The sequence below is a fragment of the Chroicocephalus ridibundus genome, chromosome 8 (assembly GCF_963924245.1).
Source record: "Chroicocephalus ridibundus chromosome 8, bChrRid1.1, whole genome shotgun sequence".
Lineage (NCBI taxonomy): Eukaryota > Metazoa > Chordata > Aves > Charadriiformes > Laridae > Chroicocephalus > Chroicocephalus ridibundus.
The window spans coordinates 20,579,414-21,156,129 of NC_086291.1; the positions used below are offsets into that span (position 1 = coordinate 20,579,414).

Below are 576,716 nucleotides of genomic sequence, written 5' to 3' on the forward strand. Positions count from 1 at the left end.
AAAAAGATACAAATTGTCTTTCTCTGCAAACAGGTATATAAATCCACTAGCCCATCTCAAGAAATGGGTATCCCTGGTATTAAAATGTTTTACAGTGAGCAAGGCTTCTTAAAAAGATTTGATTGTGTAAGATAGGGATGAGGCGGAACTCCATATCTGTTCGACCTTGTTCTATTCCAAAGACTGAGACAACCTAAAGTTCAGGGTTTTCCTGAGATGAACAAATTTTCTTTTAAATAATTTGGCAAAATGTCCCATTTCCTGCAATCCTGGCCTGTGTAGAAAGGGACGTACGCGTTGTGAATGTGGTCAAGATTGTATTTGAAGGTAGGTTTTCCCATGTCTTGGTCGTGCAACATCTGCAATGTTTCTTACTTTCCTGCTGTCCTGGGGAGCAGCTGCAGCCTGGCGGTGCGGTTCTCATCCACACAGAGGGTAAGGAGAGAGGCTTGATTTTTCTGGAACAGTGGGATTTGGTGTGCTGTTTTCTACGTAATGGGCCTGGGGAAAGTTAATCGATGGACTGCAGTAATCTAACTGTAGAGAATGATAATCTATTATAAATTATTCTGTTAGTCCACAATGAGCTTGCTAGAACCAGTGACAAGGTTCCTGCCTTGCTGAGGAATTATATGCAACGATAATGAAGCTTTGGAGAATTTCTTTAACTTGTTTGTTTGTTTTTTTTTTTTTCTTTTAACGTAAGAATTTATTTAGCATTACTTAATCTGAGTCTCTTGAGTTTTGAAAATCTCTACAGTGCATCTACACACAGGCATGTGTGTTTGGTCTTTTCAGGATGTTAATGAAAGGAGATCGGTGAGTTCCTGCTTCACCTTAAAAAATACAACTTTTACTGCATGGTATAACTTTGTTGTAATATTCTGAGTTTACTGACCTTTCCCCTGAACAACAAACCGAATTTGGAAGAGGATTATGTTGCTTTGGTTCCCCCGTTCAAAGTTTATGGCATGTAATGTTTAAAATATATATTCTTTCTTGATTAGTTCTGCATGCAGGCAGCAAAGGAAAAGCAAAGAACTTTTCCTTCCTCAGGAAAATGTGAATTAAAATGCCGATTGGCTTAAATAGCTAAAAAAAAAAAAAAGCTCAAAATAGCACTCCTATTATTGAACAGTACTGCATGTTTTATGAGTTTTAGCCCAGTTTCATACGGAAATGAGACTTGCGTAATTGCAGTGTCTCCATGTGAATGTCCTGTTCCTGGATAACCCCTGTCTCCTCCCTGTGCCTCCTGCCTCCGCTGCCTGGTTTTCTGGCAGACGGAGGGGGTGGAGGTCTCAGATACTGAGGTGTTTCTGTTTCAGTGCTCATGATCTGTTGGCTTGCTACGTCAAAGTCCTCACTTCCAGTGCTATGGGAAGGGGAAGGAAAAAAAAAAATACCTGCTGCCTTCTCTTTTGTTTTGGCAGGAATTACCAAGTGGGCACACACATCGTTCTCTCTCCAGCAGGCCGCAGCTGGTGAGGTAGCAAAGGTGACAGGGCCTGGGGACACTGCGTGAAGGGCAGGAGAAATTGGAGGGAAGGAGCAGTATTGGACAGAGGAGTGTCAAGGGAGTTTCAATAGGTTTTTTTAAGTTGTTTTCATGCATAAATATCTCTTAAAAAAAGTGTTGTTAAGGGGAGAGTTATCGTTTGAATTATTTTGGGGGGTTGTTTTACAAACAAGCCTGGTCAAAATCAGTACAGCTTGTGAGGTAAACGTGAGATATTTTTGCTTCTGTTCAATGTGTATTGAGGTGTCGGAGCTTAGCAATGGCATGGAGGCTGCTGTGGAAGCCGGTTTTCCCAGGCTGAGTACTGCTGGTCCCTAGAAGCCAGGGAGACTGAGAGCCTGAAGCCTCTAGCCCTGGGACAGGCTACGTGTCAGGGTAGTTTAGGATGATTGACACTGATGGCTTGCCAAAGAGCTAGATAAAACGAGCTAGCAGCATCTAGTAAGAGATTTGTTAGAGGACTCATCAAAAGTGACACATGTTGGGGAACTGGTGTTTTTTGATGGAAAAAAATGTCTACCGTAAAATTTCTGACTATCTGTATTTCATGGAACGGTGCACCGGTATCCTTTGGGCTGACCCTATCCCCTTTAGCTCCTTATGCCCTGGGCTTACCTCTCGCAGCGTCAGCATCCTTTGAAGATTTCAGTTGTGCAGCCAAAATCACGCTGGACTAGTCCGCTCTTGTCTGAAGCGAGAGAGGTTTCTTGGCAGCTGCACCTGACAGGCACCAGTGATTTGCTGCATGTGGTGGGACACCAGCCTTGCTGCTGTGTTAAAGCACTGACAAGCCTCAGCTAGGAAATAGCCACGGTGCTGTGCCAGCAAAACACTCTTCTTCGGCACGCTGGACTTTGTCTGAAAATAAACCTTCAGGTATTGACTTTAAGGGAATTTGCGTACATTTTTTGTGAACAGGGGTTGTGTTTCAAAGTGGGGGGGCTTTTTCTTTCCTTTTCCCTCTCTTTTTAAAGAGAGAGAGAGAGAGAAATATTTTCCTGTTGATGTTTATAGAAAATAGACCAGAGGTCACCTAGATTTCCCAGTTCTCAACCAAATTCTGGTGAACCTTAATGATTTGGGGCAGAGGTTTGTCTAACCTGTTCTTTAAACTGAAGACAGAAGTTACACAACTTCTGATCAGTCTGCATCAGTGCTTTGCTATGCTTACTGTTAGACTGTAGAAAAAAAAAATATTCTTGACCTAAATCTCCTCCTGCAATTTAAGTCCACTTTGTTTTTTAGAAAGTGATTATTTTCAAATTTCTCTGTTACGTGAGGAAGTTTCCTCTGAAACTTTGTCTTCTTTGGAGTGTAGTTACTTCAGAATATATGGTTAATAGTAGATGACCTCTTTCTTAGGTGGCTCTTCACTCATGATAGTTCTTAAAAACGAAGGCGTTTGTGGTGCCATCTTGTTACACAGAGGTGGGTGTACTTTGAGTTAATTGTGCTTTTGATTACAAAAGGAGAATGAGAATGGTGACACCAAGTGCTTCTGCACTGCTGTGGATGAACTCTAAATAGCTTTTTTCCGCCGGGTAGAATACCTTGTTTGAGTAAGTCAGCAGCCCATTTTGGTCCACCAAGGGATGTGTTCTCAGCTGTGGCAATAGGAAAATTACCAAATGACTGCCTATTATCACTAGCAAGTGACTGGAGTTAGTCAGTAAAATTGAACTCTATAGGATATCACTATTTTCACCAACAGGTCGATACTGACGTTTATTTGGAGTTTTCTTATGGATACCTTATGGATGCTCCCTTTTCAAAGCAAACTTGTTGAAGTATTGGCGTTTTTTTCACAGGAATGTAGCCTGTTGGTTTGTGTAGGCCGTGATCTATAAGCTTTACATAGGCCTTCTGAATAGGTTGTCCTAAGGAAAGGGATTCAACGTTTCGTTTCCGATTACAGCTCTTCCAAGTTTTGAGCCAGTTGAAAACTTGTATTTTTGCTGACCTGAAAGAGTACACCTCTTAACACCCTTCCTTTTTAAGTCCACAGTAGCTTTCTCACTTTCAAAAGAAGGGAATTCCATAAAGTTGGTCTTTTTTTCTAAGTGATTTGAAACAACACATACAACATATTACTCCATAGCTAAAGAAAGGTTATAGAGATTTTCTTCCTACCCTTGGGAGTAGCTCTCCAGCTTTTACACGCTTAGAACTGCTTGGCAAGCTTCCAGACGGATATACTGGAAAGTAAATAAATTGTGCTTGGTGTACTTGCACAGTATTATAAAGCCTAAACTTTCCTCAGTGAGACACCACACTTGAAGCAAAACTGGATTATCTAGTGCAGCTACTCGGTTTTTAGGGATCCAGGACTTGCAGATCCAGTGGCTTTTAGGACTCTTCTCCTGTGTTTCTGAGATCCTTTCATGGCCATAGCAAGTTGCATCCATGACTTCAGAACTTTTAATGCATATACTGCAGAGTGAAATCAGGGCTATATGCACCTCAGGCTCTTGGATTAAGATACTGAGTAGCCCTAGAAAAATCTGGGAGCCCTCCAGTCTGGTTTGAGATAGTTCCCTCCTTGGAAATCCTTAGCTCTTGTTAGTGAAATTAATTTCAGCTTCACTTAATATTTAGCACCTGCTAGAATCCTGAGTAACCAACATCCTTGTTATATTAAGACAGAAGCTCTTTAAAAGCGTCACGTTTTTTGCAATGTTTTAGGAACTTAAACAATGTTATGCTCTGAGTCATTCTTTTATAATAAAAAAATACATTATACTTGTCAGTCCCCTACTTTGTAATTTTTTTCGGTACGTCTGTCAGTAAGTGTAACTTACATTTTTGTTAGTAGAATATAGTCAATAGTCAATGTAGAACTCAATGAACTTGCAGTAGGATTAGCGCTTGGAACAACAGGCATTAATTTTCTGTGCTGGAAAATCTGAGTCTAGATTTCTGCCATTTAGGAGGTTGTATCCAGGCAACTGCTACTGAATGCCGAGACTGTCTCTTTCGCAGACATCTGCTCTGCCCTGCCAAAACCATGTTTCCAGGGAGAAGAGGAGGTTCATCCAGATGTAGGGACCGAGTATGCAAGGCAAAGGAAACTGAGAGAAAACGATGTAAATATTGAATTGCTATACAAGAGCTTCAGCCCTCCGGCACGGAGACAGTAGCTGAGAGCTTCCTCCGCAGGTAGCGGGTGAAAGCTGACAACTGTGGGGCCAGTGGTCTTAGAGCCAGCTCCAGCCTATGTCCCTGCACCCCTTCTTACAAGAATTCTTTTTCTTGCTTTTTCAGTATCAAAAATGAATTTGCGTTTCTTTTTTTTTTTTTTTCAAATTGCAATGTTTTAAGTTTTTTTAAATTTGTCAAGCAGCACTCTGGAGGTGAGCTGTGTATCGTTGCCAGGCCAGGTGTGATACACATAAAACCAGAAATAATCTAAGAGGCTGTGAATTTAGCTGAGACTTCGCAGACTGTTGATTTTAATAAAATCTCTTACAGATTAATTATTATCACAAATACAACTGATCTGTGGGCTGCCATGTTTTATACTACAGAATCTCCACATATTTTTGTAAATCTATGGATTTAGTGAGTACACTAAGTACAAGTGAGTACTTGTACCTCAAGTTGCCTTTCTCAGTCAGGCGTGCCTCTCTACCGCTGTTCTGTTGTTCAGAGACACCAACAACTTCCGCTGATAAAGAGCTGATGTTTGAAACTGCCTGATTTATGTGAGTTACCAGGTTTGTTACTGACTTCTTTATTTTTCCCCTGTATTTGACAGTTTTAAAGCATCAAAATGTCTTACAGTTGTTAACATTTAACTTTCTTCTTTTGTGATCATTTCAAGCACTAAGGAAGATGGAACAGTTACAAGATTTAAGTATTTCGGATGTCATCTTTGTTTCAAATTCAGTTTTTGCTGCTTGCACTTAGAATATAATCCCTAGCATTGCCTCACTGCTGCAATGACGTTCTTTGTACTGGACACGTAACAATCAAACTTTATTTTATTATCACTGGAAATGGGTTCTTGCTAAAATCTCCAAGAAATGTGTAACGTTCCTAATAATTCTGATACATAACTAGTTTAACGTTAGTGAGGAAGCCTTACAGTTTTACATACACATTCTGAGTATTTAGAAGCTGGCCTTAGGTTACCAGTAACCTAACCAGGTCCCTAAGCCTAGCCAGGCTCCTCCTGCTTGTGTGCAGTATGGTATGCCACATCTTTAGGGATGCAAATCTGGTGAAGCCGTACTTGTCTTCTCCATTAGTTACCCACATGAAGGTGATGCAGACTGCTATCACCTGAAACTTTTTAGGATGATTTTCATAAATGCTGATTCAGTGATGCTGAAAAATGGCTAGTTTTTGCATCTTGTACTAGTGAAACTGCAGGGGTAATAGGAACTGATAGGTGGAAGGCAGAAGCAATATACTTAGTGCTTTAAAATTGTAACTGGATTTTAAAGTCTAGCCCATACAACTGCTCAATTCTTTGAACAAAATGTGATGATATATGAAAGATTTAGCTACACATATTAGACATATCACTTTAAATATATTGATACTAACAACGTAACCAGTTTCTCTCTCCTATCCCTTCATTAACGTGGCTGTCAAGGACAGGAAGGTGTTCCAAATGCTCCTCTTGCTCTGCAAGCAGGAGCCAGGAATCGCTCAGGAGGTGCCTTCACTTTACGGTTGGGCTGTTCTTACGGCTCGCTGCTGTTGAAGGGATTAGTCCTGCTCCTCCCATTCTTGGCCAGCTCTGATGCCTGCCTTGTGATTGCCCTTCACCTGGATGATTCAACTTGCTAAATTGACAGCCTCCCTACCAAAAAAAAGTCATACTTCTACCCCTCCTCATCTTGGTATTAGTTTTTTCCCTTGAGTGGACTGACCCTGGTGACAGAATGGTTAGAGAAATGCCAAAGTAGATGGAGCATCCTCCTGGGAGGAGGGGGGAGGCAACACTGCCTGCTTCAACAGAAGTCAAATATCAGCTAAAATGTGATGAAATCTCTGCTTCGAAACACTTAATGCTGATATAATTGTTCCAGCCCTAAAGGATCAACTCTGTGGATTTAAAATATAGGTGGAAATACTGAGTAGCTCTGGGACTTAAGCTAACACACACTGTGATGTTCATTGACCTAAGTGCCCATGTGAACCTCTCTAGTTTCTAGACACTAATAATTACTAAAATACTGTATGTTATAGAGAGATAGGACATAAATTAACATAAAAAACACATCACTTTACAACAGCATCTTATGAAATGGTTTGCCACATGCTGCCAAAACAGTGGATTGCATCATCTACACGGGCTATGCTGAATGTTTTGCTGAAGTAAAGTTATTTAAACTCTTAATGTGCTTTTTCTTTAATGAGCCAGGAAAAAATATTTGTGATCATGAATTAATGATGATGGTCTCTGGGATGCTGATTATTCTGCATGGATTTTTTTTTTGGGGGGGGGGAGCAGGATTCTCCAGGCCCAGCTTTTTTCAAGTCTCTGGTTGTCATCTCAGTGGGATTTTCCTGTTCTTCTGTTTCCAGAAATGCTTTTTTGAAACGATGTGTTGGTTCCTTGTTAATCGTGATGACAATGATGTTTGCTTTTACCCGATGGAGTTGGGCTGACATTTATACCTTAAGTTTCTTGAGGCAAAGGCTCTCTTTTACTTTGAGGTGTCAGTCATGTTGTAAAGGCCATAATAATTGTCAAAGAAACACTTCTGATTTTTGCCCCTCACTGTAGTTTAAGAGGAGAAAGGCAAGAAAATGGTGGTTTATGGGCCAGGCTTTTACTGTTTTATGGTGACAGATTATGGTAGTATTTACTACTTATGAGCCATGCACATAAATCTACATATTTATGTAGTAATGAATAAAGTAAAATATTGTGGCATTTCTAGTTAGAACATAATTGCCATGTATATTAACACAGATCTGGGATCTGGATGTCAAAGACAGTGAGCCAAAAATAAAGCTGTTTTACCAAATCCGTTCAGTACTACGAGAGTATTTTAAGAAGCTGTAATAAGGGAGGTTCTCAAGGAATAGGCTAGAATATTTCTGTTTATAGCTAGTGACAAAGTAAAGCAGTGTCATACTTACAGCTGATTACATGCTGCAAAGTTAGTTCCTGTAGTAAATTTCTGAAGTGTATTAATAGCTCCGTTCTTTAGAGTTGAAGCAGACTGAACGTTAAATTAAAAGAATGAAAAAGTTCTGCTAGACTCAGTTTACATCTTGTCTGAAATTCTGCATGTCTTTCCCCCTTACTCTTTCTCGTCTCCTTTCCCATTTTCCCATCTGGCTCAGGCTAGCTACACCAAACCTTAAAGAAAATTAGTATTTTTCTTTTCTCTACTATAAGAATACCTGCCTGTCGGTGCCACCCCCCTGCCCCAGCTTTAGAGCATTTACACTGTTTACACTCTGCTTGTTTTTGAAAGCCGCTCTTCTGTTCTTTTCTCCATCCAGCGCTGCTTCCCTGTGCCTTATTCCCCAGGTTTTACCATCTCCGTGTCCTCTGTGCACCATCTTTTTCCCTGTGAATGATCCCGTGCAGGCTTCCTGTGCTCGTTGGTGAAGGCATAATGGTCCTGTGGCAACCCTGGCTTTCAAATTATGTTGCTGGCCATCTGCAGGTGTAAGTGCACCGGGAGCTGTTGGGTGCAGCTTCAGAAACTGCTTGTCTTCCCCAGCCAGAACTGATCCCAGAATAGAGCTAAAGCTGAAACCAGAGAGCGATGCCTTCTGCTGTGCCGTCTTCATCCTCCACGTCCCGTGTACGGAGTACTGGCCTCGGGAGACCTTGTCTACAAGTACATCAGAAATTGTGCGAAGGGAGACTTGAGCAAGACCCGTTGTGTGTGAGGAACATCACAAGATTTAGTGGCGAGGAGCCCAGGTGATGGGGTAACGGTCGTAATGCTGAAATGGGGGGTGGGAGTGTTTGGGGTTGTGCTTTATATGGACGTATATACAGGGTGAAAAGAGACTTTACATTTTTCTGGATAATGTTACAATGTTGGTAGCAACACTTCAAAAAAAAAAAAACCCACATTCCAAAGCTTTCCATTTTCTTGATATGCAAAGCCAAATGAGTTCTTTTTGCGGGATTCTAACCCCCCACATCCGCCTGGGGCTGTTTCTCAGGCAAGGTACTGATTGGATATGGTAGAATTGCTAGTTAGTTTGGTTTCTTTAGATCACAAAAATATACTGATATACTAAAGGAAGGGCCAGCAGGGAGAGAGGATCAATTGGCAGGAGAGAAGGTGATTGCTAGTGTCAAACAGGGAGGATGTACGTGCTGCTCCCAGGGTTTTCTGAAAGCAGTTTCTTTCAACATGTTCACTTATGACCTTGAAGGTGAGGTTAATTTGATATTGATCAGATTAACAAATGTAAAATCTGTTAATTAAAAATAGAAAGTAGGACAGTAGTTTGTTGAATAAAAGCGAGGAAGAAAGGGAAGTGAGGGAAAGAAGAACAAGATGCTACAGAACTGCTGATGCTCCTGGAGTTACGGACTAAGTTGTGACTCCTTGCTAGAGGAGTTCCTCTTGGAGGGGCTCGTTGTGCATCAGCGTTTGATGCTGTTCACCCTGAACTAACCTCTGGAGCTTAGCAGGAAATAAGGTCTTACTTTCCAGGATTTCTAGTTGGATTGCAGGTACCCAGACTTTCTTTACTCTATTTAACTGTATTACCTTCTGTATTTAACTGGGGGAAGGGAGCTCTGGATCTGTCACGTGCATCCCACTTGCCAGACTTGCTGAGATTCCCCTACCTTCCAGAAAAGGGTAAAAGAGATGGATTGTAGCAAAATGAGGATGACAAAACTGGAAACATGGAACTCCAGAGACCACGCTGACACGTAACTGGCATTCAGGCTTGCCTGTAATGTCTCTGAGAGACCTCTGGGTCCTGGAAACCAAGGACTTGGCTCCAGAGCGGTTCTTCTTGAGAGTCCTGTCTTGAGAGTCTCTTTGAAACTTTGTTTAGTCCTAGAAGCCAAGAGAATACTTTACACCTATGTTTTAGGTGAATACGCAGGTCTTAGTCCTAACATAGCCCAGGAAAGCAGAGGACATTTTGAGTTCACTATATCCATGTTACGTTAAAGCACTGTAGTATTGCGTCATGTTGCACATTGTTGAAAAAGGTAGAAGGGGGTTAGGAATTAATTAATGGGTCTGTTTCTGAGCCTTACCAGCAAACCTGGGAGTCAGATACATGAGTATCCCTGTGTTTATTAGTCTTAGTCCTTCTCTTTTGTCTCTGGCTTTCCCAGCAAAAGTTCTACCTTCTTGCTGAAGATCCTCAGTGTGAGGGCAGGATAGGGGGCACCTACACATTCTCATTTCCTTGACTCATGCGAATCCTGATTCATTCCTAATGAATACATCCCTCCAGAGATGCTGACAGGTCATGAGAGTAAACCTCAGAAGCACACCCAACTCCCAGTGTCCTCCCAGCCCATGATCCTCTGCTCTTCCAAGCCAAACTCTGTAGTCTGTTCTTTAAAGCACGCTCTGTTTATGGGATGTTTCACAATCCTAACAGGAGGAAGCTCCAGTTTGCATTGTGCACTAATGCATTGTGGAGGCTTTAGGTAAATGCTTTCTCCTGCTATTGCTATTTTTTGTGTCCTTTACATTTAAGCAAGAGGACATGAGAAAACCAGCAAGTGAACCCAGACCATTTGATGCATGCAGTGTGCAGAGAGGGAAAATGAAGTACTGCTAACTGCCTGCCTCACTGTCTCCCTCGCAGCCCATCCTCATCCCGTAACTCCACTGAAAGGCCTTTCACATTTCTGTATTAGAAATAACATTAGCAGGGAAAAAAATACCCACGCTCCGCTCCATGCATTGCAGTTGTATCATCCTTTCCCAGGTGCCTGTTTTGTTTTTAAGAAAAATGATAATAGAAACACTAGTGAGGAAGGATGGAGCACAAGCAATTCCCACTCTTCCCTTTGAAGTGAGCAGTTTAAAAATGGGCTTATTTTGTTAGAATTCAGGGTAAGTGCTTTTCAATAGATGAGATATACTTTTGCTCAGTTCCAATGGACTCCACCAAATCAACCTCCCACTCAATTCAATTAATTCCCTCCCCCCTGTGTGTGAGGAGCAAGGTTTGGATATAAAAACACTGAATGTAAGATTAAAATGTCTACAGAGATGATCAGAAGGGAGTCTATTTTAATAACCCTCTCAGATTGCCGTGCATGAGATGGGGAAGTAGGAGGTTTAATCTCAGTGCAGTGCCTTTACAATTATAATCAGAATTGAGCAGAGTATTGGTCAATAGGAAATGTGCTCCTCAGGGTAGGGAGAGTACTGTAACAAGAATTAAGTCTCTGGATGTTAGTGAAGGAAACCAGCTGAAAAGAATAATCAGCGGCAGTGGTATGGATCTCGGGTTCACAGAAAGAATTGTTCAAAACTAAACAAAAACCCCTAGCAAGAAGCAGCAGCAAATTCACAGAGACTCAGATCACCATTGTGTGGGCAGGAAAGAAACACCGGTTCCAAGTGCGTAACGCTGTCCTTTGGTGAATTTTTGCTTTGAGGTATTTACAGCTGGTGTTAAGGGAAAAGGAAGAAGTTATTCGCTCTGTCTTTCTTTATGGATAAGATTGGTTCCTATAAATCAGCGCAGGGTGCGTGAAAGTTGTCGTTAATTTCAGGCAGGTCACGGATTGTGGAAACACATAAGGTGCTAATTGAAAATACCCTTCTGCAGACCTTTTTCCTCCTTAATCTCCCAGGTTAAAAGTTTGTAGAGTTTTTCCTCTTTTGTCACATAATGCGTGTCTAGTGTCTTTTAAATTAACTTTTGCTGCTGGTGGCTGTTATTGCATAGAAGTCAAGCTTAACACCCATTATAAAGTTTTTCATTGTTTGCCCACTTTTTCCTGTTCACATTTATTTATGTGCATTATTTGGAAAAAGAAATTAGATGTGATTAGCATGAGTTCACTACTCCTACTTAATAAAATTGTGCTTTATGATAAGAATCTTATGGTATCTTTTGGAACTCTTGAAGACTGAGGTAAGATATAACTTTATAAGGTGCTGTAACTCTCTGCTTTACAGATGTCACTTGTCACTCTCACAAATTCAAACTGAATTTCTGAAGTCACCAGAGACAACTGGAAAATTCAGCAGTGAAAGAGAAGTATTTGCAGTTTTGTATCTTTTATTTGAATGTGTACGATGAAAACAGAAGACCAAACATTAAGATAAGGAATATAACGTCTATTTACTCGTAAGCTTATAATGAAGGAGTATAGGAAGATTTTGGGTGCCTGTTTCTTTATTTGCAAGCTCCTGCTAAGATGTGAATCTTCTTTTATCTTTTGCTTCCCTCTCAGCAGGGTCTATACTCAAAGGAAAGATGTAAATGATATAGCTATGAGTTTTGATGAAAGGTGCTTAGGTTTATTCTTCATACTCAAAAGAGAGGGAATTATATTAGCAAAAGTCACTTGACAAAATAAAATTTACTTGAATTACAGTGCATATTCATGACAATATGTTCACATTTTTGCAGGTTTTGACCATCTATAGTATTTAGCACTTCAAACTTTCATATCAATGTATAAATATTCACAATTCAGGATGCTCTTCGTGCCAAGGCAATTTCCTGTGGGGGTAAGATATTGTCTTAATGCCTTCCTAAAGCTGAAGGTTTTTTGATATCAGTCATTAATCACAATTGTTAGTCCTTCATGATTTAAATTGCACAGTACAGATGCCCATTTCTTATGCAGAAGCAGCAAATGCAGAGTGTGGAGTTTAGTCAGTGTTTCCTGAACTCAAACCTTTAGTCACACGATAAGATACTTGAAATTATCACTTCAATTAAAAAGAGAATCTTGTTTCAAAGAGCTGACAGTTATGATGTCTCTTTTATTTTTTTTATATATATATATGTCACCACTTCTGAATAAAGAAATCACCCATTGGGCGCAAGGAAGCAGAATCAGGCCTTGTCTTTGAAAGCTGTCTCTGCTGGGGAACAGCCTTGCAAGGCCAAGAGCAACTTAGGTCTTGGGAAATGATGTCAGAAATATCAGATTGGGGCACAGAAACCAGCAAAACTGGCACCAGTGCCGGGGGAAAAGTCATTGGAGGCAAGTTGTTTATTTTGTGGGAGGGTGGGACAGAGAAAACAGTCAAATAACAGGAAGAGGTATGGTAAGGTACGCAAAACTCCTCCATCTTAATGCAGGCTACAGGAATTGCCTCCAAATAGAAGAGCTGCAAGACGTAGCCAAAAACTTGTGAAGCTGAACACCGTGTGAATATTCTGGAGTGAAAGTAATCTAATTATTTGAGAGTGCGGATGTAGATGATACTGGTTTGGATTAAAAATAGCACTGATCCTCTGGAATTCTTGAACAAGCTATTAAGGAGATGCCATATTATAGGGAAATTATTTATTTTTTTTAATTTGCTTTCGGTGCAAAGGCGCATGGCGCCGCTCTGTCTCGTGCAATAAATGAGCAGATGTCAGCAATGTAGCCTGACGGGGTTTGACATTGCTTGAGCTGCCCCTGCTTCCCCGCAGCCTGAGGCGGCAGCAAGTATCACGGCGTCTACCAGAGCCAAAGCACCAGCTTGAGGTACCAGTGAGGGAGAGACTCTGTGGAGCGGCAGGAGGGAGAGGTGCCGTAGGGCTCACCCCCGTGTCCACCAGAGCTAACCTGCCCTCTTGATAAGGAAGAGTTCTCCTCTCCAGACAAGAGACCAGACCTGGCCAGTGCTCCCGAGAGGCAGAAAGGGCCTGAGCTGTACTTGCAGTCACCCTGACTATGCCAGGTGGGGATTATTGGGATGATTGCAGGATCATTTGGTGTCTCTCTCTCATAAGGCACCTTTGAACCCAGACTACCTTAATCTAGTCCTGAATAGAAGTTAATTTAGAGCTATTCAGAAGCTAATTTAGAGATATTTACTGAGCTCTCTTCAAAGGAGCGGTCTTTTAGGATTCCATTTCTAAATCGTGATTTTTCTTTTTACTATCATTTCCAGGCTGTGCTTCAGGGAAAAATGCCTTGGTTACTGTTGTAGCACATCAGATGGTGGTTACTTGGTATCTCTTTAGCAGTTCTTCTGGAAACACCAATGCTGCTTTTTACACAGCACAGGGACAATCCACATGTGGCACATCTGTGTGACTCCTGATCCTGCTAGTCCAGTAGCTACCAACAGTAGCTTCCCACGGGCTTCTAGATTGCAGCAAACACCTCATCTTCTAGATATATGTATTAGGTTTTTTCCCCAGGAATCACAGAGTCTTCGTTCTTGTTACATACATCCTACCTACTGTTTGTCATCTTGCTGCCAAGCAAGCACATGAGGCCCCGCGATGGTGTTTGGATGGAGCCCTGTCTACCTTCCACCTAGGCCTGCAACTTTCTGATGAACACATGGGTTATGAACAGCATCCTTCTCGGAGGATGACAGGAGAGGGCGTACCTAGAGAGCGAACCAGATACTGTTGAAGAAAACCCTATTTCCAATAAAAAGCCTACAGACAATAGGCATTGGGTTTTCTGGACCATTTTTGATGTGACTTAATCATCAGCTGTCTGAGGACTTTGGATGAACCTCATTCAAAACTTCAGGCTTTTGTGTCTTGAGGCTGTCAGATGTACCAGATGCTGAAGAACAAGCAGCAAACACATTTGAGGCCATACAAGCACCACAGGATGGGCGCCTGGTCTCTAAGTTGTCCTCTGGCCTGTGATTTCCTTTGCGAGTGTAGGGCCTTTGTGCAAATTATTGTATCTCTACCAAGTTCAGAATAAGGACTATATTGGATGAATTTTGGGACAGTGGAGAAACTGGGAGAGATGAGTGTCCCCTGTGTTGCTACCTGGCTGCAAGGCAGGAAAGGTTACAAAAACACCCTCTGGGGCATTGAGAGGACTATTGTTCTGGGGAATGAACGTATTTTGTTGCTGGTGCATCAGTGCTTTCTTACTGAAATGACTCTAAAGTAATAATTCTTTGTACTAATGCAGGGTGAGGGCAGAAAGGACGCAGCGCGGAACCCGGAGTGAGCGAGCATCAGGGCTTCCACCCTGCAGTCTGAAGGGCAGCACCAAGATACCCAGGTGAGCACTGGCCAGGCTACCTGGGTTACAAGAGCAACATGCAGCTTAGCCCAGGGCAACTACCTCGCACAGAGCTCTCGTCTGCCGCAACTGAATTGTCTGCCACCTCTTCAAAGGCGGTGTGACCTATCGCTGTTGTTATTTGCACTGAGCTTTAAACTATTGTAATTTGTATTTGGGTTGAGGAAGAAGCAATCCCTTCATTGCTGATATGGCACACCTTGCTACGCGCACGTAACCTAGTCTAAGGGCTGTCCCTAAATCCCAACCGAACGGGACGTGTGCTGCTGAGGCCAGCAGAAGAGGAGCACTTGCAGGCTTGTCTCGGCTCTTGCGGGAGGGGAGGAGGCAGCAAGCCCAGGAGAGCACAGCAATGGCCTACAGATACGCCAGGCTGATGGGTCTCCACTGCAGGGAGCACTGCGAGGGCTGTGGCATGGCACGTGTCTACTGAGTTTGGGTAGAGGCTTGAATGCTGAGTTTCTGACTGTAAAAAGCATTCAGTCACACCTGATAGGGGAGCATGCGGAAATATAAGCTTTAGGCCTAGAAGCTGGTGCAAACCTTTAGTGCAGGCAGGGTTTATGCATTGCTCTGGACTGGGAATTTCATTGGAAGGAAGAAAACTAAATGGCTGGTTCCCCCGTGATATTTTAATTCCTTCCTCGCTTGCAGCAGTGTCCAGTGGGTGTCATATTCTATGGCTGGGTCTGAATTTGGAAGCATATCACAGTGAGTGGTTCAGTTGTAAATACTGTACACAACATGAGGCCGAGGTTATCCTGACCCAAGACACTTGGTCACTCTTTCTTGCTTGAATTCACTATTTTCCTGGGGTGTCAGCTGGGAGTGCGTTATTAGAGAGAACTTTCTAAAAAAGCATGATTGGTTGAGAAGTTAGCTTGGGATGAGATATTTTCTTTCTGTTACCCCTTCCAATCAGATAACGAAATTGATTAAAAGGCTGTTTTTAAAACACAGGATTACTCAGTCTTTTGTAGTTCCTTTTACAAGAAAAACGTGCTAAATAAAAAGGAGCCTGAGGTTTCCAGTAGAGAGATGGGCCTGTAATCTTTGTGTCTGTATGTGGGAAGTACTTGAAAATTGCCTCCTACAGACAGATTAGTGACTTGTTGGTAGAGGGAAGTTTCTTAAAAATTATGCTTTGCATAAACTTTAAATTGCAGAAAACATCTACTTCCCCGTGAGATTCATTATTTAGGTACTATCTGAAACAAATGTCAGGCTGACACCTCACAAATTGTTTGCTACTGATTCTCCTATTACTTTGGAGATGTTCCGAAAGTTTTCACACCAGCTTCTCCAAAAAATATCGAAAGACAAGGGCAGGTTTCATTCTGTACCATCATTGTTTTGGCAGGTACGGGGAAAGTTGAGTGGGCTGATCATGTGCTTCCCATCTACAGCTCATCACTGTTAATAGGTGCTTGAAGGAAAATTGCAGTTATTTCACACAGCACTGGATGCTGAAAGTTCATATGTCAAGAAAAGATGGACATGGAAAGAACAGAAATTGTTTCATAAGAGACTTTTTTTATCTACAGAAGACATCCCTGTGCTGCCCTGTTGGGGGTAGTTATCTTTTTTGCAGATGTCATCTTGGGTTAATTCAGACTTGCTGATGCTCACTGAAAAGGATATTACACTCGGTCTGGGCCTGCCTACCCTGAGACACTCAAAGGCAGAACAGGATTTTTCCCAACAGTGTTGAGGTCCATCTAAAGGCTGAGTACTACAGTGCACCCGTTTTCCTGATTTCCTGCAGCTATAGCTTATTCCCGAGTGCCAGCTATTGACACCCCTCTCTCAAACACTCTGTATATTGCTGTTCCTTATTCACAGAGTAGTGCTGTAAGGTACAGCAGTTCCGTAGGAGCAACTTCGTATATCCAGCATGGATAGAGGTTCTTCCAAATGCAGACTGGACTCTACAGCTCTACTGATTTTAATGACTAAACACAAACTTTACTGGCTTTCCTTGTCTGAAAACCGTTCTAACAACCCAGTTCAATTGCCCACATCAGTGGTTTCCTGGTCTGCAATTTATCCCAGACGATAAAGGCAGAAAGCTGTGCTTAGCCGGGATTAGAGGCATCCTGGAGTGTCTCAAACAGCTCAGTACTTACAGGTTTTGGTACGGCATGTTACAGCATGACAGTAGCATGACTGAGTTGTTAAAATGGCCAGTTCATAGTGCACCACTCAAAACTTGTCTTCCTGTTGATTTTAACAGCAGCTAGTCAGGCTCTTCTGTGTGATTCACCTCCCCTAAATTTAGCTGTCTAAATATTAGACATCTCATCTGAACTAGTCATCTAGCGTAGTCTCAAAATTAGTCATCAGAGATAAGTAGCTCAACAGGACAGTCTGACCTGTGTGAAGATAGGTTTGTAGCAGAGACGGGGGGGGTTAGGTCATCTCTGGAGGTAACTGTTTTTCTCCGCTGATTCTGACTTAATACAGCGGCTCTCGACAGCAAGGTGAGGGGAGCTCTGTCCTTTGCTCTGTTTTCCAAAAGAGTCTTTTCAACTTCAGTTATCACTATCCTTCCTTTTATTCATGAAGAAACGTCTTTGTGCTTGAAGCGACAAACTGGATTTGCTGCCATTATTTTTTGATTACTTCATCTTATTTTCTTACTGTTTCTTCTGATGGTGAATTAAAACAATTTCCAAGGTTGGGTGAAAAAGAGAAGAGAGATGTTCTATATTCTTTATTTAAGCACATTTTTCCAGTAATCAATAGCATAACTAGAGCTATGGGTTTCAATGTTTTCTCCTTAAAGACATAGATCAAACAGTATTGTGAAGCCATACATCTTCCCTGTCAACATTTAATTTATTGTGCTGTTCATTTATAGCTTGAGACTAGAGAACTATTGGTTGACAAAAGAGGATGGATGGCTTTTTTATTGAGTCCTAACGCAGTTGGCAGAAGATAGCAAATGGGGGAAGGAAATGTGCAACACTCCTTTCCAAACTTCTAATAAATTGCAGATGGATCGCAAGGGGTTTATGCTAACTTAAATTATATTGCATTGCATTTCCGAAGGATGGGAAGCTGACGATCATTTGTCTCATTCACTGTGGTTAAACTGAGCATCACAAAGCAGGCTAAGAACAAACTTTTACTGTGGTACACAACAGCTAATGTTATGGATATTCGCAAATAAAGAGCATGATCCATTTCTAACTCAGTTATGACTGTTGCTTCATCCCTCTGAAGTTAAAGCAGTATTAGCCTCGGAACAGTTCTTGTTTGGTATTATTTATTCCATTATACTCAGAGCTCCTTTTCGACTTAGTAGTTTATGGTAGCAGAAAAATGATTTCAGTGGCTTGTTTCTCTGACAACTCTGTTGAGTTTGTGCACAGGGTGGTCTCTCTGTGGTCACTTTGGGCCCCAGGTGCTGCTGCTGCCACCTCAGAAGTTCTTGGTTCTTGGCAGTGGGGCCTCCACTCCTGTAATCTCTCTTCCTCTGATCATTTTGAAGTACATACAAATCTTACAACTGTAGAAAAATACAGATGCTTATTGGTTTGAATTAATAATTTCCTGGTTTCAATATTTGTCTGGGTTTCACAGTATCAAGTTGGAGGCTTCATCTTCAGCTTTGGGGACCTTTGTGACTCTGCTCCTCTGCTTTTGCCTTGCCATGTCCGTCCCCATCTTTCTCTGTATCCATAATGATGTTTCTTCTGTTTGGTAATTTTACCCATCTGAAAACTTCATGTTCCTGCTCAGCATCCCATAAATACGGACACCACCCTTGACTGAATTTGTTTGCAAGATCATTTGCACTATCAGCATTCAATGCACACTCTTACTGTGATTCCTTGGGAAAAAAAATGGACAATTATCACAATTATTACTGGATTAGGAAAGGACCATTCTTAGCTGGAGGGGAAAAAAAATTGTGTATTGTACCCAATTTCTGCTCCTTTTGTTGTTAAGAGATGAAAATGTGATTTAAAAAAGGGAAAAAATCCAAGAGAATTCTTTATTATTTCTCAACTGGGAATTCTTTGTCACTGTGATACTTTCTCCTTAAGGGAATTTTTGCCATAACACTTAAAATATGTAATTTTTAAATTATCATTTGACCACAGGTTATCAGTGGGTGTATAAGCCATGCAATCTGAACTTCAATACGCTGTGTTATCTAGTAGCAGTAGAAGACATGTATCCTCTCTCCCAATCGCTAGAGGGGGATGAATCCTATTTAGCCATAACAATTAAAGAGATTGTGATTGGCTTCTAGTTAGACACCCTGATGGATTGGTTAGAATAAAGATCTGCATTCTACAATTCTCTAACATTCCTGAATTCCTCGTGTTTCACGTTTTCTTCAATTATGCTTTTATTTAGGTGCGTTAAATATTGCAGTTTACACACACATGCAAACAATGCGTAAACAACTGAATAACGATCAGCAAAGAGGGTTGCAGAAGCCATTACACTAATAGAAGCTTTTCTACTAAACAGAAGGTGAATGAATGCATTATATATTAATTCTCTTCAGAATTCTAGACAGTGGATATATGAAGGAAATGCAAGGAAAGTGATATCTGAGACTTTTAAATGAGGTGGAATTTCTGAATGGCCACATCTTAATAAATGGAAAGAGGCTAAGCCACATGTCTTTTATCTGCACAAAATGAATGGCATTGCAATCAATAAACCCAATAGTGACGAGTAAGCGGTTGTAAGTATGTAGCTGCAAATGTCAAATATAGCAAGTGTTTAGAAATACATTGACAAAAGTGGGGTTGGTGCATTTGTTTATTTTTTAGGCAAAATATACTTGCATAATAATTGACACTGACCATGAAAATAACATGCAGAATTAATAATGTGTGATTGATTTTTGAAGTGAAGAATGCTCTTCTATAAACCTCATTGTCCAGCAATCAGCCTAGTAAAATCTTACAAAAGGGCTCATAAACGGGACAGCACAAGTCAAAATAATTACCTTTACTTCTATTATATTCAGAAAAGTTCCTGTGTAGAACGGGTAGAAGAAAGGAAAAGGGATGGGTGGATGGGGTGTGCTGTAAGAGAACTCCCCCCAGGCTTGCCTTCTCCCCCCATATCAGCCTGCCTTGCAGGAAAAGTGCTATTTGAAAGCCTTTAAATATCTTATTTTAAAAGCCTTATTCAAAAAGGGAGAGGGCTGTGCAACTTTTAAGAATTAACACTAAAATATATCTGCCCATGTACATCCCTATGTGGAACACTTGTCATGTTGTCTGAAGAAGTTATTTTATGGAAACTCTGTTAGTGTTTTCCAGTACAGATTTTTGTCTTCCAAGATTCCTGAAACGCCTTATGTATAAATACATTCATAGATACAAATCTCCAGTCTTTCATCCAGAGATAACCTTTGAGTTTGTGGAGACGGTCTCAGAAATATTTTCACTCTCATTCTCCAGAGTCAGAAAAACTTACCCAGCTAGTCCCTTCTGCACAGCTTCCTCAACAAAACAGTTTATGAAGCTCTTCTCACACAATGGTAATTCTGACCCAAACTAGCAGCTTTGCAGTTCCCAGTGCAGCAAAGTTTGAGGTGTGGAGTCAAACTAACCTATTCTGGGACCGCTTTTGTCCACCACACTCACTGCAGCGTTAGCTGAGTTTGTGTACGAGGATGTTGTTAGCGTCGCCTAGGGGGAAGGCGCAGCAGCGTCAGCAGTACTGCGTTCCCGTTCCTTCATGTCAACAGCCCTCGTCATGCTCCCTGATGGGCCAAATAGTTTGACTGTGAAATACGACTTATCTTGAGCAGGTGCAGAAATTAAGTTATACCCTTTAGTCTTCACCAGACCAGGCCTGTTTGGCTCACCTGCAGGGCTGTCGACAGCACTTATCACAGGGTATTCTTGGTAACTAAAACGCTCCTCCAAATTAGTCCTGTAGTTAAGAATTCTCTGAAGGGGCATGATGGTCTGCACTAACTCCTTCTGAGGGCTCTGTTTGTGCACTCCTCATCGATAGGCATCACGCAAGCTTAAGCTTTAAAGGAGTGAGTGATTGCAACGCCTGTAGGTACCCTGGACGTACCATCATGGTCTCAGAGGCTTGTACTATTCTGTGTTTTAAGAGACTTAGTGCATTCAACATCTTCACAAGGAAATTTAAAAAAAAAAAAAAAGCACACCGCAGTTACTTCATACAAGCATGTTTGCAATTCTTTTTCCATTCTTTTCAAAGAACTGGGTTGAGATAAAAGAATATATGGTTGAGAAACGATCCATTAGAATTAAACTGCAATCATTGTAAACTACTGTCAAACTTCAAGTATTTCTACTTTCTCTTTCCTGTTCCTTTTATTTTCTCTGTAGATAATGGACTTATTCAGTAAGTGAAATAGACTGCTTCAGTAGCCCATCACGTATTTTATTTTTGCTAAACTTCTAGTTGTGCTTTTTATATCATGCCACTTACAAAAATCCATTCTGTCAGACTGTTTTTCATTTAAACTTATTGCAAATTATTTAAAAGGTTTTGTTTGTCCCAAGTGCATCTTAGGTTCAGTGCAATAGATACCACTGAGTTCTTCATGGCGTAGGGAGATAAAACATAGGATGTCTGGGTACTCAACACTAGTTTCTGAAATTCCTGGTATAGCCTTCCCCACACTGCTGCCCTGTTCCCCCTATAGCCTTTTGCACAGTTTTACATGCGTTCTCATGTTTTTTTTCACAAGGTAATATAAAACCACTTCCCCACTCTTTTAAATGTCAAAGACGTACACCAAGGAAAATACAGGAAAAGGTTTTATTTAAAATAGCCTCAGCAGCGTTGAGGCAACTGATGTTTTATTATGCTGCCTGGTGAACTCACCCTAGAGCAAATCATGCAGGAAGATGAATATGTTTTGAAGGCCTTTGAGAACGATTATTCTTCAAATGTATCCTAACTGCAGAAACATGCCTAAAAAATAAATGTTTGATGATTTACACAGAGAAAACTTATAAAGCGTTCATTATCTTTTAGCAAAGTTTCATTGCTTGTCTCCGGTGTGAGCCAAAAAACCTGTGTTTGTGTTTCCACCAATCTAAATATTTCAGTCTCTCCTGCTACACCCTCGCTGGTTTGATTTCCAATCTCCACTTGGCAATTAAAGACAGATTTTCATGATGTTCAAGAACATGCATGTTGCTTACATGTCCTAGCCAGCTCCATGTGTCGGTGATGAAGCAAGTCTGTGTCCAGACACCAGATACTGTGCCCACCGCTTAAATTTTAGCACCTCATTGTAATGGAATCTCAAGCACAGCAATCAAAATAACGCCCCTTTGAGGCGTTTTACAGCTGAGCCTTAATCACAAAAGACAATGTTTCTTTTTCATTATTAACATCTTAGCTTTCCTATCAAATATCCACCGTGATCTTCTCCCGTAAGTTAACATATTTCCCTCTCCCCAAGCAATACAAAATAGTAAGAAAATAATAGTTTCTGAAGGTAAAATGAATACTAGAATTTGCTACATGTGTTAAGCTAGATTTAAATTTTAAGGCTTGGTTGAAATATGTGTAGAATAGATGTAGAATATTCAGTTTTGGTTTAAGTGTTCTTAAAGTTTAAAAGGGTGAGATGGGTTGTACTTTTTTCCCATTGCTGTCTTTTTGGTGCATCCTCACATAGGGATGTGTTTGCCTCTTGGGAAGTTGGCAGTGTAAGTGGTTGACAAAGTAGCTAATAAATCTGAGGTTAATAGGGCTGTAGACAGCAAAGTACATAGGCGTAGGAAGGATCACCAGCCACGGAATGCTGCACATCTAGAAGCTGTCAATATAGAGTATGAAAAATGCAAAGGACAAAGCAAAAGCAGGAGAAGTTCCAGCTCATTTTTCTGCTTGCTGAAGCAATCTCTCGCATCAGCATATCCTGGTCCTCTAGGGAAGACACGTATTTAGCGCTTGATCTTGCTTCTACTCATGCTGGAAGAAAGTCTCCTTTTTAACCCAAAGTGGACAGGATTTAGGTCATGAATGACTGCCCCCCCCCCCCCCCCCCCCCCCCCCCCCAAATAAAACCAGAAAAAGTAACAATGCTTCAGGTTATACCAAAATGGCACGTCTGCGTGAGAAGTAGCGTGCTCTACTTCTTGTATAAAAATTAGTTTGAATTCATTTAGAGGTTTTTAGAGATGGGTATTAGAGTTTTAAAGCTGATTATTCTAGTTCTCTTAATTAGTGGACCAAATGTCTGATACAGCTGCTGTGCCCTCATGGTATCGAGGACAATTTCCATCTGGGGAAAAAAAATCTTTTGAAGAAATTTCCTGTGCAGTAAATTAAATCCTTTTAAGTAGCTTGTGGCCAGAAATTTGAGTAAGTCAGCATGGTGCTCTTGAATTCAACAGAGCCACGCTGATGGCTGTCGCCTGCGATTGTCATCGAATAATGCAATGAAATTCTCTTAACGCATGAACACAGGTATGAAATAGAAAAGGGTGAAGAGATGTTTCTGCTCCACCAAAACTGTTCAAAGAAATAGCAATTGCTAAAGAGTTGCATCTTCAATATTCTCTCTCTTTGTCTAAAGCCATCATAAAAATAGCTGACTGGAGACTTGAAGGTGTGCACATCACAGTACTGAAAGGGAAACCCTCCCTGTGCTAGGAAGACTGCCAGGCAGCTCTGCTGGTTACTTTGAAGGCACGATGCCCTGAAGGCTCCATTCTCCCCTCTTCTTTCCCTGTGAGACTTCTCAGATGCTTTTTGATCATGGAAAGACCTTGCCAAGGGGTCATAATTTCAAAGGGAGCCGGGTTGCCCCACACCAGTGGGTTCAGAGTAACCACCTGCCTCTGGGCTCTTCCCAGGTGCTGTGGACACCGTCCTATCTCGTGGCCTCGCACTTGTTGCAGAGCGGCAGCAGTTTCTGCAGGCGGCTGCTTACAGCTGGGGAACGCTTTCCACGTGCCATGGAGAAGCAGACAGCAGGGACCAAGGCTGCCAAAAGGTAAGTCCAGAGAGCAGCCCCTCTTTGAAGGAGGAGTTGATGGGAGCTGCACCCAAGTGATGGACGCAGGGCAGCCATGGCTGTGCCTGCACAAAGCACATCATCTTTTCTTTTTTTTTTTTAATACGTTTGAAGCTAACGGACTGGTTTTGACAGGGATGAGAAGTAGCCTGCTTAAAGGAGGAAGGGAGAAGACAAAGCTATTAACCATATAGGGCCACACATTCGTATACAGAAGTCTTAGTCATTTGGAAGCGTGATCTGAAGGGAGGTGCTCATGGGAAGTGTCATGTAAGCATGTTGTTCAGTATCGCATGAACAACTCCCCTGGCTATAAATTGAATTAAGTGTGGGGTTAAGTGCTAGACTGGGGTCTGACAGCAAATCTTGACTCGTAATGTTACCTGAAACAACACTCTTACCTGAAACTGAGCTTCCCCGGTGGACATTGTGTCACCTTCTAAAACAGGTTTCCACTAGAAATATACACTGCTCAAAACAAGACAGAGCCCGGGTGTTAGTGTATTCCTCGGGCAACTCACGGGCAAAGTGAGATTGCAATAACAAAGGTGATTGTGCTGCTTCATACCCTAAAGATTCAAATTCTGTGACAGGATTAAGATTTGCCCACGTCCCTAATCTGATTTGTACCGGCACCCGAGATTCCCTTTCTCGTACCTTGGGCTCTTCGCTAAGTCTTCACATAACAAGCAACAATTGTGCCCGTCGTTGTTGAATGGGAAGAGCACATAGTCACACTCACACACGCGTGCTGACACAACAAGACCTGCGCTTGATTTAGTGGGATATGAAGCGTAATACTGTGGCCTCATTGGTATTCTGTTGTGCTTTGTTTTGTGTGGTGTTTTTTTTACCTGAATATTAAGTGTTTTGACAACACAGATGTTGGATATGCAAATAATGCAACTTCTGATATTTCTCAGTATTAGTATAAGAAATATAATCTCTAAGGAGAAGGTGCTGATTGCCAGGCCCTGGAGTGTTTAACAGCAAAGAGAAGCTACTATAGTGGTCTTCTTTTTTTTTAATCCTTAAACTCTTTCAGTAAGCACCAAATACGGACCACTGTCAGAGGAGGGATGCTGTATTAATAAACCTTTGGTCTGATACAGCACGCTTTCTTAGGCTTTTGAAAACAAACAAAAAAAATTTACATTTACATTAAACCTTTAAATTTACCAAGACTTTTTATTTTCAGTATTATATTGACAACTGAAATATAATTTTCATTTATTTTAAAATTATGCTCTTTTACTTCATACTCATCTTCTGCAACAAAGTTACAATTCCTGTGCCTGTGACCCCAAAATCATCTGCCGGAGAAATAAACATGATGCCACAGATTCAAGAAACAAAGGAGATAAGTGGCTTTCTAAACCAGAAACATCTATGAGAAAAAACTATTTGGTTTTGTCGGTTCTGAACACACGGTTCCCGTGTCAAAATCTACACTTAATTGGAGATAATATAAATAGCATTTAAGTTTTGCGATGATTTTGTGTTCCTGGTGCCTATCCAGGGTCCACTGAAATCAGCTGAAAGGTTCCTAATAGTTTCAGTGGACTTCATTTCTGGCCTCCTCTAAAAATCTTCACGTCTGGAGATACTTAACTGAAAAGCGGGTATTGAAAGTAGAAGAGTTTGATATGTAACTTACTTTCAAAGGATCCGGATCCAGAGTGTGCCGGATTCTGTGCTTTTGCGTTTCTTCAACCTCCATTAAACAGAAGGTGAGTGGATCTCTTCCTAGAGCATTTAGAGCAAGATTTTAAATCACGGGATGGTTGAATACTGAGGCGTCAAAATTCTTAGTTGCCCTAATATCTGAAAACCTGGCCTTCCTCAGAATTTCCTACGTAAATTTTGCACACGTTTATCCGTTGTACTTGCAAATGGGAAAAATATATTCCGCAATAAGATTTGCCTGGACTGACAATTAAAAACGTTTAAGGAATATCGTTCTCTTAATTTTCACATTTACTTTCAGTGGTCTGTGGTTTCATAAATCAGCTGTTCACCTCTCGCTGAGTCTTTGCTGTGTATATGTTGGATATGTAGTTCAGGGTAGTTGCCTATGGGGAGAAGCGGGACGCTCCAGCCAGGGCAGTGGGGTTAAGTCTGATGATACACCGAATCGTGTGCTTGGAGGCACACGATTGACTATGGCAGGAGTTTTAGAAACCAGCTGAGATCAACTTATAGATGGGTAAAGTCAGGTGAAATGTATACTATCTTTAGCAAACAAGAAACGTGATTGGAAGCCTTTTTCTCTGACCTAGAGGAAACGATGCGCTAATAAGCAGCAGTCAGTCCACCAGCCAGTGAACGGTTGTATTTTCACTGAAAGTGGGTTTGATGCTTAAAGGGGAGATGGATAATTAAGACTTCATCTTCCAAAATATTAAGTATTGATTTGTAGACATTTAGCAGCAGGCATAAAGCTCTCCTGAGAACTGGCAGCAACTGTCTAAAAGACTATAAAAGATTTCACTTCTCCGTGTAGAATTTAGCATTTATTTTTTTATTTAAAATTTATGAAACGAGAGTAAAATAAATCAGGAGGTAACTTCTAGCTCTCTGAGCGTGTCAGTTCTGCTCCATGTGGCCATTCAGAGTCAAAATGGATATATGATTTTTTTTTTTAAGGTTTGTATTGGCTTTTGGTTTATTGAAGTGTCAGGAGGTTTATAAGCTCTTCAACTCCAATTTTGATTGTTTTATCCAACTACTGTCACTTCTTATCAGTATTAAAGGCAGAAATCAAAGCACGGGACCCATGGGAAGTAGCGTTTCAAATGTACACCACCGCTTTTTTTTGTCACAGTCCTGAACTACGGCACCTCTGCTCCTGACAGCAAGCCCACGACGAGATAAGGAGATGAGTTTCATACTTCGTTAATTCATTTGTGATTTAAACAAAGGCGTTTTCAGCTAGAGTGTGTTTCTTTCCACCTGCCTAGTCCTTTCTTTGTGACTTGTGGAAATTGCTGAAGTGCGGCAGACACCACGCAGGGCAGCTTTGCTCTAGGCAGCCCGTTTGTCTCTTCAGCCCGTCGCTAATTATACGTTGGGAATCCAGGCGATTACGTTTGTCCAAATGGGTGAAAAAAGAGTATTCCAGTTTAGCTGCATCTTGCAGATGTTTCTCCCTGAGAGCAGGTAACCCAGATGTACTGCTAACTGGATTTGAAAACTTCATCCCACGTGTGGTACTTGTTGATCTGAGTAAAGTTAACCCGATGTTCAGCCACCTGAACAGGACACTGCTGCCCGACCGGTGTGGAATGGTCTGAAAAACCCTGCCTCTGCGGAAATACCTCAAACTAAAGGCAAAGGAAGAGTTAATTCTCTCAGGGCAGTGTCTGGGTGGGTATTATGAGGTTTTACAGGTGGGATCTTTCCCTATCACAGCTCAGCTACAGAAATGGCAGTATCTTTGCTGAGTAAAATTGCGGTATTTTTAACTATGTGCTCATGGCTCCATGGTCCGGTCTGTGGGAATAATAGTCAGTCTTGTAAATCAAGGGCTTTATTCACGGTAAAGCATCTGCGCAGCAACTTTTCTTTCTTTTTTCTTTTTCTTTTGTTTGTTTGTTTGTTTGTGGGTTTCTTTGTGGTTTTGTTTTGGTTTGGGGTTTTTTTTGAGGTGTCTTATGCATTAGAAACCAACATGAATTTTCAGTCTGTTTTATTTGGGTTAACAGGTGTATTGAATTTAAGAGAGGACATTTTCTGTGCTTTGTTTGCAACACTTTCAAGTTGATCAAATCCATTTCAGAATGTTCCCCAGTTTATGCAGACTCACTTTAAATAAGTGTAAGCAAAATATGTTCATTTTACCACTGGATCGGCTTATTAGGTTTTAAAAGTGCATTTCCACTATACCGACGACAGCAGCAAAGGAAAAAAAGGGAGGAGCAGTGACAGAAAATCTATTTGACAGAGTAAATAGTTCCTTTCCACATGTGTATATATAGGTGTGTGAGTTTATATGGGTAGAGTAATGGTGATGGCACTGATGGAGCAGATGCGTTTTAGCATTATAATGACAAATCATAAAAGATGACACACTTTAAAAAAAGGTGATGTTTATTGGAGACTTGATTATTTCCTACCTTCACCGAATGGAAAATTGACTGAGACAAGAGAATCCAGCAAGTTAGGGTCCAAATTGAAACACTAAGTCATGTCTACACGGTAAGTAAAAAGTAATTCAAAAAAAAGTCACCAATTTTAGAGGGGGGAAAAGAGAGAGGCTATACAATTAGAAGCTAATACTGAAATCTTACTTTAACTGCTGCAATTGCAAAAAGCAGATATTTCATAACAAAGATGTTGCAGTGGCATAAGCAGGGGACAAAGACCCTCGGGTGAAGCAGGCAAATCTGTACATTTGCACATTTCTAAGTAAACATATATACAAGATATTTTTCAGTCCTTGGGGTTTTATTAAATTCTTTACCTTCTTTGACCATTTCAGCTGGGCTATGGACCCAGGAGGGGCATACATTTTATGTTATTTTCGTTTTGACATTTTTATTGTTAAATGTTGTGCACGGACTTAAATTTTTTTGTGCTCAAGTTTATATACTTGAATCCTGAAGTCCTTTTATTCATCCTGTCATCTGTCATTGATGTAACTGACTTCTGTGAGAGTGTTGACAGGATTTATCTAAGAGTTTGCTGGATGGCACGTTTTATAAAATCAAATATAAATAAAAGGGTCCATCATCTGGGGGATATGGGATTGGAAGTCAATGGGTGTTGATGGTGCTTAGTTTCACAAAGAGCTATTCAACAGCTCACACAACCACCTCTTACAGATTTATCTCTTTTTATATATGACCGTGTTCATATTCCCCTCAGGTTGGGGAGCAAAATGTTGTTTTTCCTTTTTTCTTTCCTAAGACCTGCCAGATAATCAAATATGTACCTGCATTTCTTTCTGACATTTCAGAAATACTAAATATTGTATTCTGGTGATAATGCTTTCTGAAGAAGGAAGGAGATGGCCCATTTAATAATGTATACTTCATTTACAGTTTGGAGCGTTAGCCAACTACTTGTGATGATACTTCTTCCAGTCATAATACTGATATATGCAGAGTTCTAACTACATTTTTAAATAGAAAAACAACTGAATGATACATTCAAAATAATTCATGGAGAGGAAATAGATGTATTTCAGCATGGGAGAATATTTATGCATTATTTAACAGCAATAATGTTTGAATTCATACATTATGCAAATGTCGTTATAATCAGGAAAATGAAAGAACTTGGACGGCTGCAACATCTTTAAATCTACCATTAGGTACTTATTTGTGCATATCATTTAATACTGCACAATGTTACAGTATGTCACTTGAAGACAGAAGTTATCAGAGACTAACAGGTTATAAAAAAGTAAAGCTGATGAATCCTGATTGCTACCTTGATGCTAATGTCTATAAATTTATCAGCAAACAAGAGTAAAAGCTTTAATGGTAATTTACATAAACTCCTCTTCCGGATAGAAGTTAGTGAGGTTTTACACACAGTTCACATCTTGGATTGTGATCCTTGTCTCTACCCACCCCCAGATAGCAGACTGGCACACAGCGTGGGCCGACACAGCCAAATTGTATTTTCTTAATGTATCAGCAGCTATGTTCCAAAACTATCAAAACCAGCAAGCCTGACCATATAAAAACAAAGCTGCTTCCATCTCCTCTTATCTTCAAGACAAAAAATATATAAAAAGTCAAAAGCCTGTAATTTGGTGAAGAGCATTAATAGACCTTCCTTTTCCTAGTTAGATCTGTTTATATCTCTACTTAACTAAACGCATAAACCCACAAAGATGAATGCATGTACTTAGTTGCAGTATTTTTGTGGCACATTTCCTTTACAATGTCTGTGTTTTTGCAGCCGGCATGAGTGTGCCAAGATGCATCCTGTGGGAAGAGGAGCAGAAGATGGCCGTGCGCTCGCCCCAGGCAGGTTCTGCGCTGGCCACCCTCAGCCTGGGAGCCAAAAGCCAACGCAGCCATCATCGAAGGCGCTGCTCTGGACCTACTACCTGCAGGGGGTAGGAGCAGGGCTCAGAGCTATGCCGAGGTGGCTTTGGCAGAGGTGGCTCGCAGATGCTGGGCCCATGAGAAGAGCAGGTTTCTGCCCAGCGTTGGGTGCCTCCTGGTCTCTCCCGGACACTGCTGCCTTTTGTCTCCTGAGTCTTTCTGTTTTCATTAATGGTTTCTTTTCCTCCTTATTTTAAATAGCTCCTCCGTTTCTTGCTTTTATTCCATTCAGCCAGGCTTTCTACCAACCGCGTGGTCCTTACAGCATTTCCTCTTCAGTACTTCACGCATTAATGAATTTCTTCTCCAAACGATGTATAGTCATCTGTAGCATGTAGTACTCCCATGTCATGAAACAGAAACAGACCTAGTCAGACCCATGTCCTCAAAAGTGTCTGGGGGAGTCTTACCTCCTGTTTTGAGCCGAAGAAGTTGAGGGTTCAGCTGTGTTCAGGTCACTCTGGAGCAGCAAACTTGTGTTAGACCCACGAGACTGTCCTTTTCCACTGGCGTCAGTCTTCAGTACAGAGGATGCGCCAGCACTCACCCTGACCTTGCCATCCCAGCGGGGAGAGCCAGCAGGAGTGCGAGATGTGAAGCGACCTGTGAAGGCTACGCTTTCAGTTCTGCTGGTTGCCTCTCTCAGGCAGGACCCAAGGAGTTCACTTGCTGCCCACCTGCACAACCGCTCTGGAGCTATGTTTGTTATGGCCTTGCTCTGCCTGGTCTCCAAAGTCTCAGGGTCTCTTACGAAAAGCACATAATGAAAAGTAAAGATGTACAGGGTACAGGAAGAATCATAGAATCATAGAATTGTTAGCGTTGGAAGGGACCTTAAAGATTACCTATTTCCAACCCCCTGCCATGTGCAGGGACATCTCCCGCTAGATCAGGTTGCTCAGAGCCCCATCCAGCCTGGCCTTAAAAACTTCCAGGGATGGGGCTTCCACCACCTCTCTGGGCAACCTGTTCCAGTGTCTCACCACCCTCATGGTGAAGAACTTCTTCCTAACATCCAGTCTGAATTTTCCCATCTCTAGTTTTAATCCATTCCCTCTAGTCCTACCATTACCCGACATCCTAAAAAGTCCCTCACCAGCTTGCTTGTAGGCCCCCTTAAGATACTGGTAGGCCACTATAAGGTCTCCTCAGAGCCTTCTCTTCTCCAGGCTGAACAACCCCAACTCTCTCAGCCTGTCCTCACAGGAGAGATGCTCCAGCCCTCTGATCATTCTCATGGCCCTACTCTGGACACGCTCCAGCACATCCATATCTCTCTTGTAGTAGGGGCTCCAGAATTGGACGCGGTACTCCTGGTGGGGTCTCACGAGAGTGGAGTAGAGGGGGAGAATCACCTCCCTCGACCTGCTGGCCACGCTTCTCCTGATGCAGCCCAGGACACGATGGGCTTTCTGGGCTGCTAGTGCACACTGACGGCTCATGTTGAGCCTCTCATCCACCAGCACCCCCAAGTCCTTTTCTTCAGGGCTGCTCTCAAGCCAGTCGCTGCCCAGCCGATATCGGTGCTTGGGATTGCCCCGACCCAGATGGAGGACCTTGCACTTAAGAACAGAGCGGAGAGGTCCTCCTTATCTCATGGAGAATGCTGGAGCTTTTGGGTCTGGCAATGATGATTAAAAAAAAAAAAAAGAACAAAACAAACAACTGCAATTTTTTCTGGTCTGAACTTCTTTGTCCTTATGGGAATGAGAACTCAAGAAGTAGCAGTGCTGATTATCTTGTGCTTTTCAGTCTCCCACCTTTGACAAATATATCCTGGAGGGAATGGGCTATGGATTTGCCAATTTGGCAGTAAACATTTCATCTGATTTTTTTTCCTACCAAACTTTATGCATACTTAAGGTATAAGCAGGAAAGATGAAAGACAGAAGACCTTCCTAGTCTATGATGGGCTCTGCCAGGTCTGTCCTTGCCTGGCTGATTTTTAGGTCAGCATTTGGGAAAACAAAACCATCAGTATTCACAGGGATGCATAGTGATGAAAGAGGTAGACTTTCCCCTTTTAGTCCGTGAATGAACAAAAGTTCTTCCAAATTATTCATATTGCAAACCCCTTTGTTATTACTAAGTAATATTTCTGTTAATGATAAAAATGAAAGCAAGTACAAATGAAGAACAACTGTAGTGAGAGCAACCCATTTTCTTGACCCATTAAATAAAGTGGACCATTGCTTGTCAAGGAGTGATTTACGGAAAGGGACAGCAGAGGGAAATTTACACTCTGATTTCCATGTGTACTTGTTGTATGGTAAGCAAAAAAGAATTTGCATGCAGATGCCATCAATACGGCATGTCTCATAAACACTGTATTCCCATAATAGCTCAGGAATTCAGAACAGATCTTCTTGCAACTGGGTGGCATTTGGACATGTTTTGGGTGCTCACCAATTTGAATCCAGTCCATAGCCTGGAATTTTTACTGTGTTAGAGTCTTCCAGAAATGATTACTTTTTATGGCAGAGTGGATGCAATACTGTTTGCTCCTCCATCATAAAGATTGTGCCAGGGCTTCTGCTATAAAATCTCTATTGCTAACAAGAAAACAAAATTCAACCAATATATTGTGCTCCTGGCTAAAAACCAGCATGCAAGAATTCATCCTGGAAATTTTTATTTCCAGCGAATGATACTAATTTCTCAGAATGCAAAATAATGCATGAACTCCCTTTTGTTGAATATTAACTAATTTTTATGGCGTTGTCGCAATCGGTTGTTGTAAAGCTGGTTGGGAGAAGAGAGAGGGACAGCAGGATGCAGCAGGCACCAAGGGTGCAATAACAACATGTACCCACTCCGGTGCCAACTGGAGATCACCAGGCGATGATGAAGAGGAGACAGGGCTGTAGAAGCCGGAGTCAATATGTCATGCAATGGTAAATCAATTAATGAGGTATTAACTTTGGAGTGGTTAATTTTTTGCGGATTCTTTAATGCAGACCTCCCTGCTTTATGTAGTTCTGACGGTGACAGCTGAGTGCTGGCTACACAAGAAGAAAGCAGAAGCTGGTTATCACTGCAACCATTCTATGGCACTGTTGGACCGGTTGTTGTGGTGTTTGTGTATAGGTGAACTGAGGTTTTAGTCAGTCTCAGGTGGATTTCTGCGTCAACAGTGCCTGAACACGGTGAGAAAGCCCAGCCTTAGCTAAGACAACATGTTCACATTACTTCAGTGCTTCCTCCCTCTGGCTGGTGTGTTCATTTTGGTCGAGCAGATGGTACAGCATTTTGTAGAAGCTGTCCAGCGTGTCTGTGTTTTCCCTCTGATTACAGCTCCTGAGATGAAATTTCAGAAAGTGCCAAATCCAGCCAGGCCTCCGTATGATTAACAAGGACGCCATCCCCACCACAGAGAAGTGCAAGGACTGCGGCAGTCACTCAGCAGAGGTGCTTGGAGAGACCGAGAGAGTCAATGGTATGGTTAACCCTGATGCTGTCATGCTGTACAAATTATCTTCTGCCGGATGCAACCCTGTTGTTTTGGCAGCATGGGCAAACTCCAGCTGGAGGAAACGCCTGCTTGGCTAAAAGAATACAACCCCCTTCTGCAAAGTTACAAGAAATTCAGATGAGAGCTTTAGATTTCTATGGACTTAGAAGAGGGTCTTCTAAACGATGACCATAAATTCTACACAACCAAAAAATGACAAAGTAACTTCTTCAGGGTTTCATTTACTGGTTCGGTAGAAAGCCTGCATGTGTAAAAGCATCTCTGGGTTATCCCCTTTTCTCAGCTCATCCTTCTTTGGAGAAAGACTATTGCTCTTCTTACTCCTAATAGTTGCCGATGGCACTGAAGTCAACAGAAAAACTCCCTGAGAGCCCAAATCCCCAAATTCAGTGGTTTTCCCCATTCAAGGTCACCCAGTGTCTGTCCCCAGCGTGCCAGAATAGGTCCAGGATACTTGCTTTTCGAAACAGAAAAAATTAACTCCAACATGAGAATTGGCACTGACTTCAAAAGTATTACCCCAGTCAGCTATGTTCTGGCAACCCTTGCTTACAGCACAGTTTTAACATATGTTAAATTTTATGCTGATAGTTTGCATATCTTTATACTAAATAAATATGTACATTTATGTACACTGTGATGTAACAGCAATTTACATCTCATATGACCATCTGACATTGTTTCTCCTAGGAATGTATAATGGATGCATCTCCTCAGCATCATGAGAAAAATGCTATTTCTACCTAACAGAATATTTTAATTTCAGATAGTCAAAATGGTGTATCTTTAACATAAAGTTGTCTGCAGTTTGTGGTATGGCTTTCGTGCGTTTGCCAATTCCTTTGGGTTTTAATTAGAAACACTTCAGCTACATTTCCCTAAAACATGCAAATACCACAAACGGTATTATTAAGATGGCTTCTTAATTGATTTTTCTTTGGGAGCAATTTGTTTCTCTTCCAGTTTATTGTGGCAAACACTGGCATTTGTCACTTCTTCCAGTAGCTGAGGCTTTCTGCTTTAATAAATGCACATATTAGATGCTATTCTCTTTCTCTGCTTGATAGGTATATAGTGTCAGGCAGAAGAAGGTCACAATGATGTTAAATTTGCTGCTAAGCAAAGGATCAGAGTGTAAATGAAATCTTGAAAGCTGGGAAATGAGAATGTGCAAGTGTAAATAATGTATTAATTATTGACAGCTAAGGGACCGAAGAGTCCTATTTAGTAATGACATCTTCATTGTCACACTGCCTGACACTATCTCAGGTATTTTTATTTTAATAACGGGTTTTCCCCTCAAGATAGTAAGTATTTCAATTTACCAGTGTAACTTTATTGATATTTTTCATTTTCTTTGGCTTTTCTTTATCTTACTGCAGTCTAGGTGCTTGGTTCAGGAGGGGACAGGGGAGAAGCCAATCCTCTTATTTTATTGTGGCAAGCGATATTATTACGGTACAAAATAGATTTTTCTTATAATAAAAGAGCACAATACCGAGGTGCAAAAGGAGATTCCACCTCATCGGTTATTTATGGAAGCTGGGATATAGTTTAGGAAAAGACATATGATAGCTAAGGGCTTAGTTTTGCCAACAGGCCTTCCCAGCAATAACTAGTGCTTAATATATGCCAGAAGCAGAATGGGTTTCACCACGGCTTTCCTGCGTGAAACACTAGTTTGGTTAAGGAAAGGTGTTTCTCAGGTAAAAAGCTTTTAATATTCTGTACTTTCCAAGCATTGCACAAAGTCTAGGAGTAGTAGTAAATTCTTTAATATTTAAATGCTTTTTATTACAAATTAGTGCGGAAAAAATTCCCATGATCCAAAAAAGGTCTTGGTATAGTAGCTGTTTGCATAAGGCTGCTAGATGTAAATAGCTAGGAGCTTTCAAATACCAAGATTTAAAAAGAAAAAAAAAGCAAAACCAAAACAAACACCCCCACCCCCCCGCAAGATATACCTTCTGAGCCTTGTTTGCCAAATGAGCTAAAAACTTTTCTCCTCCTGAGATTTTCACCTGTGGAGGAGATCTGGTCCCTTGCTTCCCACAGCGTACTCCTCTCGGAGACATGCGTGACGCCCGGCCCATCGCAAGGGGCTACGCTGCCGTTCTGCAGCCCTGTGCCACCTCCAGTCCCCCCCTGCCCCTGTTGGTCCCCGACTCCTGCTTTAATTCCCCCGTTGGCTTTTCCCATAAATAGTACATATTTTTTTCCCCTTCTGTAGGTGGAACACACAGCAGGTTGGGGAGGCTTGCGAGGATCCAGTGGGCTCTGGGGGAAAGCAGCGGACATTCATTCCCTGGCTGGGAACCCGCCGTGCAATGTCCCTGGAGGGCAGAAGGTGCTACTGGGAGCTGAGGGTGAAAGAAAAAGAAGAGGCAACTACTTCCAATGCTCTCCAGCCCGGTGATAAGTGTCTTGTCTTTGTCCTTACTGAGGAGAGTGGGTGGCATCTTCCAGTCAAATCCTTTTTCCCCTGAAAAATGCCAGGTTCTGGTCTGTGGAATTGCTTAGCAAATTTCTGTCAGCTTTTGCGAATTGATAAGAGTTGGTAAATCCTGGTGTGTGGGGAGCTGGGAAAACCGAAAATATTTCATTTTGCTGTTTTGAAAACATTGTTTTGATGCATTGCATTGGAGAGACCTTCCTTCCATCTGAAGAAGTTTGATTTCTTTGATTAACAAATACTGATGTTTTTACGTAAGCTAAAACTAGTGAAACAATTCACCTGAAATTAATTTTTCTCTTTTCAGCTGAAGAAGGCCTCGCTGTGTTTTGGACCAGCAGCTCCCTAGCAATTCCCTGAAGAGCGAGTGCCCGGCTTGGCCGGTGCGTGCCATGGGGCTGCTGCCCCTCGGGCTGGTGGCTCTGCTGGCGGCTGTGCCTGCCGTGGCCTCGGCGGGGGAAAACAGCAGGTCCGCGTTACGGGGATGTTCCCAACCGCAGCACCCGCTTCCGAGGTGTTATTTACAGGTGTTCATGCCCCGAGGGGGAAATGCCACTCGCTTTTCGAGTCTGTTGGTATTTACAAGAACATGTGTCTTTAACGTTAAAAAATGCCATATGCGATGCTGAATATAGAGCCTTCTTCCTCTGCCCAAGAATATAACTTTATCAAAATGAAATTTCCTGCTCATTTGAGCCAGTCTCCATAGCAACAGTACCGTACACCTGTGATGTACAGGCATAAGCCGTTACAACCTCTGAACTAGGCAGAATGAGCCGTGCCCCATCCCCCTGTCACAGGGACAAGTACGTTTGCGATGTATCCATGGCACGTATTTCTACATGCTACGTATGTGTGGCCTGTGTATACAATCATTTTATTCAGAATTACCCGACTTACATTTGGTAAATAAATACAAATATGCTACTTACATGAAGTTATACACTTGCAGAAATTCAATATGTTCTTATCCTGAGGGAAGGCTTTCTAATGCAAACGTTACACAAAAATAAAAGCTCGTGCTTACATTTGCTTCTGTAAGAATTTCCTAATTCAAAAAATTCATAAAATGCCTCGCTCTTGCAAATCCATCAACCTGTTAATAGTACATCATTAAAAAAAGCAAAAAGCAACTGCATGCTGAATTATTTAAATATTGTTTTAATAGTAAACTGGAAATAATTAGGCACCTTTGGCTATCCGGTATTGCAAATAGGCTATTGCTGTTCACTCCATAACTTTTAGTGAAATTGAACTCACCAATAAGAAACAAATGGTTGCATTTTAAAGAAACCTGAAATTATTTCCCCGGGTCATTCATAAGGTAGATCATTACAGAGAAACATTTTCTCATGCAAAGAAGAAATAGCTTACTAATGCAATGGAAATTATATTTTAAGCTTCCTACATTTATTAGCTTATTTAAGAAGAGGCAAACTTCAAAGAAGGGTTTTATTTGAAATACATGCAGCATAAAAATCTACATAATGATGGGTGTTGCGCTCAGATATACTACATATGACTAAACATATAGATGAACTGTCTGTTTCCGTCTTCTGACATCTGCGCGTTCTTGTCCTTGCTTTCAGATCTGCCCTCCCTTCCCCTCTTACGGCAGGATTTCCCGTTACTGAATGCAGGGCAAGCTACAAGCGAAAGGAGTGAAACGTGAGAGACGATACACGCATCTTTTCAAAGTTGATTGCAGCGGGTTGCCTGAATTCTTAACACTGCTCCTTGATACAGTCGGCTTCACTTGGGGTTTTTTTGTTGTTTTTTCTTTTTTTTTCTGGTTTTATTACAATCCCCATTTCTATGCCAGTGAAAATGGGGCTTCTGCTCTCAGAGCAAAATTTCTCGTCCTTGTTCAGCAAATGGGTGGACAACGTTGTTCTTCTTTTACAGGGGACAGAGAGCCGGGCAGCAGCCAGCATCGCAGTTCGACAGCAGCTGGCAACCGGATGAAAAGGGAAGGGAACTGATCTTTTACCCGCAGTTTAAGGACAGGAGACAACTATTTCTGATTTTGGGGGTTTTCGTAACAACTATTTATTTTAAATTTTTTTTCTCATGTGTGGGGTTTTTTGTCAGATTTTCTACTAGGACATATCTGTCTCATATAAGCTGCTAATACTCTGCTTTAGGCAGAACATGGTGCTTGGAGCTTATGTAGGCTGATTTCAGGGAAACTAGCAGCATTATTGATTTTCATTGGGCTTATTAGGATCAGCGTAACATGCACTTTTGCTATACTAGATTGTATTTGGCTTTCATCATGAAATCTCATTACGCTAAAAAGAAATGGAAGCCAGTTACACAAGTGAAAGATTTTGCAGAGTATTCTAATGAAATTACTCTGCATCTGTGAAAACACACTTTGGATGTAGGTCGTTCAAAGCCTGAATGCTGCTGGTCAGATTCTGTTCTCAGTCGCTTTTGAAAATTAAGAGTAAATTCTCCAATCTTAGTGAAGTTATTTTAGATTTATGCTAACATAACTGAAGGTAGAGCTTGGTCCTTGAAGCAGTCGTGCTGTCTGAATCCTGATGTTGAATCAGTGATTTACTAGGAAAGAGAAGTCCCAGTTGTTTGCCTGCTTGCAGCCGGGATGGAATATATTACAACATGATAAAGGTGTGAAATGCACGTGGCTATGGGTGCAGTCCTTCTAGACCCTCAGCCAGGATGAGGAAGGAACAACAAGCTTGTTTTCACCCGTTCTGCTCTTGTGGGACATCCATCAGCTGGTTGGGATCTGCCTGTTGACAACGGCGGAGGAAGCATGAGCTTGGCAGCACAGCGTATCTCCTCAGCGCAGCAGCACAGGCATAAACGCCTCCCTCCTGAAGCTCAGAGGAGATGCAGTTGCCATCCCAGCTTCCCTCTTTCAAGCCCAATTCACTACCAATGCTCATATGTCCAAACCCCGACTCTTCTCCAGTAGCCCTGCAGACAGTGCCGTGACTTGCTCCTGTTCTGCTGGCAGGGTGGAGGTAAAGTCGTTTATGTGATTGCCAGCCCACGAGTGCCTGGACACTTTGTGGAGAGCAAAACTCTGCGGTGGGGGTCCCGATGCCACTGAAATAATGTGCCTGGGGCTGTGCGGGGATGAGGATGGCAGTGATGCCCACTTGCCCGCAGTGGGGTGGCACCAAGCCTGGGGCATGTCTACGTGGGGCCAGACCTCATCTCGTGGCTTGTCAAGCAAATTCACAGGGTTGAGGACGTTGTTTGGGGTTTTTTTGTTTGTTTATCATCTCATTTTTTTAGCACTTGAAATCGTCGGTAAGGAAAACATGTCCCCAAGGTCTATACTTACTCTGTAAGAATAGATCAAGACTCTTGAGCTGTCAGGGAAAAAATATCCTCCTTTGATATGTTTTGATGGTGCCTCTTGGAATTGCACATATTTCCTAGTGGTCAGGATGCTTTTATTTTCATAGACGTTCTACATTTGGTGAAAGCAACATTCTTTTGAGAAAGAGAAAATTAATTTTGAAGAAATCCTGAGAAGTGACTCTCAGGCTTTCTTTCCTAATACATTAATGTATTTCAGATCACAGAGAATGAGCTATGTAAAGTACCAAAATCAGCAGAAAGCACCCAGTCAAAACCCAACCTACAGAACAGATGCCAAGAAGCACAAATTCAAGATATAAAGCTGTAACTGCACAGTTACTTGGGGAGTGCAAATTTTGCATTATTGAGAGGCTATTATTTAATGGCTTTGCGTAGTCAGCTCTTCGGCAGTCTTGCGTCATTCCCTGTTGATTCAGTGACACTGTGCTCTTCTGCTTGGAATTGCATACCATTTTGGTGTTTTTTATGGAGAAACTTCGGTTATCATAAATGGACTGATCACGTCCTAGACCTGACACATTTTTCCAGAATTTTTCAACCCCAAACAGCAAAATCCGAAAGGGGCAGATCTCCTGAATATACATGTGACTGCCTTATTTATTTGTGAAAAGGGGTCTCAAACTGCTGAACACACAGCTTTATGGAAAAGAGCTCTCCGGTGTTGCTGCAATTAGTACACTTTTCACTTGCGAAATGATGCTTTCTGCTAATGCTACAGTATAGTAATCAAAAGCACCTAATCCAGCTGATTAAAAACTCCCTGTTGGGCTTTGCTGACCAAATGAATACAATTAATAAGATGTTTCAAGTAGAGAATTTCCTGCAAATACTGATATTCGTAGACTTTAAATTAAAATTCTGAGACCTGCACATCAAATGAAGAGACGTCTTGTTCCCTGGTGCATCTCAGTGAGACCCATTGCTGATGTGCAGCAAGAGAGATTTTATTCTAGAAGTGCAGGTAAGCTTTTCACTCAGATCTCGGCTTTAGAATCAAATTAATTGAGTGATAAAAGCATTTATTTTTGACTGCCTACCAAAGAAACCTAGCAGAAAGGCTCCCTTAAATAAGTTAGGCATGTAGGCAATGGTAACAGGTGCTATGGGTGGTTGTTGGGATTTTGTTTGTTTAATATTAATCTGAAATAATTTAAATGGCATCTTAATGGCCTTATTTTATGTCTCTTATTTTGATTTTAAAAATCGGCGCATTCCCCTTAGTGCAGTTAATAGGGTCAGTCTGTGAGCCTGTGCTGGTTACCATGCCTTCAGTCATGTGGAATCCAAACAGCCATTATAATTTGTTTCTAAACAGATCAAGAGCTATTTACCATCTCAATGTTTTGTGCACAGCTGGGTGTCTGGCAAACATCCAATATCCATTAACATTTAAAAATTAGTCCCATAATGCATCTTTTCCGTGGCTTGAGGAGTATACACACTGACACATGTTGGGAACCAATTATATTTGCACCACCATTAGTCTGGCTGCATTCAACTTCCCAGTAAATGAGGGCTAATTTAGTTTCCAGAATGGTGTATCTTAAATTCATGCAATGACCTTAGAGAAAGCAGAGTATCTGAAGATTTAAAGAGGAAGGAAATGTTCAGAAAGAATAATGCTTCCTTTTTTCTGCCTAAAACATAAGAGTACATTATTATATGACTGTTCCCAGTATCCATGCCTGGCCCAGAAAACCAGATTCCTCTAATTCAATACTTCTAAAATTCATGAGCAGAATTTGGTTGGGAAGAAATCAGACTAATACAGTAAACTAGCACACCCTCCTTGCTCAGATCAAACCTGCTAATGGACCTTTTTATAATAGCAATCTAAGACCTGCCTGTAGCAGGTCTAACTCTTTAGGTTCCCAACTGGTTTTAAGTATTCTATTTCCCTACCAGCGGGAAAATAAGAAATACAGATTTCACAGTAAGTGCGGTCTACTCTGCTTGTGAAATATAGTCTAACAATGCCGTGCAAGTGAAACGACCTTCAAAAATGGCACTTTGGCAAAGAGGTTTAAGGAAAACAGAGAAACACAAAAATATTTTCTGAGAAATATAGTTTGCCAAACCTCTGCTGCCACGAGAAATTCCTTCAATAATATCGGAGGTGAAATGGGGTGCCTAGCTTGGCAGATGAGTAAGTGAGAAGAGGGTTTTTTAACACCTTTCCTTGCAGCGTGTCAGTGCGGCTCTCAGTAATCAGGTTCTAGACTGATTGGCTTCTGCTGCTGCTGCTGACTGCTGCAACACACTGTACAAAGCTTAGCTTAGCTCACTTAGTCTGTGCCATGCTGCTTAATGAAGCTAAATTGCTCCTACAAACAGAACGCTATTCTGCAGCCTTTTAGAATTCAGAGACGGTTTAAAAATACCATTTTTCCTTAACATTCATCCGAAGCAGTTAGAAACTCAGGAAGGGAGGAATTTTCTAAACGGGCATAAAGCAATACAGTGGAGCGAGCCTCCAGGTGAAGAGTGTGCTTCCTCCTCCAGCGGTGAACATCTGCGTAACTCTGTCCTCTTGGCAGAGTTGTTCGAGTGGAGAAGCTGTAGGATTCTGTCTGGGGTGAGGCTGCAGGTTTAGCAAGCCTATGTCAGTTTAAGGTATATAAATATTTATTTACATAGGTTTAAAATGCAGTATTTCATATATATAAACATGTTCTCCTGTTACATCCATATAGTTCAGAGTTGGCCTTTGTCACATATTTCTTTATTGCATTGGCACTCTTACTTTTTTGTGCAAGAAAGTAGCTTTTCAGTAAAATGGCTTATTCCTTGAAGATGCTCTTTTGAAAAAGTTCATAGTACAGTCAATATTTACAGATGCTGTTTGTACTGTATTTCTCTCAAAATACATGGCTTTTTATTTTACCGCTTTCAGTGAAACCCATGCTTGTAGTCCCTAACAATAATACATTTTCATGCATCATTGGCAATACAAGGCTTCATTTAGACTATTGATTAACATTCTTATTGTATTAGGACTTGTTAGCGTTTCATACCGTCTTATTGTTTGGTGATTTCAAGAATTGACCTTTGCAGATTTACACTACATAAGCAATTAGCCAGTAATAGATTAAATTAATAAAGAAGATTTCTATCAAATTTCACAGATCTATCATGTTATGGTACTGTCCATTTATTTATATTCCGCAGAGCTGCTGTTATGAGCTGAAGTCCACGTAAGGTAAATCCTGCTGAAGACGCTTGAGTTACATGCAGGAAGAAGATGCTGCACGGCATGTTTACGATTTGCTGGGTAAGTGGGCAGGGATGAGAACTGGCAGGAAGGTTGCAATGTTTTCTTTTTCTGTCTTGACAGTCTCTTTTGTTTTTCAGCTGTGCATTTAACAAAACAAAACTAGAGCTAATTTTAATTTTTAATTAAAGTCAATAGCTTATGTTCATGCTGAACATCTTTGGTACGAGGAAGAATAAAAGAAAATACAGAGAGAAACTTGAAAGAGAAATGCATTTCTTCAGCTTAATTATTTAGTTTCCAACTAAGAAACAGCTCTGCAGAGGTCGATTATCCTTCAGGGATATCTCAGAAGAAGTGAGCAATTAGCTTGATTTTCTGTTGAATATGTAACTTGTGACTCAGTATGTGATCTATTAAAAAGATGATCATTCCTTTTAAACTATGTCCTGATATATATATGAAGCCTGTTGCTGAAGCTAAGTCAGTGGAGTAATCCAGTCCATCACCACGAGACACAGCTTTTCTGTCTTGCTACGCAACAGTCCGTGGTAATTTTAGGTCTTCTGTGGAGTCTAAGAATAAGAGAAGGGTGATGATCTCCTGTTAAAAGGTAACCTGGGGTACTGCTTAACACTCTCCACAGCTTGAAGCATACTTTCCCTTAGAAGCGGAGTCCAAAAGGGGCAAAATTTCTCTGGTGGTAAAAAAATCTCTCCTTGCACTAGCTTCTGTAGAAAAGCAGTGACCGTCCTGCCCCCAACAGCCTGGAGCCACGTACAAGGTTGTTAACGGAGATCAGCAACTTGGAAAATGATTTGGGGAACTCAAGGTGTGAGAGGCTGTGTAGAGAGGCAAGAGAGGGTACGGCTCGCCCTGCAAGCTGTCGGCCTTCCACGCGATGCTCTGGCCCTCGCAGGACCATCGCCGGGCTCACCGCGCCGATGTACAGCACCGCAGTCCTGGCACAGACAGCACCGGGCACCCTGGTAAGAAGCAAAGCAGGAACTGGAAGGGAGGTTCCAAAAAAGAGTTGTCCGATAAGCACATTTTCTGAATACCAGCACTGGTGCAAACTTGTCCCTGAGTGCACGGTCTCCATTGCCACTGCCCCGCTTCCAGATTGCTGCTGCAGGGTTGCAAACACCCGGACCACAGAGCTGGGGTTTTGTATGGGTGCTGGCACTTCTGTTGCACTTCTGCTCTATATTCTGGGTGGAATATATACATTCACAAAATGTCCAAATTTCACATAGGAAAAGCAGAATGCACAGTTTTACAGTTCATGTGTTAGGGTCTTCTTGGTTGTGGGGTTGTTTTTTGTATTGGTTTGGTTTGGTTTGTGGGTTTGGTTTTTTTTACTATTATGACATTCAGATTTTACCACAGGGAGAAACTGGAGTGTTTGAGCTTAAAAACAAGCTTTGAGCAAGTGACTTGCATGGGGATGAAGTTTGCAAAAGTACTGCCAAATTTCCTGCACACCTCAGTCCTGCTTTGAGCACCTCAGTCTGTCAAACCGTGCTCCTCCAAATACACACCGAGCTGATGGTCAGCCCCTGATGGGCCTAAATTAGTAGGCACCTGTATTTCTGACATTGAAGCTCCCATGGTATCTGAAATTTTCCTTCTGGCCATGTTTAGAAGTGCCTCAGTCCTGTCAGGGCTGAGAAATGTGGCGCCTAACTTGTACCTTCATCTGCAGTATGAACCCAATGCTTTAATATTCCATGACAGCAAAACCTGGGTCTCATCCCTTCAAGGCCAGACTGCTCTAAATCCTTTCTGCATCTTCCCAGCATACTAATGTAAGCGAGGAGCAGACCTGAACTGCGCTCTCTTTCCCAGAGTTGTGGCGGGATGTTGAATAATCCCCCTCTTGCCTTTTTGAAACCAATTTCAAGGCCTTCTTAAAGAGATGAGATCTTCCCGAGCCCTGTGTGGCTGTTGCTGGCGTGGGCACAGGTGGGCTCCCAGTGGCACAGCTCCTCTGCTCCTGGCATGGTTTCACAGAATCACAGAATGGCAGGGTTGGAAGAGACCTCTGGAGATCATCTAGTCCAACCCCCCTGCCAGAGCAGGGTCACCTAGAGCAGGTTGCACAGGAACGCGTCCAGGCGGGTTTGGAATGTCTCCAGAGACGGAGACTCCACCACCTCTCTGGGCAGCCTGTTCCAGTGCTCTGCCACCCTCAGAGTAAAGAAGTTCCTCCTCGTGTTGAGATGGAACTTTCTATGCTCAAGTTTGTGCCCATTACCTCTTGTCCTGTCGCTGGGCACCACTGAAAAGAGCGTGGCCCCATCCTCCTGACACCCACCCTTTAAGTATTTATAAGCATTGATAAGATCCCCCCTCAGCCGTCATCTTTCCAGACTGAAGAGACCCAAATCCCTCAGCCTTTCTCCATAAGAGAGGTGTTCCAGTCCCCTCATCATCTTGGTAGCCCTTTGCTGTCCCCTCTCCAGCAGTTCCCTATCCTTCTTGAATCGGGGAGCCCAGAACTGGACACTGCACCAGCCCACACACGTGGTGCACGGCAGCCTGGCTTCCCCTGGTCCCACAGGAATGTCCTCCTTTAACTCCCCTGTTACCTCTGCTTCGACGAAGTCGGCCCTGCTGTGGACTGCCCAGCCGAGGGAGTGGTGGGATCTGTCTGTTTGTCAAACTGGACACAAACAGGTCTTTTTCCATGAGTTAAAGTTACAGCTCATCTATGTAAGAATAAACATAAGAAATGCTTTGCCACCTCTTCCTGTGGTTTTTTTTTTTTGTACTAATTATGCATCATGAGAACTACTGGTGCCAAATAGCCTGTCCGCTTCAAAGATATATATATATAGCACCGGATAATCAAGGTGACACCTACTCACTGCTTACATGCAGCCCGGCAAAAACATCTTGTGTGGTTTCCAGGGCTAGCTGCAGTCCAGAAGCGAATTAGGTATTTTCTGGAGCCCTGGCTCCAGACTGGCTCCAGCCATAGCCCTGGCTAATAAACCCTGCAGACCTATGCTGGATCTGGCATCGCTGGAGCTCTGCCAGGGCTAATAGGCCCATCCAGCCCCACGCTGACACCTGAAGAGCTCCTGAACTCCTTCCTGCGTTGCTGTTCCCATGCCGAGGAGCGCTCGTGACCGGGCTGTGTGCAGGCAGCCCAATCCACGATCCCAAGCTGCTATTATTTATTGGTTTGATTGTATTTATATTTATTTTTGTTATTTTAGACACCTCGTGGGTGTGCTGGCTTCAGGAAGGTGCTGTGCTCCATTTATTCAGTGGGCAAAGGGTAACGCCGGTGTGATGGCCGTGCTGTAGGTTTAATCAGCTCGGCGGGGACTCGGAGAAAGGCCATGCACTGCCCAGAAACTCCTTCCGTCCAGTCATCCCGGCAGTGGACAAAGCTGAAGATATTGCCCATGTCATTGCTTTACTGAGGGGTTCTCTGGTGGACCCAACAGTGGGAATACAAGGCATCAATCGGGCGGTGTCTTAGCTGCCAGAGAAGATGATCCCTGCATAAAGCACAGTGAACCACAGAATCACAGAATGGTAGAAGTTGGAAGGGACCTTCAGGGATCATCTAGTCCTTTTAAAAACTGAATAAGGTGCTCATAAAAGGTGGGGGGCTTTCTGGTTCTCCTCAAATGAACCCTTCTGTTCACTCAGGATGTGTGAGCTGGAAGGCCATGGATGGTGCCATTGTTGATGCAACTTTGGTATTACTTTTTGGCTTTGATTTTTTGAAGGAAGCCAGCAATAAGGGTGGAGGTTGGAGAATTTGAGTGCACTTGCGTGAAGCAAACCTTGCAAATTGATGAGCGCCTCCTGAAAGGGCTGTGCAATTACTGATTGTAACGTGACTTTTATTTTATTTTTTTCCCCAGCAAGGCTACGTCCGCTGTCAGAGAACTGCTTTGGTCCGTCCTCCCCCAGCCGAGATTCAAGAGACACCAGAAAATGGACAAATTTGCCCTGAGCGTGATTTTACTCATTTTGGCTCAGCTCCATTAATGGATTAAACCACGGTCCATTAAGCAGTGTCTACTGTGGAAGTTACGGTAAGGTTTTGAGGGATGCTGCCTCACAGACAGCAGCGCAGCGTGGTGCAGGCAGAGCTGTCGCCCGACTGCGCCCCGGGGTCCCGCGAGAGCTGGCATCCCAAAGCGCCACTGCCGTCAGGTGCTTGTTTGTTCAGCCTCTTGCTTTGAAACTAAAATTAGCAGGTGGGAAAGGCTCGGCCTCTTTTTTAGTATTATTTGTTTCCTGTTGTTGCATTTGTTCTTGAGTAAGCGGTGCCTGTGATCAAGCAGCGCCCAGTTTAGCCTCTGTTCCTCGTCGTGGAGGGAAAGGTTTCCGTAAGCGTAAAGGACAGATCTTCTGAGCCTCCCCGTGGTGAACCACACCTCGCTCGGCCTTCGCAAGCCCCTCACAAGGGTGTGTGGTTAGGTCCTGTCTCCTGTGGTGCTACAAACTGTGCTTTTGCGTTTCACCTTCCTCAAAACGGGAATTTTAAAGAAAGGCTCTTGCAGAGCCGGCAGCCTGTTTGTGTGCGCTCTGCGTGTGTGCACGCGTGTGCCACCTGCCTGTGCCTGGTTAACGGGAGGCAGCTGGAGCTGCGGGACCGAACCAGGAGGGTCTCCTTCAAGCATCGTCTCCAGCACCCAAGAGCAGCGTGGATGCCCAGCCCCTGCCTGGCGGGTCGGGCTCGATGGTGCTGAGACCCTACAGCTCCTTGCTTTTCTCTTAACTTACTCTAAACGAGCTCTAGGCTCAAGAGGAGTTTTAGAAGTGGTCTTCTCAGGATCAGAAAAGTTGTAATTTTTCATATCTTAACCTCAGTTAAAACCAGTTGACAGTTTTTCTAGTGATTCTGAAATCAAGAAAAAGCTGGGAGGCAACTGACCGCACGAGGTGGCTATCAAAGGCAATGATGGTGAAAAACACCCCGCCGAGCAGAGGCGGTGGGGTGCTGTTGGGGCAGGCGTAGGCAGCCCGGGGTGGTGGGCTGGGAGCGGGGCTGGGAGCGGGCTGACCTGCGGACACGCACTCCAAAGTGCCACGGTCGAGGCAGCGGGTGATGGGGCTGCACTGGAGGTTTGAAGCACACAAAGCGCATTGCTCTTGAAAGTCTTGCTTTTACGTCTTAAGGAATTAAATTAGTATGTAAGCCATTTCTCTGTGTTTATGTTGAAATGCTACAGTGGAAGTGTTCTGACCCGGAGAAGCTAAAGTATTCATTTTTCTTAAACGCTTTTGTAGAGAAATAAAACTATAGCTTATTTGCTGTTATACGTCTGAGAGGCTGTACAAGAGAGTTAAAATGGAAGGACAGGAAGAATTTAAAGGAATATGACCTCTGTTCAGAATGATTCAAGCTTAAAGATAGGATACTACTGCATTTTCACTTTAAGCATCACTTCATTGGTATTTCTGACATTTCGGAATAGCAGAGTGAAAAAAAATACAGGGATCTTTTCAATCCATTGACAAATATCTTTCTGGTGTCTTACCAGAGTGCTGAAAGACATTTCAAGGAAATATGTGTATGTATATATGCAAACACATATGTAAATATTAATCTTTATTAGAGACAAAATTTGAGGGGAAGCAATATGCCAAGCACAACAACTGTAAATGGTACCAATCCATTAAAGAGTGCGAGTACCGGGAGTGTAGCAGCGTGTTGAATGAAAGTTCACAAAACCCAAGGTTGCCTCCAAAGACAGAACTAACGCAAGAGTTTGGATTTAACACTGACTGGACCTGTCATATTTCCCCTTAATGAGGCTCAGCTCTGAAGAAAAGGAGAAGAAAATGGTCAGTGTGATAAGCCGTACAATGCAGTAATTGGATCAAGCTGAGACACTGGTGGCCTTTAGGAGCAGCAGAAGAGACTCGTAAGCAGGTTGGCATATGCAAATTGTTTTCTCTATCGAATTTCCTCGATACAATTTTTATCTTTCTTCAAAATAGGACAAGCAGAAAAATCAGTTTGTGGATTCTAGAAGTGTTGTGCGTTTTACTTCTCAACCTGGTAGCACATAGGTGGTTACATCTTTGCCCAGAAGATGACTTTTCCATGCCTAGAAAATTTATCATGAAATCTGGGAGCCAACTTCAGTGTTGCTCAGCGGCTGTAAGGAGGTTTGGAGACTCTGAGTTTCAGAGTGAAATACCTACAGGAGGAGTTAGGTGACAGCCACACAGGTTTAATCCTGGTAAGTCCGGAGCAGTCAGGTGGATCTCGACCTCAGAGCAATATTTGAAGCAGAAATACTCTCTGCGGGCGCTCTCCAATCTTACCAAGAGTTTCTGGAGAGTATCTCCAGGTGTAATAAAAGCCCATATCATTGTGCAAATCCAAATTTAAATGATGCTGATGATTAATTTTTCTAATGTGGCTCAAGACACCATGTTGTCCTTGATTTCAGTTTGACTGGATTTCAGGAATGAACTTCATGTGTGAAAATAGGATAAATTTAGTTTATAAACATAAGCATTTGGGATAGACCGCCCTAATCCAGCCAAGACAGTGCAACTCTTCCCTAGGTAACTGCAGTGCAGACCAGATACAAGCCAGTAAAAGTGTGGAAGATCAGTGTCCTGTCCTGTTCATTTTATCTTGTAGATGAAATAACCTTCCGTAAAGGTTTGAATTTGGCATTCGCTTTTCTACTCGCAACGTACTTCTAAGGCTGTGCCCTGACTCTTGGACCTCCCTTTTACAGCTTAGCATCCAAAAGGCTACAAGTTGGCCAACGCAGGGTAACTTTATTCACACCATTTTGGACTAGCAAAATAGTAGTTTACTAGTCATCTACTAGGAAAGTAGTTTTTAGTAATAGAATTAGTGTTATACCTGTTTTAGTGTGTCTGTGATGTTGTGGAAGGAAATTTGGGATTGGTGGAATTGCACCTATGCAGAGAATAAATCACAAGAAGTTTGCCAGGGACTACAGTACTTGCAGTCCATAGTAAGAAAGACCTCACCAACTTTTGCTCAGCTCTGTGGCAAAACGAATTGTCAGCTCTGTCAGAAGGCCCCCTGAGCTTCTACCGGGACTGGCTGTTACATTTGCTGCTTCTTACCAGTAGTTTTATAGATTGCAGAGGTTGCACCAGGATTTTTTGGCCCTCCATGCACTAAGTGCTTTAAACAAATCACAGAAAAAAGTCTCAAAGCACTGACAGTGTCATTTTTGGTTTGTTTTTTTTTCATTCACAAACTAAATACAGTATTTTCCACTGGATAAAAATGATTGACATTTCTCAAGTTGCCACCAGCAAAATTCTTGAATCCTCAAATACTTTAAAATAATTAAGTTATCCTCATGCAATTTCTTCAGGGATCATACTGGTACTGCTACTGAAGCTCAGTTTCCTAAGGAAACTCAATCTATGCACTCACACTATGGATCTGTTAACTCGCTGCTTTTCCTGTTTTTGAACTTTTCAACTATACCAACCAATTTCAAATAAATATGACAGTATAAATGCCTCAAAGATATCAAATTACTCCAGGCTCTGTGGCAATCTGCAGTGCCATTGCTTAGGGACAGCGGGTTTTTACAGTTACCCCGCGGCAGCAGGGAATGCAGAAGAGGAACAGAGGTTGCAGGTGCTCCGACACCGGGACATGTTCCAACTGGAGCACGAGCTGTGTTGGGCGCCGCAGCACCCTGGGATAAGATGCGAGCTCAATGCACTGCTCCTGCCGCTCCCAGAATGGCTTATTCATGCATGGAAACCTATTTTCCAAGGAGACCTGAGTGACTTCCAGAAGAATAGACCATGTCCCCGTGGCTACCACTTGATGCTGGAGTCCAGCAGGGAGTCCGGGCATGCTTGTTCTTCTGCAATGCCTTCTCAGGTGGCTCATGATGTATTTGTGAAGGCCCATGGTACTGAAGTCATACTCAGTACTTCAACAGGGTTTTCAAATTCTTTTGGGGAAAAAAAAAAAAGCATTATAATAATGTCATCAACTGGAAATGTCCAGAAAGGACAGTTGGTTCAGATTAGGTCTTCTCTAAGCTCCAAATTTTTATAACCATTTTGGTTCAGTTGTGATTTTTTTGATGCAGTGATGCCGTGCCCAATGCATGTAGCTAAGTAAGAAAATACTGCTCTGTTATGGCTTAGTTTATTAGTGAGAAATAGCCACATTGGCCCAACACAAGATAACCCAAGAGAACTGTTGTGACACCAGCTATACTTGTGTGTGTCTGCCTTGCCGAGATGCGGCAAACTCTTCTTGTATATGAAATTTATGTTATACATATACACATAAGTCTGTGTGTGGAAAGCAAATGTGGATGCAAATCTCCACATTATATTACACTACTATAGTATTACTCCTGTACTTAATCAAACATTATTTATAGAAATTTTTTTCCAATTAAAAAATCGCAAGAATCTCTACGTATTTTTTTTTTTTTTTAGGAAAAAAAAAAAAGCCTGTACTTTCTTTGAGAGAACACCTGGGCTAGAGCTCCCTTAGTTCCCACTGGGATCCGCAGCCCTGATACTCAAGGCTGTGAATAGGAGGGATGGCACGCTGCCCCCCTCGTGCGCTTCATGTTGCTCCTGCCTCTCCGCTTTTTCAGAAGCACGACTTTTCTACGTAGGTAGGGATGACGTGCCATCTGTCGGGGAGATTAGCATCCCGGAGCCAGAGCCCTGCAATACTCCTAGACAATATAGGAAATGTATTACCAGAATGTAGCGACTTGTATTTGCATTTCACACATTTAGCTTCGCTTCACACATTCCTCTCTCTCAGACATGATAAAGGGAGGGAACGCTCTATTTCTTGTCAGCGTGGATGGATGGCACCCCTAGAAGAGTATGCATTTGAAGCAATATGTTCTGCATCACTGACGTAAGCTAAGATGCTGTTAAGGCCGGGCACGTTTGTTTTCCTATTCAGTGCTAGCGAGCGGGGCACTCAGGGCCTTGGTGTCCTTGAATTTAAAGAAGATTGAAACGTTGCATTGTTCAGAACGAAGGGAACGAGGATGGGAGCAGAATGATGCGGCAGCAGACAGTAAACACTTGATTGCAAGAGCTGAATGGGCTTGGCCTACGTTTTGAATCTCAGCACGGTCTCTTTTATTTCACCCGTTGCATTCCCTGACTGTGCCGTCAGTTCCAGGTTTGCTCCTGTAGTTTCTCCCACATCTTTCTTCAGGTCTGCAATGCTGATTGCACATCTTGGCAGAAGAACAGTCCATGCCCAAGCATTTACAAACGAGGGATGCCAGGGTAGTGATGGATACAAGATCATTTCTCCCTGTCTGTGTTTTGTCCTTTTAAGATTAAAAATTGTCCCCACAAGATTCACTTGGTAGTCTCTAAACCCATTGTTTCATACCAGGAGGCAGGGCTCTGACGGCCAGGGTGCAGAAATGTTTCTGAATTTCTAAAAGGAAAATTTTATCAGCCGCAAGCCCTGTCCTCTCCCCTGCCCTACCCACCAGGCGTGTCCATCACTCCCTCTTCACCTCCCATTCCACCTGGGGAAGACATCAAGGTGGTGAACGCTAAGCACTGAGCTCATCTGCGTCTTGCCAGGGCCACTTCTTCTCTTGTTGTTTCTTTGCTGCTTTTGTTGGAATAGCTAATAAACAGGGAGTGAATGAGGGGGGGTAACAACTGCAGAGAAAGCCACAGTAGTTCCCAGTGTAATTCCTTTAAACATCCAGACTTTTTCAAACCTGCCAGTGCAAACCAAGACACATACAGAATCATAGTTAAAGCTAAGATGGGAAAAGAAAAATGCTGGTGTTTTCTAACTGATATTTGACAGCAATAACCAATTTTAATTCAATGGAGATCTAAGTTTCTTGCTGGAGCTGAAGCAAAGAAATGGAGACAAATTCAATACAATGGATTTGTACTAGAGAAAATAACTTTTTTGACATATTCACCATGCTTGTTAAATGGTTTGCTTCTGCAAAAAAGTCTCTAAAATTGCAAATTATAGCTGGCTTTACAGATGCTGGAGGGACTTTTGAACCTTGTCTCCTGTATATTGGATGGATGATTAGAACAGCAGCAAACAATCATGACTTGCTCATCCTTTCGTCCTTTATTTACAAACCAAAACATTTTTTTATCATTTTATTCAATACCTTGTAGTTGAACCCCAAGGTATCTGGTAGATACATCCTTGAGTATGATCATCCTTTAGAATAGCATTTTAAAATTATATAAACTAAGATCTGTTACAGTGTGATGCCTACAAATACATGAAACATGGAATATAAAGAATGATGTCTCCACTCTTTGAAAACAGCATTTGCCAGAGCATCTTTAAATTTCAATCAACAAGTTTTGTAGGATGGGTCTACAGCTAAACTTCCATCACTGACTCCTGCATATATTTCACCGGTAATCACTGCCACAATCGCCCTTGCCATTTGGCTGCGTTATATTCAGGATTTTGGAAAAAATTAAAAATAGCTCAATATTGAAAAATAAATCCACTGCGCTCTGATTTTAATTTCATATGTAGTTCAGGGAGTGAAGGCACCATTGCATTTGCCAAAGCTGGAGAAACTTCAAGATCCGGTTATGCCCCTGTTGGTGCATTAAGGAAGGAGCGACTTCAGGCAACGGGTCTGCGGGATTTGGTCTGTGGCTTCAATCCCCGGCCACGCGTGCACTCTGGACAGATCTTACTTACGGCTGTTTGGAGAGGTCTTAAAATCTGCATCAAACAGTATGAGGATGAGCAGGCCTGAGGCATGGACCCGTGTGTGTGAGTACCACCTTCTTCCCTGTAACACGCCCCCCAAAACCAGAAACCACAGCCTAATATGTGATGTTTCCTATTGTGCCCTTTAAAGCTCCCCTGTAACTTTGATCAGGGAGGGGGAAAAGCTTGAGAAAGGCCATTTGAGACCCAGCTAATGCATGTGGAGATGTTGCTCATCAAACAACTAGAGACACAAAGAATGGGTTGTACGTGAAGGAGTGGGGCTGCCACCCTCGGAACTAACCCTGGACAGAACGCTCACCCAAAGGTGGGGAGAGGAGGGCAGGGGGCTGTCCTGAGGAGAGGTGTGCTGAGGTGGCATTGGGTGCTCAGGGACCAGCAGCAGCGCAGACCGGGGTTAGGGAGAGACAGGGTCGAAGCACTTCTTCCACAGGGGATGCTAGAAATACCAGATCTACAGCTTAAGGTCAGACGTTGTCCCAGAGAGACAAGAGCTTTCCCTCCTCCCATTGCTCCGTGAGGCAGACTTTCAAAGGCCTCAGCTTTGTTTCACTCTACACGTTCATTACTACTTTTTAATGACTGAATTCTCACTCAACCATGAAATAATTTAGGGAAAACTGCATTAGTAAGCAGACTTGCTAAATTCATAATTAAGGTATTTTCAAATATTATGGATGGAAATTAACTTACTGTGCTGTCTGTGGAAACACTGCAGAAGACAGCAGGTCGTCTTGCGGAATATTTATGAAACACTTGCTGGTATGGGTGGAATACACAGACAAATCTGCGGGGATGCAGCAGTGAGGGTGTTGGTGTTCGCGTAGCCCGGGAACATTTATTTCCACAGTTCAAAGAGAAACCAGCTGACCATTATTTCCTCTCCCCACCCGCGATAACCAAACAGGGTGCCGTTCCCCACCGAAAGCTGCTGGGGACGGGGGTGAAGCTGTCCCTGCGGTGGGCGCTGCCGCCTGCGGGCTGAGGTCTCGGCGCAGCACCTCCGCAGCAGGGAAGACGGCAAGTGACACGGGGGTTTCACTCTAAAATTCTTGTTATGTGAGGAGACATCTGGAAAGCACAGCTCCCCCGCGGGCCCATCAGGGAGGGATTTTGCAGGCTGGAGCTGAGGTCGGTTACATGGTGCTGGCGATGACATCCCCTGAATGGATGCTTTCTTCTTTTTCCTGTTTGATCGTGTTTCCCCTTAATATTGTCCAGAGGTGTCTTTTTAAGAGGAGACCAGCGGCAAGTGTGTTAGAAGGTCCCTGGAGGATTTTAGTGACAATACCCAATGTCCTCCTCTTCCTCTGCAGCCCAAACGGTGGGGGCAGCTCACCTTTTCTATCACCCCTGCCAGGGAAACAGGGAGCGGGGCTGGGCAAGGAACAGATTTAGGAAAGAAAAGAGTTGTTTTGGTGAAACTAAATTGTTTCACAGAAATGACAAGCTTTTGATACGTTTATGTTGGATAAAGACATGGAAAACTTAATTTAAAATGTTTTGTTTGGGATTTTTTTTTTTTCAGAAAAGCATTTCACTTCTGCATGTTTATTTAAAAATGACTTCTCAATTTAATATTGATTACTGTCATCTTAGGAATGGAAAATAACTTAAACATTCGTTTTCAGCTTTTAATTTAGAAGCAATTATGAGCTCAACCTGTGAAAATAAACGGAGACACTGACCTAGAAAAACAATGATTTTTCAGTAAGTTAGTTCTAAGAGGCAGCCATCCTCCCTGATTTAACAAGTAACATACAAGAATGGGAAAATTTCAGCAATTCCATTACATGATGATTCCAGTAGATGATGCAGTGAACTGAATATCCTACAGCTGACATGGTAGGACAGAATGTAAAACAGTTGAGAAGATAAGATTCAAAATGAAAAATCTGAAATTGTGTTTAAAATAATTTTGGTAATTTTTTTTCCAGTTTTCCTGGATTTTAGGAGAAAAACTTTTTTTTTTTTTTTTTCCAATTGGAACAAACACAAACTTCCACCAGTAAATGTCCTGCAACTCTACATTGCAACAGGCTGGCAGTATGACAGGGTGCTTGAGCTGAGATTAACCCAAAACGAGCACGAGGATTTGAACGCACAGGAGAGAAAAGACAAGGCAGAGCAGCAGTCCTGGTCTGAGGTGGAGGGAAGGATGCAGCTTTCCCTACAGCCTCGGGAGAGGCTGAGCGGTCACAGCACTAATCGCAGCCACATCTACCCCCTTAGAGCTGTATTGGGCATCTGCCTCCAGCAGGACTTGCAGCTCCTACAACTGGAATTCTGTGCACCCTGTGTGTGTGTCCGTGTGGTCCACGGAGACCCCGGTGGGGAGTCAGAAATCTCACTAGAGAGGACAGATGCCAGCAGTGCGAGGTGGTCCCCTCTCATGTCCCCTGCTGCATCAGTCTAGGAGAGCAGAGTGGAGAAGGCAAACAGGAGGTGTGTTTTCGGAGGTGTATTTTTAAGATGTCAGTGAGGAAAAGTCTGGCATCCTTCCTTCACAGGAGGCGACGCTGAACCTAGCAGGGTTAAACCGAGTCACAAAAGGCATCCACACTGGTAGTGAAGATGCTGATGACCTGTTCCTGAGATGTGATGTCAGGATGCGAAAGTCCGGAATGGAGATGATGTGCTGTGTGACTACAGGCACCAGCCTGGTGCTACACCCCCTGCTGCGTTTTCACAGGGAAAGCTGTTGTCAGCCTCGTCCTTGGAGGATGTGATGCCAGTTGTGGGGTTGGGAACAGGGGTTCAGCTACCCCACACGGCCTTTATGGTTGTGTCTCTAATGGGCTGGCGTGTGGGGAGAGCGAGAGTTAACGGCTGACATTGTCTTATGGCCAGTACATGTAGTAAGCAAGATTATCTATAATGAGATTAGCCTAACCCACTGATGAGTTCATCTTGGTCTGAGGCAATCCTGAAGCAATCATAGCACCAGAGAGGGTCTGAAGTGGTGCTGGTTGTTTCGGTGTGCCGCAGCCCTGCCAGGAGGCAGTGGCTTCTCCTTCTGGGATGGACGGACAGCTGCTGCAGGTTACAGGCAGCAGTGAGTGATGCACCTCCTGTAGGCATATGATGCAAATGGATATAATAAGCTTCAAAGAATCATCCTAGGTGAAAACTGAGTACGGTTACAGCTGGAAATATTTGTGAGGTGCCCTGTGACGTGCCTAACAACGGGATGTTTGTCACCAGCCACTCCCAGTGCTGGGCGGTGGTGCCCACGCATGGACAGAGGTGGGAGCTTTGGGTTCTGCCAGTGCTGGCAGCCCGCTGTGAGCAGCAGGAGCTGGGGCAGGGTGTGCGGAGCCCCTCCTGTGACACAAGGTGAGGTCAGGCACTGAGCAGCATCCTCAGACTGGGGACAGCTGCTATGGCCTGCCACCCACCAAGGCAGTAGCGGCTGGAGATACATGAAATATATGTTATCGAGGGCCAGGGGAAGGAATTGATGCACAGAAATCCTGGTGGGGGAGACCTGGGGTGTTCCCACTGGAGGCACCGTACTGCTGGGGAGAGCTGGATGAGACACAGACAATCACTGATTCTGACTTCCCACCATAGACTTAAAGCAGCCGTTAGACCTCTGTGGCCTTATGGTGGTGTAAATTAAATTAAAATCTGTCCATGTAGTGCTGTTGCAATGAAGAACTGATCTGGTGGTGGTTTCATGCCAGCTCAGTGTTATCCACCCAGTCTGTCCCAGTAGTCCCCACTGGGATTATGTCTCCCTTAGCCCTAAGTCTCTGCTACAGTAATGCACAAGGCAAATGGAGAATTACTGAGATTTTAGCAAACATCGTTTATGTTTTGGATCCTTTATTTCTTGGCTAAATCTCACTGTCATCCATCAACTTTTTGATGTTCAAAACATAAATCAAATTGGTAATGTTTTTTTCAATCAAATATTAAATGGTTATTCTTCATTCAGTAATTAGTCTTTTTAACATATTTAAATTCTCTTTTTCACAGAAGAAAATATGACCTAAAAGTCTTTAAAGCCAACCTACTCCTTTCTTTTCCTGTTGCCTTTCACTAAACACTATGCCTGTAGTGCCAGACTAAAATTATGCTGCTTAAACTTGATAAAGAAGTACTGCATCAACAACAAAAAATGAAAATAAGACAGAGAAAAAGAACGAAAAGCAAAAACCTCATAGTATGCCAGAAAGGCTTTTCTTTTCCATCTCACATTATGCAGCGCGTAGAAGTATCCAATTTGAAAAAGTGACTCAGAGCAAACTGCTAGCGAGAGAGCAGGCATAAAAGCAGGCACAAAACGGCTCACAGACTGGGATGAAGCGAGCTTCTCACCCGCCCTTCCCCATCTCCCCAGCACGGTACAGATCGGAGAATTAGGCGAGCTGCATCCCGCAGGGTGCGCGCGTGCGTCAGTCGCATAGTGAGGGACACAAAGTCATCCCGGGGATATTCCAGGGCTGGCAAGGGTCACCCCCTGCCTCCCAGCATCGTCTGGGCTGTGGGGCCCCGCTCAGCTGTACCCACGCTCTGCCCGGGGACGGGTGGGCATCGTCTGCTTGAATGGTGCCAAAAATATAGCCGAACTAGGTATAGAACAGTTCTGCGTATTAAATTGTCTCAGTGCAAATTGAGAGCGAGCGTATGAAGAGGAAGATTGGTATTTGCTATATTTCTCTCTCTCAGAAACCCTATTAGTGATCTCCCACTTCAGCACTTCACTTGTTGGTTAGTCCCCATTCTCCAAATGCCACTGTGTCACAGAGGGAACATCAGCCCAGAAATAATTAGTATGGCAATTTGGCGCTCACTCTGCAAATTACATCTAGCAGTTGCATGCAAAATTGTCTGTAGAAATCATCTGGCTCTTACCAAGAGTTAGTTTAATAATGCAGCTTGTTTTGTTACTGCCGCTATTATGCTGAAGTCTGTGGTTAAGATTTGTTTTCCCCTCTTGCTGATGGAAACATCTTCTAGCAAAAGCAAGAGAAATGAAGCCTTTTCTGATACACTGTGCTTCGTTGGGAGTGAGGAGTCCTGACTTAATGTCGGTTCAAAATATATGTGTTTGCTGACATTAGCACTCTGGGGAGACCCACCCAAATGCTGTATTTAGTGCACATAATAGACTATTGGTGCTCTTCCTCTTACCGCTAATTAATTATTAATTGGTGCAGAGACGCACAACGGTAAGATCTTCCACTTCTTAGGTGACTGCTGAGCCCAAGCTGAACGATGATTCTTTCTGGTACAGAGGTGGAAAGGCAACAGGAAAGACAAAAGACAACACTCCTCCCCCCGAAGAGGAACCAGCTCTCCACTGCAGTGAGATGCATTGCCCTCAACTTGAATTTGACTCATCTCCATCCTTAATGGATGTTCTCAGGACACTTGTGAGAGAAATGCAGACCATATTTTTCTTTCTGCTGACAAACCCCACCTTAGACCTGAGAAACTTCTTCAGCAAACGTGCGTTTTTCCCCAGCAGGTACAGTCCCCCCAGCATGTCAGCATCGGCCCAGCAGCAGTATTTTGCCCAGCTTTCAACCACCCTACTAAGTGCCCTAGCCATCAGCCTTTCCTCTGGCAGCAGGAGGATCTGCAGCACACCTTTCAGGTGGGATTTTAAGAGAGGGAATAATAAGATAATGCCCAGCCTACTCTCAAAGGAAAACACAACTTCCTTATAATATGGACACTACAATATTTCTGAAGCTGCTTTCACAATGGGTCCAAAGAATACACCCAGCTGTACAGGGCCTCTGGAAAAAGAGAACAGGCAGATAGCCTGGAAAACGGTAAACAGCAAGGAATGGGGTTGTCTCTGTGGGTGCACTCATGCTTCTTGTGCTTTACACACACACGGGAGTTACTAGCAGACAGCAGGTACTGCACATCAGCTGGTTCTCCACAATGGTACACATGCACATCATGAGCAAATGCCAGGCAATGCAGGTTAGTTTGGGCGTCTTTCCTTGACTTTTCTTGCAGTTCAGCTGGTGGGAAGTAGGCTTGGTACCGTGGCTATGTGCAGTGTGACACAGATGATACGCTTTTCTGAACATGTGGAAGAATGAAGAGTTTCAAACGCACACTGTGAGTATGTCTTCACATGGCAGGTTCTTCAGCTCAGTGCTGTTTGGCCACTACTCAGATTTCACGCGTTGCTTTCTTCCCATGGATTAAAAGAAATCAAGCCTGCTGTCATGCCAGCCGTGCGGCCCAGGAGCTGGGTGGAGAGGGAGAGAGGAAGGTGTGATTTTCACTGTCCATTTATTCCATGGTGCCAGCGCTCACTTGAACTGCAGTGCAATTAACCAAACACCTGATGCTTATGCATCAAGACACCTTATGGCATCTGTAACGGTACTAAGTTACGAGCACTCATGGAATGGGGTGTTGATCTAATTGTCATACTTTTCTTCTGGCAGCCTTTAACTCCCATTAGATTAGTAGCTTCTATAATGATTATGACTGCCAAATTAAGCCATCTGTAAATACTACAACTTGCAAACTCTTACCAAATTCATAGCAGTCATGTTTGGGAAATAAGTTCTGCATCTTTTCAGCTGGCTGCCAGGAGAAATGCTCCAATGGTTGCTGTGTGCCCTGGTGTCTTCCTCCAGGAGCATCCTCTCCCTGTGCTATTGCAGCCGGCGTCCTCGCCACCCGGCCGCTGCGGTCCTTGGCATTAGCACTCGCAACGGCCTTGGCACGCCACGTTACACTTGTGCCTGAGCCGTTCTGTAAACATGTTTTGGCAAATACTATAAAGAAGTCGTTTGACAACACAGTCATTTCAACCCGAAAGGCTAAAGAGAAGTGAGAGAGCTGCTTCACCACTCTGTTACTGCCGGCTTGGTATGTTTGTTCCACATATGCTGTTACTGCATGGAAGTGATGTTTTTCAATTAACAAGAAATGAAGAAGGAAACCTTCTTTGTTGGTTTCTTCTTCTCTTCTCACATGTGCAGCAAAACTCTGGATTACTACATCCCAGACCAGTAAGCGCTGAGCACAGGAAACACTGAAGGCCTCACCTGAACTACCAAGCAGCCAGGGCAGGCAGAGGTGTCCCCGGGCGGCTGGGACAGAGGAGGTAGCAGACACGGGGCTCTTGCCCTGCCACACACAGCTGCTGTGGGCTCTGACTGCAGAGCGTTAATAAGCTAACTGGAGTGACACTGCAGTATTCATGGCTCTAAAATGAGTCACAAATGAGTAAAAGCCATCCCAGTAGCAAGGCAGTCCCCCTGGCAACACGTGTGTTTAACAATTCAAGCGCAAAGGAGGGAACTTGTGCCTTGAAAGCAGGCTGTATTCTGTGATGGAAACCAAAGGCTGGGCTGCTGGTCATCCTTACTCCTTGCAGCGACCGTGGAAGACGTGACACAGGCTGCTCAGAGCGATGTCACCCTGCAAATCCCCTCTCTGCATCTGCCTGCAAACTTGGGCCGTGTCCTAGGTGCACTGCAGCAATGATCAAGCTCCCCCGCTAATCTCCAGCGTCAGCCAGCCTTGATCTAGACAGAATCCCTGCCACTCAGCCTGGCCTGTTGGTAAGCACCACATACAACTAATTATGCAAACCAAAGGTACAGTGTAATAACCAGCGGGTTGCTCACACCACACCAGCAATGTTAAATGCTTCCAGGCTGCTCTTCGGGAGGGAGGGCGAGGGAGAAAAACAACCTCATGGACAGGCTGTTGGAGTCGTCTCCCCGTTTTCTGTCTTTTTCAAAGGATCAGCTGACTGATGTCATGGGCATCCCTGTGGGAAAGCCAGGTCAGAGGAAGCTGGGATATATGTTAAGGACTTTAAGTGGTGAGACTTTTGCTCGCTGTCGTCACCAGCAGCTCGGCGTGTGCTGTGAGACGGGCTCGGGGGCTTGGCTCCAGAGCAGCAGAGCGTGGGCCAGTGGTGATGGCTGCCTGCCCAGGGTTAGCAGGACGGAGGCAGTCGTCGAGATATCCCGCCCTGAGACAGCTGAGGGCTTTGACAATGCGTGAGGTGACCTTAATTTTGATTTGGAGTGTGCAGTAATGAACAAGTGGTGTGATGAATGCATAAAGTTGACAGAAGGCACTGGCGTCTGTAAAGAAATAGGATGTGCAAGGTCAGGAAAGGTGTGCGGGGTGAAGTGATGTTTCAGAGGCAGCGAGCACGCCAGGCTGACTCATGAGCTGAACTGTGCAATAATCACAGGTAATTATTGCACACCAGCCAGGAGAAGGATTTGCATACACACTACACTGGACCATGGGGCCCGTTTGGGCTCTGGCATGCTCTGCTCAGAGCAGACAGGAAGAGAGATGAGAAGCCATTTCCAAACAGAGCCAATATTCTGGTTGTTTCCCCATCCAGCTTCTAAATGTGACATTAAGCCATGTCCTGCAAAAGTGAGGAGACAGGGAGCTACTGTCTTCAGAGCAATGAAGGGCAGAGAAGTGCCTGTATTCACCCCCTCAAAACACGGCTGTGCTATAGAAATGTGCTTCTGGCTCAATAGTGAGGAATTCACTTATGTGTATTCAGTGTATTTTTGTGTATTTTTCACTGAAATTAAAACAATGGAAAGCCTGAAAAGTAATGAAAACCTGTAGGACAGGAGCTCTCAGGCGATGCAGGCTGAGGGGGAAGGTAACGCACCTGCCTGGGTCTCTTGCGAGGGAGAAATCCCGAGGGACCTCGCCTCTGGTGCAGTTAAGGTCCGTGTGTGATTTGGGTTTAACGTCACCTTACCCTCCCTTGATCTTGTCCAGATATACAGGCGGGCTGGTGCTGATGGCAGTGAGAGTGTGTGTTGGTGCGTAAAGACACGGCACAGATGAATTCTATCCCAAAGTGGCTATCTGAATGCAGAGAAGAGCACAGATTTCCTGTGTGCCTATGAATAGACCAGGCTTTGAAAGAGGATCAGATCTACAAGTCTTGTGGTTGAAGGACAGGTAAATAATCTCATGCACTGGGTAGGGGCTCCTAGACCTCCCAGCCACTGCTCTTTGTACCCCCATAATGCAGCTGCAAAAAACCCAGGAGTACCGATGGCTCTTGCTAGGGATCTTAGGGGTGCATCCATCAGTACCTCTAACACCAGTTCTCTTCCTCAGCTAGGCTTTAAGCTATGTCTGCTGTGAACAAAAGTGCTTGGAGATAGCTTTGGAGACAGACAGCCTTTTATTAGTGTCTCACGCGACTTGCTTAGAAACAGAAACTTAACCATGAGCAATAATTAGCATCTGTCTAGGCTTAAATATGCAATGTGCAATATATAAATTGTGTGTATATATATACACACACACACACAGAGTGTACTGCAGATAAGTACATATAAGGCACTGTTTGTATGCCTAAAATTTCATGCAGCAAAATACCATTTCAGCTTAAGTAATATGAAGTCATACTCTTTCAGATATAATATAGACATTTCCAATCTATTTTTAGCTCCGTGTGGCTAATTCAGCAGCACTTGGGTAACAGTAATACTTTCCCTCCTCGTCTTATGATGCTAATTTTATTCTGGTATCCAGAGTCTCTCTGGCAATAGTTCTACCTCCTGTTTCATCTGTACTGATGGCCGTTGGAAGGTTAAAATACGCTGTGACTAATATCACAGCACCTGAGCGCCTGTGCCGCTGTGGGAGTACTCACAGGTACTGCGGGGAGATAACCCATGCAAAATGATTTACTTTTAAAACCTCAAATCCGTATTACGGGCAAACGGGGATGAAGCCGGGCATCCGAGAAAGAAAAATAATCTCTTCTCGTCTGAATTTAGTGACTCCACAGCAGGTATGGTATCCTAACCCGGAGGTTACACCTTTCCTTCCTTACTGGAGGGCAGCTGCAGACCGGAGTATTCAAACGTTTGTGTTAACACTCGGGATAAGATGTCGGCAGCGATGCAAACACTGGGATTGCCCTGCACCACCACAAATCCTGAGGCTGTCAGGAAAACAGCCACCAGGCTCACGAACTCCCGCCGCGCTGTGCCACCAGGCTTTCCTGCGACACCTACTTAACAGCTGTAAGCCAGGCGACAGTTGACGTCAGGCATTAAATTACTTCTGACTCAAACAATTAGCCCAGTCCAACAATTAGTAAGGCGGCGGGGGCGGGGAGGAGGTAGCCGCCGCCTTGCCGCCGCCGAGGAGGCCCTGCCCGCGGGCCCGCCGCCGCCGAGGAGGGCCCTTCGCGGCTGAGGAGGGCCCACCGCCGCTGAGGAGGCCCCTTCCCGCCGCGGGGCCTGGTGAAACGCTGCCCTCTGCTGCGGGAACGGGGAGCGGCCGCCGGCGCCCGGCCTGCGGGCCCGCTCTGACGGGGGAGGCCCCGCACACCCACAAACCGCCTCCCGCTGCGGCGGCTGTTCCGCTGCCGGCAGCCTCGGGCCTGTTCGCCCGCCCGGCGCCCGCAGTGCCCGGTCTCAAGCCCCGGTCTCCTGCTGGAGCCGTTCCCCGGAGGGTCCCCGAGCCTGGGCCCTGCGGCCCAGCTGCCCAGCAGCTGCAGGTGTGGCTGGAAGCAACAAATCTCTTTTTTTTTTCATGCCTACTGTTCACAGACTGTCTTTAACAGCCCTCACGTACTCATTGGGGAGTTTGGCTGGGGAGTCACCACTGTTACCTGAATTACACAGGCCCTGCACTAGATGGTGAAATAATATCCAGTTTGGTACAGGCACGGCTTACTGTTCAAATGTTAATCAACCTTAGAACAGCCCTCAGGAGAGAGGGAGGCAAGTTTTTAACCTTTATTTTACAGAACGTAAAGGGAGGTTAACAGAGGATAAGGACTGGCTTTCCTGAGGTTCCCAACTGCTGCCGATGCCGATGGCGGATGCAGTTGTGCTGCTGCGATGGCCGACAAGGCTCTGGAATCAAGGCATCTTTCCTCAGCCACAAAGGTACGGACCTACCAGGGGAGCCGGGCCCCAGGTATTCGCTGCACCACGGGAACAGGGAAAGGAAGGCAAGGCCCTGCTTTGTTTGAAACACAGGTGTTATTTTTACCTCACGGTTGGACAAGAGGAGTTCCAGTGAGTTGCAGCTAAGGGTGCCCCCCTGCAAAAATCACTCCGTCATATTTGTTGAATGTCTGAAGCACCCGACTGCCATTTTTTATGGGTGCCAAGTTCTAGTAAAGAATATAAAAGAGTTGCTAAGTTCGGGGAAAAAAAAGTAACGTATATTATCGTACTAGTATTAACCTCTGTGTGGGGGAAGAGGTGTTTAGCTGCAATGCTTTTGGAAGACACAAGCTCTCTGTTAATCATTACAGGCTGTCTTCTTCTGGTGAAACTTACACCGGATGACAAGTTGCTCAAAACTAAACCATTGATTCAAAAGATTAACGTTAATATAACATTTACCAGTCCAGACTCCTCACCTACAACATCATGATCTGCAATGGTAAAATTAACTTAGTCCTGTATTACTAGGCAGCTGGGAGGACGCCTGCCGTATACAGAGAGAAACAAAGGCGGGAGGAGAACATGGCACCAGCACGAGCTGCAATGCGCACAGAGCCTTTGTGCTTCGGCTTTTGTGTCCAGGGCCGGTTGCAGTCTCTCACCTTGCCAGCTACATAACTTTCTCCTTCTGGGTCTTTGGGCGTTTCTTATGCTATGAGTTGCCTAGAAGGAGGCACTTAGAATTTAATTCAGGTAGGGAAGGCAGTACACATGAATGATACAGACTCTGCTAGCCCTTGTAGATTATATGATTTATATATTCACTCAAACAGCAGTGAATGAACAGTCTTATAGCAGGCAATATGCTATTGTGCTGTTACTTCTATGCCTTGTCTTTTTAATGAAAGGGTTTATACCTTCAAAGTTAATTAACTCATTTCTCAAAATCATTTACACATCTGCTCTGTTTCCAGTAAAACTTAAGTTTCACATTACTAACTTCAGAGTTATATTAGAAAAAAAGGAAAAAAAACCAACAAACCCTGCATCAGATACGCTGCTTCATTTATAATGACTTCAGATGTGGAATTATTAATAATGATGAATTTCATGGGCTGAAATTTGGCCTGTGACTTTGCACCGGTAGCGGCATTGGAAGGACAGTCAGGTGAATATTAGCCATGAGCCTGTGTTGTACTGACCGTCACACCCCTGGCGCAAAGCAAGACTAAAACCAGCAGACCCAGTCTTGGGGTATTGCTGGCACCCACCTGGGCCCCGTGGCCCCTGTGTCACTGGCAGGCAGCAAGTTAGAGCTGAGGGGATCTCCAATTCCCGACTGTGCCTTACCTGCCGCCATAGCCGCCGTGGCTGCCTGGCACCAGAATATAGTGAAGAGCTTTTCCAGCTGACCATGGGGCCTGTTTTGGTTACTGCTGGCCAAACCCTGAGACTGCCAAGGGGAGCGCTAGGTGTTGTGCGGGGTCTCCGCCAAGCCCCGCTGCATCCCGGTCCTCCGCAGAACTGGCACTACACTGTCACGGGGAGGGAGCACCAGGAATGGCAGCGCTGGAGAAGAGCAATGCAAACAGGGCTGACACCGCCCCTGCCCATGCCACACACAGGGAGTAGTCCTGCTTCCTTCTGCTGATGGGCGGATGTATTATTTTAATTAAGCTATTATTTCAATAACCATTACGACGTGTGGGCATGGCTTGGGAAACATTAAACCCAAGGTAAACAAAGAGTGTAGCACTCCATCTGCTTTTAACACCACAGTTCAGCAGCACGACTGTTTGGGCAGCACACATAGTGGAGTACTGTTAGTATTTACAGTAGAACACTTCATGCCAAGTTTAGCCTACAAGCTGATCACAGGCACAAGGTTTCATTATTTTAAGTGATTTATTCTTTTCTGATGCGAAGAACAGCACTTCTCTGCACCGAATGCTGCCTGTGAAGTCTGCTTTTCCACTTAAGGGATGCTAAGCAGAAGCTAGCCAATGAAATGAAGGTAAATTTAATTACAAAAAAATATAACGTTCTTCAAAAACAACAGCTCGCTCTCTCTCCAACAAGGAAAAATACAAATAAAACCCCTTTGGCAATGCTGAGGAAATATCTGGGGCTGAGGTGAAAGGGGCACAGCTTGACAAGTACGCTGAAAGCTGAATGTGGATTACCCGTAAATGCAAAAATGAATAAATGTGTTTTATTCCATTATATTAATGAAATGGTTAATTCGGTTGCTATAGCAACAAAGAACAGCCATGCTAAAAAGCTAAAGGGCTATACATAATGCCAGATACAAGGTCTCTCTAATTCTAAAGCTGATTTTCTTAGCTACAATAGAAGTGATGTGTGTTTTCAATATCATCTTAAGCTTTTGCATCAAATCCTCAAGCTAATCCAATAAATAGGCTAGTAGCATAAAATAGCATATATGTTTGCATCTCATAAAACTTATGAAAGGGGTTTACCTATGCACAATCATAAGAAAAGATCCATGGAGTGCAGCGTGGGGCTCTAATTTAAAAAGACTGTTCTGCGTGCGATGGTGAACCGGCAAATGTGTTACAATGGGAAGTTCCTACAGTTACGAAGCAGGTGACTGCATGGGAAATCACTGCAGCACCAGCCCGGACACCAAGACATAACTGTGCTTACCGTCCTGCTAGACGTTTCACTTTATGGAAAATAGACTTTCTGGTCTTTTCACTTGCATTTCACATGCTTTTGTTTAAAAATAATAATTCTTTAAGACTTTAGTCAGGAATCCTGCAGTGCTTGCTTTTGTTTTAATTTTAAAGTGACAGAAAGGGTGGCACATGGTTTTGCCAGCAGCGCAGAGAGACTATTATCCTTGAAGTCTGTGCCAAAGCAGAGGAAAGCGGAGTGTCCCCTCTGCCTCCCAGAGCGGTCGGGGGCAGCCCCTGCACGGCAAGGAGGTGCCAGGGAGGGACAGACACCCGTGCTGCCCAGCCCTGATGCTTTCATCAGGCCGGAGCCCTACGCCACAGTGCAGCATCACTTCCATTCCCACTGGCTCCCCTGTGTTATAGTGAGATTTGCGGAACTCCACGTCACTCACTTTTTGCCTAAAAGAAATAAAAGAGTATAGCCCACCCTTAGGAGAAACAGAAGGCACCGACTTCCCTCACTGAACTCAGACTTACAAAATTCGGTGTCGTACACCTGCACAAAGCGGGTGACTTTTATCTGCAGGCCATCTGATTTGCATGATAATGGGAGTTCAGTTCCCAAGAAACATTATTTCTCAACAATTGAAGATTTCAGTGATGAGGCCTAAACCTGTCCCCAATAAGCAGAAGTAAAATCTGCGACAATGAGTAGTCTCTAGACTAAACAGGTGAGAAAAAAGTCCTTTAGGATGATGATTAGCTCGAGTTGGTGGTGTGTGACTCTCTTTGGCAATTACCGCTGTGAGATGCCCACTGGAGGCGTTTGATACTGACTGCCTCTTTCTTGGCTGAAATGCAGCAAAAGAGCTCTCACCATCGCAGGCAGTAACGCCAAGGAGCAACTGTATCACAATGCTGCAGGAGAAGAAAAATGTTAGGTCTTAAAAAAGACAAGGCAGATCAATGATTGCCACTGCCTTAGTCAACTTGTATGAAAATCATGTAGTGAGATTCTCCTGAACATTACATAGCGCCTCAAAAATGGGTGAGCAACAGCTCGAAACTATTTGCTGCCCTTGTCTTAAGGATCCTGGTTGCCAAATTATGTGGAAAAGCCCATGCGATGCAGGCGAGCGAGTACTGTCTAACCTCCGCATCCAGAGGCTAGAAGGCAATGCTGTAGCTGTCCCTGCAGAAGAAGCCCCCGCCATGTGAGGTGTGTTAGCATTTGGCAAAGCACAGATGAACTGAACAGCTATAGTTTTCAGCTGCTGAGCCGCAGTGGGAAGAACTTTATTCTGTTCCACTGCTCAGTCCAAGTTAATTCACATATATTGCCCAGCCTCAGGTAAAGCTTAGCAACGTGCAGTTCTGTTACAGAAAATGAGCAATAGCATTTCCTTGTGAGAGCTTTAGTTTGCTTAAACTAGAAGAGGGGAGTGTGTGTGTGCATGCATGTGTTTCCTGTTAAGATTTGAGATTGTTTAGGACTTTATTTGTGCAGAGGCAATATGTGTCCACTTGCCCAGCTAACCTCCAGCTTCGCTGCTTGGAAGCAATGAGAAGCTCTGCTCCCACATCACAAAAAGTCACCATGGGCCTCTAAGAAAGAAGGAGGGATAAAAGCGGGCGTCTCTGCTCCTGGACGGACAAGGCTGATGTGAGTGTTTACACAAGACCCAGCAGACCAATCTGAGGAAGAGTTATTAAAACTGATCTCCTGGAGAAATAACCGGAGAGCTTACAGTTCCTCAGAAAAGAAAGGAAATGGCAACAGCAAAGATGAAGCGACCCAGATGGCCCATAAGCAGACTAATTATATGAAAGACCCAGAAGCAACTCTGAAGTTACGAATCCAGCTGCCGAGAGAGTCTGCCAGGTTGCCAGATGTTGCCAATGAAAACCTATCATCTTCCACAGTTCATCAAAGAAGTGGAGCAGCCTGATGAAGTGAAACCTTTGCCAATAAAATAAATATTTTATCTAAAAAAATATTTTCTACTAGGGAGCATGTTGAAAAATATAAAATTTTAACAACATGCTCAACCCCATGTTACAGTAGATAAATAATGAAACATACATACAGAATATGTTGGCAGGATCTTCTTATCGATAGGCAATACCTATGCTTAACATTATATTTCTAAGGCAACAGTCTTGGATTGTGTTAAACAATGGGTTTTATGAGGCATGTGGTTGATGGCACTCAGCTGGGGTTTGGATAGTTTGCCTTGAATCTTGCTATCACTTTTGCCACCTTGAGATAAAAGGCTTTAAGACAACAAAGCTGGAGGAGCCAAAGGTGACAGTGATACGTGCTGGAAGTGGGGGAAACTGCAGGAACGTCGGCGAGCCATTCTGCGTCTGCCAAGTCACCTCTCCCAGAGGCCACCCAGTGGAAAGCCCTCCAAGACACAACAAAGAGGGGCAGCGATTCTAGACAAGGAACGTGCAGTTTGCTCCTGCCAGATTTTATGAACTGAGCAAATGGATGTCTGCACAGGCGGCTTCCTCTAGTGATTGGTAAAGCATCAGAGCAAGGAGCAGTATGTATGTACGTTGGCTTCAACACTGGAGATACAGGCTACCCATCAGATTCATGCACAAAGGCTGGTTTTAATTTTGCTAAGAGATCAAATTAATATTTTATTTCCAATCAGGAAATTATGTATTTTAAAAATCCTGTGTAATTTTTCAAATGTCGCTATTAACGTTGCCAATCCAGTGCCTTGGAAATACTGTGTCTGTTCATCCTAGAGGCCAAAAACCAAACTGCCTGTATAGTCTGTTAGCAAGGCAAAACATCTCTTTTTCCAATGAACGTGTATGGGTGCACTGGGATTCACACAAGCAGATTTGGCAGCTTTTTCAAGTATTTCTTGGACTGCAGAGCATACACTGAACATGGGGAGCTTTTTCTGTTCAGGAATATGATGTGAATAAGAATGTGCTACTGGAGGATGAGCTATGGCATTTCTATCATAATTTAATTTGTCAAATGTAGTTTACAATATTTTATAATAGTAATCAATAGGACAACACGTCTAAAAACCGTGAGGGCTAGGGTTGCAGGATCTCACCTAGCATGTCTTTAATAATATATAATTCCTTAAACGTGCAGCTAAATCACTGAAATATATGAGCTTAATTTGGAACCTTTTACACTTTGAAAATTCATATGCCTTTTTTAATAACTGGCTACAGCGTTTGCAGAATAGACCAGATTTTTCTGATTTGTTTCCTTGGCTCTTGAATGCGCTGAAAGGGATGTATTCCCCAAGATGGATGTGAAAAACCTATAAAACCCAGGAATATGTCCTTTGTGTCTCCCTCCCCTGCCTGTTTACACCTCGCCTTACCCTGATGACCTAGAGACAATCCTGCAGGAGACCTAAATGTGGCCATTTCTCTGCGTTCCTGCAACACACAGATTTATTGCTGACTGTCAGAGTTAGAAAGTATTCACATTCATTTGGGAACGCATTTTCTGAAACTGTTAATGGACTTGGCAGAACAAGAGTGGGGGAGAGGTTGGGTAGTGAGAGAGAGACCTGTATAATATAACCCGTTATTCCTTCTTCAGTAAACAAATTACAGTCTTGATTATAATCTTGATTCACAAAGAATGCCTTTACTCCTCCAAAGATTACTTTATAGCTACTTGGGAATACTGCGACTACTGACTATCTTAGGAAAAGCTCTAATTTTGCTGCTACATTTATGATGTACGTGTGCTTAGCTACTTAAATTAGGTCTCCTGGCATTGTCTTGTATTTAAAAGAAGCCACACTACTGGATGTGGTGCCTTCAGGATAGTGAGGTAATCAGGTCTGACGATGCAGCAACAAAAGACCTGGAGAAGCTGGCCAGTGCAGTCGCGGGTGACACACCAGCTCTCACCCTTGGGGTTCATGGTAAGTAGGACACAAAATAAGAAGTACCTGGTAACAGCCTGGGTTTTAGGCTGTTAGAAGACAGCTACTTTTCCTTGCATCTGCTAACTGAGAACATAAAATGTTACCTGCAGACGATCTGATTTTGATGTTTTTTTCTGCCCCGCTCAAGGGCATGCTGCCTGTCAGCCAGCTCCTCAGAAAAGGTACGAGCGGTACACGCAGAGGCTCTCCAGACTTCGCCCCTAACATTCACAAACCAGCTTGTTCTTCCTGTGAGTCCTCTATACCTCCCATAAGATAAGAAAGTACCAGAAGACCAAAAGCTTTAAAGAAGTTTCAGGCAAATATTTTCTAAGCAGTACGAGTATCTGTTCCTGTTTCCATCTGAATGTGAAAAATCCACAGTGATGAAGAGAAAAATTAAACTATGAAGAGAAAGCTATTAGTGGAGACACTGGGCTTAAGCCTGCCAAGGGATCTCATCAAGCAAGCCCAAAGTGTCAGCAAACAGTGTTGGTGGAGCAAGGATACTAAATGAAATGACACTTCAAAATGTGAAAGTGACACAGAGCGTCCATACGCGTGCACGCAAGTGTGCACGGGTGGGGAAGGGATGCAAAAGGACGACAAGTCGAAGGCAGACAAAGAGGTGCCAGAGAGGGGCAAAGAGCACGGTACCTTCTGCACTGTAGGCAATTAATGGAATAATGTACACATGAATTAACTCATCAGTGGTTCCTGGAGTGAATCTTAGAGATCATGAAGCACCACCTGACAAGCCTCCACAAGAAAAATCTGTTTAATAAATGAAAAAAAAAAAAACCACAAAAAATCCCAGGTTGGTTTCAACATTTATTTATAATTCTGTGCACAATTCATAAATCAAGAAAAAAAAGTCAGGATATATTTTTAATCAAAGCTGCTGATGATCACAATATAGGGTATAAGAAATTGAACTGCTAGATCATTTATTATTATGAAACTAAAGGCTTTATATTCTTAAGAGGAGTAAAGCAGACAGCAATACGTTCATATTAGAAAGTTCCTACTGTGAATGAAAAATTGATTAAAACTGAGATATTGTTTAGCAAGACAGACAAATCTATATTTCTTTTTGGTTGTGAAACTATTATAACCATACATAACCAATAAATATGAAGAATTGGCACTGGGGGAAATCATCTTGCCAGTTTGCCCTGTGTGTCTGTGTTTGGCAAACGCCGTCTGCAGGGTGTGTATTCCATTTGCACCACGTAATCAGATCTCTGACCTGTAACGTGTACATTCTGCAACGTTAATTGGCACAATTAAAAAGTTATTTAGAGGATGAGCTTGGAGCAAAAAAATGTTGTCACATCTCAGAATCCTGAAATGCAACCTGAACTTCATAATAAGTCGGTTTAACCGTTTTTAGAGAGACGTTATGAGTGTTCACTGGGGGGGAAAAAGTAACGATCAAGCTACCCATGCAACACACAAATCTGCGGAGTCCAGCATGTGTCAGTGCACAGCAAATTTATTCTATAAAGTGACTAGTGTGAGAAAGAATTAGAAAGGATTATAAAAATACACCACCATATGCTGTAGTAGTTGAAAGTGATTAATCCAGTTCTTAAATCCTATTTTAAACTCCCTTTCATTTCTTCCCATAGAAAAATAGAAGCCACGTTGCTTTGTTTGAATGCTATGTAGTTAATTACATCTTCTAAGAAACTCTTTTAAAACTAAATGTAATGTTTAATTACAAAATGCCTCCTTGAAAACAGTTAGCTTGTACATTGATTTGTAGTTCATTAAAAATGCTTTCTTAATTATATTTACAGCCAGAAAATACATAGAGATTAAAGAGTCTATAGAGAAATTTTGAAATTACAGCACGAATTGAAAAGAGAAAGTTACACTTCAAATAGTGGACAACTGACAGCCATGACTGACTAATTGCTGCCTTTCTGTAATTTCCAAACTTAATTGTTCTTAAAATAATAATTGGAAAACACAGTGTTCATTGTAACGGCTATCAATATTACATTTTTTTGTAAGAGTAGATTTTCAAGGACTAATTAGAAAGCAAATCAATGGCATCAAACAAGTGTAAAGTTCACGTTAGCTGTCGGACCGATCACCTCAAGACACGGGGTTCACGGCTAAGGGCAGCCCGCGCTTTGGTTGGTAGGGTGTTGTCCTGGAAACCATGCGGATGCAGTCGATAACCGGGCAGACGCTGAGACACAGGGTGCAGCCTGTACAGCTGTCAGTAACCGTGGGCAGGTGGGTTTGGGGATCAAACTGGATAGCCTGCGAACAGCAATAAACATTATTGATGTCACTCACGGAAAAGGTCAAAATTGCTCCCATTTTCGTGTCTGCATTTCCTGCGCTACAGCACTTGGAGACATCTTGGTGCGATTCTGCACTGCAGCTATAGCAACTGTTCAACTGGCAGGGAACAAAACACCACCCACCCCCCCACCCCCCCCGACACTTTAAAATGAGAAATATGGGCCAAATTATAGCTCGGTGAAAGCTCATGGGTCACAAGGGCTGGTTGCAAAAGGAGGAGTTTGGCCCATGCTGTTTAAAGTCCCAGAGGGATATTTCTGCTTCGCGTGAAGGAAATATTTCGTCAGACAGCAATTTGCCAGGGTTATTGGTTCAGAGGCGACATCAGACCGTGCCTGTACGGCTTCCGCACAGCGCTGGCCCCCTCTGCGTTCTTTTGAATTTTATTTTCAGCACAGCATAAACAATCTAATTTAATAAATAGTACAGAAAAACACAGCATGCTCAGCGTGCTGTCCCTCCTATGATTATTTTCCTTTGCAAATCTTCGAAAGGGCTATCTTAGTTTTGGGCAGGCAGAGCTTGCTTTAGTTCTCACGTTTCCATGCAGTGAATCCTCATCACCAATTAGGGTGATAAGTGTATTTGAATGCGAAATAACAATTGCAGTCTCAATGAAATAAGCTCCTCATATAATGGAAATGGCAATTAAAAGCAAAAACAAAAGCATCACACAACTGCAAAAGCTTCAATAGTTAAGAGGCAAGCCTAGAAAAGTAAAAAAATAAAATAATAAAAACACCACTTAATATTTACTTTTAGGAGTTTTAGGAATCAGGCCCGCAAACTGACCACTTGCTTCTCTGCAAACGAGCGATCCCTTAGCAAATCTCCCAAAGCACCATCAGCACGGGGGAGCCAGGGAGGAGACGGGAGGTGTGTGGTGGTGCTGCAGGTTGGCTCCCAAAGGCAGATTTTTGGCATTTGGGGTTTCACTACTGGGAAAGCAGAGAAGTTGCTGTAGCAGCCAGCAAGGGCATGAAGTAGGTACTAACTGCACTGAAACTACAAGTTTTAGCTTCGCTTCAGCACAAAGAGAGCTTTGGTTTGTGCATATTTAAGGAGGACTCCATCCTCTCTCCCTGCCAACAATGAACTCAATTTCAAGATGTGCAAAGAGGGAGAAGTCAGGACTACAGCGCTAACTTTAAATTAAGGAAAGCTTTTCTGTTGGAGTCATACAAGGTGATAGCTCTGTAGAGCAGCATGGATATTTTTGAAACAGAAGCATAAAGCAGATGCTATTTTGAAGCGGGGGGGCTGATTTCTTTGCAGTTAAGAATTTATTTGCAATTCTTTGCAATCAATTTCTTTTCAATTTCCTCAATTAATTAAGGAAAAAACTTTTTTTTGTGCTTAGAAAACCTCCTGGGGTTTTAAACTTTGGTTCTTTTGATGGTGATTTTTTTTCCCAGGTGTAGAAAAGAAAGTTTTACTAAATATAAACAGCCTTTTGCTCTGCACATGCTATATCCTCCCCTGCACTGGGAAATCTGATGGAAGGAGAAGAGGTGAAGACTGGAGTGCAAAAAGAAATTCAGACAGTTAGAACACTACTGTAGTAATCTAATCTGGTATAAATGCAGCATTAATTTTTTCATATCAGTGGAAAAAGCATGTCTCCCTTTGCTCTGACACACTTGTTTTAATTGCAGGAGTTCATTTTAAACGGAAAGACTTATTTCTTTGACTGTATGTAGTTAAATTCATCAGACCTACTATTGATTAGACTGAATTAAGGATAAACAAAAGGTCATGCTGTTCAGAGGAAACTTGGTGCTCAGTTAAAGTATTTTTTTCTGATGAACTATTCTCTGACTGGGATGAATGGAAAAATTAATGTAGAACTTACTGCTTAGTGCATATTGGATTCCATGAAGGTTATGCTAGACCATATTTTTGTTTACTAAAAGAACATGAGTCCTCCTGTGCTGCTCTTTTTATTTCAGGCCAGTCCATCAGCTCCGGTGGACATGGCAAGGAATGGCATGTAGAAATGCTGGTACATTTCATACAACTTGTGTTACCGTACTAAGCAGAAATCAGAGAAATACTCTGCTGCAAACAGGAGCCCCAGCTCAAAATTGTGCTATTTTCTGGTCACCGTGATTTCTGCAAACTTCAACCTGCTGCTCTAAACCCTGGCAGCTATCCTGGAGAAAGGATTTGTACCTCAATCAAGATCAAAACAAAACCCCAACTGCCTGAAACCTGAATTAGTTCAAGTTCAGCTACACCGGTGGAACAAGGGCTAGGTTTCTTAAAGAGCATTTGGCAATAAGAACAGCTCTTATCTCACCACATCCCCTTCGTGAGAAGGGATGCATTCGTCCGCTTCTCCCTCATGTGCTTGTAAACCATCAAAGAACAACATTTACTGCCATCCGACTTGGGTCTCCTTCATTTCCTTCCTCTTAAACAGAATCCCACTTCCCACTTGCAGCTAGGGAGAGTCTGGGAGAGTGACCTGGAGCGCCGGCGAGATGCAGCATGCTCTGCAGAGCCCTCCAGAAGAAGCCATGCTGGGCAGTGTTCTCACCGCCGCGCAAACAGCTCGGGCAGGGCTTGCGCGGCGTAGCCTGGGAGCATGCTGGGGTTCGAATCCAGTATTTTAGACATCTGTTTTTACCACCTGCTCATTAACAGAAGGTGGATTCTTTCTTCCCAGCAGCAGAAAGATAACTCATTGTGCCTTTCTGCTAATTACAGCTGTGCTCTTACCTGGTAGCCAGAATCATTACAGGTCATGTAACATTTGCCACAGTTGATACACATTTCCTCGTCAATCAGAGCCACAACTTGCTCTGTGTTGCAGAGCTCACCATATGTTCCAATATACTGCAGTGCTTTTCCAATTACATCCTAGGGAAAAAAAAAAATTATCGACTCATTTAGAAGATACCTAAGCAGTTTCGATAGCTGCGCAGGAGCAATTTCTACTACTTTAATACAGAAGATTTGGCCATGCATTGTGATGTGGTTTAGGATTTTTCTTAAAAATTTCCAAGTTGCTGACCTTCATACCTTCTGTAAAATAGGAAGAATGCTCCATACAGGCACATTTTGAATGTAGGCAGCACTAGAAATACATATTTGTATACAAACACAGTCTAAAAACAGGTCACACATTTAGTACATGATTTTGAATGTGCTATTGTTTTGCCATTAGTGTGTGAAATTTCAAGGAACAAAATGGAGCACAAAACAGAAGTGATATGCTACAAACAATCCGATTGCCTTGGTCATTTCTCATTCGCACAGATTTAAGAACTCACAGCAAGAAAAGAAAGGGGCGTGATCAAATAAACTGACAGAGAGAACAATTACTGCTTTTTTCTCTTTAGTAAGATGCGCAAATGACACGATCATCAGTTTTTTGCAGATATGGCACAGAAGTAAGGCGGGGGTCTAATCCTGCAAGTCTTGATTCAGTTCTGTTAACTTCACAGGGAGGAATTTGTGGCGTCAACCTCACACATCTGTGCTGCCAAAGTAAAGGTGTATGGGAGGACAGCGTATGGGTACGTACTGCAGGGGGAAGACACGCCCTCTGAAAGAAGTTGTGGGGGACCTACCTGATTGCCACTTTACATCAAGAGAAACTGCAGAGTTCAGTGGCAGTTCAGCTTCACTGAGTCAATGGTAGAGATGGGACAAGTCCCAGGTCCTTTGGGCTACAGCTATCCCTTGGTTAAATTAGTTTAACTTGTGGAAGGATAGCGCAGATGATGAACATGACTGCGTTTTAAAAGATTTGCTCTGTGGCACTGTAGTGGTTGCCTGGATATTTTGTGAGTTTATTAAGCACGCTTCTACAACAGTTCCCATGTTGCAAAACCAGCTCGATTTTATGTGCAAGATTCTACATTTTTAAGATAAAGTTGGGCTCAGTAAATGAAGGTCATGTGATGCAACAACACATTTTACTTTTGCTTTGAAAAGGGGTATAACTGTTAAGTATTAGAAATCTCAGTGAGTAATAGGAGAGCAGAACTGGCTTCAAAGTCATTCGCTGTAATAAACCAAGAAGTCATTATGATTTTGATTATGGAATTTGATCCAAGTCAATTGAAAAATGCTCAAGATCAAGCCAAATATGAGACGCAGACAAGTCTGCCCAGAATTATAAGCTTCAAGGCGTTTGCCTTTGGTCTTGCATCAGCAAGAAACGTGATATCGTTTTGGTTTTGTATTGTTTCTCAATATTTTTTGAAGAAGCAATACTTACCTTATTCCTATCAGTCAAAAAAATAATTCTGAACTGATTACCGAACATTTTAAGTGTGTAGTAGTATGCTATATTTAACCTGTATAATTTATAATTGAATACAATGCTCTCTATATTGTTTTCAGTTCTAGTTGCAGAAGAACTGGATTACAGTACCTTAAGTTTTCATTGCATATCTTATCTTGGGCAGCCTTACTTTCAAACAAACTAAGGCACATCAGAGCAATATGGCAATATAGCATTATTGATGTTAGCTCTAAAGGAAAGCTCTGCTACAAGAATTAAATGCGAAAATGGGTCCATCCTTGTCTTCCTGAGTCTGCTGAGAACTTGCAACAACAGCTCTGCTTCCCGAATGAATGACTCCCGTTCATCTCAGTGAAGTTTTAACTTTGAGGCCTACCTGGCCTTCAGCACTTAAATTACAACAGTGTCTTTATGCAATGAGACAAATTTCTTTGTTTGCTGGACGCAGTGGTAGGATCTATGAAGTCGCTCTTAGTGACTGTTGAAGCAGCAAACTCAACCATATCCTAAGCCCGGGAAGAAGGACAGGGAAATTGTACTGTTTTCTTGTTCCAAAAACATTCAAATATTTTCTCTTTGCCAAACCCCTGAGCTGCCGACATGTGAAATACCTTGGTTGCATTCATTCAATGCTAAAAGCCTTCCAGTTCTTCTCAGCAACATGCAGAGAACATTAATGCTCTTCCAGCATAAAACAGCTGTGGCACATTGCTAGAGGCAGCATGGTGAGTGTGGACAGGTGACTGTAAGTGAGCAAGTTATCGCAGCTTAATGAGTTAGCGCTCATCAATAGAGCTGTGCAAGCTGATTATGTGCATGGTCCAAATTCACTGCAAATTTGAAGTAAAATCTGTTTGCTTAAGCCACTGTAAAAGCTCAATTAACTACTAGGTAAGCGTTACAGCTAATACTTTTTACTTCGGTGTTGCAAAGGTCTAGGCTTGGACACATGGCCCTTTACTGTGCCTCCACTGATGAGCTACTGGGCTGTGTACTGAAGAATTTGAAGAAATGATGTAAAGCTTGTATGACATACAATAAAGTAGCTTTCCATTGCCTGCTCATGTTGTAAAAGCATCAACACGGGGAGGTTCCTGATAGTGAACGGCTTTTTAATCTAACAAAAGCGGGCGTGTAAACAGCATAGGTAATTAACAATTTTCTTGGAGACGTTCTGGATTCACATTTGTATTCTTTAAATATCGTTTGAATGTTAACAAAACCCACGAAGCTCAAGCAGGTTGCAGAGATGAGCCACTCAAATAATCCTGGGATGGAGGGCCTTGCTTATGAGGGAAGACAAAAAGAGCCTAACAAGATGTTTAGCCTAGGAAGATGAAGGCAGAGCAGGAATATGATGTCTCTTTATATATACATCAGGAAAGGAAAAGAGCTATTTAAGTTAAATGACAATGTTGGCACAGGAACACATGATTATAAACCAGCCATGAATAAATTTAAAGCTGGAAATTAGGAAAGGCTTTTTAAATGGCAAAGGAGTGAGGTGGTTAATGGCCTTCCAGAGAGGCAGCTGGGGGCCAGGAGGGAGGCAGTCAAGGTTTAGGACAGCATTAGGTAGCTCAGGAAATGGTTGCTTAGAAGAACATGATCAAAATAGACTTTTCCAGCTACAAACTTACAAAGGGAATAACAATGCATATGGCATGGTGATTTCTGAATTGGTAACCAAGTCTCACTTCTTACAGCTCACAAAATACACTTCTGGGGTCTTAGAATCCCAAACGGGGAGGATCATGGCATTTTAGAGGCCTGAAGGTGATTTCAAAAGACTCTGTCAATGATTTACTGCTTATTTAGACTCCTGAGTGTTGTGTCTTTTAATCACTTCTTTCTCTCAAGCAAAAACTGTATCTTTATTCATTTGCAAAGTTTCAAGGCTTTATTGACTAAAAAAGCAATGGTACTTAAAAGATGTTTTGCAGGTGCACTCTTTTACAGCATCTCAAGCTATCTCAGAGCTTCTTGTTTCCATCAAATCATAACCGTTTGGAACAAAATAAACAGTGCAGCAAGAAATAATCAGCCTTCACTGTTTAAAGCGCAGTTTCACTCCAAAAAGCAACTGTCTAAAATGGCACTGTGGGATTCCACACTTGGTATATCTCGATGGCCTCCGGATCAAATTTGCACTGTTTACAGTATAATGGTTTTTTTGCCAACTGCCAGACCTGCAAACAGAAGCCAGGTTTTGAAAGTCAAGCTGTGTTCTTTCTGGCTTATGCATTACCAGCAGCCATTAAAAAAAAAAAAAAAAAAAAAAAAGAAGAGCTGGAAGTTAAATTTTGTCCTAAGTTACACCTTTGCAATCTCAGGGACCTAGGGTGCTCCTTTTGATTACTGCTGTGCTGCCCCACTCCTCAACAAAACCGTACTGAACGAACTGGGAGAGGAATTTAGTCCTGCAACTGGAACTGGCAGGGAATTCAGTTGCTATGGAGAGAATCAGAGCAGAATCCATTAGTTTTATGTTACTAATGAGTACAGAAAAAAAATTCATTTTGTCACTAAGCTAGGCAGATGTGGGTTTGAGTATACACGAGGAGCAGATCTGTTCAGTACGGTATTATTTTTACAATGCTATTTTTATTACTATAGCTGCATTTTTAACGTTAATATATAAAACATTTTATGGTGATTATCTTTTCACTAGCCATCATATGAGTAAACTTCGATTTGTAAATACATTTCATGGTTCAGGTATGACTCCTGGTAGATCTGCTGTTTCTACCTTCATGCAGACCATACTGTAATAGACCACGCTGTGCTCTAGAGATGATGAACATCACAGGTCCCTCACTGGATCATTAGAAAGCCATACACAGTGCAGGTTCTGCATCTCGTATAGCAAGATCAAAGGGAACACACATGCTTGTCCTCGTATTGCTCTTTTTGAGCCACCATAAAACGCTTTGCACGTCACGCGTGAAGGTTCACTGACCATGACAGCAACAGCAGGTGAGGAAAGCAGGGTAATTTTTACATTACCAGAAGTAGAGGTCTGCCTGTTGTGAACAGCAGTCTGTCCTAAGGACAGGCCTCAACCTCAGGCTTCAGGTCTCCACGGGATCATTGACCATGATACAAATGCTGAAGTTGATTCACCACCAAATAATATAAAAAACTCCTAACTAAGCATCTGACATTTATATAGCAAAGTTGTGCGCTTGATCCCAGGTACTCTGTTCATTATTATTTATGGGGTGTTTGGGCAGTTCTCAGGATTCAACAGGTTGTGAAAGAACAAGGGGCTGTGCAGACGTGCCCTCACTAGGCTACAGAGAGAGCATGGAAAGGGGATGAAACGTTGCAAAGAAAGTAAATGACTCTGTACCAGTGTTTATCTCCATTAGGGAGATACCTGCCTTCCACCCGTTCTTTTTCAGTAACAAAGGTGAGGTACTGTCAGAGAGAGAGTGATACGAAAAGAAGAAATGTTAAAAATATTATGGATTAAAGAAGAAAAAGTCACCAGAATCTGTGGGTACATGACCAAGGTCAGTTTAGAGTAAAGTGGTAACAAAAATATGTAATCTCATTAAAACTAACTTTACATTGAAAGATTACAGATGCCTTGCCGATAGTTAAAAAGGTTATTAAATGTGCTCTGGGATTTAGGGACCTCTAAGCCTTGTTTCAGTAAAGCAAGTTAAACAGTCGCAGTACTAGCTAAAGAAGGATTTACAAAATAACTCAAACGAACCTTTACTATTAATTCAAATGGTTTCTGTAATGAATATTATGCTTCGTGAATCTATTGCAATTCTTTATGAAGACTGTGATGCAATAAATACAAAAAATGACTGGTGCATTTTATGTTTCAATAGGCCTCTGAGACACTCTGAAATTAAGTAGATATGAAGTAGGATTGCAAGTTTGCTAAACAATGAAAAAATAAAGAGCTGGAACACAATGATCAGTGTTCAGAAAAGGCAAAATATTAACAGAGTAAAGTGTCTCAATTATCTGGTTTAGATACGATGCTGCGTAATATGCCTGCGTGTGTTTCAGAAGATTTGAACCAGAAGACTATAGAGTTGACACAGATTTTAGTTTAAACTAAATTAAAGAAAACACAGGAGACTTCACAGGTATTTTATAAAACTAGATGAACAGTGAAAAAATGCAGTTTGACAAATAGCATATCAAAATAAGTAACTTTTGCTATTCTTGTGAACAGGTACATTCTAGATAAAAGACAGCTGCAAGAGAAAACACAGCAGGAGACAGCGTGGACAGCTCATGAAAATTTCTGCTTGATGTGCTGTCCTGACAAGAGACAAGCAGACTAGCAAGACATTAAGAAAGAAAATAGCACCGTAATTACTGTAATGCTGCTGTTGTATTCATCGGCCACAATCTGGAATACACAGTCATTCCAGTTTTACATACAGTAACAGAGTGCCCTTCTTCTGGGCTGCTAGCGCTATGGCAGCCTTGCAGAGGGATCTAGGTAGACTGGAGCACTGGGCAATGATTAATGAGATGAAATTTAACAAGTCCAAATGCCAGATTCTGCACCTAGGATGGAGTAACGCCAGGCACAAGTGTAAATTGGGAGAGGAGTGCCTGGAGAGCAGAAAGGGATCTGGGGGTGCTGGTCGACAGCAGGCTCAACAGGAGTCAGCACTGTGCCCTGGCAGCCAAGAAGGCAAACCGCATCGTGGGGTGCAGCAAACTGCATAGCCAGCTGGTCCATGGAGGAGATTATCCCACTGTATTTAGCATTGGCACAGCCTCACCTTCAGTACTGTGTGCAGTTCGGGGCCCCACAATTTAAGAAGGATGTTAAGGTACTCAAATGCATCCAGAGGAGGGTAACGACGCTGGTGAAAGTGCTGGAAGGAGTGTCCTATGAGGAGCTGCTAATGATGAGTCTTGGTTTGTCTGGCTTGGAGAAAAGGAGGCTGAGGGGCGACCTCATTGCACTCTACAGCTTCCTGAGGAGGCAAAGAGGGGAGGGAGGTGCTGATCTCTTCTCCCTCGTATCCAGGGACAGGACACGTGTGAATGGTTCAAGGCTGTGCCAGGGGAAGTTTAGACTGGACATTATGAAGCATTTCTTTACCAAGAGGGTGGTCAAACACTGGAACAGGCTTCCTGGAGAGGTGGCTGATGCCCCAAGCCTGTCAGTGTTTAAGAGGCATTTGGACAATGCCCTTAATAACAGGCTGTAACTTTTGGTCAGCCCTGAATTGGTCGGGCAGTTGGACTAGATGGTCATTGTAGGTCCTTTCCACCTGAAATCTAATCTAATCTAATCTAATCTAATCTAATCTAATCTAATCTAATCTAATCTAATCTAATCTATTCCATGCCATGCCATTCCATGCCATTCCGGAACCACTGGAAGCAGTCCTTCTACAGTCAGAGTGGGAAGGGAAGGAGGAGGTTTGGACTCTAAGATTTCTCCCCATATCTGAAGACTAACTTAAATTTTCTTAAACTCTCACGTGTAATGAGAATATTCTCTGAGGTACTGTGATAGAGAAGGGATGATTATGGGCTACTGCAGGAGAGACTGTTGCTGTCATTCATGTTGGAGCAAATACTTGGGAGAAGCAGACTTAGAGTCCCATAAATTATGGGAGACGTGCATAGTTCCACCTGAAATATGCAACAGCTCCATGTTTATGATGAAGATTACAATATGGTCTTTTCCAGGCAGGCAAGCACAAGCCAAAACTACTCATGTTGAACATACATGTTCATATATATGTGCATATATATGTGTGTAACATATCTGTACACACAAGGGTGAAAAATAGTTCAAATAAATACAGGGAATTTAAGCTTGAGGATCCCTATGGATATATTTCCAACAGGTGGAACAACACGTCATGCCCTAGCTAAGCTGACAGAGCGATGCCAGCGTGTTTAAACTACCAAAGCGGGCAATCTCTACAGCAAGACTCGGGGAGTAAAAAACAAAGAAATAAAGTAAGCAGATAAACACTGACCGAATATTATGGTATAGGCCCTGAAGGACAAAGAATTAATTATTAGGAAAAAACCACAAGAATGTATAAGGAAAGAAATTAAAGTAATAAGGAGGTAACCTGAGGTAGGCAAATACATGTGTGAGAGCTGTACAAAAATGCAACTGAAAAGAAAAGATCCAGGGCACATATCCACATACGGCAGAAATTTTGATATTACAGACAAGTGAGAAAAGAAGAAACAACTCTGCTGAATATCAAAGTATGCAGTTTCAATTAATATTGAAAAATAGAGAAAATAAAGAGAAAAGCCATGGGGAAAGCCATCCAAAAATTAAATTAGATTTTGGATAATCACAGAGGGTTTTTAAATCTATAAAAAAAGGCATTTTGGCAGCATGTGTAATTTAAACAAATGTTGGAATTTACATATCACCAACCCAACAGCCGATTAGACAGATGAGGGAGTTCTGGGCAGGCATCAGAAAATTTGCAGCAACCCTCCAAAAATACAACCAGCCGAAGCAGGGGTCATATCTCTTTCAAGGACAGCTGTCTCTCAGGTCCGATCAGCTTTCAATCACGCGTCTTCACTGCTCCAGAGAACTAGAGTTCGGCTGGGACTAGCTGTAAGAGCTGACCATTCCCACCCCCCAATATCCTAGTCTGAACTAACAGAACATATTTTCTCCTCTGTCTAGAGGGCCATCCAAGACAGAACTGCTGGGGACGGTCTGGGATTTGTAAGTTTAAATGTGAATACTTCTTGGACAGTTACAAATAAATAGCTCAAGTCCAAGCCCCTCTGCCTCTCTCCATGGAGAATTCCTGATCAGGGAAAGGGTATCAGATAAGTCACCTTTTTTCATTAAGCTTCATTAAGCTTCCTTAATGAATATTCTGAATCTTCCTGGCAGATTCTTCTCCACAATATAATAATAGATGGATCTATTAATAATAAACTTTATTAAAACCCGTCTTTGTAGTGGCAAGTTCCCTACTTCAAGCAAAACCCAGGTATTTTCCTATTTCTTAGTGGGCATCTCTCATTGCTGTTTTTCTCATGGTTAAAACATTCCTTTCTAAAGAGATGGTCAGACTGAAAGACTGTCGAGAATCAGCTTTGAGGGTTCCTAATTTCTTCTAATTGCTTCAGTGTTTTCATTTGTTTAAATCAAGGTGTGAGAAGGACACTAACCTGATTTCTCTGTCTGAGAAGCTCCTCACAGATACCACACAAAAGTATTCAATGTCTTTATAAACAAAAGTTTTGTTCTAGGGAATTCATTTTCCTCTTCCCTGCAGTAGGCCTTCTTTTCTTCTTTTTAATCTGTCTCCTACTACTTCGTTTTTTGCTTTTGTACTTGGAGTTTTGCTTGATAAATTATTGACCTCAACTTTTTATTTATGTTTTTTTCAAGTCTTTATGTCTGTTTTTCCCCTCTTGCTAAACTTTTTCCTTCATTCAGTTTATTTGCTTTTGGATGGTATCAGTTTTTTAGTTTTCTGCTGTTTTCAGAAGCAAGCTATCTCATTGAAAATGCAGTTATTGGCTGTTGCTTCTTCTTTCTCTTTTTCCTACATCAATACTCTCCCTCCAAAGAGAACAGAACCATAAAACCTCTGAGGTCAAGTAGGCTTTGAAAATGCTCATCGTAGTGGGGAAAAAAAAGGATTAGATTGCTGTTCTTTGGAACTTTTTTATACATAAAGAAGGGAACCTCAGCACAAGAGGAGGTGAGCAATTTTCAATAACGTGACATAAACCAAAATAAGCAGTCCAAAAAACTGTGAGAGGGATACAGAAGTAGCAAACTATTTAACTTAAATAGGAAGATGACTCCAAATTTCTTCTTGGCTGGTTCTGCAGTTCTACCAGCTAGCTTGGAATACTGCATGTGTTGGTAAACTGCAATATTCCCTTGGGAATTATGTGTTATTTTGAGCCACTGCTTATATTGTATATAATGTTTGGCCTTATTTTTGCAGGAATTCTCACAGGTCTGATCATATAATGAAAGTTACCTATCTATAGATATCTGATATTCTCACATATATAACAGATATAATTTTCACACTGCTTTATAAAAAGGCCTTCACGAGAACCCTGATTTAAAAAAAAATATTGTTTTTTCCTGCTTCATTTTCCTATTCAGACATGAAGTTTAAGTAAGGTCTAGAGTGAACATCCAGAAAAATTAGCTTCTGACGTTTCTTTTTATTGACATTTATTGGCTACCTAAGGGAAAGGAAAAGCTCCAATGTATGGATTATGCAGTAGATGAGGTCACAGGTTTTATTTTCACCTTGACATTTACTCTTTGTAGACGGTGGATCAGCTACTTAGACAAACATTCTCCACCTTTAAAAGTTCAGTCTGAAAACCTATGACACAGCTTTCATAGGTACCGAACACCAACCTTTTCCATTGATCCCACATGAGAGATGGAGTATTTAGCACATCACAAGTAATCAAAAGGTATCATGCAAAACTGAGCTCGTACTCTAGCATTAAAATGGAAAGAAATTGTTAACAATTCTACTTCATTCTACAAGGCATTACCCATGCCTTGTTCTACAATTACCATTCCTTTGCCTGAAAATCTTCATTCTGAAAAACGACATTAGGGAAATACCTATACATGTACATCACAAATCATTTCCCATCGATTTTTGTTAAAAGCTAGAAAGTCTGCATAAATAGTTGTCTTTGATGCCCTCTAACAAGCTTAAAAGCAGTAATAACCAACTCAAACTGCTAGAAATGACTGTGCATGTCAACTGCCTGATGGCTGATCATTTCTTATGCGTAAGCATGTATTTTTGTTACCTTGATTGCCGGAATAGGCTTCTTCGGAATGAAATGCTTTTTCTCGTGAAGCACAGCAGCCATGCTCTGTTCCTTCAGCTTAATCTTGTTCTCAGCTATTATCTTTTTGCGTTGTTCCAGGTAAGGCCCAAAACTGGGTAGTTTCTGAAACAAAAATCAGGAAACGTCATTATGCTTAATAAGTGGGTGTAGCAAAAGGTGAGTCTGATCCCAAGGGCGAGATCCTAAGTCCTTGCTGAGTGCGACTTGCTTCTTATTAAGAAAGTTGAAATTGAAATCAGTGAGACTGTACCAGAGTGAGAAGTGAATAAAAATCAAATATGAACTTCAGGATCTGACTTGAAAATATATATTGAATATTAAAATATTAATATACCGCAGCAGAAAAATAGCTGAATTGCAGGTCATCATCCAACAGTCTTATATTTCCCCATTGCATACTTGCTTGTGTATAAAAATGTATCGTGTTAAATAATTCAAATGTATAACTTTATTTCTATAGTATGTGAAAAGATATCATAAAACTATCAGTTTAGTTAGAAGGGTTCCGCCAGTGTTTAATATTATTTGCATGGATATCTGAATATTTCAATATATATTTTTAAAGCTTACAAACATGTATTTTGCATTCTGATAACAGAAGCCTGTCTTGACCTGTCAAAGTAAGGCTAACAAACACCAAATGAACTGAAACACATTCTAATCTCCTAATTTACCTCGGTGTCCAATTTGCAGTCTTTTCTGCAACATTTAATCCTTGAACCCAATTAAGCAAACTCTAGAGGAAGATTTCACTGAATTGCAAAACTCACGTCTCACCCAAGAACATGAAAGTGCTGGTTTGGATTTCATAAAACACCCAGCTTCCTGAAAGAAAAACACAGACCCTTCGCTCACCTGGCAGAGATACAGACAACGGTTGTGTGCCACAATCACAGATTTAGGTGAATGAAAAATGGTAGTAAACATGGATTTTTGCTTGATGCAAAAGACCATACCCTTCCTGCCCTGAAACTAGTTCCTATCCTGCAGAAGTATTTTATCCATCTCACTAAACCCTGTTCAGAAGCTCCTGCAGTACTGCAGAAACTAGCAGGTAGTAACAGGGGATCCATAGCCTCAGCAGTTGCTAGCATTAATTCACGCTAATAATACAACCTCAAAGAGCATATAGAACAAGATACAGTACGGCTGTGGTTATCAATTTTTTAAGAGGGAATTTCAATGTGAATTTTAAAAACAGAATTATTTAAAAATTTAGAAATTATTATTTTTTAAAATGAAGTAAATCCAGAAGAGGTTACCCTGCTCTTCTGCAAATCCTTAGGAAAAAAAATCCTCAATGAGCTCTGTCAGTCACGATACCCAACCCTGGGACCTCAGGCTTCTTGTTACGACAAATAAAAGCTTTCTTGGCTGCTAGGTTTTTGGCACTCTGAGCATACAGCCGGGGGTGGGGAAGGTCCTTAAAATGCTTCCCTGCTTCCCAGACTGGGTTTGTGGCCTCAACACGTTTTTAACTTCAAGTCAGAATAAGACTTGCAGTCCCGCGGTGCTCTCCAGAGGTGCTCTCCCTCTCCTGCAGGCTGGGACTGAGCCGTACTCTGGGACAAAGCCTCAGCCTAGGCAAATGCAAGACCAGAACTGTGGAGGATGTTGCAGGCCCCATCTGTCCTGAATCTAGATGTAGCCCGAGTTTGCCCATCAGCAAAGGGCTCTTATTTTGTCTGTTCAATGGGAACTTTGTTCCTGAATGTCACGTTCAAGGGCTTCCTTACAGACATCAAACAAACTCTCCTTTCTGTGCTGTTGCCATACATGATCTCGGAACGGAAACGTTCTAGGGTGTCTTAAAATAAGGCTTTAAATATCAGTGCTAACAGCAGTAAGGTAGTGGCCTTACATACTAAAGTCAAATAAGACAGCAAAACCAGATATATTTTGAACAGGAAAATGAGTAGAAGGAAGAATTTCCATTTAATCAATAGGCTCTAAAGCATACACATAGATACTCATTTCTTTAATGACTTCTGGAAAGCTTAAGACTTCTAGCAAAAAATCTAAAACATTTTGATTAAAAGTGTTCTTGTATGTCTGCTAGGCTGCATCAATTAGAAATACATTTTGGCTATGAATACGTAGTAGCTGTGTCACTGAGAAACTACTTTCTCTCCATAGTTTATGTGCTGATGCCAACAACTTTGGGCTTGAGAGGGCAGGAGACCTGATGACAAAGTGTTTTTGGACGCTTCCCTGTCTGGCCAGGAACTGAATTGCTGACTATGAGAGTAGGTAGCAAAGCTAATTTTGCTGAGGTTTTAACCGAAATAGTAGAGAGAGGAGACAGTTGTTCATGGCTTGACTGACTGAAGATCATCTTTGGGAAGAATAGCCAAATCTTTGCAGAATAAATCCTTTACTTTTCTGTTCTCTTAATGTATGCCCAAGCTCCTAATTTCTACAGAGATACTGAGTATATTGAAATGAAATAGGTAATCTAAGGAAAAGTGTGAAAAAAGAATTCATTTTTGTGTATAGGCGAAGAGCAAATTACACAGGCAAGTAATTAATTTTCTAAGTTGTGAGATGAAAGTATTTAGATTTTTACATCTGACATAGCTGCTAGCTGGAATGTACAGCACACATTTTGAAAAGTGTGCAATGCCATCAGTACCATAATTCAGATGTTTCATAATGACATGCATGCAGTTAAATTAAACTACATAATCTGCATCTTTTAAAAATAAATGAAATTTTGATTAATCTAGAAAACTAACATCCAACATTCGTCTTTGCTGTTCATTGCTGTTTTTCCATCAAGAAATTGATTACATGGAATTTAAAATAATTAAGGAAACACCTAGGTCTTAGTCCAGGTTTGGGCATACACAATGAGCTTCCACTGACTTAACAGAAGGTGACTGTGTGCCCATACAAATGGTCCGGTTATTTTCCATTTGGAGTCTAGTAGTTCACAAGCAGCCAAGCTTTCATCAGACAACACTGAAAACCAGCCATCTTTTCTATAAAAATAAATAATACATGAAGATGTAGCCTCAGGAGCTTAGAAAGGACTTATTGATGGTTCCCCTTATGAGTAATGCATAGATATAGGGAACGTTGATGAGACTGGTTATTGTTCAGAGCTGTGGTTAGAAACCGTTTGCAGTCAAAGGCCATAAGAAACGGCAAACAATATTTTAATGATGTAAGTTACTGGATATAGCAAAAGTGGAACCATGTTGAAATAACTGCTGGAGAGATGGATATTTAAGAGATTTTCAAACTAAATTATCTCTAATCATTGTAGGGGATATCTTCCTAAGCACATGGGGGATTTCACAGAACCATAGAATAGTTTGGGTTGGAAGGGACCTTTAAAGGTCATCTAGTCCAACCCCCCTGCAATAAGCAGTGGCACCTTCAACCAGGTCAGGTTGCTCAGAGCCCCATCCAACCTGACCTTGAATGTCTCCAGGGATGGGTCATCTACCACCTCTCTGGGCAACCTGTTCCAGTTCTTCGCCACACACATTGTAAAAAATTTCTTCCTTATATCTAGTCTAAATCTTCCCTCTTTTAGTTTAAAGCCATTACGCCCTGTCCTATCACAACAGGCCCTGCTAAAAAAATTCATCCCCATGTTTCCTGTACGTTCCCTTCAAGTACTGAAAGGCCAGAATAAGGTGTTCCCTGAGCCTTCTCTTCTCCAGGCCGAGAAACCCCAACTCTCTCAGCCTGTCCTCAAAGGAGAAGTGTTCCATCCTTCTGATCATTTTTGCGGCCCTCTTCTGGACCTGCTCCAACAGGCCCATGTCTTTCCTGTGCTGAAGGCTCCAGAGCTGGATGCAATACTCCAGGTGGTGTCTTCACCAGAAAAGAGTAGAGGAGCAGAATCATCTGACTTGCTGGCCACGCTTCTTTTGATGCACCCCAGGATATGGTTGACTTCCTGGGCTGTGGGTACACATTGTCAGCTTTTCATCCACCAGTACCCCCAAGTCCTTCTTTGCAGGGCTGCTCTCAATCCCATCATCCCCTAGCATGTATTCATATCAGGGGTTGCCTTGGCCTGATGCAGGACCCTACACGTGGCCTTCTTGAACCTCATGAGGTTCACACAGGCTCAATTTTCAAGGCCCCTCCAGGCCTCTCTGGATGTCATGTCATCCCTCGGGAATGTCAACTGCAGCACTTAGCTTGGTGTCATCCACAAACTTGCTGAGGGTGCACTTGATCCCACTGTCTATGTCATTGATGAAGATATGAAAGAGTACTGGTCCCAATACAGACCCCTGAGGAACAGTACTTGGCACTCATCTCCATCTCCATCTGGACATTGAGGTGTTGACCACTACCATCTGGATGCGACCATCCAACCAATTCCTCATCCACAGAACAGTCCACCCATTAAATCCATACCTCTCCAATTTAGAGAGAAGGGTGTTGTGGGAGACCATGTCAAAGGCTTTACAGAAGTCCAGATAGACAACATCCATAGCTCTTCCCTTGTCCACAGATGTAGTCACTCCATCAAAGAAGGCCACTAGGTTGGTCAGGCAAGACTGGCCCTTGGTGAAGCCATGCAGGCTGTCTTGAATCACTTCCCTGCCCTCCATGTGTCTTAGCATAGGTTCTAGGAGGATCTGTTCCATGATCTTCTCAGGCACAGAGGTAAAGCTGACAGGTTGGTAGTTCCAAGGGTCCCCCTTTCTAACCTGTTTAAAAATGTGTGCAATGTTTCCATTTTTCTAGTCACCAGGGACTTCACCTGACTGCCATGACTTTTCAAGTATCATGGAGAGTGGCTTGGCAACTACATCAGCCAGTTCCCTCAGGACTCTGGGATGCACCTTGTCAGGTTCCATAGACTTCTGTATGTTCAGGTTCCTCGGGTGCTCACGAACATGATCTCTTACAATGGGAGGGACCTTTCTCCCCCAGTCCCCATCTTGCGGTCCACCCACTTGAGAAGTGTGGGGAGAGAGGTTGCCAATGAAGACAGAGGCAAAAAAGTTGTTGAGAACCTCAGCCGCCTTCTCATCTGTAGTTACCAGTTTCCGAGTCTTGCTCATCAGGGGCTTGACCTTCCTTTTCTGGCTGACATACCTGTAGAAGCCCTTCTTATTCTTTGCTTCCCTTGCAAAATTCAGCTCCAGCTGTGCCTTGGCCTTCCTGACCTCAACCCTACACAACCAGGCACTGTCCCTATCCTTCCTAGGATACCCGTCCCTGATTCCGCTGCCTGTGCATCTTCTTTCTTGCCCTTTAGTTTGACCAGCAGGTCTCGACTCAGCCATGAAGGTCTCTTGCTCTCCTTTTGTGATTTCTTACACATGAGGATCAAGAGCTCTTGTGCTCTGTGTAAAGCATCCTTAAAAGATCTGCCAGCTCTGTTCTGCTTCTTTGTCCCCAAGGGCAGTTTCCCAGGGGGTCCTATTGACTAACTCCTTGAAGAGACGGAATTTTGCTTTCCTAAAATTCAGGGTCCTGACTTTGCTATTTGCCTGACCCATATCCCACAGGACTGCAAACTCCACCAGTGCATGATCACTGCAGGCAGGCTGCCTCCAATCTTGACGTCACCAATTAGCTCACTTGCAGTGGTGACCATCAGGTCCAGTATTACATCCTCTCTGGTGGGGCTGTCTATTACCTGGCTTAAGAAGTTATCTTCTTTTAATAGCACAATTCCCAATGAAAGCACAAGCACAGATCTTGGTGAGTTTAGCTCCGTTTGCTTTGAAACGTTTTTTGGTTTTGTTTTTTTAAATTTCTAGATATTCCAATATCACTAAAATCTCCATACACTGATATCTTTGTCATAACAACATTTGCCTAGAAACAAAATATTAATATGAATATGTGGATGATAGTAAGTACTTAGAAGATTGCAACAAGCAGAGTAATTAGATAATTCTTATCTACTTATATATCTGTATCAGTGATGTTCTATAGCTGCATTATTTGTATCCGTCTCTATATAGCCATAATTCAATGTGTTTCTATTGGAGGGATAACATCAAGAATGGATCAAAAATAAATATATGAAGTGGTTTCACTTCATTGTTTATAATTGCATTATCACGAAACTGCAAACTTGAAATATTGTGCTGGAGTATTTTACAGAAAGAAAGGAAAAACGCAAATCCTCCCCCGCCCAAGATGTCCAAAAGCTGCCCTTTAACTGATGAACTGTATAAATCTCCAGCAACGTTGTGATTTTTGTTTCAGTAGTTTCTCCAAGGATTCATCATTGATGAATTTGTTCTCACCAGAAAAGCTAAATCCTACTCATTTAAAGATAACAGTATCTTCCACTAAAACTGTCTCTATCCAGATATAAAAAAGCATTACCCTGCCAATAGAGAACTGACAACATAATGAATCAACAATGAAACCTTAAGCCGGGAGAGCTTTAAGGTGAATAAGTCTGTTGTGATTATAATTTATTCATGGATCAATCTAAAGGTAATTGAGCATATTATGAACTAAAAAAGGTGCTTGTTTCCTAATGGCAAAAAGTAGAGAGAATGCTCTCCTTCAGATTCTGCAATTTTTATGGGCACACCAGCAAGTAGCCTAACCGGTGGAAGAGGGTAGTGAACAGGGCAGTGAACAGGGCAGTGCAATATGTGTCAGATGACCCCGACTTTATTTCTAACTTTGAGACTGATCTGCTCCTTATTCTGGGAAAGTCCCTGTATGTCTCCATGATGTAGTCACGGGTTGCTTATTGGGGAGCTGTCTCCTGCTAAGGGGCTGGATGCTATCTACTGTTAGAAGACCCACATTTCAGCTGGCACACCTAGGTATGATTATAAACTAAAAACAAGCAACAGTCTCTTACAGTACTCTAGTGGATCTGAAGTATATCCTGCTGGTATACTAATGAGTTGGGGCATCAGAAAGAACACTGGAAAATAGTAATTTTCATTAAAATGATTTTCAGGGAGCAGTGGTCACAAGGTAAAGGAAAAACTGACATAAGCAATTCTAGCGATCTGTGGCTCATGGAAATTTGGGGCAGCAGTACATTAGCTATGAGGCAACATGTTTCAAAAATAATGTTTCCCTCAAGTGTGAAAAATTTCCCATATTGAATGTAATGTCATTATTCAATTCCTTTTACACCTGAGTGTTGCCTTCTGTCTGAGGTATGAAGATGTGTATGCATTCATTCTCTAAATTCTTCTTGTGCACTTTCAACATGTAAACAATTTTAAGTGACACAGTGATGTCCCTCATGAATCCGGCAGTGGAACTGAAGCCGAATTGTCTTATTTCACATACTTTACATTTTTCAAGTGTAGATGTTTCTGCTTGCACATAGAAAAACTAGATAAGAACAAGAATAAAGACTGAAAAATGTCTGACAAACTGAATTGCTAAAAGAGAGTTCAAATTGCTCGACTGAAATATTCTATACTGATTGCCGTAGAGATGCACCAAACAATATCCCACATACTCTGTAGCTATGCAAATGGATGGATAACTGTGACACAAAAACCTTGCCACGTAGTGACAAACACTAGTGTGTTCCAAAACACTAGTGTGTTTTAGAAATCCAACAAGAGGTGGCTCTTCATCTTCCTTCTCAGTGGCTTGTTTTTCTAAATAGATCTTTCTCTGAAATGACTTAACCAACAGCTTTCCCACAGAGAAGGAGAGCACAAAGGAGGAGAAAACACAATCAATACAAAAAATCAACTATCAATTATCAACTATCAATTGATAGAAAATACAAAATATCAACTGTCTTCACAGAATCACAGAGTGGTTGAGATTGGAAGGGACGTCTTGAGACCATCCAGTTCAACCCCCTCAGAGGAGGGTGAACTACAGCAGGTTTCACTAGTTTGTCTATGAGGATGCTATGGGAGACAGTGTTGAAAGCCTTGCTAAAGGTAACACCTAATGCTCTCCTCTCACCTACCAAACCAATCATCTCATTGTAGTAGGCTATCGAGTTGGTCAAATGTGGTTTACCCTTCATAAATCTATGCTGACTCCTCCCTCCCTATGAAGAGCAGATGATCTGTAGTTGGTTTAGCTATCCTCCCCAAATACCACTCCTGTAAACACGCAGAAAAGCTGGGCTTCATCCCTTTGCTGCCTTGGCACATCTACATGTAGGAAGGTTTCTCGTTGGCTTCAGAGAACTAGGGAGACAAGCAGCTGGGCAGGTAAAAGCTAAGAGTGTAACAGCTTGGGAGGCTACACAGCCAAGTGACTACCTCAGACACAGTTAAAGCTATGAAGCTTGCAGACAAGAATGAATGAATAGCTTTGAAGAGGGTAATAGGTGAAGCAGGACCCCTCAAAGTGGGAGCGTGGTATGGAAAGGCAATCAGATAAGGGAAACATTAACATTTAAGCAAGGTAGACAGCTGCCCTCACCCAGGAACTACAAGAATTTAAATCAGGTTTGTATGGGTCATTTTATATGCCCTCAGCACAAAGGTTTTAGTAATGTTTGACCCCCATTTGTTCATGTGGAAAACTTTCTAAATTTGATGTATAAAGTTTTCCAGAGAAAGCAGTTTTAATTTTAATGGTTTTTCCAGTTGCTTCTGAATTCTTCAAGTTTATTTTTTCTAAAGTTTAATGTACTCAAAATGGCTGCATATATTTAGAATCCTTATTACATGCTGCAGGTACCTGTGGCCTTGACCATACTTTACACTGCGCAAGTTTCCATTCAGTGGCGTGCCTTCACCCTCTTGCAACTTTACAAAAAATAAATAAATAAAAATTACTAAAGTTTTCTGAAGTGGTGTCTCTTTTTTTCCGTGTTCTCAGAGAATACAATGAAACATGACTCCAGCATTTCCAGAGAGGAAGAAAACACAAAGTCCCAGTATTAAAGAACAGCAACAGCAACAACAACAAAATCTTGTCACAATGTCAAGGTACCTTGTTCTCCTTCTGGGAAAAACACCAACAACCTAACCCAACAATAAAGCCAAAAGCTGAATTCTGTTCCTCTGAAGGTAGCAAATAACACACATATTCATATTCATAAGATTATACAGAGAGAACATTTTGCACAAGCTTTCCCCACTAATTGGGTAAACTGCTTAACTAATGAAAACAAAGTATGTATGGCAATGGAGAAAGTGAAGCTGCTAATTCTTATTCTGTTACATGTTCTTACTCTTTCAGACATTCAAAGCTAAATTCTCTTAAATAGCTGCTCTTCTCTGTGCCAGTCTGGCAATGCCCAGCGTATGGGCCCTTCCCATACACTGCACGGTAAGGGCCCACGGCATGAAGGAGTCATCCCGATGTCAGCAGGGTTCATGTCAGGACCTCCAGCAGGGAATCCTGCAAGAGTCCTCCCCATGGCATGCGGGCAGGTGACATGCCATGGAGAGGATGGGATAATTCACTCTATCATTCTCCAGCTGACAGAGAGTTTTTTGGGCCAAGACCAGTTACAGCCCCCAAAGCTGCTGTAGTTATGTTAGCAAGAAGCTGCAGAGAATTTGTCCCTTGTATTAAAGGGTTCACACATTCTCACTGCTTCGTTTCTTACAGCTGAGATATTACTGGCATCACTGCCTTTAATGATGTGGAAATGCCTTCAAAAATAAAGGACTGAACACAACAATTCTTTAGAAAAAAATGAACTCTGCCTTTCAGTTATTTTTATTTTTTTTTTCCTTGGAACTTCTATTTGCTTCATAAACAGTGCTGTCTCAATATTCTGCAATTACTGCACATATACTTGTTCCTGTAACCTCTGCTCCCAACACCGCGTGTGTATATACCATTGCATTTAGTTACTCAACTATTCGGCCCACTCTTTAGACCATGATTATTTAAAGCGGGTGAGCTAACCCCCAGCCGTGCAGTAATTCTGAGGCTAAACCGAACATTAATGTGTGTTCTAGGAAAACATATTGCTGTGACCTCACCATGAGATATACAGTACCATGCTTGAGCGTGCAGATAAAACCATTATTTAAAATAACAATTATTGCTTCTTTCATCATTTTTCTAACACTGCCAAAATTTTCTCTACTAGCTCAAAATCACGAATGAATTATTCTTCATGTTCTACCTCAAATGTTTGGTTTTTAGCAGCTTATATATACCAAGCGAAGGAAAAGATTTTAGGATTATAGGCTTACTGTAGTGCAGCAAAAACTTACATTCTACAAATGTACTGAAGTCATGAAATATTCATCAATAAAACAAAAAGGAGTTAATATTTGAAGCAAGCTTAGACATTTACAATCAAAAGCCAGGATGACATAGATGATAAAGAAAATGTTACCTTCTGGGGTGAAGAAAAGAAGATACTGATACACATTACTGTGCTACTTCATGAACATCTGGCAGTCTGTCACTTAATAGACAACAACATCTTCTCTAAACAGAAGAGACTTGAATTCATCAGGGATTCCTGTAGTACAGTATGTGCTTAACTTAAGTACCTGCTTTCTGTGATTTCCATAGATTACCATATTCATGACACCGTGGAGTGAAAGCATTCTTCTCACTCTCTAACCAGAACATGCACAAGAAATTAAAACATTGGCAGGCACTTTGTCTCCAGTTTGTTGGACATGTGAGGAAAGGACTTTCCACCCATTTATGCAGATGAAATTCTGTCAGCCAAGCAGCAGCGTAACAAAGATGTCAGCAGAATGGCTATTAACAAATATCTGACAGGCAAGCAAATAGAACTGTATTTGAATGCAGTTAGGAAACGTTGATCGCTATCAGTTGAGCCTCAGTACTGGAAAAAAAACTTTGTGCAAACAAGATTTTGTACTTTTACTGGTACAGAAGTGAAAATACATCAGTCCTCTATTCACATTTTCATGTGTATCTATATACCATCATGTATATATATCCATACATTCAGCTTGCACATTTATTGTATCAATGTTGCAAGTTACCTGATCGTATGAAAAAAGACCATTGCTACATACTCTTACCCACCTTCTCCTCCAAGCTGGCTGGTAACTGAGTTACTCAGAACAACCCTAAAATCATCTGTTTCTTTGGATTTAAGCATCCTTTTCTGGGAGTACACGTACTGAGGAGACTGAACTCTAGCAGTACCTAATGACCGTCTCTTTTTTAGGTACTTTCAAAGAAGTTTCAGAGGTACTAGCTAGACAATTGTAAGGGAAAAATTAATCTTTTCTTACAACTATGAGAAAGCATGAGGATCCTTGCTGCTATGGCTACATTAGTGGTTACCAACCAACCTGTCAATCATAGATGCTGCTGACCCAGCAAGGTGAGCAGAGCAGTATTAAGCTGAATTTGCTAATTCCTCTTGTGCTAAATGAGCTGGGTCAGGTACCAGGAGCAGCTTCGCCCTGTTTCTAGAACGGTGAAGCCCCATGAAGCTGCATTTAAACTGCCTACATGACCTATGTGAACCTGTTCAAAAGCTCCTTGAGCAACCTGACGCTACCACGCAGCCCACGTGCAAATACACCTGGTGGGTAGGACGGCAGGATGAGGTGAAATGCACATCATCTACATGCTCCTTAGCTCTCTCACACTCCCTTCCAGCGTCTCCCTGGTGGAAATACAGCTCTAGACACCCTGCAGTACTTAGACATAGAAAGTCTATGTACGCACCATGGCAATGTAAAAAACATACAGTCTAATCAGTCATGCCCATCAAATGCATGCTCTCAGGGGAATGGGAGACTAGGCAGAGAGGGCAGCCAGCAACCACCCCTTCCAGCCTCTGGAAGAAACAAAGATTTTTAAAGCTACTCTATGAGGCTTTGACTACATTCAGTAAAATAACCACTGATGCCACTGCGTGCAAAGAAAAGTGCATTTTCACCATTGCCATATGTGTTTTAGCTGCAAATTTACATATAAAATACTTTTTACTAACAGTTACACCTTGCACAAGTGGTAAGAGCATACACTTTTTCCATCTGCTGGAACCTTTGCAGATTTTTGTTTTGTTTTTATTTTTGTTCATCCGGCCTTTTTGTTTTATGTATTTTTTACATGGAAGCTCCAGATTTATTACCAACTTGCCTATACTGTAAACAGCACACAATTTCAATATATCTAGAAATAAACTCTGCTTTCCCCTGGTAGATTACACACCACATAACTATACATATATTATTGCACTAATAGACGCTAATAGATTACTTAAATGCAAACCATTGCTAATAATTCCTAAGCAAACCTTCTTCCACTTTAGATTCATTGTAATCCATCTCTTATGGCAGATGAACTCCAGCACTTATCCTCCTTCTGCACAGACTACAATGCTTTCCCTCATTCATCTCACACACAGTAATCCTTCCATCTCTACTTCACACAATCCTAATTTAAATGTAAAGTATTCAGTGCAGACAAATGAGCTCTAGTCAACTCTTGCAGTTATGACCAAGAAGCCTACCACTGCCTTTTAGAATCTTCAAACTCAATAAAACAATGATTTTTATCATCACCTCAATAACCTAAACTCACTAAATTTCATGCTAAGTGTCAGAATGAATAGTTCTGGCATTAATAGTAAGTGCTTTTACCCCTAGATAGTCAGAACTCCCAATTCAGTTGGCAAGAGATAGGATGAGAAAATGCTGAATGCTTTCCTATGAAGAGTTTGGGGATTCTGGTTTGATTAAGGCCTTCCAACGGTTTTGAAAATGTGACAAATCAACACATAACATATGACATTTAAAAAATTATGAGAATATAGCCAGATGATAAAATTATAATGGCCCATTGAAAGAAAGTGATGATGAAGAATTTTGATCATTTGAAGTTATTAAAACTTTTAAACAGATCTAAAGAGAAGGAATTGCTAAACTATTCCAAATGAATATCAAACTTATCTTATGAATAAAATATCGATAATGCATTACAAAAGTGATATCTTCACTAAACCGATACAAATGCCTCCTATATCACCATCAAGCAGTGAGGAGATATCAATACGTAGGTTCCAAAGTAACAGACGCTATATAAAAACCTCATGTAGACAAACAGAAAAGTGCTCATTAGAATCAACCTTCCAAGTCCCCCACAGTGCCTCTCTTGCATATTTATCTCTTTGTAACAGCTAAGGTATAATATCTAAAGAATTATTATATTCTGAACTGACATTACAATGGTCATATATTCTAAAATGCTAATTTCATTAGATTTTCACTCAAGTCAATCAGAGAAGAATGTGATTTTTAAAAATCCAACGTGCAAATCATTAGAAATACAGATCACAGGCACACAGCACTGTATTTTTAAAAACTACCTTGTTTTAAATTACTATAATAGCTTTAAAATTGAGTTCTGATCATCTTGTTACTACAAGACTTCACTGATTTCTACACACAGTTAGGTTTGCAAGTATATGCATTCAGCTTGCCCTCTGCTATAAAATACAACCACAATCACACATTGCTTCAACAGGCCATCCACTTTTTCACTGGTTATGTGCTTCTTACAGATAAACAATGGAGATAGGTAAACCTTTCCTTTTCATATCACTTCGCACTGTGTACTCATTGGGCTATTTTGCAGGTCAAAAGGATTGGTGTGGCACAACAAACTATATAATTTATCCTTGCAAAGAAACTCCTGTCCTCATCCTACAAGCTTTTACGTGTGGCTGACCTTTAAACATGCAAGTAGTTACGCTGACCGAAATTAAGCCTATGTGCAGCAACTGGGGAAACCGGGACCATGTCTCACTAGCTGACCACAACCAACCCACTCTTCTTGGACGTGCACGCATGGTTCCACCTCACTTTATCACAAGAGTTACAGGTGCCCAATGAAAGATAAAACAGACCCTACAGTGTTCACCTCTTTTGCATTGTTTGACAAAACTGTCATGTCTTCAGCTCTTCTGCACCCAGATTGTTCCAGATAACACAACTCTTCACAGATGAGTGGTCACACAAGCCCCACAGAGCTTCGCTACTCAAAAACCTGCCATATTTTAAAATCTCGTCCTCATTTAAATCATAAAAATAAATTTTTTTTCTTGACATAATTAATCTTGTTAAAGTTATGCCAGATATTTACAGTGATTCAATCTACAGGTAAAAAAAAAATCATCTAGAGCCACTTCGACCATAAGACGGAAAGGGAAACAAAATTTTTTACTCGGTGCAGCTTCTCCACATTAATGCTGTCTACAACAGCGCTGCTGCTATAAAGGTCACAGATGACATAATTTATATTATTATAGATAATCCATGTGGTCTGTCTGTCTTTTTTTCCTCCATATTTTACAGAGGTGCTGTGTATTTTGATGGATGAAGCTCCTAGGAGAGCTCCAGTCTGAGCGTCTTACAAAGGCAGGAGCAGTCACCACACAGGAGAGATTTGCTGCTTCTCCCCGGGAGGGCTGGGACCAGAGAAGGTACGGTGAGTGGTCCTGCACAAGTAGTAAGTCTGTTCCCAAATACACGCTCTTCCTGTGTGCAGGCCGCTTTGACGAGCCGTGACACCACAGCAGGACAAACTGCTTCCCATCAGGTGCGCACCTGGAACAGGGTGGGCAGGGAGACGAGGCAGGGTAGCAAAATGTAGCTTAGCTACATGGGCTTCACGGATACCTGTGGCACAAAGCCAGCTCACAGCTGTGAAGTATTTAAGAAGCGCTTGATGTTGCTAGAGATAGACCAAGGTTGTCCTCCCGTGCCCCATGGCTGCTGGAAATGCTTGGTGTGGAGCTGGAGCGCTCAATGACAAGGCAGGGAGAAGGAGAAGGGGCGATTCAAATTCCCCACTCCCCCTGTGCCACCCCAGGCTGCTGCCTGCTCTGACAGTAACTTGACTGACGGAGCGGCTCGTGCCCCTCAGCCACTGTTTCAGGCTATCTGCAGGCTTAGAGAAACATTTCTCCGTGCTCAGACCTCAGAAGTCAGGGAGTGCACCTCACACCAGCCTTTAATCCTTCTTCCAGATGGATTATTTTCAATCACCTTTTTGAAACAGAGTTCTCTGAATTTCCTACGCATAAATGTGTTTATGCAGGAATAAGCAAGCTCATTGTGGTGACATCCCTCAGTTATATCTAGCTGAGATGGCATTATTAAACATGAATATAACTGCTCTCCATCCTTAACCTGGGAAACAGCACATACAAAACTTACCAATTATTACAGGGGGAAAAAAAAATCCAACTCAACTTTCTTGCTTCTTGCTTCCTAACTTAGGTTAGGAGGATTACTCTGACCTTCAATACTGCCCAAAATTTTCTGCAAAGACTGCCTATCACACAACTGCTGCAGTGGTGTGGAATTTAACAAGTCAGCTGCAAAGTTTGTCACTGGCTTGTTCATCAGTTTGTGTTCTGTCACACTGACCAAGCCCTGGTGAAAAAAGTCCCTCCTTATCCATATCTTTGTCTCCTGCTCATATGACACAGACATTTGGGGGGAGACTAGAAAATATACTCACTCCTGCTTTAGACAAATTACAGGGTCTCTTCCATGTGGGTGGCTTGCACTCAAGTTCATGATTTATCTTGAGGAAAAGGTTTGATCTTAGCAGAGTCCTGGGTCATATTTCTTGGTGGTTGTTAGCCTGCTGATCATAGTATTGCCCTTTGATTTGTTTTCTTTTTATTATTCCTTTCCCCATTGCCAGCCGTAATGCTTTCTGAGGCAGCAGAGGCGGAGGTACAGACGTGCCCTGACATCAGTATGGCACTGGGCTGCTGTGAGCGCCTTCTGCGAGAGCCATTCTTCCACTAGAGGATGTCATCCTCTTTGTGTTTTAAAAAAAAAATTGCAATTTCAGTTCTTGACTCAGTTTTGCCATTCAATTTGCGATGGTAGTGACAGCAGTGATGAGAAGTGGACTAGATTTTTATTCCCAGGTTATTTGCACGCGAGAACAAGAAATAGCCCTGGCTCCACGGTCTCCAACCGCAGTTTGGTAGTGGGGCTGCCAGAGTGCCCAGTCCGAATCATGCCATCTGCAGTGATTGCTGCAAAATGGATGTTAAGCCACAGAATTCTGACTAATATAGCAAAGGTTAGGTTCTGAGATTTGTTGTTTGAAATCAAGTCCTTTTCCTCAAAGTCTATTAAGAATGAAATGAGTTTTTATGTCTCTCCTTTCTGTTAGGCTTATGTTTCTCCAGGGGAAATGCAACTACCTGCACAGCTCGGTGCTCCCCAGCACACAGTCAGCCTTTTGAATGGAGGATTCTGTCCCTGAATAGCTTCGACAGGCACCCAGTGGCATTCCTGCTCAGTGATCTGGGTGCTGTAACTTGAACGTGTATTGTACAGTTCCACTTACCTGTGGGGTTGCAGTACTCCAGGAGATGATGGGACTTATCCCTGCTTATACAGCCAATGTGAAAGATCAATGGGCATGAGCTGACACTAAATTTTTGCCTTGTTCAAACACTCCTTTGAGGTTCTTTTGTAGACCCTGTTTCAAACTGACAAATGCCCCTTAAATAATACTTATGTCGAATGCCCTCATTTTCTCTATTTCTATTATTTTGAGAATCTGACATTCTTGTTCAGTCGTCCTGGTTTTGTGTACAGCAGCCTGGATAAGAAGTCAGGGATGTACATCTCAATCCCTTTCCAGACGCCGAGCAATGCACATCCCTGCAGGTTTAGCAGCATTCCCTTGTGGTTATTGAGGGCGTGCTAGTTCTGGCTTTATAAAATGCTTTCTAATAATTGATAGTCACTTTCTATTCCTATAGTTTCTTGCCCTTAAAACATAAGGATTGAAGTATTCTCTTGTACACATTACTCCAGAATGTTCCAGCTGGGCTGCTACTACGCTCTGCTGGTGGATGTAGAAGCCTTTTTGCAGGACCTATGTTCTGCGTATCCCTCACACAAACGGTAGTGCCTCCCCTGTCCTGCCTTGGGCGATATAACGGCCTTGGCATTTACGTACTGCAGTGCTGCACCGAGGGGTATTTTGTACAGCTCCTTTTTCATATGAGAAGACTCCAGCGAATTACAGCAGTTGTATTCATAGTGTGGTTTTGTTTAGTAATCACCTCAGGAGACTGTACAGTTCTGAAAAGCATGGAAAAGTATTGTGAGAGGGTTTATGAATTCCACTAATCTTCAAACTGAGTTACCCATTTTCAGGTGTGGGTCTATCCTGCATGGTTTTTACTTTTTAGGAGCTGGGTAATAGCCTTTGGGAGGTCAGCAATTATCCCAGTGCTCCAGGAGTCAAATGCAATTTCATCTCATTTTATTTCATTTTAGATTTATTGCCTTGGTCATTTCAAGCAGATAGATGAGAATGTAATCATCAACAGCTACAGCTTTTGCTGTTCTGTTTCTGCATCTATACAGCTATGGCAGCAATCCCAGGCAGCCCTGTTAGTTCTTCTTGCCGATACTGTTGGCATTCTTCTAACACAGATTTGATCTCAAATTGCATTTTCTTCCACCTGCCTCCACCCTAATGGATGCTCAAAAGGTACTGAGGTAGTTACTTTGTTTAATAATTACATCTAATACATTTGCAAATATATGACTATTGCATCAGAAACTGAAACTACTTTTATTTTTTTAAGATGGGAAGCATATTATCACCTGCAGGTCTGTATAATGCCTTGTTAAATTGCTAAAAGACTATGCCTATGTACAGCTTCCCACCTTCTCTGCAGCTGGCTTGCTGCCCACCTGGCCCGTGGCTCTGGAAAACCTCAGCGATGAGACTTACGCCCTCCTTACTTTCACTTGCCTTATTATTTTTTCTCTGAGTGCAGAGGACATTCTATTAAGCGAGTGCTCTCCTGGCTGCATCGCTGTATCCATTTCCAGCTCTCATCTGCCTAGAAGACATCCCAGACATTTAAACCACCACGTAGATACTTTGCTGCAGGGGTCTTACAGCTTACTACCTATCTGACCTAAGTTTTCTGACTTTTTGTATGTAACTTTTATGAGTTGTTTGCCCCAGTTTAGTCACATGCTTCATTCATTTACTTGATGTAGTTAAAAGCAGAGTATTTGTATGTTATCTGTATTTCCTGGTATTTTAATTTGTTCAATTTTTCTTGGTAATTTACATTATCCTGCTGGTATTTTGATTGTTCTATTGTGTAATATTATGCTGTACATTTTTGTCAGCAGTCTTAGATTCTCACAAAATGCCAACGAAGTCTCTGTTATCTAGCATTTACTGATGTTCAACTATCCAGCTGGCATTCAACCTCATCTCTGCTTTTCCGCTGCTGCTCTTAGTTTAAAGTTCATGCTTGTGCAAATGGCACCAGAAGTTTATTTTCGCTCTTGTGTAGTGCATCAAAGCCAGATATGTGCAAAATTACATTTTCTGAGTCAGTTTGTTTTCCTGATGCGGTGCGTTTTTTCTTTTTGCTATTGTAAGCAAGCTTTGGCAAAACAATTTTCTTGCCAATGCAAAGAATCCCATATGCGAGACAATTACCAGTAGATTTTTGTCCTCTGCTTTGTGCTAATGCATTTATGTTTGCACAAAATTTTTCCTTGTCTATGCAAACATTTTCTTTTCTGAGTGGTTAACGGCTTCTGTGTCTGCCCCACTGACGGCTGGTCTGGGTTTGCTCGCTAATTGTGCACATTAGCTCTGCATTGCTGTAATGCTGCTACATGAGCTCTCCAGGTGCCTCTACATTAGTGTTTTAGTTTAGATCAAGAGTACGCCTTTGAAGCGACTCTGCTGATTATCCCCACATACTGCACTTTGGTTCTCACAGCACAGCAGTCTCCGAGAGCACAAACTGGATTTTATTTCGGGTAAAATGAAACCTGAATGTGTGCTCCAGGAGAGCACCTAAAACGAGCTCCAGCTGCTAATGGGCATTTAGCCCATGAGACCAGACTAGCGCTAGAACACAGTAAAAACCCCTGAAATGCATATTGTGTGGACACCAGTCTGCAGCATCAACCATTTCATTCTGCAGCTCCATACCTATTTGGCCTATTTGTCTGCACGACTATTTAATGTAAACATAGTTTCTGAGGGCAACTTTGTCCCACGTACAAACTGAATTCATCCATTGGGATGCAAAGCACTCACGGGTTAGCTGTTTTGTAACATTCGGAAAGACAGTGAGCTATTATTTTTCTAGACTGTTGATACTTGGATAATACACATATGCACATATGTTAGTCATAGCATACATAAATATGCATATTAGTCATACATTTATATTAAATTACATTACATTCTATTTATTTTAGATAGAAGATATTTCTGGGGTGTTTCTAAAAATTCCCACCAGTTTTCCCGATTTTGGAGCCTCAGGCTATGAGATCTCTTTTTCCAGTGCAATTTTTCGCTAACATCCAATATAGCTCATTTTTATGTCCATCTGTCCATCTTTTATGCCTACTCACATACTACCATAATCATGCTTTCTCTTTTTGTTTCTTTTTCTTTTTTTTTTTTTGAGTCTTTTGCAAGACACTCAGTCTATATCTATCGGAGTAAATCAGTATCTGTGAATGTTCCTGGGCACAAGGATGTTGTCATCTATCCTAACAAAGCGTTACAAGATTTTTTTGCCTACTTTTGGCCTGTGCTGACTATCAGTGTCCCAGGCAATTCCTGGAGAGGCTTTGGAAGTCAGCATGCTCCAGGAGCCGTTCCCAGCAGGCAGCCTGCCTGCAGCCAACCTGCTTTGGAGACTAACAGCTTCTGATCATCAGCACAGGCTGCTCAGTGCCAGCTGGCCTAAGCACCTAGGAATATTCCTGGGCACATTCAATTTGAAAGTACAGACATATCTGTCCTTTCTGAAGTGAGGTGCCTATAGGAATCCAGTTACTTCTGATGTCAACGCCCAGGCAGAATGAGGCAAAACAGTGTAACATCCAACTAGTTTCAGTAAATGCTATTCTCTGTCACCAGTGACTTTCTGGAACTAGAGTTACAAAGCTTAATGCATAACCATAAAAAGTATGTCCTAGTGTGGAGTCATTCATCACAGATATCACTGCATTTTTTAACATTTACGGATATCTCTTGTCTTTTTTGTAAAAATAGGAGAAGTACAAATACAGCTCTAAAAAGCCAAGAAAATAAACAATGTTCCAGCGTTAGCCAAAGTATGAGCTGTATCTTCAACCTAGTCTTAAAGCAAGCTCCTGCACCAGATGTGTCCTTAAAATAAATGATTTCTCCCTTCTACAGCTACTTTATACCACATAGGATTCCTTTCACACTCTGCAAAATGCTGATGTAGTCTTACTTTGGAAGTAAAGCAACCTCAGAATGCTATAAAGTTTTCTTTTTGACACTTTAACAGCTATCAGCGACGCTGATACTGACACTGGTACAGACAGATCGTAAAATCATAATATTTTGATTTAACTCACCTTTCTAAGTGAAAAAACAGCTTTAAAAAGTTAGCGTTGATGATTACTTCCACAGGAACTCAGTTTATTTAATATAATCTGCTATCAATTGTTTTTTCCTCAGGAAAACTTTGCTTCAGAGTCTTTAAACATTTCCCCAACAGAAATGAGTAGACCTGGGGGTCCACTGACTCCTTTTTATTACAATGAAACTGATCCGAGATATGCCAAATATTTGGCAGGTCCTAATGACAACACTGGGAGTACGGATCATATCTGAGGACTAGCCGAGACACCTAGTTCCTCTCTTCAAGAATGAGAAATAACTTGAGAATTCTGGTTACAATGTCTTACTTTTTTCTGAAAATGATACAAATAGAATATGCACAGAATCAGTCTGGGCAACAGAACTGGGAACTAATTTTCATTTCCTTTCACTATTTAATTAGGTTTCTTAAGCATGCCTCTCAGTGTCTCTGTTTCTGTTCCAGAAGACAAAAGAGAAGAGATAAAATGGACACTTGTTTCATATTGTTGTCTTCCCTTGCGAAGGTTTTATGCCACCTTCATCATTAAAATATCCCAGCAGTGTCTGTTAACTAATGAACTGTACCTATCTTGCACGGCTCACCTGCTCTCTTATCCTCATTCTTTGTGTATGGGACAGGCTGCTTTGTGTTGGTAAGATTTTAGCAATTTCCTTCCTGTAAAAACAAAAGCAAGCAACAACATAGATATACACTTCTGCACGGAGAAGGTAAAGTTGGAAAAGTGCCTTTTACTCTCAGGGTGAAAGGCAAAGGCACTACCTGAGTCTTAGGTCCTGTGGGAGCTTGTTCCACAGTTGTGGACATGCCCCGATGCCAACTCAGTCACCTTACACAGCAGTATTATAAAAAGGGCATTGCTGAAAATCCAGCGAGCACAAGCAGTGAATGGAATCATGAAGTATAGTCCTCCCCTGGGGTTTAAGCTAGCACATAAGATACAAAGGATCTTTGGTACTGACGGTGCTATTCTGATGGCCCATCTAGGATTCTATGCCACCAACACTCCTCATTGCCAGCACATGCAAGGAGCCAGAGGAAAAAAAAAAGAAAAATAAAAAGTGGAGGTCATACAGGAGGTCAGTGCTTCATCTGAGATGGAAGATGGATCTTTCCTTCGATGTGTACTGAACGTTACAGCTGAACTGCTGTGTCAGAAAATGCTGGGAATCCAGTCTAGAAAATGGAGGGTGGATGGCCTGGTGTGCTTGCAGCAACTTTGGGTTTTGAGCAGACATGCTGCAGCATTTTCCGCAAGCTGAAGTTTTCCAGAAGATAATTACAACCGCTGCTACTTCACACTTTCCTTTCTTTTACCTCTTAGTAGAAGGTAAATTACAGCAATAATAAATCCTTCTATATAAATGCAAAGCAGAGCTAAAAATGAAATTGATGTTGCAATTTTAATTTACCACTTTCATTGTTAATTTATACGTAAGCAGTGTGCTATGTTTCCCCTGGAAAATAGTCTAATTCCTTTCAAGTATTCCCCATGAAAACCAGATACAGATACTCTGTGTTTCATGCTGTATTCTTTGTATGTCTTAAAAGACTTCTTATTTTTTGTAAGTTGGGAAAAGAACGTATTCCTGTAGTGAGACAAAGCAAAGCAGGTTTCAACCTTTATCTGAAGTTTCTGATTGCTGTGATAAGGGGTGAAGAATAATTTAAGATACCATCAGCTATAATAGATCACAGTAAAATTTACTTTTTTTAAAGTAAAAGCCTTTTTTAAAGTCTTACTGTTCTTATGTATATAAAAGCCATCAGGGGCGCAAACAAAATTGAACTTTTTGGCTGAGCTTACTTCACAACTAGCAGCTTGGTTCCAGCGCAGATCACTAAGCCACACTTTTCAAAAATTCCCCCAGAACTTAAGCCCAGACAAACACCACAACATAAAATTTTCATCGCCAGCCCGCCTCTTTTACAGCACGTTACAGGCAGTGGTCAGGACCAGGCTGTGAGGGTTACCAGGCTTCACCACAGCAGGGGTCATGGTTCGGGCCGGCTCATACAGAGCATCCCCCAGGCCTGGACTCAAAGGGCAAGTTGGGCAGAGGGTGGCCAGAGGGCCACGGAGGGCGAGCCAGGAACAGCCACTGCGGAGCCACTGTAGGAGAGAAAGCCCTGAAATATTTTGAACTTCTTTGCAACTATTTCTGTGAGTCTCTTTCTATGGGAAAAGTTCAAATGTCTAGCACTCCAGCTGATTTTGGAGGGGAACACCCACCCAACCCCCCCAAACTGGAATGAAAACTTTGAGTTGCAAAAACTTTTGTCTGGGAGAGGTTTCTGGGTAAGTTACGCTACTCATGGCTTTCCTACTGACCATCTGCACCTTCGAGATGACCGGTTGGTACATTATTCACTTCTAAACAGGAAAGAGGGCAGCACTATTGTCAACAATCGCGTTGTTTTCTCTGCCAGATTTCCAGAGAAAGGGAACACATTTTGGGTTGAAACTAATTTCAGATTAAACAAAGTATCTGTAATTTGGTCACCACCATTATTGTACTATTACTTTCATTGTAATGCTACTTAATTACTTAACATTTCAATTTGTATGAGCAAAAACTTTCATCTCTGAACTAGAAATATTTCCCTAAAACCAAGTAAAACATTTTCAAAAGATAAACATCAGAAATCAGTTTTGTACTGATTGAGCTAAAACTACGTAGTGTTCAGCAACGTACTGAAATTATTTAAGTGTTTAAGCAATTGTTTATGAGTACTGCTAAAATGAGAATTCTTAATTTTCTTAACTCCAAAAAAGAATTCTATCCCTTCGTGTCTATAAAAGACAACTAGAACTCAAATGCAATAAAACCATCCCAGCCTAATATTTTAATTCAGTTGTTCAATAATTTCTATTTCTTTGCATTATTTTTACTTTATTATACTTTTATAATACCCTCAAATACATCTATAAAACTTTACAGCCCTTTTCCAACAGCATATGGTGTGTGTTGTGAAGAGAAGCATGTTTATGAGCTCCAAGACAGGAAGACAATTAAAGTACCCTTATGGGACTGAGGCGGGGAAAGTTGACTGAGATTTTGATGTATCCACCACTACCTATCTAATTCTTGAGTGTCCAAGTTTTCATTGCAATTGCATTATAGAATTATCTTGTGTTGGGCTGATAACACTGTACAATCTCTCAATGCTTGAAACTGAAAGCCAGTTAAGTTGCGACACAGTCCCTTTCACAGCAGCAAGTATATCCTGGCTAAATGAACAAAGCTAGCCTTGAATGAACTTAAAATGAATTTTAACTCAACTAACATTTATTCCACTAGAGATGTGGATGTAAATACTCAATGTAGCTAGGTACTATTCAAAAACGATTTGTCATATCGTGATCCAATTCCACTCTCTAAAGGCACATCAGTCAGTTGGGATAGGATATAACAGCAGAGGCTCACTTGTCTTTGAGCTAGATGAGCTGAAATGTGGCTGGTCACAGTTCTCAGTTCTGGGTTTTTAAAACGAACTTTCAGGGACAACCTCTGTGGCTGACATTATTTTGGGGGAGAATGACTGCACAAGGTAGTCACATCATCTGTGAGATACAAGCTTTTGGAGTCCTCTCGTCTTTCCTGCAACCCTGACTCCAGCAAGAGGGAACCTTGCTGGAATTTCAGGACATATCTGCAGAACAGCTGAGAAACACAAACATAAAAAACACTTCTTGCACATGCATGCACATACCCATGGCTGCACATACTTTTTTTTCTTTCAAAAAGCTCAAAAGTATCGGATGACATTTTGGATGAATGCCTCAACCTCTTCAGTCTGACCTCCTCACCCCTAGGAGCAGTAAGCCCGCTCAGGATTTCACTTAGACACTTTGCTCCCTCTGGCGAAAGAATGGTCTCCCTGGTTGAGAGAAGGTGTTCTTTTGGAAACAGCTTTCTGCATTCTTTTTTGACTGTGTGTTTCTGCTTGTTAAGCTTTCAGTGTCTGAACCACACTAAGCTTCTGGGCAGGAGGAAAGGGTTCATCCACCCCAACACAGGTCTTTAGTGCCATGCTCCAAGATGCAGACCTGCACAGGTGCCTCAGATACCCGTAAGGTCTTAAACCACATCTGGAGGCAAATAAATCCCACTCTGAGTGAGTAACGTCCTGATATCTGATTTCAGTGCTTACGGTCAGGGACTTTGCTCTTTGTGCTGGTAACCCCTAAGGGTAATTCAGCCAGTCAGATACCATAAATTGAGACCTCTCTCCGTAGATAAGCTGGGGATGGTATTTGGACAGTTAAGTTGTATGCTTGCAGACAAGTGTGTTAAGACTCCACTGCAAAATAAATGCTCGATTCTGCACTAAAATTATATTCCCAATGTGTGATGAATTAAGAACTAGTACTCATACAGTCAAAACAGTGGTCATGACTCCACACAGGCATCCCCTCCCAAACTGCCAGTTAGGAACTAGACAACTAAAGACACAGACCGGATGGGAAGGAAATGCTTTTTTAAAATGGAAGCAGAGAGGGAGACTTTCAAGCTTTTCAGACTGTACGTTCATCACTCAAATGTTGTTATAAATACCTTTGCAAACAACTCACACTCTGTAGACAAAAATACCTCAGTGATAAACAACAGAGAAATAAATTAAGTCCTATGGAAAAATGTAAACACTAAGTTTCCCCTCCATCTGCTTTATCCTGGTAATTAAGTCCAAAATCCAGCAGTAGGCACAGAAGCCCACCCAGAGACCACACAGTGAAAGTCAAAACCCAAACTATGACAAAATCGCTAACAAAATGGCTGCAGTCTATCAAATGAATGATGATGACTTTGTTGTGAAGGGAGAGCGGGGAGCTCTGGAGAGGGAGGCATTTATTAGCCCTGCTCTGTGCGACCCAGAACAGCAGCTCTGAGAGACCATGCTCACTCCTTCTGGGCGCTCTTTTGTATATGTTGATTACGAAAGGCACACTCATGCTGCAGTCACCAAAGGATTTCTTGTTGCTCCCACTTTAATGGGTAAGTTTAGAGGTTTCAGAATATCATTTATGCTAATGTAAATGGCATGTGAGTTGTTTACAGCTTAGTGATACGTTTTTCGTAAAAGAGAAAACATAGATATATTTGTGCTTTTAGAGCTTTGTGGGTTTACAGCGAGCCTTCTGGTTTTCAATTTACAAAGGGAAGTTTTTGAAATGGACATTTCAAAATGTCAGGAGTGCTCAGCATTTGAAAGAAGGCTCAGTAAAGGCAGTGAAAAACTGCTGGAGAGTCTGGATTAGACTTTTGGTCTGGAATTGGGAAAGATGCCTTTTGGCATATATTGAATATTTTAAATGGGAGCACAACTATTCAGCAAATACTAAGTAATGATTAGTGTCTAGGAAATAATGTTCTATCCTGTAATGATGGGTAGTATAAATAAATAAAATTATAGTCGATAGATTCTAGAATTCAACTACCTTAAACTCAACTGCAAGGTCTTGTCTTGAACTACCTAAAAAATATGTACTATTTTAGTGATACGCTTCTGGGTTTCTCATGAATTCAGACATACTGTATAAAACAACAAGGTATTTTATAGCTTTTATGTATAAATAAATCAGCAACTTGGAAGAAATACAACATAGTAATAGAAAAAAATGCATTAATTATTCCAAGCAGTCAAACAGGAAAGAGACAAAATGATTAATGAAAGAACAGATATATGATATGACATATCCTGACCAATATATGAGTTACACAGAGACTTACTTACACTGGATAGCTCCAAATGTGGCAATCAAAAACAGAGCTGTGGCATAAAAAATAAAAGGGAGCTCTTTCATTAAAACTTGCTGCTGAATTGAATGAAGGGCAAACAAGGTCTTACCTATGTGAGAATTAGACCCACCTTCTTAATAACAGCTAGGGTTGGTGTTCTTAAACATCAACCATCAGAGTACCCAAGTGCAATCAGCCTGAATGAGATCCCAAGAAATCAATAAAATTCTTGCCAGGCCCCTTAAAACTATTACAGAGCCCCAATGTGCTGCGGAGCAGCAGATTACAGGCTGGCTGTAATTGTTCCCTGGAACAACCCAAACGCAGTTCCTGGGCCTTAATGAATTCTGTACAGCATGAATAGGTCAGCAAAGAGCAGAAATATCTTTTCTCAACTCCTACATGTAGAAATGGTGTGCCCAACAGCTCTGCTCAGTTATTGGGGGCACTTGCCCTGTGCCAATGTATGACTAATGGGCAATGAAACAGAAATACATTTTTAATCCATTTGTCCATAAAAACTCAGGAAGTACTGCTCTGACTGCTGAGGCATCCACGTGGTTGGATAAAAACCACACAAGATTACAAAAAAAACCTTCTAGGTTTTTTTATAGCAATAAAAATAAAATAGGTGGGAAAGGACATAATCACGTTCCTTAAGTATGATCTTAATCTTTAAGCAAAAAGACATTTCAATTGCATCTTATTAGATACTGTTCGCACCAGTGGCTCATATTGAGTTATTATCTGAACAGTTTGTTAGGGTGCGGTGGCTTCCACAGATACCCGCTAGTGTGCAGCTGAAATGCTGGCAAGGCCCATAGGCTAGCTTGTGCAAATCAGACAGGACAAGTCTACATGTCCAGCACATACTCCTGGCAACTGGAAATTTATCCCACCAGTACTTCTGCTAGATTTCATGCATTCAAGTTTTAAAAGTTCTCCCTAACTTTAATCTCAGCAACCCAGCATGAAACCTCCATAATTTCCACAAAAGCCTTTCCTTCCAATCAGGATAATTTTTCTTCTTCTTTTCCTGAATACTTCCTCTTTTTTTCCAATTAAACTCAGCAGTCTTGGTTGAGTTCTCACTCTACATCATAAAATCCCTCTCTCTCAATTGATTGCAAACTTCAAATATTTGTCGACCACTGAGTTCTCCACCTCTTATGTTTACACGCATTATTTAGGCAGGACATATGGACACTGGAGAGTTACAGCTTCTTGAGCCTCTCCCCATAAATCACTCCTAAATTTCTGGTACATCTGCGCATGTTGCTGCACTTAGGGCTGTGCTTAAGGGCCAAATCTGTTCCTAAGAGAATTAAGAGATGTTGTAGTCAAAATTTCTCTCAAAACTAGCACAAGAGTAACAGAATCCTTGAAAAACAGGCTGGAAATGAATACTTATTCTGCTGTCTATCACAAATATCACTTTGTTTTGCACTTTCCTTGCACGGAGTACTGTGGCCTCCAGAACACCTTGCTATCCAAGTAAACAGCTTCCTTACATAAGAAGTTTAAAGGGACAATGATTCTTTCCGAAGATAGAAGCCCAAGTCTTTACATGTGCATGAGTAAGTACGTCTCTAACTAGTACCATAAACAAAATGGGAGCACATAAGTAAAAGCAGGTTTTCCTAATAATAGCTACCTGCAGATACAGAAGAGACATTTCTGATTGCAGAGGTGTTTCTAAGCCATCTGGATGTCTGTAGGATATAGCCTGCAACTCCATAACACTACATCTTGTATAATATCAAGCATTTTACCAGTGCTTAATGAATAAAAAGATGGTTAGAAGTACTACTTAGAAATACACAATATTGTTAATAAATGACTTCTCTCACTAGGTGTAGATTCTAGAGGAAGAATTTCATATCATCAGGTTCTCAGACTAGTAATTATAGCTTACATTTTGAAAGGCACAACCTTGCTTTCACAGATGCAATTTGCATCAAAATCTGCACTTACAAAATCAGGGACAAGAGTTTTGCACACATAAATTCATTGCTGACACATTTTCTAGAGCTTGAACTGTAGACAATTAGCTATCAATCACTACTGACCACGGCTTTACTCAGTGAGGACACACACAAAGGAGAAGGCTCTGCAACTAATACCAGTCCCACAAATACTACAGTGTCCTAAACATCCCCAAACTCCATGAGTTTCACCTGACAAAGAAAAATCTCTTTGGCAGTAAAAGCTGGTACAGAACTGAAGGTTGGAGGAAGGGGGGGTGGAGAGGGAGAGAGAGACTGATTTGCTCTCAATGAATATGAAAAAGCTGATCTCTGCCATTGAGGAAAATTCTTGCACCAGCAAGTGCTGACTGATTGCGATGAGGAATGCTTTATCACCAAGATCCAGACACCCTTTCATATGGTGATTATTATTCCTGTCATGACCCTCTGGTCATCAAGCCACAGTGTCTTCTGTCAGGAAACAACTATCCAATAAGGAATAATCTAGGAATAAGCCCGTAGCATAATATCTCCTACTTGCTTATACACACAGCGGGAGGAGGAAAATCTTCTTCCTATGAGTTATTACCTGCTCTAATCCACTTGGGAAAATAGCAGTATTTCCTTAATTTTGTGAAGCATGCAAACATATTTTTCACAAACCACAGCTACCTGTATAGCGCAGCCAAGAGCTGAAAGAAAATCTAAAAGCTCTCTTAGGTAGTAACAAATAGTCCAATGTCGCCATCAAATTCATGGCAGCACAGAAATTGTCAAATATTCCCATTAAAGCTTGATAAGGACAAGCAAAAGCTGAATTGCATGCCAGCCTGCCTCTACATTTAATTTCATATTGTCTTCTGTAAGGCTGAAGTCTGGCCTAATTCCTGATGCTATTCTTGGAGCAATGGCTCTGACAAACAGAGGTAACTCATATACAAAGCCCCAACAAACAGCACACACCGCCTAGCAACATTAGCTCTGTTTTAGTTCCCATACAATACAACAGTGCTAAGTTCTTCAGTATAGAGACTTCTTATATTAACACCACCATTGTCCACATTAATATCACCCAACTACAGATTTCTGTGGAACTCATTTAACCTTCCATGCATTATTTCTCTGGCTTTTCTAACTCAGCTGCTTGAGAAAGGAGCTGCCGCTCTGCAGTTGCCGACACGCGCACTGCGCTGAAAGCATCCAGGGGAGAAGGGCTGGGAACCCCTGCTCTGGGAGCAGATGTGAGAAGCCATGTCTGGCCACGCAGGCCAGTTCTTTTTGTGTCTTCTCTGTCCGTATTGCTTATGTAGATCACCTACCAGAAGGGCTGTTTTGAATGGTTTTATCCAACTAGCAAGCTAACCCTAAGTAACAAATACAACAATACATATACAACTGTACAGAATAAAAAATTAATGGTGTTAGAGAAGGATGATGCACAGAGACATTATGTGTGACACTGGGGAGGAAGTGGGGGTAAATGCGCATGGTTAATATGAAAAGATGTCAAAAAAAATGAAGCATAATAATAGTGCAATTTATCCTTGCTAAACGTACTGCGCTGTGCTATAATTAAATATGAAAACCTAAATTTATCTCTATGTTCGGCTGTCATTAACTTAACAGGGAGTGCACATGTTCTAATCTAATGGCTGATTTTTTTCTCCATGTGCAGCATATTAAAATGTATATTAGCCTCAAGGTGCATAAACACAAAATAATAGACCAAAGGTTTTGGCCTGTGGAGAAAAAAAATCCATGCTCAAAGGCCGTCAAGTAGCTGGTGATGCAGGGGAGACACTCACTTAGCCTCATTAAGCCAAAGCTCTCTTTTGCTTGTCTTTTGTTCTGCATGACAGCAGCCTCTTTGTTGTATAATAATTCATTCCAAGTTCGTTCCAAGCTACCGAAACTGGTGAACTGTGGCCATTTTAATGAGCAGTATTGGTGGTATGCATAATCTGCAAGCCACGTGGACCAGGCAATCACAGAGCACTGCAGCCAGCAAAATGAGATACTGTCGAAATCACAAATTTGTCAAGTTGTTTTTGGACAGGGTATTATAATAAGCAGTAAAATATGCATCTTATTACTCTGCATCTGCCAGTCAAAGATCACTGTAATGAATGCATGCTGCAGGGTATGACCAGGCCGTTTCCCTAAGTAAAACAAACTGCAGAGCACAAAAAAAGAATTATGTATTTTTGGCAGTGCCTGGATTTTTTTTTTCAAATCCTTTTGCATCAGGAGTTGGATTTTCCTGGCTTGATGTCTGCTGCCAGCAGTGAATGCACTAAAACCGCCACAGCCAAGGAGTTAACGTGAATACATTGTTTCTTAATAGCCACGTTTACCGGCTGTGAATATGAAACTTTAAACTCAGTGCTCGAAGCAAATTTAGCATACAGTACATATAAAACCCACAAAGATTAAACTACTTTAAATCCACTTTAATAATCCTAGTTCCTTTTGTTTTACCCATTTCTACTGCAAATGGCTTCACTGTTAGGGAAGATACATTTAATGTAACAACCTGCAGACTCCGTGAGAAACTGCACTGTAGATAATCACAACATAAACTTCCATAATAGACCAGTTAGGAAAGAAAAATAAAAGTGTTAGAGAGGTCCTTTTTTCTACAAATTGGTTGGGCCAGGGATTGCTCATAATTGCTTTTGGCTTGCAAACGCTGGGAGGTTCACCCATGGCAACAAACATGGTTATGTGCGATTTGCGCAGAGGGGTGCTCTGCTGGCGCTCCCCAAAACGCTACTGGTGATGCTCCACAGAGGGACCATCAGGGTCCCACCTGAAGCCACACCTGTGGAGACCTTTCATCACATCAGGGGAGAAGATGAAAGACTGAGAGGGGAAGCAGGAGGAAAGGACTTACTTCCGCATCTGCCTACAGATGCTGGTTCAGATGCGTTTTGGCAGAGCCTTATTTTCGGTCAGCCCAACAAGCCTATGTGGCAACAGTCCCTGAGTGTGCTGATGCACAGTTCCCATAATATCCTAAACCGAGAGGTTTCTTGATCAATATTGGCTTACACTTCAGAGGCTTTGCCTGGCTGAGAGCTGTATTTCAGGTGCATACCTCAGCTTATGGGAAAAAGGATCAAACAGCCTAAAATTAATTCCCCTTCCCCCCCCCTCCGACTCTTCTTCAGAACTGGTGATGGCAATATGGGAAAAAGTGTTCTTCGTCTTCCTCTTTATATGAGGAAAAACTTCTTTACGGCGGGGGTGACAGAGCACTGGAACAGGCTGCCCAGGGAGGTTGTGGAGTCCTCTTCCCTGGAGACTTGCAAGACCCGCCTGGATGCAGTCCTGAGTAATGTGCTCTGGGCAGTCCTGCTTTAGCAGGGGAGTTGGACTAGATGATCTCTAGAGGTCCCTTCCAACTCTGAAATTCCGTGATTCCATGATCAATGTTCATTTTTTCTTGCAATCTCTACACTACCATATGATGAGATGGTCCATATTTCTGGATATGGCCAGATATGTGCTGCCTTCTTGTCCTGCTTCTGGCAGGGGTAGGGTTAATTTTCACACGGAGCTGGGAGGGACACAGCCTGGACGATGGCTGACCCAAACTAGCCAAAAGGGTATTCCATACCATGTGGTGTCATGCTCAGTATATAGCAGGGGGAGCTGGCCGGGGGGCAGGAATCGCTGCTTGGGAGCGGGCTGGGCTTCGTGTTCCTGTCAGTGAGCGGCTGTACATGAATCGTGTTTGTATATTCCTTTAGCAGTATTGTTGTTGTTCTTCTTTTTCCTTTGCTGTTCTGTTAAATTGACTTTATCTCAACCCACAAGTTTTGCCTTTTTCTTCCAATTCTCCCCCCACCCTGCTGCTGGGGGTGGGGGGATGAGGGAATGGCTGAGTGGTTCTTGTTGCCCGCTGGGGCTAAACCATGACACTTCTTTATGCAGTGCTGAAAATAAGGGGACAGTTCTTCACCACAGTGGACACATTTGCCTCCCCAAACAAGGAGCACTTCAAAAAATGAAGGGTGAAACCCTCTCCTCAGTGAAGGTAGTCAGAGGTCTTGAAGAATCTGCAGGCAGTCAAGACTTGCTGCATGCATTGCAATAGCATTCTTGGATGGCTGAGAGTTCACATTTTATTTATTTATTTAATAGAAGAGCTAATTTAATAATTTATATGAAATCTTGATGGTATAGCAAGGTTTTTTTCTTTGCCATACAAAAAGCTACTTAGCTTTTACTGCAATCAAGTTAGAATTTAGCAGGTTTAGACTGTTCATAAGACTCGGTTTTTAGTACCCAGAGATACTTGAACGAAGTGTGTATTTTAGTTTAATTTTGAATTCCAGAATTTCAGAGAACAAAATCATCAGCTTGCTAAATTTAAGGTGATGAGAATTTTCACTGAAATTCATACACTGTGTACGTGCAGGATCATTCTCTCCCATCTCTCTGCTGGAAAAAACCCACCTTCCCATAAACGTGTTTTTATCAGATATGTTTTTAAGATTTTCAATACAGCACAACCTTAATAGTTGAGGAGAATCCACTATAAAACCCAGTTTGGTTTGGGTTTTGGATATTTCTGGAATCACGATGCTTAAATTATTACTTTTTCTTCTTTTTAATTTTTTAACCTTTAGACACGATCAAACAAACACAAAACTTCTGGTGCTGAAAGCAAGATATGAAACATTCATATATGTTTACCTCTTCCTATAAGCCCACACCTACCAACTGAATACACCGCCGTATTTTTAATGTTTAGTTACCTGCATGTATAGAGACCACTGTGTTGAGCATGATTTTTATAGCTGTCATTAGGTGGAAGTTTATACAGAAAAATACTATACCACTTCTTTGACCACCAGCTGACACCAGTGCATTTTTGGCACATAATCAGTTCATCTCTCTGGAGTAAGATCAGTGAGCAACTAATAAAAGAGTCCTGTAATAAACAGACAAGGTGAGACACTGACTACACACAGGAGATCAAATTGCACCTCTGGGGAATACTGTACCATACCCAGATACCTAGTGAGAACAGTTATCTTTATTGCTCCTGGTCATGTATCTTCCTGAGAAACTCAGGAACATTATTTTAAAACACAATTCTGTTAATTTTGGATTATAAGGATACCACCTGTGCTCTCCCTCTCTCTTATGCAGCCACCCTAATAACTTTGGGTTGTAAGAGCATGCTCTACATCTTAACTGTCTGCCTGATTGCATCATGCACTTGATCTCAGTCCTAAATTCATGCTGAGGTAAGTGTGCTTTTACAAAAGTTCTTCCTCAAGGGAGTCAGTGAGAAGCAGTGTGGTGTCATCATTACCTTGCCATTCTCTCATCTCAGTGTCGAGATTTGCAAGCTGAGATTATAGCTGAGACAAGCTGACAAGTTTTATTCCATGCATTTAATGGAAAGGTGATTCAGAGGTGATATTAATGACAGTCATCTGTGTCAAGGCTTCAAATGTCAGGTCCTCTCACAGAAAAAAAACACAACTAAATAAGCCATCAGAAAAGCAATGAGGAAGGAAGCCCAGAAGACTGGCTTTGTCCACCTTTCTGAGTCTGATGCAGCATCTATGTTAGGGCTGTCTTTGGAGCGGTTATGGGTAAGGTTACAGCCACAGGAAAGAATGAATAAAATTGGTGGAGCTATGGAAAACAGTATCACCCAGTGACTGGAAGCCACGACTGAGGTTAGCATTTCTAAGCGGGAATCTCATTGCTATTACAGGCAGTGTAGTACCACAGGTCACATCTTGGACAATGGCAAGAATTACTCCAGCAGCAACTGCTGTGTTAGCAAAAGGAAAAAACTAGCACTATTGAAAAAACGATCAGAAAATATCTACTAGCTGGCGCAAAGATGATAAATTTAGGGTCTATATATGAAAAAATACATTCTGCAATGGTGAAAAACATAAAAACAGCACTCAAGTTTCCCAAATATTTTCCAGTGCTATGATGCTTCTCATATGTTAATGGCTATAAATTATCAGATGAAAGTATTGCTTTCATTAATGCAGAAGCATGAACAGGTACTAATCAACATGATTTTCAGCTAAAAGTTGATATGTTTGCTATTATACTGCTTATTATATTACAATATTTAGCACAGTATTTTTAGTATTCTTTCTATTTAGGAAGGAAATTATTGTGATAAATGCAACAACTGACAGTGATAACTGTTCAGTTTGTCATTTATCTGGTGACTGCATGGCAAGGCAGCTTCAGTCTGATGTCAGGTGTACCGTTTAGAAGAAAGTATTTATCTTTTAGTTTACTCTGGTCATCCAATACGACAATATTTCATGACAAAACTCTCCTGTGTCACTCTCCTGTGGCAATACTCTGCACTCAGCATCCGTTTGATGCTGAAACCAGGAAAGAAAATAAATTATCAAAAGAATAGTGCACTCCTATCTAAAAATATGGACATTAACATTCAATATTGCACTGTGAATCACAATAGATACTGTTATGAACATACTTAGCTGGGAACAGGACCAGTCCTAACTCTGTAATATATTAAAAACTGTGAGAGGCTCGATGAACTTGCATACAATCATAAGGCATGTGGTTCTTGATGCTGTCGAAAACAATTCTTGTCCCTCAGTTCCTTCTTGTTAAATTGTCAAATGCCTGAACTTCTTATCCCTGTGATTCTATATGAAAATTAATAGGAATTTTGTAAAAAAGTGGATGATGATTCCTTTATATTTTTACATTTACTGTAACAAAAATACAACATCTCAAAATTATCATCTTCACTTTTTTTTTTTAATGCAGAAGTTCATCAGTATTTGCTGCTTAGTTTCTCATGGGGTCTTACTGAAGAAACTGCATTTCATCTCACAGTAATACCAAGACAAACTTGAACAACTCCTGATAAGTTTTTAAAATCGTAATGCAGGATTTTGGCTTTCAAATTTTGCTCCATGTATAACATCTATATTCCTAAACATTACTTTTCTCGATGAGAACATATACATCACATCAACAGGCTATCTTCTCTTTTCCAAATAGAGAGCAATGGCAAGTTTTTAGTGAATTTATTTTAGAAAGAGAAGCGTATGTTATGACTTGCTGCCAAGCAAGCTAGATATTTGTGTTTGAATCTAGATGAAACTACAGTACTTAACTAAATTTACTAGGCACAAGTACATGAAATCCAATATTGATAATAATTTATGAAGGTAAGAATACTGATTCCTATAATACTGCAAACTTAGTTTATGATAACATAATTAGTTACACTAATAACACTGCTTAGGCACAGTCTTGCTAATTATGATATTATAAATATTAATGATATCAAGCCTTTGTATTTGATTGCCCCTAGTAGGATCATTTATCATGGTATTTCTTTTACCCGTGCTGTATTATTTTTCTTCCTTTTGCCTTGAATGTTCATTCCTGGACTAACAGCCATCCTGAGCTTATGCCTAAAATATATCACTACCTTATCAATGATGCAGCCTGGTTAACTTTATATGTTATTATTTAGTAGCAATGATCCAGTGATATAATTCAGTGCTAAGGGCAATCAAATACACAATCAGTTATATTCTGTGTGCCTTGTTCCTTGTAGATGTCTAACAGAGCCAGCCAGACAAGATTACATAGGGCTTTGTTTTCATTCTTTTTCACGTGACCTGTTTCAAGTTAAGATTCCTTTGAATTATTAAATGCTTCCTTAAAGCATCTTTTCATGCTACCTTTTTAAAGTTAATTATTGATGTAGTGACAAGAGGAAAAGACTAAGAATTATATTTTTTTTTCTCATTCAGAAGGACATGAGAAACATCTTTGACAATGGTTGTCTGTTTAGTAAAATACAAAGGTAATACAAAGATAGAACACTGAATGCAACTTTAAAGAATTACAACAAATCTCTGTCATGTGAGTTGGAAATGCTGTTTATGTTTCTACAGGTGTTAAAGGAAGGAAGTTTAGATATAACCCTTTAAGCCTGGTTTAACTGCTTAACATAAGTAGATGAAAATGAAACTGCTTATATCTTGTTTTATTTTTAAGCAGCGTATTATCCAGAGCTTTAGGAATAGGATTGTCTTTTCTCCTGGAAGGTAATGTTATAATTTTCAGAGCTCCACAGAGAACAACAACAATATAGGAGTCTCTAATCTCCTGCTAAATCCAGCTCCAGTCATCAGCAAAGATAAGCAGAGATTTGGAGGCGTTTGACACTCCAAATCCTATTCTTTTGTAATTCTTTACTTTTTACAACATTTTCAACAGTGTTATATCAGATTTTTGGAAGGATAATCAATAGGCATGATGTATAACTGAAATCAGTCTTCAAAGTGATCCCCTCTAGTAACCAGAAACAAAAGCTCAGCCTCCCTGCTGTGCAGGTATTTTGCTTAGAGCAGTAGGCAGCGGGGCATCAGTAGGAAGCCAGTTACACCTCCCTGCTTCTCAGCATGGATCAGCCGGTGCCCTGGTGGAGGGGTGAGCAGGCGGCTGCGAACCCATTGCATCTGGCAAAAATCTCCAAAGATGCCTTTGTAGCAGGGAACTACTAGAGCAGAGAGGAAAGACACTCCAGAGGTTACGATTTCAGAGAGACCACAGTTTACATTCATATTCCACCACAGACTTTCTAGGTTTAAATGATTTTGCAGAATCTATTAAATTATTCAGCGTCGCTCTTCCTCACCTGGAACCTCCCTGCCTTGCAGAGCTTTTGGGAGTCAGCACACACGAAAGATCATGAGTTGCTCAGGTACGATGATTGAAGGGCCACACCTACCTGATCTAGTGTTCCAACTAAAAGCTGGTTTGTGCAAGTTTTCTCAGCTGGTCATGTCCAGTGCTAAGAGTTTTTCACGTCTCCAGAATGTTGCACCCTGGCTGGAACACTCAGGAACTTCTGGCACAACATTAATATCAATCTGAATCGAGTTGAGTTTCATTAAAACAAGCACTTCCAGAACTTGTTCCAATGTATTTGTTATTTTACATCCAACACTTTTTTTAAAGATGTGATGTTATGAATCAAGTTGAGAGATCATATTTATAGTAAAAATGTTATCCCATATAAAGTCATTTCAACTTTGCCTTCTTAAGCTGCCTTCAGATATTTGTTAATACCCAGAAGGAAAAAGACTTGGTGACTAATTATGACAGCAGCAGTGGTTAACCAAGCAGGTAGCAGAAACCGCGTGCAATGATTATGGAATTGCATTCAAAGCCAAGTTGATATACAGGAACGGCAATGAAACAACATACCTTTCCCATCAGATCAGCAATTCTAGGTACTGGTTTTCCTTTCTGATGGCGCATGGTTGCAGGACTCTGTCCATTCCAGTCTTCAAGTTCCTCAATGCTTTTCAAGTAAAGAAGAGCTCGCAGTCCAGTGCAGTAGTCATCAATAACAGTGAAATCTTGATTCTGGATTGCGCTGCACACCTAAGAAATGTCAGTTATCAGCAACATCCTGGCAGAGGAGCATATGGAATTAACAAGCTCTTCGGACTTACCGATTATCAGACAACCCTTCCTGCAAGTTCACCAGGAAAGAACTACAAGAATTCAGGATATTAATTGGCTGCTTAATCCTATGTCATGACACCACCACTGCAGTTCAGGAAAAAAAAGGACTCAGTAACACTAGTTATGCCTAGGTTTCCTAATGGCAGCTCTTAGACCAGACCTGAAGGCTGTTCAGAAGTAAGCCTGCAAGCCCAGCCCCAAGCGTGCCTTCCGGGGCGCTGATGCTGAGGATGCCAAGCGTACTGGCAAACCACCAGCTATGCTCAGACCTTTGCCTGCTGACAGACAGCGGTATTCCCCAGCTTGCTCTGTTCAGGAAGCACAGACATATTCGGTTAGGTCTCAGTCAAGAAAATCGCAGAACCACAGACTTGCTGAGGTTGCAAGGCATCTCTAGAGATTGTCTTGTCCAACCTCCCAGCTCAGAGAAGGGTCAACTAGAGGAGGCTACCCAAGACCGTATCCAGTCGGGGTTTGAATATCTCCAAAGACAGAGACTACACAAGCTCTCTGGGGAAGCTGGTCCAGTGTTCCATCTCCCTTGCAGCTTTTTCTTATATTTGAATGGAATTTCCTGTGTTCCAGTTTATGTCCATTGCCTCTTGTCCTTTCACTGGCTACCCCTGAGAAGAATCTGGCTCCAATGAAAGTGTCTCGGCGAACAGCCCCCATTAAGCTCACCTGCTAGTATGAGTGAGCATTGCCAGGCACAGAACAGAACGGTCCCCTTCCACTCATCACTATTTGCCATTTAGTGGTACTGGGAGGCCAGGCCACTTTATTTTAAATACTTTACAAACACAGACAGCAACATAGCTTTATAGATATATAAAGCAATGATCCCTAACCTGCAGAGCTTAACATGTAAAAGCAAAAATACTGACAGCAGAGAATAGTCTGACCATCTACACATATTCTTCTGGACCACTTTGTGGATATCAGCTCAGGTTTAAACCCACAGAGATCCCAACCAAACTGACAAGTGAATAAAAAATCCCCAACTCTTCTCTGAACACTTTCTCATTAGCTAAACTCTAATCATCCATCAGTGACGAGGTGCAGGGTTGGTTGAGTACCATTAATTGTCAGTCCCTGGAAATGCTCTGAAATTCCATAAGTGTCAGTCTTTTCAGCCTCTGATTCAGCTTTTACTCTAAAAGCTGAAAGGATTGCTCGTGATAATACCAACACTTACATATACACATAACGAACACAACAAATAGCCACCTATTTTAGAACATGAATGCGTGCACATGCACAAAGACATCCACACTCCTTGGACATGAAAACACACCTTGGATCATAATTGACATTGAAACTTAAAAAATACTGGAAATATATAATTGTTTTTCACATTTCAGAAATGATAATACAACTTACAATTCTGAGGACAGGTACACATCACATTGTAAAATACCATACACTACAGCTGTACAAGGAAAAAATAAGGGCAAACTATAAAATAAGCACAAGAACATTTTCTATGCAGCGCATTTACATTACACAAAATCTGTTTCTCTGGAGAAACAGCGTGGGCATTAATTAGGTCTGTTATGCCTTCCATAGACTTCAAGACCTTTTTTTTCCTCAGCAATTATAGAGAACATCATAATAATTTCCTGTACAGGTTATTTAACTGCAAAACTCAACGGATGCTTATTTAAACCTTTTTGTTCACCAAGGAATTCTCTATTTTTTTAGTGCATGGGTAACACTTTTATTAGCTATTCTTAAAAATACTAAAACTGCAAAAAAATACAGTTAAAAGCCATGTCATGTCACTTGAAACAAATTCAAGCACTGTTGTCAAAATCCTGAAATATTTTGACAGGATGTATACACATGAGATACACTGGAGGATACCTGTAATAACCTTATAAATAAAGAGGCTTTTACTGTTTTCCATTTTGCGGTGCAGTGTTATGAACTGCAATAATATAAAAATGTGCAGAAGATGATATCACACTAAGAGCTAACATTTGACTCCTGTGAGTCTGTGTACAGGGCACTTTTTGCCTTCCCTGGAAAGCCAGGTAGGCTCCAGAACCAAAGGCTTTTTTTGAAGAAAAATGTAAATCTCTGGACTAAAGAAAAATGTTATCCAAAAAGGAGAGACTTAGAAACAGAATTAGCAAGTAGTTTCAGAAGATCCTCTATAGGCTCCTCCTTCTGTAGGAGCCTTACGACCATGGTGGCCAACAGTGCAGATAATTAACCAAAGCCGTGCCTTTCACTGATTTCACTGTGATAAAAGCAAGTGCTTAGGTTATGGGCCTTTCCTAGAACATGAGAGATTCAAACATTAACACATACAAAACCAACAGAAATAGTTTTTTCCATGTTTTTGGCGAACTTGAAAACCTTCTGAGCTTCAAAATTTCTTATGTTGTGCATATTAGATGGTGAGACTTGTGTTTTAGGCTTGCAGTATCTTCCATGAATCAATGTAGAAACCTTTGCTGCATTTTAAAAGGTGGTGAACAAAGTCAAGATAAAAGGTCGCCCTGACCCATCAGCCATGACAATTTCTACACCACAGAGAGAGGTTTTTAGCATCATACCTGGTTGCCTCTGAATAACCAGTTTAAATGACACTGTGCCCTCTTCTCAGCACAAGAGAAGTGTCAGGGCAATAGACCAGGTAAGGCTCAAACTCACACATCCGGAAAAATCGCAGAAGAACTGAACCAACTGAAGAAGAAGAACTGATCTCCACACATCATTAATGTCCCTGCTTCACTCCTGCTGCTTGCACTGGGAATAGGTATGCCTCCCCTCCCTTGCAAAGCTAAATGTTGAGCCCCCTCTTCTGCTGGTATCTTATTTTCTGGGGGTGAAGAGCAGGAAGAGCAGCCCTGTTCCACTTGAAACAGTTAGGCAGAAAGTAGCTTTTTCTTCTTTGGGAGAGACAGGCCCTGTGAGCAACCTATGGGACAGAGTGAGGTCCAGATCACAATGAAGCTGTTAGCTGTCCTGTTGACAACTGCTGTCCTGCTGTCTTGCTTGTGTTTGTCTCTAGCTTTGGACTAGAACTTGGGCTAGAAGAGAAAGGTGCTACATTTTTCCTGCTTAGAAAGGTAACGTGTATTATTCACATTGTGCTAATATAAAGACAGAAAATTTTGCACAAGCTTGGTTTAACTGCATTGCCTGGCTCTGCCTTGGCAGTAAAACTGCTACGATTTCATTTTTAACATCTGACCTCCTCCCCTTTCCCCCAGATCTAGACTCCAATGATTGCCCATTATGTCCCAAAAGAGAAAAGCAGGCCAACATGCTATGCATGATCAATTATACCGTGTGCTCAGTATTCTGAAATCTAAAACTGTTCACAGAATAAGTTGCAACTGTAGGTTACAATTCTAATCTATACAGGCATGCCTGAGATACTAAAAGACACAATGCCTGCTTTGCTGCTGGTAAATCAAACATCCACCAAATGATCTCATTGGGGAATGGGGATGTGAAATGAATCACAGGCTAAGGCTCTAAGTAAAACTGTTCTGCAAAACACAATGATGGGAGAGGCATGCAAAGGTCTCTGCTGATGTCTTGCATAAGAAACGACCTGTCTGCTCTGTTACTAAATAAACATAAATACTGAGCCTAACTTTGTCACAGGATCTAGAGTCATTACAAATCTTAATTGAGGACCTGGAGTCAAATGGCAGGAGATTATTATTGTGTAAAAAGAATTTTACAGGTTATACAATTGCTCTTAATCATTCACATCAATCTGAAACTTTTAATTTACATATTTTGAAGGAAAAGTTCATTATTGGTGACAGGTACTACCACATCAGGTACAAAACATTGTAAATGCCTTTGCTTTTAGCAGAATCATTACACAAAAAAGAGTGGCTGATTTCTGAAGTCTTTACTGAGACAAATCCCCTGTACCATTTACTGAGAGCTCTGTCCGTGTAAGACCTTTTAGGTTTTGTCCATAGTCTATTTTTCTAGGAGCAATGGGAAAAATACCCAGGCATTCCATTTTATTTTTGTTTTGCTCTCTGCACAAATGGACGTGGTTCCTGTCGAAACTTTGGCACATCCTGGGGGACTGTGTAGAAGACCTGTGCCATCCATGCAGAACCTGGACAAAGTGGCTGAGGCCTTTGCAGCCAGATCACGCACTAACGCAGTTCCTATCCAGAGCTGTCCTAGCATTTTCCCATTGGAGGATGCTGCAGAGGACAAAATATTTTCTGTAATGCTAGAAAGAGGAAACAATGCACTCCTCTTCAGGCATTACTCTGCCCACTCTCTCTTACCCCACAACCTTCATTTTATACATAAACTCTTTATCATATGGTGAAATCCCAGCTGAATAGGTGATGGTGGGGAAGATGGTGCCAAAAACAGACCCCAGTCCCCACCTGCATTCTTTCTATTCCATCAGTAGCAGGGATTCCAGCAGAAGTGGTAGAGAAGATGCAGATCTAGACATGTTTGTATCAGTTTTTCCCTACGCCACTTTCAACTAGCAAGAGGTAGTGTGTCTATAATCTCATGTACTGCTAGTTCACTGCAAAAGGCTGGAGCAGGTCAGAGAATCTATCCTATTTAATAATGTGTTGCTTTGCAAGATGTGTAAGTATTCTTGGTGTGACTAGATCTGTGAGAACAAGAATGTTGCAATGTCTGGCAGCGGTCGTGCTTCCTCTTTGAAATTGTCTCAAAGCACTATTAAAACCCTTTGCCAACGATGAATTTGTGGTAGGAGACAATAGCTTAGAGAAAATTTTAATTTTTATAACCCTCCAAAATATATGTTTTTCTCTTCAGAATATGGGTGTAAAATAATTGTCATTTTTATGAAAACAGAAGTAACAGTAAGGAAGCAGATGAGTGGCAGTGATACAGTCTAGAGGGAAGATTGATGGGTATACATTTGTATATACAAACGCAAATCACATCGCTTCACTGTTCTACCATATTAGTTTCCATTTGTTGTAACTGTACAACATCAAAGCAGTGATGTCCCCATATATTGCATTTAGTGGTAATGTAACGGACTACCAAAAAAAAAAAAAAAATCAAAGTGAGAGTTTCTAAGTAGTTTCCTGGCAATTGAGACAGCAGGCTCTTTCATCTGTGCTGTAACTGTGGCAGTGCATTGATTTAAACTCCTTCTGAGATCTCAAATGCTTTTATATTCTTAGGTCTCACTGGCTGCTTTCTTTTTGCTTTTTTTTCCCCCCTTCAAATGATAAAATTCTAGCATTTAGCAGAATGCCATCTTGCTTCCCCAGAAGACAGAGACTTATTTCAGCTTTGGTTCTAAACTGCATAGGATCTCTAAATAAAATAGCTCTCAAAATGCCAACCGATTAGGAAATTGACCTTTGACTTCACAGTTTCTAATATTCTTACCCTAGCAAGGGGATAAACAACTATTATTCCTCTGAGATACCTGTGAGAGGTTTTACAACGGATTAACAATTTTGCTTTTCCATTAATTTGGTTGACTTCCTTTGAAATATTTTTAGTGATATGCCCAAATGGTAAGCAAAAGATTTACTGTTTTGATTTTATATTATAATTTATTTTCAATTTTAGTATTATTTATCATCTTCTTATAGAAGCTTGCTTTTTCTATTAAAAATTCTTCCTGATAAGTATTGAAGACATAAATCCACCTTCCCGTTAGAGAAACATTTATGAATGACTCTAAGCTGTTTTTCAATGTATAGTTGAGGCTACTGCTTTTTTGATTAGTGTCTATTGATTAAGATTCTGGTGGAAAAAGACTGAAATTGTAAATGAATGCAAGGTGCTTCAGGAAGGATTCTATTTGTGCCCATCTGGGTATCCATATGAATCATCAGCCTTACAAAAATTAATTTTATTGTAGTGGGCAAGAGCATGGTTATAATCTGGGTAAGGCATACATATAATTTAACATTTATTCTCAAAAGGCAACTAGCAAAAATTGATTCAACTAAAGGGAGATCTTTCTGGGCCATGCAATCTATATGCTGCATAGCTTTTGCCTATGGAAATGAAAATGTATGTTTTCTAGCCCCTGTACAATGATTTAGATGTGCCCAGATCTACAAAGTAAAAAGCAGCATTGCTTGTCTGACACAGTACTCATAATAATGTAGCAAGAGCCGCAATGTGAAAGTAAGCAGACAAAATCTCTTCTGAGAGGGGCTTCTGTGCTTACAGTCTTCAGGATACCAATGTCTACAGAAAGGCTGCCTGTATAACAACGGTTCCTCCTCCTCACGTCTCGTTCAACACTGACTTACCAGTACATTAAATGCACAGCCTAAATTATCCTTTCTATCAGCAATTATTACTTTTGCTAGAGGGTTGTAGGATTAAGAACATCAGGGGAAGTGGATTATCACACAATGTGGTGCACTCTCTGGAAAAAAAAAAAAAAAGAGATTCTTTGTTTTAAAGAACAAATTTGTAAGTAAGAAAAAGCTTCCCAAATATTGATACAGTGCAGATGGAACGATTTGATTCATTCACATTAGCTACTTAAATGACTCTAGAGATATAGGTTAGCAGATGGGATGTTACTTAACAAGGCTTCAGATACTGGATCAAGATGCAAAACTGATTTGGATGATAGCTGATAGCCTTTTTAAAACATTAGAATTGAGCTAATATACATGAACTAATGAACTACTTTTTGTTCCAAAGTCTAATACAGCTTTCAGAAAGCAGTTTGAAGGACTCAAATATTACATCTATGAATTGTCTGAATTGTGGGAAAAAATCCACATAATCTTATTTTACTGAGTCCTAGACTTGAAGTCCTAATGTGCCAAGGGCTTACTAGTGACACTCGAGGGGCAACACATAGAAGAAAGATTCAAAGATACTAACAACTCCAGGCTTTGCAGAGTAGGCAACCATTCACATAGGGCTTAAGTAATCTACATAAAAAAATGACTAGATGGTTTTATGTCACATGGGTGTCAGTAATGAAGTATTTTAGTAATGTTGTTATACCTCAAGTGAGTTCATCAGAGAAGCCTGAGGTAAAGTATCATTCTAATCAGAAGTATAGGCTAATGTCAGCAAATAACGGAGCTCAACATGAGTTAAAGGGAGAAGGTCTCCAGCCCATACAAGACAAGCTTGCGGGATATGAGCTCTATCTCGTGTACAGCTTGGATCCTTTCTACAACAGGACAACGTTAACGCTGAGGTGGTGAGCAGAGCTGAGCTGACATTTAGGGAGCATTGAGGCAGGGACTACAGGTAAGAAAATAAGGACGCAGTAGTTGGGCAGCAAGAAGAGCCACACGGCTTGTGTTGAAGCCACAACAGCCTCCAGAGACAGGCTGTCATGAAAAGCCTCCGCAGCACCAAGGTGACAGTTACTACCACTGGCACAGAGTCCCCAAAGTACCCATTTTTGGGGGGTGAAAGATAGACCTTTTTTGTGTATTGCACTCCAGCAACCTTGGGCAACTGTGAGTGGCCAACAATAAGGAGGAGAAAAAAGTACAGAATCCATTAGCCTCTTATCAGATAAGGGCACGGCAGGGAATAAGAGCACTGTAAGGGATCCTTTAGGAATGTTATCCGACGCATTAATTCCTAGCCTACTCAAATGTATTTTTCCTCCCCTTAAGTTCTTCTCTGCCAATTAATGTATCTTTGATCTAAATAGCTAAACTGGGTCTTTGGGAGTGGGAAACTGGTACTTATCAAGGGACCCGGAACGATGCAATTTTGTATCCCATGTCTTTGAGAGGGGAAATGCAGAAGAAATCAAGAATTTTCAGAAGGCTCCCTGAGGTAATTGTGGGTTTTTTTTCCTCCCTGTCAACCACCCCTAGAGGAATGGTTATATTTCCTTATCTCACTAAAGCATTCTGTCAGTTCTTGGAACTACAAAGTGGACCTTTATGCAGTAGGTGGGCACACACACTGATAAAAGTGCTGATCGTGATCATCTTTCCTAAGAAAACAAATGCGATTCCACATGCCTTTGGCATTGAGGAGTGTGGGAAACAGCCTCATAATCAGCCATCTATAGCAAATTGTATCATTGTACTGTAGATCTACAAAATGAAAGATATCTTTGAAAGCAGATGAGCTAACTCCCCTGTGTAAACAGTCCAATCACATATAGAGGGTCTACAACTATCTTTAAATATATGTTGACTATCACTTCATATTTCATTTATTAACACCCAAAGGTCTTGCCTCTCTCTTATAAGTACTGTTGTGGAAAATGAAATCCTTCAGTTCTCCCAGCAGTTCTGCAGCTGCTGGTACAGCATCAGCAACTGTGCCAGGCAGATGTAGATTTACTCGACCCATTTCCACGAGCTGTATCCTCCAGCTGCTCCAAAGACATTTCTAAAGCAGGTACCAGTTAAGTCGCTCAGATCTGGTGATTTGATGTTAAAAGTCACCAAGTAACGTAACACATTTAGTCAGAAGTTAGCACTGTTTTTAAGATTTTGTCTTCTGAGAGATAACCAACAGGAACACGATCCTCTCTGCAGTGGAGCTGATCTGTTATTCCATTTTTGGAAAGGCCTATTTGTCAGGAGTGATCGTGGTTCTAGGAAAGCACGCTTTTCAGAAGAGAACTGTGTTCTGCAAAATGTGTGGAAAAGAGTTTCAGAATTACCAATATGTGCTGTTTGACAACATGGAATGCAACGGCTCCATTTAACTTGAAAATGTCTGTTTTGCAATCCAAGTTAATTGGAATGAAAAGGTCAAAACTAAAATATGTTGCAAAACGACTGAAACAACGATTTGATTCACACAAATAAGTTTTTTTCTTTAAATGTGTTAATTCCACACATTTTTAGAATTTTGGTTATCAGTTTAAACCGGGAAACTTTTCTATCCTTAAACTTCCCTATGACAGAATAACTGTTTCCCGATCAGTGGTAATACTCAGGTTCATTAATGCATAACGGACCCAGGGTAAAGCTTCAGCATTCTTCATCCCAGGACACTCTGAACCAGACACAGCAGGGACTTGAACCCAAATCTATTTTGATTAAATGAAATTTGTCAATGAAAAACAGTTTCCTCAAAGAAGTTTTCAACAAACTCTAATGAGAACCATCTACTGAGGGACATCCTCCTGTGACTAGAATTTTGAAAGCTGCAGACCTCTCAAAATCAAACAGAAAAGCAATTTTTCCATTTTGGAACCTCAGTTCAGTCCTGCAATGATTAACCCCTCATCCTTGTGAGTCTTTCCCTCTAGTAGTCTCACATTTTATTTCAGCTGAAATTACTTTCATCCTTTATCAGCTTGCCTGTACGAATTTGTGCAGCAGCTGCTGTGTCCATTGAAGAGTGAGATTCATGTGAACAAAATAGTCCTGACCCTCTGAGTCCTTCGTGTCTGAGATAAAAACCCACTTCCACATTTCCTTAGGGATTGTTTTACCTATCTCTGTCCAAATAATAAATATCAGCAAGAAAAGCGGCGACATAACTCAGATATTGAAGGAAGTTAAACCTTTTCTTAAACATTTTGCCAGCTTCAGAAAAATGGTTTCTGTGTTTTTTTCTTTCATTCAAATTGCATGGATAAAAGGACTTCTCGCCAGCCAGATCAAGCTGTGTCAGGGGGCTTGTGTTGTAGCAGGAAAAAAAAACTTCAAAAAGGCATCAGGGCTCATATTCCCAGATTGCTCCTTCCTTCCTGGGCAGAAAAAAAGGTTTTTCTATCACTGGGAAAACCAGTAGATTGGTCACCGAACTCCAGCTAGCCCTGCACCGCGCCCGAGCCGAGCTGCATAGCAGCGCACGCTTGTGCCAACATGGGCTCCAGGACCATGCTGCCCTGAGCACTGCCTCCTCCACCACTTGCTCTCCCTTTCTTCCTTTCACTGCCAGCCTCTGACGGAAAGATCAACGGAGCCGCTACGATACAAAAAGGAAAATTTCTTACATGCGTATTTCCCTTGTATGACCGATAATGTTTCCGAGAAAAACTTCTCTGACGGCAGAGCTTTGCAGTCCTGAGTGTTTTTACGTTTTCCCTTTTTGGAAAACAAGTCCTCTGCAGATATAATATGTATAATTCATAACAAAATACAGGAAATTCCCTAAGTAATTACTGGAGATGACAGTAATGAAAAAAGAAACTTAGTATTTTCCGCTGTACTTATCTTTCCTTCTATTTACATTTTCAATATCCAACAAGGAGCTGGGTACATTTTCAGATTCCATCTCCAGTCATCTCCACACTGGCACGCAAGAGGAACTCTGTCTACAAAAGAGCTAGCTTCGTGTCTGAAAGCAACCTGAGCTGAGTAAAACAACTTGCCCATAATTTCTTCAACACTTAACTAAGCCTCTTTTGAACAGCCATCTCCACGTTGCTTTTACTTTGTAAACTTTTAAACAACATTCACTTGATGCCAATTCACACCATGTGGTTTTATCTCCAGGGAGGACAGCTCTGCGCTTGTTCACGTAAGATAGTGGCAGTACAAATCCTCATCAGTAGTGTGAATCCACAGTAAAAACAGGTGCAGCAGTACAGGGGTTTGGAAAGAGCAGCAGTATTGTGGATCCTTGGGAGAGATGGAGAAAGCATGTTACCAAGCAATTATTCTTCACATCTCCTCAGCCCTTAAAGTCCAGGCCGGATATGTCACCAGCCCCAGGGAAGCAGGGTAGACACCTGGGCAGAAGAGGAAAGAGAAGCAGGCTGTGTCCCCAGGTATAAGAGCAGAGAACAAATCCTCTGTAGAGGCTGGCAGTGACTTTTATAGGACAGCATTTGAGCTGACGCTCAATTGAGACCTAATTGTTATTAAATAATTATTACCATTCAGTGATAGTTAAACCTACTTTGCATGAGAATCCATTATAAGAATGACAAATAGCAGTTTTTATGGAATGAGCTTGAATTCATTCTTACAAATTTATGAAATAACAATCCTATCTATGCAGACCTCATTTACTAGCTGGTGAAATGAGCAGAAATAAAGGAAAGCTAATAGATAAATCCCCTAAGCAGCTCCAAATAAAATGTAAAACTACTGCAAAACTGCAGAAAATAAAAGGCATTATTAGCTTAGAGTTTATTCCGTAACTTTACAATGTGCTGATTTGAATAGGGCAACTTTTCATTAAAAGTGGCAAGATAATAAAAGTAAAGATCAATAATGAAAACCTATTTTAACTTGGTATTTTTTTCCTATTACAACCAAAAAATGTTCTAGATTGTTTTTGTTTGACAAATTCCAATTTACATTAAAAGGAATTCTCACAGAAAATTCTCACTATCAATTAGCAATTTCCATCCCAAGTATCTGTACTGGGGCAAGTGTGGAAGTCCTCTAATGACCTTTTTTTTTTTTATTAGCAAAGAAAGATAGACAGTTGAGAACAGGCTGAGTTTCTGTAATTAGCACTGAGCTAAGAAAAAAAGCAGAAAATAATGAAATGTTTATCAGAAGTGATTGCTTGAGTATCTCTGTCCCAGCTCTTCTCTCCCTTTCACATTCATTTTTCTTTTGATTTTATGTCGACATGTTCAAACAGCACTTTGTTCCCTCTTTTGTTTCTGCATGTGCTGTAAATTTCAGCTCTGCAGAGAAGGGCCACTCCATTCAGCGCTGCATCCATTGAAGACATTTTTAAGCGCGCTGCTCTGTGAGCAGTGGAGCTAATGATACCTGGCTTCCAGCAGCTCTGTGTCTCCTGGTTGGGTTCTCTGACGTCTAATAAGGTGTGACTGCCAATTAAAGCCTTTCCTGTGGCTGACACAGTCCTAACAGTGCTGTCCCATGTGGATTCTCAGAGGTCTAATAAAGGTGAGCTCATAGCGCGCTTGCACTTACACTGAAGGAATGCAGGTATGCTCTCTCCTCTGCCTGACTTTTTTGTTTTCTCAAAACTTGTTATAGCAAAATACTTTCTATCTTCCAGCAAATTTCAGTGAAAATGGCTACAAAGCTCAAATGTGACTGAGAATACTCAAAAGAGCATACAAACACATACCGAGTTTCTTCGGGAATATGGATAAAACCTGCTATTTCTATATCTCAATGAAAGGACTTAGATCTGAAAAGTAGTTTTGTCTTCAGTGGTTTTTTTTTTCCTTAAAATTGTTGGTGGATGTAAAGAGCCATCCCTTGAATCTCGTCTTTTATCATTTTGGTGGCCTGACGCCGCATCCAGCAATCTATTCTTCACTCATCAATTTAATTGGTGAGAGAAGAATTAGCTCCAACATCTTAACTTCTCTCTATCATAGACAGCTTGGTACAGACAGGTTTGTTCTTCTACCCCGAGCCACAGCCTGTGTCAGAAACTTTACGGTGTCCAGCTGGTACCAAAGTGTGCCTGTTCTTGGGCTTATCGGCCCATGGAGTGCTCTCTGACTGGCACTAAGCAAAGCCTTCAGCCTCTGTTCCCCTCATGCGCTGGTGTAAGGATGGGCTGGGGACAGAAGAAGGGTGGGCTCTTTGCGAGTCCAAGCAGGAGAAGCCCAGCTTTGCTCTGCCACGCCGATGTCACCCTGTCGTTAAGACTTGCAGACACCGACCTGACTTCATTCTCCTCCAACAGAGCTGAGATCAGACACAAGGAAACAGAGACCTTTCTCTGCATTCAAAATCACTGCTATTCATTGCAAGACAAAATATTTTTTTTTCCAAGTGTAATCAGTACAAACTTAACACGGAATTGTAAAACACAGGGCCTGCTCCACCACTGCCCTGCTCTGTCGCTCCCACGATTTCAATCTCTTTTAGTTTTTCACTCTCTGCCACATTAAATGGCATAAACAATCCTTCCTGGATGATAATTTTTTGCCTCATCTAGCCCTCGCTTAACTCAAGTATCAGTGTCTTCACTGACTTGAACAGACACTGAGACAGGCTTAAAAGAACACTAATTCCAGCTCTCTACTTTGCAGTTCCGTACCCATAAAAACCGTAGAGAAATTACATCAGGTACCCTAATGAAAATAAAAAAATATTAAATGGCAAAAAATATGAAAAATCATTACAGCATAGATTTACTTCATGGGTTTTTGGGCTTGTTTTTTGGTATTTTTTGAGATTGGGGTGGAGAAAATGGTAGCATCTAAGCATTAAGATGTGACATAATGTTTATGAAATGGTATTTTTTTCCCCTGTCATTTCAGTGATAATATTTTCAGAGCCTTGCTTTTATTTTCTGATACCCAGGGCATTTTATACCATGTAGAAGGGTTCCTCACAGGGTTTCACATTTGCACAAATACAATAACAATGCTCCCTTATAGTTTGAGTCCCACTATTTTGTGATGGAAAAGCTTGTTTATTCACACACAAAGGGCCATCCTGCTGTTATAAAAATCCCTCAGCTAAATGCTTCCGTAAAAAGCCTGCTGAAGAAAAAATAATAATCAAACTGTCCTGAATCCCTTGAGACTTTGGCTCCAAAGAGGTACCAACAAGAATGCTCCTTGAAAATGTTACAAAAACCACACGTAGTCTCATAAAAACAACCACTTTCTGTGTTGGAGGGAGATCTTATCTTGCAGAGGTCGAAAACATCCCTATTGCTTTCCTAACATGGGCTGTCATACTGCCAGAATGGTTTTGTTCTTCCTCAGATCCCTGAGGTCTCATACACAACCGCTGCAGGGCAGGAGAGAAGGGCACAGGGCAGATCCAGCATCATGGCGGCTCTGCCTGTGAGGTGGGGTATATTCCTACTTTATTCCCTTGCCTGAGATGAGGAGGGTGATGGTGCAAGGTCCGGAGGCAGCAGGTGTGCATGGGCTGAATATGACACAGTGAGGACAAGCAGTGCCTGTAGGAACAGGACTGCAAGGTACTACATCCCAACCAGGGCAAGTGGGAGGCAGAGAGGGGTGAAGGTGGGTCTGAAACAGGGCTCGGGGCAAAGCTACAGGCTGCCCTGCTGGGAAGCAGCATTATATGGGTGGACTTTTTATTGTTGCTATGTAGAGAGCCTTACAGACATCCATGATGGAGCAATGGGGGACACGTGTAACCTCCATACTTTGTAAGAAAAGAAATTTGTTGGAAAAGGAACCCATATTCTTTACACGTTAATGACTAATATTCAAGAATAACAAAAGTATTCCACACCAGAATATAATGTTAAGAGACTCTACCACGAAACAAGTATACTTCAGAAAGTACCCCTTTGTTCTACCTTTTTTTTTTGTTACATCTGCTAGAAATAATGACTACAGAATCTCTTTCAACAAAAGGTCATTTATGTCAATGGACAGAACACAGAGGATCAGATCACCTGCGGTAATTGCAAATTAATGCTCTGCTGCTAATGCATTAACTACACAATATTGATCTACAATTGAATCATACGGGCTACTGTGAAGTGATTTTTACTTTAATATTTTTACGCTTTTATTGCTTTTTCCATAATGCATTTTCTCTTTCCACTGGAATTTTCTATAATTGTCTCCATTTTTAATTTCCTACAGCGAGATGACTTTGAAAAATGTGTGTCTCTTTCAAAGCCTTGCAAAAATCTAACAAACTATCAATGTGACATGGTAAATCACATACATGATGCACAAGATGAAAAAAAATCCGATATACATCTTATTTTGATAAATTGGGGCTTTAAAAAAAGCTTACTTAAATTAAAAAAAAAATACTTCAGCCTCACTAAAACCTGATAGAAATGAACTGCATCTCAGAAAAATGCAGCTAGACATTTATAGAGCTTTTGGTATGCAATGAGTGTGGATTATCTCCATAAATAAAGTTTTTATTTTTTTTAATTTCATGCCTTTACTGAAAAGGGATTGGCGGATTTGGATATGCTACGAAAAAGTACAGTGCTATGGAATCAGCTAAAGAATGACTAAAATGTTTCAGCATTTTTAATGAAAAATCAAAAAACAAGAGAGGTCTTTTTGCAACCATTTCTGAAGTCCATAAAGTGGAAGAATGTTCTGTTAAATTGCTGTATAAAATTTTAATTCCAGCTACTCCTGACCTCAATGATCCACTTTGTTTTCCATACCTACTGCAAAACTTTCTTACACATGAACTTTTTGCCAGTAATGACACTAAGATGTTGCCCTCTATCTTCTAAAGGAGGGGATAGAACACACTTTGAATGCTGAAACTCTCTCCCCAAACCATTCCCTAATATACCTGCTTAATACCACTTGAGGTGGTTATAGCATATATCAAAATATGGCTTATCACCTGACTCCTGACTTGCATTCCTGTGTGTGATGATTTCGTAAATGGAAAATAAATCCCCATGTTTTAAAAATAAAAGCAATTGGAAAAAATAATGGAGAACTGGATTGTAGGTGAAATAGCTGCAGAGGAAAACCTGATCTTGCTTTTAATGGAGTTACATTTATTATTCATAAACCTTTTTTCTAAGAGATATGCCACATGGCAATTAAATCACTCACACAAAGCCTTCGTATTACCTTAGCCCATGAACGTCACCTTCTCATGGCAGAGAAGACACAGGACCAGGACTCTTGTCTAGGCAAACAAAGGGAAGCCCAATGGCCACGAAAATGCTGCTCTCCTAGGTTCTCTAGCTGGGCTTCATGGATGGGTCAAGACAACCTGTGCTGCTTAGTGGTATCAGACCACGTTTAATGCTGGATAAACTGACATTCCCTACCCTTTTGAAATACGGCTAACGAGGAAACATCCATGCGCTATTCTGCGTAACAGGGCAGTGATAGCAGTGGCAGTACCCACTCCCAGGTTTTTAGACCACTTCTTACTTGTCACAGCTGAGCACAGAGCTCACTCCAGCACCACCAAAGCCTGGGCTGCTTGCTTTCTGCCTCTGGATCAGTTCTCATGGAAACATGAAGTACGATCACAAAATGCGCAGTATTGTGTCAGTCCAAGTGTCTACTCAGCTCCATCTCCGACAGCGTCCAAAGCAGACGCTTAAGATAAGGCTATGGGATGCATATACAATTCCCCCAATACAGTCCCAGCTTCTACTTACTTAACTCGAGGACTTGCTATATCGTGAATCTTAATATACTGAATCGTTTAGTAGATCTCTTTATTTGATGTTATCTCCAAATTCTGTACTTGTTCTGTATTTCAGTACTAAGAAAGCAGAAGTGAACTGTCAAAACTGTTACGATAAGCAACAGAGATTTTGACTCTTGAAGAAGGATCAACTTGAGCATTTGGTACCAAGGACATGTGAGAGAGAGACTGGGATTCTGGGAAAAGTGTATTAGCCGGCTATTTGTATAATCTTGTTAAGAAGGAAAACAACGGCAGTGTTTCTCATAATCTTAGTTAGGTTCCAAAGATGACCTATGAAGATGAGGCAGTCTTCTTCTGTCTATCACAACGTGTACTGCCTGAGCAGCAAGTAAGTTTCAGTCCAGTCCCGGTCAGGTGTTATTTCTTGTAAGACTGCCTACAGAGATTACTTGTTTCCCTCACCCTTCCATTTGCCTTTCCCAAGATGAGGGAAAGACTTATGGCCTGTACTTACAATCTTACAGGAAGTTTACTAAAGGCTTATTTTTAAATAAATGTAATTGAACTAGTTCAGATCCTTACCTACACAGCAGCTTTAGAATCCATTTATCTCAGATTAGTTTAAATGACTTCCCTACTTTAGTGAAACAGAAATAAGCCACTCAAACTGAGGATAGGTTTGATCCAGGGGAGTTTAAAATCAGTTCTAAAGATGACGTAAGTTAAAGTGGTGAAGCCTAAGGACAAGAAACGAGTTTTTCACCATCTCCGGTAAAAATGACTTGGAAAGAGAAATTGTTCTGTAAAGGGCGGAAGACCAGTACAGATCCAAGTAATTTCTGGAAGCAGTTGCAGAGAACTTGATTATTACTAAAAAGAAAACAATAATTAATGTTTTGTAAAGTCAATATTCTTTCTCTTGAGCACTGACTGGGATGTCTGCATTAAATTATATTTCAGAATTTCCCATTACCATTGGGGCAAGCCAACACAAAAGAAAAGAAATAATAAAAAATAAGCAGCTACACACTCTATATAAAGGAAAAATGCATAAATGACATTAAAAAACTTCATTTTTAGTCATCCAGAAACAGATACAGCAGATGTAGAACAGAAAATCATTCTACTCTGTGTAGTTCAGATCACGCAACATTGTTACAAAGCCATCAAAACTGCAGCTCTATCAGCAATAACAAATGAAACGCATCTATAGGACTAAAAACATTCCCTTGCCAAGCCTACATTTTTTTAGACAAATGCTGCTCTGTAAATTGTACCTTTACTGAGTATTTAAATGGAAGAAGCTCTCAGACCATTGTGTAAGAAAGGTAGATCTTTTGTCTGTTCATCGGAAGAGTCTGAAGCATTCTAATACAAACTAAAAATAATAGGAAGTGGTATTAATAAATCGAAAGAACATAGTAAGTTTACAAAAAAGCAGTAGCCTTCTACTTTAGCTCCCAGAGATGCTAACTTTGATGTGCATTAAAAACCCAACAAAACCAAACCATTAAGTTGGCCTTTTTTTTTTCCGAAACATAGCAAACAAATGACTAATCTCAGCAGTCACCGTAGCTGTGCAGAAAGGACGGTCACACTGAATCTAATTTTAATGTCAAAGTGAATTGTGAGAATGAAACCACTCCAGTGATCCCATGGAGTGACACAAAGCCGATATCCACAGGGTCCGCAGCTGCTGTTGACTATGATGGGAACTACAGATAAAGGGGATGAGTATCTACCAGAATGTAACAATATAGAATGGAATAATATAACGTAACCACCACCTGCTTCTTATCAGCCATTCTAACATATATGTTGCAATGGTGCCCTGACATGCTAGTAGAGCAGGTAAGGGGCTGATTTCCAGACAATTTCCTGGTGCCCACAATACCAGGCCTCCAAGGCTTCCTTCCGTGACATAGACTAACTAACCATGCCAGTCTGGGCAGGACCTCAAAACAACCCGTCAGACAACATAAACAGCCTCAACTACTACATGCAGTCCAATTGCAATGGGCTGCAATGCCAGCACCATATGCGGAAGGTACAGCTCTGCACCTCCTGTTCCAGTAAACATGCTTAAGGGACACAGATGCCTGGATAAACAAGTTACTTTAAACTGGCTCCCACTGAGACCAAAGTAGCATTCTTTGAAATACCTCTCGCCTTAAAATGCTCTTTACAGAAGACAAAAAGCAAGAATAAAGGAAGATCAGATAGCTCAGGCTTAACTCTCCTGTCAACCTTGTTTGTATGACAAGGGAGAGATGTTTAAAGTTTAAATCCTATAGATTAGAGAAAAAAAAGTGATAACATACTCATGGTTAGCCTTTTCCCAGATTGGTATTGTGACACCCAAAGTCATCTTTTGGCAACTCCTCCCCCTCCATCTCAAATCAATGTCTCTTACCAAGCAGCATGAAACTAAAAACATGAAGATTCCTTTCAGTGTTACAAACCCCCCACTATTCTAATGTTTCAAAGGAAGAATCGTTATGTTTTTAATTACATTTATTTTAATTTTAATGTTTTAAAGAAAGCAAAGGTACCTGTAAAACAGAAGCCCCACTGTGCAGGAACTGGAGCCCACTTTCAGCAGAATCAATGCCACCAGTTGCTAGGATGGGAAATCCTGGAAGAGCACGGCCTATGGCAGACACTGCGCGGAGGGCGATGGGCCTGATAGCATTTCCTACAGAAAATCAGAACATTTCGTAAGCAACGTCAGAACACACCGTGATGTAATTTGCACATCCCTCATGGTAGGAACATCAGGAACTAACATCTAATTCTGAGATGCAGAGGTTATATTCATTTATAAATTGACACTAAGTGGGTTTCAAGCGGTATCAATACTTGTAAAGTATTATGAATTTGGCTGAAATAAAGCAAACCACAGAAACATTTGGATAAACATTGCAAAGCTGGCTCAAACAATTTAGCTGATGCTCAAAATAAAGACTAACAATGCCTGAGACAGAAAGCAATACTTTACAATACAGTACGCTGTAGAAAAAGAGATCTATGTTTCTGCATAAAGAATCAGGTTGATTTTTTGAACACAGATGTTGTCCAAGTATGAGGGACCATCTCATTTATTTATGTCTGACTAAAAATTATTTAAAAGCACCATTTCACTGTGCTTGACGTTTCGTATATTATGTAATATGTTTCCCCTTTGGATGTTTGTAGATGTGGATAATCGTTTAAGTAAGCCCCCTTAACTATTAAAACGATAGTCAGAAGCTCAAAAGAATAAAGTATATTCATTTATGGTTGTATTTCCAAGACTAAAGCTTGCATTTTCAAATGGTATATAGAGGTTGAGTCAGACAACTCCCTGCTACATTTAGAGGAATTATGATTAAAGTCTCAATACACCGTGTCTGCAATGCATCTGCTTTGGCTACATCCTATTGATGGTATGCAAATATTTAAAACACACATACAGATGCTGCTCATTAAATGATGAATAGCATAGACAGCTGACACTTTCAGTTATCCTTTAGGCTAGGCTAGTTGGAATTTCTCTAGATAACTCCCATATTCTTAAAATTTCTACTTAATTTAGAGAACCTTTAGGATAATTTTATGTTAGCACTGGACAACAATACAGTAGTGTAAGGGAGGGATACATCGCTCCCAGAGGAAATGGCTGTCTGTCAACCTGTGCAAGGAAGTGCTAGTACTTTTTTCTTTTTTTTTTTGGTACTGTATTAGGTAACTTGGGAAAATACCATGACATGAAATACTTCTGAACACCCTCCATGGGTATTTTTATAACCTTTAAAGCTTTAACCTTCTGCAAGAGCAAATAACCGAACGGGAAGAAAGAAAGAAAACCAATGCAATGAACAAAGCAAGAGGAAGAAGAAACTACAATTAGGAAGTGTGGGAAAAGAGCCCATGCGGAAACAGTAGCCGCTGCATCCCACACCTCTGCTTAGCTGCCTGACCAACATCATCACCTCCTTCAGAAAAAATTTCTTCTTCAGCCCGAACAAGCTGTGTTGCCATTCTTTCTCCACCCTTTCTGAGACAGAAGTACTGCAGTCTGCTTGTTGGATTTTGAATCCAAGAAAATATTTAGTAAAGGATAAGTTTCTTTTTCCAAGCAGCCCTGTCTCACTGAGCCCAGCATCTACAGTGTCCCCATCAGTGCTTCCTCTCAGGCAGACTTTTACTGGTCCCCATGAAGGAACCTACTGTCAGCTCAGGATTCAGCTGCTCTCTAGGAAAAGCCTCTTGTTTCTGCATCAGCTAAGACCTCCCCCATCTAGCTGAAAGGGTCAGTGAGGAGAATGATCCCACACAAGTTCAGGTCACAAAACCTGTCATGTTTTGTTTTAAATAGGACAGCTGCACTGTCACTTCATCAATGAGTTGTTTTTTCAAGGTAATTTTCCATTACAAAAACCTGAAATTTAGTTTGTCTTAACCATTAAAAATACTCTGTCTTCATCGCACATTGCCTTTTGCAACATACCACTGCCCCTCACTGTAACCCTGACAGACAACGCTGAATTCACGGGAGACCCTGGCCCATCAGTATCAAACACATTCACACCCAAAAGCTCAGCTAAGCAGTCTCTGTTGACACCTGCTCTGGATTCAGCACATTATCTTCTTGGGCAATGACAACTTCTGCTGCCTCAGGATAGAGACCTTCTCATTATATACTTAATACAACACCTCCTCCTTCAATAGCTGAGCAAAAACCAGAAGATTCACTATCTGATCAGACAGACTCTTCCACTTGCCATCAAGACACACCGGATGTTCTTGCATGCCCCTATTAGAGATCAGGCCTGCTCACAGATTCTACAGATACTTCTTGCTAGTTTAACAGAGACTACATAGAGATACAACATTTTCAGCGTATAAACTTTCATTTGCATAAATGGACTGTCTAACCCAAGATGCACTGGATCCAACATGATCCATCTCAACATAAGGAAAAACTCCTTTACTTTGAGGGTGCCAGAGCACTGGAACAGGCTGTCCAGAGAGGCTGTGGAGTCTCCTCTGGAGATACTCAAAACCCTAGTTTCAAAACCCTGGAGATACTCAGAACCCTAGTTCATGAAATTCTTCAAATATTCGGTGTTTGAAATTGAGGCTACAGGTAAGCATCAGACTTGTTTTCAGGCACTGACACAGCTGCTCCAGGACCTCATTGAGATGAAGTAGTTATTTTTTAGAAAGGTGAAAGAATACAGACGCTGGTATCTCTGAAATCATGTCGCTAGACGGAAATTTCTTCTCAATCTGCATGAGTTAAAAACTGACATCGGCCTTGAGGCATGAAGGTTTATATTCTTTTAACCCCAATGTAACTCTGAGAGTTTGCGTTCAATCAGTTTTTAAGCCTTATAGACCCTTGACCCTAATGATATCTTGTAGTAAAGAGTTCCACAAGAAAATATTTCCAGAATATAATTGTTCCTTTCTTTAGTCTGATTAAATTAGCCACCTTCTCACTTAAATCACTATCTCTGTATAATGGTCAGTAGAGGAAAAGGAGCAAATGACAGTTTATTTAAGGTTTCAGCACAATAGGTAATCAGAAAGGCCTTCGCTCAGCCCAAAGAAATCAAGCATATGATTTGATGAAGCCTAGCAGCGATGGCAATGAGACTTAGAATTTATTATGGAAGATAGGTACTTTTTAGCACTAGCTGCACTTGATATTCATAATATGACTTATTACTTACATTTGGTGATTAGTAAATTAGTGATAAATTGGTACGATCACAAAAGTATTCCATTCATCTATAATTCACCCAAATGAATTTAAAAACATTTCATGAGTGCTTCTGATGAGAGTAAATAAATGGTTCTAATGACAAACAGAGGGTTGACTGAGGTGTCACTATTCATCCCAGCATATTTTCCTTTAGTCTACAGAATGTGGAACAAGCACATCAGAAGGTGCAGCCATCCTTCTGTGCATTTCTTGATCAACAGTTCAGAATACCAATATTAGTGATGCAAAGGTACTAAAAAAAGGGGGGAATAATAAAAACAAAGCAAATGAGCATGGAATTTGACCTAAAGTCTCTATTTTCTTGCATTTTCATATGAGTACCACAGGAAGGTAATAAATTCCATTACAGAGATTTGTGGAGAAGGAGTTTTTAAAAGGTTAAAATAAAGGAGATTTAATGCCAACTTTTAAGAGAGCTGTAAGTAGTAGTGGGAATTTGCAGAATGTTGTCTGATAAATCCAATGGTATTTAAGAAGCTGAGGTCCAAATCTAGCATGCATTTGAAAGACAGCTCACATGCTAAAACATAAGCATATAGCACATACTTTGACATGTTGGGACCTGTAATTCTACTAGTTAAGCACCCGTAGCTGGGGAAACTGCTGATACGCTACTCTCTTGATAGTAGCATTACTGCTACTACCAGATGCTGGATGCGGCTATCATTTACCTTGCTGTAAAATAATGAGATTTAATAAACAAAGTCCATTTATCCAGACATCAACTAGGGGAGTGAGATTTGAAAATGAAAGACAGATGGAAGAATACCTGGTGGACATGACGTGCTAATCTGTGTTGAAAACTACTATTTCAAGTCTCTCATTAATTATGGAACAAATACTTGCTATTATTTAAAGACTTAAACAATGAAATCATTATATGATGCAAAAGTCCCTGACCTTTTTCTTGCTTTAAAACAAAGAGTTTTGGTTTCCTTTCTTTTTTTTATTTCTTTTCTTTTTTTTTTTTTTTTAATAAAAAGTCAGATTTTTTGTGACTATCAGGGACTGCAGTCAAGGAAATTCAATAGACAAAATATGACGAGAAGGAGAAGCAGAACATACATCAATCAAATGCCTCTCCCTAATCAGCACAGGTAGGCAGACCTGCCCTTGTGCTCTGAGGATAGCAGACTGATGACAAACTGATGAGAGGTATTATATGTACTCATTTGTTTGATTTTTTATTTTTTCATAGGAAGTAAAAAACTCTTTACCGGTGCCAGAAGACACATGCTGTATTCCAACTTCATAAGTCCTTGGAGTCCCCAGAGGACCTGATCCTGTCAAGCACCGCAAACGTTTACTAGATTGAGGCTTGAGAGCCAAACTTAATGCCTTCTTCAAGGAGAAGCCTAGTGTTATGCTTCAAGCAACCCAGTAGTTTTTGAAGTTCCTAGCAGAAACAATTCAGATCTTCTTGATCCCAGGGATCCACCAATGGGGAAAAAAAACAGTTTCAGAAGTCTTGAATACTGGGCTACATTCTCACTAGCAATATACTGCACCAACATGTTCGTTTAAATTCTTCAACACATATTCACAGCAGCTCTAAATGGGCCTTTAAGTAAGGATGATGAAGGTCCATTAAAAAACAGCCAACAGAATGGAGGTGAATTAATTCAGACTGATAATACTGAGCCTGAATCTTGAAACAGTCTGAGTGGTCTTTATCAAAGTCTCTATCAGTAAAAGAAACAGATTTAAAAGGAAAGCAAACTCTCATACCTTTGGTTAGTAGACAACTTAAAAGCGAATTTTTGTATCTATGGTTACTAGACAGAATAAAAATGAATTTAGGTCGTAATTCTCCCCATTCTGTGCATTGTAAAGTAACATTAATTTTTAATTTGCATTATATTATATTACACTGCAGTTCTTTACAAATTTAATATCAGATTTAAACCACAGAGCCTAAATATTACAAAGAAAAATTAGCTGATACATTGTTTTTGATTAGCAAATTACCGATAAAGTCTGTGCTGCTAAAAAAAATAAAAACCCAAAATCTAAGCAACATCACCCTCCCTCCCTCTGTAAATACGTTCTAGGAAGACAGCTGACATTGTTATCTCTCTGACTATTAACATTAATAAAGCTAATGACAAAATAAGCCAATGACAGCAAATACCAGACTTGGGTGAAAAAGCATTACATAAGGGAATTGGTCTGGGAAAGTTCAGGCACTGTAGATGATCAATCCAACGCTGCGGGAATTAACTAGATAAGAAAGTTTTGGGATTACAGAAAAAAACACAGAAAACGTAATTCTTCGTTAAGACGTGTCTCGCATAACATGTATTCTACCTAGTACTGGTGATAAAAGTACTTTATATATATATCATCTGCATTTGTAAGCAGTCCAGGTAAACGTACAGGTTATACCCGATACATCTGCATTGCACTCCTTCTGATTGCAATTATTCTATATGTTCTTTCTCTCTGCCACCTGTAGGTGGCCACCATAAGCTACACTTATCAAATAACTCATTAGCCGGGTTTTCAATACTGTCATATCCAGATAATTAGCAATTTATTTAAATAACCAATTTCTGTGGAAATAATTGCCATGGAATGCCCTGAACCTACTTTTTATAAACTATAATAAAAGTGTTAAGATAATCCCTGACATTTGCAAATGCCATTAGTTCACCTTTCCTTTTGATAGTGCTATGGCATTATGTTTAAACAATTACCCGATAACGCGGCAGTTTAATGAAACAGTGTAGCAGGCACATCCTTCAAAATGGCCAGAGAATCCATTTACATGCAGAAGAAAACCCAATGAATAGACATGTTTAGAAAGAAAGACTATCCACAGCTGTTACGAGGTCCCCAAACGGGACACACAATAGTCAATGCACTAAAAGGAAGTGCCCAAAGAGCAAGTTCAAGGTGCACCTTGCCACAGCTTTAATGGTGCACAGCCCAACACTTCTCTCTCCGCTCAGGATCCAGAGAAGACTCTTTTCACTGCTCTCTATCCATTTCACAGCCTGGTCAGTCCTTCAGTTCATTACTACTCACACATTAATAGCAATTTGCCAAAATCAATTATAATAAGGTACTATTTACTCAGGTACTGGCTATTTCAAACCAAAAGTTTCAGTTATTCACTTACCAAGTGGAGCATTTGAGGGAATATTCATTTTATGGGATGTCTCTACAACAGTTAGCCTACATCTTCAAAGCAACGGCTACCTAACGTTTCATTTTATTGATAATTTGTGAAGGGTGAAGTGCCAAGACTACCAAATCAATGGCAAAGGTTCTGCTGAGTACAGTGAAGTCAGGACTTTACCCCAAGACTTTACAATAACGTTAATGATTCTGCAAATTTGAAACAATTTCTGTCTCACTCTACCATTGCTGCCTCTTGAAACCACATCAACTGACTGCATTCTACTCATTTTTGTTCGCATATTATGACTATCTATGACATTATGACTTGATAAACTGATGGTGCGTTAATATTTTCTCTGATAATTATTTCCCCCTTCCTTTTTATTTCAAAGCTTACTTCTCATTTGATTCTGTTTGGAATACCTTCTGGTTTCAGTCCAATCTATGTCTGGAAAAAAGAAGTGATCATTTTGCTTCATGCTTCCTTCGAAAAAAGATTGCACCGAAACACAAAAAAATGGTGAAACTTTCATAAGCACAGAGAAAAATCAGTGTCCTTTTTAGAATTTGTTTTTACCTTTTTTGCATTTCTACTGATGATTATTTATGCTCTTTCAGCTGAAAGTTCATAAAATCACCAGAGTTCTCATTCAATAAATGTTTAGCAGTCATCGGAGACTTCTCTCGATTAAAAAGGTTAGAATCAGAGAAAGTGAAGAGGAAAAAAGTAAATTTTTCTTATCTGTAAATATTATTTATCCAGGAAGACCTCAGTGAATTTTCGTTCATATCAAACTTCAGTAGGACAAATCGAGAGGACAGATACAAATTATTTTGCAATTGCTGCAAGAGCTGGCTAAACATTTTCTAACAAAGCCATTCTCCCACTGAAAACTACAGATCCACTAAAAATCGATAGTTCTGGTGATCTGCATGAAACCTAGCAAAGCATCTTCTACTGCAATTTATTAGGTGTTCATTATTTAATTTCACTCGTGCTTTCCACTTTGGTTTGACTTAAGGCTGGAAACTGTCTCACACCGTCCTTTACATGTTCTTTGGTTGGCTTGGTATGCCCTTTCTTTTTCCTGACTGCTTCACTATTGCTCCCCGTCATGACTTAGAGTCTGAGTCACCTGGTTTGGTGCGGTGGAGCTGAGCACAGTGTGTTGCTGAAGGAGAGATCTGGCACCTTCTGCACCGCACTCCTCCACTGGGCCAGGACAAAACTTGCCTTTTACAGGAGAGAGTGGTAGTGCTAATAAAACAAAACAAATATCAATACAACAGTAATAATAAAATAATTAAAGTAGTGCTAATAATTGAGGTATGCTCCCAACATAACACAAGGAAAAAGACGTGTGAAATAGACCAGCTTAAAAGCCAAGGGACAGCCCATCTAAGAAATATTGCCCACAGTTACCATACAAGACCATTGCAGCCATCACAGAGGGACAAATGAGTTCCTGCCAAATTCTGCCGGGCAATCATTCCCCTCAAAAGATGCGAGTGCTTCACTTCAGCACATGGTAGGTCTTGCTGCCCATTTATTTGGGTGCAGAGACAGATGTGTTTAACTCAAAGTCTAGTAGAAGTGTTTGTGGCTATTTACCTAGAAGCTTACAGATTTGTTCAAAGGCAGCCTTGCCTCTGTCAGCCTCAGAGGCAGCGCTACCTTTGTTTGAGCTGGTTTTAACCTCCTTAACAACAACAACTACCATGGTCAACATGACCCTGGTGCCAGAAAGTGGGACGTGTGTGTCTGCATGTCTGTGTCAGTACTTTAGGCCATACAACCATGCAAAGGCAATTTAGTATATCTAAGGACACATTGGAAGAGTGGTGACTGGCTGCTGAGCAGGGTGCTGAGGCTTTTACAGTGTATTTAAAAATGAAAACATTACTGAAAAGTGCAGTACAACTTTTCAGGTTATTTACAAAACCTGAAGCATACCTTGTACTGTTTAATAACCACTTGTCTAAGAAGTCCATTACAAAAAGAGAAGCAGAGCTTATAAAAGTACAGCAAACTAAAGAAAGCAGATCTAGATATCTAAAAAGCTCAGATGAAGTATTTCCTTCTCCCTTTATATAACTCAGGATCATTCTTATCCTATTTTGAGGTTTATCTATTTTATTTTGTCTACCTCTCTATCTATCTCATCCAGTTACTACTATCTAGTAATATACAATTTTATGTACGGGTATATTTAGAACTACTTATAGATACATAAAATATATTAAAAATAAGATGGCATGAACAGAAAACTTTTGTGAAACAAATGACTCAATTTAAGCAGAAGACACTGTGTATTTGCCTGTGCAATAGTGTGTGTGTCTACATACACCTCTACCATATTATTATTACATATCCATATAATCTGTGTGAGTATATATATATACACGCACACTCAGTAGATATATTTCCATATTCACATATACATAAAACAGTAGATGACACGTCCCCTGATAAAACCTGTTATTTCAACACTTCAAGTGAAAAGTGTTAAAATAAATGGCTCATCACATACAATGTGTTAAAATAAATGTTTATTTCAACACTGTGTGTATCATAGCCATTTATTTCAACACTTCCCGTTTCTCAAGACTCACACAACCAGGAGTAGGAGAACTGATATTTATACTTAAGGTAGTTGAAGCACATAGCCCTACTCATCTGCTTGCCATAGGATGAGTAGGAAGTTATTTGACACTTTTTTTTTCTCCCAGCAATAAATGGAAACTACCTACCTTATCTGTTCATGGGGATCTGCATGTGTCTGTAAGCTGGTGGGCTGTATCATTTGGAAAGAAGAAGGGCTGTACCAGAGTCTGTGGAGATATTTGGAAAGCAAGCTGCTGCTACCAGGGTAGGGTTGGGAAAAGAAGCAAGGTATGGGGGCTTTTGACAATTTCACTTTGCAATTTTGGAGTTTGACACAAAGGCACCTGGGCAGACAGAGACTGACGTGAAGAAGAGCAAAAACTAGAGCTGTTCACACTGCAAGCTGGAAGGGATGTGATTTTTGCAGGACCAGTTACAATCTGGTGATCAAATTATGAGTTAGGAGAAAACAGCTGGGTTCTTGCTCTATCCTGTTGAAAATAGTTTCTTGGGAGGATTCTTCAGCTCCCAAGAGTTGCCTTATTTATTCTAACACACAACCTGAAGGACCTTTGAAGCAGCAGCTTTCCAAGGTTAGGTGGTCTCTAAAGTACACATACAGTCATTGGGAGCTTCACGTTGCTGTGTTTAAATTAGTGCCAGCATCTGAACTTGCTCCTACAAGCTAAGCTCGGTCATTACATTATATGCCAGCGTTAAACTAGCATCAGGTTCTTTCTCTGCCTTATTTTGGGAGGAAAGCACAAGAGGCTCCCATTCTCTGGTAACTCCTGCTGGAGCTGGAGGGCACTATGCCTTTATAGATCAGTCTCTAAGGGACAGAGGCAAAATTAGGATGAAGAAATTTAAATAATGCACAAAATATGCACAAAAACTCCACAAACTACGAGTCCCCTCTGAGCAATATTTACCGCTAACTTGCCTGCAATGTTTTCTTATAGCTTTCCTCCTTTGAAAAACTCTCAAAGCATGATTAGAGATTGCCTAGGCCCTAGCAAGACAGTGTGGCCTTAAGAAGATAAACACTTGGCAGGGGGTTCTCTTTTCTTTTTCTTGTACTTTTTCTTCCCTGAAATTGCAGATCTGTGTGCCAGTCTGGACATAGCACAAACCCACAAATTAAACTAATGAAATGTTAGCGAAGACTTTGCAACCAGGACACCCTGTCAGAAGTATGTTTTGCACCCAGACAATGAAAAATTGAGACCACAGTTTCATCAACCTACAAATAAATTCACTGCCTTGAGCTAAGCCACTGCACAGTGCTAGTTGCCTACATTCAAGCATCTCTCTTCCTGTAAAGTTATCTTCCCCCAGTGTCACCTTTGGAAGATAAAACACTATAATCATTTTGTAGCAGAATAGTGTACAACGCAATGAAAGTTCTCCAGAAAAAAAAATATGTTTTCACCCTTTCACTTTCTTCAGATGTGATTAGTTCCAGAAAGAGGAGGTATCATCACTCCTTTGAAGGCACTGTAGGTTATAAGATTGGTCCTCAGAAGTTGGCAACATGTAATAAAAGTGCTTTATTCCTAAACATCAATCAGTTTCAAGAATGGCAGTAGTTCACAGAATGTTAATAATGGAAATATCCGGCTAATAACTACTGTAGACATTAAAACACTGTGAGACAGACATGCAGTGCTTGTTACACAAGAACACTTTCTTATAATTACAGTTTTATAACTCGGTACATACATTTCTAAATATTTAGTTCCTTACCCTTTGGTATTTTTCTAATGAAATTTACATGACAATACCTCTTTTCCGTAAAAGAAAAGGACCCCCCCACTCCAACAAAGAGTTGATACCTTGGCTTTAATTGAGACCTTGACTGCACATGGATGACAATTCTAAAGAAAGGCTTTTTCTTCTGTTCCTTCCTTTTAGTAACCTTCACAATTACAGGAAGATTCATGCCATTTCTTTAGCTGGGAGTGTACAGCAAGCTAAAGAGTTAATGCCTGAATGGAAAGCAAAATAATAACATGTCCGTGCTGTGTAAACTATTTGTGACATAAAGGAAGCACAAACCTTATTTGCGGAGGCCTTTACTAGCGCTGGATATGTTATCAAGGGTTGGTAATTAAAACATGGATATATCAGTCCTGTTTGTGAACAGACACACAACTCAATGCTGATTTCAAGATGAGATTATACATCTGTATCATAACTCTGCTTTCTGCATTAATAAAAAATAACAGCATTAATAGGCCTAAACACTCATTTGTTTGAATCATTCAGAGCAACATAAGGGGATACAAGGGAATTTAGTGCATTGCTCTGTCAGATCATTTTAATTGTTATCCAATGAGGGCAGCTCAGAGGGTGAGTAAGGGACTTAATTTATGTACTTACTCATCCCCTTGGCTTTCACTGAAGAAAAATGATAGCAACACAATTCCTAAACTGCATTCACTGGTCTTCAGTGATCAAAGTAAAGGCCAATTAACAGAAAGCCACAGGCCCACAAAGTGTTTGCTGATTTTAAAATACTGACCAGAACACACATTGCTGCTGCTAAACCCATACCAGCAATATTTGGCACTTACACAGTGCCTTCTAGGAGAGGATATCCAAATGCTACACAAAGGTATAATATTTTTATCTCACAGAAGAGAAGGGGTGCAAGAGCAGGCCTGGAAATTTGTGTGTGAAGAGAGCAATTCCCCCTGAGCAGAAAAGGCAGCAGTCAGCCCTCCTGGCCACAAACCCCTTGTCCCTTGGCCCAGAATGTCACATCGCCCTTTTCTCTAAAACTGTTGGTAATTTAAAAGATACCTTTTTAGAGGTATGCTCTGTAAATCAACACAAGCAGTCTCCTCTTAGATGTAAATTACATACTAATGTCCTGGGCATCTTATTCCCTGCATTTTCATGAATGAATTTTTATGCCCGGTCAAACCACAGCCTCAAGCACGGGAATATGGCTGTCCATAGAAGCATACAGGACTGCTGTTGACTGTTGCTGTCACCCATAAAGAAATTACGTCCTGCTTCCTTCCTGTTTTTCTCTAATATAAAATAAAATGTATCTGAAAGAACTGATTCGTTCTGGGGGCCGTATCTTTAGGCAAAACTGCGTTGCTTCCTTGTTCTTTTTGGTCACACAGAATTATCAGGAATTCTGAAGGTTATTTTAAGTAATCAATGTACAAGTGAAAACGAAGAGATCCCATTTGCATGAGCTATTGCTGATATAATACTGTGTATGGAAAGCTCAAAGAGGAAGACTCACAAAAGCATAAATGTTCCATGTGAAACTCTAACACATCTGTTCAGCACTGAAAAGCCAGCATTTAAGTCCAAAGCACTAGAGAGCCGAGACAAGTGCATTTTTGGAATCAAAACAAATGCTGGTAATTTAAGAAAATACTATGAAGCACACAAAGACTGTACAATGCCATATGTTGCACAATGCATCTGGTAATCAGTTTAGTGTATATGCCAAATTCACTAGAAGCCCAAATAGGCTTAAGTTCTTTATTCAGAAATTCAAAAAGTAAACTATAAGCATAATAAACATGGTGCACTTACAATTAGAAAAAAATGTGGATTTTTCTTTTTACTTACAGAACACAAATAAAAATTAATCTCCTAAATTATAACCCATAATGAATATATGTCCAAGCTCCACTTTTGATCAACAGCTTTCACAAAATCAGGTTTAGGACATGGTGTGTTCTGCAGCATAAAAGAAAAATGTTATTTTTAAATTATTTTACACGCAATGTTTGCTTCTGTTTTGAAGGCTTGAAGTCATGAAGGTTTTATGCTGTCATTTGTGATTCTATACACAATACATTACTGAAGATGTCATCAAACACAGATGTACAGGCAAGCTTGCATGTATTGTGGTCCTAAATCAAATATGAATCCACAGCTACAGTATTAAAAATACAGTAGAAATCCCTAATTCAAGTGGACAGTATCACCTATAAAGCCAAAATAAATGGAGTAGGATAATAGTTTTCAGACTTAGGTTACAGTGTCAATGCAGAGACTTGAGCTGTGTTAACTCACCAAGCTTGATCTTGCTTGCCAGAGCATGCTTGTCAATATTTAGCTCCCAGGGAGCATGTCACGAGTCTTTACAAAAACTAGTTTAAATACAAAATACTATAGCAGCTGCTGTGATCCTTTTTCTAACATTGAGATTAAATTGCTGAAATTTGTTTTGAGCTTTTTAAACCAGAAAATGTGTGCCATATACCTACTGTAACAAGAATATGAGAAACAGCATTAAGGGATTGCAATGCTGTTATTAGGGCTTATTAAAATACAGAAAAACACCAGATGCTTTACATTAACTGATTGGAAGATATTTTAATGTCAGGCATACAAATATCACTTTCTCCTGTGATATCAGATTAGAAAATGGACAGGGATAAAATCACATACATCTGTGTTTTTGAAAAAAGAATTCTACACCTGCACCAGAAATAAAATGAACCATTTACTTGCCTAACCACCGGAATTTCATCCTCAAATGTATGCATACACTACCTTAGGCATTTGACAGAGGTACCTAAATTAGGAATATACTAACCTCAAATTTCTGATGCAGTCAATGGAGCGAGAAAGGAACCCACCCCTGAGAATGCCCATTTCCTTACAGTGATGAGGTAGAAGCTTAACAGTCTCCTAGTGAAGTGCCTGAAGTTCAGTGGGATAACCCATGGCTGTACTTGGTTAGCATGCCTGCTCAGAGCTGCCCGTGAGATCCCCGATGGCGAGTGCATATCACCAGCTGTACCTTAGCAAGTCCTTGGCCTCTCTGGGGACAGCCTGGAAGGGCTCTCAGACACAGAGGTGTCCTGGTAGGAACAGCAGCTCAGGAAGGCAATGCAGGTAGTGTAAGCAGAAGAGAGCACCACTACTGCCTGTCTTCTCTGCCCAGCAAACCTTTGGCTCAGTGAATCTTATTTAAGAGAAACAGAGAGAAATAGCAAAGGACATTGGACACAGCCCTAGAAGAAGCCCAAGTTTGGAAAAGAGACTGTAGAGTGACAATTTTCTTTTATTTTTGAAGACCCTTTTACCACCCCACACTGTCTGACTTCAACGGTAAACTGGGGATGTTCTCAGAGCAGTAAAATAGTGAGCCTGAAAGAAAAGAAAAATAAAGACATCAAAAAGAAATCTGTGTGCCAACCTCATGCAGGATGGAGCTCCTCCCTAAAATGCCCCTCAACAAGATGAAGCAAGACTTGGGGTGATTTTCCTGCCTCTGTCAGGGTTCACCTTCTCTCTGGATACCCGCCAAGGACTGATCCTCTAATGTGCTTTTTTATGAACAGCAAAGATGCAAGCAATCTCTTTGTTATTTCAATAAACCAGATTGTATCACGTAGCAGGCGTTATCAAAATATTTCTTAGGGAAAATAAGTTGCCACCAGATCCTCCTTAGAGGTCTGAATTCTTCAAAACCCACCTTCAATAACTTCTGAAGAAGCTGCTCAATTTATAAGAAAAAGCAACTCATTCTTAAAAGCCTTGCCTGGCAATACCTTCTCTGCAAGTGCTCCTAATGCACAGAATTTATCAGGGCCTAGAATTAGAAGATTTCTCTGAGTACTCCCTATTAAAACCTAAGCAGCTCTTGAGTGGGCATATATCCAAAAATTGGTGAAAATACTGCCAAAGCTGGTGTATTCAATAGTCAGGCAGCTGACGTGGCATTAACAGTGTAAGCACAGCAATAACTGACAGGGAGTAAGATAAGCTCAGACCAGCCAAAATGTGGACTGGAGTAATCATAAATACTTTTGAAAACCAACAGGTCACTCAACAGGGCCATGAAATGGCCAGACAAAACCGTAACACAGTTAACCCTGACTCCATCAGCATGCCTGCTTGCAAAAAACCCCACAGCTTTCTCCCCATTTTGAGCTGCCTCTAACAACGTTCTTCAGAGCATCAGCCTTACCTCAGTGCTGAGTCAGGTGTGGTACCATACATTTTATGGACAGGCCTCATGTAATTAAAAACACCCTCTCTATATAGCTGCCACAGCTGTGCAATGGATTTCTCATTCTGAAACAGTGGGACACTGCTCTCAACAGTTCTCACTTAACTCAAATAATGGTGGTTCAATCCCTGGCTATGAATGTCTTTTGGGATTTAAACAGGACTTAGTAAAGATAGTTGGTTATACAGTCCAGGTTAATAAGGAAGACATTTGCAATTACCTGGCAAAATAAAAACTGCAAATTGAACATAAATTGGAAAACTGAATTACTGCAGCAGGTTTTTCCTAAAAGATTTTGTAGGATACGTTTGTACAACCTGTGTGTGAGCAGGATATCTGTATAGTGCATTTTATACAATGGCATGCTTGCACGAAAAGACACATTAAAATGCAGTTCCCTTAGCTGACTACTATATATTAGTTGCATTCTTTTGAAAGGTAAAAAAAAATGTTCTGACGGTTATGAAATGCTTTTATAAATGCTTCTGGCAATAACTCATCAGGGATGATGTGATGCCCAGTGAAATACAAGCCCAGGATCTACCCCGTTAAACAAACCTGCTATATTTTGTGTTCTGTACTTTATGTGTGAAGTTGGCATTAGGATTTATTCATCATTCAAGTAGGATACTAAAAAAATACAGAATATTAGGAGGATTTAGGTGAATAAAGATGTATTCACTGTGGTGAGTTCATCATAAATCGTAGCTAACCAGTGGCAGAACTTTCAAAGGTTACTCCTACATGGCGGCAGGACAGCAGCAACAACTGCCTAAGTATGTCCTTGTGGTGCTGCTGGACGTAAAGGTAGACCTTGGGTTTAAACTTGTTCCAGGGATTATTTCTTTTTTTTTTCCTAAACCCCCATATTTTATCCAATTGTCAAAATATCCTGCAACTGGATTAACCTCAGCAAGCACAATTTCATGTAACTGTGAAACCTTCTCTTCAAGCCACTTCCTGACCCATTTCTAAAACACGTCAATCCAGTGTTTAGTAGGTAGAGTGAATGATGAGAGCCCCAACGTCCTCAGAGAGATGCCTAAGCCACCGAGGCTACCAAAGTTACTGAGCCAGGTGGAGGAGCTAGCATGCAATACAGAAGTTGGGCTGTATTGTCAGCAGTGGTAGCAACCCCAGACTGATGGCGGAAGATAGTAGTCAGTTGGCCTATCCTGCAAGCACAGCTGTGCTACAGAGAGAAGGAAGAACAGGAGGAAGTTCCATGCTAACAAATGTTAAATAAGAACTCATTTTTTCTATTTATTTGTTAGTTCATACTTTGATGTGAAATGTATTGCAATATTTTTTTTTTTTCATAAAAGTAAAAACATGTTTATTCTTCAGGTAAGATGAGAGTATGTCCTCCACTGAATACAGATGGGCTCTACAACCAGTATATGCCACTTGGTGACTAGAGAAAATCAATATGCAAAGTAAGATATGGAAAAAAATGAACATGCTTAAGACACACCAGGTCAGTACTCAGGGGTTTTAACCTCTGCTGATACAATTGTTAATCAGAATTGTTTACAAACTCTGCGAAATTCTTGGTTTTTGGGGGGAATTACAATTAGAACTTCTGCTCTGTGAGTGGCAGGTACAGTTTATAATTTCCACAGAAGATGGCTGCCTCATTGATCACTCTCAAGCACCACCTGTATCACAAACCCTGCTGTTGATTCGGGTATGGAATAACAAGTCAGCAGAAAAGATCATTATGGGCCCTGCACGATCAACAGCAGGGAGCTTTTAACTCTGACATATTCACATGAATTTGGACCCTACTTCCTTTGTTAGGTCTTTCCTCTGCCTCCTATATAAAAGCTCCCTAAACTCTCCCTAAGCCCTAAACCTGTATTCAAGTTTGAATCCATCATGCACGTAACACTGCAACAAAGCTTTGCAGACCTCCAGGTCAACCTGAACTCTACCACCTGAAATTATCTTCTTTGTGTTCCAGCCCATGACCATACGCTTAAACACTAAGAATTACTGCTTCTGTACAAAATGTACTTCTGCATTGCCTGGAACACCGAGAGCAGAAAGCTAGGCCCAACTCTAACTTGCGCGACTGCCGGAGACCAGCTGGCAAGCCAGAGTGACCCTTCTACCCAGTCACCGAGCTGGGACATCCTAAGGCACACAGTTCTCACAGTTTAGACGTGCTTTTGTAGTGAGTAGTAGCCTTTCAATTGCAGTCTGGAGACTTATACTGTATGCCACCACAGCCTCTAGTCCTTGTTCAAGCTGCACTTGGAAATCAAAAGACAGTTTGACTTCACTGTGATTATCCAGGGAGGAAGGTGAGCAAGATCAGGTTGAGAGAGCTGCTGAGACTTAATGGAAAACAAATCTAGCAGTAGACTTCACCAGGGCTTCTCTTGATTTCTATTATTTTAATTAATGTCTATTTGAAATTCTTGATAGTATTTTAATTCCTGTGTTAGAATGAACTGAAAAGTACTTAAACGCGAAGTATTTTTCAAATTAATAATTCATAAGATACTTAGAGCAGTTATATTTAAATGACCTCCAAAATGAATTGTAGTAAGTTTTTTATGATAGAAATACATCCGTTTTCAACATGACAATCTCCAAAAGACATGACACAAAAATATTCTGAGGTATTTTTTTATGAATGTTTGGAAGATTGGAAGAGGTGATCATAAGAGAGACACCTTCTCCCCTAGACCTGACAGACATGGAAAGACAATCAACTCATGCTGGTGAAGACAACACCAATGGGTTCAATCTTGCTGATACTACTAGAAGGAGACATTTTCTGTTCCTGACTGACTGCCACCTCCTCATCAGGTTATACTTTGCATTCACCTCTATCCACTGCTGTAACCAAGCTTAAATACAAGACCCGGCTCCACCAGCCTGCTTTAACATGCTTTGACTTCCCTTTTACTTTCCCTATTCATCTCCATTCTTTGCTAATCAGACTATGTCTCTAAGTTGCTAACTATAAGAGCACTCTTTACTTAATCATACCATTATATGAACTGATTTCCCAATTTATCTATCTGCACTCAGATTACAACCACACATTCACCCATGCTTGAGCAAGCCAGGCCACAGCCATTGTCTCTTATTTTTACCATATTATGTCTGAGTAGAATTTATGATTTTATCTGAATCACCTTCTGACATTCACCTTTGGTAGCTATCAGTAAGACTTGATAGTTTAACAGTTATCTATTTACTAAAAAAACCCACTCATCTGGGAAATGAATTATTTCAACTGGACATAGTCCCTATGAGATTTCATGTAAACAGTAAATAAAGAACACTCAACAACACTAGTTTAGAGATTAATCTAATTACAGGCTATTAAAAGAGGAGAATATAGCTGATTGCATTTCTAAAACACCGTACAGACCAGCAACAGTTAACAATGATTTGATGATTTTCTAGGAGTTTGGAACAAATACTTGGCTTCTAGTCTGAGAGCAATGCTGGACATTTCTGTCTGATGCTTGCGGGATTCAGCCAACTAACAGATACATTTGGTGAAGAATCTCATTCTAGTCATGCCCTCCCTTCCTAATTTCCCTTTTCACTGTTTTGTCGTCTTTGCCTGTTCCTCAGGGAACCGAGTGATTGATAGCCTAATCCAATGACTGTATTACAGCTGCCTCAACTTGGACTCTTTTCCTTATCATTAGCAGTTAGCCTATGGTTAAATTCACAGCTCACTGCTTGGTACAGCCCCTGAGATTTAAGGGTCTGGCCTTTAGAAAATATTTAACATAAAATTGAAATCTTGACATACTGAGAATTCAGTTCTCTGCAAGGCTTCTTTAATTAATCCAATGTACTGTACCATTGTTCTATATGAGGCTGTGACATGGTGAACTGTTACTGAAGCTCACAGAGATGTATAATTCTAAATTGAACACTCACTTACATGTACCTACACTGCATTTGTTTCCCAAGTACACGCGCACGAATGTGAAAATTTAAATTCAATCTATAACAATAATAAAACACAAACCAATTACACTTCAAGAGTAAAGACTTCTCATTCATTTCAAGCTCGGAATGAGCTTTGTCAAAGTAAGAGGAGGAGAAAACACAGGCTTGTTCAAATGCTGTGTGTAAAGACTCATGCTTCATTCTTTTTCCAGGACTCATTTAATCTTTTGGTGAATGAAATCAATTATGATCATTTTTAATCAACTACAAACGGCACCTGTGCTAAAAGCGTAAAGCATTTTCTTTGTGGGAAAGAAATTGGCTAAAAAAATATTAAAAGTGGAAAAATATGCTTAGTTCTCTGACCTTATCTGGAAAATAATACTTATTTTTAAATAGCTATGGGAAGGATGTAGACCTTGATCTATGCTGTAAACCTTTGCCCTACTTCCAGTCAGTCGATGAGCTGCAAGCTTCTATGAAAATGGCAGCTGAGTCCCAGATGAAAAATTATGCATCTCATAAACTGCTATTCTGCTGAAATGTCAAGCTATGGCAGGGCTGTACCTCAAACTCAGCACTTGGCATTTTCCTTCTGTCTGCTTTGTTGCCATGAAGCAAACATGAACAGTGAGGATTTGTGTAGGGCAGGTAGCAGGCGAGCTCCCTGTCAAAAATCTATTATTAGGGCTCTGATCTCTCCTGCACAGACCAGTGACGGCAGAACACTAAGAGAAATCAGACTGCTGCAAGGACACCACGGAAAACAGAGGACTCTTTGTGAATCCTGACATAATATATGCAAATGAGGGCTTTTAATGGCTGAGCTACATTTAACAGAAATAATAAAACAAAATTAAAATTGTACTACGGCATATATTTGTTTTTTACTCCTATCCACACTGTTTTATAAATATATGTTAATGTAAATAGTCTTTAATGCTCGGTAAATATTTATACTAAACAGAAGTGCCTATGCATACATACATTTGTTTTGTTTCCAGTGATGGGCAGCTTTTCATTCATTTCTATTGACCGAAATCCACACTGCACAGTCACTGAGAGAACTGTGATTAGGAAAGTGAATGCTCTTGGCTTTCTTTTCACTTTTCTTTTAATGATGTGTCATAAAATTAAAATTAAAAGGCAGCCCTTATTATTATAACTTCATCTTTTCCTCTTTCAATATAATTCATACATTTCAGATTAGAATATATGCCCCTATTAATAATGTCAATTATCCATATAATGTATACATTTTAATTTAATGAAATAACACCCGCAAAGCGTACCCTTAAAAGTCACAATTGCTGCCTGACAGTGTTTTTTTGTAAAAAGAGACAGCTCCACTAACTTACTTCAAAAGTAACTAAAATTAACTGCCTCTGCTGGCTTCCAACAATTACATGTTCCCACATTTAATGACTGAATCTGCTATCTAGGTATATTCCTTCTGACATCCCTTGTGGTCAGCTATGAAGTTATAAGACAACTTTCTGAATCTCTCTTGTTCTGGAAAAAAATACAAACATATGTATTCAAACATGCCGTACAATATATTCATGCAAATAATGCCAAAATACTACAGAATGTAATAACCGGACAAAGCAATAACAGAACATAGACATGAAGTGTTTGAACTACTGCTGTAAAATACTGCAATATTTTTGCAACAAAGCATTAAAAGGTTACATAGTGAGTGCACCGTGGAGAGATTTGCTTTTAAACAAAGTTTTTTGCTAAGTCCAGTGTATGGTTTTATAAATTCATCCCCTAAGGATCTGGCTTCCAGACAAAAACAAAGAAACAAACAGATGACAAAGAACAAAAAAACATGGAAATTCAAACAGAAGCTCTGCTCTATTTTGCCTGCAATGGATATCCTATTGTGCTGCAATGTGATGTGTTTCATAAAACACATCTGGAATATGGAAGCACAGTATGAAAGCTCATGAAAAAACTTGGTTTAAAAAAAAAATTTAAAATACATTTAAAGAAAACAAATCTTAGGGAAGCATATAGCTGCTGAAAATATATTAACGTTTCTCTGGGAAACCTGCCATCTTATTCTAGTACCTATAAAATATGCATTTTCAAAATAATTTATACTTTACAGACTAAAACATCTCTTTCGGACCAGAGGTCATTATTCTTTGTGAGGATAAAAAAAAAAAACAGCATTAGCTTCTTTTTAAGAAACAAATACTCTGCCTTACATGGGTATAGGAAGAGCTCAGGGTAAAATCTCATCTATTCTATATTCTCAAACCTGAAATACTGCTGGCTCAAAAAAGCTCCTCAATGGTAATCAAGCTATGCCTCTAATCCTGCAAACACACATGATAGTTACACAGTTTGGGAAGCCGTATCTTAATTTTAGTATTTTTCTTTCATCATAAGGGCTTTTTCCCTTAACCATATTTTGGAGGCTTCATTAGGAGATTTCAATTTTTTGAGTAATGGGCAGTTCCTGGAAACTTATAAAAAATAGATGAAGACTGGGATCCTCTAAGCACAATGTCCTCTCACATAACGGGGCCACAGAAATTCATAGGGCTACCATAGCCCTTGGGCTCAGCCAAGGCTCCATAGTGCCAATTAGAAATTAATTTTCTTAGAAAACAACAATCTGTCAAAATTAAAGTGAAATTTTTTCCTGCAAACATTTTTGGCACCAGGATAGAGGTAGAAGGTGAAGAAAAAACAGAGAGATTTTACAACACTCAATAGTCAGAGGGTAAACTTGGAATCCAGGGGACACAGCTGAGACTCGGGATCACATCTGGGATTTAAACCTGGCTCTCCCACGTCAGGCTCGTGTACAGGTCAGCACTGTGCTAGTATGAGTGTGTATCCTGTGAGAGCTGTTTCACTTTGTATTAATAATTCAGTATTTGCAGGGAAGTGGAGAAGAGAGAGAGACTCATCCTACAGTCTAGTGGTCAAACACCCACCTGGGATACTGGAATCCTTCCCTGTCAAAACCACCCAACAAACAGGAGGGTAGGAAGGAGGAAACAGCAATGCTTCTTACAGCTTAGCAATTTTCAGCTGATCAAATTAGATCAAAACAGGAAGGTCACTGCCCGAGCACTGGCTGGGAAGAAAACACTGACTGTGACAACTCAAAGCTAAATGGGGTTTTTAAAGTAATCTCATTAAGTCTCCCCTTGAAAGATTTTAAAAAAAAAAGTTTTAAAAAAAGAGACATGTCTGTTCTCAAAACATCCCAGGATCTGGCAATGATATTAATAAACCTTTTTTTTAAAATTATTTTTTATGTATTTCAGACAAACCATAGGAAACTACCTGTCATTTAGTAATTTAAAAGGAATTAAGAAGAAATTCCCTTTTCAATGTCTCTCTTTTCTGGAAAAACAAATGACAATCCTCCTGCATAGAGCTGCTTCCACAAGAGGCAGAGGAGAAGAGGAGGGAAGAGGCCAAGGGGAAGTCGTATACAGAAAAGCTTTCTTCAGTACATGGCCACGTAGGACATTTCCGAACACTGGAGGACAGGGAAGACTGTAAGTCAAAATGTCAGGCTGCTGCTTGGACAGGGCATTAACATACTTTCATTATTTGCTCTTTGACAGAAACCTTCATCAAACTCAGCGGAGAGAGTCTGCACTCACCTGTATTAAGAAATGTGCGGACATAGTGAATTTATAAAACATTGAAGAACAGCTGTCCTTTCAGAGAGTGACTTCCTTGCAAGGTGTTCTGGCCCCTGCCACCGGGCCGCAGAGCTTCCCTGGCCACGCTGCCAGCCCGCCGGCCCCCTCAGCTGCTGCCAGGCGCCATGAAGCACCTTCCTCCCCTCAGGCCCCGCCGGCCGGGAGCCAGCCCTCAGCTTTCAGCAAAGCCCGGGCCAGCCTGCAGCCTTATTTCGGGGTGCAAAACGTGGACTTTTGCATGTTGAGCTGCGGTGCCTTACCTCCAGCTTTCTGCTGGCCACCTCCTCTCACAGGCTGAGGCCCTCGGCCAAGGCGCGGGGCTCCTTCAGCTCCCAGGGGAACGAGTGGAAATGCAGAGCGCCGAGGACAGAGCACGTTCCTGCCCGTGACACGAAGGGAGGAATGTGTCCCTGCTGCTGATGGCGGGCCCTAAGCACAGCAGCTTCTGCTTTTCACTCTCTGCAGCAAAACCACCCTTTCAGACACAGCAACCCCTACAGCAGCAGGCAATGCTACTGAACGCAGGGAGAATTTCCTATGATTTACGTGTAAAGAGAAGGGGAGAAAAGATAAGCAAGCCCAGACTGATCTAAAATCCAGTTGAATCCAGCACTACAGAAACTCCTCACAGGCTGGGTGATGCTGAGGGTCACCAGCTTCAGGCCCAGGTCCTTTCAGACCTCCCCAGCAGACCCGACCGAGGGCTGGGGGCAGCTGCCACCCCACCCGCGGGGCCTCCCGTCACCAGCGTCACCGCGCCCTGCCGGGCAGAGACCCCCACCGGCACCTACTGCTCCTCTGTGCCACGCCGTGCCATTCCTCATCCAGAAAAGAACTAAAATCTGCACGACTGGAAAAAGTCCAGGAAGCAAGACACAGCTTTTGGCTGTGCCCTGTATCTGCTCTAAGTTTGTGCGCCAGAGAACACGATGAACCAGCTGTGCTTTGGTAAAACACACAGGAAATGGACCAGGCTTATTGCTTCTATAATAGCGCTGATTTTATCATATAAAATTAATTCTCTCTTGAGAGGAATTATTTGAAAAAACAACAAAAACTTATGGACTCTATCAGATAGTAAAACAGAACAAGAAGTTTAAGCAAATCCAAGTCGAAAACCAATACTTTACACTATGACGCGACTTTCATGCCAGGACCACAGAGCACTTCCCAACAAGCCTGTAGGCATGTAAGTGGTGTTACTGCCATTTCACGGACAGGAGAAATAAAGCACGGAAAGGTCAAGTGCCTGGCTGCAGGCCACACGGCTCAGCCCTGGCATGGCCAGCAACAGACCTCAGAAGTATGGCCACCCTGCCCCTTGCTCTCACAAGACGACAGGCTCTCCCATTTTTTGTCTTCTTGTAAGCATGCTAGTGCTCTTGATTTAAAATTGCTTTCCTGCTTTTGTAAATTTGTACACTGCTATACCCCGATCGCTGAGCAGAAAGCATTGCCTGTTGGCTCTGTGGCTTTCTTTTGCGCAATGAGTTGTGGGATTGAGCCCTACTGATGTCAATTATCAGCAAGAAACCTTTATATATTTGTCTGCAACAATACACTCTTTCTTTATTATGCTCTCATAATAAATTGACAGCACTTCCAGTGGTTTTCATATTTTTTAAATAACTAGATCTGCATCATAGGTAATGGTGCATCCTAAAATGACATTTTCCATCTCCTTTAATACATGTAAAACTTCAGGAAAAAAATCCCCACATTTTTACACTTACACACACACACATACATAAAAATAAAAGAAACAAAGAACTTTTCCTCAGGTCCCATTTATAACAGAATTATAAACCACAAAAATGCTGGTACGTCCTCCCTTATAGCTGAGCATCCAGGTGCCACTGTAATTTATGCTACATACATGTTTTAAATTTGTGACATAAGAGACACTTTTCATAATGCAGTCATTTTATAGATTTTATTAGACAGACTTATGGTAGGAAGGAATATTCAGAAATTGCAACTTAAATGAGAAAATGTGAATGGTGTTACTTATATAAAATACTGCTGCAATAGTTCTTTTATTAATTTTTAATGCACAGCACCCACTGTGACCTCCTTTATTCTTTTCCTGTCAACATGGCAGGCTAGAGAAATTGAAATGGGCTGTAGCTGTTCTCTTCTTGTTCCCCTCTTCCTCCCATTTTGCATAATATTAAAATATAACATCTTATTGGACTGTCACTGTGAAATAATCATTATACAATAGGCATAATGATTTTTTCTGATTGTTATCTCTTCCTTGCTTTTCAGCGTTCTCTCAAAAATTCCAAATTCCATGTAGTTATCTAAGGCAATAAGGCAATTTTCCACTGAATACACTCGTCTGAATTAAAGTTTGTTTAAAAGGTATCTTTTGCTACATTTCTTACGGTTCTCCAAGGATAACACCAGTCACAAAAAATAAAGCATTTTATGCCTGTCTGGTCTCCTCTGATTACGTTTTTGGGGTGAGGTAGGAGGTGGGTCCCATAAAACAGTGTTTGACTCAATCAGGACGATGCTATTATTTCTGTTACGTATATTTACTGCTACCTCCATCACCAAGGAGACTAATCTCCATACCAGTAAAGTCAAGAAGCTCACAGTATTGTCTTTGCAGGGCCAAGTTCATGTTGTCACAGCAACAGAGTGCACAGGGTCAATAGATTAATACATTAGTGTGCACAGGCACTGAACTGGAGTGTAAAAGTTTTGCTGCTGGTTTTAAAATTAAACTGTGAAGCAGGACTTGGAAATACGGCCTACACAAGATATTCTTGTATATCTCAAGGAATAGGCAACAAAAATACGCATATATTTGCCTAATACAGTCTATCATTTTTATCACAGAGGGAAGAGGAGGAAATAACCTCCTTGGAAAAGGTGCGCTCAGCGGGAAGGAGAGAGGAAGGCTGGAGTTCGAGCTATGAAACATACACTGTATTTGGATTGTTGATATTTCCCTCTGCGATGCCCTTTCATTAGCCTCTGTCTAACGTGGGGCCTGACAATTGTGACAGAATGAAAAATTTGAGGAAAAGCGAGGGTCAGGAGAGAAGAGATTTCCTTCCCTCTCTAGCGACCCTATCACAGTATTCTGATGCAGCGCTTTACCATTAAGGAAAGGGCAACCCAGGAGCCTTCACACTTAATCTGTTCCATCTGTCATGACTATTAGAACCATTGACCAGCAGTGAGCTTTAAGAACTCCGTGCGACTGCAGACATGATATTCTAGCCCACTACAAGGACCTCCTGATGTTTTGAAAGCCTCCAAGGAAGTACCATGCATCAAAAAGGGCAACACCTACCTGACATGCCACCATATGTGGTCCTCAGTCCTCCACCAACTGCTGGCCAAGGTGTGCTGTCTGCTTTCAGTCCCATCAGTCCTGACACAGTGTTGGTGGCTGTAACACCATCTGCGCCACCTGTGAAAGAAAAGGTCAGTCGATTTTGTTAAATCATGTGTATAAGAACAAGAGAGGGAAAAAACACAACAGAAAAACTGTGAAACTGTGAAATAACTAGAAACTCAAATAAACAGCCTAAGACAGAAAGCAACAAACTGTAAGGGGATGCACAGAAAGGTCCTTAAGACCAATCCCGGGCTGATAAATCTAGCCCTAGCTTCAAGGCAGGCTGCATCAGTTGAAAGAGCTGTAAGGGCTATAAGACAGCACACGTGGGAAACACTGTGGCTGACAGGAGGATCTCTGCCCTTCAGCTGTGTGGGACAGAACCTGCTACAGTGGTTGTTCAACACCTGGAGGTGCCCCAGCACAGGGGTCACCTCATCCAAGCTGATGACACCAACTGTGCACTGATGGAGACAACCCATATTCTCATTTCTTATTGTGAGGAGCAAAACAAAATGACTGTGTGATAGAGAAATGATGACCACAGTTCTAAGTGATGGATTAATCCACCTACTTAAGTGCAAAATTATTTCCTGCCATGTTGTACTTTAAGCTCTAAGGAAAAAAATATACCTTCAAAAGGTGTATTTCTGTTTTCTCAGGATGCACACACCATTTTCACTACTAAACATAGGAATAGGGGAATGTACAGTGGTATGGTAAACATATAAAGATGATAGAAATAGGAGCGTGCAGACAAACACACAAAAACATATACGATTTATTGTTAAGAGTCTAATATAATTCTCTTCATGTATTGCTATATTCTAGAAGCACGGACAAAAATTATGAAGCCTTTGATCACTGTGCTTATTCTAAATACAACAAATAAACTATTTTCTTATTAGTTTCTGTTATTTGTTATTATTCCAGCAACTCCCCTATCTTCCCCCATCCAGCAAATTAGTAAATCTGCACAGCTTGTGCACTGGAGTCTGTTACCTTCCTGCGCAGCCATCGCAATATTCACAATATCAGTGACATTTGGGGTCAGCTTGGCAAAGAAAGGAATCTGAACAGCTTGTCTAACCCAGCGACAGATGTTCCGTACCAGCTCTGGATCCTGTTCAAATAGGTCAGATAAATATAGAACATAATTAAAAGTAATATGAACAAAAGGTATATAAAGGAAATAGAAAACTTTGCTGTAAGTGGCTCTACTGCAATTTAGTGAAATTACGCATCAGGACTGAACCTCATCTCATTAGTTAACTTATTTCAGACACTTCAAGTAACTGTAAATCCATTACACAAAGGTTAGTTCATGAAAAAAAGGAAAATTTGCTTTATTTTTTTTTTCCCCAAAAGACAAAGATATCACAACATGTTCCCTTCCCAGAAAGGGAAAAATATAATTTAGGATGACAGAGACTTTCTTTACCCACTTATTTAAAAAAATACTTTTCATTTTTAATGACTCGCTCCATGTAAAGTATGTTGAAAATAACCAGTATCCTACAAAATAACGCGAACCTGAAGCATTGGCTGATCATGCCTTGATCAAAACAACAAGGATGAGTCAAGGTTGCAGGGCTATCAGAATGCAATTCAGCATTTCTGAACTCTCTTCTGACTTCAGAGAATAACTTGGGATGGCCATAGTGTAAATGAAAGATCAAAATCTTCTCTGTTAAAGCCAGAAATCGAAATCTTCAAGTGTTGGCTTTTCACAATTTCCAGGCATTTACTTCCCTTATGGAATATGTCTCCTTTAGACAGTAATCAACCATCCTTTCCATTGAGAACGGCTCAGTGGAACTAACATTCTGTGTCCGGCACATGTAATGGTTATTGTTCAATATAACTCTTAGGGTATGGTTTGTTGTTTTTTTCCGTTGACTATTGATCATGCTCTTCAACAAATACCTTAAAATTTGCAATACTGACACATGTAGAACACAGTGCATGATCTGGTTAAAAACTGAATGGTGCTATTAGAAGATTTAGTACAAGCACAACCTGGGGTAGGTTAATTGTTACCACAGCCATTATTTATATTTACTAAATCTTTATCACTCTCTCAGATAATTAAGTCTGTTACATATTAATAACTTTCTTCCATTTGGATATTGTAAAAACTCAGAAAGCTGCACTGCTTTCTAGTAACTGAAAATGGGATGAGCCTAAATGAAGTTTAGTTTAAAACAATTCAGTGGACACCAAGGTTGTCAGTCTAGGGAACACACAGAAAATATCGAAAATATCCCCTTGTCCTTTTTTTTTTTTTTTTTAACACCAATGGTTAAATACAAACAAAACAAAACAAAAAAAGAAAACCCCACAGGCTGTGTTCCTGGAAAGTACACAGTGCTTGACATGAATAGTAAAACCCTGCGACTTAGCTGTGCCATTCCAATAAAAATGGTGATCTCCCCACCCATGCAGCTTCCATGAAATATGTATGAACGCCGCACTGACGGTATGAAAGTAGTGGCATCTTTGACTTTCATTTCTGTTTTGAATTTCCTTGAGGCCCAACACAGAAATGAGAGACCCTCTAGAAGACATGAATTCTATATCCTTTATGTTAATTCTTCTTAGAAATCCTTGTCATAATGTTCAGGATGTTGCCACCACGTAACTCATTATGCTGACTCTGTCGTGCTTATAGTGCTGCCATAAAAATTCTTACTACAACACACACGAACATTTTAAAAATTACAATTATTTTAATCCACATGGAATAACTTATTGGGAGATCTCTCATTCGTATAAACCCGATTTCCATCCTACCTAAGACAATTTAACTAGTTCGCCTTTCTTAAGAAATACTAATTTGATTCCACGTCCCCCCTCCCCAAAAGTAAGTAAAGACCTTAATTTTCCATCCGTTCTGCTTCTGCCACACCAAGATTAATGCAACAAATGCAATGGAAGGGTCTTCAGTTTCTCAAACTAGCGAACAGTTTGAATATCTGATTGCACAACACGTCATTAGACAAAGCCCTTTGGAAAGGCTCACTCATATCAGTCCTGGAAACCTGCCCATTTTCGATACCCATAAAACCACAGGTAACTTACTAAGAAAATAATTTGAAAACTCAGCTGAAGGAGGTGAAATCTTTGATTTTACCTCACTTAATATTCCAAGGGAAAAATAGGAATATTTAGTGAGGAAACATGGAAAAAATGAAAAAAGTTATCTCAGTGCTTTGCTGCATAGCGAGACAGTCACTGATAGGAATTGGAAAGGTGTTGTATTTTATATAAAAAAATAGAATTTCCATTAAATTTGAAAATTTTGGACTGAAACAGATATTTCTAAAGCTGATCTTTTCCCCTTGTAATCTTTTATCTAATTCATTTGTTCATTAAATAAATATCATATAAATATAATGCTGGATATCTTAAAAGAAATTACTGTTTTGGAGACCTTATAGCAGCCTTCCAGTACCTGAAGGGGGCCTATAAGAAAGCTGGGGAGGGACCATTTGCAAGAGCATGTGGCGATAGGACGAGGGGCGATGGTTTTAAACTGAAAAAGGGAAGATTTAGACTAGATAGAAGGAAGAAATTTTTTACAATGAAGGCTGTGAGACACTGGAACAGGTTGCCCAGAGAGGTGGTGGAGGCCCCATCCCTGGAGACATTCAAGGCCAGGCTGGATGAGGCTCTGAGCAATCTGATCTAGTTGAAGATGTCCCTGCTTACTGCAGGGGAGTTGGACTAGATGACCTTTAAAGGCCCCTTCCAACCCAACGCATTCTATGATTCTGTGGTTCACCCTTGTGCCACCCCCAAAACACACGCACAGGTGACAGATATCACTGCTCCCCTTTGCAGCGCGAGTCCTACAGCGGAGCTGTACTGGAGCATCCAGCTGACCCAACCTCCCACCCTCCTCCTCCACCTCTGCCCTCTGCTCTGCCTCCAGCCCCCTCCCGCTCACGCTCCTCCTGGCGCAGTGGCCCACATCAGAGAGCCACCTGAGCCTGTCCTCTCTCCCCCTTCACTGCAGTGACATTGCAAGTGTCCAGCGGCCACAGACACTACATGCCTGAGCTTCCCTGCTGCCAGAATGATTTCAATGCCATGAAGCCACTGCATGAGAATACCAGAGCTTTTATGCCCTACTGACAACTAACATATTCTCAAAGAGGAATAATATCCCCACCTGCTTTTATCTGTAACATCCCGTTTTCTTCTGCAGATCACCCAGAATAAGTTATTTGTTCATTTATAAAATTCATGCTTTCCTACTAATTTGCACTGAGGACTCTGAAAAATGCATCATACGTCATCAGATGGTTGAAACCAGAACACATTCATGTCACTGGACAGCTAATTTCCATACAAAATGAATTAACTACACTTGTATAATGCAGGGGAAGTTCACTGGGTGGTGTGCAATCTCTCCATAGAAGTTTGCCTTTGGACTGAGAACACAAGAACACAACTTCTGAGAAAGATTTAAGTGATTAGAAACAGAGAATTCACTTCTAAGTGCAACTGTGGACTAAAGAAATTATCCCAATTTGAAATGCAGTTCAAAACTTAAGATTTCTGGGAATATTAATTTATCTTTTTCAGCAAAGTTTTAAACTCAGGTGCAAAAAATTTAACAAGTTGAACAGCCTGCTACCAAAACTAGTTTTAAAGAGGCAGTGTACAGGCTTCATTTTGCCCTAATTCATTTTGCTGAACTGGCCTCCCATCTACTTGGATTTCTGAAAGATTGATCCCAATTTACAAATTGCATTTACTGATTCTTAGCAGAGATTTGATTTATCAAACATGAGCACCTAACTTGTACGAGAATGAATCTTGAGGCCCGTGAATCACGTTACAAAACTCACCATCACTGCTAATACTACATAAATATCCTTTTTTACCCCGATTCACTTTATGAAAATGTCTTCAGCTTTTATCATTGATAAAGTGGTTGATGAAGCCTGCATAGTTGAAAAGTATTTTCTAAATGGCTTGATACGTAAAATGTTATTAGCTGTAAAAACAGCTGGGTATTTACATTTGCAAAATCAACAATATGAACCAACTGAAATATTATTCTGCTTAATGTAGTACAGGATTTTAATCCTTTTCGTTCGAAGTCTACAATGTTGCTATAAATTATCTTCTTCTATTAAACATAACTAGGTTTGTTGGTTCTCATTACTGATGATACAGTGCAATTGTTACAGAATGTGCAGCATAATTTTGCTCTGTGTGTCAATCCAGAAGAATGAACAAATGCTTCAATGGACTGTAACATCCATTGGTAGCACACTTCATTTATCTGCTGCATTTTAAAAAAAAAAAACAAAAAAACACCATCTAAATAAAAGCATGGTGAAATTATCATCATCTAAAACATAATATTGATTCATGCACTGTACCTACAGGAATCTGTTGGTAATTTAATACGATATAAAGTCTCTTTTGGTATGAGATGTACATCAGTGTGTCTTCTGTCTTTCTGTTCTTAATCAAATATTGCTTGTTTATTCCAAAGGCACAAGAGATTTGAATGTTACAGGGGTTGTCTTTTTACTTCCCTAAGCTGCAGTACAGAATCATTTTTTCCTGAATATTCATTATAGCCTTGGGCTAGATTCAGCTTTTAATCCTAACTACTCATTGCCAATGGGTAGCTATACTAGAGGAAAAACAACTATTCACCTTTTTTTCTAAATGATCACATGATAAGCTTAACTACAACCATAACTATAAGAGTAAGTCCTCAGAAATTAAAGCAGCAAGTTGTCTACTGATTGCATTTGGCATTGGTAATGAGATGAATCCCACGTCCTATCACCCCCAAGGCAGATACATCCTGCATGTTTAAAAAGGAGTGTGAAAATGCTGTGCTGGGAGTAGGTCACCTCTCCTTGTGTTTCATGGAAAGAAAAAAAACCATGAAAAGATTACCACAGAAATGTCAGGCTGTAGATTTTTGGAAGTTTTGGAAGTTTTTACTATGACCTATTTTCAGTGTTCTTGCAGGGTCCTCATTTTTATACTATCCTGTTTCTCCACCATCTTTATACTGTGTCTAGAACAGCGCTCTGAAGTAGGGAAGTACTATTATACCTGTTTAATAAATGGAGAGAGAAGCATCAGATAGACTGAGGTGCACCTCCTCAAACTCAACTTATTTTGGTGCCCAGTTTTTACCAAGTCATTTGCATAAGGATCTGAAAAGGTTTGTCTGGCAGAAAACTGCACTTGATTCTTCAGAATACCTTAAACCGTGAGATACTTTCCACATTAACAAAAGAATTTTTTATTACTTGAATTGAATCGGTTTTTCAGAGTATTTGAATAATGCAAAAGATAGAAATACAAGTACTTTAAGGTAACAAACACGCTTTTCCTAGCTATGCACAGTTTTTTGGAAGCACATATGTGTGTGCGCATGTATGTAAGTATGTGTTGCATGCAAAAAGAACGCAATGTCAGCCTGAAAGATGTCATAAAAATAAACCTGTTATAGAATTTCCCCCAAGAACTTCAGAAGGAAGGTTACCACTCCATAGAGCACATTAGCTGATCTTGTCTAATTAGCGCTAGAGAAAATGGACCATACCACGCAATCTTCAGTCCATCCCTAATTACTATAATGGTGGCAGTTCTGCCTCGCTAAGAACAGGGTAAGGACCTTTGCAGTTGTGGAAAGTATAAAAACATAACTCTTCTCAGACTGATGCATGAAGGCTTTCTTACGTAGGACTACTGGAGTTACCATTACAGGTCATGCTGATGATTTGTGCAAGTCCATTATCCTGACCATGATGATGGGAAGTTGTAGATGGCACAGATAATGATGCAAGATGCATTAGGACTTTGCATGCAAAGTCCTTAAATCTCATCTATCGCTGACTACAATTACCTAAACAACAAAGTTTCAGAAATTAAAATACTTTATTCTATTTAATGCAAGTGTAAGTCTTTGATGGACACAAAACTATTCTCATATATATCTCTTGCCAATGAGTTTCATGGCTAAATCATGCATTATGTCAACGTGTTTGCAATTTTAAATACCAATACAAAGTTACAGAGGACTTTGGATTTGGATTAATTTAACAAACATGAAGCTGATGTGGGATTTCTTATATATGGTTAGCAGACAAGGGGCACCAAAAGTCCGTCATCAGCGCATTCTGGTGACAGATTTTCTTTCTGTACTGGCTCTTCAGAAAAAAATATATCTTGTAGTCCTCTTACATCTGTTATCATTGAAGGAATTTTTTATATGAAAAAATGCTCTACAGTTAACTTCCTCATTCTGCACAGTAGAAACATTTTCCAAAACAGTATGGATAGCTATGGGAAAAGGAGGGAGTGCTTTCAGGAATGACGTAGCCTAAGAAAAATTTCGTAACAGAGAATTTGCAAGATTTGGCTTTTAAATTTAATTCATGTACTATTCTCACTTTCCTGTTTCATTCAACAATAGCCTATAAGGGGAGGGTTAAACCTGTCCTCACTCAAATTGCTGCCCGAGAGCCCATGAGGACTCAAACGCACCCTCATCTGATAAACAAGTAAGGGGAAAAGAATCTTTCACTATCTGCAAACAAACAACTTCCATGCAACAAGCAGACTTTCTTCCGGGCCGTGCTGCCCTTTCCTTTTGAACATTACAGTGGCACTACCTGCCATGACCTGCAGTGCAGGCAGGCAGGGAAGAGATACATTTGGAATGGCTTTAGAAGGTGAATAATGATCATTTCTATAGATTGCTTACCTATCTAATCCACTCCACCAGCTCAACATGTAGGTCTGGATCTGCATCTTTTACAGAGACCCCGCAGATGTTCTGAGGACTTGTTCTCCTGATAAGCTGTTAGTTTAAATGCTTCTTATATGTGTTTCTCGTATTTCTTTTCCAGATCAAACATGGATCCAGAAATCCATTAGGAAATCAGAATTAAAAAAAAATAATCAAAATTTCTCTCTGTGTGTGAAGAGCTACTCTTTTGCTATTCCTTCAAACGTGAAGAAAAAGTAAAAGTATGGGAATTTCAGCTTAAAGCATTGCAAATTAGTATCTTTAGCATTCACCTCTTTTTCTTCTTTCATATTACTATCGATCTTTTCCACAGCTACCTTTTCTCCCTCCTCCTATGTGAGTTGTCCAACAGTGCCTTCACAAAACTGTTTCTCTCTAAACCTACTCAAAATTTCCACAGGACCTAAGCAGAGAATTGCAGTCCATCACAATAGCGAGAGAGACACCATTTCTGAATCTCGTGGTTAATTTTACTGTCTTCTCACATGCTAGAAAGGGGCAGTTTAGGTTGTACATTTGTCCCATTTCAAACTTAATTAAAGCTAACAATTTGTTTAAAGCCTGTCAAATTAAGGGAAGGCTTTCCCAGGATCGAAGACGAATAACTCTCCACTTCTCATCTGGAGTTAAAAATGCTTCCTCATTGCTCAGGAAATTTGACAGCTTTTGGTCAACATCTATTGACCGCAGCTGTCAAAAAGAAAGAAATGAGGCAGTTTAACCTAAGGCAGGAATAACAGTTTTCACAGTTGTATGTGAAGCTATCTATATATATTAGGAAAAAATTCAAAAAATGCCTAAATGACTTCAGAGGCTTTTGGTCAGCCTGCTCAACCCCACAAAAATGTAGCTGCTGGATGAGAGCTTATATCCTTCTGGCTAGAATCTATGATATGATGTGATGTGAAACCAATGCCACAAAATAAACTTTTAGAGATAACGACAGTATGTGAATTCAGGGCTGTTTTTCACTAAATACTGTACTGCCTTTTGGCCTGAGATCCAAAGTGTACCGAAGGTAGTGGAAGCCTTTTCCATCAGTTTAGCAAAAAAAAAATTTACTTCAAAATCTTATTAGACATCTTCAATAAAATGGTACAGGAAAATCCAATTCAGGATAAAAATTCAAAAATGTCCATAAATGGATAATTTCATATTTTGTTCTGGGAGGATCAAAATGCTTCATTCCAGTTTAGGCCTTCAGCTTTTATTAATTAACTTGCACTTTGAAACAAGAGGTTTCAAAATGAAGTAGGGTTTTAGGGGTTCGGTTTGTCGAAGAATTTTTAAAAGATCAGAGATTAATATGGGAAGAATTAAGCAAGGTCCACATAGTTACCATTTAACTACACTACCATAGCAACAATATGTAGTGTGACTATTGCTCACTGGTTTAATTCAAGGATGTAAATTATTTTCTACTCTCTTACACACTCCATAATGTTCCTTTCTTTTAACAAACCTTTTAAAAGTAGTCTACTGGGTAAATTAAGACATTTATGTTATTTCTACATAATAAGTGTTCTCTTTATAATTTGAACAAAACCAGTAATATTTTTAAACTGAAGAGATACCATATGGTTTATACAATTAAGCATGGACTATTAGTGAAAAAACTACATTTTTGCTTACAAAATACTGCAGATTAAGATGAAGAACTATAGCTTGGAAAATTTCCATTAGCTTTTACAGACTACATTCTTTCTTTTTCTTATAGTTTTTCACTTAGGCCAAAACATTACCATTTGAATACCATGTAAAAGACTATATATATTTTTATTTTAATGTAGTTTTTACTTTTTATATTTATAGGGAGTAATGACCCCCAATTTATAGGTGTTTTTGCCAAAGTAAAAATCTAAGCAAGAGCCTGGCAACTTGATTCAATTTTTTTTTTTTTTCCTGTGAGATATTTTAAGAACTAAAAAACCCCTGCCACCTAGCTCCATTCTTAGATGCTAGGACTTTATTACTTTAAAGTAAAGCTGCAAGCACGGTGTCATGATTTGATCAGCTGCTCTTCAGATCAGTTACTTCAAGTTCCACTTGGGGGAACCTAATTGAGATTCTCCTTTTTTTCCAGTGATACCAATGTGTCATGGGATAAAGTCGAGTCACTCTGGATTAGGTCCAGACTTTGGTCATGGCTGAGCTGAGAAGTCAAAGCTCTGAGACCCAGGCTATACCGGGAGAGATAACAGCAGGTATTGAGAAATGCCAACAGGAGACTATGACAATACCGTTGTTCCTCCTTCTCACAGTTAGGCTGCTTGGAAAAACTTGGAAAAAAACATTGTTGCACATTAAAAAATGGAACTTGAAATTTAACAGTGTTTAACCAAATAAACCTTAAAAGACTCATTAAAAGCTTTGGCAGAATCAGAATTTATCAATATATGTCAATTTTAGCAGATCCCCATCTCCTTCTTCTTCCTCATTTGATATAACAATCACTATTTCTCCCTTCTCCAGCTCTGCAATTAGAACCTTTGAAAGATGTTAAAAGCCTAAGACAAATAGCCTTTGATCACTTCTCTCCATTCCAAATGAAAAAATGGGAAAAATAAGCATTGCCTTATTGTAGTACACTACTGGAGCTGCACAAATGAACGATACTTAACAGTACATTTAAAACAAACAAAAAAAACCCGAAACACCTTCTCCCCCCCCAAAAAAACCCCAACCAAACTACCAAACAAACCAAAACCACTCCAAAGCTTTTTACCATATCTCATCTAATAGATGCCAATATTAACATTGGTCAGTATCCAAACTCAAGAATACATTTATCAAAGTGCTGTGTGGGAGATCCACTTTGGATGCCTTATTAGCAGCACGGCACGCCTACACCCCTTCTTTGATAATGTAGCACCTAATGACTGAAAAGATAACGAACATGAAGACAAGGTCAAAAATGAGCTGGAAATTTTTGATTGACCGGTACACAAAACTACAAAACACGGATTTGTGTTGGGAGTTAGAGCAACGATAAGAGGGATGTCGAGATCAAGCACAACTTAGACTTGAAAGGTTTGCGGCTGTCTTTAGTCAGCTTTGCAATTACTCTCTTTTTCAGATCACATAAAAGCTTTTTGTTTTGTCCCCAGCACTAGAAGAAAAACAATTTAATTTATTTTGAAAACTGAGTCCTCTCTCTAAATAGAAAGTAAAACCATAATATTTTTCTTTATTCCAAATTTGGGGGTTGTTTGTTTGTTTGTTTTAATAATTTAAAATGTTAACCTAAGCAACCAGAAGAAACATCGCTGTTAGAAAACTTTCTACTTTTAAAATTAAAGGCTTCTTAAAAAACTGTTATATGATAGGAGAAACTCTATGTTTCACTGACATAGGTCAGTTAAAACTGTCACAATCATTATTTACAGCCATTGATTTTAATGCAACATTAAAGGAGTCAGACACAACCATTATTTTCTTTGGTTTTCGGAATAAAGGTTAATAATAGTTGGCCTGAAAGGGTGAAGCACAGATTGCCAGTTCAAATTAGCAAATCGTTTGTTCCGATACCAACTGGGCCTGAACACTCCAAGTGAAAAATGTGAAACTGCACATTTACATTTTATAAACTTCTTGGAGATACTAACTGGAAAGATTTATTTATCAAATTGGAATATGTAAAGTGTTGACTAATAAAAAATGCCTTTTTACCCCAGACAGAACAAAATATTTTATCTTGGTTGTTTCTAGACAAAATAATGTTTCTCATACCACTGTAAAAAAAGTGGTAGGCAGCATGATTAAACAATATTTCAGCTCTTTAGTTCATGCAGAGGTTACCTGCTAGAAGGCACAGAGGTTTGATTAGGTTTACATCATACATGAAATATTTTAAAGGGAAGCATAGAACTTGAATATGTGAGTGCTGCAGCTACAAATAGCTTTTTCTTGTGGTCAGGTAGGCAACTTCTCAGTCCTTTCCTATAATAAAGAGGCAGAAAATACCAAATAATTGAGGAAACCATAAACCTTTGAAACCACGAAACTAAGGAATTTAAAACCTATGCTCGGAGAAGGATTTCCTACTCAATTTTAAAATAATCATCATATGGACTTGCATCCACATTTGGTCTACTGTAAAGAGCAAGCCTGCCAGCACACTGGCTAACTTTACTAGGAGGTGAGGCAAGATTAAAAAAGTATGAGTCTAGTCCTGAAAATTCTCATGTAGGCAGTGAAGAGACTAGTTAATTAACTTTATCAAATGGTGGCATAAAACTAAAACCATAGAAAGAAAAAAGCTATTAATGTGCACTGCGTAGTTAACTTTTATTGTGCATCAAGATGCATAATCTTAAAATATTTTATTTCACCTGCATATAGATACTTGTCGCTGATCATTTCCTTTCCGATAAATCCTGTTTACCTTACATCATCGGTATGAACACCTGCAATAGTTTATGCTGTGACCACGTATCCAAAGACAAAGCAGTTCACAGGATATGGACATTTAACCCAAACATTTAGCCATGCAGGCCACAGAAATATGCTTGCCTGAATTTTCTAGATTTCCCTTTTCTGAAAGCTTCTCAGTGCATTAAAATAGAACTGCAAGAATAAGTACGTTTTAAAAAAAAATAAAATTGTGGTTTTCTTTCTTTCTGGGAAGAACTCGCTGTATACTCCATCATAGTTAGTCTACGGAGGTGTCATTAAAACAGCCCAAATCTTTTTGTTTCCTTTTTAAACAGCGGCAGAGGTCACTGATATTTTGGCCAAACTGACTTTCTTTGTGCCATCTGTCATCCGTAATGTGAATTCCATCTGAAATGGTTCCACCATAGTGAGACCAAAAATAACGTTACCCCCGACTTGCTTTCATGTCTTCAGGAATTTCAAGGGAACTTTTACATTTTCTAAGAAAATCCATTTTGTAGAGAATGCTTTCCATATATAAATAAAAAGTCACCACACATAAACAGTATTTAAAACCTTATTAACAGCCATACCATGTCATTAAAAACTTTCATCAAGTCGGTAGTGCTGTTAACATTACTGTCGTATTTATAATCCCTTTTTATTTTCCATTTTGTCTTACGAGTAATTCAATTAAAAATCCTTCAAAACAATAACAGTGGATTAAATGTTGTCAAACCGCAATATAAAATTACAGAATAGTGTTCTGATGATGAATTTATTAAACTTTGCATCTTAATTCATTTTTCTCAAGTGTATGAAAAACAGAATTCTTAAGACAAAATACCAATTAACTGTCGTACCTCGTTATTAAGCATTGTCTCCTTTTACATGTTACAAAAAATAGAATACATGGGCACATAAAGGACATACAGAACTAAAGACATGGAAAAAATCCATTTAAATTATGATATTTTATCACACCTGAATCCTGTGAGGGCAACAGAAAAGGAAATGAACCCTCGGGTACTGGAGGAAGGTGAGTGATGTCACCAACTCAGGAGTGACCACGTAGTCAGAAAGCTTTTTCTGTTCAGATTTCCAGTGAAAGCGCTCATGAGTCAATTGTTACTTTGAAAGCAACTCAGCAAGTGGTTTACTTTATGAAGAGGATTTTAAAGGATGTGGGAGTGGAAAGAGAAAGGGAAGAGACACATATGAAACCAGGGAAGGTGAAAAAATCATCCAAAGAGGCTAACACAACAAAACTGAACTATCAAAAAGGATGACACGTGGCCACGATCAATGTGGGAGCCAGGGACGTAAGCCCACAAAACACATCTCCTGGCCTGCCAAAAAGTGTGCTTAGATCTACCTTTGCAGAAGTTGGAGGAGTCAATCAGCAGCATCCCTTCTCCCTGCACATCCCACATACCCTCCCAGCAAAACAGTGCAGCACATCTCTGCACATGCAGAGTAACACCATCACCACCTGAACCAAGCAATTCTTGTTTCTGAGGAGTCTGTGCCTTGTGACTGAATGTCTTGCATCTACCTGAGATTTTCCCTCAGCTGGACTGTTAAGGCTTTGTGGCGGGTTGACCCTGGCTGGACACCAGGTGCTCGCCAAAGCTGCTCTATCACTCTCCCTCCTCAACTGGGACAAGACAGGGAGGGATCATTCAACAACTACCATCATGGGCAAAACAGACTCGACTTGGGGAAAATTAATTTAATTTTTTACCAATCAAATCAGAGGAGGATAATGAGCAATAAGAACTAAATCTTAAAACACCTTCCCCCCATCTCCCCTTTCTTCCTGGGCTCAACTTCACTCCCAGTTTTCTCTACCTCCTCTGCCCGAGTGGCACAGGGGGACGGGGAATGGGGGTTGCAGTCAGTTTGTCACATCTTGTTTATGCCACTCTGCCCTCCTCAGGGGGAGGACTCCTCAACACTTCCCCTGCTCCAGCGTGTGGTCCCTCTGAAGGGAGACAGTCCTCCATGAACTTCTCCAACATGAGTCCTTCTCAAAGGCTGCTGTTGTTCATGAACTGCTCCAGCATGGGTCCCTTCCATGGGGTGCAGCCCTTCAGGAACAGGCTGCTCCAGTGTAGGTCCCCCATGGGGTCACAAGAAGTCCTGCCAGCAAACCTGCTCCAGCATAGGCTCCTCTCTCCATGGGTCTACTGGTCTTGCCAGAAGCCTGACCCAGCACGGGCTTCCCATGGAGTCACAGCCTCCTCCAGACATCCACCTACTCTGGCGTGGGGTCACCCACAGGCTGCAGGTGGATACCTGCTCCTCTGTTAACCTCCATGGGCTGCAGGGGGACAGCCTACCTTTACCATGATCTTCACCACAGGCTGCAGGGAAATCTCTGCTCCGGCACCTGGAGCACTGCCTCCCCCTCCTTCGTCACTGACCTTCGTGCCTGCAGAGTTGTTTCTATCACATATTCTCCCTCCTCTCTTCTGCAGTTTCAAGCTTTTTGTCCCTTTTTAAATATGTTATCACAAAGGCGCTATCACTGTTGCTAATGGGCTTGGCCTTGGCCAGTGGTGGGTCCGTCTCGGAGCTAGCTGGCATTGGCTCTGCTGGACATAAGGGAAGCTTCTGGCATCTTCTCACAGAAGCCACTCCTGTAGTCCCCCACTACCAAAACCTTGCTATGCAAACCCAATACAGGTTCCTGTTCATATCCATCAGCTTGGGCAGCAGACAATTTCTCTCCCCTACCCTGCTGCCTAGTTCTATGAAACTTAGAGAAATTCAGTATCTTTGAAACAGTTTAAACTCTGAGAAACATGACTGAAACGGGTCATTTGGTTGAAACGTGCCTCAAAGCAACAGAGGGCACTGACCGACACAGAGAGTGAGATCAGCTAAGACTTACCTTCTTAAGATCCCAGCCAAAATAGATGAAAGTAGCCAATAGAAGAGAACAGGACGACACATAAATCCTGAAACTCCACTGCAAACACCAACAAAAACCTCACTTTGATTATACTGGTTTATACTGGATTTTGGGTGGCAATGTTCCCCCTGCTGCTACAGCACAGTGTCCCACCACCCTGCTGTACTTTGCATTAATTTGTTGCAATAACTGATATAAAAGAGAAGAGAGAGAACTAATACTGCCTTCAGGACTCAATGAATTATACTTAACCAGCATATTATTGTAGGGTGATAGTAGAATGCCACGTGAACACAGATATAATCAAATTCTGTTTGGGGCATCATTTATTTAAAATACTTCAAGCTCCTTGCTGGCAGAGCAACAGCGAATTAGCACGCTATGCTGTGCACTTCAATTAAAAAGCAGCCTCATCTTCCCCATTTCCAAGGTACAGCAGAACAAATTTAATTGTGCCATGCAGCCAGTTCTCATCTCTGCAGAGTAACCAGGGCTTTTGAGGGTTTTTTTTTTTGCTTTTTGTTTTTAACAGATTTGTCTTCTTCTGAATGAGGCAATGTGGGCTTTTATGAAACTTGCCTCCTAATTGCAGGCAATAAACATGAACACAGCCAGCAGCAGAGGCTGGAGCGAGTACAGTTTCAGTAAAATGAAAATAAAGGTAAGAAAAGAACCACAAAGCAAGTTCATTTTACATATGATCTGAACCGTTAAACCACCAGGATCTGGATTTCAGTGCTCACGAGAGACACGTACATACCTCCTTCAATATAAACTAAAAAAAAGAAAACAATCCCCCAAACCTATAGCTTAAATGCTGAGATAGGCAAATATTTTTTATATTTTGGAGGTTAGAAGGTATGACTAATTAATGAGAAATATTTATAAGCCAGGATGTTATTAACTTTTAAAGTATTTGCTTATAGCATAAAGAATCTCTGTTCTTGCACTTAGGCTGAGATCTCTAATATGAGATTTGTGTTTTTTGTAAAAGTACAGAAGCATCCTCTGTGCTTTGGAAATTTAACTGACAACACGCTTTCAACTTGAGACCTCGTTGTCATACTGATCATCTCACCCCAAATGAACAGGTGAGTCCTTGTACTTCCTTTCACCCACTACTCATTTCCTATCCCCGGTACGAACAATGCAGTACCTTTGGATAGGAACGGAGCAGGGTGGATCCGCAGAATCACAGAAATGTTTGTCTGAACGGACTTCTGGAGGACAGCTAGTCCAAGCTCCAGCTCTGAGTGGGACCAGTGCCAAAACCAGTTGAGGTTGGCCATGGCTTTGTTTGCCTGAGCCCTGAAAACTCCAGAGGGCACACAGCCCAACTAGACAACGTGCTCCTGGACCACAACACCTTCTTGGTGAATTGCCCAACCTGAAATGTTCAGCCTGCAATTTGTGGCTGTTGCTCCTTGCTGTATCATCCGACACTACAGAGAATCATCTTTCCCTCTTCATAGCTACTCTTCCAGCATCTTTGTTACTACCTTTCAAGCAGCTGTAGGCTGCTCTTTTCTTCCCTCTGTTGTTTTTCACTCCTCATTAGGCCAAGGAGACTCACTGATAATTTTGAAGACTTTGGGTATCACCCATCCTAGTCGGTCTTATTCTAATGACATTAGGTATATACACATTACATTTCCTAGACCTGGGGCTTCGTCTGAGCAACAAAGAATGACACAGAATTTAGCAGGAATGCAAAATAAAACCCAGATTATCCACTCAATTCAACTATTTATTCATTCTTACCAGGACAGCTGGAGAGACTTGTTGACTTTTGGACCAAAACCAAATAGCCAAACACTTAAATTTGTTGATTTCACATCACAGTAATGGTTCTGAATATTTAATGCCACCTTTTAGAAGGGTAAGTTAAAAAAAAATTAAAACATCTTTGCATGGTTTCCAGTGAAGAGACCAAAAGTGCACCACAAATAAAACACCAAGAGTTAGACACTGAAACGTGAGTGCTACCGTCTCAGATGTTTGATTGATTTATTATTTTCATAATTTTATGCTGTAATTACTACAGCAATGAACTATAGTGGGAAAGCGATAGTGAAATGTTTTAATAATCTCTTGTTCACTGTGTTGTCTTTATGTTTACTATTAAATGTTTTGTACACTTACAAAGAAAATTCGTGCATTAGTGCTGTTAAACCTAATGATGGAAATTCTATTACGATTTTTAATGATATCCAACTTTTATACAGTTGCAGATGGTTATGAAAGAACACAAACCTTAACTTTATTATCATTAATCAGCATTAGTAAATATAATTGACATTTTATACAGAACCAGCTTTAAGTAACTTATTGGCAGCAATACAGATGCCTCTTAATATTACCCTCTGGCTAGCTATGCTGTTTGGGCGCCAGAGTGTCTGCACTAATGACTTGGAATTAAATCAAATAAAAGTTGAGAACTGTAATTCAGTATAAAACAAACAGCCATGCTTAGTACCAATTCTTTATATATATAATTTGGATATATCTGGATTTTTTTTAATTTACAGAGGGTATAAAACAGTGTAAGTGTTTGAGACTAGATAACAAAATGGGATAGAGAAAAAACAAATCTGATGTTCCCAGGATTCTATACTTACCCTTAGGCACACCATAGGAATCGAAATGAGGAGAAAAAGTAGACAGTGTAATTAACCTTTCCTTTCCCTTTTTTTTTTAAACAACAACAAAAGAAAGGCAGAACATTGTAGACATTATAAATAGTAAAAATACACATACATGTTTTTCTGCCATTATTTTTCATCTCAGCAATTTTTGTAGTTTCCTGAGGATCTAATGTGCTTAGGCACAAAAAGGGACCTAACCCTTAAAAAATTTTCCTATGAAGACGTGGATTATGTTATCAAAAAGATTTAAGAAAACCTGCTTCACTGTAAAACCAGGAAAGCTGCTCTGTCTCTCAAAGCCTCATGCCCTAACTTCTAGATATCGAGTGGTGGGTTTTTTCCAGAGCGCATCTGAGCCCTCTCTTCCCCACACCACCTCTGTATGACCTATCTGACTTCAGCTCTGGGGAAAAAAAATAAAATTAGGAGTAGAGCCAAAATACTTCCTTGTCTTATGATGGGGCCTCCAGGGGCCACCACACGTGGAAGCCCCCTGAAGGGCTACTGATAAATCTCATCACACATATCGTTATTTTATCCAGTTTATCCTCAACCTTTGCTTCGATAAACTACATTTAAAGCCACTATAATTTAATTTCATCCAACTCTGAGGAAGAACCTCAGGATCTGGCCCTCTAAAGATGGCTTATTTTATTCTTTTATTTGTCTAAAGTAGAAGATTATTTTCTGAGCTCTCATTTTGGTGAGACAGTTAAGAGAACACAAGAATATATTTAAGCAAGAGTAGTATATATTAAACATTCAAAAGAATATCCATATTGTATGGAGAAGAGAGAAATTTTATTATTATACAAACATATATGTATATATAATGTAATCTTCTTCTTGCTTTATGGATGTGATCTCCTCCAAGGAGAGTCACAAATCCACACGATAGCCCTGAGTGCTCAGATTTTGCATTTGGTTCTCTGATTTTACAATAGCTGAAAGATATGTAAAAACTCGTGTAGCCAGACAGCTCCCTACTGACTACACATCTAAGCAACTTCACATGCATATATTATTCCAACCAGTGAAAGCTAGAAATAACACATGCCTAAAAAAAAAAAAAAAAAAAAAACCAAAAAAAAAAAAGGCATGCTTGAAAGGAGCCTGTTTCAGCTTCCATATAAAACCTTCAGGGCTCTTCCTGACCAAACCGCTCCCTTCTACAGCGTGCTGCCATCTCAGGTGGGGACAGCCCAAACTACCGAGTTACGGTCTGCGGAGCGAAGGGTGGGAATTGCGCCATAACCTTATAAAAACAGCTATATAGCTCTTTGTATATTCTAGCTCCCCGAATGCAATTTGGGGAAAAAATTACTAGTGACTATTACCATTTTGCTAGCGTGGTCCTGGAGGGTTTTTATAATACTCTCCCATTTTTTAATCATAACTTTGGTAAATGATCACTGGCCATGAAAAGCACCTAGATTACTTTCATTAAAAATAATAAAGTATAGCATGGAACAGATTGACATCATTTTGCTCACAGAAAATAATAAGACGTCCCGTGCACCGTGCCTGACAGTATTGCTATGATAAAGCAACATCCAAAGTGTGTCCACAGTTGCATTGAAACTATTACAGCTTCTGTTGCCTCCCTACTAAAAGTTTTAGAAAGTTAATGATTTAGTTACCCAGCCACACCTCAGTTCTTAAAAGTTTTGTGTTTAACTGAGGAAGTAACGATGAATTAAGATGTCTACTAGCCCTCTACAAAGGGATCAACTGAATCGTATCTGTCGATTTTAGACCACGTAATCACAATTCCCACTGTGCATCTCCTGTCTCTTCTTTGTCCCCTCTCCCCAAAATGTGCTAAGATGGGAAATCAAACAGGCTTCAGACTTCTGAAACTTTGGTCAAACTCTAGAAAATCTCTCCCGGTAGACTGTGAACCAAGATTTTTCAGAGACTTCCAAGCTCACCACATTCGGGCATGTTTCAGAGCCAAAACAAATTTCAAACCATGCCCAAAACATGTAAAAATATTAAAACTTCACAAGGATATTAGTATGCAAATTGGCTTTTGTGCACGTTAATTTTCTTTTCATGGGCAAAACAATATACATTCGCCTAACTGAAGTCAAGGGATGTATTGATAAACTGCGTCAGATTCTACACGGCAGAGACATCAAGCACGGATAGTTCCAACCTAAACTGTACAAACCATCAAATCTATAGGTTACAGAAGACTGACTCTTATAAGAGAAGACATTAACTGTAGGTGGCACTACCAGAATGTATGCCCTATTTCTTGATTCTAAAATGCAGTTAGGATCATACGCTAAGAATTGTGAAATGAAATGCGTATATCCCATGTCCTTCAAAATCATTATTGATATATGCAGTAGTTACAGGGTTATGATCTAAAAGATATCTACAGGGCACTGAAATGGAAACCAACAAATTCTGTCCAAGCGCTTTTTGGAAATTATTTTTTTTCGTCTTGTTCCTTGTCAAATACAGAATGCATTTTTGTTCTCAGGAAAACTAAGCACTTTGTATGTTCTCAGCTTCTGTCTTTTTTTGCTTTCAGCACTAAATATTTAAACACATTCAACCTAAGAATCTCAAGCCAGTAATCTGCTGCTTGTGTCTTTCCCCCGAGGTGTAACTATCAATGCGGCAGTGCAGGATTGCTGAAGAGACATGAAAGAGATTGTGGTTACCGTCCTACCTGCCCACAGGCCAGGCCCATGCCTCTCTCCCCCATACCATGAGGACACGATAAATTTAACTCCAGCGCATCTGCACCAGCAACCTATGAAACATGCAAAAGGAAAAAAAATGAAAAATTAACTTCAAGTAACATGCGCTTTCCTGTAGCATTTACTGCTCATGTTAAATAGATTTCTTTAGACATTTGTTTTTATTTTTTTTTAAGAGAGAAAGCTACGGTTATGATAGCCTGAAAAAGAAACGTGTTGATCATTACAGAGAAAAATTCAAAAAACTGATGTGGCTTCCCAAAATTACAAAGGAAATTAAAGTAAAAAATAAAGTAAAAAGAGACAAGCACAATACGGAGTTGGTTCTGGAAAATGTTAAAAAATGAAATGTAATTACAGGGCCTTAGGGCAGCACTGCGAGCGAGGTTTGGTAGTCAGTGTTACACAGGTGCTTCTGTGCTCTGAAGAACTGTGACTCAGTACTAAATTTCTCCTCTCTGCTTTAATGAATTTAGTCTCTAAATTTCCTGCAAGTGCCTGTACTGTGCATTAGCATTTGTCATTAAATATTTTTGTTTCTGAAGTCAAACAAGAGAGTATTAAAAAAGCTCTATACAAACATATTATTCATGCTAATTTCTCTTCAGCACCCTCTATTAGCTACAATTACAAAGGCAGAGGAGCCGAGGTGTACGAGGGCGGCACACAACCACGCTCCTCTTCCTCCCTGCTGAACTGCTCCGGCCTGAGACGAGGATCTCTCCCGTTGCCTTCCACGTGGCTGTAACTAGTATTTTGTTTTGCATTTGCATTTTGTTTTTGCTTATTGAACGGGAGTAACTTCGCCTGCTGTGTGGCCACGGTTCAGCAGCTCCCCAAGCGTGTGAGCAGGGGAGAAGCCATCCATCACTTTCAGGAATGCTCCTCGCCCTGGCCAGCCCGGCCATGCCGCACCGATGCTGGTGCTGTCGACCTCCGTGACAAGCTGACCTTTTCTATGAATAGGTCGTCCTCCTGCCGAGAGGCACCGCGGTACCTTCTGGGGCTTCTGCTCTTTGGAAAGCCACATCTATTACCTTCTAGGTAGAATCCTACGCATGCGATTAAATATCACTGCTCTTCAGTCGTGGATTCCAGAACGCCCCAAAATGAGTGTGCTGCTCCCCACAGAGCGGAGACTAACTACTACTTTGCGGAAGAAAGTTGTATCACATAGGTTATGCGTTATCGAGTGCCTATAAAGAACTACTTTTTTCTAAAGGGGTAACATAAATACAAACACGGATTGGAAATATCTGTCTTAAAGCTGGACAGCAGAGCCACTGGATTAAAATAGAGGAGCAAATGGCACAATAAAGCCATCCATCTTAGTCAGTTTAAAAGTGGTACTGCTCCTGTCAAGCACGGATTCCACAAAAGATTTCATGGTCAATTAGGTAAATACAGGTATAAAATGGACTAGTGTTGAAGATCACCTAGCTAATTACTGATAATGTTTAATTTTACTTCCCTAAGTCCCAAAAGTGATTTTTTTTTCCTCATAGGTTTAAAGTGCCCAAAGAAAAGAGAGAATTGTCTTCCGGCATCACCACAACAGGGCTTCGGACATTGTGAATAAAGAAATAACAATGTCCAAAAATACACATTCAGCCACATGAAAACACAAATACGAAATATCCACACCCATATCTACACATATATAAAAAAAGATACCAACTTATAAAATATTTAAATCTAAGCTAATGCTAGCAATAATGACAGGCTATTTTTTTTTCTGTGCTTAAATTTGTTAAAACATTCCTTTATTGATCTGAAACTATCCATTTTATTTCCTCTAGATACTTTAGGCAGAAAAGAACAGTTTTATTTAAAAATAACAACTTTGTCTTGCGTTCAGATATAGACATCTTTCTGAATTAAATTATTGCAGTCTTAATCAAGTATTTCTTACACTATTCCCTATGAACAGAGGTACATGTTTTTAAACAGTTTTTTTCCTTCGAATTGAATTGAAATTTCAGGTGCATAGTCTGTTTGCATTTGTGTAAGGTTGGCTTTATATTATAGGAAGCCTGCTGACTGCTATTATACACCCTGGCTTTCTCTGCTATCATTTTTGAAAGTCTGTATTAAAACTAGAATAGCATTAAATGAGCCTTTTATACTTTAAATATTCAAGAGTTTTATATTCAAAATTTCTTCTGGTGCTGTCAAACTAGTGTGCCTGTAGGCAAGGTAAGATCAAGTTAGGCTCTCAAAGGTAGAATTAAATTTTATCAGGGCATCCGTCATAATATACGGTTTGCTTAAAATGCAAATAAAAAGTATATAGATTCAAAGACTAAAGGCTTTCCAGGTACTGCTTAAAAATCCAAGGGACCATTTTTATGGAACAGATTTCCTTTAAATTTACATTTCCATCATTTTAATGAAAACATAGAATAAACAAATTATAATGGGCATGCTTTAAATTCTCATTTTTCACTTTGAATCTATTTCTTTCAAGAAATTCCTTATTGCAGCTCCTGTTTTTAAGGAGAATAAAAAAAAGACGCAGAAACACATTCAGGAAACCATTACCTCAGCCATTTTGGAAAGTTCAGTCCAGTCCTCCCTGCTATAGCTGCACATGACACTGGCAATCAGAATCTGAAAAGAACAGATATGCAGTCATTTTAAGCCACGTCACCAAATTTTGTAATATGGTACTTTACTGTGACTCCAGACATTAACTGCCACAACCCGCCTATGGCAACTACCAGCTGTACATTACTAGCATGCGTAGTGCTAACTATGTTCCGGGGGGATGAGAAATAGTATACAAAGTCGTCTATTTTATCCCTATTTTTTAAGTCATGAAGGAAAACCAGCAGGCCTAGTCAAGCACATAGAAGAGGACTGGCAATGCAAGAGGACATGTGATAAAGTGAGAACAAAGGCTGTCCTAGACACAGAGCCCACCAGCAAAACTGTCAAACACACTGGTTTCTGAGCTCAGAGAAATGAAGTTGTTTGCTATTTATACAACACCAGAAGTAGTTGGGGCTCTTTAGGGCTAGGTAAGACATAAGCGCAAGAGTTTACAGTTGAATGTGGCAGCGTACGAACACAATACTCCAGCGGACTTCAGGAAGCCAGCACCAAACACCAAAACCAGCACCAAACACCAAGACCAGCCCCCTGGAATCTCACACTATGCAATTAAGGACAGTGACAGGCAGCCAGGACTGTTTTGTGTCAAGGAAGGAGACCCCGAGGATATGGGGAAAATCTGGTAGTACTGGGAAAGCGGCACAGGGAAATTCCAGCTTTTGTTTTCCCGCAAGATACATTTTACTTCCTATATTTGTTGGCTGTGGCCCCAGTTCCCCAAAAGCTGTTTCTGTGTGTTGCCTTTCCTCCTCACTGCACTGAGCACTTTTCAGGTCCAGGTTCTGCCTGTAACTGCTGCTGTCTCCAATACCTTTATTGAGGTTCGAGTTTTTAGGTAAATTAAGTTCTAACAGGATTCTTCCGGGAAGGCAGCAAGACACACACCCTTCCAGTTGCATCCAGTGCCATTTACTGTTAAATGAATGTTAAAGACTCCTCCAGTCAATGTCCAGTTCAAGTAACAACATTAATTTCTATTTAAGACTAAAACAAAATCACTTGCTCTGGACCCATCAAAGATCATCAGACACTGAAACTCTGAAGTTGATACATTCGCAGTGAGATCAACTGAGAAGTTAGCCCAGAAACTCCTGCACGGAGGACTTCTTAGAAGGATGCATTTTGTAAGAAAAAAGCAACAGAGACCTATATTGCAGCAGCTAAAAGAATCAGCTTAAATCAGAAAAAGAAATCACAGAACTTATGAACACGCTACTATCTGAGTCCGTGTCCAAAGGAAACACCAAGAGAGGAGAACATAAAAACATCTGGCCACACTCTTGTTTATTTGACCCTCTTATGTGAAACGTATGAAAGTTTCACGTGTAAGTTTGATTCACAGGTAGAATGAAAGTTGGCTTTAATCTTTTTTGCTTTCCAGACAAGTTTTACTGTCAGCGTTAATACCTGGGTGAGCTTAGTCTGTCACTCCCAGTCAGTATAACACTTCTCTTGAACTTTCCCGTAATGCTGAGGGTTAATGACTCATTCATATAAGGCAAAATACTGAAAAGCACAGTATACAAAAACTGTCCAATAGACATGATTGTTGGAAACTGTAAACTCCTAAATTATCTCCATAAGAAGGATGAGATATTTAGTATCTTTAGAAGGGAGTGAAATATACTTTAAAAATGAAGGCAGCTATGGAGAAAATTAGACACGGTGAGGTTACAATCTATTCATTTAAAAGGACAATACCACTTATCATCATCATCATTATTTCCATTGTTTTGCTCTGATGAATCTCTACCTATCAATCTACCACCCACCTACCTGACCTGCAGACTACCTACCCATCCACCGTCCTCGCTGATGTTTGCAAGACGGGAGTCTTTTGAGAAGGAAAGCATTTGATGAAGTGCCTGCTTTGCCTGCAGGTGCCCATTTGTGTGTACCTCTGCCCTAAATATAAGACCGAGCTTTTCATTAAATGCACACAATCATTACTGGCCACGCTTCCATTCTGCTCTTGACAGAGGAAAAATCTCTCTCTCCTATACCACACTTTTTTCTATTGTGAAAAACCTTATATAGCTCTATAGGTCAAATGTTTATGAAACAAAATTTGCTCTATGTTCTATTTGAATATTCAAGATAATTTGAGTACTCTGGAAATAAATGTAAATCTTTTTTAAAAGACTCTAATATTTTTAAAAACACAAATTGTCAGAAATCTGTTTAAGAAAGTATATATGAGAAAAATTTAGAGTAAGAAACGAGTTAAAATATGTACTAACTGGAAGTTAGCTAGAAACTATATCTTGTCATATTCACACTTTTTATAAACTAACTAAAGCAAAAAAAAACCCACCCCAACTCAGACACTGACAACATGATAAGGATGATTGCAGTCACAATCCAAAGTATATCGGGAATCTACGCAATTCAGCTTTAAAACAAACCAAATTTTTCAGCAGGGAAAGTTGTAAGACAACAAGGGTGGCTGACTATATTCACAAGTAGCTGAGTTAGGTTATGTCAAGTGTTATTAATGAAATTTGAAAACTCTGCTGGGAGTGTACAAAAGAGGAGGAACAAGATCAGCGATCTTTCAAAGAGCTGTTAATTAAGACAACATGTTTATTTAATATTGATTAGTTTTAGCATTCACATTTGAAATGAAGTACGTACTTTTGACAGAAGCAGTGGTTTACAATAACAAAAATAACTGAAAGCAGAATTTACATTTCTGCCATGACTGTTCACGTGAAAACCATGATCTCAGAGGAAATAATGAAAATTTAAAAATAGTAGGGATTTTATTCTCCTTTTTCCCCCAGTGTTGTCTTATAACTTGAAATTAAACTTAATTCCTAGGTGGAAACAGCGCTCCAGCACTCCATGTTAACAAAACTGTCCTTCCTCAAGTGACTATTCTTCCATAAAATGTTCCTCTGGTCTTTTAATTTGGAATCAGTATCCATGACAAAAATAATAATAATTATTGTATGTGGACATTTAGGGGCACTATCTGCGACGTTTGAGGCTTGAATCTACTCCTAACATCACCCATGGGAATTTATAAAGAAAACATAGAATATTATCCGCTATTACCTAGAAAGAGAATAGCAAGAAAGAAGTAAGAATAACAAGTGATAAAAATCAGAGTTTTTATTGGAAAGTAATAAACAGAAATTGTATCACATTTCAGCCTCTCAGCCTGTTCTCACTATTTTTTTTTTTATTTTTTTTTTTTTAATATCTTTGGTGCCTACAATGCCACGTACCACATTACCACCGCTGCAACTTTAATAGCCCCAAACAGTTGGTATCTCATAAAAGTCCAGCACATGGCCCAGCCCAGGAGCATCCCCGGAGAGCACATCCTTCCTCTTGTCTCCTGAAGTTTGCAGCGACAACCTGACGTGAGTTTAATTGCAGTTTTTTGAACCACAAGTGCGAGGCCTCACCACGCTCGCCCGGGTTACAAAAGTAGCCTACTGACAGATCTTACAATAAAGCCGCTGCTAAAGTGCAGTAAGTGGTAAACGAAGGTTGACTGAATTGCAGCTTTGTCATAGCTTGAGTGAGGGCTGCCTGCAAAACCGTGTGTGATTGAAGCACAGTGGGATCCCTGGCCCATTCCTTACTCCAGAGGAGACGCGTAGCTGGCAAATGCTGCTCCCTCTTCATCCAAACTGCTGTTTTGCCTGATGTCGAGAGATCCTGCCTGTTCCGCCCTGCGCCAAGGAGCGCGGCCGCCCTGCAGGCACAGCTCCTGCCTCGACCATCACTGCGACAGATGTCACTAGACAAGGTCTTTACACCCCGACACCACACAAGGTGACAATTTCTGCAAATGCCTATAAAGGGACAAACGCACGTTTGTAACATCAGACTGTTTTGTGAACAGGATTTTCTTGATCATTCATCGAAGAAGGTCTACGGTAAAACTTATTTTTTTTGTTGGAGGAAGGGGAGATGGAAAAGGGAGGGTATATAATGTACCATTTAAGACACGATTATAAGATGAATATGCTGTAGCTAAAGCACCTAGTAAAAAGCTACATTTCACACAATTCTGTAACTAATGCATTAGTAGTTGTTCTACTTAAAAGGACACTGACAAGGTACTTCTCATAGTCCTTAAAATATTTTTTCTCCCTGTTTATAATAACCCCCTGGAAGCTTAAACTAGAATCTATTTCCCTTGCGAATGTGGTTTTTTCTCTCCCATTATCTCTACGTGGATGTCTCATGAATGCAATAGCATTAAAAGAAATAAAAAGGATGAGGTTTGCCACTGCGTATGTTTTCAAGTGACCTTTCTTCCCTAATGTTGCAAGACATTGCAAAACAAAAGGAAGGGGGAAAAAAACAACACCTGGGCCTACTTTAGGTCAGACAATCCTGAGAACATCTATTTAAAGCCAGACAGCAGTAAAACTCTAGGTAGACAATTACCATTTGTCCTGTACTGCTCTGCAGGGAATAAGGGAGTTTCAGCACACTCAAAGAGTCTGAAAAAAATCTCAGGGGCCTGGATTTAAATGTGAACACTATCAATTTCTGCAAATTTAAGAAAACATCCCAACAGACACAATGGAATCACAATCCTCTACCATCATGCCTGTAATAACCATATTTATGTTGGTCATCTAACACAGGCCATAGCCCGTATTTGTTCCTAAACTATTATTTCAGATCTGTGCATAATCTCCCAGCACTTCAGGAAATTCAGCCACCCATGTAATGTCCGCTTTCTCCTCCCGGCCTGTCCCTCCTCATTGCTGCACCAGGCTTGAGGACGGTTCTACACTATGTGTCCCGAGACTCTCCATTTAGACACTGTGGCTGGCCTCAACCTTCACCCCCTTCCGCTTTCTCAAACATTTGCAAAAAAACCCAGGATTTTATTTTTGATGTGCACAATAGAAAGAGACATCATGTTTAAGAGACCGTTCCCCTGAAAGTTGTAAAATCAAGAGGAGCTTTCGAGAAGGCTGAAGGACTGGGTTTTGTAACAGCTACCTGTTTGGGAAGCAGAGATATAGAAGAGGATAATTGCTGCAGATAGAGGGAGTGCCGGGACTGAAGACTACATTAAGAACCAGATTTCAAACACCTGCAAAATTTTTTTTGATCAATCTAAACTTCAGAAGGTATTTGTGTTTGGGTCAGATGGAAAGACCTCAATTTTCCTTTCAAGACATGTTTCTTTTTCCCAAACACTACAGTATAGCCTTACCACACGACCTGCTTAGTCTGAACAAACTCAAACCTTTTTAACCAAAATTCCTCAGGAAGCATTCACTAGGAAGAAGCACAGCACTGGAGATGCAGTCTTTCTAAAACAATGGCAAAAATAACATATTTAGTTCATCACTCACCAGTGGAAAAAGCCACCTACATCTGTACAAACGCATTAGGACAGGAGAACTTCCTGGCAGCTGAATCACTATTTCACAGCATTAAAATCCCCCCGTCTGTCTGTCTGTCTGTCTGAGGGGTACGTGCACTCAGTTCTGCCCCACTCCATCTCTCACCCGCACACTGTAACAAGCCAACACACTCGGAGCATTTCCTGAAGGTCCTGCACACGTTTAGCTACAAGAGCATGTGGTCCACCAGGTGCTTGGTGAAAGGTTAGTAAAGAATGGTTTACTGAGCACTCCTCAGCTATTTCAATGACACAATAAACAATCTCGTAAACATCTAACTGAAAAACACATGCTGTGTAGAGACTTCTCATAGGTTTTTCACACACAAAAGAATGAAACATAGGGACCACAGGCCAGATTCTGCCCTAGCCAATAGCTCTTTGATGCAGTCTCAGTAGCAAAGAGCGAGCAGCACAGGAATAAACAGCAGCACCACAGGACTTTTTGGGTGGGTACAGATTTCCCACCTTATCGAGACTTGCACCTCTAGCCTGCCTCTGTAACCCTGCCTCTCGCACGTCAGGGTCAGCACAAGTCACAGCTGTGCCACATCTTGCCAGCACAAAGACACTCGGAGGTTTACTGCCACCCCGTGCCACTCGTGTCAGTCCTCTGCTTTTCCAAACGGGCACGAGCTGATCATTCTGAAAATCATCCAGCCGGAATTACCGATGTACAGAACATGTCTAACACCCACTTCACAAGATAAGAGTACACTGCAGCGAATATTCTGTATTGCGCAAACACGCTTAAACGTGCAGTATTGAAAAACAGGAGGAGCACAAAGATTTACTGTTGTAAAGATGACCCTCTGGAAACCAGCCTGATTTTGATGCCTTGTAGACCCAACCGCATTTCTCTTTTCCTGTGCTTTCCTGTTGTAATTTTTGATTTGTTGCAGAACTGAAATAAAAATAAGCTTCTTATTAAAAACTACCTAGAACATCAAATCCCATGCAATAAGAAAGTTAACAATTGTAAACCCTGTCATGTCTCTGAGAAGCAGAGGAATTATCTTGTTATCAATTTAATAATGGAACATTGAAGTAAATGATGCCATCCACTGACACCAGTAACACTGTCTCTCCTGGGAAATTCATGTCAGTAGGAACTGTCAATCTAGATGGATATGGACATATTAAACATTGTACCTTCAGTCCATAAATCTATTCTTTCTATGCTGCCTTAATAAAAAGATTCTGCATGATGATAAAGACAAGCAATGCAGAATGTCTTGACATCGCTGACCTATAATTCTGCTTCTCTTCTCTCTTCTTTTTTGAGGTAGTGGAGAGCAAATAATTTAAAAATCTCTAACCAACCATTGTTTTCCCCCTTAACTTGCACTTAAAATACATTTAAGATAATGTGAGTACATGAAAATAAGACAAGTAGGGGATATTAGTATGTTTATTATTTAGCTGCCTTTCTGTAGCAAACCTTATGAATATAGCCTTACCTTTAGCTTGTTACTTTATATTGAGATCTCCAGTTTATTTTTCAAAGTGAAGTGGAAGTGAGATACAACAGGCCAATTATCAGCACGCAAATAAGTCTAGAGAAGTTGATGATACGAGTTGGAAAATATTACCATTTGCTCACCCTGTCACACACACAAAATGGGCGCGAGCAGAAACCAACAAAGATTCTCTTCTCAGGCTAAATGGAGACACTTAATTTTCAAAGGCAGTTATTTTTGTATGATGACTCTACTTCTATAAATGAGATTCCATCTATTTAATGAGATTATTTGATGGATGTCAGTGAGTACAGTGGACTACAGCTTCAAATTAAGACCTAGAGTTGTTAGGATCTAATGTCCTCAGACAAATAAAAACCAAGGGTTATGAACAAACCCATTTCTTTGTAAAATAACAGAATGCTGTGGCTTTGACGGGAGCATGAAGCTGAACAGGTGGCTCTAAGGGCTGGCTGCACCTGTAGCAAAACAAGGGAGCAGCTTGGTGTTGTAACTGCTCCTCAGCATCGGACCAGCCACCATCAGGGCGGGAGCTGAGCTACCGTGTCCTTGGCCCTGCTTGTACACATAAACATGTAGGCACAGATCACGCACATGGAAAGCGTGGATAAATGAAAAGCTAACTTTCCAGGTCCTACCAACCTGGAATACAACTGAAAGCAAAATGTATGGGCAGGAAAAAAAAGAGACCTCCTGATGCGTCCGTACCTCCCATGCTTCAGGGCACTTTTTAATTAAGACGTGGTAATTCCTGAAGACTGAAAAAGAGACCATGGAATATATGAGTTCCCCAAAAGAGATACTGAATGAAAGAAAATATAGCACTCGTATGAAAGACTTCAGGGAAACTCAAATATTTTACATGATTAGAAAAATTATGTCCATTTTATGACAGACTGCTGAAAATTTCAGTGCTTCAGGTAAACCCTTCAAATTCCATTGAAAATTACCCATGTGGATGAAAACTTCCCTGGAAATTTGAAAGAATCTTTGGGATTTTATTTTGCATAGGAAACCTATCTCGGTTCAACCTTTAGTCTCTTTGGAAATGAGTGAGAAACGAATACATGGGTGAATGGAAATTAGCATTACTGAAGGGAAAAGATGCAAGTTAACAAAGGCTGAATCCACGAGAAGAGTGAAGACAGTAATTTTCAGCAGTACTCCTTGCAAACAATACCTGCAAGCCCTTGTGGATCTGCTATGCCCCTGCTGTATTTCTGTACTTTCCACACTGACTTAATATAAAGAGAAAGCAGAGGAGGCCAATACAATATTGGAGAAGCTAACAGAAAAAGGATATACCTAATTCTATGATATTTCAGACACATGCTATGACCTGTAGCAAAAGCTTTACACCAGGGTGCTGACACATTATTGATTCTTAAGACCACATATGGAAAACAAGGCTGGCAAAAGGCAACAGAAGTTTGTGGACTTTTTCATCCACCTTTAGAAATTTTTCCCTCACCAAGTTATCTGCCCAGACGTACACAGAGTCCGTTTTAAGACAGTTCTTTGAGCACCTCGCTAATTGTTGCTGTTTATTCTCACAATAGCACAGGCATCTCTGTCTCTCTGCAGGGTGCCCCTCTGGGAGGGGAAGCCAACCGGAGACAAATATGTTCAAGGGACGTAGGCTGCTCCTATGGAGGGAATGAGCAGCCCTTGACTGAAAGGAACCCTCAGATCCCTGCCAGCCCCTGACTGCTTCTAGATACATGCAGATATATTTCCCCTATTACTTAGCAGCAAAGCTGCTTAACTTATTAGAAAACAAATTCAGTAGAAAATAAAAAGAGACAACACACACACTGAATAACTTTGTCAGAGTTCCCTAACTCCCGCATTCAGTCAGCTAGCAATTCCCCAGGTCAAATCTGTCTCTTTGCATCCCCGAGAAGTCCATCCTATCTCTTCCCTTGTTCCATCACCCCCAGGGCTTCTTTTAATTCACTTCCTTGGATTTGAAGGCTCAAGAAAACTAGCAGTATTGGTGCCAGTAGAGGAGAAAAACGTAGCTCACTCAGGGAGAAGGGAGAAAAAAACCTCCCTTTTACACTTTAGAGCCCTGTGATCTGCTTCATCATGTGACATTGCTGGTGCCAAAGCAATGCTTGGGAGGAGTAAGTGATTTTGTCAGCCTGGTAGCATCCTCCACAACTCACCCACTCTCTCTCTGTGCACCATTATCCTCATAGTGATATACTGAAAAGTACTGATAATTTACCTGATTTTGCACAAACAGCTGTTAGGTTAGGCTGTTTGGATATATGAGGGTAGGCTCATTAAGAAGGTGTGTGGGAACAGGCTATAAGGCTTGTCCTTCCTTCAGGAAATTATCTGAGGGCTTTACACGCCAGCTGCGTGGGGGAGACCTATCAGTCCCATAATGGTGTTCTCTCCTGTCTAGTTTAGGTATCGGACTTCACAAAGAGGAGAGCTTCCTCAGTCTCCAGAACCTGCCTGACTAATGGGACACGTTCACCTCATGACAGGAGACGATCTGCATATGTTCACAGGGCTGGAAACATGGGATCTTTTCAATGGCCAGAGCAGGACCAGTGGGATCCATCCCCACCGGAACTTCACAGAGGACCACTTACAAAAAGTTTTTTCGGATTATTTTCCTCTTGGAAAGCATGGATGAAAGGATGGTAGAAAGCTACAATACACACAGTAAGATAATAATAACTGTTCTATCTATTGATCTTCATTTTCTTGCGGTACCTTTGCCTTCCTCCTCCAGACACTAGAATGATTCTTTTGAAGAGCACTTAAGTTTCCACTACTTTGGGCATCCTCTCCAAATCCATATAATTTCCTCTGAATGGTCTGATTTCATAACCAATTTTCTTTGAGCAGAAGGTTGGACTAGCTCAGCTCAGCTCACCTCCTAAGGTTCCTGCCAACCTCAATTTTCTTATGAACCCTCCCCTGCATCATCAAGTATTCTTGCCTCCTTCTCTTTGTGATCACTTCATACTCTTGCACCAAGCAGAGAGCCACCTATCCTTAGCAACTCTGACATTAAGCCTATCGAGCCTTCCCCAGGCACAGGAACGTGCTGCAGTCTGGTGCTTGTTCAAACCTGGCTTTTATCTCCATAGTTTGCCTTCTGTTCTCTCATGCAACCTTCAAGCTACCATCTTTGCTCCCTTTTGAGATTTAGTTCCTTGCTGTCTCCACTGTCACCTCCTGTGATCTTGCAGGGCCACTGTGTTTATATTTTCTTCATTGGTGCCTACCTTCAGACTTTGTTCTCCCCCATCATCACGTACTAAAGCAAACACAGTTTTCAATTCTAGTTTTTCTGCCACTAACCAAAGTCGTACAGCTCTGCTTTTTAATACGACTCAGTTGTTATTGAGAGACAGATCAGACCCACAGCGCATCAGCACGGCCATCTCCACAACTACGACGTGCCATCCATCTCCTTCACACAACGCACAAACCTCAAACTGCAACAAAGCCAAATACCAGATGCACTACACGCATTCATTGATTCCTACCCAACTTTCACCTCTCCAAATGAGTAAGAGCCGTCCTGACCTGATGGAAGACCAGTTTCTCGTTAGACCCATGTTAACGGGAGCCCTAGGCTCATTTCACAATAAACATGTATCAACAGCAGCATTTCTTATACAAAATTAATTCTTGTTGCGCTTTTCAAATGATTAGCAATAAAATTAGCATTCAATAGCTTCTTGCCAGTAATATATAGGAATTTTTAAAAGGGAAAAGAGAGAAGATAAGAAGGTGAGGCAAGTAAGAAAGATGCTTCATAGACTATACAAAAACTTTTAAAAATAAATAAATATTTTCATTTGGAAAAAATGTTTCATATATAAATATTTTTATAGCAAAAATTATATTAAAATACCCCCTTAGCACATAAAGAAACAGTATTTTCTGTCAGGCACAGAACTTTTCAAGAAGTGAAGATGAAAATCCATGTTTTCTGCTGAACTTGATCTCTTTATATATTCTTCCTATTTTCCCCTGGTATCTCCCAGCTGGGCCAAAAATTCAGCGAACAACAGTGCCACTATGCACCAAACCTCACGATGGCAGGTCTTCAGTGCTGCCACCTGACACATGATCAGAAAATCTCATTAGTGGGTAGCTTTATTTTTTTTATACACAGACATTACAATTTGCTTCAGTAGCTAGCTGCTATGTCTGATGACCCAAGTAGTTTTTTGGCTACACTCCAGCAGCAAAGAACACACAAAATTAAAGGCTGGAAGTTGGTAGCTACCTTCTGACTAATCTTTCCTCCTCAACTGCCAGTTCCACCCACCTCTTCATCTTTTAGGGAAGCTGATCTGAAGAAGCTGAGAAACTGAAAGAGGCCTTCCTGTTTTCACTAAATATTTGGATGTTTAATAAAATTGTTACCTAACTTGTTCAGCATACTGCTATGTTATCGGACATTTCAAAATTAAAATGCATTGAATACTCTACAGGATTATAGTCTCATTCAAATGAAAGCACCGTAAGACCAATTGCCACCTAATGCTATGGAGATTTTATCAATGACCCAGCAGTGAGTATGTGTGTTCCCAAAAAGATAAACTGAAAATAAATCATGTGAAATGTGGATGCCTCTGGCAGAATCAAAGGCAGAAGTCCTTCTAGGAACCAGAGGGGTGCTGACAGTACGATATTAAGAGAATGCAAATGTGAATTACATCCATTTTTAACACCCACCCTTTAGCCTGAGATGCACATACTGCTCACAGGTAAGAACCTATAAAATTCACACAACTTATAAACACTCTCACCTGAGCTGTAGTTAACTTAAATGAATCATTCTGCAAGTGTATTCGGATTTGAATATGGAGGTGTATCTCGCATAAATGGCTAGGTGGCCAAGAATGGCGTGGCTATGAATAAGTCTATGAGGTTCTTACACTGCAAGAAAAGCACCACAGATTTTTAGAAACGCTACCCTGAAATTTAGGAACAGAGCTTCAATGTAATTTTTTTCCCAAACCTAAGACCTTAACTAGCTGTTACGTATAGACAATCAACATAACAATCAACATAACTACCATTTTATAACAACAATGTTAAACATAAAGAAAATTAAAAGAAAATGAAACTTGAAATAGATTAGGAACCCTGTGCTTAAAAGATATGATAAAGATGTAAAAAAATAAACCAGCAAAAAAGCATTCGTCCCGGGAGTTGTGAGACTGAGAGGTGCAGCAGCAGGAAACAGGGTAGAAAAGTAGTCTGTTGGTTTCTTATAGTTTACATTTAACTTACATGGCGCACAACAAAGGATATATTTAGATGTCCTTGAAAGAAGCCTTTAAAATATTTATTTGGGTTTAAGTGTTCATAAATAAGTACTTACTGTCACATTTTTCCTTCAACAATTAAAAGAATACACCATCCCCACCAGATACGCACACAAGGTTGAGACGCACAAACAAGTTACTGCTGATTTATGAGTTAGCACCCATCAGCGCACCTGCAGCAATCAACTACTTCAGGGCTCTTTCAAACCCCTTAAAATACAAGTCCAGTTTGCTATGTCCAAAATTAAAGAAATTAATTTTAACTTGAATTAGCTTGTACTTGCTGCAAGTTACAAATATGCACACGGACAGTCACCATACTGACACACAGTAATTTGCTATCCCATGGTAATTTGTTGGCATGTCTGTGTTCACATAACAGTATATCAGACTAATACTATAAAAACAGAGAAAGAGTTTTGCTCTTTGGGTCCTGCTGGCCACCTGATTTTGCATGTTCAGCAGTTGCTACTTAACCTTAATAGCAAGTACAGGTCATCATTTTCAACCAGAACATAAATAAGGAATTAAAATATAAAAGCAGGTCGAACTGAAATCTAGAGTATGGAAATGTGACAGATACAAGAAGTTTGGTGAACGTGACTATGTAAAAGTTTATGATTGTACTTCTTAAACTCGATGTGCATAAAAAGTTCAGAAGCTACCAGCAGTCTTGAGGGTGTAGATTATCAGTTCAGAGCCCACTAAGAATTCTGCTAATCTACATGTTCCTCTTAGTGGATAAGGAAAAAAACCATCTTGGAACACTTTATTCCCACATTTCGCTCTGAATTTGAGATCTTTCCATAGCCCCCCTCCCTAGAAAGCACAGGAGGCTGGGATATAGTCCAGCTGCTGTCAATCAGACTGAAGAGCTGGCTCCAATTGTGATAGATTCAAGCATGTGCCTCTGCCTTTCTTGTCTAAGCTAGAACATGTCTGCATAGAGCCAGCTCTCCTACTACCGACGGCGTTCATATCAGTAAAGTAAACTCTTGCTCCTGAACAAAAATAAACTGTTTGATGGTATAACTGCATCCACACTAGGGTTCTGCCAGGACAGCAGTTAGATGCGATTTTATTTTTAGTTTTCCTAGCCTACATAACTATGTGAGCAAGACTTTTAAATATAGACCTAGCCTTCATATTTTTCTTCATTAGAGCTCTAGCAGAATGACTAAAATGTAAACCACATCACAGAAATTAAGTGTAGAATATGGGCTACAGAAACAGCATATACTTACTAATTTTATCAGGTATAAATTTGCTTTCTTATTATTATTGTAACATACATTATATAAAAGAGAAAAAGCAGAATTATCTAAATCACATACACTGAGTGCCTCGTAAAAGACTAAAATTGTATCACAGCCAGTATAAATGAATGTCAAAGCTATCGTGCATTTTAAAAGATCAAATTTCGTAATTTGCCCAATTGCCAATGACAAACATGAAAGGGAAACTAGGGAGAAGTATTAGGGGGATAAACGTTTTGCACAGGTAATAAGGCTAGCGGAATTTTGTCATTCTTACAAACTTTAGATATTAATTTTGATGGATCGTCGACTGTTAATAATTTTAAAATTTTGCCATTTGGGGGATTATTTTTTAACATTGCCACAAGGTCATTTTCTCCCCATCAAATGGCAACTTCTACATCCTAATATTAAAACAATAACTACCCAGAAAAGGGCATTTCCCAGGGAGTAATGACTGGCTGGGAGGAGTTGATGGCCCGAGGCACTGCTGAGGGCCATTAACCCTGGCCGGTTATTAATCGCCAGGAAATGCCCTGCACCAAGGTTGTTATTGCTATTTTAAGCACAGATGGGGGGGGTGGTGGTGTGTGAAATGGACATCTTAGTGTACAGATTTTTTTAACGGATGATGCCACTTCCTTTGTTGCAGTTTATGGAGGACATTTCTAGAAAGAATGAATGCTCTGCCTGATACCCAGCTGGATTTCACAGATCGTTCTGCAGCACTCTATTGTGCACACAGTAACTTACCAAACTGAGAAGACAGTTGGGGATTTTAAGAGCTTTTCTTTCCTCTCTAAATAATAGTCTGCATAGAAAAATAAAAGGAAATTCCAACCGTAATAAGACGAACAAAAATATGCAACTCTTCATGTCACTGTCAGCAGAATTACATTCTAGAAATATCTTTTTAATCACACTGTCTTTATGTTCAGTGCATTTCCTTTGTCGATACTGCTGCTTAATGACCATTCACATATCTTCAAAAAAGGAATTTTTAGCAGCAACAGCCAAAGCACATCCTGAACCAGCTTCAGCTGATGCTAGCCATTAAGGAGTTTGTCTTTTCCAATAATCAAGCAGATTGGGTCATTTTCTAGGAGATGGCTGGTGAAGTATTTCAGAAACTGCTTTAATTTTCTCCTAGTTCTTACCCTAAGGCTAAAGTTTTAAAGATGTGCTCATAGTCCTCACAAAACTGTGGAAATTGTTCTTTTCTTGCAGGGATCAATAACTCACTCTCCAAATCAAAAGGATATTCTTAGCGTATGTACAAATAGTCCTCTGCCTTACTGAACTACTTACTATTTGTCAAACCTTAGCTGTGAAAGTAAAACAAACAAAATAAGTCACGGCTTCATAACATGCATAGCAAGAAAGTACAGTTCTGCACTAAACTAGTTTGACAGGTTTCTCAATAAAGCTTTAGTTTCCAAGCGCAAAACATAAAAGATCTTCTCACATTTCTCCTCAAGGTCCCCATTTGTCACCACAAACGTACATTTGAATCATAGATTGATTGTAAAAATCTCACTGAATTTACCATGTGCTTCTATTTTCAGCTACAAATTGCAGTTTCCAGCAAAAGATATGTGCTTTCTTAAAACAAAATTCTCTCAAATTGATGGCCAGAGTGTGTGTTTCCACCTCTTTGCCAGATTAATAACCATATTCTTAAAAAAAATAATAAGAAGAATACCACAGAAATTAATATTGTAGCAGTTGGGACCAATCAGCATGACATGTACTGCATGATCATTTGAACACGCATGAACAGACATTGTCTCTGGGTAAATTTTTAGCAGGCTTTCTTGTGTTTCTATATATAGGATCATCTGTGGTGACCCTCTGCAAATGCAGCCTTTCAAATCTCAGTAAATTGAAGACAGCACTTGAATTACAAAACCCTTAGCACATAATTTCAAACTAGTACAAAATATATCTTTGTCTCAGCTTGAGTTCGAGTAATGTAGTTACATGCTAATCAGGTTGTCAAAATGTAATACAGGCACAATGGTCCAAAGGTTGAGACAGGACTGGGAGGCAGGAGAGGGTTTCTGATCCTGGGTACAAATCTAACTGCTCTTTGCGCGTCGACAATGTAAACCCGTAGGAATGCGTTACGTAGCTCGGTCTTCTTTCTCCGACACGCACCAGCAGCAAGTCTCTAGGGCAAGCTTACAGTAATATTTCCCTGAAAACTCTCCCAGAGTTTAAGAAATCTGTGGCACAGGAATTCCCTGAGCCAGATGTGATGCACTCCATAGCTTTCTCCAAACAGTTTTTCCAGTCAGTTCATTCTCAACCCTTATGTACCTCTGGCACCAGCAATGCCCTGTGCGAATGAGCTCCACAGCCACAGCAGCAAGTGGTGAAGTGTCTCCTACTGCTCATTTCCACCTATCGCCCTTCTGCTTACACTCCAACTGCTTCCTTGCTGAGACAGAAAAATCTGAACAGCGCGGTGTATTCAAAATGTGCAAAAAAAAAGAATCAATACACTGGCATAATGATGGTTTTTGCTTTGTTCTCTCTTCTGTCCCTAGAAATTCTGCGTTTGACATGCTTTATTTCAATGCTATTCAGCATTAAGCTGAGATTTTCACAGTGCTCTCTACTGTAAGCCAAGTATAGTTAACTTGGAATCAATCAATGTATATACAAATTTAGCACTGTTTTATCCCATGTGTATACTACATTTATTTTCATTTAATTTTATCTAGCAGTTCATTGGACAGTCATTCAGTAACGCAAGATCCTTCACAACCCTTTATAGCCAGCTCTCATCTTTATCTCCCTACAATACTTACTATTACCAGCAAAGTTTACATTCTTGAAACTCCCTCTCTTTTCCAGATTGTTAATAAACATTTTAAATAGCACAGAACACAGCACAGATCCCTAGGGAATTTTACCGGAGCTCTCTATCCCCTTTGAAAATTGAGTATTTATACCTTAACATTGTTTCCTATGTTTAACTAGTTATTTATTCATGTGGGTTTCTTCCCTCTCATCTTATGGCAACTAAACTTCTTTCAAATCCTTCGGTGAGGGACCCTATCAAATGCTTTCGGAAACCCAAACTCGCTTTATCAGCTGAGTCTCTCTTGATGTCCTCAAGGAACTTTTTATAAGGTGTGGCATAGTACAAAAGGGGTTTCTTTGCTCTTTTTTTCTTTTTTTTTTTCCTTTTTAATAATCCTATTTTTTGGACGAGCTTCTACCAATTTGCATATAATGGTAGAAGATTTAAGATCTCTAGTTCTCCTGATCTCTCCCAGAAGAGAGGTGTTACATTGACCACGTGCCAGTTCTGCTACTTTTCAAGCCTCAAGCAGATCTGCTATAGCCAACACTAGTATCAAAAAATGTTGATGATAGATGAGAATTTTCCTGTATTTTCTCATTTTTTTTACCAACACCTAAGCCTCAAGAAGTTAAAATTTACAGCACCATATTTTGTAGCTCAGTCCCATCTCTATTAGTATTTAGGTCATACAAGGCTTGAGCATTTTTTATGCATTGTGGAGAAGCCTTTCCCAGAAAACTTTCTTTCTTATAAGAAAATGTGATCTCAAAGACCAAACGCATCAACATTTCTGTTACTAGACTTTGGTTTTGTTCACTCGCTTTTGCAAATGGAAACTGCCGTGCCTACAGAAATAGATGGGCACTTCTGGTGTAAATCCATTGTGTAAATTAGAGAGTTTTTTTAATTCCTCCTTAGACTGCAGAGAGGAAAATGCATCCTGCTCGCTCACAGAGAGCTGAACCACTGTCAGGAGCAATGAGAACAACCTCAGGATGGGGGAGAGTGGAAGCTTCCCTGGAATAGGTGGAGGTATGTTGTTAATGTGTCTGCTCTTATTTCACGTCAGCTCTCTCCTCTTTCTTTTCTAGGAAGCATCTTTCTGTACTGTTATCCATCCTCCCTTTTCCTTGTGGTGAAGAATGAAGAGAAAAAGGGAAGGCGGTCATATGTTCCATGCTCCAAGGCCTCTTCCTTTCCACACACCACAGTAATCTAATCACTGGAAACTGAGGAGTCTTGGCCATTCTTGCGCTCCACACTAGCTAGCGCCAAGTGGTTTAGTTCCTGGGCAAGGTAACCAGTATGAGTGTCTTATTCCAACCTCATCCTCCCTCTTCAGCTAGGATTTCCTCTGATGTTAAGGGACTAGACCTACTGCCAGCTTTCTGTAGTGAAAGGGATCTTTTCCATATGGTGAATTTAACAACTGCTGTGTGGGTTTTTTCACCTCCTACCAAGCATCCACGACGGCTGGCTTTGGGAAGTTTAAGCTGCAGCAATAACAACTTCTGGAGTTTTTTTAATGTGATTTGTGGATCTGAAATTCAGATAAAGGAACCCAGGTCGCTGTTCTACACTGCTGGGCACTTCCATGATACGGAGTGTGTAAGCTTCTAGGCAGCCTAGCCTGTGGCTCCCTCCCCTTGTGCTCTGTCCTTTTCAGTTCATGTGGAAAAGCATCTGGGCTTCCAGCGAGGGTCCTCTGATAGGCCTGAGAATGCATGGCGTGCACGCTCCCCACTCAGGTCCACGCTGCGCTGGTTGCTGTTGGTACCAAGTGAGGTCCACGTGGGCACAGCCCTACCTGGTTGCTTAGAAATCTTTTATTCTAAGTTCGTCGGTGTTGTGGCTTGTCAAAATGTCTGTGACTTACCACGTGGAGGCACACCTCAGTAGGTATCTGGAGTACGGAGTATCATTTCTTTGTAACGGAAAGGCAAAGCTACCTGTAACAGCCCTAGGAAGAGCAGGTGTTTATGGAGAGCAGCTGGCTGACAATTTGATCTTCACTTCTTCTGACCATGACTCCTGCAAAGACGAAGATGAAAGTTCTGCCTTTCACCTCCCCTAATTACCTGTATTACAAATGCTATTCCAAATTCCCAAGTATTTCAAATTTGAGACCCAAATGGTAAAACAGACTACTACTTTTTATAACACGAATCAAGTCAGTGACTGGTACCTCGAAACGTAAATACCATGTACTCTACACAACATCCCACAGACCTCTGAACACCCATCAAAAGTAAAAGCTATAATAATGCCTGCAAAAATACACAAATTATTCCTAATACATCTAGTGAGAAATCCAACTTTGACCTTCTCCTCACAGTGAAGCTGTGAAGTCTATGATTCCTCTGTATCTTAATTTTTTTTTCCACGTAATGTCCCTTAATTTTAAGTCTCAACGGAGATCTACAGCAATTTTTAGATATTCTGGTCAATTCCTCTCAGTAACCAGACTAAAAGGTCTACTATTAGTGCAGAATTAGAGAGGGAAACGTTTATAAACATATAGATGTTGTTCACTGTCTGTAGATGAAACCTGCTATTAAAACCAGAGCTGGTCCTACACATAAGCTTGATACGTAGGACCCCACTTCACAGATCACTTTGGCAAACTAATCAAACCTCTCCATGTAAACTATTCAATCAAATACTACTGCTGTTGCAAATCTATTTCTACTCATAACTTCAGGAAATCTTTTTGAACATTGCATTTTTCTGCACCAAATGCCATTCACAGGGGCAAGGCACTCACTTATGCCTGTTCAATTCTATTTTTCTTGCTCTGTAACCGCTCATTTCTGTCCTCACAGAGTAGAATTAAAACAAATCTGGTTTGGTTATCTAAAGCAGCAAACAAAAAAACACCAAACACCAAAACCAAACAAAACTGGCTGCCCTATTTCGTACCTCTATGGTAGAAAAAAAACTGCATGACTAAAAAAAAATAAAAAAATTACACCATTCCAGAAGATTTAAAAACATTAAAAAAACCAACCCAAAACCCAATGCTACAAAGAAGCTGGTTGTCAGTCTGGGATCCAGCGATCTGTTCTCGCACGCTCTTCAGCGTGGCTACTCCTGACAGGTGTTCCTGGGACATTCTGAACAAAATGTTGAACAAAAATATATCTTTAACAGTTTCATCCTTGAAAAGCTGATCTCTGCTGAGTAACTGTCAGAGAGACTGTCAGCAACATTCTGCAAGCAGCAGAACAAACATTAAGACGACAAGAGTTTTCAGCTTGGTTTGGGGGTCCAAAAGTACTTAATGTTTCTAGCAGAAGAGGTTTCTCAGTTCAACACGTCATGACACTGATAATCTGAATCACAGAATCAGAGTCACTGCTGACAATCTGGTACCCTGTGTACGTTCCTTAGAGTCATACAGCAGCCCAAACTCATTTGTGCTCAATTAGGAGGCCAACAAGTTTACTTTTAAAACTTCAGTATACTAATATAGCAATACTGAAAAATATTCAATTTGGCATCATCTTCCAAGATCCCAGTTCTTCCTTGCAGTACAAATTTCTCAGACAGTTGCTTGGTTTTGATGGACTTCTGTTAGCCCTGTAGGGAATGACATTTCCCCTGCAATCTATTTTGTTTCATTAAGCGTTCTTTCAAAGTCCTTTATCTGTACTGCTGTGACCTCCTGAACATGCTCAGACCCAAACTAATTATCATATTGAGGTTTTTCATTAATTTGCTCACTTTTTTTATCATCTCCAGGGCACCAATTACATTTTTGGGAAGGTGGAGAAAGACTACCTGGCAACTGTGTCCATCACCTTCTTACTGAACCCTCAGTTCTCATTTTTCTGTAGAGAAGCGTTTTACCACTTTCAAAGCTTGCTCTTGTCAAGCTTGTTCTCCCCAGTGCAGATGCTAAAGAGCTTTCAGGGTAATATGAAACCTTAAAATATTTGGCCAGCTGCTAGATAGTGTAGATATATAGACATGCTTATGAGACTGGACGAACAGGGTTCTGTGTAAGCAGGTGACTTACCAACTCAAATGAGAAGGCTGAGCTATGGTAAGCAAAAAGTTTTAATGAGGAACAGCAACAGTTTGTATGCTTTTTCTGATGAAGAAAGTGCTACCACCAATATATGCCATTCCCTCACAATCACCAAAAATGATTCTCACGATTGCCAGCTTCACTGTGCACACAGCTCCTTGTTTTATTGGCACACAAAGACGTACTGCCGCTACCAGTATTCACAGTTCCCAGCACAGATAATGGCCATCTTGTAGCTAATGTCAAATATCTGAATATAAAATTTCAGCAGTAAGTTCTCTTGTAAAGCTTTATAATTTTATTTTCAACTTTCCCAGACACTTTCTATTGATTAAAGTTTGTAGACTTTTGCTAAAATAAAAGTGAATTTTTTTTTTCCTGCACAATTTTCATTCCTGATCATATGAAACCATAGAATAGTTTAGGTTGGAAAAGACCTTTAAGATCATCAAGTCCAACCGTTAACCTAACACTGCCCAGTGCACCACTAAATGACGTCCCTCAGCACTACATCTACACATCTTTTAAACGCCTCCAGGGATGGTGACTCAACCACTTCCCTGGGCAGCCTGTTCCAATGTTTGACAACCCTGTCAGTGAAGAAATATTTCCTAGTGACCAATCGAAACCTCCCCTGGTGCAACTTGAGGCCATTTTGTCTCATTGTACCACCTGTTACTTGGGAGAAGAGACCGACCCCCACCTCATTAAAACCTCCTTTCAGGTAGTTGTAGAGAGTGATAAGGTCTCCCCTCAGCCTCCTCTTCTCCAGGCTAAACAATCCCAGTTCCCTCAGCTGCTCCTCATAAGACTTCTTCTCGAGACCCTTCACCAGCTTTGTTGCCCTTCTCTGGACACTCCAGAATCTCCATGTCGTTCTTATAGCGAGGGGCCCAAAACTGAACACAGTTCTTGAGGTGCAGCCTCATGACTGCTGAGTACAGGGGACAATCACTTCCCTAGTCCTGCTGACCACGCTATTTCTGATAAAAGCCAGGATGCTATTGGCCTTCTTGGACACCTGGCCACTGCCAGCTCATATTCAGCTGGCTGTCAACCAATGTCCCCAGGTCCTTTTCCACCAGTCAGCTCCCCAGCCACTCTTCCCCAAGCCTGTAGTGCTGCATGGGGTTGTTGTGACCCAAGCGCAGGACCTGGCACTTGGTCTCGCTGAATCTCATACCATTGGCCTTGGTCCATCGATCCAGCCTGTCCAGATCCCTCTGTAGAGCCTTCCTACCCTCAAGCAGATCAACACTCCTGCCCAACTTGGTGTCGTCTGCAACTTACAGAGGGTGCACTTGATCCCCTCGTCCAGATCATTGATAAAGATATTAAAGAGAGCTGGCCCCAATACTGAGCCCTGGGGAACACCACTTGTGACTGGCTGCCCATTGGATTTAACTCCATTCACCACCACTCTTTGGGCCCAGCCACCCAGCCAGTTTTTTACCCAGCGAAGAGTACACCCATCCAAGCCGTGAGCAGCCAGTTTCTCCAGGAGAACGCTGTGGGAAATGGCATCAAAGGCTTTACTAAAGTCTAGGTAGACAATATCCACAGCCTTTCCCTTATCCACTACGTGGGTCACCTTGTCACAGAAGATCAGGCTAGTCCAGCAGGGCCTGCCTTTCATAAACCCATGCTGACTGGGCCTGATCACCTGGTTGTCCTGGTCGTACACATGATGGCACTCAGGATGTTCTGCTCCATAGCCTTCCCCAGCACCTAGGTGAGACTGACAGGCCTGTAGTTCCCTGGATCCTCCTTCCAGCCCTTCCTGTAGGTGGACATCATATTTGCTAACTTCTAGTCAACTGTGACCTCCCGAGTTAGCCAGGACTACTGATAAATGATGGAAAGTGACTTGGTGAGCACTTCCTCCAGCTGCCTCAGTACCTTTGAGTGGATCCCATCTCAATGACTCAAAGTCATTGAGTTCTTCATGAGTTCTTCATGGCCAACTTAATATTTCTTAAGCAAACTGCTTTCTTGAATATACCATAAAATGCCATCTTTTCAGCCACATTTTGGCTGAAATATAGGTACCATATAATCAGGTACCTCCTTGGTAAATAAACTATGAAGGTAGGACATGTTATGGCATTAGTTCTTTTGCCCCACTATCTAAAGCACTTCAAATATTGCATGTCCAAATTATGGTCTAATCTTTTTAACACGAACTGACAACTTCATGCATTTTCTTTCTGTGGTGGGTTGAGCCTGGTCAGCAGCTAAGCCCCTACCCAGCCAGTTGTTCACTCCCCACCTCCAAATCGCCCCTCTGCAATTTCAAAGCAATCTAAGCAGGCCTTAGAAAGGGAGAGTTTTCCTATTACTCATTATGAGGTTGAGATAATGTTTCTGTCACATGGGAATAGCTTTTATTGGCCTTGGCCCCAAATGTCCCTCTACAGCAGGTAGTAAAGAGAACGGACTACCAAACCATGATTATAGTTTCAGTAGTCATTTGTCTGAAACGAGTAGTAATTAAATTTCAATCTGAAAATTCTGATTATTGAAATTTTTCTTTCACTTTTTTCTTGAGCCTTAGATTAATATAGCACTTTACAAAAACCTTTTAGGGGGGAGTGGAAATGCAAAATTTGCCAATAAGGTGTCAGCTTTATACTAATTCAGAAGCAATATTTTAATATTACATTTAAGTCTAAGAAATAAAATAATTGTTCCATCTCTTCTCACTGTCAAATTCTCAGTCTCTACTACTAAAGAACAAAAAAAAATCCATCTTCTCCCGATTAATAATTAAACAGAATGACAAATCCTGTGGTATCAGATGCTATGGGTCACCATAAGACAGAAAAATGTAAATACAAATACTTAATAGATTCTCATAAAAAAAACCTTAGTTAACCACGTAAAGAAGATGTTTGGATATCAGAAAGAGAGGCCAATATAAGTAAAACTACAGTATCTGGGAGAGTATAAAGATGACAACGAATACAAACCAATCAATTTTCTTCTCGCTTTCACAACTCTCTGACTGAAAGGTTGTTTTCTTGGTATGTAGGAAAGCAGTGGACATGGTGTTTTTAAAACTGCATCCTTTGAAAAGTTAACAATAAACAACACAGAATAATACCATATATTTTAAATGGTCTCAGACAAATTGCTGAGACGACAGAAGTACTAGAAGGAAAACAATCCCATTTTTAACTGCAAATCATTTTAACGGAGAAGCATCTGATTTTAAATAAAAAAATAAATCATCTTGGGCCTGTACTGTGCATACCTTCTAATTTCTTAATTATTAAATATTAAATTAACTCAAGTCCCACATTGAAACATCAAAGCTTTTGATGATACTTCACAAGCAAACACACAAAATCCAGATACTTGTTCTTTCTGCCTTCTCCTGTGCTTGGACCCTCACAAATATTTAATTCACTGCCAGTGGCACTGAAGCAAGTTTCTGCTGGTGGCGTGTTTTGCCCTAGTCTACCCCTAGTCCACCTGAAGTGGATTTAGGGTCAGAAGGAGAAGGTAATAGAAGAGAAGACTGAGAAAGACTGCCAGTCAGAGATAATTGCAAGCTACAAGAAAGAATCAGGAGTCAGAAGAGCCAAAGAATGAGGCCACCCACTACAGGGTGAAGACAGCACAAGGGAGATGCTAGTTCCTGATCTACAGAGGCAACATGTCACCGTTACGTGACATTATCCACTGGACTGTGCCTGGTGGTCCTCTTTTGCACTACCTCTTGCAAAAATTAGTTTAAATTTTAGGCTTTGTTGGGGGAATTTAGCTCTTTTTATGTTATCGTTCGCTTCTTCCTAATGGCATGAGATAGGATGCTGTCGTGAGGTAGCTATTTTGCTCATATCCTTTCCATCTGTAAGATAAACGCTACCTTAAATTACTTGTATTACATAGCAAAAGTACTTATGTATAAATTTTGATTTGTTTTTAATATTTACTGTAACAAGGTGCAGTTTTTTACTGTAATTACTTGTGTCCTCATCTTTGTTTGGCTTTCATTCAAGCAGAAAATGTCATTCTTTGCTTGTTAATTAAGTTCACCCAAACAGTTCTCAAAAACTGTTTCTGGTTTTAATAAAATCCCCCAAAACCCATCAAGTTTAAAAAGGCTTTCTAGAGGAATGAACAAGAATTGGTGGGAAAAAAAAAAATCTGCAAGCTCTAATTATACAGAATATTTCAAAATAAGCATCAAGAAACTTCTACTCAGTGAACAAAAATCCATTTTCTGTTAGCAACAAATTTACCATTATAATTATGACAGTTGTTAGATGAGTTCACAGGCAGATTTTAAAAATCCTTGTGAGCAAAGCCAAGGTCTACTGCTGGGTGCTGCTTCCCCCGTGCCCACGCAGGCGTTACCAACCTCAAAGATGCCACAGCAGCAGCCACAGCCAACGTGCAGGAGCTGAATGCACATTCTCAAAGCAATAACTCACATAGTGAGGGATGATCAGAAGATGCTCACCCCGGGAACTATGGAAGAGTGAGACTTCTTCATCCCACACAAGTGGCTAGGTCTCAGAAAATTCAAATTTTCCCTTTGAAATTGTTGCTAGCGCTTTTCCTCACAGAAGAGAACGGTTTGGTCTCAAGCACGAAATGCTGCGAAAGTTTTTTGGTGAAGACTGCAATGGGAGACCATTCCCACAGCAGAAATGTCCAACAGTCTGCCTGCATGCAATATCCAGGACTTTGTCACAGAATGTTAAAATCCGAAATCAGAGAATTAGTATTATCTTTCGGTTCAGACTTTCACTATTATGAAGCCCAGTCACAGTAAATAAAGTGACAGGGACCTCAGCAAAGCAGCACACAGTCCATCCATAGTGAAGTAGGATACTAAACATGCAGCATTTAACTTTTACTAACAATACAATGGGTTTAAACATTTTTATACTTGCCAATGTGCACATTTAAACTCCAGGAATAAGAAAAAAAGCCAACCGATTGTCTTCACGCAATAATATATTCAGCAACATTCACTTATTTTGTTCATAGCTGAACCACGGAGGTAACAACTTCAAGACAGAAGATATGTAGGCTCTGGGATTTCTAGCTGTATCCATTCAAAATAATGACTGAGGTGAATTTTACTTGGTGCCTCGCTGTTCTTATTCACTAGAACAGTAACTGAAAATCATTTATGCTAGCTAGCTGGCATCATTGCTCCCAACTTTGATTATCACCTTCTAGCCAGATATTCCCCATAGGCAAGATGGCTTTAACAAAACTCTATCCTTGTAGTTAAGTTAACTTTAAGTCAGTATTGGTTTTTTTCTCCTAAAGCAGCCAATTGCTTATAAAAATATTAGAAGTATCTTTCACATTTGGCTTAAGAATGAAAAGAACAAAGATTCTTTTTATAATCAAATTCAATTCACAATGAAAATTATTATTTTAAGTTATATCTTTAAACACCTCAAATACAAAATCATTCACAGCAGAACCAACACGCGTCCACACTGGGATCAGCTCTTTCCCTTGGTATTATCTATTCGAATGTAAACATCAGCCTAACTAAAAAATCATGACAGTTGTCTGTTTGTGGAACAGTCATTTCACAGAATTTTCTGTCATAAAGATTATTTGGATGGGCTTTTCTGTTTTTTAATAACATACTCATATGTCAATAAAGCAATTGGCATTCTATTTAATAAATATTAAATAGGTGAGTTTTCACAGATCTATAAGCTGGAGATTTTAAGTATGTTGCATCTTTATGACTGAGTGGTACTTACATGGTTTGGAAAGTCAGCCTTCAGTTCCGCAATACTTCTACACCAATACGCTGCTGTTTTCTCACTGATCAGTTCAATGTTTAGGAAGGAGCCTTGGCCTGGGCCGTACATAGGACCTGAAGTAATTCCACGCACAATCCTCGGAGAAACATTGGTCACAATATCCTGCAAAACAGTGAAACCTTTCAGATTGGTTTTGTAAAGTGAAGCATACATATATCAATCATGCCTATGAAATAACATAAACATATCAGTTGTTTTAAAAATGTACTGTTACTATGAGTAAAAACTACAATTATAGGCCAGTTCTCTAAATTAGCAAATTCTCTAATTAGATTCTCTACATCAGAGGAGAAAAATGTTTGCTGTGTGTTTGAAATGGTAAGTAAACTATCAAGAAAACGCCAATATGGGGCACCTATAAACTGCCATACAAAACATTATTTAAATAAAGCTTTTGTGTTGGGTAGAGGGCAAACAAGACTTTGTGTAAAAACCTGTGTAGGTCTCAGTCATGTAACTGCATACATGTGAACTATCCTCCCCAAAGACAATCAAATTCCATGTCCCACACTAACAGGTGATGTGCTGCCCCCCAGGCTCTCCGATGGAAAGTCAGGGTAAGAGGTCCAGTCACCAGCAAAAGTGTACCAGTGAGCAAAAGTTCACAAATGAAATGATATGACTAAAAGAGACCAGAATAAAAAAATAAAACCAAAAATCATGCAAACTAAGATCAGTATTCTAAAGCACGATGTTTCTGAAGGTCAACATGAGGTTAACAAACAATTCTGAAACATACAGTAAACACGCGAAATGTTGACTTGTTTAGTAGTCTTAATTAAGCTGCAATGTCACCGTATCTATATTAACAAAGAACCATAAATTCTGACATTATTTAAAACTAAAGAGAAACATAGATGGCAAAATGTTCCTTTTGCCAATTTCCAATTAAAAATAATTTTGAGTAAAGGTCATTTATTTACAAATGTATCAGAATTATTTGTTTAAGTACCCCTCCTCACCATCTTGTCATTTTTAGTGAGATAACATGAACCTCCATTAGTATATAGCAATTAAGGTCAATTTACATATTTTAATTAAGAACCATCCCATATAAAACAATTAGGGTAATAGGCATACTAACTGGATTTCATAACATTTGGACGTTTTTCCAACTAGATAGACAGGAAACCTTAATTAGCATTAATTAGCACTGATCTGCATATGTTTGATAAGGCATACCCTTGCCACAAAAGATTATTTATTCCTGAATCTGCCAAATGCTGCAGTTACAGAGGATAAAGGGACTTTTCTTCACATTGTATGTAAATTTGAGGTAATCATCTGCTTACAAAGTTGAATTAATTATTATACAGTAAATATGTACTAATATTTTATACTGATAGATAATTATATGTCCATTTACATATATAGAAATCACCACAAAGTAATCTCCCCAGTTCATCTATTTTCAGGCCTAATAAGTCTGGAACATGGACAGCACAACAATCCCAAATTTTCCTATTATAATATTTTCCCTTCATCACAAAACCCTCGCCTCCCTCTCAACAGTTAAGTTATATTTTCAGAAAAAAAATAATTCAGAACATTTTCCGAGTGCATGCAAACCAAAACACTTCCCTCACTCCCCCCAAAAATTACAAAAATTGCAGTTTATGCAGAAGAACCATTTACACCAGTTTGCTCCATATTATCCTCTTGAGTGTTTCACTCCTTTTGAATTGCCTCAGAGGAGCTTGTGCTTTGACTTCATCCCAGAAAGCTGTTCCTACAGACAGGAAGGTGCTATCACATCATCCAGCATGAGAAAACACGCAAAGTCAATGACTTAGAAGCTGGCAATCTGACCTTACTCCTGCAAGCACGGGGTGCACATGGTCATTTTCCAACAGATGGGAGTTACTTTGACCACGCTGCAAGTGACTATGAGTTTCCCTTTTCTGACTCCAAAGCAGTCAGAAGCAAAGCCGCTCCAGTAGTACTGCTCTAAGCCTGAGCTAACAGCCTGTCTGTTGCTAGGAACTATTATTTTTAGGTTCAGTGCAAATTATGATAAGACGTACGTGGTACGATTTTCATCTTGTATGTGTGTACGTGTACACACGTGTACGTGTGTATGCCTGACAATGCTTGGAGCCACCTATGGTACTGTTTGTTACCTTCCTACGTGCGTGTTTTGTTGTTCTTCCAGCCTCTCTCATTTTACTACTGGTAAGAGTTCAAAGACTGAGATATTACAGCCTAGATTATACCTCTTGCGGAACGCTCACAAAGCCTCAGTCTGCTTCCACGCGAAAACACTCTGAAGTTTTTGTATCTGCTGTGGGTCTCCAGGCAATCTCTTCTCTCTTCTAAGAACAGAGAACCCTGTTTAGACCCTGCGACTGCTACCGAATCCCTGTGGCTTTGACTCGCTCTTTCCCAGACTCAGTCATAGCTGACATCTGAGGGACAATTTATCTCTCCAGGATGCCACCAAGTTGAATCAGGTAACGCACAGACTTGGCAAAGTGTCTCAAAAGCAGCCGCTCTTCACTTTAATGTCCACAGGAGATACACAGAGGCACATGAAACAGTAAACACACATACAACTCTCTGCCTACATGTCCTCACTCTTGAATTTTCCTTGAGATTTTGTGAGATCCTCTTTGGTGCTCAGGGACCTTCCCCTCCCGTCCCCCACCAGCAGACAGCTGCTCCCTCGAATGGCGCCTTCCACTGCCTCCCCACTGCCTCTGTGTCACAGGACCCCTCCGCTGTGTCCATGCATCGCTTTATGTTTCCTGACCAAGCTGCTTCTGCTTCCAAAAATCCTTCCTGGCTTTGAAATACAAACATTACCACCTGGCTGCTTTGTCTTGATTCCTCCTGAGAGGGATATGCTGTTCCTGTTTAAGATCCCGTTCCTTGTTTGCCTCTCCTAGCTCAGAGTAAGCTAGATGGAGAGACTCTGTAACGACTGACACGCTGGCACCTCTCCTGTCTCTTGTTAGCACATGACAGCCCCAGACACAAGGAGACTCACAGTTCACGGAAGCAAAATGGAATTTATAACTTATGTGATGATTCAAGGAATCTGTCTATGTACACACAGAATAAAATCACACAAGTGACAGAAACGAAAATTGTTTCTTTGAGATGAGTGTGAAATACCTACACAGAACTTGCCTTACCATCATCTTCCTCTTCACTCTCCTGCCACGTCTACGAAAGCTAAACAGGGAGAGAGTTAGGCAAAGGATCTACTGGCGGGGCTTAGCCAACTTCACATCCTTCAGTCTTAAAAGTGACTTTTACATGGTATCACAGGTTCTTTCACTAAGATGGGCAATTCTTGTGGCTGGCCAATTGTTACTGCTGTCTCCAAAACAGCAGGTAAGGTCAGAGCAGCTGAAGCAGCCATAGTGCTCCAGCCCACGGGGTTTGTGACAGAGCATCTTCTGGTGTTTTAATCGAATACTGATTTTCACTGTTTGTAGGAATTGTCCGGCCAAATGCTGGCATTCATCACTCCTTTTCTTTCCCAAAACCCCAGCTTTTCCTTTTTTCCCAGCTATGCACACAACCCTTTTAATGTTAATAAAAATTGCTGTGTGCATACAAAGCCAAATGGAACCGGAGTAAGAAGCCTGACAGGAAGTACTTCAAGGTTTGAACCTGAAAACTTTTTTGATTCTAAAGAAAAGCTGCCTGCTATAAGAGAGATGACCTGACGGATGAGTTGGTCTGGTTCCTGCATGCAGTTGAAAGTAGAGGTCCACATACAGGAATAAGAGAATGTCCCCAAACTCCAAAACGAACCAAGTACCAAGTACCTTACCTCCCCACATGATGGAAGCAATAAACAGCCCTTGGGAAAAACAGCACAAAGCTTTCGTGTACTCTGAAGACCAAGGATAGAAGACTTTCAATAAAGAGCAACTAGAGGAGAACAAAGCTTATATCTGAGCACGCTAAAAGACACAGCTATGGAAAAAATGACTAAAAAAATCATTGGCAAAGGTAAACAGAATAGCCCATAGAAAATTGATTTGTTTTGTGGGGAAATCTTGCAAATTAATGTAGATTTGGGGATTAGGGAAACTGTATTCAGTACTAGATTACAGCAAAACAACTTGGTTTGGGGAAGTTAATGGAAATGAAGAGAAACAGTGACAACAAATAGAATCAAGGACCAACTGTGAATCATGAATATTTCAGTTACTGAATTTCTTCTTTTGCCTCAAAAGCTGATTCTTTTCCCCAGGAGAGCACAGCAGAAACAATAATATCAATCCCTCAAACACATGTAGCCCAGGACATCACCTAAGAAAGTGGTGTTACACAGATAAAAGCACCAATATCCTGCTGCTTTTGGATTCCTCTTTCCTGCTTATGAGCAATTCTGGTATTCTGGTAACTTGAGACTGAGTTAATTTGCATTACACATATATTTCTGTTCCTCTTGATTAATTAATCAACACACTAAAAAAAAAAAAAGCAAGACCCCAGGCATTGACCAGGCCCCATTTGCTCTAATAATCTCTGAACTCTGCAATCAGATCATTGCATTCTAAACTACTTAAGTCTAATGGGCTGGGAGGTCTGAGACAACATCTTAAAGATAAAGCCCAAACACTCAGCACTTTTTAGTCAGTTCAATTTAAATAAAGGTGCAAATGAATCCATCAGCCCAAGCTTTACTGTTCACTCTAAAAGTTGTTTTTGCTTCACACTGTCCACATTTGCAGTTAACAATTGCCATGGAATTTTGTATTGCAAAAACACGGCCAGGCTGTTTAAGCTGAGAGAGAGAGACCGTTATGTTTGGGCAGCAGGGACATTTTGAATTTTAAAGGACCCAAAGGGGAGTCCAGCACTGTGTTAGATCCTGCGATAAGCACATTCATTGTGTTGTTTCTCCTAAACTAATCAGCAGAGAAATAATTCACATTGTGAATATTAACGTTGTCATCTGTGGGCGTGGAAGTTAATGACTCGTAGAAATGAATCAAGCCATTCACCTCTCTCTCAGAGTTATTGTTTTAGGGGCATCAAGAAGACAGCTCTTCATTAACTGGGTTCACATTTTTATTTCATAATCATAGCTCCTAGAAACTAAAAAAAAAGTTTGGAGAAAAATGTGTAAAGAGGTCAGTTGCAGGAATGTATAAAAACAGTCTCCCAAAAGGTATACCACAGCCTCATGCCTATTCAATTAATGTAGTTATATTACGCAAACATAGTAAAAAGAACCAGAAGCATAAATCTATATGATTTTTCCTATCAAAGCTCTGATGTGTTTCTATTGATTTGCAGAGCTTGAAGCATTTTTTTACCATTCTTCCCCAAATATTACAGCTAATAGTATCTTAATGAGCACTTGAAATAATAAAGTTGCTTACGGTATTAACCTATTGTACAAGTATTCACTCCTGAAAGTACAGGTGTTCTGCAATGTAAATATCTGCAGCACAATTAAGGTTTTGAATAAGATTTTTGGATTTTAAAAATATATTTAATCACACTATACCAAGTGTTAACACATGTTTTCTTCACTCCGAGAGGCTTCTATGAGACGCAGAGAACTTGCCTTGCAGCATTGGCCCCCAAAGTCAATGAAAGTCACTGCACACTCCAAATTAAGCTTTTCTCGTCTTTAACTTATGAAAGCAGATAGGAATTAGTGACCTTTGTCAGTTTCTTTTCATTAATATGAGAAAAAGATTTAACACAGTGAGCAGATTACTACTTTTTACAAAGTTAATTTAGTTGACCTTTCTTTCTTCTAGGGAGGGCGAGCATTATACTTGCCAAGCGGAGTGTGCATCTCTGCGTTCCCGGGGTTACTACTTATTAAGTGTCAATATGAACACCATGGCAGCCACACTGGCCTCTTTTTGAAGAAGAAGTATTACCTTATTAAGGTAATTTTAGTCAAGTATCTGAAAACAGCATACTTAAAGTTAGTAGACAGTAAACTGCAATGTAAAAAAAGCCTAAATGTAAGTGTCTACTATGTCCAATATACCACCTTCTTTCCTTGAACAACAAAGCACAATAGCTGAAAAATGCAGGTATTTAAGCAAATTACGATGTACTCCTTTTCCCCAGATTTTCAAAGATGTATTGAAAAGGCTGTAAAGATTTCAAAATCCAGTTTGGTGAAATGTTTTAGAGCTTATTTTCCAAATGCTTTAATCAACACCCCAACATCAAGATTCAGTTTTCCCTACAGCTTCCGCTAATTACAGTAGAACTTGATGTACACTTTCAACCTATGGAAAAATATGGAGAAGGAGACATCGCCCTTTTCTGCCTAATATCGCAGTTGTTAAAGCATTCTGGAAATCTGGCTCACTGCTGTTGCACACCCTCATAGACACGAACAGCATCACAGACTTATGTCCTCGTAATTCCCTGCCAACTCTCACTCAAGGTCTTGTGATGATTTGCCTCTTCTGTGACTCAGCTGTCTAGCCAGACTGTGTCTAGTATCACCCCTTCTGGAGTCTTAACCATCCACAAAAGGCAAGTGAAACCTGAAGCAACAATACCACTTCACACAGCACCATTCCTATACGTCCTTTCGGAGTTGTTCCTCACCTTCTCTCCTCCACCTCAGCTGAGACACGTGACATTTCTGTAGGGTTCCTCTTCTGAGGTCCAAAGCACTGACTTACTCTCCCAAATTTCCTCAAGCTCAGAATTTTTTCCAGTTCAGCTTGTCAGGTTCCTTTTAACAGGAAGCTAAATGCACAGCAAGGACCTCTATAAAACCATTCCATCCGGTACAACCATGCAGATTAACGACTCATTTCCTTATCTGCTAGAGCAGGATTTTTACAACATATAGTGAGACTTACTGGCCTATGGAGCAAGGAAAGTAAATTTGCTTATGATTTCTGCCCATGGAGGTTTAACGTAGCCATCGGCACCTTCCAAGTGCACAAACCACAGTTATGTTGCAGACAATGTTGCCTGTTGAATTTGTAACACTTGTATTTAGCATTTTATTTTAGTGAGGGATTGGGCCAGACTTTTCTTTGTATGAGAGCAAAACCTCAGCAAAGTCACTTCCTCACACTCCCCTTCTCTTTCCTTCAGTGAATACGGAAGCATTTTTTAAAAACTGAAACCACCTTCACAGAAAAACTTATCTCAGAACATCCCACCATGCAGAAACTGCTCTAATCTCTCCACCACCAGATATGAGAAATTTAGTACCATAAAGACACCTCCATTTTTCACTGTTTTTGTGAATGAAGTCTAGATCTAGCCCTCTCTTTCCTCTTCATTGCTTTCCTTTTCTTGAAGACAAGAGAGCATGTAATGATAAAATGATGTAAAATAATTATTTTTCAATTTTCTCTCACCAAAATAAGAACGGAATTTAAAAATCTGTTACTTCTTCAGCTTTCCAGGATTGTTAACATTGGTGATTTAAAGCATCAATGTTCTGATCTCTCCATTAGTACAGAACAGATCTTGAAAAAGATTCTTGCTCTTACTTATAAATTACACTTCTTCAGCTTTTACACACAAGATCTAGTATGCTATAGAGGCGAAAAGGATACTTAAAAAAATATTCTTATCTGTCTTTTAATGGCTGTTTGTCGTGTGTTTGCAAAGATGAAAGTACCCAAATCTGCACGTATCTTATATCCCTAAGCCTGGAGTAAAAACAGTGCTTGTAAATCTTCCTTAATATTCTACTCTATTTCTAGGCTGAGTAAGCTGAGTTATGCAAGCTATTTTTAAAAAAAAATAGACTGTTACCTCGTAAGTGTTTTTACAACATTAAACTATCCCATTTGAGTTTATTAAACCAATTTAACACTACAGGTCCAGCAAGCAAGCTAGCTTTCCAAATCAGTAAGTTAGCACAGGAGACTGCAGCCCCATAAGGGAAAAAGCAATGTGTCAGGATTTTGGAGAAAATCTGCCGAAGCACTCATATTGTGTGAAAGACAAATGACAAGTTAGAGATTTAGTTACCACATATTTGATGTTTTTCTATACTGTCTCATTAGTGCTTTAAGATTTAACCGTGAGAGCCCATGAGAAACTTCAAAATTTACAGACATTGAACCTAATTTCTACTTAAGCTTTTATCACTGCTGCTTGCTCAGCACACCACTGTTCTTACTAACACAATTTTCAGACAGTAGGCCATCTAACCAATGATTTATGATTAAGATAGCAAAATCCCAAGATCTTTAGATAATCTTACTAGATTAGAGTATAAAATGATTTTTGTTTACTCTCTTTACCTTAGAATAATCTTGGGACAACCCCATCCTCATCGCAAGTCAAGTAAAAATGGTCCGCTGTCCTTCTTCAAACAACATCGGTCCCTCAGTCTTTGTTAACTCATACCTGATGGTTGTTTGACTAGAAGTTCTAATTTTATAAACTAAAGCTCCCCAAAATAACATACCGGGAGATTAAAATACAGGACAAAAGCAATATAAATTATGAGTAAAAGTACAAAAAGTTGGAAGTGTAACTATAATGTTTATACCAAATGTAAAAATATATGTTTTCTAGTTGAGTTATATATTTTACATGAAAATTAAGTTTTGATCCTTGTTTACAATTACATTCGCTTGAACAGTTTTCTTAAAAACTTTTCATAATACAAAGCCATAATGCTTTAAAATTAAAACATTTAATGTTTTTTCTTATTTTGACATTTTTCCTTGTTTTCTAGACATTAGAATGTAAAGACATTTGTACTGTAATTACAAAAGATCATTTTTAAAATGTACTATGTCCTACAGCACTTTGCCTTGACAAACAATTACTGGATATCACATTCAACAGAATACAAAAAGCAATCTTTATCACAAGGTTAAAATTAGTCTTTGAACAAAAGATGCTTTCAAAGCAAATCCAAATTCTCATCAGCTTTATATCAGTTTCTCTGGGAGAGACAGGGAAGCGAGGGAGGGAGAGAAGAGAAAGGAAAAAAAATGTGAAGGACATTTGAAAAATTTCTTGCTAATGTTAGTGTGAGGACACATTTTATCAGTTTTCTGATAAAGGTGTAAGCAGTAGGACATGATTAAATTTCTGCTGTCAAACTGCATTGTGGTCAAAAACTATACCCACAGAAGAGAGAAGTAGACTTAACAGTTCTTGAGGAGAGTTGTATCTGTGTTCAGACATTCACATTTGGATCTGTTTTGGCAGCGTAGGATTCTTAGATCTCAGGGTTTTCATACAGTAAACTACCTAATCAATGAATGGTTGGCTTTAGCTGACCGATGAGAAAAATGTTCAGTTCATTCATTTTCGAAGAGGGGCCAGAAGAACAGAAAATCATGTTTAAACATCCAAGAGTTCTGTGAGAAAGAAATCTAAAGCTGATCAGCAGGTTCCTTAGGCTTTGGCTGTGGGGAATTTTTGTTGGGTTTTCTTTTTTTTTTTTCAGAAACAATATAATTTCTTTACCCCAAGAGCAAACTTTCCCAGTGTTTGAAACAAATAGCATATAAGCTGTAGCAGAAGAAAAAAGATATTCTACAGCTAACAAATAAAATTAGAAATAACAATAAAGCATGGCAGAAAACACAAAGTAAGAACATCTAGTTACAAACTCTCTAGAAATTTTCTATCCACAACTTTTTCACAAATGATACAATTTCCAACCAAAAAAAAAAAAATAATAATTCTAATTATTCCTTGGCACAAATGTTGGTTTGTCTGAAGGTTTTTAGTTTTTGGTTTAATTAAGCTACCAGAGCCTTCAAAGTGCAGCATTTTTTTCTGGACTGTGCTCTGCACCTATCAGGAGACAACCCCATAAAAAACAGTCACTGATGAAGAAAGCAGCGGATGGTCAACCCTGCCATTTTGATTGAAGCACAGAGTTCAAAATGCCAAAAAAAAGCACCATCTTTAGAACTTTAAATTACCTCAGCTCCAGGAATAGACATGAAGCTATTCATTGTACTATATGAAGTGTACTGGGATCTACTAAGAAACCTGATCTTTCAGAAATCACTGCTTCAGACCATATGAAGTGAGATGCTTGAGACTATCTACAACGAAAAAAAATGCTATATCATAACAGCACAGATAATCCCTGGGGTACTAGGATAGAATGTCTTGAACCTGTGTAAAAAATCAGTTTTACTCTCCTAAAAGTTATATTTTTGCACCAATAAAGCACTATTTGTGGAGTTTGGATGAAGTACCTGATGAGTCTCATCGAAAACCCTAAGCTTTGTAATCTGTAACTCACTTATGTTCTCTAAAATATTGACAAGGCAGTTTTGGATAATAACCCAGAGCAGATGCTCACAAGTGATCAACATGATGAGACTGGATTCTATTACTCCACTGCAAGCAAAACGTTGCAATGCTGATGATCTGAGGGGAACAGAATGGAATAAAATAGGAGTACGTGGATAAATAAAATATCTACATGGATTGCAGCTTTTGATCTGTATCCTAAAGTAAAATTTCTGTGGCATGGCTTCTAAGGACCCGTGTACATTCACAAAGGTGGAAAATTTATGCACAATAATTAAAATATACTAATCCAGTTTATAATGCTTACCCCCTTGGGACTCCAGTGGATTTAGATCATAACAACTTGGCTTGCCTTAAGAGATGACTTCTTTTACAGACATCTAAAAATATTAGTCCATTTTCAGTTGTCAGGGAATATCATCATCAAATCAGTGATGAAAACTTGTGAAATGTACTTAACTGATCAAATAAAGGAGCAGCAATTCTTAAGACTGCATTCTAGACAAGCACTATTGAATGGTGCCATGAAATGCGAAGGAAAAGGCAATTTAAAGCATGAATCTAAGAAAACAAGACAGGAACCGACATAGATAAGATCCAATTAAAAAAAATAGGTAAGAGTCAGGAAAGAGAAGGAAGAATTACATGACATGTTCGCAGCAGCAACTTTAGGAGAGTCACTAAAGGAGTTGTGCTTATAAGGAGAAAGCAAACGGATTCTCTTCTTGTGCTTTAAGAGGAGGCAAGATTAACATAGTTTTTCAAACATCATTGTTAGAGACAACTCAATGGTTTTTTTCTCTAATACTGTTGATAAATTGATAAACAAAATATTGTAAGAAGGCAGTGGGACAGCATCAGTAGTGGCAGGTTCCTAAAGGGATGAACCAAAAGCCAAGGTACATAATGACAGAAAACGAGCTCCTCTAGATAAAAAATGGGAGAGAATTGCAGGTAATCTCATAATTCTAACAAAATCCCTGACAGAAACAGCAAACAATGAGAAAATGGGTTCTTTAAAACCCGCAATATCTAGGATTTTGCACTCAATGTATGGACACAGAAATTGAACAAACAAACAAAAGCTCCAACACAGGAATTCTAATGTCTGCTAATTAAGCATGTAACTTCACACGTGAAAAAAGCAAGGAGGTAACTATTTATTTAAGAGACAGTGCTACACGGATTAACAAAGCTCCTGTCAACAACTCTGGACACCTGTACCAAGATCACTTATTGCCTAATTAAATATTAACATGTCCTGATAGAATCTGTGGTATAATTTTAATTACTGTTTTCTCATAGGGAAGCCATATAATCAATGTATTTCTAGCTGTTCCTAGAGGCTGTTTTGTAAAACTCCATTAGTAAATTGGGAACCATCACTAAAATATTTTCCTCCAGATTGCTATAAGTAAATCAGGACTATTATATTCTCCTAGGAGGAGGGGAGAATAGATGCTATCCTTTAAGGGCAGAAAAATATGATTTCTTCAATAACCAAGAAAAAAAATCTTTTAACTACAATCCCATTTAAAGAGTTATTAAAATTCTTGCACAAAGAATCAACATTGGGAAGGTACAGAACACCAAATTTATATTTAAATTTATGTATAATCCAAAACATTTTTATTGCTGGATTAAGTAATTAGGAGAATCACATGACTCCCTTGAAGCAAGTATTTAAATTTTCTGCTGGGGATGAATTGCAAATATTGCGGTATGTCTTGTACTTACCTGCAGCTTTTTCTTTTTCCATTAGGATTAAGAATGCTTAAATACTATAAACATTGGTTAGCATTTGTGTATATTTAGGGGTGAGAAATTAAAGGAAATTATACCGATTCTATTTGGGAAGGTATTTAAATAGCTAGTACTATAATTTGCAAAGTATCAATTCTCTAAGTAGCACTAAACAATTTCAAGTTGTAGATAAAGGGGTGCAGGGAAGGCGGAAGGGGAGTATTTTGTTTTATATTCCAATGATAATATATCCATAATGCTTCTACTTTGATGACCTGATCTCTTAAATGTTAACTTTGTTTTGAACATACTCTTGTTATCTTTTTCCATGCAAAGGTCCTACTGAAGCCAACACTTCATGAGCAGGGATTGCAAGGCTGAGCCATCTACCATTCTCGGAGCCTGATTATACATAGGTCTGGATAACATAATTGTGTAGAAAAACAAACCATTAAAATATCAGCCCCTACGAATTTTAACTCAGCACTTTAACATCTTGTAAAAGATTCAAATCAATTTTAATTCAGCAGTAAATTTTAGACAGGACCTTTAAAATAGATTTTGATTTTTGCTAGAGGCCTAATCTACTTTAAAATACATTAAATAAAACTAGTCTTTTCCTCTTTCTATTGGCTACCAGAATGGGAACACACATAGGAGTACTGCATGCATTTTCATAGACAAAAGTAGTTGAAATGGTATCAGAATAGACTTAAACTAAATAACAAGACCCAGATAATTGATAAAACTCTTTTGAAATTCCTTTCCTATGAATCAGCTTGCAAGGTATCTTAAATCTTCTCAAATTAAACTATCATCCCAATAGTTTATTGTATATCCATTTTTGTAATGACTATCAGGTTTTTCCTGACCCCCTGTATCCTGGAACAAACTCTGCTAACATGTTATGATTGATAAGGATGCAGTACAGCTGTGGTAAGAAAGCTGAGACTGAACTTGGGGCATCAGGTATACACCCCAGGGAGGGTCTTTGGGAATGCAGATCCTAGGTGGGCTGCACTCAGGAAGGGTAGAGCCAGCACGTCTGGATCTGCCATCAGTCTCTGAGAACACTGTGTGTTCGTTCATCAGCCATCACAAGAGGCAACACACAGAGGCTCCATAATCTAGAGGGAGATCACTTTTTCCTCTCAAGAGCCTCAAAGCAGAGATTTCCAGCCTGTTGGGCTGATTCTAGTTTTCCAGACTGAGCTCTTAATAAATAAACATTCAGTGTTTGCACATGTTTTAACTTCTCTAACAGACAGGAATCCATGTAGAGAAGTGCTGAAGTATACATAGAATTTTTATGCCAAGGGACGAGCTTTGATTCCCATGCGCTTGTGGCAGACACAGAGGCCCCAATCTCAAGTCTGGTTTTCCTCCGGGTTCATCTGAAGTTTTCATATCAGTAGGTTAATCATTGCTTTTTTTTTTTTTTGTTAATGCCCAGGAAAAATGATGCATTCTATTGGCTTTTAAAAATCAGACCTGTGGGGCATAAAGCACAAATTTAATAAAGCAAAAAAAGCAAAGTTCATTAAAATCTTCTTGTGAGAACTGAAAGTAGCCATGATACATAGAAATTCGTAGCAAGATGATTCTTCTGTTTACCATTGAGAAAAAAAAATTATTCTGAGCTGGCCAGATTCATTAAATGTATAATAGGTCCCAAACCCCAGCACTCTTTGGAGTCACTGCTGAGGTCTGTCAGTTAAGTAAATATGCTCATCAGAGAATCTAGCAGGCGCATGTAGATAGGGTAGACGTGAAGTCCATTCCCCTTGAAATCAATAGGAAGGTGGTTGTTAGAGACTACAATTGAGTTAGGGTTTCATTTGGGGAATCTATGGTAAACGTTCCCACTACTACTGCCACAGGGGTGTAAGAAAGCATATGACGGCTGTTGCTAGATCTCTGGCACTATTAATGGCAGAGCCAGCTGAGACATGCTACAAAAGGCTTATGCATGCTCAAAACTGGAATAATAACAATAAATCTGTCCTCAGCTAGAGAGACCTGAAGGCTCTTCGTTTATTCCAATAGAATATTGATTTAAAGCTGGGACAGGGATTCAAAAGCCTTCTGATGTTAAACGTAAAAAGCCATGCATAAAGTTGTACAAGGAGAAACATGGTTTTTTTGCCCCACAAGAAATCCTTGATTAGGGATAATTATATTAGTGATAAATTGGACATAGGGAATGTCTTCCCATCCTTTTTCCTACCACAGAACTTCGGAGTTTTAAAGCACAGCTCACTGCAAGACCTCACTGAGGAACAGGATATACCTGCTGCCGACACATGCCAGAGCGCAGGAGCAGTGTCACGCCGAGAGCAGTGGAGCCAAGTTTGCTTCAGGACCAAGGAGAGCTCCGCAGCAGCGAGACCCATCGTCCCTCCCGACAGCCCTAAGTGACCGATCCGCTCTTCTCGGCCCCAAGCTGCATCCCCGGGCACGGAGACTAATCTGTACGGCATCGCCAATGCTCACGTCTCTGATGTGCAAAACAAGAATGTACATAGGCAGGTACGGATTGCAGGTTTCTGCTTTTGGAAGCAGTAAGAAACTGTTTTTTTACATCTCTGCTTATCTTAATTTTCCCCTAGCTAACGTTGGTTTGTGCAGCCAGTACAGAGCAGGGCAGGCTTCTTTGCTGCACATCTAGAACAGCAAGGATAAGACCATTTTATGCACACAGTGATACAGCAGAAACTTTAATCCTCATGGTATTTAAACAGCATTTTGTAAACTACAACGCAAAAGTGCAGTATCCCAAGAATATCAACAAAGTTTTGGACAAATTCTTAAACTACAATCGCAGAAACTAGAGTTATTGCAGGAGGGAATCCAATCGGACATTATGTAAGCTCTTTATGCCACACATCTCTTATGACTTATCTTCATATCTTTGAATTTTATATAAACATATATGCACTATATATGCATATTTGCAAAATAAGTTGCATAATTTTGAATTTGCATAATTCGTACTTTAGCAAGACAATATTTTATTTTGGTACTCTTTAACCCATGGCCTCCTTAAGGGAAAAAAACTGTCTGTTTTAAATCTGAATCATCCCATTATTCTATGATATTTAGCACCCCCAGTGATAATAACACTTCTTAACCAGGCCCATTCCTGCAACTAATTTCATTTTCACAGTTCCCACGAACTCCAATATGCATTCCAATACGACTTCACTGCCAGATCTGAGCCTTATTAAAGTAATACCATTTTTACTTTTTTTTTCCTGTGAATAGAAGAATGCTGAGAATGGCTAACTTCCTACACATTGTATGTATACACCCATCAACAACCCAGCCCTTTGTGAAAGTACTCATATATAAACATGAGTGCTGCTTGTACTGCAGTACTTTAAAAGTGACTTCTCTCTCACTGCAGCCATTCTGCCCTGTAGTAATATAACATGAATTGTTTGTGAAGATATATGCATCTACTTTTTGTTTACACGTACTGGATTCTATACCACGAACTCACCTGATTTTAATTACGCATCCTTACCTAGAGATACAGATAGCAGAGTTCCCCCATCTAAATTGTGAATACCAGCATCGCAAAAGATTTTTTTCTTTTTTAAGTGAAGATAAGTTACCACATTAAAAATAAATGAGCTATTTTTGTCAGTTGATTGGACACTGAGTACACATAATAAATCACCAAGAGCATTGTATGCTAGTCTACATGCTAACCTTGAGCTGCAGTTTATCTATTGCCTGCAATTCAGAAGACAACAAGGTATTTCACCCAATCAGCTGATCAGCTGAAGGAACTCGAAAGAGTGAAATGGCTTTGAAATACACAGGCTTTTAGATATCAAATTACCTCTGGAACCCTCTACCCAGAAGTAACTTGAACAAAACCCATTTGAAATACAACTTCAATATTCAAAAAAATCAATAATTTAAACCACAGGTTGAACATTTTTACTGCTTCCACTGCAGACTGTCGTTTTTTGAAATGAAAATGCTAATGGCACCAAAGGGGAAAGCTCCAGCCAGAAGAGATACATGTGTGCAGGCATGGATTGGTTAGAAATGCTGGTTTGCTTTCCCTCCCCCAGTTACGTTTACATAAGATCTCTTAAAATAAACAACTCTCATTTCCATTACTTCAAAAAAAAAATAATGTTTTTCTTTGTTGCACTTAATGTTTCTGTCCATGAGAGCTTAGCTATATCAAGACACTTCACTGAAAACATGCAGGCTGAATGCAAATAATACATCCTAAATTATGCTATTAAGTTGCTTTATTTTGAAACAGGCACTAATGTCGTGCTTTTGAATACCAGCTAGCACACTGTGAACTCTTGTTTTATACATAGAAAAGCCGGAATACAGGTGATGTTGTGTTCCAGCATCTACATCAGAAACGGGAAACAGTCCAGTGCATCCTGCAAAAAAAAAAAAGTACGGAGGGTCCACTGCTGGTGACAAAAGCACATTTAAGAGCAGAAATGGCTGGCTGACAAGAGACTTTAAAAAGATAAGGAAAACACATAAGGAAGAGGCATGGTAGGAATGTGAACCCTTGAATGTAATTGAAGCAAGCTACACATGGAGGATGTCTGACACAGAAGCAAGTCTCTCCACTGCATGAATTGGACCGTCAGACAGATTCTTAGCAGAGCTTGAAATCTGTCAGTCTCTCTGCATAGAAACTGTTATCTTTTGGTAACTTACACCTCACTCAATCCTTGCACTTTCTGCTACTAATTTTTTAAATTACACTAAGGGAAGAATGAAAGAAGCAAAAACCACCCCAGAAGCAATGAAATGCACAACACGCAGCTTATGTATCTACAGGTATGCAACTCCCAACACACAGAACAATTTTTGTAACAGTAGCAAAGCATCATTTTCAGTATTGAAGAACAGGGCACAAGAAACAAGTTGCAAGATCGATGTTCTTTGGTTTATAGTTTTAATACTTTACTCTCAAATATATTCTTACCCTCTCTTTCATATACTTTTAGAGCCTTCTCCATCACAGGGTTAGAATGGAAAGGAAAATGCAAATGATATTAAGAGAGTAAAGTTGCTCGAGTAAAAAAAAAAAAAGAAAAGTAGTATTTGGATACATAAAGTTTTATTGTAAAGTGAAGATTAAGTTTGCATTTCCAGGTTATACTTTCTGTTTCTAGAAAAAAATAATCATAATATTCACTTATGAATTTTTCTGGCTGATAGATTGGTTCAATTTTAGCCCAAGATAAATGCAGATTTTTAGCCTGGAATAAGAAATGACAAAAGTATAGCCATTAAAAAAATGTGACGCTCCAAAATGCTTACTCCAAAAATTCGGAGATGGACTCCAATATTCTGCTCTCCCTAACGGCACAAACTTTTCCGGCTATCAAACGAAAAAGTCCATAAACGTAAGCAGAGAAATTCATTCACGTTTAAATATACCCAGAATATAGGAAAATAAGATCTGTTTATTTATGTGTTTGAGAGCTGCATTACCTTCATGTGAAACCACGTATTCCAGGTACTCCCAGCTGTCTTTAAAATATACCTCCTACACAACAGCAGCAATCAACTGACCTTCCGAGAACACTGCTCTTGGCAGCAACATAAACAGAATAATAAAAAAACCAGTAGCAACTGGGAACCCAATATTCACCCTTTCCTCAATTCTTGCAAAGTTAAGGAGGAAAAACAAGCTCTTCAAGTTTGTGCTGGAGTTAAGAGACTCTGCTACAGATCACCCTGGGGCAAGAGCTCCCAGCATATGCAACAACAGCGACCAGAGGAACTGCCAGCGTCTCCTTCCCCTCCATCCCAGTGTACCAAAACAGCCAGTACAGGCTGGGTGCATTTTTAATTCCCCAATGAGGCACTTCGCGGGGTTCAAGCTGTGTAGTTTGTCACCACTGACAGCATTTGGATGGATTTAAGACGTAGTCCCATATAGCATGCATTGGCAGTAGGTTAACCTTGAAATCTAAAGCGTGGATACTCTTAGCAAGGCCTGCATTCAGAAAATAAAAGGGGTGTAGGCTCCCAGCTCTTATCTGCTGTTGCAGCTACAGCCTGGAATGGAACTACATCCCTCAGCCGGAAGGACTGATGATTCTCTTGCCGTAGCCTCTGGATGTTTCCTCTAACGATCCCAGCATTACTCCTATCTTGTCTGGACTGACTTTTGCTCAGCATGCTCTCAACCATGCCCCAGTCTCCCACAAACACTGAATAATGCAATCAACTGCTCAAGCTAAATCAGCCGAGAGTTATAAAGCTGAGTTTCGACATATTGAAAACACTTCAATCAATGTCACTTTACTAAACCTTCTCTATGGCTTGATATACACATTAAATAAAAGGGTGGCAAACAGGAACCCTCCTGAACTGCACAGGGAGAGAACCATCACACACAATAAACCGGAGCATAACACCAACAACGCGCCCACAAAGGCTCCTCTCACTCCATTGTTTAAGCGTGAGATTTGAAGACGGACGATAAGGATGCTTTGGGAAAGAACGCATTAGGGACATTTGGGAAATGCTTCCATTTTTGATCGAGTCCACAATAAAGCACCAGATATATGATAAGATACAGCTATGACTGCACACAAAAACATTAATACATTTTAAAAAAACCCATGATTTCTCAAAAAAGTTGGTAATTGATTATGTTTAACAGCAGTATTATTGCCACAAATTTTTTTTGTTATTACAGATTTAAATGTTGCAACAGGGCTTTACATACATACATTTACTATACCCTGTGAATTACTGGAAACATCCTTTTCTCTGTTTGTGTGATTTATTAAATCATAAATCATTATAGCACGTGCCAGAAATTCCTTTTGAAGGACGTAATAAGGTAACAATTATCCTCTGAACTCCTTTCTCTGTCTTCAGAGAATAAAATGCATTAGCAACATATCCGCTTGCTGCCCCATGATAGAAAATGAAAGCAAGTGTGATGGTTGCACCGAATGCTTTCCGTTCCTGCAGTTGGCCGGGGAAGTGAGCTTTGTTCCTGACCGTGCTGTCAGAGACAAAAAGAATAGTTTCTCCAATATTTTTAAGGAATACTTCTTAAAAGACAGTAAGGAAAAATGAATTGAAGAGGTTTGGTTTTGCACATGTGCAGATGGATGTGGAAGAACACACAGGTAAATAACAAATGTAAATTTAAAATATATTTTAATTGAAAGAAAATCACAGATATGTGGCCTCCTTGTATGGTTTTGACTTGAATCAATGAATTACACCTTTTTTATTTTATACAACAATTCACAGAATCTGATGCAGGGGAGTCGCAGCATTTTAGTCTGTGCAAATATACACAGAGGAGCAACATTACAAGTATTGTTATAAACCCCTCTGAGAAGGTTCAAGGCCTTCTAGATCAGCCTGTTAGCGTTCGGAGTCCTGTGTCTGATGACTGGCACAGTGAGAATGCTCTTAGAGTACCATATTTTTGAAAGAAAAATCATAAACAAGAATTCACAACGTGGAGGGTGCTACATAAAGGCATTATTAACTGTGCAGGTGCAGGGAGGCAAATGCAGCAAGATCACAGGATAAAAATGGCTTCATTAATTCAAAGAAAGTATAATTTACTCCCTCAAATTTTGATTTAAAAAAATATTCTATTTCTATGAGAGAATAACATATTTGTTGTTTACATTAAAAATAAACAAATAAAATAAAATCAACAGTTTCAGCAGCAACCCATATCTGGAATTTACTTTGTTTTCTTGTTTTCTTTTTTATTCCAGGAAGACGCTGTGACCAAACCACATATTGCAAATGCTAAGAAGTAAAAAGATGGGGACCTCTGAAACAGTATATTATTTCCAAGAATGAAAGTGGATATTAAGCTTCACTTTGTTCAAGTGACATCAAAACATTCTAAATAAATAAATAAAGAAATACATATACACATACTTTCTTCGGTTTAGCTCATTATAAAACAAGAGAGCTATTTCTTCTTAGATTTTGCTGATATATAGCTCAAAACTAAATCTCAGCATCATGCAGAGATTCAATCCTGTATTGTGCTATGCTGATTCTGTGGGAAGCTTACATTTGTAATTAAGTTTAAGAAAGTGCATGTAGCACATTGTTTTACTGAATTACAAATTTAAATCACAGTGAAGGGATGCTTTGCTGAATTGGTGTCTATACTCCTGTACGGTCCAGGTTCTCACTGTTTAATACTCCCAACAGTTTCCATCGGCTTTGGGTCAGAATCTGGAATCTGGATATTTTCATTAATCATATTATAGCTATGCATACGCATTTAATTCAGAGCATCATTATGACCTGTTCATACTCTGTCCGTTTCATACTCTGCCACACCTAGGGACAGACACAATGTCTAATGAGGACTCAGAACACCATATATGATGGTTGGCGAGCACCTTATTAACAGCTATACTTTTTCAACACCGACATACAAATAGAGTATCCTGGGAACCAGCATAATTTTGTGACTCCAGTAAACAGATCACAATACAATAATTACTGCCATGGTCAAATTGCAGAGGATGGTGAAGTTCTTTATACGAGAATTTTGATATTCTGTGTTTATTAGCAAAAGTTCTAATCATCTAAAGTCCAAATTCCTACTAAAATATGAAAAGAGCACAAGTCACTGCTTTTCTAATAGTACACACTTGAACCTTATTTTATTTACAGCTTCCAGTAGCTTTCAGCTAAATTTCTCGTTGCGCCCGCTGCCACGTAGCTGGAGAAGGCTAACAAACCCCTCAGTGTTCACATGACAACCTTTGTGCAAACGCATCCTTATTCTGTCATCTACTGGCAGCGTGCTTCCCAGTCATGTTCTCTGCCAGTCCTTACCAGTTTGCCAATTACACAAGCTGCTTCCCAGACATCAGACAAAAATTCCACAAGACTGCTGTGCGAGCGTACCCTAATTAACCATCAGCTTAATTAGACAATTTACTGTGTAATTAGCAGGCAATTAGTCAACACCTCTCAGATCTTATTGACTGCTGTGACAGCCTTCCTTAGTCTACACATTCCCATACGCTTCCACGACCATGATCCCAGCCCCATCCCGTACGGCAGCAACCCTTCCAAGGGAAGGGAAATCATATTACATAACAAGGGAAGAGGGAGAAAAATCAATAGATAGCCTGTTCATTTATTGAACTGTCTTCTAGCCAAGGCTTTCTTTTTTCTAGCAATAGAAGGTCAGCTGCTAACGAAAAACCACCCAGCTATAACATTAGCTTACGGCTTTTTCATTTGTAATATATTTTAGGATTTATTTTTTTAAAAAAAACCCTCTTCTATTCCACTGAATCGTCAGAGAAGTCAGGCAAGCAGAAGTTAAGGAAAAAAATAATTTGTAAACTTACTTACATATTGTAGGTTTAAGCATATGGCCGAGAACAGTGAAGAGGTGCTGATAGCTGCTTTTGAAACCTATAGCTAGCGTTGGAATTAACTGCCGCATAGTCCAAAATGCACCAGGAAAGTCCAAGTAGATTAGCTTTAAAGTATAAAAAGTCAATACCTGATAATAATTTAACATCAGTGTGATTCAGTAGAAACAATTTTTTGAAGTAGTATGAAATACTCCACACAAATCTAAAGTTGTACGCCCTTATAATACATGATGTGAGAATGTACAATTAAAGACTATCATAATACGTATATTACGAGAATATTAAAAATGTGCATTCTTTTTTCCTTTTTCTATAGATCAAAAATTAGATTTTGCAACTAGCTGTGACAAAAGCATTTTGGATAACCCTTAATGTAATAATTCCAAAGTTCATGGGATGGACACACTTGTCTCCTGCTGCAATTAACTCTGGAAGATTTATTCACAAAAATACTACACTTCCTGACTGAAGGATGGAGTCCCATAAAACCACAACCCCTATTATAGTAAAATATTTAGATAATTATAAATCTCAAACAATGATAAGAAATGTTATTTAGAATACACTCACATACATATTTGCATTAGTAATAGGTATTTTAACATAAGAACCTATCAGCTTTTTTAAACATATGGGACTTCATTCTGCTTTTGCAACAACGTCAATCAGGAGTAAATGCAATTATATCACCATGAGATCCAAAAATCAGCTCTTTGCTTTCTTAACTTCTTGTGTGGGCAAATCAAATGTTAAATACAGCCCTACCAGTTTCATTTACCAAGTGGGAACTCAAGACCTAAGATAACTTGAGCATTTAGGAGAAGCATGTTGCCTTTACTTAAAAGCTACACTGGTATAACCAAAAAAACCCTTGAAAAGTGGATAAGATAACCAAAATGTTAAATATGGCATTATGCTATAATTGTTTTGGATAGGCATTTTTTAAATATAACTATTAAGAAAAATATCCAAGTTTTTCTAATAAATTATTACATACATTCTTGCCACTTAGGAAAGTTATATGCAGTCGGTTGTTTTGAAGAAAGCAAAATACTAAAAAGAGTCTGCAAAAATCTTAATTGAGAATGGAATTTACGTGTGAAAATTCTAAATTTCAGAATTACACTTGGCGATTTCTAGCTTACATTGAAACTGCCTTTTTAGCTGAATTCCTTCCTGACACAAAATTATTTGAAATATTGCCAGGATTACCAACACCCTTCCAAGGACATACAAAACAGCTACAGAAAATGATACCTGAATGATATTTTACACAAGTATGTTACATATTTGCTTTTTAGAATCCTGTTTATTCAGGATGTGATATTCAAAAATGTTGAGTACTTCGGATACAGACATCAAGAGCTGCAGATTCTCAGCAGTTTTGGAAAATCATGCATGTGTGCTCGCTTTGTCTCTCTTTTGTTACGTATTTGCAGATATTTTTAGAAGAATGAGGTAAATAAAGCAGAAGTAGTAAAAAGCAAAGCAGCTTCTTCAACATAAAAAGAAACACTATTCAGATTTTTAGCCAACCGTAAAATTTGCATCCATTTTGTTTGACTGATTGGCTAATAGTTGTGCTATGAATAGACATCAAATCTTCTCTTAAGCACTGGTCACTTCCAGAGTACCACACATTATGCTGAGCAGGAACGAACACTCCTGCTTATGGTGGCTATTGTTTATAGAAAGGCTTATGTACAAAATACTCAGTATTGCATGCAATCCTTACCCTCTTCCGAATTTCACTGGAACTGCTTCTCAGTTATGCCACTCTAAGTGCACAATGAGTTTCATTAAAATATGCAATGGTTTTCAGATTAAAAACTACCCAAAAGACTGGTTTACAAGTCTTTTATACATAAGGTGCCTAAAATATTCAAGCTTGAGGTTAATGATTAAAATTACGCTTTGTATATGTTAGTGCACTGTTGCTCTACTGTTTTAAACCATTGGCTCCAGAAGAAAAAGACATGAAAAAGAAACAATCTAAATACTGTGTGAAAAACAAACAGATGAACAGAAAAAGAATCCTTAGACAACTATATAATTGAGGAACCTGTAGCATACCAAGAACCAGTTTTGCACATATATCTATTTTTACCTTTGATGGCCAGCTACGTGTGCAGCTTTGAAGAAGATACGTCATTTCTGGCTTAAAGGCTTTATGGAACTTACGGAATTAGCTCAAGAAGCATAAGACATAAAAGTTACAGCCAAGTTTACTCTTCTTCATGAGGGTGAATGGAAGCAGAAGACAAAATATGGAAAGCAACTTGCTGATCCTCTGTTTGTAAAAATCTGTTCTTTAGCACGGATGAGGTTTACTGACTCAATGCTCACCCCCCTGCGTGACGGATCCCTCTTTGCCTTTCACTGATGAGCGGTCACATTGTGCCCCATGCCTTGAGATATCAGACTTCTCCGTGACATACTCTGTGCTGTGGCTCTCATTGCAGAACAAATGAAGCATTTCTGCAATACTTAATGCTACAGGAAGAGTGGGATTAAACATTTGCCCAAAGGCCTAATTTTTATCATGAACCTGTAAAAAGTTTTTCATTTTTGAAGTAATAAATACAGTCACAAAGAGAGAGAGACTTTTTACAGATAGTCGTTAAACTCTTGCTTTAAAAATGCAGTTCATTATCTCCAACATTCAGCGTACTAATTGGCCAAAATACCCAGACTTACTAATGTAACAACAGATTATTAAAATGGTCCAAACTACCTCACTTGCAAAGTCATTGGTGTCAAGAAGCAAGCCTGCAACAATTTAAGGCATACCTCTACTTCGTGCAGACTTCTGCAGGTAGGAAGGTACTTGGCTTATCAACAACGCCTTGGTTAAAGCGCTCATTCCTGGATTCTTTGGCCTCTCTGCTTTCACTGTGTTGTTCAAGCTGTGCTACATCTCTCCAGCCCAGGATTCTTCCAGGGTGAAGGTGTGCCAAGCCCCTACTGCCCCAGGTGTACGGACTGAGGACAAAGAATGGTCAAACACAGTCCTCTCCAGTTCCTCAGACAGCAATTTTGAAGCGATGAAAGTTACTAGCATTTAAGGACAGCCTCCAGGCGTCTTTACACTGGGTCAGGGGTAGGGGAAAACTAAATAGAGATGAGACCCGGCGCTTACATTGAAGATAACAGAGAAATGCTTTTTCTTGAGGAAAAAGGAGGAAAATCTGATTTCCTGCCACTTACTGAGATGCACAAAATGATTTGTTCCTTTTTTGTAGCTAAAGAACACATTTTCTGTATAAAAATATTCAAGTAAAATACAATGTTGTACCTACAGCATTTTAAATAATAATATTATATTGTATTTCCCTAGAATAGTCTTTTACCACCTCTGTCAAACTTAGCTAATTTTATGCAGTGATTTAAAAATGTAAAAATTGGGGAACAATAAAGCTGGTATTTCTTATTAAAATTGTTTCAGAAATATGGAACAAAAGAAGGTACATAAAGAACTCATAAGAATATTGAGATCAACACTAATCATTTTAACATTGGTAAAAACAAAAAACCAATTCAACTCACAGAGCTTCGTATGCTAAGAAATCCTGTAAAATGCCCATTTTTCTCTTCAAAAAATGTAGTTAGTAAAAGTCCTCTGATGTTATTTAGTAGAAAGGCAAACAGTCCTTTTTATACTTGACATTAACAATCTGATCATTTGTCTCCCCAAAGAAAGCCCATACAGATTTCATACAGACCACACAATAAAGAATAGTAATATTTCTGTTTACTGAGATATCAACTGGCATTTCGTTGCAAGTCAATGGTCTATCTTTGCTACAGCGTACTAGACCTCCATGTGGCATCTACAAATGTCAAGAGTATAAAAAAAAATTATGGGATGGAAATCAAAAGCATGTTCTAAATTCCTAAAAAACGAAACAAAGTTCACCTAAACATATTTGCTGCAGAAATCAGTACAATATTCAGCTGTCAATCTTGAAAAACAATGAGGGAGCGATGCTGTCAGTAGGACAGGATAATAACATTTCAAGCAGATGTTCAGGCAGGGCTCTAATTCTCACTGAACTCCCTTGGTAAGCATTTAATTTCTTTATCATATGCAAGCTAGGCAAATTGTACTTCATCAAAACTGTATTGTGAAATATTAATATTTCATATTATAGCAAAACTCCATAGAATAACCTTTGTCATATTAAGAACATCAGAATTTCAAATGTCATGGTTCTGCATTTTAATGCATCTTAAATAGCTTTTTGGCTTGGCACCATAAATTATAACTAGTTTAATCTAAATTACTATGCTGTAATATCATACAAAAATATACATTTTGTAATACAGATTCACTTCTGTGAAATACTAATGTTATGGAAAACAATGCGTCGTTGTACCATGATTTTTACCACCTTCAATTATGAAGCGAGGTGCACACAGTGCAAATGTACAGAGAGAACTAGTTGGAGCCTGAATGCATATATTGTAATAACGCAGCACACAGAAATGTGATATATCCTTGGTAAATTAATTAATTCTCTACCAGCAATGGTTTTAATTTAGAAATGGTTCTGAAAATATATTGTAAAATGTACAACAGTGAATTGTATAAACATATATTATGACTAGAAAGTTTTCTCCACTATGGTTTTGTTCAAATTTAATCTAGTTTTAATTGTAGCTCTGTTTTTTAAAATCATCCATGCAACTTGCTCCATGTATAATGAAAAGAAAAATATTAAAGATTAAAAATGAAGTTAGTCTGCATGTTGATTTCTGCCGGTTCTCATAATAAAGGCAACTGTTTCCACGTTATTGAAAGCGACAGCATCACAAATCAATGCATGTCACAACAGAATAAAGACAGATGTATCTGATTAATGAGAATTAAATTTTAGAAGTGAAGGAAGCATCTAAAAATCAAAGCAAACATTTCTGCTATCCCAGTTGTTTTTTTCCTCTTTCTAAGCAGCCCATACAATGCAGTGAGAGAACAACAAAGCCTGAATTCTGTTGATAAAACCAAAATTTCTGCTATAAACTCACTGTGGTAATGGATATGGTATAGAGAGACGTGCACACATTGCATAACCTCTGACTTATTTTGATACTATGCTTATACAAACTTCCTGATTACAGGTTTAAATGCAAATGTTGTGTACTAAACAATACTCACTAATAAATTCTAAGTAAATAAACCAGTTTGGTATAATGCTTTACTAAAAAACTCCCACTCACAGTTATTTGTTTAATTAATGCAGTAGCTCTCATTCTGTGGGTAGTTTTCTGTTCATCTAAGCTCTAAAAGAGGTAATAATTGGTATTCCTTTATTGTGGACTCTATGATATGCAGCTCCCCCATTTCCCATCAATAGCTTGGCAACAGAATTTACAAATAGTATGTTGCGGCACAGAGTTATCTGAATAAGACAGAAATACTATTTGAACCAACAGCGCAATGAGGTATTGATCCTGCAGTCAAACAGGGAAGACGTGAATGTAGGAAAAGGTGTGAAGGGGCATTTTTATTTTGCTACCATTTGTCTTTCCTAGTGATAGTCCATTTTAAAAAGTTATTCTCATTTCTTGAACAAATCAAATCTACTTAATACTAAAACAGCTGTGCGAAGATGTTTAATTTGGTAAATAAAATTCTTCAAGTCGCTATCCCCATCGCAGATACCTACAGACACATACAGGTACAGTACTCTATAATTAATATTTGCATAATGCTATAATATCCAGTACCATCTAAAATATGTCGAGTGCGGTATACTTAAAGGTATAAATACTTCTGAAGGAGTTTCAGCTACTTCTCATGCAAGCTTTTTTTATGTTTCAACAATAGTACAGTAGTACGCAAGAACAAACTTCTGCTGAATCACTCGGAGTTGAAATCCTCACCCTACAAACAGAAAACACTACACAGGTTGTCATGAAGGCAATTATGCAGCAAAATATGTGGGTGTTTTAAAAGGGAGTGAGCACGGCACGAAACAGTTAGTGCTATGCCAGCTCCCTCTGTGGCTTTCAACGTGTGATGCTCTCAAGGTGAGGCCAAGACAGACGAGGGTGGGGGAGACTGGGGGAGTAAATTATGGCCCAGGGACTAGAATTGCAGCATTGCTATCCAACAGTTCCCCTACACAAGAAAGCATGGCCTCTCATGGCAGGGATCCCTAGCCTAGTATTATAGAAGAGTTTTCTGTGCTAGGTAGTGAAAGAGGGAAAAAGGAGAAGTTGCTCACATGAAATGAATCCTCTGTCTTATGAGAATCACGGCTCTCCAGCCTGACTCCTTTTTATCTCTGTCCTTGGATCTTCTTCTTCCAAGATTTATCCTGCTTTTCTCTCAGATCTTACTCCATCACATAGTAGTGAATGCACGGAAATCTATGGTTAGGCTGTATGTGCTTTCACTAGCTATACGTCACCCAAATTTAGCCTGCATCAGTCACTTTTTGCTGAAGCGCCAAAGGATGCCCATGGTCAACAGGGAAGTCAGTGGTTTCCCTGACTGAACACAGTGATGGATTCAGTAACTGGCTCTGGAAAAGGGAGCAATTCTTCTGCTGCCAAGTTCCCCATTGCCACACCGGCAATTTACGCTTGGCCTTTCACTATTGCAAATAAGAAAGAAGTCCACAAGTTAAACCTAACCAGGACAGACAAAATGAGGAAACAAGACGGATGAGCACAGAATCCTGCTCGTATCACACACAATCAAGGCTGAAGTGAAGGAGCTGCCAAAAACTGTGTCTAGCGAGCTCCCTTCCTCCCAGAAGCTGTTCCACTCTTGGGAACTTTCCTGTCTGGGCAGCAGCTCTGCCTCCTCCCACTGACTCTGCAGGCTCACATCAGGAAATCTTTGGTCCTGTTCCTGCTACGCAGTTAGCCTGGTCTGAAATCTCTACTTCCATAAGTACCACAGCCCAAGAGAGCATTCTGCTCTCTCCTGAACACTACACAAGATTTATGTCTACATAATAAGAAGCCAAGTTCTAAAAAAAATTGGCACATTATGCCAACCTATATTATTCCAAACTCTCTACCTACTCCTTGTTCTAGCATTAAGTCAACAAGAACAGTCTTTGTGTAATACTCAGTGTTCACATAAGAACTGCTGTACCTCATTGAGCTTTTTTTTCCATTTGGAATATTTATTTTTTAGCATTAATTACCATGCTACTATTATAAATAAAAGCAATTTTATTTCTGCAGCACCTCACAGCCAAGCATCTCAGATCATGTCAGCAATACTAAGGCTTAACACCTGTGGGAAGTGCACTACTGGGAAGAATACAAACAACAGCAGAAAAACTAGGTAGTACTTGGGTGGGACACAGTCCTACTGCACACAGCAATATGCACCAGAGAAAGACTACTGCCTCCTACTGAACTTTAGAAGAAAGCTTAGCTAGAAATAATGATCACTGGACTAGAATTCATCCAAAGCACTTTTCTGAACTTTTTCTCTTTAAATTAAATAATACCTACAATATTTTGTATATAAATGCAACAAAAAAAATATTTTTAAAAAACATATTTTATAACCCCTTAAGATACTTGCTTTTAGCAATCCTCTCATTTGAAAGTTCTCCACCCCAGTCACACCTCCAGAGCATGGCATCCAGTGGAACACGTTGCAGTCGCCATTTGAGAGATGACTCAGAGTCTGCTGCTTAGTGGAGTACCAACATCACTTCCTACAACATGCATGTCTTTCCTCCTGAACTCCCACCCAAGCTGGAACTCAGCCAGTGTCTGTTTAGCTCTTGAGATACACAGTAATCAACGTGCAGTCTGGCAGGATTGTGAGCATACCAGCAATAAAAATGATAAATAAATAAATCTCAGTACTTGCTATAAGTTGCCTTTAGCCTAGGCACTGAATAATTACAGTTGACGGTATGTTATACACATAAGTCACTTGTAAACATACTTGAATGACATTTATGTCCTAAAAAGTGTTTTAATAAGAAACCCTGTGAAGTAGATTGGAATCTCCATTGCAATCCTGAGGAGCACTTACTTCTTTAGGGCTGCTTCAGGTATAAGCGACAGCAGTCACAGAAGCCAGTCTGACGTATTTTACACTACGCTGTAGTAATACAGCACTTTGTCCTTAGACCTTCCTCATATTAGAGGGCCACCTTCTATAGTTAATTCACTTATGGTACTCACCCATTTAGAGGTGGCAGGGTTACAAACCCACTTTTCCTCCCCTGCTAAGGTCTCCATCCATCAGCACATTTTTACATCCCATCTCTGAACCAAGAATAAAAGCTCCTTGTTTCCAAACTCATCTCAAAAGCTCTCATCAGCCCATGCTACTGTTTGTCACTGGTTGACAACACATTGCCATTATTCACACTGTTACTCAGGCCTATACCCAAGGATTTACCTTTGATCCTCTTCCCCTCTCCACAAGTCAAACCACATCTACATCCCAGCCCATATCCTGTTTCTTTTCTCTGCAATACGTTTATCAAAAGTGTTGTTTTCTTTCACCGTCTAAACTTCTTACTCCATCTCATTTTGCCATTTTGAATGTAAGCAGAAACACATTCCGAATGCCATTCTCAGGTCAAACAAGCAATTACACACTTTAATTCTACACAACATGCGTTATTTTAGGTGCCACACTGAGCCATAGCCTTCAAGACTTAATTCTAACTCCTTCTTCTTCCACTCCACGTTACTGAAGGTTTATGACACTGTACTACAAACCTTCAGCACAACTACTCTTGCCTTCATAGGCTTGTTTTATGTTGCCTCCATCTTCATCTTCCACTACCCACCCAGCCTCAAGCTTACACCCACATTATCACATTGCAGCTGCATCTCAATTTCCATGGCTTATCTTGGCAGTCCTTGGCACAGAAGCCGCCTTTCGTGAGTTGCTTGATAAAGCTGTTACTCATTCCCTTTGCATTCTGATCCCTCACAGAAAACATTTTCGCTGCAATACTTTTTCTAAAGAAGGACTATTACCCTTACTAGTTGGCTAATATTAAAAGGTCGGTGAATAAAAGGGAAGAATATAACAACAATCAAAACCAGAAACTGTGTCACCTTTATATTGCACCGTTGGAACCTCCCAGACTGGTCGACCTACACAATGTACCATACCCTTCCCTGCTATCTTTATGCTAGCTAGATTTAATTGTGTTGTTCCCAAAAGATTCAGGTTTTTCAACTATACAAAGAAATGGTTACATGCTAAATACACCTTGAAATATTTCCTTACCTTATCCAGGGAGAACGTTTTAGTGACAGCAAAGCCCCATCCAGCTTCAAAAGCTCTTCGAATCATTGAAGAACTAGTAGTAGGGGTTGCACTGGCAAGGCCAAAAGGATTTGGAAACTTCAGTCCAGCCATTTCTACACTGATGTCTACTAAATCGATGGGAGTATAGAAGAGCGGTAGTTCTGGAACAGCAGAAACTGCAACACCGTGTAAGGACTGTAAAAAAAGAAAAAAATCACAGATTCTTTTGCTGATTCATTTTTATACAATTTATTATTAACCTTGATAAAGAAACAATTCATAGAAAACAACCCAAAGTTTAAGTATTCTATTACGTTTTCAGACGTGCAAATCAGCAAAATATGCAAACACTTGCATATGTAACATTTTCTGTCCAAATAACATTCGTGCTGAAATATTATGCCATACTGGAAATAGCCGAGGAATAATAATAATGAAAGAGTTATTTCACGTCCTGTACTGCTAAGCCCGGTTCAGTTCAAAGGTTTGTTCAGCCATTTTGAACAGCCAGTTCTGATCCCTACAGCAGCCAGCAGCAGTGAGACTGAAAAACACCCCACCGGGGTATGCACAGGCAGACCCTTCCTAGATTTCTTCCCAAGCGCCAGTCTATAAAAAGTGTAGGGACTTGTGAAAAATGAGGGAAGGCATCCACATGCAGGATCACTCAGCCCTAACTCAATGTATTTTGAACTCCTGCACCTTTTTTCCCCCATTTAACGATTTTTATCTAGCCTACACAATGGGATAAATATCAATACATGCAAAACTATTATTGTTTTAATATTTAACTGTGTTACTATGAATACTTTAAGGGTGACTAAAATTAGACTCTGATCTGGGATCAACGAAGAACATACACATTATATCTGTGACACCACAGTCACTTTTGCTTTCATTTTAAAGACAGCCTTTTCTCTGGAGAGTCGGTGAAAAGCTTTCAATGGAAATGTTGCATCTAATGCTGTAAAAATTGCAAAGAGAAAAATCTTTCTCCATCTCTAGATACTGAACTGCACCCTCATCAGGCTGTGGTAGGTAGAATTAAAATCTGTGCTCACTCAGACGGTTGACTCAATGAAATCACAAAGAAATAAAGCATGAATTTCTAACATGGAGAAGCCCTATACAGTCTGTGTTCCTAATAAGTCACAGCAGTTTCTTCTGTCCTTAAAATGAAGAATTCTTCAGCAGGACAAAAAGAACCACTACTGGAGGTGTGGGAAAGATTTTCTGTAACAGAGTAAAAACCACAGCCACTTCCAAATTGCTGCCTTTTAGGTTTGTTTGGATTAGGCTTTTGTTAAGGAACTTATTTACCCTACTTCTACCTGTGAAAACTAACAGGCATGGATGGGATGAGGGGTTTTTTGTTTGGTTTAGTGACTTTTGTTTCCTAGGCTGGCTGAAAACCTGAGAGTTCACATGTCTGTTTTCTTTTGGGACTGCCTGGATTCACATCTCACATTCTAACCCCAGATCTTCGATTCCTTGGACAGAGAGGATACATTCAGGGGCCAAACTTTCTGACGGTCTTAAAACACTGAAAGTAGTGGAATTGCCCTAGCCTAAAGGATGCGAACGTGAATGTATACTTAATGGTGCACTTTTTGAGAAAAGCTAAGCTTTAAAAATCCCTAACACGTGGGACCAAACTCCCTTCAGTATCACCACCTCTCCCAGCTGGCAGCTGATGCAGCCACACCGTAAAAAAAGCCAGGCATCCCCCATTTCCTCCCTCCCGAGTCCTCACTGCTTCCCCTATGTCATACTCCACAGGGCTGGTTTCCTACACCAGAAAAATCTAAGGTCTTAGAAGACCAAACAGCCCAGCACTCTACATCTCAAAAGCTTTTTGTTAACTGACAAATCAAAGAAAAAGAAAAAAAAAAAGAAAAAAGAGGTATTGTCTTTTGATTATTCTGGGTTTGATTTCACCCTTTTAACTTTTTTTTAGTCTTTCTTAACTAAAATTTCTACTGCAAAATGTTGTTTGCAATGCCAAAACAGAATTTCCTGGATCACATGACTGAAATTAAAGCACGTTTTGTATGTTAGCACTTTTTGTCTCCTACATATTTGGAAGTGGGGAAATGTGCTGAAACCAACACTGATATACTGAACTCTTACACTGAACTCCCTGATTTTGATTCTGTAAGACTGACAGCAAAGAAAGACTTAAGGAAAGGTTTTTAGCCAATTCCACTCTATGTGCACATGCGAGTAATAAACTTAATTTTCCATTTTGAAAGCAGTTATTTGTTAATTCATTGGCTATCCAGAATTGTTCAAATGTTCTCTGTGAATATATTTCAGTCTGTGGATCACTCAACTATTCACTGCTTGTATAACTGTAAATACTGATTGCTATAAACAGACAGAGAGATTAAGTGCTTAATATGCAGCTTAAGGTACATTGTACTGTTTCTTTTCCTAAGCAGGACAATTTCATACCTAAAAAGTTGTTCTCACCTAAAATAAGTGTTGCTTGAAAGTGATTCTTAACTAGAGACACAGAATGAGCTTTCTGTTAGAAAATAAATCCTATACGAGACAAAAAAAATAAAATCCACCAGAGCAGCAAAAGTCTTTTGAATCAGGAGGTTGAACACATCCATGGAAAAATAGGCCTTGCCTCCTGCATGCCATCAGGCAAACTGGTCATAAGCAACTTCCCAAACCATATGCAAACAGATCTATTCTTCCTGCTAATCTCCCCCCTCACGAAGAGGAAAACCACAAACAATTCCACCCAGACACACTCAAGCAGCGCAAGAAGTGCCTAATGGTTTGTTAATGAGGAGGTAACCCAGGTGGAGGTGGCAGGAGGAGGAGAAAAAAGGTTTCAGTGGAATAAACCAAGTCTTTAAAAACACACAGGGGCAGGATGCAGCTGAAGGTTCAGTAGCCAGCGGCTATACATCCTCGCAGATTTATCTCCCTCCTTCCTACCACTTCCCTTTTTGCTCTATTTATTTTTTGCTGGTTGTTCCTTTCAGCACAATGCTTATAAAAGAAATAAATTTACTAAGCCCTGATGTGTTGTTTTCTACAAAGCAAAACTTTTGGCAAACTAAAATGTTTTATAGCTTCCTGAAAGCAAAATCATCTTTATAATGAAGGATTTCCCTGACATTGCACAAACAAATAGGAAAAGAAAGCCTGCAGGCAAGGGTTTATTTATAATAACTCTTCCTTTGATTTTTAAAAATAGAGACAAAGTCCTCTAATTTGATGCCAACCAGCTGAGCTAACAATATTGCAGGTACTTATTGTTCCAGTCATGGCAATTTTTTGGATACTGGAACAGGGTGCTGAAAAATCCCCATCCCGTTGCATGCGGTGGCCCTACCTTACTCTAACCAGGATATGCCTAGAGGCAAAAGCAGCACAGTCTGTAGTGCAGGGCTGAGAGACAGGAACTCAGCTTTAGACCTGATACAATTTGTGACATTCATTTGCTTTAGATGGAGAAAATTCTTAACCACAACGGTATGGTCTAACTCCATTTTCGGGCCTTTAACAAAGATAGACTGTGAAAGTGAGTAGTTGTATTACTGTTATTTTTCACAGAGAGCCTTCTCTACAAATCCTACTGCCTGGAAGAGCTTTCCTGAATACTGTCATCTCAATCCTGCTTTCTCTATTTTTAAGTCTGATCTTAAAACGTATTGTTTCTCCCTTGCATGTGCTTCTTCCACCCTATCGTTTCTCCCTTGCATGTGCTTCTTCTATCTTCTCTCCAATTATCCGTTATTTAACTCTGTTAAATATGTTTAAGTTTTGTTAAATATGTTAATGTTATTTCATGCATCCTCAGAATGGTTGCGGAAGGGATGCCTGAGGACCACCGAGTCCAACAACGTTGCTCAAAGCAGGGTCAGCTGGAGCAGGTTGGTCAGGGCTCTGTCCAGTTGGACTGAGATTTTTCTAACTTGCTTCCTGGCTTTCTGTTTCTGGAACAGACTGGAACATGTTTACTCAGTTGTAAGCAACAAAAATACCAGGTTTCCTGCACCTGCATTTACTCCACCTTTTTGCAAATGCTGCTTTGTTACTCATCTCCACGCTAGTGTTTCATATGTTGTTCTATCTAAACAAAAGGACATTCAATTTTTCCTTTGGTTATCCTGAAAAGAAGCAGACAACATAACTAATAGCTTCTAAGACAAGCTTCCTGGGAACCACCCATCTCTGCTATTGATTATGAAATAACGTACATTCATGCATGCTTGAGGAATGTATGAGAATGGTCAACCTTCATAAAAGAATCAACAACTATACTCTTCAGATACAGAGCCCATATATTTTTGACAGCATAGATAAAGAAAAAAATAGCAAATATACAATACTGGTTCAAAATAACACACTGATGTGCTCCAAATTCGTATAGAATAGCATCTTAGTGAAGTGCAATTTATATCAGTTGGGATTCAGCCCTCTATTCTTTAAGTGTATCATGTACGTTTCAGTCTAGGAAAAATATAAAAGGAACTGTCCACACTGGGGAGATTACAGTAAAGAAAAGATAGATTTAAATAAAAGAAAACTTATTGTGAACCAGAGAGGAAAAGTCACTTTTTAAGAGGGATTTTAGTGAGAAGAAGATGTCAGCTTGACTGCCACATATGGGAAAACGCTCCACAGGTAAGTGTATGAATGGAGCAGGAGTGAAGCATCAAGGCTGGCCCAGTGGTCCAGGAAGAAAACACTGGAAGAATCACAATGTGAGAGCTGTCTTTGCTCTCAAGGCAAGCATAGAAAATTAGAAGTTAGTCCTGCATAATTGTGAATTAATCCAAACATAGCTATTATATTATTAAATCCCATACACTGATCAAAAATAAATGAATTGTAACAGAGGCACAGGAGAGAATAGCAGCCTATATTGCTTCTGCGCAAGATCATCAAGTCAGTGTTGGACAAAAGTGAGGGCCATTGCAATCCCAAACTAAATACATCACTGAAATTATTTTACAGAAATTTTTACATCATTCATGGAATAACAATAAAGGTTGAATCCTGAAAAAATGTTGTGAATAGCAGATAGTTGCATGAATCGGTCTGATTCTGTTTGGATCTCTAATGACTCACAAAGAACGGTTCTAGGAAGACTGACTATATTTTCTAACAGGTTCTACTACAACTATCCTTAGTTAGGCTTTGACTGGTCATGTTTATAGAAACTAACCTGACACAGCTGCAGGCAAGAATTTCTGAGATGAACCTATGCTTCATATAGTGGGAGGAATACGTTAAGAGGCAGGAGATATTTAGGCAACTAATGATGGAACGTTTCCAGCATAAGAGCAGCCAAGAAGCTTCTGTAAATAACTCCCAGTTTTGAACATAAGGCATTTCTGCTGGAGAGTCCTTGAGTCTGGATCTCATGCTTCACTTGACCATGTGCCAGAGCTTGCAACGACTGGAGTTTCAGGGCACATCTCAGGCCCATCTGTTTGCTTAGCCTTTTGCCTGGAGTAGGCTGGGACACGAGCAGTGTGCCATTCAAACGGTGCATTCTGCAAGAAGTCGGGATGGCGTTTTGAGTTTCAGGCTTTGACATGGTCTTGGGTTGGCTGAGAAATCCTATGGAATACTTTTATTTTGCTAAAGGCTGACTGCATTATTTATAGATCCTGGTGCTGAGATAGCCGGCGATTTTGGAAATGGCTACCTATTCCCGTAACTAAAATGCCAATGAATAGGTGGTTTCAATGTATTTATTTAAAATTTAATGTGTACTCGGATTCAGACACTCAGATCACAGGGTTGCTTCTTGCCTTAGAATCTCACAGTAGAGACAAAATAAGGTAGTGTGTATTTTTTCATTTGATACGGGAATTTTCCAGAACACAGGTCTGTGACCTGGATGTGCACACACACACGTGCACAAAGGCATGCACACACCTACCCCTATAAACACCAGGGTAACACAATCCTTTCTAAACAACTTCTTTAAAAAACAAACTCTCCTCCAGTCACTAAAATTTCTACCAGGTCCAAACACTGGTGAAGTAAATTGCCAAATTACAGCACGCTGCACCACAGCAACCAGATTTTTACAAGGGCTGCACATCCAAATAAATGCCCCTGGGCAACCCATTCATCTAACAGCTGGAAAGGTGACACTTGACATTTGGAAACTTTCCTGTGAAGATTGCTGTAAGGCTTTCCCATTAGCTTCCTGGTGAGACTGTAAGGTCGAATAAGCTGCCTTGAAACCTGCAAAGGGTAACGAAAATGCTCTAATATCACAAGCCTGCTTGATTTAAAATTCTAATTCTCAAGCCATGACTATTCAGATTTTTTCTGAAGTATTCAATACATTCCAGAGGGGGAAAAAAAAACAAGCTTTGAGGAGGAAGCAACATGATAAAGGAGGGTTTTTAAGTGATGCGTGTATTTCTAGAGGTTAAAGAGGAAGGAGACAAAAAGGAGGAGATAGCCCCTTCTCCCCCGTCACAGTTACCCAAATTCACTGCGCACTGAGAAATTAAGCAAGCAGGTCAGGGATTAAAGATGTTTCACACTCAGCATTTTCATAGGGTCTAAGAATGCAGGACACAAACAGTGCATTAGAACAAGTGAGAAAAAATATGCACAGATACTAACAACAAGCTTTCAGTTGAAGTATTTTTAGGAAGTGAAATCAGACCCCAACAGCATGAAATTGCACAAACATGCAATCAGACAGGCTTTGAGCAGATGGATGGGGGAGAAAGACATCGAGCTGTTACAGTCCCAACTTCAGTTGTTCAAATCTCTTTTTGTGGGAGAATGAATCATGTATCATGTTTCTGAAAAGTTCCTTGCACTACGAACACGCTCTTTGTCAGCTGGTTCTTCACACACAGGCTGTGGCTCCTGTCTCTGCAGGTTCCTCTGCAGCTCCTCTAGACCTTGTGCTCTTTCTTCTACTAGAACAATTAGGGCAGAGGTGCTCAGCCAGGGACACACAAGGAGCACCGGAAGGGAACAAGCAGTTACCAGGTTTTTCAAGTCTGTACCCCTTAAACTCACATTTCTCAGGTAAATTCTCCTTTGCATTATTTTCCCCTGTGCATTCTTGTGTCCAGGTCATCAGCCTCATCAGAGCAAACTTTGGTTCTGGTGTAGATAATCTGAGGGCTCTATAAACTACTAAAGTACAAGTACATGCTTGTACTTTAAAAGTACTAAAATTGTCTTCCCAGGTAACAACATTGGCGGTATTTAATTTTTACTTTATGCACTACTGAGAGATTTTACTTTTTAATACTGATGGGGCTCACTTCTTTTCCCCAATTAACTAATTAGGACTTCTACTTGCACTGTGTATTGTGCAGGAAGGCTTGCTACCCTTGAGTGGAATTCAGAGCTGGGGCCAAGAAAATGTTGCTTGGATTTTAGTGTTAAGATAACGTAAGAAAGCTGGGTTCAACTACCCAAACTCAAGTATGTGATCCAAGTTGAAAGAATCTATAATTTTCAAATCACCAGATAATCTAGGTATTAGTTCCTCAAAAATTGTATTTTTAAATCTAAAACACAATGAAATCATTTTAACAATCACAGTAAAAGTATCTACAAGCAGACAGAAATGGGAAAGAGAAAAGTACTTTTAAAAAAATCACCTGTATGTATCTGTGCATGTACCAGGAAGCCTGTTTTCCATCATTTACTGATTCCACTGTAGTGTTAGCAAGACCGCCAATGTCGCCCCCTGCAAACACCCAGGGTTCACTTGTTTGCATTGTTTCCGGATCTACTTCAGGAAGACCCCATCTGTTAAACTTGATAGGTGCCATGGCCTCTTTAACTGTAATTAAAGTGAACAACAAGTATGTTAATAGAAGAAACACAAAATTGTTGCTAAAATCTGTCAAATATACACTGATAAGAATAAGAAAAGCGGTTCTGAGTTCTAGTTCTTTCAGTTACTGAAACGTAAATTTACAGTAGAAAAGTCCTTTTATATACACGAACGTTTTTGTTGAGCTAGTGAAGCTATGTAATTGCAAACGGGACTCAGACAGAACAACACGCCTTATACAGAACAGCAGCTTGGTAGTATCAGAAAAGTAAGCAGTTCCTGTGTGCCTACAAAGCCAGACTTGCGTACAAGATAAATGCACACAAGCATCACAAGAAGTGACTGACTCGGTGCTGGCTCAAGAAATAATTGGTGCTAATGTTCTTCTGGTCCCTCCCTGGGAGCACACTGCTTATCCCAGCAGCTGGGATTCACAAAGTCATTCTCACTGGCATTCTTCATCTCCCAGTCCAGCACTTCTGAAAATCCTATTAATGAAGAATATTAACAAAGGAAAAATAAATACTCACCCTTTCCCTCCACCCATAGCTTTGTAGTGCACTTACCATATCAACATGCTTTTCTCCTGAATAACCTACCATATACTCTCTTGTGCGACTTAATATGCAGCATATGATTTTTGAGGTTTAAAATGAAAAAAGAATGTTTATGATGCAATTCCCAGAAATCAATTTAGATCTCCAGAATTTACTTCCTATATCTATTAACACTCACAACAGAAATTATACCCTGCTATTTTTTGACAGGTCATTATTAAACCTGACTGAAAATTTTCAGATGGAACATTTTCCCGCCAGGAAACGGTATGCTATCAAAGCTTTGGCTTCACAAAGGGTGTTGGTTTAAAAGAAATTTAATTCTGAAAAAGATATGTTTCAATAAAGTCAAAACCATCTTGACTCAATATTTAAACCAGAACATCCTGAAAGTAAGGATCACTTTGAAACTTGTTACGTATATTAAGAATAAAATCATAAAAACACAATCAAAATGAAATGCTTAGATGAAGACAATATCTTTTGTATCTTTTTCACTGCAGTTTCTGATGTTTTTTTAAAGCATGCATTAAGATATCTTAATTTTTTTCATGTTAGTAAACAGCATACGTAGGCATTCTGCACATGAACTATTATTGTCCTTAAAAATAACATGGATGTGAAAATAAAAAAATTAATTTTATACTGCATGGCATTATATTGCATGGCATTAAATACACATAAATGCTCAGAAGACTCAGAAAAAATTATCTTGCTCTATATTAATATGATCTTTATTACGCAGTTTAAAATTATTTTGTTGTAATCACGAAGACACTTCAAAGTAGCTTCATGGAGAAAATCACTTTTTCAATAAATATTTTCAGCAAATGTTGATGATGTACACCAAAACGAGGGGGTTTTACACAGTTTTGTCTACAGGAACTGAAGATTCTGCGATAAAATGCAGCTTAAAATTGCAATGTCCCTCAGGGATGTACCACTAGCAGATGCAGATTGCCAAGGTCAATTAAACTGATGTAGTTGTGCTGTCATATATGTAAAAGAGAGACCTGCCAGTTTAAGGCACGATTATTTCTCCAACATGAGGGCAACGTCAGAGTATTGCCCCAGCGCATACCTGAGCGCACAGGAAGCTTCAAACACATCTTTCCTGCACATCATCGTGATGGAATTTTCTTCCCAGGCTCTGGGAAGAAAATCTCCCAGAAAGAAGAAAATCTCCCTTCACCTCCAAATCATACATTAGAAGTGTATTTCAAAGCGGTGGCTGTGTATAATCCGGAGCAAAATAATAAAACAGAAAGCAAGGTACAAACGTTGTCACCTACTTGTCCCACCTACGCTCTCTTCCTCACCCTTGGCATACACAAATACCCGAAGGACTCAAATCCAAAGTATTTTTTTGCAACTTGTTCAGAAGCCAGAATCACAGAAGACAGTTTTAAGCTGAAACACTGTAGCAGGTTTTCATACCAAGAGTATTTAATCTATCTTCAAGACCTATTGCTTGCACAATCACTCCCACCCTGCGTGTACTTGTGGCTTAACTTGGCAAAAATAATATTTGCGTAGTAACAGCATCAAAAACTTATTAAATGTTTTCCTTTAAAAATATTTAAATTACTGAAAGATCACACCAAACACAACCTTCAGACTGAGACATTTTTCAGTCTGGAAAATGAATTTTTTGGTTTGTTTGCTTGGGTTTGGGTTTTTTTTCCGTTTCTTTCTTTTTTAAAAGAGGAAAGTGCTGATAATGACTGATAGCAGTTTTATTAAGAATGCTTCAATAATATTTATAAATCAATACATTAACTTTCTCTTTATGTCTCAGATGGTCTGTACTTCAAGAAAGCTTTTGATCTTCTTGTATTTGTCACATATAGGATAACTTGCCGCATGCGGTGGTACCATCTCAGCATGGGGTCTAGACTCTTCTCGCAAGCTAAATACATACAGGCTTGTAAAGACATGTTTGGAAAAAACCCAGAGGAAAACTTGGTGCTGCGGGATTTGGTACCGGGGATTTAATAGATGACTTTTGTTTCTCTGAGACACGACTGAACCACAGTAAAGATGTCAAAGGGCAACATGCTATTGGAGATGTAGTTTTTCAGAAGAAATGATGTAAAACTGGAAGTTCTGACTACTTTTTTCATCTTGCAGAAAAATAGGGTATTACCTCTTTTATCCTGGATCTATTACATTTTTCAAATCTATCTTTGGATTGCTTGTGCTAAAATAGCTGTCTGGACGTAATTATACCAATAGCTTTTTGAGCACAAAAAATGCCCAACGTACCTTCACCTGAAACATCTCCCCAGGGCCCGGGGATTCGTCTGCCTGATCAGTATTTTTAAAACCGGGAAAGAACATTTCCCTGGTGGCAAGGTTGACATGGTATCTGGCAGCTATCTCCTTCTGTCTTTTTTATAATCTCCAAGATTTAGGTTACGTAAAAATAAGGGCATGATTTAAAAGCATCTTATATAAGAGTTCCTAACGTCCTCACAATTTGGATCTGGCACCCAGGGCAACTGTGAGGCTGGAGGTACCACCTCCCAGGCCACCTGCAGAAAGAAGGGAAGAACTCTGGTCTTCACAAAAGGAAGTCCCTTCCCTGCCCCTGCAGGGGCTGAGAGAGACTCTTAAGAGCCAAACCTGAGCTTGAAAGGAGGTGATCCCAACTATCGGTTCTCTGAATTGCTGTTTGACACTGAACAAAAAGCAAACTAGATACCTAATGTTTTTGTTGGTGCATTATTTGGGACAGGGGTAAAGAAAAGTGTCTTTTAAATCCCTGCAGCCTCACACCCTTTTTAAAACTAACGTTGCTTTTCTCTTGAAAATTCAAAGTACAATCCTGTGGCTGTGCTGCTTTCTCCATATCCTGGTGAGATATTATATATCATTTGAAAAGATCCTTCTGGATGAAAGACAACATACAATTGAATTATTCTAATGCTATCAAGTGATGCTAACACAAATAACACCAAACAAAAGGACAGTTCTGAATATATATTCCAAATTTGCTATATTCACAGAGCAAACAAACACAAATGGAAAAGCAGCAGCAAATTATAGCACTTGCAAAAACAATATTAAAATATAAGTGAATACAGAAAAAATATTTTAATTAACAAAACAAATCAAATGGAAAAGATTCCTCAAATAAAGCTTTAAAAGTGAGTCTGTGTGTGTGTTTGACTGCCATGACTAATTATGTATCCATGTAATGTGTGTTCAATTTGGGCTTATTTAAATAGCAGAAATGCTCATTAGCTGCAGTATATCTGTGAAGCTTCAATAAACAGTTTAATGGTTTTTATGTTTAACCAATTTCATAAGTTCCTGTAATTTTAGCTTTAGTAGCTCATTAATGTTATTTTTGATATCCATCTTACAGACTTCCTTTACAGTGAACAGTAGCATTACTTCAGGAAAATACAAATATACTGTAACTTTCTTAATCTCAAATATAAACCCACAGCTGTCACATGCGCCAGCAGACTGACTAACTGCTGACACTGCCCAGCCTAAATGCCCAGCAAATAAAGAAAGGCACAATCACGCTTCCCACAGTCTGTGCCCCATTAGTGTACTTAAAAAGTGATCTGACTGGATAAAACTGGGTCCAGGTATGCTAGGAGGGGCTCCTGCTGCAAGCTGGTACGGACTTTGTTTTCTGCCTGTCAGCAGCAAGCAAATGTGTACTGATGCCTCTCGGGCAGTTAATAGGGCTTTAGAAGTCATCACAAAGCCACCTCTGGATATTGGAAATTGGTAATCATTTCAGGGTGCGGAACTGCTGCACTCAAACTCATTCAGTAAACCTATTTGTGGAGAAAAATCCTATTCCAGTGACTCAGCAGGAAAACTCCTACCTATTTCACTAGGAATCCTTTGAATCTATATACATTTCAGTTTTATATAACATTTTTTTTTAAAGTCTGGTGACTAAAAGCCTATTCTGTGGGTGCAAGGCAGATGCTGTGCTACTAGGAGACACCAGGTCACCCTCATGGGCATTCCCAGCTGGGGCATCTCAGCCACCTCTCTTACAGAATCACAGAATGGTTCGGGTCGGAAGGGACCTCAAAGACCATCTAGTTCCCACCCCCCTGCCATGGGCAGGGACACCTCCCACTAGACCAGGCTGCTCAAAGCCCCATCCAGCCTGGCCTTGAACCCTTCCTCCCTCCTAGTCTTTCATTAGGTAGTCAAGGCTTCAGCGCTTCGAGGCTGAAGTCACCTCGTTGTCCAAGCAGGCTGTGTGAAGAAACTCAACACTCCCTGCAGGCTTGCTGGCATCGGCACCATTTGAAGTTCTGTATTTGTACAAAGGAAACCTAAAATCTTTTTCATTTGCGAGGTCAGAGCTTTGCACGCTTTTTCCCTAGCAAATGCTTCTCCATGTATAGAAATAATTATTAAGTAGGAGTGGATTAAATAATAAAACTGTAAACTGTTTGTGCAAAATTATTTTGCTGTATGTTGAACTATACTGGGGGGGCAGTAGTTATATTCTAGTCAGCCTTCTGGGGTTTGCTGATTCAGTTTCCAAGCAAGATGACAGTCATACTAAAAGTAAAAGCAAAATATCTGCAAGTTGTAACTGATTCCCAGAAATGTGAAATAAAAGTTTGCCCTTCAGTTACCATGCAATAGCTAGTTACTACCAAAAAATCTAATAAAACATATTTTTTGCTCACAAATAGCCTACTATTTCTGGGGGTGGGGGGTTGCAAAGGCAGTATTTGGAGTTTGCTTGGATATTTTTTGCGTTCCCCTTTTTTGCCTCTCCAGGAAAATAAAACAGACATTAGCATGCTACGATTCAGTGTTCTGGAAAATGGCAATACTTGCTCTTTATTGCTGCCTGCTAAACAGAGTGTGGAACTAAACTTAGGTTGCCAGCTCCCTATCCTGTCTTAGTCCCCTGTCCTGCACTGCATTTTGTAGTGCGTTTTGAGCAAACGTACTATTTTCCGTACTTTCTCCATGGTTCTCCTCAGAAACTCCAGGCTTTCCTCAGAAATTCAGAAAAGTAAGTCAGAAAAAGGACATTTGTTCCAGTGCGAAGTTTTGCAGTCTAAAAATATTGTTCCCTTTTGCTTATCAGAACAAAATAGATCAGCAAACGGTCATTCAAAGTTTAAACTTTAAAAACCAGTTGGACTGGTGTTAAGTAGAATGTTGAGGCTGTACGTGGTGCTAGGGAGTACACAGAAATACATTTGTATATATTGAGTAGCTGCAATTTGGAATGGCGACAAAAAATATTTCAGTAATTCACTAATATATCATAGGCCTCCAAAATAACAAACCAAGCAGAAGAGCAGGAATATGAGGAAAGGTACAAAATTCTCTCACAGCTCTTTATTTATGTGGGTCAGTTATGATGGTTTGAAGGCACTGGTAAGCTATGCAATAAAAAAAAGCAGCCTGTGCTTGCAAAAGCTTTTTTTTCAACAAGGAGAAAAACATTTTTCTTACTCCATTGGCAGTAGTTTGATTTGAACGATTTGTTGAGGTTTTTTTTACTGGTTTCAGTAAAGTGGTAATGTTCTTAAAATAGTCTAGAAGGCAACTCTCCTGTTTTGTCTATTAGCAACTTCCCGAGCATAAAATGGACTTAGGAGTCCATTTTTTAAAATTAATGACGCATTTATCTGATTCCCAATGGGAGGGTGAATACCTACTGAAACTGTTGCTTAAAAACAAAATAAGCATTTTACTCTAACGAAACAAAAAAGACTAAATACCTACTGTGAGCACATGGAATCTCACTTGCAAATTTAATAGCTACAGTGCAAGAATAAGAAACATCTTGTTGAGGATAATAGACTAGAAAAATCGTTCTAACCTATGAGCCACTTTGGCTCAAAACAGCAGTTACCCATGTGCTTATGCCCTGAACACTTTGCTAAATCTGAATTTAATCCCTCTGGTTTTCATAGTATTTTCTTTATTCTTACATCAGTAGCATCAGCATTTATAGAATCACAGAATGGTTCGGGTTGGAAAGGACCTTAAAGATCAGCTAGTTCCAACCCCCTGCCATGGGCAGGGACACCAACCACTAGACCCGGCTGCTAACAAATAGGACATATCCTGCTAGCTTAGCCCACACCAATACTTCATTTGCAGTTCCCTGAGGTGCTTTACGAATTAGGTCAATTGATAGAGCTCTTCGTATGAACAATTAACACGTTTATCCAACCTGCATCTGAGACATCCAGTCATAGAATAATTCAGACCAGCAGGGCTCTCTGGGGGTCACCCACTCCATCCCCTTCCAAAGTTACATCAAGTTCGAAGTCAGATCAGTTTGCTCATGGCATTGTCCATTTTTAAGTATCTCCAGTATTTTCATTTCCATCTTTTGATGGAGAATACCTGAACATCACCATCTCTTAAATACAAAAATGTCTCCTCTTTAAAAAAAGAAAAAAAAACACTAAGAATATAAGATGCTTTTCATGGTTTGGTTTTTGGTTTTCTTTTTTTGCAGCTTTTTTTTTTTTTTTTTTAAATTTTCTTTTGTTATGTATGCTGAGGCAGCCCGGATATTTGGTTGTAGTCCAGCTCAATGGTGAAAATCAAATTTGACTTTCATTAGACAGCTTAGTCAAAAAATAAAGATTTAAAAGCTACTGAAATGGTATGCTCAAAATAAACATTTTATTCCCTCAAGTCTTAGTTTCTTTTCCCTTTTACAACATCCAAAATAAATGCCTTGCATTTTTGCTTGTAATTTTATTGCTATTCTAATAGCAGTTTCACCAAAAATACAGTGTGAAACTGAGGTGTATTGCTTACCCCCAAGGTAAATGACTCTCTTCTTTCACGATCAGCTCACTGCATGACTTTGTACCCCTCCCATTTTATGCTCCTATTTAAAAACCTCACAACAACTACTTAGACAGTGAATGCATACTAAGAGATACAAGACTGGCACAGTGTTACGGCTAAGCAAGTTCAGCCTTTTAGCTGAAGCAGTTTTTAATGTGGGAGAAATCAGAATCACTCCTTTATCATAGGGTGTATGAATCACAACAAAACATACTGATTGCATAGGCTAATACTTGATTTACCACATGAGATTCTAGAAAGCCTTCCAAAAAAACCTAAACAGAAGGTCTTAAAAACAACAAAACTTTCCAGAATTCTCATTCGAGTCAACTCCACCAACAGAGTAGCTCACGAATCTCTTAAAGATTGAAAAAATACTTTTCCCTGCTTCCTGGGGGTTAGACTGAGCCCCAAAACGTGAGCAACACAGATGACAGACTCTTTATACAGCAATACATCTCCAAGTGGAATGGGACACTGTTCTGTCAAAGAGGCGTAGACTGCACCTTACGTGCCCTTTAGAGTGGGAGGCAACTGCAGGGCAGGAGGCAGCCCTGAGTAATTAGCACTGTACGTAGCTGGGTGCTATTGCTGTCTAGGTAACAGCCTAGGCTGCAGGAGCCGATTCCAAAGCAATATTAAAACACACAAGACAGAAATGCTCCTGGAATAAACTTCAGACGTTCCTCAAAGAACCAGGTTGATCCTTCTTTTTTACTGTAGGAGAGAGTTTAGACTCTTCTCATGGCTGTATTATGGTTTAACTTTATATACAATCGGACCGGTGAACAGGAAACATCGAGTAGCTCATTCAGATTACAGGCAAACCTGCTATCGGCTATATTCTAAAATTCTTCAATGGAACTTATAATTTACCTTCATTAACTAATGTTTTGTCTTCCTGCGAAGTCAGTACACTTTTTGTATAATTTTACCAATATCTCTAGAAAATCTTACTATCATAAAATTCATTTCTTTAACTTCATTTAAAACAGCGTTATCTATAATGCGTACACTGGAAATGCAGATGTGAGAAGTCATACATTTTATATGCGCCCAAGGTATGTCCACAAATGCTATTACACTCCTCTTAGATTATTCTAGATTTACAATTTTCCTTGATCGAAAGGATTCAGAAAACTACATTATGCTAGGAAATTTTGACATTTCCATTGCACTGGCCGAACTAGCATCTGATTACCAAATTTTCTGGTGACGTGTGCTCTGAGGCACTTGCCAAGTCCTCTGTCAGAGCATTTATACCCAAAAGACCATGACAACATGTCGTGGGGTAATTGGCTGGCCTGACCATGCCCTGGGGAGGTAGGCACATTGATCACTAAGGCTTTCAGAACCTGCTAACCTTGATGAGCGTCTTCAGGCTGAAGATCTATTCATTTTATCAATCTATCTTCTGCTGAGTCAGTGTTTTTTACTTTCAAGGCACCTTTGATGTATGTGCCTGAACTCTTTAAATCTAACCTAGTGGCAGAGGAGAACAGTCTGAGCTCTGCTCAGTTCCCATGTTCTTAGTTATACTCATGTTCTTCAGCTCTCTTTCTGCTACATCCAGGCAATTCTTTCTATCTCTGAAATGCCGTCTGTGTGCCAATTTCTGTATCTTTACTATGGAACTATGTAATAGTTAATTCTCAAGACCAAAGCTTGTAAAGTGCAACTAAATAATGAGACATGCTGAGACAAGCACAGGTGAATTTAAGAAATACTGTATATATGAGAAAAGCCACAGTTCTTTTGCGTATGCACAAGGAATGAGTGACAGCCAGAAGAGCTGAACCAGAATAAAGAATCCGTCTTAATTCTTGCTTAATTTAATAGGTTAAAAAAAAAAGTTTCCGAGATCAGATCAGTTCAGCTTAAAGTTGTAGTATAATGAGTTTCTCTAAAGTTAATTAGTGAGACAAGAAGAAATTCCCAAGAGCATTATTTGAGATCCCATTTGCATTGAGAGGAAAGCAAGATACGTACTGAGCAACTGGACCTCTAATCTGAATTTCTGCTCTATACTGTTATATACAGAAAACCGCTTTGTTATCAGACCCTCAAGTTTTGTTCTAAGAGATATACCTAAAGGATAACGGAATTCCTGTGAAGAGGAGCAGCAGTCACAAGCTTTGTAACCTCCAGAAGACTCATTTCACAAAACTGTCAAAGGACAGGAAACAGCTGCAGCTAAAATAACAGTCAGCATTTACAGAATGCATTAGTCAGGGTTACCTTTAGTGTCAGTTAAAATGGAGCCAAAGGCACTGATCACCACATCAGCTTTCAGACGGACAACCTGATCCTCATCTTCTTTCCAGTTTCCATCACTGTCTTGTTCAGTTCGAACAAACTCCATAGCAACAATTTGTCCACCTTTAAGTACAACTTTCCGAGGGGAGAGGAAAGGCAGAAATTCACACTTCTCTTCTTTTGCAAGTTCCATCTGTAGAACAGAAGCAATAAAATACATAACTTGAATATTGTTGTGTTCTAAAACTAAAAAAAAAAAACAAACTAAAAACCAAACTGAATGCTGAAATCTGTGATGAATGATATTGCTCTATTGCCATTGGCAGTGATTCAAAACCAAAATCACTGTAAGTAATTTTCTTACAAGATTTTATAGGCTACCAAGGCAACATCAGGATCACTGAGATTCATTAGACAGCAGCCAGAAGGTATCATTCTAGGATCTAACCATGACCTGAAGAGTCACCTACAATACTCAAACGGCTGATCTCTGGGGTGCTTGCAAGACTAAAAAATGTACTGTATTTTCTAATTTGAAGGACATTCTACCTCCTGTATGCAAATGCCTCTCTCTGACTTTATAGGAAACAGGTACAACATAGGAAAATTATTTATACACAGACTACATAAAATGAGCCTCAGATCTTTAATAAATACTCATACATTTTAAGAGCATTTCTACAAACAAAACCTTTAGAAGATGTCTTTTAAGTACCTATAGCACGCTTTCAAGCCCTGTAGAAATAACAACGAGTGTTCCTCCTCATAAATGCTGTTATTCAATTTTACCTCTTCTGGGACAGCCCTGATATTAGTGAATCCCTTCCGGAAGACCACAAACACGCGACGAGCTCCACAGCGTAAAGCAGATGTTGCACAGTCAAAAGCAGTGTCTCCTGCCCCAAGTACAATTACAGTTCCATGTATTGATGGCAATGGAGAGTGACAGGCACACATCCCTGAAAGATGAAAGGAAAACCCCATTTTCAACTAGAGAAACCATTTCTGCATGACAGCTCTAAAGGTACTTGTACCCAAAGCAGTGTAAAATTGCATCTTATAGTTTCCAAGCATGGAGTGTCACTATCAAATTATTCTGCTTCACAGAAAGACAGTTTTATTCCCATTTTTAAGATATGCTCATATACATAATTTCATAGTCAGTACTCTAAGCAGCTGCACCTTTCTATCTGGAAAGAATTCAAATGACAACACGTTTGTAGGATTGTGGGTCCTGTCAGGCTGAAATTAGCATTGTGAGATCTTTTTATTCAAAAAGTAAGTTTCTCTCTTATCAGATTCATTATCCTCCCAGTTAAAAAAAAAACCAACACCTTTTAACAGATTATAAAGAATATCACTTGGCATTTTTCAAAAGGCAACCAGTTGTTGACAGCTTGGTGTAATAGTTTCTCAAAGTTTGTTCCCTCAGTCAGTTGTCTACAAGGCACTGACGCCGTTTGGGCTATGACATATTCTCAGAGGCTATTCTCAGCTATTCAGCTGAACATGAGGAAGAAAGAATATTATGATTTCAGTGATTCCTAGATCTTTCACTGGGAGAAAACATTTAATCTACTGTGGCTTTCTACAAATGATTTGCAAAAAGTTACACGGAGAGAATGACATTATGTGTTTGTCATCTACAGCTTATATTTGATGATTCGATTAAGAAATTTGATTAAAAAATACTCAAGTAAAACTGAACTGTGTGCGTTCCTTGGATGAGACTGCACTTTATCACAAGTCTGAATACAACTAACTGTTATTAGGCAAATTATTGCAACTTAAAAAATAATGCCATAAACAACGTAAAGCTACATTTTCAATGAGCCTGTGATAATTTCAGTCAGGAGGTGCTAAGTAGGTCATTTAATCATTGCACTGTAACTCAAGTATCCTACTATATTAGCAGCAGATTTTCACATGCAATTGTAAAAAAACACAAGTATCATTCAAGGAAACAATGCTTTTAATTTAGACGTATAAACAGAGTGAGAAAAAACATCCTAATACATATTCTCTCTCCATTCGTAAAATACTTAATGTACGGCCAATGCTATCATTTGTGTATATGGCATTACCTTTACTATTTACTTAATAGGCTTCTTATTCTAAAATTCTCTCTAAACTTTTCTCATTTATTTTTAACCAACTTAATCCATCACAAAAACTGTACGTTGAGCAGTGAAAAAAGCACAAGTGCAGCAGGGGAATGGCAGCTCAGAGTGCCATTACGGGACTAGTCTAGAACCGATCAGTCACAGCAGCCCACTTTGCTCTTCCTAACGAGGCCACTCCCAAAGGAAATTCACGTCTATGTATTTGCAAAGGGAATGAACCCCTTTTGGAGGAAAATATATTAACAAGAGGTATTCAGAACTTAATAAGCAGGCAGAATATGTATTTTACTGTCAATAAGTCTATTGTGTCTATTATTTAGAGAACTGTCACAGCAAAAAAAAAGAGGACAGAGCAGGACAGAGGATGTGTATATTTTATTTTAAAATTCCATGCTTTAGAGAGCAAGAGGTGCCTACAGCTACAGACAGACACTAGGAAAATTAAGCGAAAGAGACCATGTTAATTAACAGACAACACCAAAGAGCTATCTATTACTGTCAGTCAGAAAAGGTTAGTTCTTCAAAGTTCACCCTTTTTTTCATTGCAGACTTAATATAAAAAAATATCATTACATATCCTTGCAAATCGAGGGTGCTACTTTGCAACATTTTAAGAGATGTGGATCACAGTATATAGATCCTCACGCAGGCAGGCGACTTACACTACACGACTGCTATGTGTAAATACAGAATTCTATAAAGTGTTTTTTAGTCAAATTATTACAAGAGGGGATTGTTTTTCAGGATTTATTTTTCCTTTGTTAATCTACAAATGTTTTGCAGTGCAGATTCTAAATCTGTTTAATTTTTAAAGATCTCCTAAAAAAACCCCAACCAACCCCACCCTTCTCTCCCAACCCATGTGAGCTCACTTTGAGCTTAAGAAAACAGACAGAAATAAGCATTTGATCAAAACAGCAGGGAGATGGGACAGATGGATGCAGAGTTTCCCTTCCTAAATATTTTGCATAAAATGAGCTAATAAACTTTACTTTCATATGCAGAATAATTTGCTGCAGAATATACATTCTTTAACATATTGTTTATGGAAAGTCTATTAAATAAGCAGGCATCCCTATATGATGCTAAAAGAAATTTCTGAATGCTCAGGAGAAAATCAGTTTGCAGATAAGAAAGGTACACGTGTTGTTAAATATGTGGCCATACGTACAAGATCACATACTGCACTAAGCGTAGGCCCAGAAAACTGTACATGGGTACATGGAATTTCGTTTTTATCAATACATTGGGGAATCTGGACCATGAAGGAATGTGGCGTAGAAATCACTATCCCCATCTCGTACATCCAACTGGGGCTTATGACTTCACATTCAGGGCCCCTGAAAGCAGCAGTGCTCCTTGGGGAGCAAACGCAGTCATCTCCGTACTCAAAACAAAGACGTAAAAGCATAAAACGAGACTGCATTTGGTGCCTATGAACTGAGTGTTGTCTTATTAACTCCTGTCCTGACTGTAAGTTGTTCGGGTAAGGAACTGGTGCTCTCTTAAACGTGTCTGTTATACATGCAGCACATGATTTGGGATCAAGTGAAATAATTTATCAGCAATATACAAAGTGGCTGCTTATATGGGTCAGCAACACCTTTAATATCACATTTTTTCAAGCCCATCTTATATATGCTATAATAAGATAATTTATATGAATGGCAAGCTTATGACATCTTTTGAATATAATTCAAAATAACAAATATAACTTCCTAGGGGTAATGATTTGCCATGTGCTTAGATTTTTACATATGACTATTTGCTTTACAGTCTCTAGGACTGACTTTCCTCACCACACTCCCGAGGTTTCTCTCTCACCAAGAGAAAACGCTGCCACAGACCTATTCACTGGGAGGTGCTTTGTAATTGGATGTGCTGCTGTGTAACCAGCTGTCCACTCTGATATATCAATAACTGCTAATGACTTACTGAACATGATTGCAACAAAAACATAATATTACACACCTGGTTTACTTGCCATTGCTACCAAAGGTAGGAAGTCTTTAGATGTGTAGAATCCTTGATCCATTCTCAGTCCTTGGAATATACTGTCTCTGTTTGGTTCTGGCAAACCTAAAATAGATATTTGAAGGCATATCAGAACTACAAGGGAAATTTCAGTGACCAATATATATTTCACATCACATACACATTCTCAAAAACGTCCTGAATACAAGCACTTTTACAAACCCCCAGATTTTTCTAAAAGAACATCACAAATGACGGTAGCTTCACGTTTGTAGTCTGTAGCTTACATAACTGGTGATCTTTTAATAGTACTGGTACTTGCAAAGAAGGTTGTTGGATAACCTGTGTACTCATATAACTCATATCAAAACAAATGCAGAGGAAAGGGTTAGAGAGAACAGGATATACATGCTGCAAAAGCAGGGAAGCTACTGGGGATGAGAAGACTCTTGCAAGCTTTCCTTGGATTGCTTTGCCTGCACACGCAGGTAACGCTTACTGCTGTGAAATGGTTTTGTTCCCTTTGTTTCGAGGCATTTTTCAATACAGCTAGTCTGCAGATAATACAAATGAGGCAATAACAAACAGCTTAACTGATGAGGAGAGGAGGACAAATGGCAATGCTGTACTTATCTACGAGTGTTTGTATGCCATCATTTTTTGCCATTCTTGATTGCTTTCTCAAAACCCTGAAGTCCTTATTGGCCGACATTTATTTATAGTTATTAATAGTACATGTTTATACAGAAGCCGTAGGATACAGACAGGGATACGCTTCACAACCAATAATAGTAACAAATACCTTTCAATTAAAAGAAAGCAGCAAAAATCACCATTCCAATTTTTTCATGCAAATGCAATTACATATCAGGGTATTTTCAACACAGTCCCAACTTTCATATTTACATCTAAAAAACCACAATATTATCAAAGTATGCTAATTAATAATTACACACTGAAATGGAGTAAAAGTCAACAATTTTTCTAAGAAAACACACTACAACTGAGGAGTCCTCAGAGCAAGCAGGCAGAATTGGAGCATGCAAAGCAATCTGTGTCCCCTCTGTTCTCAAGCAGGGATGGCAGCAGACTAATGTTTCTCCTCCGAGACAGACTGGTCTGGAAAACCCCAATGACACCGTATTAGTGTCAACAATAAAGTAGGATTGCGCTTTGAGGAGTTCTGTTCCAAGTAGGGAAGGTTTAGGGACTTTTTATATTACTGAAGCAGCAAAAATCTGTCTCATCAAAGCATAAGATCAGGACTCAGTCGTAAGAAAGCTTAGGATGTTTTCATGAGTCCCTTGATATGAAGGAAGTTTCTTGAACTCCTAGATCCCTGAATGAAGTTACTATAATACAGGAAGAAAAAAAATAATATAGTTTTAGTTTTAACAGTTTCCATGAAGAAAATGAAAGTATGGTCTCGGTGAATTCAAAAGGCTTACAAGCCAAGAAGTGAATAAAAAAATCTTGACATTTTTGCATTTCAAAAATCTCATGTTATTGAGCACTTTCTTGATCTCTATTTATAAAAAAAATCATGACTCAATTGCTCAACACCTGGCTTTCAAAACACTGCTGATCTATAACTGGATATTGAGAAAAATAAGGTTAGAAAATACTGTCACGTACTGAACTTCAAGACCTTTGAATGCTGTACTTCCTGGGTAGACTGGAATATCAGCTAATGAAGAATGAATAATGGATATCTTAAGAGGCTGCCAGAAATACTTAGTGCCACTGAAAGTACAATATGTAAAATGCATTAAAGAAATTATTTTAAAAACTACATAGGTTTTCCTCTATGTATATATTGCAAAATCGTCTATGGCAAGAAGAGTACCTTGGAGAAAGCTCTCAGTGACTGCCTACAGGCAGAGGACAGAGTAATGCAACTATTTCTATCGAGCTCAGAGGCCTCAGTTTACTCTTGGAAGAAACACTCTTATCATTAATGGAATGTGTAGCCTGCATTAAAAATTACTTCCTTTCTACCTAACGTCTAGTGCCATTCAAAAACAAGGAGAAACGCTCACAATATTTTTTTCTTATTTTTGCTGCTCTCATAATCTCCTAATGAAAATTATTTAGTCTGCAACAGCATCAGTCATTTAGCTCCCATAGGGTGAAGAAAAAGTAGAACTGAGGGTATGTTGCAATGTTCATGGTTCAGGTTCATCACTAGTTTGGTGTCACTGAAATGAAAGGAGTTGGATTAAGAATACATTGGATACAATAATGTTTAGCCTGGCTGATGTGACACACACAAAAAAAGGCTAAGAGGTAGTCAGTATACGTGGCATTTTCTGCTCTTTATTTCACTATTTTCACTTTGCTGAAAACTGCATGAAAACCAATTTTGCAATATTTACATTTGAAGGAAATGCAGGGGATTTTTCTCTTGTACCTATAAACACCTGGCACAGTTTCAAGCTGTTTGCTAAGCATCTGCTGGAAGCTGTACTGGATTCTGATGTATCTCCTTTCGCTGTTTAGTATTTGCCATTATAATGATTGAATTTAGTTTTGTTAAAATAGAGAGACTGAGTACTTCGTAAAGGCACCAGGCTAGCTAAGAAAGAGGCAGACAGGCAGACAAACAGAGAAAGAGATCAAGAAGTGATAAGATACATTTTAGAGAGACACCATTTCATAATGAACGGCCACCCCACGGAAGTACGCTTTACAGACAGATCAAATATTGATAAATAGCCAACAGCCTCTCAGGAGAGAGAACATTTGACCAAAAAAAACAGCTGCAAAGCAAAAAAATGTAGTTTTGAGCAAACGCTTTTAGAGAAGAAATAAAATTTAAAAAACCCCAGTCATCTATGAAAGACACAGTTTAGGTCAAAATAAGGAACCAAGAGAAATACCCTTTGAAGATAAATCAGAGAGATCTTTTAGCAAAGGGGAATTCACACACTAGTACAAAATAGCCAGGAGCCACCCAAGAAAAAATGCTTAGAAAAGCATGAGGTCTTTCCCCTAGGTTTTAGGCTAAAGCCAATGGTAGTCAGTTTTCTGCTCTCCAAAACCACCTGCAAGCCATCTAAAAGCGTCTTTTATTTATTACTTGCTATTTCTTGTCCTGAAACAATCATTCAGTATTGTAGGTCTCCTGCCTTTAAATAACCTATACCAAAATCTAGTGATAACAATTATTTCCTTCACTTGCACTGAAGAACAACTCTTCTGAAGGGCAACCAAGAGGAGGCGGTCTAGAAAGACAATTCCACGGGTGTTGCTCGGATGGAGCCTGCACACCCGTACATAAGCAGAGGGCAATGGTTGCCCCCCACCTTCTGTAGCCAAAGCCCTGGACTCCCTGGAGCCTCAGTCTACCTGCTGATACCAGGGAACCAGCTTCTAAAGCAACTGGTATCCAAACCACAACAGTGAAGCTTCATGGGCTGTAGAAAACAGCATTTACTAAGAATAGAGAAAGAAGAAACATCGTGAAAATAACAGCTTGCCTGACAGATCTAGTTCAGTTTTGCAAAGGCTAATCTAGACAATCCCAATCTGGGTCAGGTACAGCATAGAAAGCAATTCACCTCCATTCCTGACCTAGCTTGGCTAGGCCATGCCTTTCATCTCCAGATGCTCCAGCTATCTCTCAGTAAGCATCACTCTCTGAGTATGAAGCCCTCTTTCCTTCTTTCCTTCATTTGATCCCCACAACCCCGACTCCAGTGGGCTATACCTCATCATCAGTGTTTCTCCAATGTCTGACATACCATACACTTTCCAACGTCATTAGCCACTATAACAGTGGCTTTGGAAAACACAGACTTTATCCTGCCATTTTTATATCCTTTATATATACATATAAATATATACATGCATATATATATTAGAAAAAATATCATCTGCTTTCTATCAAGACTTTGCACTCTTTGTTCTCACAATACTGATGCATGCTAATTTTCTTAACTAGCAGTGTCAAGTCCATCGTCTCATTTAACGAGATAGAATGTAGATCCTCTCACAATCCCCTAGTCCAGATGAAATATGAATTGCTAAATGGATCAGAGTCAATTTGTCAGATATACAAGGTAATATAGAAGAGTGATGCATACACAATGTAAGGGATTGGCATGCAGAGCAGTACACCTAGTCCACTTGGTTGCTGCACCAAATAAATCAAAGCACGTCAACGCATCAATCAGCTAAGTCTGAAAAGGAAATAAATACTGCTGCTATTACTGTAACTATTAGCCTGGTCTGGAAATGAAAACTAAAGTGGGAGTAGAGGCACAGTATGTCTCTCTCTCCTATTTTGATCAAATCCCATCTCCCCAGAAACAGGAATGCTTTCTGAACCTGAACTCATTGTTTGTATTACTTAAATCTGACACGTTTGGGCAGATTTGCAGTTTCAAATGAACTTCTCAGCCAGTCTTAATAACTGACATACAAAATAAGCCCTCTTCCTTGGCGAGGGTCAAATGCAGTTTTCACTGGCAGCTGACTGAAAACAAATCTCCAGACGAAAAAAAACAGAGCTGAAGTTGAAGTACAAATATACAGTAGCCTACAGGGACAAAACTTACTAGAGGACTGTGAGGTTTTCTGGTTTTCTTTACACCAAACACTGGAAAGTTTGGTTTGCATCATTTTTAATTGTGATAACAACACATTTCAGCAAAACTTCAGCTGGACCAGGTATACAAATGAAGAGCTAGGATCTTTCAAGCAATATTCCCTCTCTTTGGATTTTTAGCTGTTGCTATCCTGACAGCAGAGAGTTTTCAAGACAAGAATTGGCTGAATTGTTTTTCCCAACCCCTTACTTTCAGGTAAAAATGTAAATTCAGGCTGGTGAATGCAATCTGTGTTTGAATATACTGATTTTTTTAAAAGCCAAGACACTCTATTTTGACATTTTTATAATGAATCTTTCAACTTTGTTTCAAAATGACATTACATCTATAAATTTATCCAAATTGAATTCAAAGGAAAACAAAGACAATTGGATTCACTGGTTACGCATATCCCTTTTTCTACCTTTTAAAACTAGCAAACTGAAACAAATATCAAACCCCATTCATCAATTTATGGGACTTTTTTTTTTTTTTTCATATGTTCTCAGGTCATACAAATATGGAGCATTAGGTAGAAATTTAGAGGGTAAGGAGGTATTTCCACCTTTTGCCATATCTATGAAAACTAGCTCATGCTTCAGAGTTAAACAAGATTTTGAAAAATCACACTTAGAGGGAAAACTCTGCTAGACATAAAAATAAATGAAATATTCCTCTTCAATACACGTGCTCTGCCCTTCCCTGCCTCCACCACAGGGATCTGCTGAGGAAGGGGGGCACAGGAGACCCTTGGACCAGGTGGAAAACCTTGGACTGTCAGAGTCTACGAAGAATGAGGAAAAAAATGTGTGAATTTCCTAAGACACTGGATGTGGGCAAAAGAAACATATGATTAGCTGTGTATCTGCTCTGGTGGCAACACAAGTCTCCTGAAATAATACCTGAGAGGCTAAGCCTAGACAAGCTGAGACACAGCCTGCTAATCAGCGTACGAAACTCAAACACAGCCCAATAATGAGGTAGCACAGTTTCTGCACCAGCAAGACCTCACCTTTGGCCAGCTTAAGGAATAGGAATAACATGTTATGCCCGCTCACGTGCCCTGGGCAAAGGAGCTGTGGAAGGCTGATGGAGAAAGACTGATACGAATTTTAGAGAGGAACTGACATGGTCTGATAAGTTATTTTTGTTAACAATATTTGTTTATATTTTTTTATTTTCTTAAAAAGATGTGTTAAAGTAATACAGAGCTAAGATAATGTCCCTCTAAAGGTAAATTTCTAAATCCACCATTTCGCTTCTGAAAGGGTCCTTTTAAATTAACAGAAAAGTACCCATTTTGCCCCATCTCCCTGCCCATTTACACACTGTGTATTCCAACTTGCTCCTTGTGTTACCATATAAAAGTATTTCAGATGTGACACTTCTGGTAGCATTCCACACTTGCCCAGAGACTTGCAGCTACAGGTACCATATGGTCAGAGTGTGACTACAAAGGTGGATGGCAGAGAAGAAAGAACATATTGTGAATTCCAAGTGCATAAGCGTCCTTTAATATTTCTGAATGCTCTGTTCTTCTTCAAAAAGACTAGTCCATGGTCTGGGAAAATGGAGATCAAAATCTATGTATTTAAAGCAGTTTTATTTTATGTCACACAATCCACGAATTGCATAAATCGGACCATGAGTTTTAAGTACACTGAAGTATTTTCTTGAAAGAGAACATTGAATCAGTGAATTCTTATAACTGTCAAATTTACTGTTTTCCCTAGATGTGATGGAACATACTTCTATGCAGTGGCATATGCTCTACCTATTTGTTTATGAGAAGTCACATGCATTCCTAGCAATATTGATAACATTGCTGTCCATGGATCAATACTACACAATTTAGATGTGAACTATACTGAAATGCATTATCCAAATATGGTATGTAAGCTGTGCCACAGAGCTGGTTACATTAAACACAGCATTACAATTCGTGCTGTGACATTCATCAGAAATGGAACAGAAAGCCATTGGAACCTAAAGAGTTACTCTCTCTACATTTTTAAAGGTTTGATTCTGAAAGACTAAACGCCCAGTAAAGTTGCAAATGCTCTGCAGGTGCTCAGCTTCTCTCAAGGTCAGTCCATTAGTGATTAACATATTAGTAAATACTTTTGAGGCTTGTATTTTTAAAGGATCTCTCTTGTTTTCCTGGAGATTTTTTTTATGGTGGCAGCTTTGTTACTTCCTGTTGTGAGGTTCAATAGAGTATGTTTTCTAGGTGGTTGGTTTTTTTTTTGTTTGCTATGTATGTCGATGGAGATAAGTGTTTTAATTACTTTTTTAATGTCTATGCTTTTGTATTTTCTTCCTCTCTCCGTTTATTTCCTGCTGTTGAGATTACTGCCTCATCTCCACAGCAGGTGGCTCTTTCAAATTTGTTTTCTTTGTAAGCCTGGTAGATTTATTTTGTAATACAACTGCTCCTTTTTACTGTTTCTTATTAATGATTTCTTTACTTCGGAATAGGTACACTCGCAAGGTTTGTTCATAGAAAAAGAAAAGTAAAGGGAGAAAATTAAAAGAACTACAAGACACTTGGGTTAGCCTTTTCTTACCCTCAAGGTAGAATGAACCCTGTACAGTACATGTGAAAGAACACCCTTCACATCTACCAACGAGAGCTATAAGCAATTGCCGCAGTGCATTCTAAGTTGAATGGCTATGCCCACACCATAACGTCTTTTAAAAACATCTGCGTAAGTAGCTGAAGCTGTAAGTAATGCAGTCTATAGGTCTCACACATTATTTTCTTGCTAAATTAGACACAAAGATTTGAGCTCTTGCAAATGGTATTGAAACAACAGGAATGAAGTAGTCAGATCAGCCAGAACTAAATTTGTTCTTATAATCCAATTTCTCTTTGAAGCCAGTTGTCTAATCCCAATTTAGATGTAGCCAAAATTTCACAAGAGCTAGGCATCAGAAACTGCAGACGGGAATCACAGAGATTAGAATCAATCCACCTGAATGATGGAAATTAGGATTATGACCACACAACAGTGTTCCTTGTCCAAGTTTGGATTACAAAACACTGCAGCTTTATGGTCTGTCCTCACAGCATTTAGTGATCCCACGATCAGATTAGACTGACATCTAATGTTGACCAAAATGTCCAAAGGTGAACCATAGCTCATTAGCCCCATCAAATATAGAGTCCACCGCTAATTTGGTTTTACCATAATCAGTCCAGCTTTTCTCAAGGCCTTTAGCCTACCCTTCACAGCCTACCTCTAGTCTTAAATGCTCTTCTTAATTTTATTATGGCCAATGTATGGGGCCTACACTTTGAATATTATTGGGGTATCACTCAGTAAAGTATTTTAGTGAAAATCATCAGTGTTTCAAGGTGATAAAACAAAGATCTGAAGAAATGATGTGGTAATTGTGGTAATTTTTCAATTCTCAATATCTGGGTATCCAATTAAGCACCATAAAGATTTTAAACTCCCAGTTTGACTTGAGCACTTACCCTCTAAAAGCACTCTTTTAAAACACATACCTCAGAACTGAAGCGTACAGTATCAGTAAGCATTTTTAAAACACAATTGTTTAAAAGACACACTAGAAGAAGTGATAGTAGGTCGGACAGAGATATATAGCTTCCTAAATTAAGGAACACAGGGTAATTCTAGCCTTTCTTCTCAGGTTGGAAACTGATACATAATGTTGCCCATATTTGAAGTCAAATTGAGGATGCTAGCAAGTTAGATAGTAGTCCTGGTGAAAGGACTTGCTGAAATGTGAAGATAACTATGAAGTAAACCTCATCATAGAGAAGGATGAATGCAGAAGTCTGCTTACCTTCCCTCTGGTTCTGTTCTGCCTGGTATTGTTTATTGCAGGACTTAAAGCACTGAAACAGTTTGCTATGAATCTTGATTTGTAGAACATAAGAGTTCTGTAAATTGTAATACAGAGTAACTGAAGAAACATCTGCTGTAAAAAATAAAGTGGAATATTGCTGCAAACATTTCTTATGTCATCTTGGTAACATTTATTATACTGGCGACAAATCTGAAAAGGTCACTAGCAAAAATGCATTTAGTAGTCTCAGTCAAATCCATCTCTAACAGAAGAATGTACCATTCAAGCCAGGAAAAGAGCTTGCTCCAGTCTGCTTACAATAGAGCTGAACCGGATTTTTAGTCCTGACTGGAATTTGGTCACTTCTCAACTACTGGCATACGCTGTCATTATTCAGGAGCATCCTTGAACTGGCAGAGCAGGGATGATGAAGTTTAAGACCTGACATGCTAATGTTGAGAGTTCCTTTTCCTCTTCCTTCTACAAACACGTTCCTAGCACTAACATGCCAAAGGAACGACACAGGGAGCTGTGTTTCCTCCAGACACCGGCCAGACACTGTATGTCAGTGTGACATGCTGCACCACGCTGGAGGAGAAGAAACTGGCCCCAGTGCTTACTCTTGTTCAGTCAACACTGCTGAAGTGAAATGGCCACAAAAGCAAGATCACCTCCTCGGGGACTGCCTATCAGTAACTTGAAGGACACACAAAAAATGTATCATCTCAGAAACCATACGTCACAGAAAAGGGATTTTTACACAGTACAGAAAATCTGAATGTGTAGAAGTGAACGCAAAGTAAACTGGATGGAGATATTGGGAGCAACAGACTCCTGAAAATAAAGTAGAAAATATTACAATAGCTGTTTGCAATAGAAACAATATCTTTCCCCATGCAGATTCCTTAAAACTTTCCTGTCTTATATGTCCAGTTTATAGGCAGTTATGCTGGCATATTGGAATAATCAAAGCCAGTGGAAATTTACAAAGGGAAAATCAAATGTTAGCATAGAAAAGAGCTCTTAATGTTAATTTTTTATTTTTAAAAAAATTGGAAAAATATCTTGAAAAGCTGGATCAATAGAAGCTTCTGCATAGGGTAAATATGCAAGGACTGGATAAAACAAGAACAAATCTGATGGAAAACATTCACAAAGAAAAAGCCACGAATGCTTAGTTGGCATCACAAAGAAAAATAAATACTAGGCCTCTACACTGTTGCAAAGCAACAGTTGAAAAAATCTATCAAGGGCAGCAAATTCATCCTGTGGAAATATATGAGGAATAATTAAGTCATTAATATTCTGGAATAATACCTTTGGTCAGATCTCAGGCACTGTACAGCAAGGAAGTTGCAATGAGGTGTACTGAGACAACACCAACTTGTACTAGCTAAAATCGTACTGTACTTTTGATATAATAGTAATATAATAGCTGATAGGTGGTATCAAAGTGTTAAAAATAAACACTGATTTTTAAAATATTGTTTCCTAAATTTCATGAAAGAGAACAGTTAAGAGTCACAGAAGTATCTAACTATAGCCATTTCTCTTAAGCACACTACAATGACTCTATTGCATGCTACTTCCACAGCTTCCATTCTATTCGAATATGGTGACTATGAAACAATAGGCTGGCTCCATTACAGCTCTGCACCCTACATAACTCTACCTATATTAAATACCCGCAAAATCTTACTTATCTGGGAATCCAGGAGGAAAATCCCACATGCTAAATAACACTTGCAAAATGTAGGACTCTCTGGTTATTCCTATTTTTGAAACCTAACATGGATTCACCCAAACCTTTTTTTTTTTTTTTCAAACATGAAAGTCTTCAGTGTAAACCAGCAATGTCTTCCAAATGCTACTGAGTAACTATCATTCTATCTGAAATTTCAAAATAGGAAACAAATATTGTTTCCCAGTTCTTTGTTAACGTATTATATTGTCTTATCTTAAATCTTAGAATATTAATACACTGGTTTTGTCCATGTGGAAGAACAAAAACACGCTATAAAGCTTATTCAGTAATTACTCCCATATCATTCCGCCTACGCTGCATTTTTGAATCACTTCAGGTAAACCATCTCTACATATATTTTAAAATGATGCCTCAAAAAAAAGCCTTCTAAACATTATTCATTTTTCTGCAGCACAGATCTACAACTGAAAACCTATCATCAGTGCATTCTGATGAAAAGGTAATAATTAAATCTTTTTTCCCCCTTCTTCTACAGCACATTATTTGACCTATGATAAAACAACCTATCACATTTCCATTTATTATTTCTACCTGAAGGGCTTTGCCAGCTCACACAAACATAAATCTCCATTTGTCAGATTTAAACTGTACCTGTCCCAGCTGCTATGAGGGTTCATAGCTCTTGTCCCTTAAAAATTACCGAATAGCATCAAGCGACATAACCTCCCTCCAGCCTTCGCTGACCCTTGCAATCAATAATATTTGTAACCTGTGTGCGCACAGTTAAGTAGAACAGAAGCCGTGCACTATCCCAGTTAACCACATTGAGCTGTGATACTACAATCTGCTCCCTTGTGTCTCCCGTGATCAATTTTAATCTCTGGACCAAGAATAAAAGAATGCAGCCCCTTGTTTCCGAATTCATCTGAAACGGATGTTATAGATTTGTAGGTCTGCACAGAAGCTGTGGTTTTAATACAACCAGCAGTTCAAGGAAAGAACACATCCAAGCTATCATTCATTCTCATTATCCTCAGTGTACTTGGGATCTTCAGCAGACAATATAAAACACAGGAAAATGCAACACGTACTGACTTAGAGCAAGCTTGCTTTGTTAAAATACCATCAGGTAACAGTTATTTGTTAGAGCTGTATCCATTACTGACACTGCAGGTAAGGTGGAGGGTGGAGGTCAGTCGTTCCATTATGATTACTTTGTTTAAAGGTTTATAAATAGACTGCCAATATTAATTCCTTCTGGAAGCCTGTCATATATAGTAAATTAAACAGAAATTCCCTAGAAATAATAAAGACTAGTTCTGCTCCGTTAAAAAGAAACAATTATTATGGAAAGAAAGAGTAATTCAGGTTTCTGATGGTATTTGTTCTCTCACCTCCAAACTAATTTTATTTAAAAGAAGGCAAATTTGCCAGCCAATTAGTCTAATTAGACAAGGGTATCTGAATGTAGAACAGGAAGAAAGCAACTTTAGAAACCTACTCCAGCAGAAAAAGTGCTTTTTGAATCTGTCACACTACCAGAATGCATGTTTCCAGAGTTCTTGTAACTGCATATTTATAGGCTTGGCTATATTGGCTCCTCGACAGCAGCTCTGGTGCCATGAATCATCTATCAAAACATTTGAGAAGACTTTCTTACTCATTTCTTTAAAGGAACATTGCAAAGAGACACTTTCAACATGATTATGCTCCAGTGTTCACTATCAATTAAGAAAAATAGCACTCAGAGTTCTATAATTGCAGGTGAATAATAAGTGTGCATCGTCAGAGGCTTTATCTTCTCAGATTGTCACATGCTGTGTGTCAGTACGGAGTACACTGCTACAAATATGACATTCTTGTAACATGCTGGAGGGTCAATGAGCTTTCTCACTCAGGTCATTTACCCACTTCACATCAATGTCCTTATCATTAAGCACATATTTATCTGCCTTTCCTTTTAAAAGTAGCTGTAGCAAGGAGTTGTATGTAAATACCCAGTTAAAGTGGTATTTCTCCTGCACAACTAGACCGGCTGAGAAATGTTAAACCAAGCCTATAGCTACCCCTGTATACTTTCCCATACTGGAAATAACCAAGCAAGGTCATACTTTGACCTATTCTGAATAAGGGTCAACGACAGAAAGAAGTCATAAATTGCCTACTGTTTTTTTAAAATCATCGAATCATAGAAATCCATCAATTAAATCTTAATTCCTTTCCCAACATCAGCATATGTTGTGTTTCATATGAAATTTTCTTCAAAGACACAGTGTCTTTATTAACTAATTATAACATTTTTGTTGAGTGCCTTAGTTTTCCTTGGATGTTTCACACGCTGCTCACAGAGCACTAAATCTGGCACCATGGGTCAGAAACATAATGCACTCGAACTTCAGATGCTGTAAGGCTACTATCTAGAGAAGAGGCAGAAAAATGATGGTGAAGATCTCCAAATGCCTCCTCAATGCCCTACAGTCAAGAAAATGAGGTGTAAAACATTGTCACTGAAGATCATGGATCAGGTACTTGGCTTGTGGGTGCAGAGATCTGCACAAGCATACACATCTGCTCCTCTTAAGCTCATTCTTCTGGGGGATAAGTAAAAAATTCAAAATGTGAAATGTATACTTCTTAGGTTATGCAACTAATTTTTGTGATACTTAAAGCGTCGAAGAGGTAGGAACCTATGCCCCTTTTCAGTCCATGAAGAGATGGCCAAGTACAGAGAGATGACTATGTTTCAGAAAGTTAAAACTAGATGCCTAAAACTGCCTGCAGCCAAATGGTGCGAATGCTCCCAAGAGAGCGCATCCCCTGACACAGGCATCCGGCCCATACTAATATTAGTGCAGCCACACAAACATTCCAAGGAGTGTGCAGGAGTCCTTAACGTCGTCTTGGTGCATATTTTTGTATTTGCAGCACTACAGCAGGAAGATCCCAGCGGAGTTTCAAATGGTAACAAAAGCAAGAAGCATCTGATCAATAAATAGAAAATCAAGTTACACAGTCCCAATAGGTCTTTCTAACAAGGATTTCTCTCTGAAATGCTCATGCTTGTCTAATGCTGCTGCTTTTAACCCTTTCACACCAGCGGGTCCTACATGCTTGCATTAGTGCTAATGTAAAACAAATGAACATTTTTACAAGGATATCCACTCTCCCCAAGTAAAGGGGTTAATACCAAAGTAAGCTTTAGGAATGTAAATTATTTTCCCCGTGTGGCTGAAAAACTACATGAGTTATTCATTTAAAAATTATTAGCATATAAAATCATTATTATCTCTGCAGTTAATGTACAGCTCACTGACAACCTTTTGGACCATTACAATTAAGAAAGGCAGCATCCTTAATGAAGTTACAAAACGCATTCTTTATTAAATAGCAAACTGTATCTTTAATTACTTTAAATATTATAATCCGATGAAAAATTATTTCATAAACCTCAAGACAAATTATGTCAGAGATGGAGTATGCATTTTGTTCCTCTATGAATCCTAAACAGCACTTTCAATTTGCTTACAGGTTTCTGTTGTATGCAAATCTGCTCTTGAAATTGCTTTCAAGTGCCTAAATCCAATGCCACTAGCATAAATTTAAGATGCAGTTTGTGCTGTTCTTTCTTTTAAAAAACAGATTTAATGTTTGTCAAATGTAGAATTTGGCAGTTCTAGTAAATGCAGCTTTTCTATTAATCCTTGGGAGGTAAACTGAAGATAGGTTTCTGTGGGGGTCCCGAAATCATTGAAATAAAGAGTCTGGGGGTCTAGTGTATTTTATTATTTCACTTTTTATTTTGAGCAAAAAGACAACTTTGTTGTCAAGGGCTTTGAGGATATGCTATAATGCCAACAAGCACATACTGAGCTAATTTTAAATATTCCATGGGTTTTTACACAAAGTAATCTCTGTACACTGTCAAGACACTTTTTGCTGCCTGTCCAATTTTAGGCCTACCTGCTTGATGTGCTGGTTGCTATGTGACAAAGGCTAAGTGATGCACAACTAAAGAAAAAATTTAGTTCTTCGCAGCATTAAGCCCTTCACTGGGCCTTCGATGAAGCCCAGACCAAAGTCAGTATTAAAATGCATTGACTTCTGCATCACTAAGACAAAATTAATACATTCAACTTCAACTACGTCAACATCAACTTGCCACTGAATATTTTGACGCTGTTTAGAAACCCTCAGTAAGCTGTAAGACTTTCTCAGGCTAATCAATGTATCGGGGAATAACAGAGATCATCTTCAATTCCTCTATGCTAGAAAACTGGTACATGCTATCTATGTCTTCTTTAGCAGAATTATTGTCCACGCTAATCATGAAGAAAGACTCAGGAGAAACAATTATTCATCGTAATACTATACTAGTAAAATTGAAATTTAAAAAGCACCAAACTTTTTTTTTTTTAAAGCTTCTGCCCGTGGTCAATAATTGATATTATACAATTATATATAATTACCAAATGCAAAAATTGATAACATATTGTTTAAAGTTGAAACAAAAATACCCTGAAGATCAAACGATAATAAACACGCTTACTTGCACAATTAGTACAAAAACTTCTGATCACAGAAATCTGTTCAGAAACATAGTTGGCAGTCTTTTGGGACTAACTACGTACAAGAAGAAGGCAGCAGCTGGGACTTTTAGGCAAGCTGGGGAGTGAAAGTCAAATGTTTGTGAAAGCACTCACAACAAAACCAAGTTTTGAAAAAAGTTTCCCTGCAGAAATCTAACGTTACCTGTAACACCTTTAAAGGTGTTACGGACCAAACCAAATACAGTACTTGAAACAAACCCCTTCCTGCGTGTGCACCTAATACTCTGGCTGATTTGCGCCCAAGTATCTTCGGGGTCCGTACCTTGTCTTCCCAAAGATCTGTATGTCTGTACATTACTGAGACACTATTTAGCAAAAAGACTGCCTTGGAGGCAAAGAACATCAGGAGTGCCAGGAGATTTTCAGAGCAAGCCTTCTTACGTATTCAAAGATGTTCAAAACCCGACTGGATACAGTCCTAGGCAACCTGCTCCAGCTGACTCTGCTTTGAGCTGGGGCTAGACTAGACAATCTCCAAAGATCCCTTCCAACTATGTTCTGATTCTGTGAAATACCCCCCGGTTGAGGTCCTAAGCCATGGAAACATTTCTGAATTTTTTATCTGGGATTTGAAAAATCCACTCATACAGTTAGGTAAAAGAAAAGTATTCCCTATTAGGGCATGGATACCAGACACTCACAGAAAATTAAGAGAAATTCGCAGGCATCTAAGGCATTTTGTACAGGCTCTATATGTTTCTATTGGTTGCAGAGCTCTCCTAGCCAGTGGCAGTGTACTAGGAATCAGCCCTTCATCTACCCATGCTACAAAGACACAAAGCTCAGGCATAGAGAACCAGAAAATACAGCTCTCACACAAGGCTGGAAAGTTAGTTTCTGAAACTTCTTTGCTCCAAAACCTCCTTCCATGCTTCCATTTAGTACCACGCATACTCCTATGCAGAAACCACATCTCACCACTCACGGGCTCTTTCCCAGCAGGAGATGGAATGGGGTTTGTCTTATTCAACAAAAATACTCACTAATGTTGAAAGACAGGAGTGTAGGACAAGGCCAAGGACTTTAAATCAAAAACTTAATACAATTTTTCTCTGTTCTCAGATGATTTAAGTTATTAGTATTTAAAAACAACTTCTTAAATATCACTTCCTACAGTCGTGGATGTTCGCAACGTGTAAGAACAGTAATTCTACCTCTCATGTCATTTTCTAACAGGTTAGAATTGATACTGCTCGATAGTGGAGCTTCCTTAAAGTCCACGTAAAAATCCCACCATGCAGATGGAAAATCTTGCTTTGCATTTCCACTGCCCTATTGACAGAATTGTCTTTCAGAAGTTCGGTATTGCCAAATCAGTTATGCCAAACCAAGCCTTTCCGACCAGTATTTTTAATGATAAATTAGTTCTGCTTCGCGTATAAAATTAGACTATGCCTGCTTGAACACTGGAACCTTAGCAGCAACAACAGTTGTGTGAGGAGAGACTCAGGTAAACAGAGCCCTCTGCTAAAAAAAAATCTACCTCTGACTCCTGCATTCTGGCAACCACCACTTTATTCCTGATTATGGTACACATGTAAATAGAAAACAAGTATTCACTTACGCATTCAAATGCAAAAACAGATCTGGATGTTAAAGGTAGAGCATGTGCAATGAAAACTATCAGCTTGACTACCCTGCACAGACAGTCACATCAACAAGCACACGCACGGATACAGCTCCGTACCTATCAGTACAGGTCTTTCCAAAAGCTCATGCCCCCACATTTTCAGTAGGAGGGATTCGGATTATAACATCTCTTGACTCTGCAATCAAATGCTGAGCAGATATATATTTATGTATCAGACAGCTTCTTTTTTCATGGTCATCTCTATCATCAATTTAACAGAAAACAAAAAGCCATTTTCAGAGACTCATAGCTCGGGAACAAAGTAATTAATTAAGCCACATTTCAGAATATTTGAATGAAGAAACTGTTGAATGGGCAAGAAACAAAACTAAATGCAGTCTTTGGAAGACAAAAAGAGATTACTATTGAGGCACCACAGGGCAGGTTTGGGGGACTTGACTATTTTCGTATTTATTCAATTCAACAATTTACACAGATAGTTTAGAACACTGTACTGAAACCAAAATTCCCAATCACATAGATTTTACAGAATAGGGAATATTAATTAATGAAAGGTAATTCATACATCCAACTAAGGTTACTTAAAAACCTGGAAAGAGATAAACAGAATGATGCACTCGGCAAATGGAACCATCAGAAAGATGCCATAAACGCAATGCTATCGTGACATTGAAGAAGCAAAGAAAAAAAACAGAATATTTAAAATTTCTGAAGCCTTGTAATTAAATGTATAACAAATGCAGCATGCAGAATTCCTGGCTGTACTGTAAAATGCATACAATTTATAAAATGAAGGTAGTGCTATTATAGCAGCACCTTCCCATTTTCATTGCATGCAGAAATGCAAATCAGTTAGGCAGACAGAGAGCTATACTCTACGCTTGGCTGCATGAGTTATTTCGATACCAATAGTAACAAATAGCGCTTACTGTTTGTAGCACTTTCTATTTTCAAGGTGCTACACAAACAGTCAAACCTCAAAATGTAACAGATAAACATTTATCCCTGTGCTTTACAGATGTGCTGAGGACCGTACATTCGAAGCAAGGCTGTGATGGCTCCGCATTCACACAATAGGATTTACAATGCTGGAACAGTGGATCTTTCACAGCCAGAACCTTTACAGCCCAGGAAGCATGCAGACTATTTCCCGCCTACAACAGTGCTAGTGCAAGCGTTGTCTTAACAGTTACCTCTCTGCAATTGGAGCTCTGGAGGCACCCTGACCACCTGTGCCCTACACAGGAATCAAGGTGCTGAGAGAAGAGGGCAACGTCCTTGAAAGGCCACTCTCTATGGTCTTGGAAAGACCACGGAGACTAGAGGAGCTCCCCAATGACTAGAAACAGGAATCAAGCCTCCAACATCTATCAATTATTGTAAAATGCTTATTTTTGCAACTATTTCCCCTTCCTTGTTTTAAGGTGGTGGATGATACCTACAGGCTGTGTCACATCGCAGCTATTTTGCCAGTCGCCTGTACAGAGCGGACACGGGTAGAAAGACTTGCACACATCAGTGGGCAGCTACACCTTCTGTCTTTGGGAAACACATGTGAATGCTAATATTAAAACTTAGGAATAATATGTTGTCAAAGGGTTATTCAGAAAGCAAATCAAAATTAGCTCCTAATTAAAAGGCCCTCTATTTCCACTGACTCCACACGGAGTAGGAAGAGCTCAGCTGCAGGAGCAGAGCGGGAGGTGACTATTGAATGAACTATACATTGAATGAGACGGTCATTTGGTGTCAGCACAGACAATGGCAACCTTCCTTCAGGATTACTAGTTTCCACTATTTGACTTTTTTTGAACATGTCTAATTATATATCTTCTCTTACCTGTCACCTAGCAACCTTAGCTGCGATATAATTAAGTTTTGAGAAAAAACCCAATATATTGGCTGACATAAAAATATGCTTATTTTTTGAGTTGAATAAGTAATGTAATTAAAACCAATGTAAAAATCCTCAGTAAACACACATTTCCCCATTTTTCAGCTTATTATAGCTGACCAGTCAGGAGAGGTATTTATAGAAATACTTCTTTTTTAAAAAAACTTTAGATCTTCCTTATTTGCTATATGTGACAAACAACATTTTACAAAGTCAGAAAGGATCCGAATTCAGAAAAACACATATATTCCATTCATTTGGTTTTTTTCTTAGAAGAAAAAACTGACATCTATGTTATCAAAGGAAGGAAACTATTGAAAATGTGGCTAAAGTAGCTATATGGGCTTTTTGCTTTATTTTAATCCTTTCCATTTTTATCATCTTTGTGCATATTACTCATGTCTTTCAGCTTTTATTTCCTCAATTTGCCTTTTTTTCCCCCCAGTTTATGCATTCTATTATATCTAAATTTTCTTCCTTTATATTTCCTTAATTTTTTCAGTTCCATTTCCTTGTAGATAAATTTTCCTTGTTTGCCTCCCCTTTGTCTACTGTTTTTTTCCAACTCTCCCTCACTTTTTGCAGGGCTTTCCCCTTCAGCCTTTCCTTTCCAGGCTCACACCGCCAGCACTGTCTCTGGAGCAGCTGTAACAGGAGTCAAACACCACTTGCCTAGGGGCCCAGGGAATTGTCAGCTACAAGATGCTTTGGAGAAAATGTTTTCTTATAACTCAGTTATATCATTGCCTTAAAAATGCCAGGTGAATTTTAAAATATTTAGGGTTGGTACTTTAAAATACAGATAATGTGTTTTTAAAAAACAAAGCACAACTAAACAACACAAAAACCAAAGAAGCTTTTTCTATAGCAAAGTAGTAAGTCTAGTGGAGAATTAATACCTCACATTTGATGATTTTGAACTTTTTCAATCTGTACTTCACTACAAGGGATTAATGGGTCTGTGAAACTGGCTCACCGAAGAAGTCATGATGTTTTAATAGCTGTATATGGCAGTATCTGTCACTGACTGCTGTACTGTAGGAAGCATGGAGATGGCATGAACATACCTGGTACCCGTTAAAAATACCATACGTACTTTTGGCAGATGTCGCATTGGCATAAAAGTCTACATTAAAAAATACACAATTAATTTTTTTTTTTTTTTTTTTTTTTTTGCATGGAGCAAGTGCTTTGAGCAGTTGTTGTACTGCAAACATTTACGCATACTGAAGTCCATGCACTGCAAGTTAAAGTGGTCTGTTGACACTCTATATTGAGGTAAACCCCGAGCCAAGACCAAGTTTGCTCCTCTACAGAAGGCAAGCTCCACCTCAAGCAAACCTTGGTCCTACGTGAGTCATTCAGGCAGGACACAGAGCGCAGCGTGCGTAGTCACTCCAGACTCTGCATAAGAGCTGTGCAGACAGAGCCATACACGCCAATGGAATTACTTACACTGTCTGAAGTCTCTGCATAAGCTTTTGTGTGAACAAGGTTTAACATTGTTTTTTAACATAAAAACATTTTACACAGCTCCTCCCACACTTCTTAAAACTGCATCCCTAATTATGGAGTGTGGAGATCTACTATAAGTGATTGATGTTGTTTTGTATGTTGTTATGGAAACAAACCAAGTAGGAGTCTCTGCTTTGCATATAGGATTTTGAGTCAGATTTTACAGTAAATAACTAAGCTTTCCAGTGTATAAGCAACAACACCATATGGCCATTAATCTCCACCCAAAGACTATGTCCTCACTTGCCACTACTTGTTAAAATTAAGGTCTTTCCAGGAATGGAGTAAAAATCAATGGACATGCTCCATCCTGTCACTGGTCAGTGAGCAACAAAATGTGGTTGTCTCAATAAGGGACAGTTTATAAGTGTGAACATTTGACAAACTCAATCAAAACACTCATAAGAAAGCAATGTTTAAATCAAACTTGGGCTGACAAATTCTGCATCTCTCAGAACAGAACACCTCCCCTGGGGATGCTACAGCCATGCACAGGAATTTATAGAATGTAAGTTCCCACCAAATGAATGACATATCTAAGCTAAAAAACACTAATTTCTAAAAGTATTGTTTTGGTATCGAAGATGTGTGACATGGGTTCCTTCCAAACAAAAAGGAGACCAGTGCTCCCTAAGGAACTTACTATTCAATAAACGGAGGTTCGCAAAGAGGTTGTAAGTGAGATGAAAGGGGAAAGCCACATGAAGAAAGAAAACATCAATGAGGTGTGGTCTAGTAAGAAAATAACAATGCTAATTTTGCTTCTGTGGGAGTTAGATGACCTGGATAGACCAGATCACGATTCCTGTCCTAATCATTTTTGGTTTGTGCACATAGAGATAAAATTCAGCACCGCGTATCTCAATCCAGCCCTGCGTTGTGGCCGTCTCCTCTCCCTGCAGCTGCCAATGGGACTGACTGTCCCTTTCCTTTGGGTGTCCTCCAAAGACTACTGCAATTCCACAAGGACCCTCTCTGACACCAAGAGGCATTACTGATTACCTTAGCTCTTACTTTGTACACTCCTGGACAAGTTCCCAAGCAGATAAAAATTGTTCTCCTCAGTATCAAACCCAAAAAGGGAAGGTGCATCCATTTCCTGATGAATTGTGGTACCAAACAAATCGCTCATAAACATAGTGGCCACCAGTTCATACATCAGTGGAAGTCCAGTGGTTTCCTGTCTTGCCCACTTCTTTGTCCCTTCTGGGAGTCACACCAGAAGCACTACTGGATTTGCCCAAAGTGATCATTACTAGCCCAAACATAACAATAATCATTACAGGTGGCCATTTCCTGGCCGCTGAGCAGTATCAGACAGGCTTTAATTGGCCTCAGAGACATGCACCTTGACCTGTCCTGCCATTGAGGCCCATCAGCAAACCCCAGCAATAGAGGCTTCCTCATTTGGGTCCAATGCATGTTCTCAAACAACACCACAAATCTGCCTTTTTGGTATCGCGTTGGTTCCTCGTCAAAAAGCCAGCTACTCCACCCCCCGACAGGGCATGACAACTTCTCTTACAACCCCAGGAGCTGCAGGAGGGGAGTGGAAGCTGCCCCAGCCCTGCTTCATCATCTCTTTATTCTGGCCCTTGATTCTACCGCTGATCTCAATTTTTCCTTCTCATATTTTTGCTCGGAGGGAGTGTAATGTCACTCTGGTCAGGGTGACAAGCTTCCTCACCCGTTCCTGACCAAGAGACACTTCTGCCTGGGAAAACACTAATAATGAGCCTCTCTTGACATTGGATATTTATGGTGCCCTAGCGCCCTTTGCTGCATCCCTGGGTGATTTCTAACCAGGCCTTAATGTGATCCCATTAGTTATCCTGCAGCTTTGGGGACATCTAATATACACCCTGTCTGAGTGTGTACAGCTATGGATATAACCCCTAGAGTCCTCTGCTGCCTCCTCCTAACTCTTCTTGCTGCTAATTCAGACATCAGGCTGGAATCTGGCTGAAGGACAGGGCTTAAATATCCTTCCTGGTGCACAGAACAAGAGTTCGTCCAGTGCAAAGTCTCTTTACAATGAAGCATTCAAGAGGACTAGGCAAAATAAACAGTAGTCTTTTGTTCAGGCTTGTTTGCCTGAGCAATGTTTTACAACCTTTGGGCCAAGTTCTCTTTTCATATTTTCATATTAGAAGGGAAAGCAATGCCTTTAATATGGCACAGGAGGTGAATCATAGGACCTGTAAAATTACAGAGGCACGTTATAAGGATATTATAGGGTGTTTTATAGGTGATATAATTGCAGTTATTTTTGATAATAAAAATCCATTGAAATTAGGATTTGAATTACACGTAAATGTAGCCATAGGGCTGCGCTTCTAAAATCTCAGCTGAGTACTCGATTCTCATCTAAAAGTGAAACCAGGACTGAATACCCAGCAGCCAATGCTACTCCTCTACAGGAAGAATAACTAATACAGAGGGAGTGAAATGAAAAGAGCTAGCAATGCATTTCCCCCCCAGCATATCAAGCAGGTTTTCATACGGAAGCAGTGGTCATCAATCACTACCTCATTACCAACCTGTCATCTGGGTTTAGGCTAAATGTATTCTGGCTTGCTGCCATACTAAATGTTCAATGAAACATCCTTAAGGCTCTCTACAAGTTCAGCTGAAGTCGCACATGCTATACATCAAAGAGGAACATTAGCGTTATCATAGCTTAATAAATAGTGCCATTCTGGCAATGTAATCCTATGTTCTAGAGCTATCTTCCATTCCCAGTATTATACTGCTTAAGTAAACAATCTTGCTGTCTTGTGTGAAGTTTATTTAGTGATAAACGCATGTAAAGATAATTAGTCATAGTGTTATAGATACACTTCCATCTCAGCTGAAGAACATGAGCAAAAATAGCATAGGATTTTAAAAGCACACAATGACATAATGAACTTTATCTTGAAGCGTTAGTTCATAATTCTTGTGTATTGTAGCTTATTATCCAAGTTCCACTGCGCTGGAAAACAACGATGACAGCTGAAGGACCCCAAATCAATGTCTTTTCAAAATAACATTGGCTTGAATACAGGACTTTTGCATACCTCTGGGATGCAATACAGCCACGAAGATGACTGCGAAATATATTTCAACAGCTGTGAATACTACTTGCTTTGGGAATAATTCCTGACTTAAGTAAGGATACTCATAATTAGTCTTTCATTTCCATGCACACTTGGAGTACTAATTCCTGAATCTGTTTTCAAATTTAAAAATGCGAATAAAACATACATCTAGATTCTAAAGTGGCAAAAGCTTCAAGAGGCACCTTAAAGCAAAGCTGCATAACACGTTTTTATATACGTGAACCAGTTTGGCTACTGAAAATTCTTTTAAAATAATGAAAAATTATCTAGAAATTTAAGAATACTTCTTTTGTCCTCGTACAAAAGCTTTAATTTATAAACACTACATTTGTCATGCAACCAGGCCACATTATTCCTTAACTAAAATATGAGAAATGGCTTCAATATGTTTGTAGCATGTAGCAGGAAACCTGTTTTGACGAGTAAGCTGGGCTTGTTCTATGCAAAACGCATTCAACTTAAAATATGGATTCAGGCCCTTACCTGTATCTGACACTGTTCCTTCCCATCGTGTATTGACCTAAATAAAATAGTAGCTGCACCAACCCTTGACATAGGTAAAACTGGTAAGGGAGAAAAATCCCATGAGCCAGCACCCTTCCTCTACTAACACAGATGTAAAGAAAAAGTTACATACCAAAGAGTGCTCCCCACATTACAAGTCAAGAGAAGCTGGGAACACTTTTCAACAAGTAAAGAATAAAAATTGCATGGTGTTTGGATGGTGTCCTTCTTGACAAGGGATGGCAGAAGACTATTTTCAGAGTGTGTGTCCTGCTTGGCATTAACAATGCTGGATGCAGAGTCCTTCTCCCGGATGTTTACTGAGGCATACATACGTGAGGAAAGGCAATTCACTTTTTTAACTGAAGTTCTGACAAACTGGAGAGAGAGACTGCTAAATGATTCTTTGGTCTGAACAAGGCTTACGATGTATATTGCTTGCTCAAATCAGACTCTCCCTTTCCTGTTCTGTTGCCTCATCTTCTAAGACACTCAACTGGAGGTTAGTCTTGAGACAAATTTGGTTGTCTGTGGAGCCTTAGCAACAAAGATGGGATTTCCGGATATACATCTGGAGAATTAACTTCTCCTTTCAACTTTGAGTTGTCTCGCTTTTTGCTTGCCTATTCCACAACCTTTGAGTTCTCTCGTGCCTTTAAGGCAAGATCTCTGCTATGAAATGGTGCATTTAGTGCTTGGAAAAGGTGATATGTCAAGAAGCGGTAGTAGTTGCACAGTTCTGGCACTCCTGAGAGCAATAAGGGTGTATTTTGTGTGGTTCCTGCTCAGGACTGCAAGGAAAAGCCATGATAAGATTTTCCTTTTTCTATTTCTGCATACACACAAAAGAACAGGCACTAAACTTGCTATTAATAGTAATATATAGCTTAAAAAGCTTATACAGATTTCATTTAAGCCAAACATTAGATGCAAAACACATTGCTTCCATCAACTGCTTTAGTAATAACTTCAGAGGAAACAAGATCAGGATTTATATTCTGAAAAGTTATACGTTGATAGGCCATACTTTTTTTTTTCCTTTTTTTACAAAGATACTAAAGAAAAAGTATGCAAAAAAATACATGTTGCACATGAAAATCTCACTAGATTTTTGACAAAATCAAGACTGTTTTCACAGGACCACAGCATTAAACAGTTCTGTCTTTAACCCTAACCTTAATTCAGTGGCATTTTAGAGGTCTTCTACAACACTGCTAGCCAGTTTAATTCAGAAGCCGAAAGTAATCACTGAACACAACAGCAATGAAAAAGGTCATTAAAAGATATATCAATTCAAGGTGTGCTATCATTTTCTTGTGTACAACAAGGGAAGGTGAAAAACTGTGCTTGGCTGTCTACATACCTCTTTTACAAAAGAAGCCTGCAAACGGACTTGCAGCAGGTCTGTCCTCTTCCATGCCTGATCGCTTACAGACTTGGTTGCATGACAAAGGAATTTGGATCCTCCAGTGCAGAAATTACATTTACAATGCTTTTGACAGTTTTTGCTTCTGAAGTTTCAAATTTGGCTGCTAGACTAAATTATTGGAACATCCACTTAGCTTTACTATAAATTCTGACTACTTTTTTAGGTTTGTTTGGTTTGGGGCTTTTTTCCCCCCTCTCCCTATAAATATACATGGGTCAGGATCCTGTGAGAGCTCAGAAGACTTAGTGTCCAGCTGTTCTTCCATATGTTCTCTAGGCCAACACCTGCTGCAGAGATACTACCAAGACCTCATGGTTGGCAAGCTGCTCTAATTCCACTCAGCTTGTAGGTTGAAAGGTCACTCCTTTAATGTAGTCAGTTTGTGGCTTCCACATTAAAGAGAGGGAGTTGCTATCACTGCTGGAGCTCTATTTTATGAAATCCAGTGACAGTAAAACCAGATGCCCTCCACTTTCGTAATTGCTTTAACCGTCTAGTACATCTTAGAAAAATAACTTCTAGGGCCTGATGAGAGGATGAGCCAACCTCTCCACGAACAAGAGAACCTTCTAACTCAAAGCTGTGACATTACTCAAGGACCCTAAAGAACTGGCTGAAGGCATGGTCCGAGCACAAGATTAATTTCCTCTTCTTTTTATTTCAGAGATACTATGAAAAGAGAATTGAAGATAAAGAGGCTTTTTTCTACTCTCTAACTCACACTATAGAGGAGCCCGTAAGATCAAAACAAGATGAAGAACAGAGCAGAAAAGGCTGTACATGAAGAAAGCAAATGAATAGAATCTAACAGGACCTTAAACAAAACTTCCCATAAACAGTGATGACCCTAAGTAACTAAATACAATGTGACTACTATGCTGTAGCCCTTCAGCATGAAATTCCACAGACAAATCAGGCTGTGTAAACAGGTTCAAGGAACATAGCAGAACCTCCTGCAATTTTACTAAAAATTGGCACACCTTATTAAAAACTCTACCAGGTTACACTTTCTTTACATGACAAGAAAACATGTCTTTTTTCTGGATGGAGTTTACACACACTTAGGTAATCAGTGCCAAATCCCAAGAGGAAAAATATTTTAGATGCCTACTGAATTAGACAGAATCGAGAAGTAAGGAAGTGGATAAGGCATACACAAATAATAGGTGTAGATTTATGGAAAAGCATAGACCAGAATTTCCAAATATTCCCCATTGCAGAGAAGCGCTCCACACTTCTCTGGGAAAGTATCTTTCCACTGTCCCACCTTACCGATTTCCAAAACTAGAGAAAAGGCAGTTTCCTCTAACACGGGAGTCAGGACACTCCAACTTGTATGAACACTCGTTGCACTTCCATGGAGGCGAGTCTGCACCATCATTAGCTCTACGTGATCTGAACCCTGTAGCAGCTCTGAATAGAACCAAGGGACCTGACACCAGATCGACACATACAGACACATACCACAGAAAGAATAAGGCCACTTTATAAACCAAGGGCAGTCCAGAAGACTACCCAGCAATTACAAGATGTGTGGAAAAGTGAAACCTCCATCTACAAGTCATTGTTCATTTTCAAACATGCAGCTTACCTAGGGAAAAGAGAATTAGACCCTTTTTCTTAAAACCACGTTTACAGCAAAGTTAACAAACTTTAATGACATTACCTTTTAATGACACTACAAACGAATTAATTTTCCTGATTTCAATGTTAAAATTGCATTAATACATTTTTTCACTTTCATTATACTTCTAAGAGGGAATCCTTTATGTTCGTATGTGCAGTTTGAACAATTGTATATGATGCCAAATCCAAACATTTAAGGGAAGTTCCAGCATATTAAGTTTAACCCTCATTTCTGTCTCAATGATAGATGCAAGAATTCCAACTAGGTTGATTTTATGAACCAGTTAAATGATTTGTATTCAGAGCAACATTAAAAATCTCCACGACAAAGTGTACTTGAACAAAAATACCCTGCTTGTGACACATCCTTTACAAGTAATGTGTTTTCATTTTTCACATGTTGCATCTCATTTATTTTATTCAGGCACACATAGTTAAATCTACAAGATACGGTAAGCTTCCAATACCTTTGAAATAATAAATCATTTCTTACAGATGTTTTCACCCACTGCAAGGCTGCTGCTCATTAATCAAACATTATCAGTATCTATCACTGCCCAGTGCTAAACAGGAAAGGCACCTCATTTTGAGTTTTGACTTCTATTCACTGGTTAGTCCCTGACCCTTATACTACCGCACGCTTATTAGAAATATGGAAACCTCTACCGCGTGGCAGATCTTACTACAAGGAGTTACACAAGCAGAGGCACAATTTTCTTCGAGAACTGAAGGAAACAAAGTCAAGCTGCTCTTCAAATTGGCAACACAATTACAATCATATTGTCTTCAAAGCTCTTTTCCGACATGCAAGTAAAACATAACCATGTAAGCAAACTACTTCTGGTCTAGATCTTTTCATATCTGAAATGTTGAAATAAATATATATTAGGCACTACGCAAGATACGTTTCATTTTTGATAAATTATTAAAATTTCATTTCTGAAAGCAGTACATAGGATACAATACATCTTTAACAGCATAAACCTACAGGGGAAAATTTAAAGAAAATAATGCAATGCGAGTAAGAAGCTATCTGATAAAAAATTTCAACTTCCTTGTGATCATTGAGAAATTGATGGATTCGTGCCAATAATGCAAAATAAAATTTGCATTATTAAATTTGCTATTTTGGTCGTTACGCTCTTTTTCAAAATACTGGAACAGAAACGAAATTTGGGGAAGCAGCACAAATTGCAAGTGGTTAGGAATGAAGATTTCTGTAGCTCCAAGAAACAGCCCGCATGTCTGCCAGCTTCTCCACAGCACTTTTACTGTACTGAGCACTTTCATAGCCCTTTTAGTGCTAAGTCTCACTGTTTCTACATGATGGTAGAGAAGAACGAAGAGTCATCCAGGAGGCTGATAGCCAGAGCCTAAGAACCACCCTCAGCAGAGCATCACACCACACTCCTAGTTAAAAACAACTACCATCTCCTGCCACAGCTGCAATTCACTCAACTCTCCTTTAACTAAACATTTTGTTTGCATATTCTGTAGCTTTCTGAATGAACACCGAACACCACACTTGTATCTATGATTATTCACTCTGCAAGGCTGATTAAACACGTTCCATTCTTGCAAGCATGGCAGGTCTACAGAAGTGACTGAGCTACAATGTGTATTTTCTATGCTTCAATACAATAAAGGGCACATTCAGCACATGCAAAGGCCCATATTTGCATTTGAAAAATAAAGAACCAACTTGCCGATGTAGTGGGTGTATCAAGACTCTTATGTCCCTATGATTTAAAAAGTGCTACGATTCCAAAACTTTCTTTACTTAATTTTATTGCGCTTTCCAGAAAAAGCTGCACACAAAGAAGGCATGGACTGTAACAATTAGGGGTGATTTCTTTAGATTCTATGTACTGGGGGAAGGAAATCATGTTTTTTAATGCAAATTAACTCCAAGCTTTATTATCAAGCAGCTACTACAGCAACAAAACAGGCAGGAACTTTATGCCAGTGATTAGTACAGACACCGCAACTGAGTACCTTACGCTTCGTGCACAGAATGGTCACTGTGTCTGTCTCCCCCAACCCTGCAAATTTCTTTCTGCTAGCAACAGGCAAGGACTCAAACTCTGAGTATAAGGAGACAAAGCGGCAATTTAAAATCCCATCACCTGGGACAACTTCAGGATCTGTAGTAGTCTTGATCTCAAGCTAACCACACCAGGCCCTGGCGTAGCATACCATGGCCCCCGCTCCTGCGCTGAAGCTGCAGAGAAGGCTGCGGGAGCTGGACTCCCGCATGGAAGAGCTCTGCCAGACCGCTGGGACCTTCCCGAGCTCTGCATGGAGTGCATAGGGGATAAGCCACCTCACCCGGTGCAGGATCAAATAATTAAAAGTGCCTAAAATCTATTTAGAATAGGCACCACAACGCTTCATGCTTTGGACTTTCTGTTTCCTTAGCCACCAAGAGTATTTCTTCTTCAATGCAGTTGCAGAATATCAAACTCAGGAGCCACAAGCAACATAAAAATGTAAACAGCTGCGATTTGGTCACCCAAGTATGTAAAATCATCTTCTTGGGAGCATATATTTTTGGTTTTGAAGCAACCCTTATCTAACTCTCTAAAGAAATCTTCTCCCAGATAAAAATGTAGCCATCGTTTTTCATCTACAAAAGAACTGTACTGGCCCATAATAGCAGCATCAAGCCTGTGTTTCCCAGCAAATAGAAAAGCAGTCACGTATGTCACCTGTACATTGAAATAATGAATTGTGGTATTTTTGATGTCTAACTACTAAGTAATATACCAATTATAAAATTAGATTAACTGATTCTTTTAGAAGGTATGTTCCATTCTCATTTAAAAAATCCAATGCATTAGAGAAAAAGCTATAAGTATTGTACTATTGAGAAATGGTCTTTGATAACGGTTAATGATTTCATCTCAATTTAAATGACAACCGGGTACTGAAATTTCACTAACTAAACTGTTTGGATTTACTTAAAAATACACATCACACTCAAATAAACAACCGTCTATTATCATTACTCACAAACCAACAAAGAATAATTTCCAACAAAAAAAAAAAACTAAGAAATCTGCGGTGTTATTCCATTTTCCATTACATCAGTGAAACGATAACAAACAAAACCTTGACAATTCTTAGAAATGTAGTAATACATCACAAGTTTCTACTTGGTAAGTGCACAATTGCACACAATTGCAGCATTAATGTTAAAGATGAATTGGTTGAAACCTGTTGATCTTTAAATTCTCGTTATTCTTTTTTTTTTTTTCTTCCTATGAAACTAATCACCAAAGATCATTAGAGGGAATGTTGAATCATCACACTAGCTGCTGAATACGTTTTAACTTTCTCTAATGGCTCATGTTCAGCTTACTACATTTTTAGCACAAATGAATGAACAATAGCCAAAGGATTTCCTGTGAAAGAAAACACTGTCAAGGACAATGTTTGGAAAATATTTTCCTTTGTTAGATAAACATGTAATTTGTATTAGCATTATCTGAACACTGCGAGTACTTAGTATGCTTATTTCTGTCTTCTAATCTTGTAAACATTGTTTTATAAAGACAATTTACAGTAAATTTAGCATTAATACACTGAAAGCAGTAACAGTACAAACAGTGAATCTTAATTACTGTACATACCCCACACCTTGTGACATCACCAAGAAAGTGCCAAATTTTGAATATGGTTTGATACTATAAAATGCGCACAGAAGACTATCTATGTGACTTTTTATGCACAAGGAATGTCAAATTTGATCTCAAGCCTACAGGACACACCCAGAGAAATATTTGCATACATGTTAATCTTTCTTTCAAAAGACTTGCCAGGTGATACATTCTATAATATTTACATGCTCTACCCTAATTATATATGCAGTCTTAGTAATCATTAACGTATGTATTTACATAATGTCTTTTAATTTCACAGTAAAAGCAACCATATGACTGGCATCTCCTAAAAGTATAGCTTAGAATAGTAAAGAACAATTTTCCAGTATCATGACTACAACAAGTGGTTCAAAAGCCTGGATGATCTCTATCCACCCAAAATTCGAGACACAGCACAAAAAATATTTACATAGCTTAGTTAGCGATTACTTACTACAGCGTACATGTAACATTTTCTTCTCAGATATTTGTTGCCTTTAAAAAATACCATCCCATTAAAACTAAAGAGATCTGGAAGGCATCTCTACTATGATGGTGTAGAAGCTATTGTATTGGATAAGAAAATTACAAATACTACTGGAATAGGAAAGCTTTTCAATTAATACGTTGAGCCTGAAGGAAAGACTGAGGGATTCCCTCGGGCACAGACCACAGGCAAAGAAGGCTACAGCTCTCAGAAGGCCCTCAGACTATGAATCCCACCCAGACAAACAGAATCACTAGTAAGCGTGCCCCAAGTTACACGAAGGACCAAAACTGGCCTCAAGCACACTCGGGTGTCAGGATTTTCCCCTGAAATAAGGTTACTGCCCTTCATTATACCAAAGTGTTCCTAGATCAACAAAGGCCCTGAGTACCAAGCAATGTTGAAAAGGGAAGCAGGTGACTGAGAAGCACAAGACAGCCACCAGGTCAGATGGATGCCTTGAGCCCTGCCCGTGCCCAGCAGTGGCTTCCTAGGGACCATTCTGCCGCAGCGGAGAAGTGACAGCGCAAGAAGTTTTCCTAAAGAAATCTTGAAAGTCCTTCAACAAGTACTACAAATCCACTGCACAAATCCAGGTTTTATCCTAACTTGACAATTCAATTCAATAAGTAGATACACCCCTTGTTGAGTGGGCAGTGAAAGGAATATGAATTCAGAGACATTATATTTATGAGACATAAATGCGTACAGGAACACTGCTTAAAACTTTATTCATTAGCACAAAAAAGCACTTGCCATCTTCTCACCAATAATTGTGACTAAACAAGTGAGATTTTGATACACTTCCTACGTCTGTACAATCTTTAAAAATAAAGAATTTAAATGCAACAAGCCTAGGTTTTTAACCAGCCTTTTATCCTTTGAAAGCAAGATGAAGAAAAGTAAGGAATTTCTAAACCTGTTTAAATTTCATGTTGTGCCAGTCCTCCCATAGTATCAGGTAGAAAAACATTTCAAAAAGTGTCTGATTGCATTAAATACGTATTGGACCACACGCACTCTCCTTACAAGGAAAGAGAGCTCAACCAAAGTACATGGATTTGCACCAACTTACCAGCTGTATTTTAGATGGTTGTTCATTCTGTCTGAGTATTAATGTGGAAGTAAAAAGATGGCAGCATAATTAATACTTGTACATCTAAAAGGCTTGCGAACTTTCAGAAACAACAGGTAAGCAAGCAAAGCTAATTTCTTTAGGTGTAAAGCACTGAAGCGTGTAACATTAGAATATGAAAATGCAGTATCTAACATCACCATTTTGTTCAGTATTTTCTTTTCCTATGTATTTCTCAAATATCAAAATGCTTAAAAATAAATGCTTGAATAAACTTCCGAAATTGCTAAACAATGTTAGATGAATTAATCTACTAAGATATTAAAAAAATTAACTACGCTTAAAACAATATGAATCAAATTGATTTTGTCATTATATTTAGATGAGCATTTCTTCAGGGAAACTGTCCAGCATCTTGGAAAGAGACAGGAGAGTGTTTTGTAAAACATGTGCAGGAGAGATTGTTATGCTAAGTAGTTTTTTGGGAGGAAAGATAAGTAAATAAGAGCATGAAAATCTGTGTAATTTGCAAGTGAATAACTTAAGGATGCCCAAGGGCAGATTATTAGTATTTTTTGAAAGTGTCCTAAGACTATTAATAATAAATAAGCTGGTTTGTGCATCTGAGCCCTAAAAGCTTTCAACTGCCTGCTGCTTCCGATGTGTATTAGTAATGTTCCACCGACATCCAGAGCAGTAGTAAGGTCTGCAGAACTGGAAGAACAGCTTACTACAAATGCCAATAGTAGAAAAAGACGCCTCAAGCATCAAAATTCTTGTACATATGTACATTGTTGGTCTCCAGGAAAGATGGTGCACTGGGAATAAAAGCAAGTTCAAACATCTGTTATAAGCATGTAAGAATAGGGTCTTTCACAGAGTTCCTTTTCTAATATAAATATATTCCTTTTGCTTTTTAATAACAAAATGTTTTTAGACTAAAGAGTAGCAGAAGATGTGAATAACACAAATATTGAGGACCAGCAAGTTTTGTATGAGAACCAATTTATGGTGTAATTTGTTTATAATACTCTTGATATATGAAAAAATAAAGAAATGTGGTGTTATAGAAGGGTACATTCATTCTCCAAGCTGTAAGCCATGAGCTAAGGCTCACCACGAGGTAGACTATAAAGAAGTCCTATACTTGGCTGCACAGACTTGTGTAGACCTCCTTCCTTGGGACTTCATTTCATGCAGTTGCAGTTCAATGTGCAGTTTTGATCCTGTTCTGTACTAAATTGCAAATGCATTTATCACTGGCCTTCTCATGGATCTTCATTTAAAAAAAATACAACAAACTTTTTAAATTTAATTTTAAAATTATTCCAGTTACAGTTACGCAACTGTGAAATATTTTGAATTGGCTTTGTTCAGATCCTTCCACTGCTCTTCATCACTGTTGCTCTTCAAACTGTTTGAAGCGCTCTCTCTGACTTCATGACTCATCTTGATGACTTCATTCTCATTATATTTAATACCAAAGTATCACAGCTTTTTGCAGCTAAATGGATTTGAATATTTTGTTTTGTCACAATAAAACATAGTTCCAAGTGTTTCCCTGGCTCTGCAGCCTGTATTATTTTTTACCGCATAAGGATACTGATACCCGAAAGGCCATTGTTGTCACCAGTTAAAATTCTGTGTGAAAAGCACCGTCTTTGCAAGATTCTGAGACAGTGACAACCCTTGTCTACAAGCATAAAACCAACCCAGAAACTAAGCTAGGCACATATTTATTTTGAGTATCGTGTTTCCAACAACATCATTCTTTCCTGCACTACCTTCCAACTTAGTATTGTTCTCCCCTGCTTGTTGTGTTTTAGCTGATCTTTAGGCTTCCGCTTCCTTGCAGCAAAAACTGTAAAATCTATGAAGTGTCAAAATACTTCTGAAATAATAAAATAACACAAAACAACAGCAAAAAACCTCCAAAAATAGAGCTGAAGATCCTAAGAGCCTAAGGCCATGCAATACTTGCACTACAGTTCCGTATTTAACCAAGATGCATTATATTTTACAGGACTTGCTACATTACCGCTGAGCCAAACAGGTCTTTGCAACGAGGCCTAAAAGCATAATTTTAGGGAAGATCTTAAATGCTAAGAAACAGAAAACGATTCTGAAAAACAAACAACCAACAGATAAATCCTGGAGATGTTTTCAAATAACTCTGCCTCTAAACTATTCCCTTTGGAGGTGATAAGTGAAATAGCAAGTGAAGAGAAAAGAAAACTCGGAAATACAAGGTAAAACAAAACCAAAGCAGCAAACAAATAAAACTCTCTTCACAACCTGAAATAAGAACTATTTTGAATATGACATATTTCCTCCATAAATGTCTGTGCTGGCCATGGGCCTACAGGCCCCATATGCAGATTTCATGTCCTCCAAATTTAGTTTATGAATCAGGAGTACGATGCACAATTTTTTCCTGTAGCACAAGCAAAATGAACATCTGTTCACTTTTTGCCATGTAGGTTTATATCTGTGTGGGTGGGTGTGAACAGAGCTCTTGATGTGTAATATTCTTCCCATCTGCACACCAGGTGGCACTGCATAGTTAATCAGAAGATAATAACAGGCATGAGGAGATTACTTACTTTTTGGGGAAGAGACAGTAAATCAATCTCACAGGGTTTTTTTTAAAAACAAGGTACATCAATGCTTGGACTTTTAATTCCGGTTTTTGGTGTGTAATTTCATTCCAATCAATGGAATCATCTGATTATATTATTGTTTGAATGCTATGTTAATTAACTATGAATGACTGCAATTATCACAAAGGTTCCTTCCACATGGGATTTCATTTTTTTCTTTTTTATGTACGGTTTTAACCCCTGCAAGCAGGATATACTATTTAGGATACATCCAAGCAACAATCTGCTTAGACTTACTCTGTATGCTCATCTAACCTACCATTTTGCAGTATTTAACAGAACCTCTGAATACCCTAATACAGTAAAACTGACTTTATAGCAATTCAACATCACAAGATGGAGGAAGAAACAAGAAAAAGAAAGCTTCATTACTAGTTACATTTGCCCTATAATGAGATGTTAACTAGAAAGTTAGTGCTGCAAGTTTAAGCCTACAGACACTAAAGTTAAAGTGCCTAAGCAATATTTGGGAATGGGGGCTTAAGATTTTTTTTTAATATTTTACCAAATAATTTTTGGTATAATCTTTGAAGATATCTTCTTATCTGATCCTTATATAAAAAGAATGCAAATGTTATATAAAACCCCTATGTTATGGTAAAATAATACAGAATAATGAGAGAGGTTTGTGTAAAAGTCTGCAGAAAATATGTTTATGGTGATAGCCTTTCTATATATTTGTTTGAGTCTCATATGAAATGTCTTTAAATACTTTAAATATTTAGGTCACTCATTTTCATTCAATTGAACAGTTGTATTACAAAAAGTTTTGTATTTTCTCTTTCAAAAAGAATATACAATGCTTTATGGAGTCTTAAAAGCCAGAACCACAGAATCCTGTTTTCCAAAGAATGTAGCAGAACGTCAAGAAGGATGAGTAATAAAAGGCCTAGTATTTCTGCATTTGCTCTGATAGCCAAGCGAGACACATATCCATAGACATTTTTTGTAAAAATCAGAAGTATTCCACCCTGAAAGTCAACAAAGAAACACAGTAAAGCGTTCAGACTACTCTGTTCTTGCTGCCTTACTTTGCTGTCTCCGAGGACCATGTGCTCTCTCCTCTAGCCCCTCACCCCATCATTGATTTCTCCTTTTGCTCTCAGCACGCTGATTCTCTATTGCCCTGAGTCTCTATGGTGTTTACAGAAAGCAGCAACTGATGCAAGACCTTTTTTTTTTTTTAATAGCAACATTTTTAAACTGATTTGTCAGCTCAGTGACAAATTCTTCACAAACATTTCTTATCAAAACGCAGAGCCAATGCTAGGTAGAGTATGTTAAGCGTAATCTATCAAATCTGGGAAGTATTTTTTATTTCTATGCATACTTTTAGAGGTTAGTTTTAAAACTTGGGAACTTCGATTGAGAGATTTAATTCCTATTCATAACAAAATAAAACCAGCAGGCTTGTAACTGGAAGATAAACAGAATTTTAAAATTAAAATTTTCAGGACTCCAATTCTACATCTTTAATTCTTAACCAAGATTTTTAATTGCCCATTGAAGTAAGACTGAGTAAGTTTAGAAACTGCACCAAACTAAATGACAATGGAAAGAGAACCAAAAAATATAGTAAAGACTCCCAGAATATATTTAGGAGGTTGTTCCTCCCTCTATTTGGCTGCTGCCTTTTAGTCATGGGGGAAAAAAAAAAAAAGTCTCATGCGTGCTATTGTCTATCATTACTTTTGATGGAAGAAACTGAGATTCATGGCCTACCCTTTAACACATGTTAGCTGAAATCTGAAATCAGGACTGCTGGAGAAAAAATATAAAAATGGTCTATCTCTTAGGTCCTTGTATGCAAAACACAAGATACATCTGCTGCTAGATGTTGCAAAATACACATCTTTGTAGCGAGAAACTGAGAGGACGTGAGAGTAAATGATGGACAGGGAAGAGGCAATTCAAATATTGATCCTCTAGAAATAAACAGAGGTACAGTATAAGGAACCAGTTGGATGCAGCACAGATCAGATAAGGCAAAAACAGGAGATTGAAGGAACTACCAAAAGCAAAAAAGGTAACAGGCAATCCTGTGACTGCAATTCACCTACCATTTGTGCTGAGGTCCTGCTATGAGGGCACTGTTGGCTTCCAGCGTGCCATTGCCCAGACCAATCTCTTTCACTACCGCTCATCCAGGTAACTATGAGACCTCTTCCTCAGATCTAGTCTTTGCTAGTTCAACATATGGCCTTGTAACCCCAAATTATTATTTATTTTAGAATAAGGCTGTAAACCCCTATCCATTTGTGAACTACTTAGGAATTCTTTACCCTTCAAGCCTGAAAAAGAGCAAATACATTGACTAGAGCATACTTTTAATACTTTTCCAAACAGCTGTCATAAAAAGCCTTTGCTATTCATTTTTCTTCAATATGGTCACTTGCTAGAAGTGATCAAGCCTCAGTACCTATGCTTTACCTTCCATAGACTCCAGCTGAGGAGTGTACTTTCCCTACCTCATGTGACATTCCCAGAGAGCAATAGATTTTTCCTGACACGTAACTGTGAAAAACATAGCTTTCAGAGTTCTTGCATCTCCACCTGCCCTGTATTTACAAGTGCTCTTCCATTTCATGGCTCATGCATGGACTCTTGTACAACCCTGACTGATAAATTCTTGAGTTCCATCTCATTTGCAAGACTAAAGGTGTGCTCTTCAAAGTCACATTGCTAGGAAAAAATCCTCTCACAGTGTACTCCCTCATCCATCAGGGACTTCATCTTCTTTTACACACCCATTCACTTTTTCTTTCTTCCACTAAGAAAGAAAATTGAAAACTACCATGTTTATTTTTCATCAAGGTAGAGATTCATTCATAAGAAAATTACAACAACATTTACAAAAAAACCAAAAAAGCTTCTATTTTATGTAATTAGTGTTCTCTAATTATTTTACTCCCATGATTCAGGGTAATGTTCAAATGGGACGTTTCATTGAATATATGTTTGTTCGGGAGGCAAAGAACACAAAAAGAAATACACAGTACAGACCCCTTATAGAAGAACTGCTGTTCTTGACAGCATCTATTCTATTGCATTAATATAGCTGACCCTAGAAATCTGTAACTCCTTGGTTTGTCCTCCATTTTCACTACCAGCACGCAGGGCCACATTACTGCCCAGTGCCTTACACAGTACTGTAAAAGACAGGTGACAGGCAGACATGGGGGTACAGACAGGGACCAACTTCATCATGAATGCAAGGTAGCTTCAAATAACAAAACTTTATAGGAACACATAATCCTTCATTAGCATTTATACCCTCTGTTTCCTAACACAATCAGTGAACACATGGTTTACAGGAGAATTATGCTTCAGATACTTCTCTTGTTTATTAAAATTCTGCCTGTGTCCCTTTACCTAGCATCTGCATGGCACAATGTTGTCTATATATATTTCTAACCAATAATATTTTGTATTAGGATAACTTTATTAAGGTCAGAAAATAAATCCATACATAAAACAAACATTCCAATCCTCTGTGTAGTGCTCAGTGGTCATTTTTGCTAACCTTTAACTGAACTGTTATTTTAAATTTCTGAGTCACAAATGCAGGGGAACCATGCTGATATTCCAAAAAAAAAATTGATAATTTTTTCCTAAATGCTAGACTCTACGAAAACAAGTGTTTATTTATGAATTAATCCCTCATTGGTGAGATTTTGCAAAGCAGTTTGAAAGGCATAGATTAAACCAATAAAGAAGATAAGTTGGACCATTGCCTTGTATACTATCACATCAAAATATGACACATCAGAATTCCTGTACATGGAAGGTCTCTAACAATGCGAGGATTTAGGATTATATAAATCACAATGCTCTGTACTCTAATCACATGATAGAATAGACCTGCAAAGCTTATTATACTGCATACCCAGATGGTAAACAACAGTTGTCACTGTACTAAGAATTACATCTCTGTAATCAATAATAGGAAGGCGGAACAGTTGGACAACTTGTTTCCTATTATGTTCACTTAGGCAACGTCTAGATCAATAAAGAGCATTAAGCCTCATACCAACTGTAGACGATGCCTGCTCAACATGCCTATCATATGGTAGCGATGGGTCCAGCTGTACTTCAAAATACTTGTAAATGGATAACAGTTCTAATCTAACATTAAAAAGAAGCAATGATTCAAATAGCAGGCAGGTGCAGGACTTCTTTAGCATATGAGAGAAGACCTATGATGCCAGTTTTAGTGTAAGTCGAAGTCGGGTTATTTTGTTGATCCATCCCATAATTACATTTCAGTACAGCCTATCTGAAGGATGTCACATGTTTTATATGGAGGAAAGAAAAAAAGCAACCAAGCATGGTATCGCTGGCTTACATATAGAGTCAGTAATTATGTGGGTATAGTAAGCTGTTCACAAAAACTGAAAGCTGAATTTGTGTATCGCTCCAGGCCAATATGACAATTAATTACGAGTAATTTTTTAGTTCATTCATTTTTTAACTATTTAAACAAACAATAAATCAACCCATTCAGCTATATTCTTATCTTACTTAAAAAACTATCATATAAATCTGAAAATTTTAACATATAACTGTCTGAAGACAGCTAGATTAGCTTCAGCTTCCTGTTTTTTAAATTTTCCTTATACTCCATACTTTCACAATGTATCAAATTGAAACTGTCTCACATCATGTTGTTAACACAGATACAAGTCCCAGTTTATTCTTAGACAGTATTCAGCTTCAAGATGACAAAACACAGAACAGTGAGCTCTTCTTACCTATTCCAATAAAAACTGCTTCATAGCCGTCTTCTTTCAAGGTACGGAGTGTCATCCCATCCACTGCAAGGCCTTTACTAAAAATTATCTGAAAGAATTAAAGATTACTTGCTTTTAATGTGATAATGTGAAAATAATTTCTATCGTGTCCTGCATACAGACATCTTGCAGGATCTTCTAGTGAACAAACAAAGCAAATAATTTTTTTTTCCCCTTAAGCCAGGCTTAAAAGGCCAGATTAGCTCTGATTTAAGCAAGTGGCCCAAACTGATATGGGTAAAAGGTACCTTCAGATTATCCTCAGATGGGGGCCACCATGGGCTAGCTTGGTTTCCGCTGTAAGTTAAAACAGCAAGCTAAACAAATGAACGAAGCCTGTCTATGGAACATAATACTGAAGTAAAGCTGAAAATGGCAGTTTTCTACTGTGAGTAAATAGCTGTGTTCGGTGCTGACTACGTAAAGTTATATTCCCGTGTGAAAATAAGAATTTAGGAAACATGATATGGAAGCAAGACCCTTCTTTAGGGAATATGCCCTAAATAGATCACCCAGCACACCAAATGAAAAACAAGCAGTTTAGGTTATTGCAGAAACATTGGTGAAAGTATGAGCCTCTAACAGAGAAATAAAGAAAATAAAAGACATGAGCTATTCAGTGGTGCCCGGGGACAGGACAAGAGGTAATGTGCACAAACTTGAGCACAGGAAGTTCCGCCTAAACATGAGGAGGAACTTCTTTACTTTGAGGGTGGCAGAGCCCTGGCACAAGCTGCCCAGAGAGGTGGTGGAGTCTCCGTCTCTGGAGACATTCAAAACCCACCTGGACGCGTTCCTGTGCAACCTGCTCTGGGTGACCCTGCTCTGGCAGGGGGGTTGGACTAGATGATCTCCAGAGGTCCCTTCCAACCCTATAGTTTTACGGTTCTATGATTCTGTATTAACAGGGGTTCTGAACGGAAAATGAAGCAATGTTTTCCTGCACGTTATCAGGCACTTGTTAGGCCTCCAATGGCACAGAATGCAATGCCGGTCCCAAAGGAAGGATGATATTGCTTTGTGCTGCGCTTTCAAAGCTCACAGCCTGAATTTTTTGCACTGAGACCAGAAGCTAGAACACCTTTATGCCAAAAACCCTCAGTGATGCCAATGGTGTTTTTGCAGATGCAGAAAACCTGCCTGCAAAAGTCTGGGCCAGAGATGGCAGTAAGCCTGAAGAATGTTCTGTGCAAATTGCAGCACGCCTTACTTGTTCGTAATGAAGCAGACTGTTCTGCATGGTAAACTAACAAAGGTCTTCAAAATCATGAATGAGATCAGTTTTGAGTTAAACTTGCACTTGTTAATTCTAATTTTGACAAGCAACAATGCCCAGAGTGCAGTGACTGGTATTCATTTATTGAAAAAAATAAGTCACAGTAATAAAAATGAACCTATAATCTATATTTTTTTCAGTTCAACTACCATTTACTTCCATAAGCAAAAGCTGAAAAGTTTTTGCAGAGTAATGTTCCACCAGCAATCCTGCTTTGAGCACTCACTGCACCGGTTGAGCAACTACAGTTGTTACAAGAGCGAGACGAGGAAGAGTGCTGCGTGTTCAGCAAACCAACTATAGCAGTCTCCTGCGCAGAGGTCATGCAACTGAAGATACACACACCTTCTGCTCATCTCTCCTAACCCTGAGGCTTTTGAGCACATAAAGCATGCGTGATTCTTCTTCTGATATTTTGTACTTCTTGACACGGGTGTGTGTGTATTTCCGTACTTTAGACTCTCCGAACTTGAACGTTTTCCCCAGTTTTTTTATATCACTTGTGTATTCACTTTACGAAATGCCATGTTCTGTTGTGTAAGCATTATACTCTGTGATCTTAACAGTTTCGCCTTCATGTCATTGCATATCTTGTTTGTAATTGAATCTGCCTGTGTTTCATTTAATACATTTTTCTTACCGGTGGAAAAAAAAAAGGCAGACGTAAATACAGTGTACAATACTTAAAAAAATGAGGGTTTTTTTGTCTTTGGAGATTTAGTATGAATTTTATCAGAGGTGCAAAAAGCCATGTACAGTTGTAATCCTTTCAAGAATACAGACTACATCCTCACCAGCAACAAAATACACTCCATAAATTGTCATTACATTTTTTTATCCTATTGTGTACATACGTTATGAAAACCTAATGAAGGAATTTAAATGGCAATACTATTTTATGTGGGGATTCAGAATACTCGCAGGGCCTAGCTCTGTAATCCTTATGCAGCTGACTAATTCTTACTAATTTCAGTAGAATTACTTGAATAAACAGCACTACTGAGCATTTACACAATACAGCACCTTCCACCACAGATTTGAAATGCATTAAGTAAACACCAGAAAATATTTCCAGCTTATAGAGGCATAAAGTTAAGGTACTTGGTTAACCAGCTCGCCAAAGGGTCAATTGCAAACCAATGGCACAACTTAGAAGCAAATTTACATTGAGATTCTCTGCTGCGCTTCAAAACTCCAGAGGACTTGCAGGTCAAGATGACGTGGTGGCTCTATGAGTCTATTCTAGAAACCTTGTCACAACAGGAAGGCCTGGGGAACTGAGTTTGGCAGAGCGTTCCCAGGAGCCTATGCCCAGCAATTTTGTCGAAAATTGTCTCAGTGCTCTGTTTTTAGCCCCATCCCTAACTCAATCTCCATTCTGTCAGTCTTTTCAAGGGTCGCAAAGGGATCTTTAGAGTAGAAAAATAGACCTGTAGCATTTAAAGCCTTATCATACATCTTACCAGCATTTTTATAAAACCTGGGCAGGATGAGGTTCTCACTTGGGTCTTGTGACCACAGCCTATTGCTTTTACTATGTGACCAACACAGAAGATTCCAAGAATTTCTTGCTTCACTGAATGCTTTAGTATCATGTTAAAAATATATTATCCCTCCTGGTACTCAAAAACTTGATCCAGTGATGCATTCTACATTTGTAACTTCTATTAAACTGTGCAGCCATTGCAAATACTATCTAAATCTTCAGCTCAAGCCCTAAATTAACAATAAAGCAATGTTCCATTATCTGTAACAACACACATTTGTTTAACAGAATAATGCATAACTATTGCTTTCCAAGAAGTTGAATGACTGTTATTGTTTATAATAGATGATCATGTTAACACTTTGTTTAATTTGATGCATTTTATTATAAAATTAACTTGGATGCAAGACTGTATGAAAAACCATTAAGAAAAAAACTCAGGGAGAGGGAACAAAAGGAGAAGTATCAAATATGAATGTTTTAAGTAGTGCCAAACTTGCATGAAAAAAACTCGATTAAAAAAATCAAATCATTCCAATAGCTACATTGAACCCCTAAAGCAATTTAGGAATTTGTTTCTTACAGACAATTAATCACATGCAGGCATGCCAGATGAGAACTATTGATTGCCCTTTTCCAAACTAGTGGCATTCAGACAGGAGACAGACAAATGCCCTGAGCAAGAGGAAGCATCTTCCTGCCTCTGTCTAGCGTAGCTTTTAATTGTTCTTTACTAATGTGCATGACATTTTGCTGTTAATCTTTGGCAGAGTTATTGTTCTTTTTTCTTTGAGCTATATATAGGCAGGATATATTTTTCATTACCTTCACTCCAAGATCCTTCATAAGCTCGGCTTCAAAATTCACCACATCATACGGCAATCGGAACTGAGGGATTTCAGATGTACTAAAATAAATAAAAACACTTGTGAAATACTTCCAGCTATCAGGAAGAAAAGATTTTTTTATTTCTTAAAAATTCAATAGTTATAACACACTGTAGTTAATTTTCATGTGTATGAATGGAAATGTGCTGAGGCTTGATTGTTGGCATTTTTAAATTGTTAGAGTGAGAAAACAGCATTATTCACCCAATGCTAAAAATATAGGCCAAGAAGGCAATACCTCGAGGCCAATCCTGCCCACATTTGCAGGTAACCATTTAACACATGTTAAGCTTGGGTCCAAAAGAGCTTCAGCTCTACTCCTTTTGTTCACCAGAACATGTAACACTAAACAAACTTAAGACATCCATTTAACAAAAGATCTCATGGCTACTAAAAGCAAAGTGATCTTCTAACAATCATTCAGTTAAGCTATCCAATAAGAAAGAATCAAATGTCCCATACATTTTTTTAAAAAGTGTTGCATATGCTATCTTGAGCAGTGGTATTAAAAATCTGTAGCCTCCTCCATCTCTACTTCATAAATTTTTTATGATCTTTCAGGATGGACAGTTGGTAATTTTCTATCAGCTCTTGGTTTCGAGTCTGTTTTTTGACGTCCTGGCATTTTTTCCTCCTGGGGAAGTTTAGGAATGACATCTTCAGGTTCCCAGAATCACAAGTCTCCTGTACGGGAAAACTGCAGTGCCAGCATAGAATCTCCATTTATATCTACTAGTACAGACTTTTTTATCTCTGACAAAAGGACATGTACTTATGCCAGTTCCAAAACTCTATCGTAAAACACATTACAGGTAAACACAGTGTTGTTCTATTTTAGATACTTTTGTTCAATGAAGATGAAAAAAAACTGACTATACAGAAAAGTGAAAGTCTCTCCCCAGATATTTCTAAGCATCATACAGTCCAATCTGTTTTCAAATTAATGGATCTATAATTTCCATAACAAAGCACTGGCACAAGAGATTCACTGTGGCTTTATTTTACATGTTGTTAGTGACCACACCATCTTTAATATCTATCTTTGACAAGCCAGAAAGTTTTTATTTATTTCAAGTTGCATCAACTTTAATTGTTTTGATAATTCCTCCTTATCATTTGTAGTACTGCCCTTTTTTTACCTTTCATGACCAGTGTACAATGAAGTGTTCTAAATATCAGATATAATAAATGTGTCATGACAATAAAACTTTCATAGGTCATGCTAAGTAAAAAGGTGTCCAAGGCAGAAACTAACACATCAGTATGATTATGCAACAGAGATTCAAAAAAGAAATCTAATTAGAAAACAGAAATTTCTATTTTCCAAGCCACCTATATATTTGTTGAAGGCCTGTCATTTCCATGAAGACATGGAGATGTCTTAGAAGAACACAGAACAGCACTGGCTGTGTTATGTCACTGTCAGAATTTGTAAACAATTTTTTTCTCTTATTAAACATTTACTTACAGTTTTGTGCTGTGGAGTATACCCACATATATATATATACACACACACACCCCTAAATGTACAAATATGTTCATACACAAATGCACACAGTTCTGTGGGGACACATGCACACACATTTACCACATTTACCGGCTGCATTTTATGAAAGTCAACTATGAAGTCAATAATTCTGATGATACAATTTCTTTCAGCAGCCAAAGACAGTCTCTGACTCTCCAATGAAGAGACAGAGGGGGAGAAGGAAATGGGGCAGAGGTGCAGGAGGCATGCAGTGGATGGGAACAGTGTCCCAAAAATTCACCTCTTCCTCAAATCTGGTCCAAGTTAGAGGTGCTTGGGCAGGTGCTTGGTGTTTCTCAGTGATCCTAAATTACTTTTGCTCAAGGGACACCCCTTTGTCCTAGTGAGAGAAACATTTTGGTATGTTGTAAACCAGTAGCATAGATAGGAGCATGAGCAGTGAAGCTTGTTCATGGCCTCTAAGCAAGAGCGTGATCTGCTCATGCCTACTCTACTATAAAGCATAAATTTTACGCAACTGGTGAAATGTAGGAAAACCTGCCCATGAATGTGAAAAATTCAGACATGCTCAGATAACCACAGACTTACGCTATGCTTAAATATCACACCACAGGAACTGCAATCACTAGACACCTTTCTAGTGTTGCAATATTATTAAAGTTAGCTATGATGCAACATGTATGTGAAGGAACATCCTAGGTAAAAACACTTAGAAAAAGGCAGAGCAAACTAAAAAGGGCACAAGCACTGCCCTTCCAAGCCGATTCCAAATACAAAATTAATTTGGTCTTGTTAACCATTTGCAATAGCTTATGAAGCCTTGAAAACACACCCATCAATAACCTAAACTTGTTAAAAGATGTACTGTGAAGCCTTACAAATGAAATAATGGATGATTGCTGCCACAGGCCAGCCTCCCTTCTGTTCCAAGATTAAAGTAAGGACAAAAGGAATTGATGCCCTTAAACCAGATGTGAAACTTTCTACAATGAATGGGAGTAAAATTTGACCTTGATTGCTATGTGTATTTAAGACTCAGAAAAAAGAAATGCATTTTATAATGCACTGTTTGACCATTAAGGATACTAACAGCACAGAACAGGCAAAACTTACTGTAAGGCTTTTTGCAGTGTAACAAACAGACTAAGCTTTATTTTAAATTCAGCTTAAAACATGAAGAACAGATGCAACTTAAGATCACGTTGCTTCAAATATGCAAGATGCAAACTGAGCATCTGCAGCACTGCATGCAACTGCAGAAAGTACCATATTATATTGCTGAGTCCAACCTGAGTCTAACCTATCACCAAATAAGGCTTCATTGTTGGAAACATCTCATTATTTCTTACTACTTTACAGCAACAAAACTGATTTTAAATCTGATACTTATTGTGCTACTCAACAGGTGAATAGGTATTTCATATACTAAATTTGCAGTCCTCTGTGGCAACCAGTTCAAGTAAAACAGCTCCACGGTTAAATGCTTATGTATTAACACCTTGATAATTAGGTAGAATACTTCTGAACCTCACTGGGAAAAATGCAAGTAATCAGTTCAACTTCTCCAGCACTGATTCTCTATCTTCCAGAGCACTGAACAAGTATTTGACGTTATGACATTATGGATCAAATTCATTAATGGTGTCAAGTCTATTGATTTCAGTGATGCTGCAGTGAGAAACGCGAGCGTGTCACCCTTCTTTCTCTGTTTCTTTCCACTTTTTCTTTTGTAAACACTTTAGTGTGAGCATATCTTCAACACATAAAATTTAATTTTTATTTTGAATGGGTTGATATCTACTACTCAGCTCCTGAAATATTTTATCTTATACTTAGGCATTCCAAAAAATTTATAAGATATGATCTCAGCTATTATTACAGTGGTAAAAATTGATCTTCTAGTGTAGGGGACCTGACACCATACAAGTGTCAGCCAAGTGTTCACCATTCAGGAAAACTGCAAAGGTACCTTCCTTTGTGTATTTGCAATTTGTTGAGGGTTGAGAATTGTAGGGGCTTTACTTCACTCTTATGGTATGGTTTACTAAGGCTGGAAGTCCAGGCACACATGATGGATTTATTCACTAACACCTTTATTTGCATAAGGTAGTTCATGAAAGCATTTGAAATTTAAAATCCTCCATGAATTTAATATCTGTCTAAAGCATTTTAAAGATCTACTAATTCTTTCACTACATAGAGCTACAAGTACTTCATCTTGTTTGAAAAGTTCTGGACAAGGGAAAATAGTTCCTGACAAAATTTTCTAAAAATGTTAATTTGATAATAAATATTGCACCCTGGAATTTTAGAGGTCATTTGAAGAGAATATAGGAGATAGCCAACAATCTCAGTTAAAGCTTGCCTGTAACTGTACCCATTTTAACTTGAATGACGAATTATTAAAATAAAAAATAAGTTTTCCAGATCTGAAATTTTCTATTCACTTGCTTTGGTAAAGGTAGAGGGATTGCATATCAATTACATTTGCGCAATACTTTTTGCTATGCTTTCTACAATCAATGGAAACAGTGCTTTGTTGTCATTGTTTTTTACCTTAAGCCACCGACATACTCCTGCTTTTCAAATATGGTGATGTTTGAATAGCCCAATCGAGCCAAAAAGGAAGCACAACTTAAACTTGCAGGTCCTGCACCAAGGAGAGCTATCTTCACGTGATAGGCTTCAGGCATATCTTCTAGAGGAGGTAAGGAAGGGTTTCTGATCTGAGGAATATTCATAGCTTTGAACACCTGAAAAGCAATACATTCAACAGGTTACTGACTTTACATTCCCTCCTTAAATTTTGTTATGAATAACATGATGAAAGCATGAAACATGATGACAGTTAGTACTGTCACTTATCATTGATGTATTATTGCAGATCGCTTCATAACATTACAGGTATTCCCAGATGACATGATGTGCATTTGTGAAGGATAGTGTAGTTGCAGGGTTTGGTCCTTCTACGGTTCTTTTTGTCTTAAAAATGTCTGAAGTCAGATCTTTCACTACTGTAAATTTTACAGAGAAGACGGAACCAGATTACCCATAACAGAATAGTAATACAAAGTCAGACAGATGGCAGAGAATTTCCTTCCAAACAATGTTCAGATTATCCTTACTACTAGAAAAGGTTTTTTTGTGAATAATGCAAAGGATTGCAATGCCAGCAAAGAGGCTTTGCTTCTTCAAGAGACATCTTGTGTGATCTTGCATAAATCATAAATGGCTTGACTTTTTAGAGTTGGTAGGTAACCAATCTTAGGTGGTTTTGAGAATTTTTTTTTAGGAACCCTAGTCTTCGGTGCTATATTTTCAAAGGTAACCCACGCTTTAAATGCCTCCTCTTAAATAATTCTAATAGGACTTAGTTCATGTTAGTTACTCATCTCTTTCAGATGTTCTCCATTCTTTAATCAGGTGTCCAAAAGTTGTAGGCATACCTGAAAGTTACTCTGTTCTCCCTATGCCTCAATTCTTCACGTGTAAAATGGTGATGAGCTGCTCCATTCTGTCTTGACTATGATTCTATGACTATTAAAAGTATTTTGGGACACTCTCTGACCGCTATTATGTATAGAACAGAACCCAGCACAATTGGCTCCTAACCTAGTTGCAAAGTCACACAGTTTATTTCATATTTGCATTAAATCAGCTCTTTGCTTAGGCACACAGGTAAGAGGCTAAGGCAGAGATATTCTACATTCATTGAGCTACACTTCGCTGTCCTATGCATTTACATACATTGTAGGGGAAGGAATAGAGTCTCTATCTTGCATATCCTATAAAAGGAAAGAATAGACTCAGCCCTTGCAGGCTACTAAAGATTAGGAGCATGGAAGAACATAGTTACATCTTCGTTTTATTTTAGGAATTAGGGGGAAACTATTTAATCCAAGGAGTGTATCTCTGTAGCAGAGGCACAATATTATACCAACGATACGAGAGTTCATTGCACTGGGATTCTCAGACACTTCAGGGCTGCACCTCAAAAACTACCAGAAGACAACATCGTTCCCTACCTATTTCATGCAGAACTGTGTTCCACAAGTACTAACTAGTCCTCTAAAATATACACATTGTCATTTGTCTTAATAAATATTATATTTAAGCTATTGAACACGTTTACGAACAGTTTTAACTTTCCTTGGAACTCGAGAAGCAAAGGTTTTTCAAGTTAAACTTTGGCAATTCCACTCGTGAATAGAATTTTTAATTTAAATTTTGAATCAATGTTCATTTTCTTCATGCGCACTTGAGCACTCATGCTAGGTAAACCAATGATTAGTTCCTTCCCCCTCTAAAATTTCTGTGTCAAATTCCCCCAGTCTTTGTAAATTGACATAGCATTTTAACAAACTGCAAGAAGCAAGAGACACACAATTGTTTTAAAAAAAGAATCATTTAAACCTGACAATTCATACAATATGGGAAGGTTTAATGTGGTTATTAATGGATTTCACAGGCTGAAAAGCTTATATTGTACCGTGAAACTAGACTGTGATAACCAAAATGCAGTATTTCTAAAATGTGTGCTTTGTTACATTCACACAGAAATGGCTTGAATGATACCAAATTTCCATTAGTCTCATACAATTGTTTTAGAAGGCTACTCAGTAAGACAAATTATATAACTTGCGTATTTAATTTCTATGGTGAGCATTATGAATATGCATATGCTTAATAAATTTATCACTAAATTTACTTTATTGTTAACATAATTATTTTTATATTTATTATTGAATAGCCACACCCTTCAACTAAACGTTATACTAAAGTGCCACGCTACTATAGTGCGGTGTTAAGCTTCAGAAACCAAGCACTCATGCAGGATTATCCTAGTAGTTCAGGCTGAATGGTCAACTTTAATTCTGCCTATTTGCAAACAGGGTGAAACTGTCTTTATGCAGCACAGCCAGCTTGTGCGGTGATATCTTGCCATCTGGAATTCAGTGGCAGTTTTGCATATTAAGGCTGGCAGGGTAACTGTGTGAAAATAGCAAACTGCTTCAATGCATTTCAAAAGATTTTCACTCACCTCATGGTGAAGTTTCCCTACACTGTAATTCACCTAATTAAATATCACTGAATTCTTCTGTACAAACCCTTTGGTGTGCAGAGATGACTACTTTGCAAGCAAGTGTTCAATGCCACGTTACACGCAACTGTCCTCTCCCATTTTAATCTGCTCAGACTGTGGTCAGGATGCAAGTAAAGTTTAATATAATTGCCTTTCTTATCCACCTTCCCTTCAAAAAGATGGTTTCATTTTTGTTTGGATGGAGATTTTCTCTTGTGTTGCAGTCCTTTTTAACCAAGACCCACTCAGGAAAATGAGACCAAATAATGAATTTTAAAGCTGAATCTCTCAGTGGAAAGACTGACATGAAAGACATCAGCCCCACGTCTGTCCTTCCTTCTGGCTCTGTCTCATAGACAAACAAAAGAGATTAGATATATTATTAATAGACATTAGTAACGCTGGGCATTTATTCTTTACCTTTTTATCAGATAGTATGCAATCATCATTACTTCACCATCCAGGGCCCATTCAAACTAAACCCACACAGATTCCATCCACTTCTTAGGCTTCCGTGCCCATCAGGGCCCATAGAAAGGATATACCACTTTACGAAAAAATTATGCAAACTTTGTCCTCAAGTGAGATACAACTTGACCAAACCAAAACAGCCAATCTATTCTGCTAAAGTTCCAACAACCAAAATAAATTCTCTCTTGATTCAATTATTTATAACATATTACAGTTTCCCTATTTGCATTACTTTAGCATGTAAAGGTGTGAGCGCACTTGCCCAATGTTCTCTCCAGTGTGAAATCTGGGGGGTTGTTCTCCCCTGTAAATCAAACATACTTTCACTGCAGTTCCAAAATATTCAGTATGCTCGACAAAGAGCGTAATTCCAGGCTCTGTATGCAAACACAAGTTTGTATTAAGGTTCCACAATATTTCCCACTTAAGCAAACTACGGTGGTTTCAATTGCTGAGCATCTGATTCAAGTTTAATTTTCCTGGAAAGTTTTAGCCAACTCACTTTAGCTGGTTTTCACAATGGAAACAGGGAAAAGCTTATTGTTCTCCTCATGTAATATAATTCTGGTTCTTTTCTTCACCACACGACTCTAGTATTAGCATGTTTTGATGAAAAGATGTGACATTTGGCAGAGAGTGGCAGGTGACTCAGAGAAATGCATTTTGCTAACCTGATGAAAATCATTTTATGGCATAGTAAGCATGATTTAAATGAATCTAAAACATTTAAAACCATTAGAGCAGGTTAGAACTGTTATTCAGAATCATTACCTCAGTTTTTATATAAATTAGAATAAATTAAAGTAACTCACTTCAGTCACTTTTGAGTTTTCTGATCAGAATTTTTCTAAGAGGAATATACTGTAGATACCCTTCTCCACCTATCTGAAGCATTCAAATATGGTCAGACAGTGTTACTCTAATTCACATTCATTTAAAATTATCTTTGGACTATGACAAAGAATGTGTCCAATAAAACAGTAAATAGACTGAAAGTTTAACCTCAATGTCAAAATATAAAAAAGCTTTTCCCTAATTCTATGAAACAAGACAGGATGCTAAAAAGCATACTTGGTAGTCTCCAAGACATACACAGAAGGTCACATTTCTTAAGTAATACGAAATAATGAGGAAAATAGAAGGGGCAGTGGGAAAATTTAATCTTTTAGTAACATCATTTTCAACTTCATAACTAAATCCGTTGTATTCTTGAGGCATAATGCTTGCTTCCATGCTTAAAAGGGGATAGAAATAAGTTTATCAGTCAGGTTTGCCATTAAATATCCTTCACGAAGATGATGAGATACCAAACAGCTACTGACGTAGACATTAGCATCTAGCTTGAATTTATTTTAGTGTGAAACTTATTAGTATATTCTGAATTATTATCAGATTTTGCTAGTGTACAGAAAGAAAAATATCAGCGATGAAATCAGTAACATTTGGGAACTGTGTGTATTAGTTTCACACTTTCCCACTGGTTTCCATGGATATTTATCTGTAGGTTGGTTTACATTAATATGGGGCAGTTCAATATTTAAAGGAGAAGATAATATTCTGCACAGATTTTAATAAAAAATTAAGCAAACTGCATGCACAGTAATCTTCTTCAAGTTGTCAAAATACATGATCACACAATTAATTTCATTTAATTGCAATGGATAGCACAGGATGTACAGGGAGTGTTTTTTCCACAAACATGAGCTAGTTATGAAAACTTGTTGATCCTCCCTCCATAAGTTAACAGCTAAAGTAGCACTGCAAACTTTTATGCAAGTAGATGAGCATTGACAAAATTAGGGCCTAAAGCGTCTCATTAAAGACTTTTCAAACCTACATAATAACTATATGTTAATATTATCCCAGTACTAAGAAAACCCATGGATCTCAGACATTGCAGAGTCTATACCTCAACATTTCATGAATCCCACCACTAAAAAGGACATAGGAACATTAATGTAAATGGCCTTAAAAAACACAAAGAGCGTTTCATGTCTGTCAAACATGCTCTAAAGAAGTTTGTCTAACTTGTCCAAATATCAGCAAGTCTTTCAGCATTGGTCTGAGAAATCAGAAGTCCTCAGATTCATCCCCTGAACTACTATAGAAGGCTACATGACCCCTTTCAGACAGGCCTAAAATTTTATAATGGATTAGTAGAGATTTTAACATGACTTAAAAGAGAAAATAACCTAAAGATGTGTTAAAATAAAAATTCATGCAGACAAATAGAGTTTTCTTTCTGTTTGTCCTGTCGTCTTAAGTTCCCCAGAGCAAACTTCCTCTGATGATGCAGTGCGGCCATCCGAGCTGGCGACGGTGAGGGGCTCAGGCAGACACCCCAAGGCCATCCAACTGCAGGCGCTGCAGCTCCATGAGAACCACCTTCTCCCCCCACCCAGGCTACGACTGACCAGAGCTGTCAATATGCAATTAAAAGAGGGACCCTGAGCCCAAGGGTTCAGCACAGCAATCCCTCTGGGCAGCCGCTGCTTCCTTGCCCGTGGTGGGTTGGTGTTGAAGGGAGGTTCAGCACTCAGAGGGGGACCCTCACCACAGCCCACCTCCCAGACCAGGCGCTCTGCTGAGCTGCCCCTAGGGTAACAGCAGGCTAGCACCTGCAATGCATCTTTTAGGAAAAAAACATATCAAGTTTCCTTTTCCAATTTCTTTCTGCTGCAACAGCAGCCAGAAGATATCTCCAGAGAGGAACAAATCACCAGAACTGTAGCTGGCACAAGAGTCACAGTATTAAATGATCTAGTATTTAAATCTAGTATGCAGTGATTAAAATAATATATTTTCTATTTAGCTTGTGCTGCTCCATTCAGAATGATTAACTAGAAACACAGGAGAACCTTTAGATTCAGTAATGTCTATCCAGAAATGTAAGATTTTGAGGGCTTCTTACTAATACTACAACAGACAATGTAATAGATCACACTTCTTTTTTACTCAAGCTTACAAACTTCTACTTGAGTAACCAGTAATTTTAGTTTATTTTGTGGGACTGACAGTGATATAGCTCATGCCTGCATGTATTGCCACTGCGATCTCAGTATATTTTCACTGAACTTGTGTTCCAAACCCAGAGATGTTTCCTGATTCTAAATACTTGGGCAAAGGAGGCAGATAAAGACATTAATATAATTTTGACCTGTGCAGTCGCAGGTGTAACCTGCGCTTGACACTCATCATTTATAATACTGAGCTTTTACTCCATGTTATTCTCTAGATGCAACAGTTACCGTGGTAACTGCATCCCAGTATACACATTCTACATCACAAATATAAATGGACATTTCCCTTTTTTTTTTCCACTTGAACATTTAATTTTCAAAATACGCATTTTTTCAGACTGGATTACAATTTACTTTGAGAATAAGCCTAACATAGTTACAAAGCTATATGGAAGGGCAGAAGGAAAATTCAGGAGGGGTAAGGTGCCATATCTTTTTTTCTACCGTATGCAAGACAAATATTTCACAATTAGGGAGTTTTATCTGCAGTATGAACAGATGATCAGTCATTGTTCAGAAGCACAAAGGGGCATACGTCATACCCATATATTTTCCATTTTAAACCCACATTCCTGCTTTACTGCAATTTTATCTTTTATCTCAGCTAGCAGTTGTGGCTTTTTGTTATCGCTCGCTCTCCTAATGCATCAAGTTTAAGATCCTCAGACTAATTCCAAGGAAAAAAAGTCTAAAAGTGGCTTTATGCACAATGGAGTTTTCAGTAAATAAGGCCCTGTGGGAAAAACTATTACACAGTGCATGAGAATTACCACGCAGCTCTCATTAAGAGTAACACATGTTGCACACCTAAATTACACAATTTGCTAAGTTACTCATATAGGTAAAGCTTGGAACACACTTCACTTGCGGTATCTGGGCCAATTTTTGTATGAGCAGTAGTACCTTACGATTTTCTTCAGTATTTTAATCTATATGTTTATAATGATTGTTACTTGGAAGCACTCATACCGTTATATTTTTTTTCAACTATACATACTTTCTTAGTAAAATTTAACTGAATGAAAGCTAAAAGAAGTTTTAATTACAAAAGTGACTGCCTGTTATTACTAATTATGAGTACTACGATACATACAAACTCTTTGTTAAACAGCAGTAAATCTAAATGTTATTAACAACTACACTATAAAAATATTAAGGATAATAAAAATTACTGAAATGTTATTTTTGTTAGCGTGCTAAATAGAACTGTATAACAATTTTATTTTGTTCGAACTCTTGACACTAATATCACTTCAAACAAACTTGAAACATTAGGAGCAAAGCCATTCTGAGCTATTCATCCTCTCTGCAGTTTTCCTATCAATCATTGTGCTAGCACTGAGCTTTTTTAATAGATTTCTAAAGATTTTTGAAGAAAAATGACAGATATTTAGCATTATCTATCAAGCTATAATTCTTCTCTATTAATCAAGGCATTAGGGCTAAAAGGAGACACAAATCAAGTTTTAAAAGATATTACTTGCATTTGGTTCCTAAACAGTAATATTTCACCATTGTATTTATCATCTACTTGACAACTGTTTAATCTCTCTTTTTTTTCTTTTTGTTTGTGGGGTTTTTGTCTTTTTAAGAAAAAAAAAAAGTCTTCTGCTTTGCAACAAATATGAAGTTTTTTACATACAAGGAATAAAGGCCATTAGAAGAAAAGCTAATAAAATTGCCTCTTGATCGATAAAACTCAACTGCTGAACATACATGTAGAACAAATACAGTTCAGTGTCTCTAACCTCATCCTGTAAATGAGAACTTTGGTCCAAACTGTACTGATTCTTACGCTTGTATGTTCAAATCTCAAGAAAACTGAAGTGGATAACTACTTAAATGACAGAGGGGAGAGAAGGTTCAACAACAGATCGCAGAAAAGTTTAGCAGTTGCTCCAGAAGGTTTACAAGTCTCCTGGAGAGAAGAAAGGAGAGATACAAACAGGTAAAAAGAGAAGAACTGCAGCAGGTAGGAACGTTTGCTCATCGAATCATGACCCACAGCCATTGAGAAGAGGGTGTGAAATCTATGAATGACAGCAGAGGAAAAAAATTGGCCTTCCAGACATATCATCTGTTACTTCCAGATTGATTCGCATTTCTATTTCGGTCTGTCCTACAAACTTTTTTTTCTCAGGCTTTGTAAAGGTGACTGGAATTTCATCGTATGTTTGTAAATATGATCAGCCAAATGGCTCAAGATACAGAAGAGGGACATGTTCATTAGTTAAGGACTGTATAGAAATGTGCCATCTTCACACGTGCATATGGCTTCTTTTCTACAGCCACAACTTCCTCACTTTTACAGAGACCAAAGTCACAATTTTTACCCAAAGATACTGCAGACAGATCAGATGAAGTGCCAGCTGAGACCATGACTTTCGTACAAATTCTCCATGCCGTCAACGGAAGTTAACAAATGAGCAGTAGCCTTCGTCTTTCTTCAGATGGAAATTGGAGCATTGAAATTATATAGTCACAAATAATGCACGTGCACTTGAACAGAAACCCTTGAGAAGTCTTCCTAACATCAAGCAGCAAGTAACCACCTTTGCTTCAGTAGCCAAAATATACACATACTTTTATGAACTAATACATTTACACATAAGCGCATGTGTGCGCATCTGTATTTATCTAGATAGACGCACATAGACATATATTTCAGGTCAACCTGAAACTACTTATTTACTTAGTTTTGGGAAAACAGTACAGTAAAAAGTCTAAATCACTTGCAGCTTTTCCTTTGCCCTGAAGCCGGTGCAAATGCGCAGTAATTGTGCTATAAAATCTACCCTGTGCCCAGAACAGTTCTACGCCTCCTTACATGCAGCTACAGAGGCAGGTGCGCTTGATGTTTTGCCTTATGCAGCCTACTTCAGTAACATCCACAATTTCACCTGGCTTAGATAAATCTTTCATTATAAAACAAATTGTCTCAACGCCTAGTGTTTCTAAAGAGTCATCTTGTTCACAAATAATGTTCCTTATGTTCCTACAAAGTATTGCATTATGAAAGCATTTCTAAGTTTCTGAATGTGCTGTAAGAAAAAGGATAATTATTCTAACTTCCTACGCCTTTATTTTATTAGTACCAACTTTTTTTTAAACAAATTATTAACAAAGGTAAACACTTAGACAATGCTCATTGGCACATACAAAGAATTTAACACATTTACAAGTCCTACCTCAGTAGCAAACTGCTGCAATCCACCAATATTAATTGGTCCCTCCTCAGTGGCATACAAATTGCAGCCACCAACACAGAGATCTGATGTTGGACACACCATTCCGCATGTCAGGCCAAGTGGATTGTCAGAAAGAATCATTTTGGCAGCTCCATAGTAGTTCTGAAGGAAAAAGAAAAAAAACATAGAAAAAAAAGAAGAAAAAAAAAGAGAGAGTCATATACCAAGGAAGCAAAAATTCAAAAATTCAAGAAAAAATACAAAATACTTCTTCTTTAACTAGATAGTAGAATAAAATATAAATATAAATATGTTAAATAACACTGACATTATTTAAATATACCAACGTGTTATACAGCATTATGTGAAAGGCACTGGAAAGAAAGTCAGCAAAATTGTTGATTATGCAAAAGATAAAACTTTTTTTTTTAGCTTGCAAAATAGTTAAAAGCATCTTCAGTCTAAGGTGGTTGCTGCATTTTTAGTGGCTTAACAAATCTACATTCGGAAAGTACTGTGTCTGCATTATGTACTTCTAAATACTTTCTCCATTTCTAGGTCAATTGGGTGGCAGCTGAGTTGTAACCCTTGTAGGAGGTCTGACCAGGAAGTGTCAGTCAGATTATCAGTTCTTTATGACACAGAGAATGAAAAGCTTATTTTGCACATCTCTGCACACCATCTCTGCGGACATGCCTGTCCTTCACACCAGATCAGTAGTGCCAATTGTCCCAGACCCGTGATGAGAAGAGGAGAAGGTTTCCTATGTAGCTACCTGTAGATATTGCACTGCTGAATTCTTTTTTGAACTGTTTTTCCTCGACCTTATACCGATCAGGGCAAACACTTATTTTCCTGTTTCTCTAAATAGCAAACCAGGCAACTGATTAAAGAAGTTATGTACTATTCACAGTTTCACAGCTTCTCAATATTCAGTGCACGTCTTCAGAAAAGGAACAGTTTCCTGATACATGAGAGCTAGCAAGATTTCTTTCCATAATAAAAATCTAAGGAATGGACATTAGCAAGCTCCCAGTGCCTGACGCATGAGAAAACAAGTTTTTTAGACTGGATAATTTCACTTAAGAAGGAGCATCAAAGGAAATGGCAAGAGTGAACTGAAGTTCCGCATTTACATTACATTTACACTTATGAAACTATGGTGAAATTAAACCAAACTGTTCACATCCTATCTTTTCTTCTGTATAGTCAACATAGAAGTTTACTTAATCATAGATTCCAGTTATTTCGTTTTACCACTCCTCCCACCCACTCTAAAAGCTTCACGAAGGAAAGTCCATGAAGATGGGTTAATACTAGAGTTTCCTTTAAGGGCCAGAAGACAATACAGAACCCCTTCGAATTAGCACATGGCTGAGGTTCCACAAAAGTTTCTTCAGTGAGGAATTAACGCTGGGATCTCATTCCAGCTTTCTCCAAGCTAGCAATAACGAGAGATTAAAAAATATCTCCTTCCTCTTCCACCACCTCTTCCAATATCTAATCTTCAATAATCATCATGAACATGAAACTGTTTTTTTATAACAAGTATCTTTACCTTTCGGTCGCAGGACAGCTGGCTCGGAACAGCCAGAAGATGTAGCGTTCAAACAACACGAAGTACTTGGTCACAGCAGACCCTATGCAATGCCTGTGGCTTACTGTCTGTCAAGTAGGCTAATGTACACACAAGTGTTTATTAAAAGTGAATGCTATGCCACACAGAGCAAGAATCCAGTTACGAATAAAAAGAACAGTGTCAAGATCTGACAATATAACAAACAACGGGTAACAACACGTTGGTTTGGGAAGTTCAAATTCACCAAAGGCATATTAAAAGACTGAGCATAAAATTCTTGAAGTTAAACCAGGTGTTAGAAACACAGCTAGAGATCCCCAAGAGAGTGACAATGTTTAAGAAATGTATTTTTAGACGTAACTGGACCTTTTGCTTACAGATGCTGGTCTACTGCTGCCTGAGCCCCTGCTCATCGCCTGGAAACACAAGCAAGCTACCTGGGTGTACTTTCATAAGATTTTCTTAGACACTATTAAAATCCATTGATATTCTAATCCTGGCTGAAAAGGCAATCCCTTTACACAACTGTTGCAGGAGAACTTTCAACTATTTTGTCTGCAGTGACCGATAACGCACTTTATCATCCCTCAATTCACTTTTATTCCAATGTAAAGAAGTATTAGTTAAACAGAAGTTGTACGTATTAGCAAATATTTTTGCTCTTCCAGATGAATGATACTATTTTGATATGCTAGAGATTGTTAGAGCGGCTAAAAACAGCCAGTGAAGACACTGTAAGTTCAATTCAGCAGCAAAACACAGCAGTCTAGTTATACTGAAGATGACACACAGAATAGTTTGGGTTGGAAGGGACCTTTAAAGGCCATTTGGTCTAACCCACCCCTGCAATCAGCAGGGATATCTTCAACTAGATCAGGTTGCTCAAAGCCCCATCCAACCTGGCCTTTCACCACCCTCATTGTAAAAAAAACTCGTCTTCACATCTAGTCCAAGTCTTCCCTCTTTTAGTTTAAAGCCATTACCCCTTGTCCTATCACAAGCCCTGCTAAAAAGTCTTTCCCCATATTTCTTATAAGCCTCCTTTAGGTACTGAAAGGCCACAATAAGGTCTCCCTGGAGCCTTCTCTTCTCCAGGCTGAACAACCCCAAGTCCCTCAGCCTGTCCTCATAAGAGAGGTGCTCCATCCTTCTGATCATTTTTGTGGTCCTCCACTGAACCTGCTCCCAACAGGTCCTCCTGTGCTGAGGGCTCCAGAGCTGGATGCAGGACTCCAGGTGGGGTCTCGCCAGAGTGGAGTAGAGGGGCAGAATCACCTCCCTTGACCTGATGGCCACGCTTCTTGTGATGCAGCCCAGGATACGGTTAGCCTTCTGGGCTGCGAGTGCATGTTCTCTGCTTACATCGATAACCACGCAGACACCAGAGGTGACATAATCAATGCAGGAGACCCACATCTTTCTGAAGCAGCACTCGCAGACCAGCCTACATACCCTACAGCATCTTAAGTGGCACTAGATGTCTGTTCCCCAGGCAATTACATCTAGCCATTCCTTTTTTCCACCCTAAAGGAATAATTACAAACTAGTAGCGAGGAGTTTTCTCACTAACTCAGACAAAATGGTTTTCGAAGAATTTTTGTTCAGTTTGATATTTCACTACATATGAGAGTTATATTCTCCCTTCCTGTGTTGTCCAGGATTATTATTTATTATTTATCTTCAACTCCGGTTCAATGGAAACAATTACAACAATGTGCATTTCCATTTAAGTAACTTCATTAAGGATTTCCTACATTTTTAGGCTTTACAATTAAAATCGATATACAGCGCTAGTTATTATGCCAAGAATGCAAAACTGTTAAGCTATTCCTTTTTAAAATTAATTTTAATGCATCTCTGTAAAGGATATCCTCACACTTTAGCTATGCCACTACAGGCAGCGTCAACACAGCTGGCACATTTTACATGTTTTGCAAGCTCAAACCAAACTTTGGGCACAGCTATGTATGCTACAGAAAGACAGGGTATGTTAAAGTAGCCAGTGACTTCAGAGACGTGGGACCAGGGTCATTGTGGGTATAGGACTGAGATCATGGCTTATTGAGGGGATATCTAGGGAAACCAGTCTCAGAACATCATGCCAGAGTTTGGTAAAGAGGAGTCTGGGACTGAAGTCCTAATGGGCGTAAGACTAACTGCTGCTGGACTCTTAATTTAGAGGAAACGCAATCGAGTATATGAAGGCAGGGTCCTGCTTTGTGAAGTTTTGAGATATTGCTGTCACGATCATGAGTTGCTGCTGTCCTCTTCAAATAAGAGTAACAAAAGATATATGTGACCATGCGAAATATTAAGACATTAGATAAACTGTATCAAAGAGCATATATCTCCTAGTCTTAACACCTGAAAAAAATTTTAATGACAAATTAAAAGACAGTCACATCCAAAGTCGAAAGTATTCCACTTCTCTTTGGGAGCAGCAGCTCTTCTGCACTAGTGTGCTCCAAGTGTGCTGAAGTGGACACCTCTAAATATGAAAGGGAAGTACACGTTCAATGCTGCCTTGGTTTCCCTGTCTGCCAACAAAAAGTCACCCTGTGACAATTTTACCATTGGTAAACTTAAAACATACTCACAGAAGAGCTGCAGTTCCCTAACTCTCCTCTTCCACCTTCTACAGCACCAGTGTAACCACTGTTCCTATTGCCATCGATATTGTCCACTACCAGTGAAAGGATACAGCCACGTGCTGCTACCATGACTCCGTGCAGTGGCTCGAGAGCAAGCCCACCTGCAGCCTTCCTGATAGCCGGGGCACAGTCCAGCACGGCGACTGGGCTATGGGCAGGACTTCAGGAGCCCGGCTCTGAGTTGCTTCATCTCTTTATCCTTCCATTCTACTTAATCATTTATCCTGCCTTTACTGTGTTGATTTATTAGCTAACATATAAACATGATTAGAAAAAATGTTTTCCAATACTTGACAAAAACTGGCAGGGAAATACAGTATAGTCTAGTAAGTTACACTACGTGGTGTTATACAAACTGTGTTACCAAACTGCAAGCCATTGTGTTGCTACAGTAATAAATGAGAGCTGACAGTATAGGTACTGTAGTCTATGTACAGTATCTTAAATGTTTAGTTACATGAATGCTTTGTGCTTACATAACTTTTTTTTCAAGCTGAAAACGTGTACTAATGATCAATAAATTTACCAGTGACATTAAAGGTAAAATATTCATAGAATATTCACATTTTATAAGCAAATAATGATTGCTTTTATTTCACAAAACCAGGGGTTTGTGACACACACAATAGACATGAGGCTGCACACAAATATAGACACGAGCTGCAGACCTGGCGAGCTGGTAACTACACACCACATGTTGTACACGAGAAAGGATCAGAATTAAAGGGCGGCTGGCCATATTAAAATGACAAAGTTACTCCAGGGCATGGAATGATACAAGCTACCTTAACAGTTTGGAGTAATTTTTTCAGATGCCGAAATAATAAGATGACTCAGATGGCTAGTTTCTTACAGACGTCACAGAGGAAGCAAGTCTAAAACTAGAATGTTTCTGAATTTTTTAATGAGATAAATGTCTGCTCATGCCTTTGTTCATAGAATCTTTTTTCCTGTGCACTTTCATAGAAATAAATTAATCTAACTGGATAGGATGTTTTGCGGTTTCCTACATCAAAACGTCAATAAATACTACATTGCTAACACGGGGAACAAAAACAAGCCTTAAACAGACATCAATAATCAGTGGAAACCAGGCAGAGGAGGATCTCCACATGTATCATTTGGAAGCATTATGTAATTTGCATGCAAATGAGACTGTTTTTTACTTGAAAAAAAAACTATTAAAACACATAGGATCAATACTGAGAGACCAGAAGAAATTGCATTTACTATCAGGAAATGCTTATAGCATCTTTTCTTTCAATTCAGTTCAAGGGCATTTTATATAAATTCATTATGCATCAGGGTGTTTTGATATTGCCGTTTTCTCAAAAACAATGAAGAACATGCATTATTATGCTTTGTGTATTAAAAATGAACACACTGACTTCATCAGGGTTTTGGGACAGAGGAAATACTTTAAAAGAAAAGAAGAAAAAAGCATTAATTCCCTTTTCATCTGGGTTTGGTTTAAAAAAAGGGAGACATAGCAAAAATATGGGAAAATATCACCTCCTCCTTTCCTAGTTCATGTTCTGCAATGGCTTTAAAACTTACTCAAGATGTATTGGATTAAAATATTTTCACATATCGAAGAGCCACTATTTAAAGTACGTTGTTATATAAGTAGCATTTTTCACATTGACACACACCAGTTCAAATATAACAAGAAACGCCCCCAGTCTGTCAGCCCCCCCCAAATATCTTCTGAAGAAGAATGAACAAAACATAACAGCAACTTATCAAATCATACATATTCTATATTATAATGCTGATGATTTTTAATCAATCCAGAAATCTTTCACATCATTTGACTTGTGTCATCATAACAGGACTGTAATTTCACACAGTGTCACTATCTTTTTATGAAAAAGAACGGAAGAAATATCTTGTACTGTCATTTTGTCCTTTGTAGTCTAGAATGTGAGAGATTCCTTAATTGACATAGTGTCATCGCAAAAGTCTATTCTACATAATTACACTATGGCAACTGAAACCAGCTGTCAGCCATTCCATTACACTAAGTACAAACAGACATCTCAAGAAAAGTCACTGTTTCAAGTGCATCAATTTAACACCATTACTACTTTTTCTTTTAGATGTTTTTTTGCATTTAGTGACCTGAAATATACAAAGATTAACAGAGAAAGCTGAACGAAACAGCACTTTCAAAAACCTGGGGCCTCAAAGTAGTACTTAAAGATTAATTGTGATGCATATCTGTATATAATTATTACCAATCAGCTAGCAGCTTTCTGACTTCCACAATCCTTCATTGTATTAACAATATCCCACTTACAGTATTTTACATATGAACTGTGACTCATGATTTTCTACAGTCTTTGCAATGGCATATAGATGTCCTTTGTTAATTTACTCAGAGTTCCTCTGGCACAGAAAAACCATCATTCTGCTTCTCTCACCTGTCATCATCCTATGTCTCTCACCACCCTTTCTCCCTTACAATCTTTTCTTCATTTCATTTTCTCTTAATGATCCCACAGCTTTTTGTCTCCTGCCTTCCTTTGTCTACCCACATTTCCTTCTTTCTCATTTCCACTATATTATCACAAACATTTTTTCCTCTACTCCCTCAATCTCCCTAACTTCAGATTCGCCCTTATCCCTTGGTATCCGTCTCTGTCTTCCAGTTTGTTCCCTTTCCCATTTCTCCCTTGAAAAAACAAATTTCTCTCTTGAAAAAAGCCCACACATTTCCCTTGGTTTCATTTAACCCTAAACATTCTTCTGAAATCCTAAAACTTACGCTTGTGTTCCACAGTTTCCTCTATACTGTTCCTGGCATTCAATTCTCTCTCCCCCATTTCCATGCCGGCATTCTGCACAGTCCAGGGACAACTTTTACCCAGAGGGCAGCATGGCGTTGTTGGTTTGGGTTTTTTTTTGTTTTCTGGTTGTTTTTGTTTGTGGTTGGTTTTTGGTGGTTTTTTTTTTAAATGCTGGCCATGAGAAGGCTTACATCCACCTACAAAATCTCTTAGAAAAAGGCTGACATGTCAGCTCAGACCAGTTTATTATTAAGGGATATGCAACAAGACGGTCTTTCTGAAGAAGGAGAAAACTGTTGAATCATTGTAATACTGCAAGGCTTGAGATAAAAATGTGAGAGCTAGTAACAGAGGGCTGCAGGGACAAAGTATAATTTTTGAGTAACGATAACACAAAATATACTTCTGCACCCCCAATTCTTCATTATAGACTCAAACTATAAAGGCTGAGTCACTCCTTACCCTGTGCCATGTAACACAACTTAATATCCCCACTCCTAAACTGCACCAACAGTTGTTTTTCAATGCGACTACTCATCCATAAAGGTGCCTGATAACAAAAAGCTCCCAGACCATCTCACCGAACATTACAAAGGTAGAGCATGTGAGCAGCTGTTGCTTTCTAAAAGGCAGCTTCCTCTGGCACACACTTCTGCTTAACAGGAGGAAAGCTGGACAGGCTGAGAGCCGCTTCTGGGAAGCTGTAGGATTTTCTGCTGCTGTACAATATTTGCTGCTGCCAGCCCTAAACGATGACAGGTGCTGGCGCTCCATTTTACCAAGTCCTTCTTGCTTTGACATATCAAGACAGGGAAAGGAGGGCATAAAATCCTAAAATCCCTCCTGGTATTCGTTCAGGGGTAGGGAGCCAAAGCTTTCTCCTGCAGCAGCTGAACACATTTTTTTCCTTAATGTTTTTTCTCTTTAAAGAAGGCAATAACTAAGATGGCACTTGTACATTATAAAACAAGGAATATACACTTTACAATGTGAAGGCTGTATTTAAAGAGAGGACAGCTGGAAGTCAGAATACTTGTTTGCCACCGTCTGATGCTTAGAAACAAAAGTAGTAATGTGCACATGGTGAATTTGAAGTCTGGTGGGAGACACAATTGCTAGAGGTCTGTATGAACTGAGAAACACTGACTGGGAAGACACAATAGAATAGATTGTACCTTTATAAAGTGGAGTTATAATCCAGTTTGTATGAAAAAAGAGAATGGAAGTTGTGGCCTAAACTCTACTGAGTCACAGCAGCTAACACAATACAGCCTAAGTGACATCTTTTTTTCTCAAAGAGGCTCAAGGCTCATTGAGTCTGGCAATTCAATTACCCTCTCAACCCAGAAACAACCCCTCCTCCCCCGTCCCTCTTCTACTCCTGAGCTCAGGTCCAACGGCAGAACAGCCGGAACAGACACATTGTACACGGCCTGTAACTATCTAAAAAGCCTCAGGCTTAAGAGAACAAGAATCCCTGACCTTTTATGATTGCTATAGCAGTTTTCCAACAAAACAAACTGCATACAATAGAGCTCTTAAATACCTGAACAAAGTAATTCATTTTCAGTACACCGCTGTCTAAATACTCTATATTAATAATGAATCATGTTTAAATAAATACCTGCGTGTAATACTGCTTACTGCTTACACGGGGATGAGGACAAGGAATTTCTTGAAATGAATCTCCTCCAAACAAGTACAAGGATAACCTGCTGAAGGGAGTTTCTAAGTGACTGATGAAGAAAGATTCAGAAGCAGGAGAGGGACTTCAATAATCCTAGAAAGAGTACCCCGTTTTCCTGGATTTATTGACCTCAAATACCTGAATGTTCTATGCTTCACTTACTTATTTTGTCTAGAAGCTACCAGATATATTTATAAGCTTTTGGATTAAAAAGGAAAGTTTATTTACAAGGTGAAAACAGCAAAAAAGATTTATCATTTTGAAAAGTATTTTCAAGGACATGTAAAATATTCTTGATCATGTGAGATAAATACTTTTATGACAATAATACAAAAATATTCAGCAAGCAAATTGCTGAATCATATCCAAATGATTTTTCAATAGAAGTTTAGAAAAATGAATAATAAAGTGAAAAATTACTTACTGGTTCCATTAAAAAGTTTCAAAATTGTAAGTCAGAAGTTCGAGTGTGGTTTTCAAAAGCACACCATTCTTGTTTTCTGTCTGGTTTAAAATCATATGGTGTAGGTACCTCCATCACCCCCGCAGCAGAATGAAAGAGGGGAGCGGACACTGCAGGAGCAGCCATGGTAGTGCGCCCTCACACAGATTCTGCCAGGGTCGTGACTTCAGGTGAATCATTTCAACTTTTAGTACCCCTCTCTCAACTTCCACCCTGTTCTATTGCTTGCTTGGCAGAAAGAAAGGAGTTTCAAAGTGCAGTAGCGTAAGAACAGTAGCACATACCTATACCTAGAAAAAAATCCTATTAATAAAGGAAACCAGAAGAATTACTGTTACTTTTTCTGAAGAACAGATTTTGTAATAATAGAAATATTTTCTAGCAAAGGCACCAGAAACAAATACAAGAGGGAAATTCAGCTTAACAGACCATAGGCATCAAGCCAAGGTTGGGTTCCCTCTATGCACTGTTCATTTCCGTGAAAAGTCGCTTGGTACATGAATTACAGGAGGCACAGCAAATGGAGGCCACAAATATGCAGGACTTCCTAGCCTTGTTTCTCAGCCCATGACTTCAGCTATTTACTAAGCATATCTGGTTGTGAGTTTTTCTCACTTCTAGCTTTTTGGGTTTGTTTTTGGTTTTTTTTTGAGGTAAAACTCACATAAACACACTTGGAACTGGATTTCACAGAAGCAGCACTGATTTTAGGCTTGCAATTTCCCATCCCAACATCTTGGCTAGCAGAAACCAACTACCTGCCTTTTTAAAACTTCCTGTGTGTGAATGTTTCCTGCTGTCCATGCAATTATCAGGCATCAACATGAGGTAAAAGCAGTTACCAAAACAGCTGTATACCTTTTACAAAAAATAGTTTCAGAGTGGATACAGAAACTATAGATAGATACAGATGGGGTCCAAAAAGAAAGGCTATAAGTACATTTCAGTAATCTAAGATACGTAGGTTTTTCCATAAAGAATGTTAAATCTCCTGAGAGTTGTATAGTACAATTCTTTTCTCAAGCAGAATTTCCTGATAAAACAGCATGCGATCAGGTCACCTGCTCAGGGCAAAACCAGAGTCTTAGCTAGCGTCTGCAGCTTCCAAGATGATTTAAAAGAGTTATTGTCAAACAGCCAAAACTCTATAGGGTTGATCCACCTCAGTGACCATCTGATGCTTAAATCTGGCCCTATTAAAATCTGTAAGAGTGTACCCGTTGGCTTCAGCACGGAAAAGACTTCACTTTACACCTTTCAGGCAGTTTTCTAATATAATTCCAGTATAGCTTTGCCAAAATACAACTGTCAAAGCTCTGCAGTCACCCCACCTTGATTTTCTCTGCTCTGTAATGGATTCACAGAATTCAGAATGAATCAACTGTTAAAATGATGTACGCTTTCTGCCAAGTCACAAAGAGGCATCGTATTTCTGAGGCTATCAGTCTAAAAGACCCACCAAATTTTTTGTTCCAGGATGCTGCTGGTGTTACTACTTCTTCTGACATCTTCTCTTGCAGTCTTCAGTCCATCTTCCCTGCTTCCTTATTCCCAGCTTTTACGTGTTGATAATCAGGGCTTTTTTCTTTCCTCAACAACACATCACGCTACCCTACCCAAAGCAGTAGCATAACTATTCCTTAATAAGGAAACACCATCCCGGTAAAATACTTTCCTAAACAAACCGCAGCAAAACAATGAGATGGAGACTAGCAGTTTCATTACTGCCTTGTATCTTCTCTGTTCAGTTTACCTGCTTCACGATGCCTGGAAGAGGTAATAAGCAGCAATATACCGCATACTATACTATGGTTGCAAACAGATGCCTACATTCATGAAAACAAATGCTGCACTAACAGGGTACAGATTATATAAGAAAACTGTCTATATGCAGATGCTGGGCATAATGCCAATTACTGTAAATCACATCAACACGTAGTTATGTTATAATTGATACATGTATCTTAATATTTCCTCTTATCCTAATGTTTCTTGTTATGGTGCAGAACCTACCAGTAGTGAAAGCAACGTGGCTGTTAACTGGCCCACGGCACTGCTGGTGTTGCCCACTTCACTCCAGCTTTACCTGTGTTGGCCCTTTCAGCTGCGTCTAACAGCAAGGCATGTAAGAGCATAAAATGCGGCCAGAAAATCTTTGTAGCACCCCCAGTAGATTATGAGTCTAGTTGGGCTCATACAGACAAATAAATCACATGGCAGCTAATAATTCCACAGATGGGAAGTAAGTTTTAAAAGGTATGGGGCAATCAATATCCAGTCATCTTTAGGCTACCCCAGACAGCCTAATTAATCTTGCAATATCAACTTTGCAGTCATCTTTATTTATTTCTGACTGTTAAAAGTCATTTGTAAACCACAAATCAGAATAATGTTCTTAAGATTTCATTATGATTATAGTATAATAGCCTACTAAGAATGGAAAAGGTACAGTACCTCCAAAGAGGGATTTCAATTTATTCCTGTAGTATTTTATTAATAGTCTAAGTGAACGACTACAGTTGCATTAACCAGAGCCTCTTACTATAAACTACGAGAAAATATTCCTTGAGATGACCACCTTCATGCCAAATTTCTGCCCAAAGCAAATTTAAACTACAATTACTTCTTGAAAAGAAAAAAAATTATCTTTAATGAAAAAAAGGTTTGTAACTGTAAAACCTCAGGTAGCAGCAAAGTTAAACAATTACATTGTCATGCTCAGTTTTGTGAATATCCGTATATTTGAAAACCATCAAAACCAAAAACTTTATAGAAAAAGTGACATGAAGAAATAGATTTGCACTATCTATACAGGCACTGAACAGCAGCAAAAATAATTAAACATTAGGTGACTGTTGAACTTCAAAAGCACCTATTGTAAACACTGTTTTTTTTAACACTTTACAAAGACAAACCTTGAAATGCAATCTCGCAAACAGAACTGCAGGTAACTGCTGTTATCTGCTTCCATGTACTACTGCAAGCCTGATTTTTTTACCTTGTTTGCAATACTTGTGATGAATGACTTGATGTCCAGATTAGTTGGGCAACTCTTCTGACACGGGGCATCTGCACACTTTAAGCACCTGCAGGAATAAAAGAAAATGTGTCAAGGAGACATGGAATACAAATGCTGCTAACAGCATAAGGTTTTCAAGTTAACATGGTAGAAGATAAGCCACAAAGGAATAATACAGAGCATTTTCATAAAATTTCTATTTAAAACCTCAAAGCACTACATGATCATTATTGACTTGTATTCAACACTGATGGTTTATATTCTGTTGACTTCACTTAGCAGGGTGCAGTTACAAACATATGGACTACACATGTCTAAGTATCAGAAAACAATGTCTAATTACACAGAAGTAATTTTTTTCCTGGAATCCAAGATTGCTAAACTTCTGACCGTTTCATTTTTATAATTGAAAAACATCTGTGCTGTGAATCTGAATTTATTAACGAAGTTCTGGAAGTGTCACTGTGGATTAGATTTTGGATGTTGGACAATCAGACATACAAAAGCAACAGTATTTCCACAGAGGAAGGAATTATTTTGTACTGTATGTGCCAAAGAACAAGAATGGCTAATGAATTTTCAAGTCACTTTTCCATGAGTTTCCTGTGATATGTCTGTGACCTCTGAAAACAATTCAGTAGTCTTATGTGTACGCCCAACTGAAATCCCTAAGACCCTCCTCTTGTCATCTCTAACAACAAAACCTAACCGTGTATTAAAATATACTAAAAGTAGCAAAGATTTTATGTCTGCTCTTGCATAGTCATCCATGAGGATGTACTGGTCTGGTTACTTGCACAAGTCCCGTCTAAGGATTACCTCAGGGTAATCTATGCAATTTGCAGTAAGCAAACCTAACAAAAAAGGTAAAAGACAGCTGAAGAAGTAAAACAGTTCTCTATTAAACACAAAGGTATTTGTACACACTTTTGGTTTTACATATAAATGATTATCATAGGTCAAATGCCACACTACTAATTATCTCAGAATTCATTAAGTTATTCCAGATGCTTTTTGAATATTGTTTTACTAACATACAGAATTTATGTAAATTATGGGTTTAATGATCTACGGAAAATGAAATAAAATTTGTTTTCTATGTGTTACCTAAGCACAACTACTTCTATAAATTCCACAAGTCCACTTTAATTATTGTTACTTAGTGATAGACAATAACAGCATGGAACCAGCTGGGACAGAATCTTTTCAAACACAGAAAAGCTGCAAGAGGCCTACGGACTACACGCACAAAGAAATGAAGAGCACATTAAAAGGAATGAAATGCTTGAAATACTTTGAGTGAAAAACTGGCCTGACTTTGTCAATCACACGCATTGCTTTTGTTTTCTTTTTTTTTTTTTTTTTCAATTAATGGTGGAGTAAGAGAGAAGGCAAAGCCAGTTAAGTAAAAGATTAATTAGTCTCTCATCCTCCTATTCATTATCATCTAGCTGGGTATTACAGACACCGTGGCACCAGCAAAATTTGAAAGCACATGAGGAAGCGGCTGTTTGGATTTTCTCACTGAACTAGTCATGGGGAAAAGGTCCTAGAGGAAATATTTAAAGGAAAACAGGTCTCCCAGGCTGCAAAAGCTGAGAAAACTGATAAAGCCAAATCCAGGTTGAACACCGTGGTGGGTTACCAGTTCAACTAGTGAGGATGTCAGAGGGCTCTGGCAGAGGAGCACCGGCAGGTTTAGCTGTAGCAGTTAAATCCACCGCGGCCCAGCACGACCCACTGACAGGCACATGTTATAAATGCCTTAACAAGCAAAGGCAGGCCAGTGGGGACCTCAAAGGGTTGATGTGGCCAAAGCACCGAGTCAAGAGGATGCTCTTAGCATTCCAAGCAGATTGAAAGACAGCAAAGTTTTAGTACTAGAAGCCAGAAAAAAAAAAAGGAGATTCATTCGACAAAATACACCACTATAAGAGCTCAGATGATCATTTCGCCTGCGCAGGCAGTAAGGAAATAATAGAAGTGGGAAATCGCATTTTAAAAAAGGCAAAAATTTCATTATGACTTTTTGCTCTTCTGTATCTGAGACCAAAAGAATTGCACTTAACGTAAAATACATTTTTGTGGATTATATATAGAACAATCTCATGTCAAAACTGACTAGAATGGCATCTAGCAGGATAAGCAGCATACAGATTACCCATCGTGGCTGGCAAGCATCTTTCCCAAATTATTTCTCTTTTGATTTTTGAGCTGGTTCACAAATAACAGCTGTTGAAAATGTCAGCTATTGGGGGGGCGGGTAACGCAAACTCGAATGTGAGCTTTGGGGAGGAGGGAGGGTGCCATGAATATGCCAGTCCAGACTTTCTCTTATAATAATACCATCTTCTGATTCTCTGAGCACTCTGCAGAGTAAAGTGCACCCGGCTGCCATTAATCCCACTTATCACCCTGACAGCTCAGTAATTACACTCTCGCTATAGCTAGGTACTGTAGTCCTAATAAAACATCAAGCACTGTGCAGAATGCATGCTGGTGAGGTGTTTTATTAAACTTGGGGGGTTGATCATCAAGTGACATTAGTGTTGACCTATTTTTCTATCTGACAATAAATTATCCTTTGACCATACCATAATAGATATTACAGAGTGCATTTACTGTACGAAGGAGCAAAGGCATTGCATTCTGGTGAACCAGGCAAAAAGCATAAATAAAATAGTAGAATCACCCACCAGAAAGTTATTACATAAATTGCTGCAAGTGATTGATCCTTTCAAAAATCACAGGCAAAATACCATGCTTAAGGGAATACGCTGACAATTACCATGAGCTTCAATTCCACATGCATGTCCCCATATGAAGAAGCGTTAAGTATTACACTTATTTCCTTTTTCTGTAACTGTCCTCCCACCCTATGAAATCCCACCTTTTATTTTACAAGGTTACCCCATTACTACAGTTTTAGTTCAAAATAATGTAAACAACAAACTAGAAATTTAGATTTAATTTCTGTAATTCACCTGCTAGCTCCTACCAAATTTAAACGAAGAGCTACATGCTCATTATTAAAAAAAAACAAAAAAACCAAACCCGGACAAAGTGAAACATCCATGTTTTTAAGTGGTCATACTATTATGGACTGTATAAAAATATTAGACAAAGCCTGACCTGTGCTAATCTCAGGGTATATATCTCCGAATTTCTTAGTAAAAATATAGGAAATACTCTTCCAACTGTGAGAAAACACCCTATTATCAGTTTTTCCCCTATTTGTTCATAGAACAGCATCTCCTTCAGAAACATACAGGCTATGTTGAATCTTAAAAGATACCATATTCACTTCATATGCATACTGATTTCCATGTAAAAGGCAACACCATAGTCTTTGTACCACTAAACCCAACTTGAGTAACTCAAGGAAAAGGAATTATATTTTCCATTTTGGAAGCACTTAGCTGTTGGTTCAACTCAGTCTCATTGTGAAATGGTAAATTAAGTTAGATATAAAACCCCTACAAATGCTATGCAAGTATAGCATATTTATATAAATATTTATGCAAATATTATCATTTGGCATAGCTTTATAAACATGCCTGTGACTATATAATGACAGAAATTCACGTTTCCCACACATCTAAGCTCAAAATTTACATCTCTTACTGAACAGTGTTAAATTATACATATGTATCCCTAGTGAACGTAAAATCCTTAACTACTTATTTTAAAATGTTGCAACACTGAAGTTATTTATTGTTTAAGGTAAGCGTGCCTGTAAATCTCCTTCAGGGACAAAATAACGCATGCGCAGGATACTTATGCAGCAGTATCAGCTATCAGGTTTGCACCTATCAATTTTGTTGGTGCAAAATAAGCACCTAAAGCTGTGAATGTACACACACAAACTCACTTCATCGACCTCTAATAGCACAGGTACTAATAATAAAAAAAGAACAATGCACAAAACCCAACACCAAAAAAAACCCAGAGCACACAACACAGAAAGCAGTAGATTACAAACATGTGAAGATAATAAAAGGAAAAGGCACTTCAAAATTAGTGATTATTTTTTTCAATGTAATAGAAAAGAAAAAATGGAATAGACAAATTGAAGTTGCTCACTCCTGGAACACATACTACCTGTTGGGAAAAAAGATGCAAGAAACCATGACGTATGTCTATACATAGAAAGGAATAGAAAGCAAATGAGAAAGAGAACGGATAAAAAAAAGTAACAAATTTCTATAGTAAATCTTTCCCTTAGGAAAAAATTATTCCAGGAACCAGTTCTCTAATCTTGTGTACAGAAGAAAAAGAGAAAAGAAAGCCACAGCAAAGACTAATTTTCAATAGTTTTCATTGTTTAATTGTTGGAATGTTACCCAATATTTTATTTTACAGTTAAAATATCTGACCAACAGATCAGTCTCATTTCTAGGTCTAGACAAGCTTTTAACAGATTTTTGCCTCTAAACAAAGAGGGGTAATTTAGTTATATCGTTACCTAAAATTGCAGCAAACAATTGTCTATCTAACTGGCAATAGTATTACCTGAAGGGCAATCGCATGTATGCTGAAAGGCCAGGGGTGAAACAGATAATCTGGAGTAATATTCCACAACGGGTCACTGCTGATAATCTGTCAAATTTTCATGTATCACAAAACAGGCCAAATAACCTTTATCGTGGTTACTGTTGGCAGAGGTTTTCAAACAGATTAAATCCTAATCCATTTATGTGGGTTTCTTCAGGACACAAACATTCATTTTGAAAAAAGGCTTCCAGCTCTACTATTTGTAGAAGTTTCTAAAACTTTATCCACTAATCAGAGAAATAGCCCAGATACCCACATAACAGTTTTACACAGACGTCTTAATGATGTTCTGTATACATTTCCTGAGGCTTTGGTCAATTAATTTTAAGAGAATGGTAAAGCTCATTCCACCCAACAAACTAGAGGCCAGTTTGCACAGGAGACCCAATACTGATGTCAAGGCTCTTCTTGGTTCCAAGTCTCTTGCACCACTCTCTAAAGCCTGAGTTGTGGATGGTAACCAGTGGAATAAAGCCAGCCACATGTAAGGAAGAAATAAACCTATAATTTCCAAATAAATCTGTAATTCCCAAGTTAAATGCCCACTGCCTTTGATGACAGAAGTGAAGAGCGTCATGTAAGTTTTTCTCTTGAGGTTTGATCCTTTTACCACTTATGGCTAATCTTGCAAAATTTAGCCTTTCTTCTCCCCATTTGATCTTGCTGTAATTGAACAGGGTCAAGGACAACCCTAAACAGATATGTCAGGATAAAGATCCTCTACTGCAATTGAAAGCCATGGGTGAGAACCTACTGCTGGCAGCTGTAAAAAAAGAACTGCTGCCATTATTTTCTTCATTTAAAAAAAAAAAAAAAAAAACAAACAAACAAAAAACCAACAAAAAAACTCCCACCAAAACTAACAATCAAACAAAAAAACCTACACCTTTTTGTCCTCATTACATTTCACAATGGACAGAGGAGCAGAAAAAGATTATAAAGCAAAGGGGACATTTTGTTGGCAGCTTTAAATACCAAAACACAATAACAGTTAAAATAAGGGTTTGATGAGTACCAAAGACAAGTGACACTTAGAGGAATATTTGTTTTCATTCAAAGTCAAGAAGCACATGCAAGGCTGAGAACTCTGTTGTGTATGTGCAATGTAACAACGAAGACAAAATAATCTTAAATTAGAATCAACTATGAACACATGATTTTGGACCGTAAGAGAAACAGATAAAATCCTCAAGAAATGCCTCTGAACATAAAGGGCATCAGAAACTGTATAAAAGGCAGTGAACACAGACTGTACAAGCAAGAAGGTATCATGTTCCAGGATACATAATACTGCAAAGAGAAATGCCCAGCCCATTGGCAATGCAAAGAAACAAAACACTCGGTATCACGTAAATTGGCAACACTGGTTCATATCTGAAGAAAGAAGGAAAGACTCCCACATCATCGCTGTTGCCTCTTCAGTCACCTGGGGGTCCCGTGAGCCTTCTGCAGACCCACAAGAAATAGGATGACTTCTCTTTCAGTAAGTTAAGATGACCAGAGGAAGTAAATTTTAAATAGAGGCACTCTACAGGACTAGAGACAGATATGACATTGCCACTGGCAGCTACAGGAGGTGTAAGAGAGGTGCTTTTTATCGAAAGGAAGAAATGCTCAGAGTTGAAAGTTAGTCTTCAGACACAAAAACCTCCTACCCTAGTGCGGAATAATGGCACTTACAGACAAGGTTATTTTCGGACACTTAAGAGGTAGTGAATCATATGGACATAGACTCCAAATCATTCCATTCATCAATGACTCATCTTTCTCTTTTCTTCTTTGGCTCTCTACACAACCATAATACTTCTTTTCTCATCTACTTCTGAATCCCCCTTGAGTGCAGGAACTCTCCTCCCCTCTTTGCATCTGGCTTGGCTGTCTTCCTGTTTTCTCTAGCCTTTTTCCCCATTCATCGGAAACTTCTCCCCTTCTCTGTCCTATAATTTTTTATCATTCTTCAGCATAACTCCATTTTAATGGATAATGTTGATAACAAAAAAAGCATGCCCCAATGTCGGACATCAGGTATTTATGACAGCGATGTAGGAGAGTTTGCACCAGTCCCTTTTCAATCCACCTACTGAGTTCTTGCCATCTACCATCCAGCCCTTCAGAACCCCCATTTCTGGGAGGTTCCTGCAATAAAACCGTCCTTGCTGAGCAAACATGTCTTCAGCATACTCAGGACCACGCTAGCCCAGTCTGTGATCAGACATATGCGAATAGTGGCTACCAGAAGAAAAGCAGATTGGTGGGATTTCCTCTTAAACCCTGCTGAATGGTGGGAATGCAGCCTGGCAGAGCTCTGCAGTCAGCTCAGAGGTACTGCTCTGAGCACCGTCCCATGGCGAGAAGCCTGATCCAAGTCAGTTCATGGGAAGTTATATTCTGCCTGCACTTCAATTCCTCCTGTCATTTTATTGGGACACAGAATTTTTCATTTACCATACTGCAATATAGCATCAAAGATTGCTGCCTTCACTTCACTTTATATAGCTTGTATATCATTACTTTAATCGTATTTCTCCAATTTATAATGTCACAAAGTAAAACTCCTACATAAATTAGAGTTGATTAAAAATAGAAAAAGCAGTGCGTCTTACACATTGTAGCACAAAGCATGTATATCAGCACATGACAAGTAAGAAAAGCTGTAGCATCCTTTCCATGTATTGGAAATTAAAACATTTTTTATATATATATATATATATATAATGCAAATCTTTTCAACCATCTTATGCTTTCTCATAGACTCAATCTGTGAACAAGAAAATCAAACAAATGGTTCACATGTAGTAACTATGTTATATGCAGCTCATACCAAATCAATATTATTACTAAAAATATATTTATTTTAACATCTCCCACACTAGAATCTGTATGGAGCTTTCACTAGCTCCTTGACTCCCACGCAGACTACCTCTTCTTTGAAGTTTTACCAGAGCAATTTATTTACAACATCTTTAAATGTATGCTTTGTTTTTATAATCTATTTGTTATATATTGCTGCACAACATTCAGAGTTCTTTAACTTCCAAAACGAAGTTATTACAATGTCTCACAAAAAACTACTGCCGTGGTGCAGTAATATAATGCTCTCAGATTGTATAAAGGCATGAAGTCCAGTGAGTGTCAAAACCTATTTATTTTTCCTCCTTAGTGGTAGATCTTAAATGGGATATGTCAACCATACAGTTCCTGACAAGTATCTGCAGACTCACGTACCACACAGTTCTCTTACATCAAACCCATCTAAACGCTTTTACCTGCAGCAATTATTCCACCTCGGCCTCTTTAACTTGAAACACAAAATGAACCTCCAATTCTTCATTTGAATGTTATTCTTTTCCATTTCTTGCATTCATTTCCAAGCGACAAAGGTTTCTTTACAGTTTATCAGTATACTATGTTTTGGAAGGGGCTATTAAAAATAATAATCACTCCATCCAGGACCACGGTACATCAGATGCTGCTTCGATTCCCATTTTTGACACTACTGGTGTCACTAGGTTTTCATCAGGTAACAGAGTCAGAGTGCGAGTCAGACTTTAGCTCTAGGTAACACAGAGACAGCAGCTATGAGTCCCAGCAAAATCAACCTATTTTCCACCAACAGGAATTTGAGGTTATTCTCAAGCAGCAGTCACCAGTTTGGGCGCTGTCTGTCACAGAAAACTATCATGGGAAACAGCACCTGATGTGCTCAGGAGACTCCTGGTCTTCTCCTCATCTTTTCAGTTATTTCTCGTCCTTTATATTGTGGCACCTCCCTAATGAGGTCCTGTTATTGATATTCTGTCCCAGACTAGGGCAGTATCACTGTACCTCTTCAAAAAGGTCGTATTTAAATTGCTACATTTTTGCAATTCCCATGAACGACAAGCTAGATATCGGTTTCAATTAGCTTTAAAAATTCAATACATTGATTTGTCCACTGTCTTTAAAAGATGACAAATGGTCTTGCGATTTGGGTTTGATTTATAAAAAATAACGTCTCTTACTTTTGCATATCTCTTTCTAAGCTTTTTTTAAAAAATCCTCTATGGAAGACTCAGCTTTCTTAGCTTGTTGGGAACATTTCCATGCTCGGGTTAAGAAGTTTCAAACAAATCCTGAAAGAGCTCTGTACAAAGCTATGGAGTTTACGTAGTCTTATATAATACACTGAATGTTACCAGATGTGTTTAAACTGAAAAGCCAACAAATGAGGTGCTCGAATTTCTATTTTGAAATATTGTATTAGAATTAGAATTTAAGTTTAGGTACTGCAGTAGCCCTCACATCTTACATCTATTCCATGGCCTAATTGCTCCCAACACGTGCTTGGCTAAGAAGTTACCATAGCACTCTGAAAAAAGATTTTGTAAACTCCTTCCAGCAGGATTTAGTACATAACTGGCCTAAAGGTTGTTGCTTTGTACAATGAAAGAAAAGGTATTTGTGAATCTGGGTCTTCAAATTTAGTTACTTAAAATTAATGAAAGAGAATATAAAGTTGAACTTAGCAATGAAAAGAAGTACGGGGTACATATTCAGAAAAAATATTACTTGAGTTTAATGTTCAGCTTTATGTTTATACCCACACAACTGGGCAAACACATGAATGCTTTGGGAAAACCAGGTGCCGCAACTATTAAAGTCTGTACAAAGAATCTGAGGGCCACCTTTACCTGTACATGAGAAACTCATTCCCTAATCTGGATAAATACCCATTTTTCATACTTCATTCTTACAGAAAGAAAAAAAAAAAAAAATCAAACCTGCACCTTCTGAGTAAAGGTTATATTGGGTAGACTATTTCCTCCCAATTCACGTCAGAACTGAAAGAAGTCTTTTTTTTAATTTCAAATGCAAAAATATTAAATATTCTAGATTTACAGCAATATTCATTCTAAGCATTGTTCCCGTTTTCTATTTCATATTAAGCATTATGAAATTTCTGTGTTTTCAAAAATATTAATCAACATTCAAAATTCATTAAACTGACCTAGAAAACCTAAGTATAGTTAAAGTTTTATTGCTGTCAACAACATATTTTTATTTAAACCTTAGAGGTTTTAGAGCTACAAAAAAAAGTAATTAAAAGTCAATTTGCCACTTCTCTGGAAACACTGATTACATTTCACACTACATACTAATTAATATTTTCTCAACACCATAGGAACACAATATAATTTGTCGCTTATTATGACAAACTTGATGGTATCCCATATTATTCCAGTAGTGCAAAAGATGCACAAGAAACACACTCGTCGATAAGACTTTCAACTATCTATTTAGAACTCAGACCGTGCTCTTTCAAGTCCTTGAAAGCAGCACTTTATCTGCCAAACCATCCACTTGTGGCTCAGCCACATCTAGCCTTATGGAGTTTTTTAAACGGGTACATTTATGTTCACCACAATAGTGATCCCTTTCACATAGGAGACAGCTGTTACATGATGTTCAATATCCTTTTAATCCTCTATAGACCTTAGACAGAAGGGTTGGCAGAACTGACAGCTTTTATTATAGCTTGCCCTGTACACAATAATCTTCTTTCACCTGGACTGTTCTCCCAGAAGCGTTACAGACTTTTTGACTTATATCAAGGATTATTTCTAGTCTTTTTAGGAGAGAAGAAATTATTTTTATGTAGCATAATTCTTATCCTGTGTAAATTACCTTTTCAAAATATGAAACACCTGTTGCCTGTTTATCTTAATGCCAATGAAACTCCTTTGGGTTCGCTTCAGGAAAAATACGCTTTACAAGTTCAGTCACAGACATTTTTTCTCCCCAAATGCTTTCATCATCTACGCACATCTTACAATTGACATTCTATACAATACATCGGTAATAACAGGAGCCCACTTCTACCATTTATTTGTACTGGAAACATTTAATACATTTAATAATAACTTACATAACCAATCTATGATAAAGCATAAAGTAACTAAAATGCATGAAGTGAAAAGTCAAGAAAAAGTTCTCAGTTAAAAATTACAAACCCAGAAGAAACTGGTTTTCTCACTACAGCACCAGAGAGACTATTGATCAGACCAATACTGCTAATGCTCATCTGTCTTGCAATTTAGGCACGCCAGCAATTCCACCACAATTAACGCAAGAGTGATTTAAACAAAGAACCTTTGTGCAGTAGTCATCTTGGGAAAGGCAGTAACAGCAGAATAAGCTAATATTTCCCTTATTTTTTGGATCTGAGCTCCAGAGAATTCTCTGGCTCTCTCTGTACCAACATCCTGCCATTTGCCCAGAGCTGATCTAGAATCCGGGCGTGCGAGACAGGCTTCACTGCTCACAATGCATTCCCACCACTTCCCAACCCATGGTGCTACTGGCAAAGGGACGGGCTGTGGGGGAAAGGGAGGAAAGAGAGTAAAACACCACGGAGGTTTGTGCAGGCTTTGCCACTGGTGTCACCTGAACATTTGAACCTACACTGAGCATATTCCAGAAGCAGACAAAAGCACAAACTACCCCACTGAAGTCTGCATTCAAAGTAAGTGTTTCAAAAGTTTCAGGTTTCCCTTGTTTTCAGACTTGTAGAAAAAAACCCAACATTTTTGGCTGCTACTACAGTTTAGAACTCCAGAGAAAACTAAGAGGTCAGCCACATTTCCACTGTGAACCTGATGAAGATGCTTCTTCCCACGCAGGAGATAAGCTACTGACACCTGTCGACCATCTTTTTCCAAATTTTAAAACTTGTAGCGAGAGTATCATTGGTAAAGCTCAGTCCTGCCAGATGGTGAACACTCTAGTTCATTATCAGACTGCTTAACTGTGCTTTATTTTAATATATGTAGTTCCCCGTGGGGTTCAGTGAGACCATTCATTTGCTTATAATAAAAGCCCTTATGCGATTTGTTAAACCAACCTAATGCAAGTCTTCCAGAAATAAGTCCCCAGCACGCAGACTAGTAGGAACACCTCCAGGGTCCTCACCATTTTCCTCACCTTAAAATTGACGCAGCTACATATTTGAGAACCATGTGCCACTCCTCACGTCTTTTCCCTGAGAGGATCTACTGGTGTGGAAACTGCAAGAATTCAGCAGAGAAATCTAAGATTTAATATTTTCTCTAGAAATTGCATGTGTACAGTGACTGTCTTCCATCTTCTTTTGCAAATAAAGAGGTTTGTCTAAGACACTTTAATAAGCGACACTGTCACTTGTTAATATGCTCAGCCATCAAGACCCAGAAACAAGGAAATATGCTTGCTATTTTGGTTCTAATTTTCTAAACTGCATATCATTTATACATTTTTTTAGCCATACAAAAATAATATATCCCTGTTTATAATATATAAACATCTTAAAAAAAAAAAAGGTGGCATTTTCTTCTATGTTTTGCTGCTTAGCAGAATTATTTGGCTTTGCTTTTCTACCTTGAATTTATTCAAAAAGTGAAGATTCCAAACCAGTGTCGCCTCAGCAAATGAAAAGAGCTTTATGACACAATAACAGAAATCATATAGGCAAACTACAGAGGTCAGCACAGAGCAAAGAGAAACCCTCTACAAATTACACTAATACTCAATGTTGCATTCTTAACATCCTGAGTTTATATAAGTAACATTTCAATAGTAGATAGTTGAAAATTCAGTCTTATTTGTTTACTAGAAGTAAATACACTAACTCGTTAAGACTGAATGATTGGTAGGTATGTGCTATATCTAGATTTCGCTATAACCACCTTCCGTGTGAAGAATTTTACAACATTCACAGTATGATGATGTGAATTAATGACATAGCCAAAAGTCATTCTCCAGACTATTGACATTTACATGAGACCAATACATAATTTAAATACAAAAGGATTTCTTTTTTTTTTTTTTTTTTTTTTTTAGCCAAAACTTATGGAGAGTAGAGGTAATATGCAGGCTCACTTTCAATCAATCAATCTGAGCAGTCACCAAATAAATTTATGAACCTGACGCCCTCTTGATGGCAAGGCTGGTTCACAGAAGCACCGCACTGCATACTTCTGCCTTATCACAGTTTCATTCATCCAGAGTAGAAAAACTCCTACATGCACACTTCTTAATTGGGGATATAAGACAGCTGTTCAACATTTAAAGTCTCTCCAACCAGGAACACTGTAAAGTTACATGGACAGAAGGCTGGACTAGATGACCTAACAGGTTTACATTATCTTTGCAATTTCTGCTAGTAAGTTGAATAATGGCCTTTAAAAATGGCGAATTTATGTTTTCCTATCTATCTGCCGTTGAGGTTCCCCACAGAGATAAGCAAACTTTAAAGAATTTAAGAGTTAATATATCTCTCAAGTTATTTAGGATTACAGGAGTGACACAAGTATTCGTTTTCCTTACAAATTAAATCCCTATTTTTAGCACCTTACCAGTCACTCCAAAATTAGGGTAAATAAAAGGACTCTAGCTAAAATAACAGTACCCAAAAGATGTAAAATATGTGAGTATTATATACAAGGATTTTCAAATGCAACCACTTGAACATGTTTTTAAAAGGGGTTGATTTCTGAACACTACAGCACGGCCTTTTAGGTGGATGTATGTTGGCAAAGAAAACTCCATTGACTCGCTAAGCATAGATAAGGCACTGGCCTGCTAATGTCATGAAGGCTTGGGTGGCAACTAGACCACAATCGGTTCACCTCTGTTTGCAAAACACATACGACAAACATCTGTTGCTAAAAGGAACGCACGAACAATCTTGCATTTTAGGTTTTACCTTTACAAACAAAGTAGGAAGAATTTTCTCATCCTTTTAAGAAGATTATATAAAAGATAAAGAATTTGTCACATTTCCTCCCATGCTGAAGCTAATGGCATAAGAATGAATACATTTTCTGGGATGGCTCAGCAGTTAAGTGCTGTCTAGAAAATACTAAAAGAAATGTGGGGTTTTTTTCAGAGAAACGCAGCTTAGAGAAATTTTAGGATGAATAAAAGAATGATTAATCTGTTGATTCACCATGGTTTGATAGATCACTTGTTCTTGAATATGTGGCATTGTACATCTCTGTACATGCTCAAATTGTTAGACCTACACCAAATATAGCAATCCCAGGACTGTAAATGTAGCATAACTGAAAAAGCATACTTTTCCCATTTCCCAAAGCACTGCATTTTCAAAAACCTGCTGGAAGGATTTAAATATTCACTTTTGGTAGATAGTGTCTCTTGCTACAAATGAGCAGATGTCTGCCTTTTGGCAATTCTTTCTTATGCAATTATTTGAAAACAATTACAGAAAAATGTTAAAATTGATATATATAAAAAGTAATCCACAAAGAAGCAAATACTACATTCCTCAGACAAGTCACAGAGACACATTTCAGAAAGCATAGGAATCAGTACAAAGTGCTTCTTCTCTTCCAGTCTCCATAAGTACCTCCTCTCTCTAGACAAAAATACACATGGTACACATTAGCAACTTCCCAATTTTTCCTGCATCCCAGGGTTAGGCACTGTGATTTTTGTGTTGCTCTTTTCTAACCCAGAAGCCTTGGGGTTTGATGAATAAATCTGAGAACTTCCAACAGCTTCATGCCTCAGGATTTATAGGATACTATAATACAGCCTACAATATCAACACAATCACAAGTACAGCTTCCTTACCAGTGTCTCTCTTCCTTAACAGCGAGGACAGCTAATTGTTTTCTATATATGAATGCCAAAAGCATTCAGATCCCTACAGACTAAGACAGCTCTTGTTAAAGCTCTTTGCAGTAAAAATCCTGAAGGTCTTTAGCCATGGCCTTTTTATCACTGCACAACCACCACTCTCCCTGTCCTGAGCACTACTGTTGCCAAAAGCCTTCAATGCTCCCATGGACCTCAGCTCTCACCACAAATGAAGCCCACAGGAGAACCTCCTTGATGGTTACTGCTGTCAGCCTGCTCCACTCATGTATCCCTGGCTCCAGGAAGCCAACAGGCAAGCCTAGCTATTGCTCCTCCCCTCCTTGGCCAGAATCTGATCACAGCGGGATATATTCCAATGTAGGTTTACTGTAGACTGATAAGAGCTTTGATTGTGAATGATGCTGCTGCTTTATCAGATTCCTTTCTCAGTCAGGACTTGCCTCATTAGCAATTTTAAAAGAAGTTAGCTTGCCTGCATGAAGGCATCTTAATAATGGCTTCCAAATTTTAAGCATCAGAAGGAAAGATACTTTGTGTTAGAATCCCACTCCAGCCCCAATTCAGGTATATTCAAGGGCTGTATTTTCTGTGAGAGGCTTGACGGTGTTAAACATTGTTCAGTCAACAAAGGTACCTAAAGGTACTAGAAACTACACAGGTTTCATCTTCAGTCTATGAGTTCTGACTAAAGTTATGGAGTTCAACAAAGAATTTCAATACAAATTCAAACCAACACTTGTGTACTAGTTGTGCCGCTGATATGTGTTCAACTACGTACCACGAGGCCGTGGAACAGAAGATGACAAATGCAAGTAAAGGATGTTTAGTCACTTGTAATTCAGTCAATACAATTTGATTTTTCCTTTGCAAGCCTAGAATAGCAGAAGGATAGAGTTATTCACTCTTTAATTTCCATTTCACTATAGGCTTGAAATGTACTAGACACATTATGACTAGAAACACATTCTTGGAAATAGCCTCTACTCATTATTTTCTACACTCTGAAGCAATTTTTTGCATAATCAGAAGATGGGGTATTTTGCCAATCATGAGAGGTTTGTCTTTCTGCATTAGACAGAATGAAGAACGGTAAAAGCTCTCTGTCTTTTCTTTTTCCCTTCATTTCCTTATCCATGACTTGCCTCTTCAGCCCCTTTGAAGACGAGGAGCTTTTCAGAGAGACAGGAGTTTGACAGCTTTTGACAGTTTATTTTCTCAAAGAAAAAAATAAAAAAATCAATTCCCTAAATGCCAAAAAAAACCCCAAAATCAGTGTAATTAAGAGCAGAATTCCTGACAGTATTTTTGAAAGATCTGTCCACAAATCCATTTTGGTGCTTTGCACATGCTGAAATCCAGCAACCTAAATTCTTCTAATTTGTGTTTATAAAACGCGATCACGCAAAACTCTGACCACAGTTTCAAACAAAAGTAATAGAAATATGCACAATGTATTATATAAGGCTTTACAAATCTCCCATTTTTCAACAAAGAGGAAGGAGTGACACTGCTCTGGGAAAATGCTCCACTGATAGCACAGCATGATCTTTGCTAAAATATACTTGAGTATGTTGTCTAGCATGGTGCAAGATAATGTACTAGCATAAACAGTGAACACTGAACCACAAATGTCAAAACAGATACATTATGCGATACATTATTCTTTTTTTTATTGTGCTTGTTCACTTGCTAATTTGAACAATTCTGTAATTCATAAAAGGGTTTCCCTACCATCAGTGCAAATTATTAATTTTCTGGCACATAATTAAAAATATGCTTTAAATTTATACTTTACATTGCATGTTTGTCACCCTTGCGAAGACAAAAAATATTACGTCGTCAAATGAAATTCTAGGGTGACTATTTTGAACCTGAAAATAGCTCTACACAGCCTCCTGACACATTTCTCAACATCAGCCTAGTAAGTATACTATACTATCACCAGCATTTTTCTGCTTAGCATGAAAATATAAAGCTATTTTTTCTGAATACCTCCTAATAGCACTAGCTATTCATATATCTTAAACTGAAGTCATTCCTTCACTCGATGAATCCTATTACTGCCACACCAGTAACATTATACCTGTCCTAATCCTTCTCTAACACACACTTTTTCCATAGTATAAGCCTAAATCACTCTGTAGAGATAAATCACAAATAGAGGCAGGTTCCATCGAAAAATTTAAACATCATGTTTTGGTTTTAGAGTCAGACAAATAATCATTCGACTATAGTTCACAGTACTGCTTTGCAAGAGAGACAGTAATGGTTCACCATCATTTTTGGAGGGATAAGGGTTATTGTTAATGCATCTATCTCATCACTACCAGAGTTCACAATACAAACATTACAAATAATAATAAACAGTTCAAATAATTTTCATGTTCCAACAGAACAAACAAATCAGACTTATTTTTAGATGTTGTGATATAATGTTCCCTTTCTATCTATTAAGACAAAAAACTCACGAGTGCCAGCATTTTCCACATTCTCAGAATATACGTAAGGTAAGGCGTGGAACCAAACCATCTCAACCAAAAGAGTTACAGAAAGAGTTCAGTCGGCATCCACAAATTATGTGTGACAAATGCCCTCAAATATTCCACCTTTTTACATAGTCAGTTCATGATGGCTTATGCTAGTATCTATTAAATATTTTATTAATTTACCATAAATATAAAGTATGACATTACCACCTCATTCTTGGAGAAATAAGAGATTAAATTACTGATACACCAGGGTGGGGGGGAAGATAAGCAACGGAAAATGTGCATTAAGAAAAAGGGAGAGAAAAAGATAAAACAACAGTAGCAAGCATTAACTAACACAGACACTCACTAGGACCAATTTCTCAAGCCAAATCTATCCCAAGAGCCCAAATGTTTCAGAATGCTATGGACACTAATTCCGGGACCAACATTTACAGCTCAGAGACCTACAGCTCTATTGTAAATATACTAATGCTAATTCTCTGATTTTTCAAAAGTGCTACATTTCCACATTTTCCCTTTAAAAGAAAACAGGTCCTTGAGTCATATTCCAAAATGCAAATGTTTAATTCACATTATTTTTTATGAAAGTGCACGCTGTATTGTATGAAATCTTCATATTGGTACATCTTTGGTCACTTGACAAACGTATTCCTGCAATATTGTTATAACACAGCTGGTCTGAATTTTTGTGTCCAGTTACAGATTGCTATTCCTTTAACAGAGACCAGCAGCATTTCTTTTGTAGGCTCAGAACCCAGCCTTATTACCATAGCTTTAAAATGAATGGCACGTCTTTTGCCTCACTAACCAACAGACTTAAGGACTAGATGATACCTGAACCAAGTATCATCCCTGGCTGTGGCACCAGTTCTGTAACCATTTGTTGACTCCACAGATTTGACTGGTCCTTTCAAGCCCACTCCGCTTTGACCAGGAGGACTGATGAAAAAACTACCTGCTTTAGTCAACACTTTTCTGAGTAGAGCATTGAACTAATGCCCCTTCAAATCTCAGTGAGTCCATAATTCTACAAGAGTTACCTAAACTGTGTACTCGAAGATAATTTTTCCCTACCTGGCCTCACTAGGGCTTATTATGACAGATCCAAAGCTGTCCTAACCACCGCTTCACGCTGTGCTAACCAGAATCAACTCTGACCTCAGACAAGGCAAGTTCACACCTGCACCACAGACTGTGTTTATCTCCCTACATTTACCTAAGCAGGCATCATCAACAGAGCACCTGAGCATCTCTCACTCTTGGTTTGTACTTCAAAGCTATAAGGCAAAGAAATATTATTTCAGTTTTGACAATGAAGGACTAAGGTACAGAACATTTTAGCAGCCTTTAGCATCCTACAGCACAGAAACCACTTGCATACAAGCCTCCAAGGCAATACCAGAACCATTGAGTTACCGCTCATTCTTTGGTGCTCCACTGGAACATCAAGTTAGATACTGTTGTCTTACACAATTTAACAAAAGCTTTCTGATTTTTTTTATTTAAAAGCCACCATGATCAAGCGCAGAACTCTCAAACTGCTGCTGCAAGCAAACAAAACCATGGTCCCAAGGAAGTCAATGAGAAGTCAGTCTCTAACTTCATTGTACCCTAAGGTGAAATTACAGCAACGTTTTTGCTACTTTCACTCATGCTTGTTCTGGGGAGTGAAGGCAACTCAAGAGTTACCTGAACTTTAGACTGAGTTATTGATCATCAGGAAGACTGTTGAGTGTCAGATGAAGAATCCTTGTCACAGGCATTACTACGACAGTAAAAAAGAAAAGTTTCATTTTTAGACTGCTGTTGCAGTTGGAGGTCTACTGATTAGACATTTTTAAAGAAAAAATAAAGTGTAAACAGAACCAATAAACTTAGGAGTCATTATAATTCAGAGTTCCTTGATGACATTTTTAAAAACTATTTTGAGAAAGGAATAATGCTTTAATAAATAACATCAAGTTACATCAATTTTTGTTTTTCATATCATACACTTGTGAATGAACCTTGACTACAGCACCAAGGTAATTGTATGGATTTTAACACCTGCTTGAGAAAAAAAATGCATACGGTTATTAAAAAACAAACTATAGTTTTGCATGTCAAAAGAAACACTTTCTTTCTAGTATAAAATCCCATAGTACCGAATATACCATTTTTCAGGTTCTGCTAGATATAGATGTAGTCTCAACAGTAAGTACAGGCACTATGCCAGGTAATAAAATATTTTTTCTATTTAGAGTGACAGAGGTGTAACTTGTGAGACATATCAAGTCTCTAAATATGGCATTTTTTTTATAGCTCAGACAAGTCTTATGACCACCAGTGTTACAATTCTCTGATAATTTTTGAAGATATGCCAAATTACTGTTAGTATTAAAATAATTTCAAATTTAGTACTTTTCATTTTCAGAAAACTAAGTAGTCTTATTTGCATGGTTCTTTAGACAAAGAAAGAAGCAGAACGTATGTTTGAAACTACTGGTAATGAGGAAAGACTGGATATCTGTACGCTGTTCATAACATTCAGTTCGCTTGACGTTCTCCACTGCATCCAACTACAGCAATAATTATTGCTATAAACAGTATGCTCTCACACAAATGAGAAATCCTACAGATTAATTTTTAAAGTGTGTTTCCCTTAATGATTCACATATCAATTTGATCTCTTGGATCTAAATAACAAAATAACAATCATACAAGGAGAATCTAGTAGGTTCTGTGTTTGTTTCATAAAGGAAATAAGGTGTAATTTATCATGTATACATACAGCATCATAACATTAAATAATCATTTTATTTTACATCTAAGTTTTGGGTTAAAAAAAAAGATACGTGAAGGCTAATGTATTTAACAGACTACATTCAAAACACACTGAACAAAACATAGCCATTTGTACACTGTGATTACCACATGGAAAACATAATTTAACCCACTCAAATATGTTACCAAATGTATCAGAAAGAGTATTAGCGTGAAGCTCTCTTCTTTTTCAGTTAAACAGGAATCCAAATAGAATATTCACACATATTTCTTACAGAGTAACACAAAGACATTCTTTTCCAGTTGTATGCAACATTTTGAAGACATGTTCTGCATAGCAGACTCTCACTTCTTGTCTGAATTTAACGTTAGGTAACTTTCTTACTTGTTTCATAACACCTTATTGCAACTTACTACACTATCTTTGGTATTCACTACACACTGTAATAAAAGAAGATCCCTCAAGTTGATAAAATACAGTATGTCTGAAGACAGCAAGCATGTGCACATTTGTTTACAATAGAATGCACAAATCAAATGTTTTATTTGTATTGGGGCTGGCACAAATCACTTGCTAACAAAAGCATTAGTGCTATCCGGAGGCTGCACTCTGCAAAAAAACAACTTTGAAAAGAAACTATCCTGAAGGAAACCTCCACCTTCACCTGTCATATAAAGCATCCATCTGTCTGATGCACACTTATAGAATGAAAGCGAAATTGAAGTGTGACCGTGATATCTAATAATTCTATTGAATAACTCTGAAGGTATTCAATAAAAGGGGAGTTTGTGAGAAGGAAACAAAACCCTTCTATGTAATCAGACTTCAAAATTCTTTCAAAATACTTTATTTCAGTAAATTCAAAATATAGCATTCTCTAAATTAAACCATCTGTGGTATAAAGAGAGGCTCAGGGACGATAGACCTCAGAGTTCCCATGTTTTCAGCCAGCATTCTAATAAACAGACCTTCCTGACGGAGCCCACACTGCCAAAGAGCAACTGGAAAGCAGTATACTCCAGAGAAGAACCCCTTATGTCCCTTACCATCAGCCCCTTCTGAAAGCTGCCTCTAAGTGCTACAGACAATTCAAAAATATCCAGCCTATGGACAGCGAGCAAGGTGAGCGGCAGCTTTTGTAACCTGCTGCACCAAGTTAGCCGCAAAGTCTGTGTTTTAATGAAATTCTGTACTAAGAGAGAATTTGAAAGGACAGTTCCTACCACGAAGCACATTCAGGCAAGGGTAACTGATGGAAATATTTGACAACGCTTTAAGGAAAAGTCCTCAAAACACATCCAAACCATTAAGAACGATGGCAAAGGAATATTTAGGGCATTATCTGAATATACGTGATAACTTCATGAAAAAGTCTCCAAGAATGTCCCCATGAGGAGCAGTGTGAGGCTTCTACAGTTGTGAAACTTCAAATTACAAGACATTATATGGAGTATGTTACATATTAATATAAATGACAGCCACCCTCAGCAAATTGGCAGACGACACCAAGCTGAGTGGTGTGGTTGACAAGCCTGAGGGACAGGATGCCACCCAGAGGCACCTGGACAAGCTCAGAAGTGGGCCCATGTGAACCTCATAAGGTTCAACAAGGGCAAGTGCAGGGTCCTGCACCTGGGTTGGGGCAACCCCCATTATCCATACAGGCTGGAGGATGCAGGGATTGAGAGCAGCCATGCTGAGAAGGACTTGGGGCTACGGGTGGATGAAAAGCTGGACATGAGTCAACAATATGCACTTGCAGCCCAGAAAGCCAACTGTATCCTGGGCTGCATCAAAACAAGCATGGCCAGCAGGTTGAGGGAGGTGATTCTGCCCCTCTACTCTGCTCTGGGGACACCCTACCTGTGGAGTACTGTATCCAACTGAGGAGCCCTCAGCACAGGAGAGACATGGACCTGTTGGAGTGGGTCCAGAGGAGGGCCACAAGAATGATCAGAGGGCTGGAATACCTATCCTATGAGGACAGGCTGAGAGAGTTGGGGTTATTCAGCCTGGAGAAGAGAAGGGTCCAGGGAGACCTTACTGCAGCCTTTCAGTACTTAAAGGGGGTCTACTGGGAAGGTGGGGAAAAACTTTTTAGCAGGGCCTATTGCAATAGGACAATGGGTAACGGTTTTAAACTAAAAGAAGGAAGATTTAGACTAGATATAAGGAAGACATTTTTTACAATGAGGGTGGTGAGACACTGGAACAGGTTACCCAGAGATGCAGTAGATGCCCCATCCCTCAAAACATTCAGGGCCGGGTTGAATGGGGCTTTGAGCAACCTGATCTGGTTGATGATGTCCCTGCTCATTGCAGGGAGGTTGGACTAGATGACCTTTAAAAGTCCCTTCCAACTCAAACTATTCTATGATTCTATAATACAAAAATACATCGTGAAGTAAAGGCAGAATTTTCTCTGCAAGCGTTTGAAATACTGCAGTATTCATGAATACCAACAAAGCACACACGCTATAATAATACATAATATTCAGAACAGATGATGATGTAAGGAAAAATTAATTTTCAATACATTCAGCAGTATCTTTAAAATACCGGTCTTTGGCTGTTTTCTTTTCTCTTTGTTCCATTAACAATATGTAGCTTAGTCACCATAAGACACACTCTGTGCTGTCTATAAGGGCCTACTTTTACTGAAGAAAATGCATGTGGAAATGAATCAGCTCAGGAGCATCCTTACATTTTTGAGTATTTTAATTGCAATGCTCTAGGGCTTAGAAGTGAAACAGTGTTTCAAGGGCTCATTCCAGTTTCGAGTTCTTCCGCATGATGCTGTATGATCTAGAAAAGGTCAATTTTTGTCGTGTTTTATTTCTGTAGTATGCAGAGATAATACTGCTTCTCAAAGGGGCTGTGAGCATCTACGGTGCCTGATGTACTACAGTACCAGGGCCACTGGCACACTGTGCTTTGCTTTTGGTGCATCTATGTTACCGCTTTACTTTGGACCAGCAAAGGACTTCAGAAGAGCATCTCCCAGGAGAGTGCTCCAGCTCTACAAACGCTCCAGCCTACAGCCAGTCTGAGGTGTGTAACCAGCACACGCTCAAATGGGTGGACCCTGGGTCCCCAGCACCAGGACCTGCTCCAGCCGGGCCATCCTGCCGGCTACACTGTGGTCCCTCTGCTGCACCGCCGCACCAGCGACCGACTCCATGCAAAGCACCCAGCATGAACGAGCTCTGCTGCCCTGTAAGGAATTCCCCCTTTCTTCTGATAGCACTGAAGATGCAGCTAATAATTTCACCGGATAATACCTTATTCAAACATGTATTGGCATTGGGACACATTTTATATCGCTTAAAATCAAGAGGTTTTTCAGTATTCCTCAAACAAGGCACCTCCTCTGCTGGAATATTTGTATCTCAGAAAGTGTCTGCCTTCACATACAGGCTGACAAATTCCTGGACTGAAACTCATTTAGCTACATCCAGTAAAACGGTGTCCAGGCTTCACAAGTTTCTTTATATTTTCTTGACCAATACCACTGTCACCTGCCATAAACTTCTTTTCTTTTTTGATAATTCATGTGGATTTAAATGTGATGGTGATATCACTAAATAGCTTCACTATTTCAACATTTTTCTTTTTCCTTACTGTTAATTTTTATGGCAATTGACAGATGCCCTCCTACATTTTAACTGAAAAATCCATTTTTGGAAAGAGAATTACATGAAAGACAGTTTCACTTCTCAAATGCTACACAACATTTTTTTCCATAGTGTAATTTCTAGGTCTTATATGGGGGGGGGAGGTTCTTAAAAGAAAAATATTGAATTTACAAAGTTATGCCAAAAAGGAAAAAAAAATTATAGCTTACATTAATCTTTAAAAAAATGCCTTGTTAGTGTAACTTGGTGGAAGAAAGGTACATAACTGTAAACATTTGCTACTCAATACTAAACTTTGTTTTGGAGACTGAATATCTGTCTTTTCATCTATAAGAGAACTGGTCATCAATTAAGACTGAAGCTATTCATTTATGAATCCAGACAGTCCAGAAGAAATGCAAGAGGCTAAGTTTTCTGAACTTTTTGAAGTTTCCCTAACATCAGCTGCTACGACATTATCACAAAATCCTAGTTTTACATCCTAGTCGCCAAAAAAAAGGAAACCAACCAACCCTAAAATAAGCTTTTTTGGTCTATAATACATAACATAATTTAGACCTGTTTCCAAATATGTTAAGTTTACCTTTTTTTTTTTTTACATTTTCTTTCACCTTTTAACGTATCAATCCTAATGTAAACAAACAATTAGAAGAACGAACACAGCAGAAAGTTCTTGCCAACTTTTCCCTGCCCCAGGAAAAGCCTGGGAACACAGAGGACGCTTACAGGATGCCCTGAAGGTCATCAAATCCAGAGCCATGGCAGACCCAGGAATAACATGAGCAGCCTTTCACTTGAACTAAGGTCTCTTATCTTGACTGCCCAGCTCAATGGCAGTGCTGTACTACCACATCAGGAAGAGCAGCAGCACCCTAAAAGCTAGTTACGAATCACTGGTGCTATTACATCTCTCTTTAAAATAAATACACGCACATCTTAAATGCTGTCCAAAACCAGGCAAATACTTATTCGGATCGCTTGAGTTCCGAATCTTGCATGAGTTTCTCTTTCTAACAAGCTTGCAGGACACCAATACAGTTATTCTCCCTTCCACAAATGAGCAAGTAAGATGAAGACTTCACCACTAAGTGTTTATCAAGACTATCAAGAACAAAAAACAAGGAAAGCTGAGAACCAGGCATAAGTCACAGTTCAAAGTATTAAATGAAAGCTGCTGCCAGTTAATGGAAGAAACTGGCAGAGTGGGACTCCGCAACCCTCAGTACTATAGGCTCCTGCAGAGATCAAAAATACATGACCCAAAGAAGTGACATCAGAAGAGAAAAGTTTCTCCCTCCTTCCTTTCTTAAAACCTATAACTAAGCTTGCCCGCAAATACATCTACCATGCTGCCAGGAAGAATTTGGAAGTTGGACAGCTGTTTACCCACAGCTATACATACCTTTCATACCCTTACTACCTCTTTGATGGGGGAGGAACTGCCAGCACGCAATTCTCATCCAGCCAGTTCTCACAAACCTTATCTGCACTTCGCTAATTAGACCTTGCTGCTTCACATTTCTAGGTCAGTTACACAGAAGCCACGGTCTTCTTCAGTCACTTTTGCAGAACAAAACTTCAGCCTCTGCTACACAAAGTAGCGTATGAAATTTTGTCCCAGCGTACAGAAAATACACAACACTTACAATACTGGGTAGACAGAGAGAGGTGTTTGCCAGGTCTTATAAAACAAGCATGGTGTCCGCTGCTCACAGAGGAGCAGAGCAGACCATGCGTCTTCTGTAATGTCCATCCAGCAGGCAAGTTACAACCTACAGATTTGTTTACACTGTATAGTGTTAAATGATACGTATCTGGATTGTAAAATGAATGTTGTAGTCCCCAAAATTTATATCTAACTCTGGTGTATCATAGTTTAATCCCAATCTTTTTATTTTTCAAAGGATGACTACATTCTGCCCATATAAAAATTTCAATTAATTCAAGCAATGACTTAGAGAATTATTAAAGAACGTTTTTCAATGAATATTTCTAAAAAATGTAGAAATATTTCACATAAAATTGTCTGGGTTCCTACCAGTAGAACAAACAGATGTTTTCCTTTAAAACTCAAAGGGAGGAGGAGGAGGAGGGAAGAAGCTATCTGTAACATGAAGTGTCATTTGCACAGTCACAAGTACTTTGGGTTAATTACTGTTAAGGTGCTAGACTATCCAAGTTTTAATCAACAAAGCCCTACTCTGGTGCAGATGTTGACATCTGTAAAAGTTAGTGCCATTTTACCTCCTCCAGGCATTGTAACACCTGGAGAAGCCACAGGGAAGGCAACATGGATTCTTCTTGAAATTACTGCAGCAGCTGTCAACTCAGGGGGAGGTATAGACCAACGTGTACCAGACAGCAGCACTGTACAAACCCGCACTCTCTCTTCTTAAATACGGTCTATAAGCAACACTGGGAAATCTGTGATGGGAACATGACTTGCCGTATGACAAAAGATATCTGCATTCATTGGACAGAAACACTTAAAGCTTTTAATTTTGTCACACAGGTATAGACCTTGATCTGGCACTTGTTTAATTAGTATGGCAGATTAACAAAGTCATATACCATTCACGGTGACATGATAACTTCTGTCTAATGGTGTAATATCTTTGATTCAAATACCTGAATTTTAACAGAGATGTTTAAAATGACAACCAAAAAGTGGAAAAAATATTTATTACATGAACTCATTTTTATTACCTTATTGTCTCTTTTGTGGGTCCGCAAACTCTAAGCAAAAAATTATACACTACTGAGAAAACTTTAGTACAAGAACCCGATAACCATATACTGGATACTACAAAAAACTGTTTGTCCTTCTCCAATTCAGTCTTGGAACAAAGGACCAACAGTTTATTCCCATTTGAAAGTACATTGGAGTCGCAAAATGAGTGTCACAAACTTACAGAAAGCAATTTATAGAGCTATAAATACAGCAGTATTAGTACAGACAACACACTGCAGCCCTTCTAATGTGAATGCCATACCAGTTTCACAAAAAAGAACAAGCAAAAGCTTAAAATAATAGACACATATTCATTGGGAATTTTGTAACATGGTATAATGATAATGAACACTTTTCCAGGTTAAATTCCCATCCAATTTGTCTGCATGGAAATAAAAGCTCATACTGACAAACTACACTGACGCGGCAGAAAGGAAAAATTGCAAAGCAGTATCACCAGTCTTGGGCTTTCGCTTGCTTTTTAGGCAGTTATTCAAATCCTTTCCAAAGCCCTACTATCCAAGTACAGGTTCATGAGACAGCCCAGGAGTATCTGGAGTAACAAAAATGTAAAAGTACTTATGTTTCTCTTAACTTCATAATACCAGAATGAGAATGCTATGAAATAAGAACAAGCGGAGTGCAAGGCTGGTAACTTCAATACATATCCCATATCCACTTCAATAACAGCATAGCCTATCATGTCTCATAATATTTAATAGAGTAATCTTGCTGCATATCAGTGCAGCAAGAACAGATTCTTCCGTGTTCTTACAATAAACTGCTGTTAGCCTCTTCCTAACTCTACAGAAAACACTCTCTGAGCATTTCCATTGTGTTAGAATAAATAATATCAACTTGAAAGCTGAAAGGTGTAATACTAATGCCATGTACTGACATAACTCAGAAATCTAATATTTGATTTTTTTTTTTTAATACTCTTATAAGTCAATCTACTTCTATGGGAAAAAGAAAACAGATTTCAGACTACTGTTTCACAGAAATCTGACCCTGTAAACATAAGGGTTTTGAAAATATTTTCTAGTGGGTGAGAGCAATTTCTGAGATGTAGAGCACACTTATGAAACTTATTCTGCAGAGAAGATCAACTTCTCTTCTTGATCTCAGTCTATCAACACAGTAGACAAAGCTGAGAATCGTCAATCTATAGTCAATCACCCATCGATCTCAATGGGGTACTATGGAAAACTCGAGAGATAATAGATCCTGCATATTAATGAATTTCTAGATTATCTTCATTATTTGTTCAGTGCCACATTATCATACTTCAGCTCACTTGAGGAGGAAATATGTACCCCTCCCTTTTTGAACACTGCTTTACTGTACTGTGTTTCCCTTTCTCTCATTTCTCTGCATTGCCTCAGTATTTTTGCATCTCTCTGCTACAGGTCTCACTCTTCATTGCAGACTCCACTTTTAGCCTCTGCCCAGTAGATCCACTGAGATGACTGCTTATTAAACAAATACATACACCACAGGCACTATAAACTAATAATACATACACCTAATAGCAATCATTAGGCCTTAGAGAGACTCATCCCAGTGATGTCAGAGTGGGAAGCAGTATGCACATCTCCTAGTCATTCTTTAGGCTGCTTGCAACGCAAATCTGCACAGCAGCATCTGAAACAGAGATGACATTGGGATGGCTCCTATCATAAAATCACTCTCCTGTGGTCCAGGGCTAAGCACTGTATCCAGAGGAATTATTTTGAAGACTTGATACTAATCCTGAAATTATGACGTAAAAGAAGATGTTAGAAGATGTGTGTATTCAAAACCCAGAGAATGCAAAACGACATCTCGATTTTACTTTGAAGTAGATAAAATAAGTTACGCAGTCAGAGTTATTGATCCAGTCTCATTTGAAGACTTTGAATCAAATTCATAAATGAAGAAAAGCGAGAGCTCAAACGTGTCCACGCCAGGGAGACTGCTGGGGGTTCCTGAAGGACATGCAATTACTAATGCAGCTTTCAGACTCTGTTTGCCTCTCCTTTCATTTGCTTACACTTGTGAAAAACAGGACATTTTGCTGTATAAAACTGAGAAGAGATGGGAATGGGTACCTAAAAAATACATGGGGACAGAATCTGAGGGGAACCGAAGCCCAAAGTGAATTCAGCTATTCAAGATGACGTCCCCTTGTGCTGCTTCTAATTCACCTCAATACAAACATGACTAGAATGATAACACTTGAGAATTGCAATATATCTAATTGCTTTGCCACTGGAATCAGAATTATCTTTCCTAAAATCATGCAAGCGATTTGAATTACAAGCTCAGGCTTCTGTGCCATCTTGAAGATACAGTAATAAGATTTGCTCTTTGCACAGTTCCAAAACTTAAGAGGGATTTTAGAATATCCTACCTTCTAAACCTCCCATTTACCAGTATAACAGCTCATTCACAGAATTAGCTTGTATTTTGACTGCTAGATTTGTTCTGCCATTCAGGCACACGCTACTCCCTTTCCATTAATTCAAAATGCAAGTATTAAAGTAATCTTTCTGACTACTGTTTCATCTGCAAAGGCAAAACGTGGGCTTTGCAAGCCCAAAGTTAATTAAAGATAACTTTCAGCTGCCCTTCTGTATAGTGAAGTGGTTTGACCCAAGTTAGATGCTCAGGCTCCAAACACACTAAATGAATGGACAGAGTAGGTAGGGGCATACATGAGAGATTCCCACAAACCAGCCAAGACACTAGCTAGTTTAGTTGCCTAAATAACTGACATGACCAGAGACAAACCAGAACCATGGATTTCCTTCTCTGAAGGTTATCACTATGAACCTGCTCACAAAGGCATAAATCTAAGCTTTGCTTTTCCATCTGAAAGAAAAAAACCAAAACATGTTCCACAGCAACCACCATCAGACAACCTACATTTGAGCCCTGAGCTTTAGAAGTACTAAATTCAAGCGCTTATTTAAAAACCAGGAAAAGCAGGGATTTGAACTCGTATATTTAATATGCCAAACAAAGCTATAGCTTTCAGCATCAGATAGTTACTAGATCCTTCTGTACATCTGGCTTGGTTAACCTGGAGGGACTGAACTGATGCAGAATTGGAAGAGCCCCTGTTTAGAAACCTAGTGGAGAGTTCAGCGTTGAGAAGCTCTTTAACTGTAGAGCAGTGTAAGTACTCTGGCAGCCTTTAGGTGCTCTCAGGCTTTAGGGAATTACAGGGGCAACTCTTAAGTGACTTTAATAATCATGCCCAGTGTCTCATAACTACCAGGTATTTTGTCTGACCTGGCAATCTAAAAGATCTATTGACCACTTGTCAATAGTTTTCTCAATATAAAAACTGATTCAATAATCAGTTCATTTCTTTGAAAAATATTATAGACTTTTTGATGAATTTGAAAAATACATATATTCTGTTGAACAGATGTACAGTATTTCAAAATCACATTTCCAGAGAAAAAAAGGTCCTAATGTATACTTCAAAGGATGAAAGCTAGATGCTGCATTCAGTAGACTTATCTATTTCTACTTAGCATGATATGAAGCACTTCTAGACACTGTTTCGATGCTATATATGGTACATTACTCATTCTGAGAAATAGTTAGCATAGTATTTTACAAATGGAAGAAAATAGCTACTTGCACATACATTTGTGATTCAAAGCCTTCATTTAAGCAATGACACCCATCCATCACAAGTATGTCATGGTGCATGCTTTTTTTATAACAGTTCATTACATACAATGAGAGAATCTAAATATCTAACATGTTTATAGCACATCAGGCAGTCCTTCTAGCACATCAGCCTGATGCTGATGTTGGACGAGCTCCTGATAGCACATCAACCATATCATCATTCATTAATATATCTCTTCAGCTTTCAGAAAGAGACAGATGATCTTTCCTTGGAGGCCAATGCAGCTTGACTGTACTGATGGGTGCCCAATTTGACCTCCAAATCTTAGGTGAGCATGCCTCAGTAAAAAAGGAATAAGAACTGATTAAATATCTTGTTTCCGTGACAGCACTATAGAAGGTATTTAAGGAATTAAACTATTGTATGTTTATATTAACAGATAACAGTAAAGCTGGTACAAAATACTGTTTCATAGACTTGCATTTTTTAATAAGTTCTTACGATTGGTAGGAATTTGTTTTTCCTCTCAGCTGTTCTCCTAGAGTTAGACACACTTGAGAGCTAAAGGCAGACCATTTCTATAATGCTATGAAATTTGACATAACCCCACTACCATCACTACTACTACAACCTCTCAAAAATCCAGTATGGCCATGATCTAAAACTAGTAACAGAATGCAAGAAAACCATGCAGGCTTTACATACATCCATGTAAATGTCTTTTAGTCTTGAGGCACAGATAAAACATGCTTAGTCTGATCTGAATTACTGCAGTGTTCTTGTTAAAAACCACCATCTGTCAGAGATTATCCTATTTTACACAGAGGGAACATGCATTAATTATTAATCCTACTCCTCACAGAAATGTACTCACACAAGATCAGGACTATCCATGGTGTGACAGGAGTATTAGTGTTCTTAGTAGGTAGGCTCCGGATGAAACTTGGGATTGATCCCTTGAGTACTTCCAGCAAACGAGCTGCTTCAGGGCAGGTCACTAGCCACATGGCAGGGCACCATCACACAAGAAGCAACAGCTGAATTCCCAAGACCTGAATCTATTTCCATTAGCCAACATAAATACTACATACAGTACAGACATAACACTTGCAGACTTAAACACTGTGGCCCTATGCTATGCGTACACCGAAGCATGTATTCAAGCTTAAGCATATGAAATTGGCTTAATTCACAATTAAATGCAAGATTAAGAGCTTTCTCAATGTTGGCCAAAGTGCTTGGCACTTTGCTGAGTCTTCCACACATGCTGAGGGAGGGAATTCATAGCTGTAAATAGAACACTGATGTGGCAGATCTAATTCATCCACAATGAGAACCTGATGATAGGCAAAATAAAAAGATAAAGAAAGCTCTTCATAGATCTTAGTGAGAGACAATGGAAAGGGATCATTCTTCCCCAAGGAATTCCCTAATCACATATCATTTTCTAGGGAAGCTGGTAGAGATCACATTTCTGCTCTGAGACAGTGTTACCTATTTGGTATTCTTTGAGTGTACGTTGCCATATATTGTCTTCAGTTAAAACTTCATTACCACTAAGTTTGTTTCCTTGGACAGGGGCAAAGTGACCAGTCAAAAAATTTTACAAACAGACTTCTTGCAGGTTTTAGTATTCCAATGAGAAAAACTTGAAGACTACTGAACAAAGTAATTAAAAAAAAAAAAAAAAAAGAGAGAGAGAGAAGACATTTATGCCATATAGAAGTAGCTGATACGACACAGGAACTCACAGTCCCAGGCTGTATTTAGTGCAATAGATGCCAGAACCTCTACCTTACTATGAAGAACAAAACTAAAAGTATATTCTTGATTCCCAAAAAAAGAAATAAGACATGTCAGAATGTGGAGAACTCTTCTGGATAAACAGAAAATATACTTATGTCCATAAACCTCAAACGTTGATGTAGTTTCTATTTTTAAGGTAATCTCTTATTTTACAATGTCTGCACTCTTCCAGGCAAGGAAAAGGTTAAAAATCTTTCTTTCCAAAACCAGAAAATGCTCCACTGAAAAACTGCCTAAGCTGCCAAGCATGGAGGGATAGTACTCCAGTTGGAACACATTACAGAGACAACATAGGAGAGCTGATCCAGCTTTTTATTTACTGTAGAGGCAGAAATGACATGAACATCTTTCTGTGTAGACCTAGAAAAATATGTTGGCCCTGAAGCCAAGGATCAGAATATTACCAACCCTGCCAGAATGAAATAGGTTATTTGTTTTTTTAATTTAGTGAGATTTGGCACCAATTTATATATTTTTCCCTGGAGAGGAGGAACTATTTATATTCTTCAGAGCACAGATCATAATTGTTAATTTTCAGTGGCCCTGCATAAAGAAATAATAGGTTTATTATTTTGAAAAAAGAGGACCAGAGTTTTCAGTCTGGTAAGGAGAGACAATTTTGTGTAAAGCCATTTTAAGTCTCTTCTGGCAGGTGGAACTTCCAAGAGAAGGGTTTTTTTCAAGTAAGTACACGTCCACGTCTCTTGGGGTCTGCAACTGTGACAAACAGGAAGGGGGACACAAGTCCCACGCTAAAAAGTCACCTTCCATCAAGTGAAGCATCACTAAGGACTTCTCCCATTCTCACGTCATTCATTTTTTCCCCGGATAAAGTCACACCACAAAGTACCAAGGGGTGTCAATTGTGAGAACATAAAAATAACAAGTGTTTTGTCCTCTGATGTCCTGTCCATTGACACTCTTAAAAAAAGGGATTTTACTCACCCTCACACTACCATTCAAGTACTATGCACACCCATCTGTACTTAGAGCACATAATATAGCTCGGGTTATATTTCCAGATCAGATTAGGTTGCCTTTATCTGACAGGAGTCACAAGAACCTGTCGAAGGACCTTCCCAGGGCTCTGCTTACAGACCTCAGTTCGGAGGTTTAAATTGACCATGCGGCAGGAGAGTAACTCAGCTATTATGTAGGTTTTGACCCTTTGTAAACCACCAGCTCCTAATCTGCTTCCCTGGCAGCCAGATCTGGACCTCAGCTTTCAGGTTGCTTCTGCTGAGCACTCTGACCACTCATCAGCCAGCCAGAGACTGAAGGAGAAAATGTCAGATGAGGCTGGAAAGTCACAACCTTTCCAACAGCTACTCCATAAGCAAAGGAAGAAAGATTACATGACAAGGACTTGGCCCAGACCCTCTTACCTAGTGAAGTCCTGGTAGGCCACACAAGGAACAACAAAAATGACACTGAAGACAGACAAAAAAAAAAAAAAAAAAAAAGGCGCAGAGAAAGCAAAAGGGAACAAAATCAGCTGCTTAACGTCAAAAAAAGCCCACACTTCTATTCTGTCTCCCCATCAGGATATCTGAAACTGGTCATTGAGAGTGACTGGAAAAAAAAAATCCCTGAAACTAACAAACTGAGATCATTCCCCTACATGAAAATGTAGGAAGAGATCCACCCTTCCTTGCTGTTTTAAAACAACATATGTCTCACATGCAGCACAGAATCATCATTATTTGTCCAGTAAACCTAAGAAACCATAAATAAATGACACCAAAAACAATACAATGATTAATGCTACCTATTTTGCAAGCAAATAATTCTTAATTACCTCTCTATAGTGTGCCAGGCATTTTTACACATGCAGTTTTGGAGATATGTTGTATTTACGTATTAATGAAAGAGTCCACTATATAGCTCAAGTTTAGATTCCTTAAAAAAAAAATAACCCAACAACTTTATTGTATCTACTTATATTAAAAAACCTGTCACTATGTAACACTTAGCCTGAGTATAACAGCTTGTTTGGATCATCAGGTATATGAAAAGACAACATTTGATTTTTATGATTAACTCGAGCTTCTTACTCATTACTGGCAACAGTAGAGTTCCCCACAGTCCCACAACTACCAATCCTGACCTCCCCACTCCTTCCAAAACCAGGACAACGAGCACCTATGGCAGCTCTAAACCTTTATGACTGACTCCTGACAACAGCGTGTAAGGATTGCAGCAAATTTTCCAGAAACTTTTAATAAGACCAAGCTGTTTCTTTCAAATGAAACTTATACGGGTTAACTGCACCTCAGCAATAATGCGGCATTAAATATTGACTTAGCTCTTCAATATCTAGAACTGATAAAAGTGGAGGGTGACAGGAAGAAAATTTTCGAACAATCAGATTTTTTAGAGTATTCCCACAAAGTTTTGCTAACATCCATATTAATTAGATACCTCCTCATACTGCAATAAATATACCTGTCAGCAAACCTCTAAAAAGAGGAACAATCATATGATAAACAGGAGTCATTCCATGAAGCCAGTCCATTAATTATCGCATACTCTTCCACCATTATTCATCACACGGATAATAAATGAGCCAGAACATAAGGTTTATCTATCTTTTGATTACTTGCTCTAGATCATCGGTTGCAGAGGTTTTATGGTACTGGCGTATTCCATCAATGCAAAACCTGAGCAGGTCGCTTTGACACCACCCCCCCCAAAAAAAAAATTCAAGACAATAAAGAATTAGTACATTGCCTTTCTAGAGGTGAACTTAGAATTATCAAACTACTGGAAAATACCCCAACTATTGCTTTAAATGCTTCTCCTTCAGGTACAGCAATTCAGAAAAACAGATCAGTTGGAGCTTCATGGAAGTGACTTTTTCTTATCAATTTATGTATTTCCAATTAAAAGCAGAGTCCTTTGATGCAGGACAGCACACTGCTTTGTAATTTCATGATTACATAGCTGCTTTTCATTAGTTTTTAAGAAATGGCATCAGAAAATTGTGCTTTTGAAAAACATGGATAATATATATTGGAACACTGACACCCAGCATGGCTCTTTTCTTTACATTCCATCATCACTTGGATGTTATTCCTATTCTTTCAATAGCTTTGCTACAATTCTCTTTGTAACCTCAAAAAACCTACAATATTCATGTAGCCCATTCATGCAGGGAAAAAAAGGTGCAATTGTTGTACTTTCACACAAATTTACAGTATATCTCTGCAGCTCACATCTTGGGGATGCAGTACACAAGTATTTTAGAAACGTACATGGACACAGACAGCTCCTTCAGAACGTTGTTCATATTTATTCCTTCACAAGTCAATTCTCACAAAAACAGGCTCATCAAGCTGTCCTGTATTTCTCTTGATGCAATATACCAAGAACTAGGGAAACAGATTCCGTTTGCAAGCTATCTTGCAATTTAAAAAAATACTTCTAATTTAATTAAAAAACATTTTTTGCAAAAGAATATCCAAAAAGTCATTATAACTAAAATAAGAAAATGCTTTCTTCGATTTAATTTTTTATATATTATAAAATATAAATAAAGAATCTACATTTAAAAAAATAAATCAGAGGGTATCATTCCATTAGGATTATTTTTCAATTAAGCTTCTGTAGGAACTTTTGAAAATCCCAGCCTAAGGATGGGGGGGAGGGGGTTGGGGAAGAGACAAAAAAACCCAAAAAACCAAACCCACAAAGTTCACCTTTCTAAAAATATGTAACCTAACCTGCAGGGTCCAAAAGCACACTTATTTCTGGTTCTAACAAAGTGATACAAGGAGCAACTGTGCCAACTTCACCACGTTATGTGACCTTCTTGCCTTCTGCCATCATTAAGCCTCAGCAGATGCTTTGTTTTTACCGGAGTCCATTTTTCAGAGTCAAAGAGACATTCCATCTTATATACTGGGAACGCTATCTTAACCTAGCTCCAGAAGTTTTTTCCTACCTATCAATATAAGAATATATAATGTGGTCAAACATCTCTTTACCTGTCCCTCGTGCACAACAGCCTCCATAAAATGGCAGCAAAGAAACCTGAAAATGTCCCTTAATAAAAGTAACTAAACCAAAGATCCTTTCTTGAAGGAAGAGTCCCACTTTCATGCTGGAAATAATGGCAAAATAACAGTTTGATTATTTTTTTGTTAAATTAGCACACGTTTGCAGATCCAATTCCAGATGATAATGGACAGACTGCAGGGGATTTTGGTTTTCAGTCTCTTAAGTGCTATTTTTCTTGTTTTCTCTTTTTTTTTTTTGTGAAGATAGAACCATATTTAGATTTCAATTCAAAGCACAGCTCTAGTTTATAGTACATAAAGATGCCTCTGAAGCACAAAGTACTGAATCAGAGAAAGGAAAGCACATCCCATCCTACAGTGGTGACATGAGTTATTTGCATAGTTGCCACAAAAGTAATAATTACACTGTAACTCAATAGGAACAATGGTAATTTCACAGTAGCTCATGTTGTTGTTATCACCCTATATCCTGATAACTGTGAAATTAATTTGTGGCACCACTGTATGTGTCAGCTTTAAGCTGTTCCCTAGGTAACATTACGCTACCATAGAGAAGGAATGCTTGGCAGTAAAATGGGTAGCATCAGATTGATTATACAAAAAGAATCTTCCCTCTACATACAAATAACTTGGCAATCAGAGAAGATGATGAGAAAAAAATCCTTCCCACTGTTCTGGGGTTTTTGTTGTTGTTTTAAAGAAAGAGAGAAGAAATTAATAGAGTTAATGGTATTAACTGACCATTATCCATACACTGGAAGAATGCAAAGATAACACAAAATGAGCAAACTACCAGATTACATTTAGCGCCACTGATCCATTGTTCTAACCGCAGCCAAGACGCAGCATAAAAACGCTGAAAATTTCTTTTTCCTCCTTCTAGTCTTTTCCCACATTAGCCATTAAATGGCAATTTTAAACATAAAAGCAAATATGCAGCACTAAGACTTATTTAGGAGGGCAACAATCATGTAGGTTATGCTTTCACAAATAATTCTCACTTCATCTGAGAGGTACAGTCCTTTCAACTCCTGAACACTCAACGTTATTTTGCAATACTACTACTGCCAAATAGGAGTTCCATACTACACATAAAAGATGACACCCTGCCACACAATGCACTGAAATGCTTACAAACTTACTGGTGAAAATTCAGTGCCACAGTAACTGTATATCTGGAAAACATTAAATCATGGAATTTAAGGAAGGAACTTACTACTGATTGGTAACAATAAACAAAACACTGAGTTTAAACTTACCAGTCATTCTGCTTGGTACACAAGTAGGTATGAGGCTTTGGATTAAAGGCTATTTGTATTTATAGAATTTGAATATTTCTTTCACTTTTAATACATACCATTAGAAACACATGCTGTAATGCCTTATTCTTTCACTGTAAGTTTGTGTGTAAGGAAACAGGTGAAAAAACCTCACAGCACATTACATATACAGACTCAGTGGTTCAGGTGGAGTTTTGTTGCTGAAAAAGCAGCAGCATCTCAGTGTCAGTGCTAGTCATCAAAGCGAACAAAGGTGTTGAGCAGATACTCTGATCCAGGATATCCAGGGACAAGCATGTTTTGTCGCTCTGTAGTTTTGATCTTTATCTCTGACTGATCCTCCTTTTCTGATTGCTACCGCCAAGATACTGTCCCCAAAACCCCTGACAGGTGATGTTCAAATGTGGTGGTTTTTTTCCAATCCAACATAGAGTTTTCAGAGCTCTGAAAGCAGCTGTAGGAATCTAAAGACAGTTTGGACAGTCCCAAATGTGTATTCTTCATTAAATATTGGAACATACTATGCCAAATTATGTCTCTGCTGAGAGGAAAACTTTGACCGCCCTATACTCAATTATTCATCAGAAAGGCACCCTGATCATTGCCAGTATCAACCCAGGAATTCAACCTATATTCTTTGCCAAATCGGCACGTACCCTCACCCACTCAACACTCACTCTTCTTCCACTCCCTACTGTGCAACCCAATTCTGATGCGCAAGGACCCTTAAATGCAGACAACATACACAACACACATTTGCAGTCAGCAAGCTCACTGTATTAACTGCATGGGGAATTTGCTGGTGTTCTTGATGCTGGTAGGAATTACTAAGGGACATCAGTACTGATTGATCCCCTTTTTCAGTCCCATTAATAACTGTCTGCAGTTATCTTTGCTTTGCTAGGCCAGCGCAGAGCCGTGATGCTCAGCTAAGTCAGTGGTCATTTTTTTTCCAGACACCTGACACTACTTCTGCCTGCAGGAGCATGGGCCAAGCCTGATGGCTGGCTTTTTAACCCCTGTGCATCTCCTCTGCTCTTTGTTTTCTTTTATACACTCGTCAGGTGTCAGTGCTGAAACAACTCCAATCCGTTGGAACAAACACGCCTCCTGGAACGACAAATGCTGCCACTGACGAACAACCTTCCATTTGCTGGATCAATGCTGCCAAAGGCATTCAGAAATGCTTCAAGAAAGGTGTATGTATGCATGTAACTAAAGATCTTTGGAAAGCTTCAGACGCTAGCAGCAATTACTGTTTTAATGTAAACCCAAACTTACTGCCACAGAGAAAATGTCTGTGACCAAGAGGTGGCAGATACTCTTTTTAGAAGGCTGACTGAAAAATGAGTAGTGGGGATAAAAAAAATGCACAAGATGGGGAATTTTACCATTAAATCAAACCAGGTGCAACACAGCGGTATTTTTACCTATGATAGCATTCAATAACCTGCTGAAACTAACTGATGTCCTCTGAGCTATCCGTGATTCACAAAAAGAAATCCCAACACTTTTTTTAGCATGCACTGGTAACCTCTGTAACCGAGACTGCTAACGAGGCTGAAGGTGAACTCCTTAATTGTGAACTATTTGGTAATACTCCATAAGTGGTGGCTGTTCCTTATCACATTTGAAACACGCTGAGATATACCATGGAGCAGTTTATAGAGCCACTCCCATGCTATTTTAAGTGTACATGTTTTGCTGAGGACTGTTCAAAACTGTAAAGAATATTAATGTATCTTTAAGACAGTTGTGAAGGGTTGACTGCCGCAGTACAAGGGTGATTTCTACTGACTTGGGGAATAACTTTAAAGCGATGCAAAAATTAGTTGAAAATGAGACCAACTGCAAAAATTCTGAGATTTCTCAGAATAAGAGAAGGTCTCAACAGCAAAGTCACTACTAAGAAAGATGCCTTGTTATCTCTGGTTTCTCCCAGCTGCCAAATTGCTGATACATTACTAGCTCTCTGGGTTTCAAAAAAGAAGTGAGACGGTCTGCTGATATTACACATACATTTTGATTTTAGATCTTATTTTAGATATATTTTTCCTCCAAAAATAGGACTTTTTTGGAGAAAAAATTTACATCATTTGACCAAATTGATGGAGTAATTATTTCTGATTTCATAAGATTCACCAGGGTCTTGGAAAAAGGGCGTACATGATCTCTAACCATATAGAAATTATATTTGATTACTAAAACTACGATGCCATCAATGTAGCATCTACAGAGAAGCTTGTTCAAATATATCTAGAATACCATAATGTCTCAAAATTAAGACATAAAACCTTTGCAATGAAATGACATCAAATACACTTCATAAGACAATTGTCGCATACATTCAGCGAGAGTTATTAGCCAGCATGCGAAATCTTAGAATAACTTGCATTGCACTTCCAGCCAACTGTAAGCTTGACACATTACCTTGGAAGAATGCCACATTTCCCGCTGTGCTAAACTTACTGAAACAAATAGGAAAGCAGCATTGCTGTGTTACATCCCTGCTTTACTATTGTGTAATTGGACTACACTACAGGAACAACACTTTGTATTACAAACATCGAGTTCCCATTATCAACTTGTGGCTTCACACTCTCAGCACAAGAGCAATGAATTTTTGTCTTATATCAAGAATTAAATGAGTATGATGGAAGGGAAAATATTAAAAGAAGTTGCATTTCAAAGCTCTGTTTGCAGTTGTAGTTTTAAGACAAAATACATTTTATATGTTATGACATTGTTACACTAGCAGGAGATAGAATGTTTAGCAATGCCAACAGCGAAAGATTACTCAGGCCTTTCCAATTTAGGGGTAAAGTCTTCACTCACCCAGCGTACTCAAGTAGAATAAAAAAATAAAAATTGATCACAGAAGCAGGGAGTACAGGGAAATAGTTTTACACTTACTGAAATACATCTAATTCAATCAGGAAAGAGAGCTATACAGTCCCTGCTGGTTAAACATCTTCCTGTATTAGAAAAAGAAAATCAGGGATTTCATCTACAACTGGGCGAACAGTGGTCCTCTCCCCTCTCCTGGGGTATTAACCAGCCTTACCCCATGGTTTTGACCACAGAAGAATTTATCCCTAGAATGGCTACATGTCTAGTGGCAGAGGATGCCCTAGCATGACTATATCCATATGAGCAAACAGTGCTGCCCAGCAGCAGGGGCTCTCTACAGCAAACCAGTTGGCATTAAGACCCAGCATAACCCCTCCTAAAATGCAGGCAGTGTTTATTTCAGCCTGGTTCTAACCTGGTCCTGTAGGCTTGAGCAACCAACATGGACATCCATGTCCCTGTAGCTTCTGCATCCCGGCTGTCTGTGCTGGCTATTGCAGTGACAGCACAGAAGTGCTGCCCTGCGCCAAGCAGGACTCGCAGCAGCAGCAGCAGCGCATCCCCCTGCCTGGGCCCGCGCCGCCCCGCTGGCTTTGCACAAATGTCGACTGAGTCAGTGAGGATGAGACAGAGGCACCCTACAGGTAGGCCACGACTAAACGTATGATTCTACATAGGAGCCGTTTGAGCTTGTCTATATCTACACAAAGAAAAGAAGTCCCCTGTTTTGGCTTCTGCAGCCACATGGCTACCAGTGCTCAGGCTTAGCCATGCAGCCACAGCTCTCCTTAGTGGAAAGCACTCAGCGGAGCCAGATTCTCTCTTAAATATATAACAGTTCCTATTTAAGTATTTTTAAACATCCCTGCATAGTTCTGTAATTATAGGGAGAACAATTCCCACCCCAATTAATTATTTTATCTTATCTGAGAAGAAATCACAAGAGAATACATTTGAGGACAGAAGCGGGTTAACAACACCAGCAGTCGCCATGCAAGTAAATTTGCAATGGGAAGAGGGAGGTGTGGACACTGAGAGGCACAGACCAACATCTAACAGCCAGCCATGAGCCCAGCAAGATGCTGCAGGTCCTTGGGAACAGCAACTGTTTTCCACATGCTCAAGTGCATTTCCTGTTGGCTAGAAAAAGCACAGATAAGCGGGGAGAACCGCTCAGGAAGCCACTACGTGCTCCAATGGGAAGACATGCCAGGTAGGAGAAAAAAGAAAACATGTGTAAAATTATTTTATAAATATATCTTTTCTGTAATAAAAATACTCCTCAAAGTATAAGTGTTTTCTTGCCCTTTTGGTAATACTGTCAGATACCGACCAAAACCATATTTTATTTTTTTATATACACATTACCAAATACAAAGCAAAGGCTTGGTTAATACGAATTGATACTGACAAATGTGGAAAAAATTTCAGTATGTAAAATAGCAGTATTAAAAGTATTAGTGGTCATGAACAGTACCATTAAACAGTACTATTGAATAGCAGTAATAAGTTTTATAGTACTTATAGCAATAGTAATTACTTTATTGAATAAATAAAAATATTAAATATAGCAATAGTAATCACTACTTTTAAAGTATAGTAATAGTAGAAATACTCAATACTATTAATAAATAGTAGTAAAAAAGTATACTATTTAAAAATATTTTACAAAAACTTACCAGTTTTAAAAGATTATTGTATTGTAATGGTGTCAGACTGTAAATCAATGTCTTTTGCAAGTATTCTGACGAAATTCACATTATAATTCTTTCCATTAAATTCTGAACCACATGCAGATCCACTATTAGAACTCACTTGAATGGGTCCAAATACTATGGTGATATTTAGAACTGTTTAGGGTTTATTTTACAGAAGAAAATGTCTTTTTATTTTTTCTTTCTGCAAAAAAAGACAAGCTTGAAGTTCGGTATTGGACCAAGACAGAAGTAAGTGCTCCATATTGGTTGAACAAGCTAAATACATACAAATTGAAACTTACTGCAAATGCCTGCTTGACAAAGAATCTTGTCACTGCCAATATTCTCTGCACGTTACAAAGCACATCCTAGACAAGCAGTCCTGGGCATTCAAGACGGCAGGAGATGCTGCTCAAGAATATTGAGTTTGTTCCTTGATTCTCCATGACACCTCTTATGCTCGTCTCACTCTGTAAGCAGCCTCCTTTGTATTCCTTGTTGCCTGAAATCTTAACACTCCTCGCTCCTAGGGTCTTAAAATTTAGTAGCTTTGCCTTAGGCGCTAGCAGTGAAAGTCTCTGGGTGGCATTCTGAAAGACCTAAAGTGGTCTACAGCTTAACTGGCTGCCCACCAACTTTTCAACAGCAAGTTCCAATGAAAGAGATTCTCCTGTAATTAAGAGATTCTCTTGTAAAATTTCCTTAGAAATGAAGATGGAAAATTGTTTTTGCAAAATTTTGTAGCCAAATAGCTAAGTGTGTGGTACTGATGATACTTTATTTTCTTAACAACTAATCTATTGAAAAAAACCAATAGACATTAGAGTCTTATTTTCAATAATCACATTGATTCCATTGGAACATTAAACTTAAATAATATTTTCTTTTCTTGCTCTCCCAAATAGCCTCAAGTAAATAAACAGGATTTAAATTCAGAAGTCTGCAGGGGAAGGGCAGATTAATTTTGATGGAAGTTAAGGCACAGCTGGACCCACAGTTTTTTCTCTGAACTACCCCAATATACAAAACACTTCTAGGAAAATGGATGTTCACTCTTACGTCCAGAACCGCAACAGTCAGTATAATATAAAGTTAGGACTCTTGAGAAGTAGCAAAAAAAAGTAATCGTAGCTACTAATATTCATTATAACCAAAGGGTTCTAAACACACCTTAATCAGAAAAGATAATGATCCCTGGAGGTATTTAAAAGGCAGGTTGACATAGTGCTTAGAGATATAGTTTAGTGATGGTTTTTTTTAGAGTTAGGTTGATGGTTGGACTAGGCGATCTGAAAGGTCCCTTCCAACCCAGGCGATTCTATGATCTGGCTGCAATGAACATACAATGCAAAGACAGACACTAGCTAATAAAGCAGTTTTGAATGAAGACTATGTTTTGTCCTCAGTCTCCTAGGTTTGCTTTGTATCCTGAACTCCAAGGAGAATGTACTTAGAGATGCCCATGGCAATACAAAGCCCATTGACTTCAAAGGACACCACAAAGGAGGGAATAAAGATTACACTTTTTGAGGCTTTCGAGAACTACAGTAAACGTGTGAAAAGAAACAAGTGCCGATATATTTAAAATACCATTTGTTAAGACAGACTGGTTTCTGACCGTACACAAAACAGAAGCTACTGTAGGAAATGGGGTTTCTTAAATACATGTAGAACGTGGTACTATCAATAGCCTGGCTACAGTGGAGATTAAATTTATGACTTACAAATAAAACAGCATGAGCTTTAACAGCCTGAACTAAAACATTTAACTCCTTTGCCAAAGCTATAAGACACCCAGCTTCTGTGTATGTCCCAGACTTTTGTTATGGTCTAACTAAACCACCCAAAGCCCTGAAAAAAAAAAAAAAATCTACAGAAAGCTATGTCTCATGGCAACATCACCAGTAAATTTCCTTCACTCATCTCCAAAGTTTAAAAAAAAAAAAATTTATTTAACAAACCAAAACCTTTTTTAAAGTGTATAGGCTGATGAAACTAAAGTAGTCATAAGCCTGGTAGTCATATTGTATATATTGTCTCTAGAAATCCATTTTTGCTGATTGTTAATGGTAGCAAAGAACAAATTTCAGAAATATTTTAAAATCTTGCATTTTAAAAAGTAACAAATGGGAACCCAATAGAGTGAACTCAAGATTCTGCAGTGCAATTTTCTACTCTAACAGTTTGCAGACAAGTGGCTATTAGTCACTGAAAGGTACAACGCTGCACCCGCTGCATGCCATCTTTGGAGTCTTTGTGGTAAGCCATCTGCCACAGTGGTTTTCAAAATCTCTTTCACCACCAACATCAGACAACATCTCCTGCAGTTTGCTAAAAAGCAAAATTTTGACTGTTACCCAATTCTTTTCTTTAAATCACAAAACTAAATGGTTCAAAAGCAGAAACAGGCTCCCCTTCCTTGAAGTGACAGAAAAGTGGGTTTTGTTTTCTCATCTCCTCTCTGAAATATTGTTTGGGGAACAGTACACATGAATACAGCACCCACACGTTTACCATGCACGGAACAGACCTGAAGCATCATTCAGTCACTGTAATGAATACAAGAAAGTGTATGAAAAACATACAAGATTTTACCAAAACCTTTATGTAAGACCCTGCCTAAAGCACACTTCCGTATATCAACAAAAGTAGTAATTGTAATGCAGTTTCCAAAACCATTAATATTATTTGTTATTTTGCTATTTTACTAAAAATGTTTTTGTTCTAGATCCATGTACTGTTTATATGCACTACAAGGCATAAGTCAGTCCTCTGATGTAAAATAACTGTGAACCTACATTGCCAATTGGAATCACAAAAAAATTCAATATCCTTTTACATCTGCCAGTCATGAACATCATTGATGCACAACTTTAGGTCAGCTAAAGTTGCATTTGTTAGTTTATGCTAGCTAGGTGACTAAAGGAACACTCAAAGGAAAATAACTTATCTTGATCCCCTCCCCTGTAATAGCTAAAGAAAGAAGCCCATCCTCTGTCTACATCAATAGATCAAAAAAAATTATAATTCATAAATTAAAAATGAAAAATTATATATGGTATTTTCAACAGTGTATGTGCAACTATCAGCTGAAATAAACTTGGAAATGTAATTCAGTATCAAAATTTCTGATCAAGGTATTATGAAGTTGATAGTAAACAGAACAGCCCATCTCACAATGAAACTCAAAACAAGATACTTTATAGTTTTCTTTATATATACTTTAAAAATATATAAAGCAATGCAATTACATTCTAAAGCACAGGAAAATAAACATTATCACTAGTTCCACAAGATCTTCAGTGTGAGTTATACCTGTGACTTTAAACAATGGACTTGTCACATATCAGAACCTTCTTTTTTTAATTGCAAAACGCAATATGAAGTTGATTCTCCACGTAAATGATACAGGAAGACAATGTAAGTGCTAATAACTCTCACAAAAATAATTACATTAATGTCACAGGTTCCTATACATGCTTGGTGTTATAGCTCTGCACAGTGTCTGCCTGTAGATAGAAATTATTCCATCGTGGCAAGACCTAAGCAATGCATCCCAGGCACAGTGCTAGGCCCCCAGAGGCTGGCTAGTGGGTGACTCAGGGGTTTATTAGCCAAGAAAGAACAAGGCAAAACTGCACGAACAGAGAACCTTGTTAATGCCACTAAACAGCTTCCAGCACCTAAGCAGCTTGTTCAGTTGTAGCTATGCTTATACAGGGCTGTCTCGCACTGTGAAGATACACGACCAATGTTTGGTCAACACAAGTGATGCTGACAATACGCTTGATCTGTAATGTACCCTAAGGAGGATAGCGAAGTTCTGATTTCAAAACAAGACTCAAAACAAAATTAAATTCATACGGAAGTACTACTAAAAGTTCTCAAGTGCTTCTAATATTCTGCATGTATTCCTATGTGACACCAAATGTAACAAGCACCACTAGCATTCTGCAGCATCTGCGTATTTCCATATGCTATTAATAGTACAGTAAATTTATAAAATTGTCAAGATACATATCTAGAAACAAAATTATAAAGGGAGCATGGTCTATTCCCTAAATTCCACAGTTTTGTGGGTTGTTTTGTTTTCAGTTTGGGAACACCTCTGCAGTTAACTTTTTTTTTTTGAAGAAGTATCTCTAAGCCAAATAGTCTAAATGAAGGTCTAAATAAGTAAGCCTATATATCAAAGTGGTTTATCTAATCAGTATGTCCTCTGGGGCAAGGGGGTATTTGGTTGTTGTTGGTGAGATACAGCAGAGGAACATGTGCTGGTCACCCAAGAAGGCCTAGCGCTGTTGCACTTTGTAAGCAGCACAATATTTTTGTTAAATACATAAGCAATAACTTGTTTCTCCCCTAAAAACATGTCCCAAGCAGCATTCAAATGATTGCACTAGAGAGAAACATGAAGACAGAAGAAGGTGGAGAACAAATTTGAACTTACTCCCTCAGTCCCATGCAGGCACACTAATCACAAGGCTAGTGGCTACTTTGGATCGCCAGAATTCACTCCAAAGGCTTCCTCCTCCTCAGAACATGAAGGATTTCTTCAAATAGATGATCTTTGAGACCTGGATCAGGTCTCTAGTAATCCAGAAGCAACTATCCTTACTCCTCCTCATTCACCTTCCCTTTCAGTTTACCTGAGATTGGTCCCATCTCTCAGAACAGCTTAAAACAATACAGGAAAGCAGGCATACTTTTAACGTGAAATTTTTCATAGTTCTCATTTTCCTTATATTTCATGCCTGTATTTCTGTAACTCTACAGCTCTATGATGTGGCTTATTTAAACTGGGAAAACCAAGTTGCCTGACTCAGAACCAGAATATCAACCTGTATTTGACACGTCTCAGGCCAGAGCCCTAACCAGCTGGTTACTATATGTTTTGTAGTTCGTGCTGCAGACTTGCTTTGTTCACATTTTTAAATCCCTAACTTTTACTCTGCAAACTAATGAACACTCCTGAAGTCATGGAACTTCTTACAGTGCGCTCTTCTTGGGTTTTGCCCAGCCACAGAGATTATTTGTCAAATACATATGAGAGTCTAGACCATAGTAAAAGAAGCTTGATTGTTACTAACCCCAGCTTATACAGCCGTTAAGACAACAGTGAACATCATCATTAATAGAAACTGTTTTTATCAAACTGGAATTTACAGTTGAAGCCTCACTCCCATGTTCACATTATCCAAAACCGTATACAAATACGTGAGTGCAAAAGAAAATTCCAAATGAACTTTGGTGCCTTTTTATACTGATCCAAACAGACAAGCAAACTCTCTCTCTCCTTCCCCACTTTGAAGTACGAAGAAATATGTTTAAATCTTCCTTTATTAACAAGAAGTCTATACAGAAATAGTCTGCTTTAATTTTCACTTGCAAAGCTTTCGCGCATACTAACTCAATCAATCTTCACAAGATAGACCGTACACATATGCACCTACAAGTAGGACCCATTCCTGTGTTTAACATCTCACCGGTCTTACTAACTGATTGCTCACTGCCACAAGCCACCACCATGGCTTACCAACTCAGCTGACAAGTAAACATTTGCAACATCACATTCAGAGGTTAAACATTATGGCTTCATTTGTCTGACACCAGGGTTCACAAATCCACACTAGACATAGGCCTAAAGCCTAGTATAGTGTTCAGTCTGGAATGGCTGATACTCCAAAGGGTACTGCTGCTGTTCAGAGGGACCTCAACAGGCTGGAGAAATGGGCCTACAGAAACCTCATGAAGTTTAATTCCCCTCCTGCCAGCTGATGTCTGTTGCTTTCTAAAATTTGTCCTTCACCTTGTTAAATCCGTTAACTCCCTAAACCTCATCTTTTTCTAAATTGATAATAATTGGGTTTGGATTTTTTCCACACATCTACTAAAAGGTGCTTTATAGTTTGGGGGGATTTGCATTGTGGGTTTTTTATTTTTAAGACTCCTCAAAGCTACTTTACCCTACTTTCCCAGAGGAATTGTTACTGCAGCAGTCCACATTCTGGTTTTGCCACCTATGAAAAGACTCCTAGGGTCAGCATAGGCTTAGCTATGCCACTTCCTCCTCCTCAAATACTCATCTCCTCGTAGAAGCCAAACCAGTCTAAAATCTCCTTTAAATTTCTATGTGAAGCTTTACTGAGAATCAGGATCCAAATTTTTTTACAGTGATTATATATTATGAACAAATTGAGCCCTGTTTAACAAAAGCTTAATGCTTTTGCTTATGCAACCTGACATTATAGGTATATATCTATGCTATTTTTCTGCCAACTTACTACATAAAATACCCAATTAAATTATCATATGCACATTCAAGGTATGTAAAGGAATAGTCTGCCCATTTATAAACCCTAATTCAAAAAACTAATGTATTCTTATTGTTTACTTAAGCTTTGCAGTTATATTAAAATATAATAATAAATAAACCATTTGGAGCACATTAAGAAAATAAGCAAAACATTAACTGAATTGAATGCTTTATGATTTTATGTGCAATCAGAAGTAAACGAAATTCTTACAATACTACTCTTTATATACTGAGTAATGGCAAACTACTATCAGCTCATTATCTCATTCAAGCTCTAAAATAATATGTAAAGTAGAACTAGAGAAAGCTCATATGCTTTATGATCATTTCAAAACCCTTCAGAAAGTTGGTTTTTTTTGCATACATCTATATACATAAATAAGAAAGATGATTTTCATGTAATCCTTAATTTGAATACCATTCAGTTTCTGAAGAGCTGGAAAAAGAACAAGACCCTTTTTGGATATTAGTGTTTGTTTATGCAGAGCACAGTGATATTCATAGACTAGAAATGTACTGAAATCCATATTAAATTGACCATTTTTCTCAAAGAGAAAGTTAAAATGGAAGGTCTCATTCCAAACAGGAGCACTGGGGGAAAATGTTCATTGTATCTCTCATCTGGCAGACCAGTAGTACCACTCTGGGAAATCAGAGAGGATTTGGGCAGACTGCCCACTCGACTTAAGGCTCATCTGAGATCCACATATATCCGCTTAGCTATCCAACTAGGATTTTTTTGTTGTTGTTGTTTTCATGCCCACATGATTTTAGCGCCTTTGTGCAACGTGTAACCCTCTCCACGTGCTCCCTTTACCAAAAGGAGGCAGGTAGCTCACAATACCGAGGCCAGCAAATCTGTGTCCTCCCACACCCCTGGTCCAATGTCCACTATAGTTATGGGAAAGCAAAGGGAACTTTAATCTGCCAAAATGTACCATTTGAATGACATATGCTACAGATAATCTTGGGATCCAAATAGAAAAATGCAGCCACCGAGGATATGGGGTGACTACGTAGCCGTTGAAAGAACTGTACAGCCTAAAATAACAAGTGTCTTTTACACGCATTTAGAAAAATATGTACACCTATATGCAAACACCTCTCTAAATTAGCATTTTGCACTTTTTCTGTGTTACTGAAGTACATTACAAAAACATACTACAGTCTTAATTAAGTACGCTAGGTATTTTCTTTACCTCCATAAAAACAACTAAGAAAAAAAATCAACCATATAATATTGACTGCAATTAAGAGAGTTCCAACACTGCACAATATCTGTCACACCACAATCGGTGACTATTTCTCAGAATGGCTTGTACACTAGCAGAAATAGCCAGGATACAAATTTATGAGATAGTAAAGTGCTTTTTATTGTATGCACAGCATAGAATCATGAGAATCTTCTACACAGTCCTTGTAACAGAAACATGACCTTTGAAATGCCAAAGCTCCCTTTGCTAGGTAATGTTTATCACCAAAGAGCTGTCAGCTCCCAAGTTTTTAAAAGATTAACTCTGCTGAGTCATGTATCGCAAAACACCACAAACCTACGCATGGAACGCTGTTACAGGAGAGCAGCAACTTGAAATCCAATTTGTTGAAAATACTAAACGTAGCTTCATATGCCAAAAGTTCCCCAAATCTTTATTTTAAATCACTTTCCATTTACTGGCACTACAGGAAAGATTTACATACACAGATGTCCAACCACACAGGGAGAAAATACTAAACGTATGAAGCAAAACAAGCAAAAAGCAAGAAATCACAATTAGAAAGGTGAGTGCCGTTATTTTTACAGTTATTTGCAGCACTAGTAATTGAAAAGTTCAGAAAGGAAAGAATATAACTTGGAGGTAATAAGAAAGGCTTCAAAAGAGGCAGGTTGCATTTCAAGTCAGAAGACCTTTACAAACGCTTATTCATAGCAGTGTACGTGAGACAAAAGCTGCATGAACATCAAGTCAGACTCATGCAAATAAAGTCATTCACACACATCCATAAATTTAAAGGGATTGTGAACACAATCAAAGCAAATGGGTGTAATTAGTTTTTCAAGAAGATTCTCAATATTTTTGTTCTTGTTTTTACTTTTTACTGCGGTAGTGAAAGCCTAAGATGTTACTCCGATATCACTACGTTTGCATCATTACATTTTACCACCAAACTTGCAAAACCTTTAAAAGTACAGGTTACTATTATTTTCTGATCCACGGGTAATACTATAATTAACATCTTCCTGATGATTCAGTGAGTTACTGTAGAAAAATCTGTCTTTGATTCCACCACCTTTCAGCATAGTAACCATTCCCTTTGCCATGTACTACAGCTGCCAAGTTTCTTCAGAGTCCTGTACCCAGATACTCGACAGTGCAAGTAAGGGTGACAGAAGATACACGTACTGACTCATTTTGACCTCCCCTAATAAGTATTAAGTGCAATGGTATGAGGAAAATATACATGTCTACAATATATGAAGGACCAGATAGATTTTAATGTTCCACTAGCAAAACTAAAATCATGTAAATCTGGTGATAAAATCAGAGTACATAGGAACTACATACATAAAAATCAAATCCAATTTAAAAGCAAACACAGGTTTGTTCAAACACATTGTACAATTGCTTTAACACTTACAGAATTTAGATGAACAATATTTTCATTCACTCACAGTTTAGTATAAATATAAAGCAAGGCACCCCTTAAGCATTTTAAATAACAAATTAAACATTTACGTTTTTTACTGTGCAGTCAGGCTTAACATTTATGCAGCTTCAAAACCAAAGTACAGCCTCAAGGGAAGCCTCTCCACTGACAAATTAATACCTTAGAGAATAGAGCTGAATGGTGGCAATGAACTCATTTGTTCCCCCAATAATGAAGAATGACTCTTTCTTTACCACATCTGTGACTGTTGCTATGGTGACCCAGACTTACCTCATTGCTTCTCGAAGTGCTCCTCGCTCACTAAGAGTCGTGTGCTTGATGTCGTCAAAATTATTTTCCAGTTTCTCACAGTTCTGCAACAAACGGACGAATCCATGTAAGGCTCTTAAACAGTATATTGTACATGTATTAACATTATTCAACATCCTGCAAACAAAACTGATTTATATTATGTAACCTCAAATTATGCATTCTGTTTTAATTACAGAGGAGTCATTAAAAAGACATTGAGAACTCAGAAACAAAGTAAACATGAATCTTATTATATGGTTGTCATGGAAATCAACTTATAAATGTTCCATAATGAAATGTATAGAATTTTTACTTTTTTCTTCTTTGAAAAAAAAAAAATTATTATTTTCCCTTACCAGTATGCGAGGCTACAAAGCTACTGTATACACACAGACAAGAACAGAAACCTAAATATGCATTTTAGAATTATAACAAAAGTTATAAATTCTGTCCCAATGAAACAGGCAGTGTTTGTAGAACAAACCAATCATTTTTAAGTAATATTTAATTTTTCAAACATAACAGAAACTGAAAAGATGTTTGTTTATAGACACCTCAATCACTTAATGTTTTTTCCAGTATTTCTAAACATAATATGAAGCCGAAAATTTTGTGACAATAAATGAAATAAAACTGCTATATTCTGTTAATTTTTATTAATGTGCAACTGGTTCCATTACTCCAGAGTGCTGATCCTTTTCTTCTGCTCCCATAAAGGCAGTAAAATTGATTCAGAAGATGCTGAGGAGAAGAGAAATTTGTTTCTGTGCAAAGCAAGTGTGAAATACCAGCAATCAAGAATTCTCTGATCATCTGCATCATCCATAAGATTTTTATATCCTCTTGAGGCTCCGTCAATACAGAAGGCTTTTAGGTTTCCCCTGTTCTCTGCAGCACCTTTCTCCAATACCAAAACTTACCTCTGGGAGGCATAATTTTCCCATATGGGTGTGTAAAAGAAACACAAGTTGCAAGCGTAACAGTTAATATTGCTAACACCCTTGAAGGCACGATTGTCAGGCTCTTTATGCAGTAGCTTTAAAGAAAAATATGTGCACTATTATTTGGTCATATTGCTTTCACAGTTTTTAATACGTGAATTAATTTTCAAGTCCACATCTTAAAGATAGTTATAATAAAGACAATAAAAGTTACCTATTGTTATTTCTTTTGTGCATTGATTCTTTATTTTTATAATTACATTCAATTTGAGTCTGTAAAAGCATTACTGGAAAGGAAATTAGATCTTTGTAAATGACCTAAAAAGATATTTTAGCTTGTCCAATTAACATTTAAACTATCATTATTTTTAAATAAGATATAGACTTTTTAATACAAAGTTTTAATGCTTTAACAATACACTTCAGAGCCGTAGAAATGAACAAAGCTACATTTGGAACTTTTGCAACATTTTCCCTCCCTTACAAAAAATGATGCATGTCTCAAGTATGAGTAGTAACCTTATCCCATAGCTAATCTGATATTTTTTCTTTGTTTATATTACAATCAGCTGTCCTTTGTATGGCAAAATCCTACTCAAAAACTCAAAGGGATTAAGCGAGAAAGACAGGGAAGCTCTACGACGAAGTATTCCATTATTTCGATCAGCGTACATTGACCTTCAGCTCCAAGCACATACATGCAGGTCAGTCATTTAAAATACACAAAAGAAATCCAAATTGACAATACTAATTAACAAAGAATTCCCGATTCATCAGTACTAAACTGAAACTATCTGTGCAAGCAAAATCAAACCTCCCATCCTCCAGGAAAACAGACCAAAGGAAACACCATTTGGAATATTGCTCCAAGTGCAAAAAGAGGAAAGCCCATGTTTTAACAATCCTGTGCCACCAGCATCTCGGGACAGGCTCAGAAAATCTGAGCATCACGCAGTTCATTTCTCTTGACCTTGTGGTATGAAGCATGTAGAAATGGCAGAGGATTCAAAGCACACAAGATTTTTATCAAACACAACTAAATCTTCTCTACATCATACAAGCTAAAATAATTGATGGTCTCCACATGGAAAATGCTGAAAAGAGTAGGTTCAGCTGGTATTTCTTCTTTGTCCGTATAGACCATACTGCATTAATCAGCTGAAGGACAACAAAGATGGCCCATATCTAAAGAAAATGATGTGATCATGTAGCCTTACACACAAAAATACTCCATCTCAACTATAAACCCAATGCAAAAATTAATAAATAACCCTAAACAACCAAACACTGAAAAAAAAATATAAACTCAAATAATAGATGTGGTACCAATTCATTTGGCAAGAAGATGAACTTACTTCTAACCATTTCTGACAATTGCTTCTGGATAATTTCTTTCTCAGCTACTTTCAGCCAAATAGCTCTCATCCAAGATACAGCAGTTAGAGAGAAAATAACTTCACCGTTAGGAACAAATAAACTAAAAACTGAGCCAGATGCAAACTCCTGAAGGAAGATGACCTCACAGTACTATGTCATCAGTTACTGCATACATACTGAACAGGAGAGTGAGCACATATTGATAATACTCACTGCTTTCCAGTTAGAGCTGCAATCACCCAAAACAGTATGTTGGATCTTCTCAGAGAAAAGAGAATAGGGTGTCTGAAATACCAAATACAGTATCTACAGGTGTATAGGTGTCACTTCTTCGTGGGTCCAAGTATCAGCTCACACACTATATTTGTGAGCATGAGAATACTCTGAAGAATATGTCTGGGAGATGATGAAACTACGGTAGACCATGACCAGGGCAAGTTTTGCGTTCTTAAGTATTAAATCAGCAGAAAAAATTAAGCTCATTCTATTATTCTATTAAACCATGCTACCAAACAGATTAATATCTATAAACATCTTGCACAGGGCAGTATGTTTCGGCCCATACTACTTCACAGATTTAAGTATAATGAGCAATTAAACTCCCAGGTGTTTCATTTTGAACAGCAGCTAAAGTAAAAAAAAATCAAAACACAAGCAATGAAAAAAATTGGTTTTGGTGGCTTACTGCCAAGTGATTTTCTGTGGGTATAGATAAAGTCTAGAAGTCTTACTCAATGATTCCATAGTTATATAGTACTCTATATGCTATTGCTGTTGGTAGATCTATAGTGCTATATGACACGAAACTAAATATCACCTTTAAAAGGTTCAGGAGGAAAAATAAGTACAGAGATGCGATTAGGGACATGGTCGTCTTAAGTCAAGCTACCATTGCATGTCAAAAAGCCACAAAAGTCTAAATACTGCTTCTTAAAGGATTCCAGCATAAATACTTTGAGGTTTTAAATTAACCAAAAAGGAAGAGAGTGGAGAAGAGATTTTCTATATAAATAAATGGCTTATTTATCATATGAGATCTTAACTAAAACTACATGACAACTAGTTAAAAAGGGAGATGTAGACTGGATATCCACAAATATCTATGGCATCACACACAGCATACTGGTGGAACATCTAATCAGAAATGAACGAGATGAATGATGAATGTATGAAGATAAGGAAGAAGAAAGATTAATAAACAAACTGAAAAGATTTTCCTTCCATAGCCACAAAAATATGACTTTTGTTTTTCCTACTGCAATTTATTCTTGTTAATAAAATAAACTGCAAGCTTTGGGAGCAAGGACTACATGCTCGTAATTCTGTATTTTCAGTGAGGGTAAGTGATAATATTAATAACATCATGATATAAACTTTATAATAATATTCTAACAGTCTGGGGAAAGTCAGCAGCTACCAAGTCCAAAATGGTCTTACTCTTTGACACTGGCTGAAGTAAAAAGCTACCTCACGTAACTGGAGAATATAAATAAAGAATCACTCTAGTTCTAAACAAAAACCTAGGATTCTGGCAAAAGTGAAGCTGTACTTGTTAAAACACATCTCTAAACATTCATCAGCTTAGCTTGCCCTCTTTGCTTGACTTTGTCATTTGAAAAGCAATTTTTAATTTGGCCTCTTGGGTCAAATGCAAAACTTTGCTGAAGTAGCTCAGAATCCAAGAGCAGTCTATTGCCCGGTGTCACCACCAGGCGTCTATTGCCTGCTCTGCCGTGACAGGCCTAAGAGACAGAATTTTGAGAAGACCATAACTCAAACTTGCCCATTCTGCGATACAGTACTGATAAAAGAAGTGACCCCACTTCCATTGAAATCAACCTTAAATCTTTCATCCAGTCAAACGGGAGTGGGATCACACTACGCCACATCCTGCTACTTTAACTCTATCCCAAAATACTTCACATAAGACATTCAAAAGTGTCATAAGACATTATTACAGATAATGTCTTACACACATTTTGAGATAGTTGAGAAATAAAGTCTTTTGATCTGACAACAGCGTTAAGACCTATTCTAAGGCAACCTGCATCACGGAAGTTGAGTAGCTCTCTTATCCTAGTCAATACACTGCCAAATCAAAAGCCTTACTTAAAATACTGTCTCTCTTCCATGAAAGAAGTTTTTAGGTAAGCAGGATTGCTGAATTGTTGGAATTCATTGCTTCCACATTGTTTTAAAAAAATTTTATTAGAAAGCTTAAGTTTTTTCCAAACATTTGTGAAAGTAAATCTCACATTTTTGCTGTCAAATGTTCTCTGTGTATTAAAGATAAGGAACGTACAGCATTTGAAAGATGGAACAGCTCTCACCTGTTCGGTTTTTATTTACTATTGCTGCTAATGCTAAAATAAATCCATTTTTCTCGTGATTCCTCCTTTATAAACCATGAAAAATGCTCCTACACAGTATGTTGTGTCTTAATTTTCTAATGTTTATGCAGTCAAATTTTAAAGTGTGCATACTAAATATATTTGTACCTAGATTTCTGAGTGCTTAAAATGAGACAACTTGGTCCAAGTTCTGAAGGATGTAATAGGTCCCTCTGATATTTCAATTAGCTGCTTTTAAGGAGGTAGGCTCCAATGACAGATTGCCATAACTGTTGGGGACCTATAGAATCTACTGTCCTACAGGCCTACGCCCTGTACAAATTCAGCAAGAAAATTCTAAAATTTTGGTCCAAAAATTCCTTAAGAAGTCAAGTCCCACACATGCCCCAAGGCTTACCATATTAGCTAGCTCTTTTGAAAATGTTGTCCATACTGTAGAAGTGATCTCCTTTAACAAAGTTGTAATAAAAAAGCTAACTTCTTCGGGGGACTGTATAAAAAGTGTAGGATGCTTATTTCTATATTGATCTTATTGATACAAAAAATGTTAACAGCAATAATCACTTGTTATTCTGGAAGTGTGAATTATTTCATCAGCAGAAAACTTTAGAAATAACGAACTTGTGTTTTATAAACCTAAAGCAACATTATAATAGTAATCTAAATTGTAATATATTGCTGCAAGGATAATTATTAAGGGAAAACACAGCTGACATTTTCTGATTTATGCACACAATCAGAGATGGAGTCCAAGGACTGTGACATAATTATCTTCATGCTAACAATTTTTGTAAATCTCTTGACAGAATTTTAGCTAATTTTAAAATGCCTTCTGAAGATTAGTACTTAAAACTGTTGGGGAAAATAGCACAATTTATTAGCAAGGGTATAATTGTAAACCTTCCAAATACTCATTGTGAATATCATTTAGACAGTAACTCCTGCTTTAGCAGCTGGTATATAAGACTCCAGTTTATGGAATCTTGAAACAACAGAGAGAGTAGAATCTAATTAAACAGGATTACATGCCAAAGAAAAATTATTAAAAACAGACTAATAGACAATTGTTATGAATTTGGAATAGCACATCTACTACTTCTGATGCGAACTTATATAACACTGTGCTTTATTCCAATGAAACCTAAATATTCTCAGCAGGCTTCTCTCTTGATTCGGAACAGACTGTCTTTCTACACTGAAACAACACAAAAAGCTAAATGGTTCTATTGATCTTCTCACACAGACTTAAGCACCCATCTGCTATAGGGTAAAACGACTTGCATATATTGCATTTATTCTAATGTTGGTGCTACAATTCATTAAAAATATTCAGTAGCCAATAGCTGTACTCCATGCAGGAAGCCCCCTTAAACTATCTTCATATTGAGCAACTAAACAAAATCAATGCCATTTGCCAAAGGGTTTTTAAAAACTAAACAAGTAAAAGGATTGTTTCATCCTAACTGTAAGATATTACAATCTACACAATATCTACCTACTGAATTCCTCCTTCCTATTTGCTGTAAGTCATTCTCAAGGGGTTCTTATTCCTAACGGGGGAAAGCAGCTTAAAACGGATACTTGACCAGCTGTTCACAAAGGAAAAATAGGTATTTTTTTTAATATGTACATATTCCTAATATCTGCAGAAAGTATATTGAGCCCTCAGGTATTTACATAACATTTGACAGCATGTCATTCATAATACATGATCATTTGTTATAACAATTTTTTCATTATGGGATACAGCCACATTGGCCAGACAGGCACTCTGAAAAATATAGATGTTGATACATCAAAAATAGCAGACTTCCAACAGAAAAACAGTTCTAAGTGTTAGTAATCAAATAAAAATCAATAGAGAAAATATTAAATAGAATTGTGGGTGGTTGTAATCAATGCCTAATTAGCATAACCATGTTAATTTTTCTCAGGTTTTTTTAGAGGAATATTATTTTTAAGGGACTAAACATAGCGCACATGCAAACTCAAACACAAGTATCACATTTTCTCCACAAACAGGAATATATTCCTTAAACTGGACTGATACCAGGGAACTCCAGTGCATGAGATATTTTCTGAAACTGCAGGTGTGGTTTTGGTTATTAATTACCAGAAATACTGTCAATGTAACTGGTAATTCTGAAGTGGAAGCAGACAATTTTGGATTTTTTAGAGTTCAAGGATTTTTTTAAAGTTTAAAATATGGTACACAACCTTTAAAGACAGGTGATTATATAAAAGTTAATTACTTGTTAAACATACATAACACTTTAGTTTGCAATTTTACCGGGACTGTGAAAGATCTTCCAGTCTGAGATGGCATTCTGCTAACTTCCTTTTCATGCTGCTTCACGAACAAATTTCAAGTGGCAAATTTATAACAGCCTTCATGTTCACATAAGGGTATGGTATCTTGCTTGCATTCAACCTGCTGTTGTCAGAGCAGATGCAGACACCGCGTGTTTTGGCAATGGATAACACATCAGATAGTAGTGATACAGGGAAGATGAGAAAAGACATTCTGAAAGGACCAAGTATGCAACACAAAGGATAGTAGAGCAAAGAACTCAAAAGAAAAGCATAAAAAGTTAGAAAAGATATGCAAGACAGCAGAGGCACAGCTGGAAATAATAAAGGAGCAGAGAATGCAGGTGATGCCACTAGACAGGACATTTTATAATGCTCCTCCCCTTGTGACTCAGCTTTAGAATACAGAGAAAACTTAAAGAACAAAAAGGAAGGAAAACCTTTGCCTCTCCCACTTTTTTCCTTCTCACCCTAGAACAAATGTTAAATTTGATCAGCAGATAAACGGGAAGACTTGGCAACAAGCTACTGGTACCTCTGCATCTGAAGGGATGCTTTTAAGACTATTTCCCTGTATGGGATAGGGCTCGGTAGCAGGAACAATACACATCTTAGAGTATGAAAGCTTCCTCTAGATACTATTTCTTTTTTAACACGGCTGTAGTCCTGCCTTTTTTCTATTGGACAGCCTGAGCACTACATGACAGCCTTCAGAGAAGTTTAAGATTCTGTCTGGGACCCATTCTTGATGGTTAACTCCTCTGATTTTCCAGTACTCACAGCATAAATTTAAAATTTAATTCTTTAAGGGCACGAAGTCTAAGTAAAGAGACACAGGCTCTACACAGAATTTCTAAATATGCTATTTTCACTTGAAAGTGAAAATATAACTAAGTAAAGATTAGTAAGAAAAAAATATCCCAAATACTGTACTCCCTCCCTTCTCGGTACTTTCCCATACCTCAATCTAGCTTGCTTTTCCCTTGGGATTCTTTACTCTGCTTAGGTAAATACTGCCCTGACTCATTGAGGTTAAATAAAATGAGAGTATGTAGTTAAAGAACAGACTCATATTGAGAATTAACATTTACAGAGCTCATAACCTGGAAAAAAGGAAGAATCTCTAAAATGCAGGTAGAACTGTACTCCTAAGGAACAGATTATGTTCTTGACATTCAAGAAAGAGCACAAGAAAAAGTACCTACCCCAAATCCTTACTTTTTTAGAAGCCAAATGACCAAGAATTTAAGGAATTAACCCCAGATATTTGAGACTACCAACTTACAGGATCCCTCTTATTTTTCATGCATAGCTAAAGAATTACTAAATATAACAGCTTTTCAAAAATCAAAGTTACAATAAAACACTTAAACATCACCCTGAAACAATGCATTCCAGCCCTATGTAAAGGAATAAAAGCAAATTCCACGTAGCAGGATTGCTTCTTCAGCTCAGGATGAGCTTACAAGGCACATTTTATTTTCCAACAACAGTATTTTTTAGAACTGCCACAATAAAACATTTTCTTTCATGGTTCCGTGTTCACCATCCACTACAGCTCCCTGTAGTTGCCTCAGTATTAAAAAAAATAACACAACAGGACACAATTTTCCCAACCAGTTCTGCAGGAGCTAATCTGCCTAAGCTATTTCTCATGATTTTGCATAAGCTTCTTTCACAAACAACTATGAGAACTGACGAGGCAAGTGTGCTGGTTTTGGCTGGGACAGAGTTATTTGTCTTCATAGTAGCTAGCACGGTGCTACATTTTGGGTTTGTGCTGAAAACAGTGGTGATAATATTGGTGTCTCTTCATTACTCCTAAGCAGTGCTTACACAGAATCAAGGCCTTTCCTGTTCCTCACACCACCCCACCAGTGAGTAGGCTGGGGGTGCACAAGAAGGTGGGAGGGGACACAGCCAGGACAGTTGATCCCAACTGACCAAAGGGCTATTCCATACCATATGACATCATGCTCGGCAATAAAAAGCTGGGGAAGAAGAAAAAAGGAGGGACATTCAGAGTTATGGCATTTTGTCTTCCCAGGTAACCATTATGTGTGATGGAGCCCTGCTTTCCTGGAGATGGCTGAACATCTGCCTACCGATAGGCAGTAGTGAATGAAGTCCTTGTTTCCCTTTGCTTGCGTGTACGGCTTTTCCTTTACCTATTAAATTGTCTTTATCTCAACCCACAAGTTTTCTCACTTTTACCCTTCCAGTTCTCTCCTCCACCCCACTGGGTGGGGGGAGTGGGTGAGCAGCTGTGTGGTGCTTAGTTGCCAGCTGGGGTTAAACCACAACAGCAAGGTCCTACCAAGGTCTTTCTCTCCTAATCTGACAGATCATGTCTTTCTATCGACAGTTATAGAAACACATGCAGCAACTAAACTACATTCCATGCACTACTTACTAAATTGCGTACTCCTAATTCTCTCCAACATCTAAAAGACTTAAGTCACCTGGAAAGAGCCTGAAAAGATACTATGTACAAGGCCAAGAGCCAAGGAACTGGTGACAGTGCTAAGGGAGGTAACCAAGTACCTCTGTACTCACATACAGCAAACACTGTAGGATCTATGACTCCAGGGCTCCAAGCAACCCAATGTTTCTGTCCTGTGGGAGGAGTGGGAAGAAATCCCATCCTCTGCTTAGCTTAGTAGAAGAAAACAGTGACAGCTCTGCATGAAAAATACTTCAGTGCCTGTGACTGATGATACTTCTTGCCATAACCATATGTGGTTATATGTCACTATCCTTACCGGTCAAGTCCTCACAAAGAAGCATCCCTCCTCCAAATTTTCTTTGCAAAAAACAAACAATTCCACAAAAAAAATATGCTTAAGACCCCCATCCTCTGACTAGGTGAATTACCAAGGAAATTCTGGTCAGCCACCAGAAGAAGGCAGAAGCCCTGAAGAAAATGACTGATGTGGCCATGTGGATGTCAGAGGAGCAGTTTTGTGTCAAAGTCTGCTACTCCATTTGCTAGTTCAGGCACTGCAGTTCTCTCAGGCATGTCTGGGGCAGCGGCCTTGCAATCCTCCAGCTCTCTGGCATCAATTGAAAGCACATCTAAACCATCCTCTAACTAGGTGAATTAACAATAAAAGAGTATATGCGCTTCTATTCTGGATTACTGTGTTATATGAAAACCAGTATCACAGCATAAAAGATGACTTAGATAGCAATGAAACAAATTTCCTCATGTGACACTCGAGGGTACTTACCACAGGCAAAGACAAATACGAAATTGAGACTAGGTTCTCCCAGAGGAATAACTGGAAATATTAAGTTTGCTTGAGAACCATCCACCCGAGTCAAAAGAATAAGAATTAGGAAAAAGGCTGTAGCCAGTACAGCACAATCCTTGTATCAAGAGCCTGGTGCAGTTGTATTACATGCTAGCACTTTGTATCAGATTTTCCATCACTATGATTTGACTTAAAATCATCTGAAGCTCATTCATAAACTATGAGCACCATACGCAAACACGGTTACCTCAGCTCTTACATTTTCAACTACATGTTGACTCTGAAGTAACTGTAGATATAGCAGGACACGTCATGAGAAGACATGTGAGTGAGCTGACAATTCACATCTCTGGAAAAAAAACTAGGCTGCAGTTTCTCCTCTATTTCCATTTTCTTTGAGATTCAAAAGACATGTCCTTATCCTGAGATGTTCATGAAAGCCAAGCATGTTAATATATTTTATATTAATTGCCATCTAAAATAGCTAAGTCAGAGGAAACATGCTGCTTTTTCTTTTTTTTTTTTTTCAAAATACCATAAAGAAAAAAATAGTGAAAAGACTACTATATTTATATGCATTCTTTACTATGCTCGTCACTGACTGGTATCTAAAACCTTACTGTAACACTATAGGGTCCACATACACTAAGACAGTGACCTCAGACTCTGTAATATTTACAAAGTGAGGAGAAACAAATGGAAGCGCACCAAGAAAAACCAATGTGAAACTGGCAAGCACGTATAAGAATGCACAAAGAACCACTAAATCAGTTCACTGGGAGCCAATACTGTTTAACAGTCACAAAACTACATATCTTTAAATATCATGCATCAGGTCAAGTTAGTCAAAATGAAAGCCTACACTCATTGCTAAAGAGGTGGAAATTCAAGTCTTGGGGCGGGGAGGGAGCAACAAAGTAGGGACAGTACAAACACTGTTACTGTAAAATATTTTTTCCCTCTCAAAAAATCAGAGATATGGGGCTATTACAATAGTTGCAGACCTTACAAAGCTATCACCATCTGTTGCGTCATCTAGTTACAGACACACAGCCATAATCAAAACTAAGGGTAAATAGCTCAAATAAGTGCAATTTTCTTTGAATAAGATACCATACATCTTTAGTAAGCTTGAGAATCTCCCGATACAAATTTAAGAGAATAAAAGGTATCAGGGTTTTTTTCTGTTAGAAATGACATGAACAAGAACTTTCCTATACACAGAAATGAACAGGGTTTATGTGTACCTACATTTGTCAGTGAGGCATTCAAAAGTTCTCTTCACAGTGAACATTAGAAAGAGCATTAGGAGAATGCTGCTGTAACACTGTTTATTCACCTGCAGCTTGAGAACAACATCCAGGATAAATATATAGCCTCAGGTCTCAGTTCCACAGAGACCTTAGAGAGAAGGGCATCTAACAACCCAATACCTCCATGTGGTACTATGCACTCTTCTAGTTCTGTCCCCCATTTACTGTCTTCTTTGTAAGGTTTTTTTTACTCCGTTGGAAGCCCTCCTGCCTCAACCTGAATAGCTTTCTTCTGCCAAAACCTTCTGGCTTGTTGTATTCCCCTTCTTGTCAGTCTCTTAAAAATTGCTATATTCAAGCTGAGGTGAGCAATACAACCACGTCCCGAAGCACTAGGCAAGCACCTTCCAGCAATTCCCAAGCAAGCAGGGACATACGAGGCCAAGATTCACCAGAAGAGAAATGTCATGTAAGGCTCCTTGTATAAGCTAGGCTTAGCACTCTTTGGCAGAGTCTAGTTCAGGCCCCAGAAACAGTGCTCCTCAAGACAGCTGGGCTAGGTAGCACAGTTCCTGAGCTAATAAATTGGGTATCTCAGCAGGACTGGCTCTGTCATAGCATTTCCCTCACATGGCTATGCTACTCTCAAGTCTAGAAGTGGCTCCAACTATTGCAAGTAAAGGGCTTGTAGTTCCCAGAACACTGCACAGGATAGACCTGACCCTGCTTAATGTATTTAATTTGGAGAGTTATGAACAACCCACTACCTCCCTGCAACCAAAGCTTAACCTGGTACCCTTAGTATAATCATCCACATTTTACAATAAAATGCAATAATCTGGTTTTGAAATCCTATTTTCAAACATATACACTAAATATTTCTAAGTGACATTGAAATTCTAAAGTATTTTTCCTCTCCAGAAAACATATTCTACTTATGAATCAGTCCCCAGCTCCTGAGTGTCGCTACTACTATTGCATATGTGCAAACAGAGCAATAGGAAAGAACAGGGTGGCTGCAAAACAAAAAGAAACAAAAAAAAACATTATTCTTTTAACATGATTACCAAATTTCTCCTTTTTCTTCTTGAAGCCATTTTTATCTCAGATTTTTAATTCTTATTCTTATGCAGCAGTTTCCCTCTTTCCCTTGTGTATACAGTGTTTGAGCTTTCAATTTTTCATTTTTCTTCAATAGTGCCCTATCTTTCCTTTTTTTTTTTTTCTTTTCTTCTTCATTACTTGGGTCTTTTCCTCTCCTGTTTTGTTTTCCCACACTTGTTTACTTTTTTCCCCTAGTTCTCACTAATTATTTCACCTCTCTTGGTATGTTTCATTATGTGTCATAGCTTTTCCTTTCTTAATTTTTTTGTATTGCATTCCTTTATTCCACTCCTGCAGCTCTCTGATTTCTATGTGCTTGCTTAACTACTACCCAAATGGCTCCAAGCAGGACACACTCAAACTGAAGAATAAATAAATTAAAAGAAAAATACTATCTGTGGCCATGTGGTGTTGCCTAGCAACACCCTGTACCTCTCCACAGCTTTTCTAGAGCCCTGGTGGCAGCAGAGCTTTTCAGACTTATTGCTACAAATATATATGCAAGATCCTTCTTGCATTGTTTGTCCGTTCACTAGCAAATAAATGCAGAGGAAAATGCAAATGAGAAAGAAAAACTCCAGAGAAAGAACCAACAACAGGACTACTCTTCCAGTATAGGAAATGGCCACGTACTCTGATGCACGCTGCCCCTTGTCTCTCATGTACTCTGTAAAACACGCACAGCTTATATGTTATTAGTGTTCACTAATACTACTACTGTTACAATCTTTGAGAAAGAGAATGTAAGTAATATTTCTTATGCAATTAAAATTTGTCTTAAATTTACTCAACACTTAAATAGTCACTAGGAATGAGTTACTGGCTGAGATTCATTGACTTCTTACACTCTTGCAAAGTTGCTTCTGACAACTTTACACCAAAGAAAAGACAGTAGGTAGCCTCCAGATTGTATAGGATAGGAAAAATAGTCCAAGCATTGTCAAAAATGCATTGGGATTATTCAGGAAGTGAGGTTTGTTCCTAAGGTTTATAGATAAAATCTTAAAAGATTTTCAATATCTATTGTTTCTAATGACTTTAGATGTGACAGAAGTGAAAGCGAAGCTTCCCCCCCACTCCCTCTTTTCTTTTAAAACAAGTTTGCTGGGCTAAATCTTCAAAAGTTAGAAACAAAAGCTCATTAAGTCTATACTTTACAAAGTATTGATGACTCAGCATTAGCTAGATGGAATTTCAAGAGGACAAATACTAAGCCAGTTTCCCTGACAGTCCTTTTTTATTTCACAGCAATGAAAGACTCCTCCCAACAGCCAATGGCAACTTCTGAGAAAGAAAAGTCTTTTTAGTTTTGGGAGGGAAATAATGCTTATCCAAAAGACTAAAACACTAAGCATATCAGGAGTCCTGGAAGGGGAATCAAGAAATAGAAATGCTAAAGCAAAAGATAACTACATCATTTAGGTAAGGACCAGCCTGTGATGAAGCCCTACAGAATGAGAAAATGTTCGGTTAGCATGTATCTTTCTGAAGGGCATCAAAATCAATGTTATTACCTGGGAATTTTTTATATACCTAAATCAGCCTCAAAGTAATTTGATATCTGCGTAGCAGAGTATCAGTAGTAAGTGAAAAGAATACACATCAGACCACATACCTTAAAAACATACTTAACAGCATCAGTCTACATCTGTCAGCTACAAATCATTACGTAGTAAAGAGAAACCGCAAATGATCCCCATAGGTAAACAAAGGACAGAAACTAATATTCAGGTACATGATCCCAGTTTATTAACCTCATTCCCACAGTAATGTTTATAGAAATTAAAGGCCAAAGTAAGGGTACGTAGAGTTGGTTGGAGAACACAGCAGAACACATAGATGATACAGGCCACCATAAAACAAACACAGGCATTGCAAAATCAAGCACGTAAATCCATTCAAAAATGCCTAAAAAAGCTTTGCTATTTCAAAACTTGATTTGATCCCCTCACACATATGCAGCAAAACACTGGTTTGAATGATATGATCATATGCTATTTTACACAGAAGTGCTGCCTGACTCAGAAGACAGAGCAGAGTGCTCACCTAATCAATAGCCTTTCAGCGTTGGTGCTTAGCATGTAGCCTTACTTACTGCACACTATTCAAAACCTTACTTGAAGGCAGAACTATGTTTCCCCATAAACATTTCAATGACACTCATCACTATGGCATCTGAAGTGATTTAGAAGCAATTTATTCTACATACTATAACTATCCCGTTTTAACAGGTAGCAATCGGCACAGAAAGTCTATCAAATAACTGAGCATGCTATGTCAAGACACCTATGATCCAAAATATACAGGAATATACAGTCTACAGGAAACTGGAAGAAGTGACAACTTGGATGATCAGAATTACTCTCTTGCCTTCACATTCAGTCAACATAAAGGTTTTCTCATCCAGTTGATGGAACCATCACCCTCTGATCAGCTGGTATTTCCAAATCATCTTCTCTCTTAATTCCAACCAGTAACCTCCTAGTCATTCTTATCCTCAGCCCTTGGCTATACAGCATCCTAATTGCACTGTTAAATTTATTCTCATCTTTTTTTTTTATTCTAAACTTCAGTGTCACATAGTTCTTTATGATGTTCTAGTTCCTTCTGTATTGACAGTGCCTGTCAACTTTCTTGTAACATGCTCCTAATATTTATGTCGGGCTCATTAATGAAAATATTAAATGGTATGAATCTGAAGACTGATCCTTCAACAAGCTCTGCTCAAAGCCCGGAAGCTCTTTTTTAAGCACTACTCAACTCTCATTTCCTTCCTAGCCAGTCCTTTATTCATGTTACTATTCTAATCTAAGCAGGTGATACTTCATTATTAATTGGAAAAAAAAAAAAACACCAAAACCTTGTCAGTGTGTCATGCTCTATCCCTAATATCCTCCAATATTCCATCTTATATTTACCTTAATATGTTTAATGAATCTTTGCTTCAAAATTGGTTTTCAAGGTTTTCCATGCTGCTGATGTGAGACGAACGGAATTACAGTTGCCCATCAATTCTCAATCTTTTAATACACACAAACTGCATCGGCACTTTAATCAAGTACCATAGCATACAGCTTGCTTTACTTTTAGGCCTGTCATTTCACATGTCAATTTTTCTGTGATACTTTTATGGACATTTTTCTGACCCTTTGACTTCAGAGATTAAACTCTCCAAGTTTTCCTTCTGGTCTGTTAATTTCCTGGGTTAATTTCCATTTCTGCACTTGTCTGCCCGCTCCCCATCTCTTGTTTTACTCCCATTTTACTGAAACTATGACAACAACTTACAAAGATTTTAGACAATACCTAGGATGTTTAATCCTATCTTCACACTGGCTTTCCTTGTTCTTTTATTTCTTTTAATGTAGGTAGCTTAAAAACCTTTTACTATTTGTTTTATATAGCTGAATAACCTTTTACTATTTGTTTTAATTTCTTTCGCCAGGTGTGACTCAACTTGACTTTTGAAAGTTCTCATTTTTCCCTCTGTACTTCCTGCTTTGCCCATCAATCCCATTTTTTTCAATTCCTTATGGGTTATCCTCATACTCCTAATATTCTTTTTGAAGTTGTTTTCCAGTTCAGTCTGAAACTCTTCTTTACAAGTTGGGATGCAAATTTCAAATCACTTTTGTATATTTGAATTAATAACATTCTCCTCAAAATTCAAGTCTTTGGGTTGTTTAGCTCAGTTTTCTTAACTTCTGAGTTTTTCTTATAAAAAAAAATAAGTTTTGTAAGTTCTATAGAACTTATATTAAATTCACTAAAAAAAAAGCTTGATGAACATTGTATTCTATGATTATCTACTCTATGACTTCCCCCATTTGCTACATTCAAGGCTAAAGTTCGTTCAGCTCGATATCCAAATTAGTAAGAGTTGATACTATTTGAAATTTTATGTTAGCATTTCTGATGTAATGACTGTTCCTAACAAAGTTTGTCAGTTATCACATCAAAGAATACCTGCACCCTACCACTATTAGCATTTGTGATTTTCCAGGCTGGATGTAGAAAGTCAAAATGCCTTACAACAACTTACCTCTCTAATAGCATTAAAACCAATTCCAAGTACAGAAATTTGTGAGGGTAACAGAATGAAGGGCGGTGAACTTCAGGAAATATTATTTCAACAGACTCAGGGATCAGGCTGGTATGTCTCCTGAAAGATATACTGATCAGTAAAGGAAAGCAGGAGAGAGGGCAAACCCTGACAGAAATGCACAAAGTGAAACTATACCTGAGCAGAGCAAAGAAAAAAAAAAAGAAAAAAGAAAAGAAAAAAAGCACTTAACGGATGGTTATGATCATACCATGTTTGCCCTTATGGCAAGAAAATCAAAATCATAAAAGCAGGGAAATTATGACACATACCTAAGTATACAAATTTCTAAGTATAAATAAATAGCACAAGCACTGTAGGAATAAAATCAGAAAGCTAAGGCACCAAGCAAATTTCAAGTAGCAAGGAAGAGGAAAAAATAGTAAGAAAAAGGTTCTATCTGCATAAGCATTAAGAAGAAAATAAAAAGAAGTACAGGTTATGTACTGGAAAAGAGAGCAAATAAATGATGCAGAGTGAACTGAATTACTCACAGCCTTCCCTGCCCTCTTTATGAAGATGGCATAGTACAGCCACAACTACTACTAAAAGTATTACTTTTGGCAAGAACATGAGATTGCAGGTTTGAGTATGGAAAAAGAGGTTTGGAATTTTATATTTTTTTTTTTTATCAGACAGACGCAGTTCACATATCACTGAGTCATCAAGGAACTAACTGAAGCAATCCATAGACCATTCTCAGTTGCACCCAAAGACTCTGAGGGCTTGGGGTTCCAAAAGGCCAGAAGAGACAAACATAATGTTTCCTCTTACAAAAAGGGGAGTGAAGATAGCAATTATAGCCCCCAGCAGAGAAAATGGAGTACATTTATTTAAAAATTACAATGCAATAAAAAAAGCCAACATGGGCATGTAAAAAACAAAGCTAAAACAATCTTATCTTCTGTCATTAAGAGGATGAATGGTCTCATGAATAAGAGGTAGATGTGACAAATCTCGAGTAATCTTTTTTTTCCCTAAGTATTCCATAGCACCTTTTCATAAGCCAATTAAAAACGTACTCTAGATAGAACAAATATCCAGTGAGTGCACAACTTACTGAAAAACAATGCCTAGCTTGTTTTCTAGCTCTGAAAAAGGACCTGAATCAAGATGCTTCATGATTCACCCAGGACACCAGTGAGTTGGGCAGCTGGAAAAGAAGAATATACTAATGGCTTCTACTGACATCACGTTTGGTAGAATAAGGGAAACAAGGAAAGAGGAGATATTAAGCTTTTTAAAAGGCAAGATAAAAATTTAAAAATCAAGCCAAATTGAAGGTCTGAATTTAGGCCATAAATTGAACACAAGACAATCCAATCCTTGCAGAAGGAACAGCACATTGTGGGACAGTTCAGTGTGTGAGGCAAAGAAACTATTTCATTCCACTTGGTGCTAGCTAGATTCCAGCTGAAAAATTGTGTAATTTTTCACCATCAAGATTAGAGAAAGATGCAGAAAATGAAAATCCAAAGAAAAGCAAGAAAATAATGGTTTCAGAAAGCATAACTAGCAAAGAAGAGCTGAAGGAAAATAGAGAATGATAAGGATTATCTAACAGGAATTACCTAAAATAACAGATTTTATACCAAAAGGGAACAATCATCAATTATTCTATAGGTAGAAGGAGAAGGACAAGACGACAATTTGATCTGCAACAAATTAAATATAGTATATTTTCAGAAAAACTTACTGTTGCATTGATTAAACACTAACAAGAATGAGGAACCTCCAACATCATATGCCATTTGAAGTGGGTTATAGTCTAACTATATTTTGTTCTGCTCCAATCCAGAAATTCTCTCACTAACCGTCTCAAACCTACATTTTTATGATTCTATGATTAGATTGATTTCTATTTACAGCCATAGCCAAACTTAAACCTGCTGTGTGGAGACTCTATAGCATATTCTCAGCACACTAGAAACAAGTTTACTGCCCTTCCCTAAAGTGATTTTGATCCATAAAGGTTCGGTTTTACCTTTGCTATCTTTTTACCGTCTGTTGCATTATTAACATAAAGTGCTTTATCTTTATGTTTGTCTTTTCTGAATAGTGCATATCCCTTAAGGCAACTATACAGGTAGTCATTTGGATGCTTCTTGATTTGTTTACTTGATTTAGCAATGTTAATAACGTTCCTCTCACGTGGTACATGAACAAAAAATCTTCAACTTATTTTTTTTTAACAGAAAGTACAAAAAGACATATATTACAACTTGATCATTTTCAAATGGAATGCACATGGTAGGATCTTTAGCTCTACAGAAGAAAACCTCTTCCATTTTAGCTATCAATTAAGCAACAGTAGATTGTTGTCCTTTTCTCAGTATTAGAAGGGAACAGATAGTTTTGCTGAGTGATTGTTCCAGATACTTGCTGAAGAAACAGGACTGATTGAAGATGGAAGAAATGACCACAGAAAACACATACATGTAGCTTTCTGAAGACAGCTGGAATTCCTGGAACAGGCACACAGCCAGAAAGACTAAGAAGGAATACACTTCGACATGGCAACACCACTGCTTCAAAGACTGGACCACCCACCAGTTCCATTTCATCAAAATGAAGCACACATGCTATAAGGAAGGTTCTTGTACCAAGGAGTACCTAGCATCTTTGCAGACTGAAGAATTCTAAAACCATTTTTTCTAATATCAGTACTGGAAGGGATACTATGTTTATTTTCAACACTATATTCAAACAATGTATCGGTTTATAAAACAACAAAGAAATTGTTATGAAAGTCTCAAATAATTCCTGAGATCCACCACCAAAAATTTAAGAGTTCCTGAAACCAGGACACTACTGTAAGCAAAGAGTACCGAATATTGTAAGCAAAGGAGCAGCGAGTGATGAGGCAGTTAACTGCTCTCCACCTGAGGACTGTACATTGTGATAAAAATGCAACAGAAACTGGTCAAGATAAGGTTTTCAGACCTCCTGGACAGTTCTGTTGTATCAATGTACCTTTTCAGTCCCCAGCCTGTTATGCATCCTTGCTTCAAAGCATGAGGATGCTAGTGGTTTTTTCATATAATGCTATCAGGACTGGTTAAAAGATCAAAACTAAGTTTTTCCCACCAGACCTGTTCATTCATACTTAAATCAAGTGATTTATTTTTTTTTATGTGCATATATGACTGATTTTTTTAATATGCATAAAAGAATTGATGGACTGGTACTCAGAAAATTCTTTTCCAAATAGATGGCAAAGTTGCAGACCAGCTACAAGCAGGGTATTGTAACGAACACTTCAGTGCAACTTAATATTGGATAGTGCTTCTAGCCCTCCTTAAAATACAGCATTCAGCAAGCTACCATACTTCCTTCACGCTAAAATTGGTCTCTTAGCTCCTTTTACTTCTAGTGAGCAGATGTCTTCCTGGACTTAGACAATATAAATAGATCTGAAGTGAGTAATTACTAAGAGGCCAACAATGGCACAGGTTTCTCCAAGAAACAATGTTTAAGCACTTAGAATTTCTCAATGTAAAGCTCATGATCATTTTTAATTTTACAGATTTCTAAACAGAATCAAGATGGAGCTTTTGCTATACAAGAAGAAAGTCTAGGAGAAGAAAGGAAAGAGCAGTATAGCTTTTAGTATAAGCAATGGTTTACAAAAGAAAGACGGGCAACGGTTTACAAAAGAAAGGCAACAGTTTACAAAAGAAAGAAAATGTGGGAGTAGAGGAGCTGAAAAAAGAGAAGCTAGTCTTGTTATTTATTCTGTTTTCCAATACACCAACACAGGAAGGCACCTTTATCTCCATCCAATAACCACAGGGAAGTGCATGTATAGAAATTCACATATAAAAGAATATAAGGCTAAGCAGAAGATAAAAGTTAACAGTGAAGATCAGTTCTACCTCTACTCTCTGATCTGCTCAGCTTTAATGAAGGGGAATGAGTTGATCAGACTTACCTAGAATTCAGGATTTGCAGCAGACAAGCATTTTTCATTTTGTCATATATGTATGTGTAAAACCAAACAATTTGCAACTCTGAGACACTTCAGTATTGAAATGGTTAAGATCAGAAATACATCTGGAACTAAAAATCTTTGGTGAATGCTGCTCTATAAGAAGGGGAATCATCCAACATCAAATCTGAAGAACACCAAACCTGAAGAACTCTGAACAGAGGAAGTTAAAAGGTCAAAGGTGGTTTTTGTACAGCACTTCAGCAGAACCACAAGGTAAAAAGGAACCTATTGCAGAGGACTGAAAAAGGATTTGGCATAACTTGCCATCAGCTAGTATTTACAATTTGATACACAGAAAAAGTGCATAAAAGCACTAATTTGTAGCAGTCAGGCAAGTTAAGAGCTAGTGAGATATTCTAATGAAAATACCTGAAGACACTGAAACTAAAATAAAACAGAAAATTCAAGGTTTATAATATGCATTCCGTAGAGCAAGTATAAGTGATATCATATGTAAACATGTAAACCACTTTATTCCAGTGAAATGGTTACAAATGTCAGTATACGGGTATCTAGATGAGAAAATGCAGAGTAATTAGTTAATCTAAAAAATGCATGAGTAGGAATTTGACTGCTAAATGATTAAACTGGTACATTTTAAAATGTGTATTAATATTTAATTATTGACACTATGAGAAAAGAGAAAAATCTCTTGATGTTACTTCCCAGCTCTTTCTGATACTCAGTAACCCATGTATTATTCATATGAATAGTTTGTGCATATACAGTCAATCACTAGTTAAATAAAAGAATCATTCTCGAATTCCCTAATCACCTCAATAGATCCTAATGCAATATTTTCCACGTTTGGGAATCAGAGCATTTTATTTAAGAAATCAGTCTGGCCATGATGAATACAGTGCAGCCTGAGCAGACATCAGTTCAAAGAATCAGATGTCAAAGTGCTCCCTCTAATGTCCCTTAATCATCACACCAATTAGTGGTTGAATAGTGATGTGATTAAAAAGACTGCTGCTATCCTATACCTATTCAGACGAGTAGAGTTCTACATATGTTCTACCAATTAATGTTTGAATAGAGCAGCGATTAGAGAGACATCTGCCATTGTATATTCATTCAGAAAAGAGCTAAACTTGCATATTCATATGCAATGAAGACAAAAATAAATATTTGCAAAGGTAAACTATACGTTTAGATTATAAAGATAATTGAGTTGATTTCCTTTAATGAGTGTTCTCTATTTTATAATATTTGGGATTGTTTTTTATTTATAAATACATAATCTTTCATCAATATGTTTCTAGAAGTGGACAAATTATTCACTGAAAAAGCATTTATTGATTAAAGTTCCTGATTTCAGGCCTTGGGTGAACTGGGTTTCATATCTACTTGTTTGCAATTTGCACTATTTCTGCTTCAACCCATCAGTTATTTGTCAACTGATAACTTGATTATTCCGTAATTGTGTTATGTGATTGGGCACAAATATCACGTGACATTTTTTGATCTCACTGGAAGGCAACACTTAGAGTAACAGATTATAGCTGAGAAAGAATCAGCTTATTTACAGGTTCTGTGCAAGCTTGGACATTTGTACACTAAGAGGTGCCTACAAACCTCTTTTTTAAATAAGAATTCCTTTTTACAGATGTTCATATATAGCAGCAACAGCCACGGAAATACTGTCAAAGTAAAAAGCAGCTTGAAGTTTTAGCAAACTCTTATTACTGCTGTTTTAAGGGAGCAACCTCATCCTCCGAATTTAAAGATCCCAAACTGTTGCATCTTGAAAGCATTGCAGATCTCACTCTCCACCATTAGCACACAGCAATCTGGTAGTTGCACCTTAATGTCACACAGAAAAAGACAAGGTGAAGAATTTGGTTCTCTCTAATGCCTGGTAAGAGCTATACAACAGTTAAAGACTCTTGCCCAAAAGTGATGCTCCTGCAAAAAACAGCTGAGCTTAAAAATTATTTTGTTCAAGGAAGAGAGGCTCTTGTTGCACAATGCTGATCGGGTTTAGCAAACCTAAGGACAAAGAACAATGCTACTAATGCCAGAAAATCAATACTGTTACAGGCTATGGCAATTAACTACAAACCAATTTAAATGCCGTTTCCTTTTCACCTTTCTTGTCTCATTGAAATACTTCCAACTCTTCCATCTGGAGGAATTATCACTATTATTTCTAAATGCAGAAACTGAAGAAAGTCTGAATACATAGGTGGGCTTCTATCATCTTGTCACCTATCCTCAGTAGGTACCTCCAAGGTTTCATTACAAAAAAAAGACTGGACTACTATATCGCACTGAATTCTCCAGTGACATGTGAATCTATAAATATTGCGGAGGTGAATTTCATTAAAACAACAAACCTGCATGTGTATAAGGTAAAAGCAGAACTTATTCCATCATGCTTAGAAACCCTATTCATAAAGCAAGGAATTCAGTGTGCTGGGTGTAACGCAAATGCACACAATGCGTGCCCATCTAGTTCGTGATTTAAATGCCAGCAAGCATAAAATACACACAGAAATAGAATTATAGAGTTTGAAATCATAAATAAAAACATAAATCAGATATCCAAACAATCCTGAACTAGATAGGAAAACCCTGAAATCAAAACAAGTCCTCACAGCATCCACAGTTCATTGCTTTAGTTTTATCTGTAAATTGATGTCCTAATGTAATCTAAATTTTGCCTCCTTCTATGAGATTTACTATTAGTATAGCCATCTCAAAACTCTTTTACTTTTAATTTCTTCTGACCAACAGAAACCTTTGTTTCCCCAGACAGACTAGTAGCACCTGTTTATACCACCTTTCAGCACGACTCAGAAGAAACCAGTGTTAGTTCTCAGGTTTAGCACTGTTACTGAGGGCGACTCGACAATAAAGAGTTTTCATCCTCTGATCTAAATCTCAGAGTTAAAATTTCTGAAGGAAAGCTGACTGATGTTGCATCTACAGCTATAAATGATTTTTACAACAAAATTTGGTGGCTAACACAATAAATAAACAATAGCACTCATTGAAAGCATAATTGAGCCTTCCTTCATGAGAATGCTTTTCCAATGTTGAGAAAAGATACTGACACTCAGTTTCCACTTCAAAACTCATTTAATGGGAACCCAAAGTGTCTCAGAGCAGGCTAGGAGTTAAAATTTCACTTGTGTAATTATTCTGAAGAAATATGTAAGTCTGCCATCTGGAAGTGTATTAGACATTACAAAGTCACTGTGTGCATGCTTCAGCAGATGCAGCTTTTGTTCGGAGTTTTGAGGGCTGTTAATTTAATTAGTTTTGTATTTTCATACTCCCACCTTCCCTCCAACAATAATTCTGCAAAGGCAGCATCAGTACAGCTTTAGAAGAATCACAAGCTAAAAGCCAGATTTTAGGAAATGCAGATTTTAAGGAAATGCAAACAAGTATACTTCCTATGGACTTCAGACAGAGCTTGGTCAGTTCATTAGCAGGCCTAAACATTACTGCCAATGGCTTTTTGGACCATAACAGAAAGTTTTGCTCAATGTATCATGTCCTACATTAGCTTTCTTATTTTAAGAAGGCTAGGAAAAGATTCTATCATTTTATTATCAACAACAATCTAGAGAATGTAGAGAGTCTCATTTTTTCCTAATGCCTTTTATGTAATGGGATACCAGACAAATGCTGATGTTTGGTTTTTTTAGTTTTGTAGGGGTTTTTCTGCCAGAATAGTAAACTGTGTAGTAAATGTTGCACAGTAAAAGTGAAGCTCCATATTTCTCAGTAAAGAAAAGATTGACAGTTCTAAAAACTAGGACCATTACAAGCATTTTACATTTCTTATCATGATTTGCAAACTAAATAATGTGACATTTTACCAAATAATTCATAATATACAGTATAATAACTACCTTTGATGAAGGTGTTTACATGTACAGGTATACCTATTTGCTTATCTCTAACCTTTAACCCTGTAAGTTGCAACACATGAGCAGACCTCTGTCAGTGCAGGGTCCTGATAACTGCATGGATCTCCATACAGTAATGCAGAACTATGAAACCAAATTGTTTATTTAACTGTAAACCTATGTCAAAACATCATCCTGCAATATTAGGCAACACTCAGAATTTCTTTCAAATGAAAATCCATCAAAGGCATGCAAACTAGCAATGAATGAGAATTGGTGCTGTTTGCACAGCCCAAGAAGCCCAAGCCTTGGGAATCCAAGAACGTTTGAGACACCATGAGGTATGCATGCACAGCTAAAAGCAGGAACGCAGGAAGAGAGACAATCTCTAGACAGCTATGCACTTTCACAAAACCTTCAAATATCAAACACTTTATGAATAAACTGAATACAAAAATCAAAGAAGGCTGATACAGGGGAAAGCTCAGAGATAACCAAGAGTGGTATTAAAGCCTAGAAGCTGTAGCAAATGTGTGTTAACACAATCATTAGGAAGATGTATATGTGTATGCTATAGTTTGAAGTTTAACTAATTAGGATAATTTACATTGGAACAGCTAATCAGGTTACTACACAGATACCTAGCTGCCCTGCTGCATGATACTAGAGCTTCCTAACAAACACTTTCTGAAAACAGAGGAGTTTACAGCCTAGTATTGATTTCAGGTCTCCTGAAAACATAACGATGTAAACTGCAGCTGCCCAGGAGCCGCTTGCTGAGCAGCTCAACTATCTGTGCAGCAAGAACAGGCAGTTGTGGGCAATAAGTGCATCAGACATCCCAAAATAACCACCCCTGTTCACAAACAGAAGCTTTACATGTGAGTTAGTTTCCAGTTATTATAACGTTATCTAAGGCAATAAATAAAATAAGAAAATAGGAATATTAGCTATAGGAAGAAAGAGATTCTTACCATCAATGCTATAAAACAGGAAACTATAGCAGAGTAGAGCTGAAATGCTAAGGATACCCTGCATCGCTCCTCCCAGCAAATATTTGGTGGTTACACCAGATTTCATGATTTTGAGAAATTGAGGAACTTTGTGGGGGTTTTGTTTTGGTTTGTGTTGTGTTGTTTAGGTTTTTTTTAAATAATAAATGATTATCAGCTATGAGACCTGAATTTTCCTACTTAGTGGGAGAAGATGTTTTGATAACACTATGAAAAGACACCGTAACATTGTACCCATAAGGGAAATAGTTTGCAGATGAAGAAGTAGTGCTCTACCTCTGAATGTAGAGGATTATCTAAAACAATCTGTAGGAAGACAGTAAAAACACTACAAACCTTCTAATCAGATGAGAGATCAAAGAGACAACAAAGTCTGATAGGATTAGTCAAATATCACACTGAGACTACGAATCTAAATACCTGGAGAGAAAATGATGATATCTCATTGCAGAAATACTGAAGATTATAAACAGTCAGTTTATAATGAAAAAATATTTATTCTAAAACCACCTATTTCCCAAAAAATACAAGGCACAAAATTTAAAATGCAGAGACATGTTTTAATCTAAGGTTTATGTATTTATATATAATGTATATGCATACGGTCATGTATATAAAGTACATATATGGGTAGCTCTATATATACATACATATATATACAAAACAGGTAGAGATGATGGGTTCCCCTATTTCTGTGCTGAAATAAAATTACCTTTAGAAGTCTCAAAAAGGATAGTGAAGTGCTGCTCTACCCAGTGTTACTCTTGGAAAACAGAAAGAAAAAGACCAAGTGGTACGGAAGAGGCAGCTGACGCTGGCTACCCAGGAGAGCGAGTGACTCTGTGGGGCTCAGGAGGTGGTGAGCCACTTCACACTCAAGACTGATCGGACTCCATAACAAAAGGGGAAAAAGTTGCAGCAAAGACTTATTAAATCACCAAAAAGGAAAATGAATAGCATGCTGTAGGTTCTGAAAAGTAAAGAGCTGATCACAAAGTAACTTTGTATCTACAGGAACAGAATACTAAGAGCCAAATTTGGGTAGTGAACAACAAAGGAAACTCAAATTTGAATTTCTCACACAACCGAGATTTCATCCTCAATGATTTATTGCATGTTCCCGATGCAATAATAAATGTGCACTTACTGAACAGCTTTTGTCAGAATTCCTCTTCCATTGCTTCTTGACTTGTTTTTTTGCTGCAGTTGAATGAAGAGTTGCATGTATCTGTTTTCGGGGATTTAGAGCCAGAATGTTCTGTAGAAAAAGAACAGAAACTATTAAAATATAGATAAAATTTTTTTAAAAGTTCAAAGCCTCTTAAATTATACCTCACACACTAATTTACAGTGCTATGCAAAAACAAAACACAATTACTCAACAACATAGCCCAACTTCATATGAATTTGTTTAGATTTGTATTGTCCACACCACTTAGATTTTGAGTATTTAAAGATATTTCTAGGACTACTAGAAAACAGAATTATATTTAGCGGCCATGACAATCATTTCCATTCCCGGACGTTTGTTATGCACAGCATATAGAAACACATAATTCTGCTTCATTATGTCATTCCAAGTAACACTTGTAAAGCAAAACAAGCAAAAATATTTTAAAGGATCTGGGTTATTTCTGGATGTTTCATCATTTCAGTATAAATTCCAGCTTCCCCTTCACAGGAATCTGCTTCTATGTCTAGTAAGCAGATGAGTTAGCTTCAATTCTCTTACAATGCAAGGACACAAACAAATGTTGGGCACATATCTGTACTTTTAAGTGACAGTGGTGGTCTGATAACACAGGCAGAATGAAGTTTGTAATATCTTTCATCATACTAGTGAAACTCGCAAAATTAAATCAGCTTTTTGGAACCCAAGCTCTTTTTCAAATCAGGCAAATGACAGGTTTCTGTATCAAAACTGACCTCATTTAATTCAAGGGTGAGTGTGAATAGCATGGGAGCAACAGATCCAGACTCAGGTCTGCGATGGAGAACCAAAACAGGCATATTGTTGGTCGTAACTCCTGGAATTGGTTTTGTAAGTTTTCCATTAAAAAAAAAAAAAATTACTTTATCACTATACTTCTTCACTGTAGTGAACAGGGTGTGCTTATTCTGTTACTATATGTCAAAGATGCATGAGAATGACGTACAAAACCAGAGACTGAATACGATGAGTATGATGGTGTTATGAATATTACATCAGGATGCTTCCTTATTTTAAAAATCTGCTTGAGTGGGTGATAATGATGAAAAAGTAATCTGTTGTATTAAGATTTTATTGTATTGATATTTATGGTGACTTTTTTTTTTAAATGCAAAGGGATCACTTTCTAGTCAACTATTTAACGCTTACTCTGGACTGATCAGTAATCCACTTTTCCCACAAAACAGAAGTCTCACCTACTTGAAAATTCTACCTGCAAACAACAACATAGCCCAATACAGTAACTCCCTATTTGCCTGAAGCATGAAGAGACAAAAAAGTGGGTTACAACATTCAAAAAGATACAGACTATTTAGCAGCCTATGTGCTGTTGACTTTCAGGAAGTTAGAGGGCATAATCAGATGTGCCTCTGCAATTCCAGCAGTAAAGACTCTGCTCCATTTCTGGGTGTTCCCCAGCTGAGTACCTCAGGCAAGATGTGGCAACCAAATGCATTCAGTGGTGGTTTATGCTAATTTATTTCATTCTTAATTAAAACAGAGCAGGGACATTCACATAAGGGATGTCACTTACAGCATCTCAGTTGCTACTTTAATTTCTCAAGATGATCAAACTCAACTGTCAGAGCACATCTGACTCATTGGTGATAGGCTGTTGAGTGCCCAAATCACCCAAACCGGGCAGTAGGTCCTGAATCACACATACGCTTTAGCAAAATTTTGCTTCCTCTCTTTTGTAATTGCTTAATGCAGTACTCTTGGCCATGAATATTATAATTATTTTAGCAAACTGAAATGAATTGCAAATTTCTAGTAATAAACTGTAACAGATGTACTCCACTGGGTACAGCACCAGTTGGTTTAAAACGTGGAACAAATGGTGGGGCAAGCCAAGGACGGAAGAATCCCCATATGTTTGCTCCTGTTGGAATTCTGCAGCGGGAGCATGGCTCCAAGCGCAACAGTTGCAGAAATCCAAAAGGACTACGTAGCGCAGCATGTCCCAGAATTATATCTGAAATAAAACCAGCACAGAACATACTAAATCACATATACAAAACAAAAATTGCTTATATTCCCACTACCTAAATAATATACTATCTGCCTAAATCTTGGATTGCTGACCAAGGTGGCTGTTCTAGTTAGAGGTCCCTGGTGTTTAAGAACCGCTCAGAAGTTAACTGCCTAAATGGGAAAGTAATGTAAATGCTTTTGGGTCTGTTAAACTGTCAGAAAGGAAAATTAGTGAGGGTGTTTTCTTCCTATTCATTTCAGTTCCCTGGTTGGTTTTCTGCAGCTTATGGCTAGTCAGACATTTAGTAAATTTAACAAATAAATTCAGGTAGGTCAGCCAGTAAGTGGAAAATTACTAAGAAGACAGTTCTAGAGGGAGTGCTGCAACTAACACTTAATGTATGCACCCAGCTAAATAAAAATTAACCACTGAAGATTGCAAGAAAGGAATCCTGAGACCCCCTATTTCCCAAACACACTGGCCATCTGACCAGGCAGAGGGCTCATCGGTGAGGAGAGTTATTTGGGCATCTGTGATGTTGCTTGTCCCAATCCCATGCTTACACTGCTACATAAATTCTCAATTCTTGCCAGATGAGCTGTTGTTTGATCTCTCCAGATGTTGAAAGGGCAAGACTCAAGAATGGGGGATGTGGATACATAATATATCACTTTTCAGACTACTATGAACTTTGGATTTCACGTTAAGATGCTATTTGTATAGTAATGGGGAAGCTATGAATTATATATTCAGTGTTGTGCATAAATGGCCACATTTATTTCATTAAAAATAAAGTAGGTATAAAACCATTATCGGTAATGGCTGCAAATCAGCATATAATGCTGCTATATTTTTGTAGAAATCTAGTAAGGTACTATGTTGATGGAGAAAGAAATAGGGCTATGAGTAAGTACATAGAAGTAAATTCAGTCCATGTTGAGTACACACTTGTGTCTCAGCCACGCAACAAGGATAGTAGAGTTAAGCTTGCAGCTTTGCAAAACATTGATGACTATGGACACCACCAAAGTATTATACTTTCTTTCATTATTTCCACAGATTAATTTGAAGACTTCACTTTGGGAAGAAAGCCAAGTTGTTTGTCTCTGCAGAACACAACTCAATATATTTCGCAGATGACACCCTCAAATATGACTACTTTAAGGAATTCCTTTAATAATAACCCATGACAATGATTTCTTTTACGACTTTTAAAAGACAAAGATTAAGCTAAAAGAATATTACAGAATGGTTTAATTCCCTAATACATTCTCTTCTAGAAGGGAATGTATTCATTATGACTAATATACATTGCTTTAGGTTGCAAGTATCCTAAAACGCTGTAAACTATCCATATGTAATGTACGTTGAGAATGACTAGCATGTACAAGTGATAGCTACAGTTTTTAAATTTTGAGAATTTAGTGATAAATGGTTATGTTGATCTGTGCCAACACAGTAACATAGCTTCTGAGAATAAACTTGCCATAAGCTATTCATTAGATGTTTATTGCTCAGCTTCTACTTTAAAGGCTATGATTAAGAAGTCTACACAAAAAAATACTAGCTCTAATCTTCACTATCATCTATTAATGAAGGGCTGTAAAAGTTTTAAAACATTATGTTATATTACAGTGAGTAATTTATCAAGAATTTGAATTAATATTACTCCAAAATAAGTGATTTCAAGGCAGCCATTTGGGATAGGACACATTCTGCAGCTGGGAGTCCTGTTTCTGATACCGCATTTTTGGGTCAATCAAGACAGGTTTGGCAAATGCTCTACAGTGATTCAACATAAATTTCTGGTATAGAAATTCCATTTCATTAAAAGCATCACGCCCATTTTATTCCCATCTCATAAAGCCACCCTTTTAACTGAAATCATAAGAAACTATTGCAATTAAATCTGATTTTTAACTAAGTGCATGATAGTAAAATAAATACAAAGTTATGGAAGCACTATGCTTATTTGGAACACACCATCATCTGGGGGCGGCGGGGGGAAGAAGGCCAAAGAGGGGATGATTTATAGAGGAAAAAAAAAGTACAATGTACATCATAGATGGGACTCCAGTAATTTCAAGGCAGTTGTCAAAAAGTCCTGCTAGTCTAGCATTATCTTTGTAAAATATATGGCATTATTGCAAATTTGGAAAGCTTTTCTTTAAAGCACTAAGCTTTGAAGTCTTCAGGTTTTTTCTCCCTCTTCCCTCCCTCCCTGCCCTTCCTTCCCCCCCCTCCCCCCTCAAAATAACAACCTTAGAAAGGTATCTTGGTTATGTGGACCTTATCTCTCATTCACAACAGGAAATCTGGTAAAAATACGATAGTTAAGATTACTCTGCTTCTGGAAGAACTCCTACTGAAACCAATGAGTTCCATCCAGAGTATTTAGTCTTCAGTAATCCTCATCTTTGTTATTAGTAATTAAAAGCAAGAATAAAGATCAGAAAAAACGTCTTCAGGCTCTGTCACAGGTTGCGGTATTAAAACTGCATGGGCTTCTTAATAAGACAAAGTAATAATTTGCTCTTTTCATGGATTCTGTCCAGCTGCTGAAAACACAACTGTTCACATGCAGACTATGGTTATGGGCACAAAATGCAGTCTCATGTGCTATTCACTTGGTTATAGCATACAGCACATTTACCTAGCTCGGCCCCTGCAATACACAAGTTATATTCCATTTTACTCCAGTTGCTTCAGAGAGCATCCTCAGCTAAACTCTTTTATACATATCAATTAAAATTCAGTAGTAGGCTAAGCATGCTAGGGAATGCATGTGGAGAGCAATTTAACCCACCCCACTCCATTAATCTACCCAATTTCCTTAAGAAGAGTTGTAATCTCCCTCACAGCAAGTAACATTAAATGTATTGCAAGATACATATGTTCACCAAGTGAACATAATGAGAACATATTTATTTTTTCTAAGAATAATGAGCGTACTAAACAATTAATTTTGAAGTTATGCAACTGCTAATTCACTGACAGAAACAAGTACCTGGGTTTTTATTTACTAGTATATCTGAACATGAAACTAATTTTATTTATTATTGTTAGTCAGTCAAAGACCAAAGAACTCAAGCTAGAAGTATTTGTTTTCGTAACGTTAGATAACCCAGAATAATGAGTATTGCTTAAAAATCACATCAGTCAAGAAAAAGATGACTGAGGCATGAACTCTTTCTATTAATATCTTATTTAAATTGTCTAGTTCACAATTTACTTCTCACATCTACTCTGCCTTTTGGAAAGCTACATGAAGCACTAACAGTTAGATGCAGTACTTCAAACACCCTGTAAAGTCCCAAACTATTACAAGTGAAAGTTTCATTACCAAATGGCCAAGAGCAACTTCTAGTCCTAGGAGAGTTTGTAACACTAGAACATAAATAACATTTCAAAAAATAAGTAGCCATGGTGTCATGTCTTCCAAAAGCTAACTCTATGTTATTTTTCATTATTGAAAGAATATGGGGAAACGTTGTGAATTTCTCCCACATGCTTACGCATGACAGAATATCTCATAAATTGACGCTTGTGTATTTCCTTACTGAAGATCTGAACTGATGAGAATCTTCACAAACAATTTATGTAACCTGGCTGAAAATACATCTTAGGAATTCATCCAAAAATTTCAAAAAGGAGAAAAAACTGTGCTTTCACAGTAGTTCAGGCACGGTTTAATTGTGAGGCAGCGAAAGCCAGAGAAAGCTAGATGAAATGTGAAATGACCACAGATGTCAGGGAAATAGTGTGGTCAGCCTTTGGAGAACCCTAGTCTAGAACCAGAAGGGATAGGTTCAGAATAGGACTCAGAAGGTAACTCCCCAAATAATTATTTTTGTATTACTGAGACAAATGGCTGCATGTGTGAGCAAAGTCACCAGCAATTTACATTATTATGATATCTTCAAACCAGAGTCCTCAAGGTCCAGAGAGCTGGAAGATGAGGCTCCACTTCTGTGGAGAGACAGCAGCCTGTGACTAGGAAACATGCGAGTAGAGCAGACTGGGACTGAGAAGCCAACAGGCTCAAGAGACTGGGGCCTGACCCTCAATCCTGGTGTGCATACGGGCAGGAAGCTCAAACACACCTGGGAAAACTTTTAATCAATTTTTAATCACAAGACTTATTTCTTCTCTGAGCCACGTGAGCTCAGAGTCTCAAAAAAGAGCAAGAACTCAAAGGCCAAAGGCTGATCTTGTGGTAAGCATATTCTAACTCCGCACTGACAGGTCACTGCCTTTATCACAGCACGTAAGTACTACAAAATCATAGAATGGTTTGGGTTGGAAGGGACCTTAAAGATCATCTAGATCCAACGCCCCTGCCATGGACAGGGACACCTCCCACTAGACCAGGATGCTCAACACCCCATCCAGCCTGGCCTTGAATACTTACAGGGATGGGGCAGCCACAGCTTCTGTCAGCAACCTGTTCCAGTGTCTCACCACCCTCATAGTGAAAAATTTCTCCCTAGTATCTCATCTAAATCTCCTCTCTTTCAGTTTAAAACCATTACCCGTCGTTCTATCACTACACTCCTTGATAAAGAGTCCCTCCCCATCTTTCCTGTAGGCTCCCTTTAAGTACTGGAAAGCCACTATAAGGTCTCCCTGGAGTGGACCCTTCTTTCTCTAGGCTGAACAAACCCAACCCTCTCAGCCTGTCTTCACATGAGAGGTGCTCCAGCCCTCTGGTCATCTTCATGGCCCTCCTCTGGACTCAAACCAGGAGGTCCATGTCCTTCTTATGTCAGGGGCTCCACAGCTGGATGCAGTACTCCAGGTCGTGTCTCACGAGAGCATAGAGAGGGGAGAATCACCTCCCACAACCTGCTGGCCACGCTTCTTTTGATGCAGCTCAGTCTTTATCTTCACACTTCCACCTAGCTTTAGACTTCCCTGTAAAACAGACTGTTTCTATATTAGAACAAACACCCTTCCGGCTTCTTGCATTCCTTACACAGCCTCTAATATTTAGTGAGAGTTAAGACTATTCTTTATCCTGTAATAATATCATAGCATACTGGTATCCTAGAGGTGTAGGCCTAGATCCATTACTAGATATTTAGGAAGGGGGATTTCCAAAACAGATTTACCACCACAGATTTCCCTGCAGTATGTAAATACTGTCTCTTAACAAAAGGAGCAGTTTTCTAAATCATTCCCACAAAAGCCAGGAAAGTCTTAATTATAAACATGTCTATATTAACAGAAGTGTGGTATGCCTCATGCATTTTTCTGTTATATAACCAAAGTTAATACATTACAGATTAACAGAGCAGCAAAATTGCACAACCCTAAACAAGGTTTACCTAATTTTGTTGACACATTAACTTTCAGATTAAGAGCTTGATTTCTCTACCTCAGCAATGCATTTAATCTAGGTATTATTGTAAATTCTAAAAGGTTTATTACAATAGAAAACAAAAAAGTGTTACTTGCTTCCCAACTATACCAACCACTATTTGCTATTGGAAGAGCTCTGGGTGGTAAATTACTCCACTGGAAACTCCGCATGCTACCTCCTTGACACAACTAATCTGCAGAAGCGCCTTGACCCTCACAGGGCAAAAATACTCACCCTCTGTGCTTAACTTTAAGTATCCTAGCAGCATCCCAGCATTCAGTGAATTATTCACATATTTAATGTAAGCACGTACACATTAAAAGCCACACAGTTTACAGCAGGCTCAAACTCCACATTACTATAAGACGAAGTTCTCAGATCTGAGGCTTCTCCAGGAACACCGTACTCCGCGATAAGATCACATTTTCACATTATAAACAGTACACTACATCAAAAGCTATTATGGCTAAGATGGCACATTCAGAGAAGGCATAGCTGAGTGCAGCTCTCATGGATTTATTCAAAGCCAAATTCATTATTACAAAAACATTTCATTGACTAAAATACTATTAAATTTACAGCCTTTAAAAACAGAAGGGTTTAAAATTTGGTGCAGCTATCCTTCTACACCTATATTTAACATTTTAATACATTTTCTCTCTAACTGGACAGTCTTTAATCATCCAACCAATTGGCCAAGTGCAAAAAAGCAGAGCAATTCACGTCACAGCCTTGATTCTTAGCTTCATGACAGCTGTTACTTCAAAAGTACGCACATGCACCATCTCCACAGTCTGTGAAACCCACTACATTCAAAGTTACCTTTTTTTGTCTTCTTAATAAAAATATCTTCCCTCTTTACAAATCAAAACTTAAAGCTTCAGAAAATATTTAGGTTTGCATCACAGGTATAACAGAAGTTTTTTTGCTTCATCACTGTAATATTTATCTATGCCTGGATCACTTGCGCATCAAATTGCTCTGTTACATGAGGAATACTAAATAACATTTGTAACTGCTCACTCATAACAAGAGTCATTTAATGAATATCTCACAGAAAAAAAGGATCATTATCATACACACACACTTACTTCTCACTTCTATTTTCTGCAAGAAGACAAACAGATTGAAAGAGAAAGCAAGCTCAGTTGCCTTTGAAAATAAACTTCGTGTCAAAACCAAAAATAGGCCATTGTATCCCCATAATTGAACCTCTCAATTGAAGCCTCAGTTGCAGGTGTTTGCTTAACCAAAACCCAAACTTGCATTAGAGACATGTCAGTTAATGAAAAGTGAATGCTCTACTGACTTTTGATCATAGGAGAGAAATTAGCATTAAAAGTTATTACTGCTTTAAGTTTAATCATTGGCAAAATCAGCAGAACTAATTTTAGCTGAGCAAAGCAATGTTCTGAAAACTTTATTAAAAGGTAATTTTCAAAGTCCAATAAATGAACCTGAAACGCAAGGAGAGTGACAATATATATCCAAAGATCTAGTACATTCAGTGCTTGAAACACATGAACAGTTGTATTTGTTCCAAGAACATGCCAACTATCTATCAGTACTGAGTTTCTAAATCTGTTGCAACATTAAGAAGCAACAAGTAAAATTACCTATGTGCAACTAATGTGCAAATGTCTACAAAAATTTCAGTAGTAACTGTTTAATACAATGGTAAAATACAAAACTGACAATGAAACTACTGATTTTCTGGTAACTTTATACATCAGAGCATCCTAATCAAAAAGGAAAAAAGAAACCAGCACATAGAAGGAAAATGGAAGTGTGAAGAATTTGTAATTATATACTACAAACAGTAAGGGTCTGATGTGTGACGTTACATACTAAAATATTATCAAATGTCTGATAATTGAAAAAAAATAACAGTCAATTTTCAAGCAAATTTAATAGCTCATGCAAGTAAGGCAAAAGGAAACTCTTGCCAATTTTTCCTTTTCCCTTTAACATGTCATTGTCGTCTTTTGCAGAAGCTCACAGTGATCCTATGTTGACATCTTTAAGGAAAGAAATGTGACATTCCAGAAATACATAGGGCATCATACGCATTACCGGCAACAATGCAACATGTATCGATAATGAGAAATACAAAGCAATTCCTTGGAGTTCTTCACTCTAATTCAACAATTTTGATTTTAAAATCTTATTGACATTAAATGCTGCTGAATGTGTGGGCTGGAGGCAGAGGTGATACTCTTAAAAAAACCAGGATAATCACATTAGGCTGCCCAATCTCAAAACATGCCAGCAAACATTTGGATTCTGATCTATCATACTTTGTCACATGCTTATACAGAAAATTTATTTTAAAAATACTTTATAAAGGGTGTTGTATGTAGTAGTATTATTTTCCAACTCTTGTACTAATTAAGACAAATTGCATTTCTTCTGTGAGACCTCTGAACAGGGAAGAGTTTTTATCATTTGTAAGGGTTTCTAAAAACATAGTTAAGTAGTTCTCCTATAAACATAGTGTAATGATTCTAAAGCCTCGGATTTCAGCTGCAGAAAGATTTAAGTATTGGAGTTTTGCAAAAATAAAATTCCTGTCTTGCTGACAAGCTCTCTTTCCTACACTAGAGGATACGAGACCACAAAGCTATCATCCAGTTAGGATGGAAATATTAACAAACATTTGTCTCAGATCAGCATCCCTTTGTGGTTTGGTATGAGCAGGAGCAAATACTGCAGAGCAGCAGGACCAGCTGTAACAGAAGTAACATTTAGTACACTAGAAATGATGCAAAGGAGAAGTGCCCAGGTAACTGTTCTTTAAGTGCTTTAGCTATCTTCCTGCTCTTCTCCACCTGAGAGCTTCAGAAATATGCCAGAAGAATCAACAGTTCAATGTGGATTTGGTCTTTACCTCCTTCAGCTTGACTTTAGGTTAGCTCTTCTTCTAGCTACTGTTTGCTCACTTTTCCTGAGAAAAGGCCTGCGTTCACAGACAGGTAAGTTTTGTAAGTAAGGCAGGTGACTAACTCCAGAAGCGGACGTTGCATGCCCAAGTCAGCTTCCCCTTACAGTGACTAAGGGAGAGATTCACAGCTGTCAGCATGCCAAGCAGGACACCCCAGTCAGGTGTGACAAAACACCGAACAGACAAGAGGTACGCAACCACACAACCACAACGGTTGTTCTCTCTCACCCTCCTGGACTTACAGACCAATCGGCAGCCTTTGCACAGGCATTCCTCTAGGATGATGGTTCTCAGCCTGAAACTCTACCCGAGTTTAAATGCTTACCTCTAACTCAAATGCATGAGTTTCCTAGCTTCCATTTGAAACAGAGGGGAAAAGGGGGAAGAGTCACAGAAAATTACAAGAGCAGCCACTTTTGCATTATAGTCTAATGGTTACTGGAGTCACCCTGGAAAGAGAAGACTCCCATCTCCACGTTCCTGCTTTCCACTGACCAGAATAGTAGGCAAACCTGGATGAAGTAGAGCTGATTAGGTGTTCAGCTAAGATGACAAGAGCAAATCAGTGAGCAAATAGGACAAGAACACTGCTCCAGCACTAAAAAAGTTTTGACCCAACTCTAAAGACAGCTTATATATTTTTCATTAAGGGCTCATTGATTAGGTGCATAGAGAACACTACAGTGGGAGTTAAAAATGAGCTACCTTTGGTTTTGTGATAAATACTTCTTGGGATTCCTAAATCAATGCATCTTAACTCCTTACCTGGTGCCAAGCTTTGGCAGCGTGCAAGCTTTACTTAAGAACAAATATTCTACAGTCTTCTGAAAACTATTTCTTATCATACGCTAACAAAGAGAAATTGGCCCTTCAGCAGTCAGTAGTGTTGGTTACCGCTGACATTTTACTCAGATTGTAGGTTTTTTGAGAAGAGATAATATTTTCTTTTTTTCTGTTCTGTGTTCATTTCATTTTTACATTTTATCACCAGCATTCTAGAACAGCTTCTGTTGTGGTTATCTTGTTTGATTTTTTTTTTCTTCCCAACTCTTTTGTCACTCTCTCACTTCCATCTGTTTTGAAGAGCTATGTATGAGCTTACTAAAATCTTTAAAATTTTGTGTTTTCAATTGGAACTGAAAAAAGAGCAATATCAAACACAGCTTTAAAATGGAAACGGAATAAGTCTGGGAACCACCTCTAATCTCCCGTCTCATGTTCCTGTCATTAGCACGCACACACACAAGCGTATGAGTGAATTTGCACAAGCTAACTTTGTCCCTCAGATTCTGAAGACTGCCGAGATTAACAGAGAGGGAGGTATACCTCTAACACTGATAAACAAATTTGTGAAGGTTGAAATCAGGTCTTGTACTCACCTGTAGCTATATTCCGAAATATTACACTACACATGATACTTTGCACACAGATCCTCAAACCAATTACTGGTAACATTCCTTGAGAGCTAGTACATAGACCTAAAATGACACACCAAGAAAGACAGTGGGCTTTAATTTCATCAGTACTAAATCAAAATCATATCTGGTACTGCTAAGGGTAAAAATGGCAATGAGTAAGTGATGGAATACTTCTTCAATACTGATTTAATTTACAATTAGAGTTTTTCTAAATGCGATAGCTACACCCTATCTCACATTTTAACCTTAACATGTGACATAATATGAAAACTGCTGACACAAATAATTGACTGGTTTATTATAAATAAGAATACTTAAAATTCTTTTTAAAATGCCTCATAAATCCACATTATGTCTACTTTATTGATTTCAGAAAAGTTTGTGTTATTTCCATAGCACTATTTCATGATCTGAGCACTTAAAAAAAATTACTTTTCTCAGTTTTAACTGTCACTGAAATATCCTTCATTTCAAAGATATCAAGAAATTATCACTATTCATTTTCAATACAAAGCCTCTTACATTTCAGCTGTCATTTTCAAAAAATCATACTGAAAATAGTGTTTCTAAGCAGAGTTCAGTTGCAGTGTAATAAGTAATAATTTCATCAATTAGCAGTATTCAGCATCCACTGAGAGTTCTCTCACTATTATTTTATTCATAGAGTCCTTTGTGGAAGTCGCATACTAAAAAGATCCATTTATCCTTCAAGGTTTTTCATAAATGTGTCATACATCTTAGAAAACAATTGGTTATTATTCTCGCTCAATCTAAATAACTATAATAACTTCCAGGTGTAAAACCTCTTTTTATACTTCCAATCTTCTTTACTCACATTATGGGTCTACATTTTTAATAACCTATTCTAACACTTCTACCTACTTTCACACATGCATTCTTGAGTTTTGCATGGATGCTAGACATGCCTGGATGGGAGGGTAGTCAGCTTATTGTTAAGAGCAGAATAGAATTGGGTTTCATATAATGCCCTTCACAATCAAGGCAAAAACAAGCCTTTTATAATGAGCTAGATGCTAGTATAGATGCTAACAGTGTAATGCCTGTTAAGAAAAATGCTGTGATTGTTAAATTCAGCAATAGCTTGCTCGCAGCATGTATTTTATTTTTCTTTCCCTCTAGATCCCTCCACTATTTATCAGCCAAATTCTTCTCACCCAGAAGGACACATCCTACCTTCTGTCCTTTCATCTCAAGATTGCAAAGGGCTCCCTTTGGAGCACAATATTACCATTCCTTAATCAACTAACAGAGATGTGACTGGGCAGTATTAGGACCTCTCTCAAAGCTGGTTAGAGAGCCCTGTGCAATGCATACGGCACAACCAAACTTCCCTGTCTTAGGAAACAGGAGGAAAAAGCCCCAATTTTAGTGATGCATCTCCTACACAGCAGCCTGCTTCCTTCTCTCCAAGCTGGTCAAACGTTTTGTTGACTGAGAAAACCCTGGCCAGGACAGTTCATTCCAACAGAAGTTTCAATTTAAATAAGGCCTCGCAGAACACAGCTAACAAAATCACAACAAAGAACCAAGGAAAGTGTGCAGTAATATATTAATAAATAAACTAGGTACCACAACAACCTATCTGAAAATGGCAGAGAGTTCATTCTCTGCAATAAATATAAACCTAATGACATTGCTCATATAACTTAAAAGAAGTGCATCATTAGGAAGATGAGATTAACTAACATCAAACTTTCAAAGCAGCTTTCCACTTTTCCACCTCATTTCTACATTCTCAAAGTGGTGTGCGCAGGTATATCTATTTTAAAAACTGCATACACTGGCAAGACATGTAAATTAGACAGTGTGGCTGCCTGGACACTTCTCTCTTTAATTACATATATAATTGTTCTTGAACCAGAAATTAAAATGTCGGAATGCACCATGATTGCCTTTAACTGATGACTACCATCCCACCTAAATGGAAATATTTAGATTCAACACCCAGATATTTTTTTTAATTAGCTCTCAAATGAAGTCACAGGCAAGCATGTCTGCCTTCTCCCATTTGCACTGCTGGTGTCAAGTTGAACGGGAAAGGCCAACCATTTCAATGAACTAAAACAAACGTAATTTTAAGGTCAAGTCACTTGTAACACTTCAGGCAGCAAATGTCATATTGAAAATAAAATTGAACCTTGGCTTGAGCAGAGATGAAAGGTTTGGCATTTCAAGGACTTTATTGTGTTTATCACTTTAAATTTACAAATAAAACACCAGCATCACATGTATTAATATTTATCATACTGATAAAGCTTTCTGAAATTATATGGTTAAATGGAAGCATTTTTAAAAAACAAAATACTTTTATAGGTGGGCTTATCCTAACTTTAAATGGTGAAGTCTCTGCAAGACCTAAAATCACTCAAAATTCCACATTTGCTTAGTGAAGCATCTCTGATCATGGTAAGAGACCAGACGTTTCATAAGAAGGTCTAAGTATTTTGACAGAGGGCAAAAGTGAAATTGCCCAACTCAGTCCACAGCATAAGAAAACAAGGATGTTGAAAAAGCAGGTTATTTCATTTGTTCTGAGACTACACATCAAAGGTATGGACATATTTCTCCTCATCCTCAGCCTGAGCAACATGACTAAGGTTGACATCCTATGGCTATCGGATGGAGTAAATCACCTCCCACCACTCACAATGTGTGCTAATACACTGACATCTGAGGAATTAAAACATCTCATGGCTTTGACTATGGTCTACCACTGTTTAATGTGGAACTCCATTTGCCCTAAGCTCTTCACAAATACACTTAGGGGTTTGACATAGACATGCTAGTTGTCCAGATAATGTATTTCCAAGGGGAATAAACCCCTCTTCTGTTGCAAGCCAGTTAGGGAAGGTTATGCTGTGATTTCTGAGCTGTCTCAGGGACAAAGCACAGATTAGAATTGCTTCATGATGAGATTCTTGCGTTATTCCTGCTTGCAAGGAAAACTGGATCCCTTTGGTGTAAATCTGGGCTGAGAACAGTAACTCTGCTACAACTTAACTGGGTAATAGCTTATGAATTGGATAATGTTAAGAAAAACTCCTATACATATCTTGATCTAAACAGTCCTCAAATGTACTTGCTTTGGCATTTCATCCTGACTGTGTCTTCTAACTTTTGTTGCTGCTGTTGGTTTTTTTTCTAATGGTATTTAAAGAAGCTTGCCCACTTGAATCCTACGTTCTTTGCCATCTGCAACAACAAAAAAAGATTTGTGTATTCCTTATAGTTGTAAGAGGCTATAAGCAGAAAAAAGGAATTTAAAGTTAAACTTAAGACTCAGTATGAATCACCTGTTATTTCATAAAAGAACACTCCTGGCTAATTTCAAGGCAAAATGTTCTTCTTATTTCTAATAAGCATTATTATAAGAAGAAAACCAGGGAATTTAGTTAATTTCCTCCACTTACTTCTTTACCTGCTTTCTTCCCCAGTCCCAATTTGACCTGAATATATCTAATTTTTTATATATATACATTTTGAATTATGGCATTGCGTTTGAACTGCATAGAGACCAAGACAACAAAATGCCCACTAAGATCTGTGTAGCCGATCTCTGTTGGCACATTTCACAAACTGATGCTCCACACATGTAAAGATGCCAGAGATTTATGCTGTGCTGATCTGCAAGAAGAATTCTGCCCGTGGTATACAAATGACAGCAAATGAAAATGAAAAGACTTTGAATAACATGCCCACACAAACACCACCCTCTGAGCTTCTGATAAGACATTTATGGCCAAAGGTTTCCTAATCCCAAATGTTTGATTTCTTTGCCAAATTACATACTTGCCGAAGTCTCATATAAAGGCACAAATCCTGCTCTTCTCAAAGGCGAAGGCACAGGGTAGGGAGCAGAGTGTGTAACACTGTACTGATGAAATAAAAAAAGGAATAGAAATCATATGCTAATAAGAGGAGGGAGGTTGCCAGGCAACCAGGGAGGGAGAGAAAGCTGGTTTTGATTTGAACTCTGTGCTGTCAAAGGGTTAGCGTAGCCAGAACAAACAGGACACATTCAATCCAGCTTGTCTGCAGCCACCAGGAATTTCAGCGTTTCTCAACATTTTAGGTAGAAGTGTGCTCCCAACTCAGTGCCAGCTATGTTTGTGTTCCCTGGGTCATTTTACTGCCGCGGGCAAAATGGCATAGGATAGGATGGACAGTAGATTTTTTAAAACGCATTCGTATGAAAAGCAGCAGCATGTGCCTTTGGGTAGCACAAACTGCACCACATGTAGACTGGCTTGTAGGATGGAGACAGCTGTGCAACTTGGGTCCAAGCAAATCCCAGCCCATCAGATACAGCCACACCTCTCTCGGCCGCACTGAAAACTGCAAATTATGCCCTGCAGCTATAACCGCATCCCTTCAAATGCCTCTCAAAAGACTGTCCCGCACCACTGCATTCTTGCTGCATTAGATGGGCCAAATCCTGCCTTGTGGATCTCAGCTTCCTATATCAACATATAGGTTTATTTTCTTAAGCGGAGGTTTAGACTGGATATTAGGAAAAATTTTTACACTGAAAGGGTTATTAAGCATTGGAACAGGCTGCCCAAGGAAGCAGTTGAGGCATCATCCCTGAAGGTATTTAAAAGATGGGTAGACATAGCGCTTAGAGATATGGTTCAGTGATGGTTTTTGTCAGAGTTAGGTTGATGGTTGGACTAGATGATCTGAAAGGTCCCTTCCAACCTAGGCAATTCTATGATGATTAAAAGATGTAACACTAGTCAGAGGAAAGAAAAAATTTCAAGTCCAGTCTACAACATAATATCATCATGAAATCCATTTGCGTAACAAAAAGGAAAATGAATTCCAGTTCTTTCTTGTTTTCGGAGTTAACTGCAGTGACAACTGTTGTTAGGTCTCGTAACAGCCTGCATTTTTCCTAAGTCCCAGCCATAAGAAAAGGCAGGAGAGCCAGTCTTATTTTGGAGACCTTCTTACAAAAAGAGTAAAATTTTTAAAATGTGGAAAAAATTGGAAGTTGAATTAATGAGTAACATTAAAATTCAAAGGTTGAAGAAATATTAAAAGCATAAGAGTGGGATGGAGGTTTTTTTCCAACACCGTTATTTTAGATGACCTGACTGAATTTCAGTGCTACAATTTAGCAGACTATCGGCAGTAGAGGCAAGACGGTACTTAACTTTTTGAGCATCAACAGGACTTGCATATACAACATGAAAAGACATAATGTTTCACACAGAAGACTTTCTTTCCTATTTGCCAGACCAGGTTTTAATCTGATGAGTAAATCATATTGTTCAATTCTCGGAGACAGACATGATAATTGTGGTCTATCATCTTCCACAAGGTCTTAGTAATCATGCTATAATTGCTGTTCCACTCAGCTAAGAGTTTACCACAATAAAACCACTAAAACAATGAAAGAGCTTGAAAAACTCATTAAACAAAAATAGCTAAACAGGAAGTTTTGTTTCCTCACTGATTGCTTGTCAAACGACCCTAGGAAGACACAGCCATCAACCCAGAACAGACATCTGATCATCACAGCAAGCTATAAAGCAATAACTTTAAAAAATTCTACATATTAAAGCTTTGTTAAGGAACTTCAAACAACTAGCAGTTATCTACAGCAGAGAGAGACACTGTAATAATTGGGGCTTTTTAAAATAAAAGTTTGGCCTAGATCAAAGAAAGCTAGCTTCAGCTATTTATTCACATAACCTTTGCCTGACAGTTCTGAGAGCCACACTGACTAGTTGGATTCCCTACTATCTTGCTGGAGGTTTCCTGCGTTTTTACACTATTCTTTATTTTTCAATCCTTGCCCTGCTTCCCACTTTAGAGGACATCAAGCTTAGCTCTCAGATGTACCTTCATGGCACCGCCTTTGCTAACTGCAGTCTTTCACCATTCTAGTCCATTTGTATTGGGAGAAGAATAAACCTGACAAGCAAAATTTACCTTGCTCTCATAGTCCGTGCTTTGTAGCACCCACTAAGTATATATCCCAGGGAATGAAGAACCGTCACTGCTATCAAAGCTGCTACTTTAAGTGGTATGGAAACTGCAGGTTGTACAATAAAACTTCCTTAAGGCTTAGGGGCACTTCCCAGGTGACCCTTGCACACAGCAGGGAGCATGGCACAAGTCCTGTTCCCGCACCTCCCCGACCCTGGAACCAGCTGCAGCCCTTGAGGTTCAAGTGTGCTGACTGCATCCCTGGTAAGCTGCTCAAACAGGCTATAACCTCATTCCACCTTCATTAGCAGCCTTCAGAGAGCAGTGTATATCTTGCTGCTGAAGAAACTCAAAATGAACATGCACATGCCTGCTATGCACCGAGGAACTCCTGGAGCCTCCCGTGCCCTCACTAAGGTCAGCACCTTAGTGCAGTCTGGCCCTTAAGAAACACTCCTCTTCACCCTGAAGTTAATGTAGTTTCTAAAGCTTTTGTCCACAATAGGCGACAGCAACTTATTTATATCTATGAATTACACCACTACAGAAATAAGGGTACAGTGCATGAGAAGCACAGCAAATGTTAGCTTTCTAAAGTAACACCAAAATAACTTTATAACTTTTCAAACAAAATGATGAGATATGATTCTATGATTTCAGAGACATTCATACTTTCTAAAGCTAAACAAAGAGAAAGATTGACACAGTTACAGTGACGATGTTCATTATACTATATGTGAAAGTGACACAAATCTCAGACAATTCCCAGACTGCTATTTCAGAACACGGCTCTAGCCCTTCACACCTTTCCTTTTATTCTCACAAATCAGGCATCAGTGCTAACATCTGGAAACAGCTGTGACAGCATGATAGGTACCCAGCTGCTGGCCCAGCAAGGAATTACCCATTCATCAACAACCAACTCCCCTTTAAACATATGCAGTAGAGGACTCAGAAGGAAGGTTAGATCTGTGGAATGCCAACATACTCTCTACCTACTGTAAGAACGATAACACCATTTCGTACTAAGGTATTGTTGGGGGGTGGGTGTTAATTTTTTGTCAGTGTTTTAGGTTTGTGACAACAGTGTGGCAAAGCATCTCTGCTCTGCGAAGAAGCCCTTACCAAGGAAGGATGAGAGTCCTATTCTCACTAACTGTAGACTGGATGGCAAAGAGCTAGAAAGCATCCACCACCCAAACATCACTGAATGAGATGACTAGAGGAGCTGCAGAGAAAGACTAGAATGCAGTCAGGAAAACACAGCATGCAGAGAACAATATTAAGTAATGTCATTCGAGGTTGTGTCATCCTGCGTGAACTCAAGAAACAGAGTTAAGATCCTACTTAGCACTTCACAGTTTTGACATCCATTAATTTCTGAGTACTTGATCTGACAACTTTAATTCTTTAAAGAACCCTGAAGTTTCCATATGATTTACACGCAATGATAGGAATCAGCTAAAAAAAAAAAAGGCGGGGGGGGTGGAGGGGAAAGGAAGACTTTCTGTCCCAGAGCATAGTTGGGAAAGGAATGTATGAAGCCTGTAAATACTACCTGGAGTTTGAACATACATATAACATACAGTTTCACATATACAAGTTAGAAAGGGAATACTGTCCTCATACTGTAGATTTCAAAATTTCTTATAAAGATCTAGAGATGCAAAAAGCCAAGTCCTTGCACCATACATCCAAGGTAGATACTCTCACCCATCACTATTTTGGAATGGGCTTTCTTCCCTTTTGCTTAGAGTTTTCGCACCCAAGGAATATTCTCAGCACATTCTGAGATTTGACCAGATTCCACCTCCCTTTCTCGAGAAGAAAAAAAAAAAAAAAAAAAAAGGCAGCATTTGGGTTTTTGGGGGTTTGCAGTTGTTTCAGGTTTTATTTGGTTTGGGTTTGGGGTTGTTTGTTTGTTTCTTTTGGATTTTTTGTTGACGTTGTTTGTGGTTTTTTTAACACTAACATTTTTTGGAAAAGATCCTGTATTTTAATCACAGCACTTCTAATCTTCCACAATTTGGAAATTAGACTTTCAGAACAAGATTATCTATGTAACTTCTCTGTCTTCTTTAGTTAGGCCAAAAGATTTCAGGGACAGGATGCCCAGGAGCTGAAGGTGCTGGCTAAACCAACCAAGGGGGAAGAGATTCCTCAGGGACAGCTTGCTGGAATTTTTCTGTCATTAAATAACTTGGAGGACTGACTATGATTTTAGCTATTTCTAGCACAGATTTTTGGCTCCTCTTTAACCAGTGACATCAGTCTTTTTACCTGGCCTTAACTATTGATAAAGTAGTATCAAGACTCCAAAGGTCATATTTTATGTTTTAATTACACGAACTATGTTATGTGAGATGCCAACCATTGAGATAAGTTTAATGAAATAATTTTTTAGGTTTTTATACTGTAGCCAAGAAAGTGATCAAAACATTCAAATAATGCTGCCAGTGTTCATGTTGGTAGACTACTTTGCTCAAATATTCTCACAAATGTGGTTGTGATCTACAATGATATAGGCTTAGCTAACATGCACTTTCCTTACTTCAAAGAAAAAGATAAAATATGTTTTTATTGAAAATACACTACTTTTTCCAAAAAAAAAAAAAAACAGTCCCATGGAGGGGAGGGAACAAACACAAAAAACCCCACAGAGTGCTGCAATTAGACTATCAGTAATTATTGATATATTCATCTGGGAGACAAATCATACAGTGACTAAATTTATTCAAACAGATGGGGAAAGGACAATACATATGGTTAGAAGTAGACTGCCTTAATTTCCTTGCTAATTTAAATGAGTGCTGAAAACAAAAACACAGGAAGATACTGACCAAAGTTTCTATTTTCAACCTGAGAGAAAAGCAAACACTAGTCTTTTTCAACATCCATCAGCTGGTCTTCTAAATCGTGTAGTGCTGTATACTATTGTCAACACACAATCCTACAATAATATATTGTTCTTTGAATCTGAATCATATGTATCTAGAAATGCAAAACAATGTAATCCCAGAAATATTTTGCATTAAAAATTTGAGGAAAGTACTAAAAAACCTGTACTGCTAAAATCAAACTTTTCTACAAGAAAAATTAACTTCAACACTTGAAGAAAAATCCCGGATTGGCTGCTCTGAAAACACTGAGCTGGTAAGAGACAGACAGTACTGATTTCATACCACAGTGTCTCCCTAACTGCCAAGAAGGCTTCTAAAATAGTTCGGTTTTCCTATCCATTCCATGTCTCAGTTTTATCAGAGTATCTGTAAGAGCATTTCTGGACATTAGTCATGGTTTGAGCAGCAGCTCAGTTAGGAAATGGACTGGACACAAAAACTCAGTATGAGAATTGATGATAAAATTCAGTCACAACTGGCCTAGAGGTGTATTGACGTCGCTGCAGTGCGCATTTATGTATTATGTATGGCTGGGCCCTCAATAAGCTGCAATAGCCCACCCCAAGCCTAATATTTTGACCTAATATTTTAAACTTCAAGGCATACCACAGCAAAAAGTTGTGTCAGGCTGGAACAAGACTCTCAAACTACAAGTTGGTTTATCATCACTTTGTTTTTACTAAAAGAGCTGAAGCTTACAGCCATGTGCAAGGTCCTCTGAAGGGTAGAAGAAAGCTACCTTGAGTCCCAACCATGCAAGTGACCACATGTGACACTGCACTAGCCTTGGTCCCACTCCACCTCACCTCCGTCTTGCACCAGGCCATATCCAAACCCTACTTCCAAGCTCCCAGTCCGACCTGCCTCAAGGAACGTCACGCAAAAACACTAAGTGCCACCGGCACTGGATGACACTTGCAGCAAGGGTGCTACTCCTGCCATCCTGCTCAGCATTCCATGCAACTGTTTTACTCCCAGGAGACACGGTGTGGTACGTCAGCTCAGCCTGGCCCACAGAGGGACAGTGACGCACTGAGGGCCTGCACACCTCCGGCGGCCCACAGGCAGCTGCGGGCCACTGAGGCCGAGGCCCTGGGGCGCCGTGACAGGGCCCGGCCTGGCAGCTTGAGGCCCATGACGCCGCCCAGGGCCACCTCAGCCCGCGACCCCGAGCAGTCCTGCCCCGCAGCAGCCCTGCCCGAGCCGGGCGGGAGACGGGGCTCGCCCAAACCCAGCCCTCGACTTCGCCAGCGGGGAACGAGAGGAGGCGGCGAGGAGAAGGGGAGGCGCCGGGCACCGCCCCCTCACACCCCCCCACACCCCTCGGCCGCCCCACTCACCGGGCCGAGGGAGGAGGACGCGGGGCGAGAGCCGAAGCGGTGCCTCGGGCCACTGCCCCGGGGGACACCCCAGACAAGGGCTGCGGCTGCCCGGGCGGCAGGCCAGCCCCCGGGGCCGGGGCTGCCCGCGGCCGGCCCCGCGGTGGGGCAGCACGGTACGGCGGAGCGAGGCCCCGCGCGCCGCCGGCGGGCGGCGGCAACGGCGGCGAGGCACTTCCTCAGGCAGCCAAACTTTGCTGGGCGCTCCCGGCCCGGGCACCGCCGCCGGGCAGAGCCCCCTCCCCGCTAGCGACAGCCGCACGTCCCGGCAGGGCGAGTGGGTACCTCAATGTCCACCGGGTCCCGGCTCAGCACACGAGCCATGGTGTCCGCACCGCCACCGCCTTCCCCCGGCTCCCCGCAGTCCCAGAGTGGAGCGGAGCGGAGCGCGGGAGGAGGCGGAGCCGCCAGCCCGGACAGAAACGCCCAAGTGGGCGGGCGCCCCCCGCGCCGGGCCGGGGCCGGGGCCGCCCCGCCGGGCCGAGCCGCGCCGCGCCGGGTCGGGGGCGGCCCGGCGGGGTGACGGGAGCGGTGTCGCTGTGGCACAGGGGCGGTCCCGGCCCGCCGCCGCCTCGGCGCGGTGAGGGCTCGCTCCGCTTTACCTCAGGCCCGCGGCGGCGACAGTGGCCACCGAGGGGAGAGGACGCGGCTCGGCAGAAACCCTCCACAGCGGCTTCATGGCACCGCTCCCCGCGCTGGGAAACGGCACCGCCGCCGCCCAAAGGGCAGGTGCCCCGGGGCCAGCCTGGCCTCCCTCCGGTGCCGCGGCAGCCCTCGCCAGAGAGCACGGGCACTCGCCCCGTCTGGGTCCACACGCACACCACAGCCTCCTTCGCCATCCTCCTCCCCGTTCCCGGTTGGTGGAAGGGGAGGCAGGGATGGGGCCAAACCTCACTATGGTTGGTTTCCCACATCGTGAAAATCCCACAAGAGGAGCCCGCACGCCAGGGCCACAGCCAACAGCACCCTGCCCAGGGACACGGCCCCTCCCCTGCCCAGAGAGGGGTGACCCTTCCCGGGGTCACACACACACCTTCCCAGCATTACTGGCCTGGGGCACCCCTGAGCCTCCAGCCTTCCCTCCACCTGCATTCGCCTCAGGACAATCCCCCCAGCAGGAGCCATCCTGCTATGGAGTGACACAAGGGCAGGCAGGCCAGGTCAACACAGCCTCTGTGCTCTCTTACATTTGTTTCCTCACAAACATTGTGATTGTTTAATACCGCAAACACAATATTTATGGTACCACTGAAATAAACATTCCCACTGCAACATGCCTATGAAGGAGTTCTGCCTTCCCAACTACCTTAAAAACAGCAAGGATTCTCCATTTGGAAAAAAACCCAAACACCATAACATCAATTTCTAGACAGCACTTTCAAGTAGCCACACTTATGATTTGCTAAAACATGACAGCTTTTCTCATCATTTCACAAGAATAGAGGAGAGTTTCAGTTATGACCAGTCTGCTTTTCCTGTTTGCATGCCAGGCAACTTCTTGGGTTCTTTCTCCCCTTCTCAAAAGAGAATCCCAGATCTAGTCTTCAACATGCTCTTTACAGCACTCATTTTATCCAGTTAGCTTTCATTCTACTCTTCTTTATTATAGAATTAAAAGGATAAAAAAAAAAAAAAAAAAAAGAACTTCCCACTCTTATTTGCTTTATAAAAAGCCCGATAAAAGTATAAGTAGCTTCTGGACACTGGTGACCCTTCGGGTGCAGCAGAGAATAGATTTGCCTTTTCTCTTCCTTTCATGTCTCCGGAGAGAATGCCTCTCACGGAATAGCATGGAAATTTTTCTTTGCATTGTAATTATTTTATTTCTTTCCATCTCTGTAAATGAGCACTTTTGAGATGCCCAGTGGAGATTTTGTTTCCCTTGTAAGATGCAGAGAAATAAGGTTGTGGTCTTTTGTGTCTCAAGTGAGAGCTGTGTTTTCTCAAGTCTCTGCTTCGGCACTATCGCATAACAATTCTTGCTGATTACAATCACCCATGCAAAGCAGTTAAAGTGTTGGCAGGAAAATCAGAAGCAGGATCCCTTACATTGATAGTACTTATCTCTAATGAATCCAAGAGTCTGGTTCATTTCATTAATATTGACATTGCTGATCAGGTCAGTGATCTCTGGTGCTAGCTGGGGAGTTTTCTAGTTGTGTTTGCTCCCGACCTACAGCACTACATTGACTATGCAAGTGCATTAGTTCCATGAGTCATTTTCACAAGGAATATTTCCATGTATATGAAATAAACTGCTTTCTGTCCAACCACCTACAGTCTGCATCCATTTGTTCTAAAGGAGCAGTTACATTAGAAGAGATTAACGGCAGCTACTGAACTCTCTAGTTTTGTTCTGTCCTGCCAGGTTTTCAGCTGTTAAAGATAACACCTTTTGAGGAACATCCACTTCTTTTTGGAAAGTGTCATCACACACATTTTTTCTTTCACCCTGCAGGTTATAAATCCTTGGTTACCCCTGTGTTACCTACCAAGTCAAATGAACCTAACACCTCTAGGATTTTTGCCCCGTGAAACCATTAAATGGTAGCACCATCTAAATCTCATAGAAGTAGGGTTTTCCCCTCCAAATGAAGAGGGACTAATTCTGCCAATAAGCACAGGTCACAGAAAGGGATTCAGAGATCTAACCATACCCTGCCTTACCTCACTATTTGTATTTCTTCATAGAGGGGGCTCCTCTTATTTCCCCTCCAACACATTTCTACTGAGGATCGACTTACTGTCTGCAAACCATGGCAGTCAGCCAGTCTATGTTGGCCTGCTGCACTTGCCAGCTTCCCCCAGCAGTTCAGGAGGGCCGGCCTTTCATGGATCAACCCTTCTGATCTCTGGATTCTCAGCTGACCTTTGTTTCAGGAAATAATTTCAGCAGAAACAAGGACGCATGCACAACATTCCTCAGAATACAAGTATTCTCACTTTTCTAAAGCAGAAGTTATAAGAAATTTTAATAAGAGAAGCTTTACCCAGCCTAAATGTATTTCCTAAGAAGTACTAAGTCTCTGATTTTTTAAATTCCACCTCACCCCCCCAGCAGGATTTCGCAAGCAGCAGAAACAGATGCTAAGACTTAACTTTCACTTCTGGCATGAAATGCTGTTGAGACTTGGTTGAGTTATAGGCTTTGGAAAATTGCAGTTAACCTTTTGTTCCTTGTGCTCTTCAGGTAAAATTTTCCTTACATGCCAAAGAAATAATTGTACATGAACTTTCTCAGAAAACCTCCAGGCACTCACTGCCACCACAGCAGCAGCTGCCTTGTGCCGGGAATGGCTGCCTGGCTGGGAGGGCAGACAAGGGCAAGGCAGGGCAGCTGGGCGCAAGCAAGGCCACGTCCTTCAAATTCAAATGGTTCCAGGAGCACAACCTGCAATCTAAAACAAAAGATTCCTCCTCCAGCCACTGCGGTAGTTAATCTGCGAGTTTAAAGGGTAAACTGTAAACTCTGAAAGTTCAGCATTCAAATTCTGGCAGTGATGTATTAGGGAGCCTAGAGGTCTCAGTGTACTGACATATCATACACGCAACTCCCTACTTATTCCTCAAAACTGCCCCTGATTCACATTAGTTCAAGTACTAGAAAGACAGGACATTCCAGACTTCGATTTGCTGTGCAGTTATAACTTGGACCTGGTGGTCAGTCTTTAATCACACACTATTTTTATTCCAGGACCAGTTTCCTCATTCCTTGCATCTGAAGAGTGATGGTTACAGTCTCACAGCTGGCACCTCCCAACACCTGAATGCCTGATTTAACAATACAGATTACTCATTACACTTAAGCAACTTCATCTGTCAATTCATGGAATTCAGGAAAGCCTGAAGTGAACCCAAGTTGCTCTTTTACCTTCTTTGAGCACCTCTGTATGACAGTGCACAGATTTGCATTTTAGTTATTTGCCGTTTTTACCCTCTCAGTTTGGCTTGTCAACTCCCAAGTGCAACAGCCTATATGCAGTATACAAAGGGTCCAAGAAAAATGAGATCAGCAAGAAAATGTCATGAAGATGACAAGCTGCTTCTGAAGGTTCCCAACAGCTACTCAGATGTTAGTTTGATTTCTCCCCTTATGCTAGGAATCACAGTAGTAGTGGTGGTGACTTTCCCACGACAAGGCAAATCACTGTTAGAGGAAAGTTGAAAGAAATAGCCCCACTGATTTCGGTGCCAGCTTCATCAACTCTGAAGACATCTGTGTTGCATGTCGTCACTGTACTGGTATCAAGGAGGAAACACTGTATACACATGAAAAAGTGGAAGTGCGAGAGGAGGTTTTACTGTACTGTTTCTGAAAGGTCCATAAATGAAGAGCCATAGAATTACTATGCCATCCCCTGTCCTCCCTCTTCTAATCCAAGCCAGAGGGACTGGAATTCAAGAGTTAATTTGACAAGTCTTGCTCTTAATACCTCTCCCAAACAGCAGCGTTGGTGTTGAAGGAAGCATATACCTACAACTTTATGCATTTCTTCACCAATGTAGGGAAAATGCTCAAGTTAAAACATTCATATTAGTGAAGATGTTTACCTTGCCTTTCTAATCTACCTGTTTACAATTGGATTTGCAGTGCTTTTCAGAAAGAGTACCTACACGGGATAACCCAGGGTATGCCACAGTACGGGAGTACAAATGCGCTTGAAGTGTGAGATATACATAATTATAAATTCTGTTAGGAGGAAACTGACCATTACTCAGACATAGCCTTCGGGCATGGAATTGTAAAGCACAAATAGATGAATAAATAACATAAAATGGCCACCATGTGAGCTTTGATAAGTGTCCAAATGCATTTTAAACTAAAATGAACTGTTCTTCAGTGAGTCCACTAATTTATTCCAGCCATCTGTGGCAGTGTAAACAAAAGCTTGTCTCCTAAACTGCTTTATAATTTTTTAGGCATAGCAAGGACCACAAGTTTCAAGATGATCATCTTGGGGAAAAAAAAAAATAAGTAAGAAGAACCCACATATTTTCACACCACAAACATCTTTTGATAACCACTATCATGCAATTCAAAGAAATATTAAAAAGTAAAACTTGTTTCTGGCATAGCATAATGTTTTCCTATTTAAATGCCACCAAATGTTTCTGTAGGATATTTTAGGGGATGGAAAAATCTGGGTTTTTTTTCCCCTTCCAGTCTCCAGTGATGACATCTGTAGACAAATCCTATATTTATTACTAAGCATGAGAATTGCTAAATTGACATCCTGGGTTAGCACTTGTCCAAGCGTCTTTTCTTTGTATGAGCCTCAAATTATTTTCAGTCTCTTAATGTGCTTCTCATGTTGCTGGACCTTAGCTAGGTAGAGTAGTCAGGAAATCTGAATGCTTATAAGCTGAAAAGTATACACATTTAGCATGAGCCTTCCCTGGATAAAAGCAATTACAGAGCGCAGATTAAGATGTGATTTCGGAGCGTTGAACCTGGGGAAGAGGAGGCAGGAGGCTGAAAGTACTTTACAGGAAGAGTATGTTGGACTTAATTTTAGAGATAACAAACAGCCACTCAGTCACATCAGACACATCAGAATAAATTATCCTTTCTGGACAAAAAAGGAAATCCACTATAGGATCTCAAAATTTGAAATCACTTCGTTGCCTCTGAGACATCTCATGGTTGTGATGGTGGAAGGGGTGTCACATCCACCTCTTTCAGCCCAGGATGTTAGAAGCAAATGGTGCTCTTTTCCAGACATATGCACCTCTGGGATGAAAAGAGGGAAAAATAAGTTTTGTTTTGAAGGATCAGACCATTTGCACCGAGGCCCAGTACACTGCACTATTTGCATCCTCTACGTTTCGTGTGGCAGCAAGTTTCTGACAAGGGTGAGGTCTGCCTTTTGAATGAGACCTGGTTTGGAGCCATTTCATTGTGCAGCAGTGAAGTAGGACGAAATGATACTGAGTTCACCCAAGATTCCTGCAGATGTCAACTGGCTGGTGTCTGTGCAAACTGACCTTCCAGCCCTCCCTCCCCTGTGCACACGTTTCCAGGTCTCCAAGAAGTCAGTCAGACTGACAAGCTATTAGAGAACAGGTTTGCTACATACCACCAGCAAGTATTTCTCCATATTAGAGATGGTGACCTACTTCCTAGCTTATGACCATGCAAAATTATCTACCACAGTGCTTGCAGCTTCAAAGAGAAGCACACAGCGAGGTCAGAGGAAGATCAGCCTCTAAAATAGACAGACACCACAAATATATTCACTGAACTATCAGCATGAGTTCATCCCTTCCAACAACACCAGGCGTATCAGCACATTTTTTTATTCTTTATTTTTTTTTACTAGGGATTCTGTTGTTGTGTTGCTTTCTGGAGACACTGACAACGTACAAACTGGCCTCTTGAATTACTAACAAAATACTAGTACTACTTACTATTGGTCTCTATAGTTGCAGCATAACTTGTTTCAACTTGTATAGCTTTTCAAATGCCTCACAAAATGAAACATTTGACAAACAAAATGGCTAGTGTTTGCTTTTTTAAATTACTGTTTTGTAAAGAAAAACTGCCACCAGATTAACATCCTTGAAACAAATAAACTGTTGGTGTGTTTGTTCTTATTTAGTAATTCAAAAAGGAACAAACAGGTTTGCCTCTTCCTAAAAGATACACAATATCTGATGATAACTAAACGTCCCTTTAAGTGATCACAATTAGTCCTTTGTCTCTGCAATACTGCCATGCCTCTCATGACTGAAATCCCAGCCTTACTTGGTAATGCCCAACTGTCAGCAACAGCAGTTTTAGGCTAAGTTAGTACCTTTTTAACGCCTTCGGTTATACCTTGTGACCAAACAAACAAAAAAAAAAACCCGACAGTCATTGCAGAACCTGTTGTTAAAGTACTAATGAGAGCACTACAAAAGAAAAACCGGAGAAACTGATAGGAACTATATGCTAGCCTCATCATAAGTCAACTTGGTAGGCAGGTTTGCCAGAGGAATCTTAGTTTTAACAGTAAAGGCAAAACAAGAATAAAGAGTTACCTTGTCTGATTTTGTAATGTGAACACTTTCCTTCTCCCTAGCACACGTATAATGCATGACATTCCCAGAGGACTGTCTGCTTGCTTGCTTAGAGATGACAATTTACAAGTGACATTAGTTGTTTAGCTGTGTAAGAGCACATATTGGTTTTACATTAACAGACATCTTCCTATTCAGTTATTATAGTACACAAAAATTAAAATTTTCTTTTTCATGTTACTTAAATACATACTGGGTTGCCATTAAAACAGTGAAGCTTTCTCTCTCCACCAGTGCTCTATGTAAACGCTAAACAGGACTCTGCACATTTTTAACCTAACTCTTTGAATGCCTGTGAGTTGCTTCCTATGGAGAGTTCCATTTGTTTGCAAATGATTCATTCACACTGGCCTGTAACTTCAGCAGTTGTGACCAGACAGCGAAATGTATTGCTCCTATTGCAAGATTTAAACACAGAGTTAAAAGGCAACACGTTGAAAATAATTTTCTAGGAGAAGTTAATGTCTCCTCCAGGTCTGCTCAGTGTAACAGACCCCAACCATAACTAGAATTTTATATATTTTGTTTAAGCCAAGCAATGAAATATTGACGGAGAAACACTGTTCTATGGTGCTTCACATTGCAAATAAATAATTGCTGTAAGGTAACATGGTGCTTGGGCTGGAAACATGAAGTGGAAGCTCTCAAAGCACTAACCAGTACACCTTTTGCTCTGTAGCTTCCAGCAAGTAGGGCAAAAAGAACAAAAACTTGACTGAGTTTTCCATGGGACAGTTCAAGAAAATTTCTCTTCCCTACCTTGCTATAGAGCTGACTTTTACCCCTGGATCCATATAATGCATAGAAGAAATCCAATTTCCACTTACAAGTCTCAGGTGTGGCTGTAGCCCCCAACTGTTGGTGTAAGATGATGGATAAAGACTACCTGCAGCCTCGGTTGTTGACTAGAGAACTGATGCTTAGATAATATAAACGACTTATAGTACGTCCCTATGTCCTTGCTTAACTACTAGGCTGATGGCAAGCTTGTCATCTGTCTTGGACTGTTTGGAGCAAATTCCTGAAGCCTATTTCACCACTTCAGAAATAGCTAACTTTACAATCAGCAACAGTTATTGCCTTCTTGGCAAGGTTGAAATGAATAGGAGAAATTAATTCCTACCCAAGGTCCCTGCAAAATATGGGCAAGACGTTCATTCCCTGCCACCCTAGCCTAAGGTAGCGATTGTCAATAGGACAAACAGTCTGCATCATCATTTTCTCTCTAATTTAATCAAGGTCATATTAGATCACTACATCAAATCAAGAAGAGTCAATTTGATAAAAAAAAAAAAATCTGAGCTAAACCAATTTCCTTCTGGAAATTAACCCTTTATCACAAACACTATCCATCAATGCAGACCATCTTATTTCCACTGAAAATGACCACTGCTACAGTATCTACACCATGCTTTAAAAAAAATAAATCCTCTCCCACCAAATAAAACAAGATTACATTGTCTAATCTCATGCCTAAATTTGTGGCTTTTGATCAGATCCAAATATTTAATTCTTGCTTTTATTTTTGTTTCCTCCAAAACTACTTCTTCTACCTTTTTCTTTACCTACCATTAGCCCCATAATACCAATCGACCTCATGACAGCTTTTCTAGACAAATGTCTTGCATACACAATGTTGCCACTTCTCTGATCGTCTATTGTTTTACATATTTGGGTGGTTTTTGTTTGGTTGTTTTTTTTTCCCCCCCATGTATTATATTTAAGTCTCACACGGGAAAACAACAACTTTGATGGCATACTGAAACATATGCCCAACAAAAATGTACCGTGTTATGCTGGGTGCTATTTACCTCATGTAGGGTTAGATCTTAAAAAAAAAAACAAAAAAACCAAAAACAAAACCATGGTGTTTGTAAAGCTGTCTACTTCTTACACAAAGGAGCAAAGTAAAAGGTTTGTGCTTGCTTGCTGGTGGTTTTTTAATTTGGTTTTGGTTGGGTTTTTTTTTTTAAGATTATGTCCAGCAGAGCTCCTTCCCCAGGTTTGTACCAATTATCACTTTTTTCTTTGCAGCACCTACGTGTCCAAGATTTTACTCCAACTGCATAATAATCTATTGCTATGGCAACTTTTGGCTAAGCTGCATTCCACCTTCCTGCAGAATGCCTGCAGTTAGGTGGACTACAGCCACAACAGCCAGCTCAGAAAGTGTGATCTCCACCTGGCTGGGACTCGTGGAGGGGGAGAGGGGTGCAGATATAGTCCTTTTAGCCCACACAGCAAATTCCTGCTTAAAACATTCCAAAAACTTGAAGGATGCCTCCCACGTGCCTCATAACACCTACATCAATGGCTTCTATAGCCAAAACATTTTTTTTTAAGCTTGTCAAATACTGACAATGAGATCATATATATACTTATACTTGTCATTTCACACTTATTGCAGAGAACCTATATCACTGTCACTGGATGTATTCGCTATGAGCCTGAAAGGAACAGAATATCATAGGATTTAAAAGGCCTTTTTAATTTTTATTCTTTTCCTCAATCACAGAATAAATTAATCATCAGCATACAAATAAAGCTATTGTAAATACCAAAGTTGCTGGAGCTGTGACAATTAAGATTGACTAAGGAGCTCCCCACACACACACATGCAGCCAGACCTGCAGTTGAACCACGTTGTAACAGACTGGCTGGCCCATCTGTTTGTTACGCTTGTTTGTTATTCTCCCATCGTATACTTAAACTGTTAGCACTGGTTTTGGGTTATATGCTTTGCAAGTACATACCAGCCATTTAAGGATGATGAGCTCTCCCCACCCCCATTAAAGCCATGGTAACACAATTTGCCTTGGATCTGATTTTGCACTGTTTGAGTAGTGTGACACTGAGCAAGTACTACTCACTGCAGCTGTAGGTTGTGATCTTGTGAGGGACAAGCCTTAGTATCAGCTGGATGAATTTGAAAGGATGCAGAGTCTGGCTGAGAGTGACATAGCTGGCTTTGCTTCTTACAGTAATACTTTTTTTCCTTTTAAGTCTCTACCTCTGTTTTGTACTACTTCCACAGAACAAAATGAAGAGGGGACTAGTAGACTAGAAATATTTATGACCAAGTGTAACCTCAAAGTGTTTTAGAATAGGAATAATATACTTGGGATAACAACTGCTGTAAGTTCTACATAGATCTGTGAATTTCGGTAAGCTGTATTGTAGGCTTTCTTTTTTTTACCTTTAAGGTTGAAATAAAGAACTCCTCAACAAAACTGAAAATGCATAGAATCCCTTTGGCCAAACTATTTGGTCGAAGGAAAATGTGGCTTGCCATTTAAAATTTCTGCTATTTTTTAATACACAATTTAGGGCTCTAGCTGTGGATTGTGATTTTTAATTTCAAAATCAGTTATGTTATTTTTACTATTTGCCAACTATAAGATGCTGTATTTTACCACCAAGATATTGTAATAAACCACTAGTTCAAGCTTTGAAAATCTGTATATACCTATGAATCTGTAATTACCTTCTGCTTATGGCTGAAGGCAGGGGGTGGTGTGGTTTTTTTTCAAAGCATATCTAATATCGCAGAAAGTCTGTCTAGGTGTTTGATGATGGTTAGCTAGAAAATTAGCCTGCTAGAAATGTTATTCATCAAAATATTATTGAGTCCTGGGAAGAGTGCAAACCTCTGTGGGAAACTTTCTCAGAGGCAGGCTTCTTGGTTGCATCAGGTTTAAATTACATAAAGTATTGATTAAAGTCTTTCCCAATTAACTGTTGCCAACTTAAAAGGTAAACCAGACCATTCATCTGCCTGTTCTTTTAAGGGAACATTTAGGGCCAGATTCTTGACTATTTTAGGGCTCATCTGTACTGCTCCACAGCAGCCCAAAGAGGCTGCTAAAGTAAGGGTTGCTATTCTACCCTGACCTTGCAAGCCTCAAAACATGGGTGGGATTTCCCTATGGCTCAAATCCTCTGCTGATGCAGTGCCCATCAGCTGTGCCTTGCCTCATTTGTAGCAGCAGAAAAGGAGGCAAATGAGAGGATTTATACACAATCTTAGCATCAGGAAAATTAGGATTAAAGCTTCTTCTGCAACTTCTTCTTTCAGGACCACAGTATGTGCTTTCCATTCTCCAATTTAAACATATCTTGTTTAGAAAGTATTTAATTTCTGTATATTGAAAAATTCTGTAAGTCTGCCAACATCATTATTAGGTGGTCTGTCTCTTGAAGGTGTTTATCTGTGATATCTGCTGTTTGTGAAACAACAGTGCATGTTCATAAAGCAAGGAATTCATTGATCAATCTTTGAGGGGTTAATTTCGCCCAGTCATCTATAATTAGCTGCAGAAAAGCTCTGTATTTTCCAATAAAGAAGCCTTTAGCCACGCCAAGCAAGAGGGCAAATAGTTTCTCCTCAGATGAGAAAGCCGGTGCATATGGCATGAGTCCACCCAAATGACTTGAGCCATCTTTCTGGATGACTTTAGATAGCCCTTGACTACACAATCAGTCAGGTCCCACCAACCTCAAGGAATGCGTAGAAGGATGTGCTGTACAAAAGGAGTTCAGAAGATAATCAAGAGCAGCCATTACTATATCGCAAATGGTTCCTGTTAAGCAACCACTGAAACAGTCAGAAGGAAGGGTACATCTCTAACCTTAAGAGCAACTACAGTAAATGGATTTTTTAAACCCAAAATACAGTTTTAGCCAACAATTTCAATACAAGGAATAGCAACACATACTCCTTACACTTTCTCAGAAATCCCATGCACCCAGGACTGTGACCAGCAAGCCCAAGGCAATGAGAGAAGCCTACTCCTGCAACAGACAAATCTGTACATGCAGCAGAAGCTGAACTCTTATCATGTAGTCTCTCAAAAGAAACCTTTAAGCTTACTGCAAAGTCATAAACAGACTCTGGATCCATTTATATTAACAGTATCTTCACTGAAGACAGGATCAATTTGTTTCCTTGTTTTGATTATACAGAACAGCACGTGTAGTTTCTTCTAAAACAATGTGTATCTGAAGTTCGTCATATCTAAACCATAAAGATTTGTATTTCTTCCACAAAAGATGTCAGTGATACCAAATACAATGAGTAAAGAAAAGTACCCAACATATAAGTCTATTTGGGCCAAGTTTCAATATTGTAACACCTTGATCCCTGCTTGAGTAACTGAGAATCTGAAGGTTTTACAATACAGATATCACTTCTATTATCAGTATACATTCCACAGTAGGGTTTGTGGTGGTTCCTCTCCCCTTTTGTGGTTTTATAAATGATCTGTACCTCATGTTCAGAACACTGATATCCTAAATAAAGCTATTTAGTCCCAGGACACATCAGCAACATTAAGCGATTACATCTACTTGGGCTCTTCCTAACTCCACTCTAACTGAGCCGTAGGATGTTTGACAAAGAAAGAAGTGTGGGAGGTGTCTAACGAAAGTGTGCCTTACGTTTTTCTTCCCAACTTTCTCCTAACTCTTTGCTACAGGCTGTCACACCTCCCCTTCCTCTTCATTTTGTTTTTACTATCTCTGAAAGTTAGTAAGACCTCTTTTGAAGTGCCACAAGCATACCCCTGGGGCTGCATGGGCTTCTTTGGTCTAAGCTTCTTCCTTTAATACACTTTTCCCCTTGTTTTGTTATCCCCTCCCCTTGTTCTTCTACCACCTGTTCATCCTCTTTTCTCACTTGCCCTTTTTACCATGTGGAATTTTTGCTTTTATCTCTGTCGCAGCATCAGGAGCCTTTTTTTCTTATTCCTCTGTGATGAAGAGTTTACGTTTCAGTAGAAATTCAATCTAATTTTGTTATTTTTCAAGCGTACTATGGCTGCATTTGTAGCATTTATTTTAGAAACAATGGGTGCGCAGGACACAAAACAGACTTCTAAACCAAAGTAAATCTTAAGATGTTAAGGAGAATAGTCACCTTCTGTCTGATTGATCCTGAGTCTTAGGGGATGGTCTACATCTGTTATGAGTTGGAATTATCCTCCTGCTTGGAGAAAAGCCAGAGGAGAGGAGAGGACTCATAAATAAAAAATCCTTCTGATATAGATGCTTTTGCTGTTTGATTAATTTCATTACATCCATGTGGTATGCATAGTGGTCCTTTCCACCCAGCTTATCTTATGTGGCTTCACAATTTCCAGATAATTATAGAAAAAAGGAAATATGCTAGTAGGGGGAAATATTTTTTTTTTCTCCATCTCTGTGGATGAGTATTAAGTTACTCTATGTTACATTTCACCTCACATTAGCTTGGGTGCTGCAGCAGGGTGTGAAGTTAGCATAGTGTAACACATGATGAACTTCTTTTGCTCCATGGGGAACTACAACAATATATGCTAAATTGTTGTTAAAAACATATGAATTCTGAGCACCTGTAGGACTTCCCACCTTGTGATCAGGATGGCTTAGGATGTTTCTTATTATTATTATGTGTTCAGAAAAGAGTGAACTAGTCCTTTCTTTAGTAAAGGAATGATAACAAAGAAAGATAAAGCAATTCGGATGTAAAGTTAAGTGGCCAGCAGTTCGGCAGTTGAAAGTCAGCCTGTCTCCGGCCAAATCAGGCAAATCAATACGAATTAAGATTTCGGCCCAATATTGGCAGGAAGAACCAGAAAATAAAGCCAAAATGCAGCCTCTTCAGATATAAATACTAATCTTCATAAGTTAAGGAGAATAACTGGGACCAACAGGCATAGGGATATTGTTTGGCACAAAACAGAGCAGGTGACTTCTTTTGACGAACTTCTAGTTCCTCAAAAATATAACAGTGTAAATACTAGAGAAGTGAGGGGGGAAACATTTCTTTTACTATGACCTCTATGCTACATGCACCATAGAAAAATCATTACTACACTCTAATGAAAGGTATCAGGAAAGTTGAAAAAGTGAAATCCCAGACTCTTTAAATCAGTTACAAAACTCACCTCTGTAATTAAGTTCTCTATGTCAGTAAGATTTCAGCAGAAACTAAAGAACTGATTAAGGAGATCCTAACACGATAGCATAGATCCATTATTCCTCCTAGTGACTTTTCACATTGGGAAAAGACTTTGATCCAGTAAGGACCCCTTCTTCCTCACCTTGAGCTCTATAAGCTTTTTGCTCCTGCTAGGCACTAATTGATTTCATTGAGAGCAGGTGATCTTAAATTAAGCAAATTTAGCTCCAATTCATGACCATATATGGAAATGCCTATGAGAAGCAGTGACTGTTTTAGAATGCAGATTTGCTCTAACCTCACAATCTCCTGGGGTAGAGTAGATGATATGACAGAAAAGGGAGCTTCAGGTTTTTCTGGTAATTTGAGAATTATACAGGAGGATAAGAGAAGGCCTGACCCTCTGCTTTTCCCTCACAGTCTGCCCTTTGATATAAGGGACCTTGGTTCAAGGGCTTGAGAGTGCAATACAGCAGCTGCATATTCCTGACTCACCACCTTTAAAGCAAATGTGGGCAACATTAGGATAGATACAGGTAACTGTGGGAGTTTCCACCACTGTGAGCCAGGTGAACGCTGTACAGCTCTTCTTTATGTGTTACTCACAAACTCTACCCCCAGACCAGTGGAATAATGTGGATCATGGTATCCCTCTATGGTTGTAGAGACGTAGGACCCATTGACTCTTCCTGCATCTTCTTATGATCTTCATACTCGTCATTCATTGAATTAGATGACATGATGAGCCCCCCTTCTATGTCTGTGTTTCAACTCTATAAACAACATCTAAGAGTCCCTGTTTGCCGTCTTTGTAATATAATCAGTGTGACTTAAGTGTGAAATGTTTTCAAGAATGGCAAGAAGACTATTTTATTTCATGCAACATAGCATCAATTATTTTACCAGCTGCTTCTTGTAGTCTCGTAGATTTGGCCATAGTTGCATTTGTATAACCTGTACATCATCATACCAGAAACATCCACCTTTTTTACTCTTTCTGCTCTCATGTAAGAAAAACGTGATCACTCAAAATTCCACAGGTAGACTGGGCAGGTAGCCCTTATAAATGTTGTTGTTAGGGGGGAGTTTCAATTTTATACAACATGGTATTTCATATGCAATTGTCTTCAAGTCCACGGGATTTCAGAACCACTCTGCCTTGCCTTCTGCCTGCCCGCCCTCCAAAGGATTGCCATGTGGCAGACAATTGAGAAAGTCTCAGTAAATAATTAGGAATGGCCCCTTGTGCCAGCACTTTTCCTGTGTTTTATTTTTTCATTTAAAGAATATTACAGATACACTATCAAGGAATGACACTGTTCATCTGGTATCTTTGGCATAAACAGACAATGTGAATTAAGGCTTTCTAATAAACGCTATAAAATGGATTTCTTGAGCAGAATAATGTGTTATCTATGGGTAATTTCCCATGAAAGTAGAGGCTATAATTCTGATTAGACATGGATATTATCTTTTCCAGTATGTTTCTGTCAATGCACTGATTCAGCAACCATTTAGACCCCAAGGTCAGGGCTGTTCATAAGTCCCATTGATTTCAAAGTTGAATGTCTGCCCAAGATTAAACACAAAGAGGAATGCGTTCCTAAATCAATTTATTTAAGTCTGTATGTAAGTGCTGTGTTGAATCAGGGCCTAAAGTCAGCAGCAAATCAGGAAAGATAATGAGTTGGGCCAAATATGTGTATTAGTAGCCAAACGCATATAATCAGAGAAGGAACATCATTGTTACTTGGATTTGAACCAGAATCCCCAAATGTATAAGCTAACCAGATCTTTACCTCTGATTTCTTTTGGAGCTCTTAGCTTAAATCTAAATGGTGAGACAGGTTACATGTGCCACACATTGTGGTGGTCCTTGACTGTCTTCTGCCCTGCACCTGGATCTATTTCCCAGAAAAGTCACAATATTAGCAGGAGGGACAGTGCCTGCCTGAGTTTTATCTTGCTAGGATGGTACAGAAGATACACCTAAACTCCAGAGCTGGGAAGGGCCCTGCACCCCACAAGCTCAGGTTTGAAATCTTTTGCTCTGTGCAATGTCTTCAAATAGAAGTTTATTTTGAGTCTCTGTATAAAGCAAGTAGAAAGTCATCTTAACAAACACAGGAGATTATTAATTCGACAGAGCACAATGTAGATCAAAATGGTTTTAATCATTACCCCCTGTTTTAATTACTACTTGACACATTATCTCTATTGTCCTTCTACAAGTCTCTCCTTTGAATGAAATATTAAAGGCGAGTCACAGATGAATATATATGCAGTCTAGAAGGAAAATGGCTTTGAACTATTTGAAATGATTTATTGTCCACATTTCTTTATGAATATTTATTTGCCATAGTGAAAGCAATTCAATAAAGAGAAAACACGAGGACGAGTTAACTGAACATTTGCATACTCTACCAGTTAAAAAAAGGGAAAGAAAAATAATATGGTACATTAAAATGGTGTTAATACCGTGGCTCTCCTATTTCCTGTAGTTAATTCCGAATATTGCATGTGTGAGAGCAAAAAGCTAAGGCCAAGACTCTTAGGAATTCAGATCCTGAAGAGGAGATATGTAAATATAAAAACATACATACAAATACATAAATATACAAATAAGTGTCCCTAACCTTTATATATTCCCATTCAGAAAGAAGTAAACATGTTTGTAGGGGTATTTTCAAGGCCAGGGCGGAGTCATTTGTTTCCATAGTACTTCAGGTAGCTGGCTATGAAAGCTTGCTTTATACAACAAGCACACATCACCTAAGTCCTCATCTTCTCAGAACCAGAGATCACTCATTCCCTGACACTCCTCAGAAAAGCAGGAGGTATACACGGCTATCAAAAGGAGACGTGAGCACACTGAGCGTTTTGCCGTGTAAAACCTTTAGTATTTAAACATGACTACGCATAACAAACCCAAGATCACATACAGAGCAGAGATGCTGCTCTCCTTCACTCCTCAGTGGAGGAACAGAGTTTTTCATGGTATGTGCCCTCATTTCACCCTTCTTGAATTAATTTCATCCACCAAAAAGCACTATGCGTTAGACTTGGAATGAACTTTGTTCCTCAGAGCTTCTTAGCAATATTCTGATACTCAGTCACAGATGGGGCCTTGACAGATTTTGTACTGATTTTCATGATTCCTTTTTTCTTTATATTTTTTTAAGCAGGATTGTCACTGCTTGAGAATTCCAATGCAAATGGAGATGTTCACAGGCACTGTTTCATAAGGAAGCTCAGCTGGTTGGTTTTTAGAGCTCATAAACTGAATAGTATATCACATACAGTATTTGGGAAATGATAAAATTGATATATAATAGTTCTAGAGAAGGATGGTTGCAGTAGTAAAACACAGACTTTGGACAAATACATAAATTCTCTATGCCTCAATTTTAATTTCTGTGGAGCAAGAATGATAATAATAATATTTATTTATAGTAATAATTATCATTATTATCTACCTGAAACTAGCTGTGAGGCTAATTCATTAATATTTTCAAATTACTTCATGATCCTCAACTAGAATTTGCCCTGAAAGTACTAAATATTATAATTTGCTCTGTATGCCTACTTCATTTTGCTCTGGAGAAAAAAAACACTTAATGTGTTGCTCTTTTTACATTTATCTGCATAGCACATTCTAAAATTCTAGCTGTTGAACTTTTCTAGAAATATAATGACAGGCACATTTTAAATTACCGTATTTTTCACTTATTGCTTTCTCTTTTGTCATAGCATTTTACCCCCACCTAGATATCCTGATCCCTGATCTGGGGGTTTGTTACTGTTTGTACAAATATGTGAATTGAGACCTACAGTTGCTATTTATTTTCTTGCCTGAATTTGGAGTTGAGAATGTAACCACACATGGGTTCTCTGAAGTCAGAGCTGTCTTGATGTACCATTTTTAATGTACCGTGAATAATCAGGGACTGTCTTTAAGTTACACATAGTTAGAAGCTACCACATATTACGTGCCTGATTATATTTGTAGGTATCTCAAAAGTTATTTTCTTCTGGCACTTTACCAGGTCCTCCATTTATTGGTGAGAGTGCATCCGTTATTCACAATTGAAGACACCCAGATCCATTTCCTCTGGTTGTTATCCGTTGGATAGCTAAACTCTAATGGCTAAAATCTACATCTACCAACATAAAAGCCACAGGATATGACACTGGCATCTTGTGGTTCCAATCAGCCTCCTGGTATTACAGCAGTCCTTTTTATTTAACTGTATTTCTACTGAGCTCAGCCCACTACTGAGTCATGCTAGCTGTTTTACATAGCATCTGCATTGTAGATTGTCATAATTGAAAACTCAACACAGCCCGGAGGCAGCGGTGCAATGGGATGGGGGTGGGCTGGGGCATCACTCAGAAGAATGAGACAGGCAGGCAGCAACGAGCCAGGCAAAGGCGGCCCCGGCAGCGTCTCCCCAGCTCTGGAGCTGGTCAGGCGTCTGGCAGCCAGGTGGGTGTCCCGCGGTGCCCGGGCAGCTCCAGGAGAACCAAACACCCAGTGCAGCACCTGGGGTGAAGGAAGACTCCAGATGTAATTCCGTCTGCCGTGGCGGGGCCGATGTCTGGGAGCTCATACCATGGGCAGGGTGCGAGGATCACCTGGAAAATCACATGGACAAATCAAAACCAGATTCGTGGCCACGCGCTTCACTGACAGCTCCCGTCCTGTGCACATGCCCAGCCCTTCGCTGAGTGGTTCCTGTTCCTAAGACGTCATCTAAGCCAACAAAGGCAGAGAATGAGCCACATAATTTTTTCTAGTGTTTCAGAAGGGTAACATACATCAACAAGTGTCACTTGCTATTTGAATGCTTGTAAAAAGAATTAGAACAAATTACTTAAATTGAATGACTACAGTAGGGCACAGTATTTCTTCCTATTAGCTTACGTAGAAAGAAAAAAAATGTCTGGAGTGTAAAAAGGACACAAGAAGAAATAATGAGGAAACAAGTTGTGGCACAAAGAAGAGAAATATTTCTTGCCTGTCCTCTTGGCTCTGCCTATGAAGATTTCATCCAACAACCTCAGCCAAAACTAGTTAGTGGGTGATATGTGTGTCTGTCTGGTGGAAGGTCCAGTTGTCTCGAGGGGCTGCCTCGCAGGCGGGAGGGTTTTCCAAGAAGCAGACAAGTAGGTCTCAGCAATGGGAGTCACGAGCTTTCCACGTGAGGAGCACACCTGAGCTGGTGGGATGGTTTGGAGGAGTTAGATGTGGCCCTACTTTGTAGCAGCACCCCCAGAAGTTCCCAATGTTAGATTGTCCCCCAGAGACAGCTCTCCATGGGTCGTGGCACAGCAAGGGAGGAAGATGGGATAGCTCAGGAGACTTAGGCTGTACGGCTGTAACATTGAGACAGGTTGAAACACTCCACCAGTCAGGGCTCTCCCTTAAAGGTATGTTTTTATAAACAGATGCCTAAAACCACCCAGGGGAGCAGGTCAGACCAGTTCCTGCCCTCCCTGTAGCTCTGGCCTTTGCCTTGGCTCCACTTCCCACTCTCTGCCCAAATTCCCCAGCCCCAGCAGCTCTGCTCCCACAGCACCCTGCCTGCAGCCAGGGAAAGCCACTGCCGAGACCCCTGAGACCCCCCCAACACCGCACATGGGGCTTCATCCTGCCCCGGGCTCTGTGTCCCCATGGCGGCAGAGCCCCGTCCCACCACTAATCCTCCAGGCCAGATCCCCAGATGTCAGTGCCTCTGGGGCCTTGCTGGGGGAGCACAGGTCCAGCAGGCAGGAGTGGGAATCTGGGCTTTTGTTCATGTTTGTATTTCCTAATTTTCTGCTAGAAGTGCACTCTTTTAGGGCTCTGTTTAGCTGTCTGCATTATGGGTACGATCATGTATATTTCCTGCTCGCGGCATTGTGTTCATTAATCATTATTTCTAAAGTTCCATTAAATTCTCAGACAGTGGGATCTACTGCTTTCCTCTCACTCTTCTCTTACCTTTTTCTTCTTCTGCTTAGTATAAGGACAGTCATCAGTAGTGAACTGATTATAGGAAACTAATTTACATCGTCAGTTCAGTAGGACACACTTCTTAAATCATCTAAGATAAATACTTTTAATTAAGCAAACGTCCTACTCAATTCGCTGTGGACAATCCCATCATAATGGATATTACTTCTGCATGCTAAATCTGAAGCTTCACCAATACTGAATGCACAACGCAAAACCATTATAAAAAAATATAGGCTTACTGTAATGTTGCCATTTTAAAGCTGCCAGCTTTTATATTCATTAATATGATGACAACAGACCCCTGGCTAACAAATTTTACTACAGATCAGAATTTTTATCAGATATGTATATGAGATCAAATCCATGCTAGCATATTATTTGCAGTTTTTATTAAAAAGTTAAATTGGGATTATCATAAAATCTCTTCAGATTCCTTAATAAAAAAAAAAAAAATTAAAGTTAAAATCTAATGAGATTTCCTGGAAGCATTTTAAAAGGTTGCAACGGCAGTAAAGTCAGCAGGCACCACACAGCAAAAGGAAGTATTTACTGATCAGAAGATGAATGCTTCCTCCCCCAGAGTTTAACCATTTTACATTATATGGATTTTTAAGAGAGAGAGAGAGAGCGCGCACACAAGAAAAACTCCAAGCCAATTTCTTCCTGATCAAAGCCTTCAAATTCTGGTGCAAACTGACTTTTTACTCTTGTGACCAAACCCTCCTCTCTCTCTCTCCCCTCCCTCCTTCCATCTGTTCAGGCTTGGATTTGGAAGTCCCTACCGCAGAGAAAGAAAGCCTGATCCCTATTGCTTCGGTTGTTGTGTTGAAGCCCATTAATATTCCTCTGGCAGGTACCCTGACCTTGGTGCCCTTGAACATGCTTGAAAACACAGGGTATTCCTGAGCCTTTGTCCCTGGGAGGATTAACAGGGTTGCCCTGGAGCCAGCCTGAAGGTGTTTCAGTAGGTAATACGGGTGGGCTGCACAGCTGACTTCAAGCTTTGCCTCAGGCTGCCCCTGCTCAGCAACATGGATGCAGCCATTGAAATTAGGGGGTAAAGCGTGGCTCCGTGTACGAGTTAGAGTCTGAATCCTCAGAACGTGGGGGAGGATATCTCCAAATATCTCCTTCCCCCACCAGGGTAGGCATCCCAATGGAGGGAACAAGAGCTGCAGACCTGCTCTGCTTCTGCCACCGACTTCTTCTCTGACCTTCATTCAGTTACTTAAGCCGTCTCTCCCTCTCTCTCTATTTTTCTTTCCTCTCTGGTCTTTCTTGTGGCTCTTAAGCTTATAAATTGTCTGAAGACGAGACCGTGGCTCTCTGCGTGGTTTTGCTGTGCCTAGCACAAGTAGGTCCCGGTCTCAGCTGGGTCCTGTGGCTATATCATAGTAAAAGTAAATAAATAAATAATATTTGTATTTGGTGGTTATTTTATTTTTTTTATTAACAATAGGATCCTAATGGAGGAGAAGCCTCTCCTCTGAGGTGGCTTTTTATCTGCAAGTGAAAGTCTCTCTCCTTTCTCAGCTGGAGAAGATGCTGCCTTTGTAAATCAGACAAAACTTATCATGCAAAATGGGACACATCTTTGATTATACTGAATACTATCCTGTCTGTAATTTACCCTTGCTGCTGCAAAGGACGCAACATGATTAAGCTAAGAAATGATAGACTGAACATTATGTGTCAGGATGGAAAAAGATATTTCCTATCTAAATAGGAAACAATCATCAAAAAACAGTGAAAATATACAAGAAAATGTTTCAACACACAATAAACAAGCAACCCCGCTGTTGCCTTATATTGCATTGTTGCTTTCCTTGCTCAGATTGCTGCAGATACTTCTCCTGTAGCCTACGATATTCTTTATTTTTAAAAAACTACAAACTGCCATGATTTTTTAACTATGCGAGTATCTTTCCTCCATAAGCGCATGTGTTCTGTTGCTTGCTGGGTCTGCCAACTCTTCTGTGTTTCTCTGGGTGAGTCCAGATTCTCCCAGTGACATTTCTCAAATTGTAGATCTGTGCGGTGTGTTTTCCTGGAGCTGTTAAAAACATCGCTACTTTACTTAATAACAATGTTTAGCAGTACCAGATATCACTTGTTATTGGGTATACGCCAGGTGCTCCGCACAGGGGGAGAGGGGTCGTTATCCCCATTTTACAGACCGGGAAACGGAGGCGTTGCATTTGGCAGCGGTTTCCCCAAAACACGCTGCAGAACATGCAAACAGGAGAAGGACCAACATCCCTTCAGCTCACATTTCATTCTTTAGCATTTGTTACTGCTTTTTTTTTCCTTTGACATTACCACCTGCAGCGCTGTGCCCTCCCAGCAGCATTACAGAGAATGATCATAGCAGAGCCAAGTGCTTTTGCGATGACAAATTCAGATACCGCAGCAAACAAAGCAAGTAATTTTCCTAATTTTGGAGTGCGACTTTGCCATGTATGTTGTTTAGTAACTTCTATCGCGTCTCTGATGATTTCTGTGTCTGATGTCAATAACATGATACGTTCCTATCCAAATCAGCATATGATGAAATTTTGTGCTAATATTCAGATGGTAAGGTCTGTTTGCTGTTTCCATATAGATGTATCTTTGACAGGAAGAGCAATTCTATAATAAGCCCAGGATGAAAAGCCCATCAATTGAATTGGTACCACATTACCATGGCAACAATATAATGCTAATGAAATTGTGACTGTTGAACCTTGTTTATGGAAGTCTACAAAATGGGCTTCATAAAAGGAGAAATCTTGTTGATTAGCAAATGTTTCAAAGCATGATAAAAACCTTACAACCACATGTGCTGTGACTTATTAACCATGTTATCACCCTCATTTAAGACAATACATTGCTGTTTGTAAGAGCAATAGCACTCTCAAAGAAATAAAATTATATGGGGAAATCTGTGCTTCTCTAGGTTTCAACATACACCACAGAAAGACTCGCTCACCTCCCTGCCCCAGTTCACCAGCTCAGTTGGCATAGGTGCGTATCTAGTCATGCGGTTGTTACTGCTTGTTTAATCTCTCTCAGAATCTATAAAATACACTGCTACTGTAGCTGCAGTAAACACCTTTTCTGTAAGACAAACGTGGCTTAGTCTATATCAAAATATTCCGCAAAAACCTATTCCTTTAGATGAAACCCTACACAGAGAAGGTGTGGGAGCAGGAACGCACTCTTGGCTTCCCCCCGCTTTGGCAGTTTACTGCCATATATGATCCTGGTGCAGAGCTGGGGAGTCACCCTCCCAGAGGGATGGCTCTCATTCCTCAGCACAGCGGTCTTTCATGAAGGCAAGGTTTGATATTATGTCCTGCTTTTAAACAAAAAACTGCTGAGCACTCAGATTTCCTGGCCAGTTGTGTCCCTGGGCAGCCAACAGGCTTCTGGGGAGTTCCCTCACCTCTAAGCGTTTGGGGCTCCAGTGTCGAGTTTTGTACAGCAGGGTCTCATTTTTACCTAATAGATCATTTTCCTCATTGTTTTCACATTGGAAATAAAAAGTGTCGTTCACCCTATGAAGTCCATCTTCTAATTTGCCAGGCAAATCAGGACAGAAGTGCCGGTGAACTGGCAAGCAATGAGCTCGGTGAGGCCAGGCGGCTGGGAGCGTGCGCCTACGAGATTTTTCTTTAGCAGGCTAATAATACTGTAAAATATTCACCACAGTAGTATTACCTAGATATTTAGCACAGACAATAGGAGAGAACACTGCTCATTTTAGTGAAGTCCTGATCTACATGGCAGAGAAGTCAGCGTGAATCTTCACCGCATTAGATTTAATGGGCTTTAAATCAGGGCTTTAAAGGGCTGTTTTTGAAAGCTCCACGTTTCATCCTATTTGGAAAAGGAAGCGCTGTCTAACATTTCGTTATGCCCATGGTTAGTGGGAAAGCAATGCACTGAATTTCTGAGTTGATAGAAATATAATGTAATGTAATTTCACTTAATATATATTTTGCATTGGCTGACAGTTTTATTAAGCAGAACCAATAATCATCATTATTCAGTGTAATAACCATCTCATTAGAAATGGTCTAATTTTCCCTAATTTTAATTTACCTCTCGGACTACGCTGTTCTAAAATTACTGGAGTGCCTACAGTTCAGTTTTGTAAGAATTAAAAGGAAACATAAATCTTCAGAAAGCTACCACTGACTGATTGCTGCTATAATAGTAATATGCCAGAGCTTTGTGAGAGATGGAAGTACAGAAAAGTCAGGTTAGGGAATTACTACATCACTTTTATTTTCTTACTGTCTTTGAAGTAGCACTTTCTGCACCCATTTTGCACAAACAATGATAAATTGTGCAGTTGCCTGCAAGCTTTGCATGTGCTCCCCTTTAATAAAGGGCCCGGCTAAGGATCACACCAAAGAGTGCTGGTAAGGAGGAGCTGACAAGCAGAAATATTTCTCAGAAGGAGATGAAGACACCGATCAAGTTTCATTATCCCCCGACGAAAATAGGATGTAAACTGTGACATCCAGACAGATTACATATGTCAGGCAAGCAGATGTGAGCAGAAAAATGTAGATGCTAAACCTCACCTAATAGGCTTACTCTGTGGATTATTCTCAATGACCAAGGCTATGTTAACTGTAGTTAACATATAGGATATAAGAAATATCCATTCATAAGTGGATCTGGGGACATTCCTAGCTGTGCTGAAGTTAATACTCTTTGATATACCTCGGAGCATCCTAAAAGCACTTTGGGTGTCATACACTTCTACAGGCATCACAAAGAGCACTACGGTACAATAGCTTTAGTTCCAAAATTTCAAAGGGTGCTCTGTTTTCTCTAAAAATGTGCTTGAACATTTTTATATATTCAAATATCACTTGTGCATGCAAACTGGTATAGGTGCTTAGCTACTTGATTTGTTTGTGCCAGTTCTGAAAACACATTTGATCAAAAGAATAATGTTGCAATCACAGAGAGAAGCAGCCTCATATGAACAAGGAAGCACTTTGCAGGTTATGTTATAAAATAGACAAACCGTCTGAAGGTTTTGTTTATCATAGGAAGTTACTCCATGTAGTTCTGAGTCATAAAAAATAACTGATTTCTGTTTTTTTTAATATTCCCTCAAAATAATACAGAAAAGCCAGCCTCTCCTGTGTAAGCACTCTGCTTATGAAATCTCTTCTCTCTGAAATTCTGAGCCTTTTTCCAGCTGTAGTCTTATTTGCTCCGCTATCAGAACACACAGTACAGCAGCGAAAAGCATTACACTATTATCCCAAGATAATTTGATAGTGTGTAAATGTATTTTCCTGCCTGTGGTTCCAGGCATTACGCTCTCACTTGAAGCAATGATTTGCAGTTATCTTATACAATTCAAGTTAGCCCATATTGGTTTCACTCTGAACATTTACCTGCATGGTACAAACGTGGCTTATTTGTAGGTTGTACAAGCTAGACTGGATCGGTGATTTTTACAAGCCAGACTAGATCAGCATTGCGATGGGATGCCTACCATAGACAGCCGGCTTCTGGAGGAAGCGGTGTGGTGACTCACTGGTGGCTGTCTCCCGCCTGCGTCAATGTTATCGCACCTGTACATCAGCATGAGTCTGTTGGAAATGCTGAATTTTAAGTCTGACATAAAACCACAGCTCTGATCCGATGTGGTCGGTAAATACAGCATGGCACTTTCCAGAAGTACTTACCCTGCTTTCCTCTTTGGACTCTGCGTGGGACGTGAAAACTCACCTTAAATTCCTCTTGCATTTCTGGAGTTTACCACACCATTCCCCAGACACTGGAAACCAAATTGTCCAGTACTAACTGGGTAGTTGTTTCACCTCTGATGCACCCGCATTTCAGGGTGATTCCATTCCTTTGCAGAATTTGTAAAATTAGTGAGTGTGGACACGAGGCTTTGGTTTTGGATGGGCTCAAAGATCACCTCCCTTACCCTCACTTGGAAACCTGTGTTGGGAACAGATTTACATGAGGTGACAACAATTTGCTCCTGGCTCTTAACTGGTCAGCAACGGATGCAGCAACCCTTGATGCTGGCAAGAAGAAAGTCTCATTAGGGAGCACTCCGCTTTCTCCATCCCTGGTGACACTCCTCCAGGAGCCCAGGGTGAATTCAGAGGAGCAGTGCATTGGTGACGGCCATTGAGCTACCTGCTCTCTGTGGGTGTGGAAATACTCAGCAACACAAAAGACATAAAATATGATTTACACTCTCATTCCATTGTCATAAATTCCTGACTGTCACCCTAGTTCATATTTGATATAGAAAAAAAAATAAATAAAATGAATGTCAAGGGAGTGATTTGCAAAAGGGCGCAGTCCTGGCTTGGTGCGGTCAGCAGCCGCGGCTGGAGCTCCCACCTCTGCCGTCCTGCTCCCCGCGAACTCAGCTGGGGCTGCCCCCAGCGTGTGGGCAAGAGGCCTGGAGATGCCCAAGTGATGCAGATGTGACAGCTACAGTTCAAACAAAGCAATGGGGGACAGTGTCTATATAGTCAGGAATTATCATATTGCTGGTTTTTTTCCTCCCTCATCTGTTCATGGTGTCTTGGATTCTGCTGTGACACTTCAGCCAGCAACTTTAAAATAAAAATGAATAAATAATTATGTGGATGTTCGAAAAAACTACTTCTGTTATGCTTAAAATATTTAAAGCCTTTTATTTTGAGAAAAAATTAATACTAAACTTGCTTTTCCAGGACATAGTGAAGTTTAAGAAGAGCAGCCCAGTTTACCATCCTGATGTCAGTTTATGATAACATTTATGACATTAATATAATGGATTATGACCTTCCTTGGCTTGTCTGACTGACAGTTGTTCATATATAACATGGTACTTATCATCTTGGTCCTTCCATAATAATAATGGCTTCAATTTTCTGATCTGTGTCATCAAAACATGTACTCACAAGTGCTGATCTCATCTGTGGGAGAGTAGTACCAGGCGCGCCTTTTGAGCTTTATGTCACCTAAAATCTAAAGTGAAATTGAAGCCCAATTGCAGAAAAATACCCTGTGTCTAACTTTATCCCACAGGCTGCATAATGGCAGCCCTTATGATTTTAAATGATCTACTGAGGCCTGTCAAAATGATGTTCCTTTCTGTGTGGAAGTTACTGAAGTTCAGAAATGTCATTATTCTGTACAAACCTGAGAGATCTCGAGGAAATACACAATAGCTGGTGTATTACAATTACTTCTGGTATATTACAATTACTTACCTTGATCTTTTTTTTTTTTTTTGCTCTTTAATCTCCAAGTAGACAGTATGAAATATATTTTCTTCAATATTTAAGGTAAAAAATTGCTGTGCAATTTGTACCTGCTTTCCTTGTGCCCATTTTCACTAATCAAGGTGTCAAGATACTCTTTTTAGATTAACGGTTTCACATGCATCATATATAAAAGGTAAAAGATGGTGAAAATTTTGGGTGTTTCCAAAAATTGACCATTTAGCAAACACTAATGATGTTGGGGTGGATAAGGGGACTCTTGGAAGACCTGGATTGTACACTGAGGTCTGCCACAGTCCTGCTCCGCAGCCCTGTGCCTTCCCTGTTTGCACTGGGCCTCCCTGTCTGCTCGGTGGCCACTGAGATGTTCCCTACCATCCTCTGAGCATCCTCCAGCAAGCTGGACTAGGGCCATTGCTGTGACATGTGAAAGATGTCCACACCGCAGGGTCAGGTCTGGTACAGCAAGCGAGTGCACACAACAGCAGCCCGATTAGTCAGCTTTATTCAAACAAACCTGGGAATGGCATCAAACACCGTGCACCAGCAAAGCAGGGCCATCTTCCCACACATGGAGAAGACACCTGCCTCTCCCTGAACACGGCGAGTCATGGGTACAGCCACAGCAGCATGCCGGTCTTTACATAGTACAAGGTTTCCTCCTGTATGCAAGGGACAACCAGCTTGGCAACGGACACATCCTTCAAATAATAAATATTAAAAAGAAACACTGTGTCTTTACGCCAGCTGAACAATGCCATGTGCCCTAGAGCCGCACAGAGACAGGACATCCCCCCTCAAAACCGGACTGCTCTCCCACAGACAAGCCTCTCCGTCCAGGCGAGCGCTGCAGCTCTCTGGTCCTCGCTGTTTCCCTGGGGCTACACACCAGTGGCTTTCCGGCATGAACATCCCACCTACAGGAATGTAAAGTTGAAGCAAGAACAAGCCGATAGTGCAGCAAGGCAGTGCTGGCACGAACTGTTGACTGGATTTATACTGATGCCTCTATCTTCTTTCCAGTGCTTTGTCAAGAACATGACATGCTAACTTTTTTTTGTTTCTATTATTATTTTATTTTTTTAAATGAACTGGCAAAGTGACAGCATAGCTGCATGCAAGTTCTGGGGTACTGCTGTTCTGTTGGCTGACACAGCAGCACGGAGAGGTGCTCTGGTGCTCAGTTGTCACCTCCTGCAGCTGCCTTCAACATAGTCAATCAAAACGGTTCCTCAGCTACAGATCCTGGGCCCGCTTTTCAGGCTGGGTGCTGATGAGCAGCCGTTTCCATCTCTGGACTCGGTGATTAGTTTTATTCAGCTGAGAGACAAGTTGTTGGACATTTCTCACTGTTTTCTGTGAAAAATGTGGGCATGTTTTCTTGGGCTATCAAATGGGACATATGGGAGCTGGATTCCATCTTTCATTAGGCCTTGGAAATTGTGTCCTCCTGAGGCAATTAATTAGCATGATGTTCTTGGCTGCTAATGTTTGCTTTCAGATTTCAGTGGCAACAGACTTGGCAACATAAATTTTGCAAGGATGGTCTAATGGTTTAGGGTGTTAGCCAAGGCCTCCACACAGCCTTCTTCAACCCCTCAGCTTTTACAGAGCTCCCTTACGTACACAGACAGGTCCTGTGGCTTCTGTCCACGTCTCAGCTCTGCCTTTGAAAAATAAATATAATAGTATGTTGCTGCTTCACAGGACAGATGCATTACAGATTGCACCACAACAGAGGCCAGGCGGCACCACTGCAGTCCTCTGCCTCCCTATCTCCACGATGGAGGATCTATTCTACAAAGCTTTTCTTTGATCCTTCCACAGTTTAAGGCAAAATCGTTTACGTTAGAAATTTGTCAATTGAACACGTTTCTATTTGTTTGCTTTCAGTTTGCCCACTGTAGATGTCTGCAGGCTGTACACACCTTTATCTGTAGAAAGGACATCTGTAGGAAAAGGTGTATTTCCCTATTTAAGTCAGCCATTTGATGTAGGCTCATATTTAAGGTGTTTGCCCCTCAGTTGGTGTTTTCCGTGTGTGATCATTTCCAAACTATATCCTTCTTAAACCAGCATGATGTACAGCAAAACCGCATGCTTTTAACCTCTGAACGCAATCCAGAGATATAATCTAGACTGTTTGCTTTGCTTTTATTACCTCAATTATATTTATAATGTTATATAATTATAAAAATTCATGGCTGAAAAATAGTATTAGTTACAATTACAAAAAATGTCATGCTTCACTCGAAGGGAGACACCAGCAAAATATAAAATGTCTAGCCAGTACAGTTATATAGTGAATAACACATCCGCCATGGGGAAGAACACATGTTTTTCTTTGGTATCCACTAAACACTAACATAGGGCTAAATTTTCAAGGGGAGGGAAGAGAGGGAACCTAATTCAGTGCACCAAAATGCTAGTGCTGTTTTATAGACGCATTGGTTAGTACAATTGCAAATAAGTAGTTGTGCATTTAGGAGCTCACTTAAGCGGTCCTTAATGTATGTGATTTGAACTCACAAAAGGCATATTACAAAGCTGTTTGAAACAGATGTGCTCCTACCCTCCATTTAAAACAAAATTAGTCCGTGGTGTTAATTTAGGTAACCTTTGCAGTCACTAATATACAATCACACACTTTTTAAATGTGTATGAAAGGAATTAGTCAGAAGAAGAAAATGAAAATACCACTAAACAGTAGCTCTGGTGTTTGATGCTCCTTCCAGATAGCTCATTCTCATTTAAATGGAATGAGAAAATGCAAAGTGTTAAATGTGGGATTGTCTATTTTCACTTGACGTAGCTAGGATTTAAACACTCTGGGACTGAGGTTTGTTTTCATACGCACCAGACAAATCTCCATTAATCAAAAACAACAAAAATGCAAGCAGGAGAGCTGAATAATTGAAGGTGGACTTATCCTATACACCCAGTGTATTCGTGCCTTGCTTTTTTATACTTTGTGCTACTACCCTTTATTAGCCCAAGCTATCTTAATGCACTGCTTCTTCAGCCTCCCTTCTTCCTCCCATCAGTTCAGGCAGAGCGATCCATTCCCACACACCCGGCATTCAACCTCCAGCTCTCTGACTTTCAAACCGTGTCTTTTACAGACCACCAGGAAGGATTTTGCAGAACACTAGCTGAAAGACACGTATTGTGCAACTAATAAGGAAGGTTTAAATACCATTAAAATTCTGACTTGTACTTTAAAATGCCGTGAAATTCAGAGTTAAGGCTCTGCCTTGCATCCCCGGCTTCACAATTGCACCTAAGTACTGCCGACGGTGCAGTAAGATCACAGGCTGCCTGCAGCAGCTGAAACACGCAGGCACTTTGGACCGCAACAGCTTTTTGCTCAGGCTCCTGATGGCTTTCTTGGGAGCCTGGTCACCATTAAGTCTAGCGAGGAAGGCACCGAGTAAGAAGTTTAAGCTCTGAATTACTCTGGTGGTTTTACTTCAGCCTCTCACGTCCTGCTGTCTTTGAAGGCGTAGCAGTTCCATGCTCAACTATTTAGTTCAGGCCTCAAAATTACACTTGCCCTTAAATTGTTGTCAGATGATGAAGGAAAAAGTAAAATTATAAAATGTTCACTTTTTAAGCCATCTCTTTTAAAAATTGGAGAGAAAACATACCTAATATTTCAGACGGTTCCTTTGAATCACTGACATGAAACGATTTGGTGAGCAGGTATCATATTTATATGATGGGACCAAGGATTTTCAGTTGATGCATGGCTGGTGTGATGGAATCTTAAAAGCTGCTGTATGGGTGGTAGTATAGGTTTGAAAATTAATATCCAAAAAAAGCTGCATACGAAAAATCCTCATGATTAAAAATTGAAGAGCATTGATCTGCATTATTGACTGACAGTTGTAAACCTTTCATTTTACAGGAGACCTGCTTCCTAATTCATACACAAAAATCTTCAAAACCATTGGCTCTTTTCTTTACAGGCTTTATAAATATGGGATACATATTGTTTAGATGTTGCCTATGGGGCTAGACTAAGCAATACCAGCGGAAGAAAAAAAGGCCAGATATTACAGTGGAATTGGTTACAGAGCCAACAGCCAGCCAGGAGGGAGCTGCTCTCATGGTGAATGTCCATGCATGATGTAAACCTCTTTTTTGCTGATGGTGGTTTAGTAACTTCCATTGCAGGTGGGTATTACATTTTTAATTGATCCCTAGGAGCACAATCTCAATCCTTCACTGATATGTGTCCATTTCACAAGGTTATTGGCTTTTGACACATCTCATTAGATGTTACGACGAGACAGATTTTTTTTTTTTGCACAGATTGATGTCTATTGATATTACATTAGTTCATCAAGGTTACAAATGACACTGCATTGCACTACATTTCACATTTGCTGTATCATGACAAGAGGTTTATAATACTCACTCTGGGGCACGTAAAGTGCCTGCTACCCATCCCTTGGATAAATAATTTAAGAAATTGTTGGGAAATCATACCTAATTAGTAGGATCTGCACTCAACAAGTGCCCTTTGATTTAAATTGTATTTGTATTTTGATAGGTATTGATTTTATGAGTAGGAGAGATGAATAATATATTTTGCATTTCTCCACTGTTCACAGCAATAATCTGACAGAAATAACGGAGGAGCGCTCCTGCGATGGAAACTGCTTCTTTGGGGACTTGCCTGCCTTTCCCTAGAAAACCCATGGGGCAGTTAAAGGCACTCCTAAACTGCGTGGAGTGGCCTCATCCCTTTTTCTTCCATTGATTTGCTGCATCATCCTGGACAAATCACTCAGCCTCTCAGTCTCTCCTTTTCCATCTGCAAAATGGAAACGGAATGGTTCTTCATCAGTCCGCAAATGGCCTTGAGGCATAGGGAGAAAAGGAATAGCTACATCCAAGTGGGTATTATTCAAGTCCTGCCTGGCATTACCACATGGAGCACGGGGCAAAGAAGGGAGCCAGCAAGTGAGTCTTTCTGCAGGCACAGCAGCGTCGTGTTACACATCTAAGGACCCACGGTGACACCATATACCTCTGAGAGCAGAAGGCAGAGGTGGACATCACGCAGCATACTCAAACCCAGACGGGCTGCCTTCTGTCCCTGCTGCCGGCATTAACGTTCTGGTTATTTTGGCTACTCACTTTCCTGTGTGAGTTGATAAAGATTCATTTGTTTTTCCTCGATTGGATGCTAATCCCTTAGAGCGAGAGAGTGAACAAGGTGTAGGTTGTACCTAACACACAATCCAGGCTGGTATCTTCCCGAAGCAATAGCCACTCGGCATGCACGTACGTGAGCCTGCTCGCATGAGTGGACAGGGTTGAGGAAGAAGCAGGCAAAAACATCTCTGAGATTAAAAGCAAATCAGAGTATATATAGGTATTTACAAACACTGGCTTCCAGCACCCCGGCAGCTATAACAAATGCAGACTCTATGAGATAACCATAATTATAGAAAAGCTTTATTTTTATTTTTTTTTCACCCAGTATGCCAGCTCTGATTAAATAGGAAAACTATAGGCTCAACTGTGCGACACGGTAAACCATGGCATCGAAGCAAGCATCAAAGTGGCCCCTCAGCTGCCGGCAAACAGTACAGTCATAAGAAAAGAGACAATGAAAATACAATAAGTAGAAATAGCAGGTTTTTCCCCATAATATAAACACCATAGACATTCTTTTAATACAAAGACAAGCAGGATCAACAGTGACAGCTTTAAATTTGCCAAGTATCATGGGAGTACTGTAAAACACATCCTCTCCAAACCAAGCCGAAGGAGCAGAACAAGCCAAGATGTTCTCCTCAGAACAAAGACATCCCTTTTCATAGGTCTTGGACAGTTAGCAGGCTTAATTTATTTTTTTATTATTTTTATCATCATCTCTGTCTCACTGTAGCTTCATCAAGATGTGCTGAAATATCTATTGCTGCCTGTTTGCATAGGTGCAGTCTGCTGCACCAAAACCACTTCAAAAAAACAGAAATTATATTTAAGATGCTTTATTTGAATATGCACCTTAAAAAAAAATTCCCAAGTAGACAACTAGGAGCCGGGACCTTGCAACTCTAAAGAGGAGGGATTGCTGTCACATGGAAATGCAGACGATTCGTATGCGTTTGAGTCCTCAGCCTCTCAGGGGGAAGATTTAAATAATGCATGGTGGGTTTCTTTGTGATGCTTTTCCTTTTTTTTTTTTGTTAATATTTTACATTCTTTTAGAAGTATTACCTGTGCGTTAAGGGCTATATTCATATAATCATGAGTGACATGCAACTTCTCTGTCTCGCCTTTCTAGTTCCAGGCAGATTTAGAGAAATTGAGGCCTGGCAACACACAGCTGAGGTGCACGGGAGCACACAGCTGAAAGCATAAGAATGGGGCTGCTTGAACATCTTTTTTTTTCCCCCCCCCCTTTTCTCATTAAAGTTTCATCTGAAGAATTTTTGTGGAAGCCTCAGCCAGTAAAACAGCGCTCGTCACTTTTAGGTTCCCAAGCAGCAGTGCAACAGTGGCACAGGGGAGAACACGTATCAGATAGACGCAGCCTTTCTTCTTATGCCTGCTGTACCCTCACAGATGCAATAATTCACCCTCTTCAGTATCTTTTCATAAGACACAAGAAATATTAATTATCCTGAAGAATTTTTTAAGAGGATCACTACTGGAGAAGTTCTTATTTCACAAGATATTCTGCTTTCCAAGTAAAATGCAAAGCGATTGTAATGAGTTTCATTTTAAGGCAATGCCAGATACCTCCTGGGTAACCCATCTAGCAAAGTCCGATTCCCGGTGAAGCCAATATGAGAACCATATACACTTTTATGAATCCTGAAATGGTCCATGAATCTCAAATACTATTGCACCCTCTCTTTTATAAATCTTTTATGTGTTTTTCTTCAATAAATACATACATTTTGCTTTTTGAATCTTGGGGCCCCTTTTGAGCTGCACAGCTCTTAGAATCTTGATAGAAAAGTAGCAACATGAAACCGAAAATAAATGCTTTTAACAAATGGGTAAAGTCTATATTTCACCAAGGAAAGTGTGGTTTAAAATAAAACACAGGCTCCTGCAACATCGAAACCCTGCATATTTTCTGCAGAGCATGCCACAGCTATTGACATGCTGTTGGTTTTATATGTCCCAGGATGCATGAATTATTACTGTCATTCAACATTTTATATTCCTAGTTCCATAGCCTATAGCAACACTTACCGTTAGCTGTGGTAGACTATACCAGACCTCTGGCAATGCTTCTTATTGATCGAGCACTGCTCAATGTTTGCCTGCTCAGTAATGCAAAGACATCCTAATTCTCTAAGACAGAAAACCCACAAGTTACTGCATTTGGGATTTCTAGTCCTTTTAAGAGACTCAAAACACAAAAGACAGATTACAGACACTTTCTGCCCCTCCAGGAGACAAACTGAGAGTTGTCTTATGAGCTTCAGGTACTACAAAAGAAAGCGTGTTGCACAATAATGCTAAAGAGGAGAGCTGGCTGGATGCTAACAAACTGTGCTAATATGCAAACTGGTTATGAAAAGGACCCCGGGAATGGAAGAAATGTTCTACTGAGAGTCAATGGACTTGCCATGACAGGTTTATTAACTTCTTAACAAAGGACCTAGCCAGAGAGAGTAATATAGAGATCCCAGTAGCAGAAAAACTATGTCAAAGGCATTTATGCTTATGGATTTGAAGGAGGGTGAACTAGCTTAGTGCTTAGCTGGGTGAAATTCCCTGAAGAAAGCGAGAGCATGAGTTTATGTAAATAATAAAATAGATATTGCAAATCACAGGGCAACAGAGAATACCACGACTGTCTGTAAAAAGACCCAGAGCAGCAGCGACTGGTTTCTGAGCTCAGCGCGCGCACACACAAACATGCTTCAACACCCACTCAAGTCAAAGGGAAGGTGACCTACCCTTGGCATGGGACAAATCCTGTCGGGCACCACAGCTTGTCGCAGCAGCACACCAGCCTCAGCCCCTGCTTCGAGGAGCTGTTTTATCACCTGCTGCCTTCCTCCAAACCATGCTCTTGCCCTCCATTTGGTGCTGCTTCCTCTGATTTCTCTCTCCTCCTTCCAGGGAGCAGCCATGGCCCCAGCAGCCTTCAAAGTGGCCACAGCTTGGCTCCCCGGCAGAGTCCCTCAGGTGGAAGAGGTCAGCAGGCAACAGGGAGACAAGAATCACAGTGGGGGAGAACCACGCTGCGGGGGGGGGGGGGGGGGGGGGGGGAGCGCTAGTGCAGAAGCTTCAAGCCCTTCAGACAAAACCAGCTTTATTTCACTTTTTTTAAAATAAAAAAAAAACTCCAGGTGATCACTGCAAATAATGCCATTTTCAATGAATCTCGTTAGCAGCATGTTTACCTTTATTTGTTACACCTTAATTTTGCAGTTATTTTCTTAAAATTTTCTCGTTCCTTTGCACTGGTGCACCTGAACTGGATTCACCTGATGCAAAGACAAGATGGGCAAACCCTCAGCTGGAGTAAAAGAGCCACTGCAGAGCTTCTGGGGGGAGGGGATGACAACCCCTCGCTGCCCTGCAGTGCTGCTCGTGTGGGCACAGTCTGGGGCAGGAGGGCAGCTGGTTCCCTGAGTGGAGGAACCGTGCTGCTGCCCATCACTGTGTGCTGGGGACACCTCCTGAAGGAGTGAGAGCCGGCCAGGAGCCAGCTCTCTGCTTCTGACCCACCTGTCCCAGGCGCTTCCCTCGAAGCCGTGACATGAGCCGAGGGAAGGGTCCCACTTAGCTTGGCTAGCCTGAACCACCAGAGAATTTCGGCAAGGCCAGCTCAGCTTCTCCCCTCAGCCTCATGGCTGCCCTTCCTCGGGGTGCAGCCCCCAGGGAGCATCCTAGTCTTCTGCCCTGGACCCCCAGCCAGGTTGTGCTTCACACTCAGGGCACCAGTGCTCACACATTCTCAGGGCTGGTTGCACAGGGACTGAAATACTCCAGTAACACCTCATCAGAATTTGCTTGGCCGGCTTTGATGTGTTTGTGTGGTGAACATCCTGCCCAGCGTCCAACAGCACCCTGTCCCAGCGGGTTGTTGCTGCCCGTGTGGGGCAAGGGCCTTCCCCTGTCCCGGGGACCTGCTGGACCCAACTCTCAGGGCAATGCAGATCTCAGATCTGACCCCTGCAGGCTGTACCCATGCTGACTGTCCCTTTGCACCTCACTTTTGCTATAGAGACAGTGGCTGCAGCACCCTCCTGGTGCGCTCCGATGGTCTTCGGGAAGGGGCTCTTCCCCCAGCTATCGCTTTTTGTCCCACAGCGCTGTGTGCAAGAGCGAGCCTGAAGCATGGCAAAGGGCTTATCTGCTTGCACTGCACCTTTTTCCTCGCTCTCTGCCATTGTCTGTTTCTCCTGCTTCCCTCGCCTGCCCCTCTCGTGTTACTCCCACCCGAGGGGCCCCCAGCGTCTTTGTTTCTCAGCTGCATCTCTTGGGAAGCATCATGAGGTCATGAACCATTTCCTCCCAACACTGACTGCATCTGCTGCCTTAGCCCAATGACAGAGTTGCTTGTACGATCCCAACTTGCTGCAACGAAAAGCTGAGCTCCTTCAATTTGTCCGGTGAGTTTTTATTATCACTTGAAATACAGTGGCACAGCCCTGCGTTTGTAACGTCTTCAGAGTCACTTAACGGCACAGCTACCGAGCGCAATTCCAGTTGAGCTCAGCTGAACACAGAAGGTGACTTCTGTCACCGGAGCACTTTATCATCGGGGTAACGCAGGCTGGTAAGGCAGGCAGCGTTTGACTAGCGAAGCCTCTTTCTTTGACATCCTAAGGGGCAATCATGGCTGCACATGAAATAAACCCTTGCCAGCAAATGAAAATACTTTGCTTTGCCAAAACATTATGATGATGGTTTTGTTCCTGTCTTTGGAAGGGATGGGATTTAATCAACAGAACCATTCAGCTCCTCAGCAAGCTTGAAGAGAGCTGGTTAATGACAAACATCTCTGACATTCACATGGTCCCACCAGCCTCCTTGAATGGATAATACCTCTTTGGTTAACTTCTCCCAGGGAGGAGCCAGGTTCCTGCTTAGCCCCTGGAAACAGCAGAAGGTGCAAACTTCAGGCTAATGGCAGCTCCTCTCTGCTTCACGAGACTCAGCCCATTGACCTCATGTTCATGTGGTCACATCTGGTAAAGCCGCTCTTCTGGAATGTGCAAACCAGCCCCCAGATTCAGGCAACCGGTCATAACAAGAAAGGAAGGGAGTTTCTGCTGCAGGGTCTGCCAGAACAGTCGGAGAGGCTGCTACAGGCACCAGCGGGATTCGGCGTACTCAAAAATGGCACAGATTGTATGGCCAAAAGCAACCTTTGGCTCTTCATGACACAGTGCAATATGTATATAGTTTTATAAATATATATATACACACACACATTCACATACATGTTCAGGTTCACATCATACTTATGTATAGGCACACACGATGGTAGTCCTAAATTTTCAGTAAAGAAAGAACACATCATGTGTGTCTGTGCAAAATGATCTCAACTCCTACAGATAGTTTATCAGCTGAAATGGGGATTTTACAGCCCTCCAAATCCTTACTTTTGAATATTTCAGTGGTTTATGCAATTTGAGAAGAGTCTAATTTTGACTTATTGACATCCGTGCAGTTACTGAGGGAGAAGGGCTAACTCCCACCATGGTTTCCTCTGGACCCTCATATGAAGAAACAAAACATATTCCATTTCCACAAACACTGGATGTAGTGTTTTTAATAAAATAAAATTCCTTTAAATGAAATATCACTTAATGATTTATTTGTAGTTCTGCTTCTGAAGATTAAAAACACCTACTGTCTTCCCATGATCAATCATTGATTTTTTTTTTAAAGCGCTGTTACTTTCACTATAAACATATAAAACCAATCTAAGCTACTAAGACCCTGGATACAGACACATCATAAAAGCCAAACTACTTAATACCCAGCAGGCAAATAAAGATGTGGACAGATCTCAGATGCTGCAGGCATAAGTATTTTGGACAGACTAAAAAATCCCTGGAAACTGGAGACCATAATCAAGCCCTTAACAGATCATTCAGTAAACCAGAGCCTGAACGACCCTGTGGTGGGTCCCAGTTGTGGAATGGAAAGTTGGAAGGGGGTGAAAGGCAGCACACCCTGTTTGCCCAGGGGGCATTTTCCTGGCGCTATAAATGGGTTACAAAGTCAAAAATGGTTTTGTAGGTGCCCCACAAGCATTCACATCTCCTGCTTGCAAGGTGGTGTGCTTCAGCCGACAGATGAAATTGGAGGAGACACATTGCTCCTTTGCCTGCAGCCGGCTGGGCTTTGTTCCTCTCTTTCTGCCCAACTCCTTCATCCCTCATCCAAGCTCTCAAAGCTTCCTTTTATTCCAGTCTTTAAATCAATTTGTGTTAAACTATTACTGTTGTAGATGCTCTTTCTGTCTTCCTGCTACTCAGTAGGAAGCAGACTCAGTGGTGCCAGCCTAACTAATGAAGGTTTATTTAAGGGTGGCTCAAACCTGTTAAAAACAAGTGACTTGATCCCGCAGTCCTGTGCTCAAGCCTACAACCCCCGCCCCAGATTGATCACCCTGATATCCAACAAAGTGCTGTTGGCAGAGCTGCCAACACCATCGCAGATGCATCTTTACATATATTAGTTGCATTAAATTATTATTATTACTGCACCAAGCTGCCTTCTGGCCGTGTTACATGTTAAAATTGCGGAGCTGCTTGGGACTCAGCACTGCACTCCTGACAATTGTGGAACTCTCCCCGTCATCCACACAGTATCACCCCCAGTCAGCCACTGCAGTCAGGCTCACGCAGCAGCTCATAAGCATAACTGTATTTTTAACATCCCAGAAACCATTACTGCGTCATCTCCCTTTATGGCTTTCCCGGAATATTCTTTATATTCCCCTGTTTGTACAAAATGCTGCATCTACAATGTTAACTCTCTCCGCACAGACTCGATGAGTTATTCCTGCCCAGAGAGGAATGCATCGCCTCCCTCTTAAACATAACATATTGATTTTAAAATTGCTTTGATGACTTGGAAAGCAATGCACAAATTGGAATCAGTGCATTTATCAGAGCTGTAGTCTTTGTGCGAGGGCGGCCAATGTTTCCGATTACCAGAGGACAGCGGACTGGTCTCTCCAAAACACGAGGTAACAATTTTACAGAAGATGTGCTCTTGTCCAGCCCAAGTCCAGAATTCATTCTCAACAGGTTGGAAAGGCTGAGGCAAACTCCTTCAAATCTCATCCTAAACCTGGCATTTTACAGATGCTTATTCTCATCGACTGAGGTCTGCTTTCACTGTCAGCAGTGGGGCAAAACTCCCCAGGTCGCTCTTTCACAAGGATGCTATTAGTTTACTCTGTACTGAAGTTCGTTAGGCTTTGGCTTTTTATAATGTAGGAGCAAGCAATTGCATGGGGATATGTATTTTCATCCTTCCCATCTGTAACTGTAAGAGGGCACAATGAGAGCAGAGACAGTCTATGAACACCTTAAAAAAATAATCTTTGGGCTTTGATAAGAGTGCATTGATTTGAGTCACCTGGTTATCGCTGAATCTTTATATGAAAGCAGTGAACGTATATTTTATTTTAAACACTTAGCTCCTCTAAATCACAATAACTGATTTTTTTTTCTTTTTGTCAGTAACAAGAGACATCAGATAGCTCTCCTTTTAGAAGAAAGAAGGGGCGGGGGGAGGGAGGGGCAGGGGGGATAGACCTACAGCCCAGTATGTGGCCAGATAGGACATTACTTCATCTTTTGTCATGGCTTTTTAAACGATAAACCTGCTGAGATTTAACCGGGAGATGGTGCTTACTCCTGTTCCTTGTAGACCTCGGGTCGGCTGAAGGTGGATGAACATCAGACAGTGCCCGTGACCAGCAGCGGTTCACGGGGCCAGCCCGAACCACGTGCCGTCGGGCACCACGGAGCTGTGGTGCAAGCCCTTGTGCCCCGGCCAAGTTAAAAGGGAGCAAAGCTATTGGAGACAGCGCGGGGCGAGGGCAGGGGGAGGAAGGGTTTTTTTCAAAAAACCCCGCAAACCTCCAAATCACATTGTGCTCCTGCCTAAGGAGTAAACTGAAAGATTGAGAATTAATTGTTGAGTTTACAGTTGTTTATCCATTCTTCATTTTTATATTTCAACTCCTTTTTTCCTCTCCTCCTTTTCTTTCCCTTGTCTCTACTTATTCTTTTTTTTTTTTTTCCTGTTTTTTCCTATTTCTTCCCTTCCTCTGCTATTTCCAGTCATTCCCTTCCGTGCTTTTCTTCTTCTACCTTTCCCCTTTGCTCGGGTGCCCTGTCCCTCTCCTCTGCTCCCTCCAGGAGAGGAGCAGTGGGCAGTGCTGTGATTTAGCGGCGATTCCTCACCTAGCCTAGGATGAGCAATAAAAAAATAAATTAAAAAAAAGGGATATGACAAGTATTTTGTTTGAAAAACACCACAGGTCCCCCAATTCAAATCCCTTAAAAAAAAATCAATGGCAATTTTTAATATGCGTCTGATCACAACTCAAAGGTACCACTCCTTGAGTACAATAATGAGTCAGACATTTCTAGAAATTGTGGGATATAGGAAACATATTTTTGCCAGTTATTCATCGACAATTCTGCAAAATTAATCACAACTATCATTTAGTAAGCTCTGTCGCATAGACTTCATCTTTATTCAGTCCCCACCTCTTTACATACCTATTCAAACACTGAAAATAAAGACATCTATTTACTCAAGCACATCTTTGTGAATATTTTTTAAATGCAATAAACTCTCAGTTTTCCACCTTAAGTCACACCAAGGACAAGGCAATAAGAGTTAACAAGAGCTCTCGCAGAAACATTAGATGTGTTCTAGCCATCCACGCTACTATCGCATTTTTAATGCCCGATAGTATTTTACACCTCAGGTTTAATGCACACAGAATAGTTGCAAGTACAATGACATTTGGATATCAACATTTAGAAGCATGAAATTACAAGTGTACTGACGGGTTTTTATGTGCTTCCTTATAGCACAGAAGCTGCTGCTCTTTGTCCCCCACATCCTTTGTGTCAGAAGCAGCACGATGCTAATAAATCTCAAATATAGTTGGAGATTCATAGCAAAGGCTGCAACACCCGGGTGGAATCTATAAACGTGTATTATAATTGTTTCTGTGCGAGGCTGGAGTGTGGAGGCACAAGGAAAGGTCTCTTCTCCCTGTTAGCAGGCATCAGAAATGGAAGTAGCTTCATGCCTCTGCCTGGGATGTGATCCCTGATATCCGCAGTTCTGGATGGAGTTGAAGGGAATCGGGTTTCTCCGCTCTCCGGAGCGGGCCTGGGCAGCACTGCTCACAGCTGGCAGAGATGGGGCAGCCCTGCAACACCACCCGCTAGCTCATTCAGAGCGCCAAAGATCTTTTTAGGACACTTGCTCTAAGTATTTATGTAAGGTAGCAGCACGGCTTTAAAATCTGGCAGTGCCTAGACTTCACAGTACTCAAATCTGCTACACAATTAAGAGTTTGGGGTTAGATTTCTTTTTAGGCATTTACATAACCTCAGAAAGTGCTTTGCTCGGAGCTGTCAGTCACAGAGTTTCCAGCGTGGTTACTAAAACATTAGGGAGTTTCACACCCAATGTACAGCAATCTGTTTGGATCTAAAAACTAGACCATGCTGTAGTAAACAGGTTTTTTCCTCATCTCGTTTCATGTAATTGGGCAGGAATACTGAGGTGCTGAAGGCTTGAATCCTGCCTGGAAGCACCATGCTGGGCAGGGAGGGTGGTGCATGGGTTACACCAGGGGATCAGGACAGAGAAAGCATGAATTCCTCAGCTCAGACCAATTCCCTCTACCTTTCTCCACCCACTTGGCAATCTGGTGTCCCCAACTTTTCACTGAGCGGGCAAGTTAACCCAGAGAACGGACTGAACTGCAGGGATTTAATTAACATGACAAACAGCTTTTGTCTTGTCAGGCTTAAATCACTGTAAGGACACAGCCTCTGGAAATAATACTCAGATTTCCAGATCTTTAGAGTAGCTATTTGGAAATCCATCAGTAGAAATGCTGAGAGTTACTAGAGAGAGATCCTCAGTTGCAGTTACTTTAACCGAGACCCTCCTCTTTTATGATTTCTGGGATTTCCTGCTCTCATATTCTAAACGTAATATTACATTTCTGGGAAAAAATACACTGGATTTTTAAATTATGAATATAAATATTTACCACTGAAAACAATTTGCTGGCTTTCTCAGCTCCCTTCCATTGAAACCCTCTATAACCACATTGTGCTTTATGCACATGCAAGAGAAAAATCGCAGGTCAGAAGCGCAGGGGCCCTGCTGATGCTATGGAGCTGCATCCCTTCGGCGGGGAAGGGAGGAGCCGCGCTGCTCCCGGGGAGCCCTGCACAACCTCCTGGCAAGCCCAGCTGCTGCCACACCGCCGCACGGAGGGCATCGCTGCCCACCCAGGGTGGGCCCTGGCAGAAATACCCCCCACCCACCAAGGAGCAGGAGGGCTGGAGCAGTGACCCTCCCCAAGCACCGTGCCACGACAGTTGTGTCTCCACGCGGAAAGCCATGCTGAAGCAAAGCAGCACCGGCCCTCAGCACCGTACCCCAAGGTGGGTCTCTCCCACCCTGCTGCTCCCCAAGTGCCATGGCTTCAGCACAGCGTTAGCCTTCGAGCACATGGTTATATGCTATTTTTCTGGGGGATTAGGTTGTATCTGTTAATTGCAATAATCCACCACCCCCAGCCACTGAAGCTCCCTGAGCTCCCAGACGTCCCAGCCCCAGGAGACCCCACCTCGCTCTGGGGTTGTGATGAAAAAAAGCCACATTAGCCTTCTGTAAACTCCTTCAATTCACCACATGCACCTTGTGTTCAGCAGCACACAGAGAGAGGTTGTCCTGCCAAGACCTTTTCCTTCTATGGGAGAGAATTTTTTCCCCCCCATCTTTTCCCTACAGTTTATACAAATAAAAGGGCATAAAGGGAAAAAAGAGGATTGTGACGTTACGGTTTCAACGACAGCAAATTTAGCCAAGAAAACATACCCACCCGGTACCACCCTGTTGCACAGACAGGTACTACGCCCGAGCCTGCAGGGAGCTGATAACACATTCCATACTTCCAGCTTAATTCAGCAGCTGACTCCATGCAACGCTGGACTACTGCAGTACGTGTGCACACATGCACCTGCACACACAGGTACACACACTTGCTGTACAACAGCTGTTATTCCTAAAAACAGGCATGTTCAAATTGCGTAATACTAAGGGAGTGTATTTTTGCTTGGAAAAAAAGCAATATTTTATTTTTATATATTTTATATCCTTTACATTTTATATCCTTTATCAATCACGATGTCTAAAATTGGAGCACCCGGGTAGCACACTCACTGATTTCTCACTCAGCTCCTGCGTTTTTATTTCAACAGTATTTTTCAACCCTGACACTGAACAGATGAGCAAGTTGTGATCTGACATGCTAAAAACAAGAGCAATTGCTCACGTGCCCCGCGCAGCAGAGCTGCCGCCCCCGTGGCGACAGCCCGCAGCCCTCGCACAGGCAAGGCTCCCACCGAGGGCAGAGGGATTGTGTGCCACTAGCGCTGCCGCACCGGGCTTGCTATTTGGTGACAGACTTTGCTGCAGGGACAGCGTTTGGGTTTCTTCATTGTAAAAGAAGAGGAGAAATGGCTTTATTACTGATCTTCCCCAAAAGCTGTCCTTAATATTATTAAGTCAAATGAATCAGCATATGATTTGGTTTTCTGTATAAGGGTACGTTGAACTATCAAAGGATGTAAATTCCAAGGAGAGGCAGGCAATCACTCTTCCCATACCTCAGGTTAGACGGCAGTATTCATATTCTAATACTTGTGCTACACATGTATATTTTAAAGTCCTTGCAGTGCTGGAATCCAGGCTCTAATGGGGCTGGCCCACCCCTCCAAGCTGTACAGCCAACACTCATGTAACACCAGAAGCTTCAGTGGGGTCGCCCTGCATTTACACTGCTTTAAAAAAAAAACAAAACTCTGGTGCCTCATCCTTGTGCTGTCCCAGCTTTCCCCCGCCTGCGGCGGTAGCGCAGGGAGCAGACACAGCACAGGCTGCAGCACCCTCCTCTACTTGCTTACCTGCGCACGAAGCAAGGGTGCGAGTGCCAGGAGCAAGGACCTGCCCTGAAAGAGGTACTGAGTTGTCACCAGGTATAGGAAGTGGAAGAAATTTTTATTTTTATTTTACCCTGTAGGAGCTCTGAACGAAAATATCTGGAGGAAGTACAATTTAGATCATCTTTTTTATCATTATTTTTTTTCCATCTTCTGAATCCTTGCTTTAGTGGCTTGGAAAGAGCTTCACTGAGAGACAGAAGAGGTTTTGTCACAGGGAGCCACTGCCCAGCAAGGGCAGACCCCCTCCTGCCACCCCCGGGCAGCGGGTCCATGCCATCCTGCATCCTGACTTCCCTTGCCTCTGCGTCCAAAGGATCCGCTCCAAAATGACACAGTACTTTATACGGTCATTAATGTCTGCCTGAGCCCAAACACCTAAAAAGCACCAGGAACAGCAAACATTGGAGTGTTTAAACGTGTTAACAAATAAAACCATTAATGGCGGTGATGTTCAAATTGAAAGGCAAAACTCCAGGTTGGAGGGGGTTGGCAGCATGGTGTCTCTGTGCACATTGCAGCCTCCACCACACCACTCTCTCCTCAGCCAAGTCCAGGATTTATGTGCCCCCTCCCTTGAGTAGGACCCAGCCGAGAGGGGGCTGGCAGCTGCCCGTGCCCCTCCTGCCGTGTGCTGCCTGCGGGGGCCAGCTCAGACCTGCCCCTGGCAGGAGCGATGCTGCAGCCTGGCCATCCCCCTGCCACCAGGGCAAGCCACCGCTGCCCCGGCCTTCACCAACTGCATTAGTTCCAGCGGTTAAAGCACTGCTCTATGGGCGTGGATTTTCCTGTCAGGGTCTAAGAGTAACAGAATAACTACAAACCGGATTATACAGCTGAGACCCTCTTTCCCCACCAGGAAAGAAATAATTTTGATCCCTGCCTGTTTTCTAGCAGTCTTTCCCTACAGGTGAGTGACCTTCAGTGCTCCACCACAATTAACTGTGGCCCTTAGCTTTTGGTAGCAATTTGTTTTCAATTACCTCCTTTGGACAAATCTGACGAATTACCGCCATTTTCCCCCCCCCCACCTCTTTCTGATGCCAAGTGCGTATCAAAGTGTTCACAGCGCCTCAACTGTTGACCCCGCAAAACGCCAAAGAAAGCATCGGTTACCCCCGGGGGAAGCCTGGGGTAGTGCAAAGCCCGGGTTGCTTTGACCGGCAGGGATCTGCGAGCATCGACCGGGATTTCTCCCCGATGGGGAGCGCAGGTCTGAGCGCTGCAGGGCCACCCCGGGACCAGCTCCGCTGTGTCCCAGGGAAGCTCACACCTACTGACAAAACCACTCCTCTCCTGCCCAGGGCTGCAGTGCCGGCAGCAGAGCAACAGCAGCTCCTGTCCCACCTGAGCCCTGCGAGATACCACCTGCTCCCAAAGCAGAGGGTGCCTGCAGGGGCTTGGGGATGCGCTGCCCGCCCTCCCGGGAGCCTCTCCTCCGCTCCAAGACTGACACGGAGCGGGAACCAGGCTCAAGCTGAACCGAACAGCAGCTCTTCCAGAGTAGGGAAATGAAGAAAGGAAGCTGCAACACACTGTGGATCCTAATTGCATTTGCTCTGCAGGCTCTGAAATGTCAGTCAAACAAATACGCCATTGCCTTTACTGCTCTGCAGTTGCCGTTTACTATTTTACTGGGAAATTGTCCAGAAAAGGGATACTACCTAGAAGGGAGCATTATGCCGGCACTGGAAACCAGTAATATTTCTGAACAACCCCATGGGCCCACTGTCTATTCCTACACTGCGGAAAGGCAAGAAAAGCCAGAGTGAGCCAATTCGTGTTTGTGGTAGCAATTGCAGCAGCAGTGGGTATGGAGGCAGCCCAGCACGCAGCAGGCACATCTGAACTGGTGCACGCTCTGGAGCTATGACAATATACACCAGAGAAGAGTATGATTCAGTGAGCGGAGGGAAAAAAAACATCCTGAACTGAGCTTTTTTATGAGTCTGAGTTTCGTAACGCAGCTCACCAGAGCTCATGAGGACTGGGGTAAGCAACATGAAGAGGCAGAGCATGCCCACTCCCCAGCTCTATCAATCTACAGAGCCGGTAATTTCCAGGAGATGAAGATGCCATGAGGCAGACAGGGTTTCCCTGAAGTGGCAAAGCCCCTTTCCCTGGGAATAGCCCCGCTAAAACCATCTTTTTTCTCTGGCAATGCCTCTTGCCCTGTAGAGAGCTCACTTCCTGCTATAGGCAGCTCTTTAATACTTAATTACCTCTCTGCTAGAGACTCAGAGTAAGCGTTTGAGTTATTTAATATGCAGAATCAGTCTGAATCACCCCATTTTACCACTACTTTATTTTTTTCTCCCAGTCAAAAAAACATAATAAAGGGCACACAGCCCATTTCAGCCTGCTGTAAGTCCCCTCTTTCTCTCCACGAGGAAACGCAGATTTACCTGGACCAGATCTCATTGACTTCTAAGCAAAGCCCGGTCTGTCTGCCCTTCCATCTCTTCAGGTAGGAGAGCTAGTCCCAGAGGGCAGTTTCAGACATACTTATAGAGTCAATCTCTGTGGGCAGGGGGAGCCGGGGCTGTGCACAGCACAGGTGAGGAGGGAACCATCCATTGGCGAAAGAGGCGGCTGCCACCCCCTGGAAATCAGCTTAGCCAGGAAAACCTGTGCCCTTCACACCAGCACCTGGCTCCTTGCTTCCAGAAGGTTCAGCAACCATTTTATTTCTGACATTTTTTTGGGTTTTCATCACCTCGTCTCTGGTACTGAAAGCACTCGGTGGAACAATGCTCCGTTCAAGCTCTCATGTCAGGGCACCCTGTCCCTGTCCCTGGAGCAGCAGTAACAAGGCCACACAGTGCCTGGTGAGCAGGGGACAGGGACAGGGATGGGGACACCATCAGCAGTGCTGTGGTAGCTGCCTGGCACAGGGTCAGCTGTTCGGGGCCAGAGCCTGAGCTGCTGCATCTGGGGGAGCTGCGCTCACTCCATCACAGGGATTTACACCACCAGCATTCCGTCCCTATCTTATTCTTTGCATACTTTGTTGGCTCTAGGTATAGTCCCTGCAGACATACAAGTTGGATGAATATTAATTGTTTTCATTTTAAAGAAAACAAATGCCATGCTTTATCACCCCTTTCTCCCTCTCTCTCTCAGATGGGATTTGTTATATTCACGTGGGTTTCGTATTTTCATAAACCACATTGGCTGGAGTAAGCTGTGTTTGAATCATCGTTTAGAGAAGTGAAGATTTAATTTCATGGTGGAATTAAGGTTGACATTTCCTTTTTATTTACACTACACCAAGGGTTAATAAGGCTACTATAACCTTAATCTTTGATAGCTCAACAATAGAATACGCCGGGATTACTGCAAAAGCTGGATTTTAACTCTTTTAATCCCATTATTGTTGATAACCTTATCAACACTGTGCCCCACCATAGAGGTGGAGCAGAGGAATCTCAGACTTTACGATTCCTTTCCATGGAGCACCACTCATAGTTTGAGCAGAAGAGCCAGAGACAGTTGCTTGGTCGATGCCTACAGTGAAGTTCACAATTTGCAGTAGGGCTGCAACGCTGCTTTCAAACTCCTTGTCAGAGATCTTTGCCAAGAAAAACATTGGTCCAGTGGCATATGTTGGCGGAGCAATGCAAGGTTGCTCTAATTCCCTTACTTTGTTTTTCCCTCCTCCCATGCGACAACTACTCCAAGAATCAAACTGCCAGTCTGGCAAGTTGAGATCCAGAAACTTACTGCTAATTACCATGTTTACAATTCCCAACCTGTCTGTTGGTGCCAACAATCAAACTGCATCCTCTTGAGTGCACCAAAAGACACTTGCTGGCAGTAGCTTCCTAAGGTTCTAGGCTGGCTACATTAATTACTGTTAACTTAATTTTTGTGTATTGAGAAGCAGCTTTAATTAGCAATTCCATGGATTAAAATGATCCTTTTATGAATTTCAAGGAATAGCAGCTTGACTTATGGACTGCTTACCAACCTATATGTCTTTTATTTGGAAACACGAGTGGTGGTAAATTTATACATGGTCTGACAAATAAAATAGGCAGAGGTTTAACAAAAATCACACCAGGAAATGAAAGGTTATGCCTTCCCTTTGAAATAAAATAAGCAGCTCTAAAAAGGCAGATTGGATATTTTCAATCACTTCTCAGTAAACATTTGACCGGACAGAATAAACCACGTTCCCATGGTACATCACTAAATCAAAGTATTTAATGAATAATAAAAAAAAAGGCACGTATTTTATGAACTCAGTGAAAGAGAGCCCAAACTCAAATAACTGCAGGGCAGAGCCTGAGCAGAGAGGATCCCGTTTGTGCCCTGCAGGTCCTAGCCCGAGAGTCCTGAAGGCCACCTGCCTACCCAGGCAAAACCGACTCAATTGCCATCCCCTCTAACAAACCACGTGCTCCAAACCCAGCAGAACCAGCAGAGAGTCCTGTGCCTGAGCAGTGTCACATCTCAGCAGCCAGGCTGGGCTGGGAGGGCTTGGGGACCCACATGGGCACCCCAGGATCCAGCCAGCGCATGGGGCTGTGCATTACATGGGAACACGGTACCTGCTGAAGGTCTGTGCCCCTGGAGCTGTGCCTGCAGACCCCACAATTACACCCACAGCGATTCATTTCTAACCTGAATTTTCCATGGCAATGGCATTCACAGCCTCCATGATGCCGGCCTTAAAAAGTTGGTCAAGATTTCATGAGAACTGCACTACACCGCCTCTCTGAAGATGGTGGGTTTTTTTTCTGTTCTCTGGCTGGTGTGGAAGTAAAGGACAGAGAGCAGAGCTATCCCGAGCTCTGCCCCCGATGTGGCTGCATCCCTGCCTGTGCTGTGGCTGCAATCAGTCTCCTCTTATAGGGGCAGTTTGGTTTGTCACAATTGTCTGAAAATTGACATTTTAAGAGGAATCCTGAAGTCAGACTGTGGAGCAGGGCCATGCCCATATCTGCTTATGATAACACTGGTCCTACCTGGCTCACAAAATTGACCCTACTTTGAAATGTGTAAGGATAGATTTAGGGGTCTGATTTTAGGCCCCTTTTTCTTAAAACCTGGCCTAACTGTGCAGTAACAGGGCGCGGTGAGGCTGCCTTTTCTGCCCTGTAGCAGATTCTCCACCATCTCAGAGAGTCCCAAGACACCAGCTGGTTCCCTGCTCTCCTGGCAGCGTTTCTCAGGCTGCTGGCCACTGCCGGGCTCCTGCTTTTACACCACGGTCCTACTCTGCAGGGTGGCACTGGGCTACTAAGGAAAAGATAACCTAGGGCAAAATTCAAGTGTACAAAAACTAATGTGGGATAGGGGAAGTGGAGCCAAAGTAGGGAGTAAGCCAAAGAGACAGACATCAAAATCAACAGGCATTTTGACTTACAGGGGAAGAAGGGAAACAAACTGAATCAGCGCTCCCAGAGGAGACAGTCTGGATCTACCCTGGTCCTAAAGCAAGAGTGGAAACAAGCATTTAAGACCAGTTCATTTATACAAGGCGTAATGAATATGCTGACCAAACTACCAAAGGAGGCAATAAACCTGCATCTCAGAGAACGGTCTAAAAAGATTTAGATGGGCACTTTAGAGGAAAGAGATATTCCAGGCTGTGAAGGCAAGCAGCAGTATACAGGGACGCGGGGATGCATCTCAAGTGGCCCACACTATTGACCTGTTTTCCCTCCCCAACCCAGCCTGCTCAGCTTGATTACTTACATTTTGTATAACTTATAGACATAGTCTAAGAAGAGTCAGCCAATTTCCACTCAATTTATAATTTAGCAAGCAGAGGAGCTTGATTCTTCTAATTTACATAAAACATACATAAAACTGAAAACAAAATTGCTTTAGAGCATATGGGCAAAGTACACAAGAGCCACAGAGGAGAGGAGGAGTAAAAAAGGACATGGAGCAAAAGCACTGCCTGGATTGTGCTTTGCTAAGGGGTTTTGAGTGCCTTATTTATGCTAAATATCTCATAGACAAGCAAGTTTTCGTTGTCACGGGCATGTGTCAGCGCCGCACCTCAGCCTCGCCACTGGACTATCAGCCATACAGACCTACCTAACCAACATCGTAACGCAGACGGGACTTTTTTACCGCACCTTTTTTTCCTAGGGAAAGAAGAAATATTGAAAACCTTCCACAATGATATGGCAAGAAGGCATCAATGTGTATTAAGCTAGTACTGCGCTCCTCCGATTCCCTCTTGGACATCTCCTTTTCTCACGGAGACAGGCAGGGAGCTCTCACCCTGTGGGTGAACCCAGGTCAGTGTGTCGCTTCCCAGGGAGCAGCAATGGGGCTGCGCTTTTACCCCCTGCATTCATTTCTCCTGCAGGCCTCCTCCGTGGCTGCTGTGTCCTGGCAGAGCCATGGAAGGCATTCTGTGAGAGGAGACACCACCTGCCAAGTGCCAAAACCGATATTCCTCCCCGTGGCGTGGTAGGCTCCAAATCCTGCCTCTCTTCTCCGTTTGCCTGAGGAGTCATCCCGGGTACTAACAATAGACTCCATGGAGGCTGGTGGAGCTCAGGCTGCCCCACCAACTTCTGTCTGAATTCAGTCATTTCCAGCGAGCAATATAGAAATATGTGCTGCCTCGTTATTGATGTATATTGTGCAAAGGGTTTAGCTGGGGATGAAGCTCGCCTGCTTTCCTTTTATGGATGAAAAGCGGGATCCCAGAGCCTTTATGTGAGAACTCTGCACGTGTCAATCAAACCACACCAGGATGAAGATTTTGTGCTTTTAGGTCCTTCTTAAATGGCAGCCACACAGCCATGGGAAACGTCCATGGGAATGAAATGTGGCTCTGCAGGTGTGCGTGTGCACACATAGGCACATTTACACACACGCACACCGAAACCAAAGGAAAACGGAATACTAATGGTCTCAGCCTAATTTTTCCATTCCTTTTCAAATCCCAAGACCAGGCTGTAGTCTGGGCTACTCTGACACAAATCTCATTTGATGCTATTATAAACCACTGATTTACGCTAACGGAAGAGTTAGCCTCTGATTTAAAAAGCAAACCTTAGCGGCTGGCCCGAGGCCCAAGCCTCTCAGCCCTTCGGTCCTGTAGCTGTAGCGCACTGATACTTGCCAGCTAAATTTGATCATGAACTCTAGCGAAGGCAAGCTATCGATACTTTAGAAAGCCATTCCTCACACTTCTGAGCAGCAAACGGCCCATCACTAAGAAGGCCAAACCCTTGTCAGCGTGAGCTGAGTTCTATGAAATGAAATACTGACCTTACTGCTAGCTCCAGAGTTAACCTCAGAAGAGAGATTTTATTAGAGAAAGCAGAGCTATTATTCAGAGCCTCTCTACGGGGCACATATTTAAGTTTTGCATCCAAGAAATGTGGAATACTTTAAATCGAGTGGCATTCAGTAAAAATTAAAACATAAAAGCTCCAGCTAAGTGTTTTGAGGGAGGGGGTATTTATTTGGTTTGTTTTCCTTGGATTTCGCATCACGCCCGTTCAGCCTCCTTTCCCTTGTTGGACTTTTGCCTCCCTCTGTACTGGGGAGGCTGGAGCCGAGCGAGCAGCACTGACTCACTGCAGCTCCAGCAAATGAAAATTAAACATGTCTATTTTCATCTCTAACCAAGGGCCTGGACTGGTCCTGCATTCTGCACCAGTAAGAATTTACATACAGAGAAATGACAGGCACCTAAACAAGGAGAGCAAAAGGCAGCGTGGTTGTTTCTCGCTTCCTAGAGCAGGACTTGCAGATCCTGTTTTCACCAAAGGGCTCTATGAATGGCTGAAGGCAAATGGGTTTATGTCATCGCGTGTACAACAGCCACATGATGTCATAACACAACAACGGTCAATATGACACGCGCAGTCAAAAAGAAAAGGATTGTACTGAAACCTTGCAAGTAAGTATGTTGTTGTCCTGTGCATAACTCAGAGCCCTGACAAACACGCAGGGAAAAAGGTCTCTTTCTTAAAAAAGGAAAAATCATCACCTCTTAAACTGAGGTCTTAGAAAGTTTCCACTGCTCTCCTCTGTAGTTCAAGACACACAGAAAAAAATTAGGAAATTAAATGATGCTGACATTTCTAAAACAGAACGTGCTGAGAAAGAAAAACCCTTCCGTCCCCTCAAGCCTTTTGCGTGTATACATGTATCATAAACAGGAAGGGGGGCAGCCAGGCAGCGGAGGAAAGAAAGTAAGGGAACAAGAAAGCATTTTTCCTTGTAGTAGTCATTTTTAACAACCAGAGCATCAAGACTATAATAACTGTTGCTCCAGTAAAACAGCAGGCATTGAACTGTATAATTTTGGATTTCAGAAGAATGTTTATGGCAACTTGACAAAGCGGTAATACTGCTCTACATTGTCTTGGAGTAACCAGGTAAGTTATCTCCTGAAGAATGGTTGGTAAAGGATGAGTTTGCAGATGGTGTGAAGCATTAATGCATCAAGCCTCCCTGCTCTTATTATTTCCCACCTAACTTAAAAAAAAAATAAATCCTTTATAATGCAGTAATTACAGTGATGCCTTTTTATTTGAATTTTCTATCAATGTCTTGTTAGGAGAATGTGAATACTTGCAAAGCTATTCCTATCAGATAATCTAAAAGAAGTCACATGAAATCTACATTATCTATGTAAATGCCTCCGTAAGATGCAGTGAGATGGTTCTTTTTTTGGTAACAGTCTGCACAATCAAATTCTGTACAGTTCTGGTTCAGATTGTCCCTCTTTCTCCAATTAGAGAAGACCAATCCCATGGTGATCCCTTTGTCATTGATTTTCAGTGATTTAAAAGATAGGTTTGACCTGTGAACCTTAATAAACTTTGTGATATTATCCTGACTTAGTAAGTGAACTGATAATATTCCAAACAAGGTTATGAATCAGCAATTCTTAATATTAAAAGTCAGCTATATTTTTCCAACATTTCATGCCTAATATAATAATGTGAAAGGGGTGTACATTACGTACAATTCAGATGAACTGATACAGAACAATACCATGGTGAAAATTGACCTTGAAACAGATAAAAGATTAAGTCTGACCGAATCCGAAATACACTGAAAGAGCAGCTTGGAAAGTTTAAGTAGCCTCTTATGGGCCTACCTATTTCTTTCTGGTGGTATAAAGTATTGGGGAATTATCAGAGCCCTTTCAGCTCCACGGGGCTGTATCGCAGAAGTCAGAGGCAAGAAGACCTCCCCAGGTGGCTCTCCAGCCCTCATAAGGTGACTGCTACCTGCAGTGCCTTGGCCAAGCTGACTTTATAGCTCCCAGGCAAAGGCCTGGAGATTGCGCCGTCACTTCATATCATCCCTGCTGGCTAGAGAGGTATTGGGTTCACTAAAAGGAAACATTTCCCGATAGCCACGCTGCATTTTCTCCCTACATAGCTCCGAGGTCTATTTGCACACACCAGGATATGTTGCTTTCCTGTGGATGGGAGAAATGCTGGCCCCCACTGAAATCAATGGAAAATTCCCACTGGTTTCTGTAGGAGAATGATTTCAAAAGTAGGATACTCATTTAATTTACCTATATGGGCATTATTATGTAATCTTGCATAGGTATGTATATTCACATATATAGATATATAAAAATATATATATATATAAAAAAATCCACCTCATTTCAGCTATATATTCAGGGCTCTTATTTTTCCCATCAATCAACCCCTCTAGTTTCTGGAACGTTTCACCTAATTTTCTGTTGGCTGCTTTTAACTAGATACCATTTTTCCAGAAAGCAAACTACCAAATGTGTGTGATGTTCCAGCCCCAGTTTCCACAATTCTGGCACATTCTCCTGGCGCCAGGCTGCGACACCTCCTGGCCTGCCGTCCCTGGCGCCTCTCCTCTCATCTGCCCACCGGCCCCGCAAAGCCATGGCACATCTACCCTCTACCATCACCTCCAGGCCTCTTCTCTTTACCTTCCTTAGGGTCCTGTCTGTCCTTCGATGTCAGACTCTTCCCATCACCTCTATGAATTCTGGATTGGGTTTTCACTTTTAGACTTCTTATTTTTGGCCTGTTATTTAAATTTCTTTTGAGTCATTGTTATTATCGAGCCAACATTTATAAATAGCTCTATGCATTGCAGGTATGTGATAATCAAGTCCTTTGATTTTTGAGCAGTTTGGTTACTTAACGATAGCAATAAAAAGCATGCAAGCATCATGGGCGATAGCCCAGGAAACATTTCCACCATTAAAGCTTTCAGGAGGCAGCTGCTGAATCTGGTAAAAAATTATGATTATTAATAATGGGTTTTATGATTTACCTTCACAACACTAAATGGTGAGGTGTCATAACAGCTAAGGGTAATACCTATGGGGAGTGCTTTTCAGAAAAATAGTAATCTTTTAAAAGGAAGGAAAGAACAAGCCTTTTGTGTATGTAAAAACACTGTTTATTTAAAAAAAAAAGGCATAAAAATCCAGTTGTATACGTTACTTCTAGTGTGATGTAAAAACCCCGACAAAAAGGCTAGTTACAAGGTTACAAGTTACAAAAGGCTTATTCTTACAGCTGCAAAGTATGTGTATAGCTGTGTGGATGTACAGGTATTATTGTTTTCAGTTTTCTTAAGAAAAACCCATGAACACTAGAAGCCACCTAAACTGACACAAAAGGCAATAACCTGTTATGGGAAGAAAGCTTACACTCCCCTCAAAATCAGATGTTGTCTTGAAAGCGGAAAGCAAGCAGAACTCACCCCAAGGAAAGGCATCTGCATAACTGTACGTATCTACATGTAACAGCGTGTGCATTTATTTTGGGCAAATTTGCAGGCAGCAAGAGAAATCACACCACCGGTCATAAATACGCACTGCAATGGCACAGCCCCTGCTGAGGCGAGGGGGAGTTGTGCCTCTGCCGGGTCTGGGAGAGTGGGGCTTTTCGTATTATGCCGTAACCTCCCTTCAGAGAGATGTGTGTATAGACATGTGCGCGTATAAATATATATAATCATTCCATTCAGACATCTGTGCATGTGTGTGTATATATACATACATACATACGCGGGCTATAGGCTTAAATATTTGTGGAAAGAGCACCTGAAATCAAGTGGCAGTCCTCATCACTTAATTTAGGGTATTCCTAAGGAAAGCGATGCTTCCTATTACAGGCAGACCCAGGCAGGGCTCTTCCCCTGCCTGCACAGGGCAATGGGGGCCACAGCTACTCTTCCTTCTCCCACTCCCGCCGAGGGGCACGAGGTGCCCGTGGTGCTTGGGGGCACAGCCTTTTCGGCAGTCCCCCGCTCCGGGAAGGCCTGAGGAGTTGCCGTCTCCTCAGCGCGGAGCGGGTCAGGGAGCAGCCCAGGGAGCAGCCAGCATCACGACGTGGCTGCACAGGGGGGACCCTGCAGGACCCTGCTTTGTGTCAGGGCGGCTGCCACCCCGGTGTCCTCTCCTCCATCCATCGGCTACGCTGCCGCAGGGCCCTGGCGCGACAAAGACTTACCTACAGGAGCAGCCTTCGAGGCTACTCCAGTGGATAAAATTACCCAGAGATATAAATCTTCATAGAATTATGGCCTTTAAAAAAAGGCTAAGTTCAAGTAATTATTTTTGGGCTAATTCTTTATTTAATTTTCTACTGGGATGCAGATTACAAAAACAATTTTAAAACAAAAATTTAGTATTTAAATTAATTAAATATGCACTCACCAAAATAGCTGTTAACACACGGTTGGTGCTGCCACAAACCTCATTCTAAAGTGTTGTCTTAGAAAATACTCATACTGGTACAATTAAACCCCCTTATTTATAAAGTAATTTCTTATTATGTTGCACTATAGCCTTTTAGTATAATCTTTGCTGTTAATAAAATATCATTAGACTATTAGAGGCAGGGGGTTTTTAGACTCATTTTTTAGCACACAGGATTTGCAATTTCTAGAGCAAAAAAATAGGAAGTGTAGTGTTGCAAAAATCCCTTTCACTAGGGATCTAATCTTTCCCGCAGTGAAATCAGCTGGGGCTTTGCTACTGCATTAAATGGTAGTATTTGGCCCAAAATATTTTGGATTTAACATGAGCAACCTTGCTCCCCTGAGCAGTCCCGTGGAAGCTACATGCATTCTCAGGATCGGGCCCGCAGTATATATAGTCTCCTCTTAGAGATCTGTTGTTCAGAAACGACTGCTTCTGTCCTTCAACATCCATACGTGACAGATCCCAGGGACTGTTAATGAATGGGGAGAGCCACTCTGAGATTGTGCTATTGGGAAACATCATTCTAAGAGCCCTTACGCTATTGAGCCTTTACACAATATTGTATAATTATTTTGGTGAGCATACCCAGTATTTCTCCGATCGGACCTTATAGTTTCACTCTTTTAACCCACATATCGTAGCAATTCCCAAAAGATTTTCGAGAAAAGAAATCTACAATCATCAAAATGTTAATTTTGACAATGACAAAGAGTACATGCATTAAAAATGCATCAGCCCTGTCATTAAGGCATTATTCAGCAAAACCAGCTCATCATGCTAAACAGAAAGCAACTAGAAGAAACCAGGTATAAAGAAACATTTTGCTAAGCTTGTATTTATGGGTACCGGTCCAATCCATACTGCACAAGATACTCAACCAAGCAAAGAGCAAACAAAACCGCATCCTTTATGTGATGAAATGGGAACTCCTGATAATACTCTAAGTCATGACTCAAGGGAAAATGTCAACTAAAAGCTCAGATCAGAGGAAGGTTTGTAATACAAACCTGGATGTTTAAAATAGTGTTTCCACCACTCTTCCTGCAGCACTTGTGAATGTGGCTGTGTTACGGTGCTGAACTGACTATGATTTAGCAGCTGATCGTGTCTTTTTAGAGCATAATTTAACATTATTTCTGAAGCTGTTGAACATACTAAACTACAAGAAAAAAAATCTGCTTTCAAGTGGTATTAGAGAAACACAAGGATCAGAGTGCTAGCATCAAAGATGTGTCTAAAGAATAACTGATCCACACGTCTGTGTAACAACAAGCGCTCCACTCGCTACTGAAAGCAACAGAGTAAGATTCCTTTGGCAGTTGTTGGAAATAATTAAGCAGAACATAGATGGCCTTTCAGTCGCTAAGCAAGAGACAGAGAGAAAAACATTCTCCATCATCCCGCCTCACACTCACAACGTAACGATCACTCCACCTCTGGCTCATCCATGTTAAAAATCGTTCTTAGCCTCATCGTAGCTAAGCTTAGGGAAGGACGCATTCAAAAAGGCTACCTCATCACAGTACTCTTGGTCTTGCTTTAAAATGGCTTCTGATCTAATTCACTTAAGGCTGAAATCTGGTCTCACAATTGTGACTACATGGCAACAAGACCTGGGATCATCTGGGCTTGTGGAGAGATCTCTAATGGGGAAACATAGGCATGATCACACCCTGTTCCATGTCTCTGCCAGTCTTGGGGGCAGAGGAGCAGGGGAAAAAAGACTGGAAGTATGAATGCTATGACTGGATTTTCTTAAGCACAGCATCCGAAAGGCTGACCATGCTTTTAACCAAAGCCCTTGCCCTGCTCCTGAGATTGGAGAGAGGGACGGTGCATCTCTTCTTCTGTGTTAAAGACATGGGGCATGGCTTGGCCAGAAACAGAAATCGACACTCCCTTGGTTGTCTTTCCCACCTGTCCACCTGCAAGTAGCACTTGGAGAGTCCTGAGCCCTTTAGTGGCAGGAAAGAACCCACCGCCTGAGCTCCAGGGGGTGAAACAAGCCCTCAGCCCCAGCCCTGAAGATGTGGCTCAACCCGGGGCCTCGGGGTCTGACGAGCTCTGCATTCGGCTGGTGCTTCCTGACCTGTTGAGCTGGGGCTGCCGTGAAGGTGGGCTTTTAATCCTACCCTCACCAGCTCGCTACTGTGGGGCCAGGATAAGGGGGTAAAGGGGGGTGTCACCCCCTCGAAGCAGCTGGCCACAACCAGCTCCCCAGTGGCCACCCCGCTGGAAGGCCAGACCCCTTTGGCAGCCAGGGAACGGGGGCTCCCCAGAGCGACGGGGTGGAAGACACAGCCACGGCCTCTTGCCTGGCTATCACGGATGCTCGGCACCTCCCCGCCCGCGGGCAGCCCCCCAGCCCCGCACGACCCGGCTGCTGTGGGCGCGGGGGCCGCGGCCGCGGAGGGGGGCGGCATCCCGGGCTCCGCCGGCGGGGGCGGGCGGAGCCGGGGCCGCCCCGGCCCTGCGGGCAACCCGTGTCCCGGGGGTGGGGAGCCCCCCCGGCAGGCGGGGCCGACCGCCCCGGTCCCCCCATCCCCGCCCCGCGCTCCCCGCCGGAGAGGGGCGAGGGGCGGCGGGCGCCGGGGGCTGCCGGCCGTGTGCCGGGGCACCGGGGCTTCCCGGAGGGGGCGAGCACCTTCCCCCCAGTCCCGGCGCAGCCTGGCCGAGCGCTGCCCGCGGAGGCGCACCCCGCGGCGGCGCCGGCTGCCCCGGTCACCCCCTGTCCGCAGCCCCCGGCGGGCCGGGGCCGGCCGCGGCGTGGTCCTGCGAGGCTTGGCAAGCCTTTCCCCGCCCCCCCCCCGGCCCTGTGCTTGCTCCCACGCACACACACACACACACACAGGCGCGGGTACCCCCCGCTCCACAGGGGGCAGGGCGCCCGAGCTCCCCCCGCCCGGACAGAGACACAGACAGAGTGAAACATTGCAAAGCGCAGGAAAAAATGGAAAAGGTGCTACCTTGGCAACTAGAGGAGGTTAGGAGCCAGCTGGTGGGCTGGGGGCGGTCGCGCTGCCTGCCTGCCTGCCCGCCGCCGGTACTCTCCTCGACTACGCGTATTCTTAAGCAATAACAACGTAATCCGTATTATCCACCCAAGAATACCCGTCACCGAAGAGAGTCAGAAAGCTGCTGCTGTTGCTGGTGGTGGTGGTGGTGGTGGTGGAAGTGCTGCACCGGGACAATAAATCCATAACCATAATTCCCCTCTAGAAGAAGGAGAATCCACAAGGGTTGCCGAGTGATCTTGTCCCATATCCAATGGACGCTGAACCTTCCCATCCTGCGGAGGCAAACGAGAGGAGCGGGCGTTTAATACACACGCTTACAGTCCCTCTGCTCTCCTGCTGCCTTACTGGAGCGGGCAAGGTCTTGCAGGCGAGGTGAAAGGAAATAAATCAAAGTAAGGTTGAGTTTACCTGGTGATTGCCCGGCTTCTTCCTCTGTGCTTCTCTGGCATCCTATTCCCTAGCTGTATGCTCCATCAATTCTCTCTGGGAGCTTGCAAGAGATGTCACACGCAGCAACAGATTCCTGTAAAAGAGATGCACGGTTAAGCACACAAATATTACAAATCTGTTTGCATAGGTGGGCTTGGGAGAGCTCCGATAAAGCAGCAGCCACGCCTGAGAGACTTTTCATCTGGGCTTTGGAAATGCATTTTACAAGTCCTGACTCACACTGACTCGATGTGCTACCAAGAGGAGGGAGGGCGGAAAGGAACGCGATGAAGAGAAAGAAAAATCAAAGAAAGAAATAGCAAAGGCTCCGCGCTCAGCAGAGGCATTCCTCTGCCAGGCCTCCCTAGTGCCATAAAAATCTAAGGCGAAAAAGGCTTCAAAGTACAAATTCACCGCACTTCGCTCCCCGCGTGTGCCCGAACGGCAGAGCCCGGTGGCTGCCAGGCGCCGACCGGGCAGGCGGCTCCGCGGCGGCGGGCGGGGGCAGCAGCAGCGCACCTCCGCACTGACACCTGCCGCCTCCCCGCAAGTGTTTGCAAAAGGCGAACCGCGGAAAAAAAAAAATAATAATAAAAGAAGTTATTTCCAAATGGCGCCTGCGGCTCTGCCTGTCACCCGGAGCAGTTCCCTTATCAGCAGCGCTCGTACTTGGGGGAGGCGGGAGGGGGAAGCTTTGTCTGATGATCTGCCGCGGTGATAATAAACGTTTATTGTTCGCCAACTAAATAGAAAGGATCTCTGCAACGTCATGGCACAGCACACTTCGCCTGGCGATTAGGAACTTCTCCGGATTATTTCACCCCGGCTCTTGATGCTAAGGACAGGTTCTGTGTGAGTGACGCGGAGGGGGGAATGAAACTAGCAATGCACGGCCAAAACCCGCAGATAGCAGGGGTACTCCGCACTTCTTCAGCCATGAGTAATTATGCAGCACGCACAGCTCTCATTATCCACTGCACTCGGTAACTGACCAGCTTGTTGATTAGATTCCAACTGAAATTAATACAAGATGCTTGCTTTTTTCTACAGATTCCTTCCTTAACCTGAGCCCTTGCCTTCCTTGACAGATTACCACTATGCTTCCTACGAAAACATACGAGAAGACAGCATTTGTTTTGTAACACAGACTCCTGTCTGAATTTGAAAGAAAAGAGAAAAACAAAGAGAGAAAGAAAAAAAATACTTTGACAGCCACATTACCTTAAATTAAAAAAATAAATATTTCCAACTCACTCTCCTCTATTTTAATCACACTTTCGGTGTGATTTTCTGTATTCCTCTAAACACAGCAAGCTTTCAAGTTGCATTTTAAATGGCAGGTAGAAAGTAAATAACAAACAGTGTAATTTTTCCCCGCTGTGAAATTGAAGGCTGTAACCCCATTAGCTGGCGTTGGAACTGAAATAACCGATGCAGTGCGTTTCCTTCAACTTGAACAAAAGCCGTTTGAAAAAAGTAAAATGCACCAAGTCGTGGCGAAAACACTCTACAGTCATACACCTAGACCGGTATTCTCCGAAATTTGGAGGCGCTCCACAAAGGCATCGAGAATTAAGCAGAAATCCAAACTTTGGAGTGGTTTGGTTTTTTTAAAAAATAAAATAAAAATGTGAAAGCATGCGAATCTCGGGGAAAAGAGGACCCGCGCGGCGCCAGCCTTATTCTCGCCGTGTCCATCTGACACTGCCCTTCCCCTCCCTGAGAAGCGTCCCCCACACACACACTCCCCCCGCCAACACAGCGCCTTCCCAAACTTCCCCTGCCTGCCCAGCCCCGCGCCACCCCGCACCGGCCCGGCCCGCCGCACCCACCGCCCGCCGGGGCCCTTCAGCACCCGCCGCGACGGACAGCGCCGAGCACCGCCCGCCGCCGCGCCGCTCCCCGCCGCCTCCCGCCGGCCGCCCGCTCCCCCGCGCCGCCTCCCGCCGCCGGGTCCCTGCCCGCCCCCGCGCCCCTGCCCGCCCCGGCACCGGGCGCACACACAGCCCCCCACCCCTGCACCGGGCACACCGAGCACCGGGGGGAGCGAAACCCCCGGCGCGCTGCCCGCCTCGCACCTTCTCCGCCGCATGCGGGAGGTGCCCGTGGCGGCGCGCCTCGGCATTAAATACCTTTGTTCACCGGTCTGCGGAAAGCCATGTTTTATCGGCGCTGCCGCCCCGCTCCCCCGCCGAAAGAGCCCGGGTGCCGGAGCCCCAGCCCGGCGGGGCCGGGGAAGGGCCCTGGGGGGCACCTCCGCCGCCTCTGCCGTGCCCGGGGGGGTGGGGTGGGGGATGAGACAGAAGGGAGGGGAACGGCTGGAGGGAATTAAACAATTAAGCTATCAGGAGCGGAGCTCTGAGCAGAGCTCGGGTTCGCCACGAAAAGCAAATTTCAGAGGGGGAATATCGATCCCATTCGTCAATAGAGAGGCGCGATGTCTTTCCGTGCGAGAAATTGTTGTGAATTAGGGGGCTCGCCGGTGAAAGGGGCGCGGAAAAAAAAAAAAAAAAAAAAAAAAAAAAAAAAAAAGGAGGAAAAAAAAGAGAGAGAAAAACCAGAGGAAGGAAGAAAATATTCATTCCCGCTCAAAGGCAGCCTCTTTTTAAAATCGCTGGGAGCTCGCTCCTTTCGCCACCTACCCGAGTAACCACCAGAAATCCACCTCTATTGAAGCGCTTACCCTTTAAATCCAGGTTTCGAGCAGAACTCCAACTGTGTGTAAAACCAGGGAGTCATCTGATGTGTGATGGGGAATGGGCTCTGGGCAGCAGAAAGCAGCTTTCTCTCCTGGTGCCGGATTACCATGTTAACAGACCCCGGGAAGGGACCCCGGCGCCTCTGGCTGGCCATGTCTCGTTGCTTTCACACATCGGCGGCTGCTCTTGCTTCCCATGTCCCCGGCGATCGCCTCTCAGATGAATGTGGGCTTCCAGAAAAGGAGTCGGGGGGGAGAGGAGGAAAAAAAAATCGCCTAATGCAATCAAATCGATCTGATCTACACCATCTGTCGCCTGCCACTACACACAAGCGTTAAAATAGGAAAACGGGAGACACTGACAGCTCAGGAAGGTTGTTCTGCAGAGTTCATTTTTAGCAGAGCATAATTGGGTATGGACAGCATACAGTTACCAAAGCTGCTGTTAACCATCCAGTAGAGGATCCCAAACATGCTAATGGTGGATTAATTGAGGAAGATCTGACGTGCAAGCTTCATAGTCTCTTATTCATGACTTCCCAACGGGAAAGGACCAATGCCGTGTGGGACTATGGTAACACAGAGTCAAAGAGCTGCTAAGAAAATGGCTCTGTGTTCATAGCACCTCTCTCTGATAACAAACATATGTCGACCAGAACCGTTTAGCAGGATGGGGGAAATGAAATTTTCTTAGCCGAGGTTAGCAATTCCCATTGCTTGCACTTAAAGACAAGTAAAAAATGGACTGCGGGTCTAAAGCGCTTCTGAGTGCCGGTCTCGGTATTCGCAGCTAGTGAAAGCAGACGGCTCCTGCTCAGATGGGGGGGTTAAACCCCAAATCTCTTACTTCTTACTGTGACCAAAGTGCATCCATAGCAAAGCTCTAAACATGCAGCGCTGCTAATTTCATCAGGAATGACGCAAGGTCGTTTTAATGCCAGGAACCCTTTTGACTTTTTCCAGCGGGAATGGCTTTTGGGCAAGACATTTCCGATCACTGAAATTTGACATAATCTCAGATAAATATGATTTGGGGAGGGGGAGAGGAAGGGGGCGGCGAGTTGGGAAGAGACGGAGTGCGCATCCAGACCTGCAATCACCCCTGCTGCCAACACGCCAATTTGCTCGCGTTTTTTAGTCTTTCCTGAATAATGAGGTTATAGAGACGTATATGTAATTATTAAAGCGGTATATGTACACAAGCCGCAGACGGCTACGGCAGCCGCGTCTCCACACACAGACGGGGAGACAGAGCGCGCCCGTCGGGGTGCTCTTTCCCACCCCCTAATAAATCCATCACCAGGCGGGGGAAAGCGCTGCTAGAACGAATGGGAGGCGATTTCCCCCCCCGGCCCCCCCCGCCCCGCCCCGGCCGAAGGCGCCGGGCCGGGCCGGGGGCGGCGGGGAGCGGGGCCGGGCGCTGTCCGCCCGCCCGGTGCTGAACGGCAGCGGCCCGGCCCCGCAGACAATGGCCGGGCGCAACGCGCCCCTCACCGCCGCGCAGGGCGCCGGGCCGCCGCCGCCGCCTCCTCCAAAGTCTGCGCGGACGCCCTGTCAATCCGCTGCAACAATTAAGAAAAAGCTCCCGTTCGTTTCCACCTCGCCTATCTGATTAGCAGAGAATAATAATGCTAATAATACGAATCTAAGCGGGTGGATGTAAATGTTCCGGTAAACAATTAGTGTTTAGGGTAATTCTGGAGTTAACTGCATGCCTCTCCTGGAAGTTTGTGTTAATCTCTTTAGAATAAGTCTAACAGTTATGAATTAGATTAGCCCTGAAAACATAGCCTAAAGACAAATCAAACAATTTACCCGATCTTTTGTTTCAATATACATTAATTAAGCACTGCTGCCTACCTACACAGCATTCTTGGGTCCCGGCCACGGTGCCGAGCCAACGAGCCTCGCCGCCTTTGTTAGCATTTGCGTCCAACTATTGCCCTCTGCAGGTCAAGTCCCAGCCGCGGCGAGCGCTCCGCCGCTGCCGAGCGGGCGGCAAGCAGGAGCCGCCGGGCTCGGCGCCCCCCAGGCCCCCTGTTCGAAAAAGATCCAACTTTTGTTGGTTTTGATTCTTCACCGCGAGGGCTCGGAGGTGTTTCTTTAGGAGGGGCTACGAGCGGGGGAGAGCCGGCACCAGGCAGGGCACGCAGCACCGCTCCGGCTGTCCCCAGCCCCTCTTCCGACCCTGGCCAGGAGGGCAGAAGACAGAACAAGGCGAGGTGCCACACTGAAGACATGTTGTTTTCTTTCTCCCCTTCTCTCCATACGACTACGGGAAGCTTCCTAGGCAAAGCCTGCCCTTTCTCCGGGTTTGCCGAGGAACAAGGCAAGAACCCAACATCGAACAGGGCCAGGTGGGTCCCGGCGTTCAGGATCCCGCCCGACACCCCCAGCCGGGCAACTTTTCCCTGGGCACAACTCGAGTTTGCCCCTCTCGCTCCCAGTGCCAAGGAAACCTCCCGGGTAACCAGGCAGCCCCGCCCTTCTCTCTCCCTCCTCACCGCCCCAGCCCCACGCCCGCTACCCCAAAGGGATGCTTTCTGCTCCTGCGGCGACAGCGGGAACTTTGGGCACCGCCCGGTGCCCCTCCCGCAGCCACGCTCTGCCGTGCCCCCGCATGCCTCGGCACCACTTACACGATAACGCACAAAACGCTGTAGCGGAGCAAAAGAAAAACACCAATGTTAAAGCGATCTAGTTATTGTTACTTATAATTCGGGAGCTCCAGTGCCCAATAAAGGTGGCCGCTCCCTTTTTTTTCCCCACCACACCTGAACACCGGTTTGTAAGGACTCGCTTTATTCCCTTTCTCCGCTTTCTCCCTGGGGCTAACAGAGTTCGCGCGCGCCTCGGCAGCCGCTCCGGAGACCGGTACCGGCGCCTCCCGCTCTCACGGGCTGCCTGCGCCCCGCTGCCCTGGGCACGCATGGCCGCCTGTTACCGCTACTAACAAGACGGTCTTTTCTCAGGAGCTCGGAGCTCCACGCCGCAGCGAGGCGGGGGAGGGAGGCTGGGCTGCGGCCAGGGCGGCGGACCCCGTCCCTGCCGCAGGCTGCCCGAGGAGGGGGAGCGGCCGCGCACCCCGCGCTGCCGCAGAGGCGGACGCACGGCGGCCTTTTGTCTCCCGGCAGCCACCGCCTCGCCCGGCCGGGGGCGGCCGCTCCACCGGCCCCGCTCCCGCGCCCCCGGGCCGCGCCGGGCGGAAGCGGAGCGGTGCGGGAAGGCTCCGGGGCTGACGCGGCCCGGCCCGCACCCGCGGAGCTCCGGCGGGGGGCTGCGGAAAGGCGCCGGCCAGCACCGCCTGAGAGCTGGGGGGGGGCGGGAGGGGGGTGAAGGCTCGGAGGGCGGCCGGGGCTTCCCGGGCCGTAGCGGGAGGGCCCCCCGCGGCCCCATCCCGCCTGCGCGGCGCGCAACGGCGCGGAGCGGCGGCGCCCCCTGCTGGCCGCGCGCGGCAGCAAAGAACAGCGCGGAGCCGGGGCGGGGGGGGCTGCGGCGGGTGTGCGACAGCGGCTGCCGTCCGGGGGGCTTCCAGGAGAGCAGGCTCTGGGCGCAGGCGGGCCGGGGAAGGGAGGCGAGCGCGGTCACCCACCCCTTCCTTCCCCAAGGCAGGGTGGGAGGGGGCGCGGGGCTGCCCCAGCGCCCCCGTGTTGTGGCAGCAGGACAGGTTGCCGGCCCTCGGAAATAACTGCACTGGGGAGACACCGCCAGCAGGCCCCTGGCAGGGTCCCCCCTCCCTGGGGGCTGCGCAGGTGGGGCGCAGGGTCTAGCCTCTGAACACAGGGTCTTCAGCCATGTGAGAAGAAAGCAAGCCACACATGGTGCCCAGCTACCTGCCCCTGCTCACGTCCATCCCTCCTCTCCCACCCTCGACAGCAAGCACAAAGAGTTCCACATTCAACACTACCTTGAGCTGTTTTCAGCTCTATTCCTACTTTGGCATTTAAGAGCAGGAAAGGATTACCTGAAAATGTTGAAGAACATCTCAAGTGCTAGATTGGTGGGATAATCAGGGAATTGAAGAAGCTCTCTAAATGTAGGAGACTAAACCCCAAAATACACGTGATCCATCATGAGACACAATGTGGCTGACTACTGGTTTATCCAGAATATCACCAAGACGTTCTAGCTTGGTGATGTTCTGGCTGTTACCTGGGAACGTTGGACTTGGGTGGCCCGAGAATCTAGCTCTCTGGTTGTCTGTGGCATGATACCCAGTTCATAAACTGATCGAGATCCGTTTAAAAAGCACTTACTTTCTCTGGCCCTACTATTCCCCTTGGAAAGCTGTTCCAGAATCTCATAACTCAGCTTCTTAAGATTTCCAGCCTACATTTATTAGGGGCCCGTTTATATCCATTTGTTCAGATGCCAATTTTGTCCTTGAACTTAATTAGTTCTGATATTTACTCCCCTCACAGTGTACTAATATTCATTCTCATGATTTCTTTTGTTTAAATCAAGCTTTTCGGTCTTGTCTCATAAGATAGAATCTTCATTTTCCTGATTATCCCCATATCCTAGCAACTTATGAAAACTGGGTCGTGACCAACACCCAGAAATTATGGTTTTCAAAAAGGTTCATTATTCTATCCATTTTCAGTTTGACCAAGACACAAGTAGGGAGAATGATTAGCATAAGGTCAGACAAACCACAATTCTCCTGACTTCAAGTTCTTTCGCAATCTATCAGGGACATGAGTTCTGAAAGGCTTGTGGTTTATAACTTGGCATTACATCAATGCACATTTATATACCTATATATCATCTTCTCGAGGGGAAGAATGGCCTTGTAGTTAAGAGGGTACATTAGAAATCTGGAGATTTCACTTTGAACACCCGGTCTGCCATAGGCAACAGAAGTAACTTTGGTGAGTCCTTTTGTCTTTTGCCACATTTCACCAATTTTAAAACAGTAATACTCCTCACCTCATTTTTCTTCCCATATAACCGCTTGCATCTTATGCTCTCAGACCAAGCGCCTCCTTCCTGGGTACTCCTAGTGCCTGGCACTCTGAAGTCCAAATGCATCTGGGACTCTTAGGCTGACAGTCAAAAATAGCCCCTACTCTTACAAAATCTACTTTAAGGATCTATCCTAAAAGCTGTTAGTCAGTAAGCACAGCAGGAACAGGAATTCCTGAGACCTGCAGCCCATTGATTATGTTAGAAACATTCTCTGTTACTAAACTAAACCCAGGGGCCAGCAGTAAAGTCGGAGACATTTAACAGAAAAGCTGCATCCTGACTTCTGGTTTTCAAATCTTTGTCTGGTTGAAGACCAAGTCAAAGCTTTATTATTCAAACACGTGCACAGTTTAGCACCTTTTCCTTGCCAGTTTTCACTTCAGACAGCAATTTTTGATCAGCTAATACAGCACAGAAACTGGACAAAAACTGGAAGGCCCGACAGCCCCATAGCTGGAGTGGTCCTGGTAATAACAAATACTATCATCGTCCTTTCTCGGCAATCTGAGCGCAGAGGGTTGGGACTGAGCACAGAAATAGAGAGCACTCTGTTGAGCTGAGGTGAAGCAATGATATTTATGGGAGTAATTATCGCAGAGAAAAACTGGAAAAATATGATTACAGCAAATTGTAACTCTCTCAGATATGTTCTTCGTTGTTAGAAATAGCTCAGCTGAGACCGAACCAATATGAACAACAGACTGGGAGTGTCAGACATGGATTCTCTGGAGGCTGATATCATCAGACCCTCTGAGCAGAACAGGATCCAACTTCAGCATATGAGAGAGCTGGGTGTCAGCAGCCTGCGCCTCTTCCTAGCCATTCTTCTTGTGTAAAAACAACCTAATAAAATGAGAGGTGCTGGGCTCCCCATTTGAAAAGCTGACCTGGAGACGTTGCCCCTGAAGACCGCTGGTAGAGAGGTAGCTGTCTCAGAGCCAGGCAGTTCCCCTACACTTTTCCATCAGCAGTGGTAGCCAATAAGTGCAGCTAAGCAGCTGGCAGAAGATACTCTAGTTTCAGAGCACGCCTGTGTAGACGCAGTAGCGTGACATGACCACGCACAACACCCATCACTGCACTGCTGCTGCCTTTCCACTTGATGCTGTTGTTCCTCTCTTAGCTTCAGCTGCTCTGTTTGCCAAACGCGTGATGCCTCCAGAGAGCTCCTGCCACAGGCACAGCCGTGGACTCAGCTCAGCCTCTGGGGAGTGAGGAGAAGCCTGGTCAGACGGCGGGTTCTGCTGAAGGAACCACAGCAGCCCAAAGCAGAGCATAGGGCCGTAAGCTATAATGGAGTGTTGAGTCTCAGGACCTTAAAGGAAGCAAAAAGGAACGGTAAACTCTGCAAGATTGGGGGGGTGTATGGAAGGAGAGGATATAGCTAGGAAAAGCAAGCCTCAAAAGCACGATTGCTTCGGTAGCAGTTCTGTTTTCCCTGTCTGGTCTGAGCAGGACTTGTGCAGACAGGTTTTATGCCTTTATATTTATGCGATGTCTTGGCTTGATGCAAGTCTTCTGCACCAGGGTGAGTGTTGGCAATTATATTTGAGGAGGGATTTTCAGCACACTTCCACATCAGAATATTTTACCTGCTTCATGCAGCTAACATCTTGCAACCGATGTTTAGAAATTTTTAGAAGGAACAACCAGTATCGTGTAAAACTAAAAAATATCACTTAATAAAGTAGTGAACAGTTCTTATTTAAATATACCTACCCCGTGGATCAGATGCATCAAAGAAGTTCTTCAGGCGGCTTGAGAGCTCTGTAGGTGTTGTTGCTGCTCTCAGTCTGTGAGAAGAATTATAAATGGTGTTTACCTTTTAATTAAACAAAACATCTTGCAAATTAAACACATGCTCTTGCACATTGAAATTTAGTTAGCATCCATTTTTATTGTGCATCCTATGGCTCTCTGACAACCTATTGAGTACACAGCCAACTCTGAACACGTATTGCTGATTCCCTTTTCCCCATACATTTTGGGCATTGTGTGTTAGGTTTTATCACATCCGAGGGGAAAAAAAAGCATTCTGTAATTGACTGCTAATACTTAAGCAGATTTCCTGCTTAATATTCTTGTTACTTTAAAAAAAAAAAAACAAAAAACAAACCAAACAAAAAAACCCCAAAAACCAAACCCAAAATACATTGGTGTGTCCTGGCAATGGCAGAGAAGCAGTTTTGGACGTTTGTGTGACATACGTCTTATTATCTTACGTAGAAAATTTGACAGTGAATGACAGAACACCTTAGAGGTATTTAAGAAGATGATAAAGGCAACAGCTTTCACATGAATACAGAGTCTAGTTCCTAACAGTTACAAGCTTTTTTTACATGCATCCTTGTAATTTGACATTTATAATTCATTGTAGTGCTGAATCTCTGTCATTTTCTCACTGTCAGGTTCTCTATACGTGGATGTACATGTCCTTTCTAATTAATATATGTATTTGAACATTTAATCTCATCTTTTATCCACCTTATTATGCAGTTACACATCGATCTGTTCTGTATCAACAAATGCGTTTCGTAAAACATATAGTTCTATGTGACTCCTTTCTCTAAACAGGTGCCTATATCTTCTTTTTTTTTTTTTTTGCTGTAAAACCATTTTAACCTAAACAAAAGCATTAATTCACAAGGCATTTAATAACAGGTAAAAATAAATATCCTGCAGAGAAACATTAACCCTTGAGATTATATTTTTTTTATATACAGACACGCACTGTGCATATTTCATGGTGCATGGCATCTTTCTCATAGGGAATGCCGAAGACCTTTTCAGAGGTATTGATGCCTTTGCAAGACTGATAAACATTAGACCTATTTTATCCTTGAAGGAATAGTGCAGAAACATTGCAGAACTTGCTCAAGGTAAGCTAAGAAAACAGCGAGACGGCTGCAGACAGAGCGAGCCCCGAGGTCTCAGCACCTGACCCGAAGCCCACTGAAAAACACAATCAATATGAAAAGCAAGTTGCATTTGCAGGCCCCAGTTCCAGGGCTGACCTTTCGCTGCTCGCTCATCATTTTGCATTAGCAGCTGGGGTGGTGCCATGCCATCACCTGGTATTCCTGTTTATTAGTTAACTTAGTTGAGATTTAATTCAATTGTAATGAAGGCCTTTCAGTATAATGTTGAAACAGGCAATGAAGGACACACCTTTTAGTAACTTTCATACTGATACTGAAGTCAAATAAAGTATTTAGTCCAAATGTTTTAAATATTATGGCTTCATATTTGACATAGGAGATATTGAAGGGGTTGTGCTGCTTAAAGCACTGAATAAAAAAAATAAAGCGGCTGCTATTTGTGTGGTAAAATTAAAACGTCCTCTCTACTGGTATTTAAAAAAAAAAAAAAGGTATCTTAGGGAGGAATTCAAAGCAAACTTTTCACAGCTTTCATCTGATCAGGATAAACGTATTAATACAAATACTGACAGCCGTTTTAAATACTCATAATGTAACCTGTGGTTTTGACAGATACCGGGTTTACTTTGAGAAGAAAACAAAACCCAGTAGCAGTACAGAAAAAAAAACTTACCCATACAGTTTATAAGAGTGTACAACGGTGATAAAGACTATTTTAAAGAAAAAAAGAACATGCACACAGATGTCAGTCTGTTGTTCATACTGTTTAGTGGAAGAGCAGGATTGTTACAAGCAGCTACCTCTGTGCTGGTGGCCTCAGACTCTGGGAACACGGGGCAGATCCCGCACTGCCTCTAAAGGTTTCCAGCGTTGGTCACACAGCGTTTTCAATGGGGACGAAAAACTGCTCAGGCCAACAACTTTCACAGATATTGATCTTTACTTCTCGTGATGTGTAAAGCAGACCTGGGCAACAGAACAGGCTTTGCTTAGTTTTTTTTTCTTTTTTTTCCTTTGGTCTGAATATTAATCTGCAAAGTTCCACTTGGTTTACGCAAGATTGATGCAAGAAATGGAAGAAACCAAGTTTGTTTGCAGAGATCTCTAGTCTGAAAAACATTCTCAAATTATCTTGATGGTGCTGGTTGGAGGTTTACCTCTTTATATTGCTTCAAATGTCTTCTAAAGTGTGGTCATAGTAGAATCACAGAATGGTTCAGGTTGGAAGGGACCTTAAAGGTCATCTAGTTCCAACCCCCCTGCCATGGGCAGGGACACCTTCCACTAGACCAGGCTGCTCAAAGCCCCATCCAGCCTGGCCTTGAACACTTCCAGGGATGGGGCATCCACAGCTTCTTTGGGGAACCTGTTCCAGTGTCTCACCACCCTCACAGTAATGAATTTCTTCCTAGTATGTGATTTAAATCTCCTCTCTTTCAGTTTAAAACTGTTACCTCTTATCCTATCACTACAATCCCTGATAAAGAGTCCTTCCCCATCTTTCCTATAGGCTCCCTAGAAGGGAGCAATAAGGTCTCCCCGGAGCCTTCTCTTCTCCAGGCTGAACAGCCCCAACTCTCTCAGCCTGTCTTCAAAGGAGAGGTGCTCCAGCCCTCTGGTCATCCTCGTGGCCCTCCTCTGGACTCATTCCAACAGGTCCACGTCCTTCTTACGTTAGGTCTCCAGCGCTATTCACCTGAATAGGCGCTATAACACCTATTAAGAAAAATAATCTGATGAAGAGCTGCCCTGGAAAATGCAAATAGCATCAAATGGCACCCAAATGTTCCTAAATATAAAATGGAAGGCAAGAGACTCATTTACACATTTTAAAGTAAAAAAAAAAATAAATATAAGCATTGCATTTTATATTTATAGTCTCACTATACTTTTTTGTTAATCTTCAAGAACCACAATAGAAATCCCTTCTCTCTTAATTTCTGACTTGGGAAAAATTCCTATTCAGTCAGTGAGGATTTTCAGTAAGTGGAAAATGATTAAGGATTTTAGAATACATTGCCTGGGTCAGAGGTGTCTTTGGAAACAAGACAAGTCCCTGAATTTTCAATATTTTTTCCTTGGCAGTTGAATACAAGTTGGAGGGTTTCCAAACCCAAGAAGAACAATGCATTGCCACAGCCGTACTCACACAAAGCCATGGCATGGCCTTGAGGAAATGGACAGAAGGGCTACAGCTTCATCGTAAAAGTTTGGGTAGTGTAACAAGTAGGGTAAAAAGTTCTTTCACAAATTAATGTGAAATACAGTTTTTCTTTGAAGATAATCTGGGTTTTTTGGGTTTTTTTTTGTTGTTTTTTTTTTAATTAAGAGTTCACTCTATCCCAAGTCCCTGTTTTGATGGGTTTTTTTTTTGCTTGGATCTGGGAGTGTGAATCTCCACTTCCAGCATTCTTAAATGCCAAGTTCTTCTAGCATTTAGTAAACCTCAGTCAGACCACGCAACAAAATTACCTCTCACGTTCTGTTTTATGGCAGCGGATCTGTGCTTTGCCCGAAGGCAGGCAGGCTGCCCCCCGGGGATCAAACAGGCTTCTTGGAGCGGGTGTCTTAGCTTAGGTCTGCAGTAAAATGAAATGCACTTTGTACTTGCGAACATTTACATACAGTATACGAGGAGTGCTGCAAGAAAAGTTCACTAGTGTGAGCATATGTATCATTCTCTTTGATATATCTCCTATTTTCTGATCCCATTACTTCAGATCAGCTCTAAGTCTTATACCTAAACAGTCAGTCCAAAGGGAAAGTCCCTATTTACAGGCTGGATTAAGAGCTTTAACAAAAGGCAAGGCAGAAAGCCATTCATTTACTATATAAGAAAAAGAACTTCTTTGTATTTTATCGCTTGCCAGCATCTTCCAAATCTTTCTCTTTACTTTTCTTCCCTTCCAAACAGAAAGTAGAATGGGAAGTTCCCATTTCACAGCATGGATCAAGAAAAGAAAAAAAAAAAGCATATTGTTCAACTTTCCCTTTTTGCCTCTAATGGGTTTACTTTTGCTTCACCCCTCAGGGCTCCTGGAAGCGTATGTGTTCAGCTGAAATGCTGCGCTGATGCCTTGTTAGACCTTTCCCCAAGATTTTTCTTAAGAAGCGCATATTTGGAGGAGAACAAGACTGGAAGGCGAGGGAAGGGCTGGGGTGGAGTTGCCTTCAGCCAAGGCAAGGAGCAGTCCCTCTCCACAGCACAGGCGAAGGGAGGAGACGCACCAGCCATCAGTGGAGAGGGCAGGCAGCGGGCAGAGAAACAGTTTGCACAGCAGGAGCTGCGGCAAGGGAGAACCAAGCAGAGGAGTCCAGAAGGATCAATAATACAACACATGGAGTGAACATGGCGGGGACGGGGAGAGCCTTTCTCTCAGGCAGGCTCCACACAGGACATCCTGGCAGGGCCTCCCTGAAACAAGCACTGCAAAGGCTCAGCAAGAGAGGGGTGAAAAAGGATTGCTCCGTCTTGGAGTATTTATTTTGGGGGGCAGAGCAGACATTGAACATTGACAATTAAGGGTTGGTTAAGGGTAACCAAAACTTTCCATTTTTAAGATACCAGAATGTTTGCTTTAATTTTTTTTTCCCCCCAATCTATTTGTTTACTATAGCACTTTTTGAAACAAAATCCTTCATTTCAAAATGGCTGAAAGGGAGCATTTTGACAATTTATAGTTATTCATAATAATAAAAAAGCTACTTTTTTAAAAATAAGGGGAAAGCAGGAGTAACCTTTCTCCTACAAAAGTTATGCTAAAAAATTAGTAGTAAGCAGAGATGGACTTTTACCAGAAGTTTCCCAATGATACACCTGAATGAGGGGAGACAGGCAGAAGAGAATGGAGGCAGAGGCAAAGTGTTACTTTGCAAATCTTTACTCAGGTTAACTCCCAGTCTGGCTCAGATTGGCAGGTTTTGGCCCAGGTAAGCTTATAAAATTAAAATTCTCATTAAGCTTTACTCATTTCAATTTGCCACAAGCCAGCAGGCAGCTTGGTGAGCCCTTGTCTACACTGGGGACTCCAGCTTCAGGTCTGAGGCACGTCATGGGCATCACACCCTTTTGCTGGCACAGCCCCAGCTGGGCCCACAGCCCCCAGCTTTTGCACATACTTGCTGCATCTCCTTACAGCTCAGCTTCATGGCTCTTCTCATCAACCCTGGCACTTTTTTTTTTCTCCTTCTGGTAAAATTCCTCTGCTCCAAACTCCACCTTGGCAGGCAAGCTTGGTCTGAGTCATTTCCTGGCCTAATGGCCTCTTTAGTATGTATATTAACCCAAATCACCTGTGTAGGAGCCACCCAGGGTGAACGATCCCTCATTACCTCTGGTCTGGGAGATGGATAACACCATCCTGACAGCTCAGGGTGGGTTTCATCTATACAGACACTTTCATGATAAAACAATTAATCATGTCAACCAGCATTTTTCATTAGTACATCCGTGTGGGCAGGATATTTTTAATAGCATTCATTTCTCATGGGTGCCTGTTTGGTTCATCCTACTTACGTTCTCACGATTAACTGAATTACCAGTTTCAGAGACTGAAGGGAATTTCTTCCACATTTTTATCATTCTTCCTCAATTCATCACAACATTGGCAGGGATTCTTGAGGCATTTCGTTCTTATCTGTAATGTGGTGCTCCAGCAAATTTTATTTAAGAGAATCCCTGCCCTAAAGGGAGCCTAGCACATGGATACTGACCTTGTTGCCACCTAATCTCTTTTAATGGCTCATTACTGTTGTGGCATTTGGTCTCTTGCTCTTTATCTCATTAGCTATAAGGCTCTGAGATACATTGGAAGGCCCATGCTATGCGATGTTGTGCACAGCAGATATTTGGTAGACAAACTCTCTTGACTGCAGCGGCAGGGAATTGGCTTCGATGGTTCAGCTGGTCTCTTCCCATGTGAGGTCCCCAAAGACCTCTCCCATCTTCCAGTAGAGCTAACGCAACACCTTTTGCTTGTTCCAGTAGGAGCTATACCAGTCCAAATGAAAGCATCTCTTCCCTTCTGCTTTCCTCCATTCAAGCATGAAGAGCTGCATGACCAATGCTAGCTCCTGCCCCAGAAACAGTAACAGAAATCTTTCATTTTATTGTACTCCCCCCCTCAATGCAAGTTCCACTAATATGTCACATTGCTTCTCTTTTGCCTTTCTTAACGGTCTCTCGCCTTTTTGCAAAACAAGAGGACTCATCAGTGATTTTAAGTGGTCATAGGTACTGCAAAACAAGGTAGTGCATTCCACATTAAATCAACATTATAGTGAGAGATGAATACAATCTACCCAACAGATATTTTATCGTGAAAATTATTAAAATTCATAGCTTAGAGGTGTGAATGCTTCTTTAAGAAAGGTACTTATGTTATCCCCAAAATAGCACCAGTACCATGTGATGTTCCAGTTGCTATGGTTACCACAAATTTGTTATTTAATAGCAAAGAAAATAGATGCACAAAACATGCTAATTATAACTGGTACAAATTTTTCTAAATGTTTTATATGAATATGCATGCATGTTTTATGCATAAGGAATAGGAATGCCCTTTTTCAAATAATTCTTCAAGTTTTTAGAAGCATTTTAGTAAGTGTTGGGGAAGTACATTGTGTGGCTCCCAGTAACAGAGGGAAAGGAGAGCGAAAGATTGAAAATGAGCACTTTGTCTAAAACAATGCAGTTTTCTATTCAAATAGCACAAGAATCCTGAAAACCCAAAATGTTTAAATTTGTCAAACCCTTGTACTTTCCTGACTGCATTTGCTTTGTTTCTTCTTCTCCTCCTTGCTCTGTTGAAAGGGTTCCCTCTCCGGATTGAAGTCTCTGAGAAACAATTGCAGGACTGTTTGAAGTGAAGTTGCCTGTTATGAAATTGTAATGTTAATATAACCCAAATACAGAAACTGAGGTGCTCCAGTCACTGCCAGACTCGATGCTGCTTGAGACAACTACAGCTGCCCTCTGGCCAGAGCCCCCAGGGCTCCGGCGTGCGTGGGGTGGTGTGTCCGCTTGGCAGGATGGTCCTGGATGCTCCTGCTTCCACCGTCTGACCGCCGGCTGCATTTTGGGGGTGCAGCTGGAGGCCTCTGCATGCCCCACTGGTGCTTTGGGAAAAGCACCCTCTCCTGCTGCAAGGTCTCGGGGGCCTCCGCAGGCTGGGAGCTCAGGTAGCCCTTGGCAGAAGCAGAGCCCATCGTGGAAAGGAGCTGCTGTCGGACTTGTGCGTATTCCAAGGAGAAATATGTAGGGCTGGCTCTGGACATGCAGAGGAGGGATGCATTCCCACTGGAAGGGATATAGATGAGAACAGTTCTCTTATAACTCCCCTTTCCTTTCTGTTCTCCATCAGATGTTCCCAGAGATAAGTCTGGGGGACACAGTGTGCGCAGTACTTCAAGTGCTGGAGCCGTAAACCTCGGCAGGGTCCTGGGGAGGAGCAGGAGAAATTTCATCCCTTTCCTCAGCCTGTCTGCGGCCACTGTGAAAAGACTCTTAAGCCTAAATTAAACAAAGAAATGATGGCAAGTTGTGGGAAGAGACACGGCGTGCGGAGCCAGCCTTGGTTTGGAGCACAGCCAGGTTGGTGCCTCACCGCCTGGTGCCGGGCAGCCCCGGCTGCTCCCAGCTACTGATCCGGATTCCCGCCTCTCCCAGGCGAGAGGAGGACGACGCACGTGCCTCTGGGGCAGCAGTATCATATGGCGGACTCTGCCACACTCAGGGGTCATTGCTGAAAATGTCACCACTGTCACTTGAAATCAAGCCCTCTCTCCTCGTTGAGGCTTTTATCTCTTCCCTTACGAGGATGCAACAGCCGCAGGCAGAATTAAAGGCGCGTGCACGTGTTTTGCTGCCAAATGGCCGTACTTAATGACATGGATATCGAAGGCACTTACTTATGCTGCTGGTTTTTCCCTTTCACACCCAAAGCACATGCTAGCCGGCTGCTGTATTTCAGATGTTGCAGCGTGTCAGTGATACCAACTGAAAAAAAACCTTCTCTGTAGCTTGCTGTCACGCCGTGATTGATATCAGCTGTAACAAGATAAAATGTTATGGCACCGTAATTCTGCTTGATGCAAGGTAGTCTTTGATCTTTACCATTTTGCAAAGATTATAATATACACTTAGTTTGATAAATAATACCCTTTCACCAGAGTCATGGAAAGTGGAAGGAAAATTGGCAACTAAACTTTTGAAACTTCTCTGGTGGAGATGTTGACTTTTTAAAGCAAAAGGCTAAACAATAGGAAAAAAGTCCCACTCACTTACTTATAAGTTGATATAAATAATAAAAAATTACTAGATCACCAGCCGTTTTCGGCTGGTTTCTGTGTGTCTGTGTGCATCACACCAGCAGCAAGGCACTCGGCTCCTGGCGGAGCACCGCAGCCATGAGAGCAGTGAGGGAGCCGGGCGTGCTGGGGAAGCCGTAACCCCCAGCCTCACACAGAAATGGAGGGGAATTTACTCTGGCTTCTCCTACCTCTCTAAAGCAGACGGTTGTAGAGAAACTCACTCAGAGAAATTCAGAACTATGGAAGACACACATGGACAGGGAAAGGGATGGAGGCTCGGCTCTTCCAGCCCCCCAGGACAAACAACAGCATATGACAACCCCAACACATTTTCTTCAACTTACTATTTGAGATGAGCTGGGATTTAAGTTCCCAGGTGCCTTTCTAAAGGTGCCGAGAAAGATCTAAAATAGCCTTTTTATTGGTTCTGTTCTGCTTTTTAATTTGAATGGTTATTCGAATAGTGGCAAAAATGAGCAAACCCCACCACCATCGCCATGAGAAAGTGTTTTCATCAGGTAATCATTTATTAAAACATTTTAGCCAGCTGGTATAAATATGATTGTCATCAGAAAATGACAGGCAAATATGTGCTCCCATCTGCACTATTGAGTCAGGAAAGAGTCTACTTCGGGAGTTTTTCTTTATTATTATTATTATTATTATTATTATTGCTGCGCTTCCATCCACAGTGAAGTGCACCTGAGCGCAGCCCACCTCCCTTGGTGTGGCTGGGGATGGGAGCAGCACGCGACGTGGGGGGGCACAGCTCTGCTCTCCTTTGCTGTGGGGCTTTGTGGAGCTCCGGGCTGCTCAGCACAGACCACGACTCTCTCCCGCAGCTCGGGAAGCACTGCAGTTTTAATTTCACCCGAAGCTGGACGGCCTGTTTACAGCTGAGCTCAGGTTTCCAGCAGGGGTTTGCCAGTGCCGTCTCGAGGGGATGGCCACATTGGCAGCGGGGTTTAGCTTCCGAGGGTACTCTGCCAAATCCGTGAAAGATTTTGCATGGCAAGAACGGGGTGTAACTCCAAGGCCGTGATTGTTTTCCATGTAAATGTCTGTTTTGGTTTGTGCTTAAATGATTATCTGTCATTGATTTGTGTGCCTAACTACAACCGCTTCCAGCTGTTTTCAATTATTCTGTTCTCAATACGATGCGATCCCAAGGATTAGCCATACCGAGTGCCACAAACCACCTTGCAGCAACAGAGTCATAAACTGAAGAGGATAGAAAGGATTTTAATGGGAGATTAAAGGGAAGAAGTGACTCACTGGATGAGAGAAAAGAGGGAGTGCGCAGGCTTTGACTGCAGGAGAGCTGCTTCGTGATGCCTCCGAGTGCACTGAAGACCCCAGGTTAATATAATAATTCTTCTTTCCTTATCATGCAGGTTTCTAGTAATGATTTCATAATTAGGGGTGTATTTAAAAATGGGCTTGAAATGAAGCATATGTTCTGGCTTTGCACTAAGAGGAGGTGGCTAGTCGCAGTGTAACGGTGCACGGGGCTTGTTTCCTTGCCTGCTGAATTCTCTTTGTAAGTTTTACGTGGTTTCTCTTTCTGTATTTTTAACTGAAAACGCGCACCTTTGGAGAGAAGATGTATTTCTCTTTAGCAGTCCTCCCCTTCACCAGGACTGCTATTTTAAGAGTAAACAATGTTCATCTACACCGCATCCCGTGTCCTGTGCCGGGGGGGTAACCTGAACTCTCCCAGACCTTGCGCCTAGGTGATACGCAATACTGCTTCTCATCAGGTACTGTAAGGTTTATCAGCTGGGATGGCTAGCACGCTCCTTCAGCAATCAGGAGCTGAAAGGGCTCCAGAGCTTCTCTTTACACATACTAGTAAAAGTCTTCATGCACTTGGACTAAGATCCTAACTGTTGCAAAGTAATTAACTATGTACACTTCTGCAGTAGCCATTTGTGACGGTATCCATCAACTGGGAAAATGTAACTGCTATTGAATTTCTAAGAACAGCCATTACTATTCTGACTTTAAACCAATTTAAATATTTGAACTTTCTGAGTGCACAGTTGAGATGAATAACATGGAGAAGCACACTCGGATGGATTAAATCCTCTATGGATTTTATCAATATGGAGAGTAGGAAGAAAGATAAGTTATTTGTCTGACATATATATTTATATATATATTTGTAGCGGATAAAATCAAATGTGTTATCACTATCTGCACTCTGCTATGTATATTTTAAAACATTATGAGTGGATAGGTACATACACAGCACTAGTTTACAAGAGATACCATCATTAATTTCCACATAGCTATATGTTTCCATGGGCTTTTTAACCTTTTAATATTAAGTAAAATAGCAACTACAGCACTCTTCTGTATCCTTGGGAGTATCACAGTTTTGAAAGATTTCTGTTAAAAATGCAGGAAATGCTGGATTTGCTACTGCATTAAAGGTTGGGGAAGAGAGGTACACAGCGTAGGACGTTGGGGTTGGATTCCCGGCTCAGCTCCAGGAGCTGAACTAAGCGAAGCCCCAGTGGAGAGGTATGGGGAAGTATAGGGAGGTATAGAGAGGTACTGGCAGATACAGGGTGGTATAGGGAGGTACTGGGAGATACAGGGAGGTACAGGGCTGGCTCCGCCGCTGTCTGACAGGAGACTTTGGGCTGGGCAGGTCTCGGCCCCATCAGGCCAAACCTCTTTGGCTGCACATGGTACTTGTGGCTGCTCCTGCCCACGGCGGAGTGGGAATGTTTCTGCCTGCCCTGGCAGAGGTTTTCTGCCTAATCGGAGTTTCTGGGCATCAGGAAATCTAGTGACAGTGTAGAGTGATAACTCTTCTTCTGGAGACAGCTGGCTCACCTTATATGAGAAAGCTTTTTCTTTCTTTTTCTAGGCTAGCATTCAAAAATCTGTCAGATCACTTTAGTCTGTTGAATTTCGAGCAAATTCAAGTAAAATAAGCAAGTCTCCAAAGCAAAGCTAAACTCTAAATGCCCCAGTACTGAATCTATAAGATCAATAAAAACAACAGGGATGTCTGCAGTAGCTTTTGCAAAACACAAAGTAGTTGAGTCTCAGGCAAAGCTTTTATATAACTAGGCTTTTCCCATGGTACACCATATCCTTGTAATCAGTCTCCAATCTGTTCTCTAACTTTCAATAATAATAAGCTGCAATGAAGCTCACCCAAATGAAAAAAGTAAAAAAGGACGTATGCACAAAGGACCAAGCGTCCTCATGGGACAGTGGTAGAAAACAGTGTGGGATGGGATTTCTAATCTGACACTCTCCTATTGCCAAGTCATAGGAGGAGTCGACAATTATTTTCCAAAAAAGAAAGATGGCTACCCCTGGTTGCATCTCAGTTATCCTGGTTAGGCTCAACATATTGCTGTTTTAAAACTGAAATAGAAATGGTCTGAATTATAGAAATAGTTAGTTGATGGGACATGGTCAAATAGCTCAGGTAGATGTTGTAACTCCATCTGCAAAAGTATTTTATAACCTGTTGAGCAATGCTCTCTGAGCTTCCATGAAGCAGGATTGGAACTTCTGTGTTTCAAATCCCCCACTCCCAGTTACCATTTAAAAGAAATAGCCTTGTTTTCACGCTGTCTAAAATGTACATTGGCAAAGCAGAATTTCCTGAATGCAGATAAATAATCCCAGAGTTGTTTTGACGTGACTGAAAAGGCTGGTACAGATGTAACAAAATAAGCTGAAGAGATTTATTTTAGCCTGTGACTCGTACTTGCTTATGAAGAAGTACAGCAGAAAACCCCAGAGGCAGTAGGGTCGCAGGGGGGGGAGGCAGCGGCAGGGGGACAAATGCACCCTCACGGAGAGGGGACGAGAAACACTGCCTTGAGGACTCAAAAAGCGTGCATGTGCAGCTCTCGAAGCAAACCTCTGAGTACCCAGCTCACATCTGCACTGCGATAAAGCTGCTGACACCAAAGAGTGACTAAACGCTGAAAGAGATGACAGACAGCAGGAAGGAACAGAAAGGGACGGGAAGGGACACTCCCGCCGGCGGGGGCCGTCCCAGCCGCGTCAGCTGTGGTTCTTGCTTATGCCAAGCTTGCAAGATGTGGATGTAGAGGCTGGTGGGAAGACGGAGAGAAGCGTGGCTGATTCCTAGAGCACTTGAAGTGCACGGATACTTACATTAATGCAGAAATAGGGCCCAGCCTGCAGTTTGACAACCCAAAGAAATACCACTATGAAGAGACAGCAAAAAGGAATTGCCAAAGTAGCATCCCTTGTCCACGTTCTCCACATCGATGCCAACGTTTTGAGTACTGCCAGGTTCAGAACAGTAGATGCCACTCACACACACGAGGCAGCAAGCCGTGGCACCGTGGCAGGGCCATCTCCTGCCCTCCTCGGTGGTTGCACTGAGCCAGCAGCCCTCTGCAGTGCCCGGGTACATCTTCCTTAAACAACACGGCTTTAGAGTGCTTTGAATTGTCGTAAATACACCAGGAATGTCTCAGACTAATGCCTAAGAATATGTATTTCACGAGAAGCGGTCTGTTTGCTCTTAGACGTATTTGTAGAAGAGTATCTGTTTGAGAAAACTCTTGAACTGAACGAACAATTTCTAAAGCAAGACCTTCTCTTTGTTTCACTGAGTGCCTTGTCATTGGAAAGCAATAGAGAGCCCTCACCTTATCACAGAGCTCCCCTTCAGTCGCAGCACTGGAGCTGCTAGATAGCTCTTTCCTGTGATATACTTTAATGGGTGTCATTCCTTTTTAATAAGTCCAAACAAAACAGTTAATAAATCCTAAGGGCTTCCTATCACTATATCTATAATTCTTGGCTTTCACTTCAGCAGTGTTGATCTTCTTCTCGAAACTCATGGCATTCTCATAACTCTCTTTAAATCATGATCCGTGTTTCAGGCTTTGATTCAGCGCTGATGTGAGTTTTCTGCACGTTTGGCTGTGCAGCGTCTGCCGATGAGTCACATTTGATTTACACCCAGATAAACTACACCCTCTGGGGTAGCCTGGAACTCCGAGAGCAGCACCCCACTAATCCACATTGCCAACAGGATTTTCTATCGCTACCTGGTTGGAGGACGCCACCCCAGTTTTGGTCTCCATGGAGATTGTTATGAGATGTGTTAATCCATCATCTCTCGGTTACCAAAAGGATCTTGGGGAGTTCAGCCCCTCCGTGCAGCTCACGGGCCCTGAAAGAGGAGAGCACTCCAGATTTCTCAGCAGGAAAAGGGAGGGCTCTTTAAGAAATGGTCACCTTTGCCATGGTTTAGGGGAAATCTCTGGATGAAGACAGCTCTCACACGTGCGTACGGTGAATAAATCTTTCACAGTAATTTTTCCTTTTTCTCTTTGGCAATTTTTAGCACTTTTCTCCTGCTGCATTCTGGTGACACTGCGAAACATCCCCACTGAAATGCATTCTTTTAGCAAAGTGAAGCAGCAAAATGGTGTGTTTTAAGTGGAAATCTAAATGATATACTTGCTAGAGCTGGTCAAAACTTAGAACCTGAACAACTATTCATGGGAAAGGCGGCTGTTTCACACCTGCTGTAAATGAGAGCGTCAAGCTGCATTTCAAAACGTGCCAGAATAGAAGGAATCTCTAAAAATTAACTTTGAACTGACTGTTTTATTAACAGTGCAAGCTTGTAGTCACCCTTTGCGCAGCGGGACCACCACCACCTCGAGCTGTGGCATGGGACTGACCGAACCTTTCCTCATAGCGAGCTCCCGGCCATGTCCTCTCAGCTTTAAACTCAATTTTTGTTAGAGTAGGACTGTTTGCTTACTGAATACTGAAAACCCCAGCAGCTGGGGGGGGCAGGGAGCCTTCTGACACACCTCGTAATGAATGAGCCTCCCCAACATATTCCGTAGATTATGCAATACGATAGATGAACTTTTCTGTGATTTCGCTTTATAGTTACAATGCATTTTATTGCACTAGATCTTATCTTTAAGACAAAAAATTAATATTTAAAATCCTATTCTCTAGATCAAAGCATCTCTTGCTTGTTTGTAATGAAACACTTTGACTCCTACCTAAGTTTCATGTTCAGACTGTCCAAGAATTCAAGTGTTTCATTATAACAGAAGCAGGAGATGCTTTGATCTAGAAAATAAGAGGCTTCAAATCTGTACTTAATAGCTGGCAAAGTCAATTATTCAAATAACAATAATAATATAAAAGTCAAGGACAATAAAATATTAGAATATTAAATGAATCATAAAAAGGCGTGAGTCAATATATGCCATACCATATTCTCATACTAATAATATTAATAAAGAATAACTGTTTACATTACTATGTTTCTGTACATGTGTATGAGTATAATGGACTTATGCCCCATGAGACCTGATTGTGGGCTAAACCTCAAAGTATTAGGCAACATAGAAAGACAGTACCTGCTCCTAAAGCCTTACGACGTAAGAATGAGGCAAGAGACAAAAGTGGGACATGGAAAAACAGATGATGGCATACAGGGGAACGGAGGATGACACTGAGCAACAGGCAGCAAACGAAGAGCCTAAGGGAAAGAGGGCACGGAGAGTTTCCCTGTGGAATGGGGAGGAGGATGCAAGGCAGCTTGCAGCTGCCTGCAGGATGGTCGTCTCAGAGGTTGGAGGCAGCAGGGAGGAGCTGGGGGTGCAGGTTTGGGCACCCAGCACTTGAGTGATAGGAGCCGGCACGAGGGTTGGCCCAGCTGGCAGTACTAAGTAGCAGTTGATAACTGAAAGTGGAAGTGGACTGTGACAGAACATGAAAATTAGGACAAACCGGTAACATTTGCTGCAATAGAGAAAGAGGAGATAGAGGAGGGATGGACAGAAAAGGGGAGATTGATGGGCTATGAAAAGAGTATTTCCAGTATGATTTTAAGTGGATACCAAAAAGGCAATGTTGCATTTGTCAAGGCCTGATAAAAAAAAACATTGCCCTAATTGAGACATAGAAGAGGCTAGACAAGGGTCTTAGCCATGGGGACGGACAGGAAAGGTGACATCTTAGAGATGCTAAGCAGGAGCAGTCAGTGGGATTATGCCATCGCCTGGATGCGAGGACCTGAGAAAGGGTCTGAGTCAAAGATGACACACAAATTATGGGCCTGAGTGACAGGTAGGGTGGTGAAGTTGTCCGCAGTGATCAAAGAGGGGACTAGCAGGGAAGACACGAATTGGGGAAGATTAAAAGTTCTGTCTCATCCACATTGAGTTGAGTTGACAGACGGCCGTCTACATGAAATGACAGGGAAGCAAGCCCAGAGATGAAGTTGGCCAGAGGAGACAGGTCGTGAGCGCACAGGTAGATCTGCGAGGCGCCCGCGCAGAGACCGTAGCTGATTGCGTGTTTGCAGATGAAATTACACAGATATGCAGAAAGGTGCAGAGAGAGAAGGCAAAGAGTGCTCGGTTCTGTAAAAACACCACAGAAAATAATACTCCTGGTGACATAACATAAAGTGAGGTTAAAACAATAAATACACATGAAGAATTTAATTTCAAAAGTGCTTTTAGTTTCTGATTTTATCTCATTTTCCCAAACAGAATTTTCCAGAGGGTCATTTGAAAAATATTCTCCTTTTTTTTTTTTCAGAAAAATGTCATCAAAATTAATGTAATTCCATGAATATGTCAATTTTGACAAAAATTGTATTTCGCAGTGGAAAAATGTTTCGACGACAAAACCAAAAAATCAGAGTGGTTTGCTTTTAGCTCTAAACGTAGATCTTGCTACTGTCAAGTAACATCTTTCATTATCTTCTTTATGTCTCAAACCGCATTAAAAAGAGTCTAGAGGTTTTGCTGATTCTGTTGTAATCAATCCTGTCAGAGATGTTATTGGATTTATCTTGGAATCTGAACACCGACATTTTTCATTGTTGTTTTAGATTTTCTTCATGATTGTACAGCTAACAGAGTTAAAAGTATAAGAAAATCTAAAATATGCTAAGTTGAACAAATAAAATTATTAAATGACTATAAAATTATCCATGAAGCTTTCTTGGCTCTGAATAAACATCAGTGACTTTTATTTAGCAGACTTTAATGAAATGCAGGTCTATCCAGGTATGAATTAATTTTAAAATTATGTCAGAGTAAAGCAGTCTCATATTTACCTGGCTTCATTTGGTATAGAAGTGTTTAAACATTTATCAAAATAAAAGCATGCAAGCATGGCAGAGCCGAATGACACCGTGAATGAAATCAGGCAAGATTCAAACGCTGCAGCAAAACCCACCCAAAGCCAAGCACCACACGTGCCCCAGCCTTCCACAGCCCTGTATAAAACCGCTCAGCTGACGCACAGCACTGTTTATAAATCATGCATACGTCTTGTAGGCTTCAGTGCAGTATGGACAATAAAAGGGAATTAAGATGCTTAATGAGGTGAGATGCCTCCTACAAACCGGCGTCTGTCTTTCCTTCTTTCTCACACTCTTTGGGATATAATTTTCTTTCGTTTTCCTCCTATCTTTCATCATTTCTCTTGCTAACAAGGAGCCCAGCTTTTCCTACTGAAGAATGCGATTATCTACAGCATTAAGCATGTGCAAGTCATCCATCTTCCCATTTCTAGTATGCGTATGTGCCCTTCGTAACATTACCACCTTCACTGTTACATATGTTACACAGGTTTGCACAGGCTATCTCTACCATTGCTGTGATATTCCCCCAAAGCATACGCAGTTAGATAAAATTCCCTAACTAAAGTTGCCCTCCCTGCCCGCAGGGGACAGAAGCCGATCTGCCCACCATTGCCCGTAGGCTCGCTGTCCCCTCATTGCCTATGCGTGCCATTAGACAGCATCACATATAATATCATGTAACTTGCATCATTAATAAAATGACAAAATAAAACTTGAATTACCACTCTCAGATGTGGTTTACTGGAGCATTAATACATTTCTTGGGCTATTGAAGTCATTCAGCCTTTGCAGTCATGGCTCACAACGCACCCGATGTATTATTGATGTCCCAGTAAAGCACACCCTGTTGTGTCTTAATGCTATGGCATAAGATGCCTGAAAAAGTAAACAGCTATGTAAAGCAGAGAGTGGTGGCTGTTAGAGAGATGAATGGGGGGACATTACGGTTTTGCTCACCGAGCCTGTGGCTCCGGCAGTCTCAGGGATGCCTCCGTAACGTTTGGCTGTGTATATTCTGCAGAGGATTTTTTTTTTTTCCCGGAGTGTTTCTAAACATCTATTATTTATAAACCACCACGTCTCTGCGTGATGCTTCATGGGTAAGTAAAGGAAACGTTTCCTGCCCTGAGGAGCTTGCACTGGCTGCTCCCCGTGCGGTGAGGCCAGCCGGCCGGGCAGAGGTGCGGGGGTCTGTCCCCAGCCCCACTGTGCCCACCTGCCCGCGCACAGCCCACAGCAGCCCCAGCAGGGAAAGGCCCAAACCAACCATCCCAGCGGCATTCACGCTGGGCTGCCGTCATTTCCATACTGCTTATACAGAGTCTACATCTTAGATAAGCTGTACCTCTCCGAAACAAGTGCTCAGATAATCTGTATCTTCATGTAATTCGCTGCTACGACTGCTGCCGCAGCTGCTGCTACACGGTTTTCTCCCTCCCAAAGCAGCTGCGGATCCAGTGAATTCCTTCAGTGTTGGAAGACGGAGCCAGCGGGTGGGAGGGAGGGAGCCGGGAGGCAGAGATGAAGGGGACAGCTGAGGCGCTGAGCCGGGGACAGGAGCGGAGAGCAGAGAAGAGGAGGGAGCTGCTGCAGGGAGGGCACTGCGTGCGCTACCTGCCACGCATACAACCCACATGCTGCCTGGATCAAAGCGTCTTTTATAAATAACCCCTGGGAAGAAGGTCTCCACAATGACAGCTGAAAAGATCCAAAGCAAAACATACACGGGCAAGGCAGTTCTGTTCCTGAATATGAGAATTTCCTTGACTTGCTTGATGACGGGTCACAGATGTCCCCGAATGACTCAGAGAAGCCTTTTGGAGAAGTCTGAGACCCCAGAGTCAGGAATTCATGAAAAAGGTGGACAGCCACCACCTCCGAGGTTACTGATTCCTGGAGCAGGAGGGAGATCGCGTCCCCCTACACGCAGTGTAGGATCATACCTTTGAGAAAAGCAAAGCCGTTGAGAGACTGCTAATATCTCTTCTCACAATTATTATTTTTTTTATATTAGTGATTTTGGCCCAGTTTTTGAGTTAATGCACAGTTCTTGATAAGGAGACTAACTTTCATGGGAAGGAGCTGATCTTCTAAGAAAAAGGCAAAACGCAGGGAAGGAGCAGAGACAGATGACTAAAGTTTAGGGGTCAGGCTGCGAAAGAAACAGCCAGTCTGTACATTCAGTACAGTTGGTGCATGTCACCAGTGGCTCACTGGGTGGAGCTGGGAAAAGAACACAACCTTGAGCTCTGCAGCTGAAAAAGCCCATGGGGCAAAAACATTTCAGATCCGTCAGATCCTGTCATTCAACCCAAGACAAAACATTGCTTCAAGTTTGGGGTTATTTTAATCCTTTTCCACAACTTTTTTTCCCCTCTTTCAGTTCAGTTTGGAATTGAGAAATGCATTTTAAAGCAAAGAGTCAACAGGCTTGTTTTCTTGAAATGTCAGAGTGAATTGTCTCAAGGTTTTCAAAATCTCTTGCCACCTGCCACTTCCCAGATATTTTTTCCTTGGCTGAAAATTTATTGAGTCTGACCCTAATTTGTTAACAGTTTCGATTCCCCTGAAATGCTGTTTTCCGGAAAATTTACCATTTATCACAAAACAACGTCAATTTGCCCCCTCTCCCCCCGTTCCTGTGGGCAGCTGGGTGCAGTCCCTCCATGCTCGACTGCCCCCCGTCGTGCCACTCGGCCTCCCCGCTGGCCAGCTGGTGCTCCAGCCCTCCCAAAAGTCAAGCAAAGATTTGGAGAAGTGTAAGACTAGCAGATTTGGGTATCTGCCCAGAAAGCTTTTTTTTGTGGTGTGTATATTGGGGTAGGAATGTTGTGGCCAAGTGTAAACAGCGATGGGGTGATCCCTAAGTCTGGGTGCTAGTGGGCAGAAGCCTCTGTGGGGAACAAGGGCAAGCTGGTGGCCAGCTCATGAGGACAAGGAGGCAAGAGGTGTTGGAGGCTGATGGTAGAATACGCTTCAGAGGGATGACTGCGACAGCCACGAAAGGAAAGAGATGGCAGTAGTTGAGCCAGGAGAGGATGAGAACCTTGGTAAGAGCTTTGATGGTCTGGAGAGGGAAAAGCCCAGAACAAAGAGGGGTTATAAAGGAAAATACAGTAAAGGCATGACCAGCTCAGTGAATAAAGTGTGGGGCAAGTAGATAGCCCACGCTCCATACTGTAAAAAAAGTCATAAAGGAACTGCTGAAAGAATACAATGATTAAATCAATATATTCTTCTCCTATTTCTAAAGCCTTTACTTCCAGTAGTTTTCTAGTTCAATAATGTATGTGCTGTGACAGATACAGAACAGTCAAAATTAACAGCCCCCCTCCAGCTGCAGTTAAATTTATTTAAAAATCTCCACATTTTCATATGTGAAGTAGATTTTTAAAATTGATCAGAGTGTTCAACATATTTATATTAAAACAGATCCTGTTTTATCAGGTGGTTGTAACTGTTCCGATAGTTAGAGCCATGTCCTTTAGCTAGCAATAGAATTGTCCTTTGCCAGGTAACCGATTGCCATGTATGCAGATTCTGCATGCAAAAATAAAGACCTTCTTCCATGGATGTCCGCATTCTTTTTAGCTACTCCTGCACGAGAAGCAGCTCAAAGAGCTTCTTTTCTTCTCACAAAACAAAATGGCATAGTGCATCATTAGAAAGGGTGTATCAGTACCTGGCATCCCTCCCTGTCCTCCTGTTGTGCTGGTCCATTCTCATCCTGTCCCTTTAATAAAAACCTGCTTCCAAACAGAAAGGTGGAGACTAAGGGAGTGACACGTGTTAACCTTTGTAGCATGTTTGTGTGCTGTCATAGCCGAATCTCTATGAAAATCAAAATGGTGTCATTTTTTTCCTTTTCAAGTAGCAATTTGGCAGGCCCTTACCCACCACTTAACTCTTCTCTCTGTGCTGCCTGCCCAGGGCAAGATTTCAGTGCTGTCCAGGAAATCTCAGTCTGCTACTGCAGACGATGGGTAACCAGCTGCCTGCAACTTCCAAGTTGCCAGGACAAGTTGCAAAGATCACTAAACTCTCAGAGTGACAGGTGATCGATATGCTGAACAATTAGTATCAAATATACAGTAAATGATGCATAATATCATTGGTGAAAAATGTTCTATTTAGGCAGAATGTAGATTGATGTCAGAAAATGCTCTTTAGTGTGTGGAATAATCAAGTCAACTGCTTGATGGATGTACTATATAGTCTATTTACATAGCTTGGATTCAATACACTTACACGATATTTGCATCAGAAGCATATCTATAGTCAACCAATGGGAAAGAATACATGATTTTACCAACATGCTTATACATTAATAATATTACTTGGCAATCTGATGTTTCAAGACCCAGGGTGAATTACTTATTAAAAACCCATATACAGCTATCTGTCTTTATCTTTCTTTCTGTGTGAGCCGTAATGGCCCTGATTGTTTTCAAAATTACATTTGGCCAGGATATGACTGTTACATGAAACCTCTTAAACCAATATCATTTCCCTCACTGATAAAATACATTATACTGCTGGGTGCATTGAGCCAAGCCATTAACGAAGGAAGCTTAACCTAACCTTTGTGCTTCTGACCAGCCGTTCAAGCAAACTAACATTTCAGAAATTGTTTAAAAAGTGGAATTGACATGATTATGAATATTTATATTAAGTTCACTCATTTCTTGGAGCTTCTTCTATCACCCTCACTTTTAATGGTTTGAATTTTGCAGGAGACTTAGTTACTTGGGAAGATACAAGGAAATGTACTCCATTTAACGTTGTTTGCAAACGCAGGCCAGCAATAAATTAGCCAGATAAGGTCAAATTAAGCAAGGCCAGTTTTAAAACTTGAATTCAGGATGTACGAGAAAAATCAAATACATGTATTCAGTACAAATTTGAAAAAAGAGACGTGAGAGAATCATGGAAAAACCTCAAGTCAAATTCTTCCTAATAATTGTGGCACTATTTTAATAAACTGTCTCAAGCTACGCCTGGCTCTAAGAAGAGGCAAGGCTCCCTGGACATCCAGGCCAAGACAATAGAGCTTGTCTGATAGGAAGCAAGGGATGTAACGTCAGTGAGAAACACTGGTCTCACAAGGAGCTAATGAAACCATTTTCTGAAGTTAAGAATCAACTAGATCCCAGTGCTCCTTCCTCTTTCCTCAGGTGTCCACCATGACTCCTCCTCACAACAGAAAGGAGGCTGATCATCATTTTCATGCTCAAAAAGATCAACCGTAGAGCAAAAGTAAAGGAAGGGTAAAACTTACCTGTAAACACAAACAATGCATAGCTTCTGCGTAGCACTATTTCTCTTTAGGCGTCCGGTGGCTTTACAGAGTAGGTCATGGCCTATAAGACCTTGGGGTAATGGCTTGTTCATGAAGTATAGCAGCAGCAGAGGTACAAATGGACCATCTCAGGATCACTAAGCATGAGAAGACAGAACTGGGGATCCTGGAAGAAACGCTGTGCAGTTCATTGTATATGCAAACTGGCAGGCACTGAGGAGTAACGCAGTCTCGCCACAGGCGTCTCAGCCCACCAGTCTGAACAATTTCCAGAAGAAAACCATTTCAGAGGCTTGCTTCTCTTAGTGTTTTTCTTCCCTTGTTTCTCCTATTCATCTACTTGTTTGTCATTTCTGAAAACACTGAAAGCACCAAGCATACTCCTGATGTCGGCAGATGTGAAACAAAATGATGCGCTGCTAATTGTAGGGCACGAAAGGTACATAGCAGCTTCTGTGCTTGCCAGGACAGAACTAATTTTAGTCTGTACAGCCGCAATTTTATCAGTGTAGATACCCAGTCTGCAGCAAGTAAAGCACTGTGGTTCTGCCTTACTTCCTTACTCCCTGCAAAGGAAGTGTGTTTGAACTCAGTAACCTGCGTGTTAGCATTTACCCTGTGGTTTAGGATTTATTATCTGTGAGACACCTGGTCTCAAGATTTTGGGATGGCTGCAGCAGGATGGCTCTGCAAGTGTGATGGGAGGGGAAGCCATAGGAATGAGCTAAAGGACAGCAGCGTCATACAAATACACAGCTTTAGCATGGCTGCGGATGCTCAGTAAATAAAACAGTAGAAGAAGAGATCATCACCTCTCCAGCAGGAGACATCCCTGCTCCTAAGGAAGAGTTCTTAATTGGTACAGCCACCATTTGTTCTGTTTCATGCTGCATCAGCCATCTTTGAAACTGGAGGAAAGAGGAAGGGGAGAGCGGTCTTCACTTCAGAGAGCTGCAGGAGTCCCTCCCCTCCCCTGTATCACCCCACAGGCACCGCGACACAGCTCGGGCAACGGTGCATGGCTGTGCCCATGAGCCCAGCCATCAGCCCTGCATGGTGGCATGCCGGGACAGACAGGCCCGGGATCAGGGAGGTGGCGGGAGGCAGCAGCAAGGAAGGAGCAGGCACCCGGGGGAGCGGCGGGGTCTCCACACAGCCAGGGCATCGCAAGCAGCTGCCTGGCAGGCTGGAAACCAGAGGCACTCTCCATGTCATATTTCCTCCCACGTTCAGAAGAATTCATCATCTTACACCGTATCATAGCAGCACCTGATCCCCTCCCTGATCTCTTCTCCTGCCTGGAAATAATGGTCCGCACCCAAAATCTGGCTAAAGGCTCCTGCTGAAATGGAGTGATGCTCTTAGTGCTCTAGTTAGTGCTGTCAAGCAATCTGAAATGGAAGCTGGCAGTTGTCCTTCCAAATGGCTATTGCTACTTGTAGCCCAGAAGTGGTAAGCTAAAAAATCTTTTTGTATTTGAACTTCTTCCAATTTCATTCAGCAGGATACTGGCAGGCCACTTTCTGTGTTAATTATTTCTATCCTGATTGCCTGGCCACACAGAGCACTGGATCGACAGTATCACACTTCACCATTTGTTAATGCTCTCAGCACAACGCAGAAAGAAATTGAAATAAAGAAATTTCACCTGGAGACAAATCTCTGAAAGTCAGGGAGAGAAGGTGCCAGTGGAGTCAGAAGAGCCATGTATCTCCCAAATCTGCATCAATCCTTCCATGATTTTAGAAATCCTTAGGAGCAGAAGAATGATGCAGTATATTACTCACTGGAAAACACTTAATGGGTCTGATCCTGAAATGAACTACACTGTCTTAAATCTGGAATGGCTCCAACAAAGTCAGAGATTAATCAAGAAGAACTTTTAAGGCCTGATTAGGAAAGACTGCCCCTGCATTGCTGGCAGGTACAAATGAGAGGACCTAGGCATAAAATTACCTCATTGCTCCCACAAATCAGTGAGCTAAATGGCTACATCTTGACATTCACACTGGCAGTAAATTACAGTCAGGCGCAAAAATCTGGGAACAATTAAATGTGGGTGCAAAACTGAGACTAAAAGCCGGAGGGTATTTGAATCCTGTTGACACAAATATTACCTTCTAATGCTCTTCACAGCATCATGCCATTGGAAGAGCACAAGGGAATGCGAGGGACAATGCTGTCCAAAAAAACACACTGGAAAACCGCTTAATAGAATTCGCACCAGGACTTTCCCGTCCTTGGCTTCTCAAGCAGTCATGGACTACTGCGGTATTCCCAGCGAGGGAGAAGAAAACTGGAAAGTTTTCATCTTTGGGAACTGTCTACACGAAGAGGAGATTCTCCCTTTGTACAGCACTCACAAGCCCAGGTTCTGACTGTACCTGCAGAGCAAGGCCAGTCTGTGAACATAATTCACACATGCCACAGCTCTGACATTTTTACAGACCATACTACTGGCCGCTGAGAGATGGACATCACCTGAGACAAGTGTATTTCTCATGCAAGCCAGGATTGTTTGTCCAAAATTAAGCAAAATTATGTAGAGTCTGTGGGGCATGCCCTGGAAAATAGCAAGCACCTATAAAAGGAAACTGAGCACCCTGTGCACACACTAAATCCATGTAGTAATGAAGCTACTTCAAAAAGTGGAGGCTAATCAGAAGCATTTTGAAAAAGAAAAAAAAAGCAATCGGATCCTTTCAAAACAGACAAAATTACTGATATCCTTAACAAATTTTAAAATTACAGTTGGAAGACTCTAGTTAGGATGACCCAGCTTCCCATTGAAGCACGAGTTCCTTGTTTTGAGAATGTGTGTAAAGAAGCGGTGGTGAAGAATTCATTAACGAGTTAGTTAAAGCAAACCTGTAGCCCTCAACTTCATTGTTTTGGGGTTAAATGGGACATTTTTGAGGAACACAAGTCAGAGTCTTGAAAGAGACCTGTTCACATACAAGAAGCCATAAGTTCTGTCTGAAACCTGAAGAGTCTCTTTTGGAAAATCTAGTGGAATCCTGTTGCTGTGCTGTTGCATCAGGACTCCTGACTTCCCGCACACAGCTATTGACCTGGTGCTGCTGTAGCAAAAGCACTCCAGAAATTAATTGGGAAAGATAAAGAACAGCATGGCAAAGGGCGAGGAGCACCGCAGTGTTGGGCTTCCTCACCCTCAACGCTTACATTGCCAATGCTGCCCTTTGAATCTCCCTTCTGAAGGAGGTTTGTGCCACAAAATCAGAAACTTTCCTTCTCAAGCCCCTTATCCTCACCCAGGAATTCAATTGAGACTGTTGATAATAGTAATCTGGGTGATAATTAATCACACCTGTGTCCAGTTGCCAGCAAGGAAGCAGGGAATGCCTTGCTGCCCCACATAGCCCCTTCCCACAGCCCGAGCTCCCACATAGCACATGGTCAGTCCCTGCATCCCCACGACTCCGAAACCCCATGGTCTGGCACGATAGCTGAACATGGGCTTGTGTTTAGCTAATAATGAAAAAGAGGAGAGGGGCAGGCTGGGCAGCAATAGCACTTACAGCTCCAGCACGGGTTTGCTGGTGTCTAGCCACAGGCATCCAAGGCATACCAGCACATCACCCAGCTTCCCAGCGTGCGACACCTCCCTGCGGCACACAGACAACGTGCACGCATGTTGGCATGTCTGTGAGATGGAGATAAGCTCGTTAACGACTGTGTGATGCCCATTTTGGTTTAGGAATTTTGCGGATACTGAGGTTAGAATTTCATCTCTTTTCCCTTCATGGATTTAACTAAATCTCACCCAGGATTTTGAAACATGCCAGGATTAGAGAACAATCTCTTTAAACATGAGCTTATTTCTTACACTGAAATTTTTCCAGCTGGGATCAGCAATAACAGCAACAGTTTTAAGGTCTCCATCTTCATAGTATAACAGGACATACAAGCTGGGTCTAGGCAGCCTGGGCTTTGATGACTTTAGCTGAGCTTTAGGTGCTCGTTACGGTGAAAGCCAGTACTTAATTCACCTGAACCTTCAATCTGTAAGTACAAACTGTTTGAGGAGAAACACCATCAGCTAATAAGGCTCTAAGCTCCCTTGCCCAGGAGCTTTTTTATTTCAATGCTTAGGGGTTTGGATGTAACACAGTTTGGTTGCTATCACCTTACAAATAGGGAACGTGAGTGAAAAGTGGGTCTATGTGGAAGATCTGTGGGCACAAACTTAAAAGCATCCTTGAAAAATGTATCTGGGATGATACACTGCCTATTCAAATTGCAATAGGAAACATGCCTCATCCGTCAGGTGAAAGGAAACCATAGTGTGAAACCTCACTCGTGGACAGGAAAACAGTTGCAGCTTCACAGCCACAAACAGCAGGTTGGAAGATGCTGGTTACACTGGTGGTCCATGTGCTCCTGGTAGGAACTAGCCTTTTGTCCCCTCTGGCTTCCAGCTGTGTAGTAGCCCTGACCCATCAAATTTACTTTCAAGTACTGGCTAATTGGCACAGAAGGGTTAATTTCCACATCTTGGTGTGTCCATCAGACCCTGTTGCACCCAGAGAATTGCCCTGGGCACCTGAGAGAAGGAGTGCCCAACCAAGTGGAGTTTCATCCCTCAAAAGTGAGGGATGAAACCTTCTGAACCTTGGCCATACATGGAGGTGCAGCCCACCCGTCTTTAGAATGAAACAATGGATTTGTCTGGGTGCAGACGCTGCAGTGCCTGGCACTGGGGCTCTCCTGACTGCCAGCTCCTTGCAGAAGAGAGGGGAAGGCTCAGGAGGACTCACCTCATGGCAGAAGGCAAGTCCAGTCTCTCAGCACAAAAGACGTTCTGTCCACTATCTTACACCCTTGTTCTGCCTCCTTTGGGCCTCGGGCAGAAAAAGCTTTGGCATGACAGCTCCATGCAGGAGGTCTGCGCTTCAGCCTGGGAGAACAGGAGCAGGTAGTGCAGTACGTACTGAGCCACTGAAGTCTGGTTCAAACATACTTCAAAGCTTGTGGAAGCCAACAGGGGTCTTATGTATTGCTACTGATATTCACATCAATCTGGAGCACTTTGTCCAAGTCCACACAGTGGGATCTCTACAGAGTTATAAATAGACCCCCAACTCTCAGGACTCCCACTCCCCTGCTCTAAGTCCTTCTTACTGTTCCCTGGCTATACCTGACACTCTTGGATATTGTGTCTTACTTTTCCTCTGACTGCAATTCATTTCTCTTCTTTCTAGGGAAAAAGGAAAGATTCATAGTTTTGCTTGGACACTGGCTCACCTTTTCGTCAGGCTTATGCTTCTTTCCAAGAGCACACTGGGACGGGCAACTGGAGGAGAGAATCTCATCAGAAGAGGGCATTGCATCTCTGAAATTTCATGGGAATTTGCTCATATGTCTTTACCAACTTATGTCTGCTAGATATTGATACCTTTTTCCAGCACTCTGCGTTTGTTGTTGCCACAGGTTCATTTCATGTCAGCTTCATGTTTTCCATAGACCGACTCCACACAGGGCCAAACCACGTGTCTCTGTTGAACGGTCCGGGATACACCCTGTGGCTGGATACCTCAGAGTCTGTAACAACGGTCCTATAGTTTTCAGCGAAATGAGGACAAAGCTTTATGCATTCATTATAACTAGAGCTAAGCATAAAGTCTAACAGCAGAAACAAAGAAAAAAACATAGTGCAGCCAGTTTTATCCAAATTGTTGTAGGCTTTTATGGAATCATAAAGATCAGTAAAATGGTCTTTGTGTAACATACCACAACTCCAAACATAATAAAACTAAAATCAATGAACATTCTTTAAAATGAGTGAATACACCCACACAGTTCAAATTTCATTGTGTTTAGACATGCAGTAGATGTTCTGATACATCAACTTTGATTTTGCCTTCCCCTCCTCCCAGATATTCTTTTTATCAGGTTGCCTGTATGAAATGCATTGAACACAGTAGGGGGGGGGAAAAGCAGTGTTTGGTTTTAAGCATTCATTAAACATCTGTAGGAGTTAATACAAAGGAAGAGTCTTTGAATAAATCTAAAAATTAGGAAATTGTACTTCTGATCTTGACTTCATCCTCATGCATCAATGAACACATTTTAATTTTGTTCATCTTTATTGTGTTTAAACCAAACACTGAAAACAACAACCCTCACCCAACTGTTATATATCATTTCTAATGACAGGGTAGCTTTTGTTCTAAATGCACATGTAAAAAGACTTTTGCTTTAATATTCCATTTCTCAGCTCTTCAAGTTAAAATAGTGCTTTACAAGTGATCTCTACTGATAATGACATACATTTACATTAGAATTCCAACTTGATTCTCTAGCTTTCATAATCTACATATATCTTTTGTTTTGTTTCAGATTCTTTTTCTTGCAGGTTATGTAGATTTGGCTGCAGTAGATTTTTCCCCCAAAGAATATCCAAAAATACATGTCTGCATAGCATAAAGTTGGAAGAACTGTTTGTCGCAGTCTGCTTAACAAAACAAGTCGGTTTTCTGTTTGCAGATTATTCATGAGAAAGCATCCAAGTTTTACAAATGCATTCGTTATTAGAAATCATCCTGTGAGTTTCATAATTTAGGGCAATAGGAACTACTAGTTTATCTAGTTTGACCTCTTGTACCGTACAGGTTACTACATTTCACCCATGCACTAAACTCAAAGACTTCATTACACTGAAGTATTTCAAGTCCCCAGATTAAATTGTGCTCCACTGGTTGAGAACAAGAAAGGCAAAGCTGCCAGTAATATCTAAGCCCCCCGCAACAGCAAAGAATTATTTAAATGAGATATGCCCAGATCATCCCAGCAGGTGAGTCTTAAATTTAATGAGCAGTAGGACCTAGACACCTGAAGCAGATCTTAGGAAAGATGATACTCTGCACCAGAGCACTCATCCGCTCTGGTCCCAGGGCAATTAAGAAAGGATTCGGGTCCCTAACCATAAATGTCTAGCGCCACTTGACACTTCCCGTGAGGTAGCCTGGCGTGTCTGAAGGCAGGACAGCACAGCAGCAGCAGGGACCCACGCTCCCAGGAGTGCTGGGTGAAGGTGAGACAAGCGAGGCAGTGACAAGTGGCAGTAGACCCTCTGTTTGATGGCTGTGTTAAGGATGGGATTCAGGCCCACACTAAGACACCTAAGACTATGTGCCCCACGTGTGGCTGTGGGCTTCATTTGCAGTCCGTGGGGATTTACACAATACACCAGAGGAGTCTGGCAAGCTCCTCAGCCCCCCCAAATGCAGACACCAACGTTTGGTGAGCTGGCAGATTCCCTGGGCTCCTTTTTCTGCTGATTAGCTCTCCATCGCCCAAATCTCACCCTGAAAGGCTCTAGAGCTTCAGAAGGACACAAGCAAACAAAGATCCCATCAAGATCTAGGCAGGTATGTGTGCAGGCAAAAACTGCCGTCCCAGACTGTGAAGGTGCCTGACCGAAGCCCTGAAGCACAAGGTTTCTTTCATTAGACACTTTCTTTATCCAAGAAGTGGAAATGTGAAGATAATATTGATGGCAATGCTGGCAACCCCACCAAAGTCCGTGACAGGACTCATCAAAACCCACCATCCAGGCTGGCCGCCCACAGCCTCCCCCAGTCTGCTTTAGCAAATGGATTTCTGGTGAGTTATCACCCGCACAGCGGGCGGTTTGTCCTGTATGTTGCCTGCCGTAGGGCTCGCTGAGAAATTCTTTTCCCCTCACTGTTTCCAGTGATAGGTGGAAATCTCAAACATTGCCAGTCTCCCAATTATACACCCTTAGCCTCTACCTCAGGCAGATTACAGTTGGCTGTGGTAGTTTGGTGCCTGTCTCTTGTAGACTTTGATATTTCCTTTCCGTTTCATTTCCCATCATGCTGCCAGGGGTTTGCAGACCGGGCCTGGGAGAGCACAAGAGCATGCCCGTCCTTATTTAAGAAACGCTGTTTCTTTGTGGCAAACAGTCAAATTTTATGTTGTCTGTGAAATCCAAGAGATGTGAAAATAGTGTAGTCTTGCACAGCTCTCTGCTTAGAAGTGCTAAGCAGAGAGCAGCTCCCCATAGCCCCCACAGCTATGCATTTCCATAAAAAAACAGGAATCGAGGCCTTACCAAGTATTAGAGCTCTTTAAATCATAGGTAAAACTAATCTGTATTCCAATTTGAAGAAAAGTCTCTGAAAGGACAAAACATGCATGTTGATGGCAGAGAAAAAAATCGTATGTCTGCTCATTGGGAAAAAAAAATCCAAGAATATTTAATGTGTGAAAATAGGACTCCAGTTATGCTGTTAAGAATAATGAAATCTAGGGTGCTAAGTACTGTATGTGTCGCTGTACAAGCTAAGCTGCCTGAGGCAGTTTTAATTTCTCTAGCCAATTTTTCTTAAATTTTCTTTAATTTACACACCAAAGTATTCATCACCTGTAGAGGAGGGGGTTGGATGGGGTAAGCTGCAGAGCTCTTCCCAGAAATCCTCAGCCAGAAATCCTCAGCGCAGGGGTGCCTGGGGTGCATGGCTGTGGGGTCGCTGGGGGATGCTCTCCTGGCTGGGTGCTGGGAGCAGGGCTTGCCGGGGACCCCCCAAACCAGAGTGGAGCCCGGCAGGGTGCACTCCGGCTCCTCTGAGACCTGCTGGGAGCTGACCCGTCTCCGGTGTGATGGATTTTAGTCACGGGCTCAGCTATTCCTCCCGCTAAAGAGAAATGCTGTACTGGTGGCGGCAGCCCAGGAGGCAGAGGGTATGTGCCCCTCACCGAAAGAAACAGCCTTGGAGATAAGCTCCAGAGCCCAGGGCCGGTACTGATACACATCCAGACACCATGAATCCAACAAATACCATTTGTTCCCAGGGTTTGGCTGGAAGAGCATGGCCAGCGAGGCAGAGGGGAAGGAGGGCGGAGCGTGTAGCAGAGCTGATGAGCCAGCGCCAGCCCTCGCTCAGGCTGCAGGATCAGCTGCTCCAGAGGTTTCTCTGGCTGCTTAACCTGTACCGGGCTGAGCTGAAGTCCCGTAGCCATTGTATTGAAGACCCAGAAAGGAAATACCTAGAATATTCTTAAATTGCTAATCTAGGAATTTTTATTATTGTTTTATCTTTTTTGGGGTACATTTGGTTTAGCCTAAATGTACCATTTTCCAACGGCACACAAATTGGCTGTTCCACTCATTTCTCAGCAGAGTAGATGTTATGTTCCTTTCTCTGGGCAAACAAGCTACACTTCGATATTAACGTTTTCAATAGTCTCGGAATGTAAGTAGCTTGCCATGCAATATCACACTATTACCTTGCTGGAGCATGTCACTCCTCTTTTTTTTTTTTTTTTAATTCCTCATAGCTACTTTCCTTGTCAAGAACAGTCTGAAATTAACTTGTCAAAATTATTAAATTTGAGAGGCAAATATAATCCACAATTGGATAGACACAAACAAGTGACAACAGCAGGAGTATGCACTTTGGGGGACTATGCCAGGCACATTTGCATTTTACTTGTAAAATATGTATTTACCTCTGTGGATCGCTGTGGGGCTTGCTGTAGTTTTACTTCCAGGGAGTCACAGAGTTTAAGGCAGAAGATCACCTGCAGACTCAGGTTCGCTCCGGCCTCTGACACAGGTGCCCTGCCAGGGCTTGGGAAAGGATCTGCAGTCACCTTTGGTCTCCACTCCATGTCTGCAGCAGAAAAATATTATTTTAGATTTGCAAAATCTTCACTGTTTGTGATCTACTGCACTGAGCTGTCAGTGGGCTTGACTCTATACACAGATTAAAGTGAAATAGCAGCAGGAGAGAGATATGTGCTGGGGGAGGATCCACAGGTATGCCCCAGGCAGCAAAGGGGCCGCCACACTGCTGAGCACAGGCGAGATGCAGAAGGTGGCTGTAAGTGCCCCGTTTTACACTCCACCATGACCACCAGCAACACTGAGGAGCTTTGCTTTCTCCTGAACCCACCGCTGTCCATAAGGGGGGCTTTCATTCCCCATATGAGCGAGGGAGGGACAGCTTCACACAGCGTGGCCACATTAACACAGATCTCACCCATCTGCAGCCAAGCCTGAAAGCACCCGAAGCCCTTTTAGCCATCCCTCCATTTTTAACAAGTCAACAAACTGTCATCACAGCAACAGAAAAGTTCTCCCTTTTTCCTCCCTCCTGTGTTCGGGTTTCTCCATGCATACTGCAGCTTGCAGGAGTTATGAGGAAGCACTTCCTAGCTCTGAGGGTGGCAGAGCACTGGAACAGGCTTCCCAGACAGGTGGTGGAGTCTCCTTCTCTGTAGATATTCAAAACCCGCCTGGATGCATTCCTGTGCAACCTGCTGCAGTTGAACCTTCTTCGGCAGGGGCGCTGGACTAGATGATCTCCAGCGGTTCCTTCTGACCCCTGCCATTTTGTGATTCTGTGACTCTGTGAGTTTCGAAAGGACCACAGGCAGCAGCCCCTGCCGTCCCTCCTGCCCCGGCCGGGAAGGGCAGTGCAACCATCTCCACCGAGCTTCACTTCAGACATCATTTGGGTTACAGGGCAGAGGCGCTGCTCGCTCAAGTCGCTAAGCCAACCTCATGTGGCTTGGAGATGAAGGAGCAGCCAATTTTTTTCTTGTTCTCTAAAGAAAAGGCTGCTTTTTCTTTGCTGGAAAATAATGGCAGGGTCTGTGCCGTGTTTCTGATTGGCATTGTCAGTCGGCAGGCTGCGTCGCCAGCCCGACCCTCTGGACAGTGTGGTCTCACCCTGTCTTGGGTGCAGCACCAGGAGGCAGGTCTGGCTTCTTGCTCTTCCAGAGGGGTGAAATGCACAGCCACAAAGGCGAGACCTGTCCCTGCAGGCCCTGCCCAGACCCCTCCTGCTGCGGGGGAAGCTGCTCCCTGAGGGGGAGCACCAGGGTGGAGATTGGACCTTGGCCCCCTGTGGGGACACCCCAAGTTATTCCCTGCCAGCCCCTGGCCACTGCCAGATGGAGGGAGGTGGCAGTGGGACAGGAGCCTAAAAAGGTGCAAAACCAGGGAAGGAGTCCTTCCTGGGAGGCCTCTGTTCAGCTCTGGTTTTGTGCCAGAGAAATTACTGCACTCATCTTCCTATGAGGACAAAGTGCCTCTATCCTTCATCTCCAAGCCTTGCACTTTGCCCAAAAACTATTTGGATTCATCTATACTCTATATTGAGCTTGGGCACAAACGAGTGCAGAAGACCAGATTCACCATTGGCATAGTTTGACTTCCATATCTTCTTAATTTTTTTTGCAGTTGTATCCAAGTTGCAGCAAAGATGGACCTCTTCCACGTCCTCCATTTTCCAAACACGAAACTCAGAGTGAAACAGATTGTGCATGTTTTTTTCCATTTCAGTGCACGATCCACTCTTCTTCCCTGCTCCCATCAGCAGCTAAAAAATGTCTTCAAAACTTTGAAAGATAAGACACGTGAGATAGTATATTATTCTGAATGGAGTTTCTGGAGCAGCCAAAGTTTTGAGCTCATCTAGTGCTTTCTCTCTCTAGTTTGATTCAGAATCTAATTTGTCCAAAATCTCAACCGTGATGAACTTTCCCAAAACAGAAGCAGCAAGCTGCTTCCCACTATCACATACTTGGCCTGTATCCCATCTATCCATATGCAGCAGATGTAAATATAATTTACTGGCACAAGCGGCTTTCTGCACATGGCATCTTTCTAAGTCTTCTTTAGTATCTATGTGAAGAAATAAATGATTTTATTGATGCATTCAGAGGCCTCAATAACGCTTCATAATGACCTATAAATGGAGGTCTGCCTTAATATGCATCGATCAGTAGCTTACATAATTATGTCTCGTATTATTTTGCTGAATTGTTAACAATTCTAACCAAAGCTATAACGATTCCGTATAGACAACATAAGTCTTCCAGGATCCACATTTTGCTGGCTTCCATGTATTGTAGGCCTGCACATGTACAGATTTAGTGCAGGCACCAGTTGCATCAGTTAATTTAGGACATGGCCTCTTCCAGCTGTGCCCAGTCATCACAAGTAAAGCTTGCAAAGTCTCCCACCACAGTAAGAGATGCTTTGGAGACTAGACTGGAGCAAATACAGACTTTTTTTTTTTTTCTATCCTGTGGAAATAAAACGGTTAGTAAGATGGTGCTTTAATCAGGGAGAAGACGACTATAAAGTCAGAATGAAATATTCTCGGTGGAGACAACCTGTCTGGTGGCAATGGGAAATCCTGCATGTCAGCACATTCATTCTTGGCTTTATCCTTGCTCACTGGATGTGACTCAAAGGAAATGCTGGGCTTCAGTTTCTTCATCAGCAAAATGGGGATAATATTTCCACTTATGCAAGTCGCTTTAAGTGGAAAGCACTGCATTCATGCAAGATAGCTTTATCGTGCCAGTACACCACTGAGTTTTTCACTTTCTGCCTGGAACATTTCATAAAAATCCCTCCACATATGGAACAGAACAAGTATTGCAGACTGCAGAAAATGTGATTTTTAGAGAGCTGACTGTGCCACTTACATTTGTGCATTTTTGCCTTTCAAATACAGTCAGGTTTGGCAACGAAATTCACGATCATCTGGTGGCTTTTATGAAACGAGATGACCGTACTGCTCCAGGCTTCGCCGGCTCCATTACAACCCCGCTCTGCACCAGCGCTGGCCCCTGCCCAGGCTGGGGCAGGACCCACGCGGCCCTGGCTGCTGCCTGGGCAGCAGGACAGGGCTGGCAGCCACCCAGCACAGCCCCGAGCCTCACGCGCGCGTTTTGGAGCAGAGACAGAGAGTTTAGCACTTCAAATTGCCCTCAGCGAGACGGTGCTGCAGCATCAATTGTCATCCCACCACTTGTCCGTAGCAGACAGAGGGGAATGATGCTCTAGCGCCTTGCTGCTTTGCTTCATGGAAATGGTGGGACTTGGGGCTTTGGGCACGTGGCAGACCCTGCCCTTCATGGCTGGGCCCCGCCGTGCCCCAGCACACCCTCCCCTCCCCATTGACCACCAGGGACAGTTTGCTGTCCCCATGGCAGAGCCGTGCCGCCGAGGAAGCTCACAGCCCCGCCTGGCAACTCGCTGTCCCCTTCTGGTTTGCGGTACAGCGCCTTATTAATGTCAGAAGACTGATCTATGCTTAAATAGTTCAACTTTCTGCTTTCCCTCCTATACGAGCTTGGAACAAGACTGTAGACAAGTACCAGCTATCAAAGAAAGAAGAATTATATTTTAATTACTGTTTTTATCTCAGAGAACACGATGATTAGTTTTTTTCTGAGGAAAATAAATGTAATAAAGGCTAACGGACTTTTGGTAGTAGAGCCATTAAATCCTCTATCTAAATACAGTCTAGATATCTGGGGTGCAATTAGGACAGTGGCGCTGAGTGCTTCTCGGGGTAAGTGTACGGATGCTCTCTAACCTGAATCTAATTCTGCTCAAAGGCCAAGGCAGAGCAGTGCTATTTGTGTTGCAGTGATTTAGTAGAAATGAGCAACGTTACATTTCTAATGTCTTTTGGTCAACAAGCACGTTAGGACTTTCAGTGCCCGCTACTCAAGACCTAATTGCTTTTAGCAAAGTCTTTCGCAGAAAATACATCATCACGGCAAATGCAGTGCTCATGTGTGAAGGAGTCAGACCCAAAGCAAAGCGGTGGCTGTCAGGAGGATAGCACATACAATACGAGAGCTTTTGTAGCGAACTGCAAATTTCAGACATCAGTATTAGGCCTCCACTTGTAAAAACAGAGCTGAACAAATAATTCAAAATGAATAATTTATTTGATTAATTTTGTCTCTCCTTGCTCGGGGAATATATATAAGCCAATCACACCATCTTGAATTTATTTGTTATTCAAATATATTCAGTGACTTTCTTTTCACTATATTTTTTTTACTCTATGGATTAATCAGAATATTTAAAATTAAAAATACACAGTTTTCATGTGATTGGCCAGACGTGCCACATGACACTACTTTTCTTCTGTGAGCAAGCGAGTATGCCAGCACTTCTGGAGTAATCCTTATGCATGCAAAATTGAAAATTCAGTTTTGACAAATATTTGCATGTGCATCTTTGGAATTCACTTGCTGCCAAGAAAACTGTCAGTAAAATTCAGCACCTCTTAAATTTGTAAAATGTGAGAACTAAAACATGCATTTTAACATTTGCATTTAATTTAGATTTTTTTTTCATTTTTATCTGGAAGTTTAAGAACATTGTATTTTCCCTGAAAGGATGCAGCATTGCCTACCAGGACTGAGTTATGCTTTTGAGCCGTTCGCCTTAGCATCATTTGGCTCAGCCAATGGTCTGTTGTCCTAAAAGCCCATAGTTTTCTAAATGGGCAAATGCTACATGCATTGTGTGCAAGGCTTTCAAAATTCAGGATGGTTTTGCCTTGATGGATGATGTGTGCATTATTCCTGCATCAAATAATCCCTCAATTATTGAATGATTCTTATTCTATTGTTAGGAAAAAGCAGATTTGAGAACAACTGAGTGAAAGCATAAATGAAGATGTTAGCATCAAACATGGGTGAAGGGAAAAGCCATTCACTGGAGAAAATTTTCTTCTCAACTTTTTTGATTAATTAAAAGCACCTGTTAAAGGGACCCTCATTTATCTGATGTGTTGTTTTGTGCAGCTCCCCTTTCCAGGGCAGAGCCCAAGTTAGAGGCTCCCAGGAACCTCTTACACTACCTGAGACCTCGACCCCACGTATCCGCAAACATTTACAAGCACACCCACGTACTTCAGGTAGCCATTGCCCAGCTCTGGTGCAACAGATACAGAGGGCTATAAGTGCGTGTGTCTGTTTGCCTGAGAACTAATATAACTATCTGCAGGATTTATGTGTTAATACATCCCTTGGTTTACCCTTAAAGCAGCCTCCAAGTGTTCATGTGCAAGGACATGAAAAAAATGTAGGGTCTGTCTAATCTTCAATTACATCTGACCCACTGTTGACTCAGGGTGTGAGTGAAACAGAATATATCCCTAATCGCACTTTGCAGAAGTATTTAGGTGGAAATTCTGCCTGCGGATAGATATTTGTTAAGGTATCTGTAGCAATCAACAGCAAAGCTTGGCATGGCCGCTGCTGTCCTGGCTGCATCCTGCCACCTGCACAAGGCCACCATGTCCCTTCCTACCGAGGAGAGACGGTCCTGCCTGGCTGATAGGGCAGCTGGCACACTTTGGGGCACCTTAAAGTAGCAACAACCGAATGCCAGCCCAGAGAATGAGAGGGTTATCTGCTGGTAAGGACAAGCAGCAGGGGGGCAGCCAGCTAGCTCTTTGGGGCCAGCAAGGACCGCAAGTGCAACTATAAAACTGTGGTGGGTAATAGGGTATTAACTCATTGAGTAAACAGAGCTGGTGCTTCAGTTACCAAACAGGATGATTTAAATGGCTTAATTTACACATCACAGCAAGCTTTTCCTACTGCAAATCAATAAATTTGCATAGGTTCTTAAAATAATCAACAACATGCTCCTGCATGTATTTTTTAAATAGGTACAAAATTCCTTAATGAAAGCCAGAATCCCATCACATGCTCAGTTTGTAGTTCACCTGCTAGTTATAGTTACAAGGAAACATGAATATATTAAGGCCTGGAGCCAAGCAGCAGCTTTGCAGCTCATTTCTGCAGATGGTAGGACTGCAGGTTCTCACGGGCCCAGATGTAAAGCCCCCTCCTGCCACCCCAGGGTGTCCCAGCACAGGCAGAGCCAGCTGAGCACTCGGCAGGAGCCGGGGAAGAAGCTGTGGCTGAAATATCCTGTGTCCAGCTCTGCCCAGGAGACACACATGCAGAGGGAGAGATGGACAGATGGATGGAGGTCTACTTCCAATAGGAATAGCCCTTACCTAGGTCCAGCACGTTTTTTCCACATCATTTCTTATTTCTTGTTCTCCTCCTTCCCTTCATTCTGGCTGGGATCAGAAGTAGAAGCTCCAAAATGCCACCAGCAAAGGTGTCCTGGAAGCAGAGATGTGCACAGCTCCCAAGAAAGCCCGTTCTCATCAAGGTACCGAAGTGATATTGCCAGCTGAAGGTTAAAAACATTTGACATAGGCATCCTGGCACTCAGGGTCTCACCTGAGCTGAAGCAAACCTCAGAGGTCTTTGAAATCCCTCCATAATTGGCCAGGACAGCTGTAGGGCAGCTTTGCACTTGCTGCAGCTCTTCTGCTCCCCCCTTATTTCGGTGCCCCCACAGTGAGGACTGACCCCTCTGGGGCTTGAGGAACGGGCACAAGCTAGTGCGGAGATCTTGCAGCTTTGCTGGATCATGCAAAGGCGCCGCACTGATGGGTTAGCCGGGCACGAACGGGGTTGTCCCGGGGCATGCTGTGGCAGCAGATCGTGCTTCCAGCAGTGGCTGCGTGCAGGCATGGCACAGCTCAGGGTCTGACTACAGGAATACCCCGCTCAGTCCAGTCCTTCTGTGCCCAGATGTAAAAAAATATAAAATGTAAAAACAAAATCAAGATTAAAAGAGATTGAGAGGGAATACTGTGCTTGTAGCTGTGCAACGACTAGGGGCTTTGAAGTTAATTTTTGAGCAGATTTTTTTCTGCTCTGCTAAAATAAAAAGCAACGTTTTTAAACAGAGAAACAAAATGAGGACAGAAGACAGAAAAAACATGTTTACTTATGCCAAAAGCAAGAGAAGTGTAGGCAGGGGCCCTGCTGCTTTCGCTGCTGGAGCAGGGGTGGCCTTGTGCTCGTGGTTGTACAGGGCCAGGGGAACACAGGGGTTTCCCTGGGCTTGCCATGAGTCAGCCACAGGTACCAAACAAAATTTGGCTTGCTTTCTCCAGTGCGTCACGATGCTGTGGGTCACCACCAGGCATCTCAGGGGAATACGAACATCTCCTTATTCAGGTGTAGTGCAAGATGACTTCTGAATACCAAGCACATCCTTTCTGCCCTAGCAGAGCTCTGGTTAGGGAGCTGAGGAGCTGTAGCAGACTCAGATGGTCATCTCTCCTCTCCCCGTTGCCTTGGGGCAGGACTGTTACCAGCCTCAAATCTTGGAGCAAAAACCCCTTGCTGAGCACCAGTGCAGCAACCCCCACTGCCTCTGCTGGGAAGGGGTCGCTGCAGTTCCAATTAGCCCATGCCTTACCTGACTTGCCAGAGAGCAGCTCTGTAAGTGGAGGACCTTGGAGGCACCTCTGAAGAACGGCTCAACCCTTCATCCTGCTCCCTGCCCTCCATGCATGGCCCCGTACAGAGCCTGTCAGGCACAACCTCCTAACTCAGACCACTGTTGCCATCTAGAAATGGTGCAGATAATCAGTGGATATGGAAAAGGCCCCTATTGTGGTCATGTTTCCTGGCAAGGTACTACTCCGCTGTCCCCTCATGTCTTTGCGTTTCTGATACTTAATTGGTTTTTTATTCGATTGGGGTTTTTTTAATATTTATCACTCATGGCTGAATGTTGGGTTATGGTGTGTCAAACTTGACAAAACTTCAAGCAGAGGGAATGATAAAAAGTATCTTGAAAATCATATTTGCCCCTTAATAATTTAATTCTGTAGAAAGGGAAATCAAAGCATCACAAATTGATTGCTGTGAAACAAATTACAATTATTTCCACACATCCAAATAAATCTACTAATTTTAGGCGTCTGACTTCAGGCATTAGATGGAATATGCAAATGCACACGTTGAAATGATGGCCGCGTCTCTAGAGCTGCTCACTTGTTTCTCTGTTCTTACTAGATGCTCAGTAGTTTCAGACTGCTATTGAGACATGCAGTAAATTAGCTGCTTTTAAGCATCGCCTGTTAAAAATATTAAAAAGCATGACTGTAAACCACAGCTGACAGTTTTAAGCATCTGACACCGGCTTATCCTTTCTGGAAATGCATTCTCTAATGTCCACTGTCGCTCTCCCCAAATCTGCTTCCAATTAGATCATTCTGTTCTAGCAACCATTAACTGGAGCCCTCTGCCCTGCTCTACCTTTTAGAGAGCAGCATACAATGAAATGTCCCTGTTGAACACAAGTTTTCCACATACATTTTACGAAGTGTACTTGCTCAGCTGTCACACTGCTTCACATAAGAGAAGTCATCTGATATTGTTACTGACATACTAGTCTAGCATGGCATTTAATATTAGGCTTTATATAACTCACAGGGATGGCAGAGCAATCTCAGGTAATCAAAATAGATGAAGACAGCCTGAATAATGCATTTGTTAAATCTAAATAACATACAGTGGACACCTTTAAAGCATTTTACAGGAAAATGTGACTCAGGTGCAATATTGATTGAGAAGATAAAGGCAGGTGTTTTCGATTCCTATATTATGGAAACAGAGAGGACTTTGATAATGTAACAATCATCTTTTGTTATTTTGCTGCAGTCCAATACAGCTAGAATCAATTTTTCATTGTACTCATTTACTGGAAAAGGGGATAATGGCAAGGACAACACAGCTTTAATAGAAAGAATAAGTCATGATTTAATTCAGATGTTGTACTACAGCTACAAGTTGGAAGATATATTTGTATATACAGACACAGTACAAAGGAGCCTGCATGCTTTCGAATAGAAGTCATGGCTCTGCATTTCTATTTATTGGTAGTTAGGTGGAATGATGCAGCATTATCCTGACAGCAATAAGAAGCAAGAACCTTTTAAAGTGGAAAAAGATAGCTGTAGGATTATGAGCAATCTTTATAGAAAAATAAAATAAAGGGCAATAGTAAAAGGGCACGGTGAGGTCTTCATTAATATTTGTATTTAAGTAAAAGTGACAAGCAGGAAAAACCAAAGAAAGGCTAATTTCACAATCAATGTAGTGCTTTTCTGCACAATTGAGATATTTCTCAAAGATCTCAGGCATTTTTGATAAATTTTGTTCTCATGGAAAGTACTCAGGATGATGATAAAATAATGATTTTTTTTTTTCTGGCAAAATAGATTGCTTCATGACTTCTTGAATGAAACACAAATCTAAGAGTGATAGTGTTTGGGGCTGGATTAGTCTCCTGGGGTTGCATCCAGTGTATGAAATTTCATAGCTTTTCCAAGGAGTTCAATAGTGCTCTTCTCTGTGGCAAGACGCTGCTGAATGACCCCTGAAAAAACATCCCACAGACCGCGCTTTAAAACGTTACCACTGAAAGCTGCCAGGAGTTAATTTAGCCCAGGTATAGCCCAGCAATACTCTGCATGGCATATTTCTGAGCAGTGCTCATTAGACCAGCCTAAATCTGAATTCCAACACAGACTTTGGAGGAAGTCAGGATCCAAAGTCAAGCCTTAGAGCTGGTTTCTACCTCTGTAATAGACCTGCAGCTGAAACTCAGCCTCTCCTTTTAATGAGCATCTTCTACAGAAAAGCAGACAAAAGGGGTAAAATCCTTCCTTGGAATCTCAGGCTTTTCTTTAAATTGAGTCTGGTCTAGTCCTAACTCCCTGAGTCCATGTTCCTCTCTGAGGAGCAAAGAAAAAATGAAGAGTAAAACAAGAAAAATTGGAGAGAAAAATTAACCCCTTCCCCAGCAGCAGCAACCTCTCACCAGCATTCCCCAGTCTCTTTTTAAGCTGATGAGAGGAGTCAGACTCAGCTGCATCTCAGCTGGGAAAGCTCAGGGAGGCATTTTCAGCCTCCAGAGGACATCTGCGATTTACATCAGTGACCCCGCACCAACTCTGTACACCTCCTGAGTGGCTGTGAGGCCTTGGGCAAGTCCCTTTGCCCCCTGCCAAAGGAGGCACCTGCTGGGTTATTAGTGGGGAAGATGCAGGGAGCTGCAGGGCTCCGGTCACTGGAAGACCAGGGCATTTCTGTAGGACCCGGCTAATAAAAATTCTCAATAATGTGCAGAAGGTGCAGCATTGAGGACAGCTTGGGCAAGTCACAGATGTCCTGCCAGGCAGCAGCAGAACAGTCCCAGCTCGGCGCGGCTCGCTGGTCAGGGCTGATGGGGGCACTGCACCGCAGACACCTAGGATCCCAAACATTATGAGGCTGGCCTTAGACCATAACGAGTTTGCCCTAAAGCTGCTAAGATTTATAAGCAATCTTAAAGAAAACATGTTTTCCATTCTCTTTACACCACTGTTTTCTCCCCAAGCCACAGGGCAGGTGCTGTGTGAAACCCTGAGCTCTGGGACTCACCTGCACCCAGCTAGTCCCACTGTGCCAGAAACCTCCCAGAATGGCAAGGCCCTCGAGGAGGCCATGAAAGCTTTGAGCCAAGCACTGGTGACTGCAGATCTGCTGACTCTAGAGAGAGGTTAGGATAATGGTACGAGGATAGCTGTTGTGTCCGACATGTCTTCACAGCCTTTCAGCGTGCTGCCATGGGAAGAGAAACTATTTGATTAGGTTTTTTCCCTGGGCTAAGAAGAGACCAGTATGTCAATAGTCCTACACAAGAGGGCAAAAATGCAGTCTCATTGCCCACCCCTGAACACAGCCAGGCTTTCATCTGTAATCCTATAGCAATCCGTGTTGCCAGACAATGAAGAATGGTATCATATCTACCACCTTTTCCTTACCACCACAGTCCATGGCTGGCTGTCTCCCTGCCACACGCCTGGACATACAGACAGCTATAGCCCCTCTCCACATGCCCTTTTCAAGGTCCTGAGGCTTTTGGAGGAATGAGCTCTTGCTCACTGCCTATCCAGCGGCTACAGTATCACCTGACAATGGTGAATGACCTTTTATGTATGTGATATATTCATTTTAACATGGAAAGGGAAAACCTGCTCTTCATCTTCATTAGAAGGGAAATTGCAGCATTCTCCATTTGCCCATCCTTGTAGGCAGAGATGCCTTTATGGCAAACTTCATCTCCTCTTCACTCCCTTTCACACCTTCCTCCCCTTTATTTTTCAGTTCTGTCTCCAGTGTCTTTCACCTGGTTAAAGGTTTCTTGATACAGATGCCTGTTGTTTACTTTAGAAGCACATGGTCCAGGTAGGAATTCCCTGCAAAACTGGATCTTTCTTCTTGGAGAGGAGCAAGCATTCAGGTTAGCACTGGTCAAATCACACAAAGCCACAAGTTAGATTTTTCTCTTAGTCCCGTCTTAGTTTAGAGGAAGTATCTAACCAGCTCCAGTCTAGCAACCACGTCAGTGTGGTGAAAGCCATACCCTTTCAAACACTGTTTGAGCTCCCAAGAGACTCTTCATGCCCTATATAACTAAGCAGAATTAATTTGAGGATGAAACTTAATACTGAAATAGGAAGATGGGGTAAAATCATTAACAAACTTTTCATACCTTGGTTCTGTGCCACTGTGAACGCATTCTGTGATCTGAAGCATGTCAGCAGGCACACTTCTGAGCTAGAAAGAATCAAAGATTGACTTCCTTACATATATAGGTGTTTCAATTTCCTGGCAAGAAAATAAAACTGATACAAAGCACACAAAGGACCCCAATATCAGCGAGAATGTCACTAGTAGTGCAATGCATTAAAGAAGATCATTGCAACAAATCAAGTTCCTAAGCGTGACTTTCCCTTTCATGCAGAGAATGGACTGATTCGTTCCCCAAACAATGGAAAATTTCGCGGAGGCTCTGGAACAGATTGCTCTGTTTGCTCCATTACTCACAGATCAGCTTGCCACATTCAGTCACAAAGGCAAGGGCTAAACTCATCTTATTTGTTGTCCACAATTTATGAAAAAAAAAAATCTAGCTCATAGGAAATGAGGTGCTTCAGGAACTTGCTGAAGTGAGAACATTTCTCTGTCAGCATGGATTCAGCTTCAATGTGACTCATATGATCTGTGCACTACTGTTTTATGCTATGTTGATCCATCTAGGAATAATAGTGAAGGCTTTACTGACTTTCTTATACTGCTAGAAAAAACGCACTTAAGCTCTGCTGTCTGAGTGTGCCTTGACTTGAGTTACACATCTCAGTAGGACACAGCCATTGCACTGTTTTGGCATGGGCAGGCCTGTTGTATGACATATGATATCAGTAGTTCAGGGACATAGTTCTGGGTCCTGAGAGGAAAGTAACATTTCTGCACACATAGCATTTCCTTGTGTCCGTGTCATACCCATTTTTGATAAATTTTTTTGGATGCCATAACTTGGCGCCAGCGAACCATCATCTGAATATGCAAAGCCAAATGAAACGTATTGTATGTAACCCATTCAATACTACCAGCCTCTAACACCAATGCTTTCTAACTCTCAGCTTTAGGGAACCTTCAGAAGGTCAGCAAATGGCTTAGAGCTGTCTGAAACTGCAAGGGAAATATCTCCAAAGCCTAGCATGGACAGATCCCAGAGGGCTCCACATTCGACTCCTTCCCCTCTTGGAACCTACCGTCAACATAGCATGAACATGGCAGCTGCTGCTCTGCAAGGAGAGCCCACGTCAGCCTACTGCAAGCAGATACTCCCACACCAAAGGGGTTTTGTTTCACAATACCATTCACAGAGGGAGATTTCAGACTCCCAAAGACCAGCTCCCCCTGCATCTTCTTTCAATAGCACTGGAGAGACTACAGGAAGATCAGCCATAAGACATTGCCAATTGCCCTTTCCCAGATGATTATAGTCAAGTTTTGTGCCTAGGAAAAATGATACGTATAAGGAGATCACTCTTCAACCTGCTTAGGAAACGGGGATGGAAAAATGGGATGCTCACTTTGATAGAATCATAGAATGTGTTGGGTTGGAAGGGACCTTTAAAGGTCATCTAGTCCAAATCACAAGAATAAGTCTCAGACAAGTTTTCAGACTCTTAATCATATTGAATATAGTATAATCCTAGGAAAAATCCCATGGCAATCCATGTTTTTATTCAGAAGAACATTTTCATTGTTGATACATCAGATTTTGCTTTTATCTGACTTGTGCTCAGTGATTATAACATAGACATAGTGTTTTCATATGAAAGACTAAGAAAGGAGTGAGTGTTATAGCCTACAGTGGAAGGATTGAGGATGGATGGATGTTTGCATTGGCAAGTAGCACTAGAAGTAATTGTTTTTAAAAGCATTCAGGTGCATCTCGTTTTGCTTCCATATAACTAAAAAGGAAGCAACTGATTTGCAACCTGGGATTTGAAATAGCTGATAAAAAGCCAGAAAATCATTTTTGATAAAGTACTTGTTCAACAGCTGCAGCATCACGCAGTACCTGTTGGGCAAGTGCCAGGCTACCTGCTTAATGTCTGGAGATTGATAACTGTTAGGAATTTGATGAATGACATGTCGAAAAGTTATACACAGTGCCTGGACTACAGACAGGCCTAGGGATGATATCTTAAACAAACAAACAAACAAGCAAGCTTTAAGTTAATTTAAGACTGTGATCAACAGTCTGCCATGTTACTTTTCTCTGCAAAGAAAAGGTCCTGAAGGCAGCCTGGCAAGTGCCCACTGATAGATTTCTTGAAAAGAAAGCTTTTCTTTGTCTTTGACAAATTCTGGACAAAGTCCTTCCTGAGATATGCAGAGAAACCTGAAGCATCCAAATCTCTATAATCCCATATATCCCAGGCATCCTCTGCTTTTTCCTGTGCGTCCTAGTCATAATTCCCTGCTCACTAACACACAGAACACTTGTGTTCTGCATAAGGACTGGAGAGGGAAAAAGAAAACAACAAATACACAAACAAAACAAAAAACCCCTCCCTCCTTCACTTACTGTGCTCTGGGTGAAGGGTCCCGAAGCTGTCTTGCTCACTGGTGTTTTTCTCTCAGACCCGCCGCGTTCCAGCCCCACAGACAGCCATGGAGCCAGTCCAGGCTGCTGCCATCCCTCCCCAACACTTTGGACAGACAGACCTGTTCTACACATCCCCCTCCCTGGCAACAACACAGCTGTACTTTTTGCAGAGGACACTGGTGACATTAAAAAACAACAGTGCATATTCCTTTGGGGATGGGATGAAGCGGATACTCACAGTGCCACCAGTTACTTAATGTAAATGCCATTTTGGGGAGACTTGGTGTCCCTCGCACATAGTGAGCAGAGCGAGAAGGCTCCTTCCGTATGTACCTTCTCTAAATTGCCTTGCAGAAGAGCTCGCAGCTCTCGACTGACTCTACAGGGAGCCCATGGAGACTAAACTCCTATTTTAGGCTTGAGTATAGTCCTTGCACAGTTTGACTGCAGGCTTCCCAGCACAATGAAGATAGGACTGTGGGTGGGTAGGCAAGCCCACGTCTGCAGTAGATGGGTTATCTCAGAGCATAGGACGAAGGTGTCCCGGTCACTGGCAAGGACCAGCCAAAGCACCTGCCCGAGGCCCGTACAGTGTGCAGCGCTGGTGCCTGTGCTACCCAGCTGCTCCTTGCCCAGCTGAGGGGTGCTTACAGGCACGAGGCTAACCCAGGTGCAGTTGCGCTTTCAATTTATAGTACAGACGGAAATCTGATGTTGTTTCATGGGAATCCTGTGTCTGCCCTGAGGAAAAATGTGAGTGGGAGACTTCCCAGCATCTTGCATCTGGAGCTTCACCTCAGTGCAACTCTAATACAAACAAAAATCCCGAAGAAATAAAAAAATGTCTTTGAGATATATATATATATATGTTTATATACACATACACGTATACACACACAGAGCAGCTTGGGTGAAAGTTTTGAATCCAAAGGACTACACAAAGTCTCAGTACCTCTGGATTTTCCTTCTGGAGAGCACCAGCACTATTTTGTCAAAACAAGCAGCCCAGGGAAAGCCGCTTGACTTTGCTGGTATTAACTTACACTTTGCTTCCCTAATCTTTTTGTTTCAGTATTGCCAAATAACAGAGATGCAGAGAGAGATGGAGAATTCTAGCCTAAAAGCCAGTTTCCTCTGTTACAGCAAGTGTTATCCCTGAGGTCAAGGATTGTCTGAATCAATAACACACCAATCTCTGTTGCCCCATTTAAATGGTGAGTCAGTTCACATAATCCAACCACATGTCAGCTGAAAAAGAATGGTTTAGCAAACACTTTGCAGTCATCTGTTTTTTTGCAACTTAGTAGTAGTAAATTATTGGATATCAGTCTATTGTTGCAACTATATATCTTTACACAATAGCAATTTTTCTTATAGTTTTCTACTGCTCAGCTGCTTATTGAGTATTTTTATATACCCCATATTTATTTTCAAATACTGTTCAAAAATATTTACTGGAATTTTTCCATCTACAGAAATCTGTAAGTCCAGCCAGAGTTCACAAGTGCATTTTTCAGGCAAGGGAAGCTGATACAAAGAATTTGGCTGCCCCACTAATTCAGAGCGCAAAATTACTTACCTCCAGTCCTAACTTAGGAACAGCCTCTGCCTCCCAAGCCAACTGCATTCAACTGGGCTGTCCCAGCCACACAGGCTTCTGTTGGGAGTTTTTATACAGACATTGGTTAAAGGAAACAAGATTCATATATTAACTTAACCATTTTCCATCAGTAAAAAAAAATAATAAATATTAACCTACTGCATAGTTACACCTCAGCACCAAGAGCAGCCAAATGCCACTGGCTGCTTGGGCAGCCAGGAGGGGTGGGAGCCCCAACAACACCCCACAGCAAGACCTAGGGGCAACCAGGAGGGGAACCTGCACTGGAGGCCCAGCTCCCACTCCCCCCGAAACAAATCCTGCCTCTTAACAGTCAGAAGGTGCAAAGACCACCCAGAAACCCTCCATCACCCATGGACCTGCATGGCCACAGTTCCCCCTCCCTATAGCAGCTCCAGCCATACTTTACCCCACAGCACAGAGGTGACTTGAAGTTTTAATGCCTCTCAGGTGAGGAGCATGTTTAAATCAGCAGCAGGTAGGGAAGGAAACCCTAAGAGATTTGACAGGTAAACCTTTTTTTTTCTATAGGAAAAGAAAACAAGCTTTACCCAGTGGGCTAGAAGTCTTTCACCAAAAAAAAAAAAAGACACCAAAAATGTCTAAAGCACTCAAAAAAAATTACTCTGGTATCATGAAACAGAAATTATGTGAAGCTACTTTAACTTCCTTTTTCACATTTTCTTTGGGATTGCGCAAAGATATTGCCAGTACTTCACTTTTATATTTGTGGATCACACAAAGGCAGAAAAGCACTCAGTGAACCTAAGAATGACAATAATAAAACACCCTTTTCTACCACATTGTAACTATGTGTTCTATGCATTTAAGGATTTGCTTTAGGATCAATCTGAAAAATAACATGTGAATTTGAATAACATTACTGATGCGCTAGTATAGAAAATCCTACACTCATGCCAGAGTGATTCAGAATGAATAGCCTTTGCAAACTGATTTGGCCTTCAGCAGCCAATGTGCTGCACCCACATCGCCGACAAACAACGGGCCATAACACAAGCTCAGGGGAGAGAGCAGCTCCGCGCACCCCTGTGCTCGGGGCTGGGAGAATTTGCTGCTTCTGAGGAGCAAAAGGCTGAACAGGGGGTGAACTCTTCCATACAGCACGTCTCTTGTGAGGGCAGGCTTTCGATTGCTACCACATACGCGAGAGCACACTTTCTACTTACCTTGTATAGTATAGGAAAACCAGATTCCTTCGTACAATTGAAGAATTTTGGCCAGCCACCGCAGAGGAGTTTTAGACGAAAGAAAAGCCTAAGTTAGTACCGGCTGTTAAAATATTGTCAGAGAAAAGAGCAGCATTGTAACGCATGTCATACAGTACCGGACATCCAAAGAAGTACTGGTTTTTGCAGGGATTGTCTTAGCAGTTTGATGTGAAGTAGTGAGTTAAACTAATACTGCAATTTATTTTTGTTTCTAAATGGCTGATTTTACAGGAACATGAAACCTCATGGGAAACAGTCAATGCATAAGTTACTGCTTCCCTGTCTAAGCTTGCCAGCAATGGAATATATTGTGACACCCTGTCTCAAGCAGACAGATACCAAAACTGACACTAAACACGATGCAGGGTCTGACTAATACTAGGTGAAACCTGACGCAAACATCAAACCATGGGGATTTTCAAAGTTGTGCAGGCGATGCCAAATTTGCTAGGCATGCTGTGTCTTTAGTGCGGATATCTGTGAGCATGTTGCACTTGCACCGCACCAGGTCACTGCAGCCCTGATTTCCTGCTCTTTTTCAGCATCTGTAAATCCTAGAGATTAGGAGCTGCTTGGTAAAGCCATGCACTTACCTCTCAATTGGATGCTGTGGAAACAGCAATTACAAGTTAAATTTCATCATCCTTAAAAATAATCCTCTTTTTCTCCCCTGGTCTAAGGTTACCAGTCTTAAAAGAAGGAAGCAGACAAGTAGAAATGAAGGAAAGCAAAGCCCCAGGCTGGGATGTATGTGCAGCCTCCACTCCTCCTGCCCAGGTGTTGGCTCTAGGCTCCATCCGTATCTATAGCAACTTAGCTAGTGGCAATGGTGGAGCAACAGCTGAACCTCAAAAGATCTCCATAAGTCCTGTATGGGTCTCTACCTCCATAATGGCCAGAAATTGTCAACATTGCAGTGAATTTCTGGGAAAATGAATGTCCCTGCCACATTCCTGCTATGGCAGCCAGAAGAGCAGCACCACTCAAAGAAGCATGTGCAAGTTCCCCAGGGACCAAAGAGCTGATCTGCCCCAAATCAAACCAGGCCTCAGACATCTCTGCAGGTCATGCTGAGGTATCTTCCGATGCATCATCTTTGGTTTTCCAGTGTACCTGATTAAAAAACCCAGACCAGTTCTCTCCCTTCTCCTGTTTACAGGCATCAAAAATGAAGGGCACAAATAGGGACACTGGTTTGGACTCTGGGGATAGTAGACTGAGCAGGCTCACTGTATGGTTCAAGACCGTGCAATTCCATTCTGCTCTTCCAGAGACTTTTCTTTCCCAAAAAAGTAAAATGAAACTTGCAAATATATTCAAAGAACCAAACCATTTCATATTATGATTTATACTTGCATTTAGGTAAGTGTATGTATATTTATGCCTTTTCAGCAGTATTTTATCTTGCTATCACTTAAATATTTTGAAAATGAAATAGTAATTACTTTTTTTCACAACTTTCTATATGGAGCAGTGTGGTGAGATGTAGGAATTCAGACAGACAAGGAATATTCTGCATTGATCTCTGGGCGTATGAAGGAATTTGAAAACATGAAGAGTTTCATATATTTGGAATTGAATCAATTGAAGGTGATTATTGTTAGGAGCTTTTAGATGAAGCTTCCCCATTGGTGCTTTATGTTTTCCATCTGCTTCTTTAAATGAACAATTTTAGGAAAAAAATATGCATTGCTGTTGTACCTTATTAATTTTTGAGGAACAAGACAGAGGTGCTCTTCAAGCTGGTCTCAAAGAACCAAAAAAAAAAAAATCTTTTTAAGAACAAAAAAAAAATCACTTAAGGAGAAAGATCATTCCAGCTTTTGAGAAGTATGAGTAGTGGTAAGATTGCTATCTTATATTTAAAACAACAAATTACAAATATTGATCTTCCTTAACACCCTGGCAACTGAACTAAGGACTAGCAGCAGCAGCAAGCATAAGTGCCTAGACCAAGGTAACAAAAGCAGGGTGAGGAATTAAGCCTCTTGACTTTATATTGTGTGCTAGATTGCAAGCCAGCTATTTGGAGTGATACTGTCGTCTTCTCTCTCAGCTAAAAACATCTATGTACAATGTAGAGTCATAGCATCCCTAATGGCTGGGCCACTTCTGTCTTTTATGGCATGAGAAATTTTTTGCTTCCTTTTTCTTATTCCTCAGGCATGTTAAAACATCACGTATTCACAATTAAACTTTAAAACAAAAATATGAAATTGTCTTAGTCTTTACAAACAAGCTGACTTTTTTTTTTTACTAGATTCTATCATTTTAAAGTTTGCCCTGTGAAGAAAGCAAATGGCATTAAAAATCATCCCCACTTCTTCTGAACTCCACATGGTATAGATTATTTAACAAAGTCTTGCTGTTTTATCAATAAGAACCATTCTGGAGAAGAATACGGGCAGAGCATACAGTTCTCACTTCACAGATTGTGTGGTACCATGATGTCCAATTGCTTCTCAGAAGCTACCCACATCACTTCATCTCCATATCACTGAGAAAAAGACAACACAGTCTGATGTTTGCTACTTGTGCATCTTGGATTGTTGACTCTTCTCCAGCTAGACAAAACCAAGGATGAGCACATTTCACATGTGAGCTTCATGCTCTGCAAGGAACAAAAGGTCAAAGGGTAGCAAGCAAAAGCTATTTGCCATTCAGTTCTAATTTACCTCATAAATTATTAAACAATCCCTGATGCATTTCCATCTTTGATAGTCCTGTGGTATGAAGTGTAAGTCAATGGACAAGCTAATTGCAATAAGCAGAAGTGGTATTTAATGCACTGGACACTTTCAATAGAAAAGTAGTTCTAATTAGTGTTTCTAACTGATGTGACAGCAGTTTACAGAGCGCCAAAATAGTTCCACATTTGTCAAGTGGGTCTGAAGCTTATGGCAGCTTTCTGATCATCTCCCTTGCCGCAGGACCTGAAAGCACCTTCAAAAAGCTTTCTCTCATTGATCTTTAGTCAGATGCTGACTGAAAGGCACACAGCTTTGCCAGAAAGAAGATAGATAGATGCTGCACCAGCATGAAAATGTCACTTGCTTAATGAAAAAGGGTAGCTGTTCATAACCCCTCTGCATGCATGTATATGCACACACATGCATATACACAAGCCCAAACCCAGAGGCTGTGAATAGAGGCACTTTTATTAAGCATTTGAATGTGTGTGTGTGTAAAGCACTGCCTGAATAAACTTCAGTGGATCGTATATGCCATATCCTTATATACACACATATAGATGCACAAATATGACATCACACAATCTATGACTGAAATGCAGAGGTTTTTAAAAGGTGCATTAAGCTCTTCCCTCTAGACTTTTCATTGAGTGTTAGGCATGCAGTGCATCAGGTGAACTACACCATTAGTTTCAAAATGTCAGAATTTACTTTCCTCGTCTATGATTTTCTTCTAATATATTGATAGTTTAGCTATCCTGCTGTTCTCTGAGGGCTGAGGGAGTAAATGATGGTGTGTCAGATAAAGAGCAAGTATTTGCTGAATACAGTGTCAGGAAAGTTCAGAACACTTTTCCCTTTGTTACACTTATTTTATAGCCATCATTAAATAACTAAATATTGTGGTTAGTTATGGGATAAACTATGACATTTTCCTATGTAGCTCAGACAACATTTGAAAGAGCTCCAAAAGCATTTATGAGGGAAGGAAGGGGGACTTCTGAAAATTGTTTGTAAATTCACTGCCAAGTGGGTCGGTCAAAAGCCACTTTTTACTGAAGTATGTGCACTAGATAGCAGGAGCTGTGATGTGGTACAACCAGAATTTTTTGGATAGCACCATGTATGAACCATAACCTTACTTGGATCCTGGAGATGCACCACTCCCTGCAATGCATGTTCCAGAAATCTCCCAAATCCTGAAAATGAGAAGATGTGCAAGGAATTGTAACAAAACAGCCAGGTGGTACAGGCACTGCCAGGCTGTCCGTCTCCCCAGTGCTGGCACCAGATGGCTTCTGGCCAGGTACCTTGGATCCTAGGGTTGTTCTGGCAGCCAAATATCTGGTGCAAAGCAGCATCCTTGGCCAGCTGTCTTTCACCAGCAGTCCTTCCTTGCTGGGTTTCTTGGGAAGAGTGCTCAAAAGCCAGCAGATATTTCAGAAGTGCTGAGTGACACCTCCATCAGACCATTAAGAGAGGTTTAGGACTACTTTTAGCACCCTGTCTTAGCTTACATCAGACTTGAAGGATACCTTATCCCACTGTCCAGGCTATGTGCTTCCTTAAAACAAAAGCTGAATTGAAAATGCATTATTTATATATAAGGATCAAACCAGTAAGAAAGAAATGAAATAATTGAATAATAAGGCAAAAAGAATAACCACAAAATCTTTTTCTGGAGAAGGAAAAGAGAGCTTCTCCACTACATTTTATAACCTGACGGAATCCTGAAAGGGCAACTGTTTTTTCCATAGGCAGAAGACTTAATATCTAGAAATTGAGACCAAAAGAAAAAAACAAAAAAACTCTAGTTTCTTTCTGCACATCAACAAGCTTTACCGCAGTGTTTTTTTCAGACTCCAAAAGTCTGCTGCAATCAGAAGCTATTTGACTGATGACAACTCTCCTTTCTCTCCTAAGGCTTATACCCAGCCTAAAAAAACCCAAAGGGTAAAGACAACTTCTAGGTCTTCTTGATTTCTAGGTATGGCATAATTTTAATAACTACTAGAGGCCTCATATTCAATTGCTACTCTGGCAGTATGAACAGCTTTAAAGCGAGCATAACAGAAAAGGATGCCCAGCTGAGGATAATGCCCACTGTCCAAAGAGGTGACCACTCTCCCTCTGAAGTCTCTCTGTAAGTATTCCATAGTTTGTAAATATGCAGTTTGACCAGCTGAAGTAACAGAATCATTTCAGATCAATCATAGAGGCTGATACAGATAATTCTCTCCTCTTGCAGGAGACCACAGCTTATAAAAGTGCATGGAAGGCAATGTCACTTAATGCAGCACACGCAATTAGGAGTACGGAAGGGACTGGGTCAGAACACAAGTCAGAAATAATAGAGAGTATGCACTAATTGGAGAAGCTTTTTATTTTATTAGTGCTTCCATGTCGAATTAGTCAAATGGCTGAGGCACTTACAGTGTGGCAGTGAAGTATGCACACTGTGTGCCTGCCCAGCACAAAGCCGCATGTGGCTTCACATCTCTCTACCTTTGCTTTCTTCTCACTGTGCTTTCTGGACCCAGGACTCTGGTTGTCATGCAGTTCCTGTCCATGTCAGCCTGGTCACCTTTCAGGGCAGGTGATTAAGTTTACCTAGTTAATACATGAGAAAGTTATTTGACTAAGGCACCACCTGGAACTCATTATTGAGACAAGTCAGTGACTGAACCCCATTAGCTTTGCTGTCTGGCTTCACTGCAGTGCAAGGGAGACAATGCATCCTTAAACCCCTAGTGCTGCAAAGTTCGCCCATCCCACCCCAAGCTCTGCATGTTCCATGATAAGAGGTGAAATCAGTGGCACCTTAATGAACGATATCCCAACAACCAAATTACAAGGCACAAACCTAGTCTAAGCCTAGAGAGCATGGAAAGATATTGTCACCTCCATTACAGCACAGGCCCTACACAGAGGCAGAAGAGCTGGTGGGGCAGTCTGTGGTTACCAAGAGAGGACTTGCATTTGCCCTGGTTTGCTCTTATTTAAGGCATTTACATGCTAGCTTTCAGGCTAGGCAGAGGATGATCAGTGATCTTTCCCTCCCTTTGAAATTCTCATACCGATTTTCTAAAAATGGTCCAGAATCTATGGATCTCTGTTCAGATTTAAAAACGTTGCCAGAAAACTTGCTTTGTAATGGAAGTGGGTGCTCTGCTTCTTCTGATGTTTATGGCTTTGAAAATCAGATAGACTGTGGGTGACAGAGCAGACGAACCTGTTTCACAGACTCCCCTGTTCTTGCTTGTCATTTCCCAAAGAGCTTCGTATCACACAGGACAGAAGCAGACAAAGCACCATTGTTTTACCATAGTTTAGGATACTGTTTTGGAGAGAGCCATAATGTCTCAAGGGCCAGTCATAGAAGACCTGCTATATATCTTGCATTTTCAATACTTTAAAAAGTGTTATTCTCCTGTTTAGGTCTCAGACCCTCCATAACAGTTGTCATCTTCCAGCTCCTGTCTTAATTATCTTCCTGTATTTTAGAAATTGTCCTTTTGTCATTTGATCCACTTATTGACTTTTTTCTCTGATCCCATTTTGTGTTGTCCCAGCGAGCCTCCCTATCCTTTTATCAACTAATGCCCTATACTTTCACACTAATTTCTCACTAAACAATATCTCTCCAGTTTCTTTTGTAGCTCTAGATCTGTTATGAATATTAATAGCTCCTTGCAAGCTCTATTTTTTCTGGGAGAGTGTTCTGGTGTTTGATCTGTGTCTTTTTCTTGAATACACTAGTATCTCTGCAATTGGGGTTTGGGTCCCTTTTATGTTTTCCTACCAGATTCCTTTCTTCATTTCCATCTTTCCCTTTTATTGCAGAGTTGGAAGCCGTGGAGGACCTTTAAGCATTTTTCTTTACTAAACAAACCTTCTCATACTGGCACAGTCTATGGTGATTTCTGCCCTCATTGTGGACTATTTCTGTACACTCCCTAAAGGCATCAAGCCATTCAGGTGGTAGCGTGTAATTTGTTTTGTACTGTGGAATTCCTGCCATGCCTATATGTATTTAGACCACAGGCAAACCAATAAAGTTGTCATAGAAACAAAGCATTTCATGAATAAATCAATTCATAACAAACTTGTAAACTTTGAAGAACCCACTGTGCTTTAACACCACATCTATTATATACACACACTAATCATATTTGTAATGAACAATGTACATATACTACACATGTCTGTTTGTTTTGTCCTGTTGGGTATCTTACAAATATTTTTTAACACTTTCCTGCATGTTGTGCATGTCTCCACAGTATGGAAGAACAGAACTGGATGCTTGCATGATAATGTAGCAGCAGGAATTTTTCTATTTTTTTTTTGATGTGCAAGGTGGAGGTTCAGTAAACTCCAAATGCCTTTTTCACAAGCCAGTGAGGACTGAAAGTATCAGTGCAGTAATTCTTTTTCTAGTCACAGACAACATAATAGGACTTCATCCACTCTTCATGTAATTAGAAAAAAGCCCAGTCGATGGGAGCCTGATAAAAGAATCAGATAATATTGCTGAGAGCTGATAATACAAGCAAGAGTTCAGAGGCTGAGAAAATCCTACCTTCTTTTCATACTGTTGAGTCTCATTGAAATACGTGCATTTGAGGGGGAAATGCTGCTAGAATTGATCACAATACAGTCTTGAAACTTCCCAGCTTTGCACATCATGCTTTCACTAGGACTTAGGTGAGATGGGTGCAAAATACTACCCCATCAACACAGCACTCTGCCTGGATGGGAATGGCCAGGCCAAACAGGATGGAGATTTTTTTTGGAATGTCTCAGTCTAACAGTTCCCTGATTTCAAATGGATATTGATGCAGTAAGGTACTATTTGCTGTGAGTTGTGCGGTGCATTTGAACTCTTAGCTATCAATGCAAAGCCAAAGTAAAGCTTTTCAAGCGTGCCTATGAGAAACTTGGCTACGAACAAGATGAAAGAAAAGGAGTACATGTTTCAGGATGCGGGAGGAATAGAAGAAATAACACTCACTACTAGAGAAGAATGGTTAGCATTCAAATTCAGGCTGGATATCTTCCCACTGATAGATACACATGATTAAGACCTGGTCCCATACAAGGACAGCTTTATGGAGCCTGGAGCTGTGCCCAGAGGCCACAGCAGGTCCCTCCCCAGCACCATGCCTCCTCTTCAGTCTCTGCAGAGAAAAGGGCAAGCTGAGCTGTCTGTTACAGGGAAATACCTATCTGCCCTCTCCATACAACAGCGCTGGTGGAAACAGATAGGAATAATGGGGCTGGTCTGAAGCATCTGTCCCAGAAAAAGCATGCCTGAATAACAAATTTGTAACATAAATTGGTAGTGATACATCAGAGCACATGAATCTGCCAGACACAAGGTTGAGTCTCATACTACTGATTCCAGTAATTAAACAGAAGGTTGTAGTTTAATATCCCTCTAACCCATTAACGTTATATAAACTTGGTTACAAACACCATTAGCTATATATACATCTCACTTCAAGGAGTTATTCTGAAACAGCAAGGAAAACACAAACAAATTGGAGTAATGTTTAACTACAAGTTCAAAAAAAAGTCTCTCTTTGCAAGCCATTTATATGCTTTTTCTAGCATCTCTAGGATATTCATTAATTGCCTGGCAGTTAAAATTCCAAGTATTTATTTTCTTATATTCTAGGATATGTATACAGAGAGACAAACAAAGCAAGAATTTAAAAAAGAAAACTCTACAACACATTTAAGTGACCTGTTTCTCTGCAGAATTCTCCCCTGTTCACAATGGGAAGGCTACAATAGAGAACTTAACTCACAGACATATACAGCAGGTTGGGTGATTTTCTTTTAGTGTTGTCTACACACAAGACACAAAAGCTCTCAGTTAGTGCTGTCCAGGAATATGCTATAGAGAGCACAACTCGAAAGCAAAAGTCATCCGCTTTCGAGTTCACAGTGCTTTCTTTTAACAACATATTGTACAGATATGTTATTTCCATAGAACAATACATTACTCGGTAATTAGGTTCATTTATGGAATCAAATCAAGGCTGTCTACATTTCTGCTGGGTAATGTTCTTCGCAAACAATCCTCCCTCCTGGCTCCTCTGATTATTTTATGATTCCTCTTGCTTCCTGTCAGTACAGATTAAAGGTAACACATACTGCTGGGAACAAACATAATTTTCCAGCAGTAGCATTTTGTTTTCCTTAATAATTAACAAGTGCTGCTGACTAACCTTCCAGTATAAAATGCGCACCTTATCGAAAGGGAGCGGACACAGGTTAGAACAGCTCACTTGGGATATCAAAATAAGAAGTGTGATTAAAGCATTAAAGATTTAGAGGTTGACATTAAGGGATGAAAGGTGGAATTACTGTAAATATAAAACTGTTCAGCATTAAATGGAATGTGTTGCACTTGAAACAGTCTTTCAAAGTGCTAACATTTCAGCATTAATTATTAATAGAAACTGACAGCTCATTTTTAATTTGAGCCTAATGACAAGGTTCCTTAAGAGATAAATACAACACACTGGCTCAGAGGGCTTCTGGACCTTTTGAAGGGCTCTCTGGGTTGTCTAGGCCTTAATCTGCAAATCCCTTATGAAATAGCATGCTGTCCTCAGAGGTTGAAACACCCTGGGGAGCACCAGCCTGCCCACTGGCTGGGGACACCAGCAGCACCTCTGTGGGGTGCCACTGGCAGCACCACTCCCCTCTGCTGCTGATCCAGATGGACCTGGAGAAGATCCCAGGGGTGCACCACCAGTCTCTCCTCGCCCCCTTCCCCGCCAGACAAGAGCTTCGGGAAATGTATCTAGTCTTCTGAGTGCTCTTCTTATGGGACGACAAATATTGTGTTCACCCACCACTAATCACCTAATGTCTTTAGGGCAACTACCCATCTCCTTTTCCCATTTGTCATCATTGTGAGGTGTGTCACCAAAACAATGAGTTTTAGGACTCAGTTCTGATCTCACCTCAGTTTCCATCACTCAGGGGTAAAGTCACTGGCATCAGAGACACCATGAGGACATACACCAAAAAGAAAGGGTAGGACCCCAGAGTCAGAGTGAGTAGAAGCACCTTTGCTAAAAGCTGCTGTTGCTGCATTTCCTCCATTGGTCAGAATAAAGTTTTGAAGTGTCAACTATCAATAAAAAACCCATTCTTTCGTTTCTGCTATTGAAGCTTTTAGGACTATATTCAATGCAAAAATGCAATTTAGATATGAAATAGAACAATATAAATACATTCAATGGTATCTATATTATATAGAGAAAAGCATATTAAACAGATTTTTTGTTAATAGAAATATTTGTATTAACACCTCAGATGCTCCTTTGGGACATTAGAAATCTGCTAGGAGTGTGAAGTTCTAAATAAGCAGCCAGAATGAGGGTCAAACTTAGCTCATTAGCTTTGGCAGGTGTAAAGGCTCATGAGTGACAGTGTACTTTCCTTCCAGCCATGCAAACAAATTGCAGCAAGGAGAGTAAGTGAAGATATATGGCCATTGCGTTCCTATAGGGGAGGTGAGAAATGGGGAAGATGGAAAGAAACGGGATGGGGCAAGGAGTGGGGAAAACAAGATGAAATAGAATATCCCATGTTTTAGGATATGGTTGAGAAAAACATTCGGAAGTAAGAAAACAGAAGGAACATGCTGATGGTTTTATCTGCTCTTACTGACACATTCAGAATTCCTCAGGGGCTGGAAAGAAATGAGGCAGTTTGCAAGCTGGGCTTTCACTGTGCTCAACCCTGTCGCACAATACGACAGGAATTAACTTGTGTCTATGAAAAAGCAATATTTGGCAAAGAAGGGCACTGAGGCCATGAGGCTGTCAAATTAAAGGACATTCAGAGAAGAAAAGCACTTGTATACTGGTTTAATTCAACCATCAGGGTAAATGAAGAGTAAAGAAGGGTAAAAAGAGAAATCATTGCTTGAAAATACATTATGATTTCACTGGAAAGCCTGCTGGTGTGAATCTTTCCGGGCTTGGCTTTTTGTTTACTTAGTGCTTTTGTTCTGCATCAAAGGAATTTGTGCCAGAAGTAGCATGCAAGGAGTATCAAAGTTACAAGAGGACTTTTGGGAAAAACATTTAGCTAAAAGACTCAGAACTTCACTTCTTGTGCTATCTTGGAGTTAGCATTCACTCAGTTTCTTTTTGGCACATGCAGCTCCTCTTCAACAGCTTATAGGAAACCTGATGATCAGATGCTTTCCCAATTAGTGCCAATCTAATTCTACTTGCTCATGGTAGTGTCTACTGGAGTGATTAAAAATGTAATTTGGGAAGCAAGTATTTAGCGTTTTCTTAAAGTGTCTTATAGAGAATGTTCCTATGTGTGATGTCACTCAACTATACACCTGTATTCTGGCAAGTGGAAAAGTTGAGCTAAGAAAAGTTTTTTGGTTTATATACAAAATAAAATTACTAAATTCACCTAAATGAACCATTTAAAGCAATTTTCTTTCCCGGATACTGCTCAGGACTGCTTGCCATTTAGGGGTTGTTAGAGAGGTATGAAATACGCCTAATGAAATATACAGCTATACAAAAGTCAAAGCTTTTTTTATAAGTCATTCTCTAATGAAAGACGAAGCATTTTCTTGCAAAAGAGTTGCCAGTGTACATATTTCTAAAGCATATTAAGGAATGTACAATCAGAAGCAGCATGCTGTTCTATCTTCTGCTCATTTCCTTGAAAAAGTTACTGTCACAAATAGAAATGGTATCTGAAAAGACTCAGTGAGTGCAGCTTTTCTAGGAAAAAGAAAAGATTTCCTCTTTATTTGAAGATTTGATTCCAGGGATGACAAGGCAGTTTGCAATTTCAGCTTGCCTCCTGATTTTTATAAAAGACAGGAACGACAGCTTCAAAGGCCCAGCTCCCAACTATGAAACCCTTCTGTAAATATGTCTAACTCCTAAATGTCTGCTTTAATAAGCTAGTTTCAATACATACGTGTCAATTACAACATGAGGATTCACATACAAGCTGGACAGTTGTTCTGACAGCCTCATCCCATTTCAGCTTTCTGAGAGCCTTCTGGGTTCCCCCCATCATGCTTTACACATACATCAATCACAAACCTAAACTGCAGCTTTCCTGCATCCCAACACAAAGGCACCTCCACTACATAATGGGAACACATACGTGCTATGCCATGTTCGGAGGCTGCTCATACTAGAGCATGTGTCAGTATATTCACTTGCTACAAGACAGAATTTAATCTGTATTTTGGCCACATAACATATGCATACCAGCAAAAGGGCTGTAATCTACTACCTACACATACCTCCTGGAGGCTACACACACTGCTCTTGCAGAACGTGTAGACATCCTATCTTCATGACATTTTAAATAAGGGCAGCAAATGTTGATTTTGCACATATCTTACTACAGAGCCCTACAACATCCTCTTGAGGGCTTTTAAACTAGTAACGCATACTGTAAGTGATCTGCCTTGCATGCAGACTAGAAAATATTCCACATTTCTCATCTCTTCTTCCCTCTTCCTAACCTTACAACCACCTCAACTGAACTTCTGTAGAAGACAATAAAGTGACTTTGAACAGATAAAAGAAATAGCAAACTTTACTGCCTCAGGAACTACAAACCTTAGCTGGCAGATCTCCTTCCTGAATTTTCTACTACACAAGACAGACTACCACTAGCAAATCTCACACATACTTAGGGGGTAATGACTCATGCAAGAACAACCTGCATGGGCAGCAGGTCAAGGGAGGTGATTCTGCCCCTCTGCTCTGCTCTCCTGAGACCCCACCTGGAGTACTGCATCCAGCTCTGGAGCCCTCAGCACCCAAAATACATGGATTTGTTGGAACGGGTCCAAAGGAGGGCCACAAAAATGATCAGAGGGCTGGAGCATCTCTCCTACGAAGACAGACAGATAGTTGGGGTTGTTCAGCCTGGAGAAGAGAAGGCTCTGGACAGACCTTATAGCAGCCTTCCAGTACCTAAAAGGGACCTACAAGAAAGACTGAGAATTCTTTATTAGGGACTGTAGCGATAGGACAAGGGGTAACAGTTTTAAACTGAAAGAGGGGAGATTTAGATTAGATATTAGAAAGGACTTATTTCCTGTGAGGGTGGTGAGACACTAGAACAGGTTGCCCAGAGAAGCTGTGGATGCCCCATCCCTGGAAGTGTTCAAGGCCAGGCTGGATGGGGCTTTGAGCAGCCTGGTCTAGTGGAAGGTGTCCCTGCCCATGGCAGGGGGGTTGGAACTAGATGACCTTTAATGTCCCTTCCAAGCCAAACCATTCTACAATTTGGAAGACAGCAGCAGCTCTAAGCTCATGAATAACTATATTTTATTTTTCTAACAAAATGCCCATCAATAAAACAAATGTGAATGGTAGTTCTGAAAACAAAATATTATGCCCAGATTTCTCATTTCTTTTCAGTGAGATCCTCTCGTGTTTTTTCTATATCTGCAGTGGGGTTTGGTGAAACATAAACCAGACTCATTAGCTATCTCCTTGCTTACATGGTCCCCACTCAAGGCCAGACCTTCAACCAGCACAGACCCAAGCTACATCCCTTGATGTTACTGGAGATTTTCTGATGTGCTGCAGATCGGGCTTTGGCTCCTCCAGCTTTGGTGTACATGATAGCCCTTTTCAGTACACAGTGCTTTATGGAGACAGCGTTAATGCAGACATGACTCCCTGCTCTTTGAAAGGCAGACACATCTCCTACAATCTGACTCCAACAATTTATACACCCGAAGGGACCCAACTGAAATGGCAACAGGAACCTTTTTTATTATTATTTTATCTTGTCAAGATTAGAAGGTGTGCGTTTTTGAAGTGGCACACAAAGGCTGTAGTGGTGGGAGTTTAAGAGGCTCTGCCAAGGAAGAATGCAAACTGCATGTATAAGGCACTCGACAATAGGCTATGCAAGTCTCTACGAAGTGGTAAGACATGGGGAGGGAGAAGGAGATGAAACAAAGGCATCACAAGAGAAGTCTGAGCCCTGGAGACAGGCAGGAAGAAGCACAGGGCATCAGCCTGAGAGGAGAGGCAAGAAGCTGAGTCCCAGTCTGTGATACTGGAGGGCAAGGGGACGTCAATGTGGAGATGTCTGGGAGACAGCTGAAGACCTGAAGATTTGGGGTGGAGTAAAGAATAAATTGATTGAGTTGGGAACTGTCAAATAGGAGCAGCAGGTTAAATCACATAAGAGGAGATGGTAGGGAGAGAAATGGTCCTGTAAACCACAAGAATCAATAAAATAGAATTTAAAAGGGAAAATGCTGCTTATAGCAATGCTGACTAATAAAAATTGAATGGGACAATGAAAACAAAGACAGAGCGAAGCAAATACAAATCACTGTGTAAATAGGAAGTTCTAGTATGTATCTTCTTGGAGAACAAAGAAAAAGGCCAACACTCAGCTAGTGTAAACGGGCACAGCTCCACTGAAAGCCAGCGATACCCTTCCCATCACTGACTCAGCACCAGTAATGCCTTCAGATTTCTCTAAGCTTCTTGTACACTGCACCCCAGTGCTTTATGAACTGTACCATATCACAGGTGCAGACAGACAATGGTCTTCCCCCCAACCTTAAGAAGTGTCCATAAATTGTATTTGAGGTAGGCAGTAGAAGGGGGAGAAAAATATTCATGTTGACTTTTATCCGTTACTGAGAGATGCTCCCATAAAGAAAAAACTAAGGAGGTTTATTGTGTAATTGTTCAACACAATGACTTACTGTGCAATACAGCAAAGCTTATCAAGTAACTTCATTGTGAAACTCCCTGATTTACTGCAAACACGGCTGAGCTTATCACGATGTAACTGTTCTGTGGGAAAGACTTGGCATCAGCTTGGGATAGGGTTTCACAGACCATTAATGATGATTGACAGGTTCATTTCAAATGAGTTATAAAAGAGTTCACTGTATAAAATCATCACGCTGTCTGTGTGATATTCAGATATTTTAACTTCAGTGCTACATAAACACTCCTTACCACTAAGAAATTACCAAACAAGCACATATATTATAAGACTGGATCGCTTTACATTTCTCTTGTGTTTTATATATTATTGTTAGAGTCAGCCTTCACATTTTCACAGTCTATACATGAAAAATTGAAACATTTCACTTTTCCTTCAGATTGGACTGGGTGAGATATGTACAACCCTCCAACCCAATTATGAAATGTTAAATGCTCCCAGCTTAGGTAAAATATTTTCAAAATCATAAATTTGCATTTTTGAAGGCTGGGAGACATATCTATAAAATATAAAGTGGGTGCCTGACAAGTCAGATAAAGCCCAGCATAAAAATAATATAAACACCATTTAGCTAACTGTTCACCTGTTTTCCTTTTGCTTTGCTGGGCTTAGTAGTGCTGCACGTTAAACTTGGACTTAAACCCCTGATCTTTGTGGAACTCCTATGCTTGAGGGGGTCCTGTCAATAAAATTGGAGTCAGGTACCGACTGCTGCAGGTAAGAGGGGAGATACCATCAGATTTGGGTGGCTCTCAGCCAGTGCCATGCTAGAACTACACAGAAATAACAAGCCTGTGTTTTGTAGAAAGTACTGAACAAGAACAGATGAAAATACCACTTGAATTACATGGACAATATGTTGGATGTGAAATGAAAAACTGAAGCGGTCATCCAGCAGCTACCATCAGTTCAAGTCCATTCACTGTCAAATCCCGCGTACAGCACAAGGTGAGAAGACTGAACCCTTGCTGAAGCACTCTTCAGGGGCCAATAGCTATTTTAAATACTCATTTCCCCCCCTCGCCACTTTGTAAACAGTAACCTGGGCTTTACAAAAGATCAGTTCTTCATCTCATTTGGTCACACTATGAATGAACCGCGTGTTATTCTACAGTGGAAGAGCTCAAGCATTAATCTTGCCAGCACGAGTAAAGGGAAGATCAGAAAATGCCTAACACACAGTTTGCTTCCAACAGCCCAGTGCACTGGGCTAAATCACACAGACATTGCATCTTTTCTTCTGTTGTTCCAACAGGTGGATGCTAAGATTTGCCTTCCTTATCCTGTTCAAAAACCAGACCCGTTGTAGGTGATCAGATGCTCCCAGCGCACACTGCACTGCTAAGGGTGCCCTTTTCTGAGACCCCATGTATCAGGGCAGGCTGCCTTTCCCACTGCTGAGGGGCTCAGAGCAGCCTTACAGGGAGCAAGATACAACCCAGAGAACAAATCAAACACCCCACAGGATAGGCCTGAGCAAAACCCCCACTGCTAAAGGCTACTGAGTGAAAAAATACAAGCACAGCCCTGGGTTTTATACCTGGCCTTTACATGCTGCCGTAGCTATGACCATCCATATTCAGGTCCGAACTTGGTAAATGGCTACGGGCTGTAAAAGCTGCATCTGAAAATGGCAGCTTGTGTGCATCTCCAACAACTCTTTGTAGAAGAGGTCAACTTAAGATGGCCTCATAAATACCCCACAGCTGACTGGGCAGTAAAAACAGGCTACTGGCATAGAGAGTCACACAACCTCAAGACCATGGCAAAGAGTAGGTTTCCTTTACAAACAAGCTAAATTCACTGCTAAGGTGTTTCCGGATTACACTATGCTAGCCCCAGCCACTAGAGGAGTCTTAAAGCAATTTGTTTCTAAAAACCCAAGTTTTCATTGTTCCCATTGTGAAAAAGCATAAAACAAGTCTTGCACTGTTACAAGCAAAGAGCAGTGAGCCAACATAGCCACAGAACTGCCCAGGCTTTCTTTTTTCAAGGACTCAGTAATTTACCTTTCTTATTTACACTGGAAAACAGCAGGATTTCTTACCCCTGTGATTATCTTTCACTACTTATAAGGCTGAGCAGCTGATTCCACTGACTACAAAGGGGACCAAAGCACATGCTTCAGTTTCAACACGTGACAAACTGTTCCAGAAATCCGGGCCAAGGAAGTATGCAGCAATGTCTGCTGCAGGTGCTTCCACAGCATCATTGGCCCTCCAGCCTCATCTGCTAACATGATTCACTGCTATTTTGCCACTGGACTGGCTGACCTATTAAAAATGTATCTGGACATACAGCTGTACCCTGTGATGTACAGTTAACTCTGTTCTGTCAGATTGATTTAGGGAACAGGAATATGCTTATCTGGAAAGGTAAAAATCACAAGGCAGGAAAGGAACAGCTGGCAAGTCTTAAAGACAAAAGAGAGGCTCTCTTCAGACACTTTTCTTGTATAATTTATGCTGTAGACATTTTACTCTGTCTAATTGCCCCATTTCAATCTAATGTCAGTTAATCAATGACTTCTGCATAGCATGGAGGTGAACTCTGGATGCAGAACAAATGCGTAAATTTGGTCTGCCTTTTTGCAGGCTCTACTTAGAGCTTCATCTTTTGCATTTGCTTTCTGGAGTTGAAATTTCTTCTCTTTTGACTCATCCCAGCAAACACCCACGCTCTCCCTCTTTTGAGTCACAGTGTTTTTGCATTTTTAAATCATGATTACGCTTCTGTAAAATGTAGATTTTTGAAGTACCTCACCACTGCTTTTTACTATTATTGTTTTATTATCCTGCTATTTTTATTTGGAAGATCTGCTTCTCAAGCCTACCCAGGTGGTAAAATCCCAGATGTATCATGAAACGAACATTGTGACTTTTTGCCTTGCTTCCAAAGTCTTGTTTTTATGCCTTTCTTTCCCTTTTTCAATCTATTCAACAGTACTTTTAAAATGAGAATATGTTATCCCAAGTGCTTGGAGGGACCCACAGGTTTTTTTTAATCTGCTAGGCTAATATATGTACAGCAGCTGGTAACAAAAACATTTAGAGATTATGCCAATTAACCCCACAGTACATGTGATCTGATTTGGCAGGTGTTTGAGGCTACAACTTTGTGGGATAAGGCCCATATTTTTCTATTCCCTTCCACTAACACTATATTTAAACAGTGACATCCAAATTCACTTATAGATGCCCTGTAGGAGGACACTGTACCTGTCCCAGATGGGCAGACACTTGCCTCTCCCTCAAACTCGCCCTATCAGAATCTGGTAGAATATAGATAGTTTTTCTCACAGTTCCTGGGAAATCAAAACTCTTTGGAGAAAGTTTGGAAAACCTGCCACAGCAATAGTTTAACTGTCGGAGTGTGGTCCTTAAAACCAATAGACAGTTTTCCTCTGTCTTCTTCTGGAGGCTAGATCAAGCCCAGTATGGAGGTGGACAAAAGGAGATGCTTTAGAGTATAGGAGAAACAGTTAGACAACACTATTGTCCATATTTTTTTCCAAACAGTGAGGGATCTCAACAAAAGGTGTTTTTTCTTCCATTTCTTTAAATGGCCTACACATTTGAGTTGCTCTGCTTAATAGTCTGAAATACTGCCAGAGGTTTCTCAAGAGCTGTATATTTACTGAGGAGGGGTATTTAGGGGAATTTTAATCTGATCCATTCTGCTACAAATCACCATAGCTGGTCTCTTGAAACACTCCATGGGATTTGGACCAACTCATCGCCTAGCACACTGTCCTGAAGAGAGCAAATTGAAACAAACCATGCAGCTTCTTTTCAGCTTTCATCCACCACCTCACCATCTTTTTTACCATGACATGCACAGAAGGCATGGACACCAGGGAGCTCATGTTTTCATTTATGAAATTCCTGAACAATAACTTGGGTTTGCACACACAGTAGGTAGACACAAGGTCAATCAGGTGAGCAAGCAGATCAGCACTAATTACCACAGAAAACCCTTGGCCACACAGGAGACCAATGGAGAGCACGAGCTCAGCAGCAGCTCAAACTTCAGCCAGCTGCTTCCCTAGAGGAACTGCAGCTCCCCTCACCATATTTCTGGGGCTTGAAAAGTCTTGAAAACTAGATATGGAAAACTAGCTCATGTCCACATGAGCTGACTTGGACATAACAATTGCCCTGGGATATTAAATCTAGCTGCTTTTTTATTCTCCTAAGAAAGTTCAGCCATCGAATAGAAAACAGGAGATAGAAACATAGGTCAGGGCAGGTTCCTCCAGGTTAAGTAAACTCTATTAACAGATTTATTTACCTTGACTAATCCATGTCTTCTTCCAGCAAGACAGTGAGGCAGGAGCTGAGGGCAGTATTATGGCCAGTCCCACAGTAGCTGGCAAGGAAAGCAGGGCCACTTCAACCGCAAGCCCCCAACATCTGGCAAGTTCATGGTGATGACACAGGTTGGCGGCCAAGCTTGGTGGTTAATTCACAGGTCAGGATCAGACACATTCCAGAGATTGCCAGACAGGTCCATAGCAACAGCACATTTGTGCCACCAAGCCAGGAGGTCCACACAGAGCCCAGAGAGGACATCAGCAGGGTCCATGGACAGGGAGCCAGAAATCAGCACCCCTACAGCATTGCTCAAAAAGAGAATAATAGCCCAAGGCTGAGCTTAAATAGTGCTCCTGGCCCATGGGCAAGGTGGGAGGTCCCAGGTGAGGCTCATCAGGGCCATTAACACCTATCAGTGCCTCAGGGTACCTGACACCTGGCTGATTGTTTCGTTTCATTTCTGTGCCGGCGTAGAGTACAGTGGGGCTTTAGACTGCATTATACCACATGCATAAAAAGAAAAAAAAAAAAAACACCAAAAAAAGCAGGTACCCTAGTGAAATTATTGAGATAGTCTTGTATTAGACATACCAACTGTTATATGGAGCCTCAGATGGCATTTGAAGTTTTATTCAATATTTCCTAGTTGAACTCAGCATTCTGCTCAGGGAGCTGCAATAGTGCGCGATGAAAACCTCCTCTTATTTACCACAACAGACTATTGTACTGCATCACATTGTTGCTAGTACAGAAAATATTTAATATCAGTTTTGTAGTTGTAAATTACAGCTCTGAAATTTTCCATATGCGTTATCCATTACACATCGAACTGTTATGTTCATTGTTCCCAAATAGTGGAATTTGCCATAAAAGGTCTGATCAAAATCCCACTAACTTAAAACTGCCTTTTCTTCAGGGTGAGCAGAATAGGACTACCTGGGGATATTTTTTCCATTGCCAAAAGAGGGAATCAGACTGATGATAGTTTGGCTCATCAGGAAGATGTATAATATATTTTATCTTCAGTTTTTGAGAAAACCCTGTGTCAGAAATGTGCGTTGTAGGTGGAATAAATTCACTGCTGTATAAAATTAGAAATCATTCTGAGATCACATGTAAAACAAACATGGTCAACAATAAGGTTGTTTTAAAAACTATTGGATTTGTGGTAATATTCCTCTTTGAATACACTATCATTAGTATTTTATTGATCTAAAAGTTCTTGGTATTTCAAAGGCTCTGATTACAATTTTCTCAAAATATGAGAATAAAATCTATTGTGCCAATTATGTGAGCAATCTGAAGTCTGTAGCGTGTGTCTCTTTTACAGGACAAAACAGTAGAAAAGGAAATAAAAGCCAGTGTCAATCTTCGATGAAATTAACACAATTTAAAGCTGCTCCAGGCAAAACAATGAAATCTGTAATTTATCAGCACTGGATAACATCACCAGGGGAATTATTTAATGATTAACTACAGTGGGCTGGAGCCTGGGGTGAGGCGTGGCGGTTTACGGCTGCACTTGGAGTGTGTTCTGCCTCAGAGCCGAAACGGCCATCCATTACCATGGGAGAACAAACCCCAGCAAGGGCTGGCACTAAACCCCCGCCGTCCCTCTGCGTGGGATGAGTCCAGGGCGAAGGAGGTGTGGAGATGAGCTCTCCACCAGCTTTGCGCGTGTACAAGTGCTCTGGACTGACAATGATAGCACTGATGTATCGGAACAGCTTTAAATGCAAACCCAATAAAACCACTCACCATAGGAAGGGCAGAAGCTGCTCTGTCGCTGATGCAGATTTTATCACCGACCCTTGTAGAGGCAGGATTTCACACCAAGTATTTTTTGCTGTTAAGAACTAAAAAGGTGAAAGAGCTACATGCTAGTATTTAATATTGTAGTGTAAGTACTGGCAAATTACAATTCTGCGCTTCATGGAAGCAATCTGCTTCTGTGACTAAACAGATTTCTGTGGCAGAGCTTAATGACAGGGCTCAGAGTGACCGGGGGAAGCCATGGGGAGAGGTGCCATGTTTGTCAGCCTCCCACGGGGCGCAGAAACACAGACGGCATTCCAGAGCTGGAGACCAACAACCTGTCTGTACCCTCGGAAATAAGGAAAACGGGACTAACTATTAAGCTAGTGGAATCACAGGGAGGCAAAACTGATGTAACCAAAATCAGGCAGCCTTGGGAGTGATCTAACATCCTATGTGAGCTCACATGCACGCTGCTCTCTTCTCGCCCTTGCAAGCGGCTGTGTAGCTCAGCCTTGGTGGCCACTGCTGGGCGCTCCACTTCCATCTTCTTCCTGCCTCTTTCACCGCACTGGTGCGGGGAGGCTGAGACAGCCGAGCAGTGCCCCGGCCAAGCCTGGCACCGGCTTGCTGCTGCCTTGGAGCAGAGTGGCCTCATGCTCACACGGAGGGCTCACCTCAGCCAGGTAAGACAGAGAAGTCCATCCCAGCAGTGCCCACACAGCAGCTGTTCTTGGGGGCAGCTGGTGTGACATTTTTTGCAGCAGGTTAGATCACTGCAGACCTGAAAGGGATGAATTATAAACAGTATTTGGGAAACTGAAAGAGTTGTTGGCTTTTCCATGTGGCTGAACTGCTCCCATTTGAAATCTGAGCTTCAGGCTTGGCCCTGGCACTGTCACTGTTGTTTGGCTGCAGGACCACCTGCGCTTGCCGAAGGCTGCTGGCTTGGTCCTGACATCTCCCTCGTCACACAGCTTTATACAGGGATTCTGATTGTGGATGTGTGGGAGACTCCACCAGCATGAAGCCACAAAGCTTTGGAGCAATGTATTTCCTCTCCTGTGAGCAGCACTCTGTGAAGTGACGCCTCTGCATGGCTTTCTATAGCAGACAAGCAAGGGAGACACCTAATTCCCTTTATTATGTTTTGTAGCCTGAAGACAGTGGAAGTGTTGAGCCAGAAATATCCTAGATCAACTTCTGCATGATAGTAATCAAATAGCACATGGGCTGTTGATTTAATAATGCATTTTTGCTATAGAGATACTAAGAGTGTGTAAAATATCTCCGTTTTTAAATATTATAGTCATTATAATCCATTGGGATGTTAGCTGTGTTGCCATGGTCATTTTGTGTCTGGGTTCTCTTCAAATTTGTCATTTTTATGCATCCTCAGAAATGTCTTCAAATCGGCAGATCCTTTGTCATCGTAACTGCTGTGATGAACACCAACAAAGTTCTTGTTGCTACCATTAACAAAAGTAAGGCTGTGTCCCTGAAGTCTATCTACAATAATATCTACAACACAGATTGTACTATTCCCCCTCTAAGTCTTGCTGCTGATTAACAGGGTGGGGTTTTTTTCCTGAAGAACATGTTGTTTTTCTAGTTCGCTATTAGCGTCCACAAACGACTGTGTGATGCGGTTTTGTGTCTCCAAGCCTACAGTAAATGAGAAACACTTTGTAGAATTTTCTTTTGCTCTTGAATTTTTCAACATGCACATGGGATAAGAATGTAACAAGACTCCAATAGAATTTTATAATTGGATCAAAACACAGTTCACCCACATATGAGCTGGATTGGTTGTGATAGATGTCAGGAGAAACTCTAAGGCAATACTAAAATTCTTTTATTCCATAACTGCCAAATAAAATAGTACTAGAAGCCTGTGAGCAAAAGCCTCCTGGTTTGGCTATGTTTAAATAGGAAAAGAGCAATCAGATAGTGGATGGGGCATCAGTGAAATCAAGTTATGTGAAGCCAAATTATAAGATTGCCGTACCATCCTCCCTGCCTCCATTTCTATTTCAGTTCTGAACACATTAATCATGGCTAGATCATTTGCACCCTGAATCCAAACCAGGTATGTATCCCATCTTTGGGAATAACCTCTGAGGCTGAGACAATGGTGCGTAGTATCTGCATGCAGCTCCTCCAGCTGCAATTAAGACCATATCAGGTCTGGTCTGCCACCCAGATGTAGGCCTAGCCAGAGTATGCATGTGCTTTCATTTTTTATACTCTAAAGCTGACATACTGACTTGTCTGTTTCCAAGGAAGAGGCAGTGACCTTGCCTGACCCCACACTGTGGAGTTTCAGGCTCCCCCTGCGCCAGTCCTGCCCCACAGCCAGAGCTGCTGACTACTCCCAGCCCCGCTGCCTGTCCAGCAGCCTCCTGGCACCAGAGCTCAGCCTCTTTTCTCCACACCATGTACCCAGCAACCTTGCGTGCTGCCATGTTGTCCCACACAGCCCCATGTGTCCTGAGCCCAGGCGCCAGGGTGGGCAACCTACTGATAACAGTGGAAAGCCAACCACCAGGAACTGTACATTGAGCTGCCTTCCTGGTCGTCCAGGGCCTGTCACTGGGGCATTGATCTCAGCTCCAAAAGCATGAGTGGAGTAAGTCATCAACAACTGAAATGCTCCCATT

At 40.5% G+C, this 576,716-nt stretch overlaps 1 protein-coding gene and 1 long non-coding RNA gene across 7 annotated transcripts; both read right to left on the reverse strand.

The window, feature by feature from the left end:
* Positions 1-71,200: 71,200 nt before the first annotated feature.
* On the reverse strand, positions 71,201-436,550 carry DPYD (dihydropyrimidine dehydrogenase). 3 transcript variants are annotated; one of them, XM_063344206.1, is made up of 25 exons: positions 429,692-429,747; positions 425,843-425,941; positions 414,902-415,002; positions 414,123-414,233; positions 387,396-387,478; positions 337,030-337,117; positions 324,863-325,024; positions 315,657-315,853; positions 311,550-311,631; positions 307,924-308,011; positions 268,930-269,037; positions 265,625-265,794; positions 264,818-265,028; positions 255,025-255,209; positions 247,388-247,603; positions 216,758-216,922; positions 190,674-190,742; positions 188,102-188,185; positions 168,690-168,810; positions 167,640-167,759; positions 141,791-141,933; positions 123,043-123,222; positions 85,745-85,888; positions 75,424-75,564; positions 71,201-72,657 (listed from the first exon to the last, which is right to left on the reverse strand). In XM_063344206.1, the coding sequence occupies exons 2-25, from the start codon at positions 425,916-425,918 to the stop codon at positions 72,487-72,489; spliced, it is 3,216 nt and encodes a 1,071-aa protein (XP_063200276.1). In that variant the 5' UTR covers positions 425,919-425,941; positions 429,692-429,747; the 3' UTR covers positions 71,201-72,486. The 3 variants fall into 3 exon arrangements, with proteins under 3 accessions (XP_063200276.1, XP_063200278.1, XP_063200277.1); XM_063344208.1 differs by lacking the exons at positions 425,843-425,941; positions 429,692-429,747 and adding an exon at positions 436,077-436,087 and having other exon boundaries at positions 414,902-414,959; XM_063344207.1 differs by lacking the exons at positions 414,902-415,002; positions 425,843-425,941; positions 429,692-429,747 and adding an exon at positions 436,401-436,550.
* A 53,638-nt stretch (positions 436,551-490,188) lies between these two features.
* Positions 490,189-498,912, reverse strand: LOC134519759 (uncharacterized). Of its 4 annotated transcripts, none has more exons than XR_010072292.1 (3): positions 498,409-498,912; positions 495,705-495,819; positions 490,189-495,568 (listed from the first exon to the last, which is right to left on the reverse strand). It is a non-coding gene; the product is annotated as an uncharacterized LOC134519759 (long non-coding RNA). The 4 variants fall into 4 exon arrangements; XR_010072294.1 differs by lacking the exon at positions 498,409-498,912 and adding an exon at positions 497,858-498,026; XR_010072295.1 differs by lacking the exon at positions 498,409-498,912 and adding an exon at positions 497,558-497,633.
* Between the last annotated feature and the right edge of the window lie 77,804 nt (positions 498,913-576,716).

Excerpts from the sequence above, each read along its gene's own strand:
- DPYD (XM_063344206.1), bottom strand. The coding sequence starts at position 425,918 with ATGTTACCAGTAATTGGTTTGAGGATCTGTGTGCAAAGTATCATGTGT. Across the intron at positions 415,003-425,842 it reads ATTTCGGAATATAGCTACAG|GAGTTACGACCAACAATATG; the intron begins GTGAGTACAAGA and ends AACCAATTCCAG. Across the intron at positions 216,923-247,387 it reads AAACGTTCTCCCTGGATAAG|GATATTGTGACCAATGTTTC; the intron begins GTAAGGAAATAT and ends ACTGTTTTGCAG.